Below are 576716 nucleotides of genomic sequence, written 5' to 3'. Positions count from 1 at the left end.
CTCTCCAAGCACAGGCTAGTGCTAATGCAATCATTCTCATAAGCACAAAGCAGGTACCCGGGAAGTTTTCAGAATCTTTTCTTCTTGTCTTTCTGGACTCCTCTTCTCTTTAACGCAGTTATTTCAGAATCTCTCTCCAAGCACAGGCTAGTGCTAATGGTTTCATTATCTTTAGCACAAAACAAGTACTCGGGAAGATCTCAGATTTTAATCGACTCATTTCTTCTTTCTGTCGAAACCTATAATGAAAGATCTTTTCGAGTGTAATGACTTTAAAGGCTAAGTGTCAAAGTTTGATTTATGTCAAAGGTGCATCTTTTGCAATGAGTTGACAAGTTGGTAGAAGCTCAGAGACGAGGATACTATCGAAGCATAATTGGTGTCATGATTGATGAGTACGTTGTTTGGATCCCAAGCTAAATAATTGTCAGCAGAATAGGATTGCCAATTCCCACAAATGATAATGTGAAAATATTTTGACTTTGAAATTAAAGTGAATTCAAATGACGTACCTTTTGCCGCCAATGCGAATACCATCTTTTGGCGAGGATTTTCCTCAGCTTCTCTCCAAGCACATGCTAGTGCTAATAATCATTTCGTAATCAGCACATAACAAGTACCTGGAAAGACGCTGGTTGTAACGTTAAGAAACATTTGCTTTCCTTGACTTTTGAAACTTTTTTCAATCCAGCTTTGTGTTGATTTATTTCCGGAACCTCTCCAAGCACAGGCTAGTGCTAATGTACTCAAATTCATTAGCCTTAGCAAGTACTCGGATAGGTCTTGGATTCTTCTATACTATCGATTCATATTGGGTTTTCTCCAAATTTTCAGCTACAACTCTTCTCTGTTACAATAAATGATGCTATTTCCGATCGACTCTCCAAGCACAGGCTAGTGCTAATAAAAACATTGTCATTAGCACAAAGCAAGTACTCGGGAAGGTATATCAGATTCTTTTTAATTCTGTAATTTGCTCTTCTTTATTGGTGATAGTTCCGATTCACTCTCCAAGCACAGGCTAGTGCTAATGCAATCATTCTCATAAGCACAAAGCAGGTACCCGGGAAGTTTTCAGAATCTTTTCTTCTTGTCTTTCTGGACTCCTCTTCTCTTTAACGCAGTTATTTCAGAATCTCTCTCCAAGCACATGCTAGTGCTAATGGTTTCATTATCTTTAGCACAAAACAAGTACTCGGGAAGATCTCAGATTTTAATCGACTCATTTCTTCTTTCTGTCGAAACCTATAATGAAAGATCTTTTCGAGTGTAATGACTTTAAAGGCTAAGTGTCAAAGTTTGATTTATGTCAAAGGTGCATCTTTTGCAATGAGTTGGCAAGTTGGTAGAAGCTCAGAGACGAGGATACTATCGAAGCATAATTGGTGTCATGATTGATGAGTACGTTGTTTGGATCCCAAGCTAAATAATTGTCAGCAGAATAGGATTGCCAATTCCCACAAATGATAATGTGAAAATATTTTAACTTTGAAATTAAAGTGAATTCAAATGAAGTACCTTTTGCCGCCGAAGCGAATTCCATCTTTTGGCGAGGATTTTCCTCACTCAGCTTCTCTCCAAGCACATGCTAGTGCTAATAATCATTTCGTAATCAGCACATAACAAGTACCTGGAAAGACGCTGGTTGTAACGTTAAGAAACATTTACTTTCCTTGACTTTTGAAACTTTTTTTCAATCCAGCTTTGTGTTGATTTATTTCCGGAACCTCTCCAAGCACAGGCTAGTGCTAATGTACTCAAATTCATTAGCCTTAGCAAGTACTCGGATAGGTCTTGGATTCTTCTATACTATCGATTCATATTGGTTTTTCTCCAAATTTTCAGCTACAACTCTTCTCTGTTACAATAAATGATGCTATTTCCGATCGACTCTCCAAGCACAGGCTAGTGCTAATAAAAACATTGTCATTAGCACAAAGCAAGTACTCGGGAAGGTATATCAGATTCTTTTTAATTCTGTAATTTGCTCTTCTTTATTGGTGATAGTTCCGATTCACTCTCCAAGCACAGGCTAGTGCTAATGCAATCATTCTCATAAGCACAAAGCAGGTACCCGGGAAGTTTTCAGAATCTTTTCTTCTTGTCTTTCTGGACTCCTCTTCTCTTTAACGCAGTTATTTCAGAATCTCTCTCCAAGCACAGGCTAGTGCTAATGGTTTCATTATCTTTAGCACAAAACAAGTACTCGGGAAGATCTCAGATTTTAATCGACTCATTTCTTCTTTCTGTCGAAACCTATAATGAAAGATCTTTTCGAGTGTAATGACTTTAAAGGCTAAGTGTCAAAGTTTGATTTATGTCAAAGGTGCATCTTTTGCAATGAGTTGACAAGTTGGTAGAAGCTCAGAGACGAGGATACTATCGAAGCATAATTGGTGTCATGATTGATGAGTACGTTGTTTGGATCCCAAGCTAAATAATTGTCAGCAGAATAGGATTGCCAATTCCCACAAATGATAATGTGAAAATATTTTGACTTTGAAATTAAAGTGAATTCAAATGACGTACCTTTTGCCGCCGAAGCGAATACCATCTATTGGCGAGGATTTTCCTCAGCTTCTGTCCAAGCACATGCTAGTGCTAATAATCATTTCGTAATCAGCACATAACAAGTACCTGGAAAGACGCTGGTTGTAACGTTAAGAAACATTTATTTTCCTTGACTTTTGAAACTTTTTTTCAATCCAGCTTTGTGTTGATTTATTTCCGGAACCTCTCCAAGCAGAGGCTAGTGCTAATGTACTCAAATTCATTAGCCTTAGCAAGTACTCGGATAGGTCTTGGATTCTTCTATACTATCGATTCATATTGGTTTTTCTCCAAATTTTCAGCTACAACTCTTCTCTGTTACAATAAATGATGCTATTTCCGATCGACTCTCCAAGCACAGGCTAGTGCTAATAAAAACATTGTCATTAGCACAAAGCAAGTACTCGGGAAGGTATTTCAGATTCTTTTTAATTCTGTAATTTGCTGTTCTTTATTGGTGATAGTTCCGATTCACTCTCCAAGCACAGGCTAGTGCTAATGCAATCATTCTCATAAGCACAAAGCAGGTACCCGGGAAGTTTTCAGAATCTTTTCTTCTTGTCTTTCTGGACTCCTCTTCTCTTTAACGCAGTTATTTCAGAATCTCTCTCCAAGCACAGGCTAGTGCTAATGGTTTCATTATCTTTAGCACAAAACAAGTACTCGGGAAGATCTCAGATTTTAATCGACTCATTTCTTCTTTCTGTCGAAACCTATAATGAAAGATCTTTTCGAGTGTAATGACTTTAAAGGCTAAGTGTCAAAGTTTGATTTATGTCAAAGGTGCATCTTTTGCAATGAGTTGACAAGTTGGTAGAAGCTCAGAGACGAGGATACTATCGAAGCATAATTGGTGTCATGATTGATGAGTACGTTGTTTGGATCCCAAGCTAAATAATTGTCAGCAGAATAGGATTGCCAATTCCCACAAATGATAATGTGAAAATATTTTGACTTTGAAATTAAAGTGAATTCAAATGACGTACCTTTTGCCGCCGAAGCGAATACCATCTATTGGCGAGGATTTTCCTCAGCTTCTGTCCAAGCACATGCTAGTGCTAATAATCATTTCGTAATCAGCACATAACAAGTACCTGGAAAGACGCTGGTTGTAACGTTAAGAAACATTTATTTTCCTTGACTTTTGAAACTTTTTTTCAATCCAGCTTTGTGTTGATTTATTTCCGGAACCTCTCCAAGCAGAGGCTAGTGCTAATGTACTCAAATTCATTAGCCTTAGCAAGTACTCGGATAGGTCTTGGATTCTTCTATACTATCGATTCATATTGGTTTTTCTCCAAATTTTCAGCTACAACTCTTCTCTGTTACAATAAATGATGCTATTTCCGATCGACTCTCCAAGCACAGGCTAGTGCTAATAAAAACATTGTCATTAGCACAAAGCAAGTACTCGGGAAGGTATTTCAGATTCTTTTTAATTCTGTAATTTGCTCTTCTTTATTGGTGATAGTTCCGATTCACTCTCCAAGCACAGGCTAGTGCTAATGCAATCATTCTCATAAGCACAAAGCAGGTACCCGGGAAGTTTTCAGAATCTTTTCTTCTTGTCTTTCTGGACTCCTCTTCTCTTTAACGCAGTTATTTCAGAATCTCTCTCCAAGCACAGGCTAGTGCTAATGGTTTCATTATCTTTAGCACAAAACAAGTACTCGGGAAGATCTCAGATTTTAATCGACTCATTTCTTCTTTCTGTCGAAACCTATAATGAAAGATCTTTTCGAGTGTAATGACTTTAAAGGCTAAGTGTCAAAGTTTGATTTATGTCAAAGGTGCATCTTTTGCAATGAGTTGACAAGTTGGTAGAAGCTCAGAGACGAGGATACTATCGAAGCATAATTGGTGTCATGATTGATGAGTACGTTGTTTGGATCCCAAGCTAAATAATTGTCAGCAGAATAGGATTGCCAATTCCCACAAATGATAATGTGAAAATATTTTGACTTTGAAATTAAAGTGAATTCAAATGACGTACCTTTTGCCGCCAATGCGAATACCATCTATTGGCGAGGATTTTCCTCAGCTTCTGTCCAAGCACATGCTAGTGCTAATAATCATTTCGTAATCAGCACATAACAAGTACCTGGAAAGACGCTGGTTGTAACGTTAAGAAACATTTATTTTCCTTGACTTTTGAAACTTTTTTTCAATCCAGCTTTGTGTTGATTTATTTCCGGAACCTCTCCAAGCAGAGGCTAGTGCTAATGTACTCAAATTCATTAGCCTTAGCAAGTACTCGGATAGGTCTTGGATTCTTCTATACTATCGATTCATATTGGTTTTTCTCCAAATTTTCAGCTACAACTCTTCTCTGTTACAATAAATGATGCTATTTCCGATCGACTCTCCAAGCACAGGCTAGTGCTAATAAAAACATTGTCATTAGCACAAAGCAAGTACTCGGGAAGGTATTTCAGATTCTTTTTAATTCTGTAATTTGCTCTTCTTTATTGGTGATAGTTCCGATTCACTCTCCAAGCACAGGCTAGTGCTAATGCAATCATTCTCATAAGCACAAAGCAGGTACCCGGGAAGTTTTCAGAATCTTTTCTTCTTGTCTTTCTGGACTCCTCTTCTCTTTAACGCAGTTATTTCAGAATCTCTCTCCAAGCACAGGCTAGTGCTAATGGTTTCATTATCTTTAGCACAAAACAAGTACTCGGGAAGATCTCAGATTTTAATCGACTCATTTCTTCTTTCTGTCGAAACCTATAATGAAAGATCTTTTCGAGTGTAATGACTTTAAAGGCTAAGTGTCAAAGTTTGATTTATGTCAAAGGTGCATCTTTTGCAATGAGTTGACAAGTTGGTAGAAGCTCAGAGACGAGGATACTATCGAAGCATAATTGGTGTCATGATTGATGAGTACGTTGTTTGGATCCCAAGCTAAATAATTGTCAGCAGAATAGGATTGCCAATTCCCACAAATGATAATGTGAAAATATTTTGACTTTGAAATTAAAGTGAATTCAAATGACGTACCTTTTGCCGCCAATGCGAATACCATCTTTTGGCGAGGATTTTCCTCACTCAGCTTCTCTCCAAGCACATGCTAGTGCTAATAATCATTTCGTAATCAGCACATAACAAGTACCTGGAAAGACGGTGGTTGTAACGTTAAGAAACATTTACTTTCCTTGACTTTTGAAACTTTTTTTCAATCCAGCTTTGTGTTGATTTATTTCCGGAACCTCTCCAAGCAGAGGCTAGTGCTAATGTACTCAAATTCATTAGCCTTAGCAAGTACTCGGATAGGTCTTGGATTCTTCTATACTATCGATTCATATTGGTTTTTCTCCAAATTTTCAGCTACAACTCTTCTCTGTTACAATAAATGATGCTATTTCCGATCGACTCTCCAAGCACAGGCTAGTGCTAATAAAAACATTGTCATTAGCACAAAGCAAGTACTCGGGAAGGTATTTCAGATTTTTTTTAATTCTGTAATTTGCTCTTCTTTATTGGTGATAGTTCCGATTCACTCTCCAAGCACAGGCTAGTGCTAATGCAATCATTCTCATAAGCACAAAGCAGGTACCCGGGAAGTTTTCAGAATCTTTTCTTCTTGTCTTTCTGGACTCCTCTTCTCTTTAACGCAGTTATTTCAGAATCTCTCTCCAAGCACAGGCTAGTGCTAATGGTTTCATTATCTTTAGCACAAAACAAGTACTCGGGAAGATCTCAGATTTTAATCGACTCATTTCTTCTTTCTGTCGAAACCTATAATGAAAGATCTTTTCGAGTGTAATGACTTTAAAGGCTAAGTGTCAAAGTTTGATTTATGTCAAAGGTGCATCTTTTGCAATGAGTTGACAAGTTGGTAGAAGCTCAGAGACGAGGATACTATCGAAGCATAATTGGTGTCATGATTGATGAGTACGTTGTTTGGGTCCCAAGCTAAATAATTGTCAGCAGAATAGGATTGCCAATTCCCACAAATGATAATGTGAAAATATTTTGACTTTGAAATTAAAGTGAATTCAAATGACGTACCTTTTGCCGCCAATGCGAATACCATCTTTTGGCGAGGATTTTCCTCACTCAGCTTCTCTCCAAGCACATGCTAGTGCTAATAATCATTTCGTAATCAGCACATAACAAGTACCTGGAAAGACGCTGGTTGTAACGTTAAGAAACATTTACTTTCCTTGACTTTTGAAACTTTTTTTCAATCCAGCTTTGTGTTGATTTATTTCCGGAACCTCTCCAAGCAGAGGCTAGTGCTAATGTACTCAAATTCATTAGCCTTAGCAAGTACTCGGATAGGTCTTGGATTCTTCTATACTATCGATTCATATTGGTTTTTCTCCAAATTTTCAGCTACAACTCTTCTCTGTTACAATAAATGATGCTATTTCCGATCGACTCTCCAAGCACAGGCTAGTGCTAATAAAAACATTGTCATTAGCACAAAGCAAGTACTCGGGAAGGTATTTCAGATTCTTTTTAATTCTGTAATTTGCTCTTCTTTATTGGTGATAGTTCCGATTCACTCTCCAAGCACAGGCTAGTGCTAATGCAATCATTCTCATAAGCACAAAGCAGGTACCCGGGAAGTTTTCAGAATCTTTTCTTCTTGTCTTTCTGGACTCCTCTTCTCTTTAACGCAGTTATTTCAGAATCTCTCTCCAAGCACAGGCTAGTGCTAATGGTTTCATTATCTTTAGCACAAAACAAGTACTCGGGAAGATCTCAGATTTTAATCGACTCATTTCTTCTTTCTGTCGAAACCTATAATGAAAGATCTTTTCGAGTGTAATGACTTTAAAGGCTAAGTGTCAAAGTTTGATTTATGTCAAAGGTGCATCTTTTGCAATGAGTTGACAAGTTGGTAGAAGCTCAGAGACGAGGATACTATCGAAGCATAATTGGTGTCATGATTGATGAGTACGTTGTTTGGATCCCAAGCTAAATAATTGTCAGCAGAATAGGATTGCCAATTCCCACAAATGACAATGTGAAAATATTTTAACTTTGAAATTAAAGTGAATTCAAATGAAGTACCTTTTGCCGCCGAAGCGAATTCCATCTTTTGGCGAGGATTTTCCTCACTCAGCTTCTCTCCAAGCACATGCTAGTGCTAATAATCATTTCGTAATCAGCACATAACAAGTACCTGGAAAGACGCTGGTTGTAACGTTAAGAAACATTTGCTTTCCTTGACTTTTGAAACTTTTTTTCAATCCAGCTTTGTGTTGATTTATTTCCGGAACCTCTCCAAGCACAGGCTAGTGCTAATGTACTCAAATTCATTAGCCTTAGCAAGTACTCGGATAGGTCTTGGATTCTTCTATACTATCGATTCATATTGGTTTTTCTCCAAATTTTCAGCTACAACTCTTCTCTGTTACAACAAATGATGCTATTTCCGATCGACTCTCCAAGCACAGGCTAGTGCTAATAAAAACATTGTCATTAGCACAAAGCAAGTACTCGGGAAGGTATATCAGATTCTTTTTAATTCTGTAATTTGCTCTTCTTTATTGGTGATAGTTCCGATTCACTCTCCAAGCACAGGCTAGTGCTAATGCAATCATTCTCATAAGCACAAAGCAGGTACCCGGGAAGTTTTCAGAATCTTTTCTTCTTGTCTTTCTGGACTCCTCTTCTCTTTAACGCAGTTATTTCAGAATCTCTCTCCAAGCACAGGCTAGTGCTAATGGTTTCATTATCTTTAGCACAAAACAAGTACTCGGGAAGATCTCAGATTTTAATCGACTCATTTCTTCTTTCTGTCGAAACCTATAATGAAAGATCTTTTCGAGTGTAATGACTTTAAAGGCTAAGTGTCAAAGTTTGATTTATGTCAAAGGTGCATCTTTTGCAATGAGTTGACAAGTTGGTAGAAGCTCAGAGACGAGGATACTATCGAAGCATAATTGGTGTCATGATTGATGAGTACGTTGTTTGGATCCCAAGCTAAATAATTGTCAGCAGAATAGGATTGCCAATTCCCACAAATGATAATGTGAAAATATTTTGACTTTGAAATTAAAGTGAATTCAAATGACGTACCTTTTGCCGCCAATGCGAATACCATCTTTTGGCGAGGATTTTCCTCACTCAGCTTCTCTCCAAGCACATGCTAGTGCTAATAATCATTTCGTAATCAGCACATAACAAGTACCTGGAAAGACGGTGGTTGTAACGTTAAGAAACATTTACTTTCCTTGACTTTTGAAACTTTTTTTCAATCCAGCTTTGTGTTGATTTATTTCCGGAACCTCTCCAAGCACAGGCTAGTGCTAATGTACTCAAATTCATTAGCCTTAGCAAGTACTCGGATAGGTCTTGGATTCTTCTATACTATCGATTCATATTGGTTTTTCTCCAAATTTTCAGCTACAACTCTTCTCTGTTACAATAAATGATGCTATTTCCGATCGACTCTCCAAGCACAGGCTAGTGCTAATAAAAACATTGTCATTAGCACAAAGCAAGTACTCGGGAAGGTATTTCAGATTTTTTTTAATTCTGTAATTTGCTCTTCTTTATTGGTGATAGTTCCGATTCACTCTCCAAGCACAGGCTAGTGCTAATGCAATCATTCTCATAAGCACAAAGCAGGTACCCGGGAAGTTTTCAGAATCTTTTCTTCTTGTCTTTCTGGACTCCTCTTCTCTTTAACGCAGTTATTTCAGAATCTCTCTCCAAGCACAGGCTAGTGCTAATGGTTTCATTATCTTTAGCACAAAACAAGTACTCGGGAAGATCTCAGATTTTAATCGACTCATTTCTTCTTTCTGTCGAAACCTATAATGAAAGATCTTTTCGAGTGTAATGACTTTAAAGGCTAAGTGTCAAAGTTTGATTTATGTCAAAGGTGCATCTTTTGCAATGAGTTGACAAGTTGGTAGAAGCTCAGAGACGAGGATACTATCGAAGCATAATTGGTGTCATGATTGATGAGTACGTTGTTTGGGTCCCAAGCTAAATAATTGTCAGCAGAATAGGATTGCCAATTCCCACAAATGATAATGTGAAAATATTTTGACTTTGAAATTAAAGTGAATTCAAATGACGTACCTTTTGCCGCCAATGCGAATACCATCTTTTGGCGAGGATTTTCCTCACTCAGCTTCTCTCCAAGCACATGCTAGTGCTAATAATCATTTCGTAATCAGCACATAACAAGTACCTGGAAAGACGCTGGTTGTAACGTTAAGAAACATTTACTTTCCTTGACTTTTGAAACTTTTTTTCAATCCAGCTTTGTGTTGATTTATTTCCGGAACCTCTCCAAGCAGAGGCTAGTGCTAATGTACTCAAATTCATTAGCCTTAGCAAGTACTCGGATAGGTCTTGGATTCTTCTATACTATCGATTCATATTGGTTTTTCTCCAAATTTTCAGCTACAACTCTTCTCTGTTACAATAAATGATGCTATTTCCGATCGACTCTCCAAGCACAGGCTAGTGCTAATAAAAACATTGTCATTAGCACAAAGCAAGTACTCGGGAAGGTATTTCAGATTCTTTTTAATTCTGTAATTTGCTCTTCTTTATTGGTGATAGTTCCGATTCACTCTCCAAGCACAGGCTAGTGCTAATGCAATCATTCTCATAAGCACAAAGCAGGTACCCGGGAAGTTTTCAGAATCTTTTCTTCTTGTCTTTCTGGACTCCTCTTCTCTTTAACGCAGTTATTTCAGAATCTCTCTCCAAGCACAGGCTAGTGCTAATGGTTTCATTATCTTTAGCACAAAACAAGTACTCGGGAAGATCTCAGATTTTAATCGACTCATTTCTTCTTTCTGTCGAAACCTATAATGAAAGATCTTTTCGAGTGTAATGACTTTAAAGGCTAAGTGTCAAAGTTTGATTTATGTCAAAGGTGCATCTTTTGCAATGAGTTGACAAGTTGGTAGAAGCTCAGAGACGAGGATACTATCGAAGCATAATTGGTGTCATGATTGATGAGTACGTTGTTTGGATCCCAAGCTAAATAATTGTCAGCAGAATAGGATTGCCAATTCCCACAAATGACAATGTGAAAATATTTTAACTTTGAAATTAAAGTGAATTCAAATGAAGTACCTTTTGCCGCCGAAGCGAATTCCATCTTTTGGCGAGGATTTTCCTCACTCAGCTTCTCTCCAAGCACATGCTAGTGCTAATAATCATTTCGTAATCAGCACATAACAAGTACCTGGAAAGACGCTGGTTGTAACGTTAAGAAACATTTGCTTTCCTTGACTTTTGAAACTTTTTTTCAATCCAGCTTTGTGTTGATTTATTTCCGGAACCTCTCCAAGCACAGGCTAGTGCTAATGTACTCAAATTCATTAGCCTTAGCAAGTACTCGGATAGGTCTTGGATTCTTCTATACTATCGATTCATATTGGTTTTTCTCCAAATTTTCAGCTACAACTCTTCTCTGTTACAACAAATGATGCTATTTCCGATCGACTCTCCAAGCACAGGCTAGTGCTAATAAAAACATTGTCATTAGCACAAAGCAAGTACTCGGGAAGGTATATCAGATTCTTTTTAATTCTGTAATTTGCTCTTCTTTATTGGTGATAGTTCCGATTCACTCTCCAAGCACAGGCTAGTGCTAATGCAATCATTCTCATAAGCACAAAGCAGGTACCCGGGAAGTTTTCAGAATCTTTTCTTCTTGTCTTTCTGGACTCCTCTTCTCTTTAACGCAGTTATTTCAGAATCTCTCTCCAAGCACAGGCTAGTGCTAATGGTTTCATTATCTTTAGCACAAAACAAGTACTTGGGAAGATCTCAGATTTTAATCGACTCATTTCTTCTTTCTGTCGAAACCTATAATGAAAGATCTTTTCGAGTGTAATGACTTTAAAGGCTAGGTGACAAAGTTTGATTTATGTCAAAGGTGCATCTTTTGCAATGAGTTGACAAGTTGGTAGAAGCTCAGAGACGAGGATACTATCGAAGCATAATTGGTGTCATGATTGATGAGTACGTTGTTTGGATCCCAAGCTAAATAATTGTCAGCAGAATAGGATTGCCAATTCCCACAAATGATAATGTGAAAATATTTTAACTTTGAAATTAAAGTGAATTCAAATGAAGTACCTTTTGCCGCCGAAGCGAATTCCATCTTTTGGCGAGGATTTTCCTCACTCAGCTTCTCTCCAAGCACATGCTAGTGCTAATAATCATTTCGTAATCAGCACATAACAAGTACCTGGAAAGACGCTGGTTGTAACGTTAAGAAACATTTGCTTTCCTTGACTTTTGAAACTTTTTTCAATCCAGCTTTGTGTTGATTTATTTCCGGAACCTCTCCAAGCACAGGCTAGTGCTAATGTACTCAAATTCATTAGCCTTAGCAAGTACTCGGATAGGTCTTGGATTCTTCTATACTATCGATTCATATTGGGTTTTCTCCAAATTTTCAGCTACAACTCTTCTCTGTTACAATAAATGATGCTATTTCCGATCGACTCTCCAAGCACAGGCTAGTGCTAATAAAAACATTGTCATTAGCACAAAGCAAGTACTCGGGTAGGTATATCAGATTCTTTTTAATTCTGTAATTTGCTCTTCTTTATTGGTGATAGTTCCGATTCACTCTCCAAGCACAGGCTAGTGCTAATGCAATCATTCTCATAAGCACAAAGCAGGTACCCGGGAAGTTTTCAGAATCTTTTCTTCTTGTCTTTCTGGACTCCTCTTCTCTTTAACGCAGTTATTTCAGAATCTCTCTCCAAGCACAGGCTAGTGCTAATGGTTTCATTATCTTTAGCACAAAACAAGTACTCGGGAAGATCTCAGATTTTAATCGACTCATTTCTTCTTTCTGTCGAAACCTATAATGAAAGATCTTTTCGAGTGTAATGACTTTCAAGGCTATGTGTCAAAGTTTGATTTATGTCAAATGTGCATCTTTTGCAATGAGTTGACAAGTTGGTAGAAGCTCAGAGACGAGGATACTATCGAAGCATAATTGGTGCATGATTGATGAGTACGTTGTTTGGATCCCAAGCTAAATAATTGTCAGCAGAATAGGATTGCCAATTCCCACAAATGCTAATGTGAAAATATTTTGACTTTGAAATTAAAGTGAATTCAAATGAAGTACCTTTTGCCGCCAATGCGAATACCATCTTTTGGCGAGGATTTTCCTCAGCTTCTCTCCAAGCACATGCTAGTGCTAATAATCATTTCGTAATCAGCACATAACAAGTACCTGGAAAGACGCTGGTTGTAACGTTAAGAAACATTTGCTTTCCTTGACTTTTGAAACTTTTTTCAATCCAGCTTTGTGTTGATTTATTTCCGGAACCTCTCCAAGCAGAGGCTAGTGCTAATGTACTCAAATTCATTAGCCTTAGCAAGTACTCGGATAGGTCTTGGATTCTTCTATACTATCGATTCATATTGGTTTTTCTCCAAATTTTCAGCTACAACTCTTCTCTGTTACAACAAATGATGCTATTTCCGATCGACTCTCCAAGCACAGGCTAGTGCTAATAAAAACATTGTCATTAGCACAAAGCAAGTACTCGGGAAGGTATTTCAGATTCTTTTTGATTCTGTAATTTGCTCTTCTTTATTGGTGATAGTTCCGATTCACTCTCCAAGCACAGGCTAGTGCTAATGCAATCATTCTCATAAGCACACAGCAGGTACCCGGGAAGTTTCCAGAATCTTTTCTTCTTGTTTTTCTGGACTCCTCTTCACTTTGACGCAGTTATTTCAGAATCTCTCTCCAAGCACAGGCTAGTGCTAATAAAAACATTGTCATTAGCACAAAGCAAGTAATCGGGAAGGTATATCAGATTCTTTTTAATTCTGTAATTTGCTCTTCTTTATTGGTGATAGTTCCGATTCACTCTCCAAGCACAGGCTAGTGCTAATGCAATCATTCTCATAAGCACAAAGCAGGTACCCGGGAAGTTTTCAGAATCTTTTCTTCTTGTCTTTCTGGACTCCTCTTCTCTTTAACGCAGTTATTTCAGAATCTCTTTCCAAGCACAGGCTAGTGCTAATGGTTTCATTATCTTTAGCACAAAACAAGTACTCGGGAAGATCTCAGATTTTAATCGACTCATTTCTTCTTTCTGTCGAAACCTATAATGAAAGATCTTTTCGAGTGTAATGACTTTAAAGGCTAGGTGTCAAAGTTTGATTTATGTCAAATGTGCATCTTTTGCAATGAGTTGACAAGTTGGTAGAAGCTCAGAGACGAGGATACTATCGAAGCATAATTGGTGTCATGATTGATGAGTACGTTGTTTGGATCCCAAGCTAAATAATTGTCAGCAGAATAGGATTGCCAATTCCCACAAATGATAATGTGAAAATATTTTGACTTTGAAATTAAAGTGAATTCAAATGACGTACCTTTTGCCGCCGAAGCGAATACCATCTTTTGGCGAGGATTTTCCTCAGCTTCTCTCCAAGCACATGCTAGTGCTAATAATCATTTCGTAATCAGCACATAACAAGTACCTGGAAAGACGCTGGTTGTAACGTTAAGAAACATTTGCTTTCCTTGACTTTTGAAACTTTTTTCAATCCAGCTTTGTGTTGATTTATTTCCGGAACCTCTCCAAGCACAGGCTAGTGCTAATGTACTCAAATTCATTAGCCTTAGCAAGTACTCGGATAGGTCTTGGATTCTTCTATACTATCGATTCATATTGGGTTTTCTCCAAATTTTCAGCTACAACTCTTCTCTGTTACAATAAATGATGCTATTTCCGATCGACTCTCCAAGCACAGGCTAGTGCTAATAAAAACATTGTCATTAGCACAAAGCAAGTACTCGGGAAGGTATTTCAGATTCTTTTTGATTCTGTAATTTGCTCTTCTTTATTGGTGATAGTTCCGATTCACTCTCCAAGCACAGGCTAGTGCTAATGCAATCATTCTCATAAGCACAAAGCAGGTACCCGGGAAGTTTTCAGAATCTTTTCTTCTTGTTTTTCTGGACTCCTCTTCTCTTTAACGCAGTTATTTCAGAATCTCTCTCCAAGCACAGGCTAGTGCTAATAAAAACATTGTCATTAGCACAAAGCAAGTACTCGGGAAGGTATTTCAGATTCTTCTTAATTCTGTAATTTGCTCTTCTTTATTGGTGATAGTTCCGATTCACTCTCCAAGCACAGGCTAGTGCTAATGCAATCATTCTCATAAGCACAAAGCAGGTACCCGGGAAGTTTTCAGAATCTTTTCTTCTTGTCTTTCTGGACTCCTCTTCTCTTTAACGCAGTTATTTCAGAATCTCTTTCCAAGCACAGGCTAGTGCTAATGGTTTCATTATCTTTAGCACAAAACAAGTACTCGGGAAGATCTCAGATTTTAATCGACTCATTTCTTCTTTCTGTCGAAACCTATAATGAAAGATCTTTTCGAGTGTAATGACTTTAAAGGCTAGGTGTCAAAGTTTGATTTATGTCAAAGATGCATCTTTTGCAATGAGTTGACAAGTTGGTAGAAGCTCAGAGACGAGGATACTATCGAAGCATAATTGGTGTCATGATTGATGAGTACGTTGTTTGGATCCCAAGCTAAATAATTGTCAGCAGAATAGGATTGCCAATTCCCACAAATGATAATGTGAAAATATTTTAACTTTGAAATTAAAGTGAATTCAAATGAAGTACCTTTTGCCGCCGAAGCGAATTCCATCTTTTGGCGAGGATTTTCCTCACTCAGCTTCTCTCCAAGCACATGCTAGTGCTAATAATCATTTCGTAATCAGCACATAACAAGTACCTGGAAAGACGCTGGTTGTAACGTTAAGAAACATTTGCTTTCCTTGACTTTTGAAACTTTTTTCAATCCAGCTTTGTGTTGATTTATTTCCGGAACCTCTCCAATTACAGGCTAGTGCTAATGTACTCAAATTCATTAGCCTTAGCAAGTACTCGGATAGGTCTTGGATTCTTCTATACTATCGATTCATATTGTTTTTTCTCCAAATTTTCAGCTACAACTCTTCTCTGTTACAACAAATGATGCTATTTCCGATCGACTCTCCAAGCACAGGCTAGTGCTAATAAAATCATTGTCATTAGCACAAAGCAAGTACTCGGGAAGGTATTTCAGATTCTTTTTGATTCTGTAATTTGCTCTTCTTTATTGGTGATAGTTCCGATTCACTCTCCAAGCACAGGCTAGTGCTAATGCAATCATTCTCATAAGCACAAAGCAGGTACCCGGGAAGTTTTCAGAATCTTTTCTTCTTGTTTTTCTGGACTCCTCTTCACTTTAACGCAGTTATTTCAGAATCTCTCTCCAAGCACAGGCTAGTGCTAATAAAAACATTGTCATTAGCACAAAGCAAGTACTCGGGAAGGTATTTCAGATTCTTTTTAATTCTGTAATTTGCTGTTCTTTATTGGTGATAGTTCCGATTCACTCTCCAAGCACAGGCTAGTGCTAATGCAATCATTCTCATAAGCACAAAGCAGGTACCCGGGAAGTTTTCAGAATCTTTTCTTCTTGTCTTTCTGGACTCCTCTTCTCTTTAACGCAGTTATTTCAGAATCTCTCTCCAAGCACAGGCTAGTGCTAATGGTTTCATTATCTTTAGCACAAAACAAGTACTCGGGAAGATCTCAGATTTTAATCGACTCATTTCTTCTTTCTGTCGAAACCTATAATGAAAGATCTTTTCGAGTGTAATGACTTTAAAGGCTAAGTGTCAAAGTTTGATTTATGTCAAAGGTGCATCTTTTGCAATGAGTTGACAAGTTGGTAGAAGCTCAGAGACGAGGATACTATCGAAGCATAATTGGTGTCATGATTGATGAGTACGTTGTTTGGATCCCAAGCTAAATAATTGTCAGCAGAATAGGATTGCCAATTCCCACAAATGATAATGTGAAAATATTTTGACTTTGAAATTAAAGTGAATTCAAATGACGTACCTTTTGCCGCCAATGCGAATACCATCTTTTGGCGAGGATTTTCCTCAGCTTCTCTCCAAGCACATGCTAGTGCTAATAATCATTTCGTAATCAGCACATAACAAGTACCTGGAAAGACGCTGGTTGTAACGTTAAGAAACATTTGCTTTCCTTGACTTTTGAAACTTTTTTCAATCCAGCTTTGTGTTGATTTATTTCCGGAACCTCTCCAAGCACAGGCTAGTGCTAATGTACTCAAATTCATTAGCCTTAGCAAGTACTCGGATAGGTCTTGGATTCTTCTATACTATCGATTCATATTGGGTTTTCTCCAAATTTTCAGCTACAACTCTTCTCTGTTACAATAAATGATGCTATTTCCGATCGACTCTCCAAGCACAGGCTAGTGCTAATAAAAACATTGTCATTAGCACAAAGCAAGTACTCGGGAAGGTATTTCAGATTCTTTTTAATTCTGTAATTTGCTCTTCTTTATTGGTGATAGTTCCGATTCACTCTCCAAGCACAGGCTAGTGCTAATGCAATCATTCTCATAAGCACAAAGCAGGTACCCGGGAAGTTTTCAGAATCTTTTCTTCTTGTCTTTCTGGACTCCTCTTCTCTTTAACGCAGTTATTTCAGAATCTCTCTCCAAGCACATGCTAGTGCTAATGGTTTCATTATCTTTAGCACAAAACAAGTACTCGGGAAGATCTCAGATTTTAATCGACTCATTTCTTCTTTCTGTCGAAACCTATAATGAAAGATCTTTTCGAGTGTAATGACTTTAAAGGCTAAGTGTCAAAGTTTGATTTATGTCAAAGGTGCATCTTTTGCAATGAGTTGACAAGTTGGTAGAAGCTCAGAGACGAGGATACTATCGAAGCATAATTGGTGTCATGATTGATGAGTACGTTGTTTGGATCCCAAGCTAAATAATTGTCAGCAGAATAGGATTGCCAATTCCCACAAATGATAATGTGAAAATATTTTGACTTTGAAATTAAAGTGAATTCAAATGACGTACCTTTTGCCGCCGAAGCGAATACCATCTATTGGCGAGGATTTTCCTCAGCTTCTGTCCAAGCACATGCTAGTGCTAATAATCATTTCGTAATCAGCACATAACAAGTACCTGGAAAGACGCTGGTTGTAACGTTAAGAAACATTTATTTTCCTTGACTTTTGAAACTTTTTTTCAATCCAGCTTTGTGTTGATTTATTTCCGGAACCTCTCCAAGCAGAGGCTAGTGCTAATGTACTCAAATTCATTAGCCTTAGCAAGTACTCGGATAGGTCTTGGATTCTTCTATACTATCGATTCATATTGGTTTTTCTCCAAATTTTCAGCTACAACTCTTCTCTGTTACAATAAATGATGCTATTTCCGATCGACTCTCCAAGCACAGGCTAGTGCTAATAAAAACATTGTCATTAGCACAAAGCAAGTACTCGGGAAGGTATTTCAGATTCTTTTTAATTCTGTAATTTGCTCTTCTTTATTGGTGATAGTTCCGATTCACTCTCCAAGCACAGGCTAGTGCTAATGCAATCATTCTCATAAGCACAAAGCAGGTACCCGGGAAGTTTTCAGAATCTTTTCTTCTTGTCTTTCTGGACTCCTCTTCTCTTTAACGCAGTTATTTCAGAATCTCTCTCCAAGCACAGGCTAGTGCTAATGGTTTCATTATCTTTAGCACAAAACAAGTACTCGGGAAGATCTCAGATTTTAATCGACTCATTTCTTCTTTCTGTCGAAACCTATAATGAAAGATCTTTTCGAGTGTAATGACTTTAAAGGCTAAGTGTCAAAGTTTGATTTATGTCAAAGGTGCATCTTTTGCAATGAGTTGACAAGTTGGTAGAAGCTCAGAGACGAGGATACTATCGAAGCATAATTGGTGTCATGATTGATGAGTACGTTGTTTGGATCCCAAGCTAAATAATTGTCAGCAGAATAGGATTGCCAATTCCCACAAATGATAATGTGAAAATATTTTGACTTTGAAATTAAAGTGAATTCAAATGACGTACCTTTTGCCGCCGAAGCGAATACCATCTATTGGCGAGGATTTTCCTCAGCTTCTGTCCAAGCACATGCTAGTGCTAATAATCATTTCGTAATCAGCACATAACAAGTACCTGGAAAGACGCTGGTTGTAACGTTAAGAAACATTTATTTTCCTTGACTTTTGAAACTTTTTTTCAATCCAGCTTTGTGTTGATTTATTTCCGGAACCTCTCCAAGCAGAGGCTAGTGCTAATGTACTCAAATTCATTAGCCTTAGCAAGTACTCGGATAGGTCTTGGATTCTTCTATACTATCGATTCATATTGGTTTTTCTCCAAATTTTCAGCTACAACTCTTCTCTGTTACAATAAATGATGCTATTTCCGATCGACTCTCCAAGCACAGGCTAGTGCTAATAAAAACATTGTCATTAGCACAAAGCAAGTACTCGGGAAGGTATTTCAGATTCTTTTTAATTCTGTAATTTGCTCTTCTTTATTGGTGATAGTTCCGATTCACTCTCCAAGCACAGGCTAGTGCTAATGCAATCATTCTCATAAGCACAAAGCAGGTACCCGGGAAGTTTTCAGAATCTTTTCTTCTTGTCTTTCTGGACTCCTCTTCTCTTTAACGCAGTTATTTCAGAATCTCTCTCCAAGCACAGGCTAGTGCTAATGGTTTCATTATCTTTAGCACAAAACAAGTACTCGGGAAGATCTCAGATTTTAATCGACTCATTTCTTCTTTCTGTCGAAACCTATAATGAAAGATCTTTTCGAGTGTAATGACTTTAAAGGCTAAGTGTCAAAGTTTGATTTATGTCAAAGGTGCATCTTTTGCAATGAGTTGACAAGTTGGTAGAAGCTCAGAGACGAGGATACTATCGAAGCATAATTGGTGTCATGATTGATGAGTACGTTGTTTGGGTCCCAAGCTAAATAATTGTCAGCAGAATAGGATTGCCAATTCCCACAAATGATAATGTGAAAATATTTTGACTTTGAAATTAAAGTGAATTCAAATGACGTACCTTTTGCCGCCAATGCGAATACCATCTTTTGGCGAGGATTTTCCTCACTCAGCTTCTCTCCAAGCACATGCTAGTGCTAATAATCATTTCGTAATCAGCACATAACAAGTACCTGGAAAGACGCTGGTTGTAACGTTAAGAAACATTTACTTTCCTTGACTTTTGAAACTTTTTTTCAATCCAGCTTTGTGTTGATTTATTTCCGGAACCTCTCCAAGCAGAGGCTAGTGCTAATGTACTCAAATTCATTAGCCTTAGCAAGTACTCGGATAGGTCTTGGATTCTTCTATACTATCGATTCATATTGGTTTTTCTCCAAATTTTCAGCTACAACTCTTCTCTGTTACAATAAATGATGCTATTTCCGATCGACTCTCCAAGCACAGGCTAGTGCTAATAAAAACATTGTCATTAGCACAAAGCAAGTACTCGGGAAGGTATTTCAGATTCTTTTTAATTCTGTAATTTGCTCTTCTTTATTGGTGATAGTTCCGATTCACTCTCCAAGCACAGGCTAGTGCTAATGCAATCATTCTCATAAGCACAAAGCAGGTACCCGGGAAGTTTTCAGAATCTTTTCTTCTTGTCTTTCTGGACTCCTCTTCTCTTTAACGCAGTTATTTCAGAATCTCTCTCCAAGCACAGGCTAGTGCTAATGGTTTCATTATCTTTAGCACAAAACAAGTACTCGGGAAGATCTCAGATTTTAATCGACTCATTTCTTCTTTCTGTCGAAACCTATAATGAAAGATCTTTTCGAGTGTAATGACTTTAAAGGCTAAGTGTCAAAGTTTGATTTATGTCAAAGGTGCATCTTTTGCAATGAGTTGACAAGTTGGTAGAAGCTCAGAGACGAGGATACTATCGAAGCATAATTGGTGTCATGATTGATGAGTACGTTGTTTGGATCCCAAGCTAAATAATTGTCAGCAGAATAGGATTGCCAATTCCCACAAATGATAATGTGAAAATATTTTAACTTTGAAATTAAAGTGAATTCAAATGAAGTACCTTTTGCCGCCGAAGCGAATTCCATCTTTTGGCGAGGATTTTCCTCACTCAGCTTCTCTCCAAGCACATGCTAGTGCTAATAATCATTTCGTAATCAGCACATAACAAGTACCTGGAAAGACGCTGGTTGTAACGTTAAGAAACATTTGCTTTCCTTGACTTTTGAAACTTTTTTTCAATCCAGCTTTGTGTTGATTTATTTCCGGAACCTCTCCAAGCACAGGCTAGTGCTAATGTACTCAAATTCATTAGCCTTAGCAAGTACTCGGATAGGTCTTGGATTCTTCTATACTATCGATTCATATTGGTTTTTCTCCAAATTTTCAGCTACAACTCTTCTCTGTTACAACAAATGATGCTATTTCCGATCGACTCTCCAAGCACAGGCTAGTGCTAATAAAAACATTGTCATTAGCACAAAGCAAGTACTCGGGAAGGTATATCAGATTCTTTTTAATTCTGTAATTTGCTCTTCTTTATTGGTGATAGTTCCGATTCACTCTCCAAGCACAGGCTAGTGCTAATGCAATCATTCTCATAAGCACAAAGCAGGTACCCGGGAAGTTTTCAGAATCTTTTCTTCTTGTCTTTCTGGACTCCTCTTCTCTTTAACGCAGTTATTTCAGAATCTCTCTCCAAGCACAGGCTAGTGCTAATGGTTTCATTATCTTTAGCACAAAACAAGTACTTGGGAAGATCTCAGATTTTAATCGACTCATTTCTTCTTTCTGTCGAAACCTATAATGAAAGATCTTTTCGAGTGTAATGACTTTAAAGGCTAGGTGACAAAGTTTGATTTATGTCAAAGGTGCATCTTTTGCAATGAGTTGACAAGTTGGTAGAAGCTCAGAGACGAGGATACTATCGAAGCATAATTGGTGTCATGATTGATGAGTACGTTGTTTGGATCCCAAGCTAAATAATTGTCAGCAGAATAGGATTGCCAATTCCCACAAATGATAATGTGAAAATATTTTAACTTTGAAATTAAAGTGAATTCAAATGAAGTACCTTTTGCCGCCGAAGCGAATTCCATCTTTTGGCGAGGATTTTCCTCACTCAGCTTCTCTCCAAGCACATGCTAGTGCTAATAATCATTTCGTAATCAGCACATAACAAGTACCTGGAAAGACGCTGGTTGTAACGTTAAGAAACATTTGCTTTCCTTGACTTTTGAAACTTTTTTCAATCCAGCTTTGTGTTGATTTATTTCCGGAACCTCTCCAAGCACAGGCTAGTGCTAATGTACTCAAATTCATTAGCCTTAGCAAGTACTCGGATAGGTCTTGGATTCTTCTATACTATCGATTCATATTGGGTTTTCTCCAAATTTTCAGCTACAACTCTTCTCTGTTACAATAAATGATGCTATTTCCGATCGACTCTCCAAGCACAGGCTAGTGCTAATAAAAACATTGTCATTAGCACAAAGCAAGTACTCGGGTAGGTATATCAGATTCTTTTTAATTCTGTAATTTGCTCTTCTTTATTGGTGATAGTTCCGATTCACTCTCCAAGCACAGGCTAGTGCTAATGCAATCATTCTCATAAGCACAAAGCAGGTACCCGGGAAGTTTTCAGAATCTTTTCTTCTTGTCTTTCTGGACTCCTCTTCTCTTTAACGCAGTTATTTCAGAATCTCTCTCCAAGCACAGGCTAGTGCTAATGGTTTCATTATCTTTAGCACAAAACAAGTACTCGGGAAGATCTCAGATTTTAATCGGCTCATTTCTTCTTTCTGTCGAAACCTATAATGAAAGATCTTTTCGAGTGTAATGACTTTCAAGGCTATGTGTCAAAGTTTGATTTATGTCAAAGGTGCATCTTTTGCAATGAGTTGACAAGTTGGTAGAAGCTCAGAGACGAGGATACTATCGAAGCATAATTGGTGCATGATTGATGAGTACGTTGTTTGGATCCCAAGCTAAATAATTGTCAGCAGAATAGGATTGCCAATTCCCACAAATGATAATGTGAAAATATTTTGACTTTGAAATTAAAGTGAATTCAAATGAAGTACCTTTTGCCGCCAATGCGAATACCATCTTTTGGCGAGGATTTTCCTCAGCTTCTCTCCAAGCACATGCTAGTGCTAATAATCATTTCGTAATCAGCACATAACAAGTACCTGGAAAGACGCTGGTTGTAACGTTAAGAAACATTTGCTTTCCTTGACTTTTGAAACTTTTTTCAATCCAGCTTTGTGTTGATTTATTTCCGGAACCTCTCCAAGCAGAGGCTAGTGCTAATGTACTCAAATTCATTAGCCTTAGCAAGTACTCGGATAGGTCTTGGATTCTTCTATACTATCGATTCATATTGGTTTTTCTCCAAATTTTCAGCTACAACTCTTCTCTGTTACAACAAATGATGCTATTTCCGATCGACTCTCCAAGCACAGGCTAGTGCTAATAAAAACATTGTCATTAGCACAAAGCAAGTACTCGGGAAGGTATTTCAGATTCTTTTTGATTCTGTAATTTGCTCTTCTTTATTGGTGATAGTTCCGATTCACTCTCCAAGCACAGGCTAGTGCTAATGCAATCATTCTCATAAGCACAAAGCAGGTACCCGGGAAGTTTCCAGAATCTTTTCTTCTTGTTTTTCTGGACTCCTCTTCACTTTGACGCAGTTATTTCAGAATCTCTCTCCAAGCACAGGCTAGTGCTAATAAAAACATTGTCATTAGCACAAAGCAAGTAATCGGGAAGGTATATCAGATTCTTTTTAATTCTGTAATTTGCTCTTCTTTATTGGTGATAGTTCCGATTCACTCTCCAAGCACAGGCTAGTGCTAATGCAATCATTCTCATAAGCACAAAGCAGGTACCCGGGAAGTTTTCAGAATCTTTTCTTCTTGTCTTTCTGGACTCCTCTTCTCTTTAACGCAGTTATTTCAGAATCTCTCTCCAAGCACAGGCTAATGCTAATGGTTTCATTATCTTTAGCACAAAACAAGTACTCGGGAAGATCTCAGATTTTAATCGACTCATTTCTTCTTTCTGTCGAAACCTATAATGAAAGATCTTTTCGAGTGTAATGACTTTAAAGGCTAGGTGTCAACGTTTGATTTATGTCAAATGTGCATCTTTTGCAATGAGTTGACAAGTTGGTAGAAGCTCAGAGACGAGGATACTATCGAAGCATAATTGGTGTCATGATTGATGAGTACGTTGTTTGGATCCCAAGCTAAATAATTGTCAGCAGAATAGGATTGCCAATTCCCACAAATGATAATGTGAAAATATTTTGACTTTGAAATTAAAGTGAATTCAAATGACGTACCTTTTGCCGCCAATGCGAATACCATCTATTGGCGAGGATTTTCCACAGCTTCTGTCCAAGCACATGCTAGTGCTAATAATCATTCGTAATCAGCACATAACAAGTACCTGGAAAGACGCTGGTTGTAACGTTAAGAAACATTTGCTTTCCTTGACTTTTGAAACTTTTTTCAATCCAGCTTTGTGTTGATTTATTTCCGGAACCTCTCCAAGCAGAGGCTAGTGCTAATGTACTCAAATTCATTAGCCTTAGCAAGTACTCGGATAGGTCTTGGATTCTTCTATACTATCGATTCATATTGGTTTTTCTCCAAATTTTCAGCTACAACTCTTCTCTGTTACAACAAATGATGCTATTTCCGATCGACTCTCCAAGCACAGGCTAGTGCTAATAAAAACATTGTCATTAGCACAAAGCAAGTACTCGGGAAGGTATTTCAGATTCTTTTTGATTCTGTAATTTGCTCTTCTTTATTGGTGATAGTTCCGATTCACTCTCCAAGCACAGGCTAGTGCTAATGCAATCATTCTCATAAGCACAAAGCAGGTACCCGGGAAGTTTTCAGAATCTTTTCTTCTTGTCTTTCTGGACTCCTCTTCTCTTTAACGCAGTTATTTCAGAATCTCTTTCCAAGCACAGGCTAGTGCTAATGGTTTCATTATCTTTAGCACAAAACAAGTACTCGGGAAGATCTCAGATTTTAATCGACTCATTTCTTCTTTCTGTCGAAACCTATAATGAAAGATCTTTTCGAGTGTAATGACTTTAAAGGCTAGGTGTCAAAGTTTGATTTATGTCAAATGTGCATCTTTTGCAATGAGTTGACAAGTTGGTAGAAGCTCAGAGACGAGGATACTATCGAAGCATAATTGGTGTCATGATTGATGAGTACGTTGTTTGGATCCCAAGCTAAATAATTGTCAGCAGAATAGGATTGCCAATTCCCACAAATGATAATGTGAAAATATTTTGACTTTGAAATTAAAGTGAATTCAAATGACGTACCTTTTGCCGCCAATGCGAATATCATCTTTTGGCGAGGATTTTCCTCAGCCTCTCTCCAAGCACATGCTAGTGCTAATAATCATTTCGTAATCAGCACATAACAAGTACCTGGAAAGACGCTGGTTGTAACGTTAAGAAACATTTGCTTTCCTTGACTTTTGAAACTTTTTTCAATCCAGCTTTGTGTTGATTTATTTCCGGAACCTCTCCAAGCACAGGCTAGTGCTAATGTACTCAAATTCATTAGCCTTAGCAAGTACTCGGATAGGTCTTGGATTCTTCTATACTATCGATTCATATTGGGTTTTCTCCAAATTTTCAGCTACAACTCTTCTCTGTTACAATAAATGATGCTATTTCCGATCGACTCTCCAAGCACAGGCTAGTGCTAATAAAAACATTGTCATTAGCACAAAGCAAGTACTCGGGAAGGTATTTCAGATTCTTTTTGATTCTGTAATTTGCTCTTCTTTATTGGTGATAGTTCCGATTCACTCTCCAAGCACAGGCTAGTGCTAATGCAATCATTCTCATAAGCACAAAGCAGGTACCCGGGAAGTTTTCAGAATCTTTTCTTCTTGTTTTTCTGGACTCCTCTTCTCTTTAACGCAGTTATTTCAGAATCTCTCTCCAAGCACAGGCTAGTGCTAATAAAAACATTGTCATTAGCACAAAGCAAGTACTCGGGAAGGTATTTCAGATTCTTCTTAATTCTGTAATTTGCTCTTCTTTATTGGTGATAGTTCCGATTCACTCTCCAAGCACAGGCTAGTGCTAATGCAATCATTCTCATAAGCACAAAGCAGGTACCCGGGAAGTTTTCAGAATCTTTTCTTCTTGTCTTTCTGGACTCCTCTTCTCTTTAACGCAGTTATTTCAGAATCTCTTTCCAAGCACAGGCTAGTGCTAATGGTTTCATTATCTTTAGCACAAAACAAGTACTTGGGAAGATCTCAGATTTTAATCGACTCATTTCTTCTTTCTGTCGAAACCTATAATGAAAGATCTTTTCGAGTGTAATGACTTTAAAGGCTAGGTGTCAAAGTTTGATTTATGTCAAAGATGCATCTTTTGCAATGAGTTGACAAGTTGGTAGAAGCTCAGAGACGAGGATACTATCGAAGCATAATTGGTGTCATGATTGATGAGTACGTTGTTTGGATCCCAAGCTAAATAATTGTCAGCAGAATAGGATTGCCAATTCCCACAAATGATAATGTGAAAATATTTTAACTTTGAAATTAAAGTGAATTCAAATGAAGTACCTTTTGCCGCCGAAGCGAATTCCATCTTTTGGCGAGGATTTTCCTCACTCAGCTTCTCTCCAAGCACATGCTAGTGCTAATAATCATTTCGTAATCAGCACATAACAAGTACCTGGAAAGACGCTGGTTGTAACGTTAAGAAACATTTGCTTTCCTTGACTTTTGAAACTTTTTTCAATCCAGCTTTGTGTTGATTTATTTCCGGAACCTCTCCAATTACAGGCTAGTGCTAATGTACTCAAATTCATTAGCCTTAGCAAGTACTCGGATAGGTCTTGGATTCTTCTATACTATCGATTCATATTGTTTTTTCTCCAAATTTTCAGCTACAACTCTTCTCTGTTACAACAAATGATGCTATTTCCGATCGACTCTCCAAGCACAGGCTAGTGCTAATAAAATCATTGTCATTAGCACAAAGCAAGTACTCGGGAAGGTATTTCAGATTCTTTTTGATTCTGTAATTTGCTCTTCTTTATTGGTGATAGTTCCGATTCACTCTCCAAGCACAGGCTAGTGCTAATGCAATCATTCTCATAAGCACAAAGCAGGTACCCGGGAAGTTTTCAGAATCTTTTCTTCTTGTTTTTCTGGACTCCTCTTCACTTTAACGCAGTTATTTCAGAATCTCTCTCCAAGCACAGGCTAGTGCTAATAAAAACATTGTCATTAGCACAAAGCAAGTACTCGGGAAGGTATTTCAGATTGTTTTTAATTCTGTAATTAACTCTTCTTTATTGGTGATAGTTCCGATTCACTCTCCAAGCACAGGCTAGTGCTAATGCAATCATTATCATAAGCACAAAGCAGGTACCCGGGAAGTTTTCAGAATCTTTTCTTCTTGTCTTTCTGGACTCCTCTTCTCTTTAACGCAGTTATTTCAGAATCTCTTTCCAACCACAGGCTAGTGCTAATGGTTTCATTATCTTTAGCACAAAACAAGTACTTGGGAAGATCTCAGATTTTAATCGACTCATTTCTTCTTTCTGTCGAAACCTATAATGAAAGATCTTTTCGAGTGTAATGACTTTAAAGGCTAGTTGTCAAAGTTTGATTTATGTCAAAGGTGCATCTTTTGCAATGAGTTGACAAGTTGGTAGAAGCTCAGAGACGAGGATACTATCGAAGCATAATTGGTGTCATGATTGATGAGTACGTTGTTTGGATCCCAAGCTAAATAATTGTCAGCAGAATAGGATTGCCAATTCCCACAAATGATAATGTGAAAATATTTTGACTTTGAAATTAAAGTGAATTCAAATGACGTACCTTTTGCCGCCAATGCGAATATCATCTTTTGGCGAGGATTTTCCTCAGCTTCTCTCCAAGCACATGCTAGTGCTAATAATCATTTCGTAATCAGCACATAACAAGTACCTGGAAAGACGCTGGTTGTAACGTTAAGAAACATTTGCTTTCCTTGACTTTTGAAACTTTTTTCAATCCAGCTTTGTGTTGATTTATTTCCGGAACCTCTCCAAGCACAGGCTAGTGCTAATGTACTCAAATTCATTAGCCTTAGCAAGTACTCGGATAGGTCTTGGATTCTTCTATACTATCGATTCATATTGGTTTTTCTCCAAATTTTCAGCTACAACTCTTCTCTGTTACAATAAATGATGCTATTTCCGATCGACTCTCCAAGCACAGGCTAGTGCTAATAAAAACATTGTCATTAGCACAAAGCAAGTAATCGGGAAGGTATATCAGATTCTTTTTAATTCTGTAATTTGCTCTTCTTTATTGGTGATAGTTCCGATTCACTCTCCAAGCACAGGCTAGTGCTAATGCAATCATTCTCATAAGCACAAAGCAGGTACCCGGGAAGTTTTCAGAATCTTTTCTTCTTGTCTTTCTGGACTCCTCTTCTCTTTAACGCAGTTATTTCAGAATCTCTCTCCAAGCACAGGCTAATGCTAATGGTTTCATTATCTTTAGCACAAAACAAGTACTCGGGAAGATCTCAGATTTTAATCGACTCATTTCTTCTTTCTGTCGAAACCTATAATGAAAGATCTTTTCGAGTGTAATGACTTTAAAGGCTAGGTGTCAACGTTTGATTTATGTCAAATGTGCATCTTTTGCAATGAGTTGACAAGTTGGTAGAAGCTCAGAGACGAGGATACTATCGAAGCATAATTGGTGTCATGATTGATGAGTACGTTGTTTGGATCCCAAGCTAAATAATTGTCAGCAGAATAGGATTGCCAATTCCCACAAATGATAATGTGAAAATATTTTGACTTTGAAATTAAAGTGAATTCAAATGACGTACCTTTTGCCGCCAATGCGAATACCATCTATTGGCGAGGATTTTCCTCACTCAGCTTCTCTCCAAGCACATGCTAGTGCTAATAATCATTTCGTAATCAGCACATAACAAGTACCTGGAAAGACGCTGGTTGTAACGTTAAGAAACATTTGCTTTCCTTGACTTTTGAAACTTTTTTCAATCCAGCTTTGTGTTGATTTATTTCCGGAACCTCTCCAATTACAGGCTAGTGCTAATGTACTCAAATTCATTAGCCTTAGCAAGTACTCGGATAGGTCTTGGATTCTTCTATACTATCGATTCATATTGGTTTTTCTCCAAATTTTCAGCTACAACTCTTCTCTTTTACAATAAATGATGCTATTTCCGATCGACTCTCCAAGCACAGGCTAGTGCTAATAAAAACATTGTCATTAGCACAAAGCAAGTACTCGGGAAGGTATTTCAGATTCTTCTTAATTCTGTAATTTGCTCTTCTTTATTGGTGATAGTTCCGATTCACTCTCCAAGCACAGGCTAGTGCTAATGCAATCATTCTCATAAGCACAAAGCAGGTACCCGGGAAGTTTTCAGAATCTTTTCTTCTTGTCTTTCTGGACTCCTCTTCTCTTTAACGCAGTTATTTCAGAATCTCTTTCCAAGCACAGGCTAGTGCTAATGGTTTCATTATCTTTAGCACAAAACAAGTACTTGGGAAGATCTCAGATTTTAATCGACTCATTTCTTCTTTCTGTCGAAACCTATAATGAAAGATCTTTTCGAGTGTAATGACTTTAAAGGCTAGGTGTCAAAGTTTGATTTATGTCAAAGATGCATCTTTTGCAATGAGTTGACAAGTTGGTAGAAGCTCAGAGACGAGGATACTATCGAAGCATAATTGGTGTCATGATTGATGAGTACGTTGTTTGGATCCCAAGCTAAATAATTGTCAGCAGAATAGGATTGCCAATTCCCACAAATGATAATGTGAAAATATTTTAACTTTGAAATTAAAGTGAATTCAAATGAAGTACCTTTTGCCGCCGAAGCGAATTCCATCTTTTGGCGAGGATTTTCCTCACTCAGCTTCTCTCCAAGCACATGCTAGTGCTAATAATCATTTCGTAATCAGCACATAACAAGTACCTGGAAAGACGCTGGTTGTAACGTTAAGAAACATTTGCTTTCCTTGACTTTTGAAACTTTTTTCAATCCAGCTTTGTGTTGATTTATTTCCGGAACCTCTCCAATTACAGGCTAGTGCTAATGTACTCAAATTCATTAGCCTTAGCAAGTACTCGGATAGGTCTTGGATTCTTCTATACTATCGATTCATATTGGTTTTTCTCCAAATTTTCAGCTACAACTCTTCTCTGTTACAACAAATGATGCTATTTCCGATCGACTCTCCAAGCACAGGCTAGTGCTAATAAAATCATTGTCATTAGCACAAAGCAAGTACTCGGGAAGGTATTTCAGATTCTTTTTGATTCTGTAATTTGCTCTTCTTTATTGGTGATAGTTCCGATTCACTCTCCAAGCACAGGCTAGTGCTAATGCAATCATTCTCATAAGCACAAAGCAGGTACCCGGGAAGTTTTCAGAATCTTTTCTTCTTGTTTTTCTGGACTCCTCTTCACTTTAACGCAGTTATTTCAGAATCTCTTTCCAAGCACAGGCTAGTGCTAATAAAAACATTGTCATTAGCACAAAGCAAGTACTCGGGAAGGTATTTCAGATTCTTTTTTATTCTGTAATTAACTCTTCTTTATTGGTGATAGTTCCGATTCACTCTCCAAGCACAAGCTAGTGCTAATGCAATCATTCTCATAAGCACAAAGCAGGTACCCAGGAAGTTTTCAGAATCTTTTCTTCTTGTCTTTCTGGACTCCTCTTCTCTTTAACGCAGTTATTTCAGAATCTCTCTCCAAGCACAGGCTAGTGCTAATGGTTTCATTATCTTTAGCACAAAACAAGTACTTGGGAAGATCTCAGATTTTAATCGACTCATTTCTTCTTTCTGTCGAAACCTATAATGAAAGATCTTTTCGAGTGTAATGACTTTAAAGGCTAGGTGTCAAAGTTTGATTTATGTCAAAGGTGCATCTTTTGCAATGAGTTGACAAGTTGGTAGAAGCTCAGAGACGAGGATACTATCGAAGCATAATTGGTGTCATGATTGATGAGTACGTTGTTTGGATCCCAAGCTAAATAATTGTCAGCAGAATAGGATTGCCAATTCCCACAAATGATAATGTGAAAATATTTTAACTTTGAAATTAAAGTGAATTCAAATGAAGTACCTTTTGCCGCCGAAGCGAATTCCATCTTTTGGCGAGGATTTTCCTCACTCAGCTTCTCTCCAAGCACATGCTAGTGCTAATAATCATTTCGTAATCAGCACATAACAAGTACCTGGAAAGACGCTGGTTGTAACGTTAAGAAACATTTGCTTTCCTTGACTTTTGAAACTTTTTTCAATCCAGCTTTGTGTTGATTTATTTCCGGAACCTCTCCAAGCACAGGCTAGTGCTAATGTACTCAAATTCATTAGCCTTAGCAAGTACTCGGATAGGTCTTGGATTCTTCTATACTATCGATTCATATTGGTTTTTCTCCAAATTTTCAGCTACAACTCTTCTCTTTTACAATAAATGATGCTATTTCCGATCGACTCTCCAAGCACAGGCTAGTGCTAATAAAAACATTGTCATTAGCACAAAGCAAGTACTCGGGAAGGTATATCAGATTCTTTTTAATTCTGTAATTTGCTCTTCTTTATTGGTGATAGTTCCGATTCACTCTCCAAGCACAGGCTAGTGCTAATGCAATCATTCTCATAAGCACAAAGCAGGTACCCGGGAAGTTTTCAGAATCTTTTCTTCTTGTTTTTCTGGACTCCTCTTCTCTTTAACGCAGTTATTTCAGAATCTCTCTCCAAGCACAGGCTAGTGCTAATAAAAACATTGTCATTAGCACAAAGCAAGTACTCGGGAAGGTATTTCAGATTCTTCTTAATTCTGTAATTTGCTCTTCTTTATTGGTTATCACCATATTATTCCGATTCACTCTCCAAGCACAGGCTAGTGCTAATGCAATCATTCTCATAAGCACAAAGCAGGTACCCGGGAAGTTTTCAGAATCTTTTCTTCTTGTCTTTCTGGACTCCTCTTCTCTTTAACGCAGTTATTTCAGAATCTCTTTCCAAGCACAGGCTAGTGCTAATGGTTTCATTATCTTTAGCACAAAACAAGTACTTGGGAAGATCTCAGATTTTAATCGACTCATTTCTTCTTTCTGTCGAAACCTATAATGAAAGATCTTTTCGAGTGTAATGACTTTAAAGGCTAGGTGTCAAAGTTTGATTTATGTCAAAGATGCATCTTTTGCAATGAGTTGACAAGTTGGTAGAAGCTCAGAGACGAGGATACTATCGAAGCATAATTGGTGTCATGATTGATGAGTACGTTGTTTGGATCCCAAGCTAAATAATTGTCAGCAGAATAGGATTGCCAATTCCCACAAATGATAATGTGAAAATATTTTAACTTTGAAATTAAAGTGAATTCAAATGAAGTACCTTTTGCCGCCGAAGCGAATTCCATCTTTTGGCGAGGATTTTCCTCACTCAGCTTCTCTCCAAGCACATGCTAGTGCTAATAATCATTTCGTAATCAGCACATAACAAGTACCTGGAAAGACGCTGGTTGTAACGTTAAGAAACATTTGCTTTCCTTGACTTTTGAAACTTTTTTCAATCCAGCTTTGTGTTGATTTATTTCCGGAACCTCTCCAATTACAGGCTAGTGCTAATGTACTCAAATTCATTAGCCTTAGCAAGTACTCGGATAGGTCTTGGATTCTTCTATACTATCGATTCATATTGGTTTTTCTCCAAATTTTCAGCTACAACTCTTCTCTGTTACAACAAATGATGCTATTTCCGATCGACTCTCCAAGCACAGGCTAGTGCTAATAAAATCATTGTCATTAGCACAAAGCAAGTACTCGGGAAGGTATTTCAGATTCTTTTTGATTCTGTAATTTGCTCTTCTTTATTGGTGATAGTTCCGATTCACTCTCCAAGCACAGGCTAGTGCTAATGCAATCATTCTCATAAGCACAAAGCAGGTACCCGGGAAGTTTTCAGAATCTTTTCTTCTTGTTTTTCTGGACTCCTCTTCACTTTAACGCAGTTATTTCAGAATCTCTCTCCAAGCACAGGCTAGTGCTAATAAAAACATTGTCATTAGCACAAAGCAAGTACTCGGGAAGGTATATCAGATTCTTTTTAATTCTGTAATTTGCTCTTCTTTATTGGTGATAGTTCCGATTCACTCTCCAAGCACAGGCTAGTGCTAATGCAATCATTCTCATAAGCACAAAGCAGGTACCCGGGAAGTTTTCAGAATCTTTTCTTCTTGTCTTTCTGGACTCCTCTTCTCTTTAACGCAGTTATTTCAGAATCTCTTTCCAAGCACAGGCTAGTGCTAATGGTTTCATTATCTTTAGCACAAAACAAGTACTTGGGAAGATCTCAGATTTTAATCGACTCATTTCTTCTTTCTGTCGAAACCTATAATGAAAGATCTTTTCGAGTGTAATGACTTTAAAGGCTAGGTGTCAAAGGTTGATTTATGTCAAAGGTGCATCTTTTGCAATGAGTTGACAAGTTGGTAGAAGCTCAGAGACGAGGATACTATCGAAGCATAATTGGTGTCATGATTGATGAGTACGTTGTCTGGATCCCAAGCTAAATAATTGTCAGCAGAATAGGATTGCCAATTCCCACAAATGATAATGTGAAAATATTTTGACTTTGAAATTAAGGTGAATTCAAATGACGTACCTTTTGCCGCCAATGCGAATACCATCTTTTGGCGGGGATTTTCCTCAGCTTCTCTCCAAGCACATGCTAGTGCTAATAATCATTTCGTAATCAGCACATAACAAGTACCTGGAAAGACGCTGGTTGTAACGTTAAGAAACATTTGTTTCCTTGACGTTTGAAACTTTTTTCAATCCAGCTTTGTGTTGATTTATTTCCGGAACCTCTCCAAGCACAGGCTAGTGCTAATGTACTCAAATTCATTAGCCTTAGCAAGTACTCGGATAGGTCTTGGATTCTTCTATACTATCGATTCATATTGGTTTTTCTCCAAATTTTCAGCTACAACTCTTCTCTGTTACAATAAATGATGCTATTTCCGATCGACTCTCCAAGCACAGGCTAGTGCTAATAAAAACATTGTCATTAGCACAAAGCAAGTACTCGGGAAGGTATATCAGATTCTTTTTAATTCTGTAATTTGCTCTTCTTTATTGGTGATAGTTCCGATTCACTCTCCAAGCACAGGCTAGTGCTAATGCAATCATTCTCATAAGCACAATGCAGGTACCCGGGAAGTTTTCAGAATCTTTTCTTCTTGTCTTTCTGGACTCCTCTTCTCTTTAACGCAGTTATTTCAGAATCTCTTTCCAAGCACAGGCTAGTGCTAATGGTTTCATTATCTTTAGCACAAAACAAGTACTTGGGAAGATCTCAGATTTTAATCGACTCATTTCTTCTTTCTGTCGAAACCTATAATGAAAGATCTTTTCGAGTGTAATGACTTTAAAGGCTAGGTGTCAAAGTTTGATTTATGTCAAAGGTGCATCTTTTGCAATGAGTTGACAAGTTGGTAGAAGCTCAGAGACGAGGATACTATCGAAGCATAATTGGTGTCATGATTGATGAGTACGTTGTTTGGATCCCAAGCTAAATAATTGTCAGCAGAATAGGATTGCCAATTCCCACAAATGATAATGTGAAAATATTTTGACTTTGAAATTAAAGTGAATTCAAATGACGTACCTTTTGCCGCCAATGCGAATACCATCTTTTGGCGAGGATTTTCCTCAGCTTCTCTCCAAGCACATGCTAGTGCTAATAATCATTTCGTAATCAGCACATAACAAGTACCTGGAAAGACGCTGGTTGTAACGTTAAGAAACATTTGTTTCCTTGACGTTTGAAACTTTTTTCAATCCAGCTTTGTGTTGATTTATTTCCGGAACCTCTCCAAGCACAGGCTAGTGCTAATGTACTCAAATTCATTAGCCTTAGCAAGTACTCGGATAGGTCTTGGATTCTTCTATACTATCGATTCATATTGGTTTTTCTCCAAATTTTCAGCTACAACTCTTCTCTGTTACAATAAATGATGCTATTTCCGATCGACTCTCCAAGCACAGGCTAGTGCTAATAAAAACATTGTCATTAGCACAAAGCAAGTACTCGGGAAGGTATATCAGATTCTTTTTAATTCTGTAATTTGCTCTTCTTTATTGGTGATAGTTCCGATTCACTCTCCAAGCACAGGCTAGTGCTAATGCAATCATTCTCATAAGCACAAAGCAGGTACCCGGGAAGTTTTCAGAATCTTTTCTTCTTGTCTTTCTGGACTCCTCTTCTCTTTAACGCAGTTATTTCAGAATCTCTTTCCAAGCACAGGCTAGTGCTAATGGTTTCATTATCTTTAGCACAAAACAAGTACTTGGGAAGATCTCAGATTTTAATCGACTCATTTCTTCTTTCTGTCGAAACCTATAATGAAAGATCTTTTCGAGTGTAATGACTTTAAAGGCTAGGTGTCAAAGTTTCATATATGTCAAAGGTGCATCTTTTGCAATGAGTTGACAAGTTGGTAGAAGCTCAGAGACGAGGATACTATCGAAGCATAATTGGTGTCATGATTGATGAGTACGTTGTTTGGATCCCAAGCTAAATAATTGTCAGCAGAATAGGATTGCCAATACCCACAAATGATAATGTGAAAATATTTTGACTTTGAAATTAAAGTGAATTCAAATGACGTACCTTTTGCCGCCAATGCGAATACCATCTTTTGGCGAGGATTTTCCTCAGCTTCTGTCCAAGCACATGCTAGTGCTAATAATCATTTCGTAATCAGCACATAACAAGTACCTGGAAAGACGCTGGTTGTAACGTTAAGAAACATTTGCTTTCCTTGACTTTTGAAACTTTTTTCAATCCAGCTTTGTGTTGATTTATTTCCGGAACCTCTCCAAGCACAGGCTAGTGCTAATGTACTCAAATTCATTAGCCTTAGCAAGTACTCGGATAGGTCTTGGATTCTTCTATACTATCGATTCATATTGGGTTTTCTCCAAATTTTCAGCTACAACTCTTCTCTGTTACAATAAATGATGCTATTTCCGATCGACTCTCCAAGCACAGGCTAGTGCTAATAAAAACATTGTCATTAGCACAAAGCAAGTACTCGGGAAGGTATATCAGATTCTTTTTAATTCTGTAATTTGCTCTTCTTTATTGGTGATAGTTCCGATTCACTCTCCAAGCACAGGCTAGTGCTAATGCAATCATTCTCATAAGCACAAAGCAGGTACCCGGGAAGTTTTCAGAATCTTTTCTTCTTGTCTTTCTGGACTCCTCTTCTCTTTAACGCAGTTATTTCAGAATCTCTTTCCAAGCACAGGCTAGTGCTAATGGTTTCATTATCTTTAGCACAAAACAAGTACTTGGGAAGATCTCAGATTTTAATCGACTCATTTCTTCTTTCTGTCGAAACCTATAATGAAAGATCTTTTCGAGTGTAATGACTTTAAAGGCTAGGTGTCAAAGTTTGATATATGTCAAAGGTGCATCTTTTGCAATGAGTTGACAAGTTGGTAGAAGCTCAGAGACGAGGATACTATCGAAGCATAATTGGTGTCATGATTGATGAGTACGTTGTCTGGATCCCAAGCTAAATAATTGTCAGCAGAATAGGATTGCCAATACCCACAAATGATAATGTGAAAATATTTTGACTTTGAAATTAAAGTGAATTCAAATGACGTACCTTTTGCCGCCAATGCGAATACCATCTTTTGGCGAGGATTTTCCTCAGCTTCTGTCCAAGCACATGCTAGTGCTAATAATCATTTCGTAATCAGCACATAACAAGTACCTGGAAAGACGCTGGTTGTAACGTTAAGAAACATTTGCTTTCCTTGACTTTTGAAACTTTTTTCAATCCAGCTTTGTGTTGATTTATTTCCGGAACCTCTCCAAGCACAGGCTAGTGCTAATGTACTCAAATTCATTAGCCTTAGCAAGTACTCGGATAGGTCTTGGATTCTTCTATACTATCGATTCATATTGGTTTTTCTCCAAATTTTCAGCTACAACTCTTCTCTGTTACAATAAATGATGCTATTTCCGATCGACTCTCCAAGCACAGGCTAGTGCTAATAAAAACATTGTCATTAGCACAAAGCAAGTACTCGGGAAGGTATATCAGATTCTTTTTAATTCTGTAATTTGCTCTTCTTTATTGGTGATAGTTCCGATTCACTCTCCAAGCACAGGCTAGTGCTAATGCAATCATTCTCATAAGCACAAAGCAGGTACCCGGGAAGTTTTCAGAATCTTTTCTTCTTGTCTTTCTGGACTCCTCTTCTCTTTAACGCAGTTATTTCAGAATCTCTTTCCAAGCACAGGCTAGTGCTAATGGTTTCATTATCTTTAGCACAAAACGAGTACTTGGGAAGATCTCAGATTTTAATCGACTCATTTCTTCTTTCTGTCGAAACCTATAATGAAAGATCTTTTCGAGTGTAATGACTTTCAAGGCTAGGTGTCAACGTTTGATTTATGTCAAATGTGCATCTTTTGCAATGAGTTGACAAGTTGGTAGAAGCTCAGAGACGAGGATACTATCGAAGCATAATTGGTGCATGATTGATGAGTACGTTGTCTGGATCCCAAGCTAAATAATTGTCAGCAGAATAGGATTGCCAATACCCACAAATGATAATGTGAAAATATTTTGACTTTGAAATTAAAGTGAATTCAAATGACGTACCTTTTGCCGCCAATGCGAATACCATCTTTTGGCGAGGATTTTCCTCAGCTTCTGTCCAAGCACATGCTAGTGCTAATAATCATTTCGTAATCAGCACATAACAAGTACCTGGAAAGACGCTGGTTGTAACGTTAAGAAACATTTGCTTTCCTTGACTTTTGAAACTTTTTTCAATCCAGCTTTGTGTTGATTTATTTCCGGAACCTCTCCAAGCACAGGCTAGTGCTAATGTACTCAAATTCATTAGCCTTAGCAAGTACTCGGATAGGTCTTGGATTCTTCTATACTATCGATTCATATTGGTTTTTCTCCAAATTTTCAGCTACAACTCTTCTCTGTTACAATAAATGATGCTATTTCCGATCGACTCTCCAAGCACAGGCTAGTGCTAATAAAAACATTGTCATTAGCACAAAGCAAGTACTCGGGAAGGTATATCAGATTCTTTTTAATTCTGTAATTTGCTCTTCTTTATTGGTGATAGTTCCGATTCACTCTCCAAGCACAGGCTAGTGCTAATGCAATCATTCTCATAAGCACAAAGCAGGTACCCGGGAAGTTTTCAGAATCTTTTCTTCTTGTCTTTCTGGACTCCTCTTCTCTTTAACGCAGTTATTTCAGAATCTCTTTCCAAGCACAGGCTAGTGCTAATGGTTTCATTATCTTTAGCACAAAACAAGTACTTGGGAAGATCTCAGATTTTAATCGACTCATTTCTTCTTTCTGTCGAAACCTATAATGAAAGATCTTTTCGAGTGTAATGACTTTCAAGGCTAGGTGTCAACGTTTGATATATGTCAAATGTGCATCTTTTGCAATGAGTTGACAAGTTGGTAGAAGCTCAGAGACGAGGATACTATCGAAGCATAATTGGTGTCATGATTGATGAGTACGTTGTTTGGATCCCAAGCTAAATAATTGTCAGCAGAATAGGATTGCCAATTCCCACAAATGATAATGTGAAAATATTTTGACTTTGAAATTAAAGTGAATTCAAATGACGTACCTTTTGCCGCCAATGCGAATACCATCTTTTGGCGAGGATTTTCCTCAGTTTCTCTCCAAGCACATGCTAGTGCTAATAATCATTTCGTAATCAGCACATAACAAGTACCTGGAAAGACGCTGGTTGTAACGTTAGGAAAAATTTGCTTTCCTTGACTTTTGAAACTTTTTTCAATCCAGCTTTGTGTTGATTTATTTCCGGAACCTCTCCAAGCACAGGCTAGTGCTAATGTACTCAACTTCATTAGCCTTAGCAAGTACTCGGATAGGTCTTGGATTCTTCTATACTATCGATTCATATTGGGTTTTCTCCAAATTTTCAGCTACAACTCTTCTCTGTTACAATAAATGATGCTATTTCCGATCGACTCTCCAAGCACAGGCTAGTGCTAATAAAAACATTGTCATTAGCACAAAGCAAGTACTCGGGAAGGTATATCAGATTCTTTTTAATTCTGTAATTTGCTCTTCTTTATTGGTGATAGTTCCGATTCACTCTCCAAGCACAGGCTAGTGCTAATGCAATCATTCTCATAAGCACAAAGCAGGTACCCGGGAAGTTTTCAGAATCTTTTCTTCTTGTCTTTCTGGACTCCTCTTCTCTTTAACGCAGTTATTTCAGAATCTCTTTCCAAGCACAGGCTAGTGCTAATGGTTTCATTATCTTTAGCACAAAACGAGTACTTGGGAAGATCTCAGATTTTAATCGACTCATTTCTTCTTTCTGTCGAAACCTATAATGAAAGATCTTTTCGAGTGTAATGACTTTAAAGGCTAGGTGTCAAAGTTTGATATATGTCAAAGGTGCATCTTTTGCAATGAGTTGACAAGTTGGTAGAAGCTCAGAGACGAGGATACTATCGAAGCATAATTGGTGTCATGATTGATGAGTACGTTGTCTGGATCCCAAGCTAAATAATTGTCAGCAGAATAGGATTGCCAATACCCACAAATGATAATGTGAAAATATTTTGACTTTGAAATTAAAGTGAATTCAAATGACGTACCTTTTGCCGCCAATGCGAATACCATCTTTTGGCGAGGATTTTCCTCAGCTTCTGTCCAAGCACATGCTAGTGCTAATAATCATTTCGTAATCAGCACATAACAAGTACCTGGAAAGACGCTGGTTGTAACGTTAAGAAACATTTGCTTTCCTTGACTTTTGAAACTTTTTTCAATCCAGCTTTGTGTTGAATATTTCCGGAACCTCTCCAAGCACAGGCTAGTGCTAATGTACTCAAATTCATTAGCCTTAGCAAGTACTCGGATAGGTCTTGGATTCTTCTATACTATCGATTCATATTGGTTTTTCTCCAAATTTTCAGCTACAACTCTTCTCTGTTACAATAAATGATGCTATTTCCGATCGACTCTCCAAGCACAGGCTAGTGCTAATAAAAACATTGTCATTAGCACAAAGCAAGTACTCGGGAAGGTATATCAGATTCTTTTTAATTCTGTAATTTGCTCTTCTTTATTGGTGATAGTTCCGATTCACTCTCCAAGCACAGGCTAGTGCTAATGCAATCATTCTCATAAGCACAAAGCAGGTACCCGGGAAGTTTTCAGAATCTTTTCTTCTTGTCTTTCTGGACTCCTCTTCTCTTTAACGCAGTTATTTCAGAATCTCTCTCAAAGCACAGGCTAGTGCTAATGGTTTCATTATCTTTAGCACAAAACAAGTACTTGGGAAGATCTCAGATTTTAATCGACTCATTTCTTCTTTCTGTCGAAACCTATAATGAAAGATCTTTTCGAGTGTAATGACTTTAAAGGCTAGGTGTCAAAGTTTGATTTATGTCAAAGGTGCATCTTTTGCAATGAGTTGACAAGTTGGTAGAAGCTCAGAGACGAGGATACTATCGAAGCATAATTGGTGTCATGATTGATGAGTACGTTGTTTGGATCCCAAGCTAAATAATTGTCAGCAGAATAGGATTGCCAATACCCACAAATGATAATGTGAAAATATTTTGACTTTGAAATTAAAGTGAATTCAAATGACGTACCTTTTGCCGCCAATGCGAATACCATCTTTTGGCGAGGATTTTCCTCAGTTTCTCTCCAAGCACATGCTAGTGCTAATAATCATTTCGTAATCAGCACATAACAAGTACCTGGAAAGACGCTGGTTGTAACGTTAGGAAAAATTTGCTTTCCTTGACTTTTGAAACTTTTTTCAATCCAGCTTTGTGTTGATTTATTTCCGGAACCTCTCCAAGCACAGGCTAGTGCTAATGTACTCAACTTCATTAGCCTTAGCAAGTACTCGGATAAGTCTTGGATTCTTCTATACTATCGATTCATATTGGGTTTTCTCCAAATTTTCAGCTACAACTCTTCTCTGTTACAGTAAATGATGCTATTTCCGATCGACTCTCCAAGCACAGGCTAGTGCTAATAAAAACATTGTCATTAGCACAAAGCAAGTACTCGGGAAGGTATATCAGATTCTTTTTAATTCTGTAATTTGCTCTTCTTTATTGGTGATAGTTCCGATTCACTCTCCAAGCACAGGCTAGTGCTAATGCAATCATTCTCATAAGCACAAAGCAGGTACCCGGGAAGTTTTCAGAATCTTTTCTTCTTGTCTTTCTGGACTCCTCTTCTCTTTAACGCAGTTATTTCAGAATCTCTTTCCAAGCACAGGCTAGTGCTAATGGTTTCATTATCTTTAGCACAAAACAAGTACTTGGGAAGATCTCAGATTTTAATCGACTCATTTCTTCTTTCTGTCGAAACCTATAATGAAAGATCTTTTCGAGTGTAATGACTTTAAAGGCTAGGTGTCAAAGTTTGATATATGTCAAAGGTGCATCTTTTGCAATGAGTTGACAAGTTGGTAGAAGCTCAGAGACGAGGATACTATCGAAGCATAATTGGTGTCATGATTGATGAGTACGTTGTCTGGATCCCAAGCTAAATAATTGTCAGCAGAATAGGATTGCCAATACCCACAAATGATAATGTGAAAATATTTTGACTTTGAAATTAAAGTGAATTCAAATGACGTACCTTTTGCCGCCAATGCGAATACCATCTTTTGGCGAGGATTTTCCTCAGCTTCTGTCCAAGCACATGCTAGTGCTAATAATCATTTCGTAATCAGCACATAACAAGTACCTGGAAAGACGCTGGTTGTAACGTTAAGAAACATTTGCTTTCCTTGACTTTTGAAACTTTTTTCAATCCAGCTTTGTGTTGATTTATTTCCGGAACCTCTCCAAGCACAGGCTAGTGCTAATGTACTCAAATTCATTAGCCTTAGCAAGTACTCGGATAGGTCTTGGATTCTTCTATACTATCGATTCATATTGGGTTTTCTCCAAATTTTCAGCTACAACTCTTCTCTGTTACAATAAATGATGCTATTTCCGATCGACTCTCCAAGCACAGGCTAGTGCTAATAAAAACATTGTCATTAGCACAAAGCAAGTACTCGGGAAGGTATATCAGATTCTTTTTAATTCTGTAATTTGCTCTTCTTTATTGGTGATAGTTCCGATTCACTCTCCAAGCACAGGCTAGTGCTAATGCAATCATTCTCATAAGCACAAAGCAGGTACCCGGGAAGTTTTCATAATCTTTTCTTCTTGTCTTTCTGGACTCCTCTTCTCTTTAACGCAGTTATTTCAGAATCTCTTTCCAAGCACAGGCTAGTGCTAATGGTTTCATTATCTTTAGCACAAAACAAGTACTTGGGAAGATCTCAGATTTTAATCGACTCATTTCTTCTTTCTGTCGAAACCTATAATGAAAGATCTTTTCGAGTGTAATGACTTTCAAGGCTAGGTGTCAACGTTTGATTTATGTCAAAGGTGCATCTTTTGCAATGAGTTGACAAGTTGGTAGAAGCTCAGAGACGAGGATACTATCGAAGCATAATTGGTGTCATGATTGATGAGTACGTTGTCTGGATCCCAAGCTAAATAATTGTCAGCAGAATAGGATTGCCAATACCCACAAATGATAATGTGAAAATATTTTGACTTTGAAATTAAAGTGAATTCAAATGACGTACCTTTTGCCGCCAATGCGAATACCATCTTTTGGCGAGGATTTTCCTCAGCTTCTGTCCAAGCACATGCTAGTGCTAATAATCATTTCGTAATCAGCACATAACAAGTACCTGGAAAGACGCTGGTTGTAACGTTAAGAAACATTTGCTTTCCTTGACTTTTGAAACTTTTTTCAATCCAGCTTTGTGTTGATTTATTTCCGGAACCTCTCCAAGCACAGGCTAGTGCTAATGTACTCAAATTCATTAGCCTTAGCAAGTACTCGGATAGGTCTTGGATTCTTCTATACTATCGATTCATATTGGTTTTTCTCCAAATTTTCAGCTACAACTCTTCTCTGTTACAATAAATGATGCTATTTCCGATCGACTCTCCAAGCACAGGCTAGTGCTAATAAAAACATTGTCATTAGCACAAAGCAAGTACTCGGGAAGGTATATCAGATTCTTTTTAATTCTGTAATTTGCTCTTCTTTATTGGTGATAGTTCCGATTCACTCTCCAAGCACAGGCTAGTGCTAATGCAATCATTATCATAAGCACAAAGCAGGTACCCGGGAAGTTTTCAGAATCTTTTCTTCTTGTCTTTCTGGACTCCTCTTCTCTTTAACGCAGTTATTTCAGAATCTCTCTCCAAGCACAGGCTAGTGCTAATGGTTTCATTATCTTTAGCACAAAACAAGTACTTGGGAAGATCTCAGATTTTAATCGACTCATTTCTTCTTTCTGTCGAAACCTATAATGAAAGATCTTTTCGAGTGTAATGACTTTCAAGGCTAGGTGTCAACGTTTGATTTATGTCAAATGTGCATCTTTTGCAATGAGTTGACAAGTTGGTAGAAGCTCAGAGACGAGGATACTATCGAAGCATAATTGGTGTCATGATTGATGAGTACGTTGTTTGGATCCCAAGCTAAATAATTGTCAGCAGAATAGGATTGCCAATTCCCACAAATGATAATGTGAAAATATTTTGACTTTGAAATTAAAGTGAATTCAAATGACGTACCTTTTGCCGCCAATGCGAATATCATCTTTTGGCGAGGATTTTCCTCAGCTTCTCTCCAAGCACATGCTAGTGCTAATAATCATTTCGTAATCAGCACATAACAAGTACCTGGAAAGACGCTGGTTGTAACGTTAGGAAAAATTTGCTTTCCTTGACTTTTGAAACTTTTTTCAATCCAGCTTTGTGTTGATTTATTTCCGGAACCTCTCCAAGCACAGGCTAGTGCTAATGTACTCAAATTCATTAGCCTTAGCAAGTACTCGGATAGGTCTTGGATTCTTCTATACTATCGATTCATATTGGGTTTTCTCCAAATTTTCAGCTACAACTCTTCTCTGTTACAATAAATGATGCTATTTCCGATCGACTCTCCAAGCACAGGCTAGTGCTAATAAAAACATTGTCATTAGCACAAAGCAAGTACTCGGGAAGGTATATCAGATTCTTTTTAATTCTGTAATTTGCTCTTCTTTATTGGTGATAGTTCCGATTCACTCTCCAAGCACAGGCTAGTGCTAATGCAATCATTATCATAAGCACAAAGCAGGTACCCGGGAAGTTTTCAGAATCTTTTCTTCTTGTCTTTCTGGACTCCTCTTCTCTTTAACGCAGTTATTTCAGAATCTCTTTCCAAGCACAGGCTAGTGCTAATGGTTTCATTATCTTTAGCACAAAACAAGTACTTGGGAAGATCTCAGATTTTAATCGACTCATTTCTTCTTTCTGTCGAAACCTATAATGAAAGATCTTTTCGAGTGTAATGACTTTCAAGGCTAGGTGTCAACGTTTGATTTATGTCAAATGTGCATCTTTTGCAATGAGTTGACAAGTTGGTAGAAGCTCAGAGACGAGGATACTATCGAAGCATAATTGGTGTCATGATTGATGAGTACGTTGTTTGGATCCCAAGCTAAATAATTGTCAGCAGAATAGGATTGCCAATACCCACAAATGATAATGTGAAAATATTTTGACTTTGAAATTAAAGTGAATTCAAATGACGTACCTTTTGCCGCCAATGCGAATACCATCTTTTGGCGAGGATTTTCCTCAGCTTCTGTCCAAGCACATGCTAGTGCTAATAATCATTTCGTAATCAGCACATAACAAGTACCTGGAAAGACGCTGGTTGTAACGTTAAGAAACATTTGCTTTCCTTGACTTTTGAAACTTTTTTCAATCCAGCTTTGTGTTGATTTATTTCCGGAACCTCTCCAAGCACAGGCTAGTGCTAATGTACTCAAATTCATTAGCCTTAGCAAGTACTCGGATAGGTCTTGGATTCTTCTATACTATCGATTCATATTGGGTTTTCTCCAAATTTTCAGCTACAACTCTTCTCTGTTACAATAAATGATGCTATTTCCGATCGACTCTCCAAGCACAGGCTAGTGCTAATAAAAACATTGTCATTAGCACAAAGCAAGTACTCGGGAAGGTATATCAGATTCTTTTTAATTCTGTAATTTGCTCTTCTTTATTGGTGATAGTTCCGATTCACTCTCCAAGCACAGGCTAGTGCTAATGCAATCATTATCATAAGCACAAAGCAGGTACCCGGGAAGTTTTCAGAATCTTTTCTTCTTGTCTTTCTGGACTCCTCTTCTCTTTAACGCAGTTATTTCAGAATCTCTCTCCAAGCACAGGCTAGTGCTAATGGTTTCATTATCTTTAGCACAAAACAAGTACTTGGGAAGATCTCAGATTTTAATCGACTCATTTCTTCTTTCTGTCGAAACCTATAATGAAAGATCTTTTCGAGTGTAATGACTTTCAAGGCTAGGTGTCAACGTTTGATTTATGTCAAATGTGCATCTTTTGCAATGAGTTGACAAGTTGGTAGAAGCTCAGAGACGAGGATACTATCGAAGCATAATTGGTGTCATGATTGATGAGTACGTTGTTTGGATCCCAAGCTAAATAATTGTCAGCAGAATAGGATTGCCAATTCCCACAAATGATAATGTGAAAATATTTTGACTTTGAAATTAAAGTGAATTCAAATGACGTACCTTTTGCCGCCAATGCGAATATCATCTTTTGGCGAGGATTTTCCTCAGCTTCTCTCCAAGCACATGCTAGTGCTAATAATCATTTCGTAATCAGCACATAACAAGTACCTGGAAAGACGCTGGTTGTAACGTTAGGAAAAATTTGCTTTCCTTGACTTTTGAAACTTTTTTCAATCCAGCTTTGTGTTGATTTATTTCCGGAACCTCTCCAAGCACAGGCTAGTGCTAATGTACTCAAATTCATTAGCCTTAGCAAGTACTCGGATAGGTCTTGGATTCTTCTATACTATCGATTCATATTGGGTTTTCTCCAAATTTTCAGCTACAACTCTTCTCTGTTACAATAAATGATGCTATTTCCGATCGACTCTCCAAGCACAGGCTAGTGCTAATAAAAACATTGTCATTAGCACAAAGCAAGTACTCGGGAAGGTATATCAGATTCTTTTTAATTCTGTAATTTGCTCTTCTTTATTGGTGATAGTTCCGATTCACTCTCCAAGCACAGGCTAGTGCTAATGCAATCATTCTCATAAGCACAAAGCAGGTACCCGGGAAGTTTTCAGAATCTTTTCTTCTTGTCTTTCTGGACTCCTCTTCTCTTTAACGCAGTTATTTCAGAATCTCTTTCCAAGCACAGGCTAGTGCTAATGGTTTCATTATCTTTAGCACAAAACAAGTACTTGGGAAGATCTCAGATTTTAATCGACTCATTTCTTCTTTCTGTCGAAACCTATAATGAAAGATCTTTTCGAGTGTAATGACTTTCAAGGCTAGGTGTCAACGTTTGATTTATGTCAAAGGTGCATCTTTTGCAATGAGTTGACAAGTTGGTAGAAGCTCAGAGACGAGGATACTACCGAAGCATAATTGGTGTCATGATTGATGAGTACGTTGTTTGGATCCCAAGCTAAATAATTGTCAGCAGAATAGGATTGCCAATTCCCACAAATGATAATGTGAAAATATTTTGACTTTGAAATTAAAGTGAATTCAAATGACGTACCTTTTGCCGCCAATGCGAATACCATCTTTTGGCGAGGATTTTCCTCAGCTTCTCTCCAAGCACATGCTAGTGCTAATAATCATTTCGTAATCAGCACATAACAAGTACCTGGAAAGACGCTGGTTGTAACGTTAGGAAAAATTTGCTTTCCTTGACTTTTGAAACTTTTTTCAATCCAGCTTTGTGTTGATTTATTTCCGGAACCTCTCCAAGCACAGGCTAGTGCTAATGTACTCAAATTCATTAGCCTTAGCACGTACTCGGATAGGTCTTGGATTCTTCTATACTATCGATTCATATTGGGTTTTCTCCAAATTTTCAGCTACAACTCTTCTCTGTTACAATAAATGATGCTATTTCCGATCGACTCTCCAAGCACAGGCTAGTGCTAATAAAAACATTGTCATTAGCACAAAGCAAGTACTCGGGAAGGTATATCAGATTCTTTTTAATTCTGTAATTTGCTCTTCTTTATTGGTGATAGTTCCGATTCACTCTCCAAGCACAGGCTAGTGCTAATGCAATCATTCTCATAAGCACAAAGCAGGTACCCGGGAAGTTTTCAGAATCTTTTCTTCTTGTCTTTCTGGACTCCTCTTCTCTTTAACGCAGTTATTTCAGAATCTCTTTCCAAGCACAGGCTAGTGCTAATGGTTTCATTATCTTTAGCACAAAACAAGTACTTGGGAAGATCTCAGATTTTAATCGACTCATTTCTTCTTTCTGTCGAAACCTATAATGAAAGATCTTTTCGAGTGTAATGACTTTCAAGGCTAGGTGTCAACGTTTGATTTATGTCAAATGTGCATCTTTTGCAATGAGTTGACAAGTTGGTAGAAGCTCAGAGACGAGGATACTATCGAAGCATAATTGGTGTCATGATTGATGAGTACGTTGTCTGGATCCCAAGCTAAATAATTGTCAGCAGAATAGGATTGCCAATACCCACAAATGATAATGTGAAAATATTTTGACTTTGAAATTAAAGTGAATTCAAATGACGTACCTTTTGCCGCCAATGCGAATACCATCTTTTGGCGAGGATTTTCCTCAGCTTCTGTCCAAGCACATGCTAGTGCTAATAATCATTTCGTAATCAGCACATAACAAGTACCTGGAAAGACGCTGGTTGTAACGTTAAGAAACATTTGCTTTCCTTGACTTTTGAAACTTTTTTCAATCCAGCTTTGTGTTGATTTATTTCCGGAACCTCTCCAAGCACAGGCTAGTGCTAATGTACTCAAATTCATTAGCCTTAGCAAGTACTCGGATAGGTCTTGGATTCTTCTATACTATCGATTCATATTGGTTTTTCTCCAAATTTTCAGCTACAACTCTTCTCTGTTACAATAAATGATGCTATTTCCGATCGACTCTCCAAGCACAGGCTAGTGCTAATAAAAACATTGTCATTAGCACAAAGCAAGTACTCGGGAAGGTATATCAGATTCTTTTTAATTCTGTAATTTGCTCTTCTTTATTGGTGATAGTTCCGATTCACTCTCCAAGCACAGGCTAGTGCTAATGCAATCATTATCATAAGCACAAAGCAGGTACCCGGGAAGTTTTCAGAATCTTTTCTTCTTGTCTTTCTGGACTCCTCTTCTCTTTAACGCAGTTATTTCAGAATCTCTCTCCAAGCACAGGCTAGTGCTAATGGTTTCATTATCTTTAGCACAAAACAAGTACTTGGGAAGATCTCAGATTTTAATCGACTCATTTCTTCTTTCTGTCGAAACCTATAATGAAAGATCTTTTCGAGTGTAATGACTTTCAAGGCTAGGTGTCAACGTTTGATTTATGTCAAATGTGCATCTTTTGCAATGAGTTGACAAGTTGGTAGAAGCTCAGAGACGAGGATACTATCGAAGCATAATTGGTGTCATGATTGATGAGTACGTTGTTTGGATCCCAAGCTAAATAATTGTCAGCAGAATAGGATTGCCAATTCCCACAAATGATAATGTGAAAATATTTTGACTTTGAAATTAAAGTGAATTCAAATGACGTACCTTTTGCCGCCAATGCGAATATCATCTTTTGGCGAGGATTTTCCTCAGCTTCTCTCCAAGCACATGCTAGTGCTAATAATCATTTCGTAATCAGCACATAACAAGTACCTGGAAAGACGCTGGTTGTAACGTTAGGAAAAATTTGCTTTCCTTGACTTTTGAAACTTTTTTCAATCCAGCTTTGTGTTGATTTATTTCCGGAACCTCTCCAAGCACAGGCTAGTGCTAATGTACTCAAATTCATTAGCCTTAGCACGTACTCGGATAGGTCTTGGATTCTTCTATACTATCGATTCATATTGGGTTTTCTCCAAATTTTCAGCTACAACTCTTCTCTGTTACAATAAATGATGCTATTTCCGATCGACTCTCCAAGCACAGGCTAGTGCTAATAAAAACATTGTCATTAGCACAAAGCAAGTACTCGGGAAGGTATATCAGATTCTTTTTAATTCTGTAATTTGCTCTTCTTTATTGGTGATAGTTCCGATTCACTCTCCAAGCACAGGCTAGTGCTAATGCAATCATTCTCATAAGCACAAAGCAGGTACCCGGGAAGTTTTCAGAATCTTTTCTTCTTGTCTTTCTGGACTCCTCTTCTCTTTAACGCAGTTATTTCAGAATCTCTTTCCAAGCACAGGCTAGTGCTAATGGTTTCATTATCTTTAGCACAAAACAAGTACTTGGGAAGATCTCAGATTTTAATCGACTCATTTCTTCTTTCTGTCGAAACCTATAATGAAAGATCTTTTCGAGTGTAATGACTTTCAAGGCTAGGTGTCAACGTTTGATTTATGTCAAATGTGCATCTTTTGCAATGAGTTGACAAGTTGGTAGAAGCTCAGAGACGAGGATACTATCGAAGCATAATTGGTGTCATGATTGATGAGTACGTTGTCTGGATCCCAAGCTAAATAATTGTCAGCAGAATAGGATTGCCAATACCCACAAATGATAATGTGAAAATATTTTGACTTTGAAATTAAAGTGAATTCAAATGACGTACCTTTTGCCGCCAATGCGAATACCATCTTTTGGCGAGGATTTTCCTCAGCTTCTGTCCAAGCACATGCTAGTGCTAATAATCATTTCGTAATCAGCACATAACAAGTACCTGGAAAGACGCTGGTTGTAACGTTAAGAAACATTTGCTTTCCTTGACTTTTGAAACTTTTTTCAATCCAGCTTTGTGTTGATTTATTTCCGGAACCTCTCCAAGCACAGGCTAGTGCTAATGTACTCAAATTCATTAGCCTTAGCAAGTACTCGGATAGGTCTTGGATTCTTCTATACTATCGATTCATATTGGTTTTTCTCCAAATTTTCAGCTACAACTCTTCTCTGTTACAATAAATGATGCTATTTCCGATCGACTCTCCAAGCACAGGCTAGTGCTAATAAAAACATTGTCATTAGCACAAAGCAAGTACTCGGGAAGGTATATCAGATTCTTTTTAATTCTGTAATTTGCTCTTCTTTATTGGTGATAGTTCCGATTCACTCTCCAAGCACAGGCTAGTGCTAATGCAATCATTATCATAAGCACAAAGCAGGTACCCGGGAAGTTTTCAGAATCTTTTCTTCTTGTCTTTCTGGACTCCTCTTCTCTTTAACGCAGTTATTTCAGAATCTCTCTCCAAGCACAGGCTAGTGCTAATGGTTTCATTATCTTTAGCACAAAACAAGTACTTGGGAAGATCTCAGATTTTAATCGACTCATTTCTTCTTTCTGTCGAAACCTATAATGAAAGATCTTTTCGAGTGTAATGACTTTCAAGGCTAGGTGTCAACGTTTGATTTATGTCAAATGTGCATCTTTTGCAATGAGTTGACAAGTTGGTAGAAGCTCAGAGACGAGGATACTATCGAAGCATAATTGGTGTCATGATTGATGAGTACGTTGTTTGGATCCCAAGCTAAATAATTGTCAGCAGAATAGGATTGCCAATTCCCACAAATGATAATGTGAAAATATTTTGACTTTGAAATTAAAGTGAATTCAAATGACGTACCTTTTGCCGCCAATGCGAATATCATCTTTTGGCGAGGATTTTCCTCAGCTTCTCTCCAAGCACATGCTAGTGCTAATAATCATTTCGTAATCAGCACATAACAAGTACCTGGAAAGACGCTGGTTGTAACGTTAGGAAAAATTTGCTTTCCTTGACTTTTGAAACTTTTTTCAATCCAGCTTTGTGTTGATTTATTTCCGGAACCTCTCCAAGCACAGGCTAGTGCTAATGTACTCAAATTCATTAGCCTTAGCAAGTACTCGGATAGGTCTTGGATTCTTCTATACTATCGATTCATATTGGGTTTTCTCCAAATTTTCAGCTACAACTCTTCTCTGTTACAATAAATGATGCTATTTCCGATCGACTCTCCAAGCACAGGCTAGTGCTAATAAAAACATTGTCATTAGCACAAAGCAAGTACTCGGGAAGGTATATCAGATTCTTTTTAATTCTGTAATTTGCTCTTCTTTATTGGTGATAGTTCCGATTCACTCTCCAAGCACAGGCTAGTGCTAATGCAATCATTATCATAAGCACAAAGCAGGTACCCGGGAAGTTTTCAGAATCTTTTCTTCTTCTCTTTCTGGACTCCTCTTCTCTTTAACGCAGTTATTTCAGAATCTCTTTCCAAGCACAGGCTAGTGCTAATGGTTTCATTATCTTTAGCACAAAACAAGTACTTGGGAAGATCTCAGATTTTAATCGACTCATTTCTTCTTTCTGTCGAAACCTATAATGAAAGATCTTTTCGAGTGTAATGACTTTCAAGGCTAGGTGTCAACGTTTGATTTATGTCAAATGTGCATCTTTTGCAATGAGTTGACAAGTTGGTAGAAGCTCAGAGACGAGGATACTATCGAAGCATAATTGGTGTCATGATTGATGAGTACGTTGTTTGGATCCCAAGCTAAATAATTGTCAGCAGAATAGGATTGCCAATACCCACAAATGATAATGTGAAAATATTTTGACTTTGAAATTAAAGTGAATTCAAATGACGTACCTTTTGCCGCCAATGCGAATACCATCTTTTGGCGAGGATTTTCCTCAGCTTCTCTCCAAGCACATGCTAGTGCTAATAATCATTTCGTAATCAGCACATAACAAGTACCTGGAAAGACGCTGGTTGTAACGATAAGAAACATTTGCTTTCCTTGACTTTTGAAACTTTTTTCAATCCAGCTTTGTGTTGATTTATTTCCGGAACCTCTCCAAGCACAGGCTAGTGCTAATGTACTCAACTTCATTAGCCTTAGCAAGTACTCGGATAGGTCTTGGATTCTTCTATACTATCGATTCATATTGGGTTTTCTCCAAATTTTCAGCTACAACTCTTCTCTGTTACAATAAATGATGCTATTTCCGATCGACTCTCCAAGCACAGGCTAGTGCTAATAAAAACATTGTCATTAGCACAAAGCAAGTACTCGGGAAGGTATATCAGATTCTTTTTAATTCTGTAATTTGCTCTTCTTTATTGGTGATAGTTCCGATTCACTCTCCAAGCACAGGCTAGTGCTAATGCAATCATTCTCATAAGCACAAAGCAGGTACCCGGGAAGTTTTCAGAATCTTTTCTTCTTGTCTTTCTGGACTCCTCTTCTCTTTAACGCAGTTATTTCAGAATCTCTTTCCAAGCACAGGCTAGTGCTAATGGTTTCATTATCTTTAGCACAAAACGAGTACTTGGGAAGATCTCAGATTTTAATCGACTCATTTCTTCTTTCTGTCGAAACCTATAATGAAAGATCTTTTCGAGTGTAATGACTTTAAAGGCTAGGTGTCAAAGTTTGATATATGTCAAAGGTGCATCTTTTGCAATGAGTTGACAAGTTGGTAGAAGCTCAGAGACGAGGATACTATCGAAGCATAATTGGTGTCATGATTGATGAGTACGTTGTCTGGATCCCAAGCTAAATAATTGTCAGCAGAATAGGATTGCCAATACCCACAAATGATAATGTGAAAATATTTTGACTTTGAAATTAAAGTGAATTCAAATGACGTACCTTTTGCCGCCAATGCGAATACCATCTTTTGGCGAGGATCTTCCTCAGCTTCTGTCCAAGCACATGCTAGTGCTAATAATCATTTCGTAATCAGCACATAACAAGTACCTGGAAAGACGCTGGTTGTAACGTTAAGAAACATTTGCTTTCCTTGACTTTTGAAACTTTTTTCAATCCAGCTTTGTGTTGATTTATTTCCGGAACCTCTCCAAGCACAGGCTAGTGCTAATGTACTCAAATTCATTAGCCTTAGCAAGTACTCGGATAGGTCTTGGATTCTTCTATACTATCGATTCATTTTGGTTTTTCTCCAAATTTTCAGCTACAACTCTTCTCTGTTACAATAAATGATGCTATTTCCGATCGACTCTCCAAGCACAGGCTAGTGCTAATAAAAACATTGTCATTAGCACAAAGCAAGTACTCGGGAAGGTATATCAGATTCTTTTTAATTCTGTAATTTGCTCTTCTTTATTGGTGATAGTTCCGATTCACTCTCCAAGCACAGGCTAGTGCTAATGCAATCATTCTCATAAGCACAAAGCAGGTACCCGGGAAGTTTTCAGAATCTTTTCTTCTTGTCTTTCTGGACTCCTCTTCTCTTTAACGCAGTTATTTCAGAATCTCTTTCAAAGCACAGGCTAGTGCTAATGGTTTCATTATCTTTAGCACAAAACAAGTACTTGGGAAGATCTCAGATTTTAATCGACTCATTTCTTCTTTCTGTCGAAACCTATAATGAAAGATCTTTTCGAGTGTAATGACTTTAAAGGCTAGGTGTCAAAGTTTGATTTATGTCAAAGGTGGATCTTTTGCAATGAGTTGACAAGTTGGTAGAAGCTCAGAGACGAGGATACTATCGAAGCATAATTGGTGTCATGATTGATGAGTACGTTGTTTGGATCCCAAGCTAAATAATTGTCAGCAGAATAGGATTGCCAATACCCACAAATGATAATGTGAAAATATTTTGACTTTGAAATTAAAGTGAATTCAAATGACGTACCTTTTGCCGCCAATGCGAATACCATCTTTTGGCGAGGATTTTCCTCAGTTTCTCTCCAAGCACATGCTAGTGCTAATAATCATTTCGTAATCAGCACATAACAAGTACCTGGAAAGACGCTGGTTGTAACGTTAGGAAAAATTTGCTTTCCTTGACTTTTGAAACTTTTTTCAATCCAGCTTTGTGTTGATTTATTTCCGGAACCTCTCCAAGCACAGGCTAGTGCTAATGTACTCAACTTCATTAGCCTTAGCAAGTACTCGGATAGGTCTTGGATTCTTCTATACTATCGATTCATATTGGGTTTTCTCCAAATTTTCAGCTACAACTCTTCTCTGTTACAATAAATGATGCTATTTCCGATCGACTCTCCAAGCACAGGCTAGTGCTAATAAAAACATTGTCATTAGCACAAAGCAAGTACTCGGGAAGGTATATCAGATTCTTTTTAATTCTGTAATTTGCTCTTCTTTATTGGTGATAGTTCCGATTCACTCTCCAAGCACAGGCTAGTGCTAATGCAATCATTCTCATAAGCACAAAGCAGGTACCCGGGAAGTTTTCAGAATCTTTTCTTCTTGTCTTTCTGGACTCCTCTTCTCTTTAACGCAGTTATTTCAGAATCTCTTTCCAAGCACAGGCTAGTGCTAATGGTTTCATTATCTTTAGCACAAAACAAGTACTTGGGAAGATCTCAGATTTTAATCGACTCATTTCTTCTTTCTGTCGAAACCTATAATGAAAGATCTTTTCGAGTGTAATGACTTTAAAGGCTAGGTGTCAAAGTTTGATATATATCAAAGGTGCATCTTTTGCAATGAGTTGACAAGTTGGTAGAAGCTCAGAGACGAGGATACTATCGAAGCATAATTGGTGTGATGATTGATGAGTACGTTGTTTGGATCCCAAGCTAAATAATTGTCAGCAGAATAGGATTGCCAATACCCACAAATGATAATGTGAAAATATTTTGACTTTGAAATTAAAGTGAATTCAAATGACGTACCTTTTGCCGCCAATGCGAATACCATCTTTTGGCGAGGATTTTCCTCAGCTTCTCTCCAAGCACATGCTAGTGCTAATAATCATTTCGTAATCAGCACATAACAAGTACCTGGAAAGACGCTGGTTGTAACGTTAAGAAACATTTGCTTTCCTTGACTTTTGAAACTTTTTTCAATCCAGCTTTGTGTTGATTTATTTCCGGAACCTCTCCAAGCACAGGCTAGTGCTAATGTACTCAAATTCATTAGCCTTAGCAAGTACTCGGATAGGTCTTGGATTCTTCTATACTATCGATTCATATTGGTTTTTCTCCAAATTTTCAGCTACAACTCTTCTCTGTTACAATAAATGATGCTATTTCCGATCGACTCTCCAAGCACAGGCTAGTGCTAATAAAAACATTGTCATTAGCACAAAGCAAGTACTCGGGAAGGTATATCAGATTCTTTTTAATTCTGTAATTTGCTCTTCTTTATTGGTGATAGTTCCGATTCACTCTCCAAGCACAGGCTAGTGCTAATGCAATCATTCTCATAAGCACAAAGCAGGTACCCGGGAAGTTTTCAGAATCTTTTCTTCTTGTCTTTCTGGACTCCTCTTCTCTTTAACGCAGTTATTTCAGAATCTCTTTCCAAGCACAGGCTAGTGCTAATGGTTTCATTATCTTTAGCACAAAACAAGTACTTGGGAAGATCTCAGATTTTAATCGACTCATTTCTTCTTTCTGTCGAAACCTATAATGAAAGATCTTTTCGAGTGTAATGACTTTAAAGGCTAGGTGTCAAAGTTTGATTTATGTCAAATGTGCATCTTTTGCAATGAGTTGACAAGTTGGTAGAAGCTCAGAGACGAGGATACTATCGAAGCATAATTGGTGTCATGATTGATGAGTACGTTGTTTGGATCCCAAGCTAAATAATTGTCAGCAGAATAGGATTGCCAATTCCCACAAATGATAATGTGAAAATATTTTGACTTTGAAATTAAAGTGAATTCAAATGACGTACCTTTTGCCGCCAATGCGAATATCATCTTTTGGCGAGGATTTTCCTCAGCTTCTCTCCAAGCACATGCTAGTGCTAATAATCATTTCGTAATCAGCACATAACAAGTACCTGGAAAGACGCTGGTTGTAACGTTAGGAAAAATTTGCTTTCCTTGACTTTTGAAACTTTTTTCAATCCAGCTTTGTGTTGATTTATTTCCGGAACCTCTCCAAGCACAGGCTAGTGCTAATGTACTCAAATTCATTAGCCTTAGCAAGTACTCGGATAGGTCTTGGATTCTTCTATACTATCGATTCATATTGGGTTTTCTCCAAATTTTCAGCTACAACTCTTCTCTGTTACAATAAATGATGCTATTTCCGATCGACTCTCCAAGCACAGGCTAGTGCTAATAAAAACATTGTCATTAGCACAAAGCAAGTACTCGGGAAGGTATATCAGATTCTTTTTAATTCTGTAATTTGCTCTTCTTTATTGGTGATAGTTCCGATTCACTCTCCAAGCACAGGCTAGTGCTAATGCAATCATTCTCATAAGCACAAAGCAGGTACCCGGGAAGTTTTCAGAATCTTTTCTTCTTGTCTTTCTGGACTCCTCTTCTCTTTAACGCAGTTATTTCAGAATCTCTTTCCAAGCACAGGCTAGTGCTAATGGTTTCATTATCTTTAGCACAAAACAAGTACTTGGGAAGATCTCAGATTTTAATCGACTCATTTCTTCTTTCTGTCGAAACCTATAATGAAAGATCTTTTCGAGTGTAATGACTTTAAAGGCTAGGTGTCAACGTTTGATTTATATCAAATGTGCATCTTTTGCAATGAGTTGACAAGTTGGTAGAAGCTCAGAGACGAGGATACTATCGAAGCATAATTGGTGTCATGATTGATGAGTACGTTGTTTGGATCCCAAGCTAAATAATTGTCAGCAGAATAGGATTGCCAATTCCCACAAATGATAATGTGAAAATATTTTGACTTTGAAATTAAAGTGAATTCAAATGACGTACCTTTTGCCGCCAATGCGAATATCATCTTTTGGCGAGGATTTTCCTCAGCTTCTCTCCAAGCACATGCTAGTGCTAATAATCATTTCGTAATCAGCACATAACAAGTACCTGGAAAGACGCTGGTTGTAACGTTAGGAAAAATTTGCTTTCCTTGACTTTTGAAACTTTTTTCAATCCAGCTTTGTGTTGATTTATTTCCGGAACCTCTCCAAGCACAGGCTAGTGCTAATGTACTCAAATTCATTAGCCTTAGCAAGTACTCGGATAGGTCTTGGATTCTTCTATACTATCGATTCATATTGGGTTTTCTCCAAATTTTCAGCTACAACTCTTCTCTGTTACAATAAATGATGCTATTTCCGATCGACTCTCCAAGCACAGGCTAGTGCTAATAAAAACATTGTCATTAGCACAAAGCAAGTACTCGGGAAGGTATATCAGATTCTTTTTAATTCTGTAATTTGCTCTTCTTTATTGGTGATAGTTCCGATTCACTCTCCAAGCACAGGCTAGTGCTAATGCAATCATTCTCATAAGCACAAAGCAGGTACCCGGGAAGTTTTCAGAATCTTTTCTTCTTGTCTTTCTGGACTCCTCTTCTCTTTAACGCAGTTATTTCAGAATCTCTTTCCAAGCACAGGCTAGTGCTAATGGTTTCATTATCTTTAGCACAAACAAGTACTTGGGAAGATCTCAGATTTTAATCGACTCATTTCTTCTTTCTGTCGAAACCTATAATGAAAGATCTTTTCGAGTGTAATGACTTTAAAGGCTAGGTGTCAAAGTTTGATTTATGTCAAAGGTGCATCTTTTGCAATGAGTTGACAAGTTGGTAGAAGCTCAGAGACGAGGATACTATCGAAGCATAATTGGTGTCATGATTGATGAGTACGTTGTTTGGATCCCAAGCTAAATAATTGTCAGCAGAATAGGATTGCCAATTCCCACAAATGATAATGTGAAACTATTTTGACTTTGAAATTAAAGTGAATTCAAATGACGTACCTTTTGCCGCCAATGCGAATACCATCTTTTGGCGAGGATTTTCCTCAGCTTCTCTCCAAGCACATGCTAGTGCTAATAATCATTTCGTAATCAGCACATAACAAGTACCTGGAAAGACGCTGGTTGTAACGATAAGAAACATTTGCTTTCCTTGACTTTTGAAACTTTTTTCAATCCAGCTTTGTGTTGATTTATTTCCGGAACCTCTCCAAGCACAGGCTAGTGCTAATGTACTCAACTTCATTAGCCTTAGCAAGTACTCGGATAGGTCTTGGATTCTTCTATACTATCGATTCATATTGGGTTTTCTCCAAATTTTCAGCTACAACTCTTCTCTGTTACAATAAATGATGCTATTTCCGATCGACTCTCCAAGCACAGGCTAGTGCTAATAAAAACATTGTCATTAGCACAAAGCAAGTACTCGGGAAGGTATATCAGATTCTTTTTAATTCTGTAATTTGCTCTTCTTTATTGGTGATAGTTCCGATTCACTCTCCAAGCACAGGCTAGTGCTAATGCAATCATTCTCATAAGCACAAAGCAGGTACCCGGGAAGTTTTCAGAATCTTTTCTTCTTGTCTTTCTGGACTCCTCTTCTCTTTAACGCAGTTATTTCAGAATCTCTTTCCAAGCACAGGCTAGTGCTAATGGTTTCATTATCTTTAGCACAAAACAAGTACTTGGGAAGATCTCAGATTTTAATCGACTCATTTCTTCTTTCTGTCGAAACCTATAATGAAAGATCTTTTCGAGTGTAATGACTTTAAAGGCTAGGTGTCAAAGTTTGATATATGTCAAAGGTGCATCTTTTGCAATGAGTTGACAAGTTGGTAGAAGCTCAGAGACGAGGATACTATCGAAGCATAATTGGTGTCATGATTGATGAGTACGTTGTCTGGATCCCAAGCTAAATAATTGTCAGCAGAATAGGATTGCCAATACCCACAAATGATAATGTGAAAATATTTTGACTTTGAAATTAAAGTGAATTCAAATGACGTACCTTTTGCCGCCAATGCGAATACCATCTTTTTGGCGAGGATTTTCCTCAGCTTCTGTCCAAGCACATGCTAGTGCTAATAATCATTTCGTAATCAGCACATAACAAGTACCTGGAAAGACGCTGGTTGTAACGTTAAGAAACATTTGCTTTCCTTGACTTTTGAAACTTTTTTCAATCCAGCTTTGTGTTGATTTATTTCCGGAACCTCTCCAAGCACAGGCTAGTGCTAATGTACTCAAATTCATTAGCCTTAGCAAGTACTCGGATAGGTCTTGGATTCTTCTATACTATCGATTCATATTGGTTTTTCTCCAAATTTTCAGCTACAACTCTTCTCTGTTACAATAAATGATGCTATTTCCGATCGACTCTCCAAGCACAGGCTAGTGCTAATAAAAACATTGTCATTAGCACAAAGCAAGTACTCGGGAAGGTATTTCAGATTCTTTTTAATTCTGTAATTAACTCTTCTTTATTGGTGATAGTTCCGATTCACTCTCCAAGCACAGGCTAGTGCTAATGCAATCATTCTCATAAGCACAAAGCAGGTACCCGGGAAGTTTTCAGAATCGTTTCTTCTTGTCTTTCTGGACTCCTCTTCTCTTTAACGCAGTTATTTCAGAATCTCTTTCCAAGCACAGGCTAGTGCTAATGGTTTCATTATCTTTAGCACAAAACAAGTACTTGGGAAGATCTCAGATTTTAATCGACTCATTTCTTCTTTCTGTCGAAACCTATAATGAAAGATCTTTTCGAGTGTAATGACTTTCAAGGCTAGGTGTCAAAGTTTGATATATGTCAAAGGTGGATCTTTTGCAATGAGTTGACAAGTTGGTAGAAGCTCAGAGACGAGGATACTATCGAAGCATAATTGGTGTCATGATTGATGAGTACGTTGTTTGGATCCCAAGCTAAATAATTGTCAGCAGAATAGGATTGCCAATTCCCACAAATGATAATGTGAAAATATTTTGACTTTGAAATTAAAGTGAATTCAAATGACGTACCTTTTGCCGCCAATGCGAATACCATCTTTTGGCGCGGATTTTCCTCAGCTTCTGTCCAAGCACATGCTAGTGCTAATAATCATTTCGTAATCAGCACATAACAAGTACCTGGAAAGACGCTGGTTGTAACGTTAAGAAACATTTGCTTTCCTTGACTTTTGAAACTTTTTTCAATCCAGCTTTGTGTTGATTTATTTCCGGAACCTCTCCAAGCACAGGCTAGTGCTAATGTACTCAAATTCATTAGCCTTAGCAAGTACTCGGATAGGTCTTGGATTCTTCTATACTATCGATTCATATTGGTTTTTCTCCAAATTTTCAGCTACAACTCTTCTCTGTTACAATAAATGATGCTATTTCCGATCGACTCTCCAAGCACAGGCTAGTGCTAATAAAAACATTGTCATTAGCACAAAGCAAGTACTCGGGAAGGTATATCAGATTCTTTTTAATTCTGTAATTTGCTCTTCTTTATTGGTGATAGTTCCGATTCACTCTCCAAGCACAGGCTAGTGCTAATGCAATCATTCTCATAAGCACAAAGCAGGTACCCGGGAAGTTTTCAGAATCTTTTCTTCTTGTCTTTCTGGACTCCTCTTCTCTTTAACGCAGTTATTTCAGAATCTCTTTCCAAGCACAGGCTAGTGCTAATGGTTTCATTATCTTTAGCACAAAACAAGTACTTGGGAAGATCTCAGATTTTAATCGACTCATTTCTTCTTTCTGTCGAAACCTATAATGAAAGATCTTTTCGAGTGTAATGACTTTAAAGGCTAGGTGTCAAAGTTTGATTTATGTCAAAGGTGCATCTTTTGCAATGAGTTGACAAGTTGGTAGAAGCTCAGAGACGAGGATACTATCGAAGCATAATTGGTGTCATGATTGATGAGTACGTTGTTTGGATCCCAAGCTAAATAATTGTCAGCAGAATAGGATTGCCAATTCCCACAAATGATAATGTGAAAATATTTTGACTTTGAAATTAAAGTGAATTCAAATGACGTACCTTTTGCCGCCAATGCGAATATCATCTTTTGGCGAGGATTTTCCTCAGCTTCTCTCCAAGCACATGCTAGTGCTAATAATCATTTCGTAATCAGCACATAACAAGTACCTGGAAAGACGCTGGTTGTAACGTTAGGAAAAATTTGCTTTCCTTGACTTTTGAAACATTTTTCAATCCAGCTTTGTGTTGATTTATTTCCGGAACCTCTCCAAGCACAGGCTAGTGCTAATGTACTGAAATTCATTAGCCTTAGCAAGTACTCGGATAGGTCTTGGATTCTTCTATACTATCGATTCATATTGGGTTTTCTCCAAATTTTCAGCTACAACTCTTCTCTGTTACAATAAATGATGCTATTTCCGATCGACTCTCCAAGCACAGGCTAGTGCTAATAAAAACATTGTCATTAGCACAAAGCAAGTACTCGGGAAGGTATATCAGATTCTTTTTAATTCTGTAATTTGCTCTTCTTTATTGGTGATAGTTCCGATTCACTCTCCAAGCACAGGCTAGTGCTAATGCAATCATTCTCATAAGCACAAAGCAGGTACCCGGGAAGTTTTCAGAATCTTTTCTTCTTGTCTTTCTGGACTCCTCTTCTCTTTAACGCAGTTATTTCAGAATCTCTTTCCAAGCACAGGCTAGTGCTAATGGTTTCATTATCTTTAGCACAAAACAAGTACTTGGGAAGATCTCAGATTTTAATCGACTCATTTCTTCTTTCTGTCGAAACCTATAATGAAAGATCTTTTCGAGTGTAATGACTTTAAAGGCTAGGTGTCAAAGTTTGATATATGTCAAAGGTGTATCTTTTGCAATGAGTTGACAAGTTGGTAGAAGCTCAGAGACGAGGATACTATCGAAGCATAATTGGTGTCATGATTGATGAGTACGTTGTCTGGATCCCAAGCTAAATAATTGTCAGCAGAATAGGATTGCCAATACCCACAAATGATAATGTGAAAATATTTTGACTTTGAAATTAAAGTGAATTCAAATGACGTACCTTTTGCCGCCAATGCGAATACCATCTTTTTGGCGAGGATTTTCCTCAGCTTCTGTCCAAGCACATGCTAGTGCTAATAATCATTTCGTAATCAGCACATAACAAGTACCTGGAAAGACGCTGGTTGTAACGTTAAGAAACATTTGCTTTCCTTGACTTTTGAAACTTTTTTCAATCCAGCTTTGTGTTGATTTATTTCCGGAACCTCTCCAAGCACAGGCTAGTGCTAATGTACTCAAATTCATTAGCCTTGGCAAGTACTCGGATAGGTCTTGGATTCTTCTATACTATCGATTCATATTGGTTTTTCTCCAAATTTTCAGCTACAACTCTTCTCTGTTACAATAAATGATGCTATTTCCGATCGACTCTCCAAGCACAGGCTAGTGCTAATAAAAACATTGTCATTAGCACAAAGCAAGTACTCGGGAAGGTATATCAGATTCTTTTTAATTCTGTAATTAACTCTTCTTTATTGGTGACAGTTCCGATTCACTCTCCAAGCACAGGCTAGTGCTAATGCAATCATTCTCACAAGCACAAAGCAGGTACCCGGGAAGTTTTCAGAATCTTTTCTTCTTGTCTTTCTGGACTCCTCTTCTCTTTAACGCAGTTATTTCAGAATCTCTTTCCAAGCACAGGCTAGTGCTAATGGTTTCATTATCTTTAGCACAAAACAAGTACTTGGGAAGATCTCAGATTTTAATCGACTCATTTCTTCTTTCTGTCGAAACCTATAATGAAAGATCTTTTCGAGTGTAATGACTTTAAAGGCTAGGTGTCAAAGTTTGATTTATGTCAAATGTGCATCTTTTGCAATGAGTTGACAAGTTGGTAGAAGCTCAGAGACGAGGATACTATCGAAGCATAATTGGTGTCATGATTGATGAGTACGTTGTTTGGATCCCAAGCTAAATAATTGTCAGCAGAATAGGATTGCCAATTCCCACAAATGATAATGTGAAAATATTTTGACTTTGAAATTAAAGTGAATTCAAATGACGTACCTTTTGCCGCCAATGCGAATATCATCTTTTGGCGAGGATTTTCCTCAGCTTCTCTCCAAGCACATGCTAGTGCTAATAATCATTTCGTAATCAGCACATAACAAGTACCTGGAAAGACGCTGGTTGTAACGTTAGGAAAAATTTGCTTTCCTTGACTTTTGAAACTTTTTTCAATCCAGCTTTGTGTTGATTTATTTCCGGAACCTCTCCAAGCACAGGCTAGTGCTAATGTACTCAAATTCATTAGCCTTAGCAAGTACTCGGATAGGTCTTGGATTCTTCTATACTATCGATTCATATTGGGTTTTCTCCAAATTTTCAGCTACAACTCTTCTCTGTTACAATAAATGATGCTATTTCCGATCGACTCTCCAAGCACAGGCTAGTGCTAATAAAAACATTGTCATTAGCACAAAGCAAGTACTCGGGAAGGTATATCAGATTCTTTTTAATTCTGTAATTTGCTCTTCTTTATTGGTGATAGTTCCGATTCACTCTCCAAGCACAGGCTAGTGCTAATGCAATCATTCTCATAAGCACAAAGCAGGTACCCGGGAAGTTTTCAGAATCTTTTCTTCTTGTCTTTCTGGACTCCTCTTCTCTTTAACGCAGTTATTTCAGAATCTCTTTCCAAGCACAGGCTAGTGCTAATGGTTTCATTATCTTTAGCACAAAACAAGTACTTGGGAAGATCTCAGATTTTAATCGACTCATTTCTTCTTTCTGTCGAAACCTATAATGAAAGATCTTTTCGAGTGTAATGACTTTAAAGGCTAGGTGTCAACGTTTGATTTATATCAAATGTGCATCTTTTGCAATGAGTTGACAAGTTGGTAGAAGCTCAGAGACGAGGATACTATCGAAGCATAATTGGTGTCATGATTGATGAGTACGTTGTTTGGATCCCAAGCTAAATAATTGTCAGCAGAATAGGATTGCCAATTCCCACAAATGATAATGTGAAAATATTTTGACTTTGAAATTAAAGTGAATTCAAATGACGTACCTTTTGCCGCCAATGCGAATATCATCTTTTGGCGAGGATTTTCCTCAGCTTCTCTCCAAGCACATGCTAGTGCTAATAATCATTTCGTAATCAGCACATAACAAGTACCTGGAAAGACGCTGGTTGTAACGTTAGGAAAAATTTGCTTTCCTTGACTTTTGAAACTTTTTTCAATCCAGCTTTGAGTTGATTTATTTCCGGAACCTCTCCAAGCACAGGCTAGTGCTAATGTACTCAAATTCATTAGCCTTAGCAAGTACTCGGATAGGTCTTGGATTCTTCTATACTATCGATTCATATTGGGTTTTCTCCAAATTTTCAGCTACAACTCTTCTCTGTTACAATAAATGATGCTATTTCCGATCGACTCTCCAAGCACAGGCTAGTGCTAATAAAAACATTGTCATTAGCACAAAGCAAGTACTCGGGAAGGTATATCAGATTCTTTTTAATTCTGTAATTTGCTCTTCTTTATTGGTGATAGTTCCGATTCACTCTCCAAGCACAGGCTAGTGCTAATGCAATCATTCTCATAAGCACAAAGCAGGTACCCGGGAAGTTTTCAGAATCTTTTCTTCTTGTCTTTCTGGACTCCTCTTCTCTTTAACGCAGTTATTTCAGAATCTCTTTCCAAGCACAGGCTAGTGCTAATGGTTTCATTATCTTTAGCACAAAACAAGTACTCGGGAAGATCTCAGATTTTAATCGACTCATTTCTTCTTTCTGTCGAAACCTATAATGAAAGATCTTTTCGAGTGTAATGACTTTAAAGGCTAGGTGTCAAAGTTTGATTTATGTCAAAGGTGCATCTTTTGCAATGAGTTGACAAGTTGGTAGAAGCTCAGAGACGAGGATACTATCGAAGCATAATTGGTGTCATGATTGATGAGTACGTTGTTTGGATCCCAAGCTAAATAATTGTCAGCAGAATAGGATTGCCAATTCCCACAAATGATAATGTGAAAATATTTTGACTTTGAAATTAAAGTGAATTCAAATGACGTACCTTTTGCCGCCAATGCGAATACCATCTTTCGGCGAGGATTTTCCTCAGCTTCTCGCCAAGCACATGCTAGTGCTAATAATCATTTCGTAATCAGCACATAACAAGTTCCTGGAAAGACGCTGGTTGTAACGTTAAGAAACATTTGTTTCCTTGACATTTGAAACTTATTTCAATCCAGCTTTGTGTTGATTTATTTCCGGAACCTCTCCAAGCACAGGCTAGTGCTAATGTACTCAAATTCATTAGCCTTAGCAAGTACTCGGATAGGTCTTGGATTCTTCTATACTATCGATTCATATTGGTTTTTCTCCAAATTTTCAGCTACAACTCTTCTCTGTTACAATAAATGATGCTATTTCCGATCGACTCTCCAAGCACAGGCTAGTGCTAATAAAAACATTGTCATTAGCACAAAGCAAGTACTCGGGAAGGTATATCAGATTCTTTTTAATTCTGTAATTTGCTCTTCTTTGTTGGTGACAGTTCCGATTCACTCTCCAAGCACAGGCTAGTGCTAATGCAATCATTCTCATAAGCACAAAGCAGGTACCCGGGAAGTTTTCAGAATCGTTTCTTCTTGTCTTTCTGGACTCCTCTTCTCTTTAACGCAGTTATTTCAGAATCTCTTTCCAAGCACAGGCTAGTGCTAATGGTTTCATTATCTTTAGCACAAAACAAGTACTTGGGAAGATCTCAGATTTTAATCGACTCATTTCTTCTTTCTGTCGAAACCTATAATGAAAGATCTTTTCGAGTGTAATGACTTTAAAGGCTAGGTGTCAACGTTTGATTTATGTCAAATGTGCATCTTTTGCAATGAGTTGACAAGTTGGTAGAAGCTCAGAGACGAGGATACTATCGAAGCATAATTGGTGTCATGATTGATGAGTACGTTGTTTGGATCCCAAGCTAAATAATTGTCAGCAGAATAGGATTGCCAATTCCCACAAATGATAATGTGAAAATATTTTGACTTTGAAATTAAAGTGAATTCAAATGACGTACCTTTTGCCGCCGAAGCGAATACCATCTTTTGGCGAGGATTTTCCTCAGCTTCTCTCCAAGCACATGCTAGTGCTAATAATCATTTCGTAATCAGCACATAACAAGTACCTGGAAAGACGCTGGTTGTAACGTTAAGAAACATTTGTTTCCTTGACGTTTGAAACTTTTTTCAATCCAGCTTTGTGTTGATTTATTTCCGGAACCTCTCCAAGCACAGGCTAGTGCTAATGTACTCAAATTCATTAGCCTTAGCAAGTACTCGGATAGGTCTTGGATTCTTCTATACTATCGATTCATATTGGGTTTTCTCCAAATTTTCAGCTACAACTCTTCTCTGTTACAATAAATGATGCTATTTCCGATCGACTCTCCAAGCACAGGCTAGTGCTAATAAAAACATTGTCATTAGCACAAAGCAAGTACTCGGGAAGGTATATCAGATTCTTTTTAATTCTGTAATTTGCCCTTCTTTATTGGTGATAGCTCCGATATACTCTCCAAGCACAGGCTAGTGCTAATGCAATCATTCTCATAAGCACAAAGCAGGTACCCGGGAAGTTTTCAGAATCTTTTCTTCTTGTCTTTCTGGACTCCTCTTCTCTTTAACGCAGTTATTTCAGAATCTCTTTCCAAGCACAGGCTAGTGCTAATGGTTTCATTATCTTTAGCACAAAACAAGTACTTGGGAAGATCTCAGATTTTAATCGACTCATTTCTTCTTTCTGTCGAAACCTATAATGAAAGATCTTTTCGAGTGTAATGACTTTAAAGGCTAGGTGTCAAAGTTTGATTTATGTCAAAGGTGCATCTTTTGCAATGAGTTGACAAGTTGGTAGAAGCTCAGAGACGAGGATACTATCGAAGCATAATTGGTGTCATGATTGATGAGTACGTTGTTTGGATCCCAAGCTAAATAATTGTCAGCAGAATAGGATTGCCAATTCCCACAAATGATAATGTGAAACTATTTTGACTTTGAAATTAAAGTGAATTCAAATGACGTACCTTTTGCCGCCAATGCGAATACCATCTTTTGGCGAGGATTTTCCTCAGCTTCTCTCCAAGCACTTGCTAGTGCTAATAATCATTTCGTAATCAGCACATAACAAGTACCTGGAAAGACGCTGGTTGTAACGTTAAGAAACATTTGCTTTCCTTGACTTTTGAAACTGTTTTCAATCCAGCTTTGTGTTGATTTATTTCCGGAACCTCTCCAAGCACAGGCTAGTGCTAATGTACTCAAATTCATTAGCCTTGGCAAGTACTCGGATAGGTCTTGGATTCTTCTATACTATCGATTCATATTGGTTTTTCTCCAAATTTTCAGCTACAACTCTTCTCTGTTACAATAAATGATGCTATTTCCGATCGACTCTCCAAGCACAGGCTAGTGCTAATAAAAACATTGTCATTAGCACAAAGCAAGTACTCGGGAAGGTATATCAGATTCTTTTTAATTCTGTAATTTGCTCTTCTTTATTGGTGATAGTTCCGATTCACTCTCCAAGCACAGGCTAGTGCTAATAAAAACATTGTCATTAGCACAAAGCAAGTACTCGGGAAGGTATATCAGATTCTTTTTAATTCTGTAATTTGCTCTTCTTTATTGGTGATAGTTCCGATTCACTCTCCAAGCACAGGCTAGTGCTAATGCAATCATTCTCATAAGCACAAAGCAGGTACCCGGGAAATTTTCAGAATCTTTTCTTCTTGTCTTTCTGGACTCCTCTTCTCTTTAACGCAGTTATTTCAGAATCTCTTTCCAAGCACAGGCTAGTGCTAATGGTTTCATTATCTTTAGCACAAAACAAGTACTTGGGAAGATCTCAGATTTTAATCGACTCATTTCTTCTTTCTGTCGAAACCTATAATGAAAGATCTTTTCGAGTGTAATGACTTTCAAGGCTAGGTGTCAAAGTTTGATTTATGTCAAAGGTGCATCTTTTGCAATGAGTTGACAAGTTTGTAGAAGCTCAGAGACGAGGATACTATCGAAGCATAATTGGTGTCATGATTGATGAGTACGTTGTCTGGATCCCAAGCTAAATAATTGTCAGCAGAATAGGATTGCCAATTCCCACAAATGATAATGTGAAAATATTTTGACTTTGAAATTAAAGTGAATTCAAATGACGTACCTTTTGCCGCCAATGCGAATACCATCTTTTGGCGAGGATTTTCCTCAGCTTCTCGCCAAGCACATGCTAGTGCTAATAATCATTTCGTAATCAGCACATAACAAGTACCTGGAAAGACACTGGTTGTAACGTTAAGAAACATTTGCTTTCCTTGACTTTTGAAACATTTTTCAATCAAGCTTTGTGTTGAATATTTCCGGAACCTCTCCAAGCACAGGCTAGTGCTAATGTACTCAAATTCATTAGCCTTAGCAAGTACTCGGATAGGTCTTGGATTCTTCTATACTATCGATTCATATTGGTTTTTCTCCAAATTTTCAGCTACAACTCTTCTCTGTTACAATAAATGATGCTATTTCCGATCGACTCTCCAAGCACAGGCTAGTGCTAATAAAAACATTGTCATTAGCACAAAGCAAGTACTCGGGAAGGTATATCAGATTCTTTTTAATTCTGTAATTTGCTCTTCTTTATTGGTGATAGTTCCGATTCACTCTCCAAGCACAGGCTAGTGCTAATGCAATCATTCTCATAAGCACAAAGCAGGTACCCGGGAAGTTTTCAGAATCTTTTCTTCTTGTCTTTCTGGACTCCTCTTCTCTTTAACGCAGTTATTTCAGAATCTCTCTCCAAGCACAGGCTAGTGCTAATGGTTTCATTATCTTTAGCACAAAACAAGTACTGGGGAAGATCTCAGATTTTAATCGACTCATTTCTTCTTTCTGTCGAAACCTATAATGAAAGATCTTTTCGAGTGTAATGACTTTAAAGGCTTGGTGTCAAAGTTTGATTTATGTCAAAGGTGCATCTTTTGCAATGAGTTGACAAGTTGGTAGAAGCTCAGAGACGAGGATACTATCGAAGCATAATTGGTGTCATGATTGATGAGTACGTTGTTTGGATCCCAAGCTAAATAATTGTCAGCAGAATAGGATTGCCAATTCCCACAAATGATAATGTGAAAATATTTTGACTTTGAAATTAAAGTGAATTCAAATGACGTACCTTTTGCGGCCGAAGCGAATTCCATCTTTTGGCGAGGATTTTCCTCAGCTTCTCTCCAAGCACATGCTAGTGCTAATAATCATTTCGTAATCAGCACATAACAAGTACCTGGAAAGACGCTGGTTGTAACGTTAAGAAACATTTGCTTTCCTTGACTTTTGAAACTGTTTTCAATCCAGCTTTCTGTTGATTTATTTCCGGAACCTCTCCAAGCACAGGCTAGTGCTAATGTACTCAAATTCATTAGCCTTGGCAAGTACTCGGATAGGTCTTGGATTCTTCTATACTATCGATTCATATTGGTTTTTCTCCAAATTTTCAGCTACAACTCTTCTCTGTTACAATAAATGATGCTATTTCCGATCGACTCTCCAAGCACAGGCTAGTGCTAATAAAAACATTGTCATTAGCACAAAGCAAGTACTCGGAAAGGTATATCAGATTCTTTTTAATTCTGTAATTTGCTCTTCTTTATTGGTGATAGTTCCGATTCACTCTCCAAGCACAGGCTAGTGCTAATGCAATCATTCTCATAAGCACAAAGCAGGTACCCGGGAAGTTTTCAGAATCTTTTCTTCTTGTCTTTCTGGACTCCTCTTCTCTTTAACGCAGTTATTTCAGAATCTCTCTCCAAGCACAGGCTAGTGCTAATGGTTTCATTATCTTTAGCACAAAACAAGTACTTGGGAAGATCTCAGATTTTAATCGACTCATTTCTTCTTTCTGTCGAAACCTATAATAAAAGATCTTTTCGAGTGTAATGACTTTAAAGGCTAGGTGTCAAAGTTTGATTTATGTCAAAGGTGCATCTTTTGCAATGAGTTGACAAGTTGGTAGAAGCTCAGAGACGAGGATACTATCGAAGCATAATTGGTGTCATGATTGATGAGTACGTTGTCTGGATCCCAAGCTAAATAATTGTCAGCAGAATAGGATTGCCAATTCCCACAAATGATAATGTGAAAATATTTTGACTTTGAAATTAAAGTGAATTCAAATGACGTACCTTTTGCCGCCAATGCGAATACCATCTTTTGGCGAGGATTTTCCTCAGCTTCTCGCCAAGCACATGCTAGTGCTAATAATCATTTCGTAATCAGCACATAACAAGTACCTGGAAAGACGCTGGTTGTAACGTTAAGAAACATTTGCTTTCCTTGACTTTTGAAACATTTTTCAATCAAGCTTTGTGTTGAATATTTCCGGAACCTCTCCAAGCACAGGCTAGTGCTAATGTACTCAAATTCATTAGCCTTAGCAAGTACTCGGATAGGTCTTGGATTCTTCTATACTATCGATTCATATTGGTTTTTCTCCAAATTTTCAGCTACAACTCTTCTCTGTTACAATAAATGATGCTATTTCCGATCGACTCTCCAAGCACAGGCTAGTGCTAATAAAAACATTGTCATTAGCACAAAGCAAGTACTCGGGAAGGTATATCAGATTCTTTTTAATTCTGTAATTTGCTCTTCTTTATTGGTGATAGTTCCGATTCACTCTCCAAGCACAGGCTAGTGCTAATGCAATCATTCTCATAAGCACAAAGCAGGTACCCGGGAAGTTTTCAGAATCTTTTCTTCTTGTCTTTCTGGACTCCTCTTCTCTTTAACGCAGTTATTTCAGAATCTCTTTCCAAGCACAGGCTAGTGCTAATGGTTTCATTATCTTTAGCACAAAACAAGTACTTGGGAAGATCTCAGATTTTAATCGACTCATTTCTTCTTTCTGTCGAAACCTATAATGAAAGATCTTTTCGAGTGTAATGACTTTCAAGGCTAGGTGTCAAAGTTTGATTTATGTCAAAGGTGCATCTTTTGCAATGAGTTGACAAGTTGGTAGAAGCTCAGAGACGAGGATACTATCGAAGCATAATTGGTGTCATGATTGATGAGTACGTTGTTTGGATCCCAAGCTAAATAATTGTCAGCAGAATAGGATTGCCAATTCCCACAAATGATAATGTGAAACTATTTTGACTTTGAAATTAAAGTGAATTCAAATGACGTACCTTTTGCCGCCAATGCGAATACCATCTTTTGGCGAGGATTTTCCTCAGCTTCTCTCCAAGCACATGCTAGTGCTAATAATCATTTCGTAATCAGCACATAACAAGTACCTGGAAAGACGCTGGTTGTAACGTTAAGAAACATTTGCTTTCCTTGACTTTTGAAACTGTTTTCAATCCAGCTTTGTGTTGATTTATTTCCGGAACCTCTCCAAGCACAGGCTAGTGCTAATGTACTCAAATTCATTAGCCTTGGCAAGTACTCGGATAGGTCTTGGATTCTTCTATACTATCGATTCATATTGGTTTTTCTCCAAATTTTCAGCTACAACTCTTCTCTGTTACAATAAATGATGCTATTTCCGATCGACTCTCCAAGCACAGGCTAGTGCTAATAAAAACATTGTCATTAGCACAAAGCAAGTACTCGGGAAGGTATATCAGATTCTTTTTAATTCTGTAATTTGCTCTTCTTTATTGGTGATAGTTCCGATTCACTCTCCAAGCACAGGCTAGTGCTAATAAAAACATTATCATTAGCACAAAGCAAGTACTCGGAAAGGTATATCAGATTCTTTTTAATTCTGTAATTTGCTCTTCTTTATTGGTGATAGTTCCGATTCACTCTCCAAGCACAGGCTAGTGCTAATGCAATCATTCTCATAAGCACAAAGCAGGTACCCGGGAAGTTTTCAGAATCTTTTCTTCTTGTCTTTCTGGACTCCTCTTCTCTTTAACGCAGTTATTTCAGAATCTCTTTCCAAGCACAGGCTAGTGCTAATGGTTTCATTATCTTTAGCACAAAACAAGTACTTGGGAAGATCTCAGATTTTAATCGACTCATTTCTTCTTTCTGTCGAAACCTATAATGAAAGATCTTTTCGAGTGTAATGACTTTCAAGGCTAGGTGTCAAAGTTTGATTTATGTCAAAGGTGCATCTTTTGCAATGAGTTGACAAGTTGGTAGAAGCTCAGAGACGAGGATACTATCGAAGCATAATTGGTGTCATGATTGATGAGTACGTTGTCTGGATCCCAAGCTAAATAATTGTCAGCAGAATAGGATTGCCAATTCCCACAAATGATAATGTGAAAATATTTTGACTTTGAAATTAAAGTGAATTCAAATGACGTACCTTTTGCCGCCAATGCGAATACCATCTTTTGGCGAGGATTTTCCTCAGCTTCTCGCCAAGCACATGCTAGTGCTAATAATCATTTCGTAATCAGCACATAACAAGTACCTGGAAAGACACTGGTTGTAACGTTAAGAAACATTTGCTTTCCTTGACTTTTGAAACTGTTTTCAATCCAGCTTTGTGTTGATTTATTTCCGGAACCTCTCCAAGCACAGGCTAGTGCTAATGTACTCAAATTCATTAGCCTTAGCAAGTACTCGGATAGGTCTTGGATTCTTCTATACTATCGATTCATATTGGTTTTTCTCCAAATTTTCAGCTACAACTCTTCTCTGTTACAATAAATGATGCTATTTCCGATCGACTCTCCAAGCACAGGCTAGTGCTAATAAAAACATTGTCATTAGCACAAAGCAAGTACTCGGGAAGGTATATCAGATTCTTTTTAATTCTGTAATTTGCTCTTCTTTATTGGTGATAGTTCCGATTCACTCTCCAAGCACAGGCTAGTGCTAATGCAATCATTCTCATAAGCACAAAGCAGGTACCCGGGAAGTTTTCAGAATCTTTTCTTCTTGTCTTTCTGGACTCCTCTTCTCTTTAACGCAGTTATTTCAGAATCTCTCTCCAAGCACAGGCTAGTGCTAATGGTTTCATTATCTTTAGCACAAAACAAGTACTTGGGAAGATCTCAGATTTTAATCGACTCATTTCTTCTTTCTGTCGAAACCTATAATGAAAGATCTTTTCGAGTGTAATGACTTTCAAGGCTAGGTGTCAAAGTTTGATTTATGTCAAAGGTGCATCTTTTGCAATGAGTTGACAAGTTGGTAGAAGCTCAGAGACGAGGATACTATCGAAGCATAATTGGTGTCATGATTGATGAGTACGTTGTCTGGATCCCAAGCTAAATAATTGTCAGCAGAATAGGATTGCCAATTCCCACAAATGATAATGTGAAAATATTTTGACTTTGAAATTAAAGTGAATTCAAATGATGTACCTTTTGCCGCCAATGCGAATACCATCTTTTGGCGAGGATTTTCCTCAGCTTCTCGCCAAGCACATGCTAGTGCTAATAATCATTTCGTAATCAGCACATAACAAGTACCTGGAAAGACACTGGTTGTAACGTTAAGAAACATTTGCTTTCCTTGACTTTTGAAACATTTTTCAATCAAGCTTTGTGTTGAATATTTCCGGAACCTCTCCAAGCACAGGCTAGTGCTAATGTACTCAAATTCATTAGCCTTAGCAAGTACTCGGATAGGTCTTGGATTCTTCTATACTATCGATTCATATTGGTTTTTCTCCAAATTTTCAGCTACAACTCTTCTCTGTTACAATAAATGATGCTATTTCCGATCGACTCTCCAAGCACAGGCTAGTGCTAATAAAAACATTGTCATTAGCACAAAGCAAGTACTCGGGAAGGTATATCAGATTCTTTTTAATTCTGTAATTTGCTCTTCTTTATTGGTGATAGTTCCGATTCACTCTCCAAGCACAGGCTAGTGCTAATGCAATCATTCTCATAAGCACAAAGCAGGTACCCGGGAAGTTTTCAGAATCTTTTCTTCTTGTCTTTCTGGACTCCTCTTCTCTTTAACGCAGTTATTTCAGAATCTCTTTCCAAGCACAGGCTAGTGCTAATGGTTTCATTATCTTTAGCACAAAACAAGTACTTGGGAAGATCTCAGATTTTAATCGACTCATTTCTTCTTTCTGTCGAAACCTATAATGAAAGATCTTTTCGAGTGTAATGACTTTAAAGGCTAGGTGTCAACGTTTGATTTATGTCAAATGTGCATCTTTTGCAATGAGTTGACAAGTTGGTAGAAGCTCAGAGACGAGGATACTATCGAAGCATAATTGGTGTCATGATTGATGAGTACGTTGTTTGGATCCCAAGCTAAATAATTGTCAGCAGAATAGGATTGCCAATTCCCACAAATGATAATGTGAAAATATTTTGACTTTGAAATTAAAGTGAATTCAAATGACGTACCTTTTGCCGCCAATGCGAATACCATCTTTTGGCGAGGATTTTCCCCAGCTTCTCGCCAAGCACATGCTAGTGCTAATAATCATTTCGTAATCAGCACATAACAAGTACCTGGAAAGACGCTGGTTGTAACGTTAAGAAACATTTGCTTTCCTTGACTTTTGAAACATTTTTCAATCAAGCTTTGTGTTGAATATTTCCGGAACCTCTCCAAGCACAGGCTAGTGCTAATGTACTCAAATTCATTAGCCTTAGCAAGTACTCGGATAGGTCTTGGATTCTTCTATACTATCGATTCATATTGGTTTTTCTCCAAATTTTCAGCTACAACTCTTCTCTGTTACAATAAATGGTGCTATTTCCGATCGACTCTCCAAGCACAGGCTAGTGCTAATAAAAACATTGTCATTAGCACAAAGCAAGTACTCGGGAAGGTATATCAGATTCTTTTTAATTCTGTAATTTGCTCTTCTTTATTGGTGATAGTTCCGATTCACTCTCCAAGCACAGGCTAGTGCTAATGCAATCATTCTCATAAGCACAAAGCAGGTACCCGGGAAGTTTTCAGAATCTTTTCTTCTTGTCTTTCTGGACTCCTCTTCTCTTTAACGCAGTTATTTCAGAATCTCTTTCCAAGCACAGGCTAGTGCTAATGGTTTCATTATCTTTAGCACAAAACAAGTACTTGGGAAGATCTCAGATTTTAATCGACTCATTTCTTCTTTCTGTCGAAACCTATAATGAAAGATCTTTTCGAGTGTAATGACTTTAAAGGCTAGGTGTCAAAGTTTGATTTATGTCAAAGGTGCATCTTTTGCAATGAGTTGACAAGTTGGTAGAAGCTCAGAGACGAGGATACTATCGAAGCATAATTGGTGTCATGATTGATGAGTACGTTGTTTGGATCCCAAGCTAAATAATTGTCAGCAGAATAGGATTGCCAATTCCCACAAATGATAATGTGAAACTATTTTGACTTTGAAATTAAAGTGAATTAAAATGACGTACCTTTTGCCGCCAATGCGAATACCATCTTTTGGCGAGGATTTTCCTCAGCTTCTGTCCAAGCACATGCTAGTGCTAATAATCATTTCGTAATCAGCACATAACAAGTACCTGGAAAGACGCTGGTTGTAACGTTAAGAAACATTTGCTTTCCTTGACTTTTGAAACTGTTTTCAATCCAGCTTTGTGTTGATTTATTTCCGGAACCTCTCCAAGCACAGGCTAGTGCTAATGTACTCAAATTAATTAGCCTTGGCAAGTACTCGGATAGGTCTTGGATTCTTCTATACTATCGATTCATATTGGTTTTTCTCCAAATTTTCAGCTACAACTCTTCTCTGTTACAATAAATGATGCTATTTCCGATCGACTCTCCAAGCACAGGCTAGTGCTAATAAAAACATTGTCATTAGCACAAAGCAAGTACTCGGGAAGGTATATCAGATTCTTTTTAATTCTGTAATTTGCTCTTCTTTATTGGTGATAGTTCCGATTCACTCTCCAAGCACAGGCTAGTGCTAATAAAAACATTGTCATTAGCACAAAGCAAGTACTCGGGAAGGTATATCAGATTCTTTTTAATTCTGTAATTTGCTCTTCTTTATTGGTGATAGTTCCGATTCACTCTCCAAGCACAGGCTAGTGCTAATGCAATCATTCTCATAAGCACAAAGCAGGTACCCGGGAAGTTTTCAGAATCTTTTCTTCTTGTCTTTCTGGACTCCTCTTCTCTTTAACGCAGTTATTTCAGAATCTCTTTCCAAGCACAGGCTAGTGCTAATGGTTTCATTATCTTTAGCACAAAACAAGTACTTGGGAAGATCTCAGATTTTAATCGACTCATTTCTTCTTTCTGTCGAAACCTATAATGAAAGATCTTTTCGAGTGTAATGACTTTAAAGGCTAGGTGTCAAAGTTTGATTTATGTCAAAGGTGCATCTTTTGCAATGAGTTGACAAGTTGGTAGAAGCTCAGAGACGAGGATACTATCGAAGCATAATTGGTGTCATGATTGATGAGTACGTTGTTTGGATCCCAAGCTAAATAATTGTCAGCAGAATAGGATTGCCAATTCCCACAAATGATAATGTGAAACTATTTTGACTTTGAAATTAAAGTGAATTAAAATGACGTACCTTTTGCCGCCAATGCGAATACCATCTTTTGGCGAGGATTTTCCTCAGCTTCTGTCCAAGCACATGCTAGTGCTAATAATCATTTCGTAATCAGCACATAACAAGTACCTGGAAAGACGCTGGTTGTAACGTTAAGAAACATTTGCTTTCCTTGACTTTTGAAACTGTTTTCAATCCAGCTTTGTGTTGATTTATTTCCGGAACCTCTCCAAGCACAGGCTAGTGCTAATGTACTCAAATTAATTAGCCTTGGCAAGTACTCGGATAGGTCTTGGATTCTTCTATACTATCGATTCATATTGGTTTTTCTCCAAATTTTCAGCTACAACTCTTCTCTGTTACAATAAATGATGCTATTTCCGATCGACTCTCCAAGCACAGGCTAGTGCTAATAAAAACATTGTCATTAGCACAAAGCAAGTACTCGGGAAGGTATATCAGATTCTTTTTAATTCTGTAATTTGCTCTTCTTTATTGGTGATAGTTCCGATTCACTCTCCAAGCACAGGCTAGTGCTAATAAAAACATTGTCATTAGCACAAAGCAAGTACTCGGGAAGGTATATCAGATTCTTTTTAATTCTGTAATTTGCTCTTCTTTATTGGTGATAGTTCCGATTCACTCTCCAAGCACAGGCTAGTGCTAATGCAATCATTCTCATAAGCACAAAGCAGGTACCCGGGAAGTTTTCAGAATCTTTTCTTCTTGTCTTTCTGGACTCCTCTTCTCTTTAACGCAGTTATTTCAGAATCTCTTTCCAAGCACAGGCTAGTGCTAATGGTTTCATTATCTTTAGCACAAAACAAGTACTTGGGAAGATCTCAGATTTTAATCGACTCATTTCTTCTTTCTGTCGAAACCTATAATGAAAGATCTTTTCGAGTGTAATGACTTTAAAGGCTAGGTGTCAAAGTTTGATTTATGTCAAAGGTGCATCTTTTGCAATGAGTTGACAAGTTGGTAGAAGCTCAGAGACGAGGATACTATCGAAGCATAATTGGTGTCATGATTGATGAGTACGTTGTTTGGATCCCAAGCTAAATAATTGTCAGCAGAATAGGATTGCCAATTCCCACAAATGATAATGTGAAACTATTTTGACTTTGAAATTAAAGTGAATTAAAATGACGTACCTTTTGCCGCCAATGCGAATACCATCTTTTGGCGAGGATTTTCCTCAGCTTCTCTCCAAGCACATGCTAGTGCTAATAATCATTTCGTAATCAGCACATAACAAGTACCTGGAAAGACGCTGGTTGTAACGTTAAGAAACATTTGCTTTCCTTGACTTTTGAAACTGTTTTCAATCCAGCTTTGTGTTGATTTATTTCCGGAACCTCTCCAAGCACAGGCTAGTGCTAATGTACTCAAATTAATTAGCCTTGGCAAGTACTCGGATAGGTCTTGGATTCTTCTATACTATCGATTCATATTGGTTTTTCTCCAAATTTTCAGCTACAACTCTTCTCTGTTACAATAAATGATGCTATTTCCGATCGACTCTCCAAGCACAGGCTAGTGCTAATAAAAACATTGTCATTAGCACAAAGCAAGTACTCGGGAAGGTATATCAGATTCTTTTTAATTCTGTAATTTGCTCTTCTTTATTGGTGATAGTTCCGATTCACTCTCCAAGCACAGGCTAGTGCTAATAAAAACATTGTCATTAGCACAAAGCAAGTACTCGGGAAGGTATATCAGATTCTTTTTAATTCTGTAATTTGCTCTTCTTTATTGGTGATAGTTCCGATTCACTCTCCAAGCACAGGCTAGTGCTAATGCAATCATTCTCATAAGCACAAAGCAGGTACCCGGGAAGTTTTCAGAATCTTTTCTTCTTGTCTTTCTGGACTCCTCTTCTCTTTAACGCAGTTATTTCAGAATCTCTTTCCAAGCACAGGCTAGTGCTAATGGTTTCATTATCTTTAGCACAAAACAAGTACTTGGGAAGATCTCAGATTTTAATCGACTCATTTCTTCTTTCTGTCGAAACCTATAATGAAAGATCTTTTCGAGTGTAATGACTTTAAAGGCTAGGTGTCAAAGTTTGATTTATGTCAAAGGTGCATCTTTTGCAATGAGTTGACAAGTTGGTAGAAGCTCAGAGACGAGGATACTATCGAAGCATAATTGGTGTCATGATTGATGAGTACGTTGTCTGGATCCCAAGCTAAATAATTGTCAGCAGAATAGGATTGCCAATTCCCACAAATGATAATGTGAAAATATTTTGACTTTGAAATTAAAGTGAATTCAAATGACGTACCTTTTGCCGCCAATGCGAATACCATCTTTTGGCGAGGATTTTCCTCAGCTTCTCTCCAAGCACATGCTAGTGCTAATAATCATTTCGTAATCAGCACATAACAAGTACCTGGAAAGACACTGGTTGTAACGTTAAGAAACATTTGCTTTCCTTGACTTTTGAAACATTTTTCAATCAAGCTTTGTGTTGAATATTTCCGGAACCTCTCCAAGCACAGGCTAGTGCTAATGTACTCAAATTCATTAGCCTTAGCAAGTACTCGGATAGGTCTTGGATTCTTCTATACTATCGATTCATATTGGTTTTTCTCCAAATTTTCAGCTACAACTCTTCTCTGTTACAATAAATGATGCTATTTCCGATCGACTCTCCAAGCACAGGCTAGTGCTAATAAAAACATTGTCATTAGCACAAAGCAAGTACTCGGGAAGGTATATCAGATTCTTTTTAATTCTGTAATTTGCTCTTCTTTATTGGTGATAGTTCCGATTCACTCTCCAAGCACAGGCTAGTGCTAATGCAATCATTCTCATAAGCACAAAGCAGGTACCCGGGAAGTTTTCAGAATCTTTTCTTCTTGTCTTTCTGGACTCCTCTTCTCTTTAACGCAGTTATTTCAGAATCTCTTTCCAAGCACAGGCTAGTGCTAATGGTTTCATTATCTTTAGCACAAAACAAGTACTTGGGAAGATCTCAGATTTTAATCGACTCATTTCTTCTTTCTGTCGAAACCTATAATGAAAGATCTTTTCGAGTGTAATGACTTTAAAGGCTAGGTGTCAAAGTTTGATTTATGTCAAAGGTGCATCTTTTGCAATGAGTTGACAAGTTGGTAGAAGCTCAGAGACGAGGATACTATCGAAGCATAATTGGTGTCATGATTGATGAGTACGTTGTCTGGATCCCAAGCTAAATAATTGTCAGCAGAATAGGATTGCCAATTCCCACAAATGATAATGTGAAAATATTTTGACTTTGAAATTAAAGTGAATTCAAATGACGTACCTTTTGCCGCCAATGCGAATACCATCTTTTGGCGAGGATTTTCCTCAGCTTCTCTCCAAGCACATGCTAGTGCTAATAATCATTTCGTAATCAGCACATAACAAGTACCTGGAAAGACACTGGTTGTAACGTTAAGAAACATTTGCTTTCCTTGACTTTTGAAACATTTTTCAATCAAGCTTTGTGTTGAATATTTCCGGAACCTCTCCAAGCACAGGCTAGTGCTAATGTACTCAAATTCATTAGCCTTAGCAAGTACTCGGATAGGTCTTGGATTCTTCTATACTATCGATTCATATTGGTTTTTCTCCAAATTTTCAGCTACAACTCTTCTCTGTTACAATAAATGATGCTATTTCCGATCGACTCTCCAAGCACAGGCTAGTGCTAATAAAAACATTGTCATTAGCACAAAGCAAGTACTCGGGAAGGTATATCAGATTCTTTTTAATTCTGTAATTTGCTCTTCTTTATTGGTGATAGTTCCGATTCACTCTCCAAGCACAGGCTAGTGCTAATGCAATCATTCTCATAAGCACAAAGCAGGTACCCGGGAAGTTTTCAGAATCTTTTCTTCTTGTCTTTCTGGACTCCTCTTCTCTTTAACGCAGTTATTTCAGAATCTCTCTCCAAGCACAGGCTAGTGCTAATGGTTTCATTATCTTTAGCACAAAACAAGTACTGGGGAAGATCTCAGATTTTAATCGACTCATTTCTTCTTTCTGTCGAAACCTATAATGAAAGATCTTTTCGAGTGTAATGACTTTAAAGGCTTGGTGTCAAAGTTTGATTTATGTCAAAGGTGCATCTTTTGCAATGAGTTGACAAGTTGGTAGAAGCTCAGAGACGAGGATACTATCGAAGCATAATTGGTGTCATGATTGATGAGTACGTTGTTTGGATCCCAAGCTAAATAATTGTCAGCAGAATAGGATTGCCAATTCCCACAAATGATAATGTGAAAATATTTTGACTTTGAAATTAAAGTGAATTCAAATGACGTACCTTTTGCGGCCGAAGCGAATTCCATCTTTTGGCGAGGATTTTCCTCAGCTTCTCTCCAAGCACATGCTAGTGCTAATAATCATTTCGTAATCAGCACATAACAAGTACCTGGAAAGACGCTGGTTGTAACGTTAAGAAACATTTGCTTTCCTTGACTTTTGAAACTGTTTTCAATCCAGCTTTGTGTTGATTTATTTCCGGAACCTCTCCAAGCACAGGCTAGTGCTAATGTACTCAAATTCATTAGCCTTGGCAAGTACTCGGATAGGTCTTGGATTCTTCTATACTATCGATTCATATTGGTTTTTCTCCAAATTTTCAGCTACAACTCTTCTCTGTTACAATAAATGATGCTATTTCCGATCGACTCTCCAAGCACAGGCTAGTGCTAATAAAAACATTGTCATTAGCACAAAGCAAGTACTCGGGAAGGTATATCAGATTCTTTTTAATTCTGTAATTTGCTCTTCTTTATTGGTGATAGTTCCGATTCACTCTCCAAGCACAGGCTAGTGCTAATGCAATCATTCTCATAAGCACAAAGCAGGTACCCGGGAAGTTTTCAGAATCTTTTCTTCTTGTCTTTCTGGACTCCTCTTCTCTTTAACGCAGTTATTTCAGAATCTCTCTCCAAGCACAGGCTAGTGCTAATGGTTTCATTATCTTTAGCACAAAACAAGTACTTGGGAAGATCTCAGATTTTAATCGACTCATTTCTTCTTTCTGTCGAAACCTATAATAAAAGATCTTTTCGAGTGTAATGACTTTAAAGGCTAGGTGTCAAAGTTTGATTTATGTCAAAGGTGCATCTTTTGCAATGAGTTGACAAGTTGGTAGAAGCTCAGAGACGAGGATACTATCGAAGCATAATTGGTGTCATGATTGATGAGTACGTTGTCTGGATCCCAAGCTAAATAATTGTCAGCAGAATAGGATTGCCAATTCCCACAAATGATAATGTGAAAATATTTTGACTTTGAAATTAAAGTGAATTCAAATGACGTACCTTTTGCCGCCAATGCGAATACCATCTTTTGGCGAGGATTTTCCTCAGCTTCTCGCCAAGCACATGCTAGTGCTAATAATCATTTCGTAATCAGCACATAACAAGTACCTGGAAAGACACTGGTTGTAACGTTAAGAAACATTTGCTTTCCTTGACTTTTGAAACATTTTTCAATCAAGCTTTGTGTTGAATATTTCCGGAACCTCTCCAAGCACAGGCTAGTGCTAATGTACTCAAATTCATTAGCCTTAGCAAGTACTCGGATAGGTCTTGGATTCTTCTATACTATCGATTCATATTGGTTTTTCTCCAAATTTTCAGCTACAACTCTTCTCTGTTACAATAAATGATGCTATTTCCGATCGACTCTCCAAGCACAGGCTAGTGCTAATAAAAACATTGTCATTAGCACAAAGCAAGTACTCGGGAAGGTATATCAGATTCTTTTTAATTCTGTAATTTGCTCTTCTTTATTGGTGATAGTTCCGATTCACTCTCCAAGCACAGGCTAGTGCTAATGCAATCATTCTCATAAGCACAAAGCAGGTACCCGGGAAGTTTTCAGAATCTTTTCTTCTTGTCTTTCTGGACTCCTCTTCTCTTTAACGCAGTTATTTCAGAATCTCTCTCCAAGCACAGGCTAGTGCTAATGGTTTCATTATCTTTAGCACAAAACAAGTACTGGGGAAGATCTCAGATTTTAATCGACTCATTTCTTCTTTCTGTCGAAACCTATAATGAAAGATCTTTTCGAGTGTAATGACTTTAAAGGCTTGGTGTCAAAGTTTGATTTATGTCAAAGGTGCATCTTTTGCAATGAGTTGACAAGTTGGTAGAAGCTCAGAGACGAGGATACTATCGAAGCATAATTGGTGTCATGATTGATGAGTACGTTGTTTGGATCCCAAGCTAAATAATTGTCAGCAGAATAGGATTGCCAATTCCCACAAATGATAATGTGAAAATATTTTGACTTTGAAATTAAAGTGAATTCAAATGACGTACCTTTTGCGGCCGAAGCGAATTCCATCTTTTGGCGAGGATTTTCCTCAGCTTCTCTCCAAGCACATGCTAGTGCTAATAATCATTTCGTAATCAGCACATAACAAGTACCTGGAAAGACGCTGGTTGTAACGTTAAGAAACATTTGCTTTCCTTGACTTTTGAAACTGTTTTCAATCCAGCTTTGTGTTGATTTATTTCCGGAACCTCTCCAAGCACAGGCTAGTGCTAATGTACTCAAATTCATTAGCCTTGGCAAGTACTCGGATAGGTCTTGGATTCTTCTATACTATCGATTCATATTGGTTTTTCTCCAAATTTTCAGCTACAACTCTTCTCTGTTACAATAAATGATGCTATTTCCGATCGACTCTCCAAGCACAGGCTAGTGCTAATAAAAACATTGTCATTAGCACAAAGCAAGTACTCGGGAAGGTATATCAGATTCTTTTTAATTCTGTAATTTGCTCTTCTTTATTGGTGATAGTTCCGATTCACTCTCCAAGCACAGGCTAGTGCTAATGCAATCATTCTCATAAGCACAAAGCAGGTACCCGGGAAGTTTTCAGAATCTTTTCTTCTTGTCTTTCTGGACTCCTCTTCTCTTTAACGCAATTATTTCAGAATCTCTTTCCAAGCACAGGCTAGTGCTAATGGTTTCATTATCTTTAGCACAAAACAAGTACTTGGGAAGATCTCAGATTTTAATCGACTCATTTCTTCTTTCTGTCGAAACCTATAATGAAAGATCTTTTCGAGTGTAATGACTTTCAAGGCTAGGTGTCAAAGTTTGATTTATGTCAAAGGTGCATCTTTTGCAATGAGTTGACAAGTTGGTAGAAGCTCAGAGACGAGGATACTATCGAAGCATAATTGGTGTCATGATTGATGAGTACGTTGTCTGGATCCCAAGCTAAATAATTGTCAGCAGAATAGGATTGCCAATTCCCACAAATGATAATGTGAAAATATTTTGACTTTGAAATTAAAGTGAATTCAAATGACGTACCTTTTGCCGCCAATGCGAATACCATCTTTTGGCGAGGATTTTCCTCAGCTTCTCGCCAAGCACATGCTAGTGCTAATAATCATTTCGTAATCAGCACATAACAAGTACCTGGAAAGACACTGGTTGTAACGTTAAGAAACATTTGCTTTCCTTGACTTTTGAAATATTTTTCAATCAAGCTTTGTGTTGAATATTTCCGGAACCTCTCCAAGCACAGGCTAGTGCTAATGTACTCAAATTCATTAGCCTTAGCAAGTACTCGGATAGGTCTTGGATTCTTCTATACTATCGATTCATATTGGGTTTTCTCCAAATTTTCAGCTACAACTCTTCTCTGTTACAATAAATGATGCTATTTCCGATCGACTCTCCAAGCACAGGCTAGTGCTAATAAAAACATTGTCATTAGCACAAAGCAAGTACTCGGGAAGGTATATCAGATTCTTTTTAATTCTGTAATTTGCTCTTCTTTATTGGTGATAGTTCCGATTCACTCTCCAAGCACAGGCTAGTGCTAATGCAATCATTCTCATAAGCACAAAGCAGGTACCCGGGAAGTTTTCAGAATCTTTTCTTCTTGTCTTTCTGGACTCCTCTTCTCTTTAACGCAGTTATTTCAGAATCTCTCTCCAAGCACAGGCTAGTGCTAATGGTTTCATTATCTTTAGCACAAAACAAGTACTTGGGAAGATCTCAGATTTTAATCGACTCATTTCTTCTTTCTGTCGAAACCTATAATGAAAGATCTTTTCGAGTGTAATGACTTTAAAGGCTAGGTGTCAACGTTTGATTTATGTCAAATGTGCATCTTTTGCAATGAGTTGACAAGTTGGTAGAAGCTCAGAGACGAGGATACTATCGAAGCATAATTGGTGTCATGATTGATGAGTACGTTGTTTGGATCCCAAGCTAAATAATTGTCAGCAGAATAGGATTGCCAATTCCCACAAATGATAATGTGAAAATATTTTGACTTTGAAATTAAAGTGAATTCAAATGACGTACCTTTTGCCGCCAATGCGAATATCATCTTTTGGCGAGGATTTTCCTCAGCTTCTCTCCAAGCACATGCTAGTGCTAATAATCATTTCGTAATCAGCACATAACAAGTACCTGGAAAGACGCTGGTTGTAACGTTAGGAAAAATTTGCTTTCCTTGACTTTTGAAACTTTTTTCAATCCAGCTTTGTGTTGATTTATTTCCGGAACCTCTCCAAGCACAGGCTAGTGCTAATGTACTCAACTTCATTAGCCTTAGCAAGTACTCGGATAGGTCTTGGATTCTTCTATACTATCGATTCATATTGGGTTTTCTCCAAATTTTCAGCTACAACTCTTCTCTGTTACAATAAATGATGCTATTTCCGATCGACTCTCCAAGCACAGGCTAGTGCTAATAAAAACATTGTCATTAGCACAAAGCAAGTACTCGGGAAGGTATATCAGATTCTTTTTAATTCTGTAATTTGCTCTTCTTTATTGGTGATAGTTCCGATTCACTCTCCAAGCACAGGCTAGTGCTAATGCAATCATTCTCATAAGCACAAAGCAGGTACCCGGGAAGTTTTCAGAATCTTTTCTTCTTGTCTTTCTGGACTCCTCTTCTCTTTAACGCAGTTATTTCAGAATCTCTTTCCAAGCACAGGCTAGTGCTAATGGTTTCATTATCTTTAGCACAAAACAAGTACTTGGGAAGATCTCAGATTTTAATCGACTCATTTCTTCTTTCTGTCGAAACCTATAATGAAAGATCTTTTCGAGTGTAATGACTTTAAAGGCTAGGTGTCAAAGTTTGATTTATGTCAAAAGTGCATCTTTTGCAATGAGTTGACAAGTTGGTAGAAGCTCAGAGACGAGGATACTATCGAAGCATAATTGGTGTCATGATTGATGAGTACGTTGTTTGGATCCCAAGCTAAATAATTGTCAGCAGAATAGGATTGCCAATTCCCACAAATGATAATGTGAAAATATTTTGACTTTGAAATTAAAGTGAATTCAAATGACGTACCTTTTGCCGCCAATGCGAATACCATCTTTTGGCGAGGATTTTCCCCAGCTTCTCGCCAAGCACATGCTAGTGCTAATAATCATTTCGTAATCAGCACATAACAAGTACCTGGAAAGACGCTGGTTGTAACGTTAAGAAACATTTGCTTTCCTTGACTTTTGAAACATTTTTCAATCAAGCTTTGTGTTGAATATTTCCGGAACCTCTCCAAGCACAGGCTAGTGCTAATGTACTCAAATTCATTAGCCTTAGCAAGTACTCGGATAGGTCTTGGATTCTTCTATACTATCGATTCATATTGGTTTTTCTCCAAATTTTCAGCTACAACTCTTCTCTGTTACAATAAATGATGCTATTTCCGATCGACTCTCCAAGCACAGGCTAGTGCTAATAAAAACATTGTCATTAGCACAAAGCAAGTACTCGGGAAGGTATATCAGATTCTTTTTAATTCTGTAATTTGCTCTTCTTTATTGGTGATAGTTCCGATTCACTCTCCAAGCACAGGCTAGTGCTAATGCAATCATTCTCATAAGCACAAAGCAGGTACCCGGGAAGTTTTCAGAATCTTTTCTTCTTGTCTTTCTGGACTCCTCTTCTCTTTAACGCAGTTATTTCAGAATCTCTTTCCAAGCACAGGCTAGTGCTAATGGTTTCATTATCTTTAGCACAAAACAAGTACTTGGGAAGATCTCAGATTTTAATCGACTCATTTCTTCTTTCTGTCGAAACCTATAATGAAAGATCTTTTCGAGTGTAATGACTTTAAAGGCTAGGTGTCAACGTTTGATTTATGTCAAATGTGCATCTTTTGCAATGAGTTGACAAGTTGGTAGAAGCTCAGAGACGAGGATACTATCGAAGCATAATTGGTGTCATGATTGATGAGTACGTTGTTTGGATCCCAAGCTAAATAATTGTCAGCAGAATAGGATTGCCAATTCCCACAAATGATAATATGAAAATATTTTGACTTTGAAATTAAAGTGAATTCAAATGACGTACCTTTTGCCGCCAATGCGAATATCATCTTTTGGCGAAGATTTTCCTCAGCTTCTCTCCAAGCACATGCTAGTGCTAATAATCATTTCGTAATCAGCACATAACAAGTACCTGGAAAGACGCTGGTTGTAACGTTAGGAAAAATGTGCTTTCCTTGACTTTTGAAACTTTTTTCAATCCAGCTTTGTGTTGATTTATTTCCGGAACCTCTCCAAGCACAGGCTAGTGCTAATGTACTCAAATTCATTAGCCTTAGCAAGTACTCGGATAGGTCTTGGATTCTTCTATACTATCGATTCATATTGGTTTTTCTCCAAATTTTCAGCTACAACTCTTCTCTGTTACAATAAATGATGCTATTTCCGATCGACTCTCCAAGCACAGGCTAGTGCTAATAAAAACATTGTCATTAGCACAAAGCAAGTACTCGGGAAGGTATATCAGATTCTTTTTAATTCTGTAATTTGCTCTTCTTTATTGGTGATAGTTCCGATTCTCTCTCCAAGCACAGGCTAGTGCTAATGCAATCATTCTCATAAGCACAAAGCAGGTACCCGGGAAGTTTTCAGAATCTTTTCTTCTTGTCTTTCTGGACTCCTCTTCTCTTTAACGCAGTTATTTCAGAATCTCTTTCCAAGCACAGGCTAGTGCTAATGGTTTCATTATCTTTAGCACAAAACAAGTACTTGGGAAGATCTCAGATTTTAATCGACTCATTTCTTCTTTCTGTCGAAACCTATAATGAAAGATCTTTTCGAGTGTAATGACTTTAAAGGCTAGGTGTCAACGTTTGATTTATGTCAAATGTGCATCTTTTGCAATGAGTTGATAAGTTGGTAGAAGCTCAGAGACGAGGATACTATCGAAGCATAATTGGTGTCATGATTGATGAGTACGTTGTTTGGATCCCAAGCTAAATAATTGTCAGCAGAATAGGATTGCCAATTCCCACAAATGATAATGTGAAAATATTTTGACTTTGAAATTAAAGTGAATTCAAATGACGTACCTTTTGCCGCCAATGCGAATATCATCTTTTGGCGAGGATTTTCCTCAGCTTCTCTCCAAGCACATGCTAGTGCTAATAATCATTTCGTAATCAGCACATAACAAGTACCTGGAAAGACGCTGGTTGTAACGTTAGGAAAAATTTGCTTTCCTTGACTTTTGAAACTTTTTTCAATCCAGCTTTGTGTTGATTTATTTCCGGAACCTCTCCAAGCACAGGCTAGTGCTAATGTACTCAAATTCATTAGCCTTAGCAAGTACTCGGATAGGTCTTGGATTCTTCTATACTATCGATTCATATTGGGTTTTCTCCAAATTTTCAGCTACAACTCTTCTCTGTTACAATAAATGATGCTATTTCCGATCGACTCTCCAAGCACAGGCTAGTGCTAATAAAAACATTGTCATTAGCACAAAGCAAGTACTCGGGAAGGTATATCAGATTCTTTTTAATTCTGTAATTTGCTCTTCTTTATTGGTGATAGTTCCGATTCACTCTCCAAGCACAGGCTAGTGCTAATGCAATCATTCTCATAAGCACAAAGCAGGTACCCGGGAAGTTTTCAGAATCTTTTCTTCTTGTCTTTCTGGACTCCTCTTCTCTTTAACGCAGTTATTTCAGAATCTCTTTCCAAGCACAGGCTAGTGCTAATGGTTTCATTATCTTTAGCACAAACAAGTACTGGGGAAGATCTCAGATTTTAATCGACTCATTTCTTCTTTCTGTCGAAACCTATAATGAAAGATCTTTTCGAGTGTAATGACTTTAAAGGCTAGGTGTCAAAGTTTGATTTATGTCAAAGGTGCATCTTTTGCAATGAGTTGACAAGTTGGTAGAAGCTCAGAGACGAGGATACTATCGAAGCATAATTGGTGTCATGATTGATGAGTACGTTGTTTGGATCCCAAGCTAAATAATTGTCAGCAGAATAGGATTGCCAATTCCCACAAATGATAATGTGAAAATATTTTGACTTTGAAATTAAAGTGAATTCAAATGACGTACCTTTTGCCGCCAATGCGAATACCATCTTTTGGCGAGGATTTTCCTCAGCTTCTCGCCAAGCACATGCTAGTGCTAATAATCATTTCGTAATCAGCACATAACAAGTTCCTGGAAAGACGCTGGTTGTAACGTTAAGAAACATTTGTTTCCTTGACATTTGAAACTTTTTTCAATCCAGCTTTGTGTTGATTTATTTCCGGAACCTCTCCAAGCACAGGCTAGTGCTAATGTACTCAAATTCATTAGCCTTAGCAAGTACTCGGATAGGTCTTGGATTCTTCTATACTATCGATTCATATTGGTTTTTCTCCAAATTTTCAGCTACAACTCTTCTCTGTTACAATAAATGATGCTATTTCCGATCGACTCTCCAAGCACAGGCTAGTGCTAATAAAAACATTGTCATTAGCACAAAGCAAGTACTCGGGAAGGTATATCAGATTCTTTTTAATTCTGTAATTTGCTCTTCTTTATTGGTGACAGTTCCGATTCACTCTCCAAGCACAGGCTAGTGCTAATGCAATCATTCTCATAAGCACAAAGCAGGTACCCGGGAAGTTTTCAGAATCGTTTCTTCTTGTCTTTCTGGACTCCTCTTCTCTTTAACGCAGTTATTTCAGAATCTCTTTCCAAGCACAGGCTAGTGCTAATGGTTTCATTATCTTTAGCACAAAACAAGTACTTGGGAAGATCTCAGATTTTAATCGACTCATTTCTTCTTTCTGTCGAAACCTATAATGAAAGATCTTTTCGAGTGTAATGACTTTAAAGGCTAGGTGTCAACGTTTGATTTATGTCAAATGTGCATCTTTTGCAATGAGTTGACAAGTTGGTAGAAGCTCAGAGACGAGGATACTATCGAAGCATAATTGGTGTCATGATTGATGAGTACGTTGTTTGGATCCCAAGCTAAATAATTGTCAGCAGAATAGGATTGCCAATACCCACAAATGATAATGTGAAAATATTTTGACTTTGAAATTAAAGTGAATTCAAATGACGTACCTTTTGCCGCCGAATCGAATACAATCTTTTGGCGAGGATTTTCCTCAGCTTCTCTCCAAGCACATGCTAGTGCTAATAATCATTTCGTAATCAGCACATAACAAGTACCTGGAAAGACGCTGGTTGTAACGTTAAGAAACATTTGCTTTCCTTGACTTTTGAAACTGTTTTCAATCCAGCTTTGTGTTGATTTATTTCCGGAACCTCTCCAAGCACAGGCTAGTGCTAATGTACTCAAATTCATTAGCCTTGGCAAGTACTCGGATAGGTCTTGGATTCTTCTATACTATCGATTCATATTGGTTTTTCTCCAAATTTTCAGCTACAACTCTTCTCTGTTACAATAAATGATGTTATTTCCGATCGACTCTCCAAGCACAGGCTAGTGCTAATAAAAACATTGTCATTAGCACAAAGCAAGTACTCGGGAAGGTATATCAGATTCTTTTTAATTCTGTAATTTGCTCTTCTTTATTGGTGATAGTTCCGATTCACTCTCCAAGCACAGGCTAGTGCTAATAAAAACATTGTCATTAGCACAAAGCAAGTACTCGGGAAGGTATATCAGATTCTTTTTAATTCTGTAATTTGCTCTTCTTTATTGGTGATAGTTCCGATTCACTCTCCAAGCACAGGCTAGTGCTAATGCAATCATTCTCATAAGCACAAAGCAGGTACCCGGGAAGTTTTCAGAATCTTTTCTTCTTGTCTTTCTGGACTCCTCTTCTCTTTAACGCAGTTATTTCAGAATCTCTTTCCAAGCACAGGCTAGTGCTAATGGTTTCATTATCTTTAGCACAAAACAAGTACTTGGGAAGATCTCAGATTTTAATCGACTCATTTCTTCTTTCTGTCGAAACCTATAATAAAAGATCTTTTCGAGTGTAATGACTTTAAAGGCTAGGTGTCAAAGTTTGATTTATGTCAAAGGTGCATCTTTTGCAATGAGTTGACAAGTTGGTAGAAGCTCAGAGACGAGGATACTATCGAAGCATAATTGGTGTCATGATTGATGAGTACGTTGTTTGGATCCCAAGCTAAATAATTGTCAGCAGAATAGGATTGCCAATTCCCACAAATGATAATGTGAAAATATTTTGACTTTGAAATTAAAGTGAATTCAAATGACGTACCTTTTGCCGCCAATGCGAATACCATCTTTTGGCGAGGATTTTCCTCAGCTTCTCGCCAAGCACATGCTAGTGCTAATAATCATTTCGTAATCAGCACATAACAAGTACCTGGAAAGACACTGGTTGTAACGTTAAGAAACATTTGCTTTCCTTGACTTTTGAAACATTTTTCAATCAAGCTTTGTGTTGAATATTTCCGGAACCTCTCCAAGCACAGGCTAGTGCTAATGTACTCAAATTCATTAGCCTTAGCAAGTACTCGGATAGGTCTTGGATTCTTCTATACTATCGATTCATATTGGTTTTTCTCCAAATTTTCAGCTACAACTCTTCTCTGTTACAATAAATGATGCTATTTCCGATCGACTCTCCAAGCACAGGCTAGTGCTAATAAAAACATTGTCATTAGCACAAAGCAAGTACTCGGGAAGGTATATCAGATTCTTTTTAATTCTGTAATTTGCTCTTCTTTATTGGTGATAGTTCCGATTCACTCTCCAAGCACAGGCTAGTGCTAATGCAATCATTCTCATAAGCACAAAGCAGGTACCCGGGAAGTTTTCAGAATCTTTTCTTCTTGTCTTTCTGGACTCCTCTTCTCTTTAACGCAGTTATTTCAGAATCTCTTTCCAAGCACAGGCTAGTGCTAATGGTTTCATTATCTTTAGCACAAAACAAGTACTTGGGAAGATCTCAGATTTTAATCGACTCATTTCTTCTTTCTGTCGAAACCTATAATGAAAGATCTTTTCGAGTGTAATGACTTTAAAGGCTAGGTGTCAACGTTTGATTTATGTCAAATGTGCATCTTTTGCAATGAGTTGACAAGTTGGTAGAAGCTCAGAGACGAGGATACTATCGAAGCATAATTGGTGTCATGATTGATGAGTACGTTGTTTGGATCCGAAGCTAAATAATTGTCAGCAGAATAGGATTGCCAATTCCCACAAATGATAATGTGAAAATATTTTGACTTTGAAATTAAAGTGAATTCAAATGACGTACCTTTTGCCGCCAATGCGAATATCATCTTTTGGCGAGGATTTTCCTCAGCTTCTCTCCAAGCACATGCTAGTGCTAATAATCATTTCGTAATCAGCACATAACAAGTACCTGGAAAGACGCTGGTTGTAACGTTAGGAAAAATTTGCTTTCCTTGACTTTTGAAACTTTTTTCAATCCAGCTTTGTGTTGATTTATTTCCGGAACCTCTCCAAGCACAGGCTAGTGCTAATGTACTCAAATTCATTAGCCTTAGCAAGTACTCGGATAGGTCTTGGATTCTTCTATACTATCGATTCATATTGGGTTTTCTCCAAATTTTCAGCTACAACTCTTCTCTGTTACAATAAATGATGCTATTTCCGATCGACTCTCCAAGCACAGGCTAGTGCTAATAAAAACATTGTCATTAGCACAAAGCAAGTACTCGGGAAGGTATATCAGATTCTTTTTAATTCTGTAATTTGCTCTTCTTTATTGGTGATAGTTCCGATTCACTCTCCAAGCACAGGCTAGTGCTAATGGTTTCATTATCTTTAGCACAAAACAAGTACTTGGGAAGATCTCAGATTTTAATCGACTCATTTCTTCTTTCTGTCGAAACCTATAATGAAAGATCTTTTCGAGTGTAATGACTTTAAAGGCTAGGTGTCAACGTTTGATTTATGTCAAATGTGCATCTTTTGCAATGAGTTGACAAGTTGGTAGAAGCTCAGAGACGAGGATACTATCGAAGCATAATTGGTGTCATGATTGATGAGTACGTTGTTTGGATCCCAAGCTAAATAATTGTCAGCAGAATAGGATTGCCAATTCCCACAAATGATAATGTGAAAATATTTTGACTTTGAAATTAAAGTGAATTCAAATGACGTACCTTTTGCCGCCAATGCGAATATCATCTTTTGGCGAAGATTTTCCTCAGCTTCTCTCCAAGCACATGCTAGTGCTAATAATCATTTCGTAATCAGCACATAACAAGTACCTGGAAAGACGCTGGTTGTAACGTTAGGAAAAATGTGCTTTCCTTGACTTTTGAAACTTTTTTCAATCCAGCTTTGTGTTGATTTATTTCCGGAACCTCTCCAAGCACAGGCTAGTGCTAATGTACTCAAATTCATTAGCCTTAGCAAGTACTCGGATAGGTCTTGGATTCTTCTATACTATCGATTCATATTGGTTTTTCTCCAAATTTTCAGCTACAACTCTTCTCTGTTACAATAAATGATGCTATTTCCGATCGACTCTCCAAGCACAGGCTAGTGCTAATAAAAACATTGTCATTAGCACAAAGCAAGTACTCGGGAAGGTATATCAGATTCTTTTTAATTCTGTAATTTGCTCTTCTTTATTGGTGATAGTTCCGATTCACTCTCCAAGCACAGGCTAGTGCTAATGCAATCATTCTCATAAGCACAAAGCAGGTACCCGGGAAGTTTTCAGAATCTTTTCTTCTTGTCTTTCTGGACTCCTCTTCTCTTTAACGCAGTTATTTCAGAATCTCTTTCCAAGCACAGGCTAGTGCTAATGGTTTCATTATCTTTAGCACAAAACAAGTACTTGGGAAGATCTCAGATTTTAATCGACTCATTTCTTCTTTCTGTCGAAACCTATAATGAAAGATCTTTTCGAGTGTAATGACTTTAAAGGCTAGGTGTCAACGTTTGATTTATGTCAAATGTGCATCTTTTGCAATGAGTTGACAAGTTGGTAGAAGCTCAGAGACGAGGATACTATCGAAGCATAATTGGTGTCATGATTGATGAGTACGTTGTTTGGATCCGAAGCTAAATAATTGTCAGCAGAATAGGATTGCCAATTCCCACAAATGATAATGTGAAAATATTTTGACTTTGAAATTAAAGTGAATTCAAATGACGTACCTTTTGCCGCCAATGCGAATACCATCTTTTGGCGAGGATTTTCCTCAGCTTCTCTCCAAGCACATGCTAGTGCTAATAATCATTTCGTAATCAGCACATAACAAGTACCTGGAAAGACGCTGGTTGTAACGTTAGGAAAAATTTGCTTTCCTTGACTTTTGAAACTTTTTTCAATCCAGCTTTGTGTTGATTTATTTCCGGAACCTCTCCAAGCACAGGCTAGTGCTAATGTACTCAAATTCATTAGCCTTAGCAAGTACTCGGATAGGTCTTGGATTCTTCTATACTATCGATTCATATTGGGTTTTCTCCAAATTTTCAGCTACAACTCTTCTCTGTTACAATAAATGATGCTATTTCCGATCGACTCTCCAAGCACAGGCTAGTGCTAATAAAAACATTGTCATTAGCACAAAGCAAGTACTCGGGAAGGTATATCAGATTCTTTTTAATTCTGTAATTTGCTCTTCTTTATTGGTGATAGTTCCGATTCACTCTCCAAGCACAGGCTAGTGCTAATGCAATCATTCTCATAAGCACAAAGCAGGTACCCGGGAAGTTTTCAGAATCTTTTCTTCTTGTCTTTCTGGACTCCTCTTCTCTTTAACGCAGTTATTTCAGAATCTCTTTCCAAGCACAGGCTAGTGCTAATGGTTTCATTATCTTTAGCACAAAACAAGTACTTGGGAAGATCTCAGATTTTAATCGACTCATTTCTTCTTTCTGTCGAAACCTATAATGAAAGATCTTTTCGAGTGTAATGACTTTCAAGGCTAGGTGTCAAAGTTTGATTTATGTCAAAGGTGCATCTTTTGCAATGAGTTGACAAGTTGGTAGAAGCTCAGAGACGAGGATACTATCGAAGCATAATTGGTGTCATGATTGATGAGTACGTTGTTTGGATCCCAAGCTAAATAATTGTCAGCAGAATAGGATTGCCAATTCCCACAAATGATAATGTGAAAATATTTTGACTTTGAAATTAAAGTGAATTCAAATGACGTACCTTTTGCCGCCAATGCGAATATCATCTTTTGGCGAGGATTTTCCTCAGCTTCTCTCCAAGCACATGCTAGTGCTAATAATCATTTCGTAATCAGCACATAACAAGTACCTGGAAAGACGCTGGTTGTAACGTTAGGAAAAATTTGCTTTCCTTGACTTTTGAAACTTTTTTCAATCCAGCTTTGTGTTGATTTATTTCCGGAACCTCTCCAAGCACAGGCTAGTGCTAATGTACTCAAATTCATTAGCCTTAGCAAGTACTCGGATAGGTCTTGGATTCTTCTATACTATCGATTCATATTGGGTTTTCTCCAAATTTTCAGCTACAACTCTTCTCTGTTACAATAAATGATGCTATTTCCGATCGACTCTCCAAGCACAGGCTAGTGCTAATAAAAACATTGTCATTAGCACAAAGCAAGTACTCGGGAAGGTATATCAGATTCTTTTTAATTCTGTAATTTGCTCTTCTTTATTGGTGATAGTTCCGATTCACTCTCCAAGCACAGGCTAGTGCTAATGCAATCATTCTCATAAGCACAAAGCAGGTACCCGGGAAGTTTTCAGAATCTTTTCTTCTTGTCTTTCTGGACTCCTCTTCTCTTTAACGCAGTTATTTCAGAATCTCTTTCCAAGCACAGGCTAGTGCTAATGGTTTCATTATCTTTAGCACAAACAAGTACTGGGGAAGATCTCAGATTTTAATCGACTCATTTCTTCTTTCTGTCGAAACCTATAATGAAAGATCTTTTCGAGTGTAATGACTTTAAAGGCTAGGTGTCAAAGTTTGATTTATGTCAAAGGTGCATCTTTTGCAATGAGTTGACAAGTTGGTAGAAGCTCAGAGACGAGGATACTATCGAAGCATAATTGGTGTCATGATTGATGAGTACGTTGTTTGGATCCCAAGCTAAATAATTGTCAGCAGAATAGGATTGCCAATTCCCACAAATGATAATGTGAAACTATTTTGACTTTGAAATTAAAGTGAATTCAAATGACGTACCTTTTGCCGCCAATGCGAATACCATCTTTTGGCGAGGATTTTCCTCAGCTTCTCTCCAAGCACATGCTAGTGCTAATAATCATTTCGTAATCAGCACATAACAAGTACCTGGAAAGACGCTGGTTGTAACGTTAAGAAACATTTGCTTTCCTTGACTTTTGAAACTGTTTTCAATCCAGCTTTGTGTTGATTTATTTCCGGAACCTCTCCAAGCACAGGCTAGTGCTAATGTACTCAAATTCATTAGCCTTGGCAAGTACTCGGATAGGTCTTGGATTCTTCTATACTATCGATTCATATTGGTTTTTCTCCAAATTTTCAGCTACAACTCTTCTCTGTTACAATAAATGATGCTATTTCCGATCGACTCTCCAAGCACAGGCTAGTGCTAATAAAAACATTGTCATTAGCACAAAGCAAGTACTCGGGAAGGTATATCAGATTCTTTTTAATTCTGTAATTTGCTCTTCTTTATTGGTGATAGTTCCGATTCACTCTCCAAGCACAGGCTAGTGCTAATAAAAACATTGTCATTAGCACAAAGCAAGTACTCGGGAAGGTATATCAGATTCTTTTTAATTCTGTAATTTGCTCTTCTTTATTGGTGATAGTTCCGATTCACTCTCCAAGCACAGGCTAGTGCTTATGCAATCATTCTCATAAGCACAAAGCAGGTACCCGGGAAGTTTTCAGAATCGTTTCTTCTTGTCTTTCTGGACTCCTCTTCTCTTTAACGCAGTTATTTCAGAATCTCTTTCCAAGCACAGGCTAGTGCTAATGGTTTCATTATCTTTAGCACAAAACAAGTACTTGGGAAGATCTCAGATTTTAATCGACTCATTTCTTCTTTCTGTCGAAACCTATAATGAAAGATCTTTTCGAGTGTAATGACTTTAAAGGCTAGGTGTCAACGTTTGATTTATGTCAAATGTGCATCTTTTGCAATGAGTTGACAAGTTGGTAGAAGCTCAGAGACGAGGATACTATCGAAGCATAATTGGTGTCATGATTGATGAGTACGTTGTTTGGATCCCAAGCTAAATAATTGTCAGCAGAATAGGATTGCCAATTCCCACAAATGATAATGTGAAAATATTTTGACTTTGAAATTAAAGTGAATTCAAATGACGTACCTTTTGCCGCCAATGCGAATATCATCTTTTGGCGAGGATTTTCCTCAGCTTCTCTCCAAGCACATGCTAGTGCTAATAATCATTTCGTAATCAGCACATAACAAGTACCTGGAAAGACGCTGGTTGTAACGTTAGGAAAAATGTGCTTTCCTTGACTTTTGAAACTTTTTTCAATCCAGCTTTGTGTTGATTTATTTCCGGAACCTCTCCAAGCACAGGCTAGTGCTAATGTACTCAAATTCATTAGCCTTAGCAAGTACTCGGATAGGTCTTGGATTCTTCTATACTATCGATTCATATTGGTTTTTCTCCAAATTTTCAGCTACAACTCTTCTCTGTTACAATAAATGATGCTATTTCCGATCGACTCTCCAAGCACAGGCTAGTGCTAATAAAAACATTGTCATTAGCACAAAGCAAGTACTCGGGAAGGTATAACAGATTCTTTTTAATTCTGTAATTTGCTCTTCTTTATTGGTGATAGTTCCGATTCACTCTCCAAGCACAGGCTAGTGCTAATGCAATCATTCTCATAAGCACAAAGCAGGTACCCGGGAAGTTTTCAGAATCTTTTCTTCTTGTCTTTCTGGACTCCTCTTCTCTTTAACGCAGTTATTTCAGAATCTCTTTCCAAGCACAGGCTAGTGCTAATGGTTTCATTATCTTTAGCACAAAACAAGTACTTGGGAAGATCTCAGATTTTAATCGACTCATTTCTTCTTTCTGTCGAAACCTATAATGAAAGATCTTTTCGAGTGTAATGACTTTAAAGGCTAGGTGTCAACGTTTGATTTATGTCAAATGTGCATCTTTTGCAATGAGTTGACAAGTTGGTAGAAGCTCAGAGACGAGGATACTATCGAAGCATAATTGGTGTCATGATTGATGAGTACGTTGTTTGGATCCCAAGCTAAATAATTGTCAGCAGAATAGGATTGCCAATTCCCACAAATGATAATGTGAAAATATTTTGACTTTGAAATTAAAGTGAATTCAAATGACGTACCTTTTGCCGCCAATGCGAATATCATCTTTTGGCGAGGATTTTCCTCAGCTTCTCTCCAAGCACATGCTAGTGCTAATAATCATTTCGTAATCAGCACATAACAAGTACCTGGAAAGACGCTGGTTGTAACGTTAGGAAAAATTTGCTTTCCTTGACTTTTGAAACTTTTTTCAATCCAGCTTTGTGTTGATTTATTTCCGGAACCTCTCCAAGCACAGGCTAGTGCTAATGTACTCAAATTCATTAGCCTTAGCAAGTACTCGGATAGGTCTTGGATTCTTCTATACTATCGATTCATATTGGGTTTTCTCCAAATTTTCAGCTACAACTCTTCTCTGTTACAATAAATGATGCTATTTCCGATCGACTCTCCAAGCACAGGCTAGTGCTAATAAAAACATTGTCATTAGCACAAAGCAAGTACTCGGGAAGGTATATCAGATTCTTTTTAATTCTGTAATTTGCTCTTCTTTATTGGTGATAGTTCCGATTCACTCTCCAAGCACAGGCTAGTGCTAATGCAATCATTCTCATAAGCACAAAGCAGGTACCCGGGAAGTTTTCAGAATCTTTTCTTCTTGTCTTTCTGGACTCCTCTTCTCTTTAACGCAGTTATTTCAGAATCTCTTTCCAAGCACAGGCTAGTGCTAATGGTTTCATTATCTTTAGCACAAAACAAGTACTTGGGAAGATCTCAGATTTTAATCGACTCATTTCTTCTTTCTGTCGAAACCTATAATGAAAGATCTTTTCGAGTGTAATGACTTTCAAGGCTAGGTGTCAAAGTTTGATTTATGTCAAAGGTGCATCTTTTGCAATGAGTTGACAAGTTGGTAGAAGCTCAGAGACGAGGATACTATCGAAGCATAATTGGTGTCATGATTGATGAGTACGTTGTTTGGATCCCAAGCTAAATAATTGTCAGCAGAATAGGATTGCCAATTCCCACAAATGATAATGTGAAAATATTTTGACTTTGAAATTAAAGTGAATTCAAATGACGTACCTTTTGCCGCCAATGCGAATATCATCTTTTGGCGAGGATTTTCCTCAGCTTCTCTCCAAGCACATGCTAGTGCTAATAATCATTTCGTAATCAGCACATAACAAGTACCTGGAAAGACGCTGGTTGTAACGTTAGGAAAAATTTGCTTTCCTTGACTTTTGAAACTTTTTTCAATCCAGCTTTGTGTTGATTTATTTCCGGAACCTCTCCAAGCACAGGCTAGTGCTAATGTACTCAAATTCATTAGCCTTAGCAAGTACTCGGATAGGTCTTGGATTCTTCTATACTATCGATTCATATTGGGTTTTCTCCAAATTTTCAGCTACAACTCTTCTCTGTTACAATAAATGATGCTATTTCCGATCGACTCTCCAAGCACAGGCTAGTGCTAATAAAAACATTGTCATTAGCACAAAGCAAGTACTCGGGAAGGTATATCAGATTCTTTTTAATTCTGTAATTTGCTCTTCTTTATTGGTGATAGTTCCGATTCACTCTCCAAGCACAGGCTAGTGCTAATGGTTTCATTATCTTTAGCACAAAACAAGTACTTGGGAAGATCTCAGATTTTAATCGACTCATTTCTTCTTTCTGTCGAAACCTATAATGAAAGATCTTTTCGAGTGTAATGACTTTAAAGGCTAGGTGTCAAAGTTTGATTTATGTCAAATGTGCATCTTTTGCAATGAGTTGACAAGTTGGTAGAAGCTCAGAGACGAGGATACTATCGAAGCATAATTGGTGTCATGATTGATGAGTACGTTGTTTGGATCCCAAGCTAAATAATTGTCAGCAGAATAGGATTGCCAATTCCCACAAATGATAATGTGAAAATATTTTGACTTTGAAATTAAAGTGAATTCAAATGACGTACCTTTTGCCGCCAATGCGAATATCATCTTTTGGCGAGGATTTTCCTCAGCTTCTCTCCAAGCACATGCTAGTGCTAATAATCATTTCGTAATCAGCACATAACAAGTACCTGGAAAGACGCTGGTTGTAACGTTAGGAAAAATTTGCTTTCCTTGACTTTTGAAACTTTTTTCAATCCAGCTTTGTGTTGATTTATTTCCGGAACCTCTCCAAGCACAGGCTAGTGCTAATGTACTCAAATTCATTAGCCTTAGCAAGTACTCGGATAGGTCTTGGATTCTTCTATACTATCGATTCATATTGGGTTTTCTCCAAATTTTCAGCTACAACTCTTCTCTGTTACAATAAATGATGCTATTTCCGATCGACTCTCCAAGCACAGGCTAGTGCTAATAAAAACATTGTCATTAGCACAAAGCAAGTACTCGGGAAGGTATATCAGATTCTTTTTAATTCTGTAATTTGCTCTTCTTTATTGGTGATAGTTCCGATTCACTCTCCAAGCACAGGCTAGTGCTAATGCAATCATTCTCATAAGCACAAAGCAGGTACCCGGGAAGTTTTCAGAATCTTTTCTTCTTGTCTTTCTGGACTCCTCTTCTCTTTAACGCAGTTATTTCAGAATCTCTTTCCAAGCACAGGCTAGTGCTAATGGTTTCATTATCTTTAGCACAAACAAGTACTGGGGAAGATCTCAGATTTTAATCGACTCATTTCTTCTTTCTGTCGAAACCTATAATGAAAGATCTTTTCGAGTGTAATGACTTTAAAGGCTAGGTGTCAAAGTTTGATTTATGTCAAAGGTGCATCTTTTGCAATGAGTTGACAAGTTGGTAGAAGCTCAGAGACGAGGATACTATCGAAGCATAATTGGTGTCATGATTGATGAGTACGTTGTTTGGATCCCAAGCTAAATAATTGTCAGCAGAATAGGATTGCCAATTCCCACAAATGATAATGTGAAAATATTTTGACTTTGAAATTAAAGTGAATTCAAATGACGTACCTTTTGCCGCCAATGCGAATACCATCTTTTGGCGAGGATTTTCCTCAGCTTCTCGCCAAGCACATGCTAGTGCTAATAATCATTTCGTAATCAGCACATAACAAGTTCCTGGAAAGACGCTGGTTGTAACGTTAAGAAACATTTGCTTTCCTTGACTTTTGAAACTGTTTTCAATCCAGCTTTGTGTTGATTTATTTCCGGAACCTCTCCAAGCACAGGCTAGTGCTAATGTACTCAAATTCATTAGCCTTAGCAAGTACTCGGATAGGTCTTGGATTCTTCTATACTATCGATTCATATTGGTTTTTCTCCAAATTTTCAGCTACAACTCTTCTCTGTTACAATAAATGATGCTATTTCCGATCGACTCTCCAAGCACAGGCTAGTGCTAATAAAAACATTGTCATTAGCACAAAACAAGTACTCGGGAAGGTATATCAGATTCTTTTTAATTCTGTAATTTGCTCTTCTTTATTGGTGATAGTTCCGATTCACTCTCCAAGCACAGGCTAGTGCTAATAAAAACATTGTCATTAGCACAAAGCAAGTACTCGGGAAGGTATATCAGATTCTTTTTAATTCTGTAATTTGCTCTTCTTTATTGGTGATAGTTCCGATTCACTCTCCAAGCACAGGCTAGTTCTAATGCAATCATTCTCATAAGCACAAAGCAGGTACCCGGGAAGTTTTCAGAATCTTTTCTTCTTGTCTTTCTGGACTCCTCTTCTCTTTAACGCAGTTATTTCAGAATCTCTTTCCAAGCACAGGCTAGTGCTAATGGTTTCATTATCTTTAGCACAAAACAAGTACTTGGGAAGATCTCAGATTTTAATCGACTCATTTCTTCTTTCTGTCGAAACCTATAATGAAAGATCTTTTCGAGTGTAATGACTTTAAAGGCTAGGTGTCAAAGTTTGATTTATGTCAAAGGTGCATCTTTTGCAATGAGTTGACAAGTTGGTAGAAGCTCAGAGACGAGGATACTATCGAAGCATAATTGGTGTCATGATTGATGAGTACGTTGTTTGGATCCCAAGCTAAATAATTGTCAGCAGAATAGGATTGCCAATTCCCACAAATGATAATGTGAAAATATTTTGACTTTGAAATTAAAGTGAATTCAAATGACGTACCTTTTGCCGCCAATGCGAATACCATCTTTTGGCGAGGATTTTCCTCAGCTTCTCGCCAAGCACATGCTAGTGCTAATAATCATTTCGTAATCAGCACATAACAAGTACCTGGAAAGACACTGGTTGTAACGTTAAGAAACATTTGCTTTCCTTGACTTTTGAAACATTTTTCAATCAAGCTTTGTGTTGAATATTTCCGGAACCTCTCCAAGCACAGGCTAGTGCTAATGTACTCAAATTCATTAGCCTTGGCAAGTACTCGGATAGGTCTTGGATTCTTCTATACTATCGATTCATATTGGTTTTTCTCCAAATTTTCAGCTACAACTCTTCTCTGTTACAATAAATGATGCTATTTCCGATCGACTCTCCAAGCACAGGCTAGTGCTAATAAAAACATTGTCATTAGCACAAAGCAAGTACTCGGGAAGGTATATCAGATTCTTTTTAATTCTGTAATTTGCTCTTCTTTATTGGTGATAGTTCCGATTCACTCTCCAAGCACAGGCTAGTGCTAATGCAATCATTCTCATAAGCACAAAGCAGGTACCCGGGAAGTTTTCAGAATCTTTTCTTCTTGTCTTTCTGGACTCCTCTTCTCTTTAACGCAGTTATTTCAGAATCTCTTTCCAAGCACAGGCTAGTGCTAATGGTTTCATTATCTTTAGCACAAAACAAGTACTTGGGAAGATCTCAGATTTTAATCGACTCATTTCTTCTTTCTGTCGAAACCTATAATGAAAGATCTTTTCGAGTGTAATGACTTTAAAGGCTAGGTGTCAACGTTTGATTTATGTCAAATGTGCATCTTTTGCAATGAGTTGACAAGTTGGTAGAAGCTCAGAGACGAGGATACTATCGAAGCATAATTGGTGTCATGATTGATGAGTACGTTGTTTGGATCCGAAGCTAAATAATTGTCAGCAGAATAGGATTGCCAATTCCCACAAATGATAATGTGAAAATATTTTGACTTTGAAATTAAAGTGAATTCAAATGACGTACCTTTTGCCGCCAATGCGAATATCATCTTTTGGCGAGGATTTTCCTCAGCTTCTCTCCAAGCACATGCTAGTGCTAATAATCATTTCGTAATCAGCACATAACAAGTACCTGGAAAGACGCTGGTTGTAACGTTAGGAAAAATTTGCTTTCCTTGACTTTTGAAACTTTTTTCAATCCAGCTTTGTGTTGATTTATTTCCGGAACCTCTCCAAGCACAGGCTAGTGCTAATGTACTCAAATTCATTAGCCTTAGCAAGTACTCGGATAGGTCTTGGATTCTTCTATACTATCGATTCATATTGGTTTTTCTCCAAATTTTCAGCTACAACTCTTCTCTGTTACAATAAATGATGCTATTTCCGATCGACTCTCCAAGCACAGGCTAGTGCTAATAAAAACATTGTCATTAGCACAAAGCAAGTACTCGGGAAGGTATATCAGATTCTTTTTAATTCTGTAATTTGCTCTTCTTTATTGGTGATAGTTCCGATTCACTCTCCAAGCACAGGCTAGTGCTAATGCAATCATTCTCATAAGCACAAAGCAGGTACCCGGGAAGTTTTCAGAATCTTTTCTTCTTGTCTTTCTGGACTCCTCTTCTCTTTAACGCAGTTATTTCAGAATCTCTTTCCAAGCACAGGCTAGTGCTAATGGTTTCATTATCTTTAGCACAAAACAAGTACTTGGGAAGATCTCAGATTTTAATCGACTCATTTCTTCTTTCTGTCGAAACCTATAATGAAAGATCTTTTCGAGTGTAATGACTTTAAAGGCTAGGTGTCAACGTTTGATTTATGTCAAATGTGCATCTTTTGCAATGAGTTGACAAGTTGGTAGAAGCTCAGAGACGAGGATACTATCGAAGCATAATTGGTGTCATGATTGATGAGTACGTTGTTTGGATCCGAAGCTAAATAATTGTCAGCAGAATAGGATTGCCAATTCCCACAAATGATAATGTGAAAATATTTTGACTTTGAAATTAAAGTGAATTCAAATGACGTACCTTTTGCCGCCAATGCGAATATCATCTTTTGGCGAGGATTTTCCTCAGCTTCTCTCCAAGCACATGCTAGTGCTAATAATCATTTCGTAATCAGCACATAACAAGTACCTGGAAAGACGCTGGTTGTAACGTTAGGAAAAATTTGCTTTCCTTGACTTTTGAAACTTTTTTCAATCCAGCTTTGTGTTGATTTATTTCCGGAACCTCTCCAAGCACAGGCTAGTGCTAATGTACTCAAATTCATTAGCCTTAGCAAGTACTCGGATAGGTCTTGGATTCTTCTATACTATCGATTCATATTGGGTTTTCTCCAAATTTTCAGCTACAACTCTTCTCTGTTACAATAAATGATGCTATTTCCGATCGACTCTCCAAGCACAGGCTAGTGCTAATAAAAACATTGTCATTAGCACAAAGCAAGTACTCGGGAAGGTATATCAGATTCTTTTTAATTCTGTAATTTGCTCTTCTTTATTGGTGATAGTTCCGATTCACTCTCCAAGCACAGGCTAGTGCTAATGGTTTCATTATCTTTAGCACAAAACAAGTACTTGGGAAGATCTCAGATTTTAATCGACTCATTTCTTCTTTCTGTCGAAACCTATAATGAAAGATCTTTTCGAGTGTAATGACTTTAAAGGCTAGGTGTCAAAGTTTGATTTATGTCAAATGTGCATCTTTTGCAATGAGTTGACAAGTTGGTAGAAGCTCAGAGACGAGGATACTATCGAAGCATAATTGGTGTCATGATTGATGAGTACGTTGTTTGGATCCCAAGCTAAATAATTGTCAGCAGAATAGGATTGCCAATTCCCACAAATGATAATGTGAAAATATTTTGACTTTGAAATTAAAGTGAATTCAAATGACGTACCTTTTGCCGCCAATGCGAATATCATCTTTTGGCGAGGATTTTCCTCAGCTTCTCTCCAAGCACATGCTAGTGCTAATAATCATTTCGTAATCAGCACATAACAAGTACCTGGAAAGACGCTGGTTGTAACGTTAGGAAAAATGTGCTTTCCTTGACTTTTGAAACTTTTTTCAATCCAGCTTTGTGTTGATTTATTTCCGGAACCTCTCCAAGCACAGGCTAGTGCTAATGTACTCAAATTCATTAGCCTTAGCAAGTACTCGGATAGGTCTTGGATTCTTCTATACTATCGATTCATATTGGGTTTTCTCCAAATTTTCAGCTACAACTCTTCTCTGTTACAATAAATGATGCTATTTCCGATCGACTCTCCAAGCACAGGCTAGTGCTAATAAAAACATTGTCATTAGCACAAAGCAAGTACTCGGGAAGGTATATCAGATTCTTTTTAATTCTGTAATTTGCTCTTCTTTATTGGTGATAGTTCCGATTCACTCTCCAAGCACAGGCTAGTGCTAATGCAATCATTCTCATAAGCACAAAGCAGGTACCCGGGAAGTTTTCAGAATCTTTTCTTCTTGTCTTTCTGGACTCCTCTTCTCTTTAACGCAGTTATTTCAGAATCTCTTTCCAAGCACAGGCTAGTGCTAATGGTTTCATTATCTTTAGCACAAAACAAGTACTTGGGAAGATCTCAGATTTTAATCGACTCATTTCTTCTTTCTGTCGAAACCTATAATGAAAGATCTTTTCGAGTGTAATGACTTTAAAGGCTAGGTGTCAACGTTTGATTTATGTCAAATGTGCATCTTTTGCAATGAGTTGACAAGTTGGTAGAAGCTCAGAGACGAGGATACTATCGAAGCATAATTGGTGTCATGATTGATGAGTACGTTGTTTGGATCCGAAGCTAAATAATTGTCAGCAGAATAGGATTGCCAATTCCCACAAATGATAATGTGAAAATATTTTGACTTTGAAATTAAAGTGAATTCAAATGACGTACCTTTTGCCGCCAATGCGAATATCACCTTTTGGCGAAGATTTTCCTCAGCTTCTCTCCAAGCACATGCTAGTGCTAATAATCATTTCGTAATCAGCACATAACAAGTACCTGGAAAGACGCTGGTTGTAACGTTAGGAAAAATTTGCTTTCCTTGACTTTTGAAACTTTTTTCAATCCAGCTTTGTGTTGATTTATTTCCGGAACCTCTCCAAGCACAGGCTAGTGCTAATGTACTCAAATTCATTAGCCTTAGCAAGTACTCGGATAGGTCTTGGATTCTTCTATACTATCGATTCATATTGGTTTTTCTCCAAATTTTCAGCTACAACTCTTCTCTGTTACAATAAATGATGCTATTTCCGATCGACTCTCCAAGCACAGGCTAGTGCTAATAAAAACATTGTCATTAGCACAAAGCAAGTACTCGGGAAGGTATATCAGATTCTTTTTAATTCTGTAATTTGCTCTTCTTTATTGGTGATAGTTCCGATTCACTCTCCAAGCACAGGCTAGTGCTAATGCAATCATTCTCATAAGCACAAAGCAGGTACCCGGGAAGTTTTCAGAATCTTTTCTTCTTGTCTTTCTGGACTCCTCTTCTCTTTAACGCAGTTATTTCAGAATCTCTCTCCAAGCACAGGCTAGTGCTAATGGTTTCATTATCTTTAGCACAAAACAAGTACTTGGGAAGATCTCAGATTTTAATCGACTCATTTCTTCTTTCTGTCGAAACCTATAATGAAAGATCTTTTCGAGTGTAATGACTTTAAAGGCTAGGTGTCAAAGTTTGATTTATGTCAAATGTGCATCTTTTGCAATGAGTTGACAAGTTGGTAGAAGCTCAGAGACGAGGATACTATCGAAGCATAATTGGTGTCATGATTGATGAGTACGTTGTTTGGATCCCAAGCTAAATAATTGTCAGCAGAATAGGATTGCCAATTCCCACAAATGATAATGTGAAAATATTTTGACTTTGAAATTAAAGTGAATTCAAATGACGTACCTTTTGCCGCCAATGCGAATACCATCTTTTGGCGAGGATTTTCCTCAGCTTCTCTCCAAGCACATGCTAGTGCTAATAATCATTTCGTAATCAGCACATAACAAGTACCTGGAAAGACGCTGGTTGTAACGTTAAGAAACATTTGCTTTCCTTGACTTTTGAAACATTTTTCAATCAAGCTTTGTGTTGAATATTTCCGGAACCTCTCCAAGCACAGGCTAGTGCTAATGTACTCAAATTCATTAGCCTTAGCAAGTACTCGGATAGGTCTTGGATTCTTCTATACTATCGATTCATATTGGTTTTTCTCCAAATTTTCAGCTACAACTCTTCTCTGTTACAATAAATGATGCTATTTCCGATCGACTCTCCAAGCACAGGCTAGTGCTAATAAAAACATTGTCATTAGCACAAAGCAAGTACTCGGGAAGGTATATCAGATTCTTTTTAATTCTGTAATTTGCTCTTCTTTATTGGTGATAGTTCCGATTCACTCTCCAAGCACAGGCTAGTGCTAATGCAATCATTCTCATAAGCACAAAGCAGGTACCCGGGAAGTTTTCAGAATCTTTTCTTCTTGTCTTTCTGGACTCCTCTTCTCTTTAACGCAGTTATTTCAGAATCTCTTTCCAAGCACAGGCTAGTGCTAATGGTTTCATTATCTTTAGCACAAAACAAGTACTTGGGAAGATCTCAGATTTTAATCGACTCATTTCTTCTTTCTGTCGAAACCTATAATGAAAGATCTTTTCGAGTGTAATGACTTTCAAGGCTAGGTGTCAAAGTCTGATTTATGTCAAAGGTGCATCTTTTGCAATGAGTTGACAAGTTGGTAGAAGCTCAGAGACGAGGATACTATCGAAGCATAATTGGTGTCATGATTGATGAGTACGTTGTTTGGATCCCAAGCTAAATAATTGTCAGCAGAATAGGATTGCCAATTCCCACAAATGATAATGTGAAAATATTTTGACTTTGAAATTAAAGTGAATTCAAATGACGTACCTTTTGCCGCCAATGCGAATACCATCTTTTGGCGAGGATTTTCCTCAGCTTCTCTCCAAGCACATGCTAGTGCTAATAATCATTTCGTAATCAGCACATAACAAGTACCTGGAAAGACGCAGGTTGTAACGTTAAGAAACATTTGTTTCCTTGACATTTGAAACTTATTTCAATCCAGCTTTGTGTTGATTTATTTCCGGAACCTCTCCAAGCACAGGCTAGTGCTAATGTACTCAAATTCATTAGCCTTAGCAAGTACTCGGATAGGTCTTGGATTCTTCTATACTATCGATTCATATTGGTTTTTCTCCAAATTTTCAGCTACAACTCTTCTCTGTTACAATAAATGATGCTATTTCCGATCGACTCTCCAAGCACAGGCTAGTGCTAATAAAAACATTGTCATTAGCACAAAGCAAGTACTCGGGAAGGTATATCAGATTCTTTTTAATTCTGTAATTTGCTCTTCTTTATTGGTGATAGTTCCGATTCACTCTCCAAGCACAGGCTAGTGCTAATGCAATCATTCTCATAAGCACAAAGCAGGTACCCGGGAAGTTTTCAGAATCTTTTCTTCTTGTCTTTCTGGACTCCTCTTCTCTTTAACGCAGTTATTTCAGAATCTCTTTCCAAGCACAGGCTAGTGCTAATGGTTTCATTATCTTTAGCACAAAACAAGTACTTGGGAAGATCTCAGATTTTAATCGACTCATTTCTTCTTTCTGTCGAAACCTATAATGAAAGATCTTTTCGAGTGTAATGACTTTAAAGGCTAGGTGTCAAAGTTTGATTTATGTCAAAGGTGCATCTTTTGCAATGAGTTGACAAGTTGGTAGAAGCTCAGAGACGAGGATACTATCGAAGCATAATTGGTGTCATGATTGATGAGTACGTTGTTTGGATCCCAAGCTAAATAATTGTCAGCAGAATAGGATTGCCAATTCCCACAAATGATAATGTGAAACTATTTTGACTTTGAAATTAAAGTGAATTCAAATGACGTACCTTTTGCCGCCAATGCGAATACCATCTTTTGGCGAGGATTTTCCTCAGCTTCTCGCCAAGCACATGCTAGTGCTAATAATCATTTCGTAATCAGCACATAACAAGTACCTGGAAAGACGCTGGTTGTAACGATAAGAAACATTTGCTTTCCTTGACTTTTGAAACTTTTTTCAATCCAGCTTTGTGTTGATTTATTTCCGGAACCTCTCCAATCACAGGCTAGTGCTAATGTACTCAACTTCATTAGCCTTAGCAAGTACTCGGATAGGTCTTGGATTCTTCTATACTATCGATTCATATTGGTTTTTCTCCAAATTTTCAGCTACAACTCTTCTCTGTTACAATAAATGATGCTATTTCCGATCGACTCTCCAAGCACAGGCTAGTGCTAATAAAAACATTGTCATTAGCACAAAGCAAGTACTCGGGAAGGTATATCAGATTCTTTTTAATTCTGTAATTTGCTCTTCTTTATTGGTGATAGTTCCGATTCACTCTCCAAGCACAGGCTAGTGCTAATGCAATCATTCTCATAAGCACAAAGCAGGTACCCGGGAAGTTTTCAGAATCTTTTCTTCTTGTCTTTCTGGACTCCTCTTCTCTTTAACGCAGTTATTTCAGAATCTCTTTCCAAGCACAGGCTAGTGCTAATGGTTTCATTATCTTTAGCACAAAACAAGTACTTGGGAAGATCTCAGATTTTAATCGACTCATTTCTTCTTTCTGTCGAAACCTATAATGAAAGATCTTTTCGAGTGTAATGACTTTAAAGGCTAGGTGTCAAAGTTTGATTTATGTCAAATGTGCATCTTTTGCAATGAGTTGACAAGTTGGTAGAAGCTCAGAGACGAGGATACTATCGAAGCATAATTGGTGTCATGATTGATGAGTACGTTGTTTGGATCCCAAGCTAAATAATTGTCAGCAGAATAGGATTGCCAATACCCACAAATGATAATGTGAAAATATTTTGACTTTGAAATTAAAGTGAATTCAAATGACGTACCTTTTGCCGCCAATGCGAATACCATCTTTTGGCGAGGATTTTCCTCAGCTTCTCGCCAAGCACATGCTAGTGCTAATAATCATTTCGTAATCAGCACATAACAAGTACCTGGAAAGACGCAGGTTGTAACGTTAAGAAACATTTGTTTCCTTGACATTTGAAACTTATTTCAATCCAGCTTTGTGTTGATTTATTTCCGGAACCTCTCCAAGCACAGGCTAGTGCTAATGTACTCAAATTCATTAGCCTTAGCAAGTACTCGGATAGGTCTTGGATTCTTCTATACTATCGATTCATATTGGTTTTTCTCCAAATTTTCAGCTACAACTCTTCTCTGTTACAATAAATGATGCTATTTCCGATCGACTCTCCAAGCACAGGCTAGTGCTAATAAAAACATTGTCATTAGCACAAAGCAAGTACTCGGGAAGGTATATCAGATTCTTTTTAATTCTGTAATTTGCTCTTCTTTATTGGTGATAGTTCCGATTCACTCTCCAAGCACAGGCTAGTGCTAATGCAATCATTCTCATAAGCACAAAGCAGGTACCCGGGAAGTTTTCAGAATCTTTTCTTCTTGTCTTTCTGGACTCCTCTTCTCTTTAACGCAGTTATTTCAGAATCTCTCTCCAAGCACAGGCTAGTGCTAATGGTTTCATTATCTTTAGCACAAAACAAGTACTGGGGAAGATCTCAGATTTTAATCGACTCATTTCTTCTTTCTGTCGAAACCTATAATGAAAGATCTTTTCGAGTGTAATGACTTTAAAGGCTAGGTGTCAAAGTTTGATTTATGTCAAATGTGCATCTTTTGCAATGAGTTGACAAGTTGGTAGAAGCTCAGAGACGAGGATACTATCGAAGCATAATTGGTGTCATGATTGATGAGTACGTTGTTTGGATCCCAAGCTAAATAATTGTCAGCAGAATAGGATTGCCAATTCCCACAAATGATAATGTGAAAATATTTTGACTTTGAAATTAAAGTGAATTCAAATGACGTACCTTTTGCCGCCAATGCGAATACCATCTTTTGGCGAGGATTTTCCTCAGCTTCTCGCCAAGCACATGCTAGTGCTAATAATCATTTCGTAATCAGCACATAACAAGTACCTGGAAAGACGCTGGTTGTAACGATAAGAAACATTTGCTTTCCTTGACTTTTGAAACTTTTTTCAATCCAGCTTTGTGTTGATTTATTTCCGGAACCTCTCCAATCACAGGCTAGTGCTAATGTACTCAACTTCATTAGCCTTAGCAAGTACTCGGATAGGTCTTGGATTCTTCTATACTATCGATTCATATTGGTTTTTCTCCAAATTTTCAGCTACAACTCTTCTCTGTTACAATAAATGATGCTATTTCCGATCGACTCTCCAAGCACAGGCTAGTGCTAATAAAAACATTGTCATTAGCACAAAGCAAGTACTCGGGAAGGTATATCAGATTCTTTTTAATTCTGTAATTTGCTCTTCTTTATTGGTGATAGTTCCGATTCACTCTCCAAGCACAGGCTAGTGCTAATGCAATCATTCTCATAAGCACAAAGCAGGTACCCGGGAAGTTTTCAGAATCTTTTCTTCTTGTCTTTCTGGACTCCTCTTCTCTTTAACGCAGTTATTTCAGAATCTCTCTCCAAGCACAGGCTAGTGCTAATGGTTTCATTATCTTTAGCACAAAACAAGTACTGGGGAAGATCTCAGATTTTAATCGACTCATTTCTTCTTTCTGTCGAAACCTATAATGAAAGATCTTTTCGAGTGTAATGACTTTAAAGGCTAGGTGTCAAAGTTTGATTTATGTCAAATGTGCATCTTTTGCAATGAGTTGACAAGTTGGTAGAAGCTCAGAGACGAGGATACTATCGAAGCATAATTGGTGTCATGATTGATGAGTACGTTGTTTGGATCCCAAGCTAAATAATTGTCAGCAGAATAGGATTGCCAATTCCCACAAATGATAATGTGAAAATATTTTGACTTTGAAATTAAAGTGAATTCAAATGACGTACCTTTTGCCGCCAATGCGAATACCATCTTTTGGCGAGGATTTTCCTCAGCTTCTCTCCAAGCACATGCTAGTGCTAATAATCATTTCGTAATCAGCACATAACAAGTACCTGGAAAGACGCTGGTTGTAACGTTAAGAAACATTTGCTTTCCTTGACTTTTGAAACTTTTTTCAATCCAGCTTTGTGTTGATTTATTTCCGGAACCTCTCCAAGCACAGGCTAGTGCTAATGTACTCAAATTCATTAGCCTTAGCAAGTACTCGGATAGGTCTTGGATTCTTCTATACTATCGATTCATATTGGTTTTTCTCCAAATTTTCAGCTACAACTCTTCTCTGTTACAATAAATGATGCTATTTCCGATCGACTCTCCAAGCACAGGCTAGTGCTAATAAAAACATTGTCATTAGCACAAAGCAAGTACTCGGGAAGGTATATCAGATTCTTTTTAATTCTGTAATTTGCTCTTCTTTATTGGTGATAGTTCCGATTCACTCTCCAAGCACAGGCTAGTGCTAATGCAATCATTCTCATAAGCACAAAGCAGGTACCCGGGAAGTTTTCAGAATCTTTTCTTCTTGTCTTTCTGGACTCCTCTTCTCTTTAACGCAGTTATTTCAGAATCTCTTTCCAAGCACAGGCTAGTGCTAATGGTTTCATTATCTTTAGCACAAAACAAGTACTTGGGAAGATCTCAGATTTTAATCGACTCATTTCTTCTTTCTGTCGAAACCTATAATGAAAGATCTTTTCGAGTGTAATGACTTTAAAGGCTAGGTGTCAAAGTTTGATTTATGTCAAAGGTGGATCTTTTGCAATGAGTTGACAAGTTGGTAGAAGCTCAGAGACGAGGATACTATCGAAGCATAATTGGTGTCATGATTGATGAGTACGTTGTTTGGATCCCAAGCTAAATAATTGTCAGCAGAATAGGATTGCCAATTCCCACAAATGATAATGTGAAAATATTTTGACTTTGAAATTAAAGTGAATTCAAATGACGTACCTTTTGCGGCCGAAGCGAATTCCATCTTTTGGCGAGGATTTTCCTCAGCTTCTCTCCAAGCACATGCTAGTGCTAATAATCATTTCGTAATCAGCACATAACAAGTACCTGGAAAGACGCTGGTTGTAACGTTAAGAAACATTTGCTTTCCTTGACTTTTGAAACTTTTTTCAATCCAGCTTTGTGTTGATTTATTTCCGGAACCTCTCCAAGCACAGGCTAGTGCTAATGTACTCAACTTCATTAGCCTTAGCAAGTACTCGGATAGGTCTTGGATTCTTCTATACTATCGATTCATATTGGTTTTTCTCCAAATTTTCAGCTACAACTCTTCTCTGTTACAATAAATGATGCTATTTCCGATCGACTCTCCAAGCACAGGCTAGTGCTAATAAAAACATTGTCATTAGCACAAAGCAAGTACTCGGGAAGGTATATCAGATTCTTTTTAATTCTGTAATTTGCTCTTCTTTATTGGTGATAGTTCCGATTCACTCTCCAAGCACAGGCTAGTGCTAATGCAATCATTCTCATAAGCACAAAGCAGGTACCCGGGAAGTTTTCAGAATCTTTTCTTCTTGTCTTTCTGGACTCCTCTTCTCTTTAACGCAGTTATTTCAGAATCTCTTTCCAAGCACAGGCTAGTGCTAATGGTTTCATTATCTTTAGCACAAAACAAGTACTTGGGAAGATCTCAGATTTTAATCGACTCATTTCTTCTTTCTGTCGAAACCTATAATGAAAGATCTTTTCGAGTGTAATGACTTTAAAGGCTAGGTGTCAAAGTTTGATTTATGTCAAAGGTGGATCTTTTGCAATGAGTTGACAAGTTGGTAGAAGCTCAGAGACGAGGATACTATCGAAGCATAATTGGTGTCATGATTGATGAGTACGTTGTTTGGATCCCAAGCTAAATAATTGTCAGCAGAATAGGATTGCCAATTCCCACAAATGATAATGTGAAAATATTTTGACTTTGAAATTAAAGTGAATTCAAATGACGTACCTTTTGCGGCCGAAGCGAATTCCATCTTTTGGCGAGGATTTTCCTCAGCTTCTCTCCAAGCACATGCTAGTGCTAATAATCATTTCGTAATCAGAACATAACAAGTACCTGGAAAGACGCTGGTTGTAACGTTAAGAAACATTTGCTTTCCTTGACTTTTGAAACTTTTTTCAATCCAGCTTTGTGTTGATTTATTTCCGGAACCTCTCCAAGCACAGGCTAGTGCTAATGTACTCAACTTCATTAGCCTTAGCAAGTACTCGGATAGGTCTTGGATTCTTCTATACTATCGATTCATATTGGTTTTTCTCCAAATTTTCAGCTACAACTCTTCTCTGTTACAATAAATGATGCTATTTCCGATCGACTCTCCAAGCACAGGCTAGTGCTAATAAAAACATTGTCATTAGCACAAAGCAAGTACTCGGGAAGGTATATCAGATTCTTTTTAATTCTGTAATTTGCTCTTCTTTATTGGTGATAGTTCCGATTCACTCTCCAAGCACAGGCTAGTGCTAATGCAATCATTCTCATAAGCACAAAGCAGGTACCCGGGAAGTTTTCAGAATCTTTTCTTCTTGTCTTTCTGGACTCCTCTTCTCTTTAACGCAGTTATTTCAGAATCTCTCTCCAAGCACAGGCTAGTGCTAATGGTTTCATTATCTTTAGCACAAAACAAGTACTGGGGAAGATCTCAGATTTTAATCGACTCATTTCTTCTTTCTGTCGAAACCTATAATGAAAGATCTTTTCGAGTGTAATGACTTTAAAGGCTAGGTGTCAAAGTTTGATTTATGTCAAATGTGCATCTTTTGCAATGAGTTGACAAGTTGGTAGAAGCTCAGAGACGAGGATACTATCGAAGCATAATTGGTGTCATGATTGATGAGTACGTTGTTTGGATCCCAAGCTAAATAATTGTCAGCAGAATAGGATTGCCAATTCCCACAAATGATAATGTGAAAATATTTTGACTTTGAAATTAAAGTGAATTCAAATGACGTACCTTTTTCCGCCAATGCGAATACCATCTTTTGGCGAGGATTTTCCTCAGCTTCTCGCCAAGCACATGCTAGTGCTAATAATCATTTCGTAATCAGCACATAACAAGTACCTGGAAAGACGCTGGTTGTAACGTTAAGAAACATTTGCTTTCCTTGACTTTTGAAACTTTTTTCAATCCAGCTTTGTGTTGATTTATTTCCGGAACCTCTCCAAGCACAGGCTAGTGCTAATGTACTCAAATTCATTAGCCTTAGCAAGTACTCGGATAGGTCTTGGATTCTTCTATACTATCGATTCATATTGGTTTTTCTCCAAATTTTCAGCTACAACTCTTCTCTGTTACAATAAATGATGCTATTTCCGATCGACTCTCCAAGCACAGGCTAGTGCTAATAAAAACATTGTCATTAGCACAAAGCAAGTACTCGGGAAGGTATATCAGATTCTTTTTAATTCTGTAATTTGCTCTTCTTTATTGGTGATAGTTCCGATTCACTCTCCAAGCACAGGCTAGTGCTAATGCAATCATTCTCATAAGCACAAAGCAGGTACCCGGGAAGTTTTCAGAATCTTTTCTTCTTGTCTTTCTGGACTCCTCTTCTCTTTAACGCAGTTATTTCAGAATCTCTCTCCAAGCACAGGCTAGTGCTAATGGTTTCATTATCTTTAGCACAAAACAAGTACTGGGGAAGATCTCAGATTTTAATCGACTCATTTCTTCTTTCTGTCGAAACCTATAATGAAAGATCTTTTCGAGTGTAATGACTTTAAAGGCTAGGTGTCAAAGTTTGATTTATGTCAAAGGTGGATCTTTTGCAATGAGTTGACAAGTTGGTAGAAGCTCAGAGACGAGGATACTATCGAAGCATAATTGGTGTCATGATTGATGAGTACGTTGTTTGGATCCCAAGCTAAATAATTGTCAGCAGAATAGGATTGCCAATTCCCACAAATGATAATGTGAAAATATTTTGACTTTGAAATTAAAGTGAATTCAAATGACGTACCTTTTGCCGCCAATGCGAATATCACCTTTTGGCGAGGATTTTCCTCAGCTTCTCTCCAAGCACATGCTAGTGCTAATAATCATTTCGTAATCAGCACATAACAAGTACCTGGAAAGACGCTGGTTGTAACGTTAAGAAACATTTGCTTTCCTTGACTTTTGAAACTTTTTTCAATCCAGCTTTGTGTTGATTTATTTCCGGAACCTCTCCAAGCACAGGCTAGTGCTAATGTACTCAAATTCATTAGCCTTAGCAAGTACTCGGATAGGTCTTGGATTCTTCTATACTATCGATTCATATTGGTTTTTCTCCAAATTTTCAGCTACAACTCTTCTCTGTTACAATAAATGATGCTATTTCCGATCGACTCTCCAAGCACAGGCTAGTGCTAATAAAAACATTGTCATTAGCACAAAGCAAGTACTCGGGAAGGTATATCAGATTCTTTTTAATTCTGTAATTTGCTCTTCTTTATTGGTGATAGTTCCGATTCACTCTCCAAGCACAGGCTAGTGCTAATGCAATCATTCTCATAAGCACAAAGCAGGTACCCGGGAAGTTTTCAGAATCTTTTCTTCTTGTCTTTCTGGACTCCTCTTCTCTTTAACGCAGTTATTTCAGAATCTCTTTCCAAGCACAGGCTAGTGCTAATGGTTTCATTATCTTTAGCACAAAACAAGTACTTGGGAAGATCTCAGATTTTAATCGACTCATTTCTTCTTTCTGTCGAAACCTATAATGAAAGATCTTTTCGAGTGTAATGACTTTAAAGGCTAGGTGTCAACGTTTGATTTATGTCAAATGTGCATCTTTTGCAATGAGTTGACAAGTTGGTAGAAGCTCAGAGACGAGGATACTATCGAAGCATAATTGGTGTCATGATTGATGAGTACGTTGTTTGGATCCCAAGCTAAATAATTGTCAGCAGAATAGGATTGCCAATTCCCACAAATGATAATGTGAAAATATTTTGACTTTGAAATTAAAGTGAATTCAAATGACGTCCCTTTTGCCGCCAATGCGAATATCATCTTTTAGCGAGGATTTTCCTCAGCTTCTCTCCAAGCACATGCTAGTGCTAATAATCATTTCGTAATCAGCACATAACAAGTACCTGGAAAGACGCTGGTTGTAACGTTAGGAAAAATTTGCTTTCCTTGACTTTTGAAACTTTTTTCAATCCAGCTTTGTGTTGATTTATTTCCGGAACCTCTCCAAGCACAGGCTAGTGCTAATGTACTCAAATTCATTAGCCTTAGCAAGTACTCGGATAGGTCTTGGATTCTTCTATACTATCGATTCATATTGGGTTTTCTCCAAATTTTCAGCTACAACTCTTCTCTGTTACAATAAATGATGCTATTTCCGATCGACTCTCCAAGCACAGGCTAGTGCTAATAAAAACATTGTCATTAGCACAAAGCAAGTACTCGGGAAGGTATATCAGATTCTTTTTAATTCTGTAATTTGCTCTTCTTTATTGGTGATAGTTCCGATTCACTCTCCAAGCACAGGCTAGTGCTAATGCAATCATTCTCATAAGCACAAAGCAGGTACCCGGGAAGTTTTCAGAATCTTTTCTTCTTGTCTTTCTGGACTCCTCTTCTCTTTAACGCAGTTATTTCAGAATCTCTTTCCAAGCACAGGCTAGTGCTAATGGTTTCATTATCTTTAGCACAAAACAAGTACTTGGGAAGATCTCAGATTTTAATCGACTCATTTCTTCTTTCTGTCGAAACCTATAATGAAAGATCTTTTCGAGTGTAATGACTTTAAAGGCTAGGTGTCAAAGTTTGATTTATGTCAAAGGTGCATCTTTTGCAATGAGTTGACAAGTTGGTAGAAGCTCAGAGACGAGGATACTATCGAAGCATAATTGGTGTCATGATTGATGAGTACGTTGTTTGGATCCCAAGCTAAATAATTGTCAGCAGAATAGGATTGCCAATTCCCACAAATGATAATGTGAAAATATTTTGACTTTGAAATTAAAGTGAATTCAAATGACGTACCTTTTGCCGCCAATGCGAATACCATCTTTTGGCGAGGATTTTCCTCAGCTTCTCTCCAAGCACATGCTAGTGCTAATAATCATTTCGTAATCAGAACATAACAAGTACCTGGAAAGACGCTGGTTGTAACGTTAAGAAACATTTGTTTCCTTGACATTTGAAACTTATTTCAATCCAGCTTTGTGTTGATTTATTTCCGGAACCTCTCCAAGCACAGGCTAGTGCTAATGTACTCAAATTCATTAGCCTTAGCAAGTACTCGGATAGGTCTTGGATTCTTCTATACTATCGATTCATATTGGTTTTTCTCCAAATTTTCAGCTACAACTCTTCTCTGTTACAATAAATGATGCTATTTCCGATCGACTCTCCAAGCACAGGCTAGTGCTAATAAAAACATTGTCATTAGCACAAAGCAAGTACTCGGGAAGGTATATCAGATTCTTTTTAATTCTGTAATTTGCTCTTCTTTATTGGTGATAGTTCCGATTCACTCTCCAAGCACAGGCTAGTGCTAATGCAATCATTCTCATAAGCACAAAGCAGGTACCCGGGAAGTTTTCAGAATCTTTTCTTCTTGTCTTTCTGGACTCCTCTTCTCTTTAACGCAGTTATTTCAGAATCTCTTTCCAAGCACAGGCTAGTGCTAATGGTTTCATTATCTTTAGCACAAAACAAGTACTTGGGAAGATCTCAGATTTTAATCGACTCATTTCTTCTTTCTGTCGAAACCTATAATGAAAGATCTTTTCGAGTGTAATGACTTTAAAGGCTAGGTGTCAAAGTTTGATTTATGTCAAAGGTGCATCTTTTGCAATGAGTTGACAAGTTGGTAGAAGCTCAGAGACGAGGATACTATCGAAGCATAATTGGTGTCATGATTGATGAGTACGTTGTTTGGATCCCTAGCTAAATAATTGTCAGCAGAATAGGATTGCCAATTCCCACAAATGATAATGTGAAAATATTTTGACTTTGAAATTAAAGTGAATTCAAATGACGTACCTTTTGCCGCCAATGCGAATATCACCTTTTGGCGAGGATTTTCCTCAGCTTCTCTCCAAGCACATGCTAGTGCTAATAATCATTTCGTAATCAGCACATAACAAGTACCTGGAAAGACGCTGGTTGTAACGTTAAGAAACATTTGCTTTCCTTGACTTTTGAAACTTTTTTCAATCCAGCTTTGTGTTGATTTATTTCCGGAACCTCTCCAAGCACAGGCTAGTGCTAATGTACTCAAATTCATTAGCCTTAGCAAGTACTCGGATAGGTCTTGGATTCTTCTATACTATCGATTCATATTGGTTTTTCTCCAAATTTTCAGCTACAACTCTTCTCTGTTACAATAAATGATGCTATTTCCGATCGACTCTCCAAGCACAGGCTAGTGCTAATAAAAACATTGTCATTAGCACAAAGCAAGTACTCGGGAAGGTATATCAGATTCTTTTTAATTCTGTAATTTGCTCTTCTTTATTGGTGATAGTTCCGATTCACTCTCCAAGCACAGGCTAGTGCTAATGCAATCATTCTCATAAGCACAAAGCAGGTACCCGGGAAGTTTTCAGAATCTTTTCTTCTTGTCTTTCTGGACTCCTCTTCTCTTTAACGCAGTTATTTCAGAATCTCTTTCCAAGCACAGGCTAGTGCTAATGGTTTCATTATCTTTAGCACAAAACAAGTACTTGGGAAGATCTCAGATTTTAATCGACTCATTTCTTCTTTCTGTCGAAACCTATAATGAAAGATCTTTTCGAGTGTAATGACTTTAAAGGCTAGGTGTCAAAGTTTGATTTATGTCAAATGTGCATCTTTTGCAATGAGTTGACAAGTTGGTAGAAGCTCAGAGACGAGGATACTATCGAAGCATAATTGGTGTCATGATTGATGAGTACGTTGTCTGGATCCCAAGCTAAATAATTGTCAGCAGAATAGGATTGCCAATTCCCACAAATGATAATGTGAAAATATTTTGACTTTGAAATTAAAGTGAATTCAAATGACGTACCTTTTGCCGCCAATGCGAATATCATCTTTTGGCGAGGATTTTCCTCAGCTTCTCTCCAAGCACATGCTAGTGCTAATAATCATTTCGTAATCAGCACATAACAAGTACCTGGAAAGACGCTGGTTGTAACGTTAAGAAAAATTTGCTTTCCTTGACTTTTGAAACTTATTTCAATCCAGCTTTGTGTTGATTTATTTCCGGAACCTCTCCAAGCACAGGCTAGTGCTAATGTACTCAAATTCATTAGCCTTAGCAAGTACTCGGATAGGTCTTGGATTCTTCTATACTATCGATTCATATTGGGTTTTCTCCAAATTTTCAGCTACAACTCTTCTCTGTTACAATAAATGATGCTATTTCCGATCGACTCTCCAAGCACAGGCTAGTGCTAATAAAAACATTGTCATTAGCACAAAGCAAGTACTCGGGAAGGTATATCAGATTCTTTTTAATTCTGTAATTTGCTCTTCTTTATTGGTGATAGTTCCGATATACTCTCCAAGCACAGGCTAGTGCTAATGCAATCATTCTCATAAGCACAAAGCAGGTACCCGGGAAGTTTTCAGAATCTTTTCTTCTTGTCTTTCTGGACTCCTCTTCTCTTTAACGCAGTTATTTCAGAATCTCTTTCCAAGCACAGGCTAGTGCTAATGGTTTCATTATCTTTAGCACAAAACAAGTACTTGGGAAGATCTCAGATTTTAATCGACTCATTTCTTCTTTCTGTCGAAACCTATAATGAAAGATCTTTTCGAGTGTAATGACTTTAAAGGCTAGGTGTCAAAGTTTGATTTATGTCAAAGGTGCATCTTTTGCAATGAGTTGACAAGTTGGTAGAAGCTCAGAGACGAGGATACTATCGAAGCATAATTGGTGTCATGATTGATGAGTACGTTGTTTGGATCCCTAGCTAAATAATTGTCAGCAGAATAGGATTGCCAATTCCCACAAATGATAATGTGAAAATATTTTGACTTTGAAATTAAAGTGAATTCAAATGACGTACCTTTTGCCGCCAATGCGAATACCATCTTTTGGCGAGGATTTTCCTCAGCTTCTCGCCAAGCACATGCTAGTGCTAATAATCATTTCGTAATCAGCACATAACAAGTACCTGGAAAGACGCTGGTTGTAACGTTAAGAAACATTTGCTTTCCTTGACTTTTGAAACATTTTTCAATCAAGCTTTGTGTTGAATATTTCCGGAACCTCTCCAAGCACAGGCTAGTGCTAATGTACTCAAATTCATTAGCCTTAGCAAGTACTCGGATAGGTCTTGGATTCTTCTATACTATCGATTCATATTGGTTTTTCTCCAAATTTTCAGCTACAACTCTTCTCTGTTACAATAAATGATGCTATTTCCGATCGACTCTCCAAGCACAGGCTAGTGCTAATAAAAACATTGTCATTAGCACAAAGCAAGTACTCGGGAAGGTATATCAGATTCTTTTTAATTCTGTAATTTGCTCTTCTTTATTGGTGATAGTTCCGATTCACTCTCCAAGCACAGGCTAGTGCTAATGCAATCATTCTCATAAGCACAAAGCAGGTACCCGGGAAGTTTTCAGAATCTTTTCTTCTTGTCTTTCTGGACTCCTCTTCTCTTTAACGCAGTTATTTCAGAATCTCTCTCCAAGCACAGGCTAGTGCTAATGGTTTCATTATCTTTAGCACAAAACAAGTACTTGGGAAGATCTCAGATTTTAATCGACTCATTTCTTCTTTCTGTCGAAACCTATAATGAAAGATCTTTTCGAGTGTAATGACTTTAAAGGCTAGGTGTCAACGTTTGATTTATGTCAAATGTGCATCTTTTGCAATGAGTTGACAAGTTGGTAGAAGCTCAGAGACGAGGATACTATCGAAGCATAATTGGTGTCATGATTGATGAGTACGTTGTTTGGATCCCAAGCTAAATAATTGTCAGCAGAATAGGATTGCCAATTCCCACAAATGATAATGTGAAAATATTTTGACTTTGAAATTAAAGTGAATTCAAATGACGTACCTTTTGCGGCCGAAGCGAATTCCATCTTTTGGCGAGGATTTTCCTCAGCTTCTCGCCAAGCACATGCTAGTGCTAATAATCATTTCGTAATCAGCACATAACAAGTACCTGGAAAGACGCTGGTTGTAACGTTAAGAAAAATTTGCTTTCCTTGACTTTTGAAACTTTTTTCAATCCAGCTTTGTGTTGATTTATTTCCGGAACCTCTCCAAGCACAGGCTAGTGCTAATGTACTCAAATTCATTAGCCTTAGCAAGTACTCGGATAGGTCTTGGATTCTTCTATACTATCGATTCATATTGGTTTTTCTCCAAATTTTCAGCTACAACTCTTCTCTGTTACAATAAATGATGCTATTTCCGATCGACTCTCCAAGCACAGGCTAGTGCTAATAAAAACATTGTCATTAGCACAAAGCAAGTACTCGGGAAGGTATATCAGATTCTTTTTAATTCTGTAATTTGCTCTTCTTTATTGGTGATAGTTCCGATTCACTCTCCAAGCACAGGCTAGTGCTAATGCAATCATTCTCATAAGCACAAAGCAGGTACCCGGGAAGTTTTCAGAATCTTTTCTTCTTGTCTTTCTGGACTCCTCTTCTCTTTAACGCAGTTATTTCAGAATCTCTTTCCAAGCACAGGCTAGTGCTAATGGTTTCATTATCTTTAGCACAAAACAAGTACTTGGGAAGATCTCAGATTTTAATCGACTCATTTCTTCTTTCTGTCGAAACCTATAATGAAAGATCTTTTCGAGTGTAATGACTTTAAAGGCTAGGTGTCAAAGTTTGATTTATGTCAAAGGTGCATCTTTTGCAATAAGTTGACAAGTTGGTAGAAGCTCAGAGACGAGGATACTATCGAAGCATAATTGGTGTCATGATTGATGAGTACGTTGTTTGGATCCCTAGCTAAATAATTGTCAGCAGAATAGGATTGCCAATTCCCACAAATGATAATGTGAAAATATTTTGACTTTGAAATTAAAGTGAATTCAAATGACGTACCTTTTGCCGCCAATGCGAATATCATCTTTTGGCGAGGATTTTCCTCAGCTTCTCTCCAAGCACATGCTAGTGCTAATAATCATTTCGTAATCAGCACATAACAAGTACCTGGAAAGACGCTGGTTGTAACGTTAGGAAAAATTTGCTTTCCTTGACTTTTGAGACATTTTTCAATCCAGCTTTGTGTTAATTTATTTCCGGAACCTCTCCAAGCACAGGCTAGTGCTAATGTACTCAAATTCATTAGCCTTAGCAAGTACTCGGATAGGTCTTGGATTCTTCTATACTATCGATTCATATTGGTTTTTCTCCAAATTTTCAGCTACAACTCTTCTCTGTTACAATAAATGATGCTATTTCCGATCGACTCTCCAAGCACAGGCTAGTGCTAATAAAAACATTGTCATTAGCACAAAGCAAGTACTCGGGAAGGTATATCAGATTCTTTTTAATTCTGTAATTTGCTCTTCTTTATTGGTGATAGTTCCGATTCACTCTCCAAGCACAGGCTAGTGCTAATGCAATCATTCTCATAAGCACAAAGCAGGTACCCGGGAAGTTTTCAGAATCTTTTCTTCTTGTCTTTCTGGACTCCTCTTCTCTTTAACGCAGTTATTTCAGAATCTCTTTCCAAGCACAGGCTAGTGCTAATGGTTTCATTATCTTTAGCACAAAACAAGTACTTGGGAAGATCTCAGATTTTAATCGACTCATTTCTTCTTTCTGTCGAAACCTATAATGAAAGATCTTTTCGAGTGTAATGACTTTCAAGGCTAGGTGTCAAAGTTTGATTTATGTCAAATGTGCATCTTTTGCAATGAGTTGACAAGTTGGTAGAAGCTCAGAGACGAGGATACTATCGAAGCATAATTGGTGTCATGATTGATGAGTACGTTGTTTGGATCCCAAGCTAAATAATTGTCAGCAGAAAAGGATTGCCAATTCCCACAAATGATAATGTGAAAATATTTTAACTTTGAAATTAAAGTGAATTCAAATGAAGTACCTTTTGCCGCCAATGCGAATTCCATCTTCTGGCGAGGATTTTCCTCACTCAGCTTCTCTCCAAGCACATGCTAGTGCTAATAATCATTTCGTAATCAGCACATAACAAGTACCTGGAAAGACGCTGGTTGTAACGTTAGGAAAAATTTGCTTTCCTTGACTTTTGAGACATTTTTCAATCCAGCTTTGTGTTAATTTATTTCCGGAACCTCTCCAAGCACAGGCTAGTGCTAATGTACTCAAATTCATTAGCCTTAGCAAGTACTCGGATAGGTCTTGGATTCTTCTATACTATCGATTCATATTGGTTTTTCTCCAAATTTTCAGCTACAACTCTTCTCTGTTACAATAAATGATGCTATTTCCGATCGACTCTCCAAGCACAGGCTAGTGCTAATAAAAACATTGTCATTAGCACAAAGCAAGTACTCGGGAAGGTATATCAGATTCTTTTTAATTCTGTAATTTGCTCTTCTTTATTGGTGATAGTTCCGATTCACTCTCCAAGCACAGGCTAGTGCTAATGCAATCATTCTCATAAGCACAAAGCAGGTACCCGGGAAGTTTTCAGAATCTTTTCTTCTTGTCTTTCTGGACTCCTCTTCTCTTTAACGCAGTTATTTCAGAATCTCTTTCCAAGCACAGGCTAGTGCTAATGGTTTCATTATCTTTAGCACAAAACAAGTACTTGGGAAGATCTCAGATTTTAATCGACTCATTTCTTCTTTCTGTCGAAACCTATAATGAAAGATCTTTTCGAGTGTAATGACTTTCAAGGCTAGGTGTCAAAGTTTGATTTATGTCAAATGTGCATCTTTTGCAATGAGTTGACAAGTTGGTAGAAGCTCAGAGACGAGGATACTATCGAAGCATAATTGGTGTCATGATTGATGAGTACGTTGTTTGGATCCCAAGCTAAATAATTGTCAGCAGAAAAGGATTGCCAATTCCCACAAATGATAATGTGAAGATATTTTAACTTTGAAATTAAAGTGAATTCAAATGAAGTACCTTTTGCCGCCAATGCGAATTCCATCTTCTGGCGAGGATTTTCCTCACTCAGCTTCTCTCCAAGCACATGCTAGTGCTAATAATCATTTCGTAATCAGCACATAACAAGTACCTGGAAAGACGCTGGTTGTAACGTTAAGAAACATTTACTTTCCTTGACTTTTGAAACTTTTTTTCAATCCAGCTTTGTGTTGATTTATTTCCGGAACCTCTCCAAGCACAGGCTAGTGCTAATGTACTCAAATTCATTAGCCTTAGCAAGTACTCGGATAGGTCTTGGATTCTTCTATACTATCGATTCATATTGGTTTTTCTCCAAATTTTCAGCTACAACTCTTCTCTGTTACAATAAATGATGCTATTTCCGATCGACTCTCCAAGCACAGGCTAGTGCTAATAAAAACATTGTCATTAGCACAAAGCAAGTACTCGGGAAGGTATATCAGATTCTTTTTAATTCTGTAATTTGCTCTTCTTTATTGGTGATAGTTCCGATTCACTCTCCAAGCACAGGCTAGTGCTAATGCAATCATTCTCATAAGCACAAAGCAGGTACCCGGGAAGTTTTCAGAATCTTTTCTTCTTGTCTTTCTGGACTCCTCTTCTCTTTAACGCAGTTATTTCAGAATCTCTCCCCAAGCACAGGCTAGTGCTAATGGTTTCATTATCTTTAGCACAAAACAAGTACTGGGGAAGATCTCAGATTTTAATCGACTCATTTCTTCTTTCTGTCGAAACCTATGATGAAAGATCTTTTCGAGTGTAATGACTTTAAAGGCTAGGTGTCAAAGTTTGATTTATGTCAAAGGTGCATCTTTTGCAATGAGTTGACAAGTTGGTAGAAGCTCAGAGACGAGGATACTATCGAAGCATAATTGGTGTCATGATTGATGAGTACGTTGTTTGGATCCCAAGCTAAATAATTGTCAGCAGAATAGGATTGCCAATTCCCACAAATGATAATGTGAAAATATTTTGACTTTGAAATTAAAGTGAATTCAAATGACGTACCTTTTGCGGCCGAAGCGAATTCCATCTTTTGGCGAGGATTTTCCTCAGCTTCTCTCCAAGCACATGCTAGTGCTAATAATCATTTCGTAATCAGCACATAACAAGTACCTGGAAAGACGCTGGTTGTAACGTTAAGAAACATTTGCTTTCCTTGACTTTTGAAACATTTTTCAATCCAGCTTTGTGTTGATTTATTTCCGGAACCTCTCCAAGCACAGGCTAGTGCTAATGTACTCAAATTCATTAGCCTTAGCAAGTACTCTGATAGGTCTTGGATTCTTCTATACTATCGATTCATATTGGTTTTTCTCCAAATTTTCAGCTACAACTCTTCTCTGTTACAATAAATGATGCTATTTCCGATCGACTCTCCAAGCACAGGCTAGTGCTAATAAAAACATTGTCATTAGCACAAAGCAAGTACTCGGGAAGGTATATCAGATTCTTTTTAATTCTGTAATTTGCTCTTCTTTATTGGTGATAGTTCCGATTCACTCTCCAAGCACAGGCTAGTGCTAATGCAATCATTCTCATAAGCACAAAGCAGGTACCCGGGAAGTTTTCAGAATCTTTTCTTCTTGTCTTTCTGGACTCCTCTTCTCTTTAACGCAGTTATTTCAGAATCTCTTTCCAAGCACAGGCTAGTGCTAATGGTTTCATTATCTTTAGCACAAAACAAGTACTTGGGAAGATCTCAGATTTTAATCGACTCATTTCTTCTTTCTGTCGAAACCTATAATGAAAGATCTTTTCGAGTGTAATGACTTTCAAGGCTAGGTGTCAAAGTTTGATTTATGTCAAAGGTGCATCTTTTGCAATGAGTTGACAAGTTGGTAGAAGCTCAGAGACGAGGATACTATCGAAGCATAATTGGTGTCATGATTGATGAGTACGTTGTTTGGATCCCAAGCTAAATAATTGTCAGCAGAATAGGATTGCCAATTCCCACAAATGATAATGTGAAAATATTTTGACTTTGAAATTAAAGTGAATTCAAATGACGTACCTTTTGCTGCCAATGCGAATACCATCTTTTGGCGAGGATTTTCCTCAGCTTCTCGCCAAGCACATGCTAGTGCTAATAATCATTTCGTAATCAGCACATAACAAGTACCTGGAAAGACGCTGGTTGTAACGTTAAGAAACATTTGCTTTCCTTGACTTTTGAAACATTTTTCAATCAAGCTTTGTGTTGAATATTTCCGGAACCTCTCCAAGCACAGGCTAGTGCTAATGTACTCAAATTCATTAGCCTTAGCAAGTACTCGGATAGGTCTTGGATTCTTCTATACTATCGATTCATATTGGTTTTTCTCCAAATTTTCAGCTACAACTCTTCTCTGTTACAATAAATGATGCTATTTCCGATCGACTCTCCAAGCACAGGCTAGTGCTAATAAAAACATTGTCATTAGCACAAAGCAAGTACTCGGGAAGGTATATCAGATTCTTTTTAATTCTGTAATTTGCTCTTCTTTATTGGTGATAGTTCCGATTCACTCTCCAAGCACAGGCTAGTGCTAATGCAATCATTCTCATAAGCACAAAGCAGGTACCCGGGAAGTTTTCAGAATCTTTTCTTCTTGTCTTTCTGGACTCCTCTTCTCTTTAACGCAGTTATTTCAGAATCTCTCTCCAAGCACAGGCTAGTGCTAATGGTTTCATTATCTTTAGCACAAAACAAGTACTTGGGAAGATCTCAGATTTTAATCGACTCATTTCTTCTTTCTGTCGAAACCTATAATGAAAGATCTTTTCGAGTGTAATGACTTTAAAGGCTAGGTGTCAACGTTTGATTTATGTCAAAGGTGCATCTTTTGCAATGAGTTGACAAGTTGGTAGAAGCTCAGAGACGAGGATACTATCGAAGCATAATTGGTGTCATGATTGATGAGTACGTTGTTTGGATCCCAAGCTAAATAATTGTCAGCAGAATAGGATTGCCAATTCCCACAAATGATAATGTGAAAATATTTTGACTTTGAAATTAAAGTGAATTCAAATGACGTACCTTTTGCGGCCGAAGCGAATTCCATCTTTTGGCGAGGATTTTCCTCAGCTTCTCTCCAAGCACATGCTAGTGCTAATAATCATTTCGTAATCAGCACATAACAAGTACCTGGAAAGACGCTGGTTGTAACGTTAAGAAAAATTTGCTTTCCTTGACTTTTGAAACTTTTTTCAATCCAGCTTTGTGTTGATTTATTTCCGGAACCTCTCCAAGCACAGGCTAGTGCTAATGTACTCAAATTCATTAGCCTTAGCAAGTACTCGGATAGGTCTTGGATTCTTCTATACTATCGATTCATATTGGGTTTTCTCCAAATTTTCAGCTACAACTCTTCTCTGTTACAATAAATGATGCTATTTCCGATCGACTCTCCAAGCACAGGCTAGTGCTAATAAAAACATTGTCATTAGCACAAAGCAAGTACTCGGGAAGGTATATCAGATTCTTTTTAATTCTGTAATTTGCTCTTCTTTATTGGTGATAGTTCCGATTCACTCTCCAAGCACAGGCTAGTGCTAATGCAATCATTCTCATAAGCACAAAGCAGGTACCCGGGAAGTTTTCAGAATCTTTTCTTCTTGTCTTTCTGGACTCCTCTTCTCTTTAACGCAGTTATTTCAGAATCTCTTTCCAAGCACAGGCTAGTGCTAATGGTTTCATTATCTTTAGCACAAAACAAGTACTTGGGAAGATCTCAGATTTTAATCGACTCATTTCTTCTTTCTGTCGAAACCTATAATGAAAGATCTTTTCGAGTGTAATGACTTTAAAGGCTAGGTGTCAAAGTTTGATTTATGTCAAAGGTGCATCTTTTGCAATAAGTTGACAAGTTGGTAGAAGCTCAGAGACGAGGATACTATCGAAGCATAATTGGTGTCATGATTGATGAGTACGTTGTTTGGATCCCTAGCTAAATAATTGTCAGCAGAATAGGATTGCCAATTCCCACAAATGATAATGTGAAAATATTTTGACTTTGAAATTAAAGTGAATTCAAATGACGTACCTTTTGCCGCCAATGCGAATATCATCTTTTGGCGAGGATTTTCCTCAGCTTCTCTCCAAGCACATGCTAGTGCTAATAATCATTTCGTAATCAGCACATAACAAGTACCTGGAAAGACGCTGGTTGTAACGTTAGGAAAAATTTGCTTTCCTTGACTTTTGAAACATTTTTCAATCCAGCTTTGTGTTAATTTATTTCCGGAACCTCTCCAAGCACAGGCTAGTGCTAATGTACTCAAATTCATTAGCCTTAGCAAGTACTCTGATAGGTCTTGGATTCTTCTATACTATCGATTCATATTGGTTTTTCTCCAAATTTTCAGCTACAACTCTTCTCTGTTACAATAAATGATGCTATTTCCGATCGACTCTCCAAGCACAGGCTAGTGCTAATAAAAACATTGTCATTAGCACAAAGCAAGTACTCGGGAAGGTATATCAGATTCTTTTTAATTCTGTAATTTGCTCTTCTTTATTGGTGATAGTTCCGATTCACTCTCCAAGCACAGGCTAGTGCTAATGCAATCATTCTCATAAGCACAAAGCAGGTACCCGGGAAGTTTTCAGAATCTTTTCTTCTTGTCTTTCTGGACTCCTCTTCTCTTTAACGCAGTTATTTCAGAATCTCTTTCCAAGCACAGGCTAGTGCTAATGGTTTCATTATCTTTAGCACAAAACAAGTACTTGGGAAGATCTCAGATTTTAATCGACTCATTTCTTCTTTCTGTCGAAACCTATAATGAAAGATCTTTTCGAGTGTAATGACTTTAAAGGCTAGGTGTCAACGTTTGATTTATGTCAAAGGTGCATCTTTTGCAATGAGTTGACAAGTTGGTAGAAGCTCAGAGACGAGGATACTATCGAAGCATAATTGGTGTCATGATTGATGAGTACGTTGTTTGGATCCCAAGCTAAATAATTGTCAGCAGAATAGGATTGCCAATTCCCACAAATGATAATGTGAAAATATTTTGACTTTGAAATTAAAGTGAATTCAAATGACGTACCTTTTGCGGCCGAAGCGAATTCCATCTTTTGGCGAGGATTTTCCTCAGCTTCTCTCCAAGCACATGCTAGTGCTAATAATCATTTCGTAATCAGCACATAACAAGTACCTGGAAAGACGCTGGTTGTAACGTTAAGAAAAATTTGCTTTCCTTGACTTTTGAAACTTTTTTCAATCCAGCTTTGTGTTGATTTATTTCCGGAACCTCTCCAAGCACAGGCTAGTGCTAATGTACTCAAATTCATTAGCCTTAGCAAGTACTCGGATAGGTCTTGGATTCTTCTATACTATCGATTCATATTGGGTTTTCTCCAAATTTTCAGCTACAACTCTTCTCTGTTACAATAAATGATGCTATTTCCGATCGACTCTCCAAGCACAGGCTAGTGCTAATAAAAACATTGTCATTAGCACAAAGCAAGTACTCGGGAAGGTATATCAGATTCTTTTTAATTCTGTAATTTGCTCTTCTTTATTGGTGATAGTTCCGATTCACTCTCCAAGCACAGGCTAGTGCTAATGCAATCATTCTCATAAGCACAAAGCAGGTACCCGGGAAGTTTTCAGAATCTTTTCTTCTTGTCTTTCTGGACTCCTCTTCTCTTTAACGCAGTTATTTCAGAATCTCTTTCCAAGCACAGGCTAGTGCTAATGGTTTCATTATCTTTAGCACAAAACAAGTACTTGGGAAGATCTCAGATTTTAATCGACTCATTTCTTCTTTCTGTCGAAACCTATAATGAAAGATCTTTTCGAGTGTAATGACTTTAAAGGCTAGGTGTCAAAGTTTGATTTATGTCAAAGGTGCATCTTTTGCAATAAGTTGACAAGTTGGTAGAAGCTCAGAGACGAGGATACTATCGAAGCATAATTGGTGTCATGATTGATGAGTACGTTGTTTGGATCCCTAGCTAAATAATTGTCAGCAGAATAGGATTGCCAATTCCCACAAATGATAATGTGAAAATATTTTGACTTTGAAATTAAAGTGAATTCAAATGACGTACCTTTTGCCGCCAATGCGAATATCATCTTTTGGCGAGGATTTTCCTCAGCTTCTCTCCAAGCACATGCTAGTGCTAATAATCATTTCGTAATCAGCACATAACAAGTACCTGGAAAGACGCTGGTTGTAACGTTAGGAAAAATTTGCTTTCCTTGACTTTTGAAACATTTTTCAATCCAGCTTTGTGTTAATTTATTTCCGGAACCTCTCCAAGCACAGGCTAGTGCTAATGTACTCAAATTCATTAGCCTTAGCAAGTACTCTGATAGGTCTTGGATTCTTCTATACTATCGATTCATATTGGTTTTTCTCCAAATTTTCAGCTACAACTCTTCTCTGTTACAATAAATGATGCTATTTCCGATCGACTCTCCAAGCACAGGCTAGTGCTAATAAAAACATTGTCATTAGCACAAAGCAAGTACTCGGGAAGGTATATCAGATTCTTTTTAATTCTGTAATTTGCTCTTCTTTATTGGTGATAGTTCCGATTCACTCTCCAAGCACAGGCTAGTGCTAATGCAATCATTCTCATAAGCACAAAGCAGGTACCCGGGAAGTTTTCAGAATCTTTTCTTCTTGTCTTTCTGGACTCCTCTTCTCTTTAACGCAGTTATTTCAGAATCTCTTTCCAAGCACAGGCTAGTGCTAATGGTTTCATTATCTTTAGCACAAAACAAGTACTTGGGAAGATCTCAGATTTTAATCGACTCATTTCTTCTTTCTGTCGAAACCTATAATGAAAGATCTTTTCGAGTGTAATGACTTTAAAGGCTAGGTGTCAACGTTTGATTTATGTCAAAGGTGCATCTTTTGCAATGAGTTGACAAGTTGGTAGAAGCTCAGAGACGAGGATACTATCGAAGCATAATTGGTGTCATGATTGATGAGTACGTTGTTTGGATCCCAAGCTAAATAATTGTCAGCAGAATAGGATTGCCAATTCCCACAAATGATAATGTGAAAATATTTTGACTTTGAAATTAAAGTGAATTCAAATGACGTACCTTTTGCGGCCGAAGCGAATTCCATCTTTTGGCGAGGATTTTCCTCAGCTTCTCGCCAAGCACATGCTAGTGCTAATAATCATTTCGTAATCAGCACATAACAAGTACCTGGAAAGACGCTGGTTGTAACGTTAAGAAAAATTTGCTTTCCTTGACTTTTGAAACTTTTTTCAATCCAGCTTTGTGTTGATTTATTTCCGGAACCTCTCCAAGCACAGGCTAGTGCTAATGTACTCAAATTCATTAGCCTTAGCAAGTACTCGGATAGGTCTTGGATTCTTCTATACTATCGATTCATATTGGGTTTTCTCCAAATTTTCAGCTACAACTCTTCTCTGTTACAATAAATGATGCTATTTCCGATCGACTCTCCAAGCACAGGCTAGTGCTAATAAAAACATTGTCATTAGCACAAAGCAAGTACTCGGGAAGGTATATCAGATTCTTTTTAATTCTGTAATTTGCTCTTCTTTATTGGTGATAGTTCCGATTCACTCTCCAAGCACAGGCTAGTGCTAATGCAATCATTCTCATAAGCACAAAGCAGGTACCCGGGAAGTTTTCAGAATCTTTTCTTCTTGTCTTTCTGGACTCCTCTTCTCTTTAACGCAGTTATTTCAGAATCTCTTTCCAAGCACAGGCTAGTGCTAATGGTTTCATTATCTTTAGCACAAAACAAGTACTTGGGAAGATCTCAGATTTTAATCGACTCATTTCTTCTTTCTGTCGAAACCTATAATGAAAGATCTTTTCGAGTGTAATGACTTTAAAGGCTAGGTGTCAAAGTTTGATTTATGTCAAAGGTGCATCTTTTGCAATAAGTTGACAAGTTGGTAGAAGCTCAGAGACGAGGATACTATCGAAGCATAATTGGTGTCATGATTGATGAGTACGTTGTTTGGATCCCTAGCTAAATAATTGTCAGCAGAATAGGATTGCCAATTCCCACAAATGATAATGTGAAAATATTTTGACTTTGAAATTAAAGTGAATTCAAATGACGTACCTTTTGCCGCCAATGCGAATATCATCTTTTGGCGAGGATTTTCCTCAGCTTCTCTCCAAGCACATGCTAGTGCTAATAATCATTTCGTAATCAGCACATAACAAGTACCTGGAAAGACGCTGGTTGTAACGTTAGGAAAAATTTGCTTTCCTTGACTTTTGAAACATTTTTCAATCCAGCTTTGTGTTAATTTATTTCCGGAACCTCTCCAAGCACAGGCTAGTGCTAATGTACTCAAATTCATTAGCCTTAGCAAGTACTCGGATAGGTCTTGGATTCTTCTATACTATCGATTCATATTGGTTTTTCTCCAAATTTTCAGCTACAACTCTTCTCTGTTACAATAAATGATGCTATTTCCGATCGACTCTCCAAGCACAGGCTAGTGCTAATAAAAACATTGTCATTAGCACAAAGCAAGTACTCGGGAAGGTATATCAGATTCTTTTTAATTCTGTAATTTGCTCTTCTTTATTGGTGATAGTTCCGATTCACTCTCCAAGCACAGGCTAGTGCTAATGCAATCATTCTCATAAGCACAAAGCAGGTACCCGGGAAGTTTTCAGAATCTTTTCTTCTTGTCTTTCTGGACTCCTCTTCTCTTTAACGCAGTTATTTCAGAATCTCTTTCCAAGCACAGGCTAGTGCTAATGGTTTCATTATCTTTAGCACAAAACAAGTACTTGGGAAGATCTCAGATTTTAATCGACTCATTTCTTCTTTCTGTCGAAACCTATAATGAAAGATCTTTTCGAGTGTAATGACTTTAAAGGCTAGGTGTCAACGTTTGATTTATGTCAAAGGTGCATCTTTTGCAATGAGTTGACAAGTTGGTAGAAGCTCAGAGACGAGGATACTATCGAAGCATAATTGGTGTCATGATTGATGAGTACGTTGTTTGGATCCCAAGCTAAATAATTGTCAGCAGAATAGGATTGCCAATTCCCACAAATGATAATGTGAAAATATTTTGACTTTGAAATTAAAGTGAATTCAAATGACGTACCTTTTGCGGCCGAAGCGAATTCCATCTTTTGGCGAGGATTTTCCTCAGCTTCTCGCCAAGCACATGCTAGTGCTAATAATCATTTCGTAATCAGCACATAACAAGTACCTGGAAAGACGCTGGTTGTAACGTTAAGAAAAATTTGCTTTCCTTGACTTTTGAAACTTTTTTCAATCCAGCTTTGTGTTGATTTATTTCCGGAACCTCTCCAAGCACAGGCTAGTGCTAATGTACTCAAATTCATTAGCCTTAGCAAGTACTCGGATAGGTCTTGGATTCTTCTATACTATCGATTCATATTGGGTTTTCTCCAAATTTTCAGCTACAACTCTTCTCTGTTACAATAAATGATGCTATTTCCGATCGACTCTCCAAGCACAGGCTAGTGCTAATAAAAACATTGTCATTAGCACAAAGCAAGTACTCGGGAAGGTATATCAGATTCTTTTTAATTCTGTAATTTGCTCTTCTTTATTGGTGATAGTTCCGATTCACTCTCCAAGCACAGGCTAGTGCTAATGCAATCATTCTCATAAGCACAAAGCAGGTACCCGGGAAGTTTTCAGAATCTTTTCTTCTTGTCTTTCTGGACTCCTCTTCTCTTTAACGCAGTTATTTCAGAATCTCTTTCCAAGCACAGGCTAGTGCTAATGGTTTCATTATCTTTAGCACAAAACAAGTACTTGGGAAGATCTCAGATTTTAATCGACTCATTTCTTCTTTCTGTCGAAACCTATAATGAAAGATCTTTTCGAGTGTAATGACTTTAAAGGCTAGGTGTCAAAGTTTGATTTATGTCAAAGGTGCATCTTTTGCAATAAGTTGACAAGTTGGTAGAAGCTCAGAGACGAGGATACTATCGAAGCATAATTGGTGTCATGATTGATGAGTACGTTGTTTGGATCCCTAGCTAAATAATTGTCAGCAGAATAGGATTGCCAATTCCCACAAATGATAATGTGAAAATATTTTGACTTTGAAATTAAAGTGAATTCAAATGACGTACCTTTTGCCGCCAATGCGAATATCATCTTTTGGCGAGGATTTTCCTCAGCTTCTCTCCAAGCACATGCTAGTGCTAATAATCATTTCGTAATCAGCACATAACAAGTACCTGGAAAGACGCTGGTTGTAACGTTAGGAAAAATTTGCTTTCCTTGACTTTTGAAACATTTTTCAATCCAGCTTTGTGTTAATTTATTTCCGGAACCTCTCCAAGCACAGGCTAGTGCTAATGTACTCAAATTCATTAGCCTTAGCAAGTACTCGGATAGGTCTTGGATTCTTCTATACTATCGATTCATATTGGTTTTTCTCCAAATTTTCAGCTACAACTCTTCTCTGTTACAATAAATGATGCTATTTCCGATCGACTCTCCAAGCACAGGCTAGTGCTAATAAAAACATTGTCATTAGCACAAAGCAAGTACTCGGGAAGGTATATCAGATTCTTTTTAATTCTGTAATTTGCTCTTCTTTATTGGTGATAGTTCCGATTCACTCTCCAAGCACAGGCTAGTGCTAATGCAATCATTCTCATAAGCACAAAGCAGGTACCCGGGAAGTTTTCAGAATCTTTTCTTCTTGTCTTTCTGGACTCCTCTTCTCTTTAACGCAGTTATTTCAGAATCTCTTTCCAAGCACAGGCTAGTGCTAATGGTTTCATTATCTTTAGCACAAAACAAGTACTTGGGAAGATCTCAGATTTTAATCGACTCATTTCTTCTTTCTGTCGAAACCTATAATGAAAGATCTTTTCGAGTGTAATGACTTTAAAGGCTAGGTGTCAACGTTTGATTTATGTCAAAGGTGCATCTTTTGCAATGAGTTGACAAGTTGGTAGAAGCTCAGAGACGAGGATACTATCGAAGCATAATTGGTGTCATGATTGATGAGTACGTTGTTTGGATCCCAAGCTAAATAATTGTCAGCAGAATAGGATTGCCAATTCCCACAAATGATAATGTGAAAATATTTTGACTTTGAAATTAAAGTGAATTCAAATGACGTACCTTTTGCGGCCGAAGCGAATTCCATCTTTTGGCGAGGATTTTCCTCAGCTTCTCGCCAAGCACATGCTAGTGCTAATAATCATTTCGTAATCAGCACATAACAAGTACCTGGAAAGACGCTGGTTGTAACGTTAAGAAACATTTACTTTCCTTGACTTTTGAAACTTTTTTTCAATCCAGCTTTGTGTTGATTTATTTCCGGAACCTCTCCAAGCACAGGCTAGTGCTAATGTACTCAAATTCATTAGCCTTAGCAAGTACTCGGATAGGTCTTGGATTCTTCTATACTATCGATTCATATTGGTTTTTCTCCAAATTTTCAGCTACAACTCTTCTCTGTTACAATAAATGATGCTATTTCCGATCGACTCTCCAAGCACAGGCTAGTGCTAATAAAAACATTGTCATTAGCACAAAGCAAGTACTCGGGAAGGTATATCAGATTCTTTTTAATTCTGTAATTTGCTCTTCTTTATTGGTGATAGTTCCGATTCACTCTCCAAGCACAGGCTAGTGCTAATGCAATCATTCTCATAAGCACAAAGCAGGTACCCGGGAAGTTTTCAGAATCTTTTCTTCTTGTCTTTCTGGACTCCTCTTCTCTTTAACGCAGTTATTTCAGAATCTCTTTCCAAGCACAGGCTAGTGCTAATGGTTTCATTATCTTTAGCACAAAACAAGTACTTGGGAAGATCTCAGATTTTAATCGACTCATTTCTTCTTTCTGTCGAAACCTATAATGAAAGATCTTTTCGAGTGTAATGACTTTCAAGGCTAGGTGTCAAAGTTTGATTTATGTCAAAGGTGCATCTTTTGCAATGAGTTGACAAGTTGGTAGAAGCTCAGAGACGAGGATACTATCGAAGCATAATTGGTGTCATGATTGATGAGTACGTTGTTTGGATCCCAAGCTAAATAATTGTCAGCAGAATAGGATTGCCAATTCCCACAAATGATAATGTGAAAATATTTTGACTTTGAAATTAAAGTGAATTCAAATGACGTACCTTTTGCCGCCAATGCGAATACCATCTTTTGGCGAGGATTTTCCTCAGCTTCTCGCCAAGCACATGCTAGTGCTAATAATCATTTCGTAATCAGCACATAACAAGTACCTGGAAAGACGCTGGTTGTAACGTTAAGAAACATTTGCTTTCCTTGACTTTTGAAACATTTTTCAATCAAGCTTTGTGTTGAATATTTCCGGAACCTCTCCAAGCACAGGCTAGTGCTAATGTACTCAAATTCATTAGCCTTAGCAAGTACTCGGATAGGTCTTGGATTCTTCTATACTATCGATTCATATTGGTTTTTCTCCAAATTTTCAGCTACAACTCTTCTCTGTTACAATAAATGATGCTATTTCCGATCGACTCTCCAAGCACAGGCTAGTGCTAATAAAAACATTGTCATTAGCACAAAGCAAGTACTCGGGAAGGTATATCAGATTCTTTTTAATTCTGTAATTTGCTCTTCTTTATTGGTGATAGTTCCGATTCACTCTCCAAGCACAGGCTAGTGCTAATGCAATCATTCTCATAAGCACAAAGCAGGTACCCGGGAAGTTTTCAGAATCTTTTCTTCTTGTCTTTCTGGACTCCTCTTCTCTTTAACGCAGTTATTTCAGAATCTCTTTCCAAGCACAGGCTAGTGCTAATGGTTTCATTATCTTTAGCACAAAACAAGTACTTGGGAAGATCTCAGATTTTAATCGACTCATTTCTTCTTTCTGTCGAAACCTATAATGAAAGATCTTTTCGAGTGTAATGACTTTAAAGGCTAGGTGTCAACGTTTGATTTATGTCAAATGTGCATCTTTTGCAATGAGTTGACAAGTTGGTAGAAGCTCAGAGACGAGGATACTATCGAAGCATAATTGGTGTCATGATTGATGAGTACGTTGTTTGGATCCCAAGCTAAATAATTGTCAGCAGAATAGGATTGCCAATTCCCACAAATGATAATGTGAAAATATTTTGACTTTGAAATTAAAGTGAATTCAAATGACGTACCTTTTGCCGCCAATGCGAATATCATCTTTTGGCGAGGATTTTCCTCAGCTTCTCTCCAAGCACATGCTAGTGCTAATAATCATTTCGTAATCAGCACATAACAAGTACATGGAAAGACGCTGGTTGTAACGTTAGGAAAAATTTGCTTTCCTTGACTTTTGAAACTTTTTTCAATCCAGCTTTGTGTTGATTTATTTCCGGAACCTCTCCAAGCACAGGCTAGTGCTAATGTACTCAAATTCATTAGCCTTAGCAAGTACTCGGATAGGTCTTGGATTCTTCTATACTATCGATTCATATTGGGTTTTCTCCAAATTTTCAGCTACAACTCTTCTCTGTTACAATAAATGATGCTATTTCCGATCGACTCTCCAAGCACAGGCTAGTGCTAATAAAAACATTGTCATTAGCACAAAGCAAGTACTCGGGAAGGTATATCAGATTCTTTTTAATTCTGTAATTTGCTCTTCTTTATTGGTGATAGTTCCGATTCACTCTCCAAGCACAGGCTAGTGCTAATGCAATCATTCTCATAAGCACAAAGCAGGTACCCGGGAAGTTTTCAGAATCTTTTCTTCTTGTCTTTCTGGACTCCTCTTCTCTTTAACGCAGTTATTTCAGAATCTCTTTCCAAGCACAGGCTAGTGCTAATGGTTTCATTATCTTTAGCACAAAACAAGTACTTGGGAAGATCTCAGATTTTAATCGACTCATTTCTTCTTTCTGTCGAAACCTATAATGAAAGATCTTTTCGAGTGTAATGACTTTCAAGGCTAGGTGTCAAAGTTTGATTTATGTCAAAGGTGCATCTTTTGCAATGAGTTGACAAGTTGGTAGAAGCTCAGAGACGAGGATACTATCGAAGCATAATTGGTGTCATGATTGATGAGTACGTTGTTTGGATCCCAAGCTAAATAATTGTCAGCAGAATAGGATTGCCAATTCCCACAAATGATAATGTGAAAATATTTTGACTTTGAAATTAAAGTGAATTCAAATGACGTACCTTTTGCGGCCGAAGCGAATTCCATCTTTTGGCGAGGATTTTCCTCAGCTTCTCTCCAAGCACATGCTAGTGCTAATAATCATTTCGTAATCAGCACATAACAAGTACCTGGAAAGACGCTGGTTGTAACGTTAAGAAACATTTGCTTTCCTTGACTTTTGAAACTTTTTTCAATCCAGCTTTGTGTTGATTTATTTCCGGAACCTCTCCAAGCACAGGCTAGTGCTAATGTACTCAAATTCATTAGCCTTAGCAAGTACTCGGATAGGTCTTGGATTCTTCTATACTATCGATTCATATTGGGTTTTCTCCAAATTTTCAGCTACAACTCTTCTCTGTTACAATAAATGATGCTATTTCCGATCGACTCTCCAAGCACAGGCTAGTGCTAATAAAAACATTGTCATTAGCACAAAGCAAGTACTCGGGAAGGTATATCAGATTCTTTTTAATTCTGTAATTTGCTCTTCTTTATTGGTGATAGTTCCGATTCACTCTCCAAGCACAGGCTAGTGCTAATGCAATCATTCTCATAAGCACAAAGCAGGTACCCGGGAAGTTTTCAGAATCTTTTCTTCTTGTCTTTCTGGACTCCTCTTCTCTTTAACGCAGTTATTTCAGAATCTCTTTCCAAGCACAGGCTAGTGCTAATGGTTTCATTATCTTTAGCACAAAACAAGTACTTGGGAAGATCTCAGATTTTAATCGACTCATTTCTTCTTTCTGTCGAAACCTATAATGAAAGATCTTTTCGAGTGTAATGACTTTCAAGGCTAGGTGTCAAAGTTTGATTTATGTCAAAGGTGCATCTTTTGCAATGAGTTGACAAGTTGGTAGAAGCTCAGAGACGAGGATACTATCGAAGCATAATTGGTGTCATGATTGATGAGTACGTTGTTTGGATCCCAAGCTAAATAATTGTCAGCAGAATAGGATTGCCAATTCCCACAAATGATAATGTGAAAATATTTTGACTTTGAAATTAAAGTGAATTCAAATGACGTACCTTTTGCGGCCGAAGCGAATTCCATCTTTTGGCGAGGATTTTCCTCAGCTTCTCTCCAAGCACATGCTAGTGCTAATAATCATTTCGTAATCAGCACATAACAAGTACCTGGAAAGACGCTGGTTGTAACGTTAAGAAACATTTGCTTTCCTTGACTTTTGAAACTTTTTTCAATCCAGCTTTGTGTTGATTTATTTCCGGAACCTCTCCAAGCACAGGCTAGTGCTAATGTACTCAAATTCATTAGCCTTAGCAAGTACTCGGATAGGTCTTGGATTCTTCTATACTATCGATTCATATTGGTTTTTCTCCAAATTTTCAGCTACAACTCTTCTCTGTTACAATAAATGATGCTATTTCCGATCGACTCTCCAAGCACAGGCTAGTGCTAATAAAAACATTGTCATTAGCACAAAGCAAGTACTCGGGAAGGTATATCAGATTCTTTTTAATTCTGTAATTTGCTCTTCTTTATTGGTGATAGTTCCGATTCACTCTCCAAGCACAGGCTAGTGCTAATGCAATCATTCTCATAAGCACAAAGCAGGTACCCGGGAAGTTTTCAGAATCTTTTCTTCTTGTCTTTCTGGACTCCTCTTCTCTTTAACGCAGTTATTTCAGAATCTCTCTCCAAGCACAGGCTAGTGCTAATGGTTTCATTATCTTTAGCACAAAACAAGTACTTGGGAAGATCTCAGATTTTAATCGACTCATTTCTTCTTTCTGTCGAAACCTATAATGAAAGATCTTTTCGAGTGTAATGACTTTAAAGGCTAGGTGTCAAAGTTTGATTTATGTCAAAGGTGCATCTTTTGCAATGAGTTGACAAGTTGGTAGAAGCTCAGAGACGAGGATACTATCGAAGCATAATTGGTGTGATGATTGATGAGTACGTTGTTTGGATCCCAAGCTAAATAATTGTCAGCAGAATAGGATTGCCAATTCCCACAAATGATAATGTGAAAATATTTTGACTTTGAAATTAAAGTGAATTCAAATGACGTACCTTTTGCCGCCAATGCGAATACCATCTTTTGGCGAGGATTTTCCTCAGCTTCTCGCCAAGCACATGCTAGTGCTAATAATCATTTCGTAATCAGCACATAACAAGTACCTGGAAAGACGCTGGTTGTAACGTTAAGAAACATTTGCTTTCCTTGACTTTTGAAACTTTTTTCAATCCAGCTTTGTGTTGATTTATTTCCGGAACCTCTCCAAGCACAGGCTAGTGCTAATGTACTCAACTTCATTAGCCTTAGCAAGTACTCGGATAGGTCTTGGATTCTTCTATACTATCGATTCATATTGGTTTTTCTCCAAATTTTCAGCTACAACTCTTCTCTGTTACAATAAATGATGCTATTTCCGATCGACTCTCCAAGCACAGGCTAGTGCTAATAAAAACATTGTCATTAGCACAAAGCAAGTACTCGGGAAGGTATATCAGATTCTTTTTAATTCTGTAATTTGCTCTTCTTTATTGGTGATAGTTCCGATTCACTCTCCAAGCACAGGCTAGTGCTAATGCAATCATTCTCATAAGCACAAAGCAGGTACCCGGGAAGTTTTCAGAATCTTTTCTTCTTGTCTTTCTGGACTCCTCTTCTCTTTAACGCAGTTATTTCAGAATCTCTCTCCAAGCACAGGCTAGTGCTAATGGTTTCATTATCTTTAGCACAAAACAAGTACTGGGGAAGATCTCAGATTTTAATCGACTCATTTCTTCTTTCTGTCGAAACCTATAATGAAAGATCTTTTCGAGTGTAATGACTTTAAAGGCTAGGTGTCAACGTTTGATTTATGTCAAATGTGCATCTTTTGCAATGAGTTGACAAGTTGGTAGAAGCTCAGAGACGAGGATACTATCGAAGCATAATTGGTGTCATGATTGATGAGTACGTTGTTTGGATCCCAAGCTAAATAATTGTCAGCAGAATAGGATTGCCAATTCCCACAAATGATAATGTGAAAATATTTTGACTTTGAAATTAAAGTGAATTCAAATGACGTACCTTTTGCCGCCAATGCGAATATCATCTTTTGGCGAGGATTTTCCTCAGCTTCTCTCCAAGCACATGCTAGTGCTAATAATCATTTCGTAATCAGCACATAACAAGTACCTGGAAAGACGCTGGTTGTAACGTTAGGAAAAATTTGCTTTCCTTGACTTTTGAAACTTTTTTCAATCCAGCTTTGTGTTGATTTATTTCCGGAACCTCTCCAAGCACAGGCTAGTGCTAATGTACTCAAATTCATTAGCCTTAGCAAGTACTCGGATAGGTCTTGGATTCTTCTATACTATCGATTCATATTGGGTTTTCTCCAAATTTTCAGCTACAACTCTTCTCTGTTACAATAAATGATGCTATTTCCGATCGACTCTCCAAGCACAGGCTAGTGCTAATAAAAACATTGTCATTAGCACAAAGCAAGTACTCGGGAAGGTATATCAGATTCTTTTTAATTCTGTAATTTGCTCTTCTTTATTGGTGATAGTTCCGATTCACTCTCCAAGCACAGGCTAGTGCTAATGCAATCATTCTCATAAGCACAAAGCAGGTACCCGGGAAGTTTTCAGAATCTTTTCTTCTTGTCTTTCTGGACTCCTCTTCTCTTTAACGCAGTTATTTCAGAATCTCTTTCCAAGCACAGGCTAGTGCTAATGGTTTCATTATCTTTAGCACAAAACAAGTACTTGGGAAGATCTCAGATTTTAATCGACTCATTTCTTCTTTCTGTCGAAACCTATAATGAAAGATCTTTTCGAGTGTAATGACTTTCAAGGCTAGGTGTCAAAGTTTGATTTATGTCAAAGGTGCATCTTTTGCAATGAGTTGACAAGTTGGTAGAAGCTCAGAGACGAGGATACTATCGAAGCATAATTGGTGTCATGATTGATGAGTACGTTGTTTGGATCCCAAGCTAAATAATTGTCAGCAGAATAGGATTGCCAATTCCCACAAATGATAATGTGAAAATATTTTGACTTTGAAATTAAAGTGAATTCAAATGACGTACCTTTTGCCGCCAATGCGAATACCATCTTTTGGCGAGGATTTTCCTCAGCTTCTCGCCAAGCACATGCTAGTGCTAATAATCATTTCGTAATCAGCACATAACAAGTACCTGGAAAGACGCTGGTTGTAACGTTAAGAAACATTTGCTTTCCTTGACTTTTGAAACATTTTTCAATCAAGCTTTGTGTTGAATATTTCCGGAACCTCTCCAAGCACAGGCTAGTGCTAATGTACTCAAATTCATTAGCCTTAGCAAGTACTCGGATAGGTCTTGGATTCTTCTATACTATCGATTCATATTGGTTTTTCTCCAAATTTTCAGCTACAACTCTTCTCTGTTACAATAAATGATGCTATTTCCGATCGACTCTCCAAGCACAGGCTAGTGCTAATAAAAACATTGTCATTAGCACAAAGCAAGTACTCGGGAAGGTATATCAGATTCTTTTTAATTCTGTAATTTGCTCTTCTTTATTGGTGATAGTTCCGATTCACTCTCCAAGCACAGGCTAGTGCTAATGCAATCATTCTCATAAGCACAAAGCAGGTACCCGGGAAGTTTTCAGAATCTTTTCTTCTTGTCTTTCTGGACTCCTCTTCTCTTTAACGCAGTTATTTCAGAATCTCTCTCCAAGCACAGGCTAGTGCTAATGGTTTCATTATCTTTAGCACAAAACAAGTACTTGGGAAGATCTCAGATTTTAATCGACTCATTTCTTCTTTCTGTCGAAACCTATAATGAAAGATCTTTTCGAGTGTAATGACTTTAAAGGCTAGGTGTCAAAGTTTGATTTATGTCAAAGGTGCATCTTTTGCAATGAGTTGACAAGTTGGTAGAAGCTCAGAGACGAGGATACTATCGAAGCATAATTGGTGTGATGATTGATGAGTACGTTGTTTGGATCCCAAGCTAAATAATTGTCAGCAGAATAGGATTGCCAATTCCCACAAATGATAATGTGAAAATATTTTGACTTTGAAATTAAAGTGAATTCAAATGACGTACCTTTTGCCGCCAATGCGAATATCATCTTTTGGCGAGGATTTTCCTCAGCTTCTCTCCAAGCACATGCTAGTGCTAATAATCATTTCGTAATCAGCACATAACAAGTACCTGGAAAGACGCTGGTTGTAACGTTAGGAAAAATTTGCTTTCCTTGACTTTTGAAACTTTTTTCAATCCAGCTTTGTGTTGATTTATTTCCGGAACCTCTCCAAGCACAGGCTAGTGCTAATGTACTCAAATTCATTAGCCTTAGCAAGTACTCGGATAGGTCTTGGATTCTTCTATACTATCGATTCATATTGGGTTTTCTCCAAATTTTCAGCTACAACTCTTCTCTGTTACAATAAATGATGCTATTTCCGATCGACTCTCCAAGCACAGGCTAGTGCTAATAAAAACATTGTCATTAGCACAAAGCAAGTACTCGGGAAGGTATATCAGATTCTTTTTAATTCTGTAATTTGCTCTTCTTTATTGGTGATAGTTCCGATTCACTCTCCAAGCACAGGCTAGTGCTAATGCAATCATTCTCATAAGCACAAAGCAGGTACCCGGGAAGTTTTCAGAATCTTTTCTTCTTGTCTTTCTGGACTCCTCTTCTCTTTAACGCAGTTATTTCAGAATCTCTTTCCAAGCACAGGCTAGTGCTAATGGTTTCATTATCTTTAGCACAAAACAAGTACTTGGGAAGATCTCAGATTTTAATCGACTCATTTCTTCTTTCTGTCGAAACCTATAATGAAAGATCTTTTCGAGTGTAATGACTTTCAAGGCTAGGTGTCAAAGTTTGATTTATGTCAAAGGTGCATCTTTTGCAATGAGTTGACAAGTTGGTAGAAGCTCAGAGACGAGGATACTATCGAAGCATAATTGGTGTCATGATTGATGAGTACGTTGTTTGGATCCCAAGCTAAATAATTGTCAGCAGAATAGGATTGCCAATTCCCACAAATGATAATGTGAAAATATTTTGACTTTGAAATTAAAGTGAATTCAAATGACGTACCTTTTGCCGCCAATGCGAATACCATCTTTTGGCGAGGATTTTCCTCAGCTTCTCGCCAAGCACATGCTAGTGCTAATAATCATTTCGTAATCAGCACATAACAAGTACCTGGAAAGACGCTGGTTGTAACGTTAAGAAACATTTGCTTTCCTTGACTTTTGAAACATTTTTCAATCAAGCTTTGTGTTGAATATTTCCGGAACCTCTCCAAGCACAGGCTAGTGCTAATGTACTCAAATTCATTAGCCTTAGCAAGTACTCGGATAGGTCTTGGATTCTTCTATACTATCGATTCATATTGGTTTTTCTCCAAATTTTCAGCTACAACTCTTCTCTGTTACAATAAATGATGCTATTTCCGATCGACTCTCCAAGCACAGGCTAGTGCTAATAAAAACATTGTCATTAGCACAAAGCAAGTACTCGGGAAGGTATATCAGATTCTTTTTAATTCTGTAATTTGCTCTTCTTTATTGGTGATAGTTCCGATTCACTCTCCAAGCACAGGCTAGTGCTAATGCAATCATTCTCATAAGCACAAAGCAGGTACCCGGGAAGTTTTCAGAATCTTTTCTTCTTGTCTTTCTGGACTCCTCTTCTCTTTAACGCAGTTATTTCAGAATCTCTCTCCAAGCACAGGCTAGTGCTAATGGTTTCATTATCTTTAGCACAAAATAAGTACTGGGGAAGATCTCAGATTTTAATCGACTCATTTCTTCTTTCTGTCGAAACCTATAATGAAAGATCTTTTCGAGTGTAATGACTTTAAAGGCTAGGTGTCAAAGTTTGATTTATGTCAAAGGTGCATCTTTTGCAATGAGTTGACAAGTTGGTAGAAGCTCAGAGACGAGGATACTATCGAAGCATAATTGGTGTCATGATTGATGAGTACGTTGTTTGGATCCCAAGCTAAATAATTGTCAGCAGAATAGGATTGCCAATTCCCACAAATGATAATGTGAAAATATTTTGACTTTGAAATTAAAGTGAATTCAAATGACGTACCTTTTGCGGCCGAAGCGAATTCCATCTTTTGGCGAGGATTTTCCTCAGCTTCTCTCCAAGCACATGCTAGTGCTAATAATCATTTCGTAATCAGCACATAACAAGTACCTGGAAAGACGCTGGTTGTAACGTTAAGAAACATTTGCTTTCCTTGACTTTTGAAACTTTTTTCAATCCAGCTTTGTGTTGATTTATTTCCGGAACCTCTCCAAGCACAGGCTAGTGCTAATGTACTCAAATTCATTAGCCTTAGCAAGTACTCGGATAGGTCTTGGATTCTTCTATACTATCGATTCATATTGGTTTTTCTCCAAATTTTCAGCTACAACTCTTCTCTGTTACAATAAATGATGCTATTTCCGATCGACTCTCCAAGCACAGGCTAGTGCTAATAAAAACATTGTCATTAGCACAAAGCAAGTACTCGGGAAGGTATATCAGATTCTTTTTAATTCTGTAATTTGCTCTTCTTTATTGGTGATAGTTCCGATTCACTCTCCAAGCACAGGCTAGTGCTAATGCAATCATTCTCATAAGCACAAAGCAGGTACCCGGGAAGTTTTCAGAATCTTTTCTTCTTGTCTTTCTGGACTCCTCTTCTCTTTAACGCAGTTATTTCAGAATCTCTTTCCAAGCACAGGCTAGTGCTAATGGTTTCATTATCTTTAGCACAAAACAAGTACTTGGGAAGATCTCAGATTTTAATCGACTCATTTCTTCTTTCTGTCGAAACCTATAATGAAAGATCTTTTCGAGTGTAATGACTTTAAAGGCTAGGTGTCAAAGTTTGATTTATGTCAAATGTGCATCTTTTGCAATGAGTTGACAAGTTGGTAGAAGCTCAGAGACGAGGATACTATCGAAGCATAATTGGTGTCATGATTGATGAGTACGTTGTTTGGATCCCTAGCTAAATAATTGTCAGCAGAATAGGATTGCCAATTCCCACAAATGATAATGTGAAAATATTTTGACTTTGAAATTAAAGTGAATTCAAATGACGTACCTTTTGCGGCCGAAGCGAATTCCATCTTTTGGCGAGGATTTTCCTCAGCTTCTCTCCAAGCACATGCTAGTGCTAATAATCATTTCGTAATCAGAACATAACAAGTACCTGGAAAGACGCTGGTTGTAACGTTAAGAAACATTTGTTTCCTTGACATTTGAAACTTATTTCAATCCAGCTTTGTGTTGATTTATTTCCGGAACCTCTCCAAGCACAGGCTAGTGCTAATGTACTCAAATTCATTAGCCTTAGCAAGTACTCGGATAGGTCTTGGATTCTTCTATACTATCGATTCATATTGGTTTTTCTCCAAATTTTCAGCTACAACTCTTCTCTGTTACAATAAATGATGCTATTTCCGATCGACTCTCCAAGCACAGGCTAGTGCTAATAAAAACATTGTCATTAGCACAAAGCAAGTACTCGGGAAGGTATATCAGATTCTTTTTAATTCTGTAATTTGCTCTTCTTTATTGGTGATAGTTCCGATTCACTCTCCAAGCACAGGCTAGTGCTAATGCAATCATTCTCATAAGCACAAAGCAGGTACCCGGGAAGTTTTCAGAATCTTTTCTTCTTGTCTTTCTGGACTCCTCTTCTCTTTAACGCAGTTATTTCAGAATCTCTTTCCAAGCACAGGCTAGTGCTAATGGTTTCATTATCTTTAGCACAAAACAAGTACTTGGGAAGATCTCAGATTTTAATCGACTCATTTCTTCTTTCTGTCGAAACCTATAATGAAAGATCTTTTCGAGTGTAATGACTTTAAAGGCTAGGTGTCAAAGTTTGATTTATGTCAAAGGTGCATCTTTTGCAATGAGTTGACAAGTTGGTAGAAGCTCAGAGACGAGGATACTATCGAAGCATAATTGGTGTCATGATTGATGAGTACGTTGTTTGGATCCCTAGCTAAATAATTGTCAGCAGAATAGGATTGCCAATTCCCACAAATGATAATGTGAAAATATTTTGACTTTGAAATTAAAGTGAATTCAAATGACGTACCTTTTGCGGCCAATGCGAATATCACCTTTTGGCGAGGATTTTCCTCAGCTTCTCTCCAAGCACATGCTAGTGCTAATAATCATTTCGTAATCAGCACATAACAAGTACCTGGAAAGACGCTGGTTGTAACGTTAGGAAAAATTTGCTTTCCTTGACTTTTGAAACTTTTTTCAATCCAGCTTTGTGTTGATTTATTTCCGGAACCTCTCCAAGCACAGGCTAGTGCTAATGTACTCAAATTCATTAGCCTTAGCAAGTACTCGGATAGGTCTTGGATTCTTCTATACTATCGATTCATATTGGTTTTTCTCCAAATTTTCAGCTACAACTCTTCTCTGTTACAATAAATGATGCTATTTCCGATCGACTCTCCAAGCACAGGCTAGTGCTAATAAAAACATTGTCATTAGCACAAAGCAAGTACTCGGGAAGGTATATCAGATTCTTTTTAATTCTGTAATTTGCTCTTCTTTATTGGTGATAGTTCCGATTCACTCTCCAAGCACAGGCTAGTGCTAATGCAATCATTCTCATAAGCACAAAGCAGGTACCCGGGAAGTTTTCAGAATCTTTTCTTCTTGTCTTTCTGGACTCCTCTTCTCTTTAACGCAGTTATTTCAGAATCTCTTTCCAAGCACAGGCTAGTGCTAATGGTTTCATTATCTTTAGCACAAAACAAGTACTTGGGAAGATCTCAGATTTTAATCGACTCATTTCTTCTTTCTGTCGAAACCTATAATGAAAGATCTTTTCGAGTGTAATGACTTTAAAGGCTAGGTGTCAAAGTTTGATTTATGTCAAAGGTGCATCTTTTGCAATGAGTTGACAAGTTGGTAGAAGCTCAGAGACGAGGATACTATCGAAGCATAATTGGTGTCATGATTGATGAGTACGTTGTTTGGATCCCTAGCTAAATAATTGTCAGCAGAATAGGATTGCCAATTCCCACAAATGATAATGTGAAAATATTTTGACTTTGAAATTAAAGTGAATTCAAATGACGTACCTTTTGCCGCCAATGCGAATACCATCTTTTGGCGAGGATTTTCCTCAGCTTCTCTCCAAGCACATGCTAGTGCTAATAATCATTTCGTAATCAGCACATAACAAGTACCTGGAAAGACGCTGGTTGTAACGTTAAGAAACATTTGTTTCCTTGACATTTGAAACTTATTTCAATCCAGCTTTGTGTTGATTTATTTCCGGAACCTCTCCAAGCACAGGCTAGTGCTAATGTACTCAAATTCATTAGCCTTAGCAAGTACTCGGATAGGTCTTGGATTCTTCTATACTATCGATTCATATTGGTTTTTCTCCAAATTTTCAGCTACAACTCTTCTCTGTTACAATAAATGATGCTATTTCCGATCGACTCTCCAAGCACAGGCTAGTGCTAATAAAAACATTGTCATTAGCACAAAGCAAGTACTCGGGAAGGTATATCAGATTCTTTTTAATTCTGTAATTTGCTCTTCTTTATTGGTGATAGTTCCGATTCACTCTCCAAGCACAGGCTAGTGCTAATGCAATCATTCTCATAAGCACAAAGCAGGTACCCGGGAAGTTTTCAGAATCTTTTCTTCTTGTCTTTCTGGACTCCTCTTCTCTTTAACGCAGTTATTTCAGAATCTCTTTCCAAGCACAGGCTAGTGCTAATGGTTTCATTATCTTTAGCACAAAACAAGTACTTGGGAAGATCTCAGATTTTAATCGACTCATTTCTTCTTTCTGTCGAAACCTATAATGAAAGATCTTTTCGAGTGTAATGACTTTAAAGGCTAGGTGTCAAAGTTTGATTTATGTCAAAGGTGCATCTTTTGCAATGAGTTGACAAGTTGGTAGAAGCTCAGAGACGAGGATACTATCGAAGCATAATTGGTGTCACGATTGATGAGTACGTTGTTTGGATCCCTAGCTAAATAATTGTCAGCAGAATAGGATTGCCAATTCCCACAAATGATAATGTGAAAATATTTTGACTTTGAAATTAAAGTGAATTCAAATGACGTACCTTTTGCGGCCAATGCGAATATCACCTTTTGGCGAGGATTTTCCTCAGCTTCTCTCCAAGCACATGCTAGTGCTAATAATCATTTCGTAATCAGCACATAACAAGTACCTGGAAAGACGCTGGTTGTAACGTTAGGAAAAATTTGCTTTCCTTGACTTTTGAAACTTTTTTCAATCCAGCTTTGTGTTGATTTATTTCCGGAACCTCTCCAAGCACAGGCTAGTGCTAATGTACTCAAATTCATTAGCCTTAGCAAGTACTCGGATAGGTCTTGGATTCTTCTATACTATCGATTCATATTGGTTTTTCTCCAAATTTTCAGCTACAACTCTTCTCTGTTACAATAAATGATGCTATTTCCGATCGACTCTCCAAGCACAGGCTAGTGCTAATAAAAACATTGTCATTAGCACAAAGCAAGTACTCGGGAAGGTATATCAGATTCTTTTTAATTCTGTAATTTGCTCTTCTTTATTGGTGATAGTTCCGATTCACTCTCCAAGCACAGGCTAGTGCTAATGCAATCATTCTCATAAGCACAAAGCAGGTACCCGGGAAGTTTTCAGAAACTTTTCTTCTTGTCTTTCTGGACTCCTCTTCTCTTTAACGCAGTTATTTCAGAATCTCTTTCCAAGCACAGGCTAGTGCTAATGGTTTCATTATCTTTAGCACAAAACAAGTACTTGGGAAGATCTCAGATTTTAATCGACTCATTTCTTCTTTCTGTCGAAACCTATAATGAAAGATCTTTTCGAGTGTAATGACTTTCAAGGCTAGGTGTCAAAGTTTGATTTATGTCAAAGGTGCATCTTTTGCAATGAGTTGACAAGTTGGTAGAAGCTCAGAGACGAGGATACTATCGAAGCATAATTGGTGTCATGATTGATGAGTACGTTGTTTGGATCCCAAGCTAAATAATTGTCAGCAGAATAGGATTGCCAATTCCCACAAATGATAATGTGAAAATATTTTGACTTTGAAATTAAAGTGAATTCAAATGACGTACCTTTTGCCGCCAATGCGAATACCATCTTTTGGCGAGGATTTTCCTCAGCTTCTCGCCAAGCACATGCTAGTGCTAATAATCATTTCGTAATCAGCACATAACAAGTACCTGGAAAGACGCTGGTTGTAACGTTAAGAAACATTTGCTTTCCTTGACTTTTGAAACATTTTTCAATCAAGCTTTGTGTTGAATATTTCCGGAACCTCTCCAAGCACAGGCTAGTGCTAATGTACTCAAATTCATTAGCCTTAGCAAGTACTCGGATAGGTCTTGGATTCTTCTATACTATCGATTCATATTGGTTTTTCTCCAAATTTTCAGCTACAACTCTTCTCTGTTACAATAAATGATGCTATTTCCGATCGACTCTCCAAGCACAGGCTAGTGCTAATAAAAACATTGTCATTAGCACAAAGCAAGTACTCGGGAAGGTATATCAGATTCTTTTTAATTCTGTAATTTGCTCTTCTTTATTGGTGATAGTTCCGATTCACTCTCCAAGCACAGGCTAGTGCTAATGCAATCATTCTCATAAGCACAAAGCAGGTACCCGGGAAGTTTTCAGAATCTTTTCTTCTTGTCTTTCTGGACTCCTCTTCTCTTTAACGCAGTTATTTCAGAATCTCTTTCCAAGCACAGGCTAGTGCTAATGGTTTCATTATCTTTAGCACAAAACAAGTACTTGGGAAGATCTCAGATTTTAATCGACTCATTTCTTCTTTCTGTCGAAACCTATAATGAAAGATCTTTTCGAGTGTAATGACTTTAAAGGCTAGGTGTCAACGTTTGATTTATGTCAAATGTGCATCTTTTGCAATGAGTTGACAAGTTGGTAGAAGCTCAGAGACGAGGATACTATCGAAGCATAATTGGTGTCATGATTGATGAGTACGTTGTTTGGATCCCTAGCTAAATAATTGTCAGCAGAATAGGATTGCCAATTCCCACAAATGATAATGTGAAAATATTTTGACTTTGAAATTAAAGTGAATTCAAATGACGTACCTTTTGCCGCCAATGCGAATACCATCTTTTGGCGAGGATTTTCCTCAGCTTCTCTCCAAGCACATGCTAGTGCTAATAATCATTTCGTAATCAGCACATAACAAGTACCTGGAAAGACGCTGGTTGTAACGTTAAGAAACATTTGTTTCCTTGACATTTGAAACTTATTTCAATCAAGCTTTGTGTTGATTTATTTCCGGAACCTCTCCAAGCACAGGCTAGTGCTAATGTACTCAAATTCATTAGCCTTAGCAAGTACTCGGATAGGTCTTGGATTCTTCTATACTATCGATTCATATTGGTTTTTCTCCAAATTTTCAGCTACAACTCTTCTCTGTTACAATAAATGATGCTATTTCCGATCGACTCTCCAAGCACAGGCTAGTGCTAATAAAAACATTGTCATTAGCACAAAGCAAGTACTCGGGAAGGTATATCAGATTCTTTTTAATTCTGTAATTTGCTCTTCTTTATTGGTGATAGTTCCGATTCACTCTCCAAGCACAGGCTAGTGCTAATGCAATCATTCTCATAAGCACAAAGCAGGTACCCGGGAAGTTTTCAGAATCTTTTCTTCTTGTCTTTCTGGACTCCTCTTCTCTTTAACGCAGTTATTTCAGAATCTCTTTCCAAGCACAGGCTAGTGCTAATGGTTTCATTATCTTTAGCACAAAACAAGTACTTGGGAAGATCTCAGATTTTAATCGACTCATTTCTTCTTTCTGTCGAAACCTATAATGAAAGATCTTTTCGAGTGTAATGACTTTAAAGGCTAGGTGTCAAAGTTTGATTTATGTCAAAGGTGCATCTTTTGCAATGAGTTGACAAGTTGGTAGAAGCTCAGAGACGAGGATACTATCGAAGCATAATTGGTGTCATGATTGATGAGTACGTTGTTTGGATCCCTAGCTAAATAATTGTCAGCAGAATAGGATTGCCAATTCCCACAAATGATAATGTGAAAATATTTTGACTTTGAAATTAAAGTGAATTCAAATGACGTACCTTTTGCCGCCAATGCGAATACCATCTTTTGGCGAGGATTTTCCTCAGCTTCTCGCCAAGCACATGCTAGTGCTAATAATCATTTCGTAATCAGCACATAACAAGTACCTGGAAAGACGCTGGTTGTAACGTTAAGAAACATTTGCTTTCCTTGACTTTTGAAACATTTTTCAATCAAGCTTTGTGTTGAATATTTCCGGAACCTCTCCAAGCACAGGCTAGTGCTAATGTACTCAAATTCATTAGCCTTAGCAAGTACTCGGATAGGTCTTGGATTCTTCTATACTATCGATTCATATTGGTTTTTCTCCAAATTTTCAGCTACAACTCTTCTCTGTTACAATAAATGATGCTATTTCCGATCGACTCTCCAAGCACAGGCTAGTGCTAATAAAAACATTGTCATTAGCACAAAGCAAGTACTCGGGAAGGTATATCAGATTCTTTTTAATTCTGTAATTTGCTCTTCTTTATTGGTGATAGTTCCGATTCACTCTCCAAGCACAGGCTAGTGCTAATGCAATCATTCTTATAAGCACAAAGCAGGTACCCGGGAAGTTTTCAGAATCTTTTCTTCTTGTCTTTCTGGACTCCTCTTCTCTTTAACGCAGTTATTTCAGAATCTCTTTCCAAGCACAGGCTAGTGCTAATGGTTTCATTATCTTTAGCACAAAACAAGTACTTGGGAAGATCTCAGATTTTAATCGACTCATTTCTTCTTTCTGTCGAAACCTATAATGAAAGATCTTTTCGAGTGTAATGACTTTAAAGGCTAGGTGTCAACATTTGATTTATGTCAAATGTGCATCTTTTGCAATGAGTTGACAAGTTGGTAGAAGCTCAGAGACGAGGATACTATCGAAGCATAATTGGTGTCATGATTGATGAGTACGTTGTTTGGATCCCTAGCTAAATAATTGTCAGCAGAATAGGATTGCCAATTCCCACAAATGATAATGTGAAAATATTTTGACTTTGAAATTAAAGTGAATTCAAATGACGTACCTTTTGCGGTCGAAGCGAATTCCATCTTTTGGCGAGGATTTTCCTCAGCTTCTCTCCAAGCACATGCTAGTGCTAATAATCATTTCGTAATCAGCACATAACAAGTACCTGGAAAGACGCTGGTTGTAACGTTAAGAAACATTTGCTTTCCTTGACTTTTGAAACTTTTTTCAATCCAGCTTTGTGTTGATTTATTTCCGGAACCTCTCCAAGCACAGGCTAGTGCTAATGTACTCAAATTCATTAGCCTTAGCAAGTACTCGGATAGGTCTTGGATTCTTCTATACTATCGATTCATATTGGTTTTTCTCCAAATTTTCAGCTACAACTCTTCTCTGTTACAATAAATGATGCTATTTCCGATCGACTCTCCAAGCACAGGCTAGTGCTAATAAAAACATTGTCATTAGCACAAAGCAAGTACTCGGGAAGGTATATCAGATTCTTTTTAATTCTGTAATTTGCTCTTCTTTATTGGTGATAGTTCCGATTCACTCTCCAAGCACAGGCTAGTGCTAATGCAATCATTCTCATAAGCACAAAGCAGGTACCCGGGAAGTTTTCAGAATCTTTTCTTCTTGTCTTTCTGGACTCCTCTTCTCTTTAACGCAGTTATTTCAGAATCTCTTTCCAAGCACAGGCTAGTGCTAATGGTTTCATTATCTTTAGCACAAAACAAGTACTTGGGAAGATCTCAGATTTTAATCGACTCATTTCTTCTTTCTGTCGAAACCTATAATGAAAGATCTTTTCGAGTGTAATGACTTTCAAGGCTAGGTGTCAACATTTGATTTATGTCAAATGTGCATCTTTTGCAATGAGTTGACAAGTTGGTAGAAGCTCAGAGACGAGGATACTATCGAAGCATAATTGGTGTCATGATTGATGAGTACGTTGTTTGGATCCCAAGCTAAATAATTGTCAGCAGAATAGGATTGCCAATTCCCACAAATGATAATGTGAAAATATTTTGACTTTGAAATTAAAGTGAATTCAAATGACGTACCTTTTGCCGCCAATGCGAATACCATCTTTTGGCGAGGATTTTCCTCAGCTTCTCGCCAAGCACATGCTAGTGCTAATAATCATTTCGTAATCAGCACATAACAAGTACCTGGAAAGACGCTGGTTGTAACGTTAAGAAACATTTGCTTTCCTTGACTTTTGAAACATTTTTCAATCAAGCTTTGTGTTGAATATTTCCGGAACCTCTCCAAGCACAGGCTAGTGCTAATGTACTCAAATTCATTAGCCTTAGCAAGTACTCGGATAGGTCTTGGATTCTTCTATACTATCGATTCATATTGGTTTTTCTCCAAATTTTCAGCTACAACTCTTCTCTGTTACAATAAATGATGCTATTTCCGATCGACTCTCCAAGCACAGGCTAGTGCTAATAAAAACATTGTCATTAGCACAAAGCAAGTACTCGGGAAGGTATATCAGATTCTTTTTAATTCTGTAATTTGCTCTTCTTTATTGGTGATAGTTCCGATTCACTCTCCAAGCACAGGCTAGTGCTAATGCAATCATTCTCATAAGCACAAAGCAGGTACCCGGGAAGTTTTCAGAATCTTTTCTTCTTGTCTTTCTGGACTCCTCTTCTCTTTAACGCAGTTATTTCAGAATCTCTTTCCAAGCACAGGCTAGTGCTAATGGTTTCATTATCTTTAGCACAAAACAAGTACTTGGGAAGATCTCAGATTTTAATCGACTCATTTCTTCTTTCTGTCGAAACCTATAATGAAAGATCTTTTCGAGTGTAATGACTTTAAAGGCTAGGTGTCAACGTTTGATTTATGTCAAATGTGCATCTTTTGCAATGAGTTGACAAGTTGGTAGAAGCTCAGAGACGAGGATACTATCGAAGCATAATTGGTGTCATGATTGATGAGTACGTTGTTTGGATCCCAAGCTAAATAATTGTCAGCAGAATAGGATTGCCAATTCCCACAAATGATAATGTGAAAATATTTTGACTTTGAAATTAAAGTGAATTCAAATGACGTACCTTTTGCCGCCAATGCGAATACCATCTTTTGGCGAGGATTTTCCTCAGCTTCTCTCCAAGCACATGCTAGTGCTAATAATCATTTCGTAATCAGCACATAACAAGTACCTGGAAAGACGCTGGTTGTATCGATAAGAAACATTTGTTTCCTTGACATTTGAAACTTATTTCAATCAAGCTTTGTGTTGATTTATTTCCGGAACCTCTCCAAGCACAGGCTAGTGCTAATGTACTCAAATTCATTAGCCTTAGCAAGTACTCGGATAGGTCTTGGATTCTTCTATACTATCGATTCATATTGGGTTTTCTCCAAATTTTCAGCTACAACTCTTCTCTGTTACAATAAATGATGCTATTTCCGATCGACTCTCCAAGCACAGGCTAGTGCTAATAAAAACATTGTCATTAGCACAAAGCAAGTACTCGGGAAGGTATATCAGATTCTTTTTAATTCTGTAATTTGCTCTTCTTTATTGGTGATAGTTCCGATTCACTCTCCAAGCACAGGCTAGTGCTAATGCAATCATTCTCATAAGCACAAAGCAGGTACCCGGGAAGTTTTCAGAATCTTTTCTTCTTGTCTTTCTGGACTCCTCTTCTCTTTAACGCAGTTATTTCAGAATCTCTTTCCAAGCACAGGCTAGTGCTAATGGTTTCATTATCTTTAGCACAAAACAAGTACTTGGGAAGATCTCAGATTTTAATCGACTCATTTCTTCTTTCTGTCGAAACCTATAATGAAAGATCTTTTCGAGTGTAATGACTTTCAAGGCTAGGTGTCAAAGTTTGATTTATGTCAAAGGTGCATCTTTTGCAATGAGTTGACAAGTTGGTAGAAGCTCAGAGACGAGGATACTATCGAAGCATAATTGGTGTCATGATTGATGAGTACGTTGTTTGGATCCCAAGCTAAATAATTGTCAGCAGAATAGGATTGCCAATTCCCACAAATGATAATGTGAAAATATTTTGACTTTGAAATTAAAGTGAATTCAAATGACGTACCTTTTGCCGCCAATGCGAATATCATCTTTTGGCGAGGATTTTCCTCAGCTTCTCTCCAAGCACATGCTAGTGCTAATAATCATTTCGTAATCAGCACATAACAAGTACCTGGAAAGACGCTGGTTGTAACATTAGGAAAAATTTGCTTTCCTTGACTTTTGAAACTTTTTTCAATCCAGCTTTGTGTTGATTTATTTCCGGAACCTCTCCAAGCACAGGCTAGTGCTAATGTACTCAAATTCATTAGCCTTAGCAAGTACTCGGATAGGTCTTGGATTCTTCTATACTATCGATTCATATTGGGTTTTCTCCAAATTTTCAGCTACAACTCTTCTCTGTTACAATAAATGATGCTATTTCCGATCGACTCTCCAAGCACAGGCTAGTGCTAATAAAAACATTGTCATTAGCACAAAGCAAGTACTCGGGAAGGTATATCAGATTCTTTTTAATTCTGTAATTTGCTCTTCTTTATTGGTGATAGTTCCGATTCACTCTCCAAGCACAGGCTAGTGCTAATGCAATCATTCTCATAAGCACAAAGCAGGTACCCGGGAAGTTTTCAGAATCTTTTCTTCTTGTCTTTCTGGACTCCTCTTCTCTTTAACGCAGTTATTTCAGAATCTCTTTCCAAGCACAGGCTAGTGCTAATGGTTTCATTATCTTTAGCACAAAACAAGTACTTGGGAAGATCTCAGATTTTAATCGACTCATTTCTTCTTTCTGTCGAAACCTATAATGAAAGATCTTTTCGAGTGTAATGACTTTCAAGGCTAGGTGTCAAAGTTTGATTTATGTCAAAGGTGCATCTTTTGCAATGAGTTGACAAGTTGGTAGAAGCTCAGAGACGAGGATACTATCGAAGCATAATTGGTGTCATGATTGATGAGTACGTTGTTTGGATCCCAAGCTAAATAATTGTCAGCAGAATAGGATTGCCAATTCCCACAAATGATAATGTGAAAATATTTTGACTTTGAAATTAAAGTGAATTCAAATGACGTACCTTTTGCGGCCGAAGCGAATTCCATCTTTTGGCGAGGATTTTCCTCAGCTTCTCTCCAAGCACATGCTAGTGCTAATAATCATTTCGTAATCAGCACATAACAAGTACCTGGAAAGACGCTGGTTGTAACGTTAAGAAACATTTGCTTTCCTTGACTTTTGAAACTTTTTTCAATCCAGCTTTGTGTTGATTTATTTCCGGAACCTCTCCAAGCACAGGCTAGTGCTAATGTACTCAAATTCATTAGCCTTAGCAAGTACTCGGATAGGTCTTGGATTCTTCTATACTATCGATTCATATTGGTTTTTCTCCAAATTTTCAGCTACAACTCTTCTCTGTTACAATAAATGATGCTATTTCCGATCGACTCTCCAAGCACAGGCTAGTGCTAATAAAAACATTGTCATTAGCACAAAGCAAGTACTCGGGAAGGTATATCAGATTCTTTTTAATTCTGTAATTTGCTCTTCTTTATTGGTGATAGTTCCGATTCACTCTCCAAGCACAGGCTAGTGCTAATGCAATCATTCTCATAAGCACAAAGCAGGTACCCGGGAAGTTTTCAGAATCTTTTCTTCTTGTCTTTCTGGACTCCTCTTCTCTTTAACGCAGTTATTTCAGAATCTCTTTCCAAGCACAGGCTAGTGCTAATGGTTTCATTATCTTTAGCACAAAACAAGTACTTGGGAAGATCTCAGATTTTAATCGACTCATTTCTTCTTTCTGTCGAAACCTATAATGAAAGATCTTTTCGAGTGTAATGACTTTCAAGGCTAGGTGTCAACATTTGATTTATGTCAAATGTGCATCTTTTGCAATGAGTTGACAAGTTGGTAGAAGCTCAGAGACGAGGATACTATCGAAGCATAATTGGTGTCATGATTGATGAGTACGTTGTTTGGATCCCAAGCTAAATAATTGTCAGCAGAATAGGATTGCCAATTCCCACAAATGATAATGTGAAAATATTTTGACTTTGAAATTAAAGTGAATTCAAATGACGTACCTTTTGCCGCCAATGCGAATATCATCTTTTGGCGAGGATTTTCCTCAGCTTCTCTCCAAGCACATGCTAGTGCTAATAATCATTTCGTAATCAGCACATAACAAGTACCTGGAAAGACGCTGGTTGTAACGTTAGGAAAAATTTGCTTTCCTTGACTTTTGAAACTTTTTTCAATCCAGCTTTGTGTTGATTTATTTCCGGAACCTCTCCAAGCACAGGCTAGTGCTAATGTACTCAAATTCATTAGCCTTAGCAAGTACTCGGATAGGTCTTGGATTCTTCTATACTATCGATTCATATTGGGTTTTCTCCAAATTTTCAGCTACAACTCTTCTCTGTTACAATAAATGATGCTATTTCCGATCGACTCTCCAAGCACAGGCTAGTGCTAATAAAAACATTGTCATTAGCACAAAGCAAGTACTCGGGAAGGTATATCAGATTCTTTTTAATTCTGTAATTTGCTCTTCTTTATTGGTGATAGTTCCGATTCACTCTCCAAGCACAGGCTAGTGCTAATGCAATCATTCTCATAAGCACAAAGCAGGTACCCGGGAAGTTTTCAGAATCTTTTCTTCTTGTCTTTCTGGACTCCTCTTCTCTTTAACGCAGTTATTTCAGAATCTCTTTCCAAGCACAGGCTAGTGCTAATGGTTTCATTATCTTTAGCACAAAACAAGTACTTGGGAAGATCTCAGATTTTAATCGACTCATTTCTTCTTTCTGTCGAAACCTATAATGAAAGATCTTTTCGAGTGTAATGACTTTCAAGGCTAGGTGTCAAAGTTTGATTTATGTCAAAGGTGCATCTTTTGCAATGAGTTGACAAGTTGGTAGAAGCTCAGAGACGAGGATACTATCGAAGCATAATTGGTGTCATGATTGATGAGTACGTTGTTTGGATCCCAAGCTAAATAATTGTCAGCAGAATAGGATTGCCAATTCCCACAAATGATAATGTGAAAATATTTTGACTTTGAAATTAAAGTGAATTCAAATGACGTACCTTTTGCGGCCGAAGCGAATTCCATCTTTTGGCGAGGATTTTCCTCAGCTTCTCTCCAAGCACATGCTAGTGCTAATAATCATTTCGTAATCAGCACATAACAAGTACCTGGAAAGACGCTGGTTGTAACGTTAAGAAACATTTGCTTTCCTTGACTTTTGAAACTTTTTTCAATCCAGCTTTGTGTTGATTTATTTCCGGAACCTCTCCAAGCACAGGCTAGTGCTAATGTACTCAAATTCATTAGCCTTAGCAAGTACTCGGATAGGTCTTGGATTCTTCTATACTATCGATTCATATTGGTTTTTCTCCAAATTTTCAGCTACAACTCTTCTCTGTTACAATAAATGATGCTATTTCCGATCGACTCTCCAAGCACAGGCTAGTGCTAATAAAAACATTGTCATTAGCACAAAGCAAGTACTCGGGAAGGTATATCAGATTCTTTTTAATTCTGTAATTTGCTCTTCTTTATTGGTGATAGTTCCGATTCACTCTCCAAGCACAGGCTAGTGCTAATGCAATCATTCTCATAAGCACAAAGCAGGTACCCGGGAAGTTTTCAGAATCTTTTCTTCTTGTCTTTCTGGACTCCTCTTCTCTTTAACGCAGTTATTTCAGAATCTCTTTCCAAGCACAGGCTAGTGCTAATGGTTTCATTATCTTTAGCACAAAACAAGTACTTGGGAAGATCTCAGATTTTAATCGACTCATTTCTTCTTTCTGTCGAAACCTATAATGAAAGATCTTTTCGAGTGTAATGACTTTCAAGGCTAGGTGTCAACATTTGATTTATGTCAAATGTGCATCTTTTGCAATGAGTTGACAAGTTGGTAGAAGCTCAGAGACGAGGATACTATCGAAGCATAATTGGTGTCATGATTGATGAGTACGTTGTTTGGATCCCAAGCTAAATAATTGTCAGCAGAATAGGATTGCCAATTCCCACAAATGATAATGTGAAAATATTTTGACTTTGAAATTAAAGTGAATTCAAATGACGTACCTTTTGCCGCCAATGCGAATATCATCTTTTGGCGAGGATTTTCCTCAGCTTCTCTCCAAGCACATGCTAGTGCTAATAATCATTTCGTAATCAGCACATAACAAGTACCTGGAAAGACGCTGGTTGTAACGTTAGGAAAAATTTGCTTTCGTTGACTTTTGAAACTTTTTTCAATCCAGCTTTGTGTTGATTTATTTCCGGAACCTCTCCAAGCACAGGCTAGTGCTAATGTACTCAAATTCATTAGCCTTAGCAAGTACTCGGATAGGTCTTGGATTCTTCTATACTATCGATTCATATTGGGTTTTCTCCAAATTTTCAGCTACAACTCTTCTCTGTTACAATAAATGATGCTATTTCCGATCGACTCTCCAAGCACAGGCTAGTGCTAATAAAAACATTGTCATTAGCACAAAGCAAGTACTCGGGAAGGTATATCAGATTCTTTTTAATTCTGTAATTTGCTCTTCTTTATTGGTGATAGTTCCGATTCACTCTCCAAGCACAGGCTAGTGCTAATGCAATCATTCTCATAAGCACAAAGCAGGTACCCGGGAAGTTTTCAGAATCTTTTCTTCTTGTCTTTCTGGACTCCTCTTCTCTTTAACGCAGTTATTTCAGAATCTCTTTCCAAGCACAGGCTAGTGCTAATGGTTTCATTATCTTTAGCACAAAACAAGTACTTGGGAAGATCTCAGATTTTAATCGACTCATTTCTTCTTTCTGTCGAAACCTATAATGAAAGATCTTTTCGAGTGTAATGACTTTCAAGGCTAGGTGTCAAAGTTTGATTTATGTCAAAGGTGCATCTTTTGCAATGAGTTGACAAGTTGGTAGAAGCTCAGAGACGAGGATACTATCGAAGCATAATTGGTGTCATGATTGATGAGTACGTTGTTTGGATCCCAAGCTAAATAATTGTCAGCAGAATAGGATTGCCAATTCCCACAAATGATAATGTGAAAATATTTTGACTTTGAAATTAAAGTGAATTCAAATGACGTACCTTTTGCGGCCGAAGCGAATTCCATCTTTTGGCGAGGATTTTCCTCAGCTTCTCTCCAAGCACATGCTAGTGCTAATAATCATTTCGTAATCAGCACATAACAAGTACCTGGAAAGACGCTGGTTGTAACGTTAAGAAACATTTGCTTTCCTTGACTTTTGAAACTTTTTTCAATCCAGCTTTGTGTTGATTTATTTCCGGAACCTCTCCAAGCACAGGCTAGTGCTAATGTACTCAAATTCATTAGCCTTAGCAAGTACTCGGATAGGTCTTGGATTCTTCTATACTATCGATTCATATTGGTTTTTCTCCAAATTTTCAGCTACAACTCTTCTCTGTTACAATAAATGATGCTATTTCCGATCGACTCTCCAAGCACAGGCTAGTGCTAATAAAAACATTGTCATTAGCACAAAGCAAGTACTCGGGAAGGTATATCAGATTCTTTTTAATTCTGTAATTTGCTCTTCTTTATTGGTGATAGTTCCGATTCACTCTCCAAGCACAGGCTAGTGCTAATGCAATCATTCTCATAAGCACAAAGCAGGTACCCGGGAAGTTTTCAGAATCTTTTCTTCTTGTCTTTCTGGACTCCTCTTCTCTTTAACGCAGTTATTTCAGAATCTCTCTCCAAGCACAGGCTAGTGCTAATGGTTTCATTATCTTTAGCACAAAACAAGTACTTGGGAAGATCTCAGATTTTAATCGACTCATTTCTTCTTTCTGTCGAAACCTATAATGAAAGATCTTTTCGAGTGTAATGACTTTAAAGGCTAGGTGTCAAAGTTTGATTTATGTCAAAGGTGCATCTTTTGCAATGAGTTGACAAGTTGGTAGAAGCTCAGAGACGAGGATACTATCGAAGCATAATTGGTGTCATGATTGATGAGTACGTTGTTTGGATCCCAAGCTAAATAATTGTCAGCAGAATAGGATTGCCAATTCCCACAAATGATAATGTGAAAATATTTTGACTTTGAAATTAAAGTGAATTCAAATGACGTACCTTTTGCCGCCAATGCGAATACCATCTTTTGGCGAGGATTTTCCTCAGCTTCTCTCCAAGCACATGCTAGTGCTAATAATCATTTCGTAATCAGCACATAACAAGTACCTGGAAAGACGCTGGTTGTAACGTTAAGAAACATTTGCTTTCCTTGACTTTTGAAACTTTTTTCAATCCAGCTTTGTGTTGATTTATTTCCGGAACCTCTCCAAGCACAGGCTAGTGCTAATGTACTCAAATTCATTAGCCTTAGCAAGTACTCGGATAGGTCTTGGATTCTTCTATACTATCGATTCATATTGGTTTTTCTCCAAATTTTCAGCTACAACTCTTCTCTGTTACAATAAATGATGCTATTTCCGATCGACTCTCCAAGCACAGGCTAGTGCTAATAAAAACATTGTCATTAGCACAAAGCAAGTACTCGGGAAGGTATATCAGATTCTTTTTAATTCTGTAATTTGCTCTTCTTTATTGGTGATAGTTCCGATTCACTCTCCAAGCACAGGCTAGTGCTAATGCAATCATTCTCATAAGCACAAAGCAGGTACCCGGGAAGTTTTCAGAATCTTTTCTTCTTGTCTTTCTGGACTCCTCTTCTCTTTAACGCAGTTATTTCAGAATCTCTTTCCAAGCACAGGCTAGTGCTAATGGTTTCATTATCTTTAGCACAAAACAAGTACTTGGGAAGATCTCAGATTTTAATCGACTCATTTCTTCTTTCTGTCGAAACCTATAATGAAAGATCTTTTCGAGTGTAATGACTTTAAAGGCTAGGTGTCAAAGTTTGATTTATGTCAAAGGTGCATCTTTTGCAATGAGTTGACAAGTTGGTAGAAGCTCAGAGACGAGGATACTATCGAAGCATAATTGGTGTCATGATTGATGAGTACGTTGTTTGGATCCCTAGCTAAATAATTGTCAGCAGAATAGGATTGCCAATTCCCACAAATGATAATGTGAAAATATTTTGACTTTGAAATTAAAGTGAATTCAAATGACGTACCTTTTGCCGCCAATGCGAATACCATCTTTTGGCGAGGATTTTCCTCAGCTTCTCTCCAAGCACATGCTAGTGCTAATAATCATTTCGTAATCAGAACATAACAAGTACCTGGAAAGACGCTGGTTGTAACGTTAAGAAACATTTGTTTCCTTGACATTTGAAACTTATTTCAATCCAGCTTTGTGTTGATTTATTTCCGGAACCTCTCCAAGCACAGGCTAGTGCTAATGTACTCAAATTCATTAGCCTTAGCAAGTACTCGGATAGGTCTTGGATTCTTCTATACTATCGATTCATATTGGTTTTTCTCCAAATTTTCAGCTACAACTCTTCTCTGTTACAATAAATGATGCTATTTCCGATCGACTCTCCAAGCACAGGCTAGTGCTAATAAAAACATTGTCATTAGCACAAAGCAAGTACTCGGGAAGGTATATCAGATTCTTTTTAATTCTGTAATTTGCTCTTCTTTATTGGTGATAGTTCCGATTCACTCTCCAAGCACAGGCTAGTGCTAATGCAATCATTCTCATAAGCACAAAGCAGGTACCCGGGAAGTTTTCAGAATCTTTTCTTCTTGTCTTTCTGGACTCCTCTTCTCTTTAACGCAGTTATTTCAGAATCTCTTTCCAAGCACAGGCTAGTGCTAATGGTTTCATTATCTTTAGCACAAAACAAGTACTTGGGAAGATCTCAGATTTTAATCGACTCATTTCTTCTTTCTGTCGAAACCTATAATGAAAGATCTTTTCGAGTGTAATGACTTTAAAGGCTAGGTGTCAAAGTTTGATTTATGTCAAAGGTGCATCTTTTGCAATGAGTTGACAAGTTGGTAGAAGCTCAGAGACGAGGATACTATCGAAGCATAATTGGTGTCATGATTGATGAGTACGTTGTTTGGATCCCTAGCTAAATAATTGTCAGCAGAATAGGATTGCCAATTCCCACAAATGATAATGTGAAAATATTTTGACTTTGAAATTAAAGTGAATTCAAATGACGTACCTTTTGCGGCCAATGCGAATATCACCTTTTGGCGAGGATTTTCCTCAGCTTCTCTCCAAGCACATGCTAGTGCTAATAATCATTTCGTAATCAGCACATAACAAGTACCTGGAAAGACGCTGGTTGTAACGTTAGGAAAAATTTGCTTTCCTTGACTTTTGAAACTTTTTTCAATCCAGCTTTGTGTTGATTTATTTCCGGAACCTCTCCAAGCACAGGCTAGTGCTAATGTACTCAAATTCATTAGCCTTAGCAAGTACTCGGATAGGTCTTGGATTCTTCTATACTATCGATTCATATTGGTTTTTCTCCAAATTTTCAGCTACAACTCTTCTCTGTTACAATAAATGATGCTATTTCCGATCGACTCTCCAAGCACAGGCTAGTGCTAATAAAAACATTGTCATTAGCACAAAGCAAGTACTCGGGAAGGTATATCAGATTCTTTTTAATTCTGTAATTTGCTCTTCTTTATTGGTGATAGTTCCGATTCACTCTCCAAGCACAGGCTAGTGCTAATGCAATCATTCTCATAAGCACAAAGCAGGTACCCGGGAAGTTTTCAGAATCTTTTCTTCTTGTCTTTCTGGACTCCTCTTCTCTTTAACGCAGTTATTTCAGAATCTCTTTCCAAGCACAGGCTAGTGCTAATGGTTTCATTATCTTTAGCACAAAACAAGTACTTGGGAAGATCTCAGATTTTAATCGACTCATTTCTTCTTTCTGTCGAAACCTATAATGAAAGATCTTTTCGAGTGTAATGACTTTAAAGGCTAGGTGTCAAAGTTTGATTTATGTCAAAGGTGCATCTTTTGCAATGAGTTGACAAGTTGGTAGAAGCTCAGAGACGAGGATACTATCGAAGCATAATTGGTGTCATGATTGATGAGTACGTTGTTTGGATCCCTAGCTAAATAATTGTCAGCAGAATAGGATTGCCAATTCCCACAAATGATAATGTGAAAATATTTTGACTTTGAAATTAAAGTGAATTCAAATGACGTACCTTTTGCGGCCAATGCGAATATCACCTTTTGGCGAGGATTTTCCTCAGCTTCTCTCCAAGCACATGCTAGTGCTAATAATCATTTCGTAATCAGCACATAACAAGTACCTGGAAAGACGCTGGTTGTAACGTTAGGAAAAATTTGCTTTCCTTGACTTTTGAAACTTTTTTCAATCCAGCTTTGTGTTGATTTATTTCCGGAACCTCTCCAAGCACAGGCTAGTGCTAATGTACTCAAATTCATTAGCCTTAGCAAGTACTCGGATAGGTCTTGGATTCTTCTATACTATCGATTCATATTGGTTTTTCTCCAAATTTTCAGCTACAACTCTTCTCTGTTACAATAAATGATGCTATTTCCGATCGACTCTCCAAGCACAGGCTAGTGCTAATAAAAACATTGTCATTAGCACAAAGCAAGTACTCGGGAAGGTATATCAGATTCTTTTTAATTCTGTAATTTGCTCTTCTTTATTGGTGATAGTTCCGATTCACTCTCCAAGCACAGGCTAGTGCTAATGCAATCATTCTCATAAGCACAAAGCAGGTACCCGGGAAGTTTTCAGAATCTTTTCTTCTTGTCTTTCTGGACTCCTCTTCTCTTTAACGCAGTTATTTCAGAATCTCTCTCCAAGCACAGGCTAGTGCTAATGGTTTCATTATCTTTAGCACAAAACAAGTACTTGGGAAGATCTCAGATTTTAATCGACTCATTTCTTCTTTCTGTCGAAACCTATAATGAAAGATCTTTTCGAGTGTAATGACTTTAAAGGCTAGGTGTCAAAGTTTGATTTATGTCAAATGTGCATCTTTTGCAATGAGTTGACAAGTTGGTAGAAGCTCAGAGACGAGGATACTATCGAAGCATAATTGGTGTCATGATTGATGAGTACGTTGTCTGGATCCCAAGCTAAATAATTGTCAGCAGAATAGGATTGCCAATTCCCACAAATGATAATGTGAAAATATTTTGACTTTGAAATTAAAGTGAATTCAAATGACGTACCTTTTGCCGCCAATGCGAATATCATCTTTTGGCGAGGATTTTCCTCAGCTTCTCTCCAAGCACATGCTAGTGCTAATAATCATTTCGTAATCAGCACATAACAAGTACCTGGAAAGACGCTGGTTGTAACGTTAAGAAACATTTGCTTTCCTTGACTTTTGAAACTTTTTTCAATCCAGCTTTGTGTTGATTTATTTCCGGAACCTCTCCAAGCACAGGCTAGTGCTAATGTACTCAAATTCATTAGCCTTAGCAAGTACTCGGATAGGTCTTGGATTCTTCTATACTATCGATTCATATTGGGTTTTCTCCAAATTTTCAGCTACAACTCTTCTCTGTTACAATAAATGATGCTATTTCCGATCGACTCTCCAAGCACAGGCTAGTGCTAATAAAAACATTGTCATTAGCACAAAGCAAGTACTCGGGAAGGTATATCAGATTCTTTTTAATTCTGTAATTTGCTCTTCTTTATTGGTGATAGTTCCGATTCACTCTCCAAGCACAGGCTAGTGCTAATGCAATCATTCTCATAAGCACAAAGCAGGTACCCGGGAAGTTTTCAGAATCTTTTCTTCTTGTCTTTCTGGACTCCTCTTCTCTTTAACGCAGTTATTTCAGAATCTCTCTCCAAGCACAGGCTAGTGCTAATGGTTTCATTATCTTTAGCACAAAACAAGTACTGGGGAAGATCTCAGATTTTAATCGACTCATTTCTTCTTTCTGTCGAAACCTATAATGAAAGATCTTTTCGAGTGTAATGACTTTAAAGGCTAGGTGTCAAAGTTTGATTTATGTCAAAGGTGCATCTTTTGCAATGAGTTGACAAGTTGGTAGAAGCTCAGAGACGAGGATACTATCGAAGCATAATTGGTGTCATGATTGATGAGTACGTTGTTTGGATCCCAAGCTAAATAATTGTCAGCAGAATAGGATTGCCAATTCCCACAAATGATAATGTGAAAATATTTTGACTTTGAAATTAAAGTGAATTCAAATGACGTACCTTTTGCCGCCAATGCGAATATCATCTTTTGGCGAGGATTTTCCTCAGCTTCTCTCCAAGCACATGCTAGTGCTAATAATCATTTCGTAATCAGCACATAACAAGTACCTGGAAAGACGCTGGTTGTAACGTTAGGAAAAATTTGCTTTCCTTGACTTTTGAAACTTTTTTCAATCCAGCTTTGTGTTGATTTATTTCCGGAACCTCTCCAAGCACAGGCTAGTGCTAATGTACTCAAATTCATTAGCCTTAGCAAGTACTCGGATAGGTCTTGGATTCTTCTATACTATCGATTCATATTGGTTTTTCTCCAAATTTTCAGCTACAACTCTTCTCTGTTACAATAAATGATGCTATTTCCGATCGACTCTCCAAGCACAGGCTAGTGCTAATAAAAACATTGTCATTAGCACAAAGCAAGTACTCGGGAAGGAATATCAGATTCTTTTTAATTCTGTAATTTGCTCTTCTTTATTGGTGATAGTTCCGATTCACTCTCCAAGCACAGGCTAGTGCTAATGCAATCATTCTCATAAGCACAATGAAAGATCTTTTCGAGTGTAATGACTTTAAAGGCTAGGTGTCAACGTTTGATTTATGTCAAAGGTGCATCTTTTGCAATGAGTTGACAAGTTGGTAGAAGCTCAGAGACGAGGATACTATCGAAGCATAATTGGTGTCATGATTGATGAGTACGTTGTTTGGATCCCAAGCTAAATAATTGTCAGCAGAATAGGATTGCCAATTCCCACAAATGATAATGTGAAAATATTTTGACTTTGAAATTAAAGTGAATTCAAATGACGTACCTTTTGCGGCCGAAGCGAATTCCATCTTTTGGCGAGGATTTTCCTCAGCTTCTCTCCAAGCACATGCTAGTGCTAATAATCATTTCGTAATCAGCACATAACAAGTACCTGGAAAGACGCTGGTTGTAACGTTAGGAAAAATTTGCTTTCCTTGACTTTTGAAACTTTTTTCAATCCAGCTTTGTGTTGATTTATTTCCGGAACCTCTCCAAGCACAGGCTAGTGCTAATGTACTCAAATTCATTAGCCTTAGCAAGTACTCGGATAGGTCTTGGATTCTTCTATACTATCGATTCATATTGGGTTTTCTCCAAATTTTCAGCTACAACTCTTCTCTGTTACAATAAATGATGCTATTTCCGATCGACTCTCCAAGCACAGGCTAGTGCTAATAAAAACATTGTCATTAGCACAAAGCAAGTACTCGGGAAGGTATATCAGATTCTTTTTAATTCTGTAATTTGCTCTTCTTTATTGGTGATAGTTCCGATTCACTCTCCAAGCACAGGCTAGTGCTAATGCAATCATTCTCATAAGCACAAAGCAGGTACCCGGGAAGTTTTCAGAATCTTTTCTTCTTGTCTTTCTGGACTCCTCTTCTCTTTAACGCAGTTATTTCAGAATCTCTTTCCAAGCACAGGCTAGTGCTAATGGTTTCATTATCTTTAGCACAAAACAAGTACTGGGGAAGATCTCAGATTTTAATCGACTCATTTCTTCTTTCTGTCGAAACCTATAATGAAAGATCTTTTCGAGTGTAATGACTTTAAAGGCTAGGTGTCAAAGTTTGATTTATGTCAAAGGTGCGTCTTTTGCAATAAGTTGACAAGTTGGTAGAAGCTCAGAGACGAGGATACTATCGAAGCATAATTGGTGTCATGATTGATGAGTACGTTGTTTGGATCCCTAGCTAAATAATTGTCAGCAGAATAGGATTGCCAATTCCCACAAATGATAATGTGAAAATATTTTGACTTTGAAATTAAAGTGAATTCAAATGACGTACCTTTTGCCGCCAATGCGAATATCATCTTTTGGCGAGGATTTTCCTCAGCTTCTCTCCAAGCACATGCTAGTGCTAATAATCATTTCGTAATCAGCACATAACAAGTACCTGGAAAGACGCTGGTTGTAACGTTAGGAAAAATTTGCTTTCCTTGACTTTTGAAACATTTTTCAATCCAGCTTTGTGTTAATTTATTTCCGGAACCTCTCCAAGCACAGGCTAGTGCTAATGTACTCAAATTCATTAGCCTTAGCAAGTACTCGGATAGGTCTTGGATTCTTCTATACTATCGATTCATATTGGTTTTTCTCCAAATTTTCAGCTACAACTCTTCTCTGTTACAATAAATGATGCTATTTCCGATCGACTCTCCAAGCACAGGCTAGTGCTAATAAAAACATTGTCATTAGCACAAAGCAAGTACTCGGGAAGGTATATCAGATTCTTTTTAATTCTGTAATTTGCTCTTCTTTATTGGTGATAGTTCCGATTCACTCTCCAAGCACAGGCTAGTGCTAATGCAATCATTCTCATAAGCACAAAGCAGGTACCCGGGAAGTTTTCAGAATCTTTTCTTCTTGTCTTTCTGGACTCCTCTTCTCTTTAACGCAGTTATTTCAGAATCTCTTTCCAAGCACAGGCTAGTGCTAATGGTTTCATTATCTTTAGCACAAAACAAGTACTTGGGAAGATCTCAGATTTTAATCGACTCATTTCTTCTTTCTGTCGAAACCTATAATGAAAGATCTTTTCGAGTGTAATGACTTTCAAGGCTAGGTGTCAAAGTTTGATTTATGTCAAATGTGCATCTTTTGCAATGAGTTGACAAGTTGGTAGAAGCTCAGAGACGAGGATACTATCGAAGCATAATTGGTGTCATGATTGATGAGTACGTTGTTTGGATCCCAAGCTAAATAATTGTCAGCAGAAAAGGATTGCCAATTCCCACAAATGATAATGTGAAAATATTTTAACTTTGAAATTAAAGTGAATTCAAATGAAGTACCTTTTGCCGCCAATGCGAATTCCATCTTTTGGCGAGGATTTTCCTCACTCAGCTTCTCTCCAAGCACATGCTAGTGCTAATAATCATTTCGTAATCAGCACATAACAAGTACCTGGAAAGACGCTGGTTGTAACGTTAAGAAACATTTACTTTCCTTGACTTTTGAAACTTTTTTTCAATCCAGCTTTGTGTTGATTTATTTCCGGAACCTCTCCAAGCACAGGCTAGTGCTAATGTACTCAAATTCATTAGCCTTAGCAAGTACTCGGATAGGTCTTGGATTCTTCTATACTATCGATTCATATTGGTTTTTCTCCAAATTTTCAGCTACAACTCTTCTCTGTTACAATAAATGATGCTATTTCCGATCGACTCTCCAAGCACAGGCTAGTGCTAATAAAAACATTGTCATTAGCACAAAGCAAGTACTCGGGAAGGTATATCAGATTCTTTTTAATTCTGTAATTTGCTCTTCTTTATTGGTGATAGTTCCGATTCACTCTCCAAGCACAGGCTAGTGCTAATGCAATCATTCTCATAAGCACAAAGCAGGTACCCGGGAAGTTTTCAGAATCTTTTCTTCTTGTCTTTCTGGACTCCTCTTCTCTTTAACGCAGTTATTTCAGAATCTCTCTCCAAGCACAGGCTAGTGCTAATGGTTTCATTATCTTTAGCACAAAACAAGTACTGGGGAAGATCTCAGATTTTAATCGACTCATTTCTTCTTTCTGTCGAAACCTATAATGAAAGATCTTTTCGAGTGTAATGACTTTCAAGGCTAGGTGTCAAAGTTTGATTTATGTCAAATGTGCATCTTTTGCAATGAGTTGACAAGTTGGTAGAAGCTCAGAGACGAGGATACTATCGAAGCATAATTGGTGTCATGATTGATGAGTACGTTGTTTGGATCCCAAGCTAAATAATTGTCAGCAGAAAAGGATTGCCAATTCCCACAAATGATAATGTGAAAATATTTTAACTTTGAAATTAAAGTGAATTCAAATGAAGTACCTTTTGCCGCCAATGCGAATTCCATCTTTTGGCGAGGATTTTCCTCACTCAGCTTCTCTCCAAGCACATGCTAGTGCTAATAATCATTTCGTAATCAGCACATAACAAGTACCTGGAAAGACGCTGGTTGTAACGTTAAGAAACATTTACTTTCCTTGACTTTTGAAACTTTTTTTCAATCCAGCTTTGTGTTGATTTATTTCCGGAACCTCTCCAAGCACAGGCTAGTGCTAATGTACTCAAATTCATTAGCCTTAGCAAGTACTCGGATAGGTCTTGGATTCTTCTATACTATCGATTCATATTGGTTTTTCTCCAAATTTTCAGCTACAACTCTTCTCTGTTACAATAAATGATGCTATTTCCGATCGACTCTCCAAGCACAGGCTAGTGCTAATAAAAACATTGTCATTAGCACAAAGCAAGTACTCGGGAAGGTATATCAGATTCTTTTTAATTCTGTAATTTGCTCTTCTTTATTGGTGATAGTTCCGATTCACTCTCCAAGCACAGGCTAGTGCTAATGCAATCATTCTCATAAGCACAAAGCAGGTACCCGGGAAGTTTTCAGAATCTTTTCTTCTTGTCTTTCTGGACTCCTCTTCTCTTTAACGCAGTTATTTCAGAATCTCTCTCCAAGCACAGGCTAGTGCTAATGGTTTCATTATCTTTAGCACAAAACAAGTACTGGGGAAGATCTCAGATTTTAATCGACTCATTTCTTCTTTCTGTCGAAACCTATAATGAAAGATCTTTTCGAGTGTAATGACTTTCAAGGCTAGGTGTCAAAGTTTGATTTATGTCAAATGTGCATCTTTTGCAATGAGTTGACAAGTTGGTAGAAGCTCAGAGACGAGGATACTATCGAAGCATAATTGGTGTCATGATTGATGAGTACGTTGTTTGGATCCCAAGCTAAATAATTGTCAGCAGAAAAGGATTGCCAATTCCCACAAATGATAATGTGAAAATATTTTAACTTTGAAATTAAAGTGAATTCAAATGAAGTACCTTTTGCCGCCAATGCGAATTCCATCTTTTGGCGAGGATTTTCCTCACTCAGCTTCTCTCCAAGCACATGCTAGTGCTAATAATCATTTCGTAATCAGCACATAACAAGTACCTGGAAAGACGCTGGTTGTAACGTTAAGAAACATTTACTTTCCTTGACTTTTGAAACTTTTTTTCAATCCAGCTTTGTGTTGATTTATTTCCGGAACCTCTCCAAGCACAGGCTAGTGCTAATGTACTCAAATTCATTAGCCTTAGCAAGTACTCGGATAGGTCTTGGATTCTTCTATACTATCGATTCATATTGGTTTTTCTCCAAATTTTCAGCTACAACTCTTCTCTGTTACAATAAATGATGCTATTTCCGATCGACTCTCCAAGCACAGGCTAGTGCTAATAAAAACATTGTCATTAGCACAAAGCAAGTACTCGGGAAGGTATATCAGATTCTTTTTAATTCTGTAATTTGCTCTTCTTTATTGGTGATAGTTCCGATTCACTCTCCAAGCACAGGCTAGTGCTAATGCAATCATTCTCATAAGCACAAAGCAGGTACCCGGGAAGTTTTCAGAATCTTTTCTTCTTGTCTTTCTGGACTCCTCTTCTCTTTAACGCAGTTATTTCAGAATCTCTCTCCAAGCACAGGCTAGTGCTAATGGTTTCATTATCTTTAGCACAAAACAAGTACTGGGGAAGATCTCAGATTTTAATCGACTCATTTCTTCTTTCTGTCGAAACCTATAATGAAAGATCTTTTCGAGTGTAATGACTTTAAAGGCTAGGTGTCAAAGTTTGATTTATGTCAAATGTGCATCTTTTGCAATGAGTTGACAAGTTGGTAGAAGCTCAGAGACGAGGATACTATCGAAGCATAATTGGTGTCATGATTGATGAGTACGTTGTTTGGATCCCAAGCTAAATAATTGTCAGCAGAATAGGATTGCCAATTCCCACAAATGATAATGTGAAAATATTTTGACTTTGAAATTAAAGTGAATTCAAATGACGTACCTTTTGCGGCCGAAGCGAATTCCATCTTTTGGCGAGGATTTTCCTCAGCTTCTCTCCAAGCACATGCTAGTGCTAATAATCATTTCGTAATCAGCACATAACAAGTACCTGGAAAGACGCTGGTTGTAACGTTAGGAAAAATTTGCTTTCCTTGACTTTTGAAACTTTTTTCAATCCAGCTTTGTGTTGATTTATTTCCGGAACCTCTCCAAGCACAGGCTAGTGCTAATGTACTCAAATTCATTAGCCTTAGCAAGTACTCGGATAGGTCTTGGATTCTTCTATACTATCGATTCATATTGGGTTTTCTCCAAATTTTCAGCTACAACTCTTCTCTGTTACAATAAATGATGCTATTTCCGATCGACTCTCCAAGCACAGGCTAGTGCTAATAAAAACATTGTCATTAGCACAAAGCAAGTACTCGGGAAGGTATATCAGATTCTTTTTAATTCTGTAATTTGCTCTTCTTTATTGGTGATAGTTCCGATTCACTCTCCAAGCACAGGCTAGTGCTAATGCAATCATTCTCATAAGCACAAAGCAGGTACCCGGGAAGTTTTCAGAATCTTTTCTTCTTGTCTTTCTGGACTCCTCTTCTCTTTAACGCAGTTATTTCAGAATCTCTTTCCAAGCACAGGCTAGTGCTAATGGTTTCATTATCTTTAGCACAAAACAAGTACTTGGGAAGATCTCAGATTTTAATCGACTCATTTCTTCTTTCTGTCGAAACCTATAATGAAAGATCTTTTCGAGTGTAATGACTTTCAAGGCTAGGTGTCAAAGTTTGATTTATGTCAAAGGTGCATCTTTTGCAATGAGTTGACAAGTTGGTAGAAGCTCAGAGACGAGGATACTATCGAAGCATAATTGGTGTCATGATTGATGAGTACGTTGTTTGGATCCCAAGCTAAATAATTGTCAGCAGAATAGGATTGCCAATTCCCACAAATGATAATGTGAAAATATTTTGACTTTGAAATTAAAGTGAATTCAAATGACGTACCTTTTGCGGCCGAAGCGAATTCCATCTTTTGGCGAGGATTTTCCTCAGCTTCTCTCCAAGCACATGCTAGTGCTAATAATCATTTCGTAATCAGCACATAACAAGTACCTGGAAAGACGCTGGTTGTAACGTTAAGAAACATTTGCTTTCCTTGACTTTTGAAACTTTTTTCAATCCAGCTTTGTGTTGATTTATTTCCGGAACCTCTCCAAGCACAGGCTAGTGCTAATGTACTCAAATTCATTAGCCTTAGCAAGTACTCGGATAGGTCTTGGATTCTTCTATACTATCGATTCATATTGGTTTTTCTCCAAATTTTCAGCTACAACTCTTCTCTGTTACAATAAATGATGCTATTTCCGATCGACTCTCCAAGCACAGGCTAGTGCTAATAAAAACATTGTCATTAGCACAAAGCAAGTACTCGGGAAGGTATATCAGATTCTTTTTAATTCTGTAATTTGCTCTTCTTTATTGGTGATAGTTCCGATTCACTCTCCAAGCACAGGCTAGTGCTAATGCAATCATTCTCATAAGCACAAAGCAGGTACCCGGGAAGTTTTCAGAATCTTTTCTTCTTGTCTTTCTGGACTCCTCTTCTCTTTAACGCAGTTATTTCAGAATCTCTCTCCAAGCACAGGCTAGTGCTAATGGTTTCATTATCTTTAGCACAAAACAAGTACTTGGGAAGATCTCAGATTTTAATCGACTCATTTCTTCTTTCTGTCGAAACCTATAATGAAAGATCTTTTCGAGTGTAATGACTTTAAAGGCTAGGTGTCAACGTTTGATTTATGTCAAATGTGCATCTTTTGCAATGAGTTGACAAGTTGGTAGAAGCTCAGAGACGAGGATACTATCGAAGCATAATTGGTGTCATGATTGATGAGTACGTTGTTTGGATCCCAAGCTAAATAATTGTCAGCAGAATAGGATTGCCAATTCCCACAAATGATAATGTGAAAATATTTTGACTTTGAAATTAAAGTGAATTCAAATGACGTACCTTTTGCCGCCAATGCGAATATCATCTTTTGGCGAGGATTTTCCTCAGCTTCTCTCCAAGCACATGCTAGTGCTAATAATCATTTCGTAATCAGCACATAACAAGTACCTGGAAAGACGCTGGTTGTAACGTTAGGAAAAATTTGCTTTCCTTGACTTTTGAAACTTTTTTCAATCCAGCTTTGTGTTGATTTATTTCCGGAACCTCTCCAAGCACAGGCTAGTGCTAATGTACTCAAATTCATTAGCCTTAGCAAGTACTCGGATAGGTCTTGGATTCTTCTATACTATCGATTCATATTGGGTTTTCTCCAAATTTTCAGCTACAACTCTTCTCTGTTACAATAAATGATGCTATTTCCGATCGACTCTCCAAGCACAGGCTAGTGCTAATAAAAACATTGTCATTAGCACAAAGCAAGTACTCGGGAAGGTATATCAGATTCTTTTTAATTCTGTAATTTGCTCTTCTTTATTGGTGATAGTTCCGATTCACTCTCCAAGCACAGGCTAGTGCTAATGCAATCATTCTCATAAGCACAAAGCAGGTACCCGGGAAGTTTTCAGAATCTTTTCTTCTTGTCTTTCTGGACTCCTCTTCTCTTTAACGCAGTTATTTCAGAATCTCTTTCCAAGCACAGGCTAGTGCTAATGGTTTCATTATCTTTAGCACAAAACAAGTACTGGGGAAGATCTCAGATTTTAATCGACTCATTTCTTCTTTCTGTCGAAACCTATAATGAAAGATCTTTTCGAGTGTAATGACTTTCAAGGCTAGGTGTCAAAGTTTGATTTATGTCAAAGGTGCATCTTTTGCAATGAGTTGACAAGTTGGTAGAAGCTCAGAGACGAGGATACTATCGAAGCATAATTGGTGTCATGATTGATGAGTACGTTGTTTGGATCCCAAGCTAAATAATTGTCAGCAGAATAGGATTGCCAATTCCCACAAATGATAATGTGAAAATATTTTGACTTTGAAATTAAAGTGAATTCAAATGACGTACCTTTTGCCGCCAATGCGAATATCATCTTTTGGCGAGGATTTTCCTCAGCTTCTCTCCAAGCACATGCTAGTGCTAATAATCATTTCGTAATCAGCACATAACAAGTACCTGGAAAGACGCTGGTTGTAACGTTAGGAAAAATTTGCTTTCCTTGACTTTTGAAACTTTTTTCAATCCAGCTTTGTGTTGATTTATTTCCGGAACCTCTCCAAGCACAGGCTAGTGCTAATGTACTCAAATTCATTAGCCTTAGCAAGTACTCGGATAGGTCTTGGATTCTTCTATACTATCGATTCATATTGGTTTTTCTCCAAATTTTCAGCTACAACTCTTCTCTGTTACAATAAATGATGCTATTTCCGATCGACTCTCCAAGCACAGGCTAGTGCTAATAAAAACATTGTCATTAGCACAAAGCAAGTACTCGGGAAGGTATATCAGATTCTTTTTAATTCTGTAATTTGCTCTTCTTTATTGGTGATAGTTCCGATTCACTCTCCAAGCACAGGCTAGTGCTAATGCAATCATTCTCATAAGCACAAAGCAGGTACCCGGGAAGTTTTCAGAATCTTTTCTTCTTGTCTTTCTGGACTCCTCTTCTCTTTAACGCAGTTATTTCAGAATCTCTCTCCAAGCACAGGCTAGTGCTAATGGTTTCATTATCTTTAGCACAAAACAAGTACTTGGGAAGATCTCAGATTTTAATCGACTCATTTCTTCTTTCTGTCGAAACCTATAATGAAAGATCTTTTCGAGTGTAATGACTTTAAAGGCTAGGTGTCAACGTTTGATTTATGTCAAATGTGCATCTTTTGCAATGAGTTGACAAGTTGGTAGAAGCTCAGAGACGAGGATACTATCGAAGCATAATTGGTGTCATGATTGATGAGTACGTTGTTTGGATCCCAAGCTAAATAATTGTCAGCAGAATAGGATTGCCAATTCCCACAAATGATAATGTGAAAATATTTTGACTTTGAAATTAAAGTGAATTCAAATGACGTACCTTTTGCCGCCAATGCGAATATCATCTTTTGGCGAGGATTTTCCTCAGCTTCTCTCCAAGCACATGCTAGTGCTAATAATCATTTCGTAATCAGCACATAACAAGTACCTGGAAAGACGCTGGTTGTAACGTTAGGAAAAATTTGCTTTCCTTGACTTTTGAAACTTTTTTCAATCCAGCTTTGTGTTGATTTATTTCCGGAACCTCTCCAAGCACAGGCTAGTGCTAATGTACTCAAATTCATTAGCCTTAGCAAGTACTCGGATAGGTCTTGGATTCTTCTATACTATCGATTCATATTGGGTTTTCTCCAAATTTTCAGCTACAACTCTTCTCTGTTACAATAAATGATGCTATTTCCGATCGACTCTCCAAGCACAGGCTAGTGCTAATAAAAACATTGTCATTAGCACAAAGCAAGTACTCGGGAAGGTATATCAGATTCTTTTTAATTCTGTAATTTGCTCTTCTTTATTGGTGATAGTTCCGATTCACTCTCCAAGCACAGGCTAGTGCTAATGCAATCATTCTCATAAGCACAAAGCAGGTACCCGGGAAGTTTTCAGAATCTTTTCTTCTTGTCTTTCTGGACTCCTCTTCTCTTTAACGCAGTTATTTCAGAATCTCTTTCCAAGCACAGGCTAGTGCTAATGGTTTCATTATCTTTAGCACAAAACAAGTACTTGGGAAGATCTCAGATTTTAATCGACTCATTTCTTCTTTCTGTCGAAACCTATAATGAAAGATCTTTTCGAGTGTAAGGACTTTCAAGGCTAGGTGTCAAAGTTTGATTTATGTCAAAGGTGCATCTTTTGCAATGAGTTGACAAGTTGGTAGAAGCTCAGAGACGAGGATACTATCGAAGCATAATTGGTGTCATGATTGATGAGTACGTTGTTTGGATCCCAAGCTAAATAATTGTCAGCAGAATAGGATTGCCAATTCCCACAAATGATAATGTGAAAATATTTTGACTTTGAAATTAAAGTGAATTCAAATGACGTACCTTTTGCGGCCGAAGCGAATTCCATCTTTTGGCGAGGATTTTCCTCAGCTTCTCTCCAAGCACATGCTAGTGCTAATAATCATTTCGTAATCAGCACATAACAAGTACCTGGAAAGACGCTGGTTGTAACGTTAAGAAACATTTGCTTTCCTTGACTTTTGAAACTTTTTTCAATCCAGCTTTGTGTTGATTTATTTCCGGAACCTCTCCAAGCACAGGCTAGTGCTAATGTACTCAAATTCATTAGCCTTAGCAAGTACTCGGATAGGTCTTGGATTCTTCTATACTATCGATTCATATTGGTTTTTCTCCAAATTTTCAGCTACAACTCTTCTCTGTTACAATAAATGATGCTATTTCCGATCGACTCTCCAAGCACAGGCTAGTGCTAATAAAAACATTGTCATTAGCACAAAGCAAGTACTCGGGAAGGTATATCAGATTCTTTTTAATTCTGTAATTTGCTCTTCTTTATTGGTGATAGTTCCGATTCACTCTCCAAGCACAGGCTAGTGCTAATGCAATCATTCTCATAAGCACAAAGCAGGTACCCGGGAAGTTTTCAGAATCTTTTCTTCTTGTCTTTCTGGACTCCTCTTCTCTTTAACGCAGTTATTTCAGAATCTCTCTCCAAGCACAGGCTAGTGCTAATGGTTTCATTATCTTTAGCACAAAACAAGTACTTGGGAAGATCTCAGATTTTAATCGACTCATTTCTTCTTTCTGTCGAAACCTATAATGAAAGATCTTTTCGAGTGTAATGACTTTAAAGGCTAGGTGTCAAAGTTTGATTTATGTCAAAGGTGCATCTTTTGCAATGAGTTGACAAGTTGGTAGAAGCTCAGAGACGAGGATACTATCGAAGCATAATTGGTGTCATGATTGATGAGTACGTTGTTTGGATCCCAAGCTAAATAATTGTCAGCAGAATAGGATTGCCAATTCCCACAAATGATAATGTGAAACTATTTTGACTTTGAAATTAAAGTGAATTCAAATGACGTACCTTTTGCCGCCAATGCGAATACCATCTTTTGGCGAGGATTTTCCTCAGCTTCTCGCCAAGCACATGCTAGTGCTAATAATCATTTCGTAATCAGCACATAACAAGTACCTGGAAAGACGCTGGTTGTAACGTTAGGAAAAATTTGCTTTCCTTGACTTTTGAAACTTTTTTCAATCCAGCTTTGTGTTGATTTATTTCCGGAACCTCTCCAAGCACAGGCTAGTGCTAATGTACTCAAATTCATTAGCCTTAGCAAGTACTCGGATAGGTCTTGGATTCTTCTATACTATCGATTCATATTGGGTTTTCTCCAAATTTTCAGCTACAACTCTTCTCTGTTACAATAAATGATGCTATTTCCGATCGACTCTCCAAGCACAGGCTAGTGCTAATAAAAACATTGTCATTAGCACAAAGCAAGTACTCGGGAAGGTATATCAGATTCTTTTTAATTCTGTAATTTGCTCTTCTTTATTGGTGATAGTTCCGATTCACTCTCCAAGCACAGGCTAGTGCTAATGCAATCATTCTCATAAGCACAAAGCAGGTACCCGGGAAGTTTTCAGAATCTTTTCTTCTTGTCTTTCTGGACTCCTCTTCTCTTTAACGCAGTTATTTCAGAATCTCTTTCCAAGCACAGGCTAGTGCTAATGGTTTCATTATCTTTAGCACAAAACAAGTACTTGGGAAGATCTCAGATTTTAATCGACTCATTTCTTCTTTCTGTCGAAACCTATAATGAAAGATCTTTTCGAGTGTAATGACTTTCAAGGCTAGGTGTCAAAGTTTGATTTATGTCAAAGGTGCATCTTTTGCAATGAGTTGACAAGTTGGTAGAAGCTCAGAGACGAGGATACTATCGAAGCATAATTGGTGTCATGATTGATGAGTACGTTGTTTGGATCCCAAGCTAAATAATTGTCAGCAGAATAGGATTGCCAATTCCCACAAATGATAATGTGAAAATATTTTGACTTTGAAATTAAAGTGAATTCAAATGACGTACCTTTTGCGGCCGAAGCGAATTCCATCTTTTGGCGAGGATTTTCCTCAGCTTCTCTCCAAGCACATGCTAGTGCTAATAATCATTTCGTAATCAGCACATAACAAGTACCTGGAAAGACGCTGGTTGTAACGTTAAGAAACATTTGCTTTCCTTGACTTTTGAAACTTTTTTCAATCCAGCTTTGTGTTGATTTATTTCCGGAACCTCTCCAAGCACAGGCTAGTGCTAATGTACTCAAATTCATTAGCCTTAGCAAGTACTCGGATAGGTCTTGGATTCTTCTATACTATCGATTCATATTGGTTTTTCTCCAAATTTTCAGCTACAACTCTTCTCTGTTACAATAAATGATGCTATTTCCGATCGACTCTCCAAGCACAGGCTAGTGCTAATAAAAACATTGTCATTAGCACAAAGCAAGTACTCGGGAAGGTATATCAGATTCTTTTTAATTCTGTAATTTGCTCTTCTTTATTGGTGATAGTTCCGATTCACTCTCCAAGCACAGGCTAGTGCTAATGCAATCATTCTCATAAGCACAAAGCAGGTACCCGGGAAGTTTTCAGAATCTTTTCTTCTTGTCTTTCTGGACTCCTCTTCTCTTTAACGCAGTTATTTCAGAATCTCTCTCCAAGCACAGGCTAGTGCTAATGGTTTCATTATCTTTAGCACAAAACAAGTACTTGGGAAGATCTCAGATTTTAATCGACTCATTTCTTCTTTCTGTCGAAACCTATAATGAAAGATCTTTTCGAGTGTAATGACTTTAAAGGCTAGGTGTCAAAGTTTGATTTATGTCAAAGGTGCATCTTTTGCAATGAGTTGACAAGTTGGTAGAAGCTCAGAGACGAGGATACTATCGAAGCATAATTGGTGTCATGATTGATGAGTACGTTGTTTGGATCCCAAGCTAAATAATTGTCAGCAGAATAGGATTGCCAATTCCCACAAATGATAATGTGAAACTATTTTGACTTTGAAATTAAAGTGAATTCAAATGACGTACCTTTTGCCGCCAATGCGAATACCATCTTTTGGCGAGGATTTTCCTCAGCTTCTCGCCAAGCACATGCTAGTGCTAATAATCATTTCGTAATCAGCACATAACAAGTACCTGGAAAGACGCTGGTTGTAACGTTAAGAAACATTTGCTTTCCTTGACTTTTGAAACTTTTTTCAATCCAGCTTTGTGTTGATTTATTTCCGGAACCTCTCCAAGCACAGGCTAGTGCTAATGTACTCAAATTCATTAGCCTTAGCAAGTACTCGGATAGGTCTTGGATTCTTCTATACTATCGATTCATATTGGGTTTTCTCCAAATTTTCAGCTACAACTCTTCTCTGTTACAATAAATGATGCTATTTCCGATCGACTCTCCAAGCACAGGCTAGTGCTAATAAAAACATTGTCATTAGCACAAAGCAAGTACTCGGGAAGGTATATCAGATTCTTTTTAATTCTGTAATTTGCTCTTCTTTATTGGTGATAGTTCCGATTCACTCTCCAAGCACAGGCTAGTGCTAATGCAATCATTCTCATAAGCACAAAGCAGGTACCCGGGAAGTTTTCAGAATCTTTTCTTCTTGTCTTTCTGGACTCCTCTTCTCTTTAACGCAGTTATTTCAGAATCTCTCTCCAAGCACAGGCTAGTGCTAATGGTTTCATTATCTTTAGCACAAAACAAGTACTGGGGAAGATCTCAGATTTTAATCGACTCATTTCTTCTTTCTGTCGAAACCTATAATGAAAGATCTTTTCGAGTGTAATGACTTTAAAGGCTAGGTGTCAACGTTTGATTTATGTCAAATGTGCATCTTTTGCAATGAGTTGACAAGTTGGTAGAAGCTCAGAGACGAGGATACTATCGAAGCATAATTGGTGTCATGATTGATGAGTACGTTGTTTGGATCCCAAGCTAAATAATTGTCAGCAGAATAGGATTGCCAATTCCCACAAATGATAATGTGAAAATATTTTGACTTTGAAATTAAAGTGAATTCAAATGACGTACCTTTTGCCGCCAATGCGAATATCATCTTTTGGCGAGGATTTTCCTCAGCTTCTCTCCAAGCACATGCTAGTGCTAATAATCATTTCGTAATCAGCACATAACAAGTACCTGGAAAGACGCTGGTTGTAACGTTAAGAAACATTTGCTTTCCTTGACTTTTGAAACTTTTTTCAATCCAGCTTTGTGTTGATTTATTTCCGGAACCTCTCCAAGCACAGGCTAGTGCTAATGTACTCAAATTCATTAGCCTTAGCAAGTACTCGGATAGGTCTTGGATTCTTCTATACTATCGATTCATATTGGTTTTTCTCCAAATTTTCAGCTACAACTCTTCTCTGTTACAATAAATGATGCTATTTCCGATCGACTCTCCAAGCACAGGCTAGTGCTAATAAAAACATTGTCATTAGCACAAAGCAAGTACTCGGGAAGGTATATCAGATTCTTTTTAATTCTGTAATTTGCTCTTCTTTATTGGTGATAGTTCCGATTCACTCTCCAAGCACAGGCTAGTGCTAATGCAATCATTCTCATAAGCACAAAGCAGGTACCCGGGAAGTTTTCAGAATCTTTTCTTCTTGTCTTTCTGGACTCCTCTTCTCTTTAACGCAGTTATTTCAGAATCTCTCTCCAAGCACAGGCTAGTGCTAATGGTTTCATTATCTTTAGCACAAAACAAGTACTTGGGAAGATCTCAGATTTTAATCGACTCATTTCTTCTTTCTGTCGAAACCTATAATGAAAGATCTTTTCGAGTGTAATGACTTTAAAGGCTAGGTGTCAACGTTTGATTTATGTCAAATGTGCATCTTTTGCAATGAGTTGACAAGTTGGTAGAAGCTCAGAGACGAGGATACTATCGAAGCATAATTGGTGTCATGATTGATGAGTACGTTGTTTGGATCCCAAGCTAAATAATTGTCAGCAGAATAGGATTGCCAATTCCCACAAATGATAATGTGAAAATATTTTGACTTTGAAATTAAAGTGAATTCAAATGACGTACCTTTTGCCGCCAATGCGAATATCATCTTTTGGCGAGGATTTTCCTCAGCTTCTCTCCAAGCACATGCTAGTGCTAATAATCATTTCGTAATCAGCACATAACAAGTACCTGGAAAGACGCTGGTTGTAACGTTAGGAAAAATTTGCTTTCCTTGACTTTTGAAACTTTTTTCAATCCAGCTTTGTGTTGATTTATTTCCGGAACCTCTCCAAGCACAGGCTAGTGCTAATGTACTCAAATTCATTAGCCTTAGCAAGTACTCGGATAGGTCTTGGATTCTTCTATACTATCGATTCATATTGGGTTTTCTCCAAATTTTCAGCTACAACTCTTCTCTGTTACAATAAATGATGCTATTTCCGATCGACTCTCCAAGCACAGGCTAGTGCTAATAAAAACATTGTCATTAGCACAAAGCAAGTACTCGGGAAGGTATATCAGATTCTTTTTAATTCTGTAATTTGCTCTTCTTTATTGGTGATAGTTCCGATTCACTCTCCAAGCACAGGCTAGTGCTAATGCAATCATTCTCATAAGCACAAAGCAGGTACCCGGGAAGTTTTCAGAATCTTTTCTTCTTGTCTTTCTGGACTCCTCTTCTCTTTAACGCAGTTATTTCAGAATCTCTTTCCAAGCACAGGCTAGTGCTAATGGTTTCATTATCTTTAGCACAAAACAAGTACTGGGGAAGATCTCAGATTTTAATCGACTCATTTCTTCTTTCTGTCGAAACCTATAATGAAAGATCTTTTCGAGTGTAATGACTTTCAAGGCTAGGTGTCAAAGTTTGATTTATGTCAAAGGTGCATCTTTTGCAATGAGTTGACAAGTTGGTAGAAGCTCAGAGACGAGGATACTATCGAAGCATAATTGGTGTCATGATTGATGAGTACGTTGTTTGGATCCCAAGCTAAATAATTGTCAGCAGAATAGGATTGCCAATTCCCACAAATGATAATGTGAAAATATTTTGACTTTGAAATTAAAGTGAATTCAAATGACGTACCTTTTGCCGCCAATGCGAATATCATCTTTTGGCGAGGATTTTCCTCAGCTTCTCTCCAAGCACATGCTAGTGCTAATAATCATTTCGTAATCAGCACATAACAAGTACCTGGAAAGACGCTGGTTGTAACGTTAGGAAAAATTTGCTTTCCTTGACTTTTGAAACTTTTTTCAATCCAGCTTTGTGTTGATTTATTTCCGGAACCTCTCCAAGCACAGGCTAGTGCTAATGTACTCAAATTCATTAGCCTTAGCAAGTACTCGGATAGGTCTTGGATTCTTCTATACTATCGATTCATATTGGTTTTTCTCCAAATTTTCAGCTACAACTCTTCTCTGTTACAATAAATGATGCTATTTCCGATCGACTCTCCAAGCACAGGCTAGTGCTAATAAAAACATTGTCATTAGCACAAAGCAAGTACTCGGGAAGGTATATCAGATTCTTTTTAATTCTGTAATTTGCTCTTCTTTATTGGTGATAGTTCCGATTCACTCTCCAAGCACAGGCTAGTGCTAATGCAATCATTCTCATAAGTACAAAGCAGGTACCCGGGAAGTTTTCAGAATCTTTTCTTCTTGTCTTTCTGGACTCCTCTTCTCTTTAACGCAGTTATTTCAGAATCTCTCTCCAAGCACAGGCTAGTGCTAATGGTTTCATTATCTTTAGCACAAAACAAGTACTTGGGAAGATCTCAGATTTTAATCGACTCATTTCTTCTTTCTGTCGAAACCTATAATGAAAGATCTTTTCGAGTGTAATGACTTTAAAGGCTAGGTGTCAACGTTTGATTTATGTCAAATGTGCATCTTTTGCAATGAGTTGACAAGTTGGTAGAAGCTCAGAGACGAGGATACTATCGAAGCATAATTGGTGTCATGATTGATGAGTACGTTGTTTGGATCCCAAGCTAAATAATTGTCAGCAGAATAGGATTGCCAATTCCCACAAATGATAATGTGAAAATATTTTGACTTTGAAATTAAAGTGAATTCAAATGACGTACCTTTTGCCGCCGAAGCGAATTCCATCTTTTGGCGAGGATTTTCCTCAGCTTCTCTCCAAGCACATGCTAGTGCTAATAATCATTTCGTAATCAGCACATAACAAGTACCTGGAAAGACGCTGGTTGTAACGTTAAGAAACATTTGCTTTCCTTGACTTTTGAAACTTTTTTCAATCCAGCTTTGTGTTGATTTATTTCCGGAACCTCTCCAAGCACAGGCTAGTGCTAATGTACTCAAATTCATTAGCCTTAGCAAGTACTCGGATAGGTCTTGGATTCTTCTATACTATCGATTCATATTGGTTTTTCTCCAAATTTTCAGCTACAACTCTTCTCTGTTACAATAAATGATGCTATTTCCGATCGACTCTCCAAGCACAGGCTAGTGCTAATAAAAACATTGTCATTAGCACAAAGCAAGTACTCGGGAAGGTATATCAGATTCTTTTTAATTCTGTAATTTGCTCTTCTTTATTGGTGATAGTTCCGATTCACTCTCCAAGCACAGGCTAGTGCTAATGCAATCATTCTCATAAGCACAAAGCAGGTACCCGGGAAGTTTTCAGAATCTTTTCTTCTTGTCTTTCTGGACTCCTCTTCTCTTTAACGCAGTTATTTCAGAATCTCTCTCCAAGCACAGGCTAGTGCTAATGGTTTCATTATCTTTAGCACAAAACAAGTACTTGGGAAGATCTCAGATTTTAATCGACTCATTTCTTCTTTCTGTCGAAACCTATAATGAAAGATCTTTTCGAGTGTAATGACTTTAAAGGCTAGGTGTCAAAGTTTGATTTATGTCAAAGGTGCATCTTTTGCAATGAGTTGACAAGTTGGTAGAAGCTCAGAGACGAGGATACTATCGAAGCATAATTGGTGTCATGATTGATGAGTACGTTGTTTGGATCCCAAGCTAAATAATTGTCAGCAGAATAGGATTGCCAATTCCCACAAATGATAATGTGAAACTATTTTGACTTTGAAATTAAAGTGAATTCAAATGACGTACCTTTTGCCGCCAATGCGAATACCATCTTTTGGCGAGGATTTTCCTCAGCTTCTCGCCAAGCACATGCTAGTGCTAATAATCATTTCGTAATCAGCACATAACAAGTACCTGGAAAGACGCTGGTTGTAACGTTAAGAAACATTTGCTTTCCTTGACTTTTGAAACTTTTTTCAATCCAGCTTTGTGTTGATTTATTTCCGGAACCTCTCCAAGCACAGGCTAGTGCTAATGTACTCAAATTCATTAGCCTTAGCAAGTACTCGGATAGGTCTTGGATTCTTCTATACTATCGATTCATATTGGGTTTTCTCCAAATTTTCAGCTACAACTCTTCTCTGTTACAATAAATGATGCTATTTCCGATCGACTCTCCAAGCACAGGCTAGTGCTAATAAAAACATTGTCATTAGCACAAAGCAAGTACTCGGGAAGGTATATCAGATTCTTTTTAATTCTGTAATTTGCTCTTCTTTATTGGTGATAGTTCCGATTCACTCTCCAAGCACAGGCTAGTGCTAATGCAATCATTCTCATAAGCACAAAGCAGGTACCCGGGAAGTTTTCAGAATCTTTTCTTCTTGTCTTTCTGGACTCCTCTTCTCTTTAACGCAGTTATTTCAGAATCTCTCTCCAAGCACAGGCTAGTGCTAATGGTTTCATTATCTTTAGCACAAAACAAGTACTGGGGAAGATCTCAGATTTTAATCGACTCATTTCTTCTTTCTGTCGAAACCTATAATGAAAGATCTTTTCGAGTGTAATGACTTTAAAGGCTAGGTGTCAACGTTTGATTTATGTCAAATGTGCATCTTTTGCAATGAGTTGACAAGTTGGTAGAAGCTCAGAGACGAGGATACTATCGAAGCATAATTGGTGTCATGATTGATGAGTACGTTGTTTGGATCCCAAGCTAAATAATTGTCAGCAGAATAGGATTGCCAATTCCCACAAATGATAATGTGAAAATATTTTGACTTTGAAATTAAAGTGAATTCAAATGACGTACCTTTTGCCGCCAATGCGAATATCATCTTTTGGCGAGGATTTTCCTCAGCTTCTCTCCAAGCACATGCTAGTGCTAATAATCATTTCGTAATCAGCACATAACAAGTACCTGGAAAGACGCTGGTTGTAACGTTAGGAAAAATTTGCTTTCCTTGACTTTTGAAACATTTTTCAATCCAGCTTTGTGTTGATTTATTTCCGGAACCTCTCCAAGCACAGGCTAGTGCTAATGTACTCAAATTCATTAGCCTTAGCAAGTACTCGGATAGGTCTTGGATTCTTCTATACTATCGATTCATATTGGTTTTTCTCCAAATTTTCAGCTACAACTCTTCTCTGTTACAATAAATGATGCTATTTCCGATCGACTCTCCAAGCACAGGCTAGTGCTAATAAAAACATTGTCATTAGCACAAAGCAAGTACTCGGGAAGGTATATCAGATTCTTTTTAATTCTGTAATTTGCTCTTCTTTATTGGTGATAGTTCCGATTCACTCTCCAAGCACAGGCTAGTGCTAATGCAATCATTCTCATAAGCACAAAGCAGGTACCCGGGAAGTTTTCAGAATCTTTTCTTCTTGTCTTTCTGGACTCCTCTTCTCTTTAACGCAGTTATTTCAGAATCTCTCTCCAAGCACAGGCTAGTGCTAATGGTTTCATTATCTTTAGCACAAAACAAGTACTGGGGAAGATCTCAGATTTTAATCGACTCATTTCTTCTTTCTGTCGAAACCTATAATGAAAGATCTTTTCGAGTGTAATGACTTTAAAGGCTAGGTGTCAACGTTTGATTTATGTCAAATGTGCATCTTTTGCAATGAGTTGACAAGTTGGTAGAAGCTCAGAGACGAGGATACTATCGAAGCATAATTGGTGTCATGATTGATGAGTACGTTGTTTGGATCCCAAGCTAAATAATTGTCAGCAGAATAGGATTGCCAATTCCCACAAATGATAATGTGAAAATATTTTGACTTTGAAATTAAAGTGAATTCAAATGACGTACCTTTTGCCGCCAATGCGAATATCATCTTTTGGCGAGGATTTTCCTCAGCTTCTCTCCAAGCACATGCTAGTGCTAATAATCATTTCGTAATCAGCACATAACAAGTACCTGGAAAGACGCTGGTTGTAACGTTAGGAAAAATTTGCTTTCCTTGACTTTTGAAACTTTTTTCAATCCAGCTTTGTGTTGATTTATTTCCGGAACCTCTCCAAGCACGGGCTAGTGCTAATGTACTCAAATTCATTAGCCTTAGCAAGTACTCGGATAGGTCTTGGATTCTTCTATACTATCGATTCATATTGGGTTTTCTCCAAATTTTCAGCTACAACTCTTCTCTGTTACAATAAATGATGCTATTTCCGATCGACTCTCCAAGCACAGGCTAGTGCTAATAAAAACATTGTCATTAGCACAAAGCAAGTACTCGGGAAGGTATATCAGATTCTTTTTAATTCTGTAATTTGCTCTTCTTTATTGGTGATAGTTCCGATTCACTCTCCAAGCACAGGCTAGTGCTAATGCAATCATTCTCATAAGCACAAAGCAGGTACCCGGGAAGTTTTCAGAAACTTTTCTTCTTGTCTTTCTGGACTCCTCTTCTCTTTAACGCAGTTATTTCAGAATCTCTTTCCAAGCACAGGCTAGTGCTAATGGTTTCATTATCTTTAGCACAAAACAAGTACTTGGGAAGATCTCAGATTTTAATCGACTCATTTCTTCTTTCTGTCGAAACCTATAATGAAAGATCTTTTCGAGTGTAATGACTTTCAAGGCTAGGTGTCAAAGTTTGATTTATGTCAAAGGTGCATCTTTTGCAATGAGTTGACAAGTTGGTAGAAGCTCAGAGACGAGGATACTATCGAAGCATAATTGGTGTCATGATTGATGAGTACGTTGTTTGGATCCCAAGCTAAATAATTGTCAGCAGAATAGGATTGCCATTTCCCACAAATGATAATGTGAAAATATTTTGACTTTGAAATTAAAGTGAATTCAAATGACGTACCTTTTGCCGCCAATGCGAATATCATCTTTTGGCGAGGATTTTCCTCAGCTTCTCTCCAAGCACATGCTAGTGCTAATAATCATTTCGTAATCAGCACATAACAAGTACCTGGAAAGACGCTGGTTGTAACGTTAGGAAAAATTTGCTTTCCTTGACTTTTGAAACTTTTTTCAATCCAGCTTTGTGTTGATTTATTTCCGGAACCTCTCCAAGCACAGGCTAGTGCTAATGTACTCAAATTCATTAGCCTTAGCAAGTACTCGGATAGGTCTTGGATTCTTCTATACTATCGATTCATATTGGTTTTTCTCCAAATTTTCAGCTACAACTCTTCTCTGTTACAATAAATGATGCTATTTCCGATCGACTCTCCAAGCACAGGCTAGTGCTAATAAAAACATTGTCATTAGCACAAAGCAAGTACTCGGGAAGGTATATCAGATTCTTTTTAATTCTGTAATTTGCTCTTCTTTATTGGTGATAGTTCCGATTCACTCTCCAAGCACAGGCTAGTGCTAATGCAATCATTCTCATAAGCACAAAGCAGGTACCCGGGAAGTTTTCAGAATCTTTTCTTCTTGTCTTTCTGGACTCCTCTTCTCTTTAACGCAGTTATTTCAGAATCTCTTTCCAAGCACAGGCTAGTGCTAATGGTTTCATTATCTTTAGCACAAAACAAGTACTTGGGAAGATCTCAGATTTTAATCGACTCATTTCTTCTTTCTGTCGAAACCTATAATGAAAGATCTTTTCGAGTGTAATGACTTTAAAGGCTAGGTGTCAACGTTTGATTTATGTCAAATGTGCATCTTTTGCAATGAATTGACAAGTTGGTAGAAGCTCAGAGACGAGGATACTATCGAAGCATAATTGGTGTCATGATTGATGAGTACGTTGTTTGGATCCCTAGCTAAATAATTGTCAGCAGAATAGGATTGCCAATTCCCACAAATGATAATGTGAAAATATTTTGACTTTGAAATTAAAGTGAATTCAAATGACGTACCTTTTGCCGCCAATGCGAATACCATCTTTTGGCGAGGATTTTCCTCAGCTTCTCTCCAAGCACATGCTAGTGCTAATAATCATTTCGTAATCAGCACATAACAAGTACCTGGAAAGACGCTGGTTGTAACGTTAAGAAACATTTGTTTCCTTGACATTTGAAACTTATTTCAATCAAGCTTTGTGTTGATTTATTTCCGGAACCTCTCCAAGCACAGGCTAGTGCTAATGTACTCAAATTCATTAGCCTTAGCAAGTACTCGGATAGGTCTTGGATTCTTCTATACTATCGATTCATATTGGTTTTTCTCCAAATTTTCAGCTACAACTCTTCTCTGTTACAATAAATGATGCTATTTCCGATCGACTCTCCAAGCACAGGCTAGTGCTAATAAAAACATTGTCATTAGCACAAAGCAAGTACTCGGGAAGGTATATCAGATTCTTTTTAATTCTGTAATTTGCTCTTCTTTATTGGTGATAGTTCCGATTCACTCTCCAAGCACAGGCTAGTGCTAATGCAATCATTCTCATAAGCACAAAGCAGGTACCCGGGAAGTTTTCAGAATCTTTTCTTCTTGTCTTTCTGGACTCCTCTTCTCTTTAACGCAGTTATTTCAGAATCTCTCTCCAAGCACAGGCTAGTGCTAATGGTTTCATTATCTTTAGCACAAAACAAGTACTTGGGAAGATCTCAGATTTTAATCGACTCATTTCTTCTTTCTGTCGAAACCTATAATGAAAGATCTTTTCGAGTGTAATGACTTTAAAGGCTAGGTGTCAACGTTTGATTTATGTCAAATGTGCATCTTTTGCAATGAGTTGACAAGTTGGTAGAAGCTCAGAGACGAGGATACTATCGAAGCATAATTGGTGTCATGATTGATGAGTACGTTGTTTGGATCCCAAGCTAAATAATTGTCAGCAGAATAGGATTGCCAATTCCCACAAATGATAATGTGAAAATATTTTGACTTTGAAATTAAAGTGAATTCAAATGACGTACCTTTTGCCGCCAATGCGAATATCATCTTTTGGCGAGGATTTTCCTCAGCTTCTCTCCAAGCACATGCTAGTGCTAATAATCATTTCGTAATCAGCACATAACAAGTACCTGGAAAGACGCTGGTTGTAACGTTAGGAAAAATTTGCTTTCCTTGACTTTTGAAACTTTTTTCAATCCAGCTTTGTGTTGATTTATTTCCGGAACCTCTCCAAGCACAGGCTAGTGCTAATGTACTCAAATTCATTAGCCTTAGCAAGTACTCGGATAGGTCTTGGATTCTTCTATACTATCGATTCATATTGGGTTTTCTCCAAATTTTCAGCTACAACTCTTCTCTGTTACAATAAATGATGCTATTTCCGATCGACTCTCCAAGCACAGGCTAGTGCTAATAAAAACATTGTCATTAGCACAAAGCAAGTACTCGGGAAGGTATATCAGATTCTTTTTAATTCTGTAATTTGCTCTTCTTTATTGGTGATAGTTCCGATTCACTCTCCAAGCACAGGCTAGTGCTAATGCAATCATTCTCATAAGCACAAAGCAGGTACCCGGGAAGTTTTCAGAATCTTTTCTTCTTGTCTTTCTGGACTCCTCTTCTCTTTAACGCAGTTATTTCAGAATCTCTTTCCAAGCACAGGCTAGTGCTAATGGTTTCATTATCTTTAGCACAAAACAAGTACTTGGGAAGATCTCAGATTTTAATCGACTCATTTCTTCTTTCTGTCGAAACCTATAATGAAAGATCTTTTCGAGTGTAAGGACTTTCAAGGCTAGGTGTCAAAGTTTGATTTATGTCAAAGGTGCATCTTTTGCAATGAGTTGACAAGTTGGTAGAAGCTCAGAGACGAGGATACTATCGAAGCATAATTGGTGTCATGATTGATGAGTACGTTGTTTGGATCCCAAGCTAAATAATTGTCAGCAGAATAGGATTGCCAATTCCCACAAATGATAATGTGAAAATATTTTGACTTTGAAATTAAAGTGAATTCAAATGACGTACCTTTTGCGGCCGAAGCGAATTCCATCTTTTGGCGAGGATTTTCCTCAGCTTCTCTCCAAGCACATGCTAGTGCTAATAATCATTTCGTAATCAGCACATAACAAGTACCTGGAAAGACGCTGGTTGTAACGTTAAGAAACATTTGCTTTCCTTGACTTTTGAAACTTTTTTCAATCCAGCTTTGTGTTGATTTATTTCCGGAACCTCTCCAAGCACAGGCTAGTGCTAATGTACTCAAATTCATTAGCCTTAGCAAGTACTCGGATAGGTCTTGGATTCTTCTATACTATCGATTCATATTGGTTTTTCTCCAAATTTTCAGCTACAACTCTTCTCTGTTACAATAAATGATGCTATTTCCGATCGACTCTCCAAGCACAGGCTAGTGCTAATAAAAACATTGTCATTAGCACAAAGCAAGTACTCGGGAAGGTATATCAGATTCTTTTTAATTCTGTAATTTGCTCTTCTTTATTGGTGATAGTTCCGATTCACTCTCCAAGCACAGGCTAGTGCTAATGCAATCATTCTCATAAGCACAAAGCAGGTACCCGGGAAGTTTTCAGAATCTTTTCTTCTTGTCTTTCTGGACTCCTCTTCTCTTTAACGCAGTTATTTCAGAATCTCTCTCCAAGCACAGGCTAGTGCTAATGGTTTCATTATCTTTAGCACAAAACAAGTACTTGGGAAGATCTCAGATTTTAATCGACTCATTTCTTCTTTCTGTCGAAACCTATAATGAAAGATCTTTTCGAGTGTAATGACTTTAAAGGCTAGGTGTCAAAGTTTGATTTATGTCAAAGGTGCATCTTTTGCAATGAGTTGACAAGTTGGTAGAAGCTCAGAGACGAGGATACTATCGAAGCATAATTGGTGTCATGATTGATGAGTACGTTGTTTGGATCCCAAGCTAAATAATTGTCAGCAGAATAGGATTGCCAATTCCCACAAATGATAATGTGAAACTATTTTGACTTTGAAATTAAAGTGAATTCAAATGACGTACCTTTTGCCGCCAATGCGAATACCATCTTTTGGCGAGGATTTTCCTCAGCTTCTCGCCAAGCACATGCTAGTGCTAATAATCATTTCGTAATCAGCACATAACAAGTACCTGGAAAGACGCTGGTTGTAACGTTAGGAAAAATTTGCTTTCCTTGACTTTTGAAACTTTTTTCAATCCAGCTTTGTGTTGATTTATTTCCGGAACCTCTCCAAGCACAGGCTAGTGCTAATGTACTCAAATTCATTAGCCTTAGCAAGTACTCGGATAGGTCTTGGATTCTTCTATACTATCGATTCATATTGGGTTTTCTCCAAATTTTCAGCTACAACTCTTCTCTGTTACAATAAATGATGCTATTTCCGATCGACTCTCCAAGCACAGGCTAGTGCTAATAAAAACATTGTCATTAGCACAAAGCAAGTACTCGGGAAGGTATATCAGATTCTTTTTAATTCTGTAATTTGCTCTTCTTTATTGGTGATAGTTCCGATTCACTCTCCAAGCACAGGCTAGTGCTAATGCAATCATTCTCATAAGCACAAAGCAGGTACCCGGGAAGTTTTCAGAATCTTTTCTTCTTGTCTTTCTGGACTCCTCTTCTCTTTAACGCAGTTATTTCAGAATCTCTTTCCAAGCACAGGCTAGTGCTAATGGTTTCATTATCTTTAGCACAAAACAAGTACTTGGGAAGATCTCAGATTTTAATCGACTCATTTCTTCTTTCTGTCGAAACCTATAATGAAAGATCTTTTCGAGTGTAATGACTTTCAAGGCTAGGTGTCAAAGTTTGATTTATGTCAAAGGTGCATCTTTTGCAATGAGTTGACAAGTTGGTAGAAGCTCAGAGACGAGGATACTATCGAAGCATAATTGGTGTCATGATTGATGAGTACGTTGTTTGGATCCCAAGCTAAATAATTGTCAGCAGAATAGGATTGCCAATTCCCACAAATGATAATGTGAAAATATTTTGACTTTGAAATTAAAGTGAATTCAAATGACGTACCTTTTGCGGCCGAAGCGAATTCCATCTTTTGGCGAGGATTTTCCTCAGCTTCTCTCCAAGCACATGCTAGTGCTAATAATCATTTCGTAATCAGCACATAACAAGTACCTGGAAAGACGCTGGTTGTAACGTTAAGAAACATTTGCTTTCCTTGACTTTTGAAACTTTTTTCAATCCAGCTTTGTGTTGATTTATTTCCGGAACCTCTCCAAGCACAGGCTAGTGCTAATGTACTCAAATTCATTAGCCTTAGCAAGTACTCGGATAGGTCTTGGATTCTTCTATACTATCGATTCATATTGGTTTTTCTCCAAATTTTCAGCTACAACTCTTCTCTGTTACAATAAATGATGCTATTTCCGATCGACTCTCCAAGCACAGGCTAGTGCTAATAAAAACATTGTCATTAGCACAAAGCAAGTACTCGGGAAGGTATATCAGATTCTTTTTAATTCTGTAATTTGCTCTTCTTTATTGGTGATAGTTCCGATTCACTCTCCAAGCACAGGCTAGTGCTAATGCAATCATTCTCATAAGCACAAAGCAGGTACCCGGGAAGTTTTCAGAATCTTTTCTTCTTGTCTTTCTGGACTCCTCTTCTCTTTAACGCAGTTATTTCAGAATCTCTCTCCAAGCACAGGCTAGTGCTAATGGTTTCATTATCTTTAGCACAAAACAAGTACTGGGGAAGATCTCAGATTTTAATCGACTCATTTCTTCTTTCTGTCGAAACCTATAATGAAAGATCTTTTCGAGTGTAATGACTTTAAAGGCTAGGTGTCAACGTTTGATTTATGTCAAATGTGCATCTTTTGCAATGAGTTGACAAGTTGGTAGAAGCTCAGAGACGAGGATACTATCGAAGCATAATTGGTGTCATGATTGATGAGTACGTTGTTTGGATCCCAAGCTAAATAATTGTCAGCAGAATAGGATTGCCAATTCCCACAAATGATAATGTGAAAATATTTTGACTTTGAAATTAAAGTGAATTCAAATGACGTACCTTTTGCCGCCAATGCGAATACCATCTTTTGGCGAGGATTTTCCTCAGCTTCTCGCCAAGCACATGCTAGTGCTAATAATCATTTCGTAATCAGCACATAACAAGTACCTGGAAAGACGCTGGTTGTAACGTTAGGAAAAATTTGCTTTCCTTGACTTTTGAAACTTTTTTCAATCCAGCTTTGTGTTGATTTATTTCCGGAACCTCTCCAAGCACAGGCTAGTGCTAATGTACTCAAATTCATTAGCCTTAGCAAGTACTCGGATAGGTCTTGGATTCTTCTATACTATCGATTCATATTGGGTTTTCTCCAAATTTTCAGCTACAACTCTTCTCTGTTACAATAAATGATGCTATTTCCGATCGACTCTCCAAGCACAGGCTAGTGCTAATAAAAACATTGTCATTAGCACAAAGCAAGTACTCGGGAAGGTATATCAGATTCTTTTTAATTCTGTAATTTGCTCTTCTTTATTGGTGATAGTTCCGATTCACTCTCCAAGCACAGGCTAGTGCTAATGCAATCATTCTCATAAGCACAAAGCAGGTACCCGGGAAGTTTTCAGAATCTTTTCTTCTTGTCTTTCTGGACTCCTCTTCTCTTTAACGCAGTTATTTCAGAATCTCTTTCCAAGCACAGGCTAGTGCTAATGGTTTCATTATCTTTAGCACAAAACAAGTACTTGGGAAGATCTCAGATTTTAATCGACTCATTTCTTCTTTCTGTCGAAACCTATAATGAAAGATCTTTTCGAGTGTAATGACTTTCAAGGCTAGGTGTCAAAGTTTGATTTATGTCAAAGGTGCATCTTTTGCAATGAGTTGACAAGTTGGTAGAAGCTCAGAGACGAGGATACTATCGAAGCATAATTGGTGTCATGATTGATGAGTACGTTGTTTGGATCCCAAGCTAAATAATTGTCAGCAGAATAGGATTGCCAATTCCCACAAATGATAATGTGAAAATATTTTGACTTTGAAATTAAAGTGAATTCAAATGACGTACCTTTTGCGGCCGAAGCGAATTCCATCTTTTGGCGAGGATTTTCCTCAGCTTCTCTCCAAGCACATGCTAGTGCTAATAATCATTTCGTAATCAGCACATAACAAGTACCTGGAAAGACGCTGGTTGTAACGTTAAGAAACATTTGCTTTCCTTGACTTTTGAAACTTTTTTCAATCCAGCTTTGTGTTGATTTATTTCCGGAACCTCTCCAAGCACAGGCTAGTGCTAATGTACTCAAATTCATTAGCCTTAGCAAGTACTCGGATAGGTCTTGGATTCTTCTATACTATCGATTCATATTGGTTTTTCTCCAAATTTTCAGCTACAACTCTTCTCTGTTACAATAAATGATGCTATTTCCGATCGACTCTCCAAGCACAGGCTAGTGCTAATAAAAACATTGTCATTAGCACAAAGCAAGTACTCGGGAAGGTATATCAGATTCTTTTTAATTCTGTAATTTGCTCTTCTTTATTGGTGATAGTTCCGATTCACTCTCCAAGCACAGGCTAGTGCTAATGCAATCATTCTCATAAGCACAAAGCAGGTACCCGGGAAGTTTTCAGAATCTTTTCTTCTTGTCTTTCTGGACTCCTCTTCTCTTTAACGCAGTTATTTCAGAATCTCTCTCCAAGCACAGGCTAGTGCTAATGGTTTCATTATCTTTAGCACAAAACAAGTACTTGGGAAGATCTCAGATTTTAATCGACTCATTTCTTCTTTCTGTCGAAACCTATAATGAAAGATCTTTTCGAGTGTAATGACTTTAAAGGCTAGGTGTCAAAGTTTGATTTATGTCAAAGGTGCATCTTTTGCAATGAGTTGACAAGTTGGTAGAAGCTCAGAGACGAGGATACTATCGAAGCATAATTGGTGTCATGATTGATGAGTACGTTGTTTGGATCCCAAGCTAAATAATTGTCAGCAGAATAGGATTGCCAATTCCCACAAATGATAATGTGAAACTATTTTGACTTTGAAATTAAAGTGAATTCAAATGACGTACCTTTTGCCGCCAATGCGAATACCATCTTTTGGCGAGGATTTTCCTCAGCTTCTCGCCAAGCACATGCTAGTGCTAATAATCATTTCGTAATCAGCACATAACAAGTACCTGGAAAGACGCTGGTTGTAACGTTAAGAAACATTTGCTTTCCTTGACTTTTGAAACTTTTTTCAATCCAGCTTTGTGTTGATTTATTTCCGGAACCTCTCCAAGCACAGGCTAGTGCTAATGTACTCAAATTCATTAGCCTTAGCAAGTACTCGGATAGGTCTTGGATTCTTCTATACTATCGATTCATATTGGGTTTTCTCCAAATTTTCAGCTACAACTCTTCTCTGTTACAATAAATGATGCTATTTCCGATCGACTCTCCAAGCACAGGCTAGTGCTAATAAAAACATTGTCATTAGCACAAAGCAAGTACTCGGGAAGGTATATCAGATTCTTTTTAATTCTGTAATTTGCTCTTCTTTATTGGTGATAGTTCCGATTCACTCTCCAAGCACAGGCTAGTGCTAATGCAATCATTCTCATAAGCACAAAGCAGGTACCCGGGAAGTTTTCAGAATCTTTTCTTCTTGTCTTTCTGGACTCCTCTTCTCTTTAACGCAGTTATTTCAGAATCTCTCTCCAAGCACAGGCTAGTGCTAATGGTTTCATTATCTTTAGCACAAAACAAGTACTGGGGAAGATCTCAGATTTTAATCGACTCATTTCTTCTTTCTGTCGAAACCTATAATGAAAGATCTTTTCGAGTGTAATGACTTTAAAGGCTAGGTGTCAACGTTTGATTTATGTCAAATGTGCATCTTTTGCAATGAGTTGACAAGTTGGTAGAAGCTCAGAGACGAGGATACTATCGAAGCATAATTGGTGTCATGATTGATGAGTACGTTGTTTGGATCCCAAGCTAAATAATTGTCAGCAGAATAGGATTGCCAATTCCCACAAATGATAATGTGAAAATATTTTGACTTTGAAATTAAAGTGAATTCAAATGACGTACCTTTTGCCGCCAATGCGAATATCATCTTTTGGCGAGGATTTTCCTCAGCTTCTCTCCAAGCACATGCTAGTGCTAATAATCATTTCGTAATCAGCACATAACAAGTACCTGGAAAGACGCTGGTTGTAACGTTAAGAAACATTTGCTTTCCTTGACTTTTGAAACTTTTTTCAATCCAGCTTTGTGTTGATTTATTTCCGGAACCTCTCCAAGCACAGGCTAGTGCTAATGTACTCAAATTCATTAGCCTTAGCAAGTACTCGGATAGGTCTTGGATTCTTCTATACTATCGATTCATATTGGTTTTTCTCCAAATTTTCAGCTACAACTCTTCTCTGTTACAATAAATGATGCTATTTCCGATCGACTCTCCAAGCACAGGCTAGTGCTAATAAAAACATTGTCATTAGCACAAAGCAAGTACTCGGGAAGGTATATCAGATTCTTTTTAATTCTGTAATTTGCTCTTCTTTATTGGTGATAGTTCCGATTCACTCTCCAAGCACAGGCTAGTGCTAATGCAATCATTCTCATAAGCACAAAGCAGGTACCCGGGAAGTTTTCAGAATCTTTTCTTCTTGTCTTTCTGGACTCCTCTTCTCTTTAACGCAGTTATTTCAGAATCTCTCTCCAAGCACAGGCTAGTGCTAATGGTTTCATTATCTTTAGCACAAAACAAGTACTTGGGAAGATCTCAGATTTTAATCGACTCATTTCTTCTTTCTGTCGAAACCTATAATGAAAGATCTTTTCGAGTGTAATGACTTTAAAGGCTAGGTGTCAACGTTTGATTTATGTCAAATGTGCATCTTTTGCAATGAGTTGACAAGTTGGTAGAAGCTCAGAGACGAGGATACTATCGAAGCATAATTGGTGTCATGATTGATGAGTACGTTGTTTGGATCCCAAGCTAAATAATTGTCAGCAGAATAGGATTGCCAATTCCCACAAATGATAATGTGAAAATATTTTGACTTTGAAATTAAAGTGAATTCAAATGACGTACCTTTTGCCGCCAATGCGAATATCATCTTTTGGCGAGGATTTTCCTCAGCTTCTCTCCAAGCACATGCTAGTGCTAATAATCATTTCGTAATCAGCACATAACAAGTACCTGGAAAGACGCTGGTTGTAACGTTAGGAAAAATTTGCTTTCCTTGACTTTTGAAACTTTTTTCAATCCAGCTTTGTGTTGATTTATTTCCGGAACCTCTCCAAGCACAGGCTAGTGCTAATGTACTCAAATTCATTAGCCTTAGCAAGTACTCGGATAGGTCTTGGATTCTTCTATACTATCGATTCATATTGGGTTTTCTCCAAATTTTCAGCTACAACTCTTCTCTGTTACAATAAATGATGCTATTTCCGATCGACTCTCCAAGCACAGGCTAGTGCTAATAAAAACATTGTCATTAGCACAAAGCAAGTACTCGGGAAGGTATATCAGATTCTTTTTAATTCTGTAATTTGCTCTTCTTTATTGGTGATAGTTCCGATTCACTCTCCAAGCACAGGCTAGTGCTAATGCAATCATTCTCATAAGCACAAAGCAGGTACCCGGGAAGTTTTCAGAATCTTTTCTTCTTGTCTTTCTGGACTCCTCTTCTCTTTAACGCAGTTATTTCAGAATCTCTTTCCAAGCACAGGCTAGTGCTAATGGTTTCATTATCTTTAGCACAAAACAAGTACTGGGGAAGATCTCAGATTTTAATCGACTCATTTCTTCTTTCTGTCGAAACCTATAATGAAAGATCTTTTCGAGTGTAATGACTTTCAAGGCTAGGTGTCAAAGTTTGATTTATGTCAAAGGTGCATCTTTTGCAATGAGTTGACAAGTTGGTAGAAGCTCAGAGACGAGGATACTATCGAAGCATAATTGGTGTCATGATTGATGAGTACGTTGTTTGGATCCCAAGCTAAATAATTGTCAGCAGAATAGGATTGCCAATTCCCACAAATGATAATGTGAAAATATTTTGACTTTGAAATTAAAGTGAATTCAAATGACGTACCTTTTGCCGCCAATGCGAATATCATCTTTTGGCGAGGATTTTCCTCAGCTTCTCTCCAAGCACATGCTAGTGCTAATAATCATTTCGTAATCAGCACATAACAAGTACCTGGAAAGACGCTGGTTGTAACGTTAGGAAAAATTTGCTTTCCTTGACTTTTGAAACTTTTTTCAATCCAGCTTTGTGTTGATTTATTTCCGGAACCTCTCCAAGCACAGGCTAGTGCTAATGTACTCAAATTCATTAGCCTTAGCAAGTACTCGGATAGGTCTTGGATTCTTCTATACTATCGATTCATATTGGTTTTTCTCCAAATTTTCAGCTACAACTCTTCTCTGTTACAATAAATGATGCTATTTCCGATCGACTCTCCAAGCACAGGCTAGTGCTAATAAAAACATTGTCATTAGCACAAAGCAAGTACTCGGGAAGGTATATCAGATTCTTTTTAATTCTGTAATTTGCTCTTCTTTATTGGTGATAGTTCCGATTCACTCTCCAAGCACAGGCTAGTGCTAATGCAATCATTCTCATAAGTACAAAGCAGGTACCCGGGAAGTTTTCAGAATCTTTTCTTCTTGTCTTTCTGGACTCCTCTTCTCTTTAACGCAGTTATTTCAGAATCTCTCTCCAAGCACAGGCTAGTGCTAATGGTTTCATTATCTTTAGCACAAAACAAGTACTTGGGAAGATCTCAGATTTTAATCGACTCATTTCTTCTTTCTGTCGAAACCTATAATGAAAGATCTTTTCGAGTGTAATGACTTTAAAGGCTAGGTGTCAACGTTTGATTTATGTCAAATGTGCATCTTTTGCAATGAGTTGACAAGTTGGTAGAAGCTCAGAGACGAGGATACTATCGAAGCATAATTGGTGTCATGATTGATGAGTACGTTGTTTGGATCCCAAGCTAAATAATTGTCAGCAGAATAGGATTGCCAATTCCCACAAATGATAATGTGAAAATATTTTGACTTTGAAATTAAAGTGAATTCAAATGACGTACCTTTTGCCGCCAATGCGAATATCATCTTTTGGCGAGGATTTTCCTCAGCTTCTCTCCAAGCACATGCTAGTGCTAATAATCATTTCGTAATCAGCACATAACAAGTACCTGGAAAGACGCTGGTTGTAACGTTAGGAAAAATTTGCTTTCCTTGACTTTTGAAACTTTTTTCAATCCAGCTTTGTGTTGATTTATTTCCGGAACCTCTCCAAGCACAGGCTAGTGCTAATGTACTCAAATTCATTAGCCTTAGCAAGTACTCGGATAGGTCTTGGATTCTTCTATACTATCGATTCATATTGGGTTTTCTCCAAATTTTCAGCTACAACTCTTCTCTGTTACAATAAATGATGCTATTTCCGATCGACTCTCCAAGCACAGGCTAGTGCTAATAAAAACATTGTCATTAGCACAAAGCAAGTACTCGGGAAGGTATATCAGATTCTTTTTAATTCTGTAATTTGCTCTTCTTTATTGGTGATAGTTCCGATTCACTCTCCAAGCACAGGCTAGTGCTAATGCAATCATTCTCATAAGCACAAAGCAGGTACCCGGGAAGTTTTCAGAATCTTTTCTTCTTGTCTTTCTGGACTCCTCTTCTCTTTAACGCAGTTATTTCAGAATCTCTTTCCAAGCACAGGCTAGTGCTAATGGTTTCATTATCTTTAGCACAAAACAAGTACTTGGGAAGATCTCAGATTTTAATCGACTCATTTCTTCTTTCTGTCGAAACCTATAATGAAAGATCTTTTCGAGTGTAAGGACTTTCAAGGCTAGGTGTCAAAGTTTGATTTATGTCAAAGGTGCATCTTTTGCAATGAGTTGACAAGTTGGTAGAAGCTCAGAGACGAGGATACTATCGAAGCATAATTGGTGTCATGATTGATGAGTACGTTGTTTGGATCCCAAGCTAAATAATTGTCAGCAGAATAGGATTGCCAATTCCCACAAATGATAATGTGAAAATATTTTGACTTTGAAATTAAAGTGAATTCAAATGACGTACCTTTTGCGGCCGAAGCGAATTCCATCTTTTGGCGAGGATTTTCCTCAGCTTCTCTCCAAGCACATGCTAGTGCTAATAATCATTTCGTAATCAGCACATAACAAGTACCTGGAAAGACGCTGGTTGTAACGTTAAGAAACATTTGCTTTCCTTGACTTTTGAAACTTTTTTCAATCCAGCTTTGTGTTGATTTATTTCCGGAACCTCTCCAAGCACAGGCTAGTGCTAATGTACTCAAATTCATTAGCCTTAGCAAGTACTCGGATAGGTCTTGGATTCTTCTATACTATCGATTCATATTGGTTTTTCTCCAAATTTTCAGCTACAACTCTTCTCTGTTACAATAAATGATGCTATTTCCGATCGACTCTCCAAGCACAGGCTAGTGCTAATAAAAACATTGTCATTAGCACAAAGCAAGTACTCGGGAAGGTATATCAGATTCTTTTTAATTCTGTAATTTGCTCTTCTTTATTGGTGATAGTTCCGATTCACTCTCCAAGCACAGGCTAGTGCTAATGCAATCATTCTCATAAGCACAAAGCAGGTACCCGGGAAGTTTTCAGAATCTTTTCTTCTTGTCTTTCTGGACTCCTCTTCTCTTTAACGCAGTTATTTCAGAATCTCTCTCCAAGCACAGGCTAGTGCTAATGGTTTCATTATCTTTAGCACAAAACAAGTACTTGGGAAGATCTCAGATTTTAATCGACTCATTTCTTCTTTCTGTCGAAACCTATAATGAAAGATCTTTTCGAGTGTAATGACTTTAAAGGCTAGGTGTCAAAGTTTGATTTATGTCAAAGGTGCATCTTTTGCAATGAGTTGACAAGTTGGTAGAAGCTCAGAGACGAGGATACTATCGAAGCATAATTGGTGTCATGATTGATGAGTACGTTGTTTGGATCCCAAGCTAAATAATTGTCAGCAGAATAGGATTGCCAATTCCCACAAATGATAATGTGAAACTATTTTGACTTTGAAATTAAAGTGAATTCAAATGACGTACCTTTTGCCGCCAATGCGAATACCATCTTTTGGCGAGGATTTTCCTCAGCTTCTCGCCAAGCACATGCTAGTGCTAATAATCATTTCGTAATCAGCACATAACAAGTACCTGGAAAGACGCTGGTTGTAACGTTAAGAAACATTTGCTTTCCTTGACTTTTGAAACTTTTTTCAATCCAGCTTTGTGTTGATTTATTTCCGGAACCTCTCCAAGCACAGGCTAGTGCTAATGTACTCAAATTCATTAGCCTTAGCAAGTACTCGGATAGGTCTTGGATTCTTCTATACTATCGATTCATATTGGGTTTTCTCCAAATTTTCAGCTACAACTCTTCTCTGTTACAATAAATGATGCTATTTCCGATCGACTCTCCAAGCACAGGCTAGTGCTAATAAAAACATTGTCATTAGCACAAAGCAAGTACTCGGGAAGGTATATCAGATTCTTTTTAATTCTGTAATTTGCTCTTCTTTATTGGTGATAGTTCCGATTCACTCTCCAAGCACAGGCTAGTGCTAATGCAATCATTCTCATAAGCACAAAGCAGGTACCCGGGAAGTTTTCAGAATCTTTTCTTCTTGTCTTTCTGGACTCCTCTTCTCTTTAACGCAGTTATTTCAGAATCTCTCTCCAAGCACAGGCTAGTGCTAATGGTTTCATTATCTTTAGCACAAAACAAGTACTGGGGAAGATCTCAGATTTTAATCGACTCATTTCTTCTTTCTGTCGAAACCTATAATGAAAGATCTTTTCGAGTGTAATGACTTTAAAGGCTAGGTGTCAACGTTTGATTTATGTCAAATGTGCATCTTTTGCAATGAGTTGACAAGTTGGTAGAAGCTCAGAGACGAGGATACTATCGAAGCATAATTGGTGTCATGATTGATGAGTACGTTGTTTGGATCCCAAGCTAAATAATTGTCAGCAGAATAGGATTGCCAATTCCCACAAATGATAATGTGAAAATATTTTGACTTTGAAATTAAAGTGAATTCAAATGACGTACCTTTTGCCGCCAATGCGAATATCATCTTTTGGCGAGGATTTTCCTCAGCTTCTCTCCAAGCACATGCTAGTGCTAATAATCATTTCGTAATCAGCACATAACAAGTACCTGGAAAGACGCTGGTTGTAACGTTAGGAAAAATTTGCTTTCCTTGACTTTTGAAACATTTTTCAATCCAGCTTTGTGTTGATTTATTTCCGGAACCTCTCCAAGCACAGGCTAGTGCTAATGTACTCAAATTCATTAGCCTTAGCAAGTACTCGGATAGGTCTTGGATTCTTCTATACTATCGATTCATATTGGTTTTTCTCCAAATTTTCAGCTACAACTCTTCTCTGTTACAATAAATGATGCTATTTCCGATCGACTCTCCAAGCACAGGCTAGTGCTAATAAAAACATTGTCATTAGCACAAAGCAAGTACTCGGGAAGGTATATCAGATTCTTTTTAATTCTGTAATTTGCTCTTCTTTATTGGTGATAGTTCCGATTCACTCTCCAAGCACAGGCTAGTGCTAATGCAATCATTCTCATAAGCACAAAGCAGGTACCCGGGAAGTTTTCAGAATCTTTTCTTCTTGTCTTTCTGGACTCCTCTTCTCTTTAACGCAGTTATTTCAGAATCTCTCTCCAAGCACAGGCTAGTGCTAATGGTTTCATTATCTTTAGCACAAAACAAGTACTGGGGAAGATCTCAGATTTTAATCGACTCATTTCTTCTTTCTGTCGAAACCTATAATGAAAGATCTTTTCGAGTGTAATGACTTTAAAGGCTAGGTGTCAACGTTTGATTTATGTCAAATGTGCATCTTTTGCAATGAGTTGACAAGTTGGTAGAAGCTCAGAGACGAGGATACTATCGAAGCATAATTGGTGTCATGATTGATGAGTACGTTGTTTGGATCCCAAGCTAAATAATTGTCAGCAGAATAGGATTGCCAATTCCCACAAATGATAATGTGAAAATATTTTGACTTTGAAATTAAAGTGAATTCAAATGACGTACCTTTTGCCGCCAATGCGAATATCATCTTTTGGCGAGGATTTTCCTCAGCTTCTCTCCAAGCACATGCTAGTGCTAATAATCATTTCGTAATCAGCACATAACAAGTACCTGGAAAGACGCTGGTTGTAACGTTAGGAAAAATTTGCTTTCCTTGACTTTTGAAACTTTTTTCAATCCAGCTTTGTGTTGATTTATTTCCGGAACCTCTCCAAGCACGGGCTAGTGCTAATGTACTCAAATTCATTAGCCTTAGCAAGTACTCGGATAGGTCTTGGATTCTTCTATACTATCGATTCATATTGGGTTTTCTCCAAATTTTCAGCTACAACTCTTCTCTGTTACAATAAATGATGCTATTTCCGATCGACTCTCCAAGCACAGGCTAGTGCTAATAAAAACATTGTCATTAGCACAAAGCAAGTACTCGGGAAGGTATATCAGATTCTTTTTAATTCTGTAATTTGCTCTTCTTTATTGGTGATAGTTCCGATTCACTCTCCAAGCACAGGCTAGTGCTAATGCAATCATTCTCATAAGCACAAAGCAGGTACCCGGGAAGTTTTCAGAAACTTTTCTTCTTGTCTTTCTGGACTCCTCTTCTCTTTAACGCAGTTATTTCAGAATCTCTTTCCAAGCACAGGCTAGTGCTAATGGTTTCATTATCTTTAGCACAAAACAAGTACTTGGGAAGATCTCAGATTTTAATCGACTCATTTCTTCTTTCTGTCGAAACCTATAATGAAAGATCTTTTCGAGTGTAATGACTTTCAAGGCTAGGTGTCAAAGTTTGATTTATGTCAAAGGTGCATCTTTTGCAATGAGTTGACAAGTTGGTAGAAGCTCAGAGACGAGGATACTATCGAAGCATAATTGGTGTCATGATTGATGAGTACGTTGTTTGGATCCCAAGCTAAATAATTGTCAGCAGAATAGGATTGCCATTTCCCACAAATGATAATGTGAAAATATTTTGACTTTGAAATTAAAGTGAATTCAAATGACGTACCTTTTGCCGCCAATGCGAATATCATCTTTTGGCGAGGATTTTCCTCAGCTTCTCTCCAAGCACATGCTAGTGCTAATAATCATTTCGTAATCAGCACATAACAAGTACCTGGAAAGACGCTGGTTGTAACGTTAGGAAAAATTTGCTTTCCTTGACTTTTGAAACTTTTTTCAATCCAGCTTTGTGTTGATTTATTTCCGGAACCTCTCCAAGCACAGGCTAGTGCTAATGTACTCAAATTCATTAGCCTTAGCAAGTACTCGGATAGGTCTTGGATTCTTCTATACTATCGATTCATATTGGTTTTTCTCCAAATTTTCAGCTACAACTCTTCTCTGTTACAATAAATGATGCTATTTCCGATCGACTCTCCAAGCACAGGCTAGTGCTAATAAAAACATTGTCATTAGCACAAAGCAAGTACTCGGGAAGGTATATCAGATTCTTTTTAATTCTGTAATTTGCTCTTCTTTATTGGTGATAGTTCCGATTCACTCTCCAAGCACAGGCTAGTGCTAATGCAATCATTCTCATAAGCACAAAGCAGGTACCCGGGAAGTTTTCAGAATCTTTTCTTCTTGTCTTTCTGGACTCCTCTTCTCTTTAACGCAGTTATTTCAGAATCTCTTTCCAAGCACAGGCTAGTGCTAATGGTTTCATTATCTTTAGCACAAAACAAGTACTTGGGAAGATCTCAGATTTTAATCGACTCATTTCTTCTTTCTGTCGAAACCTATAATGAAAGATCTTTTCGAGTGTAATGACTTTAAAGGCTAGGTGTCAACGTTTGATTTATGTCAAATGTGCATCTTTTGCAATGAATTGACAAGTTGGTAGAAGCTCAGAGACGAGGATACTATCGAAGCATAATTGGTGTCATGATTGATGAGTACGTTGTTTGGATCCCTAGCTAAATAATTGTCAGCAGAATAGGATTGCCAATTCCCACAAATGATAATGTGAAAATATTTTGACTTTGAAATTAAAGTGAATTCAAATGACGTACCTTTTGCCGCCAATGCGAATACCATCTTTTGGCGAGGATTTTCCTCAGCTTCTCTCCAAGCACATGCTAGTGCTAATAATCATTTCGTAATCAGCACATAACAAGTACCTGGAAAGACGCTGGTTGTAACGTTAAGAAACATTTGTTTCCTTGACATTTGAAACTTATTTCAATCAAGCTTTGTGTTGATTTATTTCCGGAACCTCTCCAAGCACAGGCTAGTGCTAATGTACTCAAATTCATTAGCCTTAGCAAGTACTCGGATAGGTCTTGGATTCTTCTATACTATCGATTCATATTGGTTTTTCTCCAAATTTTCAGCTACAACTCTTCTCTGTTACAATAAATGATGCTATTTCCGATCGACTCTCCAAGCACAGGCTAGTGCTAATAAAAACATTGTCATTAGCACAAAGCAAGTACTCGGGAAGGTATATCAGATTCTTTTTAATTCTGTAATTTGCTCTTCTTTATTGGTGATAGTTCCGATTCACTCTCCAAGCACAGGCTAGTGCTTATGCAATCATTCTCATAAGCACAAAGCAGGTACCCGGGAAGTTTTCAGAATCTTTTCTTCTTGTCTTTCTGGACTCCTCTTCTCTTTAACGCAGTTATTTCAGAATCTCTTTCCAAGCACAGGCTAGTGCTAATGGTTTCATTATCTTTAGAACAAAACAAGTACTTGGGAAGATCTCAGATTTTAATCGACTCATTTCTTCTTTCTGTCGAAACCTATAATGAAAGATCTTTTCGAGTGTAATGACTTTAAAGGCTAGGTGTCAACGTTTGATTTATGTCAAATGTGCATCTTTTGCAATGAGTTGACAAGTTGGTAGAAGCTCAGAGACGAGGATACTATCGAAGCATAATTGGTGTCATGATTGATGAGTACGTTGTTTGGATCCCAAGCTAAATAATTGTCAGCAGAATAGGATTGCCAATTCCCACAAATGATAATGTGAAAATATTTTGACTTTGAAATTAAAGTGAATTCAAATGACGTACCTTTTGCCGCCAATGCGAATATCATCTTTTGGCGAGGATTTTCCTCAGCTTCTCTCCAAGCACATGCTAGTGCTAATAATCATTTCGTAATCAGCACATAACAAGTACCTGGAAAGACGCTGGTTGTAACGTTAGGAAAAATTTGCTTTCCTTGACTTTTGAAACTTTTTTCAATCCAGCTTTGTGTTGATTTATTTCCGGAACCTCTCCAAGCACAGGCTAGTGCTAATGTACTCAAATTCATTAGCCTTAGCAAGTACTCGGATAGGTCTTGGATTCTTGTGTTCAGAAACCAGACTGCGTTCTGGGTGTACGGCATATATTACGAAATATAAATGTTTTGCCCTTGGCATTGATTTCAATCGAAACTGTTTCGTTAGTTTGGTTTTAAATATCAATTCTTTGTATCCGGATGATGCTCTTTCAGTGCAGCGGACGGCTAAGGATTTTCAGAACTTAAATGGGCCTAGAGGGTGTACCGCTATATCATATGGCAATGGAACGATAAATCAATGTAGTTTTTGAATATCACTCTTTTCTAACGGAAAGCTGTAACTTAAAAGTTGTCTGCTAGTTTGCTTAATTAGAGGAGCGCTCAATCATTGAATAACATAAAAAAATATGTCAAACTGTTATCTTTCTGCTTAAAAGGCACTTAAAATTATTGATCATGTAAAAAAAAGTTATATTGGATAATATTAATGGTGGTCTGTTGTACCAACATTTCGGAAACAGAAGAGGTTGTATTGGAATTGATTTCGTATATATTACAATAATAGTATAATTAGTAGTTAAAATATGCGGAAATTTACAACTTGAAACTCATTTTGCAATCGAGAACGTTGTATATTACATTGTAATATTCTACGGTGTTTTATTATCTCTTAATCATTCAAAATACATTATAATGCAACCGTTTCAAGAGGCAATTTTGTTCTGTGATTAATTAGTCGGAAAAGGTTTATGCGCATATGTGAATAAAATGGATGTATTTTTTTTTAAGAAGAAAATTTCGGGAAAAAAGACTTATAGACAGCTCTGTTGTGAGTTTAAGTGTAATTAAGTCTTGTGAAATTGCCGATTGGATAAATGCCGTCAAAGAGTAAGGGACAAAACAAATGGAAAAGGAAGAAATCCAACTCAAACGTGAGTAATGAGAAACCATTTAAACCAGGGGAGTTCATAGATAGGGAAACCAGAGTAGCCTCAGATGTTAATGAAATATGCCGTACATCATCGGAACCTCTCTAATTTTAGCCATCTATTTCAGAGAAAAATAAAGCAAACAAGAACAGTTCCGGATTTTTTTGATTGGTTCAGATAACTTACTACGATAGGTAATTTGCATACTGACTGATTGAATATTCATAGATAAAGTTCACTTCTTTGTTATTCAAATAGACCTATAATGTATAAACATGCTTTAATTAAGTGCAAACGCATAGACTACGTGTATTTGTGTGTGGATTTGGAAGCAATGTGGACGGAATTACTTGCCTTTCTCGTTGCGCATTGTTTATATGAATAATATTTATTTTAATTATGGACATTTAAATTGAGATGCTTACTTATATGGACATTATTTTAAGATTCTTTATGTTTGGATTTGTTTTGATTCCGATATCATAATGTGTTATTATCATTCGTGAAATTTAATAAAAGAAATGACACAGTTTAAAATGCTCGCATTAAACTTAATGTCATGGTAAATTTCTATTCAAACTCATACTCAATATTACTACTACATTTTCAATATGATTAGTCATTTATGAGATGATTGATGACTTTGAGTTTTGATATTGCATACTTCCTCCTGAAAAGTTCATCGATATCATATGGTAATTTATACCACTAATAATTGGATGAGTTGGAAGGTGTTCTATGATTTATTTTTTAAATTTAAAGATACAGATATTGTACCATCTTTTATACATTTAAATGATCAAAATATTGCAATTTTACTTACATTGTAATCTTAATTAAGTCTGTAACACAATGAGGGTACAAAGACTCATCTGAAAATTCATGTTAACAAGTGATTGCAACGTTTTACATGTAAGTAGACTTTGCAGAGGTTGCAACTATAAAAAAAAATCTTACATACATTTTTGTACATACAGCAGTTCACTTTCATGATGTTAAAAACCATCCATATTAATTTTTTCATACTGTACAACTTTCAGTAGAGTAATATAATGTAACTCCAGATACACGTATCCCTGATATTTGCTGTGGTATAATGCTACATTTTTATTTTTAATGTATGAACGTAACATTTGGCAATAATGACAAATAATGTACTTTAATTAGAGATAGCTGTATGTCACTCCTGTCACACTTAAGTCACAAGCGCAGGCGATACTGATACAAAAATTAGCCTCTATTGACTGCATGGCTTCCTGGACTTTTGTTATTGTCAACTTAAAATGTCAAACCTTTTCATTTTCTATTTTTTAAACTGCTGACCAGATATATTATTTCTAAATCAAACCAATATGTACAAATGTATATGTACTAAGCCCAGTGTTCTAGGATTTTTAAAAAATTGAGGTTTCCTCGGAAAAAATCCATATAAAATCAACATTCCCACAGTCAATGACTGCTTTCTTAACAAAACAAATCCTTACAGAATATAAAGTTTTCAACTTGCCACGGGAAAGTGTAACTAAGCACCTAACTTTCCCTGACCCAAATTCACTTGCCCCGGGTAACGGGAAGTAGGAATCCTAGAACACTGCTTTAAGTAATAAACTGGTTGGTTATGCAAAATTTATGTTATATATAAATCCGTGTTCACAGTAATGATTATGTTTAAATTTAAAAGTGTAAGAATGATAGTATGGTTTAATTTGACTGTCCATTGTGTTGGCTTAATGTGTAAAAACAAGTGGACAAAAAAAGAGATGGAGACCTTAATGCTTATTGTATATGCATGTACAAATGTATATAGTAAATGTACCTGATATCAGAATAATGAAATTCTCACTGGGCTTTGCCACATATAAGAAACAAGAACATACATGTACTTAATGTATTCAATTTTCTTTTATTATACATGTACAATGTGTCACATTGTACCACGATATGTCTGATAGCAGATACTGAAAACTTTTACAAATTTATTATTTTACATTTTTATACTAATTGTCAGTCTTGGACAGATACTTTTCCCTGGAAATAGGCAAATATATGTAATATCTAATCTGTGCCTCCTTGTACTCAAAATGTAATGTGTTGATTCTCCAATACTAAACATTTACTGAATTTAAGTCATTGTATGTCCAATATGCTGTTGAAATGGGTCAAATCAGTTGAATAATTTACATGCAAGTCATGTTCCTTCTGCTTCATGTACATGTGCATTGTCTATTAATTCAATTCACACTGCTTAGGATGCTGAAAATTAAAACAAACCAATATCAATATACATGTAATACATATAAAAATTGAAAGCTTTCTATAATTGTAAGCTTATAATATCTATAGAAGATTATAAATTTCATGTACAATGTACTTGTACTATTTTGTTCAGACCTGATTGAAAAGGATGGTAAAAGCTGTGATACTGCACTTGATTGTGTTTTATAATGCAGTATCAGTATGTATTCAATACATTGTTAAGTAGAAAATACATGTTTAATGACAGTTCCCTGGTGAACTCATGTCATATTTAGAAATGAGTAGGAGGTTCGATTCCTCTCTTGTTCTGTATATCATTGTACAATTGAAATAAATTAAAATCAAAAGGAACAACCATTTGATCTCTATGAGAGCTACATTTGTAAACTCTATCCTGCCTTACTAATTTGTGAAAATATAGGTCCTGCCTTTATTATTTTAACAATTTTATTAGGACAATCATAGATCCTGTTTTTTTTTGTTTCATAAAGTGAATATTTCAATGTTTCTTTTTTATTTCATTTTTAAGCCTACCCCCCCCCCCCACCCCCAAAAAAAAAAAAAAAAAAAAAAACCCACACACACACACACAAACACATGTAAAGGGCAAATGATATAATGTATTACTAACTGACTTACTGTTGTCTGTTATTTTTGGTTTGTTGTACTGTAGTTTCTAAGTATCTTTTTAATACTGTAATTAAGACAACTTGACTGGTAATGTGTTTGAAATAAATGTACATACATTTTGTAAAAGAAAGTTAATTTCATAATTACTGCCTTTTAACTGTATATGATTAAATTTCTATCTTAGTAACTGCATCAATATTAAGCAAATTAATATCATTGATGAAATTAATCTTATTTACGATCGCAGCATCTCATACATTATGTATTTCAATGGGCGGTTCCTAAAAACACACATAAGAAATGGCGGACTAGTAAAATATGAACAACAAACTAGCCATGTGTAGAATGGGCTGTAAATGTGAGCTAGATCAATAAAATTTATCTAAAATGCAAATAAATATCATAAATGATGATAAATCATTGTAAAACCTTATCATAATTATGAAAACATCAGGTACAAATGGGCAAAATCAAGTTTTTTCATAAAACCAAGGCTCGGTTTTACCAGGTAAGTCATAGAGAAATTTTTAACATGGCGACTACCGGAAGATTGAGCCCTCTGTTTAAACAGACCAAATCGAGTAGACCCCACGACAAACCTAATGTAAACAAAGATTCAATCAATACAGAAGTAAAGAATGCAAACTCTATGAACACTATGAATGTTTTGTCACAAGTCCTAGCTATGAATAATACGAGTATGAATGCAATACCGGCACCGAACTTCAATTCACCAGTATTACAAAGCGGTAGAAACCTTCAGTACACAAGCATGCCAAGTCAAAACTTAAGTCCGACTTCACTTGTCAATGGCTTTTACACCATTCCTTACACCCCGCAAGGCCAACCTCCACAACCGATATGTAATAGCACCATCGACCAACAAGCAAGTAATGAGAAAATTGACAATTTGACGAATAAAGTTGATCAAATGTTATCTAAGCTATCTGTATAAGACTCCTTGACAGATAAAATCAATAAGGTCCAGTCAACAATGGGCACCCTCATACATAATGTAGACAGTGTGACAAAACGAGTGTCTGAAGTAGAAAAAAATGAGATTTCATAAACGAAAAATACGAGAAGGGCCGCAAGGACAACAAATCGTTGGAATCAGAAATGGAAGATTTAAGACAAGATAACCGAGAATTGAACGGACATTTAAACTGACAAATGAAGTACAAGAACTACGGGAACGACATATCGACCTACAAACGCGTTCCATGAGAGAGAAACTGATTTTCTCAGGTATTCCAGTGCTGAAACTGGAGATATTATAAAAGAATTTATGACCGCGCGACTCAAATTAGATAGCCCTGTAGATTTCATCAGAGCTTATCGTTTTGGGAAGCGAGGGGACAAGCCGAGACCAATCGTATGTCGGTTCAAGACTTTCAACGACAGAAAGTCCGTACGAAAAAAACGCGAGTAAGCTAAAAGGATCCAACTTTGGATTGAGTGAAAATTTCTCAAGAAGATAAATAATCGACGAAGAGTTGTGGGCTTACTTTAAGGAGGCTAAAAAACAAGACAAGAAAGCATACACTTCAAGCGGGGCAAGCTTTTTATAGATGGTAGGCAATTCTTTAGACCAAGGCAAAATTTTAAAGGAAATAACGTTGATAAAATTGAGATCAACAGAAATGAAGATAGACAACGCTACGAAAAACAGGGGGCAAGACCAGTCATACAACAGCAGAGACCCCCTTTCGATGGACGAAGTACATTTCAGCTAGGATTACCACGAAGGATCAAAGAACAGTTCTAGTAAAATCACGAATTCAACCGTGACGGACGACCTTGTAATTTCTAACGATTCTATTGTTAAAATATTGTCATTAAATGTGTGTGAAGTTAAAACACGTTTGAACTATCCTGAGTTTAAATCTCTTTTGAGTAGTCATGACATTGTTTGTTTCACGGAATCAGAAGTAGATGATTTCGATTTTATCCTGCAATGAGGTTATTTGTTAAACGAATAAAGGTATACGGTTGTTTTTTTTTTTTTTTTTTTGGCTGTATCCGTACATTAGCAGGTTATCGACTTTCTGGCTCCTCCCACTCACGTGATCGGCTGAACTACTTTTTTCTGGTATGCATAAATTAATCATGGCCGCCACCATAGATACAATATAAAAAAAAATGCGATTGCGTATCCGATTAATTTTTTTTCGCTGTTTTGTTTCTTTTTCACTTTTTTTAGCTGAATCAAATAAAAGATTTTATGTAAACCAATAATGATTTTGTTTGTATTTTTTTCACCGTCATATATATGGCAAATACCAAATCTCGTTCAGATTTGATTCATTATCAGTTTGCAGACGACTTCCACTGTCATTTCTGTCATGTCGGACTCGGAACCAGAGTGTCCGTCACAATTTAATATAAACTGGTCCCCACTTAAAGAAATTGAAGCATCACAATATGATAAAACTCTTGAAGAGACAAATGACCAGGAAACTGCTATGCTCTTGGATTTATTACTGCCTAAACCCCTAGATAATGAATCAGAGGAACACTACATTATAGATCTGACCATACAACTGCCTCCTCTTTTTCAAAAATCTCAAACAAATATTTCAAATCCCAAAGAAACTATTGCACAAATTTCACCCCTGAAATCTACTGCCATGTACCAACAGAAACAAGTCAGCTTCCAACTTCCTCGCGAAATTCAAAACCTTAATGTTCTTAAAATCGACTTTACAACATTTAAAATATTTGTATTTGTTGTTCATTTTACTTATTTATCTCTTGGAATTTGAATAAATTTTGATACATTGCTTATTTTCTTCAAACAGCTTTGACGGATTATATGGTGCGGATTAAATTTCAATGTTTACTGAGTCATGCGCCATGCGTATTAATTTTTTTCTTCCGGTTTAACGATCGGGGCTCCTCAGGGGATATGCATTTTAAAATTTTATTTCAAAAATGTACACACACACAACACTTAATATAACATGATAAAAACAATATAGGTACTTTGTATATGTATTGATATCGATGGTTATTTTTTAATACAAAAATAGAAAGACATTTACGAAGAAATCGGACAGCATAGCCGTTGAATATAAATCACATTTAAAAGATTTTGTGAAAGTTCTAGATACAAAAAATCTATTCGCGTTATGGTTTAGTGTAGACCCAAAAGTTTTTAACACTCCAGAAAACATTATCTTTGGTATTGTACATGTACCCCCGGAAGGGAGTGCATACGCATCCAATGACGCTTTTTCAGAAATTGAACAATATTTTCAAAAATTTAATAAAAGTTCAGATTTTATATGCCTGTTAAGTGACATGAATGCAAGAACGAGTAATTTAAATGATTTTTTATCACAATTTAGTGATGACTTTTTTGATCGAAAACTTAGATAGAGATCAAATTAACGATCTAAAAACCAAACTCTTAGATGTAAACCATGTTGCCTTAGAGCAAAAAGATATTGATGTATTTATTCAAGATTTTTGTTCCATCTTATTAACGTCAGCAGAACAGATCTTTGGTACATTAACAGATAAGAAAAATAATATAGATAATATGCAAAATATTAGACAGCACAAGGTTTGGTTTAATGAGGAACGTAAAATGTCCAGAAAGCAATTTCGCAAAGCCAAACGTCTGTATAAGAAACATGGTTCTAATATTTCTAAAATCAGACTGAAGATTTCTGTAAAACAGTATAAGAAAACTATGGATGGAAATATCTGAAGATTTAATATAGATATATGCGTACCAAGATGAGAGAGTTTAGAGTTAAAAATCCAAAAGAATTCTGGAATATTTTCAAAAATGACAAGAAAAGGAATAGCACTAATATTTCTATTGATTGTTTATTTGATATTTGTTCAAGGATTTAAATATTAATAAGTTTGTTCATGTTCATAACTTTATAATACAGAATAACAGATGATAATGAAAATGTTATTTTAAATAGCAGAATCACAACAGATGAGATTTCAAAGGCAATACGAGATGCCAAAAATAACAAATCACCGGGTGATGACAAAATTATTAATGAAAGAGTAATCAAGAGAATCAAGGTTATAGCGGTAATCAAAAGAATGCAATCCAGGGACAAAGACCAAACATACACAACAAGGAACATAAAGTAACTAAAATCATAAAAATAAAATTTTTACCATATTGTATAAGTTACTCTTTATATATTCAAATGATAATGGCTTCGAAAATAAGTGGATTTCATTTATGAAGAAAATTTTTGTGTGATCATTGTGGCCTATCAAATGTTTGGAGATCACAAAATTGTTTTCATCATCTTTGGATAGAAAAGTGCATTTTTCAACGTTTGAAAGATCAGTTTACTCAAACTTGGGCAGAAAATTTATCTATTTCACCAAAAAACTATTTGTTATCGTTTGTATAAATCTGTTTTTTGTTTTGAAAAATATTAGGTGGATTTACCCAGTTATTTGATGCAATATCTTTGTAAATTTAGATGTGGGTGCCATCGCCTGCCAATTATGGCAGGAAGATGGCAAGGTATTCCCAGACAAGATCGTTTTTGTACACTGTGTGCCTCGCATGATATTGGTGATGAGTACCATTATGTTACGATATGTAAATTTTTCGAAAAAGATAGAAAACAATTCTTACCAGTTTATTGCCATTCAAATGCAAATACTTTGAAATTTGCAAAACTTTTTTCCTCACAGGATATTGATATACTTCTAGATATAGCTAAATTTGTGAACATAATTTTAACGAAGGTCGTACCTCCAGGTTAATTTCATTACATGTACAATTGTTTACACATGCACTTTATGTAATATTGTCTATATTTGTATATTTTCCCTGTAACTGTTTATAGTTTATGAGAATAAAGTAAAGTAAAGTAAGTTATTTTTAACATTTATGAAATTCTATACATGTGATCTTCCATAATTACATGTTACCTGTTTTTCAATACCTACAATAAACGATTTCACTTAAATTAATTATCAAAGTGTATTAGTGTCGATTTATCTTTGACCCCTCCTCTTAATACTGGGTAGGCGACCACCGTAAGCTTTACAATATATGTACCGTCTGTGCGAGACTCGTAAAAATAATAATGGACATTACAAAGAAGGGGGGGCGACCCGGATGAAAATTTTTGCTTCGCAAGTGCAATATTTTGTATTTATATTTAACCAGCAAGCAAAATCAATATTTTTATTTGAAAATATGTCTTGTTAATTAATGGGGGAGTTTTTTTTTTCAATAAATGAATAACTTGAACAATTTTCCCCCCAAAATTCCAAACCCTTTCCCCTCGCTCTCAAAATGGTCAATAACTTTATAGCACTTCGCAATGCTTTACATTTTTTTATCCCTTAAGGGCATCTCTTGCAACATCCATTTTAGTTTTGGCCTGTCAGATCAATCTGTACAGATACCGGAAATATTACAGTTATCAACGGATGGTAGGAATATTTTACACATATCATGTGACGTAAACAAAATTCAGACGACAGCTGCAAATTCCAAACAAGAAAAGGATTGCCTTTCCTATCTTAGACAAGCTATGCTTCGATTTTGATAAAATAATCGGATTTATATTTTTTTCCGAGGTGGGTTAGGTTCTTGACAACAGCAACAGTGGAACAGTGGAGATACACGTACGTACATCCACGTGGTTTTTCCCGAAGTTTTTATAAACATAACATTCACTTCTTATAAATGAGTAAAACAAATTAGAAAAGACTTGAAATCTATCAGAAAAGTTGAATCTATTTTTACTGAAACGTAATCTTAACCTATATTTTTTTATTTGTTGAACTGAAGGACATTTTTGTTACTTCCGGGACATGACTTGTTTCGTTAGTATATTGGGGAACCTTAAGGGAAATTTAGAATGTACACGTAATAACGGTAGAGCTCACACCGCTTCGCGGCGCTCGCTATTAATGCAAAATAGCGGAAAACTACCGTTTCATAAGTACGATATCATAAAACTACATTGATTTATCTTTCCATTGACATGTGATATATAGCCGTATACCCAACTAATATTCGCGTTAGTAAACTTTCGCGAATTTTAGTCAATTGACTGATACGCAGTTACTAATTTTCGCGATATTGACATCACTGAAAATTAATATTCGCGGATCCACGAGTATCTTGTCAAATAAAATACAAATAAAAATGAGTTATCTTTCTTTGTCTTGTCGTGTCTTCATATGGATACCCCTCCTAAATGACGGGGAACGGCCATTTATTGTTTAGTTAACGTTATTGACTTTGTCTTGTCAACTGCCTATCGATATTTACGGGTGAATGATTTTAATGCTACAAAACATTATTTTATTGTGAATTAAAAGTAAACATTTTATTTACCTATCTTACGTTTTTTTCTGGTATTGAGACGAAAATTGAAATCAAACTTGAAAGATAACTGTATTTGATCAACCGGAAGTTGAAAATTCGACGGAAAAATTGTACAAAAGACACCCAACCTGATCAATCCAATTTCCCCGACTTGTTCGCGGATATAAACTTTCGCGATTTTCACAGGCTTGCGAAAACCGCGAAAATTTCTTGGTTTACAGTTGTTTACAAATGCTAGACGCATAAAACCATTTGATGTTTAGCTTGTAAGATTATAAATAATCATCAATATTGAAGAGGGATGTTGAGTACCAATCGAATGATCTGGCTTTACATTTCATGCATGGGCGAATCAAAATATTTATTAAAAAAGGGGGCAGTGATAGCGATAAAGAAATGAGTACAAGACTTTATTTGCTCACCTTTTGCCTTGATCTATTCAAACTTGTATACAGAAGAGTGACTAAACCCCTGAAACCATCCTGATGTTTCTGTCACTGTTTCATGCAGTTATACCTGGTTTCTTTGCATTAGACCATTATGTCGAAACGGTACGTTCTATTACTATAAACGTACTATTTTCGCGGTGGACTAAAAGCGCAAAATTATTTTTAATACTATGAACACTTATGATTTTTTTAAACTGCGAAAATTGATACCCGCGAATATACGTGTCTTTGGAACTAGGTGCCCGAAATCTAACTAAGCTCTTTTCAGGACACATACGTGTATAAGTGACAATGTGTAGCACTTGAACTGTAATAGCTTGGGACCAGGTGTCCGGTATCTGACTACGTGCTTTTTTTTTCAGGACACATAGGTGTCTAAGTGACAACGTGTAGCACTTGAGCTATAATAGCTTATCAACAGAGAAATACATTGTAGTTATAACTATATGAAATGTACCGTTATCTAAAGGCGGGATTAATTAAACGATTGTGGTTCTAGTTTGAGTGGTCTGACAGTCATTCGCTAAATTGAAATTCGACTTAAAATTTAGCAACTGGAAAAGACCAATTAGTAGATCGTAAGTCAATTATGCATGCTGTTGGAGAATTTTGTGCCCATACGTCTAGGTGTTCCATATAAACCGAAAACTAACTTGAATATTACGCAAACTGACGCACTGAATTTGTATGTGATATTTCAGAGATAAATCAAATGCTACTCATATTTTATAATCAAAATGATGATTTAAATGTTATCAATTTACAACAACAAGCTTGACAATGTATTTAGAAAGTTTGAAGTCAATCCAGGTTATTTCCTTCTATCTTTTTCCTATTTTTGCAATTTTAAAATTATTTCAGGCGTAAAAATTCAAACAATCAATACAAATTGATTCAGTGCATAAGAACTTTGATTTTAGTTCCGGTTATCGAATAAGCATGCTCATAACTAAAGTTTGCCATGGGTAATACTATATATTTATAAATATGTAATTTCATATTGGCCCTCTTATAGGTTTGAGGTCTGTCATATTAGTCGAGTCGGTCGTATTGGTCCTCGAGGCCCATATGATTGACCGAAACCTATAACAGGACCAATATGAAATTTCATATTTATTGACAATTTTATTAACCAACTCAACTAGATGATTTGTAGAACAGTTGTTTTCGTGGTTTGTCAAGAACATGTAGGTTTATTTGCATTAATCAGTCTAAAATATCCTTTTTGTATAAAACGGAATATTTTTGTGTTTCTGCAGCTTTTAGTCCTGGTGATCAAAGTTCCTGAAATAACACAATTCTGAAAGAACATTTTAGATATACAATTGTGCAATTGAAATTATATTCTGTTCTTTTGTTTTAGGTATTACAATAGGGTTGCCAGGTGTAATAAATTATTGGTTTGCACATCATAATTATGTTGGATTCCTTTTTGTTTTGTTTTCTATGTGCACATCCTTTGATTCTAGTTTGTCTGGTTTATGTTACATAATGTATGTTTTTATATTTGGTCTGAAGCTCTTTAGAGCTTGTGATTGTATGTGAATGATATGCCAAATCAAAATCAAGTTTCATTACCTTATTCTAAGTTTTTTATTTGCTTGGTTAATTACATGTTTAGGTACATATGCATAAATAATCCAGCAGGATAATGAAGTGATAATTTCTAATTCAAAATGGCAGTGTCAAATGACCGGAAGTTATGATGCCGTATTAGTCCTGATTTGATCCATATTGGCCCCGTATAGATGCCCGGTTTGAATTCATATCATTTGGTCAGTTTTAGACATATTTTAACGTATTTTGGGTGGTTGGTTAATAAAACATCATATATTTAACTTGTAACTGATCAGTACAAGTAACACACCGGATATTCGGACACTTGGAACCGGGTCGGACATTATGAACGCGGGAGAAACAACTTTCTGGCACGCTATGGATGAATATAATTTTTTCACTACCGTGCATCGTGAATGTTTGATATAGGATGCCTGACGTAGCACACCTACTGGGGAATTATGGGGCTTCGTTTATACCAGATTTTCAGTAGTATACGTCGATAATGAATCTGAAGTGTCAGGAAAAATCTGAAATTTTGACTTCATCAGGTTATTTTCCTATCAATAATATCATTTTTTTTAATTGAATTGAGCAAAACACCTAAAATCTATACTCGGTGATCTATAATTACAAAATCATCCTTTCAAATGCACTTCTAAGAGTACCGTACAGGTTTTTACAACGACGGGTAAGAACAATGGGACACCAATCGAATGGGAGTACATGATGAACATTTATCAAAATAGATTGCACGCTTGCACCAAATTTACCTGAGAAATTGTTCTACTGTTACGGTTGCGCACAGTCAATGTTCAAAAATGTTCTACGGTAGCGCACACTGACATAAATTTTGCTTTCACAATACGTTTGAATGATATTAAGCTTAGTACAAAATCCATTATGATTTATTATTGGGTCCATTTCAGTATGTTGTGGTATTGTTACTGTAACATTTCTTCATATCCTTCCCTTTTCTATTATTTGAAAATCTTTATATTTTATACTGTGGGCAAACGTAGTATAGAATCCAAAAATAAGAGTGTGCGCAAACGTATACAATTTTCTTTTGCGCAAACACCATATGTACGCAACCGTAAATCGTGAAATTGTGCGCAAACATGTTTCCCTCTAAGAAGACACTAAGAACACGGGTCATCGATCATTATTGATAAAACGTGTAGGCGAGATAGTGGAAAGACCCCTTTGATGAGAAAACTCGCAGAGCAACTACATGTACGTAAATACAATTTGTTATTAATCATGTAAATGGCTTTATTAATTTTTGATTGTAAGCATTCTCTTATATCAAACTATCTATCTCTTTCGTCTGTGATTATCACTAAATTTTACGGAAACCTGAAAAATGCGAAACGAAATTGAAACCAAACTAAATGAATCGAAACGAGAAATGGATCGAAACGAAATGGAATCGAAACAAAATAACGAAATGGAATGGAATCGAAACAAATAGAATACGAAAAAAAAATGAAAAGCGGGCCAGATATTAATAGAAGTTTTGTTCATTACTGAATATGATTTTCGTATTTCTTTAATGGAAAGTAATTTAATCTTGGTGATGATTAAGCACTTCCTTTTAAGAAAAATACCTTAAAGTTTGTGAATGAAAGGACATTTTTCATTTTTTTACACGGGAAGTGTTTTCATATAGTACGTGGGCTGAGGTAACCCCGATGCACCTGACTCAAAAACCAAAATATGATTTTCAGACACTATAGATCTAATACCTCCAATTAACAAATCATTTTGTTGCCAAAAATAAACTGAAGCGTTTGTGTATTTATAGACCACTTTTTACACCTCGTTGAAGCAAAATTCCATTTTTTTTTATCTAACTTCAACTTTCTACGAAACGAAGTAAAATTGACATATAAAGGTATTACAAGGTCGCCAAGTATCTAAGCTTTTCAATGGTACCAACAAAGTAGCGGTAACGCTAAGGGTTATGGAGTAAAATGAAAAATATGTGCCCCTTCCTCACCGAAAAATCGCTTAAATTGACAAAGTTTTAAATGCCAAAACCTCTAGAATATTTATGCATCAGTAAAAATGGTTTATTTGGTAATTTTCTGTTTAGTACTTTCACATGTAATACTTTTGGTTTTTTTTTGTTTTTCATGAAAGAATTTTTAAAAATAAAAAAAGTTAAAAATATTACCACTACCCTAGAAAACTGGTCTTAGTATCAAACAAAATTCTAATTCACAGCAAACCGAACTTGTAAAACTCATATCTTAATCATTCATAATTCAGATAATGATGTAGCAAACATTTCTGATCAATTCAGATGCTAGGATTTTCCTTCAGGGTTACAATTATCATAAAATTGTAAAAAAAAAGGTATTTTCAGAACTCCAGATTTTCGATTTCGTTTCGTATTTTACAGGTACTCAAATTTTACATGTTTATGTTGTTAATCTTTTTGCCTCATTTATGTCATGCACCTCAGAGGCATATTCAGTATGAATGACGTCGATGATGAAGATGACGTGATTTAATGTACATCAGAGATTAATTATTCTAAAAATGACGATCTTATGTATATTGGTGATGTGTTCCTTTTATATCAAAGACTGACATTTCATACCTTTTACAGAAATGTCTGAGAGCGCAGAAGAACTACAACCTGTTGATGGCTCCTACTTAGACGTGTCATTGGTTGAGGAGGTTGATGAAACTACGCCATCTAAAGACAAACAGTCTTCATGATGTGATGTCTGTAATTAGAATCTTCAAAAAATGAAAATCATCTAAACCGACATATCAAATCTCACAATGGCAAAAGAATCTCTCAGACTGCAATATGCATTTGAAAAACGTTAATGCTTTAGAGAAACACAAGCATGGAAAACATTGTAATTCCATATGCCATGCATGTGGAAAAGTATATAAATGAAATAGAGATCTAACAGACCACATTAAAACACATGAGACAGGGGCTCCAGCTAATGAGGCTCAGGCACTCATTTGTCCATTTGAGGGTTTCTAGAAAAGTATTTCAGAGAGTAACTAAATGCCATAGTCATTTAAATTACCATACAAAACAAAATCCTTGAATAGATGATGATCACTTTATTTTTCAATTAATCCAATTGAAAGCGGTGATAAAACTAAGGTTCAATTCTACATGTTTGAGGCTAATTCGAGCAATGATTTGGAACGTTGTTTTAGAGATCGGACTTGATTTGTGTATGAAATATCTTTTATAGCTGTATACGTTCTATTTCTGAGGAAAAATTGACATAATTGCGTATAAATAGATAGAAATAACCCGCGTTCTTCGTATTCTAAAAAAAACGACCCGCATTATATTGTACCCTAACCAGCAGTTTTCAGTGTCCGATTTTCTTTACCCATGGGTATGAAAACACGTACGTTACTCTTACATGTACATTTAAAAGGATGATTTTGTAATAGCTTACCGAAAATAGATTTTAGAAGGTGTACTGCTCAATGTAATTTTAAAATATCGATATCATTGCTACATAAATAACCAGATGATGTCAAAATTTCGGAATTTTTTCCGACGCTTTCGACGATGCAGGGCTGTTGCAGATTCATTATCGACTTTCTAATATGACATCTACATATCGTCAAACAGTATATGTCGGTACAACCCCACCTTTAGCACCTGTCCACTGTCTCTTTTCTTTCGCTGTCGCTTCGAGACATAACACTCATTCAAAAAAGTATACTCAATGATTTAACGGATGAGAGGTTACACATGTATCTAATTGAAATCAATTATATAAATACACATATTTAACTCATACGATGACATAAATATGCAAATTTAATCCAACTTCTTCCATACGGGGGAGGTTAAACGGAACAGCCGTTATTTTGGCTACGCCTAGGGAAATTTTTGTCGCAAAAAATACCGTATTTGTCATATTAGAAAAGAAATAATTCCTTCCGGAGGTAGATTTGTACTCATTTTAACATGGGTTTGGCATTTACATTCTCATTTAACACCGAGCGACAGCGATGTGTTAAATAATCGAATATTAATGCCGACCTGGTTCCTAATGTCCGAATACCCGTAATGAGTAATGAAATTGGAAAAGAAAGCTAGAAATAATGGCGTGAATATAAACCTTTTAAAGTGTGTTGTGTCCAAATTTTCTATGACTCCTGATGCTTCTATTGGAAATGAGACAATCACTATCTATAGTAATGAAATAGTGACATAAGTGCCAACAGTTTTGTGCTAAAATATATTTTTTTAATTATTTTCATATTTACTTGAGCAAAGCTTATATTGTACCTTCTTCTTTTGTTGATACATACGTTTTTTTTATGTTCATTGAAATGTCTACAATGCATTTCGGCTATTCTCGGGTGTGATATGGGAATCTCGGCTATATGGAAAATTCCATGAAATAACCTATATATATCACTTTAATTTGTTGTAAGAAATTGTGTAAAACAACGCGTTCTTTATAGAAAACTGAAAAGTTTCGTTTAAAGGAAAGAAGATAGCCGATCAATCAGAAAAAAACTTACATGGTACAGTTAACGGTCACCAGATAATACATTAAACTATTATAACAAACCTTTTAGAAATTGCAAACGGAGTTGAGGTGCCTTTGTGCGAACACCAGTGGTCGTGGGCTTAAATATTCAAGAAAACTGTTATCAGGATTTCAAAGGCGAATTTCATGCAGACCTAAATTCAATGTGTGCCCAATTGCACCCCTTTAGCAATAGGGGTCTGCCAATTGTCTGTACCAGTTAGTCACCGAACATTTTATTAGCAAGAGAGGGGGTTTGGGATGGGCTGGGATCTTTTTGAAAAAAAAATCAATATATATTCCCTTTTTTTGAAATATTTTTTATTCATGCATTGTACAAAAATAATGATTCTACATTTTCCCAATTACTTAACAAGGCACATTTTTACAAAAAAAGAATTTATTTCAGTTACTGCTGTAATATAAACAAATAAATTAAGCTTGTCTGAAAAAATTCTTATCCAACATCAAATCCCAGCCCCCCCCCTTTCTGGTGCCTTAATTAGAATGTTCAAATTACTATAGAGGAAGGGTGGGTTTTTAACATACATAGAATGTACCTATGAAAGGTACTACGTGTATTCGTGTATGTATTTAAGTGTTACGTATAATTCAATATTTTGGAAACTCGTCCTACCTTGTTCCCGACGCAGTCAGTATTGAGTTCGCTTTGACATCACGTGACATTCATGATGTTTAACTATAGCAACCTAACCGATGTAGCTTTCATTGGACAAATGCGATAGCAACTTGTTTTCAATCACTTTTATAATTTGAAAAATATTTTATGTATTGAATAATTGGAAAAAGTTTACTTGTCGAACCAATAAAATACATAGTACATCACATATTTCACCAAATGAAATCTTAATCAGATTTTGGTATTAAATAACGAAACGAGAGTATGCGTCGGCTATCTTTTTAAAAGACAGTACTTGCATTTTAATTGTGAAAGTCAATGATATCTATATATAAACTGTGATAAAACTTCACTAATCCATGAAACTAACGAGAGAGACGATCGATATACACAATAGACATTTAAAGTAAACAGACCTGTCATGAGGCGTGTATGGCGGTGGATAACTTTAATGTGTTTGCTGTTTGCTATTGGTTTTCTGTATCAGTTTCTTGTGTATTGGTTATGGGACTATGAATACATCCCATGGATTAAATCGCTATCATATGTAGTTCACCACAAGTCACAGGTTTACAAGTACAAGTAAGCGATGTTCCTCCCAGATTTTGACCTCAGGAAAGGTATGTACTTGCACCATATACAAGGCTTTATGTTATGCGAGCTACTGTACGTCATGGAGTCAACGGGGAGGTAAAAGATTCTTACTCTATCGTTGTATTGATCCATTATCCCAGGTTTTTGTTTTGTTTGTGGTGTTTGTTTCGATTTGTATTCTTATATGTATTATTTATGTTGTTTTGTGAGTGTATGGCAAGCCAAAGTGGACAAAAATCAATATTTTGTAATATTAGAAAATTAATTTTTAATATTACAAAATCATTTTTTTTAATATTTGAAAAGATTTTTTAATATTAGAAATTCATTTTGTAATATTGAAAATTCATTTTCTAATATTACAAATTCCTGATTTAGTAATATTATAAAACTATCACACAGTTTGTAATATTACAAATTGAATTTGTAACATTAGAAGATGAATTTGTAATATTAGAAAATGAGTTAGTAATATTGGAAAATGAATTTGTAATATAGAAAATCAGTCACATTTTTTAATATTACAAAATGATTTTCTAATATTAAAAAATCGCAACTGAATAGGCAAATCCATTTTCTAATATTAGAAAATCAATTTCTTATATTAAAAAATCGTTCTTTAATATTAGAAATTCAATTGAATTTTTAATATTAAAAAGTGTTATGTGATATTAGAAATCTAATTTGTAATATTAAAAAATCATTATTGGAAAACACTTATTTTCTAATATTACAAATTCATTGTCTCACATTACAAATTCATTTTCTAATATTATAAATTCATTTTCTAATATTAAAAATTCATTTTCTAATATTACAAATTCCTGATTTAGTAATATTATAAAATATCACACATTTTGTAATATTACAAATTGAATTTGTAATATTAGAAAATGAATTTGTAATATTAGAAAATCAGTCACATTTTTTAATATTACATACTGATTTTCTAATATTAAAAAATCTTCATTGAATACGACAAATTCATTTTCTAATATTAGAAAATCAATTTCTAATATTCAAAAATAGTTTTTTAATATTAGAAATTCAATTGAATTTTTAATATTAAAAAAAATGACTTTTGATTACCGCTATAACCTTGGTTCCCTTGATTACTCCTAAAAACAAATCTTAATAGTTCATTTTTCAAAATGATAATTGATATTAACTTTACTACTGCAGCAGACCCCATTCTACAAACTGAGTACATGTTTATTCTGGGAAGTATAATATTTCAAAATGTTTAAGTTCGTATGCATTACAGTAACGCAAATGTAGTTCAACAATTGTTGTTAAAAATTATTGATTTTTTTTTCGCACTTTATAATAAAACTCAAACGCAGTTTTTGTAACACCTTGCCTTTGTCCTCTATCCTAATATTCGTATCCGCTGTCGCATTATGCTCCGATACACTTTTCTTGACTGCCACCCTTGCTGACGCCCAACTACTCCTGCCCATTTATGATCCCTCCTGCTTAGTAGATATGTAAATCGCTAGTTTCGTATGTTCATGAATCGAAATGATTTTTTAATAAAAAAAAATAGTACAATGGGAGCCATGCCAATTTGGTCCTTTATTCAGAGAACCATAAGTCTTACCTTTTCATTCGTTCATCTATTTATAATAATTGGGATTATCATATAGAGGTGGGTACTCTGTTCTGACAGAAATTTATGATACATTAGAAGTTTCGTAGAAATTTTTCATGATAAAACATTTATGATATATGCTCCACTAAGCTCGAGCTTAGAGGAATCCGCGTATCATATAATAAATAAAATCGCAATAGCAATGATGAATTCATGCACATTTCAATGTAGTCTCTTTTTTACAGGGTTCTACTGTGAAGGGTTTTCAGCTCCATGAAGACAATAGTATTGGTGGATGAAATACCAAAATAAATTTGGGATAGGAAATGACGCTTCCCTTTGAATACTGCTGTGCATTAAAAAAAACCAGTTGACTTCTATACATTGGACATGTAAATATTTGATTAAGATATATAATGTGATTAAACAGTGTCAGGTTTAGTAGAGTATACTATTTGTTATTTTATAGAAAGGCAGTATATTAGATTCAATATTATATTTGTATAAAAGGCATTTATTTTTTTTAATTTTCGATGTTTTGATTAAAAAAAATGTTACAATTTTTATACTTTAAACAGTTTTTTTTTAAAGTGAAATTGCATTCATTGTATACATGCGTTTTATCGTTATGTAAGAGCCCTATTCCCATGTCAAACATTTGTGACAATAAGCAGTATTAGGTTCGAACGAGGGTTAATCATTTGACAAGTCATTACACGAAACACCAAAATTAACAGACGAAGGACAAAACGTATAACACAAAAAAGAATCAAAAAGGAACACACTCAAATATGATCAGCGAAAACCCCACCAACAGGTGCTCTGAAAGGGTGAGCAATTCCTGCTTCTTCCAAGACACCCGTCGTACTGCTCGTTGAAGATCTAATCAGGTAAAGAGAAAAGACACATATGACAACTGTGGGTCCATGATAATAATCGAAAAGGACACATTTTTACATGTCAACTGCGAATCCCATCCATTCAGTCTCGGTATCAGTTTCAATTTCTATACAAAAAATGTACAATGTACACATGATTTTGAATAGCCAAATAAGTGCCAAGATTAAGATCATGCATGTTTGTCATGCATGGATTTTAATTTCAAGGAAAGTTTGTGATGGTCGATCGTTGGTTAGGAAGTTGTTGTCTTGTTTTTACATGACGTTCTTAAAAGAACGTGGTTGATTTTCGGTTGTCATATGAGAAGCACGCTTAAAAATAGGAGTGGCTTGTGTCTTTGCAAATTATAAACCCCCTCAGATTCTTTTCATGTAAATAACAGCTACATTTTTATGTATATTACATTTTCATTAATTCCGGTATATAGATTGAAGGAAAGTTCATATTTAGAAAAACATGAAAGACGGAATTTGGTGACCTTTATGAAAATTTGTTATAATGAAAAGTAAAGGAGATTTACTACCACGTGCACGTTGCAGGATGCACGTCTGTAAATAAACGATATCTACGATCGTTAAACTTAAGACGTTTTTCCTCCATTTTTTTATGTATAAAGCACTAAGTTTAACTGTCCTCCTTTTTTGTTGACTTCTTGTTCACCTAATGGAACAGACGAATATAAAAACCAAAGAATTTCAATATTAATTCACCTAAATTCATGTGGCATCGTATCAGTGCACCAGTTTGCGTATTATATTCAGGTTCGATGTCGGTTTACTAGAACATGGAATTGGTCCTTCCAACTCTAAATCTTCAAGTCGAAAATCAATTTATCGACCTCCAGTTCGAAACTATCTGTCAAATCATTCAAACCTATGCCTCAATCGTTGAAATAAATCCTGTCCTTAGATACATGTACCTCTCAATTAACTACAACTATTTTTCAGTAGATGAGCTATACATCTCAAGTGCTACAAATTGTCGCATTTACATTTATGATGTGCCACTTAAAAGTGCTTACTTCTGGTTACCCATTTCCAGAGAGGTACACAACAGGTACGCCAGTCTTGACTAGCATGTCGGTCTAGTGAACATAAGGGCTCCATAGTTTATAAATGTACGATACACTGCGAGATACATCGGGATGTTTGTCCATTTTTTATTTTATTTTATTTTTTTTTGGGGGGGGGGGCGGGGGGCCAAAAACGAAAGGCATATAATAGCCTCGAATCCCCTTTCTCATATAAATTCGGAATCACTGCCCCTTTTTGTAAATATTTGGATCCGCCCAGGCCTGCATGAAATGTCTGAAGACAGCTCTTCTAATTCTCTTTATATTTCCTTTCTATGATTTATGACTATTATCTCGTAGAGTTTTAATTTCTAGCTAATCATCAAATGGTTTATAATAATTTTGCGTCCAACGGCATGAACGACGTGTTCTGATACATGTAACAGGTTTTACATCAACTATTTTTAATTAGACCGTAATCCAAATAATCCAGTCCCTTTTCGTATCTGTTTCTCTTCTACTCTCGAGGAGTTATCGTAGGGAACGTAATATAACGACTGGATTATTCGGATTAGTTGGATCGTTGTTAATAGCAGCAAGTTCGCAGTAAAAGTTCTTTAATGGGTTAATATTGTCGTAAATAACATAGAATATATAAGAAATACATACAAAGGGGACCTTACTATCTGCATTTGAACCTTAGCGGGGTATGCCAATGGAACTATTTTTCTGCGGTGGTGTTAGAGATAATTACATATGCTAATATGATTTACAAATAAAATTATATAGGCTCTGGTGACTGCTATACCAATTCTAATCTTCGATCTGAATTGATAAAAAAACATCAAGACTGTTTTATTAGAATCGAAATAAATCACGGAAACTCCATTATATAATTGTTTTACACAAACGTGACGACTTTTAATTCAAAATTGTCAACTTTCCTTTCATCTGTGGCAACATCCCTTCAGCACCTGCGTATGGAGTATTCATATTACAACTCATACGTTATGCCAGAGCTTGCCGAAACTACGCAGACTTTTTGTATCGCGTTAGAACTCTAACAAATAGGCTTCTGAAACAGGGTTATGTTGCTACAAGATTGAAGTCATTACTACAGAAGTTTTATGGTCGTCATTATGAACTCGTGAATCGTTGTGGTGGATCCATCTGCACCATGAAAACTGATTTGTTCAACGTGTCATAGTTTTCCTTTCCTCTTTCGTCTACCCCGGACTTGACTTTTTATGAGCAACTCGGCGGGTGTTCCTAGAAAAGCAGAGGACGCTTACCCTACCGGTGCACCTGGTCCATGCTCCAGTTTTTAGTGGAGTCCGAGTTATCATTTGCTTTTGTTACTTTGTATGTATGATTTTAGTTACTTCATGTTCTTTGTTGTGTATGTCTGTTTTCCACGTCTGGTCTTTGTCCCTGGATTACATTCTTTTGATTACCGCTATAACCTTGGTTCCCTTGATTACTCTTTACCATGGGCTGGCTATTTCTGTCGATGTTTAACCCCCTTTCTATTTTATTATTTTTCTACAATGGACTGGCCATTTATGTCGCATTATTTTACCTCGAACGTTGTTACATGGAGGCGGAAATTTTGTGAAAAATCAAGATTTCATGCTAAAAAATATTTTTATCTAATTTTATGGGAGCACACGCTAGGTCCGCCATTATGAATCCAAGCCTGTTCTTAAACGGAGGTTTTGTATGTGTATTTAAATATAACACATTTTCTTGGAGAGACCATATGCCTTAACTTACTCGTTCACCTGAATTTAGTGGTTTTTGTTATTTGTATGAGCTGATGGTATTAAGGTACAACCTATTTTCTTCTTGAAAGTGGGGCAACTGTACAGTGGCAGAATGGGGCCATGGGAAAAAATATTTTTTATGTCGTTCCCACAAGACAGTTATATCGTTCACCCTGGATGCTATGTCTTTCCTACAAAATAGTATGTCATTCCCACTAGACAGTTATTTCGTTCCTTCTAAATATTATGGCATTCCCACAAAGTTATAGTATTCCCACAAAGTTATAGTATTCCCTCAAGATGATATGTCACTCCCACTAAGTAGTTATATCGTTCCCTCAAGACACCGTCATTCCCACAAAATGTTATCTTGTTCCCTTAAGATATTATGTCGTTCCTACAAGAAAGTTATCTAGTTCCCTCAGTATATTATGTTGTTCCCTCAAGACATTATGACGTTCCGTCAAAATCGTATGTCGTTCCCACAAAATACTAGATCGTTCCCTCAATATTTTATGTCGTTTCCCCTAAATTATATTGTCTTGAGGGAACTACATAATATGTTGAGGGAACAAAATATTTTTATGGCCGCATTCTGTCACCGTAGTAATGGAGTGAGTATTGAATCGTAATGTGCTTGCCTCCGCAACTAAAAGTCTAGATATCTTAATTTACCCCCGTCCGTCCGTTCGTCCGTTTAGGGGATACATGTCTTGTTTCTTTATCTTCTTCCACAGTATTTGAGCTACAAATTTGATATTTTGTATGATGTTTATACACTTAATGGAGCTATGCAGGACATAAGGAGTTTAAATTTCTTAAAATATTGTCGAAATTAGATATTGTTGAACTCGGAAATTTCAATATTTCATAGCGTCAATATGGGTCGATTGTAGGGCTATATCCACCACAGTTTTTAAGCTACAGATTTAAAATGTTCTATTATATTTATACACATAATGGAGATTTGTAAGACTAAACAATTTTGATTTTCGAAAAAGTTTTTTTTATTTATTTGAGGATAGTTGGACTTACCAATTTTAACGTACCATAGGGTTACATAGCAAGTTTTTCGAATATCACTTAATTTCCTATATATGCATATATATGCCCATTTTTTATAGAAGACATCGAATGTATGTGAGGGGCATCATTCGTGTAGAAAAAAGACGGGTCGGACTTTTAATGTAAATTGCATGCTTCATTATAGAGAGCAGGCATAGCTTATTTTTGTTCTTTCTATCTATGGCAAAGTGAAGTAAACATTTGTAAAATTTTAAATACTTTTTAGCCCATCTGGCCTAAGGCCATGCGATCTTTTGCCATTACTTGGCGTCCGTCGTAATCTTTCGTTAAATTTTCTTTAAATTGAAAAATCTTCTCCTATGACACCACTCAGTGGATTATAACCAAACATGTTCACCACCATCCTTAGGATATCTACTTTGAAAATTGTGTCGATGATAAAACATGGCCGCTGTTGCCATTTCTAGACCACATGGGTCAAGTCACCAATTTCTACATATATCTAAAAAACTATAAGATATATTGGAAAGTTTCTTTAGCTTGAGGCATTATTGTGTTGAAGTTGTAGGACGACTCTTTGATAGATTTGTTGTCATTGAAAGGCAAAAAATTACGGATTTTTTGTTGTTGCAATTTTTAGCCAATATCTTGTCAACTATAATAGACAGAAAACAACTTTCACATGATGAAATAATCCATATAATTAGGCCTACAAAATTCTCCTTTGGGTCAAGACGACTCTCCGCATCGAATCGATAGAATTTTTGCCCCTGAAAAGCGAAAATTACATTTTGTTTCAGTCATTAGATAATATCTTGAAATCTTTAATAGATGGTGCCTTAAATAAGGCTTGGTTCGTCGCCTGTTTACTTCACACATTACAAATAATGAGTAATGTTTGAAGTAAACAGGCGATTTCAAGATACTGTGAAATATGTAATTTTGACCCTCCTTTTTCTAAAAAAAAATGAAGTCCCATATCTCTTAAACAAAAAATCTAATTTTCTCTAACAAGTATACAGAAAGATTGGATTATGTTGTAAAGCATCCAGCTAAGGCTATAGGGAACATTCATCAGTTCTATACAGTAAAGTAATAAGCAGAATATATACAATGCGTGTTTTTTATAACTTAAAAAGATATACACTAAAGATAAATAATAATATTGCACACCATTCCCAACGACCAAACACAATTTTCCATCTTGTCTCCCTGAAATTTGTCCTTTTGTGTTGTTACACTACTTCCAAAAACCCAGTGCACCCGCTCGATGATATGAATTATTTCCTTTTGCAACAAGACACTACTAAGTTTGTTATTTTGCAACTCCTCGTCACCCCTTTTATGACTTTTGTTTTTTAACAGGCTGACAGACGATGGCATAATGTGTATTATTTAAGTAGCACTCCAGCTAAGAATCATGCAAAATGTGATTCATGGGTAAAAATTAAGCCTATATATTTTTATTATTGATATTTTATTTTGTTTGAATAGCCATAGTTAACAGAAGTTAACACTCAGTTTTCATATAACCGGTGTTCTTAGGAGATAAAAATTGTAATAATGATTTTGATAATTCTGTAAATAACACTAAAATACAATAGAATCTATTGGATTTTCAATGTTGATTATCTCCTAAGAGCAGGCAGATTTGAATGAATAATTACGGTACACATTTCATAGTATAGACCCATAAAACACCTAAATTACAAAAATAAAAATAGGTAGCCTTTTTTGGGGTGCACCACATTTTTCAGATTTTGCATGATTCTTACAAAGCTGCTTAAATGCTTTAACATCCCCAACACTTTCATAAGTTCCAGCGTGATGCACCAGGTGTGAATTTCTGATTCATGTTGGAAAATATAACTCTCTAATGAAAAAAAAAGATATAAAAATGGGTAACACCCGATATTAACACCCACTAGGCACTGAGGCACACTTAAACCGGAAGATCAACACCATTAGTGTATTGCACGACAGGTTCTTTGGTTCTCGTATGCCATACCAATACCTACAAACAGATACAAAAGGTTAAAAAAATTGAGATTGTACAGCGTGTTCAGTAGAGTAGCCAAGGGAACCAAGATTACAGCGGACATGAAAAGAATGCAATCCAGGGATATTGCATGATCAAGATTCGATCGATGTCAACATGCAATCGTTGTACATGCAGTTGTTCAAATCTATTCATTTATTTAGTTTAAACATTTTATTTGTTAAAACAAAGTGGACAAAGAAGTACGTGGGATGAGATAACCCCTCCCCCCGTGCACCACACCCCCACTTATCAACCAAACTATGATTTTCGTTTACCCTTATACCTCCTTTTTACGAATCATTACATCGCAAAAAAAAATAAACTAAAGTATGTTTGTATTTATTTTTTTGGCTACATTTTATACTTCATTGAGGCAAAAAACTTTTAACGTTTGTTTTATTCTTCTAACTTGTTCTTTCTACAAAACAAAGTTCATGTACCAACGTGTAGTCTAATGTCTTAGCTTTACAATGGTATCAAGAAAGTCGCTGTAACACTTAGGATTGGGAGTAAATTAAGGCAAAAATGTACCCCTACCCCATCGAAAAATCGCTTTCATTGATATATTTTTCAATGTCAAAACCATTAGAGTAATTCCAGGGGCTTCACTATTTTTTGCAATTCAGGTACCTTTTCTTTTGTATGGAATACTTTCCATCATTTTCTTTTATAAAACTAAATGAAATTTCAAAATTCTGGAGGTACTGTACATTTCCGCAGATTAAAAGGGTAAAAGTACCTGGCACCGCCTCTTAATGAAAAAAGCTTGATGCTTCAGTAAAAATGACTTTTTTGGTATTTTCTGTTTAGTATAATCACAATCAAATTCTACTGGGCTTCTTTTGATGACTTGTGGCGATTTCCGCAGTCGGAATTTATCCAAAAAAAGCGAAAAATAGGATTGTCGATTTTCACGTAAAAACTCGCATAAATTCGACTCTAAAAGTTATTGCTCAACTAAAACGTCTCAAATGTGGTATCATACGATTTTGATAATTTATTTTTACTACATATCTAAACCACGAAAAACTAATTTTTTAAGAAAGAATTTTCAAAAGATGTTACCCCTACCCCTAGAAAACGTCTCAGTATCAAACAGAATTCTCGCACAGCATAACGACACTGCAAAACTCAAGCTTGTGTATATCCAAACACTTTTAACATCTTAGCTTTCTATCCTAAACGGTCTGGGATACGTTAAACATTGCTTTGGCTCATTAGAAAGCTGAGATGCTACATAAATGTGTTTGAATATACAAAAGCTTGTTGGAAGTAGGGTACTTATTCACTCCTTTCCTAAATAGAGTATGAAAATATATGATTGATTGTTGGGGTTTAACGTCCGAGCAGCAATATTTCAGCTATATTCAGGCGAGATATAAATATACACAAATATAAAGTGCAAGGGCATATGTTTTAACAATATATGTACTATACATTACTAATTAAAATTCAGGAGAGAAATAGTAGTGTTAGGCAGGTAGTGTGTTGGTGACGATCTTCAAAGAAGCAAAACCACACAAAAAAAATCACTTTCATATATAAATCAGACAAGTAATCTATTCATTAAACTTACCTGGGAACAGTTATTGGCTTTTGGTTCCAGATCTTCAAATTTACAACATGATTCTAGAAACTGTGTCTCCTGATATCCAGGATCAAACTTCGGTAAAAAATATAATGTTGGAAGCTCGAAAAGAACGTCGATGTTTAAGGCAAAACCTGCCATATCTAAGGGAAACTTTCTGTATTGTGTGTTCCAGGATTCAACTCTTACTACCTGTAATAAATATAGCTCATATTTTTTTTTTCTGAGAATAGTCCATGGTACGTATTATTTTTATTTAATTAAATTATAAGATATGACTGTTATATTTTTTTCGGTCTATTTGAAATAACCTCAATGCCCGTGGTGCACAAAAGAAAAACAGTTATTTAGTGTGCACCACGTGATTGAGGTTATAAGATATTTTTTATCTCAGTGCTAGTTCTTACAGACGGATTTTAAAAAAGCGACATTTTATTCCAGTTTTGGATCGAGACAAGCAAACAAAAATAATAAGCTCGATGTTGTGTTTCGGTATCGACGATTAAAACTATTTAAGGGGCGATAACTATCAATTTGCAAAAAAGTAACACTCCTTTGTCTCCATTTTAAAAAAAAAAAAGAATTTTAAACTTACTTACATGAGAACCATAACAGGAATAAATTTGGTACATAAAAGGTCTGGGTGTTTAGTTGCAGCGAATCAATGTTATGGGACCTACCTATTTTTTTTTTCAGAAATAGGTGTATTTGAAATCGAAATAACCAATACAAACATATGGAAAAACTGGGTTTTAAAGCGTATATTTTAGCATTCCTTCAATAACGTATCAATGCATTATTTTTTAAACAAAATATAGATAAATTAAAAAAAAAAAAAAAACCTTTTTAACGACAGCGTTACACTCAACTTACTTTTTTGATTTTATTTACCTTGGTGATAATATCAGCAAACAACGAATTAACAAATACTTTATTTATCCTCAGACAGAGGTCAATTCATGACAATTGACATGATATATTGAATATAACTAAGGTAAAAATAAATGTTAAAACTGCATGTCTTATCCACAAAAAATGGCATAGAGGTTTTACTTGGTGTGAGCTTTTGGGATATACGTTTCTTATACTTCACTAAAAGCTGATTTAAAAATTTACTACTTAGAGAAGACAGAGTTCATTCAACTTGTGCCAGCATTTGAGCAATTATGTATAATGAAGGGTAATTCATTCTGTGTCAGATGCGAATGTGTCAAAGAGACAATGATCGAAGAAGCAGTGGCGGATCCGGAGGCGGGATGTAGTGGGGGTGGCTTAACGATAGTTTTTTTTTTATTTAACCCACTCGCTAAAGCTCGGGGGTTGAAATCTAAAATTTAACTTTCTCGAGTGGAGAAATCTTGTAATCCCTTCGAGGCTGAAGAAGAATCACCCTCTCTCTCTCTATATATATATATCCATCACACTATACATTTTTATTGTTTCAACACTTTCTTCACAGATACAATTTCTTTTTCAATGCTAACTCCTCATACCTGATCAGACAGTCTCGTTAAGTGCTATAGCTATACTTACCTTTCCGTTTTCTACAACAGGTCTTTGATACTTCATCCTTGAAACAAAACCGACAGGCCATACTGACAACTTCTTCGTATATCGCATCTGAGAAAAAATAAGAACAAATTGAATGAACTATGTGTGTAACTTTACTGTTATTGTTTGCGAAATCTGCAATACATGAATTTTACGGTGGGGGACGACCATTTGATTTTGAAGCGGAAGGGGGGCTTGAATTTTAAAATAACTATTTTGACTCCGACCTATTTGAAAATAAACATTTTGTTCTCGGAGATAGGAGAAAAAAATAACCTGATCCTTTCAAGTCACTCTGCTTTTACAATAAGAAAATAAATTATTTGATTCGATGCATATATAAGAAATCAGTAATTTAACCGTTAACACGGTGAAAATAAATTAGTCCCTCAATTTCAAATGGTCTTCCCATTAGCTACACAGGAAACTTTTTTTTGTTTTTTTTTTGTTTTTGTTTTTTGTTTTGTTTTGTTTTGTTTTTGTTTTGTTTTGTTTTGTTTTGTTTTGTTTTGTTTTTTTTTTGGGGGGGGGGTGCTACGTCAGTACATGTTGTCTCATACAATGTCTGGAATGGTCGAGTTACGGACTGATACGAAAAACTAGAGGGTCGTATATAAAATAGAGTACACCTTTTACCAAAAAATATACCAATCAAACGCACCTCAATCCATGCCGTAAACAAGTGTGCTGGTCTTCTGAATTCAACATTTTCGTACTGCAGATAAGTAAGTGAATACTTGTTCCTTTTCTAAAATGTTGACGTCACCGGGGGCTGATATTTGATGTATTAATCTTTAAGTATATTATCTAATGGTCAAAGCTCAAGGACTAACATAACCCCCTCTTTAAAGATTGCTCGAAATTTATTAAAATTATCATAAATTTAAAAACATATTTTTTTATTGAACAAGGGATGTAATAATTGCATGTTAAAACCAAAATTGCACCCATCAGCATGGATTGTATGAAATTTTGCAAACTTTTGCGTCTTCCCATTAGCTACACAGGAAACTTGTTTTTGTTTTTTTTTTTGTTTTTTGTTTTTTGTTTTGTTTTGTTTTGTTTTTGTTTTGTTTTGTTTTGTTTTGTTTTGTTTTTTTTTTGGGGGGGGGTGCATCTGCATTTTGAACTTAATATATTGGTTTGTTGTATATCTACAATATCGGTCAACTGCTCTGAATTTGATAATACATATACATGTAAATGGGTATTACATAACTAAACCACTGTATATGGCACAACCACTTGTCTAAAAAAAAATCGACCCCTATACCTTACAATGGTATACCTTACTGCGGTATAGGGGTAAACTTTTTTTCTGAGACAATTGCCTGTGGTATATGGTTATTTATTCTTTTCATTCTGTTCTTTTAGTTCTGAACATTTAGTTCTGTTCATTCTTCTTCGCCTTTTAGTTTACAAGTATTTATAAGGAGGCCGAGAAGCTGTAATAACATGAGATGGCAAGACTTACAAATGTGTGCAATATAACACTGAAAAATAAATACTTATATAATAACTTGCCTCTTCAAAAATTCTTAAATCATAGGAGTTGTCGTCGTCGGCAAAGTATACCACTCCTTTCGTCAAGTAACGATCAACATGTAGTCGTATCCAATGCAGGCCTAAATTTCTTTGATGGATACCCTTCAAATATCGTGACACCTTGTAGTACTTTGAGGCATGCATATAAGTGTGTTGTATGCCCGACATGCTCAATAGATCTTTAATGGCTTTTCTGGTCGAGTTTCCATCCTCCACGATAATCCAGTGAATGTGTTTGACATGTCTAAGTGTGTTGGATAACCGTGTCATGTCCGCCAGCTGTGTCAAACGCTGGTAGGTTGGTGTTATGATGAATATTGTAGGTGTCTGGGTATCTGTTTTTATGTGCTCTTGATGTATAAGAATGTTTTTCTGTTTAACTAAGTATCTGTCATTGAAAATTGTTTCGTCCTTTCCTCCTTTTGCGGACCATGAAATTCCTGGTATAATATATGTTCAGAACTCATTTTAGTTTACTTGATAATAAAACTTCAATCGAAATAAGCATAATGTATGTGTCTTAAAGTTTCTAGTAACTGTTGTTCAACATTCATGCAACAATTTACCAATTAAAATTAAAAAATAACGTATGCTTCAGTTGCGGATCCAGAGGGTGCAGGGGTTGGCATACCCCCTTGTTATTGGAATATTTGTCATACTCATGCATGAAATTGGCAAAGAATTGCAAATAATACCGTAGCATCCTTTTTTTCTAAGGTACCCCGGCTGGTAGCCCCCCTTTTCAAAGTGTCTGGATCCGACTCTTTGCTAAAGGTAAACTGTTAACCACAGCCGACAACAAGAAATTACAACTTTTTTAAATCATCGAAAACCTCCGATTAACGGAAGGTGAACCTATTGTATTGGACAAGTCCTTAAGGTATGTAATATATGATTTACATGCATTTTGTACCAGGAAGATAATACTAAACATAAACCCATGTAGTCGCATGTTTATAAGAAGGCATATCGATTTTACTTATTCTTTTTGGAAGCGAGAGTACTAGTTGTACGCAATATACAATATAGGTTCGATGAATACATATATAGATAAAACTCATGGATTTCCCATTTAACCGTGTCAAAACCTATTATTCAATATTCTATGCCAAAAACAATAAGTAAAACATACAATTAATTAAAAAGATAAAAATAATGAAAACACCCTATTTTACATACCGTTAATATCTCTCTGGAGAACCAATGTAGACAATGCCATGAAAATCAACAAAACTGCCAAAACATTCTTAGTTCTCTCCAAACTATTATTCCAAGGAACATGGAGAAACATATTTAGATTTAAAGTGGACATGTTTTGACCATCAGGTCGGCTTTATATGACTTTTAAATGACACGTTTTCGGTAGAATATTTATGTGATAACACGTAAGTTATGAGATTTAAACTCCAATATTTTCGTTTAATTTTATTTTACAAAGATATGTAGCTTTTGAAATGGATTATAGGATTTACTGCCTGAAGCACAATACCTAAGACAAACTTTTAAATGATTTATCCGACTCTTAGTTTTTACATCATTTTTATTCCGATTGATGTACCATTACGCCACACTTATTGCTTAGGTTCAATATTGGTGACTTTTAAAGGTTACTATATATTTGTAAACTACGTCGATAAAAATAACAAAGAAAATCAAAAACAAATATACAAACGAACAAAATAAAAACCAACTTCGCTTTTGTCATTTTGTGTGTTTATTGTAAAATGTGCATTGTAGAATTAGGGGTAACCATGGTTACTTAAGCAAAATCCACAGCTCAAAATTCGGGAGACGAAGTAAAACAACAAGATAGAAACAAAAGCAAAAATTAAAATAAAAATTAAAAGAACATGCAAAAAACGAAAAGTTAGTTTAGCAATCTGGACTTCCAAAGAGAGGTTCAGGTGGATCAGTAGGGTAACTGTCCATTGCTCCGCTAGAAACACACTAATTTTGTTATGGTTACAAGTGAGAAAAATATTAAAGTAGATGTTAGTTCATAATTTTCATTTTGGCTCGACCATTTGTAAGATCTCAGTGAACATGTGCGAATTGGCATCGATTTGAACTAAACAAATGTTTTCATGTAAAACTTCAGCAAAAAGTGATACATCTTCAAATTTTAAGTCCGACTCCTACAAACGTTGTAGAAAAAGTTTGTCAGTCACTTAAATATATATGTCATCATATTTAAAATGTTGTTTTCCATAAATTTTGTCTGCTGGGCGTGTTTTAAATGGTCGACATTAAAGAGCTTTACACGCAATTTAAAGTTTGAGTTAACTGTTCTTTCTAATGGAGTGAAAATTTAATGTTCCGAGGGCGTCATTCGATCGAACGAATGTATTGTTTAGGTACACAGAATCGACGGTCAAGAAATAGGATTGTTCGTGACGGAAAAATACAACTATCAAACTACTATTTCGATGCCAATATTTTCCCTAGGTCTAGTTTACATCCCTTGATTAACGAAAAAAAAACGTTTTTTCCCTACCGTAGGTTTATCCAATTTTTGTGGAAAGATGTGTTTTCATTTTTTACTAGTTTAAAAAAATGTCAATCTATATTACAAGACCATGATAATTATGCTCAAGTTTCGACGATCATTGATAGGGTGACAGGATTTGATTATAATCAAAATACATCTTAATTGCAATACCATTCGTCTTGTAGAAATAGAATGACGAGGAAAATGATAACTACTCATCCGGACTACTGTTGTCTCATACAATGTCTGGAATGGTCGAGTTACGGACTGATACGAAAAACTAGAGGGTCGTATATAAAATAGAGTACACCTTTTACCAAAAAATATACCAATCAAACGCACCTCAATCCATGCCGTAAACAAGTGTGCTGGTCTTCTGAATTCAACATTTTCGTACTGCAGATAAGTAAGTGAATACTTGTTCCTTTTCTAAAATGTTGACGTCACCGGGGGCTGATATTTGATGTATTAATCTTTAAGTATATTATCTAATGGTCAAAGCTCAAGGACTAACATAACCCCCTCTTTAAAGATTGCTCGAAATTTATTAAAATTATCATAAATTTAAAAACATATTTTTTTATTGAACAAGGGATGTAATAATTGCATGTTAAAACCAAAATTGCACCCATCAGCATGGATTGTATGAAATTTTGCAAACTTTTGCGTTTAAACTCGTAAATGCAAAACATCACAATTGCTTTTTCGTCTTATCACAAAGACCTCCATGTGTTGCATTTAAACGCAATACAATAGTGTTGGTTTGCAATATTTTTGATGGACCGAAAAAGCGAACATGTACGTATGAAACCGATACTCACATGGAGCTTATAAATAGTAGCTAGGTTTATGTATATGTTACATGTATTATGTGTGTGTGTGTATTTTTCCAAGGACAGCATCGGGTTTAAAAAGCGACAGGGGAAGGGAACAATTTAAAGGATTAATGATGACGTGTGACTTGTGTTTGTTGTTGACAAGAATTATAACTTTACAGCGTCCGATAATTGGTAAGGCGTCATGTACGTCTGTTATCTGAAGAAAACAATGCCTGATTTTGTTGCGACCCTTATTTGTAGAGGGAATATTAAATTTTGTGAATACAGAAAAATTAACAATAACTTATAAATACCTAGATAGGCGTGCCGGGTGTACGCCTTCCCCCTTCCCCTTAATATAAGAAAACAAATGCAAGAAATCTAAAGACTTGCTGTTTCACCAGCTTTACCCCCTCAAAAAATTTATTGCCTCCCTTCGCTCGGCCTTTAATTCCCCTAAACTGAAATTCTTGATCCGCCCAAGGAAATAATGATATAATGACATTTTTTTTTAACCGAAAGTGATTTTGCCGAAACCCCCTTTTGGACAGATTCTATATTTTACTGGTCGCCCCCTGTACACTTTGTAGTTAAAGTATGATATCCAATTGTTCGCTCAATCAGACTGAAATTTACCACGAACAAACGATCAACGATCATTATCTTTAATTCCTGAAGTGGTTGTGTTTACTGACCATAATGATATGCCCTTTGATTTTTGTGTATTGTAGTTATTTGGGTGGGTGGTATTATATTGGTATATACTATTTATACAAGTTCTTAAAAACATTTAATATTCTTGAAGATTAAATAAATTTATTACATTTCAATTTATGTTGTTAATTTAGTATCTAAATATAGGACGTTATATGATTGATTTTGTTTCCAGACAAGGAAATTACTGGCTTTTAACATTGACATCTTATTCGCCGTGTAAACTGGCCCAAAACAGGTTATTTCGTGTAACTTAATATAAATAAAACATTTTTTATATTATATATATAAAATTATTTGTCATCAAACCGTTATTTTTGGGGGGATTGTTGCGGACCAATCGACATTTTCGGCATCACGTTACCAAACCAGGTTATACAAAATATAAACTGGTCAGTCCAAATGATTGGAACACTGAAGATAGTACTGTGCATAGTCAATAGTTAGTCCCAGTGGTCGGAACACTGAGCATACATGTACATGTAGTACCGTAGTCAGTCTGAACATAATAATCTAGTCAGTAATCAGTTCAAATGATCGGAACACTGAAGATAGTACAGCATTCTAATCTAGTCAGTAATCCATCGCAGTGATTGGAACACTGAAGAGAGTGCAACATTCAAATCTGGTCGGTAATCAGTCTCAATGATCGGAACACTGAGGATAGTACAACATTCTAATTCTAGTTAGTAATCAGTCCAAATGGTCGGAACACTGAAGATGGTACAACATTCTAATCGAGTCAGTAATTAGTCCAATGATCGGAACACAGAACATACCGGCAGTACGGCAGTCAATAATCAGTCCAAGTGATCGGAACACTGGAAATTCTAATATAGTCAGTAATCAGTTTCAGTGATCGATCCTCTTAAATGGGAAGTGTGTCCACAGGTAACTATGATCATATTCATGTAATAAAGACGAACTTTTTCACTTTAACATTCGCATGCTTTTGAAAATGTCTCTTGCAGAAGATAACGAAGTTAATAGAATACAGTCGTTAATTTTCCAGGGAGAATGAAAAAAAAATGGACCAAATTGGTTTAACCAAGTAGTCACGAACAAAAATCATTTTTATCATTACATAACTTTGTGTAGAACTTTCTATTCCTTAAAACTCGGAAGAAACTAATTCTATATTCAAAACGGCAATATTCAAAGAACAGTAAGTTAAAATTAAAGTAAAAAAAGATAGTGGATGAAAGTAAAAGTAAGGACGCCACAATGAGAACGATGACCAGGATATCCACAATCCACAATGAGAACGATGACCAGGATATCCACAGTCCACAATGAGAACGATGATCAGGATATCCACAATCCACAATGAGAACGATGACCAGGATATCCACAATCCACAATGAGAACGATGACCAGGATATCCACAGTCCACAATGAGAACGATGATCAGGATATCCACAGTCCACAATGAGAACGATGACCAGGATGTCCACAATGAGAACGATGGTCAGGATATCCACAATCCACAATGAGAACGATGACCAGGATATCCACAGTCCACAATGAGAACGATGACCAGGATGTCCACAATGAGAACGATGATCAGGATATCCACAATCCACAATGAGAACGATGATCAGGATATTCACAATCCATAAAAATAATATACACTGGAACTAAAGGATGAATGAGCGACCCGGACTCCACTTTAAACTGGGAGTATGTAAAATATTAAAGTAAAACTATTTGCATTTTTATTGGAGATAGCAACTTATGTGGATGTAAGAAATAAAATAAAGTATTGTATATTGAAGCTGTCATTAGCTACGATAGCGTAACCCTCCATCCACATGCATTCTCGTGGTATGAAGCCAATCATACTATGATATTAAACTTTAAAATTATATTCACATTGCAAAGTGTTCCTGCTGTGTGGTATAATGAAAACTTCCGGGCTACAGTGTTTGTACAGAACGATGATCAGAATATCCACAATCCACAATGAGAACGATGATCAGGATATTCACAATCCATAAAAATAATATACACTGGAACTAAAGGATGAATGAGCGACCCGGACTCCACTTTAAACTGGGAGTATGTAAAATATTAAAGTAAAACTATTTGCATTTTTATTGGAGATAGCAACTTATGTGGATGTAAGAAATAAAATAAAGTATTGTATATTGAAGCTGTCATTAGCTACGATAGCGTAACCCTCCATCCACATGCATTCTCGTGGTATGAAGCCAATCATACTATGATATTAAACTTTAAAATTATATTCACATTGCAAAGTGTTCCTGCTGTGTGGTATAATGAAAACTTCCGGGCTACAGTGTTTGTACAGAACGAAGTAGAAAACGTGTTATTTACAATGGATTCGTAAATGCAAAAGCGAAAGAAAAAAAAGAAAAAAGACCCAGGCGATATCAGTATATTGATTTTTCCCCATCAATCAAATAAAATCTATAGTATTTGTTGAAAACCTTTCAAGCCATTATCATGCGTTTAACTTGTATAACAAGTCAAGGTCATTGACTGGATTGTTCACTTGGTTTAAAATATTTATAAAGAGAATTTTAGGGAATCATTATTTCGCATGTTATTTCATGAATTAGTGTCGTAGTAATCAACCTGTTCAATGAGATCACAACTTTGAGTACGTCATGTTTGACAATTTTAATATGTAGGCACAACAATCTTAAGAGATAGTATGTGAAATCAATTTTATTATTTCTTGTCGTTAAAACACAATATTTAAAGAAAATCCAATGAAGATGTTGTAATTCTTTTAACATTTACTATTCTTATTTGTTGAATCGCTGATATTTAAACAGCGTAATCCTAATATCTAGTAAAAACAATAGGACACTTAGGGAACGAGTGTAGCAATCAAGTCATACCCAGATGTTGCTCGAAAAGGAAATATGGCATCAAAACTAAGACTTATAGCTACTGTTGTGTCGATTCTGATTATCATTTATTTTTGTATGTTTGTATTGCTGTTCAAGACGGGTAAGTTGTAGAAATTGAGTTTTTATTATCATTTTTGATCATTTAATTTTTGAAGATCTAATACAGGACGAAGTCCTCATTATGGTATTTAATGCGAAATAAAGTCATAGTTTGAAAGCACAGAAAGTCTCTGATACAATCACGAAAGAAAGTGCTTCGATGACATTGCTTGATATTTCATTATATAGGAAACCGAAACGGCTCACTGATTCAGAAAAAAAAATGACTTCCCTTCTTCAAATGCGACGCCTACGTATCGTGTAAAGAATATTCTCAGACCGTCCGATCAACCTTCATGGGAAATACAGTTTCAAAAGCAAAAATCTTGTTAATCATTTTCTGTTATTTTTTACCATACCGTCAATGTATTCGTTATCGCAACTAGTACTAAATTTCCAGTCGAATGTTTTTGTTATATACATATTTCTCCGTATCACCTCGTACATGTACCCAATATTACCAAAATTGTTGACTTGTGGTGTGAAGTTATATGGCAATTTTTGTTTGCCTCATGATTTTGTAATTTGTGTCATTGACACATTTTTTCATATATTGAAGAATTATTTTATTGTATTTTTTTTTGTCATGCTAATCGATGCAACCAACCAACGATGGGACAGTATGCACATCACAAATTGCGGAGCGGTGTGTGAAAAAACGTAAATTGTCGCAAAGTTTGTTATGTTTGCATAACTTGGTAAATAATTGAAGAGCAATTTAATTCAATTTCTAAATCAAATCTAAATCAAAAACTATCTCGTTCTTAAACGTTTAGTTTAGGACTATTTTTTTATTGCGGACTGTGGGCAAATAATGACGTCATATTTCCATATTTGATTCCACAGTATAGCATGGGTTGCCCAAAGATAATCAATTATCCAGATGACTTTTAGAAATCAAATACATAATGTTAAGTCGTATACCTAAGTGTATTTGTTTCACATTGAAGGGCAAACTACAGAAAGTCCTGACAATGACAAACTAAACCACGAGGCGAGTTTAAGGCGTGATAGAATTGAATTATACACTGACCATGTTATCCAGAGGAATTACAGATCAATCAGTGATAACAATGGCGTAGTAGAAGTGAATAGCGAGGAATTCGGCGCCGGCGATCATCAAAATGTGAAAGAAAAAGTGACAAAACCAAAGAGCAATCAGGACAATTTAAATAAAAATGGAAATGAAATCAAGTATGGGAAGTCCATGGAAAAAAATAGAACAGTCAAACGTTTGCCCGGGCATGACACACAGCAGCAGTATAGACCCAGGGAGGGAAGTGATATCATATGTAATAATAACACCAAAGAGAAGTTACCGGTAATATACGTAATTACCCCGACGTACAAACGATTGAATCAAATACCAGAACTAACAAGGTTGTCGAATACATTGAAAAACGTTCCGTCTATTCATTGGATCGTTGTAGAAGAAGGAGAAAAGATATTGTCCGAGGTCAACAACCTATTATCGACCTCGGGAATACATTTCACTTACATAAGTGCCAAACCATATAAAAACGTATCTAGTAGCCTTAAGGGGATTCATCAAAGAAATAAAGCAATATTTTGGTTGAGGAAAAATATAGATCTTTCAAAAAATGGCGTGGTGTACTTCGCAGATGATGATAATACTTATACACTGAAGCTTTTTGATGAGGTAATACATGTATATATACTTTAAAATACGTTCTGAAAAGAAATCGTGGGGACATGGAGAAAATGTCAAGCTTCCATATAAATGATTAACATTGTACACACATTGGCTTTTAAATGTAAATTATATACATTTTTCAACGTATGAAAAGGATAAAAAAATGTTAAAGACTGTTTCCGTTACACTTTTTTATAAGAAATATTTAAATGTAAGGGAAATCATAGAAATAACAATAATTAATGCGTTTTTTTTAAATACGTTCATATGTTTTTGTTTACAGATGCGTTATACAAGAAAAGTCTCAGTTTGGCCCGTAGGTTTTGTTTCTGGAAGAAAATACCAAACACCTGTTGTCAAAAATGGGAAGGTATTTATATTTTAAAAAATTGCTTAAGTCTGAGAAATTTCTTAGCTGTTTGTGACGCCATCGATTTCAAAGAATTTGATTGAAGTTGCCATGTAAGTTAAGAAAAATCTCAGACTTCAATCTGGGACCAGGATAACAAAATAAACAAAACTTTTATTATCAGAGGTAGACGTAGAAAATAATAGCAGCGATAAAACCTATACTGCTACCACACTCTCCAAAGAAGAGATTGTGGAAAACCATAAATCTGTGCTATCCTCTTTTGGTCTTTCTACCAAGGACGATGATTGTGATTTACCGTCTATGTACTGGATTCCTAAACTCCACACGAATTCATACAAACAACGTTTCATAGCTGGATCTGCAAAATGTATCACCAAACCTCTTTCAAAACTTTTAACTTCTATACTCACAACTGTCAAAGAGGGTCTGCAGTCCTACCACAACACTTGTTACTCCCGTAGTGGTATTAATTCAATGTGGATCCTGAAAATTCGAAAGGTCTCTTGGAGACAATCAGTTCAAGACTATTATCTGAATATAATAGCATTAAAACCTATGATTTTTCAACACTGTATACTTCTATTCCCCATAGTCAGTTAAAATCCCGACTTAAAAACATTATACATCATTGTTTTCCCAAAAAAGATGGTACACCTAGATACAAATATATAGTTCTTGGTAGAGATTCCTCATACTTTGTGAGAAATAATTCCCAATCATCTTCCAAATATACAGAGGAAGATGTTTACAAAATGCTGGAATTCTTAATCGATGTCCAGAGTGGTGGACGTGTTTTTCAACAAACGGTCGGCATTCCAATGGGAACAAATTGTGCTCCTTTACTTGCTGACTTATTCCTTCACTCTTATTAGGCTGACTTTATTGCTGATCTGATCCGAAAGAAAGAATATCGTTTGGTTAGATCCTTTAATCTCAGTGTTCGCTATATAGATGACGTATTATCTTTAAACAATCCTAATTTCGAGGATTTGATACATCGCGTCTACCCCAAAGAACTTGAGATAAAGAATACTACAGACACTGTGAAGTCAGCCTCATATTTTGACCTACACTTAAAAATCGACGATAAAGGAAAACTATTGATCAAACTTTACGACAAACGTGATGACTTTTCATTCAGAATTGTCAATTTTCCTTTCATATATGGCAACATCCCTTCAGCGACTGCGTATTGAGTGTTCATATCACAACTCATACGTTATGACAGAGCTTGCCGAAACTATGCAGACTTTTTATATCGCGCTAGAACTCTAACAAATAGGCTTCTTTGCTACAAGATTGAAGTCATCACTACAGAAGTTATATGGTCGTCATCATGAACTCGTGGATCGCTATGGTGTATCCATCTGCACCATGAAAAGTGATTTATTCAACGGGTCATAGTTTCCCTTTCCTCGTTTGTCTACCGCGGACTTGACTTTTTATGAGCAAATAGGCGGGTGTTTCTAGAAAAGCAGAGAACGCTTACCCTACCGGTGCACATGGTCCATGTCCCCAGTTTTTAGTGGAGTCCGAGTTGCTCATTTGCTTTTGTTATTTTGTGTGTATGATTTTAGTTACTTTATGTTCTTTGTTGTGTATGTCTGTTCCCCATGTCTGGTGTTTGTCCCTGGATTACATTCTTTTGATTGCCGCTATAACATTGGTTCCCTTGATTACTCTTTCAACAAGTTCAATTAAAAAAAACAAATAGCACGAGCTCAGTAAAACGTGCATATGAATATGTTGTCCATGTTTTATTATTGATAGCGTACATGTATGTGTATTAATTTATAGTCCAGTTTTTTTTATATTCTAAAACGAATTAAAGATAGCATGTGATCTCGAACACATTATATAAATTACATTGATTGCATCATGAACGTATTGTTTTGAATTTCTCTTCATTATTGATAAAGAAATACTTTAAAGACATGTGAGGTAATTCTGAAGTTGACAATATAGCAAAATCTAGGATTTGAAATCAGTTTTGCAATAAAATGGGCCATTTAATTAGCTAAATATTTCGAAGGGATGATACCTTATACATATGATATACATTTTTTTGTAAAAAGCGTTTCTACGTTGACTTTGCGGATTTAGTGAAAAGACTTCTGATATACCTGTAGCCCTGTCATATAATATACGATACGTACCGTGGAAAATTATTAACAACTAATAATTGACAACTCTCATTGTCAGTTTTAGATCATAACTTTAATTTATACCTTTCAGATTGTAAAATTCGATGCATGGAATGCTGAACACAGAAAATTTGCCGTAGATATGGCTGGTTTTGCTTTGAATACAAAACTGTTTCATTATAATCCTCATCTCTACTTCTGGAAAACTTTTAAAATTGGACTTCAGGAAACTTCGTTTCTAGAGATTTGTTGTCGGTTGAAAGACCTTGAACCTAAAGCTAATGGCTGCACAAAGGTAACAATTTTTAAGTCGCTTATATTATTAGCATCTTCTTGCACTCGTAATTTCAGTACTGTACATTCGCATATGATTTGCATAATTATATATTACTACATCACCTTATTTAGCAGAGTAGGAGCCATAGAACCGCCATTTTTAGCTTAATTCGAGATCAAAATGTACCTATTTTAATACCATACACATGCGTTCTACGTTTGTTTATTACTTCTATAAGGGCGGGAAGTTTACATTAAAAGATTGAAATGATCGGTTAGCATTGTACTTCCTGTAATATAGCTGAGAAACGCTTAGTCTCAGAGTTATCACAATTACGAAGTCACCCGATTGTGAGCATATCGCAACCTCGCTTGAGTTCGTACCATTTCGGACTAACTCGGAGTTTGCCGATCTTAGCCGATTGACGAACTTATGTGTTCAACAAAGTTCATAAGCTTTATTTTAAAGTCGGTACATATAAAACATTACAACACAAGCTCTAACGAGCAAACCGACATGAGCTTTTAAAATCGACACAATATGTTCTAAAATGTCAAGTAATTTTTTTCGAAAAAAAGAATACACTTATTATGCTCGTGATCTAAAATGTTCGATGTCAAAAGATGTGAAATGGAAAAGAACATGAATGTATATGATCAATCATCATCCTTGCATAGTCGCCCTTAAATCGACCTATAAATCTTCAAGTTTCAGCTACATTTGTAGCTCACTGAAATTTGTGATTTTTTTTTTTATAAATTCTGAACAAAGTCCATACATATATCTACGCCAGGGTTTATGGTAAAGATGAGAAAATCACTGAAGAGCATTAAATTGGTCTGGATGATGAAAGCAAGCCAAAATCAGTGGCATAGAATATTTGACGATTAGTGACTTTGAAGACTTCAGTCTTTGATTTATATACATAACTTGATTAGTGATTGTCAGACTCACCCCTTATTTATGTTTCTTTTATTTCGTGTCCACTGGTGATACTTGGTTTTGTACAACTTTGTAACTTTTTCACGATGATAGGACAATTTATTTTGTACTATTTGGGGCAATAACTTTTTACTTATGATTGTGCAAAAGTCATGTGAAATAATCTTGCTTTTATGAAACGAATGTTCATGTAATAAAATGTGGGTGGCGCTTAAATTTCAATGGCATTTAATTTCGTTCATATTTGTTTTCCAGGTTCTTGTTTGGCATACAAAGGCAAAGGACCCAATTATCAAACATACCAGCTACAACGATACTGATCCATCACCAGTCATTGAGAGAAAAGTTGAAACAAAAAAAATTGAATATGAGGAAATCCAAACTTCAAACTAGATAACAAAAAAGTACCGTCTTTTTGAAGGTGTCTAGTCCTAAAACAATTCGCTAGCCTAAAAAGGTTAGATAGAGGGTAAATAAAATGATTTGTATGTTAAGTTTCCTTAATATGTCATCTTATTTTTTTCTTTAATCGTCCAAGTCACGACCACTAATTTTAAAGTGGTCCGAACCTCAATGCTTCATTCCCACCTCACCTTTATATAAGTTTTTTATGTACATATGTGCATGGTCTAGTATTGCCGTTAAATTAAAATACATACGTTAAACTTCATACTGTAGGAGAGTGAAAAAAGGACATTTAAAAGAATATTATCTAGTCTTAATGATGTTCGCTGGTTATGTCAGCCATTTTTGTCAGATTTTCAGACTCCTTTGGTTTTATCCATTTCATACCATTATTACTTTTTTTGCCCAGTGACTCCCACTTTTCTTTTCATTATTTCATTTAACATACCTTAAAATGTCATTTTGGACGTTTTTATTAAATCCTTGTTATTACTTAAGTGGTTTCGATAGTTAAAACCGACTAAGACAAAACCTACGGAAAATCTAGAGAAATCCTTTTCCACATAAAAATTCAAATACTTATATCTCAAAAAAAGAGCACACTGACCCATCTGTTTTGTCTCCCTATATTGTTCTAGCATGAAAGATCAAAAGATTTAAAAGCCCTTTGACATCCTTGTTATTTCCAAATCCTTTAGAGAAATGGTAACTGCCGATTGTTTCTTACCATTGTTGGTGTATTAAGGCCTTTACAGTTATCTTACTATACAAAAAGAGGTGTACAAATGTATTATTTCATGTTTCTTCCAATGTGAAATTGGATGTTCAGTTGAAAGATTTTTGTTGCCTTATACATGTATACTGAAGTTGAATACTAGCGATGGCATTAGTTTACATGTACATCGAGAATTTTTTTTTGTCGACATTCAATAGTTCGGACAATTCAAATGAATAAGTCATCTATATAGGTAATACTAACTGCAACTATAATTGAAACCTGACATGGACCATGCAACCAAAATAAAATAGACCAAAAATAAACACTGTCCATAGTCTTTGTACATCTATAGCTTCAACATATCAAAGAACCCAAAGAATACACTTTCCAATGGTATTAGAAGAAGTTAGTTTTGACTCAATTGGGGACCTACTAGAAAACTTCTTATATATATTTATTTAAGACTTTTGGGTGTTCAATTTTGACAATAATCGATGTCTATCCTAGCCATTTTTTTCTCTTTTTTATGAAACAACATATAAAAACAAACTCCATTGAAATGGTCAAGAATTAAGTTTCCATGCATACACCGTTAAATGAAGAGCATAAAAGTGTTCTAACACAAAGAATGAAAGGTTATAGCATCACATTTATTTTCGTTATACAATGAATATCGTTCGTTCATATTTTAAACGCAATTCGAGTTATCTTTCTTAGAATGTCATACATTCAAGCATATTTACGTAGATTCAACCGAAATCCAGACCAAGAATGATTTCTCTTAGCAAGTTCCAATTTCATATACAATCGATATAATTTTAATCTCAAAAAGTGGCTAACGAATGACTGGTTGTGTTATTGTTTCTGAATTAAAAATAAAGTGAATTTTATGTGTTATTGACTTACGTTATTTCTTCTATAATTACTGTTACGCCTTCGGTTCTTAAAGAATTCGGACAAACTTACATCAACAATTGCTGTCATCAATGAACAGATGATATAGTGAGAATTGTCTCCTCGCGAAATTTCCGTCCAAAAACGGGGGTATTTCATTCTTTGAAAAATCATATTGATAAAGTATGGCTCTCATGTTTTAATATTCTTTCAGATGAATTTGTTTATATGAACTCATGCTATAGATCAGCTCTTACGAGTTTAATAAACAGTTGAAATGTACAAATCACGTATATAATTAAGCTAAGCTTTTAATGACTAATGACAATCACATTCTTTGTTATAAACTTAAATAACTATTATAAAATAAGCAGACATTCTTTGAAATGGTTTGATTCTTACTCATCGAACACTGAAAATAAGTATTGGAAAAAAGTATATCAAGCCCAGAATCAGGGCCCTTAAGCTTAAGATCAATTTTGTGACCATCAATTTGTATATTATTTATAAATTATTTACCCTTCGAAAACACCGCATCTGAAATTAATACAGAAATTGATGACGCTACTGTATAGTCTGAATAAAACAAAAAAAAAAAAAGGAAATCAAGGGAAATTTGATTGATAATAGTCCAATATCAATTGTAGGACTGGTGTAATTAAAATAAATGTGGATTTAAATCCCCAAAATCGACTGTAATGCTGATATAAACAGTGCGAAGAAAGTCTTATAGATCTGCGATATTTGATTGTACAATTTTAGGAACACTACAATGATGATTGAAGACTCCATCCAATTACTAAACTGCAGAAAAGTGCCGCTAAATTATTCTCGATTCTCCGTTTCTTAACACCACCACAGGAATTATTTGTAAACTTAAACCTAAACTAGCTAACTTTAAGACCACGTGGCTTATCCCAAACTTACTTCAGTCTACAAAATTTACAAGAAATTTAAGATATTTTAAGGGGTTATGGACTTTCTATATATAAGGTGATAGGTCGTGTCGCTAGGATAGATACAATTTTTTAGCTTGCAAATATGGGATTACGTTAAAAAAAACCAAATTTATAAGATAAGTTAAGAAAGTTTACATTACGTTACATTATATACGAATTACATGTGTAGTCAAAAACATCATTGGCCTATCATCTGTTGTAATTATATAAGTTAAATGTAGAATAAATGCATGATGAATATTGTTATTAAATGTCCTACTGTATCATAATCATGGAAAACTCCTTATATTTTTCTGACAAAATATATAAAAAGGTCAATATTTTTTTCAAAAACAAAATATATGAACAGGTTGGGGTTACAGAATCCCAGCAAAGAACTATTGGAGTGCTCCCCTGAGCTTTAAGGTTTCGGGGCAACCTCCTGTATATAAGGTGATAGGCCATGCCGCTGGAATAGGTAGCATATGTCTAATTAGGTCGGGAAAATAAACATAATTATATGATAAGTCAATAAAGTTATATAAATAGTCAACAACATATGTTGTAATTATTTTTGTATTAAATTTTGTTGCATGATGAATATTGTAATTATATACCCTAGATAGTGTATCGTAACCAAAGAAACAAACATATATGGGACTGAGTAGGTCTCTTCTTTCTGACAAAATACATGAAAAGGTCTGTAGTAATTAAATTTAAGACTATTTTTTTTCAAAAGCAAAATATATGAATAGGATGAGGTTACCAAATTCCAACGGCACCTAAAACAAAGAAGTATTGGAGCCTCTGAGAGCTGCTCCCCTCCAAGTTTAGGCAGTGCTTACTCCTTCTCGACTTTGCGGCATTCTAGCAAGTAATTTATTTGTTTTCTACGAATATAATCCTTATAAACATTTATTATTAATTTGCCTTTTTCTAAAATAAATGCATTTAAAAGATTAACTATAGGAGCATTTTAGGTAACTCAAAGAACACATTGGGTATAAACATCGGATTTTTTGTTTTGTATATTAATTCGAGTTGTCTCCCATCATGCATGTTATCGGTCAAAATCCAGGACAAAGGACTGATAGAAGTCGGAAGCTATTTCAAAGCTACAGCCTACAGCACTAATACACCTTTAACATGCTCATCTACACATATTTGATACAAAATAAATTTGAGAGGGGGATAAATGTTTTAAAAGAAAGACACATATAAAAACTTTTGAAGAAATTATTGGTTGTCGATGCAACTTCTTTCCGGTACAGAATTGGGTTAACCTACTATAACGTAAAAATACAATCATAAATATGAATTTTATCATCTAATATAAAAAAAAAACAAAAACATCGATTTTACATACTTTGTATGTAACCAAAGCGTTCTGAACCTTAAAAATTGTTACAAAACTGTATTTTTCTTTGGAAAAATGGCATGAAACGTACCCGCAAATGTAATGTGTAGCCAATTCTTGGCCAACAGATTGGAAAAAGGGGGCAAACGTTACTCCGGTCTTTAAGAACGGAACTGCTAAGAGGTTAAAAACTACAGATCCAGATCGATCTCGCTGTTAAATATTATTTCGAACTGTATGGAAAGGTGCGTCTATAAGTATGTACATAACTTCCTCTTACGCCACAATGTTATAACTGCTCACCAATCTGGATTTACGCGAGGCGATTCGGCTATAAACCAGCTAGTTGATATATCGAATACTTTTGGTAAGGCTTTGGATAGTGGGAAGGAAGTCAGAGTAATATTTTGTGACATAAGCAAAGCATTCGATCGCGTATGGCACACTGGTCTTTTATTTAAACTAAGGAACCACGGTATTTCGGGAAAACTGTTGGATTGGTTTAAGAGTTATTTGAGCGGTAGAACGCACTTGTTTGAATGAGGGTCTCTCGGAATGGACGCCAATAAATGCCGGCGTACCGCAAGGTTCGATTTTAGGACCTCGGTTATTTATTATATTCATAAATGACATCGTTGTAGACATAGATGCAACTATTAAGATATTTGCTGACGATACTAGCCTCTTTGTAACCGTTGATTCGCCTGCTATCGCCGCTAATATCTTAAATAATGACCTCGCGAAAATTCACCAGTGGGCAACTACTTGGCTGGTAAAATTTAATCTACAGAAAACCGAGACGATGCTTATTTCGCGCAAGTCTACATGAATGGTACACCCGGTATTATAGATGAACGATCATGACATACAGGAAGTGACAAACCATAAGCATTTGGGTATAACATTTTCAGATGACGGATCGTGGCATAATCACATCGACAATATCGTCAGAAAGGCGTTTACCCGTGTAAATGCACTTCGTCGCTTGAGATTAGTTCTTGATAGATTTACACTCGAAAAATGTATTTCTCCTACGTTAGACCACTAATGGAATATGGCGACGTCTTTTGGGACAACAATATAGTATATTTGTCTGAAAAGTCGAGAGTGTGCAAATTGAGGCCATGCGAATAGTAACGGGTGGGACTAAACTAACTTCTATAGCAAAATTATACGTTGAGACAGGGTGGGAAAACTCGCAGATCGTAGAAAGAATCATAAATTTATTATGATTCATAAAATGTTGCATAAGAAAGCTCCTGACTATCTTTGTAATTTGATACCAAACACAGTTTCGGACCTGCATCATCATTTTACTCGACATTCCAACAACGTGGCAGAAATACGTACGAGAACCAATATCTATTCTGGTTGCTTTTTACCTTCAAGTGTCAAGTTATGGAACAACTTACTGTCGACATTCGTAAGGCGTCGTCGTTAGAAACGTTCAAGAACTATTTGAAGGTTCAGAACGTAAAATGTCCAACATACTTCTATATCGGCAGTAGAATCGGCCAGGTGCTCCATGCACGATTACGTATGGATAGTAGTTCTTTGAATGCTCATTTATTTCCGCGAAATCTTGTCGATAACCCATATTGTGCATCCGGTCTATCTGAAACGTCAGCCCATTATCTTCTTCACTGTAACAAGTATGCAGCCATTCGCCAGACGTACATATTGTCGTTAGATTTACCAATCCCGTTAATTCCAAAAAAATTGCTTCATGGATCAGATGCTCTAACTTTAGAACAAAATATTTATACATTTTCAAATGTGCAAAAGTATATAGTAGACAGTAAACGATTTGTGAACACCTAACTATAATCAACTACCTATTAATGCATTTCACCTTTTTTCTAAATACTTTATTTTCTCCTCGCCACATATTATATTCTTCAACATGCGAGCGTACAATAGAACATATGTGCTAACCAAATTGTCATTTTTATAAGGAGACGGACTTTGTATAAGCTATGCTTGTTTCCGAATCCTTGTCTTATTACTATTATGTTTTGTAATTTATTGTAATCAAACTATTTCTGAATAAAATATGTTTAAACTAATTTTTGGCAAGCCTTTGAGGTGGACAAAAAGCTGAATATCGAAAATTCAATAATACACCTTTATAACTGAATATTGTGGATAATGAAACCCTTTTCTTTCTTAAATGTTAAATTAATTACAAATTCTAATATGACGTCTTCATATCGTCAAACAGTATATCTTGGTACAACCTCACCTTTAGGTAGAACGGTGCTATTTCTCATTATTTTAAGTTGGCCTTTTGTGTACCCTACTTAAGTGAATACTTCCGGACACTGTGATTGGACAAATTGTGCTGATACCAAGAATGGTTAATTAATTCCAGGCTTTAACATTATTATACTTTTTTAAAAATTGTCTTATATTTGTTGAAAACCATTTTTTATAAATATTATGACTTTTTAAAATTTATGTGCCATTCGCAGAAAAAGGGGGGAAATTGACCCCAAACATTATTTTAAGATAGAGAAAACAAAACAAGTAATAAAATTGATAATTTATTATTTGCCATTATCACCAGAACTAAATGTTCTTGTACACAAAAATAAATATTAATCCAACTTCCTTACGGGAGAAGTTAAACGGGACAGCCGTTATTTTGGCTACGCTATGGAAATTTTTGTCACAAAAATTACCATGTTTGTCATATTAGAAAAGAAATAATTCCTTCCGGGGGTAGATTTGTACTTATTTTAACATGGGGTTGACATTTATATTCTCATTTAACACATCGTTGTCGCTGGGTGTTTAATAATCGAATATAAATGCCGTACCCATGTTAAAATGGGTACAAATCTACCCCCTCCACGAATTATTTCTTAATTATCCTAAATTTACTAATCAATATCTACTTTGTCACAATTGAACCCATAAACATTAAAACAAAATATATGGCAAGCCAGAGTGGACAAAAATGCCTATTTATAATTATTTATAAATAATTATAAATATTTGTAATTGAATTATAAATATTTATAATTCATTTATTAATATTCATAATTCATTTATAAATACTTACAAAGATAATGTGAATAATTTTTAAAAATGACTTGTAAATATTTATACAGGAATTAAAAATATTTATAATTAATTTCTAAATATTAATAATTCATTATAATTCAATTATATAAATATTAATAAATGAATTATAAATATTAATAATTATTTATGAATAGGCATTTTTGTTTATTTTGGCTTGCCATAAAAATAAGACTGTAGCGTCTTTTATTGATCATTAGGACTTAATCTGTCTTGATGTTATTCTTGATGTATGTTGTGTTCATAACTGCTCCAATTAATTGCTCTTTTGTTCTTTGATGTTATGTAATGATATGACCTTATGGTCTTAAGTTTGCATTAAAATAAAGTTATTATTATCAAGATCGGAATTGATACAGCAGTCGCCATAGCCTGTACCTGTTGTTCATTTCTATGAATTTACACGTGCACAAGCGTCTACTTCCTTGTGAACAAATTTCGTCACTTCCGCCAGAATATTTTTTTGCCATGTTATGGTCTTACATTCAACATATATAGGATGTCGCTGAACCTCTGTTTACATAAACAATGGGGAGAGAAAACCCGAAACCATCCTGATAAAAACTACTGGAGACGTTTAGGTTTCTCACACCCACGATACATAAACGCACGCTATACGCGTACCAAAAGCACGATAAATGAACGCGTCTATCGTGCGTTTAAACGAACGCTTCTACCAAAGTCGTTCATTCACAATATAGAAAAATATAAATACGATGAATAGTTGGTAAGGGGACGACCATTAGTGTCTTAGGGGGCTGGCATTTTTTTTTTCAGGTCAGAAATTTTATTTCCAGCGTGGTGAAAGTCAGATTTTTTTTTATTTTCATCATTACCATTGCTAGATTATTTATTTTCCAAACTCATAAAAGAGTCTAATTTTTTCGATGAAGATTTAAATGTGCATATCCGGGTTACCAAAGTATGTGATTTGGGTTCTATATCAAAGTATGTGCTATTTTTTTTTTTTTTTTTTTTAAATTGTTCAACACATTATTAAATGAAGGTAATTCTCTATAATGGTGTATCCATCTGCACCATGAAAACTGATTTATTCAACGGGTCATAGTTTTCCTTTCCTCGTTTGTCTACTCCGGACTTGACTTTTTATGAGCAACTCGGCGGGTGTTTCTAGAAAAGCAGAGGACACTTACCCTACCGGTGCACCTGGTCCATGCTCCCAGTTTTTAGTGGAGTCCGAGTTGCTCATTTGTTTTTGTTATTTTGTGTGTATGATTTTAGTTACTTTATGCTCTTTGTTGTGTATGTCTGTTTTCCATGTCTAGACTTTGTCCATGGATTACATTCTTTTGATTACCGCTATAACCTTGGTTCCCTTGATTACTCTTTCTATAATACAAGGCATAGTCTCTACTATATCCGACAGGTGGCATTCCTTGACCTGAAATATGTCCCCGATTTAACGGGAAATGCTGCGAGGGATTTAGGGGATATATTCGCATATCTATGTATATGGAAGAAATCTACAATTGTACAATGGCGATATTCAACTATAATACGTGGGCTGAGATACCCCCCTCCTTGTGCACCCCCACTCATCAACCAAAATATGATTTTCATGTACCCTTATACCTCTCATTTACGAATCTTTTTGTCGCAATGGCCTAGAATGCGTTAAAGTATACATTGCCTTGGCTCATTAGAAAGCGTAGATGCTACATAGATGTGTTTGAATATGCGAAAGCTTGTTTGACATTAATTGCCAATTACAGGTGAATTGGAAGAAAGTATGAAAATCCGAAAATTCCCTTTTTTATGAACATCTCATTATTGTCATATCGAAACCGAAAAATATGTGCCTGAAATGAGCAGGTATGTTGATTACATCGAAAATTAAAACAAAAACTAGTACCCAACTTGCTTGTTTTTTACATTGATAATATGCTAAAAATTGGACTTGGAAAAGTTCAGATATTTATTATTTGGGTCCATTAGAAAGCTAAGATAGTATATAACTGTATTTGAATATACAAAAGCTTTTTCAGAAGTACGGTATTTGAAAAAACATACCAATGACAGATGAAATGGAAGAAAGAGTAATCAAGGGAACCAAGGTTATAGCGGTAATCAAAAGAATGTAATCCAGGGACAAAGACCAGACATAGAAAACAGACATACACAACAAAGAACATAAAGTAACTAAAATCATACATACAAAGTAACAAAAGTAATTGAGCAACTCGACTCCACTAAAAACTGGGAGCATGGACTAGGTGCACCGGTAGGGTAAGCGTCCTCTGCTTTTCTAGAAACACCCGCCGAGTTGCTCATAAAAAGTCAAGTCCGGAGTAGACAAACGAGGAAAGGAAAATTATGACCCGTTGAATAAATCAGTTTTCATGGTGCTGATGGATGCACCATAACGATCCATGAGTTCATGATGACGACCATATAACTTCTGTAGTGATGACTTCAATCTTGTAGCAACATAACCCTGATCCAGAAACCTATTTGTTAGAGTTCTAGCGCGATACAAAAAGTCTGCGTAGTTTCGGCAAGCTCTGGCATAACGTATGAGTGGTGATATGAACACTCCATACGCAGGAGCCGAAGGGATGTTGCCACAGATGAAGGGAAAGTTGACAATTCTGAATGAAAAGTTAAACCCCAACAATCAATCAATCAATCAATTATACGGGATGATGTTTTTTTTTTAGTTCATTCACCTATGTATTCCATGTAAACCACCGACGAACCTCAATGGTAGAAAAACTGGCGTACTGCTACGATGCTCAGGCATTTTTATGTGATATTTTAAAGATAAATTGAATGTCATGAGAATAGTAAATTGGAATCAAAGGGTTAAATGTTAACAATTTACAACAAGAAGCTTGTGTTCAGATACTTTTAAAGCCAGTTCTTTCCTTTGACTTCATCCAAATTTTTTGCAACGTGACGATTTGCTAGATTATCACCGAGTTATACTCACTTGTAATTGCAATATGGTGAGTGCCCTGGCGGAGCAGTACATTCTTACCCTTCCAGAGCACCTGATGTCACTCCCGATTTTTATGGGAGATGATTTTGTTAGTGATTTAGTTTTTGTGTGTGTGACGTCATACTTCTATTATCTTCAGTTTTTATGTGTAATCTTTTTTTTATTCAGTTCGCTACATTGTGTATGTAGGTCGTCTCTGATTCATGTGTTCACGCCATGTTTTTGGATTTTGACGTATTTGAAACATTCCACTGCTGACGCTTCGGTATTTTTTTTTGCCGGTATTTATTTGAGTAATAAAAATTCAAACAATCGGTATATAAATTGATTCAGTACATAGGTCCTTCGATATGAAAAGGATTCAAAAATAACGCGGTAATATCTTGAATAATAGTTGGTTTGGTCCACACGGTTTGGTCGCGTTTTAAACTCAAACGAATATTAATCAATTTTGAAAAAAAGTACTAAAAGTAACGATTTTATCTTCAAACACAGAACTTGTTTTAAATTTCAGTCAAGGAAGAAGAACAAGGCAGTGATGAATTTCACTGGAAAGAAAGTCCTAGCATCAATAATCAGACTTAAAACAATTATCCTGTTGATCCAGTTAGCGATTTCTTTTTCGCTGTTTGCACTGTTTGTCAAGTGGGGTAAGTTTTTCTAAATGTTATAGTTTGCTATAACATGTCTTTACCCTGAACCTATTAATTTGTGATTCGATACATTTTTTTACATGTAGCTAGAGTGGGTTGTCCTGAATCTTATGAAATGAATAGAAGCTATTTATTCTTTTCGCTCATGGCCTCAAAGGTTTAAGTGAATTTCCATTCCCTTTAAATTGTGTTTGTCGCTGTTTTCCGTGCAGTAATTGTTCTTTTTTACCCCACATTTAAAAGCGGGAATGCAATGAATAATGTTTATTTAATTAAGATATAACAGAGTACATCATTATAATAAAATTCTTGGAAGTAAAAAATATAGCTTAATATCGTTTCGACTCATTCACTGGGGATTGTTTCATTGTTACTGTGTTGTTCTAACGTTGTTTTTCTTTTCATTTTAACTGTCCATGGCAATACACCTACAAATCACCTAAAAATCATTACAACGGCATTTTAGTACAAGTTTTGCTGTTTTTTTTACGGATCTAACTCACGAATTTAAGCCCTCATGGAAATATCCAACGAACGTCAGGTGAGTTTTGTTTTAATTTTTTTGTAAAATTAAATAATTCATTGTAGGGAATAAATCATTTGAATTCAACCAAAAGTTTATACTCTAGTCCGTATCACCGTCTAGTTAAATGTTTACAACAAATATGAAATCGCACGGGAAACGGAAAACTGGAAACATCATTCTTTAAAAAATTATACTTCGACTAAACGAATAAATGCACTCTTAATCTAATGTTTCAGGACCAAATGAAAACAGTTTTCTGGATTCCAATAAAGTTCTAGATATTGAAACAAACTCGGGACGCGAAAGAATACTATTAACTAAGAGCAAAAATAATAAGGATATTTTACAAAAGAGTCACAGAGGAAGCCGAAATTGTCTTTGTAACAACACAAAAGAGGAGTTACCGATGATATATGTTATAACACCAACATACAAACGATTAAATCAGGTACCAGAATTAACAAGGTTGTCAAACACACTGAAAAATGTACCGTCTATTCACTGGATCGTTGTAGAGGAAGGCAAAAAGATATTGCCCGAGGTCGGCAATCTATTATCAACCTCGGGTATAAACTTTACCTACTTCAGTGCCGACCCATATATAAACGTGTCAAGCCGCCTAAGGGGGATTCATCAAAGAAATAAGGCAATTACTTGGTTGAGGGAAAATATAGATCTTTCAAAAGATGGTGTGGTGTACTTCGCAGATGACGATAATGCATATTCCCTGAAGCTTTTTGATGAGGTATGACTTGGTAATCTTTTTAGGCATGAATTCCAAATATTTTGTCATTTTTTTAACATGCATAATTATAAAGGTTGTAGATTTTTGTATTGAATTTATCTGTATTTTTTTAGCTCACCAGGCATTGGACATTACTTGGCGTCCGTCGACGTCGTTAACAATTTTTCAAAACTCTTTTCCTCTGACACTACTGAACCAATTGGAACCAATCTTGGTATGAATGTTCCTTAGGGTATTTTGCATAGAACTGATGTGGGGATGTTTGATCCTTCGAAAAACATGGCTGTCTTACTAAAATAGACCATAAAAGCCAGCCAATAGTAATTCGCTTATTATATCCCAAAACCGTTTGTTTTTGTCAAAATTCTTTCTATTGCTGAAATGATCCTTATCATAAGGCCTAACAAAGCTCCAAGAGATCAAATGGGTCAGACGACTCCTTGTAAGAGTTATTTCTCTTAAAAGATGAAAAATGGCGGTTTTTTTTTTTACAGTTTTCAGCCAATATCTTGAAAACTATATTAGATAGAAAAAAACTTTCCGTTGCTGAAATGATCCTTTGATAAGTCCTACCAAAGTCTTCTTGTGTCAAAATTTTTGGACATCTCCTTGTTAAATTTATTGCCCTTGAAAGACAAAATTTAACCAAGTGAACGATTCAGGCTCCTGGAAGCCTCTTGTTTAAATCTAGGTTTGAAGGCTATGGAACACCCAGCTCCGTTAATAATACAATTTTTGCCCATGGCGAACCGATTGTTTCCCCTACCAACCTACCAGTAGCATAAATTAGGGTGCGGAAGCTATTATTCGCTTATACATCATATCATGCAATGCTTTTCATTGTAATATTGGCTTTTATGCACTTACTTGTACTCTATGGGACTTTTATTTGAATGGTGATATGTTAAATGAAAAAAAAACATTCATACAATTAAGAGTTTTGTTTGCTTGGGTGTACCAAGGTAGTTAGATTTTGCCACATGAAAGTAAATTCCGACATTCATTTTAGCTAACCATAACGAAATATTGGTATTTTTCTATTTTTAAGCTCTTGAGCTTACTAATTTTCCAGTGGAATTGGGTTTGAAAGATACATTCATTTTATTTGAAATGTTTTTCATTGGAATTACATGTATTTAAACCATGCAGTGTGGTTTATTCAACAACATTTTTTTAATCGAAAGAAAAGCGTCTGTATTTTGTTATAAAATAATTTCTCATCTTTGGGTCTATGCATTACCTCAGCTTATTTCGAGACGACTAGATTACAGTTAGTGAAAACATAAGTTTTGGATTAGAAGTTGTAAAGACTAATATCTTAATATTTAATTATTATTGAAATCAGTGTAGATAAATACCAGGAGACACTCGTCCTCTTTAATTTTTTTTCTGTAGATGCGTTATACGGACAAGATATCAGTTTGGCCAGTTGGTTTAGTTTCTGAAAGAAAATATCAAACACCAATTGTTCAGAATGGGAAGGTATTTAGATTTATGACATAATAAGCAAAAATCACCGAGAGTTATCCCTCCATTTACGGGTATTGTTTTTTTTTATATGTTTAATTACAGGTGAGCTCAGTTGTGTCTTACCGTTTACGTCATGGCTAATAACCCGAGTTTAAGGTCAATCGCCTCTGCAGACTAAATACCGCTTCCAGATACATGTATACTACACGTACTAATTATCCACAATTTTAATTTTTTCACAAGATATAAATACTGCTGACTTAGAGTACACTCTTTCCGATGTACAGCACGACTGGGTGTAGTACTAAGTGTGCCAGGGGTATTTTGTAAAACTTTAAAGTTATAAATATACTTCTATGCATGAAATATGTCAATCTCCAGATCAAAGGTTATATTCGCTATTTCAAAGGTCTGTCATACTCAATACTAAAGCCCGTCTTTTATGAAAATTAGTGAGTACAGCGGAAACAGCTTCGAAGATTTGTAATGAATAGTGCTCATGCCTTGTGAATATTTTCACATCCTGTATAGCAGAGTCTATAAGCTAGCGGAGGGATACGTAGTAAGAGTAATCAAGGGGACCAAGAATCTAGCGGAAATCAAAAGAATGTAACACGGGGACAAAGACAAGACGGAAAAAAACAGACACACGTAACAAAGAACATAAGAACAACACGTACAAAGCAACATAGGCAAATGAACAACTCGGAACTCCACTACAAACTGGGAGCATGGACCAGGTGCACCGGTTGGGTAAGCGTCCTATACTTTTCTGTAAACACTCATCTAGTAAATCAAGAAGCCATAATAGGCCTGTGAAGGAGATAGGAGATTCGTTCCAAGATTTTCTAGGTGTTAATACTGATCATGTGTGAGTTTTTCGATGTTCGTTTTTTGTCTCGTAAATATATCTTTTACTATGAATAATGAATAAATAATTTATTAAAGTGCAACCTGAATTTTTCATGTTCAAATACATAGATTACGGATATATTTTCAGCCAGCCAGATAGGCTTACGAAGCACTGTCATATGTACACATTAAGTTAAGTAGAAAATGAGGGTTCTATAAATTTAACGTCATTTGTTATAGGTGAAATAAGTTTGAATAAGGAAGTTTTTATATAACACCACGTCGTATATCTAAACAGTCTATGATATAGTTTGCAACAATTTTGGAATTATTCGTCAGCAGTTCTTTTAGCGCATCTAAAGGAGAGTCAAAATTTATGGAAGATAGTTGTTGTATAAGTTCATTTCGCCTAATTGCGTAACAAGAGCACAAAAGTAGGAAGTGGTTTTCGTCTTCAATGAGGTTAGAGTTACACACTTTGCAGAATCTACGGTCTAACGGAATATTGCGATAGCGGCCTTGTTCCACTTCTAATGGTAGTGTCCCGCATCGTATTCTGGCAATAACTGATCGCTGTTTCCTCGATAAACAGTTTTTCACATACGCTTCAGTACTAAAATCGGTCTTAAATAGCTTATATGTTCTAAGTTATGGCATGTCTTGAACTTTTGTATTCCACTCGATTTTGAAATTGTCTATAAGTGTAGTCTTTACTGAGTCAATAATGTACTTTGTCGATATCAAGTCTTGATTGTCTGTATGATTAAGTAAATTTGCCAGACCACTATTGTTCAAAATTGTTTTAACACTATTAAACCATGTATTTTTGTATCGTGCCGAAATCTCAACATCCCAACTAAACACTTTTCGACAAATTCTGGATTCCGGTAAGTTCATAAGTCTACACCACAATCTAATTGCGTAACACTGATTGTTTATATGTACTGGAGTCCATCCAATATCACCCGTTATTGCTGGAATCTGTGAGGTTTTCCCAACACCTAAGAAAGTACGAATAGCCCGATACTGAAGTCTTTCTAATACATCATATCGTTTCAAATACCAAACGCCTGACGCATAGTCCATTACGGGGATGACAGTATTTTCGTATATCTTTGCGAATGTAGCATAGTCCATGTTACCCATATGAAGATATTTGGAGGTTAACGATCCAAGTGCCCTGCTAGCCGCAACTGAGAGTTCTTTTACAGATATGTTGTAGTCTATATTTTCAGAGACTGTTAAACCAAGATAGCGATATCTATCAACGAAGTCAATTGCTGTATTACCAAGCATAAACGAGAAATCACATCTGTCAGTTGTTGTTTTACGAACATGCATAATCTTTGTTTTATCAATATTCACATGTAAACAGTTTAATTTTGTCCACCCATGTAAGACGTCAAGTTGGCGTTGCAGACCGTATGGACTATCAGAGATAAACACAATATCATCCGCATAAAGTAAGCAGCTTATCATATCCTTTCCAACCTGAACGCCGCATGATAAATTGTTAATTTGTGGTACTAAACAGTCAATGAATAACGCAAAGAGCGCAGGAGCAAGATTATCGCCTTGGCGTACTCCTGTATCAACTGAGAATCAATCGGTGAGTATCCCGGGAGACAAGCGGACAGCAGTTTTCAGTTTCGAATAAAGACATCTAATAGTATTGAACATATTTCCATGTATACCTGAACTTAAAAGTTTATTCCATAAAATAGTATGGTTGACCGAGTCGAAGGCTTTGCTAAAGTCTACGAAACACAAGAAAGTATCACAGTTCATTAGTTTTCTATTACGCAAAATTGTACATAAGGAATAAATATGATCCAGACATGATCTGAGACACCTAAATCCGTTTTGCTCTTCATTCAATAGATTATTGTTCTCAAGATATCTAACAAGTCTTTCATTCATTATTTGACTAAATACTTTAGCGACAGTTGACATAAGACTAATTCCTCTGTATCCTAATGGATCACGGTAGTCCTTTCCATTCTTTAAAATCGGACAGATGATACTTTGGCACCACATATCAGGTACTATTCCATGTGAAAAACAAACATTATATAGTTCATGAAGAATGTCGGTTAGTTTGTCACTTTTCAAAATTTCATTTGGAACATTGTCGACTCCGACTGTTTTACCATTCTTTAGACCATGTACCGCACGTTTAACCTCTTCAATCGATATAGGATCGTTTATACTTTGTTGTTCAGTATCAATCGTTTCATTTGTATGGTTCAAACTTTCAAATTCTTGTTCTAACTGTGTGTTTAATTGTTCTAATTGTTCAATAAAATCATTGTCCACATTCTGAATATCACCAGAAAAAAGTTTCGCGTATTCCTGTTTCCATCTAGACATAATATCGTTTGGGTTATGAGAAACACAACCGTCACCCATTATCACGCTATCAATTGTTTTTGTGTCTTTCCCGGGTCCAAGTTTGTTTACTTCCCGCCAAAATTCTTTCGGGTTCTTCTGGTTAAACGTTTTAATATTATCAAGTCTTTGAGCCACATATTTACGTTCTTCTTGTCGTAGACGTTTATCAAATTGTCTTCTCTTTATTTTAATCGTGTTTTTCAGTTCATTTTTAATCCGTTTGTCTCCTTTAAATTGTAGGTATTTTTTTCTCAGCTTTGTTTGTTTCCATCAATAAGTCTCGTAAATCATTGTTCCAGTATGGTTTAGCATTTCGTCGTTTACGTTTGTTCGAACTTGGTGTATAGTCTTTGTAGTCAACCTTGTTGTCCATTTCATGATGAATAGCTTCAATGAATGATTCGTATATAGTGTTAATTCTATCGTCAATATTGCGGATATCGAGTAAAGAGTCAATAACATTTTCGAGACATCGCATGCATCGTTCACTGGTAAATAAGTCTTGCGGTATGTTTGAAACATTATATTTACGTGTTGATTGATATTTTATATTCGTAGTATCAGTGACGTTTTCGGTTGTATCTAATATGTTCTTGTTGAGTTGATCATATTCTGAGATTGTAAATGAACAGGTAAGTATAGAGTGATCCGATAATCGTGCATTCGTCGAAAGTTGAACACCATTTTCAATTATCAGAGACGAAATCAGTTTTACTTCGAAGTTACAAACATTCGGAAGTACTGTATATGGGACAATCATATAGTCAACTACTGATTTTCCGATGGGTGAAACAAACGTAAAATTGTCTTTCGAGTAATCCCCATGTCCGTTTAGCATACAGCAGTTAGAGTCCTTCAAAAAGTCTAGCAAATAGTCACCAAATGCGTTTCTTGTTTCGTCAATAGGAATACGTTTTGGCAAATAGTCTAATGAATCATTAAAATCTTGGAGATTTCCAACTCGTCCATTGAAATCACCGCAAATGAAAATCGGACAACCTGTACTATAAAGATACATCTGAGATAAAAGACAGTCATATAATTCTTGAGCAATGTTACCTCTACTCGATCGCTCGGGTTGTAGATAACAAACGCATAAATATAAAGTTAGCTCTGGGTCATCTTTGTTTTTTAAATAAATCAATAAAATGTCATCTCTACTATCGTCTAGAATGTTTACTTCAAAATTGTCATATAGCGAGTTTTTAATTAAAAAACCAATACCTCCACTACCACGCCATGCGTTGTTCGAAATTTGTTTTCTATTGTTTCCAATACAATGATAACCTTCCAAATTAATAGTCTGATCATTTCTCAGGTGACTTTCGCAAAGTCCAACTATATCGTAGTTTAATGCAGTTAAAATATTTTCTCGTAATTCCCTACTATCATCGTTTTGTCGTGTCACATAACCAACCATTACAATTCCAACAAGCCAGTCTTAATTCGGCATCGTTACTATTTGACTGGCTTAACTGTTAATTTTGCTTCACGGTTACACGCCCGCCTCGAAATTGAAGTTCTGGAATTGATTTGATTATCTGTCTCATATTAGCGTCGTTGATGCGTTCTTGTCGTGTACGATCTGTTTCTATGTTGATATTTTTGTAATCATTTATGTCTTTTAGTTTTCGTTTGTTCTTAAGGACATCAACACGTTGATTTTCATCTGCGAAAGTAACAAGAACTGGTTTCGGACGTTGTGTATTGTTTACTCTTCCGTTATTCGGATTACCGATCTGCTGAGCGCTAACTACACTAAACTCTAATCCAATTGATCTTAGTATTCCGTTAACATACGTCTCCAGGCTATCAGTATTTAATCCTTCAGATTTAATGTTTTTTAAATACAAGTTTTGGCTGAACATTTTTCATACTAACAGACGGTAGATCATTGTTTATTTCTTGTTGTTTACTTTCATAATTTAACATTTTAGTTTCCAGTTCCTTTATTTTGTTGTCAACTTGAGCAAATTCTAAAGTCATTTCATCTTTTAGTGTTTTCATGCTCATCTGTATTTCGTTTGTAAATTTTGTCTCTAAATTTGAAATTCTCTGTTCGAGTGACGTTCTCAGGGAATCTTGATTTTGTTTTACTGTCAACATTAGTTTATAAAGGTCAGCAGTGGAAACAGTTTGGTCCGACTGGGTAGATGTTGTATCGGATGTTGTCGACATAGTTAAATGAATAGGCTTAGGACAGGAATATGAAGAAGATTTAGTGTTCTTTCGTTTTGGTTTAGGCCGATAATAATCACTGTCTGAATCTGATGTACTGTACCTAGGCCTTTGATTGGGCTGATTTTTGTGTCTCGGCATAAATAATCGCTGCAAATATACCTTTCAATTCTTCTGATATTTTCTTTTATCACAATAAAAGTCTAGATGTTATAATAAATCCATGTTTACACTATAAATTTTCACCGAGAAAAAACAAACGTCCATCTTGTTGAGCCTCACTTTCACTTTGTATGCATTGAAATAATTTGATACATATATATACAGCAAGTAAACGACTATCCATACACTTTACGGGAGTAACATAAGCCATACATGGTATTAATTCTACATAACTACATATATCCTGCCTTAATTTCAAAATTCATATGTTACAGGTTGTCAAATTTGATTCATGGAATGCTGAACACAGAAAATTTCCTATTGATATGGCAGGATTTGCTTTGAATACTAAACTTTTTCGTGATAATCCTCAATTGTACTTCTTGAAAACTGTCCTACCAGGATTCCAGGAAACTTCGTTTCTCGAAATTTGTTGCCAACTCGATGACCTCGAACCCAAAGCTGATGGCTGCACAAAGGTAAATCAACCCATTTCTGTTTGAAATTTACATCAGTTATAACAGTAATCAAAATAAAAAGTTCAAAATCCAAGGAATGAACACAAGGCAAAAAAAACAGGACGAAGAAAAAACAACCTATATAAACTAAATACAAGAACAAATCAGTAAACTTGAAAGTAAATTTAACCCGGCCTTTGCCAATAAAAAACCTTGCTCCGTGGACTTATCAAGTTTTCAACGCATAGGGATGCAGGGGGTTGGCACCCCTCCTTTTATTGAAAAAGGGCTTGAAACAACTTTCCAGATATTTTGTCTATTGAAACGTACTACAAGTAAATGATATTATTATATAGGTAGCAGTGTTTTATCGAATGTTCCCAGTGTAATAAATTTCGATAATTCACACTGAAATAAATTCGGTAATTTCACTCTCGGATCTTCTCCCGCCAAAACAACTTTAATATCAATCCGCCAAATCACAGAATTTAAAATTCATCTATAAATATCGATAAATTACGAAGAAAATCTATATAAAAATGGGATAATCAATTGTTTATCGTGAGTAACCAAAATATGATCACTCGTGTCAAGAACGCTTTGAAGATTTAACTCATGCGCGGAACAAGTTCCGCACACTTATTAAATCTTGGCGTTCTTCGGCACTCGTGATGATATTTAAGATATTTACTCTTTCCATATTTTCTTTATAATTAGGCTTTTAAATACGTCACGAATCGATGATATATATTTGGTCCTTTGTCATTTTCATGTGTAAAATTGACAAAAAAATGGTAAATAATGTCCTAACACCCCATTTTTGAGGAACCTCGGTTGGCACCCCTCCTTTTCAAAGTGTCTGGTCTACCCCTGCGGACATCAAAATGTTCGTCATGAACGGTTTTAGTGATATTAGTTTATTAATTTTTATAGAAAATAGATTACATATTTTTTTCATTCATATGTTTATACTTTTGTAGGTTCTTGTATGGCATACACGAACAGTGAGCCCAGTTATCAAATATGCCAGTTACAATGATAGTGAAACACCACCAATCATTTAGTTAAATGTCAACAAGAAAGAGACTCAAACTGATGGGACATAAAATAATTGGAAATTGACTAATTTATTATGTATGTTCTGGTCATTGTTTTCGGTCACTTAAAACATATTAAGGTCTTTACGATCATGAGGATGGTATCATGGTATCCTTTCTGAACGAAGTAACTAAGTGAGAAGAAATAATTTTAAACGACAAAAATACCAACGGCGTCTTTGGAAAACATTGTAATTAAGTCGATTGGTTTCAACGTCGAGGATGTAGACGACAAAATGATCTCTCTATTCACCATATGGCACTCTAAATTTTATAATTGTTGGGTGATTTAAACTTTTTTCGCATTGTTTCAAAAATGTATAACACATTTTATTCAGTCAGTAAAATGTCATTTATAAACGGAAGGTTTTCCCGTAACTTACACTTCAGTGCCAACGTTATCTTTACATCGACTGTCCTGCTGTAACGTCGACAATTAAAGTCTGCAGTCGAGGTAAAATAGTGTGCATGCTGTCAACATGGAGGGTTCACCCTATTGGGAACAACGGTAGTTTTTGTGAATAAACAAAAATAGTGTCCTATAAAATTCAGTTTCGAAACTCGCTCTGCAGACAGTCATTTCAGAAATTGCAAAAATCTTGCAAAGTCGAGAAATAGTAAATGAATTTACGCGAAGTTTTCCAATTGTCAAATAATGTCCGAGAATTCCGAAAGGCTTTTTTCTGCATCGGTTAATAGGAGCAGGTCTGTCTGTGCGTGGAGCTAACACTTTAAACGTTGTGGATAACGACAATGTTGAAAAACGTACAAACTATTTGAAACTTTTACTAATAAAAGGGTAACAACAAAATTACCGAACACTAATCCGATCCATAATAAAGTCCAAAATAAATCTGGCAAAATAAATATTACACCGCCGTAACAGCTGGAACCGCAATGGTTCTAACTTGGTACAGGCACTTCAAAAGAATAATTTTGAGTATTTTTTAACCAAGGACTGATACTTGAAAAAGAATTTGGTAACAGACCTTTTGAGACGCATTACCTCATACCCCTGTTACAGATACTTGTGGCGTTCAAGGAAATCAGAGTACTTTACGAGATTCTGAAGAAATTCAGTCTCGTATGAATATGAAAACAAGTCGGCTAGGAGAGGAGCACAGTTAGCCCCCATTTGAAAGCCAACTTGAGAATGAAAAATAGCTCCTCCAAATGCAACCAATATGAAATCTATGAGGAAGTCAAGTATGCAACAAAAGCACACTTAATACTCATGCGATGTTTTAGAAAAATGTTTGGATTTGATACCAAGAACAACATAATTTCTCGAAACAGCAAAAGTTTTATGAATAAGTCCTCTTAAACGAGATTTCAGTTTATCATGAGGCAACATTGTGTAAAGAGTTAAAAAGTCGAAGTTTGAAAAGAACTAATTTCAGAAAAACTGCAGGATTTAAGATTTTGAAATAAAGCTTTTAGAATTTTTAAGTATTCACATATGACTAATGCCACTACAAGAGTAGGTAGTATTTCAACTAGCTTGCTGTCCATCCTTCACTGCGAACAATGTCTTTTTAAGGTGAATTGACATAATTTTCTTGGAGCAAGATGAAGATCTAACTCTATACTTTTTGTATGGATTCTTATGATGGTTGGGAATCCAGTACAAGAATGGCAATTCCTCACTTTTGCTTCGATGTTGAGAGAAGACATGAAAGACTTATGGTTGTTTAGGATTTCATCTCTATTCAAAGTAGTATGTTTGTATGTGGCATTACCTTGGGTACACTTGTCAAAATCCAATTCCTTAACAAGGCAATTAGGTAATGGGCTTTACAAATACAATGTTGTTTGAAGCTTTGTCCGGAGGGACGATTATGTATTTTTATACCCCACGCAATGAAGTTGCGAATGGTATAATGTCTCTTACCCGTCCACCCGTCCGTCCGTCAGTCAGTTTATCTTCACCTTTACGGACTTGAACGTAGAAAAATTCACAGAAATAACAGTTTTCCGGACCTTTTTCTAAATGTTTGCAGATATCGACATGATTTTTGGTATATAAGTTCATCATGATAAGTTACAGCTCAAGTGTAGGTTTCGTTCTGCTCCGATAATTTTTACTGAAATTACGGGCCTTGAACTTCACAGAAATTACAGTTTTCCGGACTTTTTTTTCTGAACGCTTGCATATATTGACATGATTTTTAATATAAAAATTCATCATTCATTAGGAGTTCATTCTCAATTACCAGTGGTAAACATGAGCAGAATGACTGTAATTAAAGTAAGAAGAAGCACAAGCACAAGTCAGGGAGGATTTCCGTAATGGTTTGATTCTACAATGTCTTTTTTTTTAAAAGATAATTGACTGGAAAGAGTGTATAACTAAAATATAAATACGAGAGTGTCGGAGAACACCAATATTTAACGAGTGTGCAAACTTGTTCCGCATTCCGCTCACGAGTTAAATCTGTAACAAGTTTCCTTGGGTCCGTACCAGGTCGAAGGAGGAAAGGAAAAGCGACTAATACCCTCCATACAAAAGGTATATAAATTTCAATATCAGTAACTGAGCCTACTCTGAACGTTTTCTCTAACATTATAATTGTGCACGTAATTCCACGTGACTTTTTGACCAAATAACTGTATCAGACTTTCGTAAGACACAAGTCGTTTCTAGGATTCTTTAATTATTTATTGAATGCTAAATTTAAACACCAACTACAAAGAAACAAAAAAATATATAAATATAAGCATGTATTCATATATTGTCATAATACATAGACATTAGGTATAAATTATATCAAATTAATAACTTCGAAAATGAAATATGAAATCATTTCAGTTACAACAATAATGGAAATTTACAGATCTTCTGATATTACAATTATACATGTTATGCGAAATTCATTTAAAACAATAAGATAAGGAATAATATAAAACATATCGTACCATCAGTGTGACGAAGTGAATTAGCGTAATATATGCGTCATGGATTTACATCGTCTCTAAATACACAGATCCAATATAATCCTATATAAAAGAAATCATACGTCTTATTGTTAAACAAAACAAGCATTTACAGAATAAACAATTCAGACTAAATAAACATTAACACTTTATATTCAGTAGCAATATTTATACAAAGTACTATATAAGAACTTTAGCTATTACTATTGAAATACATAAAGCATTTATCTTGCTAAATTAAAATCCAGAAATAACTTTACAATAAAGTTACAAAAGTTCAAAATTAGTACTTACACAGTAACAGTATATTCCAGAAAATAGTAGTTTATCAATCAGATCCAAAAAAGGCACTGACACAAGTTTTTCAAAAATGCACAGTTTATAAAGCAAATACAAAAACCAGATAGAACTAGATATTTAACATAAGACAACTCAAAATGTCTAAATATTAAAATTAGAAAAACTGACCATGTCTATATATGGTTATAACCTTGAGGTTTATAAAAATACCCAAAAAGTATTCCCAAATAAGGATAAACAGAAGACAGGTTTAAGTGTTCTAATTAGAATAACACTAAACATACAAAGTGAAAAACAAGGATGAAAACAGCTCATTAACTCAGTCAACTACGACCAAGTTTACCTGCAATTAAATGTAGTATTAATTATCGAATGTAGGACGGAAAGTCACAGGACAAAAAGTCACAGGATAAAAAGTCACAGTGGAAATTGAGGACAAAAAGTCACAGGACAAAAAGTCACAAATCATAAAATGTTGATAATTTTTAAGGCAAATATGAAATAGAAAATTTTTTTTTAATTTTTGGGGGGATTAATTTTTAGTTTTGTATTTGTTTTTCAAATAGTTTTTTTCAATTATGGTAAAATAATAAGAGTTTTGCTAAAGTTTAAAGGCAAATATTTAATTTTTATGAAAAAGGTATTAAGATTGTTTTGAAGTATCATTTTTTTCTTTTTTGTTGGATATACATTTGTAGAAGTGAAATTTCCAGTAGTTTTTTTTTATGACCAATGAATGTGCTACAAAATCTGTATGACTTGATAGGAGGTGCATAGTGAAAGTTGTGAGTTTTGTTTGACCAATCAATGTGTGATTTTAAAGATGTATGGCTTCCAAAGAAATGCATGAACATCTGGACAGACCTGCATGTACTAATTAAAACAAAAATCTAATTGCTAAATAAACAATATGGGGGTGATAGTTAGTAATTAGTTTTTACAACATTTAACAATTTATAATCAATGAACTCATGTGTTTAAACAAAATGCTCAAAGTGATATTGTGTGTTTAAAGAAAACCTTGCTAAACTTTTTATTTATTGACTTTCTGTGCTTATATTGTTGTTTGTTTATTGTTTTGTATAAAATGTCTATGGTGCTATATAAAGTATTGTGACTTTTTGTCCTATTCATGATTTGTGACTTTTTGTCCTGTGACTTTCCGTCCGTTTACCTAATTATCTATGTGATATAAAATAATAAAGTAATTAGATTGCTGAGTGTGCTAGTGATTATTATCACAGAGATTGGATATGCGCCTAGTGCAGGGGGAGTCGAAGACTCTACTACTGCCGCTGACTAGCCTACTTGTAGGTGAAAAAGAAAGCCGAGTGCGTAAGTATTTCTTGTCAGTACAAAGCCTCTACCAGTCTAAGACCTCTACAGTGCCTCCTCGCGACAGCACACGGTAACTAGGGTCTAGTATCCTAGGCTAAACTGTGGAGGATCTCGGAGTATCAAGGACCCTAGAGATGCAGTGTGTAGACCCATCGGCGTGTGGATACACCCTAGCACTCATCAACCTTGATCCAGCTATGGGTTAAATAGCATCACACTACTGCCTTGTAGAAGGCTTTGGACAGTCAAAGGCTATGGGAGAAAACCCAGACAGAAAATCCGTAAAGATGGTACTCGTTAGCATGGTGATGCATCCATCTAAGGGAAGGATCACCCTACAGAAAATCTACTGGTCCTCCAAGTTATGGGGGTTAAGTTTAGTGCTAACAACCCTAACTTGTAAAAAAGATATGTTACGGAAACAGCAACGAAGAAAAAATCTACAACTGTGGAGGAGAGCCCCCACCGCACCAACAGTGGAGCTTTAATGACTGTAGGTAGAAAAAGCCGAGAGGAGACTACCAACATGACTAGGGAGGCCCTCAACATGGTAAAAACCAATACAAACATCGGGTGTTGGAACGTGAGAACGATGTATGCAACAGGCAAGCTCGCACAGATAACAGCTGAGATGCAACGGTACAAACTACAAATTTTAGGTGTCAGTGAAAGTAGATGGACAGGATCTGGAAAGATAAAAACAACAACAGGCGAAACAGTACTATACTCAGGAAGAGAAGATGGGAAACATCAGGAGGGTGTAGCCATCATTCTAAAGAAAGGAGTAGACAGAACCCTGATGGAATGGAAACCAGTCAGCAACAGATTGATCATGGCTAGACTGAGGGGTAAACAAGTTAATATGACGCTACTTCAGTGCTATGCTCCAATAAATGATGCCAGCGATGAAGACAAAGATACATTCTATGAGCAACTTCAACAAGAGTTAGATCAAACCCCACATCATGACATCAAAATAATCATGGGTGACCTGAATGCAAAAGTAGGCAATAACAACTTGAACTTTGAAAGAACTATGGGTACACATGGATGTGGTAGTATGAATGAAAATGGTGAAAGATTAACTGACTTCTGCAACATCAACAACTATGTCATTGGAGGCACACTATTCCCTCATAAGATATCCACAAGTTAACGTGGTATTCACCAAACTTAAGAGACATAAATCAAATTGACCACATCATGATAAATGGAATGTGGAGACGATCTTTGCTAGATGTAAGAGTCAAAAGAGGAGCTGATGTAGAAAGTGACCATCAACTTGTTACAGCAAATATCAGAATCAAGCTCAGAGCAGCTGGAAAGAAAGTTACAACCACTCGTTATGATACAGAAAAACTTAACATCTTGAAGGTAAAAAATGACTTTTCAATAACACTCAAGAATCGCTATGAAGGTTAAATATCTTGGAAGATGTTGTGGATGATATTGATGAAAAATGGAACAAAATAACCGACATATATACAAAAACAAGCGAAGAGTGTTTAGGTTTGCGACAAAAGCAAAAATATAAGGACTGGATAACACCTGAAACTTGGAAAACAATAAATAATAGAGGAGAGATTAAAGCCAAAAGAGATAAGACCAAATCACCTCGGCTAAAAGAAAGACTCCAACAAGAATACTGCTCAATACAAAAAGAAGTTAAGAAACTAGTTCGAACAGACAAACGGAATTTTAGGGAAGAGCTAGCAAATAATGCAGAAGAAGCAACACAGAAAGGAGAACAGAGTAAATTATACAAAATTACAAGAACTATATGTGGGAAGAATAGATCATCTCCAAATTTACCTGTCAAAGACAAACAGGGTAACATATTAACCTCAGAAAGCGCTCAAGGAAAAAAGGTGGACATAACATTTTGAAGAGTCACTTAACAGGCCACCACCTTCTCAAGAATCGGAAATTAAAGATGCAGAATTAGAGCTTGACATAGATATAGAACCACCAGAAATATCTGAAGTCATAACAGCAATCAAAAGTCTGAAAAGTGGCAAAGCACCAGGTAGTGATAATCTCAATGCAGAACTCTTTAAAAACGATCCATACCTATCCGCAAAAATTCTCCATCCCATCTACCAAGATATCTGGAATAAGACCAAAGTACCAGATGAGTGGAACAAAGGAACCACCATAAAATTACCAAAGAAAGGGTCATTAAATGATTGTAATAACTGGCGAGGTATTACTTTGATTTCTATCCCAAGTAAGATACTAGCCAAAGTTGTCATCAAAAGAATTACAAGATCTGAAGATGAACTATTGAGAAAAGAACAAGCTGGATTTAGACCAGGTAGAGGCTGCATCGACCAAATTTTCACGCTACGCAATATTATTGAGCAGAGCACTGAATAGCAGAGACAACTCTATATTAACTTTATATATTTTGAAAAAGCTTTTGATGGCATACATAGAGAAAGTTGTATAGTTACAACTGATGGAGGTGCGGAGAGCGACATCCACCTTAGACTCTCAAGAGCAAGAGGAGCATTTAATGGCTTGCAACCTGTCTGGAGATCAGGACAGTACACTATCCGCACCAAACTAAAATTGTATAACAGTTGCGTCTTGCCTATCCTGCTTTATGGGTCAGGGTGCTGGAGGATAACAGAGTTAGACCAACACAAACTCTCAACCTTTCACACCAGGAGTCTGAGGAGGATCCTAAGAATATTTTGGCCTCTTAAGATCAGTAATCAGGACCTCCTTAATAGATGCCAACAAGAAGACATGGCCACCATCATTATGAAACGAAGATGGAAGTGGTTAGGACATGTCCTGCGAAAAGACCCAAAAGACAACACAAAAACAGCCCTATTCTGGACACCTGAGGGAAAACGCAGGAGAGGACGCCCAAAGATCACCTGGGGACGCACCATTGAAGCAGAAGTCAAAGAACATAAGAAGACTTGGGGCACATTACAGAAACTTGCCAATGATAGACAAGAGTGGAGGAACTTCGTTGCTGCCCTACATGCCAGTGGCGTAAAGGGCAGTAAGTAAGTAAGTAAGTAGATTGCTGAAATAAAGATAAGAATGATTAATTTACAAATCATATAAAATAATCATAATCATTCTGAAATATGATAAAAACAATTAATTGTCAAGAAAAGAACACATATGTATGATAATATACATGTACATGTATGTACATATAGAGGCTGCAAATTCAAAGTTTAGTTAATAATCTGAAATGGCATTGTACATTTCAAATGCAAATAAATATTTATGAAATCAAATTTAATAAAAACAACACATAAAATCTAATACGGGCACATGACTATTCGCCAAAGTAAAACAAACAAAGGATGGGTGCCCCTGGGGCTTTATTTTACCTACTTAAATAGTCGGGGGAAAATTATTATTAATTCAGAAGAAAACTCAGTAATAATGTAATTAATATTGTACATTTTCAATTTTATTAAAAGTAAAAGTAAAAATTGTGAAACGAAAGTTCAAAAACAGTCTGGAAGGCTATTCAGTGAACATATTTTACAGTGAGATCCAGCGTTAACCAATAATAATATTGATACTGGAAGTGTGCATTAATTTTATTTTTTTCTACAGGAAAAGGGGTTTTTGTTATAGCAGGATCTCTATGTCTATTTATTGAAACTCTTTAAAAATCACGCTTAAAATCGCTACAGAAATGTCGAAGTCCAACTTTACTTGTACATATATCGTGTAACCTAGTTTACTATCAATCCAACCGTGAATCCTAATTACACCATAACGAGCGGAGTAGATATATCAATTAAAGAGCTTTCATCTCTACTTTATGCCAATGAATGGTCATTTTTATCAAATAAAGTCTGAAATAATCTATTCTTTTATCAGATGTCGATTTTGCTGTGAACATGCATGCAACACAGTACGCAAATGCATCAACTTTGAACCGCGTCACTGTCTTTATAAATTATTCCTTTGAATGATCAATCCAATAGTTTTCAATCTTTATTTGTTTTAGTATCCGTATATATCTCCTCAATGACCTACATTAGGATTAACTTTTGCGTTGAATTATAAAAAAAGAGAGGCTTTGATTGAGCTCATATAAGCATTAGTGTATAGAACGTCTCCAGCTTATTTAGCTTGTAATAAATGTCGTGGACAAATTCTATTCCCTAATGCGACATGGCAAAGCATTTTGTAATATCAAGCGCATTAAAGCTGCATCACCTGTCATTTCCATAATTTTTTGGTTCCTGTTGAAATATGCCTTAACTTTGAATTTTTTTTTTTACAAAATAGTACTTTTCCTGTATAAATTCATTTGATATACACAAAAAATGAATTAAATACACGAAATAGGTGTCTTGCAAGACAAAAATAGACCTAGATAAATTCGTGTGCATTGAACTTATGGTGACCTTAATCCGCGCATGTGCTGTAAGGGTCGATTCCTTAAAAATAAAATCGGATTGAAATGCGAAAGTGGTTAATCAACGGCAGGGAAGCCCGACAGACTGAAGCCGTGAACGTTCGAATATAACGCAAGGATCCTTTTTGTAATTCACGTATTGTGATATAAATATCAAAATATAATATTATGGTGAGTTATGGTAAATGTAAACAAGACACGTGCTTACCTGTGTATCTGTTATTGCTATTTTTTTCAACCAAGGTAAGAATATTTTTAACTTGGATGAATGTCCTGTCGGCAATCTTCGGAAGTAATGGCGAAAAAGAATTAGATAAGAGCTATCGATCTTCTTTGATTAAAGAGTAATCAAGGGAACCAAGGTTATAGCGGTAATCAGAAGAATGTAATCCAGGGACAAAGACCACACATGGAAAACAGACACACACAACAAAGCACATGAAGTAACTAAAATCATTCCTACAAAGTAACAAAAGCAAATGAGCAACTCGGACTCCACTAAAGATAAGCTGGTCCATTGAACCATATTTGTTGAGACTGCCAAATTTCTTTAGAAAATTTATCTGTAAACTCAGATGTTCGAAAGTAAAAATACCGGTAGAGACTGGTAGCTGGGTTGGGGTACCACGAGATGAAGGTTTCTGTCATTTGTGTACAGAGAGGGTAGTTGGGGACGAATTACATTATTTGTTTTTGTGTAATGTGCAAAAGTTACTGAAATCCGTGATAAGTATATTTCGGCATATTATATAAATAGACCATCCAAAGAAAAGATGTACGGATTGTTGACGTTGTGCAATAAAAAATTGGCATTGTTTGTCGAAGATCTCATGAAATTACTATAACTTACATTCAGGAATAATAAGATTCCATCTGTCTCTGGTAACATGTTAAATCCACTTGCATATAAGGTGTCTGAGCTCAGATTTTAGCACGTGCTTCCTGATCATGAATAGTTTTATGAGTTATCGATCGTGATTATGTTGGTCAGTATATTGTTCATACAATGTTTGCTTTTTGTATGAAAATTTACTATTTATTTGTATGAATGTCTACCTTCTCTGTCATTGTTGTATTGTAAATGTGTTAGTTATCTGCCTTTTGTTACAGTGTAATACCTGTCAGAGAGTATTAATAAAACTTTAAAACTTGAAATAAAAACTGGGGGCATGGACAGGGTGCACCGGTAGGGTAAGCGTCCTCTGCTTTTCTAAAAACACCTGCCGAGTTGCTCATAAAAAGTCGAATCCAGGGTAAACGAAAGAGGAAAGGAGAACTATGACACGTTGAACAAAGCAGTTTTCAGTTGGTGCAGATGGATACACCATAACGATTCACGAGTTCATGATGACTACCATAAAATTTCTGTTGTGGTGACTTCAATCTTGTAGCAACATAACCCTGTTCCAGAAGCAGATGAAAGGAAAGTTGACAATACGGAATGAAAAGTAATCAAGTTTGTCGTATAGTTTGGTCACAGTAAGCAGGATCTTCATCTTGCTCCACGAAGGCGATGTCAATTCATCTTACAAAGATGTTGTCCGCAGTGAAGGATGGACAGCAAGCTAGTTGCAATACCACCTACTCTCGTAGTCCCATTACTTAAAAATTCTAAAGATTTTTGCTGTTTCGAACAAAATATTTTTCTAAAACATCAAAGTAGGGCATTTTGTGCTACATAGAAAAGCAGGTTTGCGATATGCTTGATTTCCTCATTGATAATATTTTTGTCACATTTTGAGGAGCTAATGGTTTCAACAAGTTGCCATTCCAATGGGCACTTATTTCATAATTGATTCGCTACGCTAGAGAAAGTACAAATTACTCTGATATCCTTGTACGTATCTGATATCTGCGTAACAGACTCGTGAATCAGGGGTATGAGAAAATGCGTCTTAAAGGTTCTCTTACCAAATTCTTTTTTTAAACATCAGTCCTTGATTGAAAAATATTCGGTTTCTTCTAAAATAATGAGTAATGGGTTTTTTTTGTGAATCGTTCTTGGAGCTGATGTGACCGCTGATTTACCGATTATGACGAAATAACATGCAAATGATAATTAATCACCACTAGTATATTCACGCTGCAATAGAAAAGGGAGTTTTAGCGCCGTAAAACCTAGATTTTACCCACCATTTCGTTTGAAATGCTTGTACTAAGTCAGGACCATTGTGGTACCAGTTGCCCAGGTGGTGTAATATCTATTTTGCCAGATTTCCTTTGGACTTGACTTGATTATGTTTGGATTAGTGTTCGGTAATTTTGTTGTTACCCTTATTTCACGACATAATTAACTGTCATCTCTTTTGTTATAAAAGTATACTAAAAATTGTTACAGTTTATTTTCAAATATTACAAAATAAGATTGGATAAAAAAACTGTTATTTTGATCTAGCATTGAAGTGTGTCAATACTGAGCTTTTCTCCCCATCAATGTGAGTGCATGACGAATACTGAAAATTCAGAAAGCTGCAGGTTTTAAACTCCCTCCGGGAGAAGAGCAAGAAACTGAGAGATTACCTATTCTGGAGACTCTCACTGAGAGCGGGAGAGTAAACACGTATTTAGGGTGCATTTATTTCAAACTTTCACATTCATTTACAACTATTCATAATCAAAGTTATAATGAAAAGGCGTCATTATATCAGAACTTCGTAAATATTATAGGCATTGTTCATTTGTGCTAAAGGTGATTACTTTATCAACAATATTTTGTACATGTACGTGCTTACTATGTTTTACTTATTGTAATTAAGAAATATTAAATTCAGCAGAGATTTGTCTATCTGTCTTTCTGTCTGTAGAGATAAGTGACTTGTGATTGCTTATCTTGCACTAATATAATAGTGCATATACTACATGTAGTTGAGGAGGCAACGGTAACACACGATTTGTATATTTGTCTCATCTCTATTGATTCTATTTTCAGCGGAACAGACTCTCGATGATCACCAAATTTTATATAAAAAAAGTGTGTTTTTACTTATGTCAATGCTTGTTGAAAAGCGCTTTTTTACGGAACTGGAGACAAAATTGACTGGTTGGTGCGTAGAAGTAAATGTACAAATGCAAACATTCTTCACAAGAATAAGTACGTGACTGAATTAATTCGTGACTACCCAACGAAATCATTCCCCCAACACACACATTAACGTCGGGAACTGAAGATACATTTTATATCTTAATGCTTCTTCAATTTGAAGTTTCAATGCTTAATTTATGCTTAAGAACATTTCTCTAGCTGATTCTAGAATGAAAAACTATAAAATAATAAAACTATGATATAGTAATAAAACTCCTTTCACCTTGACATCTATCTATTAATAGACATAACAGATCCAGACCAAACTATAGTAATCAATAATTGATCAACTTCAAGTGTGTCATTGACCAGGTTCTTCACTTAATGTCTAACAAATAGCGTAAAACTTAACTGTTTTTTACTTTATTCAGCATATACTGCTTAGATAGGCATATTACTTTGTTTACTGTATTTATAAACGAAAACATATCGTCTGATTTCGTTAAAAAAAATGTTTTAATTAAAAAAAAATGGAAAAAAAAGTTTTATAAACGGAGATAATTTCATTTCTAAGCGATACAGGGCCTTGTGTACCCTCATCCGTTATAGAGTGTCGCTGGAAAACAACAAAAATTCAAACAAAAAAAAACATGTTCTGAAAAATTTTGCCTTGAGTAAGAGCTGTTACTAAGGGATCTTTTACATGCACAGGGCGCGATATTTCCCTGTACAAGGGAACTCGAATCTAACGTCCTTATCCGACGGACAACATAGAAATTTACAATAGTTAATGTTATAATAACTTCAGCATCAGCCATATATGTGGTACAATACACGGTAGTGAACAATGACGAATAAAGACAACAGTCACATGTTTAACTTTACACCGTTCCTACAGTATATTTAAAAAGTAAAACCATCGCGTTAAAAGTTACTTATCAATTACAAATTCGTCCTTTACTATTTCTACCACTATGTGGACCGTCTTAATAAATCCTTGTCACCTCCCTGACACGTCTTTAGGCTAAAAACCACTAATTCCACTTCCCATAGGCTTCTATGCTAATTTCACAATATTCAATGGCTTCTCTGGACTTTACCTTAACTTTAACCTGCAGATGACTATATATCAGCATGATTCTACATATGTCAGCTCACAATCCTCAGAATGGCATGTGGGGTTAGCAGACTTGCAGTGCAGTACTGGTCACCGGAAGTGAAGGGTCTATAAATAGCATGGGAAATCCCAGTGTTTTCACAAGATAGGGGTATATTTAAAAATCATTATGGAGATTAGGCTTCACATCACAAGAAGCAAAATGCACCTATAAAATGTACAGAAATGTTTTTCCTTTCAGAAACTGTTTCAATTTTTCAAATAAGATGAGAACTTTTTTCACAGCACTATGAGGAACAGGGGTAATTTTTGCGTAGGACTATTTTTGCGTACGTTCCGAATGCTCATTGGTTGAATTGGTGGTCTGTAACCTAAAGAGTCACTTTTTGTCTTAGAAAAAATAAAGAACTATACAGGTATCTTCATACACACATACTGAATGCATTTGCAAAGTTTCAGTGAAATGTGACAAGCACTTTTTTAAATATTTGATTTTTAAATATAGGGTAACCAAGTTGTGCGAGCAAAAAAGTGACAATATTCTACCATACTTAAATGCATTAAATATTTGCAAAGAACTTTTTCTGACTTTTCAAATAAAAAATATCAATCACAACTTGTTTTTTAACAATATTAATGAAGAAATAGTTTTAAAAGTAATCATTTTCTGAGAAATTGGTCTATTTCTAAAAATTTATTTCTGACATGCCTCCCCCTTTTTCTTGATCACATGTCAAAAATCCTAAATCTTTAAATTTTCACAAAAGGTGATATATTTGGCTTTAAATTTGTAAATACAGTGTTTTCACATTAAAACATGACCAGTAAAGGGCACCTAAAGCAAAAAAAGTGCTCAATAATGGATTTTCCATGTTGCCATAGGGGAATGCTTATATGGCCTTAACCGCAATAATGAAAGTGAGTTTTTCCTCATTTCTAACCTAATTTTTGCTCAAATCTACACAAAACTTGATTTCAAGTGCTTATTACTACCATGTTTAGGTAAATATAGCCCTCAAAGTTTAATATTTGATATTTTTACTAAATTTTCTACACTTTTTACAAGATAGGACATAAAAATCAGCCAAAAAGACCAATTTTCCATAATTTGGACCTATAACTTAAAAAAATGCATATTTTGAAGGATTTTTGTAGTGTATTCCTCTCATGGCAAAGTTAACAAGATCTTCAAGTAGTTTAAAGCTATTTCAAGAAACTTTTCATTTTGCCATGGCTTCAACTTAAGGCTAAAAACCACTAATTCCACTTCCCATAGGCTTCTATGCTAATTTCACAATATTCAATGGCTTCTCTGGACTTTACCTTAACTTTAACCTGCAGATGACTGTATATCAGCATGATTCTACATATGTCAGCTCACAATCCTCAGAATGGCATGTGGGGTTAGCAGACTTGCAGTGCAGTACTGGTCACCTGAAGTGAAGGGTCTATAAATAGCATGGGAAATCCCAGTGTTTTCACAAGATAGGGGTATATTTAAAAATCATTATGGAGATTAGGCTTCACATCACAAGAAGCAAAATGCACCTATAAAATGTACAGAAATGTTTTTCCTTTCAGAAACTGTTTCAATTTTTTAAATAAGATGAGAACTTTTTTCACAGCACTATGAGGAACAGGGGTAATTTTTGCGTAGGACTATTTTTGCGTACGTTCCGAATGCTCATTGGTTGAATTGGTGGTCTGTAACCTTTATAACTTCAATTTCCGAGTTTGGCCACACTTTGGGCATTTTTCATCACAGTTGCAATGATTGGAGCACATTTCATCGCAGCTTTTTCATAATGCTTTACCTCCTTGATATACCAGTGGCGGATCCAGAGGGGTGCAGCGGGTACGCGCGCCCCCTTTTTTTTTATTGGAATTATAATTTTCATTTGTAAAATTGACAAAAATGACAAATGATGTCATATCACCCCTTTTTTAAGGAACCTCGGCTGGCACGCCCCCACATTTTAAAATGCCTGGATCCGGCCCTGCTTTATGCTATAGTCGCAGGAATCTTCTTCGGTTGAAGACTTTTCAGAGCAACAAGGTACTTCTTAATTTCTTTTACTAATATTTTCTTTGGCGACAACGAAATTATCCTTTTGTTCGTTGAATTTCCAACAGGAGAAGACAAGGTTGGTTTTCTTATCACCCTTTCTATTTACAGTCCCTTGTCATTTGCAGTTGTTGGCGTCACCTTCGGTTACACCGCTTCATCATCTTTTTCTTGATCTGCAGCCTTGTCATCTGTTGCGGATTCTTTTCTTGGGTTATCCTCATGTGGGCTTTTATCGGTCTCCGAATCTTCAACTCCCATAATTTCATCAAATGATCCAGGATCCTGTGTTTCCCAATCAGTATGGCTTTCTTTTCGGTTTTCGTCATCCTCAGATACTTTTTTCTGATGCATCCTCTTGTTGTGGTGGTTTAGGTAGCTAGACTTGTTCGTCGCGTAGGTACATTCCTCCCTCCTGATTTGTTTTTATTTCTTTTTCCTTTGCACAAATAAGAGGATAGTTTCAACTTTCTTCCCCTATGTGTACAGTTCTGTATGGTTGACCGGAGAGAACCTATTTTCCAATGCAGAAAGCCACTTCATCATCATGCTTATCAGTGCCAAGTAGATTACCCAATTCACCTTGCGCTGCTCTCCTTAATGTTGCTGCCAGATACAATAATTTTACTTGGGAGGTCAGTTATTGATTTCAAATATTAAGTGAGATTTGAAATCTATCCGAGGAGTGCTACCATCAGATGTTGCTGGTTTTAAATACATTTTTTCCTCTTAGTCCATCAGGTTTAACTGGAGCTTTGTTTTCCCTCATTTGGCCTGTCATTCATGTATAGTCTCTATCATCTTTCATTATGTCTGCAAAGCTGAGTTTTTGCTGCAATTTTTTGGAAGTCTAAACTCGATGTCCGGGCAGACAATTGTACCACTTCCAATGTCCGAATCATTCATTTGTTCACAGTTGACAAATTACTAAACGATCTCTTTTCTGTTGACGATTTCAATGCGCCGATCTCATCTACGTTTCCGCGAAGTGCGTTCAAATGGAATATTAACTCTGTCAATTGTGTAACCCGTTTTCTTGGGTCCGTACCGGGTCAATTTCTGGGTGGGGTATGACTATCTTGATAAGTAATGTATGATTAGATATGATCACCTTACTGTGATCTTAAAGCCTTAATGCGTATCTAGGTGTCATGCACCCTACATTGAGTCTCTAGGTATCTTGCGCTCTTACAATACGTCCTTCTGTGCCATGCGCCCTGACAATGCGTCCTTAAGTAATTAATGTGTAATGATACGACACCTTCAATATATGGTTATAACCTAAGTCTTATTCAGACTGTGCGGTGACACCTAGATATAACAGAGCGTCCTGTACTTCATATCGTTGTATGCCTAATCAGATACAAGTTACCTTTAGAAGGTATAAGAATTAACTAACGTGTAAAACATGCTTTTATATCCCGTTTGAGAGAGCCCACCTAATTATTTCGGCGATAACAAAAGTCATAATGTAGTACGTTTCATTCAACTTATTTTACTATGCCAAGGTAAAGCTATCTATAACCAGTCTAACCCGAAAAATTCAGTACTTCTCCGTATTCGTTTCACTTCAATATCGAGGTTAATGGAGTGGTCGTAGGGAATGTAATATAACGACTGGATTATTCGGGTTATAACCAGTCTCCATATTTAGCAATCGTATCATATCCCTGTGTGCCTTACAGGTGTAAAACCACTATTAAAAGTCCCATTACTTTCTATGTTGAATTGTGCAATTTTCAAGATCCCATTCTTGAAAAGTTTGTTAAAATGAACTTTAACATTTTTTTATGATAGAGGGGACCCTTTAAAGACTCTCTCATAAAATTTGCATCATACCTTTAATGGCTTCTAAGAAAGAACGGTGAAGTGAAAGTAGACAGTTACTAAAAATACTACTTTCCTTTTGGAAATTTGACAAATCAATGGGCTTAAGATCTAGACTCTGACAAATTATTCTCTACATCAGAGTTCAAAACTGTTGCATTCAGTGTGTACCTGACATGATAAGCTTTCAGATGATACCAAGTTTGCATATACTGGCTAAATCACAAAAAAATGTATAATGCATCCTAAGAACTACTTCGGACTACTTTCTGGTATGTGCAGGCGACTGGTTCCCCTTAATAGTGGTATTATACCTACATAGTAGAATCTCTATGTGTAAACAAATCAAACCCGGAAGTAGCCCAGTTTACCTTGATCAATATATCTATTGCATGGTTGCGAAATCTATTTAAAAAGTGAATGCCTAATGTTCTGCATAATTATATAGAACGTCTGAGTTTACGAATAATCTGTAAGTTTAAAGGGTTATCTGTGCATAGGAAAGTCGCATACTCTGATACCGTTACAAGAAGTAAACAGTGACAAGGTAGAAAAACCGCAATCAATCTCAACCCTAGTAATTTCGTAACAAATCTTCAAGCATGTATTTACGATAACAAATTGATTATTTAAATAGAATTCGCAATTTTCAACATAACTTCTAAATTTTGTAACCGGTGGCTTCATACATGTTCATGTTATGGCTTTTTGGTGGGAGAAATTACTCAATTTATTTCACAGTGTGAATGCACAAGGAACATTCGATAAATCACTGCTATTATAAATAGTTGTTCGAGACCTCCAAAGGAGGTAAAGACCATTTTTTCATGTCAGAAATGACATAGAGTAAATATATATATATATATAAGTGTGTGGACCATTGTCTCCTTAAAAGTTTTAAAAGTTAAATTGTATCACTCTTTTACTCCTGACAATAATACGGCTCTGCTGAACTTGCTCCGACGCAGTCGTTATTGAGTCCGCTCTTTGGCATCACGTGACACTCATGATGCTTAACCATGGTAATGTATCCGACTGAGCTTACGGCATCGCATTTCATTGTATAGAGGTAATGGCAACCGTGATAATCAAGCCTCTATGGGATAAACTTTGTCTTGGAATATATTGGATAATTGTGAAGAGTTTACTGGTTGAACCAACTAAATAATTCACTGAAATACGAAACAAAGTACAGTGATCACGTAGTTTACCAAGTAAAATCTAAACTAAAACATACTACATGATTTTTAAACCAGTACTGGGGTAAAGTAATATCATTATCTATTGCATCGTCGAATTTAATTTTTTAACAAATAGACTGACATAGGGAAAAATGCGTCGGCTATCATTTTTAAATATAGTACTTGTTTTACAGTGTTTACGTCATTTAATCCCACGAATTTGATTGGGGGTACCATGGAATGAATTGAGCGTTTATTAGTTATGTGGCACCACTGTGAGATCTCATATGAATAGCTTCGGTCTGTCTCTGGGGGCTAATTATTTTAAAATTGTCATTAAATTGCACGTACACATGTAAAAAAATTGCATACACAAGATTAGTATAAAATATTTATTTTATCCTTGAGGATCGTTTATTTATATCATCAGTTCCTTTTTTACTAAAGAAACTCGATTAGTTAGTTCTATTTTGAATCTGTGCATTTTATTGTCAATTATTCTGGGAATAGTCATACAGTTCTTCCATTTTGGTATCCCTGGGCACTTCCGATAATGATGTAAAATTACATTATCATCAGTCAATTCATATCTGCAATATAAAATATATAATATGTCTTTTGTCCATTCCTTTGTACACGGGTGTGTTTTTCAAATATTGATTTTCAAGAAATTAGAATAAATTAATATCTTCCTAGACAATGAAAGATGTAATGCAGCTTAATACGGAATATAGTAGGTCGATTGTGATATTCTGATTTGACAGTCATCACTTCTGAACCATAAGTTAGAGTCCGTAGCATGATTGGCTGTATATATTATCAGTAATGTAGTGTCTCTTATCTTTTTAAGGTATCGAACAAGTATAAATAATGGAACATCTTTTTTGAAAGAGTGTTATATGTATATAAAACAAACCTTTCATAACCAGGTTTTGGTTCAAATTTATGAGTTGTTACACCTTTAACTCTTTTGGGAATATAAAAGTTTTTGTTACATTCAGAACGAGGTTGTGCCCTGGATATATACTGAGTGAGGTACAAATCACCACTTCCGGTAATATTCCAGTCTAGTATAAAGAATGACACATTAAAGGTGAATCCTGCAGCTTGTGGATACTTAGGCAATAATTCTTTCTGTAAAAAAATAAGATACATAAAGTTGCTGCTATAATTAACTCATATGGTCGAGTTGTAAATGTAAAAAAGATGTTATCTTGTGTACATTTTCTTTGCTACTGTACTACGATATATATATATAAATTTAAGCCGTATATCAAACTATACGTGTATACTACTCGTCGTTGGCAATTTCTGATTTATGCTAGATTTTTGTACTTAGTCGTGTTTCAAATTCACGGAATGCAAGCCAGTTTAGCAAGTTTTTCAAAGGGACGTAACCAACCGATCCCGGGAAACCTGGTTGGCGGTCTAATTAGGGAAATGGAAAACAGTAAACATTTTTCTTGGAAACTTAAACTATTTTCACTTCGGTAAGTACCTGAATGGTTTAATATAAAGTTATTTAAAAGTATCCCAGTACTTACCGCGGCTCAAATGAATTGAATATTTGAATTTAAAGTCTACTGCTGTCCATTGTTCTAATTTGACAGTGAACCATTTTGTTGAATGACAAATCTTTAGTAAGTTACTCCCCTTCGCCTAAAATCTTAAAAAATAAAGCCAAAGACGGGAGTATGAAAAAGGACTATTCGATTTCGAATATTCAGAGTCATTCAATGTAAAGTCTTGATCTCTTAAAATGCACTTTACCGTATGATTCCGGTTAAAATAAGTTAATATAAAAGTTAAATGCGAACACAAACATTTTGGCCCCAAAATAAAATAAACCTAATCTATAGAAAAAACGTAAAACGAATAACAATGAATATAAAACAACAACGACAACCACTGAACGACAGCTTCCTGACTTGGAAGCGGTGTGTATTTATCTTGTTTACCCTAATACCTTAATACAATATTATATGTAATTTTCTTGCAAGGGAGGAACTATGTTGGCATGGCAAAACAGATGTCACGTGTTTTAAGCAATTGTAGCTAACAAATTACATACAATCAGTACGCTTATTACAAAACAGTTACACTTATTTAAAATCAAATTTAGCACTGTAGGAACAAGTGAAACGCGTCGAATGGGATTAAATAACAAGAAACTTCTTGTTTATCTTTTTCCTGTATGAAACCATCAACATCTGCGAGATCTTTTAATGGAACAGTGATATGAATTCCTCTGAGGGCTCCAACTTCACTGCAGGTATTAGACATGTAGTTTTACTTATACCAGCTCGACATTCGAATCAAATGTTATTGTCGATATGAAATTAAAATTAAAATTAATAATCTAAAAGGATATAATGTTGTAGAAAGTACGGTCGGAGCGGAGGGGTCGAGGGCATGGTATACGGCTCCTCGAGATGTCGGCGCACTCTCTGTCCGAAACGTTTTATACATTAATCTTTCAGATATAATTTGTTGTGTTTGGGAACACCCGCTCATGGTAGAGACTTGTTGAAGTGGCGATGGATGCTGCGATACTTTCTTCTGCTTTTTTCTGGCTTTGTAAAAAAATTCAAACCTATATTTAGCCTCTTGTCACAGATTATGTATTTAATTTATCCAATAATACAAATATTTCTTTCTTTCGGCTAAATTTACAAATATGACAAGACTTTATCAATATGCAATTTTATTTATTTATTTATTGTTTAATTATATAGAATTTTACGGGAACACAAGGCTACCAATAAATTAAGCCTACAGGATAGTGGTTAGACCTTTGACATTACTATATGTCAATAAATTGTCATTTTTCCAGGATTCTAAACGACATCTGTCGTGTCAACTTTCAATAGCGTAGATCGATTGGACTTTCCAAAAAAGAAATGTAAATATTTGGGTACTCGAAATAATTTTAACCGTCGTGAAATGGGAGTACAAATGAATTAGTTCCATTATTTATTCTTTTTACATGTATCAGTAGTTTAAACATGAATCATTGGTTTGCATTATCCAACCTTTCTGTGTCTCTTATTACATGTACAATCAAAGTACTCATGTTTATATCGGTCGTTTGAATTTTTATCCCTAAAATAACCATAAAATTTCCAAAATCTGGGATAAAAGGAAGGTACGGGGATCGATTTCAAACGTATCTTAACACAAGCTTAATATTATTATGAATGTTTAATATTGAACTATTCTTTTTATTTTTCTTTCTGATTACGAAACACACAAACAAAAATGCGTTATGCATCATAGCAGTGCGACAGTTTCGGTCATATTCAGGTTCGATATCGATTTACATGGAACACCTACATAAATGAATACAAAACTCTCGGATATAGAGCATAATTGAGCTAAAAACTACTAGCTGAGCATTCCCAACATTTTTTTTTTTAATTTTCAGGTCGAAATTTAATTTATCGACCTCCAGGTCGAAACATGCAGTCTGTTAAATCATTCAAACTTTCTCCACAATCACTGAAATAAATCATATCCTTAAATACATGTTCTCTCAACTTGCTACATTTCTCAGTTGAATAAGCTTTATAGTTCAAGTGCTATAAGTTATTCTATAGATATCTATGTGTCATGTAAAAGCGCTTAGTTTCTGTGGACCTAGCTCCAGAGACGCGTACATTAACATACGCGATAATGTCTTAAATATAAATTCACCAATCGTGAAATCACATTAAAGCCAAGCACTTTTAAGCCCTTGACCACCTACAGCTCTATCATGAGGACATTCAATTTGCCAGAATAGCCAAATAGAATGATTATTACAAAAAGCAATAATACCAAACCCAAAAATTCCCGAGAAATGCATTATCGAAATTCTACGCCATCGTCTATGCGAAGTTTCATTTTTTTCATCTGCAGGCATCCAATGTCACGAGGCGGTAACCGTAATAAAAATACACGATACCGTGGGTGATACGTCAGAATGGCTTGGGAGTTAAGCTACTTTTTATGAAAAAATGGTCAAACTATGAGGGTAAGTAATAGCCTGAAACCTCTTTCTTCATACAGGTTTCTTGAATGCGGAACCACTGCCCCTTTCATACGCCAGGGCCTGTATGAAATACCCGAAGACAGCTCTTCCAATTGGTACTCCGCATTCCCCTTTTAATTATATTTCAATATTATGATTGGTGACTGTTTTTAATCTCGCAAGGTTTTCATTTCTAGCTAAACATCAAATGGTTTATTATGCGCCTAAATGTGAATAGACAATTTGAATATATCGACACTAAAATACTAGTTTAATCGGATTAATCAATGATTTATTATATTTAACTCCTTGGGTAAATGCATAGAAATAAACAGGTACAGTACCGATAAGATTTTCCTGCGGTAGTATAAGATCATTGCAGATCCTATCAGGTTTTACAAATCTAAAGGCTCTGGTGACTGCTATATCAATTCTGATCTTCGATCTAAATTTTGAAAATGTATAAAGGACGAGCTAGTTCACGTCGTGAGAGAGCCTATGTTTTTTAACTTGGATAATTCTCCCACTTTTTCATCGTCAAATTATTTTTTTTCCTTTTGAAAAGTCAAATTATATTTTTAATCTCCACAATATAATTTCTTTCTTGAAACATTTTTTAAAAAATATAGTAATAAAACTATCAACACCAAATTGTTTTGTTTCTGAATTTTGGAAATATGATTATTATTTTAAACATATTCACCCCTACGAAGTTAAAAGGGCCGTTCCTTAAATGTATTCATTATGGAACACCAAAACCACATTAATTAGATATGCTATTATCTGCGATAATAACATATTATCTGAATTAATGTGGTTTTGACATTCCATAGTTCATGTATGTAGTACAGTATTACATGGTTGTATATCTTATGATAAGTTATTTACCTCTAAAATATCTTTATAGGTAAGAAAGTCGCCATGGACGACATACTCGTCAAAATCAATGACTCCTACGTAGTCATAACCCTGGAGTTTCTCCTGACAATGGTAAACTCCTACTTGTTCATCGTGGGTACTCTGAGGCAAAGCAAAGCGATACTCTTCGAATCCCCTATTTGGATGATCTGTAAAATAATGAGGTAACACAGTAAGCCCTCCACGAAGCTTTGTCTAACTGATTACGCGACTTGCATAAAAATTTAAGTATGGAGTAAAACGTAACAGAAATATTCTAAACTTCGATAATGTTATATGCATTAACCCATTTAATTTCTATAACCGTTTCATATGTTGTATAAAATTAAGATATAATGTTTTTCATGTACATGTAGCAAAATTTATCATAGCTTTTGTATTTACTTTTGACTGTTTCACAAGTTGTCACTACAGGCCTTTGAGGAGTTTTGAGCAAAAGCTTGACTATAAAGTCCTTAAAATTGTTTGCTTTTTACAGTCTTACCCACTATCTTTCCTGGTAACGGTGAAGGAAACGTATCTAAATCCAGTAATTCTATTTTTTTGTAATACTGTAAAACTTTGTAAGCGTCGGCATTTAAATATTGAACCATGGTAAGAATTTTGTCAACTCCCATCACTCGCTGATATTCGAACCATTCAATTAGTCTCTGGGGGGACAGTTTATTATAAGCTATCTTGGCACAAATAGCGAACGAATTTTTATGTCTCTCTGGATATATCATTTTTACAGTTTCCATAGTTGGAGAACACGGTTTTTCCTTTTCTATCATACCAACATCAGTGATGTTGCCCATGTTTCTCGGAATAGGGCATCGATATTGTCGGGCAGCCAACGTCGAATATCCATAGTTGTTTTTTATGTAGGCAGCTACTTGAAATGAGTTGGTTTTCAGTCCGTTTTTAAAAAGGCAACACGAAAACTGTTTGTTCTGACTGCCATCCCATAAGTTGATTGTTACACTGGTGATGTTTTTACCATCCTTTCCTAAACTACCGATTGCTGAGTAGATGTAGACATTCCCCACGGGTATCTTCGTCAAAAAGTAAAATCCTGTTAATAAGTGCTGAAATTAAGAACAAAATTTGTGTGATGTAACGTTTGCAGTAGACGAAAGTGGAAATGAAACTATGACACGGTAAACATGCAGATGATACATCACATCGATCAACGAGTTCATGATGATGACTAGAGAACTTTTGTAGTGATGCTCCAACCTGGTAGCAACATAACCTTGTAAAGACCTAATTATAATAGGTCTAGCGCATATGCCAGTGAGGCAAATTGACATAAACATAAAACAGGGAAAATCCTGGGCTTATTAAATATTTATGCCTATTTGAGGGGATTTTCTGTCCATTTGCCGCCTACACAAAAGGGACAAACTGAACATATTTTATTGCGTAAAGAGCGAAGGGATTGAATAAAAATTATTTCAATTTATAAACGTCCTCTCCCAAAAAAAAGGACAGAAAATAAGTACTCAAAACATAATAATTATACTTGTTCACATATCAAAGAAAATAAAATGTAGTAGTATTAATAGTAATTTTGGTTGTGAACAAATGTCGACTGTGTATATGAAATTTGATCTGATGGAGCAGTGTGGCGAATAGAGTCGTCACATTCTGAGACGTTTGTATAATATTGATTTGTTGTGACATGCATTATTAATTTGATCCTCTAACCTACATAATAACACCTAGATGAACTGTCCTGTACTACCACACATCGTGTACTAAGTTAGAGCCCTAGATTAATCATACGAGGAGGAATGACCCGGCCTGTGAAAGCTATATTTTTATATAGCCTACCTGGCCGAGTGGTCTAGGGCTCTGGACTTAGTGCAGGCGGTGTTGCCATAGTTGTCACAGCGGTACGAGTTCGAGTCCCGCGGAGGGAACGACCAAAAATTTGCGTCGCAAATTTAACAGTTCTAACATTGTTGGGAATTTTTCAGACACTTCTAAATACATTTATATAAGGGTCTGAATTCATATGCTAACATCTTCATGGGTAAATTAGATAATCAAATAACATCTTTATCGATACCCCTCTCTTGGTTTCGATTCATCGATGATGTCGACATGAAATGGACTGAGCCTAAACAAGATTTAGACAATTTTATCACACATGCCAACAACGCTCATCCACCCATGAAATTTCTGACACTAAAATCATACTTTTGGATATTACTACGTCTGTAAGAGACAGAGAAAATGTCAATGGATCAGCATAGCAAAGTAACTGACAGTCACCAATACTTGTCTACCAATAGTTGTCATCCGAAACATTTAACTAAAAGCATACCATACAGCCAGGCACTTCGAATTCGGCGTATTTGCTCATCTGATGATACCACCAAAAACGTCTAGATGAACTCCGTGGTCATTTGTTATCGCGTGGCTACAAATCGACAGACGTAGATCGGGATTGAACGTGCTAACAACATCAGCCGTAATGATCTTCTCGAGTACAAACCCAAGAAAAAAAAACAAAGGGTTCCTTTTGTGCTTACTTACCATCCAGCCTTTGGGAAACTCTCGCAGCTACTTTAATCGAATTGGGAAGCTATTCAAAAACATCCTAAGCTCTCCAAACTCTATCCTGGGGCACCGGTCCTGGCATTCCATAGACCTATGAGTCTAAGAGATGCCCTAGTAAAAGCAAAGATTTCATCTCAGCCCAAACAAAATACAACGGGCCAGTGTTAACCATGTGGAGATAAAAGATATAAGACCTGTACCTAGATACTGCACACCCAAACGTTTAAAAGCTACTGCACTGGAAAGGAATTTGCCATTTTTTGCAACGTGACTTGCAAAACCCAAAACACCATATACCTTCTCCAGTGCCGATGTGGTATGCAGTACGTTGGCGAAATAGAACAACCTTTCAACAGGCGCATGAATGGTCATCGCAGTGACTACAAATGTATATCAGACTTCCCTGTAAGTCGCCATCTTAGATCTGCCGAACACACCCAGGAGGATCTCCACAACATTGTTGTTACGATCACATGACATAATAACAACTAGTCAAAATGTAAAAGAGTGTCTCGGGAAAGCTTTTGGATGAAAAAATTACAAACAACTTCTCCAGATGGAATAAACGAGAAAAAATAATTCATTTTTAGGTCTTGGTCTAAGGCTGGCACAGTACTTACTATACATCAATACGCCGTACTACTATATTTTAACTTTCTTACTTGTTTTCCACAGTTAATTTATTTCGAGTTTTTGATAATATTACATTCAGATTCCGTATCATTTGCTTATGTGTGCCTTTGATAAAGGTACAATCACCCACAGCAGACGTGATTCAGCTTCTGAATCTGTGTTTTGATCTTGAACTTTATAGGTTTTAACACATATAACATCTGTTATCCGAAAATACCATCATATATAAGGGTCTGAAAAATTCCCAATGATGTTAGAACTGTCAAATTTGCGAAGAGTCGTCACATTCTGAGACGTTGTATATATATATATATATATATATATATATATATATACAAACGTCTCAGAATGTGGCGACACTATCCGCTACACTGCTCCATCAGATCAAATTGACACAGGGAAGATAACGTACGCATTGAAGGTTTTGAAAAATTCCCAACGATGTAAGAACTGTCAAATTTGCGACGAACAATTTTTTTGTCGTTCGCTCCGCAGGACTTGAACTCGTACAACAGTGACATCTATGGCAACATCGCCTGCACAAAGTCCAGCTCCCTAGACCACTCGGCCATTCCTCCTCGTAGGATTAATCTAGGGCTTCAACTTAGTACACGATGTATACGGGACAGCACTTCCATATTTCGTTATGAAAGATAGAGGATCAAATTACCAAGTGTATAATAGAATCATAAAATATAATTGGAAAACACAAAGAAAGTCACATTATTAATTAATAAGTAAACTGTAAGCGCTTTCGGCCATGCAGCTCTTTGGGTATAGGCATACCAGGAGATTATTCTGATCCCTTTAACAAAACTGCGTAATTTAAAGTTCACCTAGTACACGCGTGCTAATACTCCGTTATAAGAGTAGGAGAGGTCGTAAAGTAGAAACAAACATACACAATAATACTAAAGAAAAAAATAGGAGAGGTCGTAAAGTAGAAACAAACATACACAATAATACTAAAGAAAAAAAGAGAATAATAGGTATAATAGAATGACTATAGTCGAAATTCGCAAATGCTTTTCAAACTTATTGATTCGATTTTTTTTTCAGGGTATCACAATTTAGTCCAGTTTTTTTACGTTATACCAGAAATTGGACAGTTCATAAAGTAAAAATGTAAGTGGATTGGACTGACAAGACCTATTTGTTTTTATTTTAATTCGATTCAGATTATCTTTTCTGGTTCCTCGAGATGCTTTGACTATTATATAAGGAAGCTTAAATCTGATTCTCAGATTAAAGAAATGTCATCTGAGCAGAATGAAGTTAAGGTTGATTAGGAATTTTCAAAACATGTTTATTTGTCATCTTACCTAAACATCTAATTCTTTTTCCTAGCTGAATGAAACCCTAATCAACACTTTTAATAGTCCGAATTTCCTCTGACCCTGCAACCCTCCTCTTTTTTATTTGAATATTGATATGCTGGGTTGGGGTCAGAACGATGTGCCATACAAAAAGATGGAGATTCAGAGGTACCACGGAGTACCTCCCTTAATTCAACCACTTGTAAGGTTCCAAAAGTAACAAGCCCCCCCCCCCCACTCTCTATTACGGTTCAAACTGTCAACAAAACAGGGTCTCTCGTGGAAAATGATCAAAAGTCTTCTAAGTCGCTAATCGTCAAATATTCACTGTCACTAATTTTAACATAGTATTACTTTAATTATCCGAAATGGTACAAATACGATATGCTCTAAATTCGGGTGACTTCCGCTATATTTTGGTTCCCTTGATATTATTGCGTACTCTTTCGTAACCGTTGTGACCCGAATGACTACATATAGATATCGGTGTCCTGAAAATACATATGACCTTTATATAATCAATTGTAACGAACGCCTGTGTTTGAATCGGAAACTGGGTAATATTACATAAATTCAAAGCTAACCGATCATTTTATCTTTAAATGTAAATCTTCCCGTTCTAATACAAGCTAAAAAACACGCATAGACATGTGTATATGTTTAAAAGTTAAAAAAAAGTATCTTGTCGATCTTTGATCTTTGGGTCGCTTATGATATTGACAGGGAACCAGTTTATGAACCAGATTTAGCAGCTGACAATGAATATTCATAAATATCGGGGCGTGCTAATATATGTGACTTACATAATCAATTAGCCTCATGTCTGAATCGGAAACCGGGTAATGTTCAAAGCTAACTGATCATTTCATGAAAACTTCCTGTTCTCATACAAGCAAGAAACACGCGTAGAATACACGTGTGTGATATTTAAGAGGTACATTTTTATCTCGTATGAAGCTAGAACTATGGCGCTGTGGCGGTGAACACGGCGAAGATCTGCTAGATTATGTGGAGTATACCTACACATTAATGCAAATCATATGCGAATATTAAATACAGAAATTAGGACTGCAAAAAGTCGCTAACACTATTAGCGACTTAAAAATGTGATTTTTGTAGCAAATTAGGTATCAGCATACAGTAAAATGTTTCCGGGATCGAACTAGGTAGGTGTGACATGCACAATTTCAACTTGAAAGTCATTAGAAGCGGTTGAAGGGCGATACTCCGTGGTACCGCTAAATCTACAACTTTTTGTATGGCACATCGTTCTGACCCCAACCCGACATATCAATATCCAAATAAAGAAGAGGAGGGTTGCGGGGTCAGAGGAAATTCAGACTACACTTTTAAAAGACAAATTTTGAATAACAAGCAATCAACAAACATATAAACAAAGGAATAAAATAAAATAAAATTTAAATAATTTAGTGCATATTTGAAAGAGTAATCAAGGGAACCAAGGTTTTAGCGGTAATCAAAAGAATGTAATCCAGGGACAAAGACCAGACATGGAAAACAGACATACAAAACAAAGAACATAAAGTAACTAAAATCATACATACAAAGTAACAAAAGTAAATGAGCAACTCGGACTCCACTAAAAACTGGGAGTATGAACCAGTTGCACCGGTAGGGTAAGTGTCCTCTGCTTTTCTAGAAACACCCGCCGAGTTGCTCATAAAAAGTCAAGTCCGGGGTAGACAAAAGAGGAAAGGAAACTATGACCCGTTGAATAAATCAGTTTTCATGGTGCTGATGGATACACCATAACGATCCACGAGTTCATGATGACGACCATAAAACTTCTGTAGTGATGACTTCAATCTTGTAGCAACATGACCCTGTTCCAGAAGCCTATTTGTTAGAGTTCTAGCGCGATACAAAAAGTCTGCGTAGTTTCGGCAAGCTCTGGCATAACGTATGAGTTGTGATATGAACACTCCATACGCAGGAGCCGAAGGGATGTTGCCACAGATGAAAGGAAAGTTGACAATTCTGAATGAAAAGTCATCACGTTTGTCGTAAAGTTTGGTCAATAGTTTTCCTTTACCATCGATTTCTAAGTGTAGGTCAAGATATGAGGCTGACTTCACAGTGTCTGTAGTATCTTTTATTTCATGTTCTTTTGGGTAGATGCGATGTATCAAATCCCCGAAATTAGGATTGTTTAAAGATAACACGTCATCTATATAGTGGAAACTGAGATTGAAGGATCTAGCCAAACAATATTCTTTCTTTCTGATCAGATCAGCTATAAAGTCAGCCTCATACGAGTGAAGGAATAGGTCAGGTAGTAAAGGAACACAATTTGTTCCTATTGGAATGCCGACCGTTTGTTGAAAAACACGTCCACCACACTGGACAAATATGTTGTCGATTAAAAATTCCAGCATTTTGTAAACATCTTCCTCTGTATATTTGGAAGATGATTTGGAATTATTTCTTACAAAGTATGAGGAATCTCTACCAAAAACTATATATTTGTATCTAGGTGTACCATCTTTTTTGGAAAAACAACGATGTATAATGTTTTTAAGTCGGGATTTTAACTGAGTATGGGGAATAGAAGTATACAGTGTTGAAAAATCATAGGTTTTAATGCTATTATATTCAGATAATAGTCTTGAACTGGTTCTCTCCAAAAGATCTTTTGAATTTTTCAGGATCCACATTGAATTAATACCACTACGGGAGTAACAAGTGTTGTGGTAGGACTGTAGAGGAACGTAACGGACAAATCCTTGGCGGTCTCGAGATTTTAATCCTTTAGAGTGTGCCGAAGGTGGAAAGAAACGGAACGAACCAAACAAAAATGTAATCGAAAGTTCAAAAACTGTTATATTTGAAATATAATCATATAAAGTGTATATGTTGTGATTATATGCTCAAACGACTACAATGGTGAATGATCAGTGTTGCGTGAAGTATGGAATAATGAAACTATTGACTTAGTGTGTATACGTGTGCGTCCCAGATTTCAACTTCGTCCGTTTTCTTGACGTTTGCTTTGTAAAAGGCATTTAATGTTTGTTTTGTTTGTTTGGGTTTAACGTCCGAGCAGCAATATTTCAGCTATATTCAGACAATGAACATGAAATGGATGATAAAATGAACATGAAATGATAAAAAAAGGATGGGTCACAAGGATAATAGGGTCGACAAATTTTGATTGCCACTAGAAAAAGGGGGGATGGGTAAGGTCGGGAAATTTAGCCTCCTGTGGCGGAGCGCAAAGGTTCCTACTCTAAAAGGCATTTAATACATTTCGATATGCTTAATGTAATTTTACCCGTGACTAATAAAAGAGCAATAAAAACTGATGATCGTGATACCGCAGATGTTCGCTCAATATTTTGTACGAAGAATTTGATACTATTATCTATGTTTTGTTTTTTTTATTTTTTTATTTTATTTATTTATTTATTTATTTATTTATTTTTTTGTTACAGAGTAATCAAGGGAACCAATGTTTTAGCGATAATCAGAAGAATGCAATCGAGGGACAAAGACTAGACATGGAAAACAAGACATACACAACAAAGAACATAAAGTAACTAAAATCATACATACAAAGTAACAAAAGCAAATGAACAGCTCGGACTCCACTAAAAACTGGGAGCATGGACCAGGTGCACCGGTAGGGAAAACGTCCTCTGCTTTTCTAAAAACACCCGCCGATTTGCTCATAAAAGTCAAGTCCGGGGTAGACAAACGAGGAAAGGAAAACTATGAACCATTGAATAAATCAGTTTTCATGGTGCTGATGGATACACCATAACGATCCACGAGTTCATGATGACGACCATAAAACTTCTGTAGTGATGACTTCAATCTTGTAGCAACATACCCCTGTCCCAGAAGCCTATTTGTTAGTTTTTTGTTTGTGCTACATCGGGGTCTTTGAAAACTGAGGTAGCTTTGGCACTCATTGACCTACTTAAAACTTTCATTTGTTTCAAAATATCTACAAAATTTGAAATATGAAAAGATCAATGGTAATAATTTACGTAAAGCATCTTAATTAAAGGGTGAATTTCAATATTGATAATAATAATTATATACATGTAAGCACCGTGCTGTGTTAGATCACTAATTGGGTTGTTGTTTTTTTTCTTTTTGACTTTGACAAGGTCATTATAAAAACATTGATTTAGGTTAGTCTTGGCTAAAAATGACAGTGATACTTCACAAGGTTAATTCTTTACTGGGGGAGAACATGACATTGTTATTTCTAATTATAAACCTCGAAAAGATTTTAAGTTTATCTGCCCTCGTAAAATAAACTGACTTAGTTGTAGACTCAAGTAATTGAAAAGCATACATATTCCAATGATTTTTAAATTATAATTTTGTATATAACCATAATATAAAATAACCTGAACTTTACAATTACATGCAGTTAAACTCAACGAAGAGACTCCTTTCTATGAAGTGGACTATTTAAAAAAATGAAGAAAAAGAAATGGCCACGAAGTGAACTTAACCCATTTGAGTTAATCTGGGGCGTTTTAAAGGGATATATTGGAAGGAAGACTTAACTTTAAAATAAACTGATATGAAAATGGAATCGAAAAAATATTAACGAAAGAATAATCGACAAAGGCTTGTGAACATGTCAGAGACGACGTTGGACGGTTTTAACCTACATCATTGGTCGAACATAATATCCAGGAGAACTTGGTTAATAATGTGGGACAGAGACGTTTCTGGGGATGAGACCGAGGGCTATGATATGTTATAAATGAATAGAAATTAATTATTTTCTCCCCTTTTGTCTTATTTTTAAAGGTAAAACACATACAAATTAATCTGAAAGAAATAATACTTGAACAAGGGTGACCATTGTTAAACTAGTCCAAAATCACATTAACGAAATGAAAACAAAGAAACAATAAAACAAAAACTCGATGTGAAGTTCACAGATACTAATAACACGTTTTTAAATGATACTTTGGACCACTGAAACTGGATATCGCATTGAAGGTCAAAAGCAATTTGTCTGAGTAACTTTTGCATACATTTTTTAATATCAACACTGATAGTAACTTATAATAAAAAGGGTCATGTTGAAGTGCCTGTGTAAGAATTTCTATGATTTTACATATACGTAAATATACCTGAAATATATTTTTTTCAAGTGAATTGGTGATACCAGCATACATTTTGTAGCCTCATTTTGTCAGACAAAAAACTTCTACGCAAATAAACTGACGAAACCTTTCTTTGTAGGTTTCAAAATCATACTAAAACTTTCATAGCATCTGCATGAAATAGATGCATAATATAATAAACCATTTGTACTTCCATTATTGGCACTGAAAAGATAATTGCCCTAACTACAACCTCCATTTTTAGAACAGTAAGAATGGAAATCTAAACTAATTTAACTGTTTAGTAAAGTATATTTGTGTATATAATGATTATACTATTTAAACTAATTTCAGAAGTTTATTTAACTAGGTCTATTGTATTGCTCTATGGCCTTAATCTTAATTCAAATTTGTCATATGGAAGACTAAATAAAAAAAATGCCCGCAGTCATGTTCATATTTACATTCACCTGGATATAACTTCTACCTGCACGCTTTCATCCATAAAGTGTTGACAAATGAGTGAAGAAAATAGAATTTAGGGTACCGGGGAAATGATTGTATATGTGGTATAGTGATTCAAAAATATTGGCAAAAAAATTCTTGATTTGACTGCTTTTAAAGGATTTTTAAATTATACTTTATGAATAAAACGGATTAGTGATAATCATAATAAAACATTTTTAAAAAATCCAAAATCTACAACAACTTTATGTCAAAGTTATATAGAATTTCAGAATTCCTTTTAATTCAGATATGCATTGTAAGCTTTTTAAAAAATATTGTTTAAATTGAACTATTAGATAGAGTATCATAATTATTTGAAGAATGACACCTTTTAGTCTTTTTTTATGGGCACCGATTTTGTGTTTTGTCGGTTCATTGTTTTTTTTAGTTTTTTGTTTTTTTTTGTAATAAACAGTATGGATTATGACTATTTTATAAAATACGAGAGTTCCTCGTAAATTAAATAAGTAAATAAATACTCCAGCAATGCTAGAGATTGTCTGGCAAGCTATTTTCTGACTTGGTGTCACCCTGTCAGGAATTTTCTTTCAGTATATGAAATAAATCTTTTAAGAAGGATTTAATCAGACCTTAGTAATCCGTAAACACGTAGATACATGTAATAATCCCTTCAAAAATAAAATACAAGATATGGAGCTTTGTTGAGGTCACCAATATAGCAATTCAACTGTATTTTCTGCCAGTAATATGAAGAATGCAATAAAAGCACATGCATGGGACGTAAAAACAAAAGACAGCGCATGAACAGTTCCCAGGGTGGATCGTTCATAAACATGTCGAGCACACCCCAACAGCAGATGGGTAATTTGACTTTCGCCATCCAAAATGCAAATGATATGCTTTACGGTCCACCACCATACCTCCAGAGCGCATCTCCAATAAACCCTAACGTCCAAGGAGTGCAACAAAATCAATTAGGGCCACAGTGTCAATCATCTACGCCAATACACAGTAATTTCCAATCAAACCCACCGCCACAACATATAAATTCCGTACAGGGTCAAGGACAATACACACAATTGTCAACATGGGACAGTTTCCTATTAACAATAGCATCGGTGTTGTTTTGAACGACATTCAAAATAAACTTACAAAATTAAACCTACTGGATAGTATCGTTGATAGATTACGAAACATAGAACAACGATTTAATGTGGTTGAAAATGACATTGTACAACTCAAAAGGTCGGTAACGGATCATCAAAACAATTTTGAAAAGAACAATAGTGATATGCAAATTTTTCATACAAGATTACTTGACCTAGAAGCAGCAAAGGGGGAGCTTGAGGACATGACTTATAAAATGCACGAATCGTTCTTGGACCAACAAACCCGTGCGATGAAGTACAACTTAATTTTTGAAAACATCCCCGAAGTGAAGCCTGATCCTACCACAATTGAAAATACAGAAAAGGTATTAATCGATTTTATTAAAAATGAAATGTAAAATTGACTCTAGCATATTGTTTCATAATGTTCATCGTTTAAAGCCACGACGTGATCGAAAACCACCATCAATTGTAGCAAAATTTCTTTACAACAACGAAAAGGAAAACGTTCTCACCGCTGCTAGAACCGAACTGTCGGGAAAACCGTATAAAGTATACCAGCAATACCCGCAGGAGATTAGCGATAGGAGAAGGCAGTTGGTGCCAGTCATAAAGGAACTACGCGAACAAAACCAAAGGGCATATATAGTACGTGATAAACTTTTCGTAAATGGTAGACCGTATATCACAGACGAACCAAGACAATTTAACCACATTAACAGGACGCAACAGGAAGGAATGAATTCCCAAAATGTGCGCGGTACAGTTCCGGATTCCAGACAAGTACATTTCAGGTAGGCCAGGCGGCATAGTGGTGCAAAAGAACAGTACAATAAAAATTGTAATGAACATTTTCTTAAGTTATCATGTCTTAACGTATGTGGTTTAATTTCAAAATTAAAAAACCCTGATTTCTTGCAATTTATTGAAAACTATGACATTTTATTTTTTCAAGAAACAAAAACTGATATATTTGATCACTTGTGTTTACCAAAAGGTTATAGTTACAAAGCCAAACACAGGAAAAAATGTCATAAGAAATCTGGTGGTATTATAATTATTTATAAAAATTATCAATCCAAATTTCTGGAATTTCCAGAAACAGAGTCCGATTATGTTCAGTGGGTGAAAATTGATAAATCCTTATTACAATCTGATCACAATTTTATTTTCGGATGTATTTATGTCCCACCCGAAAACACTAAATACTCTTCTCCCGAAGCATTCAATGAAATTGAATCGGAGATGATTGATATGGTGAAAGAGGGTGATTATATTGGATTTCTTGGTGATTATAATGCAAAAACTGGTACTTTACTAGATTATGTAGAAACAGACAAGTCATTATTAGATCTGTTTGATTTAGCTGAGGATGTAGACTTGATAAAGTTCATGTATGACTATGAAAATTTAACAAAAGCAGGTATACCATTAGATAGAAAAAATTCTTGTACAGGTCGACCAAATGCATACGGCCACAGGCTACTTGATTTTTGTAGAAAAAATAATATTTATATTGTTAATGGTCGAGTAGGTAAAGATAATATGAAAGGTGAATGTACAAGTGGTGACATATCACTAATTATTTCCATATATTATTGATTTTGAAGTAAAAGATTTTTCGCCATTATTTTCCGACGTACATAAACGGTTACACATTTCCCTTGGTATGTTGAAACGCGACCGGACGATTACCGAATCCGAGACACCTGATGATAGTATCCCGACTATACGTCCACGCGCTTGGTCCGAAGATAAAACTGAAAATTATATAGAATGTTTTCTGTCAGACTCGAGATTTGAAAATATAAATCGCTTTGTTGATTTACTTGATGAAAAGCATAATAACGGAGAAGTTATTACAGATGACTGTGTTAAAAAAATTTTGACGACATCGGCGAACTTTTTAATGACACAGCAAAATCTGTGTTCGGGATTAGAAAGAGTCCTACAAATCGAGATGGACCTAATAGTGATAATTCGCAACAAACCCCGTGGTTTAATACCGCTTGTAAAGATAAGCGCGAAATTTTTCATACAGCTAGAAAAAAATATAACGTTTGTAAAAGCGATTTAAATAAAGCGCGAATGAATCTTGCTAGTCGAGAACACAAAAAAGAGCTTAATAAAGCATACGATCAATTTCAAAACCAGATGACGGGTGAAATAAGAAGCGTTTCTAACAGTAATCCAAAGAAATTTTGGGATATTCTTCGCCGCTGTACCAACAGCAAGAAGTCAGATATTGATGTCCCGTTAAAAGATTTGTACGAATATTTTAAAGAAATAAATCGTGGTGACGACACTCAATTAGATTTTAATCCTGATGAGCAGAACGATATTAATTCTGAAATTTCAGACCGTATACTGAATGGTAAAATAACGGCAGCAGAAATAGAGCGTGTGGTGAAAAAATTACATAGTAATAAAGCATCTGGTTTAGATTTTATTACTAATGAATATTTAAAGCACACACTCATTATTATGCTTCCTGTTTATACAAAACTATTCAATATAATTTTTGAAACGGGTATTGTCCCCGAATCATGGACAACAGGTAATATACATCCGATCTATAAAAATAAAGGGAATTCGATGGATCCGAAAAACTACCGTCCTATAAGCCTAGTAAGCTGCTTCAGTAAAGTCTTTACTACTATTATAAATAACAAGCTTACTTCGTTTTCTGACGAAATTAACCTTATTTCGGAGGTACAATGTGGATTTAGAAAATCACATTCAACGGTTGATAATATCTTCATCTTGAATTCTTTTATTGATTTATATTTGCAAAGAAGAATAAGTTGTTTTGCACGTTCATAGATTTTAGTAAAGCCTTCGATAAGGTGAATCGAAGTGGTCTCTGGTCAAAAATGATAAAATCTAATATTCAGGGAAAATGTTTTAATATCATTAAGAATATGTATCAAAATATAAAGTCATGTGTAACTAAAGGGGGTATTAATTCAGATTTTTTTGCTTGTGAACTAGGTGTGAGGCAAGGGGAAAATCTTTCGCCCTTCCTCTTTGCAATCTTCATGAATGATTTAGAATCATATTTTGAAAATCATTATGCTGATTCATTACACATAGTTGACGATTTATTTTTCGAACATTTGAATATTTTCATGAAGGTTTTTCTCCTTCTTTATGCGGACGATACTTTGCTCTTTTCGGAAACTTTGGATGGCATGCAAAATACATTAAATATTTTTGATGATTACTGTAAATTATGGAAACTTGAGGTAAATACTGAAAAAACTAAAGTTGTGTTTTCTTCAAAAAGAAAATTTAGACCAGATGTAAAACTGAAGTTGAATGGGAAAGAACTAGATTATACTGATACTTATTCCTATTTGGGCATACTATTTCAATATAATGGTAGTTTTAATGCTGCAAAAAAGAAACTGGTCGAACAGTCACAAAAAGCTTTATATGCTGTTTATTATAAAATACGAAATTTACGACTACCAATAGATTTACAGTTAAAGATTTTTGATTCTTTGGTATCGCCTATTCTTTTATATGGTAGTGAAGTTTTGGGTATTGGAAAAAACGATAATATAGAAAAGGTGCATTTACAGTTTATGAAGAAAATACTTGGAGTCAGAATTACAACTCCTAATTTTCTAGTATATGGTGAATTAGGTCGATACCCATTATACATTAATATTAAGATTAAAATGTTGTGCTTTTGGAGTAGATTGTTAGTTACTAATAAGTTATCGTCAAAAATTTATAAATTGTTGTACTCTTTGTATATAGATGGTCAATATCAGTCAGCTTTTGTGAAAAATATTGCAAACATTTTTGATGATACTGGTTTAAGTTTTATATTTAATAGCCAGATGCCAGTTAATCCAATATGGATAAAAAAAATTATGTGAAACAGATATTTATTGATCAATTCATTAAAAAATGGCGTAGTGATATAGCTAATTCATCTCGTGGACACTTTTATTCTCTCTTTAAGCAAGACTTTTGTTTAGAGCATTATTTACTACGTCTTCAATATAATTATAGATGTTATATTACTAAATTCAGATTGAGTAATTTCAAAATACCTATCGAAACTGGCAGATGGCTAAATATAGCAAAGGAAGACAGAAAATGTCCAAAATGTTTAAATAATGATATAGGAGATGAATTCCACTATCTTTTTATATGTACTAATCCAGAAATCAGTAACCTCAGAATTAAATATATTCCCGATTATTATATCAAATATAGCAGTGTCGAGAAAATGGCTGGTATCTTTGCATTATGTCATGTTGATTTACTGAAAAATGTATCTTTTTTTCTAAAGAGTTTGAGCAAATTATTTGTGTAATACCGTACCATCTCTGTTAACCATGTTTTTTCCCTTTATGTGTTTGTATTTTGTTCTTTATCAATGTATATATGTTTGTAGTTAAAATGCTGTATTGTATTCTCATGTTGCACTCTGTGCCTGAGTTATTAAATAAAGTCTTTGAATCTTGAATCTTGAATCTAAGTGGTATTTGTGTTGAAATATTTTTTGTCTTCAGAAGTCACCCTAAATGAAATGATTGTGGTTGGTGACTGTTATATAGTGATTTGAGGTATAGTAACTGCTCATTGTAACATTTATAAAATCTTCATGGTTTGATTGATATAACGTAGATTATTAACAGGACCTGACCTTTTTTGTATTTGATGGTATATGTTTATAAACATGTGTAATTGTTACTAAACACCATTAGTACTGATCATACTCTTTCAACAATTTCTACTTCCTTGGCCACACATTTTTGTGAAATATGTTTGGTTACTATCATATAAATTATGTTATACAATCAAGTTTTTATTTCTTAGTAATATGTGTTGATAGGGTGAAGTAATTGCCTTAGGTCATGATATGAAGAATATTTTAGTTGATGTTGGTCTAAAAACTGTAAACTGTTTTTGATTTTAACTTTGTTTAGACTTGTATTTTTCAGACTTAAAAGTTTAGACTTGTGTATATATATATATATATATATATACACACATGTGCCATGTTGACAAACAAGCAATTCAACAGGTTGATCAGTTAAAATGTTTTACTTTATGAGCTCAGAAATAATTTTATGATGGTTCACCTGTTTAAATTACTGAGAAAATAATTCAAGATTTTCTATTTTGATTTTATCAGTATTGTACTAAACATTTGGTGTAAAGCAGCAAAGTTATCTATATGGTATTCTTGCTACGGTCTTTGCACTCATTACATAAATTCTCATACAATAAATAAGGTTATATGTTCAACATCCTTAATAATATTAATTTCAAATTTTTATGTTTGAGTATATATGGATCTTTGGATTATATATACTTATACATTGTAATCTTTTATTTTGTGACATTTTTCTGAGAAGGTTCCTTATTGGTCAGTAAAAGGTTTGTTTACTGGCAGCAAACTCATTTTATGTATTACTTAGTTTGTTCCAACTCTTTGAACATGCTATATTATACCCTTCTTTAACGAAGGCGAATGTAAGATAATGTTCCCTCATCCAAGCATATCGTAGAGATGTAAAGGATGAGGGGCATTATCATAATGAGCCTGAGGCTCAAGAAGGGTATAATATACCCTCCTCACGAGTTTGCCATATTTATTGTGACTGTCTGGTATCTCGCAATGTGATTGCTACTAATATCAGTACACTATATTTAAATATCTATTAAGTTGTTTCTTCTTGTTTCATTAATTCCCACCCTTTCTTTGCACTGTTGGAACAAACTCTCTTTAAAAAGTGAAGATAACACGTGGAACACGTCTTATATACGGGCCTAAGGTCAATGTCGTGGTATATGATTTTGACCTCTTTAAACGAGACTGATATGGCTTGTCTTGCGACACAGCTCAATTAATATGCTATATTATACCCTTCTTGAGCCTCAGGCTCATTATGATAATGCCCCTCATCCTTTACATTTTTACGATATGCTTGGATGAGGGAACATAGTATTGGGTAATTTCATAATTTGGAAATATTTCAGATCAAAGGCAGAAAGGCTTGGCGTATAAAAATTAATAACAAAATTAAATATAAATTATTAGCTATATTTCAGTCCATTACTAACAGCAATTGATTAGGTACTGAAAGCATGGAAGGCTTGACTTCTTACCTCTCGAAAGGATGGTCCGTTGTTGAATTTCTGGTAGACCATAAATCCGAGTACAAAACAAAACAGAATGATACACAACCTGAAATGTCCTCGGTTTTTGTTCATCGTCCATTTGCTTGTAGTTAGATCGATATTCCCATTACAAAAACACTAAGTTGTAGTTAGTAAGCATGTAGTTCGGAAGGAAACGATGTAAAATAAAATCCTATGTCATTAAACAAATGACTGTTACGGCTTGAGCAGAGGTATAACGTTATGGTTACTTTAAAATTCATGTTTGATTATTGGCTTTTTCTATAATCAAAAGCGCATGTACTTTTCATTACATTTAAATACAGTAAATTATTCATCCATGACGTTTGGGTTGAAAACGATTGGCCCAGTATGCTTAGCGCTGCCGCAGGCCTATTCTTTTAACACCCGGACCTGCACGGGGGTATATACAACAGTCACGGATATTTAATATTAATATGCTTTTACTTTAAAATGTTAGCTTTAGTTGAAGTGCATGTCTTTTAAGTAAATCATAAAATTCAGACAGGAGGTGATTCATGCATGTAAAAAAAACCACCAAGTTCTCATTTATATCCTGTTCAGAAAGAGAACTGGCATTTGTTTTTCAGTTGGTTATTGCGCTTTTGAAATTAATGTTAATGTATAGATTGTGTATGACACTAGCATTTTTAGGAGTTATCGTTCTTGATTTGGTTTGAATTGGTTGATTTTAGTGGGATATGAATGTGTGGTTCCCCCTTTTGTTAATTTCGTGCAACACTTTGACAAAAATAAGTAAAAATAGCCGGGAGATCACCTTTCCCCAATTTTCTGTATCCCATGCTGCTAGAACCTTGTTTGCTGAGAGAATTCCTTCTCCGTCCTGGTAGTCCAGATGAGTGTGCAGTATTGGGAGGCTAATTTTTATTCTGCTTGGTCGCTTCCCTGTGGTATAAATGTCAGAATATCAAAAAAAAAAGTCAAGTGTGTATTGAACGTTATGATTTTCTGGACTATATCATGGTGACTTTAGTGCTGGATTCTGTACGAATCAGACAAAATTGAAAAATAATTAATCATAGCCAGGAAAAAAAACGCACGAATTTGACAGTGTGGGGTATATTGAAGACAATTAATAGTTCGTTTGACTAAGTAACAACAGATGATGACTTGTAGACAATCGGAGTTTAAAAATTACACAACGATAGGGGGAATTAAGATGAGTTATCTCCCTTTGATGTCATAATTGTAATGCATTTGTAATGCATTTATCACATATACTTCGAATCACTGAAACTTAAAAAAAAAATTGAATGCCAGTTTTTGCATTTCAGATAACATTTGAATAAGATTTCATGGAAAGACTTGTGTGGTTTTTTTTTCCACCATGATTCACCCACTGTCTTGATTCTTACAGTGGATAGTGCTAAAACATTAGTGATGTGCAGAATAACCAGAATCAAATGGTCGTCTACTTAAACACGAACTGCATTTCTATAAGGTCGAGTCGGTGTTCATTTTTAGTTGAGCAAAATGTGAAGATTTGAAGGACGACAGACGCAAAATGATGACGTAATCTAACTGGAGGCTCTAAAGAGCCTGAACCGCTCACCTGGCTTGAGTAGCAACATTCTGTTTTTTTGTAAAAGCGGCCATGTTTTCCTTGAATAAAAGTTCGTAACACTTACAATTAAGGAATAATTATATCAATTTCCATTGAATTCTGTCCAGTAGTTTCCGAGGAGAATTTTTTTTAAAGTAATAACATTAAAAATAGCAAAAAGATGTCGAAGAAGGTCAATGATTCTAACGTGCGAGAACATGCGTGACTTAACATATTTACATGAAAATATGACCAAAGATAGATCTCATCAAGCTCAACACTTTCACCTCGTGTCAGAATCTTTTGTTCTATTTTTCAAGTTTTTCGACGGATCTAAAATCCCTACATCAGGTCTATGCAGTTATGACATCAAAGGGAGATAACTCATCTTAATTCCCCCTATCGTTGTGTAATTTTTAAACTCCGATTGTCTACAAGTCATCATCTGTTGTTACTTAGTCAAACGAACTATTAATTGTCTTCAATATACCCCACACTGTCAAATTGGTTCCAATCTACTATCTCTTGTCCAAGTAAAATATCCCATTTTGTTGAATTTTGATGAGATTTTATTTTACATCATTTCCTTCCGAACTACATGCTTACTAACTACAACTTAGTGTTTTTGTAATGGGAGTATCGATCTAACTACAGGCAAATGGACGATGAACAAAAACCGAGGACATTTCAGACTGTGTATTATTCTGTTTTGTTTTGTAATGGAAAAAGGCAAAGAAAAAATATGGTTCCAATCTACTATCTCTTGTTCAAGTAAAATATCCCATTTTGTTGAATTTTGATGGGATTTTTTGAACTTTTTTAAATAAATAATTTTAAATATAAATATATTAACTAAGTTTCTTGTCACTATCAATTTTTCTACAAGATTATTTTTTATTTCATGATTTTTTTGCTTTGCCAGTGTTCTTGGATTGCTGAGATGATGCCATAATACCAAAATGAAATGAAATTAAAGTCTGAAGTCTTCAAAGTCGTTAATTGTTAAATATTCTATACCACTGATTTTGGCTTTCAACACCCGGCAGGTGAATTCAATGCTCTACTAAACTTAAAACCTGGCATAGATTTATGTATGGACTTGGTTCTGAATTAAAAAAAAAACACAAAAAACTGAAGATTTTAGGTCGATTTGAGAAAGAGTATGCAAGGATGATAATATACATAATAATGAGTCATTTTGTTCTTTTCCATTTCAACTCTATTGCCATCGTACATTTGTACATTACTAGCAAAACAAGTGTATTCCTTTTTCGAAAATATATTTGACATATCAGAACTATTTTGATTGATTGGTTGTTGGCGTTTAACGCCCGAGCAGCAATATTTCAGCTATATTCAGGCGATGAACATGAAATGGATGATAAAATGAACATGGAATGATGATGATGAAATGAAAACAGGGATAGGTAACAAGGATAAAGGGTTGACAATTTTTGATTGCCACAATATAAATGGGAGGGATGGGTAGGGTCGGGCAATTTAGCCTCCTGTGGCGGAGTGCAAAGGTTCCTACTCCTATCGAATACCACAGCAGGGTTCTTTAACGTGCGAGGAACGTGGCATCTTTCCCAACACGGCGCACCACTATGGTTTGCGATCAGGTTTTCTGTATTATAGCCTAACACCCCCATTATGTAACACGCGAGGGGTACCCTATTCCACCACCTGGGGCACACAACCAGTTGCTCTGTGGGCAGAGTGCCCTAGCCCCCGGCTAGGTTTCTGAGCACTATTTAGTCGCCTTTTACGACAAGCTTAGCGCTGCTTCAGGCGTATTCTTTTGACACCCGGACCTGCACGGGGCCAGAACTATTTTGTGTTGGTTTTAAAAGTTCATTAGAACTTACGTTGTAATGTTTTATATGTACCGACTTTAAATAAAGCTTTTCAACTTTGAACTTCATTCTGTAACGCAACATTTCGTCAATGGGTAAACTTCGAACGAGTCTGAAATGGTACGAACTCAAGCGAAGTTGCACTATGCTCTTAAATCGGATAACTTCGTAACCATGATGACCTAAATGTTTCTCAATCAAAACAACTCGGAGACTAGGGGTTTGTCTGCTATATCACAGACAGTTCGATGCTAAGCGATGATTCCATCTTTTAATGTAAAATTCCAGCTCAAAACAAGTAAAAACATACGTAGAACACATGTGTACGATACATTTTGATCTCGTATGAAGCTAGTTCTAAATGACAGTTCAATGGCACCTGGTGGAGTAGTAATTTAATATAATTATAATTATGCAAATCATATACAAATTACAAGTACAAGAAGTCGCTAACAATATTAGCTACTTAAAAAAGTCTTACATGGCTTAAAAAATTAACAAGTAAATTTTACCACAGATAAATTTAACCATAGTTAACACTGTAATCCGGTAAGAATTAGGCTAAATCCCAACGGTTTTCAAGATATATGCGAGAAAATGCTGTCTGATCCATATGTTCTATTTTTAGTAACAGCAGTCATATTTTTCGACGGATCGAACATTCTAACACAAGTTCCATGCAAAATATTCTAAGGAACATTCACACCAAGTTTGGTTCTAATTAGTCTGGTAGTGTCAGAGAAGATTTTAAAAGAAATATTGAAATAGCAACAAACAAATCGTTGAAAAGGGCAATAACTCCAATATGGCATACATGCAACAGATTTATACGATAATTTGACGATTAATAGATGTCATCATGCTAAACATTTTTATCATATCAGAATTTTGCGAAATTTTTCGAGATAATCATATGCAAAACACGTCTGTTCGACCACTTTGTTCTGTTTTTAGTAACGGCGTCCATGTTTTTCGATGGATCACATGTCCTCACATCCGTTCGATGCAGAATACCCTAAAGAACATTCGTTCTAAGTTTTGCTCTTATTGGTTAAGCAGTTTTAGAGGAGAAGAGTTATGAAAAATTGTTAACGACGACGAAGGATGAAATGCACTAAAAGGGCATTTGCATAATTATTATATGTTTTCAATACTCCATGTATTATGTACACCAGCACATGTACACAGTGGTGTGATGGCCGATTAAGAGAGCACGAGTTGTAACTCCACTTTCGATTCTAGATAAGCAAATTTAAAGCTTCTCCATGAGTTTACCACAGTTTCATCAAACTAACGCCTGGATCTGAAGACGTTCCATGCCAGGTGGCCGTGACGTAGTTCTACCTGGTGACCGTGAAGTAGTTCTACCTGGTGGCCGTGACGTAGTTCTAGACCGACAAATAATGTCGTTCACTCCTCCATCGATACTTATTTGCTAAAAATGTTCATAGCCCAAGTTCCATCTTCACTTTAGAAACACGATCTTTCATTTCTTTTTTAACTTTAAACATTTTGGAGTCTGATGTTTTAGGAACCGTCATACAGTTTTTCCATTGTGCTACTTTAGGGCATTCTCGATAATGATGCATCACAACGCTGCTATTTGTTAGAACATATCTGCAATAAAATACACAGGCATTAGGTATAGTGTAGATGTGTACAGATTATTTATTTTACATTTGTTTGAAATAAAAACTCAAAACACAATCAGGAAAAATAATTTTCCCCTTTTTGTCAAGGAAGGCTGAACTTGACTTAAAGATCGTCGGCTAGTGGGATTCAACCGGAAGTGGGATATTGCCACATGGAACCGCCTAAATATTCCGCGGTCTGTTCTCTTTTCCCTCCCCCTTTTCCGCCTTGCAAAGTGTACGTTATTATATCGCTCCGCCGCCAATCATTCAATTATCCACACTCCCGTGTCAAGTTTAATATGGGATGTTTTATTTTTTGTAAGAGATGGAAGTATTATGACATTAAAGCTTTTGTTATATTTGTAGAATTGCATTTCTATGATTATGTGCTTATTTTAAACTATTTGAATTTTGTCTCAACAAGCAGGACTATTTTTCTAATTGACCTAAAGCAGGTCAAACACGGTACCTCCGATAACCGAAAACATATCTCTTTTCCGTAAACTACATGGAATCAAAGTGCTAAGGCACTGACTCAAGGAAGACCTCAAAGTAATCAAAAATATTTATGTAACCAAACTGTAAGCTAAATAAACCGATCAAAACTTAGTCCTTTTAAAGAATAACCTTTTTTAACACATTGTATATGTATACAGTACGTTCATCAATATTTATTTTGGATCTTCTTTTATTATTGTATTATTGCTTTTGGTCGACGTTTCTCAAATTTCCTAACACTTAAATCAGCATTTCTTACAAAATATGAATTCCACATGAAATAGATATGAATCATGAAGACTGGAGGAAGTTGAACAAAGGGCTAATCTCAAGAGAGAAATGAGCAAATAACTTTTCTTTGTTTGTGCTCACTTTGATGTAGAATTTTTTGTAATAACTTAAAACTAAAATTTGTCCTATTCATTGTTGTCTAGAATAGGCTAAGGGTTTAACTCGCCGAAACTGTGCACGTATTAGCAACAAATGATTACCTTTCACTAGAAATTTTTCAGTTCAAACAAGGACAAAAACTCACGTTGTAAAACTTACTGTGCAGTTTAAAGATCATTAAACTAAAAACAACTTAATAGCTCATAGATTTGAACAATTTAAGATTCCAATTAAGTTGGAAAGTCAATGGTATAGAGATGTGGTGAATACAGGGAATATGATGTTTTAATCACACATGCACTTTGAGTATAAATCCATCTTTTCTTCTCTCCAAAACAAAAAGTTACTAGTGAACCCATATCCCATGAGTACCACTTTTGTTATGATGAATCACTATTGCTGAATGTTTTATACCTGTCTGCCTTCAATAATGTATGTGCAATTCTTTCACTTTTTTTCTGCATGATTGGTTCACATACATGTATAAGATTACAATACAAGTAATTCTTATGTTTTGCAAATATATAAGTGCTAAGAAATCAGGCTTCATGTTTTTTATATTTTTCTTATTAAGAAATGTTGAAATGTACATTTACAGCTGCTTTATGCTACACATACAAGTACCAGCAATTGAGAATCATGAACTTTGTTTCATGCTTAAATATTGTCCCAACACAGAAATGGTCTGTTTTACTTTTGCTTTCTTCTCACTTCATCTAGTGAAACTTATAAGTGATAACCACTGAAAAGAAATCAAGGGAAAAGATCATAACAGTGTCTGATATATGCAAAATGTTACAATTTAAATTCATGAAAATATGCATACATTTTAACAATATGATATGGAGAAACCTCCTATTGTTGGGAAATAGTGTTACATGTACATATGATTTCGTGCAAATCAGGCAAAAATAAAGGTTTGGTGGTTATAACAGTACCAAGTTTTTACTGGTTTTTAAACCACCTAGTCAATATTCCCACAGTGATCAATACTGGTTGATTGAAAATTTGCAAACGATATTTCTGTCATTATTTAAAAATTTCATAGCTTTTGTCCTACGTTAAAAAATGTTAATATAGTATATATCTACTATAGTACTAACATAACATACTTTACAAAAATATACAGTGTATTTCATGAGCACATCTTTTTTCAATAACTATTAATAACAGGTAAGATACATGTAAGTAAAAGTAGAACAGGTTACTTTTCACCTGTCATTGTTAAAACAACATCCCCTCAAAACCAGATAGACCATAAAGAGTGGTTTGGAGTGTTGAATTTAAAACAATAAATTAAAGTCATTATAATAAATTCATATAGTTTTGTTTCTAAATGTATAGTGCAGTGCAAGCTAGCATTAATTTTCTTGAAAAAAAATTGCAATTTCTTTAAATTTAGATGAATTGAGATATTTAATACCATGATCCAGTTAAATACTAAAACCAATAAACATGAAATATTAAAGTTCAGATCTAGAAATATGTCACAAATTAATGCCAGCTTGCACTGCATTATTCAGTTAGGAACAGAACTATATGAATTTCAGATGTCAAATAATGTTTTAAACAGCTGTAGATTTATTCTAAAATATGTTTTTTTTACATTTTTGTTGTTAATGTTACATAGACGTTATAAAACATGTGTTGCTAAGTTTGACTTGCGCTTGTATGTCATATACATATAAAGATGCATTAAGCAATGTTTCAGTGCTAAATTTAATGTATTATTAAAGCTATGAATGAAAACATTTCATTAAGGAATGTTCTAGATATTGACTTTAGCTGAACTTAATCACACATGAAATTTTCCAATAAAAAGGAGGGGTGTCAACCCCATGCATCCTCCCCTGGATCCGCCACTGTAATCTATACTTACAACACAAAAAGTGTACATTGCAGCTCCGAAAATCTGTCATTAGAAGCTCCTGACATCTTCATTAAAAGGGTCAGATCGAGAGAAATAAATTATCAAATCTCTATTATAGAGATTTGCCAATAGTCTATCGAGCTTTCCTCCCTGCGAGTGCAAATGTTCGGGTCAATTTGACAAAATAGTCAAGATCTCTACGTCGAAATTTAGAAAGTTAATATATAATCATTGAAAACTTGCAGCTCAATATATATTAAATAGCCTTAATATCGCTATACGCCCATGTCGTACGTAAAGTAAACATCACATATTCGTCATGGAGTATGATCAGCGGCGGGGCAATCTTAATGCAAACTTTGCAAGGAGAATAACCCGCGGAGTGTTATTTTGGTAGTTATATGTTGAAATGTCTACCCTGGCTACATAATTTGGTTGCCGACGATCTCTAAGTCAAGTTCAGTCTATAAATAGACTTCCTTGACAAAAACCGAAAACCGGGTATATACATTTGAAAACCTCATTAAAATACGTATTTGTTGTATAATTGCTTCTTACATTGTTTAAATATACAATTATGAAGTTTTTTTCGTGAAATTTTTTAAAGTAAATTTCAACACTTTCTAACTACCCAACGAGTCTCTAATAATCAATATGGCGTCGGAAGGACAAGTGACTGATTCGTTAGGTAGCTAGAAAGTGTTGGAATACTAATAAAAAACTTATTTGCAAGTGTGTTTAAATAATACAGTTAGCAATTATACCACCCAAAAACGTGTTTTATTGAGGTTTCCGGATTTTCAATCTGGCTTCTGGTTAACACCGAGGTTTCTGGTTATTCGAGCAACCCGGTCTAACATTCATTAGAAGATGTCGGAAGTTTTTAATGACAGATCTTTGGACCTGCAATGTACACTCTTTGAGTTGTTAGTACATCGTTAATGTCTACGATTACAAGATGGGTCATGCAGGTTTGAAAGTGTAAATTTTTTGTCTATTTTACCGAGGAGTTAAATATAGACTACTATCATGACAATAAAAATCATTGATTTTCCTCAGTTATTGAGGATGTCGGGAGCTTCTAATAACGGATTTCCGGAGCTGCAGTGTACGCTTTTTGTGATGTAAAAAATGTATTGATAGTTTTAATGTTTATGATTACAGTGAGGGTGCAAGGGGTTGGCATCCCTCCTTTTTATGAGAAAATTTGTGATTTTCATGTGTAAAATTGACAAAAATAGCAAATGATGACCTAGAACCCCCTTTTTCTGAGAAACCCAAGCTGCCACCCTTCATTTTCAAATTGTGTGGATCCACCAAAACCAGATAGGTCCTGAAGGTTTGAGAAAGTGTTTTAGTGTTTGTAAATTACAGGTATTTTTGTGAACAATTTTGATAAAAAAAATATTTTTACACATGCTAAGAGTTTTCAAGTTGTTTTATATTTTATACAAATTGTACTTTTAAATACATATATATCTTATATATGACATGTGTTTGATTTGATCCCAAGAATTTAAAATGCAAGCAATGTGTACATGTACATGAATAAACATACAAATGTACATGTAGCAAACAATATGAAGTATTTAAACTAGAAAATAAACATTTAAATCATGGAGTTGTCAAATTATTATCATTTCAAAGCAGAGACATAAACAATGTCTGTTTCAAAGGTAAGAATGAAAGGCAATATAAATAAAATTAGATCTTAATTGCTTCCCCTTTTTTCTATGTCACATGAAGTCGTGTGTCAAAAGAAAGGGGGCAATTAAAATCTGATCTGAATTAGATTGTGATGAAATGAAGCCATGTAGCATATTTATCACATTCAGCAATTGATCTAGATCTATCAAAAAGGGGGCTATTTAGTAAAAATTAGGTATTTATATGTAGCCAAACAAAGTTTTAGTGCATAAAGAGTCCCCGTTTATGACATTCCTTTTAGAAATTTTCCTAAATATGTTAACAATGATTTGATTACATTTCGATTTTATAAGAAATTGCCTCATTCCCAAATTTTCAATCATTATGATTGTGGCTGACCTGTGATTTGAATACCCTATATCACACCCCTAGACCTATATCACATATCCTATATCACACCCCAAGAGTTATAGCGCATGCCCTAAATCACAGGCCTAAACCTATTTCGCGTACCCCTAGACCTAGATGGCATATTGTATATCACACCCTTAGACCTACATGTATATCCCATATCCTATATACCACCGCTGGTTTATATCGCACCCTTAGACATACATATATAGATCATAAACTGTATATCACTCCCCTAGACCTACATTTATACGTCATGCCCTATATTTCACCCCTAGACCTATATGGCATACCATATATCACACCCTTAGACCTATATTGCATACCTTATATCACACACTACACAGAATACACTTGAAGTATAATTAAGATATATGGCCCTAAGTGGGTTGACATAGGAGTCCTGTGTTGATACCGCATGTGATACACATTTTGGCATGTAATATTCAGAATGGAATGTAAATGTGTATTATATTCATATTCATGTAAGTCATAACTAATTATCAATATGGTTCTTTTCAGTGCATTGTCAAGATATACCAGATAAATTTATTTAGAATGTAGATCTTAAAGTTATATACAGGGTTTTCATGACATATGAAAGACACAGATGTAGCGTACGGTGTTGGTGTCATTTTTGCGACGTACATCGTTCTATAATTGTTACATGTAAAAAGAAGTGTGCTTACTTAATTTTTTTACATAAAATAACACACACGACATGAATGATGTTTTATTATTTATCCGATATGATATTAATTTTTCGTACGTTTTTGTCAATTTAAATGACCATATTAGATCCTGATATGGTAAATAGTTTGTCATCAACCATTTAAATATGATTTGAAGGAAATTTTATCCTATGAGAAAAATTTTAGGAATCATGAAAACAAATTTCGTGATGCGCTAATAAAAGTAAAGCACCCTCACTAAAACAGAAAGCTAACAAACGTACGAGCAAAAAAGTCAGTAACATCCGAATACATGTACTCGTTTCGAAATTCTAAGGTTTGTTACTAAACAAAAAACATTGCTAAACATTTAGAGAAAACAAAACCTTGGCAAAGCTCCCTCTTTGAGAAAATTTGAGAGCAAAATCTCCCGTTTTTATTATACGACGGAAAAAACTTGCGGTCGTATAATGTTATGGCGCAGTCGTCGTGGTCTCGGGACAATTCGTTTCTGTGCGATAACTTTAGTTGTGGTTGACAAATTGCTCTGAAATGTTGATATGATTTTACCAACAACTAAGAAGATTCCCCATTAATTTGGACTTTGTTGCCCCTGCCGCTTTAGAAAAAAAGGGGCCAAAAAGGGTAAAAATACATGTTTTATTAAAACCCATGTAGCAATATTCCTGCCTGCAATTTTCAATCAGATTTTGGATATCTCTTACGGTTTTCGAGTTATAAGGGGTCAAAAAGGCAACACCAGAATAAATCTTTTTTTTTGTTTTTGGTCCGGTTTGGAACAAAAATCCCAAAAATATTTTTGCAATATTTGTACAGCTTATTACATCTTATAGCTAAAATAACTGTCAAGAGGTAATTAAGACGACCTTGAAATACGTTGATTTTACAAGATTTCACTAGCAAAGTGCAAGCACATGTCTACACATTTCAAAATACTTTGATGCTGACACACTGATCCCGATTTGACCCAGGACATCATAGCATACGAACAGAGAGGAGTGCGCGCAAGGGGGGAGGGGATTTCTTTTTCCTGTTTTCTTTTCAACATTTCTTTCATCATTTTATCAGATTCGCTGAAATCGTATTTTTTTATTCATTACATCCACTGTCGTATTAATTTACTCTAGTATCGTAACTTTCCAAACCCTTTTATTGTTTTTAAAATTGACTTTAAAAGAGTTTTTACGTTGCAAAACATCTAACGTTACTTTGGAAACGTCAAAAATGCGTTTTGTGACATTTTTGTTAGACACGATTTTACATATATATAACCCATTTGTTGAGCCAAAGAAAAAGTGAAATGATAGAGGAGGATGAATAATTTTTAATTATATGAAGAAATCGACTCAACACCATTTGCCATTTTGAACAATTCGTTCGAATTTCGCATGATGTACGCGTGAATAAGTAAAATATACAAATATACAAATTTTAGATGTTGTGACATTTTGGTTATAGACACAGACAAAATGCTGCGGTAAGATACATGTTCAACCAAGTACCATTATTTTTAGAATATACTATCTGCAGCATATATACATATAAAACTCAAAATTTCATAGTTATTAGTTCACTCAAAGGTAACAAAAAAAGCTTTTGATAAAGACCGGGTAGCACGCAACGTGTAGAAAACGTCGGGAAAAAGACAACGTGACATCACAACATACGTGCGTATTTATCTACTATTAGACAATAAAACTCATTATTTTTTAGAATAAACATGATATTCTGAATATTTATACAGTCCTTTATGCATGAACATACATTGGTAAAAATGCTATTCGTTGTTACATTTTAAAACTGTAAACAAGAAAGTAGCCAACGACCAACGTTGAACGTTTAACAAGAAGACTGATCGAACATTTTATATATATTTTCACTGGGGTTATGTAATAAATTGTCAATATAATTAATAAAAGTTCCGATTAAAAAAAGCTGTCCGCATAACTTAAAAAAAATGTCTAACATTTTGTCTTCAAATCGATTTCTTTCCATTTTTACAATGTCCACATCAAAGGGGAGATATTTGTGATATTGTAATACGCTTTGATCTTATCATTACGTCATGAAAAATATCACGTCATCTGCAGCACAAACTGCTCTTTCCAAAAAGTTTGTTTTATCAAAATACGCCAAGAAACAAATTAGATATATTGGTGAAATGGGAAGCAAGCATTTCTTAATGTTACCCGTCCACATAGGAAAATGGACGTTCTTGTGATCGAGTAGTGCTTTCCCTCCACAATTAATGGCATCTTTCAAAGATTTATGATTATAATCCTAAAATAACAACCATTTTCGAACATTTTAATATCTATATTGCCTTTGATAACTCCACATTCTAATAGCAATATTTCGGTTTTCGTACCAAGCCCCGGTTCAATCGAATGTTACAACAACAACGTACGCAACGTCACAGTAAATTAGGTTAGAAATTCTATGTCCATGAAAGTGGATTGAAAATGTGATGGATATCAAGGCACCCAAAAGTATACCTTTTCTAAGAGCTGATTTTTAGGGACATTCATACATGTAGAATGTATTAGGTAAGTGAAGGTATGCATAAGTTTGTTCATATACTTCCAATGTAAACAATGATTTAAATTTTCAGAACTGGTGATAGGTCTATTGTAAGCATTGCTAGTGTAGAACAGGTGTCATATTTCTTAGCAAAATTTGTAGTTTGTACATTTGTATGTCTGTGAACAGGAAATTTATACTAAAAACTACAAAAATACATGTGCATGTACTCTAAGTATTGTTACTGGTATATGCAGTATAGTATTAATTGAAGATTTCATACTTGAAATTATGATATTTGTAATATGATAATACATGTATCTAATTTGTTATCTACTTTACAATGTGACATTAATTGCTCATAAATAAATCAACACACAGGGATGGATCCAGATATTTTGAAATGGGGGGTCCAGACATCATAAATCATCAGGTAACTAGAAACCATACATGGGAGAAGCCCTAAAGGAATATCATTAGTAAACTTTCCATTTTCTTTATTTAGAAGATTTTTGTCTAATATATGAAATGGCTTTAATTTATTGTTTTAAACTCACCACTTCAAACCACTTTAATGATCTTCCTGGATATGAGGGGATGTTGTTTTAACAATGACCACCTGTCAGTCAGGTGAAAAGTAACCTATTCTACTCTTACTTATGTTACCTGTTATTAACAGTTATTGGAACAAAAATGTGCTCATGAAGTACACTGTACTACATTTTTGTAAAGTTTGTTGTGTTTTATTTAAGATAAATTTGAATTATTTCAGAGACAGAAGTGTTTATTTTTTCTTAATTAATACAGCTGATAGAGATATTTTAAGGATAACATTTCAGAACACTAAAATATAATATATATTTATTGTATTAACTTTTATAATGTAGGACAGAAGTTATAATATTACAGAAATACTGTTTGCAAAATTTCAATTTATCAGTATTGACCGGGTGACTTAAAAACTAGAAAAAAAATACTGGGACAACGATAACCGCCCAACCTCTATATTTGCCTGATTTTGCACACAATTTCATGAACATGTAAGAATATTTCCCATCAAGAGGAGGTTTCTGTACTGCCATATCATGTGGTTAAAACACAAGTATATTGTCATGCATTAACATTGTAACATATTGCTTTTATCAAAGCCAATCCTTGATTTCTAATCAGTGGTAATCGCTTTTAAAGTTTCACTAGATGTAGGGAGAAGAAAGCAAAAGCAAAATGAACTATTCTTGTGCTGGGACACTATTTAAGCATGAAACAAAGTTCATGATTCTGGTGCTGGTACACGTCAACATCTCTAATGAAAACTATAAATATGAAGTCTCATATGATTGATTTCTTAGCACTTATTTGTTTGCAAAACATAAGAGTTACTTGTATCGTAATCTAATACATATACATATTTGTGAAACAATCATGTAGAAAAAAGTGAAAGAAATGCACATACATTATTGAAGGCAGACAGGTATAAAACACTCTGCTTTAGCGCAATAATGATTCATCATAAAAAATGGTACTCATGGCCCACGAGTCATGAGGTATGGGTTCACTAGTAACCTTTTTGTTTTGGAGAGTAGAAAAGATGGATTTATATTCAAAGTGCATTTGTTATAAAGATATAAAGACATAATTCCTGTATTCACTACATCTCTTTATCATTGGCTTTCCAACTTGATTGGAATCTTAAATTGCTAAAATATATGAGGTACAAAGTTTTTTTTTTTAGTTTAAAGGTTTTTAAGCTGCATATTAGTTTTGACAACAAGAGTTTGTATCCTTGTTTGAATTGAAAAATTCCTGAAAAAAAAAGTAATCATTTATTGTTAAAAAAAGTGTATAATTTAGACATTTTCAACTCAGGGCCTAATCTAGACAACAATTACAAGGACAAGTTTTAGTAAATTATGTTTGAAAACTAACAGTATTGACATATTTGTTCATTTAATCTATTACGAATCACTTTCAAAGTAAGCACAAACAAGGAGAAGTTTTTTGCTCATTTCTCCCTTTAGATTAGGTCGTTGGTCAACCCTCCCTAGTTCATATGATTTATATCTGCTTCAAGCATCTCCAACCTGAAGTTTCAAACTGTGGATTCATTCTTACTTTGAAAATTCATCCAATTTTGATAGTTAGTGATTCCCAGTGGATATCATATTTTGGAAGAAATTCTGGTTTAGGTGTAAAGTGTCAAGAAATTTGAGGAAACAGTCAGAAAAGCAATAATAGAACAGAAGATCCATAAATACATCAATAAACAGGCAGTATTGATATACATTTATTAAAACAGATGGTTACTCTTTAAAATGACTAAGTTTTTGATCGGTTTATTTAGCTTGCAATTTGGTTACATGAATATTTATGAGGCCATCCTTGACTCATTGCCTCAGCACTTTGATTGCTTTTCCGTTTCACTCATTTATTATATCACAATTATGTGTAACACTTAAAATATTCTAATTACCCTAAGGGTTAACTGATCTTTTTGGGGAGGTGTTCGTTTGCACCAATTCGGCGTCCTATCGCGCCACAACATATTTATTTTACTTTCCTCTGTTACTTACTCGAGGTACTTACGTTAGACTGATACAAATGAGTTTCCCAGTCCGATGCAATTTGAATATTTTTAAACACGTACAGGGCGCTAAAAATATGAGCATGACGCAAAAGGTGGTGCATGTAGTATTGTAATGCCATGTTTTGTGTAAATAACAAACGGTATGTTTTATTCTGGTGTTTTGATGTCTACCATAATTCTTTTAAGAATGACACATATTTTTTTTAAATTTCATATTGTATATAGTTTGTTCGTGGTGAAACTATAATACTTTATTGAATTGAATCTTGAATATGATTAGTAGTAATCAATATGATATTCATTGTTGAAACATTGACCTTAATAAGTAATTGTATTATTATTGTCTATTGATTTTTATGTACGATTGAACAATGTTACTTATTTTGATTTTTAAAATGTATTAATTTAAGTATTGCTACATGTATTAGTGTTATAATTTATCCTTTGGTCAAATTTATCAAATCAATCAAAAACCACATTAGGAAAAAATCATGTGCAACCTTCGCTTGTGTAGGAACTAATCAACATTCTGAAATCTGAAAAATTGACCAAAACTAAGTGATCAATTACACGTATGGTAATTTAGTATTCATTAGTCAACGTTTTTATACTTTTCATGGCGTCTTTGTATTCAGCCTTATACATGCATATTTGGTCGTATTATATAAGGTAACAAGTTGCACACGCTGACGTGCTAAGTCTAACCACACTTGTGATGAAAGGGCGGATAGCGAATATATTAATTTTCTACTTTTTTTCCCATCCTTTTTCTCCCTCCTCCAATCCCCTTTCTCCCTACCCTTTCTCTTTTCTCCTGTGCCCTTTTTTCCTGTCTCCCTTTACCCTGTCCACCAAACCTGTGATAAGCAAACATGGAAAACGGTAGACGTGATGAAAACCTGGAACGGAAGACACATTACAAGTCACCATGCCAAGTCCTTAAATTTTAGACATTGAAGATTCTTTCAAGTGCAATGATGTTTATAGTCATATATATCAGTAACCATGGTAAAACTATAAGAAATAATACAGATTTTATAAAATAGGGTCCTTACAAAGTAGCACATGCGCATAGAAGGCGTGAAAAATTTTTGTGTATTACAACGTTTCTTACGATTCATTTTTTTTTCGCAATGCTAGTTACTAAAATCCCCTGTTCGTCAACTTGTTATTAGATACTTTGTTTTTTGTTTTGTTTTGTTTTTTTTGTTTTGTTATTTTTTTTTGTTGTTTTTTGTTTCATCTGGAAAACATATATGAACGTTTGTAAGTTGTAATCATTTTCTTGTTTATCTATTTTTCTCTGTACATCGTGTGGTTTCAGAGAATAAAGATAGTATATCCTCAATGACTACTAGTATATATAAATTACAAATTGCATAACTGCAATATTATATATAATCCGTCGGATATAAACTATAATCATTAAGTGTAAGTGCTTGTAAGAATCGGGCAAAATGGGAAAAGTCAGAAACATGCATGTCAAAATTCCACCGATCTGCCAATAAAATATCACTCAAGGATGCTTTCTCTATTTGAAGACCATTATTTGATCTGTGAATCATTGGAGTTGCTCAGAAATCTTAGAAAAATTAGTTTTCTTGACAGAGTCATCTGCCCTTTAAGTGTTCATATTCAATGCATTTAATGAAATTGTTGTAACTCAGTGGTACAGCATGATATGGAAAATCTTGTCTGTTTTCCTTGATTCTGAAGGTGCAAATAGTCAAATTACACTATCAAAATGATGGGTTTTTTCATACCATGTTTCACCTATTGCCTGATTCTTACATGAAATGATATTTAAGATTGAATCCAATTTACAACTATTTGCCATACTATTATATCAAAGAACAAGGACAAAAGCAAGAAATACAAAAATAAGTTGGAAATGTCGTAACCCGTACCAACCAAAAAGTCAATATGTGTGTAACTGATAATAAATCTATGTGATACCAGGTACTACCATTGAAATTAAAGGGAAATCACTTAACTACCAAAAAGGATTTTATTAAAACGATCAATCAATTCAGGAGAAAATAAAAAGGATTTTTATTAAAACGATCAATCAATTCCGGAGAAAAAATGTTTATAATTAAAGTTTTTTACTTTGGAAGCGTAATAAGCCCACCATTTCTAACTGTTACTGAATGATTTGAAAATATTGGTAATTGTCAAGCCGGATCAACAGGTTTACCTTTGTTTTCACTATATATACTCGGCTTCAGTACTTTAAATTTGACTTTCATGGAGTGGGATTCTGTGTGGGTTTAAGGAGCGACAGGATGATATTTGAAATAAAAAAGCAGGATTGAAATTTCAAGAAATAAAATGGGAGGACAGCTCGTAAGAAAAAATAAAAAGGCAGGATTCATCATAGTCCCAATATTTTTTGAAATTATATAAAAAAATTTCGGTACTTTCCCAAGAAGAAGACAAGAGGCTCCCAGGAGCCTGAATCGTTCACCTTGTTAAAGTTTGTCTTTCAAGTCTTTCAAGGGCAATAAATTTAACAAAAAGTTGTCCAACAATTTTGACTCAAGAAGACTTTGGTAGGACTATCATAAGGATCATTTCAGTAAATTTTGAAAGTTTCTATCTATAATAGTGTTAGATATTGGCTGAAAACTGTAAAAAAATTTTCATCTTTCAAGGGCAAAAACTCTTACAAGGAATCGCCTGACAACTTTGATCCCTGAAGACTTTTGAAGGCCTTATAATAAGGGTCATTTCAGCAATTGAAATAATTTTCCTAAATCTAACGGTTTTGCAGATATATGCGAAAACTACTGTCTGACCCCTATATTCTATTTTAATAATGGTGGCCATGTGTTTCAACGGATCAAAAATCCCCACATCAGTTCTATGTAGGACACCCCAAGGAACATCCATTTAAAGTTTGGTTCCAATTGGTCAAGTAGTGTCAGATGAGATTTTTGAAAGAAATAACTTTAAAAATAGCAAAAAATGTCGAAAAAGGGCAATAACTCCAACATGGCTTATCAGATTAAAATGAAAATTTGACCACAGATAGATTTCATCATGCTGAACACTTTTATTTGGTGTCAAAATTTGGCTAAACCTAACGGTTTTGGAGATATATGCGAAAAACTACTGTCTGACCCCTTTGTTCTATTTTTAGTAACAGCTGCCATGTTTTTCGACGGATCAAAATCCCCACATCAGTTCTATGAAGGATACCTCAAGAAACATTCATACTAAGTTTGGTTCCAATTGGTCGAGTAGTGTCAGAGAAGAGGAGTTTTGAAAAATTGTTAACGACGACAATGGACGACGGACGCCAAGGGATGGCAAAATAGCTCACTGGCTTTCGACCAGGTGAGCTTAAAAGGCAGAATAAATAGAAAAGTTGATCCTTGCTTCCCCTAAAATCAAATGGTTGCTCCCTCCTAGTGTTGAAATCTGAAATAACTTTATTTATAACTACCTTTGTCTAAATTTTGTAAAATTACCCAGTCTAGCACAACGCTGCTGAACCACTGTCAAATGAATAATGCTCTTGAACTGATTTCGAATAATAGTGGTTCATCCAACTCTTCTGAAAACACGACATGTCCAAGCCAGAAAAACTAAGCTTATTTTTTACGTATTCTGTATCTGCAGTTTCATATTTATCAATGTAGATCGAAGATCAGAATTGATATAGCAGCCGCCAGAATCTGTAGATTTGTAAAGCCTGATATCATCTGGAATTATCTTACACTACGGCAGTAAAATAGTCCATTGGTATACCCCATTTAGGTTCAAATGCAAATAGTTAGGTCCATTTTATATGTATTTCTAATATATCAAACTTAATTCTATGTTAATTATGCCAATAAACAAACCCAATAAACAACTTTTACTGCGAACTTAATATGCTAATTAATTAGTATTGTACATTTATATGAACAACGATCCAATGAAATATAGTTAACATCTAACCTCTTATCAGTATCTGTTTATTTCTATATGCAATCAGTCTTTCACTGTCGATCTATTCAAGTTGTCTATTTATTTTTAGACGCATGATATAGATAGATTGAAATGAAAATCCTGCGAGGCTATAAATAGTCGGAATGCTGAAGCTGTCTTCTGATATTTCATGCAGGCCCTTGTGGATTCAAATATTTACTAAAAGGGGACAGTGGATCCGATCAAGAAACTTATATGAAGAAAGGGGTTCCATGCTATCATTTGCCACTCATTTGTTTGCCAAATGTTTTATAGAAGAGTAGCATAACCCACGAAACCATCCTGATGTATCGCTCACTGTATCGTGTATTTTATTAAAGTTACCGCCTCGTGACATCGGAAGCCCGGAGATGACAAATTAAAATAAAATTTTGCTAAGACGATGGCATAGGAATTTCGATAATGCATTTCTCGGGAATGGCGTCAGTCTGTGGTCTGGTGATATTGCTTTTTTTCGCAATAATCATGCTATTGGGCTATGTTGGCCATGTGTAAAGATAATAGAGCTGCAGGTGCTCAATTGCTCCAGGGGCTTAAAAGTGCATGGGTAGTGTTGCCTGCACCATACATAATTGTTGAAATTGTATTCTAAGACTTTGGCGTTTATGTAAATGTATGCGTGTCTGGAAACAGATGCCCAGAAACTAAGCGCTTTTAGATGACACACAGGTGTCTATGCGATAACTTGTAGGAATTGAGCTATATAGCTTATCAACTGATAAACGTAACAAGTTGATAGCGACATGTATCTAATGACATGATTTATTTCAATGATTGTGTCGGCTTAAGTTTGAATGATTTGACAAGCAGTTTCAACCTGGAACTCGATAAATTAAATTTCGACCTGAAAATATTTCAAAACTAGGAAAGGCCATCCAGTAGTTTGTAGTTCATTTACGCAGTATGTCGGATAGTTTTGTTTTCATTCATCTAGGTGTTCCTTATAAACCGACATCGAACTTGAATATTACGCAAACTTGCGCACTGTTACGATGCATTATGATGTTGGTGTGCGTGTGTGTGTGTTTTGTAATGCCCTTCGTAATCAAACGATCGATATAAATTTATTCCGTACATGAGTACTTTGACTATCAATTTTGATCGAAGATCAGTCGCCAGGGCCTTTGGATTTGTAAAGCCTGTTGGCATTTGCAATCATCTTATACTACAGCAGAAAAATAGTCCAATTGGTATACTCCATTAAGGTTCAAATGCAGATAGTCAGGTCGACTATATAGATATTTCTGATATAGCAAATTTAATTGCATGTTATTTATGCCTATAAACAACTTTTACTGCGAACTAAATATGCTGAATTAATAACGATGCAATTAAAAATAGTTGACCTCTAACCTAAGATTCTTATCAATACCTATTCATTTGTATGCATTAACCCGAATAACCGAGTCGTTCTCTGTCGATACATTCAAGCTTTTTTTCTTAGACGCATAATAAATAATTTGATGTTTACCTATGGAAGAAAACCCTACGAGATAATAAATAGTCATCAATGTAAAGAGGAATGCTGATTACCAATGGGAAGAATTGTTTCTAGATATTTCATTCAGGTACTAGCAGATCTAGTAGGGCCTTCAAGTGCGTGGCTATTGTTTCCTGCACAGACATAATTGTTGAAATTATATTCTAAGACTTTGGCGTTTATGTTAAAGTACATGTTCCTGGAACTAGGTGTCTAGAAGCTAAACGTTTTTACATGACACACATGTGTCTATAACCTGTACACATACAGTTTCGACCTGGAGGTCGATAAATTGAATTTCGACTTAAAAATTTAGAAACTAGTTCAATATGTTGGAGAGTTTTGTGTTCATTCATCTAGCCGACATCGAACCTGAATATTACGCAAACTGGCACACGGCTACAATACATCATATATTTTGGAGTGTGTATTTTTTTTTAAAGTCCTTCGTAATCAGAATGGTGAAGCAAAAAGTTCAATATTAACCATTTACAGCAATAAGCTTATGTTTGGATACGTTTGAATTTGTCCCCGTACCTGTTATCACCTATTATTGCAATTTGCCGATTACTTTAGGAGTAACAATTCAAACTATTGATATACATTGATTCAATAGATGAGTACTTTGCTACTGCTTTTGGTTATTTCTTGTGAGTTTGACTACAATCCCGAAAAAATCTGATAGGTCTTATTGTAGAACTGACGCACTTAAAGTTATCGCTCAACTACTTACATAATTGCTAAAATTCATTTAAAACACCACAGTAACAGTCCGGATGAATGGTACCGAAAAATGTGTCATACTTCTATTAACTTTGAACAAATTATATGGTAGTAAAATTCTCACTTACGCTTAAAGTGGAACAAAATGACTAACATCCAACAGTAAACAGCATATTTATATTCAAGTGGAACTAAATGTGCATAAACTACACAAACAAAATTAAATCACGATATTCACGCGAATTTTCACCTGAATTGAACTAATAAAATTTATGACAGATTTCACGTGAAATTCGGTTGAATTAAGCCTTCAGGTTAAATTCACATGCATTGTTCACGTGAAATTCGTGTTCAGTGAATTCACGTGAAAATCATGTTAATGTCATATAAATTTCACGTGAAGCTCGATTGACATGATTTTCACGTGAAAATATTTGCCTGTGTAACCACTGCGTAATAACGCAATGAATTGTAATGCATGTACTATCTGTTGTAGGACAAAAGTCCACAATCAGTCCATCTCTATTCATAGCATTACCGGGCATGATAAGGTCAAAGGCACGTACTGTTTACCCTTCAGGTGGTACCATGCTCCTCAATAATTATAGCTTTCTATGCGTTATCTTCTTTTTTTTTAATTTTTATGTTAACATTTTCTTTCATTTTAATTTCGGTATTTTCTCATTGATCAATTTTCCTACTTTAAGGTTCTCTCTTATATATCTTGTATCTCTTCTTTTTCTTAATACATCGATATCACAACCCTCACATTGTATTTAGAAATATACATTTTACTTTTCCTGCACCTCTTCCGTTAGCCACCGCTAAACATAACATAATGCTTCCTGCTTATTATGTTAATTGAATTGAACTTTTCAGAAATCTACCAATGGTAACAAGTAATCAAGTGTCTAACTTGATATTCAAAGGGGAATAATCAGTCGCAAAACTTTAAATACCCGAGATTTTTAAAAAGTAAAATGAAGATCCATTTTTATCAATTTAGATCGAGGATCATAATTGATATAGCAGTCGCCAGAGCCTTTAGATTTGTAAAGCCTGATAGCATCTGAAATTATCTTACACTACCGCAGGGAAATAGTCCCACTGGTATACCCCATTAAGGTTCATATGCAGATAGTTAGGTCCACTCTATTGTTATTTCTAATATATCATATTTAATTCCATATTATTTTACCTCCGAAACCATCCTGGTCTACCACACACTGTATCGTGTATTTTTTTTTAATCGGCCCATTTTTTAAAATTAAAACCAATGAGGGAGGGGAATATTTCTTGAACATTTTAAATATGAGGAGGGAAGTTTCTTTTTTGTTTTTATTTTATTGAAAGGGCAATGAAAATCTAGTCATCCTAGAATGGAAAAACGAGAGCATGATAACCAAGATCTTAAATTTTATGAAGCCCCATACGTGGCTGTGGTCGTATTTACCTTTTATAACCTCTTCTAGGTTCAAATGTATGAGTTGTGACTTCCTTCACTCTTTTAGGAATATACATATTTTTGAAGCACTCATAACGGGGTTCTGTTCGTTGTATATATCTAGTAAGATATAAATCATCGCTGCCCGTTTCTCCCCAGTCTAGTATAAAGAATGACACGTTGAAGGTGAATCCTGCAGCTTGTGGATATTTAGGCAATAAATCTATCTATAAAAAAAGACATGAAATGAAATTTAACGAACCACTGAAATAAATATTTAATTTGTAGCAGAGTATTTATTAAACAAAATAAACAAGACTGGTGATGCCCGCTTTCAATCTACTCCAGCAGTGCTAGAGGTTGTCTGGCAAGCTATTTTCTGACTTGGTGCCACCCTATGCACATGGAACAACGAAATTCCAACCGCTCACATTGTAGGAGTATCGTCCAAGCGCGATTTTAAGGAAAATAAACGAAGTCCACGTTAAACAGGAAGTTGTTGTCGAATAAATCCCGTTATATGGCATACATACAGGAAAAATGTGTAAAATTTCAAGCCACTGTGTTGAATAGTAAAATGAGAAAAATGCGACGAAAATTTTCATCCTTCAAAAATATAAAATAAATTAATAAACTAATTTTTCGTTAAACAGGAAGTTGTCGATTTTTTTCTAAAATGGGTCTCGCCATATGGTATACCTACTGGAAGAATGTGTAAAAAATTAAAGGCGCTGTGATGAGTAGTTGCTGAGAAAACTGTGACAGGAAAAATTGTTACGGACACAAGGGTGAAACAGTATAGTTATACTACCCTTCTCCTTCGGAGCGGAAGTATAAAAAACTGATTAAACTTAAGATTCCATTTATCAACATCCTCGTTGTTAGCAACATTAAGGTATATGCCTACTAATAACTGAACTAAGCTGTAACTATTTTCATGAGAAGCGAACGGATGCCAACAAACATTTCGTAGTGAATCACTTTTCAATTAATTCGGATGCACTCTTAATACATTTTGAAAAATGATGCACCGAAATACATTCGCTATAATTCAAATTTTTACACCTCTGACACCGATCTTATGCACCAAGGTAGACCGGTCATTCGCTATATTTCAACCTCTGACATCAATCTCCAACACCGAAGTACATTCACTACGCTTCAAACTTTTTTACCCCGCTGACACGTATTTCCTGTACCCAGGTAAAGTCGCTTTATTTAATGAATGTATTCAATTTCTTATTAGTTTATAGGCTATAACCTAATTTGGGTCCGTTTACGCTGAATAATCCGCGAAGAAATTGTATACATTCATTATATTTTAATTTTTAAAAAAATGATACATCCATCACTTTTATTAACACTGAGTAAACAGCAACTTTAATTTTCCCGCCGTGTAGTAATTTTAGTAAACAAATTGGCCGCCATTTTAAAATCAGCGACAAGACCCTGTCATTTCATCACTGGGAAATGTTCAGTTATTTTTCAAAGTTGAAGACACAGTTATTAAAGCAGGAATTTGACATAAATCCGACGGATATAAAGTTAGTTAATAATTTATTGTCACAATAACGTTTCAACGTTACAATGTGACTAAAAACGTTGTTTCGAATGTTGACAAACAAAAAGCAGTTCCATAAAAGGTGGGCGTGGCCTAAATAGCAAGTTAATTTATACAATTGAAACAATGTTGATTTTTGTCAACAAACCAATCAAATGACAGGATTCTCATCAAATTAAAATATTTCAAAATATTAACACCTGTGGCACTATCACCTCCTGGTAAAAAGACTACGCGTGCACCCCTTAATTTTGCAGGAAAAGACAATTATGGTTAAAATGAAAGAAAATCACCGAAGCGGGACGATGCACACCCCTCTTTTGGTTTTTTAAGTCCTGTATCCACCCTAGGGTAAAATTATCATAATTACACCCCTTCCATGCCGTTTCTTAATCCTGCTTTTCACGTCCCATTTATCTGTTTGAGAAGTTCACGTATCTAGTTGATAAATTTACGCGCATACTTTTTATAGCTTTTAACAATCAAGATAAACAATCGATGCACATGTTACGCACGTTATTGGTACGAACTCTGAAAATGGCGTCTAATTGCGAACAAGATTCAAATAGAAATTATTCTCTTTTACAAAATAAACTCTACCTGTATGTTAGGTAAATGCACTAAATCTACTTAAACATTGAAGCTATTTACCGTTATATTTTGTTTAAATGGTTGAATTCCCGGCAGTAATATGAAATAAATTGGTTATCTTGTGTTACGTAAATTCACTTGTATTTTATATGTTCAAAATGCTGGAAACCGATTAAAATCTGCTCCAAAATGCCTGAAATTATTAGGGATTCGTGTTTTCGTCATATATGTCATTAGGTGTAATGGTTCTGATATTGGGTTTTTCACACCAGTCATTGAAAGTTCTGGGATAGCAAAAAGTATGTCCAAGTAAACTTTTTGACGAATACACACTTAACATGGCCGAAAGACATATGGCAAATACAGAAAATAAATTAATTATGCACATTACCACACAGTACACGTTGTCCTTCCCAGATCGGTATATGTTCAATTTATCAAACATCTGCAAGTCTAGCCATTTAGTGTTTGTTTTAAAGCTAAATAAAATTGTATCAACAATATGACGTAGGAAATATTTTAACATTTCCGAAAGTATAAATGAACAAACCAACAGGGACATTAACAGTTGCAATGGGAACAAGAGTTTTTGTATACTATAATTAAGGCCATATACCACCGATGGTTAACCAATGAAGACAATTTATTTTATAGATGTTAACGAGACCCTTGTTTTTTCCAATCTACGAGTAACCTGGATCGAATATTATTGTAAAACTGTTATAACTGGGAACATCTTTGACAACATTTATTATTAAGTTTACCTCTAAAATATCTTTGTAAGTAAGGAAGTCGTCGTGAACAATGTACTCGTCAAAATCTATGACTCCTACGTAGTCATAACCTTGGAGTTTCTCTTGACAATGGTATACTCCTACTTGTTTGTCATGGGAGCATTGTGGTAGTGTAAATCTGTATTCTTCAAATCCCCTGTCTGGAAAGCCTGAAAAAAATATCTAATATGTACCGCTCACTGAAATACATTTGTATTCCAAGTATCATTACAGACGTGACAATTATATGTCCAATCTTATCGTATATTTGGCAGGAACACCAGTGGCGGGACCAGGGGGTTGGAACCCCTTTCGGATTACTTTTGGTTCATTCGTCAAATTTTAGCAAAAATGAGGAAATAATAGCCTAGAATATCTTTTATAAAGTACCTGGATCCATCTCAGAATACACACCAAAACAATGTATGATTTTTTCCGACATTTTTTTTAAAATAAAATTACATGTAGTCAGTTTTGTCGAATCTTTCAACAAATCAGTACCTACAGTGCATTTAAGTGTAAGTGTTGGTAAGAATCAGGTAAAATGGGGAAAAAACAGAAACATGCATGTCAAAACCCCACCGATCTGACAATGTAATATCACTCAAGGATACTTTCTCTATTTGAAAACACCATTATTTGATCTCTGCATCACTGGCTTTGCGCAGAAATTTTTCATTAGAATCTTAGAAAAATGAGGTTTTTTGACAGAGTTATCTTCCCCTGAAATGTTCATTTTCAGTGCAATTTAATGAAATTGTAACTCAATAGTCCAGCATATGGAATCTTGTCTGTTTTCCTTGATTCTGATGGTGCAAATAGTCAAATTACACAATCAAAATGATGGGTTTTTCATACCATGTTTCACCTACTGCCTGATTCTTACAGGGACTGACACTTAAATGACTTACTACACATAATAAGTGTCATATTTAGGCAAATTCATACTTATCCAGTGTAGTTTTATGTACACTAACAACACTAATACGTTTATTTCTTCTTATACTGTTTGATGGGAACTGAGTAATCGTTTGTTTTAAATCATTTTGTACCTACCTTCGTCAGGCTTACGGGCTATTTGCAGACAGGAATTCATATAACAAAAATAGCAATGTACAAAACTTGGCATATTCGAATTTACAATCCCTAACACATGTGGACGAAAGTAATACAAAAAATTCCTTTGAGCTCATGCTTTTACTACTATATAGCGTTTTTAAAACACTTTCATCCTGATTACATTTTTGTACTTAGTTTTTAAAATTGAAAGTAGGCAAATTAATTCTGGACTCTTATTGTTGTCTAAGATTTGCATTTTTTATCAACTTGTGTATTGATGCTGTGTTTGGACGACGATGAAAATCCAGTGAGGTATTGCCACGTGGATTAAATACATATTATATGCTTTGTTCGCTATGCTTTTCTACATTCTTTGTATATGTTCTGATATGCCTTAGTGTTTCCATGCATTGTCTCATTTATCTTGTCATCATGTCTGTTATATATTCGGTTAAAAGCTCACTAAAACTTATGTTTTATGTTATATACATCTCAAATCCAAATAAAGTTTTCTTAGTCTTAGTCTCAAGGTCTAAGACCTCTGGTAAACTCATCCATTTCGAAAACTAAACCATCCTTAACTTAGGCACCGAACATTTTTATTTTACCCTTAAAGGAGGGATTTGGTGTCGGATTAGAATTTTTATCGAGTGAGCGAAAAAATACTGTTTATATTTTAGCAGCAACCGAAATCAATATTTTTAATTGAAATTCAGCCTTATTAAGTAATTGGGAAAACACAGAATTATTATTTTTTTCCTCAATGGATGAGTAGAACATTAACAAAAATTTGAATCTTTTTTATTATTTTTTTTTATTATCAAAAAGACCCCCTCCCGCTAATGAACTAGAGGCTCACGAGAGCCTGAATTGCTCACCTGGTTAACCATTTGCTTATTTGAAAAACTTGAGGAATCAGACAGCCTAAGTTAAAATCCACTGAATTGTCAAATGCAAGAAATGCTTTTCATAGCATTTTCATGACCTGAACCAGAATTTTGCTAAAGGCAACAATTTTCGAATTTTTTTCAAAAACCTGTCTTATGACCCCTAAGTTCCAATTTTTAGTAAAGGCAGCCATATCTATTCACGGATTAAAAATCACAACAGTCATTTTGAGCAAAATACACTAAAGAACTATTATGCTTATTTCCATTTAATGATCTTAAATGGTTTTAGAGTTTTAGAGAAGAAGATTTTCAAAGTTGTACATGTGAAAAAAACAACAAAAATCAGTTTCAGGGGTCTTAACTCCTACACTAGTCAATGAATGGTTTTGAAAATTTCGGCATAGATCCTTCTCTTGATGCTTAACAATTTAACCCTATGCCAGAAATTTGCTAAAGGCAACGGTTTTTGAGTTATTTGCAAAAAAACTGCCATCTGACCCATATGTTCTATTTTAAGTAATGGTGGCCAATTTTTTCATGAATCAACAATCCCAACTGTCAATTTGTGTGGGATACCCTAAGGAACATATATGTCCACTTTCATTGAATTCTGCGCTATGGATTTTGAGAAGAAGATTTTCAAAGTTGCACATGCGAAAATACAAAAAAAAACTTTTTCAGGGACCGTAACTCCTACATCAGTTGACAATCGTTTTGAAAATTTTGGCACAGGTTTGTCTCATGATGCTGAACAATATTACCCATGCCATAAATTTGCTAAAGGCAACAGTTTTTGAGTTATTTGCAAAAAAACTGCCATCTGACCCCTATGTTCTATTTTTAGTAACGGCAGCCATGTCTTTTCATGGATCAAAAATCCCAAAGGTCATTTCGTGCAGAACACCCAAAGAAACAAGCATGCTAAGTTTAAAACCTGTCGGTCCAGTAGTTTCCGAGGAAAAGATTTTTTAAAATTTGTCCACGACGACGACGACGACGAACGCTAAGTAATGGCATAAGCTCACTTGGTCTTCGGCCAGGTGAGATAAAAACGGCGTACGTGAAGTTTGTCTTCTCCGTATGATTGTGATAAGCTTGATTCACAGTATTTCTATGGGTAAAAATTCAACATCATTGAACTTCAAACATAAAAAAGAAAATAAATCAAATATTACGTTATGAGTGTAAAAACTACACAGTAAAGACTACATCTTTTTTTATCCATAGGAATGAGACATTAAACAAGACTCTTTCCCCATAAACTGCGAGAAACTTGAAAGAAACTATTGTGGATAGATACAAGAGTAATCAAGGGAACCAAGCACATATTTGACATATCTTATTCCAGCACCCGTCTCAACCTCGCTAGTCAAGGGTTACAATTCTGTCCCCTGCCTTTACGTAGGGGCAGGACCGTAACCGGTGGCTAGCGAATATGCATCCATCTTTGTTGGAGCATCAATAAGCTTGCAAAAAAGCGTTTACAGATAACAGTCATTTATCTGTAAATAAATATAACTGCCCGATTTAAGTGTCTCCCAGTTAATGAATTAAAATTTCGCTCTATCTATGTGTTTCACTGAAAGTAATGTCGTTCAATCCAAAAAAAAAAAAAAAGTGAACATGTCGCCCAATTTATCATAATCAAGTCGTCCGATTGGGGCTTTATTTCAATTGTATTATGACTGTACGGAATCCTTTTAGGGCCATACAATTTACTTTTAATAATTTGTTATAACAGATTATTAATTTGATATAACAAGTTAGTAATTTGATATAACAAGTTAGTGATTAGTTATATCAGATTATTAACTTGTTATAACAGTATGACTGCCTTTTTTTGTATTACTTCCTTTGTGTGTGTCTTTTTGTCCTTAGTATACTATGCTTCCTATTGTCCAAGTAACAGTCTCTTCTCGGGGGCTAGGTTTCTACTACGTAAATAAAATTGCTACTTTTCGGAAAATCGATTAGCTTAAACATATTTTATTGAAAAATAACACACATTATGAAAATACAATATTCAATTTAAGAAATTGATTACCTGGAACATACCCCGGCAAAGGAGATGGGAATGCGTCTACATCCAATACACCATTCTTTTCATAATACTTTAAGACTCTGTAGGCATCGTCATTTAAATACTGAACCATAGCAAGAATCTTGTCAACTCCCATCAACCGCTGATACTCGAACCATTCGATTAGTCTCTGGGGAGAAAGTGTTCCATAAGCTATTTTGGCACAGATTGCTAATGATTTTGCATGTCTTTCCGGTACCGTTACAGACACTGTGTGCATAGTGGGATAACATTGTTTCCCTCTTACTATCATACCCATTTCTATAATATCCTTTTTAAGTCTTGGTATGGAACATTCGTACTGGCGAGCAACTAAAGTCGAATACCCAAAATTATTTTTTATGAAGGCATTAACTTGAATTGGGTTTCTTTTCTGTACGTCATGAAAAAGGCAACAAGAAAATTCTTTGTTCTGGCTTCCATCCCATACGTTAACTGTTACACTAGAAGCATTTTCCAAACCAGGTCCAAAATTAACAACTGCTGAATACAAGTAGATATGTCCGACTGGTTGTCTTATCAAGAAGTAAAGCCCGGTATGAAGATGCTGAAATAAACAAATACCCAATGTATAAACGAAGGAAAATAAGTAAAAATAATAACAGGAACACCTAACAGACAACATAGGAAGTAAAAATCATAGTACACAAAAGACCGAAAAGAAAAATTGTTAAACCGCGTGCTCACACTTTAAATCATTTAAAAAATCCCAGAGAATATGAATGGTATTAATACACGTTTATGTTTAATTATCTACTATTCCAAAAAGTAATGTAATCAGGCGCGGATCCAAGGACAGGCGTGTCGAGCGTATGCTCTATTTACGCCTCCTTAATCTGAAATCATGGATCCGCCCCTGGTAATTTATTAACGATAAAAAGTATCGAGACACGGCACATTGATTCGAAGTAGATTCTTCTGGCTGATTCTATACTCCGGTGTGAGTGTATAAAGTTCACGTGAAGACCGGAACCTTCATGAAAAACGTTTATATACTTTCTTTGCTACACTTAACTATCAAATTCACGATAAAATAGAAAGGATACATGCAATAGGCAGTTATTTTCCACAAAGACACATCAAGCCGGCCTAAACCACCCGAACAAACACAACACACTCAAATTAACATATCAAACCGGTATAATTGTACCGGAACAAACATATTAAGCCTGTCTACACAGCAGGCCAGCTGAGTTCTTCGGTCAGGTTTCCCGAAGACTGAGCTCCGCCACCAACACCAGTTGGTTCTACTAACTACTAACATCGACCGTGAGAGACCTGTATTGGTATTCAAGATTGTTAAAAAAATACCCAATCATCATCTTGAAATTGGTCACATTCGCTTAGACTATCAAACTGTTAAGTCGTTTTCGCTTAGACTATCGAACAACAAAGTTACTTTCGCTCAGACTATCGAACAGTAAAATTACTTTCGCTTAGACCAGCGAACAGTAAGGTCGATTGACAGATAGAATCGTGAATTTGAAAAGGTTTACATGTATTAGACTTTATACATTTTACAGAAAGATTTGTTTGAAAGCAACGATTAGACGACAACAGAACATAAACTGCTACATGGTGGAGACCTCATAACACACTAATGTACACCTCCTAGGTAACAGTCAAATTATAAAATATCTTGTTTGGTGAATGCATATAAATGCGACTTCCCATGTTATACTAGAACAATGACAGCACCAACTAAAACAAACATGCATATGTAATAGATAATAGACAATATTTTATTGGCACAAACACAATAAATTCAAATGGTTATGACCCATGGTATCACATATTATAAATCGAATCAAACAAATAAGTGAATGACAACAGTTTTTTAAGAACAAATGATATTATGCTAATACAGTTACTAAGTATTCACTTCTAAATGTTAACAAAAACTTAAATGTTTTTGAGGATTTGCTGTAGAAACACGATTTTAAAGAGACTGGATAGTTTTCTATTAATTGGATTCTCATTCTTTTGTAATTGTCACATTTAATGAAAAAATGTTCTTCATCCTCAATTGAGTCTGAGTTACACAAAGTCCATTTCTATTATTACAACGATTGGGATAGACATCAGGGGGCGGATACAGGATCTCAGGTTGGGGGGTGATGGGCGGGGCGTAAATAGAACTAAAGAAAACTTTGTTGGTAAAATTTGTTGAAAATCAAGATTTTATGCAAAAAAATGTTTTTTTTTTCGTTCTAGAGGGGGCGTACGTTCGACACACCCATCCTTGGATCCGCGCCTGGACATCTATTGCAATGTTATGAGATACGATTCTGCCAATATTCGATCTCTCAGATTTATTACCAGTGTATTAACATAAGGAGGCCTTTGACCATTGTAATTTTTCTTAAAGAAACATAATTTTGAAGAGTTTGATGAACTGGACTCCTGACTTTGTGATACTTGATCATGAATTCTTTGTTTTATAGATCCTACAAGATGTTTTATTGAGTTATTTTCATGAAGAACATAGGAGAACTCAAGACGGTGAGATAATATACTAATTTTCTTTGTCCAAGAGTTTGAACTTTTTGTAGACAAAAATACTTTATGTACCAATGGATCTTTACTTGACAATAAGTGATTATAAAGCTTAATACAAGAAAAGGAAATTTTCGACCACAGAGGTTGTTTACAATGCAGAGTTGATTGTTGGCAATTTACACATAGATTTCATTGAAAACGTTCAACAACCGATGAATCATTTTGTTTTATATCGGTTTCCCATATTCCACAATTATATAAAAGGATGGGGACAAATAAGGTATCAACATTTTTTCAAGAAGTCTACATGGGTTGTTAAAATCCAAAATTTTCTTTCTTTTCTAGCTTTTTCCATTAAAACTAATATGGCCACATTAAAATTACAATTACATTTTAACATAACACCTAGGTAATGTTTAATATTGTGAAATAATAAATAAAACATGAATAATAACGTATGGAAACGAAAACACTGGAATGAAACAGGTCTTTTATAAATTTAAAGAAAGATGATACTTTTGACATGCAAATGCGTATTAAGTTGAATTTATTACGTAGACCGCTCGTAACTATTGAGTCAATAAGTCTAATTAACGAGTTTTCTAAAAATTGCGACTTACCTCTAGAAATACATAGCCGATACTCCCTGTGTCAATTAGGAAATATGCTACAATGACCAAAAAGAACAGAAATAAAGAAATGTATATCCCATTGGATCCTCTAGCAATGACCATCTTCATTAACCTTCAGGTATAAACTCTCTATCAATACATGTTGGAGTAATCATTCACACATGCTCGTCTCATAGAAGCTCCATAATAGTGTTGATGAATATCATTAGTTTAACATCTCAGACGTACCTAGCAAAGACCATACTTCAAAATCTGTTAGTAAATACTAAGTGTACTGGATAAATTTTAGTATCATGTGATTGCATTTTGTTACTATGGAAATGGAATTTCCAATTAAATAACATTGACGACACCTGCCTTGAACTAAAGTGTCAAATGCCCGATCGATATATACACCAAGTTCATACTCTTAACAAAAAATGGTCTATAAAAATACTCATCTAAATACATATAAATGCATTTATCCATCTATGTCGCATTAGATCTCCTCCTGGTTACCTTTCCAGTTATGAGCAACGTCCAAAAAACAGGAAACAGGTAACGAGTTTAAAGGTGTCCTCGCCTAATGCCGCGCCCAATAGATTGCTGAAGAGTATTCAATGGAAACAAGATTCTAGCGGATATCAAAAGAATGTAATCCATGGACAAAGACCGGACATGAAAACAGTCAAACACACAACAAGAAACATAGAATAACCAAAATAATACATACAAAGTAACATAAGTAAATGGGCAACTCATACTCTACTAAAAACTGGGAGCAAGGACCAGGTGCACCATAAGCGCCCTCTGATTTTCTAAAAAAAGTCAAGTCCAGGGTAGACGAAAGAGGAAAGGGAAACTGGCACGTTGAACAAATGAGTTTTATGGTGCAGATGGATACACCGTAACGATCTACGAGTTTATGATGACTATAAAACTTCTGTAGTGATGACGTCAATCTTGTAGCCTGCTCCAGGAGCCTAGTTGTAAGAAGTCTAGCGCGATACAAAATGTTCGCGTAGATACGGCAAACTCTGGCATAACGTATGAGCTGTGATATAAAAACTCCATATGCAGGTGCTGAAGGGATGTTGACACAGATGAAAAAAAAAGTTAACAATACGGAATGAAAAGTCATCGCGTTTGTCGTGTAAGAGTTAGGTTAATATTTTTCCTTACCATCGTTCTCTTAGTGAAAAAAAAACCTCTTGGACAAACTTCGCATGTTTTATTAAGAAAATGTGCTCGCCAAATAATTTTGATATTTTCCGGCAAAATACATGTACTTTATATGTAGTTGTATACGTGTATATCTCCCCTTCACATTGTCAAGCGAGAGAAATGATCGTGAACAGATCGATAATATAAGTAAAGTATTGTAGCCTGATCGTGAATGGAGGATGTTAAGGATCGTGAATAACAACTAATCAATGGGTCACACGGAAGATCAGTCATTTTACTAAAAGTTTATTTTCAAGTTATTGAAAATTGAAGAAAAATGTATGTCTGTCAGAATGTTACTATATACAGTATATTTAACACTATAAAATAGTCAATGTCCGAAACCGCGAAGTTTTCACATATTCGCTTAAGGCATGTGATACCCCTGCTTGGCTCAAAAACTTGGTTCATGATTAATTCAATGCAGAAAACTGAGATCATGTTATTCTCTAATACCGAAATTTAATTTTTCTTTAAATTCTTATTAGGCGACGTGTTTTGACAAACTGCTTATCAAAATTAATGAAACATCATTACTTCATATATCCTTTGTAAATGATGATGATTTTGACAGACACCCTTGCTTTGTAAAATTTGCAGTTTTGCTGAAAAAGTAACAAAAAATGAACTGAAAAGCTCCTTATTCTTAACATCAAGCTGTAGTACTCGATCTGTTAACGCATGTTCATTTCTCTCGCTTGAAAGTATGACGGGTTTGTAGCTGTTTGTAATTCATTATGTAACAGTTAATTATTTGATGATTTTTCTTTATTTGGAGACACGGGTCGGGGAAATATATTTTCTGTTATTGGGCTTTAAAGTCATAAGCAATACTGCTGTACTTCCTTTGGCACTTTCTGTGCATACATTTTTATTATGCATTTTCACTTACAGTAAAGGATTTTTGTTCATAAAGATGCCCATTTTAAGAGTTTAATGAACCGAAATACCACGCTGCCGAATAAATACAAAACCGAATAAAATGCTTGGCATGGCGCAACTTGATACCACCGCACATGTCGAACCCTGAACAGTTGGGGCAAGTGTGGACACAATATTAGTTTTTAACACACTTAAGCTTAAGGACTTGCAATTTATTATGAACACAGCAAATGGTTTGGACACTTTATTGCACAAAATTCAATTAAAAATCAGACCAAAAATAAAAAAGTATTTTTTTCAGGTGTGGCTCCTTTGACCCCTTATACCTCGAAAATCGTATGAGATATCTGAAATCTGATTGAAATATTTCGGCAGGGATTTTTATGAGGAATCTAATAATTTTTTGGGCATAGCCCAACTTTAACCCCCCCCCCCCCTATAACTTGAAAGCGGTCCAAAACGCATAAAATCTGCTTATACATTTGTTTACCAGAATTAAATAAGGAACACAATAAAAAAATAATAATCAATATTAAAAAAAAAAAGAAAAAGAACACAACAGTCTGCATGGGCTTTAACTTTTTGGCCCCTTTTTCTAAAACAATAGGGGTCACAGAATCCAAATTAAGTAGACACCTTCCTTTGGTGTTAAGTATAATCATATCAAAATTTCAGTACAATTGGTTACCCACAACTAAAGTTATTGCACAGAAATGAAGTGTCCTCAGACAACGACAACTATGACAACTGCACCATAACATTATATGACCCCAATTTTTTTGTGGTTGTAATAAAAAACAATCCATCAAAGCATTATTGAGTTATTATCAGAAAACTGAAATATCCTCCCTCTTGTCTAAATGAAGTCTTATGACTCAGAAATGGAAAACTAGTAATTTATAGAAGACAGCTATGCATAGCCAAATGTCCCATGCCTTGGATGATTAAGTAAATGAAATCAAACTCAAGAAAATGCTTGTTGATAAAGTGGAATGAGTAAATTCAGATGTAATGGATAAAAGATTAAGATTTTAATATTTATGAAATCTTCTCCCATAGCTTCAACAAGCTTTGCTAAATCTAAATGGCAATGAAGTATGCACATTTACACTTCACAACAATACATAAAACCAAATGCACTGGTAAAAAGAATCCATCAGTTTCATCAGTTTCAGAGTTGCATCCACAAGACATCACGGATGGACAGTGAAATGGGAGCTCACACAAATAAATACACACATTTCACCAAATTTTTAATATTAAACTGTTAAAGTATTTTTCAATGATAATCCATTGTGTAAATAACGGATGTAATTCAAAATAGACAACACAAAATATGATAAATAAATCATCCATAGAGAGTATATCACTATTCAAATGGGTACAGGAATGATATTTTTAAACAAACTCACAATAGTTGCTATTAAGCATACCATGCAGATCCAGAAATTCAGAGAAAGGCCGGCTCAAGTGATTTACAAGATAATCTAGAGTCAAAGGGGGCAGGGAGGGTGTGCTTCGATCCACCTATGCACCTACAGGCAATAAGTTCAGCAAAAGGGCTATTGAAATAAGTGTACAGTTTTTGAATATATATAATTTGACATAAAACATAATTTACAAATTGAACAACATGCAATGTGTCATCCTTTTTCATCTAGAATGAATGAAATACATGTTCTTGCCTCCTTCAGTTGCTGAACCAATTCTGTTGGTAAATTGTCTGAATTTTTCTGTAAGCCTTGAACACAATTTGTCAATATATCTGTAAGTTTTCTTCGACAATCTGAGGTCAAAGGTTCTGTTCTAGCACGCTTGCTGACAGGCTGAAAGGATAAAGACCAAAAATAAACATTAACTTCCTTATTACATCACATTTTCGTATACTGGGGTTTAATTATTACTGAAAATGTATTAGTTTTCATAGTTGCTAATTTTTTTTTATCATAAAAATAATTAGGGTTAAACAGAGTTTAAAATCAATTTTGCATGCTTTTCTGTCCACTGCAAAAATACTGAAAATTAATACATGGTGAAAATCAATATATCTACAGTATTCATGGGGTACAAATATTTGTGGTTTTCCCTGATTGTCTGGAACCACAAAATTAAGAATCCAACAAACATTTAACTCCATGGATTATTGTAAAGTAATGTAAAATGATGTGGAAGTCCAATCCAAGTATAGAACTGTTGTCATCTTTTATTTATTGTTTATATAAACTGTAAATACATTTTTAAAAGAGATAACTGTGTTTTTTTTCATTTTTTTCATTTTCGAAAATGTGGATGTGTCAATTGTAGATTTAGGTTTACTGGTAATGCTTAACTTCACAGCATAAGTGGAGCCAGTAAACTGATATTTGCAACCATCAAATCTAGATAGATGACAGCAAATTTTCAAATATACTACGACTGAATCAATGCTAATGCAAAATATATCTGTGAAAATAAAAATAAAAAATCTTCAAAAATAACTCTCTGCATGTGTTAAAGATTTGAGGTAGACTATTGTGGAATGACACCCTGAAATTTACGGTGTTAACTTCATGTTACAACAAATGTATGAGAATGTTTATTAGCCCAATTAGCCTAATAGACTCAGGGCTTCCTATGTTATGTAATGTCAGGATTAACCAATAAGAAAAAAAATTTAGGAGTAACTATCAGCATAATCCGGTTTTTACAACCTTCCATTCATCATTAAAGTTTGTCATAAGATTTTAACAATTTTCAATTATCCATACACAGATTTTTTTTCTCCAGAACAGGATTCTTTGCTTGTAATCCAAGAAATAACAACAGGAGAAAAGATTTCCCAGACATGTGTATCATTAACAATTCTTATAAATCAGGGGTTTTTAATTGCAGTACAGGGATTTTTGTATGTTGTCAAACTTCTCACAAATGAGACATTGGAGCATAGATAAATAAATCCAATATACCCCAAAAAGTATAACAGACCTTTAGAAATATACCCCAAAAAGTATAACAGACCTTTAGAACATCATACCACACAAGTGTGTAAAGTTTGAATTTCATTAAGGAGTTTTCGAGCTACAGTGTTATGTGGAAAAAATCCTGTTTAAAATTTGAAAAAGTCCATAACTTTATCGACAAATAGTATACAGCCAGTAGTGTAAATTCAAAGTTAATTAAAACAAAGGGTTTTCAAATTAAAGTGTGGCATGTGAAAAATCAATAAAAATATCAAAAGTTCTGGAACTCTGAAACTAAAAATTTAATTTTCTCCAAAAGTGTACATACAATAAGACTATTATAACTAAATTTTGTGTAAAGTTAGAAGTTTATTGTACAAATTAAAGAATTCTCAAATTACGGTGGACAGACCAACATCATATACCATTTTTTTATGGTTGTATAAAAATTCAAGGTAAAGAAATATTGCTAAATACCGTCATAAAACAGCATGCAAAAACCTTTGTAAATTAATAACCGCCCCTCTTTTTACCTCATACACTTCTTCAATATCATCCAATCTACAACCATCCATCATTTCTCTGATATAATCCTCTCTTCTCACTGATGAGGGTGATGTAGTCTACAAGTTTAAAATGCTTTCAAAAATTGTCTGAACTTGACTGATTGTTGCAGAATAAGAAATGAATTTTTGCCAACATTTGCCCAGTAAACTAGGTCAGGATTTTTTCAACCTGCCTCAAAAATGACAAACTATGTCTGTAGTTTAAATATTTTGACTTGCTTTAAGAACAAGTTATGTTAAAAATGAGATTTTTAGTTGAACACCCCATTTTTAACTATATCTAGCAAGTATACATGTCCATATTTCATGCAATATGTTTTATTTAGAACACTTTTTAATGGGTTTGAACATATTTTGAATAAATTTCAGAATTTTCAAACATACCTTGCTTTGTGCTAGACTTAAATGTAAAATATTAGCTTAATAGAAACAATAACCTGTAGAAAGTCAGGTCATCCAATTAAGATACATCAATTTTGAACTCAAATCAGTATGTTGTCCTATATATCCTAGTTTAACAGGACTATCAATTATGAAGTCTTCGACTTTGGCGTTTTCAGAGATCTGACCCATGGACCTCCTTCACCAACGTCAACCCAATTTTCGACTGAACTGAACAGTTTGTTCATTGCACAAGAAATTGGTAAGAAAAACAGGTTTGAAGATTACTAGAATCCCCATCCTTTATTTCACTTTCATAACTTTACAGTACCAGATAACCAGTTTTTTACATCATGAATATCATTGTTTTAAGGGCATTCAAAATCAATTTCTGAGTTCTCTGACCATATTACTTGAAAACTGCTAAAAAGCGGAATAAATCATCCTTGATACACTACCGCCCTTAAAAAATTTGACAAAAATAAAAAAAATTTGGGCAGGAATTTCAAATTAATTTTTTTTCAGTTTCTAGTATTGAAATTCTATAACACACAAAGCTTGTGTTTCTTGGTGACTAAAATGTTTCTTCTTTGAAACTGATGTGGCTATGGATTTAGTACATATCTATACTTCAAATAGCTAAAATTAAGGTAGAAAATATCTGGTAAGAAATAAAAAAATGAAATCTTCCCTCCCGCCCCATATTTTTTGAGAAGGTTGGATGAAAATCTACCATTTAAGTTTATTTGGCCTTATACAGCAATAGAAATTGGTAATAATGAATTACAAAATGACAAGGGAAAGTCTAAGAACTGAGAATTTTTCATAATTTGGCCTCAGAGAATGAGGATAGCTAGTATCAGTAACACATTTTGAAACAGTTCAAACCATTAAAGTCATGTGCATATTATACAATGAACAATTTCAACCAATACCTTGTTCAGAAAAGCAACAACTTTATCTTGCAAGTCTACATTATCTTGTATACACTGAGGAACGACTGATTCATGGACAGTAGTTTCAGCAAATTGGGTAAAACTTTCTAAAGCTACATGCTGTACCACAAGATCTGTATCTGTTAATAGACTGTGATATATCTCTGGGATCTTGCTCAATATTTGGCTTTGCTGGAAGAAGGCAAATAAAAAAATGCTATAAAGTTGCCATACAAGCTGCAGCACTACAAATGTTACAGACCTTAAGGAGGTAGACCTATGGTAAGGGACATTACTCTTGAAATCAGTGATATGTTTGTATCATATTCAATTTCACCAAGGCCTTTCAAGCTTTCATTTGAAACAGAATGAAATCAGTCCAAGTTACTCTGATAATTACTTGAGCATTCCAATGATTTGTAAGAGTTATGTCCCTTACCCCAGGTATACCTCCTTCAGTAATATTCTTAATTTTAATGGTAAATGATTCTTGATATTTTTATATTTTGCATCTAGAAAGGCAAAAAATTTGATCTACAGAAAACTGCTTAATTCTTTAAGTGAAGATGTTTTTATCAAAGTACAGGAGATGAGGATATTACAGGGTTTCATGGAATCAGGAATAAATGATGAAATTTAATAACAGACATGTAAGTGCTTCTAAAGAATTCATTTCTCATTGAAAACAAAAGTCACATGGAGTAGAAATCATCCATGTGACTTTCCCCGGGGTAATAGCTTGCAACGTCGGAGTATATGGCTTAGCTACACTCATGTATATGTTTTTTTTTTTTTTTTTAAACACGTGCCATCAACCAATCAAAATCCCAGATTTTTACAAAGCCAGGGATAATATATATTATAATGATTGAACTTACATTTAATTCCCAGAACAGTAATTTCCATTTCTCAAATAAGAAATCATATTTACGATAAAGATCAAAGCTAAAGACTTAGACAAGTATAAAAACCAGTCTTAAATCTCTGATATGATACATTAAATCCTAAAGTTGTACCTTACTTTCACAGGTAACTAAGCACATACTGTATAGTGTTTTTGTGTGCGTGTTTTAGCAGTCTGTCTAAAATACACCAAAATAAATCTGCAAAATATTTACTTAAGGCTTAAGTACTTAGTGCACCATTTAGCATCCACATAAATTAGAAATGCAAAATATTTGCCTAAAAATCACCAAATTTCACATCTTCAATACGCTAAGACCTTCCCAATACTATCAAAAACACATTAACAACTTCAATTGATAAGAAACCTGTTAACCCTCCAACATGGGAGGAAACCACAAAATATATGAAAGGGTAATCAAGGGAACCAATGTTATAGCGGTAATCAAAAGAATGTAATCCAGGGACAAAGATCAGACATGGAAAACAGACATACACAACAAAGAACATAAAGTAACTAAAATCATACATACAAAGTAACAAAAGCAAATGAGCAACTCGGACTCCACTTAAAGCTGGGAGCATGGACCAGGTGCACCGGTAGGATAATTGTCCTCTGCTTTTCTAGAGACACCTGCTGAGTTGCTCATAAAAAGTCAAGTCTGGGTTGGACAAACGAGGAAAGGGAAATTATGACACTTTGAACAAATCAGTAGCAGTACATACAAAGTAACAAAAGTAAATGAGCAACTCGGACTCCACTTAAAACTGGGAGCATGGACCAGGTGCACCGGTAGGGTAAGGAAAGTTGACAATTCTGAATGAAAAGTCATCATGTTTGTCGTAAAGTTTGGTCAATAGTTTTCCTTTACCATCGATTTCTAAGTATGTGTCAAGATAGAAGGCTGACTTCAGAATGTCTGTAGTATCCTTTATCTCAAGTTCTTTGGGGCAGATGTGATGTATCAAATCCCCGAAATTAGGATACATCATCTATATAGCGGAAACTGAGATTAAAGAATCTAGCCAAACAACATTCTTTCTTTCGGATCAGATCAGCTATAAAGTCAGCCTCATAAGAGTGAAGCCCTGTGCAGGTCCGGGTGTCAAAAGAACAGGCCTGCAGCAGTGCTAAGCTCGTCGTAAAAGGTGACTAAATAGTGCTCAGAACCCTAACCAGGTTGCTAGGGTGCTCTGCCCACAGAGCAACTGGGTTGTGTGCCCCAGGTGGTGGAATAGGGTACCCCTGGCATATTACATGCTGCGGTTGTCAGGCTATAATACAGGAAACCTGACTGCAAACCGTAGTGGTGCACCGTGTTGGGAAAGATGCCATATTCCTCGCACGTTAAAGAACCCTACCCACCTCTCCCTATTTCCAGTGGCAATCAAAATTTGTCGACCCCATTATCCTGGTGTCCCATCCCATTTTTTAATTTCATCATCATTTCATGTTAATTTCATCATCCACTTCATGTTCATTGCCTGAATAGAGCTGAAATATTGCTGCTCGGGCATTAAACTCCAACAATCAATCAATCAATCAATCGAGTGAAGGAATGGGTCAGCAAGTAAATGAGCACAGTTTGTTCCCACTGGAATGCCGACCGTTTGTTGAAAAACATGTCCACCACACTCAACAAATATGTTATTGATTAAAAATTCAAGCATTTTGTAAACATCTTCCTCCTTCCTCTGTATATGAAAAATCAGAATCTCCCACATAAAATTGTAAGATATATGGGAGGTTACAATTACTATAATTTTTTAGTAAAAAAAATTTGCTGCTATGTAAAAATCTCTCACATGTGTGAGTATTGATAGGGAAGAATCTCCCACATGATTTGTTCAAAAGGTTAACAGATATGAATCTCACCTCAAATGAAGGAGAAATTTTTAATTTCCCAAGCTGTTGTAAAAATCCTGTCACTGATATTTTCAAATACTGGTCGGAAATCTGCTTTAATGTTGATGACACAAGTAGTAAAATCTGTAAGGAAATTAAAAACAAAGCTTTAAAGAAAGATCATAACTGGGATGGAGAAATTGGGCATAAGCAAGAATGGCAGTCAAGGATACACATAAGTGAAGACAGTGTATCAAGACTCTATGTGTCAGTGGGCAAGAAGAGGATATGTGAGGTGAGAGATTAATGCCCTATAAACAACAGAACATATACACATAATTTAATATTATTTAATGTAATTTAACTTATGGAAAAATACCCTGCTTAATGAATGATATTATTGAGAAAGCCACTTCATTGCCATTTAAATTTTAATTTTTTACTTATTTTTCATCTGTGGTAATATTCAATCTGCTCCTGTGCATGGTGTTCTCAACTCATGCATGACTGCACAGCTTGCTAAAATTATAGTTTTTTTTTGGTATTATGCTGGTCATTTCAAAATTGTCTGAATTATTGAATATAATTATTACTCACATCTAATACTTCTTTGTTATTTAGATATTGAACAATATAACTAAAAAGTTGAATAATCTTGGCAAGACAAACTCTAGTCAGAGGTATAATTGTCCAATCAGAAATGCTGTTGACAAGACAGGTTGCCTTGGTAACAATAGTTGATTGGGCATCAGGCATCACATACTTTTCCACAACATTAATGTTTGAGAAGATGTTCAGTAGCACATCTATTGCTGATATCTGTGAACAAAACATATTTTGACAACAACTAAAATATTCTGCACAAACATATTTGACGGCTATACACTAGCTTATACAATGAACTTGGTAACAAGTTCAATAAAAAAAAGTTTTTGCTATTAATAAATATGAATTGCCTCATTTATTTATTCTGTTGTTTTGAGATGTTATGTAATGCTATGGCCAAATGGTCTTATGTTTGCATTAATAAAGTTAAAAGTACTATTATACTTACAAGGCTAAAACAACATTTATCATCCTTTTCTGTTGTATTGGAAAAGTTATGTATGACTTTAATGCAATGACTGAGCAGAGCATCCACAATGTTTCTAGCATTGGTAGATGTAAAGCCTGATATAGATAGGGCTGACCAAAGCTGAATATCTCTGTCTGGTGAGTATATCTTTATAATACCTTCCTGAAAATAGAAATCACCATAGCTGAATATCTATGTCTAGTGGGTATATATAATATCTTCCTGAAAATAGAAATCACCATAGCTGAATATCTATGTCTGGTGGGTATAATAGGGAAGAAGTGTCAGCAATGTTCTGTTTATGTAGGAGTGTCAGCAATGTCCTGTTTATGTAGAAGTGTCGGCAATGTCCTGTTTATGTAGGAGCGTCAGCAATGTCCTGTTTATGTAGGAGTGTCAGCAATGTCCTGTTCATGTAGAAGGAGTGTCAGCAATGTCCTGTTTATGTAGGAGTGTCAGCAATGTCCTGTTTATGTAGAAGGAGTGTCAGTAATGTCCTGTTTATGTAGAAGTGTCAGCAATGTCCTGTTTATGTAGAGGAATGTCAGCAATGTCCTGTTTATATAGGAGTGTCAGCAATGTCCTGTTTATGTAGAAGAAGTGTCAGCAATGTCCTGTTTATGGAGAAGGAGCGTCAGCAAAATCCTGTTTATGTAGGAGAGTCAGCAATGTCCTGTTTATGTAGGAGTGTCAGCAATGTCCTATTTATGTAGAAGGAGTGTCAGCAATGTCCTATATATGTAGAAGAGGCGTCAGCAATGTCCTGTTTATGTAGAAGGAGTGTCAGTAATGTCCTGTTTATGTAGAAGTGTCAGCAATGTCCTGTTTATGTAGAGGAATGTCAGCAATGTCCTGTTTATATAGGAGTGTCAGCAATGTCCTGTTTATGTAGAAGAAGTGTCAGCAATGTCCTGTTTATGGAGAAGAAGCGTCAGCAAAGTCCTGTTTATGTAGGAGAGTCAGCAATGTCCTGTTTATGTAGGAGTGTCAGCAATGTCCTATTTATGTAGAAGGAGTGTCAGCAATGTCCTATATATGTAGAAGAGGCGTCAGCAATGTCCTGTTTATGTAGGAGTGTCAGCAATGTCCTGTTTATGTAGAAGGAGCGTCAACAATGTCCTATTTATGTAGATGTTATGAAACATGAATGTAACAAATGATGTAGGAAGGGACTGTTTGAAGTTTTTAATGAAGACACACAGCTTGTGTTATAGGGAGTCTGACATATTCCTGATGGTTGAGACATCAGTGAAAAACTAAAATGCCATTTGAGTACAAATTGCTCTGTTTCTCATTAGCAAAGCCAAAATCATATAATCTTCCTGAAAATAGAAATCACTATAACTTAATATCTCTGTCTGGTGAATAATGTTCTTTATCTTTTTGAAAATAGAAATCATACCTGAATAACTTTGTGTGGTGGGCATATCTTTATATCTTCATGAAAATAGAAATCATCTTAATACTTTCAGTATTATTCGCAAAAATAATTTTCTGAAGTTCTAAATTGTGGAACATCTGTAAACAGCATTTTCAGTCAAATACCAGGGTCCTGCCCTTAAAGTATTTTAGAGGCGACTAAATAGTGCTCAGAACCCTAGCCGGGGGCTAGGTCGCTTTGCCCACAGAGCAACTGGGATGTGTGCCCAGGTGGTGGAATGGGGTACCCCTAGCGTGTTACATGCTGGGGTTGTCAGGCTATAATACGGAAAACCTGACCGCAAACCATAGTGGTGCACCGTGTTGGGAAAGATGTCACGTTCCTCGCACGTTTAAGAACCCTACTGTGGTATTCTCCCGGAGTAGGAACCATAGGACTCCACCACAGGAGACTAAATTGCCCGACCCTACCCACCTCTCCCTATTTCCAGTGGCAATCAAAATTTGTCTACCCCATTGTCCTTGTGTCCCATCCCTTTATCATTTCATGTTCATTTTATCATCAATTTCATGTTCATCGTCTGAATATAGCTGAAATATTGCTGCTCGGACGTTAAACCCCAACAAACAAACTAACTTAAAGTATTTTAGAACCTAACAACTAAAATGTATTTCCTCATAAAATCAACCTTTAGTACCTAAGTTCAGTTTATCAAAGAAGAAAGTAAAGCATTAAATTAAAAAAGAAAGAAACTACAAATTACAAATATGTGTTTGGAATGAAACGGAAGTTTCTAAATCCTAATAACTGAACAATGAAAAGTCAAACAATAAAGTCCATCTAGATACAATTATTTTGCTATCTTTCAGAACTTCTTCTATGATCAACTAGGAATACTATGAGCAAGCTAATAAAAAAAAAAAAACAAAAACAAAAACAAAAACAAACAAAAAACAAAAACAAAAACAAAAAAAATTCTTTGAAATGGTTTAAAGGGAGTTGTGCTTATGAGGGTTTAACATTTAAAATTCAAAATATGGATTATCTCCCTTTGGAGTCCCTGCCAGAAACTGTATTTCTTCATGCACAATGTAAATGTTGCAAAATTCATCAAAATCCCTTCAATGATTAAGAAGGAGTTGCACATACGAGGTTTCAACATGTAAAACTCTTAAGTTGGATTATCTCCCCTTGGAGTCCCCACCCCTCTAACCTCTGACAGTAACTACACTCCTTCATGCACATCTACATATGATGCCCAATAATCCTAAAAAGTTTCATCAAAATCCATTGAATGGTTTAAGAGGTTGCCCTTACAAGGTTTTAACATGTATAACCCTTAAGTTTGATTATCTCCCTTTAGAGTCCCCTATCAGTAAGTTGAGGAACTATATTTCTTCATGCATATCTACACATCAGGCCCAACCTTCCTATAAAGTTTCATCAAAATCAAAGTCCCTTGAGCGATTTAGGAGGAGTTTTGCTTTCAAGAAATGTGGACAGAGGGACAGACAGATAAGGGGGTTAATTATTTATTGATCAGTTAGCCTGATTGATTTTGCTAATGAAAACAAATACATGTACACTTAAAGTAATTATGAAAAGGTGTGGAAGTTAACTCAATAAAAGGTAAAAAATAATTAAATAAAGTTTATATTAGTTTATAGAGAAAATATATCAGTCAGGTCAGAAAATATCAACTAGTCGTACCATACGATACTGTTTCAAGTAAGTATCTCTCTCTCTCTCTCTCTCTCTTAAAAAAAATACATACAAAGCAGACAAATGCATGCATATCTATTCAACTTTCCATTTTGGACTTAAAATTGCAGCATTTGACTAAACCTCTTATAAAAATTCACCTGTCAGTTCACCTCACTTTTATCTTTCCCCAAATGGTGTCCGCTTAATCGAGGTTGCACTTTAGTATGTTGCTTTAAAGTGGTAATTCCTCAGTGTGTAAACCCTCAAAATTTTTTAAAACATACATTTATGTAAATATACAAAAAGAACCAAATTTCTAATATGGTTTGCTTCATCAGTCAATAAAGGTAGTCAGAATCACACAGAAGGGTTTTAAATTAGTGACCTACTCACTAGTTGCGCCTGAAACTTGGTGAGGGCTACTAAAATTTATACTGTGATTGTAAAGAGCTACATTGCCTACCAAGCTAAAATTTCAGGTTAAAAACCTGCATGATATTCAAGTACCAATCACCATGGCAGTACCAATTATATCACTATTAAGTTTATCCTTAAAATACCACCCCTAAGTTCTAAATCTGTCTACCGTACCCGATGTTCTTTGGCCAGAAACTTGATCATTCTATTTATCAGCACAGTAACATTTCTGTATTGTACACTGTGACCTTGAATGTCTTTCAGTACTTCTAACAGAAGCTTCACATGTATATCACATAGTTCAGCTGTACCATATCTATTAAATAGTAAATAAACAGTAATTTTGACTTTATTCTAAAATTACATACAATAACTGAATATTCAAGTTTTATCAAGGATTCCAATAACCTTGTTACATTAAGTACAAACTCAATGGTAAACATTGTAATCATTGTAATTCCATATAGTGAAAACTGGTGAAATCCTACATAACAGATAATTTATACAGGACAGCAACCAAAATTGGTTAAGACAAGAAACTGTGAACAAAAGAAACTTTGTCAATGTTAAATAGAAATAAAACCTACCTGACCAAGAAACACCAAACGTCAGCAGCTAGTTGTGAACAGACTGCATTAACAGATAGAAGGTTTGTTATCAATACCTCTTCCTGAAATGAACAGACTGCATTAACAGATAGAAGGTTTGTTATCAATACATCTTCCTGAAATATACAATGCAGTATAAGTACTTTTGATCAATGAAACAGACCATACTTTACACTAGTCCAACAGTGACTACTAACTATTTAAAGTTCTTAATATGACTGGCCCCAAGAATGTAATCATTGATTCCATAGGGTTCAATACATTTTTTCACCAACATTTTTTGAAGAATCTTGGGACCATATCATTCATCTTGATATAAAGGACCACTCAAATCAACTGAGATAGACCTCCAGCATTCAATTAGAATATCTTGAGGATATCTGATTTCTTTTTTCAGTATTTTCATAACCCCAAGGAAAAATGTAATGAGTCTGCCATGCCAACAAATAAACCAAGAAACAGGCACTGCTTTCATTTTCCAAAAAAAAAAAATCTTTCAAGTTAAACATTTTTTTGAAGCTTTCATAACATTGTAAAAGTTGTACCATTAATGCTAATGTCTGTTAAATGGTTTTTTAATCTATGAATAGTCCCTAATGGAACTTCATGTTTATTTAGAAATATGGGTTAAGTTAAACTTTTAGAAGGACTAGGTTTCATAAAAATATCTAAAGTTGAAAATTTCCTCAAGTCCTGTGTTTTCACTTATTATGACTTAACTATTACCAGTATGATTTAAACCCCATCCCTTTTTTTAAATATCTAAATTATCAAAACAGAACTTATTTTGCTATCAAAGAATTCATTATCTCATTATAATTAAAAATGATAACTTTATAATAATAAATATGCACATTAAAATTCAAAATCGCTCTTACTACTTTACTGAAACTACTGGCAGGCAAACTTCCTATAAATCCACAGATATGAACACATACTTCATCATACAGACTGACTTCCCTGAAATGAGATTAGTATTATGTTTAAATACATGTACTTGTGGTCTGGGGGTAATACAGTGTTAGTAGGTTAAGCCTTCAATTCCATTCATTCAATGGAAATTTTTTTTAGTCAAAAAGATAAATGAAAAATCACTTATTGAAAAATCTCATGGACCAAAATTTGGTAAACATTGATAAACAGCTTGAGCATGATGTGACAACCCGTCTTTTTGGTCATTTAAAGTTTCTGAAATGAAAAATTTTCTCTTATCATTTGATAAAGTGAAAACAAGTAAAGTCCCATAAAACAGAAAATTGATATAACATATGCACCTTTTATATAAAGCCAAAAACCAATTTTGAAAATCTATCCATCCTAAGGAAGTCGAGCTAATTCCTACAAAATTTGGACTGAAATAATGAGGGTGATTCCAATGTATTCCTCACTGGTTGAGTGGGGTATAAAAATAGCTATTCATATTTTACTTATCTAAAACCACCTTGTAATTGACTTACTTTTCTTTCTTACTACTGCTGGTATGCCCAGGTAAGTTGACAGGTAAACTGAACTCTACAGTACCTGGTCAAAAATGGAAAAAAAAGTTTTTGAATGACATATTTTAGCAATAAAACAGCTGCATTCCAGTACTCAAAATCCCTTGAATGGTTTAGAAGTTGTTGTTCTCATGAGCTTTTAACATGTTTGATTATCTTCCTTTGGAGTCCTCTGACAGTAACTAAATTTCTTCATGCACATCTACAAATGATGCCCAACCTTCCTATAAAACTTCATAAAAATCCCTTGAATGGTTTTGGAGGAGTTGCTCTTACAAGAAATGTTGACAGACAGTTGGATGGGCAGACAGATTGGTAGATATCTATATACTCCCCAGACTTTGTGTGCGGGGTATATAAAACATGAATTTATTTCACTGATTTTCAACATTAACAAATAACTTCTAGTGTTGGACACATCCATTTATTGTTCCAAATGTTTAGATGTTTTTCAAACCTATTCAAATCTTTAAGATAACAAAATCTCTCTTGTAAGTTTTACAACATTGATACTAGTGTAATTATTCTAGACATTCAACAACAAAAGCCTTATCTATAAGAAATTTAGAAATATATTCATTAATAACCAATCCCCAAATGCTAACATAAAGTACACATACCACAACTAGTACAAGAAGTTGTAATGAGACAGCAACCCAAAATCGCTGTCAGCATATGCCTCATCTATATAATTTGAAACCAATCCATCCCTTTGGAGCCAAGATTTTTGTAAAAAAATTCAAACAGACATAAAGAATGACATATCATGTCTGGACAAGGTGAATATGTGATAAAAAGACTCTTTTGTCTTAACTGTGGAGCAGTATTTTATGTATGCCAAATCTTTGGCATGAAATAATTTTGTTCTATCCTAAACCTTACCTCACAGAAGTACATATCACACATGCTCAGCAACTATTATAAACTTACACTTTTCAACACAGATAAAAATAGTATCTACAAGTCTGAATCTTTGGGTATCCTCTGGATTGTTCAGAGGAACCAACCAATGGTCTAAATCTTTTCCTGAAAAGAAGAGAAATGAGTAGAAATACAGGACAACTATATTATGGTGCAGATTTTGTTTGAGAAAATATGTGTTCAGAGATTTAAACATTCACATCTTCTTCTTGTTCTGTAGTTCTCTCCTGTAAAACTATTTTTGAAGTACATGTACACACAAATAAACCATTTTAACCTTTTTGTCAAGATTGAAGCATAATTTTTTTGTGTAAATAAAACTCACAGGTAGGTGAAGTGACAGATATATACAATTCTGTATGAATGATGCTATCTGGAAAGCATGTTCATTGCCAAAAATTTTTTTGACTCAAAATCTTTTTAGATGATTGAAAAATTATGTTGACTCAAGGGCTTCAATAAACAATATTCAACCCAGAAGAATCCCCGAGAATATACTATATTTAAATAAAGCTTTGTTTTCAGACAACATCTTTCAAATTAGAAAACTTTTCTAAGGCTAAAAAAAAAAAAAAAAAATATGCTAGGTTCTCAGGCCCTGCTGCATCCCTAAAAACCATCCTGCATCTGCAATTTTTATAAAGGTAAAATCAGGAAATAAAAAAACAAAGTGGCCTGAGAACCTAGGCATTTTTTTGTATGGCCTAAGGTTCTTTTTGGAAGGCTAAGTCATTTTATGTTCTACTCACCAGACAGTTTAGGAACTAAATCTAAAACTTGTATAGTCAATAATAAATGTGGAAGACTGTTTTCTTGAGACAACTGTTCAACTGAAACAAAAATTCTCCTGTTTAGCAAATGAAACTGAATTCTTCACTCACTGATTATTTGCAACTGAAAAACAAGTTCTACAGTCACTGACTGTTAAGCAGCTGAAACACAAGTTCCATGATCATTGATTGTTAAGCAGTTGAAACTGAGTTCTTCAGCCATTGACTGTTGAGCAGCTGAAACAGACATTCTTCAGTCATTGATAGGTAAGCAGTTGAAACAAGAGTTCTTCAGTCACTGACTGTTGAGCAGCTGTAACAGACATTTTTCAGTCACTGACTGTTAAGTAATTGAAACAAATTCTTCTACCATTGACTGATAAGCATCTGAAGCACTTATTCCTTGGCCATTGACAGTTAAGAGAAAATCAGTGTTTATAGGAATATCTTCCAAGAACACTGTTATCTATTTTAATTTTCTTGTTTTGGGATATAAATTATATTTTGCTACTATTTATTTTTCACCACTTGCACACTGCTTAAAATGTATTCCATAATGAATGAAGTTATTTGCAGTAATAAATTAATGCAATTGATTAATTAAAACAAAAAATAAGAAAGTACGTTTTTTGTACATTTCCAGTTATTTTCTTCTTGTTTAATCAAGATGTTTGAAGTGCTAATGTGGAAACTATGTTTCACAGAAAAAAATATTGTTGATATCATGAGCCAAACTCACTAAATGCTGGTAAACAGATAACCTGTCTTCAATAACAAATAAAATGCTTTGCAGGGTACAGCTTGATACAATCTTAGTGGTTGAACCTGAACAGTTGAGGCCAGTTTGAACACACCATTCAAGCTTGATACATCTCTTCATAAATTTTTGACACAGAATCCCAGTGGCCCCTTTTTGACCCTTAATAAGCAAAAACCACAAAATCAACCCCAGTCTAACTTTGGGGGTATTGCACTTTTGTAACAGTTTCAAAAAGATCCATTCACTTTCATTCAAGTTTTTTTTTCTGTACATCAGGAAAATGTTTGTTTCTGCCTCCTTAGGGCCCCTTATTCCTTATCAGTTCAAGTCACAATCCCAAGCTTCTTTTTGGGGTATGGCACCTTGTGGTATAGCTTCATAAAGATCTACATACTTATTCTAAAATTATAGTCTGAACATGAATTGTCTACAGACGACAACCACAACATTAAATGACTGCAACTTTTTAATGTCATAATAAAAAAGCCATGGTAACAATACTCCATGAGAGAAAAACTTTGTGGTCAACTAAACAATAGGTTACTGAGAGGTAAACTGTAAACATTGGAATCACAACCATTCTTCCTAATATGAAATTATGACAAACCATCAAGTTAACTCTTTAATGACTGTCAGTAAAATTGACGAGTGACTTACAGACCACGTGACTGGTCAAACTTTCAACAAACTTGACATTTGTAAGTAGATATGAAACAAGAGGTTCCGTAGCATTCAGAAGTTGCCGCTGTATTTCTTCACAATGTTGACTGTCAACAAACTTTCTATTGAGACATGGTGGCATCATCCTAAAGAAAATAACAAGAACTAAGGTGTCACATTCAGAAGACCACTTGCTTTGTTATTCACTGTTGTAGTGTATATGCTTTCTTTTGATAAGCATCGAAAATGTTTTAAAAAGCCATGTTCTTTTCAGACATCAAAAAGTTGACAATGTATTTTTAAAATTTTTCAACTACTATGTATTGTTGTAAGTGTTAGACAAATATCAGTTCTTTCCTTCAAAATTCTCAATGACCAGCCCGAATAATAAAGGACTATTTAGGATTCAACTAGCCTAAAACAAGAAAAATACACATCATTTCACTGGCCTGAATAATTTTTACCAGCCAAGGCTTCGGGCTAGTGGCTAAAGGCCAGCATTGACATATTTTAATGAGAATAATAACATTGTTTCAAATATTTTTTTTTATAGAATGCTCATATTCTTTCTCAAAGCATTAAGTCTAAAACATATCAGATAATGCATTACATATATCAGACATGAGTTTACAAGGTCTACAAACAAATGGGAAATTGGCAAAACTGGAAGTAAATATACAGTAAAAAAAGAATCGTAACAGTAAAATCTGGATTTAAAATAGCGGAATTCCGCTAAAAAGCGGAAAAAAATGTCTGATATATAATCATCCTAGGAGATTTGTTGGCTCTGAATACCAATTACTAAAAATGACAATTGATGTTGAGAATATAAGCAAATGCCAATGTTCTTAATCATAACAAGAGGTTATACACAAATGTGCTGAGGAGACCCCAACTTATAGTCCCAGTGTAAGCTACATAACAGATGATATAGTTCATCAAATCATAGCTATGCACTAACTATATCTTGAATTATTTGTTAAAAAAAGTATTTTAAAAATATATATAATTTACAGTCTACCCATCAAACCGGGTAATAAAAATATTGGAGCCTGGCAATTTACAAAAAAAAAAAAGAAAATCACATACAACTAATATGTACTAAATTCTAAAATATTCTGTAAAAAAGATGTTGTGAAAAGTGAAATTAATTTTAAAGAAACAGAATGACAAGAAGATTAAAATAAACATGTAGGTTACCTTTGTAAATGAACAAGGATTCTGTAGACATCTGCTCCACAAACTGAGAGAAAATCACTATACTCCCTAACCAGGCTAACCATGATCTTCATCTGAAAGCCTAAGATCTTCAAATATTTCTGAAAGCCTTTTTCATCTCCCTGGGAAAGTGCCTGAAAAATTGTTGACTATTGAGTAAAGATATGGGGAGTGTCCAAGAGACAGGTACATAATCAGTCATATACACATAAAACTAGACATTGCCCCTAATGAGACTAATACCCCTGCAGCCTGTTGAACCCTATACATTTGGGGACCAATGTGGAAGCACAAATCATATTGGACACAATTTTCATCTTGGATAGACTACACACTTTTGACACACAATTTGCTGCTGACTCCAAACAGCAATTAGTACTATTTTATGTTGACAACACAATAACAGAATATGTCAAATTGCTGACAATATGCCCAACTGAGTTTCATAACAATCCTACAAGTCAAGGAGGAATTGTGGACACCGAATGATAAAAACACATAAGTCCGACAGCCATCATTTTCACAATTTCTACCCATATCTAAATTCCAGACAGTTTGAACACCTTCATGTGGTAATCTAACACCCTATCACGATTCATAACAATCCTGTCAGTTGTTGAGGAGGAGTTGCCGACAACACATCAGATCAAGTTTTCCCGAAAAAATGCCAAAAGTCCAACAGCTGTCATTTCCACAATTTCTTCCAAACATTAATTCCTGACAATATGAATATCTCCATATGGTAATCTTACTCCTCATGAAGTTTTATAACAATTATGCAAGTTGTTAAGGAGGAGATGTGGACAATGCATAAGACCAAGGTTTGCTTAAAAATGCCTAGTTCAACAACCACCATTTCTCCAATTTTTGTCCAAACATAAATTTCTGACAGAACAGACAGACAGGGTGAAACCTATATACCCCCAAAACTTTATATAATAAAGAACAAAAGGCACAGTCTAGCTCTTATATCCCTGATACAAAACCTATATACATGTATAACCCTCTATTCTAAGTACATGTATTATGGCCTTCTCCTCCCCAACAGCCATTTCCTTTCCTCCCTTTTGTTATTTTTCCTAATTTGCATTAAGCCATTATAAAGTTACTCTTTACATCACATTAAAATTAAAAAAAAAAATATTCAAAATGTCTAATGAGTACATGAAAATGTCATTAATGCTTCTGTTCCTTTCTATCTTCTTCATGTGCTGCAGTTGGTTCACTCTTTCTCTTAGTTGATTTCTCTTCCTTGCTTTTAGAACTGCTTTCCTTGTCATCCTGCTTTTTTTTTTTAACTTTATAGATGATGGTGTTCATGATGTTTTGTACCATGCTTTGCTTGCATTGTCATCTTTTTCCCCAAAAGAAGTGACCTTTTGTAACACTGAGCTTTTCTCAATCTCCAACACTTTTTGTTTCTCTCTGATTTTTTCCAGCTCCTTTAAGGCTTTTTCTAATTTGCTTGTACCTGTATCAATCATCATTTGGGTAACCTGAAGAGATGATCTATCTATGTCTTTTTCCTTCATTATCTTTTCTAGTTTAATTTTTCTTTCTTTAAGGAGGGCACTGCCTGCATCTATATCAATCTTAACTTGTGTTTCTCTTTCTGAAAGTTGTAGCTCTCTTTGTGCAATTTTTTGGTACCTGCTAATTCTTCATTTCATTTCTCTTTAATCTTTCTTCATTTTCCCTTTTCTCCCTTGCTTCAGACAATTCCAGTTCTTTTTTGTGTCTTTCTTCTTCAATCCTTGCTTAGTTACAAGCCAGTGTTCTAGGATTTTTCTGAAATTGTAGTTTCCTTGGGAAAAATCCATATAAAATCAACTTTCCCACAGTCAATGACTGCTTTCTTAACAAAACAAATCCTTACAGCATATGAAGTTTTCAACTTGCCACGGGAAAGTGTAACTAAGTACCTAACTTTTCCTGACCCAAATTTCACTTGCCCTGGGTAATGGGAAATAGGAATCCTAGAACACTGCAAGCATGTGCAGTTTTCAAAGCAAGCTTTGATCAATCCCTCGTAAGGTATATTTCATGGCTGTTTATGTTAAGGATCATAAAATGCAACTACATCCTTCACCATTTGTATGCCATTAATGGCTTGCTCTGAAAGCAAAGTCCTATCATCAGTGACCACATTAATATTCACTGACAAACTCCTTTCTACAGCTGCATTTCCACAGGGCAATACAAAAGCTGTTTTAATTACTTTCTCCGATAGTTTTGCCATCTTCACCTTTCAAGTCAAATACTTCACTCCAGTAATGGTCAATTCTCTGGTTCTCAGCTGCTACAGGCAGACTTCTATACTACTGATAACATTTCCACTCATCAGTAACTAAGACAAGATCAATTACGGTTCTAGTTGCCTGGTTATTTGTTGAATACATCTGAAAGACTCACTGACTGTTCCAGTCTTTTTCAATGGATTGAGACAACTAATACTTATGATAAGGGCATTCCCAAGTGGCAGTCTCTTCTGTAAATGCTCGACTGATCTACGGTGAAATGCAGAAATTCCTAGCATTTGCTTTCTTTGCTGTTCAGGACTAAACTTTACCGTGTGATGTCTCACTTTATCACCTGTTACTATGTCCTGATCACTTAAGCAATTCTTAACATTATTGACATTAATGCTCAACAATTCTAACACACATATTTTTGCTTTTTGGCCTATAGTACTGAACCATAAAAACATCCACCTATACAAGGTAAGTGGGTCAAAATACTTTTTTTTTAGTTTCTGGTTGGGTTGTTGTCTTTTTTCACACTTTCCCATTGCAAGTTTATATTTCGATGTTGATTCCAGAATGATCAAAGTCTGAGGACTTGCAAATTTATTTTATTTATATCTTCCTTTACAGTGACCCTTCATTAATCCTCTTCCCTCAAGTATATCTTCATATGGCACCTTACATTCACATAAAATTTCATGAAAATCTGTCCAGCAGATTAGGTGAAGTAATGCTTATAAATTCCCTAGATTATCTTCCTTAATAGATACTGGACAATAATTATTTCCTTTCATGCATATCTACAAATGATGCTTACCCTCCCTTTAAAATTTCATAAAAATCCATGGCAGTGAGAGATTAATAGTTGTGCTTACAAAATATGTGTACAGACAGATTGGGTGATTTGTATATACCTCCTTAACTTAGTTTGCAAGGGGTATAAAAAGAAAAAAAAACATAGCCGATATTCTAAATACAGAAACCTTTTAACAGACTACCACAAACAAACGCTTCAAACACTGATCATCCGCAACAAAATTGTTTTCATAAACAACAGTTTTGCCTATCAACAATGCCTTTTTAATAAGTTTAATTGAATTTTTGATAAGGCTCTTTTTAACTCTATCAAATTTACAATACTCTATATATCTTTTAACATGCTTAATATAACTGACTTTCAAGAATAAGCAAGATGTCTCAATGAACTTACAATGCCATCCTCGTTGAAATGAGGTAAAAGTTGAAACAGATAGTTATATCCGTTGGTTATCTCTAAACAAAGGTACTGAATCATCTTATCAATGTCCAACTGATGTTTCAAATATTCTTTCTTCTGAATGACATGTCTAAAATACATCTATTATAGAATTACAAATAATGTTAAGTGAAATGCAAACTTTACCACTAGCTGAAATAACAGTGCTCAGATAATGCTCTTACAATATATTCATATGTTTCTGACCATCTATTTGTATATATGGAAGTGTTCCTGAAAAAGATTTCACATAAAGTGTTAAGCATAAAATTGACCATAAATGTATGGGTCACAATGCTACTATTCCACAGCAACAAAATCAACTATGACCTAATTCTGAAATAAAATTGTAAGCAATTACATATCTGTTAACCTTAGAGAATGAATACATGGGAGTTCTCCCTAATTTCAACTTTTCTATGTGGGGGACTTGGCCTGACAATTTTTTTTTGTCCTAAAATAATAAGATTTAAAAACAAAAACTATAAAAACAAAGAAGTGGATACTGTATCAATAATTTTATTAAAATGATTTGTCATGAAAGGATACACATTTCAGGGATTGCACATATACTTGTTCATCTTCAAATGTTCTTTTGGTGGGTGATTTCAATCACAGCAGGGTTTGACTAAGTAGCCCACAGGACTATTGGATAGATAAATTATGTAGTACTAAAGGACTACCACTTTAAATTTCAAAGAAGTCTTCTCTAAAATCAGGTAATCACAAGATACCAGACCACTGCTAGTGTTGAACCTGAGCTATACAGTGCATAATAAATCTTTCAAAGAGTGAGTTTTTAGCCTCCCAGGCAGGAGCCACACTCTTTGTGTGAGACAGAGCTTGAAAGTGGGAGTCCCTTGAAATGTGGGAGGATTAACAATTATGGCAATGCCTGCAAATCGTGTATTTGAAAAAGTTGGAAAGTTTGTTTCAAACCCAGTTAACATTCATTCCAACATTCAGATAAAAGTTAAACAAACTAGTACTGGTTACTTTTACAATCTTACTTAGATATAGCCTTCCACAGTGTAACTACCAGCTTAACATCAAGTGAAGTAACAATCTGACAGACTTCAAATAATCCGTAACTAACTGAAATAAAGATGTAATAGGAAATTACAAATAAGAATAAAGTGTTGGTATATTAATTGATATCTACATACCAGATTTTGCTTATATCAGCTACAGATACCACTAGCTTCACTTGGAACATAATCATGTAAGATCCACAAAATGGAATAAATCCATTTGCACGTAATGTAAAGATATAGTTGTCCTTCATGCACATTAAACGTCAAGTTACGTCAAGAATGAGTTGTGCTTACAAGAGACGTTGACAGATGGACACACAGATGGATGGAGAATTGCACATAAAAAAATATGCTGGATTTTCCTAAAACCCCTCCCGCATCTGAAATTTTTATTACGGTTAAATCTGCAAATTTTCATATCCAGTCCAGAATCAACTTTTAATTAGTTAACCGGTTCGGCTGCATGCTTGACAGAAAGGTAAAAAATATGATGTGAACAAGGCTGTTATTTAACACTGATCTTGCCACATCTCATATTCCAGTAAATGCCATGGAGTATTTTATTTAACTTCTCACCTTCTTCCAAAGTTTTCACAAAATTCATTCAGCAGTTCAGAAGTTGCCTTTATGAGAGATGGGATAGATTCATGAACAAAGTGATTCCTATCAATCGTCCTAACTTAAGTTTGTGGGGGTTTGAAAATATCCCTTACAGAAGACCTTAAGGCAAGCTGGAGTTATTTCGATACAAAAGATATAAAATATGAAGAAAAAGACCACTTGACAATTACTGACTTAATATTGTCACTTTAAGGGAGTTAACAAATTGGATATGGATAACATGATGGTCATTTTAAACACATCAAGACACTTTAATCAGTACACGACTGTGTCAAATTTTAATAAAATTTAAAGCAAAATAAAAAATTAAATAAAGTGATACCCCCGCATTTAACCTTCATACAGCTATATTATAACTCATAATTGTAAAAAGCACTTGGTCAGATCTGTTATTGTGTCTGTGAGATACAAATGATGCCCACCGCATGTAGTTTTGAGTAAAACTCAGCATAGCTGAACGAAACTTAAACTCAATCTGTAACTAATCATGACAAACTCACATACCAAAAAACCAGTCAAATATCTTCAAGCATTTACAAAAAAAAAAGCAAAAAACTATTATTTCAATACAATTTCTAAAGTGCAGGGCCCCTTATTTTGGTAAAACTCAGCATAGAAGAATGAAACTTACACTCGATTTGTAACTAATCATGACAGACTCACATACAAAAAATCAGTTCAATATCTTCAAGGGTTTACAAAAAAAGTGCGGAAAACTGTTATTTCCATGGAATTTTTTAAGTTGTGGACCCATAATTTTGGTAAAACTCAGCATAGCGGAACAGGGTTCGACATTAACGGTTGCCCGATTGCCCGGGGCAAGTAAATCGCTGGTCTGGGCAAGTAAAAACGACATCAAAGTTGCCCGACTGGGCAAGTGAAAAAAATATGTGCCCAAATTACATTATTTCTGATCATCGCAGCTCTAAAACATCGAAAATTACTTCTGTATAGTTCGCCGTTCTTCCCGACCTTGCTGACATAGATTATCATTGGATAGTTTTCTGATTTTCCATTTGCCAAAAATAGATCGTATGACATTAATGTCGACCAATCAGATGCGTCCAATTGTACATCTATTTTCGTTATCCAATTGAACATCGCGATTTATTTATGGAATTTCTTACTTTGGAAAACTGTAAGAAATCTGTATCGAAAACTTCGAAAATATGAGAGAAAAAGAGAAATAAAATTCTATTGAAGATAGTTATTGTTGTCCATTTGGTAAACTAAAGATGTGAAATAAAAACTCCTCACATGAATACTTGTAATTTCTTTGCTTCTTGTTTTACCCCTTATTCCCGCAAAAAATATGACGGCTTTTCGATTTATTTGGCTTGCAATTAATCAGTTCTCCCCAAGTGTCGAGGGAGTAAGCATGGCCAAGCAGGGGACACTTGAAAGTTCCGGGCAAGTATTTCAATATTTCGGGCAAGTGAATCACATGTCACTTGCCCGACTGGACAAGTGAATATAAAAGTTAACGTCGAACCCTGCGGAACGAAACTTTGACTCGATCTGTAACTAATCATGAAAGACTAACATACAAAAAATCAGTTCAAGATCATCAAGAATTTTCAAAAAAAGTGTGGAAAACTTACGGGACGGACAGGGGTAAAACAATATGCCCCCAACTTATTGTTGCGGGGACATAAAAAAAAAAAAAAAAAAAAAAAAAAATTGCACTCTTGAATAAAAAGACATGATGTATCCAGGGAAGGCATTTTTCACAATGGGAGTCACCCATACAAGTTTCATTGATATTTTGTATAAAACTATATTTTGTCAAGAGACCTGAGCATCCACCCATATACAAAGAATGAAAATGCATTCCCCCGTCCCTCATGTTTTACTGGAACAGCCCTTGATTCTTTTCTATTCAAAAGCAAGGAGTAGAGTTACCTCTCTTTGTATAAATTGTTAAGTAATAGTCCTGACTTTACATACTCACCTGAGCAGATACTTTGAACACCTTCATCTGTAATACTGCCACTTACTATCAATTTATCCAGCATGTTCAGGAACATCTAGAATCAGAAAATAGGTCACAATTCGGGACATGTTTAGTAACTAAAATACTTCTCCTTTAAATCACATAAGGCTGTCTTAAAATGCTGGTATATAACTATGGCATCAGTGAAACAAAACAAAAAAAATAGTTACTTGGAGGAGCAGTGAGACAAAATGTCATTTTTTTTTTTATGAAAACTCCTACAGCAAAATAGAAAAAGTTATGTACAGTTCTTAATACTAAAATATTGTGTCTTATACAATCACCATACCATCTGTAAACTGTGTGCTTTGCGGAATAATGCTGAGAGTGGTTCAGAAACTTGCACCAGTAAGTTTCCATATAGCTGATTACTAACCTACAAAATATATAACATACATAATAAAACACAAGAAATGTTCTTGAAATAACATGAGGTTGTACATGATATCCTGACTCATTACTTATTCCCGCTCAATAGGAGACTCCAAAAATCTGAATTCCCCTCATACGGTGCAAAATGTGACCCCCATTTTTTACAACAAAAAAAAAATCAATAAAAGTTTCAATAATTTAAACATAAAACGAAGAATCATCACAAAAAAATATACAGATCTTCAGATTGATAAAACAAACAAGTGTGTAAAGTTCTATGTAATAATCATAAATAGTTTCTGAGATACAATATGACATGTGAAGAAAAAAAAAACCAATAAACCTCAATAACTCGAAAATAAAATATTGAATCATCACCAAAAAGTATACCAATCTTTAGATTAATATAACTAACAAGTGTGTAAAGTTTAAATCAATAATCATAAATTGTTTGTGAGATATGGCACATGTGCAAAAAAAAAAACACCCCCTATTTCAGTTACAAAGTCCTGTACCTCGAAAAAGTTTTAATCCAAGTTTAAAGAAATTTGAATAAGTTGTTATCAAATTTGGACTGACAAGTTTACCATGGAGATGGATGGACATCGGACATTTGTATATCATAATCAGAGTAAGAAATAGAAGCCTGCCTGTCTGCCCATGACTGGCTAATTTTAGCAAAGAATTATATAGACGTATAGTAGATATATTGAAAAATTGTACTCAGGACTGGCTAGAATTAGAGTGAGTTTCCTACCCTGCCATAATACGTCAAGTCAAAATAGCCAGGCGTGTAAAAATGATAATAAGCCAAAGAAGTGCAAAAATGACCTGTCATGATACTCCAACAAGAAGTCATTCAATTTTAGTCCACTGAATGATTGCATGATTTACCTTAATACAGTATCTCTTTATCAGTAATATTTTCTTAAATATAAGCAGAACAGCATAGAAATTACCAAATTTTTTAAAGTAAAAAGTAATGACTTCTGCTGTAGGAATCATATGAAACTTTTGAACTGCTGTAGTAATTGTAACTCAACAAAGTATTTGTGTAAGTTTCTCCCTATCCATAATGGATTCTGATATATGCCAAAATGTGTCACACATGAAGTACAGTAACATACTCTTTTAAACTTAAGTACAGTTTTTGTGCTATAGTGCTGCATAAAATATTACAGCCTCCATGAGTCTGTAAATCATTTCCTTGATTCAATAATACTTCTCCTTATTATTTTCTGAAAGAGATGTCATATCAACTTTTAGAGTTGCATTTACAAAAAAATGCCCAATCTTCATTTAGATTTTTCTAAGTCCATTAAAGAAGGAAGACTTTCATTAACTACACGTACATATTGCAAGATATTTCTGGTAAACTCTTGCAGCTCTGTCAATACATCTATTACCAAATTCCTGAATAATCGACTAATGAAAAGTTGAACAACAAATCCCCAATATTACAATAGGAAAAACCATTTTTATTTAATGAAAATCCTTTACAAAATTCTCACTGTTGCATCTATACAATAACAAGTTCATAAGGTATTAACAAAGACGTATTGTCTGTTATAAATGCACCATTTCAACATTTAATATTTCCTGTAAACTAAGTTGGGTATTTAAAAAACTAATTGACATAAATATCTACATCTATATGTAAAAGATATAAAGATTAAATTTCTTTCAATTTTTTATTCATGTAAATTAGGCTAGGTCATTTACATGAAATGGTTTTCTATTGAACTTGGGAATGTACTACTTATCAATGGGAAATCCATTCCTTGACCTTCGTCATTAGAAATATCAACCAATCAAATCAATCCACTGTTATCTGATAGTACTACAGTATACATATATCATAGGTGAAAAAGTGTATTGGATTTTTAAATGAACCTAAATCTACTATGATCATGACTAGAATAATTGATTGACTGTAGGTAAGATATATTTTATTTTTCACTTAATGTTTATCTTTTACAGCACGTTTTTGTGTATATGTTAGCTGCATTTATTACACAGCAGCTGATTAGTTTGTACATCACTATGTTTTATTACACAGCAGCTTATTTGTTTGTACATCACTACGTTTTATGTATCAAAGTAGCATTTCAGTTTTCAGAAAATTTAAATCTGCTTACATAAATAGAGAAAACAACACATAGGATCAATAGATTCCAGCACTGACTTTTATAACAAACCAGATCAATACATTGGGCTCTGTGTCTCAATTATGAAATTTAAAAGGCATTTTAAACTTACATTCAACAAACAAGGGGAACATATACTTGTGACACTTCAAAGCAGGATGTGATCCTAGTAGATAGATTATGCTAATGAGGTAACACTATTTTCTTAAGAGTTTTTAAAAGTTTTGAAAAACATGTTACTTATATGAATGAATGACTTGGCAAATAAAATGTGAAATTATTTTAAAATTTTCAAAGAGGAATCAAGGGAACCAAGGTTATAGTGGTAATCAAAAGAATTTAATCCAGGGACAAAGACCAGACATGGAAAACAGACATACACAACAAAGAACATAAAGTAACTAAAATCATACATACAAAGTAACAAAAGTAAATGAGCAACTTGGACTCCACTAAAAACTGGGAGCATGGACCAGGTGCACCGGTAGGGTAAGCGTCCTCTGCTTGGCAAATGTTCAATGATCAATTAAGTACTAGTAACTCTTCACTGAAGACTTCAAAGGTTAATCTTTATCCTACTATTTTTGTAACAAGGAATAACAATTGGTTATATAGGAAGATCTGCTGTAAAAATAGTCTGTATACAGTAAAATCTGTCTAAAACGACCCAGCCCCAAAAAACAAACAACAGAAACAACAACCTGTCCAAACCAGACATTTTTTGAAGTCACTTAAAATCATTTAGAAAGTATTTTGAACCAAAGAAAACCTAACAACTGTCTTATACTGAACAAATGCTACAGTCCAAGAGATTCCAGGTTTTAATGTATACTACTGGTAAACATCATGACAGATATAACTACTGGTAAACATTGTGACTGATATACTACTGGTAAACGTCATGACTGATATACTACTGGTAAACATCATGACTGATATAACTATCATATCTTTATCAAAACACTTTCAATTGCATCAAAATGAAGTCCAGAATACGTAACAACATGGTTGACCTATAATCATCTTTTATTCACTTTGTGTAGTAAAATAAAAAAAAAAGTGGATGTGGGCAGCAAAAAAAAAAAAAAAAATCCCAAAAAAAACATAATGGTCCATATTTAACAACTGCACATAGTTGAAATAATATTCTTTGGTAGGTTCTCAAATAGAAATAAAAAGTTGGGGGATGACATTTATTCAAAACAACATAACTCATATTATAAATGAGGTTGTCCTGAAAATTAAAATTAATTTGTAGTTAATAGAATTAAGCACATTTGCAAAGATGGAATAAAACCCTTTCATCAATTTTCATGTTATCATCTGGAAATTACAAAAAGGGGGAGTCTGAAAATGCTCAAATCAGCATAACACTAAAACAACATACATTGTATTGGAAACCTTTAAAAAATGAACAGTATTGCATAGAAATGATAATTGTGGATGTATTTTGGAATATTAATGATGTTAAAATCTATAAATCTTAAATGCCAAGGTTATGTCATCTTTTAGAGATAAGTATATTCAAATTATACCTTTTGTATGGATAGATTAATATTTTCACACACACACACACAAAACTGCTATTAGCAAATACAGCCCTTTACATAAGGCACAAACATATAGATAAAATGTTGTTGGCTGGTATTGTTCTATTATAAATATGGAATAACCAAATATCTGGAAGATTCTGCCATTAAGTAATTCTGAGGGTATTATGGTAACATTTTTTCCCTTGTCCAATCAGGCAAGTTGAAAGAAAATTCGACTAGCCCAGATTGACAACTATGTTAATCCTCAGGCAGGCAAGTGTAATATTTTTTTTACTTGTTCCATGGTTATTTCACTTGTCAATGGCCTTTACCATCAAACCCTGGAATCCCCCAAGCTAAGCCTTTACCATCAGACCCTGGAATCCTCCGCACTCAACCTTTACCACCAGGCCCTAGAATCCCCCATGCTCAAACTTTACCATCAGATCCTGGAATCCCCTGTGCTCAACCTTTACCATCAGACCCTGGAATCCTCTGTGCTCAACCTTTACAATCAGACCCTGGAATCCCCAGCTAAATACAAAGATTGGTATGTTCTTTCTGTCTGTTTCCTTGTCATACCACATCCATTATCTAATGGACTTCAAAAAAACTGAGGAGCAATGAAATAACACAATGTAAAAGTGGACTTATTATGTTGAAGTGTGATTTGGATGAAATTAGAACAGTGATGGACTGGGAATATCCATTAATTAGTCATGACTGTAACATTCTCGAATTTTAGCAAGAAATTAAATGTCATAGTAAATATATTTTATATTTTTTTCCTTTAGAATTTCCAACATTATAGAAGTACTACTACTTAATGGTACCTTAAAAATGAACAGTAGGAAAAGAAAAAGCATTGATTCACAAAAAGAAAAATCAGCAAAGATAGTTCGAGGTAAGTCTTTCCAAATTATTACAGGACCAAACAGTCCTTTGGAATCACTGTTCTCAATGTGCTAACTAAATGTCTCCCCAAAACTGACCCTGCGGCTTAACAACAAGTGTGCTTTTTTTCAACGGAAGAAGTTATAGATATGACAACCTTGTGTTGTTTACTCGGGGAATACCCCGACCATAATGCAGTTTAATACACCCTATATACATGGTGGGAATGATATATCAGATCATTGATTTGGGTTGCATGCAAAAGGCAAAATATATCAAATAAATACATGCACTGGTTTATATTTAACAAAATTAATTTACTCAAGATTTAGAAATTTCTTCCCAAATTGAAATATAAGCTGCTGAAATATTGGACATAAGACAAGGACAGTCTTTAGTTTCAAATAAATATATACCCCCTTTACATTTTAAGAAGTTTTCAAGTTTTATCTTGTCTATATTAACCAACTAAGATTCTTAAAATAGAACAATTTCCATTTTATAGTAGATTCAGGTTATGACAGTGAATCCCTGACAGAAACAGACACATCTGAAGATGAAACAAAGGTAGAAACAGACATAGATAAAGATAAGAGGGACAATAAAGAGGACAAAAATGACAGTGTTTTCCAAATAGAGGTTTGTGTCAATGCTTTCTACAAAGCTGAAAACTTTCCAAGAAATAAGTAAACCTATAACATTCTACTATTACATTAACAAAGAACACCACTTCCAGGTAAAAGCTAGTAAAGTACGATAAAAACAGAATGTATAAGTACTTGAAATTTTTCCAAGAAATATAAAGTATGACTCAAGTTGTGGTTGAAAATTCTTTAGTTTGATTTCTAATAATTTAAATTCATCAATACAATTTATATTTAAAAAGAAGTTAATTCTAAAAAAGTTCATATGCAACATTTTCAGTCCGAGAAAATAACCACAGCTGAACAATGGAAGAATTTAACAAACCATGTTGTATCAGATAATCATGAAACAACACACAGGGCACAGTTGCGGTATATACCTGATGATTCCAACACCAAACCAAACTCATTCCTGATGGTTGATGATAATGGAATTATCAGCACCAATGGCAACCAGAATGATAATAGAAGTATGTACAAAATATATATACAGTAGGGAATTAACTTTAGTGTTCTCTATGCCCTTTTTGATGGGTTTCATAAGCGCTCTGCCTTTTTCTGTCAATTGCCTTCAAATACACCTCTATATGCAAGAGTGTCCCTTTTGACTTTTTAGGATTTCCCGGCCCTTTTTCAAGAGGCCGCAAGGACTACATTTAAAGTAGTAGTCTCTGTAAAAATCATGCAAATTATGTAACATGTGATATATCCTAAAAATGGCTACATATCTTTATTTTTGTTATTAAGTTGCTATACAGGTCTTTATGATTTAATGTTTAATTATTCATCCCAACCTGTCTGATCTTAGGAGATAATCCACACTGGAAATCCAACAGTTTCTATTTTTTTTAAGTGTCATTTACAGAATTATCTCTCTTAATTTTAAAATTCTACAGTATATTCGATATAATTTTTAATTCCTAAGAACAAAGGTTATATGAAAAGCCGCATGTTACTTTCTGTTTACTATAATATTTTAAACAAAATATTAGAAATAAAAATATGTAGGCTTTCCAACCATGAATCACATTTTGCATGATTCTTAGCTGGAGTGCTATTTAACTTACAGCAGAGATCTTACTCGTACATACTATTGAGAATTTACTTGAAAACACAGTAGAGGATGGAAATTTACTTGAATATACTTTAGGGAATTGAAATTCTCTTGAACATATATTGCGGAATTTACTCACCTGCTTAAACATCTTGAGCTATTAAATTTCTTATGGTTGAAAAAAGTCAGATGAAGGTTTAAAAAGGGTGCTGTGCATGACCAATTTCTTTTCATACTAGATTTTTGTTTTGCTTTTGAAGTTGACAGTTTAAGCCTTTCTTTATTCATTTCTTTAAACTTCACTAAGGTGTGTAAGTCTTTGAATATACAATGAAATGACCATTATAAAATTAAATAACCAAACACAGTGAAACCTGTCTAAAACAAACCCCTTTTTAAACATTAAAATTGGTTCAGTTTAGACAGGTGTTTGGTTTACATTTAAAAGAACTTTATAAGCTACAGACAGTACTTATACATTGGCAGAATCAGTTAGCACCATTATTCCATCTAAACTTGTTTAAGCATTTACAGATGATTTAAGAGTTTTTAAAGAATTCCATAAATGAACAAACATATTCCTACTATCAATAACAAAATGGGAGTTTTTGCAGAGGAGAAAATACCTGCAAACTCAATTTATGTAAATCACTTCTAGTTTTTATTATTTTTTAGCACTTTTTGACATAATCCATAACTACATGAATGACAAGTACAGACTGATATGTAAAGGTGGACCCTGCAAAGATTACATACTCTATATGGATTATGATCAATTAAAAGCAAAGGTAAGTTATACATAGACTTCACAGGACTTCTTCAAAACTTAACTGTACTCGGGATTCTCTATGACCTGTTTTATCATGGCGCAGCACAATGGTTAAAATAAAGTCTGCCATGGTTAAAATAATATGCGCCATGATTAAAATTTTTGTATTTAATTATCTTAATGAGTATGTATTTTATGGGCACTTACCTAGGACATGTGAGATCACCCCAATAACTGTTATATGACCACGGGGAATAAGAGAGGCAGGGGATTTTAATGCTTGATGTCATGTTTATGCTAATTAAGTGATCACTGTCATCGATTGGCTGTCAAGTGTGAATTTCTGTTCATGGGCCTATAACGCATCTGTTTTTATACAAGTACAGTACTTGTATAAAACAAATTCTATGTAGGCCCATGGACAGAAATCTTTTCAGGCGGTAGGCTTGAAAGAAGGTATTTAGACAAATTTTCTTAACATTAATTATGCTTAACCCATTTCAAACTTGTATTTAATGTTCTTTTGCTCCCCCTCCCCCTAATGTTTTACAGTTTAGAAAATATCATCAAGGAACAAGTAGGTTATAAAGACATTTCTAATGATCACAATAAACATCCATGTTTTATTTTTTAGGTGTTTTTGAAAACAAAAATAAGTAAATTGGAAGATTCCATGAAAATTAAATTTGTACCAAAAACAATGTGCATATATCACAATTCCTATTAACTACAATTTTCTTTTCTCCACAGAAAATGAAACCAAGAGAATTATACCCAGATGAGTCCACACTATTCAGTTTTACATCAAAAGACAACAGACAAATACCACCTTGGAAAGTATCATCCTTTAGTGGAATCCCTTTACAGTTTGGTAACAATGGACAATTCATCAATACTCCACATAAACTTGATCACAAAGACCTTTATTCCTTCTATGCTTATGTTGCACATACAATGAGAATATCAGCAGTATGATGTATCATGTGTTCTTAAATTCTGATTTTGGTTTTGGTAGAGGCTAAAAAGGTTGGTTAATTGTGTTTATAAAATATATCATCTATTGTCATTAGATGATGTATTTGACCATGATAGTCCATGAAAGCAAGTTCACTTTTAAACATACAATGTTTCCAAAATAGAAATTTCTGATAACATTTGAACAGATCACAGTTCTCTGTCCTAACAACTTTGTCTAATACCATTGTTGTGATAGATAAACATTTAAATAAGACTGATTCATTGGGTGTTGTTATGTCCACACCTTTTTTTCATCTTACTCACTTCTACACAAAGGTTGCTACCAGAGTGCAATAAGTAACACCTAAATTTTTTAACCAATGAATTCTGAAAGCAATACCAAAATGATTTGTAAGTAGGAAACATTTGTATCATATCCCCTTTTTCATCAAATATTATATTATTGTTAAATATTTTCATTTCATCAAAGTAACTGTGATTCAGTCCATTACAAGTCATTTATATACATCTTGACATCAAGGTTCACCATAGATTTATTGTACACTTCAGTGATGGTCCTAATTGTGGCAGTAGGTTTGTATTATTTGGTTTAAGTTTACGGGTATTGTGAAATAGTTCTACATTTAATGAAGAGAGTGTTCTTTTTTTTGTAATTTGCCACTGTACAGTGTTCTAGGATTTTTCAGAAATTGAGGTTTCCTCAGGAAAAATCTCTATAAAATGAACTTCCCGACAGTCAATGACCGCTTTCCTAACAAAACAAATCCTCACAGCATATGAAGTTTTCAACTTGCCACGGGAAAGTGTAACTTAGTACCTAACTTTCCCAGACCCAAATTTCACTTGACCCGGGTAACAGGAAATAGGAAGCCTAGAACACTGCTGTAATGGATTAGAAATGCCACCCTCACTAAAGTGTAAATGTAAATTGTACAGTATTCTTGGGTTTTTGAAAATTTTGTTTTCTTTGGTGAAGCTCAAAATGAAAATTTACTTTCACACATTTGATATTAAACTTCACAAATCCTTAAGAAATTCGAGTTTACAACTCACCAAAGGGAAAAATGAGTTATAAATAACTTTTCCTCACCCTAATTTTACCTGAATGGATATGGAAATCCTAGAACACTGGTTGTATCTGTCATGGGGAAGCAACTGTGGCGACATTTAAATGGTGATAGTTTTTAGAAAATTGATCTTATACTGTAACTGCTACCTTCCTTTTGCTTCATATGTTTAGCAGGGCAAAATGGCAGATTTTCATACAGTGCTACGGAATCAATGTTTCTGAAGTCCAAAGTTTGGTTATAAAATTCTGATTAAAACAAAAAGTTTTGTAATTAGAATTATCAATGCAATTTTTGGATTAAAGAACAATAAAACAAGAAATTCCCCCTGAAATTCCATACACATCTTACTTGAAAAGGTCAAGTGCCCTTTTCACTCGACTCTTTTTGACATACTATTAGAATGTGAAGCTGTCTATGGGTGTTAATAAATGTAACCCCAGTACTTCATACAGTGTTGGATGTTTTTTTTGTTGTTGTCATATATACGTTTATTGAAGTTCTTGTTGTAAAATTGGTTTACATGTAAAGTTAAAGTGCAGATCCAGAAATTTTAAATTTATAAAAAAGGTATAGGGAGGTTTTAGGGTATTAATTGGCACTTTATGCCAGAATAGTTTTCAACAAAAGCAGGGGACCCACTCTTCATCTGGACCTGCAGCTGATAACAATACAATGTGTTTTTTTTAACATTGAATTATAATGTTGATCAATAAAAGATGTAAACCTGTATCATCTTCCTGTATTTCATTCAATTAGTATGTTTTTAACATTTCCTCAAGTCATGTATGATGAGGCAAATTATTATGCAGATTAAAGTGAAGCATTGAATGTTTCCTGTTTATATTTCTTGATGACAATCCATATTTTTCACCATATTCTATGGCAATGATCCTTAAAATCCTGAACTCTGTGAAATCACAGGTACTATGGAGAGGTTCACAACCTGTAGAGCATAAGTTGCAGTCAAAATGCATAGAAATAAGTTTGTTTGTTTGTTTGTTGGGGTTTAACGTCCGAGCAGCAATATTTCAGCTATATTCAGACAATGAACATGAAATGGATGATAAAATGAACATGAAATGATAAAAAAAAGGATAGGACACAAGGACAACAGGGTCGACAAATTTTGATTGCCACTAGAAAAAGGGGGGATGGGTAAGGTCGGGCAATTTAGCCTCCTGTGGCGGAGCGCAAAGGTTCCTACTCCTATCGAATACCACAGCAGGGTTCTTTAACGTGTGAGGAACGTGGCATCTTTCCCAACACGGTGCACCACTATGGTTTGCGGTCAGGTTTTCCGTATTATAGCCTGACAACCCCAGCATGTAACATGCCAGGGGTACCCAATTCCACCACCTGGGGCACACATCCCAGTTGCTCTGTGGGCAGAGCGCCTAACCCCCGGCTAGGTTTCTGAGCACTATTTAGTCGCCTTTTACGACAAGCTTAGCGCTGCTGCAGGCCTATTCTTTTAAACACCCGGACCTGCACCATAGAAATAAGAAGAATCCATAGAAATAAACACCTTTGGTGTAATAAATTTTGACAATCAACATGTGGAGTAATTCTGTAATTATATTCTCCGATTTTATTCCAACCAAAATATCACAACATGTGTGTCCCTTTATTCAATGTCACTGATTATTTGGAGTATCAATTCACCCATCATAGAATTTAAAATTTTAGGGATGAACAATTGGATATAAATTAATTAGAATAAAAAATCACTTGAGCTAAGAACTCTAGGAGATTTAACTCATGCACTGTGTCAAACCATCCTTGAAATGTCCACAAATTCCAGCAGCAGGTTTCTTCAGAATTCATCCACAATATTCCTTTGATGAACAGATAGAAGAATGAAGTCCAGTTTTTAAGTCTCCCCGTTGTGTTTTGGATAGGGAAAACTTGTACAGAACACTCACAATAAATAAAACAAACTGAAAAAGTTTTTAAGTAAACAAACCTACCTTACAGTGGCCATATGTTCCCTTCAGAATGTGGACTGTCCCATCAGGTAATGATTTAACTGTTTCCCAGGCAACTGGTGTGTCTGTAGATCCAACATGTTTAATACAGGCTTCATAACAATCTAATATATCTGACAAGAGCTAAAAATAAAAAAATATGTCTCAAACAAAATTCATGAATTATTTGGGTCAAGTTTTATGTTTTTTTTTATATATGAATGAGTTGTTTCTCTTTAATTTTTGCTCAATTTTACACCTTGAAATCCATATGAGAAACAGTGTTCCTCTCACTAGAGATTGTTTAGTTCATGGCAAATGATTAGTTAAAGTTTCATTGCAATATCATCAAACACCACAAGCAAGCAACTGCTAGAAGTAGCTAAGAATGAATATATACTGATGTGAACATTCATTAGAGAATCATACACTGTATTTCTAGAAAAGCAGAGGACGCTTATCCTACCGGTGCACCTGGTCCATGCTCCCAGTTTTTAGTGGAGTCCAAGTTGCTCAATTGATTTTGTTACTTTGTATGTATGATTTTAGTTACTTTATGTTCTTTGTTTTCCATGTCTGGTCTTTGTCCCTGGATTACATTCTTTTCATTACCACTGTAACCTTGGTTCCCTTGATTACTCTTTCAAACTCTCACTGGTTAATTTTCAACTTTACAGCTTTTCCATTAAGAAAAATTAGGTACTGGAGGGTGACATTTTTCTCCATAGAAACAATTTTAAGCTGTCTATATATTTCATCCGTTTTGTCACGAGTTTCTGACAACCACCTATATACAAATTTAAAAAAGTAAAAAAAAGTGCTTACTCCTAGTAACTCATACGTTTTCCTGGAACAACCCTTAAAACATGAGACAAACAACATTTAAAATACTTTAAAACTATTGAACTATCTCCAGTGTAGAACGTACCTTAACACTGGATGTATTTGAAGATACTACATTTCTACCCTTCAAGATAATGTAATAGAAGACATTGAATTTATTTAAATCTGATAAGTAAATATCTTACCTCAAGGGAATTCAGTACTTTTTCTGTAAGGACTGTTACACTTTCTCTATCATCAAGCTGCTTCAACTCATCTATGATACAATCAAATGTACCACATCCCTAGAATTAAAAATTAATAATAAAGCAAATACCTCATTAAAATTCAATTAATGTTCATGATATTTAATGGTCCGGTGATTGTAATCAAAACAGGTCCTTATTACGGATTTGATCAGTAATAAAAACTTTCATAGCTTCAACGATGATCAAAGATGATGGTCAATCTTTTTACTACATACATGAGCATCTCAAAATGACTCCTATATAATTTGTTGAATCAAAATGGTTGTGCAGTACCCACATCTTCCCAGCAATACAATTCACCATACAAAATATGGAAGCAATCCACCAAATAGTTTTAGTGGAAATATTTCAAGTAGTTGATGAAGATAGGTAAAATTGCCATTCACTTGGCTAGTAATAGCAGGCGATCAAAAGAATAAGTTTACTCAAATCCCATCTCTTACTTCATAAAAAACTGGGCATTAATGGAACATTAAGTGATACCTTGCCATGTGTGAAAATAGTGAAAAAAGGGGGATGACAAAATCAAAATGGCATTACTTGAAAACATCTTTTTTTTAACTTTGCTGAAAATTTCCTGAAGGTAAATAATACAGGAGAATTACCAGAAAGATTTACAAATCAGCAGTTTCTACAAAGTAATGTACTCCAATTAAATAATCTGCCTTAGAAGTTCCATATTAAGTACAAGTCCATACAAATTTCAAACACTGACTATGGTAAAGTGCTTCACAGTAAATAAAAACCCACTGAACAAATGGTCCTTTTTTGGTCTACATATGCTATACTTTCATGTGACATTAGTCCTTTCTGTATCAAGGTCTGTATTTTTTAGAAAACCACACTTTATCCGCCCACTAAAATAAACAAAATCCAATGAAATCAAGAACGATAACTCTTGCAAGAGTAATCAAGGGAACCAAGGTTCTAGTGGAAATTAGAAGAATGTTATCCTGGGACAAAGACCAGACATGGAAAACAGACATACACAACAAAGAACATAAACTAACTAAAATGATAAAAACAAAGTAACAAAAGTAAATGAGCAACTCAGACTCCACTAAAAGCTGGGAGCATGGACCAGGTGCACCGGTAGGGTAAGCGTCCTCGGCTTTTCTAGAAACACCTGGCGAGTTGTTCATAAAAGTCAAATCCCACTTGCAAAGTGCGAATTTCAAAAACAATGTATGTAATTTTTATCTAAAAAGTGCAATAACCGAATGACATGGGTTTTCGACATGCATAAATCATCTACAGTCTGATTTTTATAAAGACTGCTACTTAAAATTTTTATCTACAATGGCTGACAGTATCAGTACTGTGGCTATTATATATGGTCACCTCAACAATACCATGCACTTTTTTGTTAAGCAGTAGTTAATGCATGTACATAATGTATATGCCATCAATTTCAAAAATGTAAACAAATGTTTGACACAGGTGGGTTTCAGACATAATCAAATAGATAGTGTAGTAGTAGATAAGTTGTCTTAACAAAAATATCTTTGCTACCTTATTGATAACATTACAGAACACTTTGTTCTCTACTTGATCCAAAGCTACACAGGGCAAAAACAGCTGACATATTATCTTGAGGATACCTGGAAAACATTTAAAAACGGGTACATAAACAGGCTTCATTCATGCCACACTTTAATGTTTGCTTTCCCTTACCAAAGCCTATCGCCTGGTAGGAAATTTTTTTTTTTCAATCTGTAAAAGCCATGAGCAAAGAAGTGAAGAATGTTGCTTTGCAAATAAAAAGAAAATCTTGTCAGAGAAAGGCAATAAAATTACATGGAAAGGATCAATTCTTATGGATAGGTAGAGTAAAGGAAAATAAACTTAATTTTAATTTTGGCCTCATTCTCCATACAAAATCCATTTGAAGAATCTTTATTCTTCCATACTAGCTTAGAAAAAGAAATCTTAGTTAACTGACAAAAAAATTACAGAGAATTATATCTACATGTATATCAATTGATAAAAATTAACCTTGATATTTTTCTAGTAAAATTTGATAATGAAGTGCAACATTATAGTGTAATTTGACTATTTGCACCATCAGAATCAGGAAACAGACAATATTTTCCATATCATGCTGGACCATTGAGTTACAATTTCATTGAAATGCACTGAAAATGAATATTTCAAGGGCAGATAACTCTGTCAATAACCTCATTTTTCTAACAAATTTCTGAGCAAATCCAACAATGCAGAGATCAAATAATGGTCTTTTCAAACAGATAATGTATCCTTGTGTGATCAGTGTTGTTTTGACTTGTATGTTTCTGATTTTTTCCATTTTGCCTGATTCTTACAGGGACTGACACTTAAAATAAAGTCATACTTTTGGCAATACAAATAATACACTTAAAAGTCTACAATTTATGTACTGTATGTAATTTAGATTAAAATATTTTATTCAAAGTTTAAACAGTCTCTGTTACATTATTGAAGACCAAACAACATTTAAACTAATAAAAAGATGAAAAACAATAAGGTCTGTTTTCTCATGTAGAATGACCTCAAATATAATACAAGTAATCATATAAATTTACACATTTGGTGCCAAAAGATCATATTTCTGTATTATCTTCTATTGAAGTATTTGTCTAAAGAGTCAAAGTGACAACCTAAAGATACCAGGTTATGTAATCATTCATGTAACAGTATTGCACTTTGCACATACCAGTACTTTTATCTTACCGACTTGCTCTTGAATAATTTCTGCATTCTGTAAATAATTCTGTCAGTGTTAAGGTAACCATATACATGAACTTCTCTATTTTTAACAATTGTGTTCAAGGATTTTAAAAAAAGTTTTATGTTCTGTACATGCTGTATTCTTAGAAAAAAAAAAACAAAACAAAACAAAACAAAAACAAAAAACAAAGTTGGCCCTCTAATTATTCTGAAGGATATTCTTACAACCTCACAATTGTGTAGGTATATTTCAAGCGCAACTGTATGGTAGAATGGTATTTCACTGGTAGGGTGGTCTTTGAAGGTATTTCCATACACTTGTTCTTAACACACAACTCAACAGAATTTCAACTTATAAATAACATTTATAAACCTGTCAGAAGTCAATAATTTAATACATACAATATATTATGTTAAAACCCTACCACTGAACGCTAAAGTATAAATGGAAGTCCCCCCAAAATATGATATGGGCTGCTAGGTTCTATAGGTCAGGTCGTAATCAAAAATATTTACTACTAAAAATACAGGGGCATACCACGGGTGTTCTCCTGGCGAGCTGGTAGCGCTCAGTGGTCAAAATCAAGCTGAGTATTACTAACTGCTCTCAGAATAACTCTGCCAGGATTAATTTCAGGACGCCGGCCCACAGTTTATATATAACTGCCCCACTTGTTGGAATTTTAGGCCCACTTTAAGGAATGTGGGGATTTGGCTAATATCACTGGTTTATCCTTGTGGGCCTCCAAACAATATGATTGGTTAAGAAATCTCTGCAGAAGTCTACATTCTCCTAACCAATTACTTCTGGTCTGCCAAATATAAACATGGTTGACATTGAGGTGAAAAATATAATAACAGGATGAAAAAGAAGGAAGATGGGACCTGCTACAGCTTATAATTTGGGGAAATAAGCCCATAACAATCATATCCCTTAGCAGAATATGTGAATATAATGACAGGTGAGAAATATGAATAAATAGACGAAATAAAGCTGGGGACTGGTCGACAGCCTGGGACTGACTGGATACAAGGGATGCAACAATGAGAACGGACTCTGTCTTGACCCTTAGAAAACATTCCCATAATAGTCCCAGTACAATAATACAAATACAATCATGTAACTATGTTTAAATTGTCCATATCGCCCATGAGTTCACTCAGATGGACACGAACAAACATGAAAAAGGAACCTGAGTGACACTCAAAAATACATCTTCATTATAAACCTACTGACCTAAACCCTATTTTGTAATAATATTAATGCTTTGCATTCACTTGGTACATGTAATAAAATGCTTCAGCAAGATATCAATAATTCTCATGAACAAATGAAGACTTAGTCAATCCATGATGTCTGTGTTCTGATTTATTTCCAAATCCCACTATTAATAATGAATAATGACCCTTTTTGCAATATTAAACATGTAAAACTCTCAAGTTAGATTATCTCCCTTTGCAAAACTCTGACAATATCATCCTGCTCAATCAACACACGGTAAATATATATCATATTGATGTTATTTAGCAAATAGTTCATGATGCTGAGGTCCAAATCAGTGGCAGATCCAAATGGGTGCAGGTGGTTGCCACCTCCCCTTTTTATTGGAAAATTTGTCATTTTCATGTGTAAAATTGACAAAAGTGGGCAAATTATGTCCTAGCACCCCCCCTTTTTCTGAGGAACATAGGCTTGCACACCTCCTTTTTAAAGTGTCTGGATACAGATCATTTGTGTGGAAGAATAGAGAAAACATAAACAACTTCTTACATTATGATATCACATTCTTAATTTGAAACAAGGCATCCATATAATTTCCTACCAGTCCATATAACGTTATATGGACTGGCAGCAATATCATAGAAAGTAAACAAATAAAAATCTAAGAAGTATAATATAGTACTAGTAATCTTTTAAGTTTCATAAAAAAAAATTATTATATTAAATTGTTCAGAAGCATCTCAGCTTACTAGCTTTAGAACATGTTAACCCTATGCAAAACTTCAAAGTTGGATTGTCTTCTATTGCAAGAATTCAACAAAAATCATGTTGCTTTACTCCTTAACTAAAGAAGTCGGCAACATGGTGCTAGTAGATGAAAGTATTGTGCAATGCCATGCTAAATAAGCCTAGACCAAAAAAAATAATCTTGTTTCCTGCTACCAGCAAGAAAAATTAGGGTAGGTAAGTAAGGATTTTTTTTATTAACCAAAATAGTTTTATAAGAGTTAAGGGGAAACAATCAAGACTTTAACAGTGCTTGAGCCAAAATGTATAGGCAGGCACAAAAAACTAGGGTAGGTAGGGTATCAGGAAACAGACATACTATTTTATTTGGCCAATAGGGAAATGTCTAATGTTGATGCCTTCCTACCCCACTGAAATTTTGTATGCAAGAGAAAGAGGTATAATTTTTCTGCAAAAAAAACATGGTGACAAGCTCCTGATATTTAAAGGATACAATCAGCTTTGGTAATGCTTCATCAAGATTCTGTGCACATTTCTGATGGTCCCAACTGACCACAGACTCCAAGAAGGTAGTCTGTGACATCTACAACTCATTACAACTTGTCCAAATCATACTACATTTTCTTGATCTAGTAAAGTACAAATAACCTGAATTATTTTTAATACGCACATAGAATACCACTAGTACTGAACCTTGGGACTGTATCATCAGCAGTATTAGGAGAGATGTGATATTTAAATTGCAGGGTATGACGTTAAAGATTGTCCTATTGCCCAGGACAAGTGAAAAAACTATTCGGACAAGTAAAAGTTAAATCAAATTTGCCTGGAAGACAACCAAACCTTATTTATTTTTCAACATGCAGTTACTAAAGGAGTAATTCGGCAAGTAGAATTTTCCTCAACTTGTTCAGTTGGACAAGGTTTATAAAATGTTAACATCATACCCTGAATTGATTCCAAACTTTCTGTAAAAACTGGGGTTCTTTTTTGGCAGTGATGTTGCAATTAGGTCAATGAATACCTATATATACTTACCTAAGTGTAAATCCTTTGATTGCTGATACTATATAATTAAAGAGTAACACAACTCAGGTAGATTCTGACCTTACAACTACCAAGTGATTTATTTAACGATCAAGTAATTAATTGCATGCAATAGTTTTGGTGTATCATTTGTAAATTTATACATGTAAAAGCCATTTGAAAATTAAAAGTAGATCATACACACAAAAATGTCAACACATCAGTGAATGATTACATTTTAGGCACTGTATGACTAAAAATTATGTTGATATAATACAATATACTACCAGTTTGATGTCTAATTACCAACTCAAAGAAACAAACTGAAATAATGTCAGATCTTAACATGAGATTGGGTGCCAGTGGTCTTGCCGCATAGCAAGTAGGATGAAAGCAAAAATCTTTCAGATGGGCTAGGAAGAACTATTAAAAAAAAATTATTGCAAAAAGTCAGTGGGAGTAATCTAATCTGTTTGATGCACTTATAACCTCCTTTGAACAATGCCTTCCTTAAAATTACATCTTTTCATGGAAGTTTCTAAAGATAAAGATTTGACTCTCAATTCTTTATCATAAATAAAGATAAATGTAACACAAAAGCAGAGAATGTGGTTAAAAAAGTCTGCGTCCTGTGCTCTAGCATTAAATTAGATTACAAAATTATAGAATAATGTATAAATACAAGTATAAACAAAAAAATTTCTCATTAATATTTGACAAGTAAAAAAAAAACAATTCACATGTACATATATGATCAAAATACATCTGCATTACATATTCAGGGGTAAAGATTGGGAAATACAAGCTGGTAGCCCAGACTACATTTTTGTTTAATATTTTCTATATGTTCAACAAAATTTATCCCAAAAATTTGGTAGTCCAGTTCAAAATCTAGTAGCCATGGGCAACAGCTAATTTTCATCCCTGCATATATTGTTTTACAGTGGTGGTACAATGAACTAAAAGAAATTAATTACAGGTCCAAAGATAATGTGTACATAAGAATTGTAAAGTAGAAGCCCTTAATCAAGACATTGTCAGTAATAATTATGTAAGTTTCAAGACGTCCAAATGAAGATGAGAAGGCGTCATCAGCCAGTTGTTTACGACCGCTAAAAATGCTTCAAGTTAACTCTGAGAAAATTCTTTTTTAAAGAACATTTCAAATACAACCTACATACTTTAATGATAAGTTTTGTTAGAAGGTTTAGAACTTTCACTGATGCCGACCAATGTTTACTCCTGCATAAAAATAATCCCTTGACAAACCTTGCACATATATACTTGTCTATTTTTAGAAATTTAAATGGACACATTTTTTACAATGTCTCCGATGTGTGTAAGGTCATCAAATGGACTGCAATTAATTATAACTCAATACAGAACAGTAATGAAGTATGTATCCGGATTCCCTTGTGATTTTCAGGGGTTCCCAATGAATTTTGGAGGTCAGTGACCTGGGAGCTCAGGTACTAACATCCATATTGTTGGTGATCGATGAGATAACTTCACCATGCTGGGTAATTTCACACCCAGGTCAGTGATTCTCCGTACACAATTAACAACTGGAATATACAATGTCCCAGCTGGCTGGCTATAACACTCACATTCCATCAAGAAAACATCCGACTGACAGTGTTTCACTGACTTACACGGATTTCAAAACTCCGACTTGAATGTTAGAGAAACATAAGTCGCTGAGCGTAGTGTAAATTGATAGACCCACTGTATCACGGTATGGCTGGATCAAGAACATGGAACAATGCTCATTTTCAGTATTTGTTGTGCTTGACCTAGGTATTAAGTGTAAACTTTGAAATCACTTATTTGTCAAGTTATCTCTAGCAATGGAAAATTATGGACCAACTTTTAATGTAATTTTCAACCATTTTTATAGTTTTTGATGATCATGTTTGGAAAATTGCTGTCAAACTGAATGAAGATGAAATAATGATATAAAAGTTACTTTGATCCACTTAGAAGTTGTTGTAGTCCATCCCTACAAATTACCATTGCAATGTTTTTGATAGAAATACCTTTAAAGAATTTTTTTCAATACAGTGATACAAAAGGAACATTTTTTTAGGCACATAAAATTACCTCATCTTTTGGCAAGCAATTTCTTTGTGTTAAAGATGCTGCATCAGAAAAATAGGTTTAATGTAATAAAAGGTTAGAGTTTGTACCAACTTCAGAAAAAATAAAAATCCACTTTCCTCAATCTAGAAGACATTTAACTACTGTGATACAGTGAGACCCCAGTATATACATAGTTTGGAAAAGAATTCCTTCAATATCTACTAAAGGTATCACCTGAAAACTATCATGGAACAGACACACAACCTTTCAGATGGTAAAAAATAATTTATCACAATAATAATAGGAGAGTTCTTCATGATGTCATCACTTACCTATGATTTGATTTTGGTTGGCAAAAAATCCAGTTGAGTGGCATGGGGCATCAACTTTAAATCATCATAACTTTTTCGTTTTTTAAGACAATTGAAAAATTCTTTTGGTTCCCTGAACTGCCAATAAAACTCTTTTTATCCATGGAATTTTTAAATATTCAGTAATCAGACTATATCAGCATAAAATTTCAGACAATTTTATATGGAAATAGAGGTTTACATATAAATATCATTTCAAATTTATTCTTCAAGTAAACAGTTATAAATTCACATATATAAAATATGAGTTCTTTTATGTAAATGAAACATTTTACAAAACCAAAATTGGATGTAAAAGAACAAAACTATAAAGTTTTGAAAATTGGGATTCTAATCATTAAATTGTTAATTGCTTATTTAGTTGTTTATTTGCCAACCAATTTGATACTTAATGATATGCAAATTAGAGATCGGTGAACTCTCCTATACCTGCATGGTCACTTTGCATAGCGCAGTCTGACCGAGGGTTTTAAACATTCTTGGGACCTGCATGGATGGAATGCAGGCCTGTTAAGTTTCATTAATTTTGTGTTAGACTAACATATTTTGAAGCTGATTTGGCAGCACTTTCCTTTGGATCTTTAAAACTTTTGCCAAATGATATCGCCTTGCATTAGTGTTTTGTAAACTACAGCCCTAAGCCTGGGAATGTGTGGCAGGGTGTAAAAAGTACAGCTTTTAAATGGAAGTATCACGAAGGAAGGAAGAAGATCTCGAATAAGGGTATATCCTCGTAACGTTTGGGGTACTACCCCTCGTATGGTATGGTACGGTGTTTTTTTTCTTTCTTTTATACATAAAGATGGTCATGCTCTTTCCATTTCAGTGCAGTGTTAATATTTTAAAATAAACATATGAAAAAAATCTGTACAGATTAACTCTAGTGAAGAGTTTAATAAGCATGTTGAGCCTATAAAACAGAACCTTTGATTTCTTCCATTTGCAAACGATCAAAATTTCCGCCAACTTTTATTTACATTTTAAACTTCCGGTTTATTCTATCTTCTTCGAGGGGTGTGGGAATAATTGCAAGAGCAATTTCAATGTACTTCAATAAATTTGTGCAACAAAAAACAGGAAGTCGTGATAAATTTTCGAAAATTCTTATTTCCAAGAAAATTGTAAGAAAAAAACATTGATTTTAATGACGAACGATTTTCTGGTTCATGCTGGTCGATCCACCTTACCCTTCTTTTGCAAGAATTAATTGGTCCGTTATTTCGCGGGAAATCAACAAAAACATTTAACTCCTTCAATTCTATGTATGTTAATGTAGGAGCGCAGCGATGCCAGGAATAATTGACATTGAAGAGAAGAATAACACAGATGTATATGAAAAGTATTTACATACCTGTAAAAAATATATAAGCATATTTTAAAGCTAATTAATGTGCGAAAGCAGGGCATTTGTTTCACGAAGAGGAGATGACCATTTTTTTTCGTATGTAACCAAATGCATGTGCCCCTGTCCTTCGTGAAAGTAGCAAAAAAGGGGATCTGATTTTTAACTTCAATCTTCATGCAGTTTTAAAAAAACCTTAGAATCATTTGAGCTGTAGCAGTATTAGCACTGACATGCTATGTTCAGTTAGCATGCATATCACATGAATTCTAATATGGGGTAGGCATTGCCTAAATCAGCGAGCACCGTGAGCTTTACCATACGTTTACCATCTGTACAAAATCAATATTCCTATTAGAAAATCTGTCTTGTTAAGTAATGGGGGAGTTTTTTTTAAATAAGTGAATAACTTGAACAATTTTTTTTCACAAAATTCCAATTCCATACCACCTTTGTAGCACTTTGCAATACTGTACATTTTTTATCCCTCAAGGGCAATATCCATTTCAGTTTCGGCCTGTCAGATCAATCTGTACAGTTACCGGAAATATTACAGTTCTCCACGGATAGTGGGAATATTTTATTCATATCATGTGACGTAAACAAAATGCAGATGACAGCTGCAAATTCCAAACAAGAAAATGATTGCCTTTCCTATCTTAGAAAAGCTATGCTTCGATTTTGATGATACAATCGGAGTAATATTTTTTTCCAAGATGGGTTAGGTTCTTAACAACAGCAACAGAGGAACTTTGGAGATACACGTACATACACATCCACGTGTTTCCCAAAATTTTTAAAAACATAACATTCACTTCTTTAAATAAGTAAAAAAAAAATAGAAAAAGACCTGAAAACTATCCGTCCAAATAATTCTATGCCTATGGGATTCAGAGCCTTCTTTTTGCTTGGTCACATCATTGCTAGTGAGCAAGGATTTTTTGCAATAGACTACTATAAAAATCCTTGGAGTGAGGCTTGAAAACGTTGCTGACTTGAAATGTTTCAAAAATGTCCTAATTATCTTGACCATATAGCCATGTAAAAATACACAAGCCAGGTATAGGAGAGTTAGCCAATCTTATTAGTGATGTCATATTCACTAATTTGCATGTCATTAAGTGTCAGATTGGTTGGCAAATAAACAACTAATTAAACAATTTACAATTTCATGATTAGAACCCATATTTTCAAATCTTGATCATTTTATTATTTATTGTCCAATTTTGATTCTGTAAAATGTTTCATTTAGATAAAATAATTCATTTTTGTATGTGAATTAATTACTCATTTACTTGAAGAATAAATTTGTAATGATAATTATATAAACCTTTATTTCCATATAGAATTATCTTTATAATTTGATACTCTTTTAGTGTTATTACTGAATAATTTCAAAATTTCGCAGATAAAAAGAGTTTTATTTGTAGTTTAGGGTACCAAAAGGGTCCAAAAGAATTTTTCAATTATCTTCAAAAATGAAAAAGTTACGATGATTTAATGTTGATGCTATGTGCCACTCAATGAATTTTTCTGCCAACCAAAACAAAATCACAAGTAAGTGATGACATCACAAAGATCTCACCTATTCTGTGATGAAAATAGGACAGTTTGATGCAGTTGTTAGAAAATATTAACAGCATAAAAATTCATGAACACATAGAAATAGATAAGAACATAGAAGAAGTTTAAGCCTTAAAGCTGTAAGGGAAAAAATCTAGAAGTCCATGCATTTTCACTAAAAAAAAACAACAAAAAACAGAAAAAAAAACAAAAAAACAAAAAACATTTAGATATAAAATTTTTGCAGTTGCTGGTCTTGATATTGTTAGACTGATAGGTCAATTGAAAAACAATGCTCATATTTAAATTATATTTAAATTACATGATTATAAGTTGTTGCTAATCTTTTATGTATTCTAGAATGAATTAAGTAGGAATGATGAACCTCTTTAATGCAATGGTTTTCAGTTGTCTGATTTAAAATGATGAAAGTTATGATTACTGGGTATTTTACTTATAGGTACTTGTGTTGTTGTTTTAGACATCAGAAATATGTTTATCATGAAAAGAACCTCACCAAAGACCATGCACAAATCTTGATTTATATTGGAAATATGGAATTCAGGTTGTATCACTTGCTTATTCCAGGTTAAAATTTATAGATGAAGAGTTCAAAGATGGTGATATTACAGAAAAGGTAATTCATGTATATACAAGCTGTAAAATTTAATTATTAAACTCTTTCATGATTTGAACCTTACAAAAAAATGTTAGGAGCCAAGTGGGCTCCCAAAAATTATAGTTTGGTTGCCCTCGTGAATATTTCGGGGGGCCACAGACTAACAACAATGTTGCATCCAGGAAATTACTTAAGTTTGCAGAAATATAAAATTGTCTCGATACCCACCAATAAATTCAACAAGTGTTCGTATCAAAACTACTGTTACATAGGTAAACTTTGTTTTAGCCTTGATACATCAGTTTGATTTTTTCTTCAGTTGGAAGTCGTTACTTTGTTGTTATTTTAGGGTTATTTGAAGAAGAAATATAAAGTGCTAAATGCTGTTCTGCCTGAAGAAACAAAAAAGGAAATATTGGAATTAGATCATGAACTGAAGGAAGAAAACATCACAGAGGTAGGGGTTTTCTAAACATCCTTTCAAGATAATCTATTTTCTTGCACACATGGAGCTGGTTTACAGTAACCACAATGAAATCTGAAATAGAAATAAATTCTTAAACATTATTGTTTTCTTAAACATGAAAGCAACATTAATAATGAAAAATGGTGTATATGTCAAAGTGATGACAACTCCACCGGGATGAAAATGTCAGCCAAATGTATTTAAACCCCAGGTTCAAAGAAGATGGGGATATATTGTTCATGCTCTGTCTGACTTTCTATCAGAAAACAGAACTTTCATAACATTTTACTCATGAACTACTGATTACAGCCACTTGATATTTAGCATGCAGCCTCAGCTAGTGGTCCTATTCCACGCTTACAGATTTCGGTCCTGTTGGACAACTACTTCCAACTGTAGAGAATCCTTGTTTATAAACTATCAAGGAGTTAATTTAATTGTGTTCAATGATTTGAAGAAGTTATCCAAATGAATAAGCCTTCATCCTCTCAAACTTATTTGTATGTAATTCTGCTGATCACATTTTATGACTAACAAATCTTCAAATAGTGACCTTAATTCTAGTGCAACCATCAAAGGAATCAGTGAAAATGGCTACTATAGATTTAAAAAATAGCCTGTGCATGCATGGATAACTTCAGGGGATCATTTACGGAAAATATTGCCTGAAATTTGCAACATTAATGTTTGATGTCACTACAAATATTGCATCTGAATTTTAACTGAATGAATTTGACTATATATAGGGAGAATGGATATGGTGAATATATCAAAAAGACAACATCCCCAGGGTGATGAAAAATGTCAACTCGAAGGCCACCCACCCATTGAATGACGAGGAAACCCTCACATCACTGGGCAGGCTGCAGCTAAAGTAGAGCTGAAGCTTATTCATATTAATATAAAATTTTAAGGTTTTTGTGATTGCCTGCTAATACTGGATAACTTGTACATGTAATGTTTACTTGTATTTTACAGAAGGGGTATTTTAAGAAACTTGGCAAATTGTTAGAAGCCTTTAGCAATGGAACAGTTCAGAGTAATGGTGATGCTTCAACAAATGGAAATACTCATTCTAATGGAAATTCAGAACAAAATGGCTCAAATGGGAAGGAGTTAGCAGAAGTAAAACCAGTTCAGGAAAATGGAGACAGTTGCCCAGCTACAAGGGATGTAAATGGCAGCAGTCCAGTGAAGAATACAAATGATCAGAATGGATGTGAAGTGAAGGATGATAGCACTGCCAAAAAGGTATCAGTGTATACGCTATCAGTGGTTCTAATTTACTTTCAAGGAAGAAAGGTCCTGGACTTCAGAAAGTTTCCAAACAATTGTCCACTTGAGGGACATTAAAAGCCCTGGCTTCTGAAAGTGGAATTTAAGGTTCTTTGTCCGAAATTGGGGGTCCTGTACCTTAAACTACAACTTAATTGAACTGTGCTTGACTTCAGCCACTAGCCCATAACCTGAGTCTAGGAAAAAGACAGGCTAGTGGAATGATGTGTAGTTATCATGGTTGTGGACTAGTAGAATGATGTGTAGAACTTTTCATTGATAGTGTACATTTGACTAGGTTCTAAAAATTTTCAAGAGAAGGATTGGCAGCATTGATACACTGCTTATATTTTCCATATTAACATGTTTTTCCTCATTTTCCATACATCTACTTAAATGTACAAAGGAATATGACTTGGTTTATAAAAAAGAGAACCATTGAATAATTCAAGCTCAATGGTGAAATGAAACAATAATTAAAACATGAAAACTGACCAAAAGTAAAATAATGATATCAGACTTGCATCTTGCCTTCAATTTGAAGTTCATTAACTTCGTCAACATACTAATCCTGTGCTGGCCATTTTAGTTACGCGCAGACTAAATTTTCTAATTTAAACAATTTTTCCTGTTATTGTAAAAACTAATAAATCTATTATTTTAAAGGATGATGAGATGGAGGAAATTAAAGATGAAGGTAAGATTTATGTTGTTTTCATTAGTGAGGTAGTAGACATGTATATATACATGTAGGAAAAAAATTGTCTTTTAATTTGATGATGTATGGCATGCAAGCAGTTCTATGTAGGTTGCTGCCTAAATTTATCCTTGTTGTAACTATAAAAGTCTTGGATGGAATGCTATCAAATTCAAATATAATGTAGGGCTGTATTGATTTTTTTTAACATTTTTGCTATTATTGTTCTTGAGTTATGGACCTTTTCAGAACTCTAACAAATGGGCTTCTGGAACAGGGTTATGTTGCTACAAGATTGAAGTCATCACTACAGAAGTTTTATGGTCGTCGTCATGAACTCGTGGATCATTATGGTGTATCCATCTGCATTATGAAAACTGATTTATTCAACGAGTCATAGTTTTCCTTTCCTCGTTTGTCTACCCCAGACTTAACTTTTTATGAGCAACTCAGCGGGTGTTTCTAGAAAAGCAGAGGACACTTACCCTACCGTTGCACCTGGTCCATGCTCCCAGTTTTTAGTGGAGTCCGAGTTGCTCATTTGCTTTTCTTATTTTGTATGTTTGATTTTAGTTACTTTATGTTCTTTGTTGTGTATGTCTATTTTCTATGTTTGGTCTTTGTCCCTGGATTACATTCTTTTGATTACTGCTATAACCTTGGTTCCCTTGATTACTCTTTCATAGGAATTACTGTGGGTTTGCAGAAAACTGGTTTGCTGTCAATTTGACAGCCTTGTGTATTATTTAGATTATAATTTACTTTGCAACTACTTGTAATATCATCCCTGATATCTATATACAGCTGTGCTATATTGTGGGGTTTTATTTAATGATAGGGGACAGCAACTTTAAGTTTCACAACCTGGTTTACAATTTATCACACAATGAAGTTAGGGTGTATGGGTATCACTAGTGGGCATTGGGTTAAAAATTTCTTGTTTTTATTAGATTGTGTGGATTTTGCCAACATCAGGCAAAATTATTTTGACTGCGCCAATATATTTGATTTGTTCAAGACCGTTTCATCTAAAAACATTATCGATTTCTTGCGGGACATCGGTTTATTTAATAAAATCTAAATTGGATACCTTCCTTGATTTTTCAATAATTTAAATGTTTTATCGAAGTTATGTTTCTATATGTATTTTATGTCTTAGGTTCACCTTTTATGTACCTTTTTATATGTAAATAGCTGTTTGTTTTAATTTCATTATTTTATGAAGAGACTTTGATCTTGCTTTTAATATTTTCCTTGCATTAAATGTTCTTGCCGTGATATGGCCCTGGTCGCCAAAACGGCAATAAACAACAACAATCAATCAATCAATCAATCTTGTTTTTATTTTAGAAACTCCAAACAAAAAGTCAAAAGGAAGAAGGAAGAAGTCCAATAACAACCAACCTACAATTTCCTCTATGTTTACAAGGACGTATGTATTTTCGCACTTCAGAATATTACAGAAATTTAAATTTAACATGGGTAGTTAGTAAAATATGCAGGAAACACTTGGTAGAGCATTGATTTTTTGTGATGTAATAAGCGATTGTTGAATAAATACCATTATCTTTTATGAAAAAAAGAATATTACTTGCAGCACTATGGTTTGCATTCTGCAGGGAATAAGCTTCAAAACTTCACTCTAGAGGGCCATCTAGCAAATAAAGAAAATGTTCAATATCGATAGTGAATAGTCCGGACCTCAACCAATTTTTGACGTACATTGAGTATTGGGGTCTCTTTAATGCTTATTTCAGATAACAACTTTGTTTTTGTAAAATAGTTAAGATACATGTAATTTCTCTTTTCTTAAGTGGATTCTCTTGCCTAACATCATAAAATACATGTAAATTTAAAAAATACTTCGTGTGGAAGACTGGTGTCTTCTTGTTTAATTTTGATTGATATTTTGCTGCCTAAAATTGTTTTCTTGTATTTCCCCAATCATTTTTTTTATTAACATCAAATGAAATAATAAATTTAATATAATTTTGCCATTACATAACATGCTTGTATTGATTACACGTTGAATCTAAATATCATACTCCAAATTATTTTGGGTTTTTTTTTATGTTACCCATGTTTATGATGTTTCATTATTTAAGACCTGGAAAGAGAAAGTCTACTGCTGATGATGAGGTTAAGAATGAAGTTGTAAGCGAAGAAAAAGACACCAAAAAGGCTAAAGTTGAAAGTGATGAGAATAATGAAGACATGGAGACTGATGATAAAGGGTGAATTGCATAAATTACTTTAAAACACTGTGTTTTACTGGTAACGTGCCAAAAAATAAAGGGTCTGTTTATTAAAAAGTTTTATATTAGTTGGACAAATCAAAACATTGCTATTGTAAACAGTACTGATTGAATGATATTTACAGAAGGTTTAGTGTAATGTTAGGTTCAGGAGTAAAAATGCCGTCAGTAGGTTACCAGAAACACTTCTTTAATGTTCAAACAAATATTTCAATACATGAATATTGTTTCATTATGGATAGGAAGTTGGATGAGTATATGAACATCATTTGAAGTCATTTACCTTTTGTTGATTCTTAAAAATCAACTGGTTCACGAATTACAGAATTGTTTACTTTTACAGATTCTTTTCAGTTTCAATGAAATTTGACATTCTGTGGATTGTGAATCTTTCCATATGTAACAATCACACATGGTTCAGGATTTTACAGATTGTTTGTGTAAAGCAGGTCCAAAAGTACAGATTGTTTGAAGTAGGATAAACAGGTCTGGAATAATGACTAACTAGAAAAATCATAAAAAATTATAACATCTACTCATCTTGAATAAAAATACATTTGGTCAGACCTGCATATGCATGTTCCTGGAAAACAAGTTTTAAATAAATGATCTTGAATTTCTACATTTTGTGTAGAAACTTCAAGCTTACAATGGAGTTAGAAGTATTTTGGTTAGCATCTGTTATCATCCTTTTTTAGATCATCAGCTGTTACGGAGGTGAAGGAAACAGTCAGTAAAGCTCCACCGTCTAAGTGTAGAGAATGTAAACAGCTGATTGATGCAGATTTAGCCATGTTTCCTGGGGATGCTGATGAAGCTGTAAGAACTTTTTCAGTCATATTTTGGCCAAATTGATATGCTACTTTTTGTCACATTAATGCATGTGCATGTCTAATGCATGTGTTCGCAGTTCTGGTTTTGTGGTAAGAAAAACAAACAGATTTTTATATTTTCTTGACACACTAGTAGAGTTCTAAAATGTTACTAAGAATGTTAAATGTAGAGTTACATCAATTTAGAAATACATGTAACGACAAACTGGTTGAATTTTACATAATATTTCAAGAATTTCACAATTGTTGTATCATACTGAAATACTTGTGTGGTAAACTAACATTGTCTAAAAGTGACAAATTTGTAATTATACTAATTAATCCCTTTCAAAGATGGGGAGTGTATACATGTAGAAGTATATACATGTTTGTCTATCTGTCTGTCCTCCCATCAATCCTGAACTGTCGGTAGATTTGATGAAAGTATTTGATGTCAGTGAAGTCACACTTTGTTTTACTTGAATTTTATAGGTAGAGGAATTTGTTGCCTTGACAGACCCTAAGCTCTCTGTATTTACTGGTGATGAGGAAGAAATTCATCAATACGATGAAAGACCTCAGCATAAAATAACCAATTTTAGGTAAAATGAATTTAATTTTTTTTTTTTCAACTTGCTGATTGATTTACATAGTGAAACCTGTCTATACCAGACACTGTCAATTTTAATGTATTTAGAATCTGAGTAAACCAAACACCTGTCTAAACCAAACAAATTTTATAATCATAAAGAGGTTCGTTTTAGACAGGTTTCACTGTAATCATGTTAAATTTTATTTCTTTATAATCTATTCTCTCCTTACATAGCATCATTTATACTGCAACTGTTCTATTTGAGCAGTCAAAATGCATTGACCCTTTATTTACATGTGATATATGGTCACTGACTGAATATAACTTTCTGTTGTGACTTCACAAATGTTACATTGTTTAAAAGTTTCTAGGATGTGTCCATCTTTGAATTAAATGTCCAGAATTTTTTATTAATTTCTGTTGCAGTATATTATAAGACAGTAACAGTGCAACGACTTTACAAGAACTTTGGCATACGAATTTGGTTTCAACCGGTGAAAATGCATAGCACAGCCTCACAATTTCTCACAGTTCTCAGCCTCATCTGTACATCAGCGTAATGTCTAGTCATTGCACTGTGTTGTTTATATTTCAGGTTGATTTTTTTACCCCCACTCAATGAGTTTGTGGTATATTGGAATCACCTTTTCTTCTGTCAATTTTTCCAATCGTCATTCTGTCATCATTCGTGTGTGGATTTTCATGTTAGTTAAACCAGCTGATCTCTGGTTACTTGGTTGGGTTTTTTTTGCACCTGTTTTAAAAAGGTTGAACTAATAAATTGACAAAGCAAACACTAACAGCTCTGTCGAAGTTTTCTATTATTGGGTACTTGATTTAGCACTGCTGTATAGTTTTGAATGAACGATATTAACCATTAAGACTTTATATTTCAGTGTTTATGACAAAAACACACATCTTTGTCCATTTGACTCTGGTTTGATTGAGAAAAACATCGAACTTTTCTTCAGTGGATATGTAAAACCTATATATGATGAAAATCCAGAAGTTGATGGTGAGTTTCCAAGATAGGATATTTATTCTTTAATAATTACTACAGGTTAATATCAAAGCAGCGAATGTGTGTAAGATGAAAATTTTGCCCAATCTCTCCTTAGTTCTATTTATTTAGTATCCCTTCACCATAACATCTCTGTAGGGGTATAGTTTCACATCTGTCTTTTTTACCTTTGTAAAATTACTGGTATCAACCTCCTTCAGTAGGTTTAGACCAAGGTCAAGGGTCAAAGATACTTAGTGTAATGAAATAGGTAAATGTTAATGTACATTTACCCAGGTTTTAACTTTCGTCAATTCTTACTACTGGTATGTATTTAAACTGATATGACTGTTTATACTTAAAGGTGGAATTCCTACAAGGAATATGGGTCCAATAAATGAATGGTGGACAGCTGGTTTTGATGGTGGTGAAAATGCTCTGATAGGATTTAGTACAGGTAATGAATGGTTGTAGTTCAAAAGATTTTATCCTTTTCCACCTGTCGTACTCCAGTTTCAGAAAAAAAAATTGAATAAATGGCATTTCTTGTATATTCTGTTAAAAATTTTTGGTGCCTGGTTTCTCTTGGTGCTGATTGAAATATATATATATATATATATATATATATATATATATATATATATATATATATATATATATATATATATATATATATATATATATATATATATATATATATGTAGTAACCTTTGTACACTATTGTACTCTGATAACAAGCAAAATAAGAAAATTACTGATTTTGTTCATTTTTAGGCTTATCTCAAGGATGCTTGATGTGTCTTTGAAATAAAACATTGTTTTGTAAATGCAGACAAATACATTGAATTATAATAGCTGCCTTTTAAAAATCTCTCTTTACCAACAGCTTTTGCTGAGTATATTCTTATGGCTCCTAGTGAAGCTTACAAGCCATTTATGGATACCATGAAGGAGAAGATACACATGAGTAAAGTTGTCATTGAATTTCTCCAAAGATTCCAAGATGCAACATATGAAGATTTACTTAATAAGATACAGGTGAGAATAAATCCATTAACTTGTTTCATTTAGAATTTAATAGGTTTATGCAAAGAAATGCAATAATTTGTTGATAAAAAAAAAGAGACAAACTTAATTTTCAAAAATTGAAGTTCCATAAACAAAATTTTATTCTTGAATTTCATGAAGATCTAATAATATGTGACAACTGACTAAATGCTGCTGGGCCCAGTTTTTGAAGTATGAAAGCATGGTTTCGACCCAGTGACAGATTATCATACATGCATATATAATGTGGATCTTTTGAAATTTGAATTACATCTGTTTTTTATGAATGTTCTCCATGAAATGTCTGCTAGCAATAAAAATAAATACCCACAAATATTAAATGAATCCACAGTATCTTAATTTGTCAGTTTTTGTCAACTTAAGTTGATCGAAAGGGCTTCGTCTTGTCTAAATAAAAACTTAATGTAGAATTCATGTGATTTCAGATTACAGTACCACCAACAGGATTGAATAGTTTTACAGAGGATTCCCTGCTGAGACATGCTCAGTTTGTAGTAGATCAGGTTAGTTTCTAGAATATGTTTTGGATAAAGAGGCAGTGGTAATTTTCTTTTTGGATTTTTGTTATTTGAAAGAATTGTCACTGGAAATTATGCGTTGTAGATTGCAAATCGGAAAATAGCTCTATTAATAAAGTTTGGAGAAGTTCAATATTATTACTGGCAGGTATAATGTACAACAATCAAAATTATTGAGTTACTGAGTTTTTTATTAACTTATCTGTGATGATGAGTTACAATACAGTAACCAGAAAATAGACCAATTTGTAAATGTAAATGCTCTCATTTAGACAATGCAGTGGTGATATTGCTACATACTTGCGGAACTATCTGTTATAGGTTCAGAGTTATGATGAGGCTGCTACTGATGATGAACAATTACTAATTGCCACACCTTGCATGAGGGCCCTGATCAAATTGGCTGGTGTTACACTTGGCAAAAGGTTGGTTAGGATGCAATGTTTTGTTAGGAACTATTTTAGGGACTTCATTAGCAACTTAACCACAAAGCAGGGAGAGTAAATATTTCATTATTTTAAAAATGGTCATCATTAAATGAATATTGTTTGGTAATACTTACATTTGAAGAGCCTAATTTATATTTTATAGGAAATGTTCTTCATTGATAAGGGTGGTATTCCTTTTTCACATGGTAACTTAAAAACGCTTTCAGTAGTGACCATGACATTTTTGTAAATCATTAATTTCTTTGGTTCTAAATGGGGACTGGCATATCATGCACTGATGGTGCACTTTTTATTCTACTGTACATTGACTTCAAATTTTGTAAATTTTTGTGAAACATGAAATGAAAATGTTTATAATGTTGATATCGTCGAATCTTTGTTTTGTGCAGGCGACAAATGAGAAAAGAGTTGAAAAGAGCACCAAAAGTAAAGAAACCAGCATTTACCATGGCAACCACTACTCCCCTTGTCACCCAGATATTTGATAGCATGTTTCAAGGTCAATTGGATGAGAAATGTCATAGCACAAAGAGGAGAAGATGTGGAATATGTGAAGTATGTGTGAACTTCTATATTTAGTTTTCATTACTGTCACTTTTGCTTTCAAACAAATTCATGAAGCTGCATTGTTTTCATAGCATTAATGCATATGTATTGTGGTATGAAAAACTGCAATTAAAAGTTATTAGTGCTCTGGTATTTTAAAGTTACTGCCTTACAGCAATCTGATCTTTACAGGCTGGGTATGTTTGACCTGTTTCTATGAAATGGATTAATCAAGATTTTGGGTGCTCATGTTCAGCCATTTTTGTCAGATTTTCAGACTCCTCTGGTTTTATCCATATCTTAGCTTAACTTTTTTTACCCACTGACCCTCCACTTTTCTTCTCATAATTTCACTATAAAATCCTTAAAATGTTGTTTATGCAATTCTTGTTATTTCTTCAGGGGTTTTAATAGATAAAACTTACTAAAAACAAAACTTATGCAGAATCAAGAGGAACCTTTTTTCCTGCCATAATTTCATTGCTTACATGTATCGTATTTTCCGGAATATAGGTCGATATTTTTTTTTCAGCAAAGTGTCAGCCTCGACTTATCGTCCACATCGACTGATTTCAGAATTTTTCGAGAAAAAATGTTCAAACTACAATGCATTTCATTAGATTTGTTAAGTTCACTTATGATTGCTTGAATTCAAATTTTTTAGGTAAACTGCAAGAACGAAAGCCATCATTCAAACAGTCAAACTGGTGATTGAATTCAAATATTATTGATCATTGACGCTATCCTTTATTAATGAATACAATGATGTTAATAAAAACTTTGAAACTGTTAAAATATATAAACAAACTCTAGAAGATAAGATAATAAAACTTATGAAATGTTTATAAATACAAATGTAATGTTCACATAGCAAAGTGAAATATAAAGTTAAAAATGCAAGAAATGCACCCTGGCACATATATACTCTTGTATGACTTCTGGAAAGACATTATTGAGAGATCTGGAGTTATTGGTCTTTTAATATGCAAATTTATACCCATTTAAGGAATGTCATAACACGTTCGGACGTGGCTCAAATTATAAGTTGTTAAGGTGTTATCTAAATGGCAAATTGCAGGTAATATTGTTTATTAATTACCACTCATAATTATGACCAATTCATCAAATGAATTTCCCACTTACTTCACACATGGGTGCCCATGTTTGACATGCTTATTATTTCACACGCCTGATGATTTAAGGCTTCAGAGCCATTGACACGGCATTTAATAAAAATAATTGAACTCGCGAACAAAGTGCAATTGAACAAAAACACAATTATTAATTTAATTCAGAAATATAATACTTAGTAACATCGCTGGATTAATATGCTGTTGAAAACTAACTGCTCAACTCGGATCTCTGTTGACATGTACGATATAAATGCCCACATCTGACCCTCAACTAATCTACGTTTTTTGTCAATATTGATCAAAATAAGGCGATACGACTTACAGTCCAGAAAATACAGTACATTTCAAAAATAAGCACACTAACCCATCAATTTTTTCCTCTTATTTTGTTCTCTGAATTCCTTGTTATTCTTAAACTGAGCAGTGAACATTCACAAGACATGATTATTTTTCAGACTTGCCAACAGCCTGACTGTGGTAAATGTTCTGCATGTAAAGACATGGTCAAGTTTGGTGGTTCTGGAAGAGCTAAACAAGCATGTGTTAATAGGAGGTAATTATACCAGAGTTATATGTATACTACAAGTGCAATTACATGTACATGTACCACATTTTTACATACCTGAACTCTTACTCTTTTCTCAAATCCTGATATTACTGTTGTAATTCTAAATTTTAATTCATATTGACTTTTGATTTTCTTCCGGTGTAATTCACAACAGTCTGTTATAATATGCATGCTTTAACACCTACATTTCAGTGTTAAACTTACTCTGATATATTTGTATATTACATAAAAAACAGCACAAATCTAATGAATACAGCTTTAATTTCCTCAGATAAGGATATTTCCTTTATTGAAGTCAGACTGATTCAGATAAGGATATTTCCTATATTGAAGTCAGACTGATTCAGATAAGGATATTTCCTATTTTGAAGTCAGACTGATTCAGATAAGGATATTTCCTATTTTGAAGTCAGATTGATTCAGACACGGATATTTCCTTTATTAAAGGAAGATTGATTCAGACAAGGATATTTCCTTTATTAAAGTCGGACTGATTCAGATAATAATTCACAATTGAATAATAATTCATAATAATTCATAATAAATATCATAATTGGAAATATATGGTGGCAATGGTAGATCCCACAATAAAATTCTACAAAGAAAAGGTCTGTTTTCATGTGTTATACTGTTTGAAACCCTAGTGAAAAAATTGCAATGTGGTGTCCATTTTCAGTTGAAAACTTATAATAAATGTAAGTAAAAGTTCATGAAATTGTGTGTTTTTAAGGTGCCCTAATATGGTGGTGAAAGAAGCTGAGGATGATGATCTTGGGGAAGAAGATGACAATGACTCCAAACTAAATGTAAGCTTGTATCATATTTTTATTGGCTAATTTCTGCTTTTCTGTGGCTACATAAAATCTTACCTTCAGATTTGTGACATTTCTGTGGACTTCTGTGTTACAAATCCATATTTAACTGTTCAGTTTTTATATCCCCACTTGTAAATAAGAAGGGACTATAGTGCAATCACCTTGTCTGTCCATCTGTCAGTTACAGTTACACAGATTGAACTGATTTCTCAGCTTCTATTAGAGGGAATGCTGAAATATTTGGTATATTGCTTTTGCATGATGACTTGTAGTTGTCTCCCAATTCCAGGTTCCTCGTGCATCTTCTTCAAGTATACTGTAGGACTTAGTAAATGTACAGAAAATTTTGTAATACATTTCTCAGCTGCTGTCGGAGAGAATGCTTAACTATTTGTTGTATTGCTTTTACATGATGACTTGTACAGTGTCTCCTGTTTATATTTTCCTTGCTCGTCTACTTTCTGTTTACTGTACAACTCTGTAATTTTTAAAATGATGCATAAAGGAAATTTTGTAAGAGATTTCTCAGCTTCAGAAAGAATAGCTTCGATATTTGTCATGTATCTTTTGCTTGATGACTTGTACTGTGTCTCCTCTTTCTAGGTTTGACAGAAATGGTTGAGTGGGGGTATTCTTACCATGATGTAGAATGTGACATCTTGTTTATTTTACCGTGAATTCACTTCTGGTTTTACCTGTTACTCCCTTTCTAAAATCGATATTACTTTTTTTTTAATTTCTGATATTACAGTTGTGGTTTTAGTATATATTAATAATGTCAGTGATTTAACCAAATTCAGATTCCTTGAGTACAATTATCTATAGTGTGGTAAAAAATTGTTACGCTGTTAAGGCAATTTCACATGAATTTAGGATTTGTTTTCATGTTAAAATGTTTTGTGAGAGACAATTATTAAAAAAAAAACATAACATTTTGTAATGATTAAAATTTAGAATTTTTGTGTGATTAGCCTTAATTTATCTGAAAGTACATATTTACTGTATACCTGAAATAATTTTTGTTGTTAGAACTGTCGCAAAATTTCCAAACAAAATAATGTATAATCACAATAAAATCAAGACTGCACAAAAATTTATTAATTCGTAAGGTAGTGAGAAAAAGACAGCAGGAAAATTTTTCTGTAACAAATTTCACTATAATTTTCAGGGAGATAGTAAAATCATCACACCTACCAAGACGCATAAAACTGCTTCAAATGCCAAGGTATGTATCATGTATTTTTATACGGGTGGGTCTATGTCACCTTTTTCAGTCTGATTGCACTTTTTGCATCCCCCCCATTACTACGTGGAAGGGGGCATAGAAAAACTGCTTCACAGATTTTATTCAAATTTTGTGGGATTGTTAGTCACCATTTGTAGTTGATTTGTACTTCTTCCTTTTTGAATCAGCAAATTTTACAGGAGTTATGGAACTTCATTTGTGGCAGTGGGGGACATATGGCTACGAGTTTCTTGTCTGTAACAGATTTCAGCTTCTGTTGGATCTATGCTTTTTGGTATATTGCTTTTGCATGATGACTTGTACTTTGTTTTCCCTTTCCTGGTTTGACAGAATTTGTATGAGGAGGTAATTTTAACATGACATAGTGTACTGATTATTTGATTAGCATCATCAGCTGTTTTCTATGTGTACATAGAAATATAAGTTTTTACTAGTATGAAAGCTATTTGTCACTGACTATTTCATTGGGTTATTTGTCTTGCATATTAATCAAATGATCATTTTGTGTTTAGGCATTCATATTTTTCCCTGTCTAACACATGTACTTGGATATTGTTGGTTTGCAATGCAAGTTACTGATTTTTATCACAAACACAAAATTTGTACCTCACAAACAATTATTTACCATATTTGCATTTTTTTCAGGCAAAACTGAAATGGAAAGGAGAACCTATAAAGGTGGATGGAAGAAACTCTTATTATGAAGCCATAAGTTTGGATGATGAAATTGTAAGTTCATTAGAAAACTTCTTGCAGACTTTAAGCAATTTACCAACAAAATGAAATTAATGTTTTGTTGATCCACTGTTCATTACATTGGCCATCAGCTAAATGTTAAGGCAACAATGAATAAAATCCTATGTATATTCTCATCCACGTTAGTCAAATTTGGGGCAGCATGCTAATTTTATTTTGTTTATTTTCTATTAAATTAGGTGAAAAATGCTGTCAATTTGAAAGAAATTTACCTAAATTGAACAAAATATCAGTGATTTTTTTTGGGGGGGATGATTATCTAGGATATTTTTTTTATTTTAGCCTAACAAAGTCGTTCAGAGGCAAAATATGCTGTCCTCTATCCCTCAGTACTACCCTTATTTTATCTTCATGCAGTGTGGTTCATATTTTGTTCATAGTAAAATCCTTAAACTCAACAGTTTCAGTGTCAAAGATCAAGGTAGTAGAGCCAGTTTTGAACACAGTGAGGGATGCCATGCTCTTGCATTGCTCTTATGTTGGATTTAACATAGTCTCTGTTTTACATGTAAAGTATAAGTTACACTTGAGCAATTATTTAATCATTATAAATGTTTTTTTTTTATTACAGATCAATATAAATGATTTTGTGGCAGTGAAGCCACAAGATTCTCATATTGCTGTTTATATAGCAAGGGTGGCCTACATGTGGGAGACAGGAGGTGGCCAGAAAATGTTCCATGCACATTGGTTTTGGTAAGTAAATACTGTGAATTCTGTCTAAACTGGACTCTGAATAAAACTTGAAACTTGTTTAAATCAGTTGTCTTTGGAGTTCAATACCAATATCAATGTATTTAGAACTCAACAGTCTTCTTTTCAAGTATGGTTCAGTTGTACTGGTGGATAGATGTGAAAAAAAAAATACAGCAGCAGGGGTTCAAATTTACTTCCAGGAGTGGGAGGTCTTGGACTTTTGGAAGTTGCAAATCTAAGGTCCATTGATTTGAAGCAAGTCAACATTAAAATGTCAATTGTAATGGTTGAAAGTCCAAGACCTTTGTACATGAAATTTTAATGGTAAAAGGTCCAGCAGTCCTTTCCACAAAAAATTTGTAAGTGAAGATTGCTAGGCCTCAGACTACCACTGATTTAAATCTTTGCTGCTGGTAGAACTGACTTAAAAGAATTAGAGGTTATAAGTACATTATGCATAGAAAAAACTTTTTTAAATGAGTTTTAGCTCACCTTGCCAAAGGCCAAGTGAACTATTGCCATCACTTGGCGTCTGTCGTTGTCGTTAACAATTTTTCAAAACTCTTCTCCTCTTAAACTACTTGACCAATTGGAACCAAACTTGGTATGAATGTTTTTGGGGTATCCTGCATAGAAATGATGTGGGGATTTTTGATCCATCGAAAAACATGGCCACCATTACTAAAAATAGAACATAGTGGTCACACAGTAGTTGTTTGAATATATTTCCAAAACGGTTAGGTTTAGCCCATTCTGAGAGCCTCTTGTTTTAGTACTTATAGCTTATATCGTAGACCAGATGCACAGTTACAAGTTTCCTGTTGATATAGTCAGAAATTTTCCATCAAATGAGATATCTACCATCCAGCAAACTTTATCTCAGTCCTAAAAACTGATGACAACCAATCAAAGATTCTACCACAGTATCCCAAATGAAACTATTGTTCATATTTCAGTCGGAGCAATGACACAGTCCTCGGTGAAGCCTCAGATAATCAGGAAGTGTTTATGATGGATGATTGTGAGGACATAAAATTTGAAGTAGCTTTGTTCAAAATAAAGGTAAAAATGATTATAAATGGATTAAAGATGTGCATATTATCAACGATGTGCATAAATGAATTTTGACAACCAAAAATTATGCTGTGGCTGTGTTAAAATGGAGTGCGGGGGCATCCATTTGTCTAGTTTTTTATGAGAATTTATATAGATTTTTTTTTTTTTTAAATAATGATGATATAGTAATAAAAATTATATAAAAGTGTTAAAACGACATTTGAATGAACAAAACTTTTATGTTACATATTCCTTTTTGGGTCAGTGTTTTATTGTTGGTTAACTTCATATTAAAGAAAGATTTCCTATTTGAGCTGTCAAAGATAAAGCTAGAATACCCATCTGAGTGAGATAACCAATGATTAACTGTTCTTCAATATATGACATCACCGAGACTTTCATTGACAATTAAGCATACCTCCATAGTTTCTAGTATTCAAATTTTTTCTCAAAGTTGCTAAGAAAAGAAATTAACAATTTGTAAAAACTGAAAAAAAAAGAAGAAAAAAAGGAAAAAAGAAAAGTTTTCCTTTCTTGTCTAACATTTTAGTTGTGAAGAATTATGGATTTGTTGTGATTCCACTTTGAATTTTGATTTTAAGGTGGTATACAAGGCACCAGCAGAAAACTGGCACATGCTGGGTGGTAAGAAGAACACTGATGATGACAGAGTTGTTGATCCAGAAGATGAGAGAAGTTACTTCTACCAAAAATGGTAATCCTTTTTGTACCCTGCCAAACAAAGTGGCTAGGTATTATGTGACACCCTCTGAAAAGTTGTTTGTCCATCCGTCCATCTGTCCATATGTCTGTCCTCCCCTGACAGGTTCCATATGATTACTTGAGAACAGATAAATGAATTACTTTGAAATTTTGCACAGTTGTTGAGTACCATAAAATAGTGGTCAAACTCAACTTTCAGCAATATCCAAAGTGTATTTTTCATGTTAGGCCATTTTGAACAATTTATCATTTTCCTTTTTCCTCCATAACCCGGCAGGGTATCACTTTATGTTGCATTAATGCCTCATTTTTACATAGGAACATACATTTAGAATCAGAAGTAAGATTATTATTAGGAAGAAGAAATTCATACAATTATGTTTATGATTCAATATCCTGGAAAAGTGGTTGTTATAACCCAGTAGGTAAATTAATTTATCCCAGGTAAACAAATGTTTTGTTGGCACAAAGTACTGGTAATAAACCTGCATTTATTTGGCCTCGTAAGAGCTGCACTGAATGTTTGGTAATAGATGCTGTGGTGGTATTTGATACACCAATTTTAAATCCAGATCATGCCTTGAGTTCTGATATATACATATTATTTCCAGGTACGACCCAGATCTTGCAAGGTTTGAAGACCCTCCCTTGGAGGAAGTGGAAATCTCAGAGAATCTGAAACACAAACAATGTCTCAGTTGTTACAGACTCAATAAAATCAGAAAGGTAATGCATCATTAATTGTTCCCATGGCATAGCTCCTGTGGAACAGTGCTATGGCATCTGTCTGTGTGTCAGTCAGCTTTGTAACACATTGGAGCATTAATTGTTCCCCATGGCATAGCTATAGAGGAACTGTGCTATGGTATCTGTCTGTGTGTCAGTCAGCTCAGGAACGCATTTCTCATGTGTTAGGGTGGAGTGATATGTAATCATGCAGATTTTTTTATGTCTTATTACACTCATGTGTATTAATTGTACTTTTTTCTGTTCACATGTCGTATGGTTCTTTTGAATGAAATATTTGTGTGTTTTTGTGAACGTATGTGTGTCCACATGTCAAATGTTTTTTTTTTGTTTTTTTTTTATTGTTTTTCTTTTACTGGCATACATGTGTAATAATTGTATACTTATATGTGTATAATGTTTGGAACAATGTTCATTATGGGAGGAATCTCTTTCCTAGATTTGTACTCTCTTGTGCTTTTCTTTAGGGGTATGTGTATTTGTGCATTAGTGCATGTCTATATACCCCCAGCAAACAAAGTTTTGGGGATATACAGGAATCACCTTGTCTCTCTCCAGATTTCTTGTAACTCCTCCTAAACCGCTCAAGGGAATTTTGGTGAAGTTTTATACCAAGATTTTGCATGGTACGTATATGTGCATGAAGGAATATGATATTTAACTATCAGATGGCTCCAGAAAGGGAAATATTTCAACTTAAGGGTTTCACATGTTTATAAATCATAAGCCCTACTCCTGCATAACAGCTCCAGAGATTTAGATGAAACTTTATAGGAAGGTTGAGATGTGACAAAAATTTTACCGTCAGAGGAGTTCAGAGGGAGATAATTGAACTCACGGGTTATACATTAGACTCCATTTGTATTGGGGTAATCTCTTAGTGAGCTTGCTCACAGTATTTCTAGTTAATTTCACCAAAAACTATAACCCAGAGTTCAAATTTGGCATGTAGGGTTTCATAAATTGGGCATATGTTGTAAGAGATTTTTGTTGCTGTACAATATCAACTTCCTATACATGTATGGGTATGCCTAGCAAGACGTGTGCATCTAACATCATTGTTATGGTTGTTTCTGTCATATGTTATAGTTAATGAATTGAAAGTTTATAGATTTAGTTGTAACTTATTATTCTATGTTTTGTAACACTTACATTCCAAGATAATTTTCATTAGAGAGAGATACCCAGTCTTGGTGAAGAGCTGGAAGATTCTACAGATACTAAAGTATTTTATAGTAGTGTGAGCAGAGATGGCATTGAATACAAGATAGGAGATAGCTGTTATGTTGAACCAGATGGTTTCAGCTTTAAAATTAAACAAGTGAAGAAATCTTCTAAATCAAAACAATCTCAGGTACAATATTATTCATCAAGTGAAGAAGTCTTTTAAGTCCAATCTCTGTTGAAATACAATATTATTACAATTTTTTTTATTGGAAAGAAAGTAGATATATGAATTAACTGGTTTATAATTTTGGAAATACTTAGTGAAGCATCAAGGTTATCTGAAGTGCTGGGAAATTTCATGGATGGTTGAATATGGTTGTTTTGATTTTTGAAAGTTTATTTTAGAAATGAATAGAATTATTAAATTTTGGGTGTTGCTTTTAAGGATAGATACTTTTATAACTCTGAAGCTCTTTGATCAGGTATACGAAATTGTAAACCTGTCAAGCGTGGGCACCCATGTGTGAAATGAGTCTGATGAGTTGGTCATTACTATGACTGGTAATTAATAAAAAATATAACCTGGTATTTCAAACTACAGACAGAAGTTTGTTAGATTTTAATTTAGTTACAATTAGTCATTTAGGTCACATTTAATTGAGTTTAGTTTGTGCCATGTGCAAATATGTTACAACATACTGTCATTTGGCATAAATTTGTAGATAAAAAGACCAATAACTCTGAAATACTCCGATTACTAGCAAAGAATTTTGTAAATGTGTTTTTTTTTTAGAGTTTGTTTATATATTCTAACAGTTTAAAAGCTGTGTATTCAAATAAGGATAAGACGTAAGTGGTGATTTTATATAACTGTCATATTCATTCACAAATGGATAGTATCTTCGATTGCTGGTTTGATTGATGACTTTCATTTTCCAAAGACATGTTTGCTGTAAATTATGAATGAATGTAATCAATTTATTGCAATCAAATCATTTTACAATGCAAGGACCCAAGCTCAGGTTGGGCAAACAATGGATTTGAAACTTCAAAAGTCTTACGAACAAAAGCCGGACGGTATATAATTAACTGGATTGAAATAGATCTTTATAAAATAAATAATTTTGTATATCTGTGAAATCTGATAAAGATACTACAATGAAATGCTTTGTAGATAAACATTTTTCTTGAAAAATCCTGACGTAAGTCGAAGTGGATGATAAGTTGAGGCTGGTAACTTGCTGAAAAAAAATCAACTTACAGTAAATACAGTAAATATGGCTGCATCACATAGAAATTTAGGGTCAATCATGACAAAGTATTGAAATGAACTTAAAATTTGCTACTTTTTGCCCTTCCATCCATCATTTTTACAAGAACATCCTTGTTAAAAAAATCAACATACTTCTGTAAATGTTAACAATATTTGGTACATATTTAGTCTTCAGGAGAGCTTAAATCCCTGTCAGTTACCAAGGTAAACATTTTAAGGTTTAGGTAATGGGGACTATTTCATTGTAACGCCAACATCATACTTAATAGCAATAATTTGTTAAGAATTTTTAAAGACTGGACTGTATATGAATCTAAATTGGAATAAAATAAAAAAATTCCTTTGTATTTAGAATTAATTCTTTGTATCTTGTACCTATAAAAGTTTTAAGGAACTTTCATTTATTTTTAAGGTTGATGAAGAGCTGTACACAGAAGCCTATAGGAAGTCAGAGTACATTAAAGGATCCAACGAAGACTTACCAACTCCATTCAGGATAGCTAGGATAACTGACATATACTGTAAAAAATCTCCTGGATCCAAGCTGCCAGACATGACTAACATTAAACTCAAAGTTTGTAAATACTACAGGTAAATATCTTAATCCTATTTTTAATAATAATGTCCCCTACAAAAGGGGAATACATGTTGTGTTTTTCCTGTCCCTCACACTGGTTCTATTTCAACAAGTATTACTGAAGTAAAATGTAAAAATATCCCTTCTAACTAATTATTAATACGTTACAAGTCACTAATCAAGAAATTTATGTTCGTAGCTCTAGGAAAGAGCATAAAATATATCTTAGTAATCTGTAATGTCAATTTAAATCAAGTATGCTTCTGGAGGAAGTTAAAGTGTGGAGAAGTCCAAAAATTGTAAAAAGTTCAATGATCTGATATACTACAGAACCCAATGAAATTCTGCAAAAAGGGGTCTCTGTCACATACTTTATATTTACTTGGTGTTATCCAAACTTACGTTAAGTTGGTCAAAGATCAGATCAGACCAAGTAGCTCTGAGACTATGTTGGAGTATGAACTTAAATTACTTTGGAAGCTTTTTCAGGTTTCACCTGTCTTACTATGAATGTTTTCTGAATTATTTTTTCATTCTATTTCAGACCTGAAGACACCCACAAAGGTGTAGCATCAACATACCATTGTGATCTGAATATGCTATACTGGTCTGAAGAAGGTATGTAGGATTAATAGGCAAAAGTTAAAATTTTGTTGAATGTATTCTACATTTTGTCTCAGCATGTAATTTTTAATCTTCTAATGAAACTTCAAATTTTTCAACAAAAAGAATCCTCATAATGTGTGTTTATAAGGACCATATGTGTATGGTTCAGACCTTAGGAATATCCTAAAAAGCAATTAAGGATTATTTTATCTAAATGGTTACACAGTGAAGGAACTTGAGGTGATCTGGTTTTAGTAAAACTAAGTTTATTTTGTCTACACACTTTATCAGTGATTTTTTTTGTTTTTGAAATCTGTACATGTTTTGGCCTAGACATATACAATATAGCTTCACTTCATTATCCAGTTTATTTTAGTGAAAGTTTGTGACAATTGTTTTTTGCAATCCAATTTATTCCAACTATTTTTCTATTGCAGAAGCCACCATAGATTTTGATTTAGTTAAAGGGAAATGTCAAGTTTTATACAGTGACAACTTACAAGACCTACAGGCTTACTTCCTTGGTGGTTCAGATAGGTTCTACTTTGCAGAGGTATACATGTGTATTATCAATTCACAACTTTTCATGAAATTAGATATCACCTCTAAAAACAATTTGGAATTTGAATTTTATATTGCTATTATCTTTCATTCCATAGCATTGATAATCTTTATCCTTCAATTATTTCTTAATAAATTACTGGATACCTGTTGATTTTCAAGTTCATATATAAAATGTCAACAGCACAAGGTCATGGTAGTGGAAATTTTTTTTCATGTTACTCATTTTTGCTTTTTTAAACTGGTAAACCTGTGTATAAGCTAGCGTTTATTTTAGGCATATGACAGTGAGATGAAAACATTTGAAGAACCACCTAGTAAAGCCAGATTGATTGGCAGCAAAGGAAAGGTTAGAGTTTTGGTTATGTTGTAGACTAGTTATATAGAAGTTCTGGTTTTTAACTCTGAGTACAGAAATTTAGAATTATTAGAGTTCTATGGCAGAAATTCATGGTACAAGTATTATGAATGTAATTCCTGAAAAAAATTTTCACCTCTGCTGGAAGTCAAGGATTACTTACTTACTCTATAAGAGAATAATTGAAGGTCAGCAGCATGTATAATGTCCATTCTTGGTGTATGAGCTTATACAAAATTCTGTCAGTTATTAACAAAGGAAAAGTAGAGTACTGTGACATTTCTTATAATTTGGGTTTCAATATTTGTGGCTTTGACAAAGCAGTCATCTTGTCTCATTTCTCTCATAGGGTAAAGGCAAGGGGAAAGGAAAAGGTAAAGGGAAATCATCAGCTATAGTAGAAGAAGCAGAAGAGGCAAAGATAAAATGGAAACCACTTAGATGTCTGGATGTATTTGCTGGATGTGGAGGTAGGTTTCTTATCTTTAGCTAGATTGATTGAATTTTTAAATTAATACTGATTGAGATTGATTGAATTTTTAAATTAATACTGATTGTATTGCATGTATCTAATTTTTGCTATGTTCTTGGTAACATGAATAATGCTAAAACCAGCCACAGCAAAAATTTCTCTTATTATAAGTTGCAGCATTTGATCTTTCAAAAAGGAATTATCCATTAATATATACCCTTTCCCCTTTGGCCTTGTCTTAATAAATTTTGCTTCAAAACACTTATTACAGGTTATAATTGCTACTTCAATTCATTATGCTACCCTAATTAGGTACCAATATAACAAAAGAATTGCTGGTATTGAATCTGCAGCTTGGATGCTAATCATGAAACTAATTAGAAGATAGCACATGACACCACAGATATCAATTCATGAGAGACTTAAAGATCTCTCCTACCAAGGATAACATCTAGAATTAGCCATATTAATGAAATATAGATATAGCATGCTGTAATTCCTTTATTAGCTTGGCGTCAGTCTTCGTTGTCATTAACAATTTCTTCAAACTTCTTCACCTCTGAAACTACTGAATGGATTTGGATGAAACTTAAGATGGTTGTTCCTTAGAGTATCTTGCACAAAATGATCGTTTGAATTTTTGATCAGTTAAAAAACATGGCCGTCGTTACTAAAATAGAACATAGGGATAAGACAGCAGATTTTTGCATGTATCTCCAAAAAGTTAGGTTTAACCAAATTCTGACAAGGGTGAAAGTATTCAGCATGATGAGGTCTATCTGTGGTCAAATTTTAGTGAAAATCTGTAGACCCATGTTGCAGTTATTGCCCTTTTTGGACTTTTTTGCTGTTTTTGATGTTATTATTTTTAAAAATCTTCTCCTCAGAAACTGCTTTACAGAATTCAAGGAAAATTGGTAGTTTTGTTTTATACAGTATCCTTAACAAAATGACCGTGTGGATTTTTTATCTGTTTAAAAACATGGCCACCATTACTAAAAATAAAACATTGGGGTCAGACAGCAGATTTTTGCAGATATCTCCAAAACAGGTAGGTTTATCCAAATTCTGACATCAGGTAAAAGTATTCAGCATGATGAGATCTATCTGTGGTTAAATTTTGGTGAAAATCTGTTGAATCATGTTGGAGATATTGCCCTTTTTGGAGGTTTTTTTGCTGTTTTTGATGTTATTACTTTCAAAAATCGATGAAAGTTGACATTTTTGTTTTATAGGGTATCTGTAACAAAATGACTATTTGGATTTTTGATCGTTAAAAAAAACATGGCTGCTGTTTCTAGAACAATGGGGTCAGACATCAGATTTTTGCATACATCTCCAAATCTGATAGGTTTAGCTAATGGCTTTAAATTGCTGAAATGATCCTTATTTTAAGGCTTACAAAAGTCTCCAATGAATCAAATGGAGTCAAAATTGTGCAACGCCTTGTTAGAGTTATTGCCCTTGAAAGGCAAAAATTAAACTAGATGAGCGATTCAGGCTCCTGGGAGCCTCTTGTTTTTTATTCAACTGAATTCAATCAAAACATCATGTTACTGATTAATTCTTAAAAATGCTCCTTACAGTGCATCTAAAGATGTCATGGTTCATTAGTTTCTTTTTCTGGAAATCTTGTTTCAAGTTTGGATGGTTATTTATACGAAGAAATTTTTGTGTATGTTAAAACATGAAATTTAAACACAGCAAAAATTTAACTGGCAACTTTTCCCTTTCAAACTGGTAAAAAAAATTTTATGCAAAAAATTCCTGATAAATAGTAACATTTTGGGCATTGCATGCACATAGAAATGATACCTGTTTTACATAATAATCTTTTCATGGAAAAATAATTTTTTATTCCCTGATACAATGTTACAGAGGGTTGTGGTAATGGTAATATATCTATCTACATCATTGTACAGATGCATCTCTGAAAATTTTTATCAGATTGCTTCACTTTGTTATTAAGTGTTAATGTGCTATCTACACCATCACTTAATTCATTGAAATTTGCAGGAGAAACAAATCTTGCTCTTCTTCTTATGTAATCAGTGGGGGACATATGAACATCTGTAGTAATCTTGTATTGTACATTCATGTATTTAACCACATTACAGGTTTATCTGAGGGATTCCACCAGGCAGGTATTGCAGATAGTAAGTGGGCTATAGAGAAAGAGGAGCCAGCTGCCCAAGCCTTTAGATTAAACAACCCTGGATGTACAGTATTTACTGATGACTGTAATGAACTTCTTAAACTAGTCATGGAGGTATGAAACATAGAACACTGAAGTGATATAGGGACGTGTGAATTAGAACATTTTAAAATTATAAAATTTGCATTTGAACAATGTATATCTGAATTGCTATCTAAAATAATGCTTTACTTAAATTTTGTGATATCAAGGCTAAGACTAGCAAATGTTTCATCAATACAAAAACAAAATTATGTAAGTCTTAACATTGTTTTTTTTCTCATATCTGATTTTTTTTTTTTATTATTTGAAGTCATGAATTTAAGAGCTTTCCTAAGCTAAAATATTTTTTTCCATTTTCTTAACGTTGAGGCCAAGAGTTTTGAATGTTCTTTTTAGGGTGAGACAACAAACAGAATGGGACAGAAACTTCCACAGAAAGGAGAAGTAGAATTGTTATGTGGAGGACCACCATGCCAGGGATTCAGTGGGATGAACAGATTTAATTCCAGAGAATATTCCATGTTTAAGGTACTTTACACACATTGTAAAGTCAAAATGATCCCATTGCAAGCATGAAAATAGAAAGGGTAGAAGATTAACCTAGCTATTTACCCACTAATAGGTAAACAATGACGTTCACTAACCTGGCTATTTACCCACTAATAGGTAAACAATGACGTTCACTAACCTGGCTATTTACCCACTAATAGGTAAACAATGACATTCACTGACCTGGCTATTTACCCTATAATAGGTTAACAATGACTGATTCTGCTTCCTGTTAGTCTGGCATGTCTATAGTAAAAAAGTACTTTGAAACAGACTATTAAATTGAATACCATTCAGTGGCTATGCTGAACGAACCACACAGTAGGAAACACTCCTGCTTAAAAATCCCTATGTTAGTTTAAGCTACCCTATGGTACAAATGGTTAAGTCAGGAATATTGAGATTAAATATTTGCAGATGTATTAGATACTGCCAAGTGATGTAATCAACAGATAGTCTGAATGTTTCTGGCTTGGCGATTATGCCTAAGTTGTATATTTAATTTTACTATCCTAATTCATTCATGATTTTTTATGTACATTTTCAGAACTCGTTGATATCCTCCTACCTGAGTTACTGTGACTACTACAGACCCAAGTTCTTTCTGTTAGAGAATGTAAGAAACTTTGTATCATTTAAACGTAGTATGGTATTAAAGCTGGCATTACAGTGTCTGATCAGAATAGGATACCAGTGTACGTTTGGGGTACTACAGGCTGGCTCTTATGGTGTGGCACAGACACGCAGAAGGTAAGACATCAGGCTTGTTAAAAAGTTACTTTATTGCATTTTCTGTTGTTTAATGGGTAATTAAATGAAATATATCATTGTGTAGTTTTTTTAAACATTACTACATAAGGGTAGTTCCAAGAGTAACTATGTAAAAGGTCAAGTGATGAAGTACTAAATAACCCTGTTTTGAAAGTGGGAGATATATTGTGATCATTGTGTCTTTCCTGCCATCTATCCCTTATTCTGTATGTCCATTTGTTTGTTTGAACCTTTCTTCTAACAGTTTTCTCTGCAGCTACTTACTACAGCCGTTTGATATGTTTACAGAAATGCTTAGTCTTGGGATTCAATTTTAGACTCAAGCAACATCAACTTTCAGTTTGACAACTTTGTTTATTTTACAGAGCTATTATATTAGCAGCAGCACCAGGAGAGAAACTACCATTTTATCCAGAACCTCAGCATGTGTTTGCTCCCAGAGCCATGCAGTTATCTGTACAGGTGGATGAAAAGAGGGTAAGTGAATAATGGGGAAAGATGGTAAGGGAGATAATCACTAACTGTGAAAGTACAGTTGGATTTGTAAACTTAGTGAGAAAGGAAATGATATATTGCAATTTGTACTTATTGGGATGATGCAAAGAACAAAACATCTGAAATCATGCTGCTTCTTGTAAGGTTAAAAATGAATGCATTCAAGTTTTAAAAGATTCAGCTGAAGCTGAGATACTTTAGAAAATTGTTACTGTTTGAGTTATTTTTATTTACATGACGTGGCATTAACTTGTAGTACACTTAAACATAGTTTCTCTCACTATGGTCAGTGATCATGACTTGACTCCATATATATTACAGTTTATGTCAAACATTACTAGAATGGAGTCAGCTCCTTTTAAAACTATAACAATCAGAGATACAATGTCAGACTTACCTGAGATCAGAAATGGAGCCAAAGCAGAAGAAATCTCTTACCAAGGAGATCCACAATCTCATTTCCAGAAACTGGTAGGTTTTCATGTTGGGTGACAATAGGAAATTGGGGATCAAAGTTATTCAACTTTAATTTTTTTTTTTTAGAAACTTTAGAAAATTTGTTCAGTAACAACTGCATTTGACATCTTCTTTAATAATTATTTTTGTAAGAATCTCTTTCTCAGTGTTACAAGAATGTTAGACAATGCTATCCAGTCTAGGATTCTGTTTTCAATCTGCAGATTTTCCTTTTAATAAAAATTTAAAAAAGAAAAGATAATATACTTTTATATAGTAATTCAGAGCAACAATTACAATATTATTTGTTATTTACAGATCAGAGGCAAACAACATCAGCCTATTCTGAGGGACCACATCTGTAAAGATATGAGTCCATTGGTACATGCCAGGATGCAGCACATCCCCCTTGCCCCAGGGTCAGACTGGAGAGATCTTCCTAACTTAGAGGTTAGACTAAGTGATGGCACAAAGACTAAGAAATTGTAAGTTTTTAATGAAATTATGTAATGTAGTCTTCTATCCAGTAGCTTAAGGAATAGAAGGGCAAATTATAGTTAAAGATGACAGATGAAAGATCAATGCACACAATCAGATCTTTCTGAAAATCATGTCTAAATACAATTATGTGACCAAGTGGGGCTTGATGGTATTTGATGGCCCAAAGAAAACATGAATGTGAAAATACTAAATTCACATATAAAAGGCATTGAAAGGATCTTATCTACTGGCTGTACGGCTTTTTATTATATATATCTCGTGGCCTTCTAATTCCACATTGAAATACTGTACAAAGCTCTTGAGTATTTATACCAAAATGAGATACTAATCACGAGTGGAATATTTAGAACATCCAACCCCGTAGTAGATTTTAACCAATAACAGTAAGTCGATTTTAGGCTCAATGTGCATAGTAGATTTTAACCAATAACAGTAAGTCGATTTTAGGCTCAATGTGCATAGTAGATTTTAACCAATAACAGTAAGTCGATTTTAGGCTCAATGTGAAGCAAAATGCAATGGAGCGAATATTAACTTAGACCACTGTACAGTACAGATCAAATTTAAATAAATGACATGAATGACATACATAATTATTAAACTAATAAAAACCAGCTTGTCCACACTTAAATTTATAAATTTTGAATCTTAAATCTGAAAACCATTTTGCATCTTTATTTTAAAAGTTAGAAAACTATGTCTATAACCAAAAATTACGTGGATACATTATAAAACTAACTTATTTAATTTCCTTGACTTTCCTTATTGGTCTTGCTTGGACACCGAAGAACTTGGTTTTTTTTTATGTAATAACAGGCAATACACCCATCATGACAAGAGAAATGGTAAAGCATCTAATGGTAGTCTGAGAGGTGTTTGTACGTGTGCTAGGGGTAAGGAGTCATGTGACCCTATGGACAGACAGTTTAACACTTTGATTCCTTGGTGTCTACCTCATACTGGAAACAGACATAACAATTGGGCAGGACTGTATGGTAGACTGCAGTGGGATGGCTTCTTCAGTACCACAGTCACCAATCCTGAACCTATGGGAAAACAGGTGAGTCTAATCAGTATTCCAGTGACTAACTCAGAACATATTGATAGCAGGTTGGTTTAGTCAGTACCTCTGTAACTGACTGAATGTATTCGAAATAGATTGATGTAGTCAGAACTGCTGTAACTAACCCTGAACCTATGGGAAAGAGATGGGTCAAATCAGTACAAACTCTAGCTATTAGGAAATAAGTGGTTATAGTATCAACAGCAGTAACCAAATACTGGTCCCTTGTGAAACTTTTATTTAAATGTAAGTCAATATCTCAGTTTCTGAACCCATTTGGTTAGGTAAAATCAGTACTTTATTTAGTAACCCACCAACCTGTGGATAATCTGAAGCTGCAGTTTCAAAAAGTGAACCCAAAATAAATGATTTAAGATGAAATTGTATATTATTTGATAGTTCTGAAAAGGGACTGATTTACAAAATTAATTATTAATGCTGTAAATCAAAAAAAAAAAGCATTGCCCAGTGTTCTAATTTTTGTTATTTTAGTGGAACATGAATAAGCATGAAATTAGAAGAGTCAATTTTCATACTTATACAGTGGCATCTTATCCTTTTCTTAATCATGAAATATAACTTCCACAAATCATCAGACTACCAAGTCAGGATCCTGTATTCATGTTTATGGTGACATATTTCAGGGCAGAGTTTTACATCCAGAACAGCACAGAGTAGTTAGTGTAAGAGAATGTGCCAGATCTCAGGGTTTCCCAGATACATACAGATTCTTTGGAACTATCCTTGACAGGCATAGACAGGTGATTTATGTGAAATTGGCAAAAGTTGTGGAAGGGGGGAGTTATTAAGCTAAATACATGTAGTTGATGGTTTATAACAAAATGAATAAAACAATTCAATAAAAACTTGTTTCTGTTAAAATGTTGTTTCTGAACCAACAAATTGGATATCACAGATTATGTTCAGTTCTAAATATTCTTCATTTGTACAATAATATGATATTCAAAACTAAGACTGCAAATAAGATCTTGTTTTGAAATGTTCTACTCCATGTTAGAGGATAGATGCTGCCTTTATGTTGTGTTTTGATCCAACATTCGATTGTGAATATGGTGGTCCTATGGCCATTTTTACACCTTTTGAATTCACTATTATTGTATAGGTTGGAAATGCAGTACCTCCTCCAATGGGCAGAGCAATAGGACTAGAAATTAAGAAATGTCTGGAGTGGAAAGTTCAAATGGAACCAATAACAGAGGAAGAGTCAGAGGTCAAACAAGAAGAGGAAATGGAAACTGAATGTAAGGTGGAGGACTCACCTGTCAAACCTGGATCATCTAGATGCTGATATAGGACTTGTATACATGTATGTCAGACCCTTTGTATGATGAAACAAGATATTTTGTTAGACCTTGTTGTTAGGATACTAACTTATTGTTAAGAACATCTAGATGCTGATACAAGTAAACATCTTACTTTGAAGTGTTAAAACATAACAAATGTACTGATTATGATGGGAAAAATATCAAGGGTTCTCTCCTCACAAACAAAGAAAAGTGAGATAGAATAACTGTAGATAGAATAACAGATGAATGATTTTGGTTTATATTTATCACATTGTAGAATTTGTTCTTTTTGTCCTTGGATCTGTATTCATGAATTGTGATTCTGGTGAGCAAAAATACTTACAATTATACAATGTTTTACCTCTAGGAAGAATTTTGGAGATACAAATGATTAAATTATTGGCCTTCCAACTGTTTATAAAATCAAAGTGTGTTTTATGAGTGATATGTGATTGTGACAGAGTACAGTAATACAGCATCTGTCTTCATGGAAGGGATCTGCCTCAGGTTTATCATTCTTTTCTAATTAGTCTCACTTACCTCTGTGTATGCCTATTGAAATTAGCATTTTCATTACTGTGAAAGTACTATTATTTGTGAGGTACCAATTTTCGTGGTATTCATGGGAAGACCAAACCACAAAATTTGGTTCCCAATGAAACTGAAATTTCCATTGATGTGTATAATAAAAACCTCAAAACCATGAATTTAAATACTTTCACAGTATTTCATTGTGAATTCCCTGATCAAATGGTCTAATTGGTGCCTACCTGTAAAACTTACGAAAAAAAAAAGGTCACCAAAATCAATGTATTACTAGTGCGATGATCTTAGATACTGTTTTCCTAAATGATACTGAAAATCCACATATTTCTCTTCACTGCTAACTGACAGCATGGAGGCAAATTACTTGTCAACAATATTCCTAGACGTGTTATAATTGACAAATTTCATATTAATTACACATTGCCTGCTTTATTTGATTATAATTGATCAACATACACATGGTTTAAATTTGTCTTTGATACAACACTGTTGGGAGACTAAGTGGGACTATTCTTTGTTGCATGGTTATGGGACTTTATACGTTGTGAATGGGGGCATTCAATTCTCCAGCACAGCTGTTTATTAAACCTTTGATATCCAAAGAACAAAAACTTAACATTGAAATGAAAATAAATTGTTTGAAATGAAGTTGTTTAACAAATTTCAACCATTCATAATATTGAAAACTTAAGTAGTTATTTTTACGAGTTATTGATGTATATAATCTTTTCTGCGTGGTAAGATCAAAACAATATAAATTGTAATTATATTTTGTTACTTTGATTTACAAAATGAACATTTCCTATCAGTATTCTGATTTAAAGATTTGTAAATATGAATGTTGAGCAAGTTAATATATGTGTATATTTGTTATTTTTCCAGTTGTTGATAAGATTTAACATACCATATTAATTTGTAGAATGCAGTGCTTGTGTCCATACATTTTAAGTGCTAGTTGTGTACATGAGTTCAATGAATGTCATTTGTAGATAATTTATTAATAGATTTTTAATGTATATGAATATTCATAATCTATTTAGTATAAATATGAATTGGGTTACTGTTGTATACAAATATAACTTTTATTACTCAACTGTTTTTTTATTGTTGTTTTTTTTTTCAGGTTAGGTTAAATTTAATTAACAAGTTCTGTACCTACATAAAATGTACTAACACAGTCTTTTATTTATCATTTGGGTGATTTAATTTGGAATTAATTTTTTGTGTGTGCCTAACATGCTTTCTTCAAATAGGAAAATATATGTGCCAAAATATTGATAATCTTTACCTACATTAATAAATAGTTGAATTTGTAAATAGAATTGATGTAGTTAATTTACAAGTACAATTAACATGTAAGGTACTGGGTAAAGTGGGTTACATGAATTAACTGTTTTATGTCTTAATGCATATACAAGTAGCAATAAGTGTAAATGTCTGAATTAAATCTTGATTTAATTAAATACATGTAATATGCATTGTTTTAGAAGAAATCAAATTTTCTGATGATGTACAATAAATATTAGAGAATAAAAACATTCAAGATGTGAAGCAAGAAAATAAAATTCTCAAGTTTTCTTCATTTTGTTTTTTTTTATTTTCCATATATATTCATACAAACTTTAAAAACTTTTCATTGAATATAAAATCAACCAGAAATTCCACTGCACATATAAAGAAACAGCCATCAGACATGATGTATATCAGGATAAAACTACTAGGGTAAGATAGGAGAAAATGAATTTAACAAAATGTAATCATTCTTATGACAAAACCAACAGAAGCTTGGTACAACCCTGAACAGTTCGGGCAAGTATGGACACATCATTCAACTTGATACAGCCTTTAAATTTTGATTATGATAAGACATTTGCCACAGGAATAGAATTTGACCAGAATGTGGCCTTTAATTCCATTCATTAATGCCAAAATCAGTCCTAACCTTCATTTTTTGGGTTTTTCACAGCGATACATTTCTTTTTAATATGCTTTTATATGGCCTTTTTCAGCCCCTAATTGTCACCTGCTACAAGGTGCATAGTAACATAGTAATTATGTCCATTTGTTAATCACATTGTTTTTTGCATGCAACTCCTCTTACTCTAAAACAGCTGAATGTGTCTTCAAATTTTGTAGGATTGTAAGGCACCATACATAGTTAATCACATTATAGCGTCATTTTGATAAGAAAATTTCCAGTAGTTATTTTCCGGCATTGAACCTTTAGTGACACTTCATTTATACTGCTCATCTGACACTGCTGGATGGATTTTATTCAAATGTTATATAGTCCAGTCAATATAGCAAAATTGTATCCTTAATTGAAACAAATTGCAGCAGAAGATAATTTAAGTTTTAATCTATAACATTATGACCCAAATACAGAAAAAATTCTAACAAAATCTTAACGAGTGGAAACCTCAAAATAAGCAATTCAAATTTCAAATGGAAATTAACAGTGGAAAGGGGAGATAACAAAAAATGGCTGAAAAAAAAAACCAAAATTTTGTACAAAATCATGGTACATGTAATGTATCTGATACCGGTAAATAAAGTGTAGCAATAGTGGACATTTTAGCATTAATTAGAAGACCATCGAGTTTCTGAAGAGGTTCTATATCTTTCACCAAACAACTTGGATTTTGAAACTAAATAGTAAACCAGATAATGAAGTTCAGGAATTCCAATGTGATGAAGTTATTATTCCACTTTTTGTGGCTAAAAGATTCTTTTCATGAAGGCAAAATTATTGATAAATAGATAGCAGATGTAAACAATACCAATTTAAAAAAAAAGATAAAATAAAAAATGATGGAAGTGCCAGAAAATATGAATATTAAAAAATACCCAAAATTTCAATTTACCCATCATAACCAAATGTCTTGCATATTATGTGCGATGGTTGTTATGAAAAAAAGTTTGACATAAGCATATTTTACATGAAATCGAGAAAAAATAGAACAAAGTCTGAGAAAAAACAGTTTATTTTTACAGTTACCTCCCCTTTTCAATGTAACTTTCCATATTGATTTTCAATGCTTATTTTGAGTTTTCCACAACTTAGATTTTTAAATGCTTTTTCTTTCTGTGTATATATAGGAAATAATGCTATGTATTTGAATCAAAATATAGTCTGTTGCAATTTGTTTTAGTTTAAAATTTATTTTGACAGCACTATAGGATTGTGATGCACAATACCTTATTGATCATACCTTTCGGGCCAACCACAAATTTAATTTGACAAACTTCAAGGGAGTTACAGGACTTGGATCATTTTCTTCAAAGTGAATCTTAGTGTACACAGCTCCTCTGAAACCATGATTAGTTGCCTTTGTGGACATACAGAAATTGTTCCTAGTGTTGTTGTATTTACATTTCATAATACCTCCACATTGCATAGCGATTTCAATGATGTTTATTCTGTACTTCGATGAGTTTTAAACTTTTACTTGGTAGGGAACATTTAGCTAGGTGTAGCAACCTTTTTCTTATTTGCATCAAGTCACAATGCCCAAAATATAATCCAGCCTTTCTTCAGTGGTATGGCACCTTGTGGCAAAAAAAGAGATTCATTTACCTATAGTTGCTATTGTCTGGATATCAGTGAAATATTTGTTTTTCCCAAATGAATCCTAGTCTGATTTTTGTATAGAATGTTATGGAACAATTTTATAGACATCCATATGCCTTTTTTGAGTTATAAATTTAAATTCTATGAATTACCATTGTAACCTCTGGGACACACAGCAAGAAAGAGTTTTCAAATTCTTGATGAAGTGGACATGTATGTCCAATGAGTAGAATTTTTTTCTATTCATTTGATAAATCAAGACTGAAGTCTTCAAAGTCTTCAAAGTCGCTAATCATCAAATATACTTTGCCACTGATTTTGGCTGACTTTCAACATCCAAAATAACATGAATGCGATATGCTCTAAAATCAGATGACTTCTGCTAGAATCTTGGTTCCCTTGATATGATTACTCTTTTGAATGGAAGTGTGGGTAATGTTTTTGTTCCGCAAGTTTTTCTCAAATTTTTAGCGATCTTTGGATTGCTTATGATATTGAAAAGGAAACCAGATTAAAATATATATATTAATATATATCAGGGCTCTGTTAATGTTTATGACCAATGTAGTCAATTGTAACAAGCCTCTGTGTCTGAATCAGAGACTGAGTAATATTACATTGAGTTCAATGCTAACCGAACATTTCATCTCTTAATGTAAACTTCCTGTTCTCATACAAGTAAAAAACATACGTAGAACACCTGTGTATGGTATTTAAAAGGTTTCTTTTGATCTGGTATGAAGCTAGAATTGACAGTTTTACAGCACAGAACTGCAGCATAATGTGGTGTAGTAATATATAGTTATGCAAATCATATGCGAATGTTAAGTACTGAAATTACAACTTTACAGGTGCAAAAAGTTGCAAACAATATTAGCGACTTAAAAAGGTCCATGTTTTTATGCAATCTCAAAAATTTTGGTTATGTCAAAGTACAAAGATCATTTATGATTTTTATTTACATCAGCTTCTTCACTAACCACACTTCCATCACTTTCTGTGATATTATTGTCAGTATTTTCCTGTATATATTGTTTTTGTATAGAGTCAATGTCAACATTTTCTGTTGAAGATTGTAAGATTTTGTTGACTAAGGGTGATCTGTGTTGTCTCTCATGCTCCTTTCTCAGTTCATCTACTAAGATGTTAGTAAGAAAATACTTTGTTTCTCTTGGTTTTGGGATAACTGGTGGGTATGGGTTACCTACAACAGATAATTGAATATTCTGGTGATGAAAAACTCCAATGTAATAAGTAGCTATCCATCTAAGAACCATGCAGGGTGATTTGTGAATGGAATAATTACATATTTTACTATTTGTTCTGATGTTTAACATGCTTCAGAGAATTAAATTCTTGTAAGATTTTCATATGGTCTTTCTAGTTTAGAAAAAAATAATTGTGAGGTAAAGAATTTTCTTACAGGTAAGATAAGCTTATTTTGGTGACACATTCTTAAATAACTTTCACCTAAAACATCTTTTACCAGAAAGCTTCATCAGAAAAATCCAACTAAAAATATCTAAAGCTAAGTTACATAAAAAATAAAAATGCCATTTTTTCAAAATTGTTTAATTTTAATTTTGCATGACTTTTATGAAGACAGGTACATTCTACTTCTTTTCTTTACTAAAATGTATTGGCCCACTGGACCTTCCATGGATATCTTGTACAGCTTTTGACCAGAAATTAACCAGTATTTCTGTCTGACAATTTTCTGTAATTTTAGTTGAATAAAAGAAACCTGACTGATTATTCAAAAGGGCAGACTAAAGTGCTCCTCAGTATCAGACCAATTGTCAAATAAACTATAAAAGCTAAGTTTTTTTACACCTACAGATCTTCAATGAAACCAACACAAAATGAAATAAGGTGAAAAACTGTATCATGGTTTTTTTCATAATCTTCCTTTTTCTTTTTTTTTTAAATTCAACTAAAACAAACTTATACTTGTAGGTCAAGAATGATATATATATATATGTATAAATATGACAATAAGAATACCATTCAGTCAAGCATACACATCAAACATTTAATTTTATCCTTTAATACACATATTCTGTTGGTTTTTTTCCATGGAACCATAATTCATTTGAAGAACTTATGATCCATGAAAACCTTCCATGATGAAAGTTCCAATTTGCACCTGAACATTTGAATTATTTGTCATTTGTGATCAACAATATTCACAGATGATTTCACAAACATTTCCACCTGATTAATTATTATGTTTATTCAGTACCTTTTAGTTCTAAAATTCCTTGGTCTTGAGGGTATCCTGGTAACTGTTGTGGTAGCCTATATATCTGTGTGTAACTGCTCCTGTTGTTCTGATATCTTGGGACTAAGACTTTAAATAGTTTATGTACTAAATCTTTTTCCTGAAAAAAATTGTTGAGTTAAATTCTATTGCTTTAATATTAACCATTGATTGGGATTAGATAGGGCCATGCATCATTTATAAAGATGGAGCATCAGTAATGTCCTGGATAGATGGGGTATCTGTAACATGATTGGCTTAAATTGTTCTGAACTTGAAATGATGTATGACATATATTGTACCTAATTCAAGGTGATTGTTTGAACATATAACAAAGTCACACAGTTGGTGTTACTGTTCTAGAAACTTGTGCTTATTCCAGTTGGTTGAAACACCACTGATAACAAAATGGTGTTGCATCATCAATAAATAAAAATAAGTTATTATTTTAGTATAAATACATGTAGCCATGACCATCATAGGTAAAGCCTAAAATAATATGTATATTCAAACTAAACAAAATTTTCAGAAACAAACACAAATATTTATTTAGTATGTGAAGAAATGGCCCATTCTTAAAATCGTAGTAATCTGCATCATTGATTACTGGAAGTAAAGGTCTCAGACAACAAAAAATAATAAATAAATAAATAAATGATAACATCACTTGGTGTTGATTTTGACTACAACCTTGATGCCGATGTCACCAGTTGCTAATATCACTAGAATTTTGAGATGACACTGCATTATGGAAACATATCTAGCTTACATTCAACAATACACTTACTAAAAGCCAGTAGTCAGCCATTTCCATTGCATACTGATTCTTGTCCCCATGTTTGGCAGCTATCTGTATCAGCTGAAATCAATTGTAGAAATTTTTTTTAAAATTTATACAGATTACTACATGCATGTACAATTTTTGTATTAAGGTTAACATTTTTACTTCTAGTACCAGGGTACACATATATTTGTTGATGAAGGTATATGTGATAAGCAACTTGCGTTCTTGGCAGACATGAAATGGTAAAGAGCTGGAATGAGTAAGAAAGAACAGCATAGGATAGAGATGCATGGAGGTAACTTCTTGTAAGACAATAGACCGATATTTTGCACTCAATTGGTCAATTTATTTACCTTGACGCAATATTTCCTACAAAAGTATGAAGAAAAGAAATTTATATTCACACTAAAACATCATGTGTCAAGATCAGCAGCAACATAAATTAGATAATTATTATTTTAAAGCATGATAAAATTGCAACAGGATATACATGTATTTTGGGAATTTGTTAGCAGCAACCTTGATCATTGTCCTTGCAAGACAGAGGAGTCAAGGATGTTAAAATCCTCTCAGTCAGTCAGTCAGCTATGATATTGTATTACAACATGCAAGTAGAAATGCATAGATTTGCAAATTGAATTGAGTATTAAAGAGAAAATACGAAAAAAAAACTTTCATCAAATATGAAAACAACTGGAAAAACTACTTTGCCAGAAAAGTGTAGTTCTCAAACTTTAGAAAGTGCCCTTTTTAATTTCTAGTTGGAGCACTGATATGCCCCATGCATACATGTATATAGCCACACACCAAATTTGAAATTCATCCATCCACTGGGAGTAGGAAGTATATATTAAAAATAAAGTCCCTGCTGGGAGCCAAGATAATTGCACCATTTATGTAGTAGAAAAAATGAGGATAACAACAAAATTACCAAACACAAATCTGATCCTTAACTAAGTCAAGTCCAAAATAAATCTGTCAAAATACATATTACACTACCAGAGCTGGTAATGGTCCTGACTTGGTACATGCATTTCAAACGAAATGGTGGGTAAAATCTAGGTTTTACACTGCACTAAACCTCCCTCTTCTATTGTGGTGTGAATATACTATATAGTAGTGGTGATTGAATAGCATTTTTTATAGTGTGATGTGATGTTTACAAAATTCCTAACTTAACTTATGCAGAACCCAAAATCCACTGAAACTATTTCCATTGAATTTTAAAACCTAAATCATGAATCAAAAAGGAGAAAACCTACCCTTTCTGCATAACCGCGTGTTTCATCACATCGGGTATATGATGCTTCTATTCGTTCGTGCCTAATAAGTCCTGTCACACATTGTTGAAGACATCGTATTCTTTCGGATGGCCCGCTACCAAAACCTAAGGATTTCTTCAATTTGCGTGGAGTAGGTCTTATTGGAATTTTCAATGACATTATTTCCCAATCGCGGGATCTGGAACTTGCGGAAAATGTGATCGGGTCATAGATACTAATAATAATGGGAAACCAGTCGCCTGCGTAATATGCAAGTCTATGACGGATATAGTTCCGTACTTTCGTAATATACGACCGCAATTTTTTCCCGGTCGTATAATGGTATCACTCTGTCGTCGTCGACGTCGTAACCGTCTGTATTCGTTAACTTTAGTTTAAATATTCGATAACCTGAGTAAAATTGAACGTTCTTTTTGAAATATTAACACATTGTTTCGTAATAGCATGCTGTAGACCTGTAATTGAATTACAAGCCTATGTTCTAAGACTTGACGGAGGACCATACAGTTTTTGGAGGTTTTAACCCTACCCCTTTTGGAAATAAGAGACTAAAAGGGGAAATGGGTGTCGTCATTAGAATTGATAGGAAACATTTATAGTTGATCCGATTTTTATTCTTTGGAAATTATGCTATAAAATATTAATAAAACGCATAAAAACATAGAAATGAGGCCAGAATTTTCTGCCTTACGATCTTCGTCAGGGGAAAAAAGGTTCTTAAAGTGAAAACTGTCGACCCAACCTGTAGAGACAATGTGACCTTTGAAATTTAACTAGAACATTGTGAAGACGTACCAAGTTCAAGATGAAAACAATGATATTGCAAGTATGAATTATGAAAAACAAGTGAAAACTAAATAATGCGGGTTTCGACATTCATTCCTAAGGAATGGACAGTCCTAAGGAAACTAATGACCCGTTGTTCAAATAATGGTCGCTGAACATGTTTCTAAAAGGACAGACAGAGAGGCTATCCAAGCAACGTTTTGGGTCGAGCAATAGCACCAGCTTCCCAGGTTAATAGATATGAATGAATCAATGACAAATAGTATGAGAAACACCAGTGACCGTGTTTGGTTTTGACATACCATTCTCAAAATGTTACAATCCAGAATATTTTGATTCGCAACTTAAAATCCATTGTTCTCGCATAACTCATGTCGCCAGTATTCAACTTTAATATTTTTTGGTCAATTTTGAAAATTTTAAATTAATTTTCAAATTTTGTGCTTTTTTGTGTCCAATCCAGTTGTTGTGTGAATAATGAACAGTAGGCTCCTGTGCTTAAGTGTGTTAAAATCCACACTTGCCTCAAGTGAACTGAGTTTGACGGTTGTGGTCGTATCATGCTGTATTCCGCGAAGCTCTTTATTAAAAATGACTTGATTATATGCAAATGACAAACCATTCATGTTTTTTACGATGTATGAGTCACAAATATTCAGATTTACACAATTTTCACATAGGTTGATAAAATCCCCTTTTAACTATTCGAATAAAATTTTCTGGATTTTAATTTATGAATTGATTGCATGAATAGCCTGTATCTAAAAACATTTTCATAAGGAACTTTGCCGTTAGTTTTAGTGATGAAAATGGAATTTTAGATTGTCACAGACTGTTAGGCATAGACCATTTTCTTCTCGAGGGGCCTTGGATTTTATGTTGAGTTATAATTTTTTTCGCACAAGCTCGAAAATAATGATTTTGTTCAGCAGCAGCCGGAGTTTAAAAAATATTTAAAAAATAATCTACAAAGTTAAGTAATGGGGAAATATCGAATCATATATTTTTTTCTGTCCATGGTGGTTAAAAAAAATGTTTTTAACAGGTTTGATATAATTTTATTATTATTTTTAAGTAATCTAAGCCCCATCCCCTCACTATAAAAATGGTCGGTGCCTTCCTGTGAATTTTGCACAAGCTAATGGCATGAACGCATCAATTCTTTAAAATTATATCAATTACGGGCCAAGTGGTAATCGGAGATATGAGTTAGCCGAGATGTCCGGACCCCTTTTCGGTAGCCATGGAAGAGGGGATGGCTAGTATCAAATTTTGCGTCCAACTTGCATTTCCAGCCTTTTTAAATTTCTTCCTGGATTTTTTAATCATACATCATTGTCTTGCCTTTTTATTCAACTTTGAGCCCATGGTAAAAATTGTCCTAATATTTTTTTTGTTTAGAGAAAAAAAAATCCGCATTCTAAGCCGAAGAAAAAAGGGCAGGACCTCTATTTTCTCAAAATAAGAAGGTAGGAAAGAAAATTTGAACCAGCCCCCTAAAAATCAAATAATAGCTCCCTTGTATTAGAAAATGATTGTTTGATATCAAGAGTCTGATTTCTGATAGTTAGAATTGTCATTATTTTTATTATCATTTATACCAAACCACCGATTGGGATTTCCAGATATCAAGAAATTATTTGCTGATATATTGTTTTATTCTTTGTTCCAAAATTTTGTGCTGCCCATTTACAATTTTAAGCTGCCCTAGCTGTACCAAGTCAGGACAATTGCGGTGGTTTCTAGCATTCTGGTTTAGCCCTGGTATTGCCATTTGTTAAACAGATAGTCCATGAAGGTGCACCGTGCACCCCGAACAAATCAACTTCACGATGATTTTCATGTACCCACCGGATCATTTATCGCCCAAAAATATTGTCGGATTGTTCTCTATATCAGACTCTTTGTACCCCACTGAGACGAAAGTCAATGTTTTTATGAATCGCATGTTCGAGCGCCTAAGTCTTCCCAGAACATCATGTGAAAAGAATCTAAATATATATATAGATATCACCATGTAGCCTAATGTCTCCGCTTTTAAATGGTACCAAAAAAGTTGCGGTAATACTTAAGGTTATTGAGTAAAATGAAAAATATGTACCCCTGTCTCACCGAAAATTCTGTTTTATTGTCAACACCCTAGTGTTTTTATGCTTCAGTAAAAAATTCATATTGCCTCTCCTAACCCGGAAAAAGACTCCATAACGAACCTAAATGTTAATTTTCAACATATAAACGAGCTATTGTGTATTCAAATACATTTATAGCATCTAAGCTTTCTAATGAGACCTAGTACGTAGTGCATAATTATAAACTTATTTAAGGCCATTCGGGCGAAAGAATGGTACCCTAACCTACTAAATTCTGCCTCAATATGAAAGATGATCGTTTATAGCATACACAAAATGCACAATGTCTTTCTGGCATTTATCATGCAGATCTTTATGTATCAGTCATACAACTTGCCTAGCATAGCTGCTCAATTTCTCTGCTTAAATATACCAAAGACGACAAAATGTTCAAAAATGGAAAGTAATCAGAAGTACAGAATATCACTCATTTGATCAGAAAATCGTATATTTTAGTTTTAACATGATTTCGTTTATTTCATTACTGTGATAGCCTGTAAGATTTCAAAGAAGCATCTACGATGAATGATTGACACATCATTTAAAAATGTTAACCTAACACATAAGAACATATACAAGTTGTTTCAATTGATAGAGAACTTCTAGTTGTCTTTAATTAAATTGTTTAAATAACCACGAGAGCTAGTCTTTTAGTTCAAATAATTGAATATCATTTTTATTTGATATCTTATGAATTTCAGAGTTCCTATACATTTTATACCATTCTAAAATCCTGAAAATTTCCCTTTTCATCATTTTATAATCATTGTGACCAGAAATTAGGGCTTTTAGCGCCAGTCCTGGAGGAAATGTTGTAGATATCTTCAAGATACTATATGAACGTACTGTATTATACAAAAGCTAGTTTGAACTACGGTATTATGAATAAATGACAATAATGGGTGATATAGCAGAAAATCTTTAATTCTGAAAATTTCCCTTTTTACGATTTTATAATAGTTGTGAACTTAGCGCATGAATTGATCAGATATGTTGGATACATTATGACCTTAATTATGAATGCCTAAAATATAAGTTTTACAGTGTTCTGTGAATGAGAATTTTGTTTGATACCGAGACGAGTTTTTAAGGGGTAGGGTAATATTTCAACTTTTTTTTTGAAACTTCTTTCATGAAAATTAGTTTTTCGTAAGTTTATTCTTTAGAAAATTGAATTATCTATCGAATGATACCAAATTTGAGATGTTTTGGATGAGCAACAACATGGAGTGTCGAATTTATGCAACTTTTTTATGGGAAAATCGAAAACCGCATTTTTGCAATGTTTGATAAATTCTGACTATGATAAATACAAAACAAGCCATATTCTACTGAAGCATAGGTACTCTAGTTTTTTTTATATTGAAAAATATGCCAATTTATGTGATTTTTCGGTGGGGGTATGGGTACATATTTTTCATTTTTGTCTAAAGCCCTCGCTGCCATAAGTGTTACCGAAATTCTTTTGGTACCACTGGAAAGCTGAGGTATGTGCCTGTCTGATAATATCTATACATGTCAATTTACATCATTCTGTAGAAAGTAGAAGTTAGAAGAATAAAAAACACAAGAATTGGATATTTGCCCCAAGGTATAAAAAGTGGCAGACAAAAACAAAACAAAAAATAATTACAAAAAATGCGTTGGGGTGCACGGGGGTTATCCACCCACGTATTAAGACGGTCCTTTTGACTATTCCCTAAATACTATCAGTTCAGTAATTTTGCTTTTACCCTTCTTTGATATCATAAAATAAAAAAAATGGAGTCAGAAAGTTGCTTATCATCTTTTTTTTTAAGAAATCATTTTCTGATATTAGAAATATGAAAAATGAAACATTGCCTTAAAGAACTGTCTAAATCAATGCATGTCAAGACTGCTTATACAAAATGTATGTTCAAACTGATGCTCTTAATGTTACTTGTTTCAGTTTTGATCTTCATTTACTCAGATGATTAAGAAGACTTACTGCCCCAAAACATTCAATTCCTTTTAAAAATGTTACGTTAAATAAAGTTTTTATACTGCAACCATTCTCTTTGAAAATGTCAAAATGCATAAACAATTTGTTAACAAGTCATGAACTGAATTGAATTTGTGGCGTCACAAATTTTGTGAAGTTGCTAGGATGTTGCAATTTGATTTTCTGTCATTTTTAACTTTAAATACTACTAGTTTTAGAATGATGGGGAAGACCCAACATATCAACACATTCAGATGTTTTTATACCACTGCAGAAAAATTGCAGTTATGTGATGGTATCATGCTATCATCCTCATCAGTGTCAGTGGCTTTGTCATTGGCATCTGTCATCTCCTGAAATGAGTGTATCGATCTATATGGAAATGAAAACGATGCCATGCTACCAAATAAAGGTTGGGATTGACTTTGGGGGTTGTGACTTCTACCATATAGGAAACAGGGCAAGAAATATACAGTTTCCTGGTTTTGGAACAATACCTGGTAACTTGTGTAAAAATTAATGGATCTCTTTGATATTGTACCACACAGTGCCATAGTACAAAAGAAGGCTGGGATTGACATTGGAGGTTGTGACTTAAACCACATAGAAACTAAGAGCCAAATAATGTCCTGATTATAACTTGAATACACATGTTATAAACTGTTTGACATAGTAACACAAAAGGAAGACTGTGATTATTTTGGAGGTTGTATTGAATTACAGGCCACTTCTATTCTGAATGGTGTGTCCCTACTTTCCCCAACCTTTCCGGTGGTGAAAACAGCAGTTGTATCAAGCTGCACAGTTTTTGCAAACCTTTTTTTCTTAAATGGGGAAAACATTGCAGGAAGGTATGTAAAAAATTCAGTCAAATACCTACAATTCTAAGCAATGTTTACATATCAGGTTGTAAAAGTTCCTACAATTTTGTCTTTAAGCAAAATTTACAGATTGTAAAAATTCCTACAATTCTGTCTTTAAGCAATGTTTACAGGTTACAAAAAAACGATTTAATGTGATATTAGGATGTTAACTAAAACAATAAGAAGGCTGCTAAAAGAAGTGAAGATGATGACTCAAAAAAGAAATTCTTTTAATTTCTTTCAAATCAACACTATAACAACAAAACAAGAATAGGTAACAGCACTTACTCACAAACAGCCTAAACAACAAATCTATAACATATATTCATCGAAATGTTCAGGACATAACAAATTTACCAATACAATGTAAGCCTATACATAGGAAAAAATGAGAGCATTGACAGATTGAATGGTATACGCATGTTCTAAGATAACATTAAAGCAGGAATTTCTGGAAAGTGAGTGCACTTTCATATTACAGTGGTATAATAACATTTACCAAAAAGAATACATAAAACTTGTCTTACATAAAATGAAGCATTGTTAATAAAAATGAAATCTAAAGTATATGAATTGTTTCAATCATTCAACCACATGTATTTTACAAAGTAGAAATGCAGCATACTTCTTGTTTAATAGCAATTAAACTCAATAGTCAAACAATTTATAATGGTTTATATTTGTTAACATAATATTAAACTAAAGGCTCTAATGAGCCTGAATCACTCATCCGACTTGATAAGCAACATTCTGTTTTTGTAAAAGTGACTATGTTTCTTCTTGGATAAAAATTCCCAACCCTCAGACCTAAGGAACAATCATTCCAACTTTTATTGTTAAGTAGTTTCTGAGGAGAAGATTTTTGAAAGAAATAACATTTAAAATAGCAAAAAAAAAATGTCAAAAAATGGGCATTAACTCCAACATGGCAAAACAGATTAACTAAAAAACTTGACCACAGATTGATATCTTCGTGCTTAATATTTTTGCCCTATCAAAATTTGGGTTAACCAAACCAATTTGGAGATATATGTGAAATACTTCTGACTGACCCCTATGTTCTACTTTTAGTAATAGCTGCCATGTTTTTTCGAAGGCTAAAAAATCCAAACATAATTTTTTTGTGAAGGACATCCTAAGGTATAATCATGCCAAGTTTCAATGAATTCTGTTCAGTAGTTTCAAAGGAGAAGATGTTTGCACAAAATGTTAACAACAACAATGACTACAACGAAGCCAAGTGATGGCAAAAGCTCACATGGCCTATGGCCAGGTGAGCTAAAAATACAATGTTTTGTAAAATAACTTTGTCCATGGGCTGGAATCAGTGCAGTTCCTAAATGAGAACAATGATTTTGAAAAAAAAAAAATACATAGTATCATCTTTTAACAATGGTAAAATAATATATGAATAAAAACTTATGCACGCTAACCACCATACCATACAATACTGCAGCTATCATATAGTATTGGCCATACGTTTTTGATCTACTCCTGATCAAGATATTTACCATGTGTCTTTACTTAATTACAGAACTGCATAAAATTCTTACAAATACAATACAAAAGAATAAATATAATATACACAAAAACTCATATAAAAGGTTTTCCTAAAAAAATGATACAAAATGATACAGTATGAACACATTAGTTTCACATGATTTTGTCTCAATAACCCCCTCTTCCTCTATATCCACCTCCACTACTAAAGCCTCGTCCAAAACCTCCTCCTCCTTGACTAAATCCACCACCTCCAAAACCTCGTCCTCCACCTCCACTAAAACCCCTTCCTCCTCCACCACCACCAAACCCTCTGCCCCCTCCTCCACTACTGAACCCTCTGCCTCCATATCCTCCTCTACCACCAAATCCCCCTCCAAAACCACCTCCCCTTGACCCTCCACCAAAGTTTCCACCTCCTCTGCCACCAAATCCTCCACGTCCACCAAATCCGCCTCTTCCACCACCTCCTCCAAAATGTCCACCACCAAAACGACCTCTCTTGAACGATGGTCCTCCTAAACCTTTAGCCCTGGAAAATAAGAATAATTACATTTAAGAGTTACTGGTATATCAGAAAAGCTTTTTAATGTTTAAGACTGCCGTTATCATTATTTATTTTAGAAGTACATGGTGATATCAAAGTCAGGCAAATGATAAATCATGAAGTGCAAAAAATAATGAATCACTGTTACTACTGGGTGTGCCTGATTCTAACATGAACAATAGATACCATGACAATCTATTCACTACTAAACAATCTATACTTGTCATCTGTTTTTTAAAATGAATGGTTACTTCAAAGGTATTTTGTATTTACTTATCACAAATTTATTAGTTTTGCATACTGTTTCAAGCTTAAATAACTGATAAATTTCATTAAAACATGACACAAATCTTCCACAAGAAAGAAATTAGAAATGATATACATCATATAAATTGAGTTATCAAAAGAGAAATGTCAGGCTATTCATCTTTAAATGCCAATAACCCTATAATAACCACTGATCAATGATCAAGATTTAGAGGAATTAATTTCCTTGCTGTTGAGTAATTAGGTAGTCCTGTACCATCATGATAACCTATATCTATATCTTCTCTAATGAATGAATGAAATATTGAACACAGTGGTATTGTTAGGTGTGTCAAACATAAAACATCTCAAATCCCTTTATTCTATTTCATATCCTTTCTTTGAAAATTAGTTGGGTGTTTTTCCTGTTACTGTGAAAGAACTATTGTTTGTGGGGTACCAATTTACGTGTTTGTTTTTTTTTGTTGGTAGGCCAAACCAAGAAATTTGGTTCCCATCAAAAAAGAGATTTCTGTTAATGTGTATACTGAAAACCTCGAAACCACAAATTCAAGAATCCACAAAATTGTGTTTCTTTCCTAATTCATAAAAATTGGTACCCACGAATTAAGTACTTTCACATTATTATGAATAAATTGACTAGCTTATGATCACAATGGAATTTTTCATAAAACTGAAGTAGGATTTTTGCAAGAAGAGAAAACTGAAATCATATTTGTTTATTTATACATAATTTGAAAATTTGGCAAAAATACAAATATACAAAAGTTTAATAAATTGTCTATAATTTTTTTTTTTCAGCTGATCAAATATTTATAAGAAATCTCTCATGTGAGATGCTTTTTGCAGTAAGGTATGTTAAGAATGAAATGTGTTAAGATATTGAGAATAAGCACGAAAATTTAAAATCTATGCTGCTATATCTCAAACTTTCTGAATTCAGCAAGTTTCAGACTTCAAGAAAGAATTGTACAGAAAACTTCGACAAAATTTATGTCATTAACAGCAGTTTTCCTCAGTAAATGATTAAATCAAAAACTACCAGTAATCAAGATAAATAAATACATGTAATACACACTATGTCAATATTTTTAGTTTAAAAAACATGGAATCTGAAATACAAATAAAATCAAGTCAATTCATGTTAGATATAAAGATAAGTTAGAATGATATTTCAGGAAAGGAGGGGTACAAAGGAACAAATTCTGAAACCTGTTGGTTAAACAATAATGATTTACAGAGAACTGAATCTAATTTAATGCTGTTTTGCATTGGTCCCAGTTTTCCGTTACATCACTCACAATCTTTTTTAAATGGTAACACCACAGTCTCAGGTCAGTATGTATAGTAACACAACTGGATTAATCTCTCTGTGTAGGAAAGAAATCACATAATACACAAATATTTGACTTGTAATGTATTTTTTTTTAGATCACTGAAATTCCACCAAAATGCTTTTTTTAGATTCAACAAAAGAAGCAGTGTAAAATGTATTTATAAAACATTTCAGTATCAAGAGAAATGTGTGACTGGCGAAGCAAATCACTTCTATCTTATAACTTTGCTGGTGGGATAAGCTGCAATTTGATTACACTTCTGAGGTCACTCACATGTGACCAGGAAGCAGTTTTTGTTAGATCAATGATGGGAAATAATTGAAAACTGGGACCTACGTGAAATATTTTTTTACTTAGACAACTGTAGATGTAATTCTGTACAAGTGAAAATTAATCTATTTCAATTCATCTTATCAAATAGAGGATTTACTTATCATAGTAACAGAGTCACAATTAAGAAAAAAGAATTTTTTTTTTCTTTTCAGTTTCATATTAGCAGTAACAAAATGTATTACAATTATTTTCTTAATTTACAGCGATTACTTTATTTGACTGTTAAATATTGAACAGGTTTCAATAAACATAAACATTCCACATCCCTGTAACAAAACAATTTTCTTACGAATACTTTCTCTTCTTTTGTTGCTTAGCAACATACTTTTCCAGTGGTGATTTCCCTTTTGGAACATACTTGTTTTCCAAGGCATCAAAGTTATCTGGGCAAGCAATCAAATTTGAGCTATTTTTGCTTCCAGGTTCTCTTTCATTATAACTGAATTCTAAAGACTTCTGAAGATGTTCATGAGCATTGCAAATGTCAAAGGTCCCATCATTATCTGGATATCTTGTCTTCATGGATGTTTCACAATCAGATATTGCTTCCTTGCAATTCTTGTACATAAATGAATGGTTAAGGTCCATAAGAGTTTCCACAGCCAGGCTTTCAATACCCCTCATCTTCTCCATATAACCATCTTGCCCTTCCTGAAAGCAGTGAAGCCCTTCAGTTCGAACTTTTTCCACATTTTTTCCTAAAATGTCAAAACTTCTTGGTCCAGTAGGTTCTGAAATAATGACAGGAATGACATTGTTGTTTAAGTCTGTAACATTTGAACATGTGGCAGTTGGTACATGGTATTGAGGCCTATCACTATTGCTTAAGACTGTAACATTTGAACAAGTGGCAGTCAGTACATGGTATTGAGGCCTATCACTGTTACTCAAGTCTGTAACATTTAAACATGTGTCAGTCGGTACATGGTATCTAGGCCTATCACTATTGCTCAAGTCTGTAACATTTGAACAAGTGGCAGTTGGTACATGGTATTGAGGCCTATCACTGTTGCTCAAGTCTGTAACATTTGAGCATGTGCTATCTGATGCATGATATTGATGCCTGCCATCATCATATTGCTTGCTGTTGGTGGAACCTCCAGATTTGTCCATAGTTATGACTTGATGGGTATGCCCCTCAGTTTGTGGAGCTAGTAAATGCCCCTTTGTCTTGGAAAATGAGGGCATATTGAGTTTCTGATGAGCGTCTTTCCTTGCATCTGAAAGTCTGGGACTTTGTTTGAAAGCTGTTTTAGATGGACTGCCCTTTAGGACCCCTTTTCTTTTATTCATCTGTTCATTCTCAATGAACTGTGTCAGAATCTTATCTTTCTGCAGACAATGTTTGGCTATGATAGATGCATCAACATCCTCAATACTTACTTCATACACATTGGGATCAAACTTCACCTTTGGTATCCTCCAGTTCTTCATTGCATTATCCTTTTTTTCATCTGGAGAGCTCAGTGTCATGTTGGTTATCTTTTGTAACAACTTCCTCTGATTCAACATTTGTAATTTTGCCTTGTTATGGGCTTTCCTCAGTGTGATCCTCTCGTTTCCTTGCTTCTTTTTAAATGCACTTCGTAAGCTCTTCCCTATTGCACAGGTACTGCCTTCTTCCTTTAAAGGTGTCTTTCGCTTCACAATTTTTACCATACTCTCCAGGGATGTTGTACTAGGATTGTTTAAATCTTGAGACAGTGGCTGTGACAGGTCTTTTTCAACTTTAATTCCAGATGTTAACTCAGATCCTTTACTATCTCTCACTTTTACTTGGTTGTTTTCTATTTGGGAACTAGCAGTCTCCTTAGTGCAGGTAGTGTCGTTGATATTTCTATTATAAGGTGCCCCACTCTCATCTTCATTTTCAAAACATGTATACTGGCCAAGAAAACCTTTAATAGCTTTTATATCTCTATCTGTTAAATACTTAGACAAGCAATTGCTTACGCCAAGATAATTTGGATGCCTGGCTGTCATATCACTATCAGGTTCCTCCAGTTTAATTCTTGACATTCCGTCTTTGCTAGCTGGGAGATAAGTTTGTTCTATGGTTCCTATATTATCACAGACAATGCCTACTTTGTCCTCTGGGAAGTCTCCTACAATATCCATCCTCATTTTACTTGTAGATAATGGTGAGCCATGAAGGTTAAGACCATCTCTACACTGTGGTGCCTTTGATCCAGTATTTTTAACAACAAGACAACTAGAATCATCAGTAACATTTGTCATACCATCAACTTGATGCTGAAATCCATTGTTTCCAGAATGTTGTTTCTGTCCTTCTCCATGAAAGTCAGCACCATCCCTACATTTTGATATAACTAAGCCAGTCTCAACTTCAGCATGTTTAAAATCAAAAGTGAGCTCTGTTGTCCTATCTACCTGCTTTCCATTGTTCTCAGACAGCTGGCTTTGTGCTAGTCCACTTCCATATGGCATTAATTGGAAGTGTTGACTTATTTGAGAACCAGGGATAGGTAGCTGCTGTTCAGCATGGAAACTTTGCTGCAGGAACACTGATCGTTTTCTATTAATCTTTTTCTTGGTGTTTGTAACCTTTCTCCTGTGGTAGCTAACCAAAGAACAAAACATGCTTCATTAGTCAAACAATGGTGAGGACTATTCCAGTTTATCTGCTATGGGACTAGAATAGGCAAGCAATATACTTTTAGGCAAGTTTTAGTGGTTTGTAAACACATCTGAAATAAATCCTCTTTAGTAAGAATCAGGCAGTGGGTGAAACAGGGTTTGAAAAATAAACACCACTCTGATTTTCCTTATCACTTTAGTAATCTGAGTTATAATTTTATTGAAATGCACTAAAAATGAACATTCTAAGGGCAGATAACTCTGTCAAAAACCTTATTTTTATAACATTCTCTTGACAAATTTCTGAGCAAATCCAGTGAAGCAGAGATCAAATAATGGTCTTTAAAATAAAGAAAGCATCCTTGAGTGAAATTATATTTTCAGATTGGTGGGGTTTCTGATTTTGCCCATTATATCAGATTCTTACATAAACTTATGCTTAAAAAGCAAACTATGATTCTATGATAGTGTAAGTGGTGAAAATATTAGTCTTGGGGTTTAGAAATGTAACTGCATGTACATGTAAAAGCTGTTTATGTTTCCCCTCCAAGCTAAAACGTAAAAATACCAGACTATATAATGTTTCTTTTATTTAAACAAACAGAGGGACTGCAGAATACCATATTAAAGATAAACCCACACATTTCAAACTTGAGCATGTTCAGGAAACAAAAAATTGTATTCTAGCAAGACTTATCATTTACCATATTAAAACCAGACCATATATTAAATTCCTCCACCTAATACAAACTGAAAAAAAAATATATTATTGCAATTCAAATCCAAATATTCCTACAAAGTCAATAAAGTCCTATCAAATAGGAACTTGTTGTCTGACAAAACAAGAAACGAGAAAATACACATGGCATCAAATTCTTCTGCAAAGAAGGAATTCAGAAAGTTGTGAACAAACAGACAAGGAGATTGCTCTTCAGTCCATCTGCTACCAGTGGAAGTACTAAAAAAGTATTAAGTTATAAAGACATATAATTTATTGCCTCATATCACAATAAGTGAACTTACACATTTTCATCTTGGGCAATACCAAACTTTCCTGCATTGACTTTTGATAGAGCTCTGAATGCAGCCATAAGTGGTTCCTCTTGAGGACCAGGATTACTGACAGCTTCAGGGTTTGTTGTCGCTCTGACAATCATTGCCTCCAAAGCTGGTCGTAGGCCTACTATCTTGGATGCAGCATCATAATCCATCTTCAAGTTTATCCTGAATAAGTAAAATTAAGAAATCATTGTAGACAGCTTCTTTTCAACATTATGACACACTGACTGTCAGGAGTTAAAATAATGTCGCTTATTTAAATAAGTAGAGGATTTTTTTTTTAATTTGGAAGTAAAGTATGTGTCTTTTTCTTAAAATGGTATTTCAATGTATTTACAATAAAATACAAAAGCATATGTTAAATGTGAAATAAATAGTATGTAACACAGTCCATCATGTTAAAAACACTACCGCTCAACCATTTCTGTCAAATCTGGGTAGAGCAGACACAGAACAAGTCATTGTGTAAACACAAATTACCACGAATCTAAGCATACCTTTAAAAATAGATGAGAAATCTGGTACAGAAAAGTGTAACAGATAGATGGACTGCCGAATAAAAACAAGGTGACTATAATATAGCTCCAACTATAACAGTGAAAACAGTAAAATATGGATTTTTGGAATTCAACTAGGTAAGTAATATTACCAGGTATCCAATACTATATCATTGTTCTGTACAGCAATATTTCTGGATCCAAAGAGCAGAAGTTGTAATGGCGTAACCATTGTCATCTGTTTACATGATACAGCTCTGGTGCGGATCTGAAAATACATCATTTATAGATTATCTGTCAATTCTATTGCCACTTTAATCCTAACTACCAGTACCTATAGAAGTTCATCAGGTAATTGTCACTTAATCAAGAAAAGACCAATTATATTTCCTAAACATCATCATTGTAAATGCTGTGACCAAAACTTGTCACAAGTATCACATCTCTCCCTGTCAGGTTTTCTACAGTAATGACAATAACTTCAGTTTAGAATTAGAAAATGGATATTTACTATGTTAATCTTACAAACAAGTGAAGTTTACCTTTTCACCAAAGATGAAGAATGGACTAGGAAATTTGATTTCATAGTTGCTACAGTTGACAGATGATTTATGGACTAGAGCTGCTCTACTTTCTGTTGTTAGAACTTTCCTCTTCTCCTTGTGGTAACATACATTGGGATATAAACCCAGGCACAACAAAGAGATCACCTACAAAGAATTAAAATGTATGGTTACTTGACTTTCAATAGTTAAAATATTGCAATTTTGGGATCTGACCAGTGACAAAGGAAATCTAAAGAGTATGATTCCATGACTTCAATGTTCATTCTAAGAGCTTCATTCTTGTGTGTTATGAATCAAGGTTTGATTCTGTGGTCAAAAAATGAAGTGTCAAGATCAGTTTATTATATGTTTTAATAGGGCCAGAAAATTACCATGGTAATTTTTTAAATAATATTTTCATGTGACCATATTTTAAAAAATTCACTTGTTTACTTCAAGGACTTCTATTTTGGAAAGTCAACACTAACTTCAGAACTGTTATCTCCTGGAAATGTACATGTATCATGATAATTCTCCCCAGTGTTATGGTTATACATACTACCACTACAGATAATTAAGATGCAAACCAAACTTTAAGTCCAAAATTATACAACTTTAGAATATTTACCACATCCAGATTGCTGTCAGGTCCATGGAAGTTGTAAGCCTGTGGCATCAGGCATTCCTCTGGGAATCCAGAGTTCACCAGGATATCAGCTAACTGTCTCTAGCAAAAATGGTATAAATAGATTATAACATAGGTAGCAGTGATTTACTGAATGTTCCCAGTGTCATTTTTTTTTGATAATTCACACTGTGAAATAAATTCGGTAATTTCACTCTCGTGCTTTCTCCCGCCAAAATGTCACAACAAGAATATCAATCCGCTGTTCCCAAAATTTTAATATTTTATGTTGAAAATGACAATGAATAATGGAGGAAATCTATATAATAAATAGGATAATCAATTGGTTATTGTGAATAACCAAAATATGATCACTCATGCCAAGAATGCTTTAAGATTTAATTCGTGTGCAGAACATGTTCTGCACACTCGTTATATCTAGGCATTCTTCAGCACTCGTGATAATATTTTGGTTATTCACTCTTTCCAATTAATTATCCTATTATTCTTACATCTATCAAAACTGATCATAATAGATGATTGATTGATTCTTGGTTGTTTAATGTTCAGCAACAAATACAGTTTGTCATCTTTGATCAGCCTGTGTGTGCAGTACTGTTTTATAAAATCCTTGCAAAGACTGGAAAATTTTTTACAGTTCCTACTGCATACCAAGATGAAGTAGACAAAAGTCAGTTGTGGTTGAAATTGGTTTTCAAAAAGTGTTTACATTATACCTTGGCTTCAGAAGTCATCCTAAGTGTAGGCATGGATAAGGATTTTTGGTCACAAAAATTCATCTCTGCCATTTCTCCTCCAGATCTGAAAAAAAAAATGTTATTGTTATAAGTCGTATTTAATTTACCTTTTTTCCCCAAAAAATTACTTTTGTTAGATGATGCTTTAGGTAATACATTTATATATGTGTGACTGTCAACAGAAGAAAAAAAAATAGCATGCACATGAATCCAAATTAAGTCTATCTAGAAAAGTAGACCAAAAGAAGTCTTATTTCTTGGTCTATGGTAACATATACTTATCATCTATCAAAATAAATAGTCAATATAAAATTTAATTATAGGAGTGAAATATTTCAATGTCCACTGCTAAGGCAATACACAAATTCTTTTTTTACAATGTCCAGTGGTTTCATTTAATACGGTGGGTATTAATTCTCATGCTCTGCCCACAAATAAAACTAAAACCATATGTTTTAGCAAATCAGAACCTTGCATTGGATTTAGATATGTGAACTTTTGTTCTTTTAAACTGAATGATATGTTGACTGGAATGATTTTATACATGTAAATTAAGTTACTAAACAAGTTCACTTGGGATTAAGTTTTTTAAACAAAAGCAAACTATAAAACAGGATTGGATATTAAACTGACTACAATTACTAACCTAGCATCTTCCCACAGTTGGAAAGCATTCAGTAATGCTACATGGTCACTGAATCTGTCACCAGCCAGAGATTTGTGTACCCATCCTAACCTACGTCTGTCCGTAGGAGTTATAAAAGGCTCAGGGAATGTTGTGCTGGCTGCTATCGTACAAACAGCATCTCCAACACTAGAGGAAGTTCAAAAACATTGTTTGTGATTGTAATTAAAATGATGATTTACAGCCTAGATCTGACTTCGGCATATACACTATTGAATGCTTGAGAAATGAAGTGAAGAGTTGCTGTCATGTTTTTCTCAACACTAATATATATTAGTATAGGAAAATTAATCCTCTTCTACTCTTTCACCTCTAGAAATACAAAACAAATGGACTTGATTCAGTCCATACCATTATTATAAATATCATAAATTCATGAAAATAATCTAGAATTAAAAACTCCTTTTTGAAGAGCAAATTTAAATCCCTTCCCCCAAATATTGCTGTATAGTAAACCAAATTATTTTCTATAAAAGAAAAATACATTTGTAAAATTGGAAATGAAAATTTATGTGTTAGAAAATCATACCCATCGTGTATATATCTATACTTACTAAAACATACAACCAAATATAATCATCTTTCCCAGTCTAGGTTCTATTGGCAGCTTGGCAAGAATTTTACCCAAGGGAGTTAACTCATCATTGGCATCTAATGCTCTCATCTCTAAAGATATAAAATAATAATATTTATAAACTTGGAATTTACAGCAAAATTAGAAATGGCAACTAATATTGCTTTAGACTACTGAACTAGAGAAAAGTACTAGATCTTTCTCTTATCCTTACTGTAAAAATATAAAGCTAGTCTAAAAAACTGAACTGGAGAAAACTATTATATACTCCCTACTGTAAAAACATAACTATTTATTATGTAAAAATCTTCAAATATGCATCCTAACATTTATATTATTAATACCTTTAGATACTTAGTTCAGAATCATATACAATAACAGTTTTAGAATAAGATTTCTTTTTCATATAAAGAAAAAGGTATGTTTATAGAACAAGAAGAAATCCAAAAATATCTAACCTTTAAGAAGAGCTTCTGCTTCTATAACAGCATCAATAGGCGGAGGTTCTACTGCTTTGGCCATGAATTTACCGATGGGACCAAGACGAAGTAACTTGATTGACAAGGCAAGTTCGTGCAGGGGAGTTCTGAAAATTTCTGGTGTTGTGTGCTGTTCTAGTCTAAAATCAAAAGCAAAATATTTTTTTAGTAAAATTATGGATTAATAGACAAGGAGGCAAAAACCAAAGTAAAAATAACTAATATTTGATAGGACTAGACTATTTGAAGTCACAAAGAATGGAGTCTATAACTTCATATTTATACAAGTCTCCACTTTTATTTTCATGACACTTACTTGTAAACTGAAATTAAAAAATAAATTAATTTTAGTTTTTAAAAGTTCCCAAGGTGGGAAGATATAAAAAAAATTATAAAAATTTACCTTTCAAACCTGGCTCTGCTACAGAGATGGAAGGCAAATCCAGGCCTAACACGACCAGCTCTACCTCTTCTTTGTTCTAAGTTTGTCTTAGATGCCCACACTGTGGCATAGTTAGTCATATTATTGTGAGATGTAAACAACTTCATCTTGGCTCTAAAAAATAAAATTTATGGCATAAATATCAAACAAGTAAGTGATGTATTTTATGACACTCATGACACCCCTTATAATTTAAACAAAAATATATGGTAATCAAAAATTAAATAAAAGAACAATACTAAATAACACATATATATATTGCCTAAAAGGGGGGATAAAAATAATAAGAAGACAACCTAACTTTAAGAACTCAAAAACATGATGTTCCATGTACACTGCCACTTAAACGTAAAGTTAACATTGAACAACAACAAAAAATCACTAACAACATATGCCCCATTTATAGAAAGCTACTCACCAAATTCAAAATCAATCCATCCATTGGGAAGAAAGATAATTACAACAAAAATAAGGATAGATGGATGAGGAGATTCCATTATACCTCTCACTCATTAATTTTCAGATCACTGATTTTACAATAATCATTCTCAAACCAATTAGTATTTTGAGTTGAATTGTTTGATCTACTGTACATTACAACAATTTTCCAATAGACTTACTTGCAACTATCAATCACAAATACAACGTCATTTATCGTCACACTTGTTTCCGCTATGTTGGTTGACAATATGATCTGAGAAATAAAATATACTATAACAAATGTTTAGCCAGAGCTCCTGTCAAGTCAATACTCAAATACAAACAGTTACAAAGGCAACAAAGAATTATAAGAATAAATTAAAAAGAAATAAAATATAAAAAACCAAAATGAATTCTGTACAATAAAATCAATGTTCATTACATGTATATGTATGTAATATAATTAAAATATTTAGATTATAAAGATTTTAGAAGTTATGTCTCTTAGACGATGTACGTACCAATGTTACGGAAAACTATTAGCCAATATAATTTCACAGACACCCAAATTCAAGATTTAGGATTTCATTCCAGTTTTGCGAAAATTTAATTTCACAACCAATACTCTTATTAAGATGTTTTACATTACAAAGAGACTTTTTCAGAGTATTTTGTTCCTGCATATGAAGTTGAGGGAAAAAAATAAACCAAGAAAATAAGTTGATTTACAATGCAAAGAAAGCACATGTATTTACCTTAGTTACACCATCTGGAACAGTTTCAAACACTTTCCTCTGGTCATCTCTAGGAATCTGTGAGTGAAGTGGTAGAAGTCTGTACTGGGGACCTCCTGCAATTGAAAGTTTTCACAAATGTATTGTAAAGGAATTTTTGTTCGTGTATATCAATTTTCATGGTCTGACAGTTCATTCTTGGTTTTTTTGAAATAATGGATTTTAAAAGGCATCAAAGCCTTTCTTTACTGAAATTTTAAATTTTGTTAGGAATTCAAATTGGTTTGAATGTATCAAAAACAACACCATGAAAATTGATATCCCATGAAAAGTTTTTCAACTCTATGCAGAAATAATATTATTCATAAAAACATTTCAAAACTCTAAGAAAGAAACAACACATTTTAAAGCTAACTTCTTGCTGCCATTTAGATAAACTTTAATGCAATGTAGTTATTTTGTGAAACATTTTGTTATAAGGATTGTTTGGTTAATGAAATCCATTTCCATAGTTATCAATTTCACTGCCTGATAAGAACTGCAGTTACTTTATGTAATTATGTTTCTTACCAAACTCTGGATGCATTTCTAAATGTTTATGGAGAGCAAATATCAGATTCCATCCTGGTAAAAATACCAATATTGCTCCTGGTATGTTCAGAGTCTTTATGTACTTAATAAGGGCCTAAAATAAAAGAACTGAAAATTGACTGAAGAAAAGCTACATCAAATACAACAATTGTATTGTCAGAAAATTTTATATACTCCATTTTAAAAAAAAACATTTTAACATCTTTTCAATTGTTTTTTTTTTAATTTCAAAAGGTTTCAATTTTGGAAGACAAAAATTATTGTAAATTCAGTCTTAACTTATCTTTGTTTCTTTTTATCTAGACAGATGTTCAGTATACATTAGTACACAGAGATTCAATATGTCCAATATACAGAAGTTCATAATGCAGAAATTGAAGATGTCTAAAATACAGAGCTCAAAGGATTAAGTATACACAGGCAAATATTTTTCATGTGAAATTCATGTTAATCAAGCTTCACATGAAAATAACGTGAGTTTCACATAAAATTCACATAACATAAATTTCACAAGAACTCTGTCATTAAGTTTATTTGCTCAATTCAGATCAAAATTACGTGAAATATTTTTACATGTGTAAAAGGTCAAAAGTGTTCAGAATAAAGAGATTCAGTATCTCACTTGGCAAGACTTGAAAAATTTGAAAGGTTAATTATGTTTCCATAATTCCAATTCTCCAATTCAGGATAAAACGGTGTCAACAATATTCTATCTTAAAAATTTGTCCCATTGACATGCATATATAAACTAACCTCAATAAGTTCAAAGGACATTTCTTTCTCATTCAGCATACTCATAGCCCTCTTTGTCTGTTCCGTATACTCAGAACTCACTTTAAGGTTACAATTCTCCTTTAACATAAAATAAAAAGCTGGCAATATCCTCTAAGTTGATTAACTACATTTCTCCTCTTGAAGGCAGTGATTAAAAATGCATGTGCTTTTTAACCACTCTGATGATTTAATTTCTGTGGCACTTTTTCCACTATTTTACATTTTTCCAAGTTTTCTATAGATTTCATTGTACAAACCAATTCTCCTTAAGCCTATTCTTGATGGAAATTATTTCTACACTCTCTATGGTAAAATTAAAATATTAACATGCTGAAATATTATTTTTACCATCTTGAATGGAGAAATAATTCAAACTAGACTCGCCGTCACATAAATAAGATACTGTTAAAATTTGAATAAAAATATTTTCTACGACTTTATTGGCACCTACTGTTGTTTAAATTGTCTTAAATGACTTGCTCATTTGTTTAGCCAAACGGCTTTTCCCTCAATATTGAATTGTTAAACTCCGTTGAGATTTTAAATTCTCGGCCCCAATATTTACATTGTCAAAAGTCGGTCATGTTTAGTGATTGGGTTGCTAGGAGATGTTGTTTACGCTTAAATGGTGTGTCCAAAAACCGAAGAACCCAGAATGTATATCGGCGATAGTTTGGATATCTCGGATTTACTCTCACGAATAAAGTACAATACTAAGAAGTTGATCAAGCAGACGATTGTCATCGGAGTTCGACAGGAACTTACGAACTTCATTTGTAAACATGTTGTCCCGTAGAAACCAATATGGCCGATGTTAGTATGGGATTTTCCTGTAAGGATTTTTTATGCACGATTTAAGTCAATAAGTGACTAGTACAGTTGGTACTAACACGTCATGCATATATACAAACTATCTTCAGAATAAATAAAAAAGAGAGTCAACTCTAGCAGTAGGACCCGACAGTTTAAAAAGTAGAGCTTCAATTGAGAAATGGGCTGTATGTGATGTCGACTCATTATTGAAGGAGAATCTACATGTATAATGTACAATAAACCAATTTCATGTATATACATGTAGTATTTTGAAAGTAAATCTCCCTATAACCATAAACATTGTACCTTAATACAGGAACTATTGTGAAACTTTTATATTTTCAGTCATTAGGAGATCACTGTACTCACATTTAATTTTTAAATGCAAATTTTTGAAGATTCTGTCAAGTAAACAAATTTGTAGATATCAATGTTTGTGGTCTAAAATATGATTACCCAATTCATAGTCTTAAAAACTAATTTTACAGGAAATATTTTTTGTGCTTACCTATCCACTGCAAGCAGTAATTAAAATTAAAGCAAGTTGGCCATAAAAGATGAAGATGTCCATTTATTAAACTTCGTTGTTATTCATTCAATATATGAATGAGTTTTCGTAGCCAAACTGGTATTTACCTTGAGCTCTTCCAGATCAACAAGGTCAGAGGTTATGGTCAACTCTCTTCAATATACTAACAGTAAATTTACCTCTTGTTCTCCTTCTTCAGCATCCATTTCATCTTTGTCCTTCTTTTTCTTCTTGTCACTGGGTGGTGGTATGAAATTCAACATCTGTATACAATCTTCAAGGTAATACTCTATGAACAACAAAAAATACACTTCTATTTCTATATACCATCATAAAATAAAACTTTCAAAACGTATAGAAAATTATGTAGTTTGCAAACTATACCAGTACATTGAATTGATAATTGATCATCAAAAATATAAATGTCAACAGACAGTATCACGTACTTGACAACATATAAACCTAAGAATCAACAGACCTGTTGAATATGTAAATTTTCCATAGACACTGAAATACAGTAAGTTCAGAGCTTCATTGGTTAAAATTACTGTATTTGTGCTCTATGTATCTCGAAATTCTGATGACAAAAACTGACTAAATTGTTTATCTTACCTTGTACAGGATGTGTTCTACCATAAACCTCCACAATCTTGCAATCTCCGAAGTACTCTGAGAACAGAGATGTATCTATGGTGGCAGACATCAATACTACTCGTAGCTGGGGGTATGTGTTAACCATGTCACGTAACATGATCAGTAAGAAATCAGTCTGAAAAGATAAGATCATCCATACTAATTTCTGAAAACAACAATCTATCAATGTTAAATCACAACAATGTAATGCCAGGACAGGTGAACATTCTTATTCTGAAGATCAAAGTGCCTCTATGATTACAGTACTTGACTTAAAATCATGATGACTGACATCACTTAGATCATAGTACAGGTAGTGCCAAAGTTTCAAAGGACCTACTGCAGCCCAAGGTATAATCACTTAGGATCTAAGTGTAGGTAGTGCCAAAGTTTGGTTGTAGGGTCCTACTTCAACCCTAGGTTTCCAGTTACTTCCTCCCACCTTAAGGTTTCCAGGGATCAACCCACTGCAGCCAAATATTTTAAGTCCTAAATGTAGATGTATAAAAAGGTGAAAGAGATTCATGTACTCAGTAACATGAAGAACAAGTAACTCTTAACCATATTTCCCTGCCGTCGCAAACAAAGTTGAAATGCAAAATTCCCGTAACTCCTGTTCAATTTGTTAAATTAAAATGGTGGTGCAATATAATCAACTACAAATGGTGACTAACAATTATACAAAATTTGAACAAAATCTGTCAAGCTGTTTCCACAAGCGAAACTGCATGGGCACAGGTATTCCTATGTCCCCTTCCTATAGCGGCAGGGGACAAATTGCACTGGGAATATCAGAGATAACATATGCAGCAAGCAAATAGTGTGTATATCTTACATTTATGTCTCTTTCATGGATTTCATCAACAATCACGTGAGAAATTCCTCTCATACCATTCTCTAATCTTCTCAGTAATGTACCTGGAAATAAACATTCAAACAAAATGTAAATCACTTATTTTTTTTCTCTCAACCCATGAACTTTGTAGCAGTATAGAGGATAAAATATTAATTACCGGCATATCAAATGTACAAGAAAATGTATCACTTAAATCAAAAACTAAAGCATATGAACAAATTTACCCGCAGTACAATATTGTACACTACAGTAGAGACTGCACAACCATTTCTTACCCACAGTACAACACAGTACTCTACAGTATGGACTGCACAACCAACCATTACTGTCCCATAGTACAACACAGGATACCACAATATGGTCTAGGAACCATTTCTTACTCACAATACAATGCAGTACACCACAGTATGGACTGCACAACCAACCATTATTGTCCTACAGTAAAACGCAGTATACCACAATATGGTCTGGGAACCATTTCTTACTCACAATACAAAGCAGTACACCACAGTATGGACTGCACAACCAACCATTATTGTCCTACAGTACAACACAGTATACCACAATATGGTCTGGGAACCATTTCTTACTCACAATACAATGCAGTACACCACAGTATGGACTGCACAACCAACCATTATTGTCCTACAGTACAACACAGTATACCACAAAATGGTCTGGGAACCATTTCTTACTCACAATACAATGCAGTACACCACAGTATGGACGGCACAACCAACCATTATTGTCCTACAGTACAACTTAGTATACCACAATATGGTCTGGGAACCATTTCTTACTCACAATACAATGCAATATAGTATACCACAGTATAATCTGTGGAACCATTACTTACTCACAGTACAGGACAGTACACCAAAGTATGGTCTGGGGAACCATTACTCACCCACAGTACAATACAATACACCACAGTATGGTCTTGGGAACCATTATGTACCCACAGTACAATACAGTACACCACAGTATGATCTTGGGAACCATTACTTACTTACAGTACAAGACAGTACACCACAGTATGGTCTTGGGAACCATTACTTACCCACAGTACAATACAGTACACCACAGTATGGTCTTGGGAACACTGATTCAAATCTAACACTGTATCCTACTGAAGTACCCAGATCCTCTGACCTCTCCTGGGCAACTCTTTCTGCTATAGATACTGCACTTATTCTTCTTGGCTGAAACCATTTTTTACTATTAATAGTTGTTCTAAAAAGACAGATTTATTTTTCAACTTGAACTTGAAAAGAAAAATTCAAATTTAACTTTACATGATTTCCTTGTAAAGAAATGATTTCTACATGCATAAGAACCTCAACTACAGGCATTCAAAATTACCTTTTCTTTCAAACATATCATACTTACATTTTTATTCATTTAATTAATTATAGACATGTGACATAACATACCTGGGTTATAACAATATTGCATTCTGCCCCTCTCCCTTGCTGTATCATCTGATCCATTATAAATTGTACTACCTATAAAATACATGTACATATAAACATAATACTATGAAAGTATTTTATATTTATGAGTATCAATTTTCATAGTTTTTTCTAAATTCAATTTGCTCATATAAGATTTTATACTAAGCAAAGCTAACTTTGTGATACTACCCTGCTTCCCTCCCCAGATACCATACAGGATACCCAATAAAAGAATTAAGTGATCAGGTGGAAAAACAAAATAGGAAGTGCACAATGGCATCATGTAGTTCAGAATCTGTTAAAGTTTCATCAAATTCAATTCAGAGGTTTCATAGGACTTGCAGATTAGAACAGGGGACAGATGGACAAACAAACTGACAGACAGACAGATGAACACCATGACCATTATAAACTTCCTGCTTTTTAAGCAGGGGATATAATTAGTAGTTCTTATGATTAGAGAAAGGTTTTAAAGGAAAATTTACATTTATTCTAATTTGAATTAGTGGCCTGACCGACAACAATACACTGCAAAAATTGGTAATAAGTTAACAATAGTTCTTTCAAAGTATCTATTGTGTTAAATTAATTGAAAACTTACTAATTATTTGGACTATATTTTAAATGAAAACAATTGCCATTGTTTGTTGCTGGCTACGTTTAGAAATTAATTCATAATATTTAAAATCAGAATTTCACTAATAACATAAATAATCTATAAACACTCGACAAATTTTGTTTGAATATTATTGTTGTGCTTAACACTGAAATCATGTTTTAGAATCATTTCCCACATCCTTTTTTAAAGTAATGTGATATCCTTCAATTCATTAGCAGACTTTGTTTTTTAAATATTTGATTTTAAATATAGGGTAACCAAGTTGCGCAAGCAAAAAAGTGACATAGGAGAATCAATTATCTACCTGAGTAGTTTTACCACAACCAGTTTCACCTCTGATAATAATAACTGAGTTGTTATTAATCTCATTCAAGATAAGGTCATGCGACTGGGCCACAGGCAGCTGGGACCTCTCTTCCATCATCTGAAAATTAAATTATATTATAAAAAACATACAATGTGTGGGTGATATCTTATACATGTAGGAGGTCTGAAACATGAATGGCTGAAGGTCGGAAAGGACAAATGTCATCCAGAGACTTTTAACACAGACGCAGAGCAAGTGTCCTAAAAGTATTACATTTCCCCATGTTCAAAGAAGTATTGAATTAATATATATATAATTATTATTTGTATTTGCAAATCTATCAATGCTGTAATGTAATATTTATCAGCATGAATTTTTAAGAAGTGAAATGTCTAGATTTAAACAATTACCAACAAAAAAGATATGTTAAGTGAATGTACACAGATCTTGTTTCTTCTCCATAATAAATCAGTTGGGTACAATAAACTGAAGAGCAATAAAGTATTTACCTTTTGAAGATTAGTGTCTGTGTTTCTATGGTTCTCTAAAGAGTCATACAAATCTCTACTGATCTGCTCCAGGCTGGCCTACAGTAAGGGATAAATACATTAAAAAGGCTGGCCTACAGTAAGGAATAATTCCATTAAAAAGGCTGGCCTACAGTAAGGAATAAATGCATTAAACAGGCTGGCCTACAGTAAGGAATAAATACATTAAAAAGGCTGCCTACAGTAAGGAATAAATACATTAAAAAGGCTGGCCTACAGTAAGGAATAAATACATTAAAAAGACTGGCCTACAGTAAAGAATAAATACATTAAACTATTTCAATAAGGAAATTTTCCCATTTGATGAATATAATAGTCAGATGTTACAGGTTTCTAGAATACCTGAATTACAGCAGATATGAGAAGTTACAGGGAAATCAACACAACACTTTACACATTACAGAGAAGATGACATGTTTTCCTTTTAGAGGAAGGATTACTAGTATATCAACACATTTGATGTATTCAACAACAGAAAGGTTTTAATCAATTCAACAACAGATAGATAGGTTTTGATCTATTCAACAACAGATAGGTTTGGATCTATTCAATAACAGATAGATAGGTTCTCACCTATTCAACAACAGATACAGTCGAACCTTGTTAAGTCGAAGTCAAAGAGACCAGGCAAAAATGTTCGAGTTATCCAAGGTTTGAGTCATCCGAGGTCGAGTAAAACCGGGAAATAGTTTGGTCGATGATTGTTTCTGCATTTACATCATTTATTTTATTTGTATATATTCAAGTTCTTCACATTACAGGGGTCTTTGTGATGACTTGCGTTTCATATCGGAAGATATTTTTGTGTGTTGTTTATCATGTTTTCAATACTGAATGGCATCGCATGCTCAAGGAAATTTTCTTTTTATTTTTATATGTCGAAAACATCATAAGTTCATAACATGAGCAATCCAGGTCTCACAATCAGGAGATTTATCAAACCATGTGTGCTACCTAAATATGATAAAATTTCAGATTCACAGGCGAAATGAATGTGGTTGTAGAAATACACATAATTATTATTGTCTGTTTGATGTTTAATTAATATTCAGATACATGTACCCATATAAATTCATTTGTATTTTTTAAATTTTTTTATCAAAATATCTGATATCACTGTTATTGTGAATACTGACATGTGATCAATAAAGTTTGTTTCTTTTCATTACATGCACTATTTTGGATAAATCAAGCAATAACGAGTGTCAGCAAATAATTTCAAAAGCCACACTATCGTTGTAAAAACACACTTCGATCATGGTTTGTAATAAAGCAATCAGTTTTCTGACTAATTAGTAGACTTCGAGACATCAGGGTTAATTATCCTCGAAGTCCTATCGAGGGGACTGATGGAAAACTTCAAGTTATCCGAGATTTGGATTCATCAGAGTTCGAGTCATCTGAGATATAATTGTATTGGAGTAAGGGGAGTTTTGCTGGGACTTTGGAATTAGTTCAAGTTATCTGAGATTTCATCTCTTCCGAGTTCGACACATCGAAGTTTGACTGTAGATAGGTTTTGATCTATTCAACAACAGATAGGTTTTACCACATTTAAGTACAGTGTCTTGATGAAACCCTTTCAGACTGAACTGTTTGGTTAAGGTAGATGTTTAATTTACCCAGGTTCAAATGAAACTTAATTAAAGGGTCTTTAGAAGATGACTGGTTCAGAAACTGGAATCATTGGATTACAGTACAGTTGGTATACTCTGGACATTATTCAGGGTTCAGTTTAGATAAGTTTTACTGTAATTAGATGTAAGCTTATTTACTATGTGAGATAAAACTTTCTTTTGTCAATAAAACTTTTGAATATTTCATTTTTTATTAACACTGTATGCTACTTACATGAGCTAATGGACCTTCATCTATGTTACAGTTAGTCCATGGGTTCCAGTTTTCTTGAGGTGGGGACCAAGGGACCACACCATTTGTCTGACGTTTAGGAGCAGGCTCAAATTCTTCCAATGATGTGTGACTCATCATTGACACTGGTTGGGAGGCATCACTTGGCTGAAACAAAAAATCAAATCTTTTTACATTAATAAACTTCCTTATCAGAACTAACCTTTGGTACTGTGGACCAAGACCTTAAATAATGGTATACACTGAAGGTAGATCATCATAGAAGTTTTATTTGCTTTTGCCAATTAAATATGTGAAATTCCATTCTTCACGGATCATATATAAATCATTTATGTAGCATATCACAAAATTTTAACATAGTTGTAAATTTCCAAGATTCATGAGAAAACCTACAAAATAGACCAGTTCAAGCAATTTCATGAATGAACTTCATGGCACTGCTCCAAAAAGGGCCAAAATTTTTGTTATATTACCATACCTTGGGTACAGGTTCTATGCTCCAAGCATCTATCGCTTTGTTTACCATGTTCTCAGTTTCACTACTTATGGCTACTTCATAGGCTTCCAGCTATGGGAATAGAATATCACAGATTTATATTCATATCAAATTGGATCTGACATTCCAAAAAGGAACAAGACAGCAGAAATGGGCTAAAATGAAACTCAAATAAGAATTGTAAGGGTAAAATCCTTAATAAAAAAATAGAATTCTACTTCAAAAAACATAAAAATGTGTCATGTTCAGCAACTGCTTACTTTCTCCTGGTCTTTCTTCTTGGTCAGTCCATTATAAGCCTCTATAACACCCATGTGAAATAATTGTCTAACTAAAGACAGAGCACAGGACTTTGATGCCACTTGTTTATTAGAACCATGTTCTCTGGCATGTATGTCTAGAAAAGAGGTAGAGTATATCTTAAAATGTGGTTTGGCATGTATGTCTGGATAAGCGGTAAAGTATATCATATAATGTGGTCTGGCATGTATATCTGAAAAAACATGTAAAGTATATCTTAAAATTTGGTCTGGAATTTATGTGAGGAAAAATATCTGAAGCATATTGCATCATGTAATATGGTATGTATGCCTACAACAAATGTGTAGTATATTGTATCATGTACATGTAGTCTGAATTCAGACATTGCACATTTAGTTCTGTCAAAGATATTAAGTAGTATTCCAGCTAAGAATCATGCAAAATGTGATTCATGTTGAAATTGTTATAGTAAACAGAAATTAACATGTGGCTTTTCATATAACCTGTGCTCTTAAGAAATAAAAATTGTATAGAATGTACTGTAAAATAAAAAATTAAGGGAGATAACTCAGTACAAGACACTAAAATACAAGAGATTCTGTATCATTTTCAATGTAGATTGGAATGAATGATTATACATTTCATTATATAGATCCATCATACAACTCAAAAACAAAAATAAGAATGTGTAGCTTTTTTGGAGGTGGTATCACATATTCCAGAATTTGCATGATTCTTACACATACTGCTAAATAAGAATCAACCACCTGTATGAGTGCAAGATACAGAAATCTCAAACACCTGACAGTAAGGTTTAATTGTTCTCTAACTTGGCAGAGCCTCATTAAAGAACTATTACATCTTACCCGAGAGTGTCTGAGATTACCCAATCTTGCATGAAAAAACTGTGTGTTTGGTTTTGAGTCAGTTTTCTGATAAAATGTGTAAATTAAAATGACCTGCATTTAACAGCTGATCAGGCCAGTGATACGTCACGACAAGGTGTAAAATTAAGGTCACTTCAAAACAGCATAAATCATACTGCAAGAAATTATCCGTCACTGGTCATTGGTAAGATATGATCATTTATTAATTCTATTAAAATCTGCCAATTCTTTACATGAAAGCACACATTCTGTCTCAACCAGTGGATGATATAAAAATAATCTAGCACAGCTAAAAATAGATATTTCCTTGACCTGTTAGTGAGAAAATCTTTTCATGATCAATAGATTTCAAATTTTTACATTTTTTTATGGATATTCTAATGATGTTGGAACTATTTCAAACCTTTTTCAAGATTTGTAAATATGAAAACATATATGAAGTTCTAAAACCCATCAAGCATACTGTAAACATATTCATTTTGCTACTTTCATGGCGGACCGAAAAGTGTGAAACATAGTACCTGTGAAATTGATTTTTAACAATATATAACTAACATTAATCATTTTTTTAAACCATGAATATTGATACCTGTGAATATTGCTGTACAGAATCAGCAAAAATTAGCAACCACAAAAATTAATATGTTTATAGTAATTGAAGACATTCAATGTCTTATTCTAATATTTCATTTCAAACTTGACAGAGCTAACATGAAAGTTAGTTCACTTACATTGTCTTAACTGATTGACATAGAATTTCATCTCAGCAATAAAACTCCTGAAAAAGACAAAATAAACAACTTTCTATCTTTATTTGTTACTTTCATAAACACAAACTTTAGATAAAAATTTCATAACAATACCAAATTTCTGAAATGTCATACCATTACATCATAAACCATATTGAAGTGACTGATTGGCTTCGTCTGGACTTCATATTCAGACTGGTAATTCATGTATTATTAGTGTTGGATCTCGTATGTAGTGTATGGTCATTGTCTCATAAACCTGAATTAACATTTTATTCCTGTCTAATTGCTATAAATGGTCATGTATTTTGCGGTCCTTCTTGTAACAGATACAGACACTGAACATGAAAGTTTTCATTTATTTAGATAAACTCTTAATCTTTATCATGAACAATCTAGTTAAAGGCCCATCAAAATATGCCTGACTACCTGGGATGGCAAGTGAATATTCAATCGGTCCAGTAATTTTTTTTTATTATTTTAGTAGCCCATATAGAAAGAAAGTAGTTATAAGTGCAAAATTCAGGAATTTGTCTGGTGAAGGCAAAATGAATTTTGATCGGTCTTGTTATTTTGATGGGTTACCCATCTTGGTATTTTATCAATAAACTTACCTCAGGGCTTTCATTAGTTTCCAAGGGTCTTACTGTCTCTTTCTGTTAACCACACTGCGACACAAATAAGTTCTTGTTTCAAACATTGATACATGTAATTAACCTTCCCATTACCAACAGGGTGACAAAATCCACCACAAAGGTAATGTTTATCAATCCTACCAGTTTAATAACAAATAAATCTTGCACAGAATACTGCCGTGTGTTAAAAAAAAAACACATGACTCTTAAATCACTAATATTTTTAGAATGTCATATATTTTTTAAAGAGATTTTTTAAAACAAAACTGAACTTTTATCACCTGACAATAACGAAGAAAAACAATAGTTTATGAGTTTAAGGTCATAAACTAACAAGGGAAAGAAAAATAAACTGATTTGACCTTTAACCCTTAAACTACAGTAATTCAATATGACATATCATTGTTGAAACAAGAAATTATTTGGCTGGCTGTAGTATGTGACCCTTAGAAACTACTGAAAACTAGCACAGCAATACCACCAGAACCAGACTGAAAACAGCCAGACTATCTCTGGTATAATACTCATATTGTATACAAATAACCTCTTTAATACCATTAATGAAGGCATGTCAATTTACAATTATTTACTTCTACTCTATTAAAAATATTGAGACATAAAATTATCGAAATCCCTCAGAGTCATCAGATGACTCATGAAACAGACAGACACTGGCATACTATACATCTATCAAAAGACAGGGGAGAAAAATGAAAAATATTTTGAGTAAATAAACACTTAAAAAATTAAATCTTCAAAGTAGAATAAAAATTAATTTTTTTAAAACCACTTTGTATGTTTACAAATGCAGACAGAATAATAATAAAAGTTCCTATTACAAATTTCTATGGCAACTGCAGAAATGAGTGATTCCATTCAGAATATCCTGTAGATTCAAAAAGGAAATGATTATTGAGTGAGTTTTTGAAAAAGAAATTGATATAATAAAGAATGCTGAAGTTTACAGCCCTGCAATCATCTAATTCAATAAACTTTTTATCTAAATCTGTAAGGAAAATAAAATGATAATAAAGCCAGAGTCAAGAAGTAAAAAACTTCAATTTTTATAGACGTTAAGTACTAAATAGCTAGAAGACAAGCTCAATTGTTTTTCTGTAATTTGATGATATAACATGGATGGCACTTAAATCTTCCACACCTTCTTACTGAATTACGGGATGACTTGTAAGTGGAAAATAAATTAGTTCATATAAGAAACCCTCCTGTATCTATAATATCAGAGTAATGGCAGTTTCATATATCAAAGCTACATCCCTCCTTTATGACAAAAATAAAATTTGGGAAGACAAAATCAGTAAAAGCTAACAACTCAGCAGTCCTTTTGCACAAAAAATCGTAAGTGTAAAATTAGTCGTAAGTTATGATGTCATAATGGAGTTAAGTACTGTGACGTCACAACTTACGACTAATTTTACTCTTACGATTTTTTGTGAAAAGGGCTACAGGAATGTTGATTTATATAACATGCACCTATACCACAAAAGGGAAAAATCACTAGAAGGTATAAGTGAAAAGGACAAAAAAATTAATGTTACGAAGTTGTCAACTCATCTTACATACCTATTGTGATCTGGTCCAACCATGTTGTATTTATAATCAGCCTGAATTTTATTCTGTTGTAGCCATTGGTGAAGTCGACTTTTGGCATTTTCTAAAGTCCAGTTTCCATGGATATCAGCATTGAAATCAACATCTTCTGACTGAAAATAAATATAAATATATAAGAAAAAATACTCAGAAAATAACCCACACAGGCATTCATTTCAGAAAGTTATCCTTAAGTCAATACACTATAATATACAGTGTTCTAGTAAGGATCTGAAAACAGAATGGCACAGATGGAGGACACTTAAGCACTTGACATGCTAAATGTTCTGTAGACTCTCAGATTTGTCGATTTGTTTTTATACACCTCGTATATACGGCACTTTATGGGGGAAGTCAATTGCAATGTTTACTTCATGTAGAGATGGCTTTGGTGACATTTATTATCAAAATTTCCTCAGGGCACCTTGCATTCTTAAGACAGTAACATGGCCACTCAGAGGAGGCAGATGCTGTGAGTCTTTGAGGACCTCCTTTTCTATCTCCTTTGCAACCAGCACTTGTTAAAGTATATAATAAATGCAAATATTTTAGACACAAATAAACAGCTGCATATGATCTGCTGGAGCATTTTTTCAGCATGTAATATAATACTCTGTTACTCTGAAACACAAAATCTTACAAACGATGAAAAGGAAAAAGCAGCTTCCTCCCTTGAAGCCTTACATTGAACTAAACTAGAAAAAAGACCTTGAGCAAAGCACATAAGGTGATACCTAGTTTAAGAGGAACTGCAGACAGATGGATGGAAAGACAAACAGGCAGAAAGATCCCAATATATACCATATTTTAGTGTGTATAATGGGCATATTTCTAAATATATAAATCATTTCCAGAGCATGAGGTGCATATTATTCATCAATATATAAGATTTGACCAAGAAATGAAAGATTTTCAAAAGAGAAAAGAGATTGCATAATGTAACCAAAGGGGAAGTGAAATGTTACCGAAAGAAAGTTTATCTAATCATCAATACATCTTTAAGTATTAAATTTTATATGAAATCTTAATAACACATTTCAGACATAGGTTGTACAATATTTCTTTCTTATATAACATGGTTAGAGATTAAAATGAAACAACTAAAAATCAAAAATTAACATACTTCTTTTTTGTCAAACCCTCTTAATTAAATTCTTTTGCAGCTGAAAATAATTGTTTTGAAACTAATGTTTACCGTAAATAATAATTTTCATCTTTAAAAACGAAAAATCATGAAATTTGAGTTACAACCAAATCCGGAAATGTTTAATTTTCCGGACTTTTGATTTTGTTTTGTAAGCCATTTCTTACATCCTGTGTCAACTTTATCACGCTTTGAAATTAAAATTATCCAATTTATGTAGCTACTGATCTTTACAAGATGTTTTAGTGTGAAAATAAGTATCTTTCTATCAAAATTTTGTAAGAAATACCAGTTAAGGTGAACAAATTGACCAATAAAGTGCAAAATAGCGATCTTTTGTCTTAAAAAATTCTACTGCAATCTATGTCTAAAAAATATCTTTTTTCACATGTTTTGATCTTCAAAATTACACTGTGTACAATACCAAAATGTGTATTATACACACCAAAATACAGTACCTTCGCTTTGCAAGGAGTATTAAATATTAAAAATAATGAGAATGGATATGGTGAATATGTCAAAGAGACAATAACCCCACTGGGATGAAAAATTTCAGCTAAATCCATTGAAGCATATTTGAGTTACAATACAAGTGGACTGACGGACAGTTATACACTTAAATAGACCAAAAAAAGACAGATTTATGAACATTGCAGAAATTTCCAGATGTTACCTCTTCTAGTTTTCTTTTTTCTGCCATTCTCTCCATATAACTTAATGGAGGACCTCTTTGATAAGGTGGAAATTCTCTTGGTTCCTCTTTCATAGCTCCCCCAAAACCTTCACCACCAAAGTTACCTGTAAAAACACAAAATTTATTCAGTTTTTAAAGCTCAATCTCATATCAATGGTATAAAAAATGATACCCAAGCTTACACTTGGATACTGAACAAACACAAACATTATAAATTGAAATTTGAATTATCTTCCTTCTTGAGCAACTGAAAATAACCATCTTGCTCCTTGCACAACTACCTCTGATATAAAAAAAAAGGAATTTGTTTTTTTTATGTCCATTTAACTAAACAGATATTTTCAAACAATGAACTTTTAACACTTAAATGTTATTCTCCATAACAGAAATTAACACCATTAATGGCATAGCAAAGGTACCTGGTCCACCAAGTCCTAGAGATTGATGTGGGGCTAATCCTCCTGGTAGACCACTAAAACCACTTGGCCCCTCACTTTCTGTTGGTACTTGTTCTATCTGGGATTGGAGCTGAAACAGAAACACCATTTGCATCTTTCAAAATAACTGAAACTTGGGTTATTTAACTTATTAATTTACCTACACACAATGACATCATAACATCAATAACTCCTTTACAAATAAAAAAAAACATTGTGCATATTTATTTAAATCAGTCATTATTTTCACTGAACACAAAACGAAAATCAAAGTGCTTGTAAGGGTTGGAGATTTTTTATTCTTGTGAAAATTGTAGCATGAATGAAGTTTCAAAGATTACATGATGTACAATTAAACTGTAATTATACATTAGCATTTCCCATAATATATGTTTTTAGAACTGTTTCCTAATTTGCATTAACTGAATGTTAATCTTTACATTTTCTGGAGTATAAAATGTAATAAATAGCTAGCATCCAACTTCATACACATTTACAAATTTAGTTTCATTTCACATCTATCACAAATTTTTAAACCTGTCCAAAAGTTAATTAGTATTTACAATCAAAGACTATTTTTAATAGAGTATTTATCCAACACAATAATTATACTCAAATAAAACCAATTTCAGCTTAAGAAGATGATGAATATAAGATTTTCAATAACTAAACACTTTTATTAATTTGAATTTCCACACCAATTTTACATGTTAAAATCACTTCTCTTCACTACCTGTTTGTCAATAATACAACATTGATGAAAAGATGAAGATTTTGACTGATAAGTACGTTTAATGGAACATGCTCAACATATATAAGTTTCCTGACACATTAGTGCAAGAACTAAATTCCCTAAATGTAAATTTATTACTAAACATCTTTCAAAGCCAAAAAAAGACTCCCTCAATTTTTCAGTTGATCTGAAGACACAAGTATATACAATGCAGATCCTAATTTTATCTGTAGAAATAATAGAATATCATTGAGCTGAATAATTGTCAGAAACTGGTAACAAAAAAGAGGCATTGAATGATATAAAATGAATTATATTTGGACTATATTTTTGTGTAGTGTTCACAAATAGTAGGGAAGTTCATGACATGAACCAGTGAAGTGACATAAGGTATTTTGATCCTGAAGGATCAAAAACTCCAAAATTACTATACTCACCTAGCAAGTCTAATTGCCATACTAAAAACTACTTAATTATCTTTTTTTCATAAAACAAAGATTAATCCATTTTCAATTGGTAGTTTTATGTCCTTTTGAAATTCTCTGATTAGAAACTTAGCTTCAGCTATCAGTAATTCTTATTCTACATCTGTCTGTAGGCCAACAGCCGCGGGTCATTTCTGGCTGAAAATTTATCCCTTTCATATAAAAGAAAATTATATTCTTTCAATTTCTTGAAATTGTAAATATCTCTGAAAAATCCTGAAAATGGCACCTTTTCAAAATTTCCTTCCCAACCAGTGTGAAGACCCATCCAAAGGCAAAAACAAACAGGTTACCCACACAATAATACAGTATGCAAGAAATTATTATCTGATCATACATACCCCAGTAGAAGGGACCTCTGACTGTTGCACCATTCCCTGTCTTACCAAAAACTGAACAAAATCTTTGGCACAGTTTGCCTGGGCATCTTTTTTGTTGGTGGAGTTACCAACACCAACATAATCAAATCCTTCAACTCTAACCTAAACAAATACAAATAAATAAACTAGGCTTTCTACCATACAAAATACAGGGTGTTAAATAAATCATTGTTATATTTGAATAGTAGCATAATATCATCTCCTGCATACCTTTTCATTCTAAGAAACACCTAATGCAGATAACAGGTAACATTTTTAGGTTTCTTCCTAATTAATATGTCTGCTTTCAAAAGATGGTATAAAATGATATGATTATTTGTCAATTTTCCTGTGTATAACAGATTTTCATTATAAGATACAGGTGCAGGATAAAAAGCAATACATGTACTGTAAAAGTATTAATTTCCGCGGTTGCTAATTTTCGGGGATTCTGTCAAGAGAACATACGTTCGCTGTTATCATTTTTTGCGGGTTGAAAAGATGATAAACCTTATAAAGTTTTAAAAATCAATTTTATGTTTACCTCAGAAAAAGGCGAAAACTAGTACACCATGAAAATTAATATTTTTACAGTATATTGCAAAAATTGATGTACTTGCAGAATCACTCATGACACCCTCATGTTTTTTTACCATTTCTAAAGCTTACAAACAAATAAATTTGATACATGTGTTTTCCTGCAATGTACATGTATTGTATATGTATGGTAAAATACCAAAGTATTGTTCAAGATAGTTGTTTGAAATTATAAATTTGATTGGTTGAAAATGAGGAAGTAGGTAATCAATATACAATGAATGTACTTCAAAATTTAAGGCTCATTGGTTATTGATGGTAAACTGTATTGTAATAAAAACTAGTAATATTTAATTTTTGGTCAAAAATAAGGTCCAGGGATATTCTTAACCTTTCTCAAGTCTACCTCATCCTTTTTTAATTCAGAACATTTGTGTCATTTTTTATAAATTTGAAAATTTGGAACAACTTAACATAATCATGAATTTGTGGTTAAAATAATAAAATTTTCAGAGGATGATTAACAAAATTTAGAAAAAAAACAAGTCATAAACATTCTTAAAGTGTAAGTTTTGTAAGAATCAGGCAAAATAGGTAAAATTAGAAACATGCATGTCATTAACCCACCAATCTAACAATATAATTTTACTCAAGGGTGCTTTCTATTTTATAAGACCATTATTTGATCTTTGCATCACTGGATTTGCCAAAATTTTTTTTAAAATATTGTTTTGACAGTTATCTGCATCCGAAAATTTCAGTGCATTTCAATGAATTTACAACTCAGTTTATTAACTGTGAAATAATTATTTATTTAGTCATTTTTAGACAAATTTGAAAACTTTCCTTGGGTGAAACAGTCACTTTCAGAGGTAATTTAAGACTAACAATATCTCTGCAGGTCAAGTGGTGTTCTTAGTCCTTTTATTCACATCAGCTTACCTCACATTTAAACCTTGGTTTGTGCTTTGATCCAGTCTGGCTGAATTCATAGCATGGTGTTATCTTCTTTTTTCCACACCAAGCATACAAAAACTGCTTCACATCACCCATCTTAAAAAAAATAAAAACAAAAAAAAAAGACTACATATAATTTTATAAAAATATATATGATCAAGAAATTAGGATTTTTACATTGCACATAACTCATACTTTTAGCATTTCTACTTAATGTTCCATTATCATTTAATTAAATTGTTAGAATTTTTCTATTGAAATTTTAATGAAGATATACAAGATAATGAACATGTTAATGCATTGCTTATTAAATCACTTCTGTAATAGAAATACCCAAAATTTACAAATATTTATTCATGTTTAAGGACTAGACAATAGGTGTTTCAGTGTGGGTAACATAGTACAAGTAGTTTGTGCTATTATGGTTATCCAACTATCCTGACTTATCATTCATACAGTGGTTTTATTTAATTGTGTGTGTATCAATTATCGTAGATATAAGAAAAAAGACATTTCATTAGGCATTTGAAATTGTGGTTTGTGTGTCAATATTTTTTTAAATTAACTATTTTTTCTGGCTTTCCGGAAAAGAAACTGTTATCAAAATCAATATTGCTGGATATTAAAACAAACATTTAGTTTTTATACAGCAACATGTTTCCCAACACTGACAGTTGAGACAGGCGTAAATTTATCCACAAATGGAAGTTAGGTTAATGACACATTTGAAGGAAAATTATGACCCATGTTAATAGGCTATCTACATGAATTACTCTGGAGGCTAACAACAGAGAATTTCATTTTTATGCCTCAGTTAACATTAGTCTGAATTTCCTCTGACCCTGCAACTCTCCTCTTTTTTATTTGGATATTGATATGTCAGGTTGGGGTCAGAACGATGTGTCATACAAAAAGTTGGAGATTTAGTTTTGTTGGCATTTTGAACCGTAATAGAGAGTAGGTGGAGATTGTTACTTTTAGAACAGAAGGGTAACGAGCACGTAATTTTTCTGCAGAATTTTGAAATATTCTGTTAAGATTCCGGTTTTAAAACTTGTTTCTGCTCCGTTCCGTTCCAAAGGTAACAAGCTCCGCCTACTCTCTATTAAGGTTCAAAATGTCAACAAAACAGGGTCTCTCATGGAAAATTATCGAAACTTCAATAATAAATGTAATTTTTGTAGCAAATTTGGTATCAGCATACAGGAAAATGATTCCGGAATCGAACTATACTCGGCGTCACATAAATAACATACTGTTAAAATTTGAATAAAAATATTTTCTACGACTTTATTGACACCTACCGTCGTTTAAATTGTCTTAAATGACTTGCTCATTCGTTTAGCCAAACGGCTTCTCCCTGAACAAGTCGCTTTTAGCTTAAATCATGCGTAACAAATCCTTACGGGAAAATCCCATACTAATATCCGCCATGTTGGTTTCTACGGGACGATTTGTTTACAAACGAAGTGCGTAAGTTCCCGTCGAACTCTGGTGACAATCGTCTGCTTGATTAACTTCTCGGTATTGTACGTTGTTCGCGTAAAATAAATCCGAGATATCCGAAATAACGCCGAAATGCATTCTGGGTTCTTCGGTTTTTGGACAAACCATTTAAACGTAAACAACATCTCCTAGCAACCCGATCACTGTAAACATGGCCGACTTTTTACAATGTAAATATTGGCACCTAGAATTAAAATCTGACCGGAATTTAACGATTCAATGTTCAGGGAGAAGCCGTTTGGCTAAACGAATGAGCAAGTCATTTAAGACAATTTAAACGACGGTAGGTGTCAATAAAGTCGTAGAAAATATTTTTATTCAAATTTTAACAGTATGTTATTTATGTGACGCCGAGTATAGATAGGTGTGACATGCACAATTTCAACTTGAAAGTCGTTACAAGTGGTTGAAGGGCGATACTCCGCAGTACCAGTAAATCTCCAACTTTTTGTATTACACATCGTTCTGACCCAAACCCAACACATCAATATCCAAATAAAAAAGAGGAGAGTTGCAGGGTCAGAGGAAATTCGGACTAAGTTAACATCTATATTATAAGAAGCTAAGTTACAGCATTTTCTGTTGTTACTTCTATGAAGACAACATCGAAGCATGATCTATTGACACGTGTAGATTAATTCTATAGTCTTTGGATTAAATGGTACACCTTTTTTGCTGTAAGTTTTATAATAATACCTCACAGTCACTTATTGAGCGACCCAAAATTGTCTCGTCGCTTACATCAATCAAAAGTAGGAAACAAATTAACATTAATGTGCTTATCAAAATCAGTATTATGTAATTCAGTTTCATAAACAAGATATTAAATCATCTTTTGACGATTGTATTATAAATGTTTTGAAATTTTAAAATATATTTACTTTAGTAAGTGATATAAGCGACAACAAGTTCTCGGAGATGTGCGCGAGAAGTGTTCGGTAGTTACCTGTAAACAACATGGAGGAGATCAAGTCATGTGGAAACATTAATTGCCTATATTTATCGATAAAATCTGATATAAAAAGATGTTCTATGGTGTAGTGCAATGAAACACGAATAATGTGATTCGAATACGACGTGTCACACAAAAACGGGGAATTAAACTCATTTAAAATGAAGAATCCCTGCAACTGGACCAGAGAGGATTATTTTCCTGCTCTTATGCATTCAGATAAACGTTCATTCCAGGCATTGGAATCATTTGTCGATGATCTTCACGCTGAAAAAGAGGCCACTATTACAACATTTTTAAGCCACTCTGGTGCTGAGGATTTTTTGTGGGGTCTTGCAAAACTTCTTGGCAGTGATAGTCCAAGGTAATCTTACAGTTACAATTACATTGTAAACCAGCATAATTACATTGGAAGTAATACATTTATAAGACATATACAACATGGTCCATTTTCATATAACAAAGTAAATTAAATGAATTTCTAGGGATTATGAACAGATTAATGCATTTTTTCTCCCATTTTCAACCATACACACATGAGTGTTAGTCAATATTTCAGTCCGTATGCATTGTACATTTAGTACATCTGATTGTATCATAAAATAAAATGTACTTTTTGGAATTTGGAAAAGTTGTTTTATTTGTTAGTGTTAATTACATTGGATTTTTTAACTTCCAACATTTAGGACACAGTGTTCTCGATAAGGCACCTACACTTGTCCTGGATGCAAGAAAAACTTGCTGGATGTGTCAAGTTAAAAAATTGTGCCTCTGCAGGATGCATCTGCACAATATCAGCTGTATCCTAACATTTGTAGTTTTTTTTTTTAAATCATTAAAACTATCCTAAAAATTGTGGAAATTTTTTTTTTGACAACTGGAAAACTGGAAGATTACAAAGTTACTCACACATGATGTTCATCATATGATTTTTTTTTACAAAAAATAGGTTACAAAGTATTTGATAAAAAATTGTGACAAATAATTTCAAAATGAGTAAAACAAATTCTATTCCAAAGAACCAGATATATTTCATCATGAAACCGGTTCAGAACTGGATTTTTTTTTCCTTGTACATCATTGTACTTTTTTGACGTCTTAATGGCATAATCAAAATAAGAAATACAAAACACTTCAAGCAAATGTTGCAAATGATTTTTTTCACAGTTGGAAATTTTGTTTGACTCTTCTTTTAATTTAGGCATTTGTTGTTTGTTTTACGTTTCAACTGTGAATAATGCACAGGAACTTGATCTAAATGTACAAATGTAGTCATGGCATGGGGTCAGTCTAGGTGAAAGATGATTATTTGTTTACACTCTCATTATCAGCAATTAAGATTCTCTGAAGTTATGTATTGGCTGTTTCTTTTATGATCATGAACTGGCTTTGAAGCCACAACTGTACTATGAGGTGACCAACATTATTTTTGTTTTTTGTTTCCACATTGACCAATAAAAATTTTCGGGTTATTTAAAAGGACCTGTTATTTCAATGTTGGTACATGTATCAGTTCCAATATGAGTCAACAACAATTACAGTCTTTCTTCAAGCGAAAGTTTCAAGACTATAAGTATTATAAATGTAGTTTACATAAGTACATGTCCATGTAACTACAGTAAATATACATTATATATGGAGTTACATTTGTATGTCATGAAGCCGGCAAACAGAATAAGTTTGTTTTCAAATAAAAAAAAGATGCTGTGTTTACTCTACACAATTTAATATGGATAACATGTATAATTGCTGTGAGATATGGTTTCATATGATTGTACATACAATGTATGTAGTACTGATGTACATACTAAAATGATGAATGTAGCGTTTGAACTCGTTTTAAACTAGGAAAAAGGGTGGGACCCACCAAGTTCATCTGGCACTCACCTTTCCAAAAAGTGATGAGTCGTAGGACTCGCTATGTAAAAATCCTAGTGAGAACCCTGAGGACAGTTCACACTAAAGAAAACAAAATCCCTATAAAGCCACAGCTATATATTGGACAAAAAATGTACATGCAATTGTAAGTTTGTGGGCCATGTCAGTGTCTACTACCAAATATTAATATCTAATACAATGAATGCCAACTACTATATGAAGTGCTGCCTAATTTTGCCATAGACAGCATTGATCAAACTACAAAATAAGTCCATGCATCTAGCTTTTTCTCTCTAGCAAGTTCTTTTCTTTGATTCAGTCTTTAAATGTTACAGTGTTAAAATTGGAAAAAAAATAAAACAAGAAGGATGGCACATGACAAATCCTTTTTAACTCCTTTGAACATTCTACATGTATTTTAAATGAGGAATTTTTATACTGAATAGTCCATACTGCAAAATTAAAGTTAAAGCTTAAGTATATGTAATCATGGTAATATACATGTACAAAATGTACCTTTAGGTGCTGGGAATAGTCATTGTTTTAAATGCACAATTGCACATTGCTTTTGATATCTTGAGATTCACATAAAATCGACCAATTAACTTTGACCAGGTATTGGAGAGGATACCTGTTGCTGACAGACTTCCTGTCATTTTTATTTACAAAACATGGGACCAAAATATCTCCAGTTGGTTATTTTTGTAGCCAAATCAAATAAAAAATTACTATTTGCGACATTGGTAAAACCAAGTGTGAACCCTGCTCCTGTAAATGTATATGTTATCATTGTTTTTATGTATATATTAGTGATCTTAATCATTTTTACCACGAGTATATAATAAAACCATCATGAAGTTTTCTTTTTAATTTCATTGTGCAGACTGTGTACATGTGGCTCTTAACCTGATAAATTCTTGTTCTTACTATGTGTACATGTTTTTGGAAATTTCTTTTGTCATTACATTTGAACAATTGTACAAGTTTACAATACATTTTTCCATATGTTTTTATATCCTCTACTTATTTGAAATTGAATTTTCTCTCATTCATTTCATTTCACTTTCAATCTTTCTGATTAAAATTTCACTAAATATATAAAAGGGTTGTTGAGACTGGTTAAACTTCATATGAAAAGAGAATCTGTATCTGTACATGTACTCGTCTTCATAAAGATCTATGACTATTTTACACACAACAGTATTCTAGAATCTCACCCTTTCTGCCACAAGACCAAATGTCTGAATAACAAAGTATATATGTACATGTGTGTAGGAGAGGATTTGTCAAAACATCAAATCTCAGAACTTGGCATTCATTAATGCAACTAAACAAATGCTACATTTGTTACAGTAATAAGAAAAGCACACAGTAATTTTCGAGTTTATGGTACCAGTATTTAATTTATCATGGAAAATGAATTTAAACATAAATTGTAAAACACTGGTCAACTCAAGGGAAAACTGTTGCAGTAGTTTCTTATTAATGACCTTCTTCATATTTTCTTTGAATCTTTTGTCAACAAAAAAAACTACTTTCTTATGACCAAATTAAAATAAAATTAATATCGGTTAACATAATATAACAAACACTTGAAACTCAATATAACCCTGGAGTGTATCTATTTTAATTCTTTTAATTCACACTTGTCATATTTGATAAGAGCATTTTACTAAAAATATCCTCTTACGGTTATTCTTATGAAAGTAACAGTCATAATAAACAAACCAATAATCACATAAATGAGTCCAGTATTACGGTAGATTAGCAGCTTTGTGTAATCTTACAGTTAATAAATGTAATATTGTGTTTTGTACATTTAATAGTGGTTGTTCCTTGACATTATTACCACTAATTATTGTAAAACCTACAAACCCAAAATCTATTAGCTACTCAGAACAATGGTGGGACTCCAGTATGAAGTAATCATTTTCATTTTAAACTTGTTACATATTTTATGTGAAATCTCAGATCAATAAGTTTACAGTATAGAATTGACTTTGATCCTTGTATATATATCCTTACATACAGATTTAAATCTTGGGTTATCTGTTTTGTACAAAGTTTCTCACTGCTAAGGTTATTGTATTAGTCAGCATTCTATTTCATTGTGAGATTTTTTTTAAATGCATTAGTTCAGTTATGTTATAATAAATGTTGATATGATCTTTCAAGAGTAGAGAAAAATCAGCATGAATTCTCAATTTATTTTAAATGTCAGTTAATGCATTAATTTTAATCCCTTGCTATCACCAGGTGAGCTTTGTAAATGTAGTAAATCATATTACTAGAACATGCCTCAACCACTCATTCAAGCATACTGCTGATAGTTAGTCAAAGCTTGTCACCTTTGGTGTCAAGGTCTGTTATAGCAGCCTAGCCTCACTGAGATGTTCTTTTTCATTTGCCTGTCATTTACAAGGTGTATTATGATATACCCCTGTCATGTCTGTTGTCTGTCTACATATGATAAAATAATTCAAAACATTTTAATGAATATTGGGATACAAGGTTAGTTTTCATTGAAGAGCTTAGTGCTTTTTTCTGTAAATGAAATAAGTTTTTATATTCGTGCACATCAATGAACTGGGATATATACATATATATATACACCCTTCCAAACAACATTTGGTTGAAAAATTCAATAACACTTTTTGATACTTGGATGATATTTTGGCTCTAAACAACCATGACTTCAATATTTATACTAAAGATATATATCCTGGAGAACTGTCTTTAAATAAAGCAAATATTGATAGTAAAGAATGTCCATTTCTTGATCTTAGTATAATCAATAATGGTAAACTTAGTACTAAAATTTACAAATTTAAATTTACGATAAAAAGGGATGATTTTTCATTTGCTATTGTCAACTATATGTTTTTAGATGGTGATGTTCCATTGTCAGCATCATATGGTTTACATATCACAATTGGTTCAGTTTGCTTGTATTTGTAACACTGTTTTCAATTTTAACAAAAGGAATCTTTGTTCATGTATAACTGAGAAATTATTACATCAAGGTTTTCAATACCACCAGGCATTCACAAAATTTTTCAACAGATACATGTACAAGGAATTCACTCTCAAATATACATGTAGATATACTTTTAAATGATTAATATGTGCAGGTATCTTTCACCTTTTGTTTTACAGTAATATTCTACACAAAGAACGGAAAGCTTGATACTCACCCAATAACTTAACTAAACCGTTGAATAGGCTAATTCATAAGGGATATAGTTATGATATTGTTGTCAAATCGTTAAGGAAAGCATTTTTTGGTATTTACATTGTTTCACTTATAGGGTCTTTTTTACCAGTTTTTTACTGATTTTTGGGTGTTGTTAATTGTGTAATATTTTTTCTAATGTGGCCAGATTTTAAAGGAGGAGGGTTGTGATCATTCCAAACTACTTTAAACCCTACAATTTTTTGCACCTGATGGGGTTGTTGTCTCTTTACCTATTCTCTTTATATTCCAAATGGGTTTGAAATTCTATATTTTCCCTAGTTAGTTCTGCAGTTTTCTACTTGGGAAAAGAATGAATTCCTCAAAACCATGAAAGTGTTCCCAGAAGTTTCATTAGTACACTACAATGTACATGTTCATCTCAGCATTTATTCTATTTGTTTATGTATGTACATGCATGTGGGTGGATGGGAATCTCCAAAGAAGTAAATTGAAAGATTTTATCACCTAGCATCATATGTTTTTTAGATGAACATCGTTGCTTTTCACTGAACTAAGGGAGTCATTGATAACTTGTTGACTTTCATGTCCTCTCTTGACTCAGTAGCTACAATGGGTATCAAACTGATTCATCATTGATTTTACTGAAAGCAAGCTTTTTATGAGGTCTTTAATATTTGCATATGCAGTATTGAATTTCATATGGCATTAGAACATATTTAAAATGGTATTCATACAAATTTAAATTTTTTATTTCTTTGGATATCAGAAACAGATTTAGTCTTTTTAAGCATAATAATTATATGGATACTTGATTTAAATGACTAAAAGTAATAATTTAAGGAAGATGTAATGATACATATCTATACTACATCTGTAATAAATGTATAGAAATATGGATGAAATTCCTGTTTACCTGAATATGAAGATTGTGCATACTATGTATCATTTACTACTTTGTATGACTACCACATAAAGAAGAAAACAAAGATAACTGAACATGTCTTTTTTTATCAAATTGATGTACCGGTACATGCATTTCTTTAATCACCCGTTCTTGCTTATGAACATTTTCAGGGATCGACACTTCCAGTAGTCCTATGCCACCCTGATTTTGGAGAGGACCTCCTAAAAAATGTTCATGGTAGTCGTATGGACTATCTAAATTTTGCCTTATTTAGAGCAAATACTATATAACTTCTTTTTTATGGTTGATTGGTCAATTAAAAGTTTTTAAAAATATGGGTTTTTGACCTCGTTTTCAAAATATTTAGATGTTTAATATGTCAATTTTACAATGGTTTGTCAAGGACGGTACCTTAAAAATACCCAAAACCTTTCCATGGGAAAAAGGTCCACCAATAGGTCCACCAATAGAAATCTTTCATTCTAGCCAACGAGTCACCTTTAACTACACAGAGTAATACAGGACTCATTCTGACAGTCACAAGTTTTAGATAAATTGGTGTTAAGGTTTATACTCTTGTTTCTCTTGTATTATGAAACCTACCTAGATTGAACTCTAAATAAGCCAAAAGTCCCCTTAGTCATCAACTACTGGTGTAAAATTTGACTGAAATTACATGTATGTTGTCATAATACTGTAGGGTGCTTACCCTACCGGTGCACCTGGTCCATGCTCCCAGTTTTTAGTGGAGTCTGAGTTGCTCATTTGCTTTTATTACTTTGTATGTATGTTACTTTATGTTCTTTGTTGTGTATGTCTGTTTTCCTTGTCTGGTCTTTGTCCCTGGATTACATTCTTTTGATAACTGCTATAACCTTGGTTCCCTTGATTACTCTTTTCTACTGTGACATCATTGAAAATACCAATTTTACACTATTACATTTGTAATAATATATTAATTGACCACAGAAAGCTATCTAGACTTGACATCCACTGAAATTCCTTCATTTTAGTTGCAATGCATATTGAACTTGTTTAAATGCACACCTGCATGAAGCAAACAAATCCCTCAGTCCAAGAGTGGTTCTGGTTTGAAACTGTACAGGTAGGATTTACTATTTAAAAGTAAGATAGCTACACATTTTGTGTTTTTGGTAATTGCTAATATAATGCTTAACAACTCTCCCATTATATCTTCATAATATATTTTGTACCATATAAGTAAAAGGTCATGAGACCTTATCTATCAGTAATACTGAATGACCTTGTAACAAGCTCTTAGGGTATCAGTTAATGTGATTATGTAAGGCTCAAGGTATTATGCAATTCAACAGAAGAATAATCATGTTTTCATTATTGTCTAACATAATGATAAGTAAATTACTTCTAAATAAAGGAAAGTTCAAAAATATTAAAAAGGGGGAGGTTGTTATGCAAAGAACTAAAAACCTATTTCTTAATACATGTGATAAAAACAGCTTAGAGCAAGAGAATGATCGTGAACTGATTTTTCTAAAAAATGTTGCCATATGTGTTCTAACATGTAAGTAAACATACTACCAATAAATTAAAAATATTACATATTCACAATTTTATACTTACATATACTTGGACTTATTCTACTTCATCCCACGGGGGGACATAGGGCAACTACAGTTTCTTTCCATCATTTCCTGTCCATTGCTGTTCTTTTTGCTTCTTTCCAGTTCTTATCAATTTTATTTAGCTCATTTGTGAGTCCCCTACACCGGGTACTTTTAGGCCTCTCCTTTTTTTCAGTGTGTCTGTAGATTCTAGTCCAGAGCTTGCATGGTGATGTTTTTGTCAATTTTTTTTGTAGTGTATGTCCAACCCATTTTCATTTTCTAGATCTTATAATCAGTGTTATTGGCTGTTTCTTAATTCTTTTCCATAGTTCAATTTTGGATATTTTGTTAAGCCGGAAAAACAAAAACCGTTAACAAAAGTTTGTAAAGATGCTTTAGTTTCTCTCCATGTTTCTGATCCATGTAGAAGAACAGATTTGACATCAGTATTAAATATTTTTATATTAGTGCTAGTTCTTAAAGCAGAACTTCTCCAAACAGCCTGTTGTGCTTTCTTTTAATTTGTGCCTTCTGAAGTACTGACAATACTTCCTAGATAAGTAAAGTTTGGTTGTAATTTTTGAGGAGGTCACCAATCTGAAGGCAATCTTTCTGGTTAGTATTTGGTCATAAGATTTAGTTTTCTGCAGGTTTATGTATAGACCTCTTTATTTTGCTGTTTCCTCGTGGTTGTTTTACTGACCTAGTCAACTACTGTTTTGAAAAGGAGAGGAGAGAGAAGACAACCTTGTTGTACACCCATTGTTACAGGGAACGATTTCGTCATACTCCATTGTGTATTACTTGGCAGAAAAATTGGTTGTAAAAGAGTTTTACCATTTTGATGATCTTTAGTGGAACTCCATAGTGTCCAAAAATGTTCCAAAGGACCTGGTGATCAATGCTATCAAATAGTTTTGGAAATCCACAAAATTCTGGTATAGTGCTGTTTGCCATTCTTTTGTCTGTTCTATGATAATTCTCTGTGTGGCTATTTGGTCTAAGCATGATCTTTCTTGCCTAAAGCCAGCTTGTTCATCTCTAAGTTTGTTGTTAATCTTCATTTTGAGCTCACTTGGCCACAGGCCATGTGAGTTATTGCCATCACTTGGGGTCTGTCATCGTCATCCGTCGTCAATTTAGGCCAATAGACATGTCAGACCATGAAAATTAGTATAATGCTTTAGGACATATATCATTTCAATATAGACCATATTTGAAGGCTATAAGTATAATATATCAAACCAGAGCTGACAAAAATTATCAAAGTTGTTTTTCATTAATGTTTCTTCGGGAGCGTTAAAAGGTTTCATCTTCATCATATCATTGTTAATTGGGGAAAAGTGTTCTACCTATTACTAGACTGTTTATGGCACAAAAATCAGCTAATAGTTCCCCATTTATATTCATTTCACCCCCATTCCACCCATTTAGTCCCATTTCTCTTTTTCTCCCTTTCCAGTCAGTACCAACTTTTGCATTTAAATCTCCAATTATCATTAGGATGTCTCATTTTGGTACTGAGTTTACAGTGGTTTGCAGTTGTTGAAGTCATTTATCTTCCTCATTGTTTTGTCTTCATCTTCATCTGCATTGTTTGTTGATGAGTAAACCTGGATTAAAGTTGATTTCTGATTTTGATGTCAAACCTGGCAGTGATGAGCCTAGGTGACACAGGATTCCATTCTAAGAGAGACTGTTTTGCTGTTTTGGTTAGCATAAATCCAACACCTTTATCGTGGGGGTCAGTAGTGTTGCTGTTGCCTGAATAAATGATTGTATGACTAGTGGAAAGTGTTGTCATGCTTGATGTATTCCACCTCACTTCACTAAGTCCTAAAATTTCAATATTGTATCTGACCATTTCTTTGGCAGCTTGTAAGCTCTTTCCACATTGATACAATGTTTGTACATTCCAAGTCCAAATTTTAGTGGGGTACTTTAGAGAGAACAGTTTGATCGTTGTTCGCCTCATATATTATCCTTTTGGTTGGGTTTGTGTTTTTGCCTCAACCTCTAGCCGTTGATGAGTAACAGGATTTTATTGTGTAGTAGTTTCTGTAACAAAGTTCTTAAACAAGTTGGAGGTGTTGGCCCTAAGCTAAACCTTCTGCAATGTTATAGGTCAACATAAAATAAATAGTGATTATTTCAACAGCAAAAAAATAGACAAAAAATGGAAATAGTGATATGATATCTTTATCAACATGCTATGATATATAGGGTGTAATGTTTGCATTTTATGAAAAATAATTTATTAAAATAGGAGACGTATTAGTCTATATCCTATGCAAATGGTAATCATTTGGACAGAAATTCTCGATTTGTTTGTAAAAATTTCCAGATTTGCTAAAATTGTTGAAAAGGTAGCAAACTTTTTGTTCACAATCCTTTTTCGGCGCCATTCATAATCAAGCTGCTTTATCCATCTGTTCATTTCTCACACTTTACAGTATGATGTTGGTATGTTTGCATTTGTTTTTGCCTTGTAAAAATTTGGAGATTGAGACATTCTCTTTTTGTTTCTATATCCTTGCAATAATTTTGATAAAATAGAGCCTTCTGAAATTATTCTGCTATACGTAAAATTGATTTTCATTCATAGAATTCTTATAATAAATATTGTTAAAATACTGCCAGGAAGAATAATTGTGAGATATAGTAATCATTCATTCTACAATATATGAAAAGATAAGTAGTCCCATTTTAGCTAATTGGCATAACCTTTCTATATGTTATATCATGCCATTTTATGCTGTACTACATGATGTATTGTTATTATGCAGTAAACGGTCCATTGTTCATACATTTGTATACTTTGTAGAAAGAATCCATTTTTGTAATGTTTACATACATTAGTACAATTGTTCAAACAAACAGCTGCATAGAAGCTAAGAAGAACAATAAGCTTCAGTTCATTTAAACAGGTGCTTTAATTCATAATGGTTCTATAAAGTCAAGTTTACCCTGTTATCATAGGGTATGAAATGACGAAGCATACTGTATGGTAATCTGTCAGAGTACTGGGTAATACACACTGTGGATTTGAGCATGAATATTTAACTAAAAATTATAATTGTTTTTTATGAAAGTTTTGCCATTTCTGTGTTAACTATTCACCCATGATGAACAATTTTTAAGAAAATACAGAAATGTTATAGGCTTTTTAATCTTACAGTAAACCTACAAAATTTATGTAGAAAGTTCTCTCACTGATTATACTGTGTCCTAAAAACATCTAGAATTATTTATCTATAATTTACAGTTTTTATACACCCGTCTAAGACGGGACATATTATAGTATACCATTGTCCATCTGTCTGTCCACACTTTGGACAATAACTCAAAAACATGTTCACCAACTTTAATGAAACTTTGGTGAATTGTTCATATCTATTGATGTAAGTTTCCTTTAGATTTTTAAAAATTTTAGATTTTTCTTTTCTGTGTTATGAATTTATATACTTAAAAAAAAGGGGGATTTTCCAGTTTTCGGACAATAACTCAAAAACACTTTCACCTACTTTCATGAAACTTTGGGGAATTGTTTATATCTACTGACATAAGCTCGCTTTCTATTTTTATAAATCTCAGATTTTTTGTTGCCCAGTAATGAATTTTTATTCTTAAAAAAAGGGGGATTTTCAAGTTTTTGGACAATAACTCATTAACACTTTCACTTTTATGAAACTTTGGTGAATTGTTCATATCTATTGAAGTAAGCTCCCTTCCAATTTGTATAAATGTCAAAAAAATTTTACGTTTCCATGTTATGAAGTTTTACTCTTTAAAAAAGGAGGAAACGGCCAAGGAAATTTTTTCGTTCAAATATCATTGAAAATGGACCATTTGTTATGATATTGCCAAATTTTTTGTGCATTTTTTATTTACTCTTTTTTGGGCTTGGAAGGGTATTTGACAGGGCTCACATTATTTCTAGTAGAAATAAAAAAGCATAAGGACAAGGGCAACAGGTGTATCACACACTTAAAGTGCAGCTCTTTATTATCCATTGGAAGAGGTAAAATTGTCTTAAACCTAAATGTATATGAATTCTTTTATTCAAATTTTGCATATGACTTTCAACCGCTGGACAGTGGTTTAAGTTCTGTGAGTAGTTTACCCTTATTTTATATATTTTAACTTTTTTACAAGCTATTTCTCCTTTGGTCAAGCCTGGCTTTGAAATATTTTCCCACTCTGTTTTGTAAATAACTTGTTTTTGAACATGTGTGCTAAAACCTTGCAAATCATTAAACATGTTGTAAATAAAAAATGCTTTCTCTAGTCCCACCTTAAGGAGAATACATAAGTGAGCAAACTTTTGTATTTAAAATCTTTTATCAAAACAATTGAGCATTTTTAAAGGGCAATCACTGACATACAGCCTAGTTTCTTGCCTCCCTACAGGTACAAATATATGCGAACAGTTCTATATGTACGCCTTTAAAATGTTTTATTTTCTCCAAGCCCTTTGTTGTTTAGCCTTCATGTAATCAGACTAAAGAAAAATCATTATGCACTTATACAAATGTTTACCTTCAATATTAGAAATCTCACTAAGAAGATTTCGGGTGCTACAATACTCGTTTACTAAAATGATTAAGAAATTAAAACATATCAGAATTATTTATGGAATATTGAAGAATCATAATATGCCTAATCTTTCTTTGAGACAAAACTTGAGAGTATTGAACCCATCGACCTGAAAATTACTTATTGCATATTACCAGCATTACCAATGTGATTTCTTGCAAGCATGTATTCATTCATTTAAGGGAGTGACTTTTATGTGTTTTGAGACTAATTTGTTTTCTTGAACTTACATTGTATGTAAGGTTGGCTTGTTGGTAGAAAGGGATTGCCCAGACAAATTTGAGTACATGAATTTTAATAGAACTGAGATTCAATTATTAATGTAGTAATAAATAAACTATATTTACAGTCCAAGGAACTTATATTGAACTTGTGTCAAGGTTGTTGGTATCACAAGCTTGTAAAAACATTCACAAAATTTTTCAGTGGATACATGGAATTCATTCTCAAATACAGATGTAGTTGTATATGATTAATATGTGTAGGTATCACCCATCCTATACGTTGGGAAGAATTGGGATTGATATTATATACCATGAAGACTAAACTTTTCTTTAAGGTTCTGAAGCTGCTTGTCAGTTAACTGCAAGTAGTCCTTTGTGCATTTGTGTAACATATAGTCATTTTTAACAAGGGACTCAGACCTTTTTGAACTGATTTTTAGATGTCTTTAATTGTGTAATATTTGTTTCCATCTGTCCCCAGTCATTTGTTTCATTTTCACTTCCAGTCTACTTTTATGTTACTGGAGTATATAGGGGCAACTATTTTATAGTATAAAGTTATTTTGGGGCCAGCTGCAGCATGCTCTGTGGTGTAAGGGTTTCTTCGCTGTTCATTGAAGACCCATGGGTGGCCTTGCTGACATTTTTCATCCAGGATGTTGCCTTTTTGCCATATTCACCACATCTCTTCTCATTATATCATTTAATAATATAGTGTGGAAAAGACCTTCTACATCAATATTTCGGACTGTCCAGATGTTTTTTTGCCATGAAGATGAGTTCTAAGTCTCTGTAGTACCCAACAATGAATAGTTATATTTTACATATTCTTATTGCTTAGATGTTGTTAACTTATGACGGGTCTACCTAATAGGGAGCTCTGTTATGAAGTATGAAAGTTACAAAGACATTATTTTTTGGAATGTAGAGCTGTGACAAATTTGATAAACAAGTTTGCTGTATCCAGCAACATAAACTCTCTTTTGTCCTATTTTTAACACATAACTTTTATCTGAAATGGAAACAAATACAGATGTTAGCTTTTTATTGCAGTAATCTAATATGTAAATATTTTCAATTTACAATACACATTTGTTTGTTTTAAAACATCAATATTTAAGAGAAATTTTAAAACCCATTATTGAGCTAATTTGGTTTCCTTTGTGGCATGCACAGATTTTTTTATTTGATTGTATTTTTAACTTTGAACTTATTTTAAGTCACATATTTTCAGTTTTACAATTTTAAATTATGATCAGCACACCCAGACCCTTTTAAACTAAACCATGGTGTGTAATGTGTCAAAGACATGAATGGGAGCATGCAAATGCCACAACTGTCTTAATTGGTGAACTTTAATTTCATGTGAAAAAAACATACAGCATTTAAATTTTCAGTATGTGCATCTGTCCTCATATCTGTTCTTTTTTGTCTGTCGTAGAATAGGCATAATTTTGAGTTGTTGCCTTTTTCCAACTAAGATATTGGTCACATCACCATGGAACTTTGTACACATGTTCTATATGATATCTAATTAACATCAACACTGTTTCTTCTGAAACCTGCACATCACAATGTGGATGACCAAAGGCCAATATTAAAGGAAGATAGGGTCTCTTTTATCATTGTACTTTTTACTGTTTTTAAACTTTTTAAAATAAAAGCTATAGTATGATTTTGAATTTTACCACTTGGCATCAGTGTGGTGTCTTCACATTCAATAATTTAATTAACAGTATATGGATATTATTTTGTTTTAATTACTTCTACAATTGATCTTTAATAACAGTATTTAGTATGATGTTCAAGTTGATGACTGCATTATTAAGACACCTTGGAAGGTGGCCTCATGGCAGCATTTACTTTTTTAGTACTTTTTTACCTTTTTCACCTGTAATTTACTGCTAAGGCGACATGGGAACACACCTACAAAAACAGTCTACTGTTTAATGTTGACATATAAAGTTTTGTTTTCCTCCCCTGTCTTTATCTTCCCTATTAAATCCATTATGTCAAAAATAGGATCAGGTTTCTGCTCCATCTTTAAATTATCCAGGTACATGTATTTTTTCATTATGAATTTCTGTTGGTTGTAAACTTGTGGGATTTTATATAGGTTCTTCTTCTGTTTCAAACTGCTCTATTTTTTTCCATCTTAAAAAATTCTTTTATAGAAGTTCCAATGGTTTCCCCAACAGTTCTTTAACTTTTCTGAAACTATTGACTGTGATGAGTGTGCCTCAAATTGATAGGAAAACCTGAAGAATCCTGCTCTGCTAGTCTGCACTTATTACATATGCACTGCTAATTCGTTTATCATATTTATTTAGATAATACTCAGATTCAATGACATTGTAAGCGTCAGTGTTGATTTGATATCAAAGCAGACTTTTGATTATTGTTAGAAGTCTGATATCCTGTGTTGAGGCTTATTTAGAAACAATCAGGAGTTATGTGTTCATTTAAATGCTTAAGTACATGTATTTAATTTTATCCAAATGGAATCCATTCTTGTCAGGTATATAATTAAACTTGCCCTACATTTTAAAACTGTGTTTTAATGTTGTTTTAATAACAGTCATTAAGCATTATGTTGCTAACATTGTTTTTCAATATCCTTTTAAGTTGAAAACTCAGGATTTAATTGGCATGTTCCTTGGATACAGGGGAGATAATTTGGGTATATTTTAAGCTGTCGCATGACTGGTATAATTAGCTACAGCTACTATACTGTGAGGGAAATGAGTTGTTTTTGTTCTTTTGACAGACTTGTGATATACATGAAAGACAAATTATATCTTATTGAACTTTGTCTTAATACATAGTAAGGTTCATCAAATAGTACATGATTAAAGTCACGATTGGCACTAATATAAGGATGTAATCATTAAACTAGATATTACATTAGTACACTGTCTTTTATCCATGGAAATGATTCAAGATGAGTGAAACAGATTAAGTGAAAATGTACTTTTTTATTTCATTGATGATACAACATGTATTTTTAAATTCATTCAGAGCCTTAAACAATTAGCCCAAAGTTCAATGGAGGCTGAATTGTAATGGTAGATTTAGATGTCAGTAAATTACTAAAATTTTGAAGAAATTAGTTAATATATTTTTATATGTTAAAATTTCTGCCACAACAATAGAATGTGTTCTAGAATAACATTTGAATTTCTGGGTCATTTGCAAATGTTTAGTACATGTGATACTCCCACTCAATGAGTGGGTTGGGTATATTGAAATCATCTTGTCTGTCTGTCCATCATTCTGTCCATCCAAATTTATCACAACTATCTTGACTCCCAATGAATGGATTAATTTCAAATTTTGTATGTGGCTATGTATAGATGGGATGACAATGTGTGAAATTATGATGACATTGAATATAAAGTATGTTTTTGCAGTATATGTACTGTTTCATTAAGTCCAAGATTAGTCTTCTATCCAAAGCAAATTTGTTTATCCTTAAAATGGCATTTCCTTAACTACAATTCCTAATAAATGCAATGATTGAAAGGTAAATTTAGATTTTTGCAAATCTACTGTCAAACTAGTGCCTGGTATGAGTTCTATTTAATAAAAATACATTAAGGAATATACATCAAACAGGTTTTCTAATTTTTCTATTTATTGATGTTTTTCAGAGTTGCTGGAAATGCTGCATATATCATTGGGACATTGGCTGAGTCAGAGTTGGGATGCTACAGAATTCTTGGTCTGGCAAAAGGCCAACATGTGGAAAGTAAAAGAATTTTACCAGACCTGGTCAATATGCTTGGGTTTGAAGACTCTGAAAGTGTGATGAATGCAGCTGGTACCATGGGAACATTGGTAAGCTATAGATTAATTATGTCAATTTATTGTTGCAAGTTGATGCTTTAGGACCAATACATTACAATATTATTGTTGTGACTTTATAGGATGAAAGAAATATGGGCCAAAAGGGACCATAAACTGTGTATTGCCTTGAACATTAAGGAATTATGATCCTAAAAGGGTTCGGAAAAAGTTTTCTTAAAGTTTGTAGAAATTCATTTGCTTATTTTAAATATCAAATTGCATTTTTAATATTCTTTGACCAGAAACTGATACTGTCTTAAAAATCACAATCCAATTCATAGTTAGCTTTATCTCGATTAAATGTTGCATCAATACTTGGGAAAAATGTCCAGGGTTCTAACTCTATGGTCAAATTTAGCTGTGAGCTGTGAAATGGTTTATTTGATAAAAAAGAAAGATACCATTTTGAGTATATTTGTGTTTTGTTTCAGGCGGAGAGTCATGAAGGTAGAGAATGGATACTGAGTGAGCCATGCTTGAAAGACATGATCACTAGGGTTACGACACTACTACATGCAGACAATCTCTGGACAGCCAGTAATGCTGCATTAGTTCTTGCAAGGTATAAGTCTTGATAAATGAAGAAACTAAGGCCTCAATTAGAGAAAAAAACCATACATGTATTTCTTGTTTGTAGGTACACAAGCATGCCTTGATGTAAAATAAACAAACAAACTTAAATTTGATTGGAAGAGGTTTGGTTAATTGTGTATTCCTCTAAGTTTTGTGTTTGATTGTCAGACTGGAAATGATAATATATATTATATTATTAAATTGATGATTTTTGGCAAAAAAGTAAATTTGCCTCTTGACCTTCTTTAAGGTATTATTGCTTCAAGCTTTTGTCTATGTCCGAAAAGAAAGCCAATACCAGCCACCTGTGGAGTGAACTGCATTAAATTGTTATATTAAACTATGCATATTAGTGTATGAAATTGTATTGCATTTTTAAAGGAAACCTTAGTATGATATTTCCAGGTTAGGTTAAAGTCCTCAAGAATTTGTGAAAACCCTTTACGGTCTTAACATGTTAACTTGATCTTGAATTTTTAATTTACGAATGTTTAAACATTTGTTCAGAGTTATTCATATACTGAACCCATTCAAAGTTCAAAAATACTCAAGATCTGCACAGTAAAGTCGTGTTTACACTTTAGTTGCACAACTGTTTAACTTAAAGAGTAAATGTCTCGATAGGTTCCTAAGATGCTCTAAAGTATATTTACATATCACTTCAAAACCTTTGGTTTGTTTATTTTTTTATTTTAGAATAGTGCAATAAAATTGTGTGTTCATTTACAGATCTGTTCAGTTGGTAATATTAAATTGAATAATTGGCATATAAATTATGAATTATGGGATTAGAAATGATTTGTTTACTACGCTGTATAACTTCATTATGATAAACATGTCATAATCTTTGGTGATAATGATTTTAAATGTCTTCATTGTTTTTCGGAATTTAGTCTTTGTTTTTGGCAACAGACTACATTGAAGTTTGATTTGTTTGGTATAATGATTAAAACAAGAAGATGCTTTATGGGTTGTTTGAGGACAGGCTTTATATGTGAGCTCTTTTGCATTTGTAAGGGTTCAACATTCAGGTTGTCCAGTGTAAAAAAAAGTTCATTCAAACTATTTAATTTTTCATAAAATACAACAATTTTTTTTTTATTAATTCAGAGCATTGTGTTTTCTTATGTCAAGTAGCATTTTAATGTGTTTTGAACCTTAGGCCAAGTTAACTTAAGTGATGGATTCTCATACGACCTTCATAAAAAATATGGGGTGGATGGGGGTATTTTATTTCTTATTTTTGAATTTCTTACCAGGTATTTGTTAGCCTAATGCTAGGTATTTTAAGTACAGATATGTTCTGCATCCATAGCCATATAAGTTTCAGGGAAGAAACATTGTTTTAGTTACCAAGAAATGAATAGTAACTCAATACCAGAAACTTGACACAAAAAATAATTCCCACCCCAATATTTTTATTTTTGACAATTTTTTAGGGGTGAGTGGATGAGAGTCTACTAATTAATTTTGTTCGACTATTTTTTAAGGGGCGGGAGGGGATGAGAGTCTACTAATTAATTTTGTTTGGCCTCATATTACAGCTATCAAAATTCTAAAAATGTTCTTACATGAGAAAATCAAGTGGTTATATGGAGGGAAATTCCAAGAAATATTAACTTGTAAAATGTAGACAAAAATGTTTTAGCCTACACATGACTTTTGACATTTAAGGTGATAGATTTCACACAAATTCAAAACAAAGACTGAAAAATCTTCAACAAGTTTTTTTAAAATTTATATGTCTCCTGTAAGTTTAAAAATGACATAATTATTTGCTTGTCCATCATTTTTAGAGTTGGCATATTTGTTTCTTCTGTAAATACTTAGTTTTTATGCCTGAAATGCCAATGAGCTTCCATTCAGATTAAGAGTACTAAATGTTACATTTGATTGACGAAAAATGAAAGTGACTGCAGGTTCCCCAAAGCATATTTGTTGATTTAATGAAGTTCTCGATGGTTGATTTTCTATTTTCCAGAATGAGCATCTCTGAGGATGGTTGTTTGAGCGTACTACGGCATGACAATTCACAGCAAATTCTCTCCAAAATTGTTCAGTCACTGGGTGTAGATGAAGCAGGTACATAAGTTTAAACATATACTAAATTATCTTTACATTTTTAATTATTACAATGTCCTTTATTGATATGTTACATTCTTGGATGAGCTTTTTGGCCTCTGTTATTTTTGTTATGTTTTTTATAATGAACTCAGTCAAATTGAAGGCTTTACTGCTTTTTTTCTCTATTCATCATTATTAATAGGACGAGGAATGAATGCAGCTTTTGCCATTGGCCGTCTTTGTGATATGGAAGAAGGAAGGAGGCGACTCCTGCAGCTGCCAGAATCAGAAAGAATGGTAAGTCTACATTTAGTTGTAAAGTAAAATATATGTGGAGAGACATATTGTAATATAGGCTTTTTTGCATATGAGTTTGAGGTTGAACTTCATGCATCCTTAATGCCTGGGGGGTAGAAGAAAATCTGTAACATATCCAAATGGCAGAAATATGTCCAGGTGTTGAAACATATAACATGAATTTTTCCATTTCACATCCACATCCCCAGGTCCCATATAAACCCCTAAGGTAGCTTCTCATATTTATACAGATGTCCCACAGTTGCTATATAAATCATGATACCCATAATGCAACAGTACTTCTGCCAAAAAATATATGCCAGCATTTAGTTATAACTTGATAGTAAAGGCAGTATACACACCAGTATTTCATGAACCCATATTTTTGTTTTTATTTTATCTTTGTAATTGTATGAAATCTGTAGTGTACCTACATTACATTTTTATTCTCTAGATTTCATCATTAGCAAAGATGTTGTGTTGTGAAGACACAGGTGCTAGTAAAAATGCATGCTTTGCATTAAGTTGTCTTGCCACAAATCCTGAAGGTCACTCAAGGATACTGAACAACCTTCACTCTGATGATGTCATTAATACTTTGACATTGTTGTTAAATGCAGAGGACAGTGAAACAGGGTGGTTTGCTGCCATGTAAGTTAATGTTGCCTTGGAGGTACTGATTCAAGACACTTTTTCCATTTTAACACTTGCAAAGTGTTTTTTTGTTGTTGAATATGAAATAGCAATACTGAAGGAAATTGTTGGACAAAATGCACAAGGAGAACAAAGTTTAAAACACTTAATAACTGTAAAAAACTATTTTTCATACTTATTTCTTGTTAGTTTAATGAAGCAAAAATACATTGCAAGTACATTGCGAAAAAGCAACATATACTTGCCAGGAGTTGACAGCAGGGATTGATTCTATAGGTTGACTTTGAGATTAAGTTATACTGCTTGTACTGGGATAAAGGAAAAGAATATAAAAAGTATGAGAACTGAACAAATGTAAGTTGATCTTTTTGTTTAAATAGGACATTGAGGACGTTGGCAAGTCAACCTAGAGGTTGTTTGAGGCTTAGAGAGCATTCAAAGGTCATCCCTTCTTTAAAGGTATAGAATATATACAGTAGTTTAATGTCTGCTCGTTAAAATGATATAAAACCTTACTAAGTAAGAAAAAGAAATTTGGAATGGACATAGACCTCTGAAAAAGTCTGACGGTGAAGAAGACAAAAATACAGATGGAGAGACATTGAGAAAATACAAATAAAAAATTACAGGAACAGAAAAGGCTGGTCATAATTATTCTCAAATGAAGTTATTCCTCCTATTCAACTTAAGAGACCAATCAGATTGCTGCAATCAAAGTGTAGAGGAAAAACTCATTAATTTTAGCAATCTCAAAATTTGTTTAAAACTAGACATTAACTAATAAAAGGGAGACAACCAAGTCTCATGTTGGGTGTTTTTACTTCAAATGAGCATTCTCTTAACACCAATATTGACAGAATTAATGAGTTAACAGCATGTAATTTGTTAATGAGTTAACAGCATGTAATTCGTTAATGAAGTTAAATGTGTTCTCTATATGATGTTGTTTTGAAATAACAGGTGATCTCACTAAAAGATGATGTCAATTCAGACCTAAAAGAAGAAGTTATTATTACTCTAGAAATATTAAAGAAATTAGAGAAACCTTCACCTCCTAAAGTAGAAGGTAATGGATGCATTTATAGTTTAGCTTTCTAAATGACCAGGCTTGATTTTTTGCCTAAAATGATATCCAATCTTTGTCTAAGTTAGTTCTATCATTAGTCTGTTCTTCTGTCTTTCTACCTTCATAATATGGTAAAACTATTTTTAGAAAGTAGATATTGTTTTATTTTTATGAAACTGTCATTTTATACATAGTTATCCAGATAATAACTAGAGAACAGATCTTTAATTTTTTTGAAACTTTGCAGAGGGGTTTAGTATCATAAAATACTTGTTGAGTTTAATTTTCATCAAAATACAAAATGTAGTTTTCTAGGCCATTTAGAATGTATAATTTTGTCATCCTCCATTTTTCACCAACATTTCCTGGTGGGGTATCACTTAATGTACCATTTATACACTATTTGTTTATAGAAGTTTTAATAAAACAATATTTGATGTATATTTTTCAGTGTCAGGCTCTAATACAGCAAGGTGTTCTTGGGAAGTCAGTACAACTAAGAGTGGGTTTCCTGTTAGGTACCAGATATTTGAAGGTACAGGCTTAATTACAAATTAATTAAACAAAACAAATCTGTAAGATTGTAGCAAGATATCTTCAACTTGTTGTTTTACTGTAATGGGTACCAGATTATTGTACTAGTATATATTCTACAGTCAAAGCCCTATTTTGACTGAGTTTTGTTAAATGACTAAATTATTTTAAGAAGTACATAAAATATGCAGTAGACTAAATCACTAGGCCTTCCTTATACCACTTTGATTTCAAACTGAGCAAGGGTTAAGATATTCAGTTTTCCATCTTTGTGCTTTCTTATCTCAGAAATTAGGTTATAAAACTGTTCTTATTTTCGACAGGGTTCAGGTTTTGTATTGGAAAAGTTTCAATATACACACTTATGTAATGAGTTACAAATTTTAAGGAGAAAATTATTTAGTACATATCAAATTTGCCATATTGTGCACACACTAGCACAATTTGTGTTCCTTCAAATGTCTTGCTCTGACATCTTCCTGAAATGTTTTAGGTACAAAATGTGTATATACGGGTAAAGAAACTTTCTGTGATGTCTCGGGATTGCTGCCATGTACTCAATACTCATATAAACTACGGGCTTATACAGAGGGAGATGAAAGTCCATTCAGTGACCCTGTCTCCATAACAACAGAAGAGGCTGGTAGGTCATAAGTTAGAACAAAGAAGTATTTTTGTGATACTCATAGCTCTTTTAACATTTATGAAATGAAAAAAAAAGTAGAAAGCATAATTTTGTACAAAACAAAAAAATAACAGTTTTTGTCTCGCCTGCAACAAAAGTTGCTGATGGTTTTGATTAGACTTAGGCAGAGGTGGTGATGGCAGTGTCCACAAACTTAATGTCAAGCTTTCTGATAAGTTTATTTCATCATTAACCCCTTAAACTAGGTCAATGATATTTTATGTACAGATGCATTGCCATCATTGCATCACAAATTCATGCCAATTTTACGCATATTGCATTTTGTAGTGGTAACACAAAAATGATAATTTTATAATTTCATATTATTATACAAATTATGAAAGCAACACAAAAAAATAATATTTAACAAACACATTATATTGACAATATGGAACAGGCGAGACTTATCTCTGTAATAACATTTGATCTGACTTATTTTATGATATAAAGTAATAATGTAATTCACTTATTTTTGGGTTGAACTGTAAATTTTCATAAATTTAAGATAATTTGCTTAGGTCAAAATTTGTCAATGCCATTTTTGGATGAGTCCATGACTCAATTACATTAAAATTAACTCCCTTGATTAATATGATTTGACACTTTCATGGAATGGATTGTGTCAAAAATTGTTTTTGTATTTCAGTTCCTGCAGCACCACAAAATGTAAGAGTAATAGGCTACACAATATCACAATTAAAAGTTGGCTGGGACCCTCCTGAGCAAATTAATGGGACCATGAAAGGGTACCATGTCTATTTAGGTAAGTTCTTGATGAATTATAGCTGGTTAAACTTTACATTCTGAAACAAGAATGTCTGAGGCAACTTTCTCTGTATTATTCAGTAAAGTAGGAAAGCATCTCGAATTTCTGCATTCATACTCGAAGGTTGAAAAGAAGTAAATTTAGCAAAGTTAACATACTCAATATTTCATTACATGGCGCTCATGTTTGTTTGGTGTTAATCTTTGTATATTTGGTTGAAACAGTTTTGAAGGTCAAAGGAAGAAGCTAAAACTACTTACTTTAAATAAAACTGTTACTTGCATACTGTCTCCATTTTGTATTATATTCTATAGCAGTTTATTACAGGGCCTAATCTAGACATTGATGACAAGGAGAAGTTTTAGTAAATTCTGTTTCAAAAAGAAGTAATAATGACATTTTTGTGTATGTAGTCTTTTGTAAAAAAAAACTTCTCCCTGTCAAAGTCAAATGGGAAAAGTGAGCACAAACAAGGAGCAGTTTTTGTTTATTTCTCCTTCTAGATAAGGACCTGTTATTAAAAGCACATGCACAAACGATACAAGTATATAACATCCCTCTTTGTGGTAATAATTATTTTCAATAATCCAGCAGATTTTATACTTAGTATGTAGCTGTGATTTAAACTAAATGACTAGTGTATTGTCCCCTTTTGTAGTTACACTGTTTCATACCCATAGCTTGTGCTCCGGTCATCCTTAGACTGCACATTGTTTTCTCTTTCAGGTGAAAAACTTCATGAACATACAACAGAATTACAGTCTATAATCTCAGGGTTACAACCCAGTACCTCCTATGAGATTTCTGTAAGTAGCTTCATTTTAAACTTTTGAGAAAATACCAGATCATTTTGTATAGATTCTCCTTCACTAATGAGTGGTTTAGATTATTTTACCCATGAGAGAAGATAAATAGAAGAATAGACTGAAGGAGAATCTGTTTCTCCCATGAAATCTGTTGAAAACTGGGAGGATACAAAATTGAGAAGAAGTTCTCTGAAATTTAATAACCTCCAGTAGTTGAAAAGTCACATGCATTTTTAATCACCATTTTATATTGGGAGAAGCCATGACTTAAAAAAAAAATGTGAATGCCGTCAATTAAAAAATTTGTGTATGCCTTTATTTTTTTATTTTCTCATTTTAGACTAAAATGTGATTTCAAACTCAGCTTTTTCAAGTAAAAATGCCCTGTATTCAAGTTTTTTTATTATTAAAAAGTCAACCCAGTCACAATTTATTTTCCACAATTACAATATCATAATAATTTTTATATTAAATATTTTTGTTGTCTTCTATTAGAATTTAATTTCTGGAAAAAGCTGACAGTTTTCAGTTACATTGTCAACTTCATACTGTTTGTTACAAAGCCTATACCAAACAATTGAGTTAGAGTGACACTTTTTAGCTTTTCTTTCAGGTTAGTGCTTCAACTTCAAAAGGAAAGGGAGAAAAGGCTTATGTTACTGGTACAACTTCAGAATTAGGTATGGGTATATTAAAGACTTCAAAATAATTATAAAAAAATGATGTGTGTTTTCTTTATTTCTTAACTTACAAAATTTACTTTCTTTATATCTAACACCTTGAGAAAAGAAACACTCTTCTTATTTTCATTTTAAATTTTCAGTTAAGTGTGTCCAGCAATATTATCTGATAATTTATTCCACTTTCAGGTGCTCATGCCCCATCTAAACCACATGTACAGGTTTTAGGTAGAAATGAACTACACATTTCCTGGGAGCCACCAGAGGTACCATTGGGGAAGATAAATCGTTATGACCTGTCTATGAACAGTAAAGTAGTGTATTCTGGGACAGACCATTCTTACACATGTCGAAGGTTGATACCTGACACGGAATATAATATTGTGGTAGGTAGAATTATGTCATGGAATATGACTTTAAGTATAGCTTATGAGTGACAAAGCCATTTGCACTCAACGATTTTGTTGTGTTGTAATTGGTGATGTTGGCCATTTGGAATATGCAAGACTTCCTTGAAGGTGCATTTAAAGTTCAAACAATCACTCCTGTATTACATATGTCATTTCTGACTGAGCAATCTTTAGTATTCAGACCCCTACATATGTAGGACAACACTGATACTCTGTTCCTATATTAGTAATGTACACCTACTTTTCACACACCATTACCGTAAATTAGGATATTTTGGCATAGGGTTATTTTGGTAGGTTTCTGTGAAATGTACATGTTTAATTTTGGTGCATTTAGAGTGATGAGTGATTTATTTTTGTGTTATCTTCATGATAGAATCAAACTATCCTTTATTATCCTAAAAAGAATCTAACACTACCAGTATCATTTTCATGACTACGTTTTACCTGGGTAAAACAAAGAGTCAGTTAAATTGCTATGCAGATACATATTACAATATTAATCTTATTTTTGTCCACACCTATCAATACACCGATATAAATTAGCTTCCTCAATTTTCGAAAACGTTGTATTTTGGTGTGTTTAATATGGCACTTTTAATTGTGAGATGCGCCAAATAAACCAAAATAAAACTACGGCCAAAATTTTCCAGTTTACAATAGTATTATTAGTAAAAGAGTGCAAGGTATAGATTGTACAACTACACTTGGCTGGTAATTTGCCATCATATCTACAAATCCATTAATTTTTTAAAAAGTCAGGAGTGTAAAATTTGTCATAAGTAATGATGCTAGAATGCTATTTTCTGTTATGGCGTCATTTCTTCTGACTAATTTTACTGTAACAACTTTTTGTGAAATAGACACTCCTTATTTTGCAATATTTTAATTGTTGGATAACTGTAGTTTTCACACCTTAGCCCTAAATGTGGATAAGATCACTACATTTTACACTTAAAACTATATATAAATCACTATACAAACATTTTGAAACTAATGAGTGTAATGTTTTTTTACTTCAAAAAACAAAAAGGCTATTACATTGTATTATATCATCAGGGCCATGTCAACATATTTTCTTGTTTATCATCTTAATATTTATTATGTAAGGTTACCTGTCTGACCAATGAAGGAAAGTTTGAAAGTAAACCAACAAAGAAAAGGACAGCCAAGGATGAATGTAAGAACATCATTAATTTATCAATAGAACTGTAGTGTAGTGGAACAAAAAAGAGCTTACAAACAGAAACCATAACAATTTTTAAACTAGATGAGTACCATTATTTGTCCTATGACATTTACAATCACCAGTTAAAGAACTGCAAAATAAAATGTGTACTTGCATTTTTTATATATAGAATAAACCCCAAAAAAACACATGTACATGTCTTTTTAATGAAGAATGAACCCAATATTTATTATCAGAAAATATCCAATACGTTGTATGTTTTTGCATGCTGTGAAAAAGGATCATAGGATTATCATTTTTTTCTAAATTCACACATTCTAACATTGTCTGGCATAGTTTCAGTATTTTGAATTACTTTGTCTTTCCTATAATGACTCAATGGCTTGAAAAGTAAATGTAGATACTGTGTTTGACTAAAGTAAAATGTAGATACTGTATTTGACTAAAGTAAAATGTAGATTCAGAGTTTGAATAAAGTTAAATGTAGATACAGTGTTTGACTAAAGTAAAATGTAGATACTTTGTTGAACTATAGTAAAATGTAGATACTGTGTATGATTGAATTTAAATGTAGATACATTGTTTTTATGCTTTGTCCTACAACAGATGATCCAGAGCGAGCTCCACTGTATAAGACCCCAACAGAGAGAAAGGATAGTCTCAGTTCAGATAAACCTCAACCAATTCTGGTGAAGAAAAAATCTAGTCTAATTGATAAAAAGAGGGTGTCTAGTGCTAAGGTTGGTATCTTTCTGAACCTCTACAAAAAGGTTTTATAAAAAATTGTATCATTTGTAGATGTGCTTGATGGAATATAATTACTGTCATAGTTTATTCATTTAATTTTCCACTTGATTCTTGTATTATTTACTACTTTTAATTATTTAAATTGTGTATCAAGTTCAAGATTAATTCTCATCCTAGTTGTTTTTCTTTTTATTGTACAGAGCTAAAAATTGCTGTACTATTTCTTTGTTAGTTTATTTGAATTGCTTTTCTCTATATATTCTCCGGCTGGAATCTTTGCGCCAATTGAGATTTTTTGTAGGTCGAAATTGTGCCACATTTTAACATTTTGGTGGTAGAAACTGCATCAAATATTAGAATCTTATTGCGCCACACTTACCTGTATACCTACCTGTGAGATTGACCCCAAGTAATTAACTTTTACTGAAAAGTAATCACATTTAAGTTCACTGTATGTTAGCTCAGTACAGATCAGTATTACGAAAATCTCCTGTCAAAATGTCTGATTTGGAAATAAAAAGATGGTATCCGACAGAGGAAACCCAGTAATCAGGTAGAAGATTACAAGTTTCACCAAGCATTTGTAAATAAAAAGCAGATATCCAATAGAGATATACAGTCAAGTCTTGTACAACCAGATTGTTCACAGATGCTAACTGTAATGTTGTACTGAGTGTAGAACTGGACCACATACATGAAATGAATCCTCAGATAAGGAAAGACAGATGTTCAGATCTGCCTGTAAGAGGAAAGCAGTTGACATGGTATCAGAGGGTCCATCAAAGGTCATCAGTGCAGGTAAATAATATTTATCTTTATTTATTCGATATATATATAAAGGGAGTGCAAATGGTGAATTGTTAAAGAGACAAACAACCCACTGGAATGAGAAAAAAATATCAGACTGAGGACTACCTAACAACACAGGGCAGGATGATTGTAGTCACTAAAACAACATTAGATATTAGTTTGTAACCTGGTGAATCTAGTATCTTCTTAAGCATTTTAGTTTGATGTGGAAACATTTTTACTTTTCATATTATGGTTTTATTTCAGAACTGTTCAACATTGAGGAAGAAAAGAATATAAAAGTATGTTCAGCAATCAATGTACAGAGAAGGTCAAAAGTTGTATCCAGCTGAACGTAAGAATCAAGCAGAATTCCACATTATTCTTGAGGATATTGACGTGAAAACAAAGGAAGGTGATAAATTTGTAGTGTGCAACAATGCCAAGAACTAATAATCATATTTGGATGTGAAACCAATCTCAAGTACAGAATCGGAAGATATTTTTACCGATGATACTTTTAAGTGCTGTTCAAAGTATTTTACACAAATATATACCATTCATGAATTTAAGAGGGGACACTACATTTCTTTAGTATTTTGTTTGCTACTACCCAAAACAGGGGAATGCTGCAGGAAGATGTTTACCTTGATTGATGAAAGCTGTAGGAGATTTAATCTGACTCTAAATATCAAAATCATTCATTTAGATTTTGAGGATCATGTGCATGTTATTGTGAAAGACATGTTTCCTGGTGTCATTATTAAAGCATGCAGATTCCATCTCTGTCAATTGTGGTGGAGGAATATTCAGGTCAAAGCACTGGCAATAGAGTATAAGAACAATGGTAGTGATATAAGTAAATGGTAACATTATTTCTTCAGCCTAGCATTCCTACCAACAGAGGAAATTGCAGACAGTTTTGTGGAGGATTTAATTCTTAACATGCCTACTGGTGCTAGAGTTGAAAAGGTTGATGACTGTGTTTTGTAAACGTACATTGATGAAAACACGCTGTTTCCACCTTTAGTATGGGCCAAACCTACATCACTCACACGAAGAACCAAGAACGGACCTGAGGCTTTCCACAGTCATTACAATGAACAATTTTATTCCTCTCACCCTTCAATGTTTGTATTCATAGACAATTTGATAAAGATGCAGGCAATGAAGTATAGTAAGATTGGAAGTACTGACTCCGAAGCAGTAAGAAGTTATCAGTATCAGCCTCTTCTTTAGACTTTGAATTTACCAGACACCGCTGGAGTTTCAAACCTTTTATGTAGACTATAATCAGTCACTGCTTTTTATCTGTAGATACATGTGTACTGTTTTAAACTTGCATGTAAACAATAGTGCTTTAAGATAAAATTAAAATATACTTTTACATACCTATACTTTTCATTGGTGCAATTTCTACCTAGGGTCTTTCAAAAAGAGTGGCTCAATTAGAGTACTGGCACAGTTTTATTGTGGCGCAATATGATTGGCTGAATTAGAGTACTGGCACAGTTTTATTGTGGTGCAATATGATTGGCTGAATTAGAGTACTGGCACAGTTTTATTGTGGTGCAATATGATTGGCTGAATTAGAGTACTGGCACAGTTTTATTGTGGTGCAATATGATTGGCTGAATTAGAGTACTGGCACAGTTTTATTGTGGTGCAATATGATTGGCTGAATTAGAGTACTGGCACAGTTTTATTGTGGTACAATATGATTTTGCCCTATTCTTCTTTGTCATTATATGTTCTAATATTCAGTATTTACTCTAATTAGCTCAAATTTTGTGAATGGCTGCCTACATTATTGTATTCCTCAGCTGAAGACTTGTTTGTTAAAAAATTATGGAACTTTTTAATTTACTTTAGACTTTTTATGTTTAAATTGTACATTTTGTGTTATTTACCTTTAAAAAATTGGCTATCCTTTTCTTGAATGTGTTTTGTCTGCTTTACTTACCTTGTTTGGACTGCAATCAATTCCCAGCAGGGTTTACTATACTGGGTATTGATGAAATGTTCTTGTGTTTACATCTATAGAATATCTGTATATGATTATAAAAATGGAGCGTCAATTAATCATACAAATCAATCAATGAACTAATCTGTTTTTGCAGCAGCAATCATTTAAAGACAGAAGTAAAACACCGGGAGATATGAACCTCAGCAATCGTCCTGCCTCAGGTTAGTTTTTACCCATTATATACTTTTAGCAGATATTTATAATCCAAATATGTGTTTTAAAAATTGTTGTTATTGACAATGGTTTTTAAATTTTGAAGTTTAAACTGAATATCTATATGGACATTCTTTTAAGTTTGGTTCTTATAGTCTTTTTTATCTTTGTTGATATTTTTTCACTATGGAAAAAATAACACAAAACATTTAAGAAATTGTTACAGCCAGTAACATTGTTTACTTCAGGGAATAGAGTTGGTCTTTTCTTAATTATATGACAATAATCTGATGAATAATTGAGAAGGAGATTTGAACTTACTACCATTCCATAGATATTTATATCTGCATCTGACAGACAGTTTTTAAAATATCCTTGTCAATTGTCCAGCTATCTACCAGAGACATAATATCAGGTCATGGTCATTTCATCAAGGGAAGACTAACTCTATTCTTTGAAAGTAACTACTTTACTTGCTGTAAAATGGTTAAATCCTATTGAAGTTTAAAGCTATTCAATGAAAAGTAGACCACAATGATGTCAGATATCCTTAAAACAGTAAAAGGTTTTTATTAGGTAAAACAGTTATATTTTTTTTTCTCTCTTGCTTGAACAATAAAACATTCATTGAACCAGTTAACCTTGTAAAGCACAAGGTAGAATGAACCTATTACCTACTAAAACTATCTTCATAAAGTAAAAAAAAAATGATTATTTTGGAGCTTGTAATAGGTATATTCTACCTTAAGTGCATGTGTGAATTACAAAAGGTTTATTTTTATAGTATAAAAATGAGTCTGGTTGACTTCCTTTACCAATAAATGAGCTATTACATAATGTATTTTTACAATAAATAGCATTTGAATATAGAATGGGTATGTAGATAGGAAACTTAATGTAGTTCAACACTAGGTTGACTTAGAATACTAGATGGTAGTTTGGAGATACTGCAGTTAATTTTATCTGAATGGTTCATGGTTTTCTTAAAATTCCTCTTACCAATTACAAGCCTTGATTTTTATTAGTATTTTCAGCAGATAAACTGGATTGTTGTTACAGCACATACAATGACCATGTTCAGGGAATAGGGATGGTCTTCCATTGATTAAATGACTATCACCTGATGAACTTACTTAGATAGTTGACTGGACAGGGGAAGGAGATTTAAAATTCTAGCAAAATTTAATAGATATAAATAGAAAGTTCTAATCTGCTTCTCAGCTGTCCAATCAACTACCAAAAGAAGTTCTTCGGGTACATGTAACTGTCATTTTAATCAAGGTAAGACCAAATCTATCACATAAACATTGTCATTGCATGCTCTATTATTGAGCTAATTTTATATGAGATTATTCAGAGTTGTATCAACCTGAAATCATTACTGCTTTGAATTTCTTTTTTTTTAGTGGGGTACTTGAATATTTTTCTACTGGAAAATAGGAAGCCAAGAGAAATGGACAAATTCAAAATTATACGAACCAATGATTATTTGGGAAACCATGAAAACTGGTACACATGGGGAAAAGTTCTTTCACATTTTTGTCAGTACATGGGTTGTGAATGCAATTAGTCAAGCTTAATTTATAAGAGCAAGGAACCAGTTTGTTCATTAAACAAGTCATGTCCCTTTCCTGAAGGTACTAATGAAAGAATCATGGTCAGTAATTAGTGAAAGATATTTTCAGGGTACTTCTAATTTTGGATGACTGATTACTTGTTTTTTCTTATTGGTGAAATTGTTCCTTATTTCTCCCTTTTTATGTGTCAATTCTTCCATGACAACTATCCTTTAAATAAAACTAAATTGTTCTTATTAATTACCATAGCGATATATTCTTGCGTTTGAATGAAACACAGATAAACACTTGTTACCATAAAATATATATCAGACGTTTTTTTTTCTAAAATAATTGCCTATGGTGTTAGACAGTGATTTTATAACATCTATATAATACTGATGGTAATATTTGGTATTTATTGATAGGACTTTTCTTTTACCCGTTATATCTTCTCTTAGTCCTCCATGTACTGTTGTAGGCTATGGTGCTTTCCTAAACTTATTTATTTACTTCTTCCCTCTCTTTTAGAAATAAGATAACAGGGCAGCTAAGTATTGAGCGTGGGCACAGTAAAAGATATCCTATTATTACTTTTAACTGTCCGTTGTTTAGTGTTTAATGGACACATGTGCCGTGAAGAAAAAAAATTGTTATTTGTCACACTTTAAGTCGTTCTTGTTTTGGATAAAATGTTTTCACATTTTATGTTTTTTTGTTTATGTAGCATGATACTTTTATTCTTTAGTAGCAAATAAAAGTTTATTACTAAAGGACTTGCTCTCCTTTGATATTTTTCTTGATTAAATTGGTCTTTAAAAATTAAGCAGTTAGGGTTTGGCAAGCAGTCTTGTTCTGTTACCACACTTCTTGTTTTAAGGAATGATATTACTTTTTAATTACTTAATTGTGGTGAACAGAAATTTTGACTGTTTACACTATAAAAAATAATCCATGAAGCAATATTTTACATGGTGTGACGGCAAATTTTTTTCTGCCTCAACAGAAAAATTTCAAATTAAAGTAATACCTTATAAACGAGTTATTTCTTTTCATAGAGTAATAAATGTGATAGAAACGCACACTGAATGAAAGAATTCCCAGTTTGATGGGCATGTCACCCATGAAAATTAAATATTGGGGTATAATAGAAATGATCCAATATCCAATCCAGTTACATAATTTTATTTGAATTTATTTCTTATTATTGGTATTTCTTTCCTATTTTCTTTTCAATTTATTTATTTTTCAACTTTGTTTTAGATATTTTTAGACACATTTAAGGTAGTTCATAAAACGTCTTTTTTTTATGTCTTGCAAATTAATATAGAATTTTGATAGACACAAATTTTTGACAGACAAAGGGTATTTCATATGATACTAAAGCATTTTTAAAAAATTTATATTTGCAAAAATATTACGACAAAAAGACACATTATGCAAATTAAAAAAAATGAAGTCCCTTTGAGAGAGAGATCATTTGCATAAAATGTATAGAATATTTTAGTTTTTAGAGATTATTAAAGAATATTAAACCAAATTAGAGAAATGTTATTTTGATAATTCTATGAGAAATTCTATACTCAAGTTTCTTTGTTGTATAAGAAAACTTGATTTTCCCTTAATACATTTGTATTTGTAAATAGTGGTTTTTCATATTTATGGAATGCAAACCATTTTAGCAAGTTTTTCAAAGGGGTGTAACCCACCAAGACACAACAACTTGGTTGGCTCTCTCATTGGGGAAAGGGAAATCAAAAAACATCTTTCTTGGAAACTTAAACTATTTTCACTTCGGTAAGTACCTGCTTGGTTTGAAATTAGTTATTTAAAAGTATCCAAGTACTTACCAAGGCGCTAACAAATTGAATATATGAATTTGAAGTCTGCTGCTGTCCATTACTCCAATCTGACTGTAAACCAGTCTGTCGGAAGACAAATTTGTAGAAAGTTACTCCCCTTTGCTTCAATTCTTAATAAATGAAGCCAAAGTCAGGAATATGAAAAAAGAACATTGGAAGACTTACTTTCTTTAATCAAGTTTGATCACCTGTGTTCTTTAAATTGATATAGGAAAAAAATGAAAACCTGTAGGGCAGAATTATTAGGTCTGATCATCTGATACGTTTACATTTAACATGACAAAAGAAAATCAAATATTTTAATATTTAAATAAGATCACTCACCCGGTTTATATTTAGAACTTACCATTTTTATACATGATATCTTCTCTATTTGTTTACTTGAGAAGAAAAAGTGTGAAGTCAACTTTCGGTCAAAATATTTCATTGACCACACAGTAGATACATGTATATATTTTGTTCTTATTTTCAACAAATAAGATTAGGAACACCACTATTTCTCACATTTTATGATGGAACTTGAATAGATATATTCCGAAGTCCAGTTTAGGTGGAAAAAATTGTACTGGTACATGTATTGCTCTCAACTTGCATGTATATTGCAGTGACAAAGTCTGTTAACCTGTATGACATTGTCTAATTGTACATGCTTATGGGGATTTCCTGTACAAAGCCTTCTCCTCATAAAATAAATTAACTTTATCTGACCTTCATTCTAGATGATGTTCACAAACATTTTATAGGTGAGTATTGTTTGCATGAATACCTGCCAACAACTTTTAATCAAAACAAGTTATAGGTTGTAAATATTTTGTATACTAGTACGCATTTTCAAGAAATGAATTATCTCCCTTTTCTTGTTTCAAATGAAACATTCCTAGAAAATCATTATCAAATGCAAAAATCTTTATTGTAATTTAACAAAACTTGTAAGGATTTTTTTCATAGTTTTATCAAATAAGGTTTTTTTGGAAGCTGAAAAAAAAGAATAAAACTTTCTATGTATCAATATTTTAGTATCAAAAGGTTGGCAAGTACAGATTTATTTATCCTCACAAGAATGTAAGGATGTTATTATTTTTTATAAGTACAGAGCTGGTAGTGTTGGGATAATGGATATAGTATTGTCTACAGGCTATGAACTCATATCTGCTGCATTTAGGGCGACTATAGGGATTTGTGTCTATATTCTTTAAATCATCTGTTACACAGTACCTGTAGCTAAGATATTACTCAGCATCAGTTCTGCACTGAGTGGGATAGAACATCAAACTGATTTTTTTATCACTGTGTATGATTATTGGATTCACTGTGGCATGAATAGACCTTCCCAAATATCATTGCATGGTTTTCATGGAGTTGTTCTTTCACATGATGGTGTTGAATTATGTACTTTTTAGATTGTATACTTATTTTTTTTATTTATAGAAAGGATAGCATTGTCATTTACCAATTTCTGTGGTTTTAAGAGTTAAAAAAATACTAAAATTTAATACCAAACATAATGATTGTTTACAAATGACATTTAAGATTCTCCACAAACAGTTCAGAACATTTTCAGACTTATAATAATTTATGTTTTGTGGTGCTTGGGCCTCTATTTTCAAGAAACTGAGGAATTATTATATTCACTGATTTAAGAAATTTTGTCAAGCCATAGAAATTGGTACAAATGTACTTACAATGTGGTATACTTTCACATTTAATCATAAAAACATTACTTCTTTATTTTTGTATTGAAAGCTGTACAAGAACTTTATTATTTTGTTTTTACTTCCAGATTCTAATGTATTTGATTATAATTTTCTTTTAACAGCAAAAAGTGAAGCCTCAACTTCCAGTGAGAACAGACAGACAAATGAACAAAATGACAATGTAAGTTTGTTAACACCATTGCAGAATGCATAATCAGAGTATGTCTTTATTTCACACATTTTATCAAGTTATTGTGAGTGTAAAATTGATGTTTTGCTAGTAAATTTGATTATTGAAAAATTATTTTCTTATATTTTCATGGCTTGTTGTAATTTTTGTGTGTGTCATTTTTTGTTTACTTACACTGCCCATCTTTTACACATTTGTTACAAAAAGGTGTAAACACAATCACAATCCACACATTTCCTAAAATGACACCATAACTTTCTATTGTCTATCACTCACAACTCTTTGTGAATACCATGCCTCGGTCAAAAGATTAACATAAACGATGAAAAATACCAGTGCATTAATTTCATACTCTCAACTGTTGATGTTCATGCCTGTTATTTAGTTAATATCTACATGTATTTCATACAGTTTAAGAGAAAACTTTATTTATAAAAAGCAGGAAATTCCATTTAGTTTCAATCTTCATTTAAATATTTATAGCACCACCTTCTTCCACTCCAAAAAATACTGATTATAGTTTTGTTAGAACTTTGTTTAACAAAGGCTCAGTTTTTGAAGCATATAGACAGAAAATTACTATCTAGAAGGGCCTATAGAAACAGGATAAAATACCAACAGGCAGAGGGTTGAGTTCTTTAAACAAGATAGACATAGATTAGAATATCAACAATTTAAGATGTTGAAGATGTTAGCAATAGAATTCCTCTATTATTTTTAAGATACTTAATACTTTGTTGTAAATGCATGTTATTTAGTTCCTCAGATACTTTAAGTAATTACAGATAATGTTGTGATATATTGAGTCTTGACAATAATTGTGATGCTATCACTCACTGTTTTCTGCTTTTCACCAGTGATCATTTGATTTATGCATGTTGTTTTAGCATGAAACAGCATTTATGTTTGTTAAGCTTGTTTGAAATGTTTATCTTTAGTACCAGCGACCCATTTTAAGGGTAACATTTGCCGATGAAGTTGAGTCGGTAGGTGTTTTTGACAGTTATCATGGTAATCTGGACAAATCCTTTTGATGTGAACAACGTGTCTCAAAGTTTTGCAATTAAACAACTCTGATGCTGAAAATTTCTCCTATTTTTTCTGACTTGGAACAACTGTTAAAGATAAATTTGATCGAATGAGTTTAATCATACTTTTCAACTGCTTTGTCAAAGAAGGAATTAGTGCAAGTAATTTTTTGCATTTAATATGGTACAACTCAATACTACCAATTAAAGTGTTTTTATTAAAGACTCCCTTAATGTTGATCAGAAAATATTCAGCTCTAACTTTGCTTCTTTCATTGGTAAATGATTCCTTCTGTACTACAATCTCATTATTTGTAGTTTAATGAAGACATGTTGTTCACTGTTTTTGACAAGCTTAATTCCTTCAGCAATCCTCAGAACTACTGCTTTATAAAATTTTATTGGGATGCAGCGCTGAACCTTGTAGTGTTTGTAGAAAAATTATATTGCTGTACATGGATGCTTGACTTTTTAGTGATTGCTAAGTAATATGGTAGCATATTGGATAATTGGAGTTACTTCCCTTACATTGCTTCTGGTGATTTTATAATATTTGTTTCAAAATTTTCTGCTGAATTTTAAAAAGTGAATGTACATTGTTTTTGTATATGTGTATGAAGTATTTTAGTGAGTAGTACATGTAGTTGCATTATAAAAAAAAAATAAAATGATTGGTTGAATTCAAGTAATTGAATAATAAATATAACTGCAAATAATAACAAAACACAGACTTATATATTTATTTTATTTGTTTTTATTTTTTTTTTGCTTTCAACTTACCCAGTTTATCTCAACAGGGCCTTGTTTTATAAAAAAAAAATACTCAAATTGAGATTTTCCTCCAATCTTCAAGTGAAGGCAACCAGATTGGTTGAAATTGGAGTTTAAGATGAGTTTTAGGAAAACCTCTCTTTGTAGTATTTTATGAAACTGGGGCCAGTTTGAATCTTGATACTTCGAAGCAGAAATTTATGATTGTTAGCAGATAAGATGTTTGTGAAAAAGATTGAGTTGGATTTTTATATCAGTACATGTAACACCTGATTATGACCTTTGTGAAGGAGATTGACAAATACCTAATCTGACCTCTGTGAAGTAGATTTAGTTGACCTTTGACACAGGTACATGTTGAACCTGTTATGACCTTTGTAAAGAAGATTCATTTGGCCTTTGACACATGTACTTATGAACCTGATATTACCTCTATGAAGTACAAATGTAGATTCAGTTGACCTTTGATACAGGTACTTGTGGAACCTGATATGACCTTTGTGAAGTAGATTCAGTTGATTTTTGACGATGGACCAATTCAGAAATTCATCTTCCATCCTTGTTAACAATGTTCCTTGTTGCAGTGTACCCATAAAATATGTCTTGCCCAATCAGGAAGATCATGAACAATAGCAATCTGACAATACCATAAAGTTTCTGAATTGGTCCATTGTGGTACCTGATTTTTCCCATTTACTTTTGTAGATTCAGCTCAAGTTCTAATTTTCCCTTCTGCTCTTGAAATTCAGTTGATGTTAATAAATTTAATGATACTTGTACTACAAAAAGTTGGCTTTTTTCCTTTGCATTCCATATTACTGGCTACAATTAGATTTTTTTTTAAATAAGGCTTTAATGTACAGTATCAGAATGTTAAATCAAAGGTTGATCTGACATATTATATGGACCTTGTTAATTTTGTTTTTGATGAGATTTGAACCATTATTTTCAAAAATGAATACCAATACATTTGTTGTGATTTCATTCACTGTAGCACTTATAAATTATTAACTCTTTAAGAAGTCTACATAATATTTCACTTGCTTAAAAAAAATACTTTAGGAAATGTACTGTAGTCAGATTTTAAAGTTATTGTTGACCAAAAAACCCAACTTGCTCAGGTTCTTAAATTTTCTTTTGTATTGTAGCCATATCGGGACCAGATCCGAGTTGTATCTCCTAAAAAATCTGAATCTCGACCAGGGTCCAGGAAAAGTCATGGTACATTCTCACCGGCTTTTAGGGAAAGTAAAACTTTTGCACCAAAACAAAATTCTCAGAGACCTGATAGGAGTTCTTCATTGAAATTGACAGTGCCATTGAGTATGAGTTGCGTTTCAATGCAGGATGACCCTGAAAAGAAATCTGATACTCATGAAAGCATTAAACGAGGTTTATCATTTGTTGAACAAACAAGTAGCTCTTCTATGAAGCTTGAAAGATCACGGACAATTGCTAATAGTGGTCGTTTTAGGAGTAGAGGGCAAAAAATGGAGGCTATGTTAGGTAACAATACAAAACTCAATGCAGATTTAATCCCTAGTGCAGTGACTGTTGATAAATCTTGTGTTCAACAACTTCAATCAGCCACTTCATCGAAGGACTCTATCAAACCAATTATAAATGACCTCTCACAAGGCAGAAACAAACATCACCATGGAAATGGTGATAAACATAAAAGCAATGTAGAATTTAAAGCATGTGATAAACAAACCGAAAAAGGTCATGGTTCAGTTGATAAAGTTCGCCATTCTGCAGATCAGAGACGTACCTCAATCGATAATGTGAGAAATTCTTTTGAACGGAGTAGTAATTTGGTGCAAAAGCCACAAACACCACAGGAAAAATTAAGAAATTCACATGAGTTGAAATCGTTACCTAAACCCAAACCTCCTAGTCAGCAATATTTAAAGGATTCTAATTCCAATACACCAATAGGCTCAAGATCGCTACCTAGTCCTAGAACTTCAAAGGAAATTTCCAGGGAGTTTGACCACCATGAACCAGATTGGCTAACGAGACGGTAGGTTTATATGTTAAATTTACATTATTAATGTTGCTTGTTTATGTATGTGAAGTCCTTGTATGTAAAGTCCATTTATAACAAACTAAAATCCCTTGGGTGATTTATGATTCTAGATCATTGTTTATTTTAGTTGATACTGTTTATTTAAGTTAGAATTATTCATTATTATTCAACTGGTAAAGTTTTTTTCTCAAGAAAACACAATTAATCTTATTGTTTTATGGGCATTGAGTTTATGTAGGACTAATTCAGAAGGTCTAGTTTTCTTTATTCTCTTGGCATTTTTTATAGCAAATATTATCCACACAATTTGAGACAATCTATTTGCCCTGAATCACTTTTCAATAAAAAAAAAATTCTGAATGTTTTTGTTTTACATCATTCAATTTGATTAAACTTACTGATCAAAGATACATGTACTCTAAAAGTCTTCAAATACATAGTTTTGTAACCATAGAGATGAACTCTTGATTGTTTATTACAGACAACACCATTGTGCACAATGTCTTCAGAAGAGTTCCTTTCATAAGAAAGAGTAAACATAATATATCAGATCTATTCCATCAGGCCATCCTATCAATCTATATTGTTTGATGTTTTCTGTGTTTAAATTTTCTTTAAATCACAGAAGATGTAGGATTTAAATTAACCCTGCCATGCTTATGTTGAATAAATTTGCTCTTTATTTGTTGTAGGCTTGGAACCCTTTTCATAAAATAATCCTTATGAAGACTTAAGGTGTTGATAAAGAGGAGAGGGGAGGGGATATTACTGTGCAAAACTTTGCATGAAATCTGGTTGACCTTTTATTTCACACTGAAACATTAAACCCATCTGATTTTTCCCCTCAAATGAAGAGGAAGGAAATGAGACTTGGCATTGGCCCACCTTTGAACTTTTCAGTGTCAATTTGCGAGTACATATAGTATGGCAATGAAAATTTAGTCTAGCAAAGATGTTTTGGTGTAACTTTTACCCACAGGACGAAAGTTTCTGAAATGAATGATCTATTAAGCTCTTTGTCAATTTAAAATTTAAATACTTCTCTGTTTAAGAATCAGGCAAAGTGTGTATAAAGTGTGGCACATGAAGAAAAAACACATATATTTTATGGCATTATCCAAGTCTTTATACATCATAACCTCCAGAATCTACCATCAAAGTGTTTGTGAAGTTTGCTTTTTTAAGATATTGACAAGTTTAACTGCATTATGAAAAAATGGCGGGAAAATTGCACTTTTTCCCTATATAAGCAGTAAAAAATATTTATGTCGTAGATGCTTCGGGATATATTTAAATAGCTCTTCAGTTGTTTCCTAGATGTATTGAATGTATTTGAGGCATTAAAGACCTAATTGAGAAAAATGATGTACTACTGCATGATTCTTACACAGAATGATACTTAATAGTGAATATCTGCAAAAAACATCAAACTTATGCAGGATGTGCCTGGAATACTGTTACTGGTGCTTTGGCTCTACACATTCACTTTCTCTATATAGAACTCCTTGATTTAACCTAAACAGAATTTAGACTGATAATACTATGTTTAACTTCAATATAAACTCATAATTTCACTATTTTGATATATTTTTAAAGGTTTCAGTCGTAGGGTATTATATATGTGAGGAAAGTTGAACTTTCCTGGTTTATTTAGTTTAAATGAAAATTTGAAAACGTTTGAACTGAATTGTCTTTATTTCCTAAAAAAAAATGTAGGTCTGCAGAGAGCAACACTATTTGTTATTCTTACAATTTTTTGTCAATATTTTGTTCCTTAAACTGCAAGTCAATCAGATTCTAGATTTCCCCTACATTTTGATGTATGCATATGTGTTTGCTGCTAAACTGCTAGAGCAGAATGTGCCAAAATAAACATTTTAGCTACTAGCCAATGCCAGAAATTTTTACTGTTCTCTGACTTATAAACAATGAAATTTTACTTAATTTTTACTAAATTTTGGGTTTCTATTGTAAGTATTGGAGACTGGATAGCTTTAGGCTAGTGGCCAAAATGCACAGACTGCTAGATGGGGGGAGCATAAGATTCTCTGTCTGCTTTGGGTTGCTGTGATAACCAGGAAAGCTCTGTAGTCATGTTGTTGAGTTTTAGTGTTTTATTTTGTTACTTTTGGGTTTTCAGCTTTTTAGATTTACCTGCTCGGATTCCAAAGAATTTTTTATCCCCTTCTGGTCACCCTAGCGACAGTTCATACTTCCTAGATATGCAGGAAGCATTTATACAACGACAAAATACATATGTAAATTCCCACAGGTAAACTGAAGTGCAACATTGTTTTTCTAAGCTAGCTTGTAGATGTAGAATTATAATGGAGACATAAGATTTCTATATACATGCATTAATGCTATTTCATTTATTTTGTGCACCAGTACTGAGTTATGCATACTTAACACTTTCCTTATGAACAATATTAATCTGAATATTGCTTTAAAAAGGTCATTGAATCAGTTTGATCATTGACTATGGATCCATCATTCATATCATATGATGTTCAACAAATCTAGTTCTATAACATAAAACCTCGCATTTTATGTTTATCACATTTTATGTTTATCTTTCATGTTTTCATCGGATATTTTCATTTTTTGTTTATAGTCAAAATGCGATTTAAGCTAAATGACTAGTGTATTGTTGCATTTTGACTATAAACAAAGAATGAAAATATCGGATGAAAACATGAAAGATAAACATAAAATGTGTGGTTTTATGTTATAGAACTACAACAAACCCAGAAGTGTTTCCTTTGAAGGATTCTTCATTATAAGTTTCTAAGAATTTTTTACTGTGAAATACACTCTACAGATCGGGAATCTCTCTATAGTTTCTGTATTAAAAATACATAAAATCAGGATTCATAGATCATTTTCATGACAAAAAGATGGCTAAAAAAATGTGTGATCAGGGTGTCGGTTTTTTTAGTACAATTTCTAAAGTTTTAGTACACAAGTATATTTCATTTTGCTAAATTTAAGTCCCTGATTACATCCATAGGGGTTACGAAAGCAACTGGAAAGAAAAAAATTAACACAATAACACTATTCTAAATTATATATATGTAAAAAAAAAATAGCTGAATGTTATCATCAGTGTATTATTCCGTTGTTTTTCTATGACAGACAGGTGCACATGACCATGTCTGTCACGGGTAAAATAGTCAATTGCAATACGCAGTAAAAGTAGTCCAGTTCAGAGGGTCAATGAATAAATTAATCAAACTTACTGTACAGATCCACATCTTTGGCAGTGTATGTTAAAATATTCAAATTATACAAAAAAATTTAAAATTAGTTTCTATATAACTGATTCTTTGGGTGATTACTGTTAATTGTATGTGTTTAATCAGCGCCCAGTAATACGACACATATTTTATGCAAATTACTCTTGGGCCTTTATTGTAATTCCACAGCTTTTGGCTTTAAGACAGAAGAAACACGTTCTTACACTTGTCATCTGTTGAAGATCTTGGATTTCTTCCACTCATCTGAGAAATTCTTAGTTTTTTCACCCCTTCGGCTGCACTTCACTCATAAAAAGACGGAATTTCTAGTGCTTGTAGAAGAAATCCGAGGTCTTCAATAGAGACTCATTTAAGACCTTATTATTATGATCAATGTTGACCTATATGAGTACTTGTCCATATATGGGGTTAATGCCAAATTTTAATCGGGTTCTAATTCCTAGTTCAAAAAGAATTGAAGACTTAAACACCAGGGACTGATCCAGAGATTTTTAAAAGTTGGGGTTTCAAGAAAAAGGAAGGATGTTCCAGACAATCATTTGCTTAATTTGAACAAAATTTTTCCATGAAATGATCAAAATGTTTTTTTAAAAGGGGGCTCAAGCCCCTGGAAAATCCTGAATCTGCCACTGTATTAAAGCTTTTTTAGGAAGGAAGACCTCTCACTATATAGGCTAAAAACCACTAATTCCACTTTCCATAGGCTTCTATGCTAATTTCACAATATTCAATGGCTTCTCTGGACTTTACCTTAACTTTAACCTGCAGAGGACTATATATCAGCATGATTCTACATATGTCAGCTCACAATCCTCAGAATGGCATGTGGGGTTAGCAGACTTGCAGTGCAGTACTGGTCACCGGAAGTGAAGGGTCTATAAATAGCATGGGAAATCCCAGTGTTTTCACAAGATAGGGGTATATTTAAAAATCATTATGGAGATTAGGCTTCACATCACAAGAAGCAAAATGCACCTATAAAATGTACAGAAATGTTTTTCCTTTCAGAAACTGTTTAAATTTTTTAAATAAGATGAGAACTTTTTTCACAGCACTATGAGGAACAGGGGTAATTTCTGCGTAGGACTATTTTTGCGTACGTTCCAAATGCTCATTGGTTGAATTGGTGGTCTGTAACCTAAAGAGTCACTTTTTGTCTTAGAAAAAATGAATAACTATACAGGTATCTTCCTACACACATACTGAATGCATTTGCAAAGTTTCAGTGAAATGTGATAAGCACTTTTTTAAATATTGGATTTTTAAATATAGGGTAACCAAGTTGTGCGAGCAAAAAAGTGACAATATTCTACCATACTTAAATGCATTAAATATTTGCAAAGAACTTTTTCTGACTTTTCAAATAAAAAATATCAATCACAACTTGTTTTTTAACAATATTAATGAAGAAATAGTTTTAAAAGTAATCATTTTCTGAGAAATTGGTCTATTTTTAAAAAATTATTTCTGACATGCCTCCCCCTTTTTCTTGATCACATGTCAAAAATCCTAAATCTTTAAATTTTCACAAAAGGTGATATATTTGGCTTTAAATTTGTAAATACAGTGTTTTCACATTAAAACATGACCAGTAAAGGGCACCTAAAGCAAAAAAAGTACTCAATAATGGATTTTCCATGTTGCCATAGGGGAATGCTGATATGGCGTTAACCGCAGTAATGAAAGTGAGTTTTTCCTCATTTCTAACCTAATTTTTGCTCAAATCTACACAAAACTTGATTTCAAGTGCTTATTACCACCATATTTAGGTAAATATAGCCCTCAAAGTTTAATATTTGATATTTTTACTAAATTTTCTACACTTTTTACAAGATAGGACATAAAAATCAGCCAAAAAGACCAATTTTCAATAATTTGGACCTATAACTTAAAAAAATGCATATTTTGAAGGATTTTTGTAGTGTATTCCTCTCATGGCAAAGTTAACAAGATCTTCAAGTAGTTTAAAGCTATTTCAAGAAACTTTTCATTTTGCCATGGCTTCAACTTAAGGCTAAAAACCACTAATTCCACTTTCCATAGGCTTCTATGCTAATTTCACAATATTCAATGGCTTCTCTGGACTTTACCTTAACTTTAACCTGCAGAGGACTATATATCAGCATGATTCTACATATGTCAGCTCACAATCCTCAGAATGGCATGTGGGGTTAGCAGACTTGCAGTGCAGTACTGGTCACCGGAAGTGAAGGGTCTATAAATAGCATGGGAAATCCCAGTGTTTTCACAAGATAGGGGTATATTTAAAAATCATTATGGAGATTAGGCTTCACATCACAAGAAGCAAAATGCACCTATAAAATGTACAGAAATGTTTTTCCTTTCAGAAACTGTTTAAATTTTTTAAATAAGATGAGAACTTTTTTCACAGCACTATGAGGAACAGGGGTAATTTCTGCGTAGGACTATTTTTGCGTACATTCCAAATGCTCATTGGTTGAATTGGTGGTCTGTAACCTATATACATGTAGCAATTTCTTAAATATTTAGATATATGCATTTTTTTATACCTCATAAGAATGAAGGTCAAGTTTGAGTTAGCTTAAAATTTGTGGACAAAGTGATGACAGTCCTGAATAATATTTACCAATTTCTTATCTAAATCTTTCATTGAAAATTGCCTAAATCTATGACAGGTTTTGCTGTGTTGATATAAATAATTGTCAAACAAAGGAAGATACAAAATGTTTTGTGGTTACATTTCTGGAAAACCAAGATGTCTTTTTTTCCAATTTTAGTGAGGCACAACAACCTCTCCTCCATACTCTGAATCACTGGTTGTTTAATTGTGGTATACACATATAAATACTGGTATTCATTTGATTCACAGATAAAAGGCAAAAATAGAAATAGAAATGAAATCATCAAACATTGCTCTGTTAAATAAATGCTTAGTCAATTATGAAATACTATAGCTTTGGATTGGATGGATAACTGCTATAGGATCTTATGTCTCCAATATGAACTTTATATGTTTGGCTAGCAACTTTGATGGGTAGGTGGGGACACTGTAGATCTAGCTTGTTTATCTTATATGTGTGTGTGATTCAATGTTTCACTCTTCCATTCATAGGTGGTGTTTTATATGTTGTGTCTTGTCTGTTTCTTGGAGAAAAAAATAATTCTTTTATGTAGATTTGAAATTATTACTTCCATCATGGCATTAAGGTACCATCGTACCAGTATGTTTGTCTAGTCTTATGCAAAATAGTTTTGAATCTTTTTGTTTAAGAATATGTTTCAGAATTTTTTCCAAATTTTGTTTTTTGATAGGGAGGGCTTACAACAACATGAATACCCCAGATTTTTGTTTGAACAGTGAAATTTCTTAAAGTTTTAACTGCACTTTGATTTGAACTGGGAAATAGTGTATATCAACTATGTTACTTATGTATTGAGTAGTATATGGTATGGGTGTGAAAAAGAAGATGCAAATTATTATAGCTGTATTTCACAAAAGTGGGAAGAGGGCTGTTCAGTTTTGCTTTCTGCCCTTCTGTCTGTCAGTTTGTTACTAGTTTCTGTCACGTAATTTTAGTTCGTATTTAGGATTTTTACTATTTTTGTTTAAGGTATGTGATTGTGTAAGGAAGAAAAAATTGCTTGAAGAATAGTTACAATGATATCGAAAGTGACTGGGTTTAGTAAAACATAATTTCTTAAAAATTTTGAGTTCAGTGCTAAGGAGAAATATGCACAGATCAATCTGATTAAAATTATATCTCAGTTACTGCATATAGGATCTACAGGTAATAACACTTTTTTCTACTTTCTGTTCAGCCATTCATGATTTTGTAAGCATTATATAGCTAAAAGAAAGAAAACAAAGGATTCTGATAAGATCATCTAAAGAGAAAGTAGAATTGAGAAATCTATATACAGCAACTGAATGAAACACTTCGTACATTTAGCTGTAATTCTAATCATCACATACATCAATCTATGGTTTTGGTACATCTACTGTTTCATGGTTACATGGTTTTAATTTTGTACCCCTTCTAGACTCAAACATATCCTGTTACTAATATATATATAGAAGTAAGATGTCATCATTGCCACTTCTTTTGGTATTGAAAGTATCAAGTATGTTTTCTTAGTGTAAAATTAATGGTGTACATTTTACACTCTGAACAGACATCACTCCAATAAGTCGAGCGATTGTGACAAGAGTTCAAGTGAATCATCAGTTACTCGACTACCCAGTATAAACAAGAGACATATCAGGTTTTTTCTTTGTTTTTGATTTTCCTAGATCCAGTCAAAGCATCTTTTTAATTCCTCTCACAAAAAGTAAGAGTAATCTCCTTTCTATAAGTATATAGTTGTATTTTCTGCTTTTAGTCATTGACTAAAATCTGTATTGATAATTTGTACTTTTTGCATATTTTTTATATATTAAAAACTCTTAGAAAAATGACTTCAACACAATCCAATAGATGTGACATATTTTAAATTTTTGAAAAATTATTGAATGAGGAAATGAAATGCTCTTGACAGGGTTTTACACATGTGTTGGTCGTTTTAGCACAGTCTAATCATGTTTACTTTTTTTTATAACATCTGAGGAAAGAAAATATTTTTATTCTTCATGTAGTAACAAGGTAAATTTGAATCTATTAATTATTGTTTAAATCAAAGTTAACAAATCAGAAGGTCTGTCAGAACCTGCTTATCAATTTTATGAAAAGAGCTGTTGTTACTGTGCAGTACAAACCACAAATTCAAGCTCCGATCATAATGAGGTGTATTTAGAGAAGTACATATAAGGTGGTCATACCTCTTACCACATTGAATAGTACACGCATATTACATGTAAAAATCATACACATAAAGTTTTGTAATAGTTATCATTAACTCTGTATATAGACCATTCTGGGTTAAAAAAATCTGTATGTTAACTTTGGTATAAAATAATGATACATTCAAATTCGATCCTGTCTAGTGTGGAGATTGAATTCTTTTATTTAGCGGTTTTTATGTGGTGAGTCAATGGTAGTGTTAATAGCTTGGTTGAAGCTAGATTTACCATAATGCAATGGCTTTTTTAATATATTGAATTTTATTTAAAAAATAATAAAAATAAATTTTTAATCAGCTGGATTAAAAACATATTAATTTTTTGTGTGTAAAATGTGATCCAGAATAAACAGTTCATACTATATTCTTCAGTAACAACTGTTAATGATACCATACACTCTCATCAAACCTACTTACTTGAATTTATCTGTACCGTTTTCAACCTATCAATTGCATGTTTTTTTTGTTATTTTTTTGTTTTTACTCGAATTTACTCTGTTTTTGACTTATTTCATTCAAGTTATTTCAGGTGTCAGTTTGACCAGGAGTCAATAATTGAACCAATCACTTTCTACATGTGTCCTTAGATGAAAGTAGATCTAGTAGCTTCTAGACTTCTTCCATCTGAGACACTTACAGGTACCTTTTTGGTGTAATCCTTAACTCAAAAGAATTAAATCAATATCATTCAAACTTTGCATAATGACTATATACAGCATCTCCTATAATGGAGACAATTAATTAATTTTTTTCTTAGATTTTTTTTTTCACTTTTTGTTATGAATGGTACCTAATCTGCAACTCAAAAAGTATTATAACAATATTATTAAAACTTTGCACAGTGATTATAAACATACAGTATGTAAAATGGGCACATTTTATTATTGAGAAGTGATAATTTTTTTTACGTTTTAGCATGTTTAACATAGCCATTTTTGCAGCAGTATATGTTATCATTAGTACTTTACTTGAGGAAATTTGTAACCCACACTTTAAATTTTTTTTTTACTTGCTTAGTGTTTATATGCATACTTGAGACATTTATATGGGCTGACAAATATTTGACGGTGACACAGTTTCAGATATGTGTTGATCTTGTTCTTTTTTTGTGATTTTTTGTTGTCTGGTAAGGACCTACTTTACCATGGAAACTAAATCAGTGGATATTTGATGTATTTTGACATTTATTAATTAAATTTATTTTATAATTTTACCATACCTTTAGGGTTTTTTATGCCCAGACATCAATGCGATGCGTATAACAGATCTAATTTATACATTTGCTTTCTTTTTCTGTCAAATATTCTACTCATGGTGCCTACAGGAACCCTGTGATGTAGATTCAGTATCAGTAAATGTTTTGGATTTGAGTCTTTTTCAGTTGTCAACAAGCTTTTTATCACCAAGACTTTACATGTATAATATATTTCATGGGTGTTTACTCTACTGAAACCAAATGATTTTTCATCACTGGTTCTAGAATCTCCTCCTTTGGTCTCCGTCTTCCAACGAGAGCTTAGACTCTTTCTTTTTTTGAACTTTCACTCCGTAAATAATAGTTTTCTTAGGTCTCACTAACCACTTCTAACGTTTCCATTACTTTACATGTTAAAAAAGTAATTTTCAAAGTCTCACAGTGAATTCCCAGGACAAATGACATCTTAAAGTTGCATACCGTTGCGAAGCTTGGAAAATAAGGCTTCCAAAATCATTATGCTAATGGTACGATGATAGTAGAAATTCTTCACAAAATTTACTTGAATAAATAATACTGAAAATCCACATTTTTACCTGTTCTGCTAACTGACAGCATGGAGGCAAATTACTCACACATGTAAACAATATTCATACACTTTTGTAGTTAATTACATATATGATTTTAAAGTACACATTCTCAGCTTCATTTTGACTACTTTTAATTTTAATACACACAAATAATGCACTTACAAGGCATATGTCTAGGTTCAGTGTGTTTTTGGTACTAAATAGGGGGATGGCCATTTGACCCAGAAGTGGTTAGTGAGACCTTAAAAAATTCAAATTGTTTGCTTTTATGCTGAAAATGAATTGTCAATATTCTAGTATATTTTTATTACAAAAAAGGTGACAGCTAAAGTATGGCAATAAATACATGCAATTTCAAATTACCGTCTTTATAAAAATTGTTGAGGAGGAGATCTCTCCCTTTTGAGTTTCTAAGTGACTTGTGCATGTTTTAACAATTGAAGACAACTGCAAACTAAAAAACATTTGAGGAAAACTACTTAAGAGTTACCTTACTTTTGGGTAAAGAATCTAAAAAAAAGTTTTGTTTTCCATACAGTTAGGATAAAACTTATTGTTATGATACATGTACTACATTTTGTTATTAATCTCAACCCAACTAACCAACTGTAACTGATATTGTCTATAAATCTTGCTATATGTGTTTAATTCTATTCTTAAAGTATATATTTTATAATTTTTAAATGATAATATCTATAGATGGCTAGGCTTAGTTTGCTGAATATATGACAAGTTAACAATGAGTAGCAGAAATGTTACGAAAATTCTAGTTAGACAAAACAGCAAGGAAATTTGTATGGTATAAAATGGAATTGAAAATTGAAGTTTGACTGTTTACTGAATTCATAATTTTAGAAACTAGGAATTTGTATAACTAAAGGATTTCATTTTATTAATTTCAGCAATGGTCATGTTTTTTTTTTAATATTACATATATCAATTTTTATTTTCAACTTTATGTTTCAAGTCATATTTATGTAACCATTCCAACTTTCTTATCAGATATATTCAGTCAGTTTCTTTGATCATATTTGATGTTTTTATAAAATTCTCTAACTTTTACAGACCGACAAACAAGAAACCAGAGAGATTGAGCAGCAGAATGCCCACTAATCCCACCATACCTATAGTTCCCAATGCCACATTTGCATTAGATTTACCAGGAGATAAGGCTAACCAAGCTGAATGGAACTCCAAGTTTATACCAATGCAGTTACGGACACAGCCAGCTAACTTGGGCATGAACCAGTTACAAAGAATGAATACTATTATAGCAGACCATAGAGGTAATTATCTCCCTTTAGGAAATGTTCAAATCCATTTCCTAAGTTGAATGCCTTCTGTATTTGAGGGAATTAGATTTAAAAATGTACTACTCTGCCAGTTACAAAAACTTGCAGGGGACCATGGAAATAATTAAAAAAAAATCGCAAATAATTCTCTGGAATGAAACTTTATAATTAGCAAGATACCAAAGTATGAATAAGCTATGGAGTGCATGAACAATATTACCTAAGAGGGCAATCTATTTGTCTGTTTGATATCAGTGGGTATTATGAAATCATTTGTCCAAAACATTTGTGACATAGTATTAATATACTGTCCTTGTAATTCCAATTTCTGGCAGGTTTTTATAGTAAAAACATCAGAGAGGACTATATGAATTTATTGTTTTTTGCTTCAGATAAGAAGCATTTATTTTGTTGAGAATATTATTTATCTTTTTACATTTCATTCCAGTGCCCAAAAAGAGGAAAAAGAGAGGTTGGTTTACTGCACGGAAAACACAAAATATTCTAACTACCCAGTAGTAAAATCATAGTTATCTCCCCTGGCATCTTAGATCCTTCCCTTTCTAGCCCTTGACATAGTATTAACTAGAATATACATTGTTCATATAAAAATATAATAGGAATTTTAAACCCACCTTTAATTTTTTGCAGGTGTACAGTTCAAAAGAGTTGAAGCAATGACCAGAAGTCATACCCTTATGGATATGAAGTCATCAAGGGAAGGCACACCCACCCTTCAGGATCAAATTGATCAGTTTCCAGTCAAGTCGGCTAAAGACCAGAGGTGTTTAAACAATTAATAAATTAGCACTTAAGAATTATCAAATACTTTGAATCATTAAAACATCATGCCTCAAATAGCTTATTAATCCTAATCTGTAAAGGAATTAAAATATGCATCAGAAATGCAAAAAATCTTGTGACAAACACATCTAATCAAAGCGACATGAAAATGTTTTCTTAATGCATGAAAATGTTACTTGGTGAATTGATGTTTATCACTTTTTGAAAGTAATTATTGCTATAGAATTGGTCTTTTATTCCACTTCATTCAGTTATCTAGACATTTTTTTGAAGTGGTATGATTTATGGACTTAATATTTGTTGTTCTATCTAGATAATTTGTAAATTACCCAGTAAGTTTGAATCTCAGTATAAGACTTTGTATTTTGTAGGAAATTTTGCTCTTTAGACAGTAAATAACAAGTAACAGTTCACTAACTTTGATATACAAGTTCAGCCTGAGCCAAAAAAAAAATGCTAGGCACAGCTTTAAATTGGTCTATGGTTTTAAGCCTTGTCAGTATATATGGGTTTTAAGCCTTGTCAGTATATATGGGTTTTATGTCAAGACAATGTATTGTTATTTTTTGTTTAATACTCTAATCTGCCATTCCTATTTAATTTGAGAGACTAGTTCTGATATACTTGGATTTTTTTTGTAAAACTAAATATAACATCTGTTCATTTTCATTTAATCTATCTATCTACTGTAGGGGGTCAGCAGCACATAAAACAAGACGAAGTCACAACAAACTAGTTAACAACACTGTACAGCGTGGAGAGCCTGATTCGTTGTTACTGCAACAGTCTTGGGCTGTTAATACATCTTTAGCTAGTGCAAGATGAAAATAAAAGTTGTTTATATTGTTGATCTATTTCTGACTGTTAACTCTTTTTCAGTTGTTAATATGAGAATATTCACTATCTAAGATAGTATGAGATGAAAACATTAGTTGTGAATTGTGTTAATGAAAAAATACTGTTCACTCTTGTTGTGAATTGATGAAGTTGATAACTTTCTAAAAAGCCTGTACAAGATGAAAACACTATTATTTTAGTGTTACTCGTCTTGGTCTGTTATCTATTCATTCGTTGTTAAAGGAATGCTAACACTCGATAAACCTGAAAACATCACATTTGTGTTTGTTAATAGTGTTCCTGGACAATTTTAGACTGTTAACTACCCATTCACTGTTGAAAAAATCGAAGGTTGTTAACACCATATTTAGCTAGTAGAATATGAAATATGTCACAATTGCCATGTGAATGCAGCATGTTAAACATTGTTATTGCAAATGAGATTAGTCTCATTCTAGCATAGCACAAAAAAAATTTCTATACAGAAAATTTATTCTTAACTGAATGGTGTAGGTTCTATTGGATGCATTTATATTATCTGAGTATTGTGGAACTTTTTGAGAGAGTGGCCATTAAGAATGAATGTCGGGCTGAGCAAGAAAATGTTTACTTTCTTTGCAATGATGTATAGGTTATTGAATTTTACATTTTCTTCTAGGTACTATGCCATTTTTACATGAAAATATCTTTGAGTTTTAAAGTGCTGATTGGCCAGTATGGTAAGGGAAGCAACTGTAGCCTGTTGTCAAAATATGTTTTAAATTGTTCTCTTGATTGGTCAAGTTTAAAAATCACCTCAAGTCTAACTGATCAAAATTCTATGAATTCTTAATACAGATTTTACACTTAATTTATTTCATACAGCAAAATGCAGTTTTAATTAATCAAATTCTCTTTTGTATGACAGTTTTACGGAACAGAATAAAAGTTGGTTATTAGCAAATGAACTATTAAAACTTGTGTAGATGTAGATTTTAGTTCCAATGCTTTTTGGTAGTACCTTTTATTTACAACAGATAACTTGATTGAAATTTATACATCCTTTTCAATAACCTCACTGCAATTTTTTTTTTTCATATCAATTTATTTTTCTGTATCCATTCAGTCTGTCTCTTTAAGTATAGCTTCCTCCAAGTTCTATGTGTAACTATGTGTTCTATGTGAAACTATTTTTTTTTAAATCAACAGGAGGTGTCTCTCTTTTTGAAGGATTTTTCTGGTAGTTTACACACTGATTTCATGTTATAATGATAATATTTTCATTCTGTTATAATTGTACAAAGCATTATTTTACAAATGAATCAGCATTTTTACTTAGAAATTGATGTTTCATTTATAACTTCATTAGAATAGCCATAGTGCATTTTATTATTATTTTTTCCCATTTTTATATATATATTTTTTTGTAAAAGAGACTTGATTGTGATAGAAGTGACCTGTGATATATATGTATTTTTATTTTTAAAGTATCTACTTTTTTGTGTAATGTTTGTTCCTCAGAATTATGGCAAGCAATATTCTATAGTCTTTCAATATCTACTTTCTTCAACATTTAAAATTTTATTATTTTCTCATCCAATTTTCATCTGTACAAAAAAAAACATATTTGTCCATTGTTTAGTATCTCTCTATTAAGATTAACATAATATAAAAGAAGTTTCGATATACTAATAAATCTTTTATTATTTCTGATACATCATTTGCTAAGGCACAGACCATTTTTGTCTGGAGGAGGGGATGGGCCTGGAATTTTATGTTGAGTAAAAAAAAATATCAAGTGTGAAAACAATATTTTTTAGCAGCTGCTGGAGTTAAAATGTTTATTTCAAAATCTACATTGTTATGTAATAGGGGAAGTATTGAATAATATTTTTTTCTGTCCATGGCTGAGTAAAAAATTTTAATGCTCAAATTTGAATAACTTTATTATTTATATCTGATGATTGTTTATAATGAATAACTTGTTTTTGTTTTCTTCCCTTCTCAGTCAGTGATTAAAAATACACATGACTTTTTAACCACTGGGCAGTGATTAAATTTCTGTGATAATTTTCTCACCCTTTTACATGTTCAAAGTTTTCTACAGATTTCATGGGAGAAACAGATTCTTCCTCAGTCTATTCTTGATTAAATTAATATTGTTCCACTCATTACTGAAGGAGAATCTATATTTCTTTACAAATTTACACAATTTTTTTCCTATATAATTCTATATTTCCCAGACTCTTTAACATGATATGATGGCTTTTGGTGTACACTAGTCCTATTAAAGATTAACGTTGACACCAGTGCAGCAACCATTTTAATGAGTTGAGGCCATAATGTCAGTTTATCAATGATGTCATGTAAAGTTCTGTATGCAGAGTTATGTGTAATAAAAATTCCTTTGGAATTCACAGTAATGATTGTAACTGCACGAAAATATTAAATATGATCTTCAGTTGTTCTCTAGTTGTTTCTTGTCGATCTTTTCAGAGTTTATGGATTTTTTATTAAGGAAGGATTAGTAGTTATTTCGGGCATCTTTATTTTCCAAGAATAATATTACATATATTTTCTGGAATGAAAATGGGTGTTATGATATCTATAAATTACATTGATGGATTTATAGCATGTTTTGCTAATAATAAAACATCTTTTTTTTTGGCAAGACAAATAATCAGCACAAGTTATTGTATTAAAAAGTGTTGATTAAACAAGTAGTTCTCAGCCTAGGGAATAACCAATTTGAAGGCAAGAAGTGGTATTTTTTTTCAATTTTCAGTTTAAATTTGGTAGCATGGTGTGCATAGATGTATAAAGTTAACTGAAAACTGGATGTCATCTTTTAAAAACTATCAAAATTGGAAAACCTCTGAAGCATGTAAGGAGGTAGACCTAGGATAAAGGACATAACTCATGAAATCAGTGATATGTTTGTATCATATTCAATTTCACCAAAACCTCTCAAGCTTTCGTTTGAAGCAGAATAAAATGAATCCAAGTTAATTAGATGCTTACATAAGATTGATGTAAAATGATAAATACAAACGTTCGAATGACTTTTAAGAGTTGTGTCCCTTACCCTAGGTCTACCTCATTAAGGTATAGAATTGTTGATGGCAAGTCATGAAAACAAGTGGTGTATTTTTTAAGTTTTATTTCATTACATACACGGTCTTAATCCACTAGGTATTAGTACATTTCCATTTGTGTAGATATCTTCTAATAATTCAAACAGTTTAGGATCATGTGACTGTATATTTTTCCTAGCTTCCATTTCATTGGGACATATAGTAGACATATGGTTACACCTAGGTAAAAGGACATAAAATTAATCAAAAATTGATGTATGATATGTATCACTAGAACTATTAAGGAAAACTGGGTGGTTCTTTAATTTTGTTTTGTATATGGTCATGATCAGTTTCTAGTTTTAGTATATATTGGGTGACAACTCTATAGCTTAGACACAGAATAAATTTCTGAGTTGAGTAAATTGACTTATATGCATTCTAGAATCAATAAATCTAATGCTATAGTCCACTCTGCTCCCCCCCCCAAAAAAAAAGAAACAACTCATCAACCATGATAATTTTTTCAGGTGTATAAATACATTGTACCTTCCATTTAGGAATCAATTTGTCATCAAAGAATATTCTCTGGTTCTTTTTCAGTATTTGCCTATTTTTGTACCCCAAAAAGATTTTTCTGACTCAGTTGTTTGAGCATCTAGGTCATCTTATGGCATCAAATTGGAAAAAACTAAATATAATAAATTATTTATATAGGTATAATTAATCATGTAGCCCAATATCTCAGTTTTCTTTTCTTTTTCTCAGGTATCTTTATCATTAGTTCCAAAAATAAGAGATTTGCCATTTTGATATTCTCTGTGCAAGCATTTTGTTTCATACTGAGACATTTTTTTTTTCATGGGGAAGAGGTACTTTCTTTAGTTTTCTAGGAAAATTCTTGCAAGAAAATAAGCTTGTTTTGGTTTCCAAATGTAGAATTTAATTGTCTATCAAGTGATATCAAATTTTAGGCGTTTTCATCCTGTAAGGACTTGAAAAGTCAAATATATAAGACTATTTATGGAAAAATTGAAAATCCTTTTAGCAATCTGAATATGAAAATCACCATATTTCATAAAAAAAAAAAAACTAGAAGTATTAACTATGATAGTACTAACTAGAAATACCAAAAATGCCACTTTACTGAAGGTTAAATACTCCGGAGGTTTTGACGTGGAAGAACACGTCAATTTAAGCGATTTTTTTTCGGTGAGGTAAAGGTATATATATAACCCCAATCATCAATAACCATGTAAGTGATGCGACAATTTTCGCACTACCGGTATATGACCTACATCATACCACATATACCCAAATAAAAAGCATTTTGTTTTTCGTTGTAACTAGAACAATTTATCAAAGGAAGTCTATGGTCAGATGGTATAACTATCGATACTGTATGACTTTCCCCTAAATTATCAACGAACCCTAAGAACTATAAGAATTTTCACAGATTGAAACGTGAACCCGTTTTGGGGGTGTACTTTATTCTTACAACCAGGTGGAGCAAAAATTTAGTTAAGCAGTTCATCGATTAATCAATATACTTCGATGAAATACCACCAAATGCAAACATCTAAGAATTAGAAAGCATGCTTAAAACATAATATATAAATCCACGTCATTACCAACTATAATCTTCCCACGGCCGCAACGAAAGAGTACGCATCGTGGTAATAAAAACATTGGCCAATTGCAGGTCAATGATTTAAGTAGCCTTGTAAATCGCGTACGTCAAAAACGTAGAAAACAAATGGAATATCACTTTTAAAACATAACCTCTCAATAACAGAACACATAAACAATTGCTCCATAGAGTGCGATCTTCTTTTCTTTGAACTGATTAACTGAAATGAGTGCTCGGGTTTAATACTGGTTTGCCCACTTTTAATTACCCCAATAATAAATCAGTTGTACAAACAAAAAAGACAAAGGGTTCACTGACCATGAATTTGTATAGTCCGTTTCAAAATAGGTGTCATACATGTACATGTATGTTTCTATGTATATTTGAAGCAATAGTTTTTTAATGTGTAAAAATGTAGAGAAAAGGAAAAGAAGTGCATATCTTAATATAATATTTATTTTTTTCAAATTTTACAAAATACTTCCGGACAGTCTGTACTAAAGAATATGTTTTTATTTCATCTTTTTACATATCGTCCAAATGTTCTGGTAGATGTGGCCACTTTATAAGTACAAATAATAAGTAAGAAACTAAATGGCTTATTTGACGATTAAAAAAAATCATATGAAGAAAATATTTTTTTTTAGTTAAAGATTAAACTTTCAACTTATCAGACATCAATATCCAAACATAATATACAAATATTTAATTTCAATATGAAATGATATAAAAGGTATGATGAAGTACAAATTTTTAAAAGTTTCACTTGATATTTTCACTGAAAACTCCGCTACATGTAAACCGTGAGTTTATTTCCCGCGACTTTTTTTCTGTAACTTTTTATATGTCACTTTTTTGTGTGTTTTTTTTTTTTTTGTATGACTTGTTTCTTAACATGTGTACAACTGTTGCTGGTGTATGGAAATGGATTACCTGCTCTGAACTCCGATCTTAGTTCTTGAGAATGCTAAAATAATGATGCATGCGTCTTGTGATTGCCGTTTCAAAACAAGACATTTATTCTCATAAACCAAATATAACAATGGTATAGAGAAAAAAGAAAGGAAAAGGAGAGTGAGAAAAAGAGAGAAAAGTTTATAAAAAGGAAGACAAAGATTACAAACACACATAAACATACACTATTTACAATACATCAGATTATTTAGAGTTCAGCCAAGAGAACAAATTTCTATATTAATTTTACGGATAAACTTTTTTCAAAACAATTTTATTTTCTGATTCCAAAAGGTTTTTGAGTTTTAGCGTATTTGGTCTTTGATATATATTTTGGCTAATATATTTCTTCCTATCTTCATTGAAAAAATTACACTCCAGTAGATAGTGATATTCATCCCCAATTGAACCGTTATTACATTTAATACATGTTCTGTTTTCTCTTGCAATGTTATTCCATCTGCCGGTTTCAATAAGTAGTTGAATATAATGTTCTTTATCAGATTTTACAGGTAAAATACAGGTAAAAAATATACCTACGTTTCAGAAACAAACTGTAATTGTTAAAACGACGCAATCAACTGTGTTTATTTAAACTATTAATCAAAAGTGGGCAAACCAGGATGACACCGAGTGCTCGTAACCCGATTTGTAAAAAAAATATATAAATATTCCTAATGTATACTTGTAGTGTATGGCAATAGATAGTAAAATGTAGAACATTGTTTAAACAGCATTTTATTACACCCCAGCATTTAATGGATCTACCTCACAACCAAAAGTCCCTGTGGTTATATTTATCAGTTCACTGCACCATTACGTATTCATGGTATCGCTTTTTGAGTACTTCACATCACCGTAGTCTAGTTCAGTATATAAGACTGATGATTTTTTGTTTTCTTTTACCTTCGATCAAAACTGAAGGGAAAATTAGCTTAATCATTTATAACGGTTTAGTATGGGTGGCGTTCTAACAGTCACGCACTTGAAAACTTCATGTAGTAAAAAAAAAAACAGCAAAATGCTGGGCAGTTCAGTACCCGACTTTCCAGAAATGAGAAAGCCATTGTCACGTTTTCTTATAGATTAAGGTATTCACGTCAGGCCCTGATGACAGTACTCACATGTTCATCCCACCTGATAGAGCTCTACCTCTGACGCTAGTTAAAAAGAAAGCGGTTGTAGACTCTGCCCAATATTCATGTGGTGTGGTCGTGGCATAGGACTTAGACCATAAATGTTGTTCTTGCGCGTTGTAATATGCTTGTTGTATCTACAAAACACCGAAAAGTTTGCATAAGATTATATCAGTATCCATGGAGGAATCCGATTGGCTCATTTGATGTTTGTATTCGATGTCGTAAATGCTTTTGGTCCACATATCTCTGTTGAACATTTATTATTTGACTCCCGATATTTAGTATGTCATCAAACCCGTGGAAACCACTAATTTTGCATCCATACAAACAACACTCTGCTAATTCCACTCTTACAACCAACGCGTGACCTTCATGTAAAGACGTGTTAAGTAATGTCGGGTTTCACTATAAAATGTACTTGTAAATTCGTAGTATGTTTAACATGAACAGATTTAAAAGTTTTCTATCTAAGTGTTGAGGCATGCATTCATTTATTGGTATGAAAGTAATTTATCATGATTTTTTGCTTTTCGATTGATAACTTTGCTTTCCTCGTTTTATTTTTGTTTTTGTCTTTGTGATTTTGATCTTTTCTCCTGTGCCATTCTATAGCATGCTTTCACCAAATATCTCTTGCATTATAATATGTTCTTGCATGAGTCTTTGTTTGAAGAGTGTGAGAAATTCTGTCTTTTCACGAGTGGAGCACAGTGGAACGAGTGAAAAAGACTATTCTTACTTATTCTAATACCTTATGTCTGTATGAGCTGGGTATGCTTTTAAATATCTGGTGAGAAAATTCGTGTGAAAGTACATTAAGCTGATGACTGTATGGGTCTTTATCGTTACACAGAACGTTATCCTCTAAAACTACTGACATATGATTGGTTACACCAGCTATTGTTTGATACTTTCGACCGTCTGCTGTACACGTGTGAGAACAGCTTCCGTTACATCTGCCTTTAAGTACATATAGTTATTTTTTCAGATTGTGATAACTAACATTTTAGTTGCCGAATTTTAGTTGCCGATGTTTGATAGGAGAACACATTGTTTGCATGTGAAGGATAGAATAAAGAGTGATTTCCTGATACATTACAGTTCATTGTCATAGACCAATAAACCTTGTTGCTTCTTGTGGTAAAACGATTCATTTAAAAAATGGGCCTCGTTGTGGTATCAAATTAAATGACAATGCTTGCTTGTGACGATTACACCTTACATGTACTCACCGTGACACTCAGGTGTGTCTTTTAAGTGTTGATTCTCGGGAAATATGGCCAATGTTTCTTCTCTGGTGAATATGCCAACACCTTTAGCCTTGCTTAATCCCAAGAAAACATCAAATGGTGTATGGCGTACCATTCGGCTTACAGTAGTAGCTGCCTATGGATAAATAAAAGACACAAATCGGGCTTTATTCTGTATAAACCACATCTATAGTTCTAGAGGATGGTTTGTAATGGAAAAAAAAAGAAAAAGATCGACACAATTTGATTGGAAATATGGTTTCAATCTAAGTACATGTATTTGTTTTCGACCTTCAGGCGCAGATCCAGAAATTTGGAGAGGGAGTAATTCTTTAGAAGCGGAATTGAGTTCTTGTCTATTGGTGCAAAAATGCACACAAGTAATGGTGCAAAAATGCACACAAGTAAAAAAAAATAAAAGAAAAGGGGTTCCAACCGCTTCATCCCTCCCCAGATTCACCAATGATAATGTCTCTATACGACAATTCTGATGTTTTTCATGTTCCGTCCAACTATGTAACCACATTTTTACAATAGACACCTTTTCAATGGCTAACTCTGACACGCTAGACGAAGCCTGTACAACCACAACCGGTGAAGATGGTTTGGAGTAGTGGATGACCCCACGATGATCGACATACCGGGACAAGAACTGGACGCCTGTACTGTCCGGTTGTGATAGGTAGCCAGTCTGACCATCTTCTTGTTTGAGGCTACAAAGAAAAGATTTTTAAATAATTTGTGCTGCTGGTTTCTTTCGTAACTGACTGCAAGCGAGTCTGGGTACTGCCACATCAACTGGACGAAAAACTTAAGAACAAGCTATTAGCCAACCACGGATATAGAAATGTAACTTTGCAAGAATAAGTACTTACTCATAATTAACTTTAAATAAAAGTAGAGTTGTATTCATCGTAAAGTGGCTTTATTATGGCTTCCAAAAACTACATGAACATTTCTTTCAATAATATGAATCTATAGGCGATCATGCACAGTATTATTGTTAAAATAATCTTTTCAATGAAAATAAAGTGTATTGTATAAAGTTTCTAACCTTTGATCAATGTCTGTTCCTAACGACGCAAGCCCCGAGAAGCCTGAAACGAGATTTCCTGGGTACGTATTTTCTTTTCTTATTTCCCCAAACAAGTTCCATTTAAGTCAGTATAATTTGAGCAGTTTAGAACAGAATTGAAACTAATGATAATGGATTTTAAATTATGTATTGCTATAACTGAGATGATAAAACGAAGTTTTTAGGGGTGTACACGAGACATCCATTAAACAGCAATACTTCGATCAAAGTCTGGCGTAAGTCCTTCAAAACGAGGACTCAAACTAAGTATGAAATAAAAAACCATTGATCATCTGTATGGTATAAAGGTACATAAATACCACTCATATAACTATTGCAATTATAAATTCCTTATGTTATACATTGTTTCGATGAGTAACCTCTCATCAACCTCATTAGAACCAAATACATATGATGATCGAAATACAAAAAAAAAAATTGTATACAGAAGTACTCAAAGCAAAAAAAAATATCTATATTAGGAGTCAAACTAGCACCGAGAAAATATATGAAATGAAACATCGATGTTTTAGGGGTTTTTAATTCTGTGATACCGCGAGCTACAGAAACAACTTACGAAAACGACGAATGAATGAAAAAAAAGGACAATACAGCCATCGATTAATGGCTGATCAGAACAACTAAAGGTGTACGCTGCTTGGGACTAAAAGTGGAACTTCACTTGTGCTCGTTGCTTGATTCCCTTGTGCTAACCAAGTGGGGATAAGAATACTATGATATCAGTAAAAGCAATGAAAATCAAACAAAGAAAAAGCCAAGTTACAACTTACTTTGTGCAAGGAGAAGTACTACTAAATGACCAGGCATTTTTCCTCTCAGCCTTATCTGTGTGTAAATACATTTATAGAAAGGTTATCCAAGTAGAGCACAAATCATGTTCGTCATATGACGTCCTGTATGGTTAGATTCCAAAATCACGTTTTCATCACAGTGTCAAAGATTCTGGAAATTACATGTATATCTGTCACCATTCATGCCAGTTTTTACCATCGATATTCTTTTCTTAACCGTAGTTTTCAAAGGCTAATATATTCGAAGGAAGAAAGTACTTATCTTTACGTTTCAAGTACTTGTAATGTGAACTATCCTCCTTATCTTGTTGACCTATTCCTCGTTTATGCATCTCCTCTCGACACTTACCACGAGCACTTAATGTATCAGTCTCCCTAGGAAACGGGCATTGGGAGGAACATGGTGTGAAACCCAAACCACTTTGACATGCTATTGTACAATCAGAATCAAGAAATAAAGTCAAGATTTTCCATATCATCTTGATGATATCAGTTATTATCTTATTTCAATGAACTGCAAATGAACACTTAGTCACTACAGTCCGAAATCTCAAGTTTCTGGCACTCTAATGAATAATTTCAAATGATATCAATTAGAGATCTGAATTATATACTTGCCCTTATGTTCTAGTGTAGCGGAAATGACCAAGTAGTTCCGATTAATTGATCAAATCGCGATAATTTCAAATAGAAAAGACTTCTTCAAGTGTTTTGGTGGGATTTAGGCATGCATGTTTCAGTTTTTTTTCCCATTTTGCCTGAATCTAACAAAGATTTGTAATTAATTGATGTTTTGGTGTAAGGAATATGGGATGGTTTCGATAAAAAAAAGTTATAAAACAACAGCCTATGCTGATAAAATATCAAATTTATAATTAGTATACTAAAATTTCATTTGAATTCCTTTGATATAAAATCAGTGTGTATAGCCTGTAAAACTGCAAACGGTCTTAATTGGTCCAGATTTTAGTCTTGCAAACTGGAAATCCTAGATGACACAAACCTGAAATCCTGGACCCAACAAACTTGAAATCCTCGATCCAAAAACCTGAAATCTTATACCCAACAAACTTGAAGTCCTGGAACTAACAAACTTGAATTCCTGGATCCAGAAGCCTAAAATCATCGATTCACTCTTTAATATGAATAGTTTATGTAGTGGCTCTCAATACGCGTAATATGTGAGTATAACGAGTTGACTTCCATAGGAACACCCAGATATTCATAAAAGGAGGATCCGATCCAAAAACTTATGTAAGGTAGCGTGAGTTTCAGGCTATCATTTGTTAATTTTCCCTTAAATCTGCGTAAAAAATAAAATATAATTTCCAACGAACAGAGGGTAAATATGGCAAGCCGTTTTCAAAATTACCATATAAGATATCTTATAAAGTATATGAGATATCATAAATAGTATATGCGATCATATCTTAATCACATATAAGATGTATTGAATATTACATGTCAAAATCTGTATCACATGCTGTATCAAACCGAGATTCCTATATCATCACAAAGGCCAAAGGCCCGCGGGGTAATATAGGTCGAGGGTTAATATAGCATGTGATATAGATTTTAACATGTCATATTTCAACCATACTCCAAGTACATGTATAGTCTGTGAAGGGGTGCGATATAAGGTATGAGTTATAGGTCTAGGGTGTGATATAGGATATGCGATATAGGGTAGACGATATAGGGTAGACGAAAGAAAGTTTAAACAAACACTTAAAATGCACATACATAAAAGTTATAATTTAATTTAAATATATGATATAGACCTATCTCATCTATCAATTTAGACATCTTATATATTAATTGAGATATCGTTTATGATATATAAGATATCTCATAAATATCAAAAAAGTAGGTTTGGTATGAATACAAAGGAGACAGTCATCCATCAAAAGCCAAACAACGAATAATAGAACTTCTACGGGTCAACGCACAGTCTCCGATTGTGGGCAAAGCCCAAACCATAAAGCAAGCTGTAAAAGGCCATAAAATAAATGAAGTGAACCTATTTATAAAAAACGAAAATCGACCATATGTTAATTTATATAAAATATTTTCTAGATTAAATAAGATATCTTATAAATCTATAACTAAGATATCTCATATGTTTTAAGAGGTATCTAAAATATAGAAAAATATTAAAACGGCCAAAACTTTCCTTGGATTCATACTGTATTCCATGATTGGCATCGTCCCATCACATGTTTCACGTGCACCATATTAAATTAAATAGCACACTTATAGCAGAAGACAATATATATGTATTCATGGATCTGTGCAACCTAGCCCAAAAAATATTTCCAGTCGTTTCAGGTGCTACATATTCCCGCGCTTATGTATATACGCGAAATTTAAACAAACTGTATTGTGATGTCATTCTTTTAAAACGTTAAATATCTGAAGCTAACATTATGGCATCCGACTTCCGGCGGTGGGTATGGTACTTGTTTTTTTTTCTTCACAAAACAGATCTGGATTGTAAAAAGTTAACCTGATTATTCATGGTTTGAAAAAAAAAGATACAAGAAAATTTAGTGACTTTTGCATTTTCAGAATGACCGCCAAAGTTTTGCTACATTCCCATTCCGGTCCATGTAGAGTCATCAAAACCAAACCAAGTTCATTGGCATAATATAAAGAAACTCAACTATCATATGTATGAGAAAGCAACTTAATTTCTCTCAACCACTACAGCAATGAATTCTTCTAAGAATTAACTGCTCATTTGACGCGAAATTTGAGGAAGAAAGAGAGAATGAGAGATAGACAGACAGATACACAGACACAGTCGTGGCGAGATCAGGATATAGATAGTTTTTGTTAAAATTTTACTTAGAAGGATAAGCCTACGTTCGTTCTTAAACACATAATCTTTTGACATACGCAGGTACGAGAACACAATTAATTCCCCTTGGTTTTAGTTCCAACTTTGGTAGTAGGTACCTTCCACATTTTTTCATATTTTTACTGGAAACTTATTTGCTGAAGTTTTGCCTCTAATTGGTAGAAACTAGGTTAAAATTACATGGGATTTTTTTTCATTAATCAATTCTGACTGAAAGTTGTGATTTGGTTCAGTGGAAGAAGGTTAAAATTTAGGACTTTTAACTCAGTTCATTTGTCATGTTTACCCCATCTCCGAATTATATGTATTAATTTCAGAAAATGAGGGTAAAATTTTCTACAATTTATATATAAAATCCTGTTTGTTCATATCTTTAGGCCAGAGAAGTTTTATTCAGTTTGCGCCGGTGGAATTTTTTTAATCTGCTCAAATGTGTATATTGAAATGCACTTGAAAATTAATTGCGGTCTCGTGCCCGCATTTATTTACCTCTCCATTGATTTGAGATTGAATACAATACACCATAAAACATGGTCGGGCACCTGCCTGAACAGTATTGCTTTATTAGACTGCGAATCCAATCCATGATTACTACACAACGTTGTACACAAAATATGCTTAACTGTAAGGCTTTGCTAGTGCATTTTCTTTAAACACTATTTTTGTCTGTGTCCGCCTCTAGGTATCATTTTACTGCTGTACGTACATGAATACGTCGATCCCATAAAAATCTCAACTGTTCATGGGAAGGACTCGAAATTTTGTATTCAGCTTCAGTTTGAAGTGATGTATATGTAACCGTGTGTCACTGTACAGCTTGGTCAACTCCCTGCATGACAGTTTAGTTGCTGTTTTAAGGTTTCTTAGATTTTCGTCGTAAAAACCCCAGCAACTGTTCATGGGAACGACTCGAAATTTTGTATTCAGCTTCAACTTGCTCGCGCACCAACTTACTGTTTGTTGTTGGGATTTTATTCTGTCTGAGACTTTTGGATTATTTCCACATCCATAGCCTGTTCAACGCCCTTTGCATTTTAATGATGGTAGTGCATCCGCGTCCAATTTCTTAATCTGTTAAAAAAATGTCTTTGGAATTGCGTAAAGAAAATTTGAAGACAAATGATCGTTTTAAAAAAAACAATAATAGGTAATGTCGATAGGTAGTTGTCCTGTTGGTATAAGTCTTGTACATTATAATCTGGTCTGATGCAGAGCGGATTCAGTTAGGCGGGGGCTCGGCGGGCCTGCGCCCCCTTAAAATTTGCAAAGCATGGGTTGTCAGGGACAGATTTAGGCGGTTTTAAGTTGAAACTTTAATGTCTTGCTAATTTTACCACAAACGATATCTACATTGCACCCACTCTAGAAGAATATTTCAAAAATTTAACCTCAGAAATGTTTACTGTGCGCCCCCTAACCTAAAATCCTGGACCCGTCCCTGGTCTAATGTGGTATGCTTTTAATTACAAACCAATGGGTCTCGGATACATTCACTTGACGACTTGTTTATATCCAATGAATCGGACCGAGTCTGTAATTTATTTGTTGTTCTCTGTAGCCATGGCGATTTGTAAAACGTACGGAATGAACGGATATGGTGTTATTGTCAACTGATTACATGACATTTTTTTTTGTATCAATCAAATCGGATGAAGATCGAATAAATTAAATATTGATTGCCCCAGTAATTGTACTTGTTTAAAGGCTATGCATTTCCTGTCATTTAAACCCCGAGTATCGGCTTAACAATCAAAGGCTGTCTTTGTTGTGAAGCCTTGAATTTGTGTGCAACTTGGTTCTACGTATAACTGTATATGACGACAGCGTGACTGTTTTAATTTTTGTATACTTACAAACACATACAAATATGTATCCTAAGTAAAGGATTTTTTATCAGTAATAAAAAAGTTATCGGATAGGATTGGGCAGTTTCTGCTTTATGAACAAGATTAGGTTTCAAACTCATATATGCATAAGCTGGCCAAAGCCATGGCCGTAACTAAGGGCTTAAGTTAGAGTAGGCAGGGGTTAGGGGGCCGGCAATTGAGGCCCTTAGAAGGGGGTTCGGGGGCAAAGCCCCCCCTCCGTCGAATTCTGTAATGGCATTAAATTGGACCTTTTCCATGAGTTTGGCAACATAGATTCTTGAATTGATGTAAATATATATTAAAAAAGTAATTATTTGTTTTTGTACGTATCTTTGACAGTATTCCACATTTTCTTTCTCTATACTAAATTTCAGCACTATTGGTCAGAGTTTCCTTTACAAAATACATGCCATTCGAATAATCTGATGTACACACTATATGTCTATTGTTCTATTCTGCTCCGAATGCACTATGGATTTTCTTACTACCATCCATATGGCTACAGCCCTTTAATTATTGATTCCATAGGGTTCCATACATTTTTGCACTGACATTTTTGGCCCGTAGCTCGGACCATATTATATATTTGGATATAATGAACCACTCAAATCGACCAGTATAAACCTAGGACACTCCATTTGAAATATCGGGGGACGAAGTGGAATTGATTTTTCCACTAATCTCCAAACCCCGAGGTAATGCCTAAATGTCCTCCAGAATACCAACAACAATCCTTGAAACTGGCATTTGGCTTGTATCGTAAATAAATATTTTCATTATATATTTTATTTTATCTATCTTCAACCTAACCTGATGGATTTTGCTACCCATCTTTCTACTTCTTGAGGAAAGTCATTTCGGGTTGGTAAATCATCCATGTACATCACAGGGACTTGCTCCGACTACAGTATCTAATATGCAGCCCCACTAGTATATAACTACAGGTTATATACTAGTGAGGCTGCATGTTTGATAGTGGGAGCAAGCTATAGTGTGTACATGTACTGCGTTTTCATAATATCAACAACTTCAGCGGTCAAGGTTTTTTTTTATCAACGACGGTACCAGATAATTGCCATAGAAAACGGATTGCAGTTTCTCTGGGAATCGATCTTTCAAAGGCATGATTATATTTAGAAAATCTTATTTTTAATGTTGCTGAAATTCTAGGGAAGGCAATTGCCTCCGTTGGCTCAATGGTAGTTACGGCCCTGAAAGCCAAAGTCAAACACACACAAAAATCTTGATGAATTAATTTCTAATCAATTTCAGTCAATGTTAAAAACAGCATTATTCAGTTATATGCTATTCGAAACGCGAATTGTAGAGTATCAAGTAAAACAACGACACAGTACAATCCATGTTATACAAAATAATCGAGTTTGCCCAAAAGAGGACCAACTACTCAGAGTGCTTGTGACAAATCAAGAAAAACGTTACATAGTATTGTGACAGATTTAAACGCATTTAAATGCAGCACGGTTGATAAAATCACAAGTTTCTACATGTACTAATTGTCGTAAATTCGATACAATAATGAACGATCGAAATACAATTCCTCTGGCCTCATCGTTTAAGAATGAAATTGCAAAATCATTATCGGAAAACTATCAAAGATACGGGTAGTTAGTATTAATCAATAGAAGAATGCTTTTATTTGCGCATTTTATCCCCCGTTTTGTACCCTTCAACAGTTCGCGTAAGGCCATCTCAGTTGTCACGACTGTATCTCTGCTATAATTTAAATGTTATATCAAAGGAGCTATTGTTTTATAAAACACTGAGGAATTCATTACTACTTTATTACAATAACTATTTTGAATTGTGTATTGATTTGTAGGTATAGAAGATAAATAGTGTCTTGGGATTGTTAGCATCCGGGTTGTATCTTACAGAAAATGGATGAAACTGTTTAAGAAATGTCGACGAGTAACAAAGTCGCCCCAGAAGGTAAGTCTCCATAAAAAATGTATCTCTTAAAAAAATGATTCTTTGATATCAAAACATAAGGGAAAATATATAAGGAAAGATAGGTACAACCGAAAATGATTGGTATACTGAACTAAATAGCTTCGTGGTGATTTATTGTGTGAACTGTTCTATCATCAAAAACTAACATGTTAAAATAGTTCTGTGATGGTTTTTATATTAACAATTATATAATCTCTCTTACGCAGTCACTCATTCCGACTGAAAACATATTTTAAAGTAGAATTGCATTAGTAATGTGTTTATATTACCAAAATAGTTGTATTTATAAAGCGTAGTTTTCTTCACCACATAATAATCGAAAGACGAGTGGGACACCAGCAAATAAACGCATGTTTGAAAAATGCATCGGGGAGGTGCGGAAATTTTGGAAAAGGAGGAAGGGTCCAGGCTACTCTGGTAAATTTGTGTACAACTTTCAAACAAAGAGGGTGGCCAATGGGTTCAGATCGGTAGATCACACATGATCAGCCAATGTTAACCAATTCATTACACATGATAGTTCGTGCTTTCGTATTTTTTCCGGGCTGTACGCATTCAGTTGCTCTGTTTTAGTTGCTGTGTTTTTTTTGTCTTTGCTTTTAAGAGTTTATTTTGCCCATTGTTCAAACAGGTACTTATTTTTAATATACACTCTAGCTCCCTGGTTTGAATATTCAGTCCCTTTATCCGTAGAATAATGATCATATATGTTCATCCTTTGAGTAAGACATCTGTCTAAGACCCAAAGTAATGTGGAGAGAATTACTTATAAATATTGAAGATACGGAAATCAAGACATACCACAAAAAAACTATGGCACTATCAAAATGATTAACTCCCACAAACAAAAAGGGAGTGACATCAATTGATCCAAGTGATTTACTCTTAAACCGATATACCATAAAAAAAAACAACAACAACAACAAAAAAGAACAAAAGCAAATACAAAGACAAAAAAAACCAAAAACAAAACAAACAAAAGTTTACTAAACACATTCAATATCCAACGCATTATACTTTAGATAAATATGTTTCGGTCCCCAATTTCAAATACTCCCCTCCTCAACCCACTATTTGTTTTGTCAGATATTTTCTTGTTCCTTTCCCCTTTACTCCCAGCCCCTTACGACATGAAAAGCCGATTTGATAGGACGTTATAAGAAATGTATGTAAGTTTCTAGTTTGGGAGGATCCATGATTTCATGTCAGGATGGCGTAAATTATATCTGCACTGTTAATTAGATAATTTTCGAACTTGGCGATTTGAGGAATAGAATTCCAACCTTTAACGTTGCAGAATCAGTCCTCAATTAAAAGCAAAGTGAGGCTAGGAAAGGTCATTTGGGGTTAGAATTTGTGAAGATAAAATCAAGATATGAGGCAAATAGAACTTTCCCCAACATCAGGAAATGGGCATGCTTCTAGCACACCTTTCTTGGGAACCATGCCTGCCTTAATTATGAAAGTACTATATGTTATTTAGCGTGATAAAACATGTCATCATTAAAACAAGTGAATGAAATTCCTATTTTTTTCTTAAAGAAAAAGTTTAAGCCCCTATTGTAAATCTTAAAACATTAAAAGGGACGTACCTAATATTTTATGTATGAGTCAGCAGAAATCTTGCTGCAAGGGGTCTGGGGACTGCTGAAGGTCTCCAGTAGGCCCAGGGCAGGACCCTAGTAGGGGATCAGGGGGGGCATAGCCCTCTGAGTACCTGAGGAATTGAAGGGGGTTTTTGAACTAGAAAAACTTGATTATTTACCATAGTTTAGAGTAGACTATTTTGCTGAATCTGATTATCTAAAGCATGATTATTAGGATATATGGGTGAGAATTTCTCTTATTCAGATTCTCTGATTCCTGTCATTCTTTGAAGATTATTCTTGGAATTGTAGTACTCAATAAATACTGCGCTAGCTAATTGTATTTTGAAGCCTGAATAATTCTTCTTTACAGTTAACAAGGAAATGTGTCGTCCATATATGAAAAAAACTGTCCATTTTTCATTCTATTTGTTGTCCATGTTGCACCCAACTGTACAAAGTTTCATGAATATGCCACTTAAGGTCTCTGAAAAATCTATTTAAACACAAAGCTAAGCTTAAGTGCACTGAACAGATGGATCAATGGATTGCTGAACAAAGAGCCAACATGAGGCTGCATGGTTGACCCATTTCCCCAAAACTTCAGAGAACTTTCCATTTAACAGAAAGTTAATATTGAAGAGAAAAGACAGCTGTCGTAATGCGCTGAAGGACCTTTTAGTGGTTGGCATGTTTATGGACATGATTATAAAGATAGATATAATTGCAAAACAGAAGGATACAGATCTTTGTAACAGACTGAGTAGACATAAGTGAAGTTGGTTTGTCTGTTACGTCCAGATCCGACCAGTGTCTCTTCCAATTTTGGATCTCGGACTTGAAAAGCTATTTGTTCTCTTTGAGGTCATACCTGTATGTTTCCTAGGGTTCTACAGAATCTTCATTCAAGGATTTCAAACCTAAAGGTATAGGTTTCTGGCCTTGAAAATGGTCAGAATTATCCATCAAATGCCCTCTGAGTTCATCAATGTAGTAATCTAGAAAGTGGTTAGTCCTGTTTGTTTGTTTGTTTTTTTTTGACAATACGATGTGCAAGCTAATATTTTGCATATATGGTAGCTACTTGCCTGAATCTTTAGATTCTCTTCACTGTGATATATAATAGTAGATTAATTTGCAAAATTTTACATTCATTCATTCATTCATGGTACACATGAAATGCTAGTCTGTCATATTTCACGAAAATTGATGTGAAACTCACAAATTTTAAAACCTATTTTCTTGATATTTAAAAAATGGCCAGATCTTATGTATTTGTGTCTTGAAAGCTTGACAACCCAGGAAATGTGTGTTTATCAAGTGCATGTAAGATATTCACAAACTGAATTCTTCTGATTGATGTCCTGCTATTAGTAAACATTAGATGAGATATATATGAAAAAGAAAGTGTTAATAGAAAAGAGATGGTCTAAGTAACACTACGATTTACAAACAATGATGAAGTGAAACAATTTTCTTCAATGACCCGTGTGTGGGACAATTGATAACTAAACAGATTGTAAAAAATCAAAGTAAATAATCGTCTACCAGATTACTAATACTTTTAAATCCCTTTATCTGGAAACCAAACTATTTTTTTGTTGTCAAATTCTGAATTTATTTACAAGTATTAAGGTTTTATATTATAAGATATTATGTTCTCTTTTGTCTTATCATGTATGTATATTGTGTCAGAGTTAAGGACCCAAAGTTTGTTCTACATACATTGTATCATCTGCTTTTTAGTGAAATTCGAAGTTGTGTATATTAATAGTAGATAGATAAAGCTGTGGGGGAATTGTCCATGGGACAAACACTCAAGCTGTCATATACAATAAAACAAGCAATAAGAGGGCATTGTCTAGTCTTTAACTATGAGTACATCTTGCATTAAAGAGTAAGCTCTTGTTGGAGTCCCTGTACCTACATTTATATGATATTTTGACCCTTTATTCAAGCCTTAATAGGACCCTATATTCAGGCCTCTGTTAGACCCTTAGAATACTCCAACATCAATTGGATCTTATACCCTGGCCTCTGTCGGACCCTATATCCTGGCCTCTATTGAACCCTATATACTGGCCTCTTTTGAACCCTATATCCTGGCCTTAATTTGACTTTATATATTGGCCTCTATTGGACACTAAATATATGGGTCTCTATTGAACCCTATACCCAGGCCTTCATTGGAAACTAAGCCCTTGATTCTCTTGGACCCTATACCAAGGCCTTAATTTGATCCTACATTCTGGCCTCTATTGGACCCTATACCTTGGCCTCTCTTGGACCCTACATCCTGGCCTCTATTAGACCCTACATCCTGGCCTCTATTGGACCCTATACCTTGGTCTCTCTTGGACCCTATATCTATGCCTCTAGAACAAAGAGTATACAAAGATTTACCAACCAACTAATAACTAAGAGTTAGTCAGATTCTAAATATTTTGTGTCACACAGTTTTAAGCCTTTGGTCATGGCATTTTCTTTATACATATAAAATAAACCCAGGAAATAGCTGTTATTGGCCAAAGAATTGAAATGAACTTGCTATTCTTGTTTTTCTTTCGAAGATATGGCTATTGTTAATTTAGTTACACAGTGAAAATCCACCACACTTTTCATTATGTAATGAGTAAAATATCTGGAAACAACGCATTTTGAAATGAACAAGACATATTGGTTTGTATTACATTAAAATCATTGCATTTAAGCCCAAAGTGGTCTTCTAATTATTGCCAAATACTTACATGGAATGGTACTTTTTTAAAACTTGGTACTAAAATGTCTGATACAATCAATTTTAATTTTGGTTTAACTTGTGCCAAGTTAAAATCTGTTGAAGTTAATTTAAATTTGATTGAAACCAGCTATAATAGAGGTGCACTACTACAAAAAACTGGGTTCTACATGGACATTTCAATCTGACTCAAGAATGACAATAATATTGAAAAAATAAAAATGTTTTTATTCCAGAATGTAGTTCCTCTTGTAAGACAATATACATTTGTATCTGTAAAGTAAAACTACACACACACATGCACACTTTTAATGACCACTGCATACATTAGTATCACACTAAGTCACAGAAAAACACCATGTTATGTTTTTGTTTCCATACATCAGGGTCCTGTTTCACAAAAAAACTGCAAACTGAGAGTGTCGTCAAGCTTGAAATTCAAAGGACCTGAATGGGAAAAATATGCATGATTTTTGTATGAAACTGGACACATGGATATATTCTGGTGTACATTGAGGTGAGCGTACTGTATGCATCCACATTCTAACAGTTGAAACATTCAGAAATACTGTCTCACCTGAAAAAGACTAAATACCACTAACTGCTATCACTTTAATTAAGTGTCTTGTACAGAATGTCAAATATACAGTCTAATGGATGGTTTTATTCTATTTCACAAAATCCATGAAAATATTGTGTTCAATTTCAGATCAGACTATACAGTATGATCCAGATTTTAATGGACCAATTAAGAAAAGGTAAACAAATGGAATTGTTTAGATGTATATGTTATTTTTATTCTAATAACCATTATTATATACATGTATATACAGTCTGGGGCTGTTTTCCGATTTTTTTTTTGCAATTTTATTTTTAACTTGGAAAACCTCAATTTGATTTCATCTACACACTGAGTGAATGTGTTTTTAAACGAGACTATCTTATATGGAGTTTTCATCAAAAATAGGTACTTGAGAGCTGAACAAGATGTAAAGAGTAAGGGTGGCCACAAAAAGTTGTGATTTTTTTAGGGGAAGGCTTCATTTCTCAGCTTCTAACAACAGCAGAATCAATCCATACTGCTTCATTTCACCTGGTTTCTATAGAATAATGATGTCTCTCACCACTCCCACAATGTCTACCCCATACACTAACAGTTTCTGGTTTTGGGTCAATCTGATGCCAAAAATTGTGAAATATCCTCATTTATTCTCAGGAATGACACTTTTGGGACCCTTGACCTTCCAATTACCACTGTTATGAACCTTATTTGGCTTAAATGACCATCAGAGGTAACAAGCTTTTGAAAGATTGCACTTTGGGCAGTATTTTACCTCTGGTGAGCCCATCATCCAGCAAAAAATGACAAAAAAAAATAGCCAAAAATGACCATTTTCAGGCAACAGACCAATTTTTCCGTGCATGCCCACCCACCCTCTTAATTTATAAAGCTTAAAGAATAAGAATCACTTGTTTCTGTATAATTACCTAACCATGATCACATGATTATTTAACCAATAACAATTGGTTATGTTTGTTTTCTAGATCCTGTACAGATATAATTTGCTGTCTGTTATTTTTCATATTCCTAGCAGGGTTTGGTGTCGTGTCCTACTTTGGTGAGTTTACTGTTAACATGGCTGAAGTGATATGTTGATAATGTATTGTGCATGTACATGTATTCTAGCTTTTAATGTCTAGAAATTGGCTATTTTAGCATAGTGCCAAGAATGTATTTATGATTTTCCATAATTTGAAAGGCAGGTATTGATAGAAAATATACCCCAAAATTATGTTCTTTTTTTACTGATATTATTGCAGAAAAAAATGTTTTTACTGAAGACTTGGAAATTAAGTTTGTTTTTGCTTTCAGCATTTAAGTATGGAGATCCCTCATTGTTGCTCAACCCTGTCAACTCTGATGGGGAGATGTGTGGTACAGGGAACCAAAAGTAAGTTGACATCATTCTTTTATTCTTGTACTGGTACTTTAAACTCTATACAAATGGTAGGCTACATAGTTATGTAATTACAAATGGGGGAAGTGTATCTAGACAAAGTCTTATAAATTCATCAATTTGACAGTATCTTATAACTTTTCAAGGTCAGTTTAGTACCTGTAAACTGATGTTATATATTTAAGATTGACAACTAATAAATCTGTAGGATTCAGTATATCTAATTCTATGTACCCTTAGTTGTCAATACATGATGAAGTATATAGATATTGTACTATCTGGGATTTATACGTTTGGGGGATATATAGATAGTGTTGGCAGTTAGAGTTTTATACCACTTAATAGCCTTAAAATCACAGGACAATTTGTCAAACTGGTCTGTCATATTAAATCTATTGTAACACATTTTCTTGCTTACTACACAGTATTTTGTATTAAGATAACTACAAATGCTTTACTGATCATTTGAAAATGTTGAAGGTGGCATTTGAGAAACCAAGAAACTTTGGAAGAAAAATACATACAATTATTGACCAGCTTATGACCCCTTTTTTAAAATGAGTCAATGTAATTTAGATGGAGAAGAACTAAAAGCCAAATTAAACCAAAATTATTCAGTCCCTCACCAAATCCCATTTTCTTCTATTCAGTAATGGAGTGAAAGTTGGGAACATAATACAGTGACTGAACTTGAACATCGGTTACTGACATTTGTTTCCATTGGTCATATCCGACAAATATTGTCATACTTATACCCCAAAAAGTACAGATATGTAGATTAAGTTTGATCTTTCTTGAAGTTTGGATTGTTGTACCTGAATAAAATATACTTCAAAAGCTTTTGGTAAAACTGTTTCCCTGTTAAACTGTTAAACCTCAATTTCTTTCAGATATTTACAATAAATGAGTTTGTAATATTACATTATTCTTTCTGTTAGAAGGGATTAAGTTCATGGAATATGTTTTGACTAACTTGAGGAAATGAAAAAAGAATAATGAATTATACACTGCAATGTGTAATATTGAACCTAAGAATCTCTACAGTATAATGACTTCTCTCATTTTATTTGAATTACTATGTATAATATTCTCACAAATTTAAGAACCAATGATATTTCAAATAAGTTTTTACTGTTGAAATTAGTTTTTTAATTAGCCCCTTCACTCATAAACTGTTTCCATAACATAACATAACTTATAGTTTGCTGAGATCAATTTTAATGACACTCGCAGAGATGAAATTAAAGATTCATGTACAAAGACACCTATAATTACCATAGATTTTGAGGTAAAAGGACCTTGAGAACTACTCTTGTTTATTCTATAATTTTCTTGTGAAAGGAATTATAGACTTTCTTTTATGCATCTATGTTCTAGCTAACAACAATATTTTTGCCTCTCAGGATAATAAAATGAGGATGACTAACACTATCTGTTTCAATGTTCAGTATTAGATTATTGAATATTTTTTCAATGAGATGAGCATGAGAAACTCCAGTGAGTTGAAAAATTCTTTGATAATCAGTTTATCGCTGTTTTGCTGAAGTGTAAGTTTTCTTTTATTTTCATTTTCCTGACCTAAATATGTAAGTTTTATAAGCGCTGCAAAGTTTCTTTACGGCACCATTTTTCGTCAACGTGCTACGTGATGTCACGTATGGTGTGCAGTATCAGTAAACTATGACGGTTGAGTTTAAAATTTGTGGAATAATTTAGGGATTTATTCATTCTTATTGAGTAAGTTACTGTATTTAATCATTTTCCATTACAGACTAGAAAATATAATGCCACAAATTAGCCATTATTTCATGCACAGTAAACAAACAGACAGTTATTTGGGTCGTCAAATATTCTTACGCTGTTGCTTGCATGTCACATGAGAACATAGAAACTAGCGATAATTTTTATTCTCACTTGACTGCCTTGAGATTGAAAATCATTGTATATCAAGATCAAAGGGATTTTAAACAAAATAGGGATAATTCATATTACTGGTAACATTGTGTTTAATCTACTTTTGTTTCATAGATGTATCTTTGAAATGACATTTTTACAGAGGCAAGGATTACCTTTTCTTCTTTGATCTTGTTACTTGTGGAAGGATGGGTATTGGTGTATTTGTAAAGGGATGTCCCACACCACAGGTATGTGATGATTACGTATAGTTATGTAATGAGTGGTTTCATAATTGTAGTAAAATTAAAATTTTCAGCATGCAAGGTTGTTTTTTACCATATAGATTTGAGAAATGGTTGATTGAAGAATTTATAGGCTCTCCTATAAAATCTGAAGAAAATATAGAAAGTGTAAAATGGTAGGAAACATTTCACAAAAATTAAATTGCTGGCCAGTGGTTAAAAAGACACATACACTGTACATCCCTACATTGCTTCACAATTTCCAAAGACAAAAAGAAGTAGGAATTAACCTGTAATTTTCTTAACAAGTTGTCTTTCAATGTTTGAATAATTTCATTTTCAGATTTGTGTGTCACAGTGTCCCACAGAAAACTTTGTTTACAACCCACTTGGTCCAAGTAGCCAGTTCGAACCTGTATACTGTAAAAACACTTATGACGCCTCAAAGGTATGGTTTGAGGAGAAGCTATCAGGGAAATAACAGATGGAGACTCAAGTTTATCAGTTCTTTTACCACACAGTAGATTTGCATTTTCTGGTGAATTTTATGACCCTAATGATTGAATTGGCAGGGGTAAAATAAGGAGCCTGTCATATGTCTTGCATGGTTTGTGGAAGTTCCAATTTCCACCTGTTGGAATTATGCTTTTATATTTTGTATCCAAATGTGATTTTGTAGAAAATTGAAGTTTTTACACCCCAGTAGAATGAATGGTAAAAGTTATTTACATGAAAAGTTATGTCTAAGTTATATGACGTATACATTACTGAAAATTTAACTGAAATTGATGTGAGATCTTTTTGCATGTTAATGAAGTTATTACCCACATTTGTGGTTAAATTCTTATGTATTAAGTTCAAGTTAAAATTGAATTATATGAAAAACATATTGATTATATGAATACCAAGTAAGATATTGCTGTTTGGTCTCATTTTCATTAATATAGATAAAAGACCTTGAAATGGGCAGTATCTCTAATGGGGATTTTCTCAAAGATAATTGGTAAATTTTTTAAAAGTTCTATTTAGTTTTCATTCTGAAAAATGAAATAAAATGTTAATAGGTCTGTGTTTGCTTAAAGAGTATGTCTATTGAGAATTTTTGACAAACATAAAGTAATTTCCAAGAATCAATTAGAGCCTAAGTAAATTGCTTTATGGTGTTTTACTAAGAACTTAATGTGGATAACTTTCATTAAATTGTTTTTCAGGCAACAGCTGATATAGCAAGGAATGATATTTGTCCAACCTATTACCTTAAAAGTGAGGCAGGTATGTTGTATCTTATAATTATTGATTCCATTTGTGGATTTTCATATTTTATTTTTGTTAAGTAAAGTTCAACTTAACTTAAAAATTCAATTTTATTCCATATGCTGTTGATTATGGAAGCCACTTAGGTCCAATTTAAAAAAAGATATTATGTTGTAATTATGACATCATATGTCGAAAATATGATATTGTTATGTCATAATTACAATATATGATGTCGAAGTTACAGTTAAGTTATGTCGAAATTACTGTTAAGTTCTGTCAAAATTATGACACAGTTATGTCAAACTTATAGCATAGTGAATTTGGACATACTAGTAGCTATATTTTAATTTTGACATAGGATGTGGCAATTATGAGATAGTATTTTTATTCAAAAGGCCTGAATACCATGGTTTCCACAGTTGTGCTCAGATGGGGACAAATGTCTTACAATAAATGAAAGTGTTTTGAGCGTTTCTGATGAAGAATTTGAATATTTAATTTTGTATCGTTTTCCAGTATTTCATTTTTAAGAGGTATGGGAATTCAAACATCAAATGGAAGACTGAAGTCCTCAAAGTTGCTAATTGTCAAATATTCACTGTCACCGATTTTGGCATACTTTCAACATCTGAAATGGTACAAATGTGATATGCTCTAAAATCTGGTGACTTCCACTAAAATCTTGGTTCCTTTGATATTGTTGCGTACTCTTCTGTAGCTGTTATGACCGGAATGGCTATATATAGATATTGGTGTCCTGATAATATATATGACCTTTATATGATCAATTGTAATGAACGCCTGTGTTTGAATCGGAAACTGGGTAATATTATACAAATTCAATGCTAACCGATCATTTTATCTTTTAATGTAAACTTCCCATTCTAATACAAGAAAAAAACATGCTAGACGTGTATGATATGTTTTAGAAAAGGTATGTTGTAGGGATCTTTGGGTCTCTTATGATATTGACCAGGGAACCAGTTTATGAACCAGATGAAGCAGCTGGCAATGAATATTCATAAATATCGGGGCATGCTAATGCATATGACCTATATAGTCTTGTAACGAGTCTGAGTGCCTGAAATCGGAAACTGAGTAACATTCAAAGCTAATCAATCATTTCATGTAAACTTCCCATTCTCGTACAAGCAAGAAACACATGTAGAACACACTTGTATGATAATAAAGAGGTACATTTTTATCTCGTATGAAGCTAGAACTATGACTCTCAATGGTGGTAAACACGGTGAGGACCTGCAGCATTTGGTGGCGTATAACTACATATTTATGCAAATCATATGCAAATATTAAGTACTGAAATTGAAGTGGAAGAAGTCGCTAACAATATTAGTGACTTAAATGTGGGGGCAGATCTGTTGTGTGGTTGGTGCAGCAGTACATGCACACAATGAAAAAATAATCCATAATCAGTCCTATTTGAAACATCTTATTTAGACCAAAAACTGGGTCAGATAATGCAGGTCATTTAAATACACAGATTGTGAAATGATAATATCAATTGAATGGCTGACAACTTATTGTCACATTTAATTGAAATGTGCAATACTTATTTGGCAAACTTTAGGAAAAACTTAAATTTGAAAAAATTCTATTAATTTTGCATCCTCAGATAAAAGTACTTTTTAAAACTAGTTGAGAGTTGCTGTGACATGAAGCTTGATAGTATTATTATGTATATCCCAGGCAATAAGTTACCCATTCATTTGTCAGTCTATCATTGTTTCAAAGCAGGTTGTTGTGTAAATAGTATCTTCATTATGTTACCCATTTCGTTCAAATTTTGGTGAATGGTTAGTAGCCATAAAAGTTTGAGTAGGATTGATTTGCACCCATAACAGAGTTAGGGGACCACTCTTTTTTGGAAGGGGTCTTAGTTGAAAAATTGTTTAATTAGGCTTGTAGCCTATATTGAGGCACCATTTTTTTATTGACTTTCTTTAAACTTGAGATAAATGGTTAGTAGCTGTATTCATTTTTTTGCATGGATAGCCTGTTCATTTTTTTGACAATTTACCTTCAAACTTCAGTGAATGGTTAGTAGCAACAAAAGCTTGGATAAGATTGGTTTACACAGAAGTTGGTCAGGGGGCCACTTTCTTTTGGTATAGAGACAGGACTTTTCTAAAGAGTGCAATTGTGGGTGCTTGGGATGTTGTGAACATGCTTACTATGGTTCTTTAATTAAGTAATGTAATTTTTGTGGCATTGAAGTTATGTGCCTGCAACTTTTTTCACAGGAAATCTTAAGAGTAAAATTGGTTGTAAGTTATGACATCACAATACTTTGATCTATTATGACTTCATAATAAATTATGACTGATTTTACAGTTACATTTTTTTTATTCCAATGTACTTCTGGTAGTCATTTAGCATCATACTAAGTTGACCTACAGTGAACAATTTTTTTTCAGTGATCAAGAGATGTACACCCTCCATTGTGGTGGATTTCATAAACAATGCAGGAGATTTATTGACCAAAGTCCAGGGTGAAAATCTCACTGATGTTGTGGACAGCTCTGGTTCTGCTTTTACAAATGATGTAATTGCCTCAGGATTAGAGTAAGTAGTAGCACCTTATTCTAACTGCAATTTGGTAGTTTTGTTTAAACCTGGAGACAAAAGGAGTTTTAAGATCTTGAATACTTATATCTATTTATAACATTAATCTTCTCTCTTTTGGATGGAGACATACTCCCTCTTAAAGACATTTTTATCCTCTTTAAATTTGACTCGTTAGAGGAAGCTTTTTGGATAATTAGATATTGAAGATGGTTTAATAATATAATAAGCAACAAGTTGAAAAGTTTGCCAAAGTATGCTATATCTCCCTCTTAGAGAATTTTGAAAGATGGAGGTCTTCTAGGTGTAAACAGGTATTTTATGTGGTAACCAGAGGCAACCATAAGATATAAAACCTCAACTAATCAATCAACTGATATTCTGTGATAATTATTCAGCTAGTTGTATCCAGTCTTCAGATATGGATGTTATGGTCTGAAATCAATATGAAAAATGTAATAATTATAGTAGTGGAAGAAGAAGGTGAATATTTAAGGTTTTTAAACGGTTTCTTACTTGGCTTAGAAAATTTTGCAATCTTGAAAGTCACCTTAGAAGCTCAGCATTGTTTCCAACTACCAATAATGCTCTTTTAAGTCACTTTAGAAAGAAATTTTAATTTTTGACTTGATAGTTAAGCTACAATACAGTTGGAAATACTTTACGTTTTTGTCCAAAAAAAAATAATTAAGGCTATCATGATACTTTGATGACATAATCTAAAACTTGTTTTGAATTTATCAGATATTTGACAGTTGTACTTAAAAAGTATTTTCTTGCTAATTCTCATCATGAAATGAACTCACTGATGCAATATGAGGCCTATAGTGTTTTTAAAGTGCTATTGATCTCTTAGGATGAATGATTGATGAATTGAATGAACACCAAGATCACTTAAATCCAGGAATGGTAAAGCTATCATAAACCCAGTGTATCAATTATAGAAGCAGATAATACATTGTTTTACAGATGGATGCTATCTAATAAATTGCATCAATTATTTACAGTTGTTGTTGGGGTACTAAAGTATTGTTGATGAATTAAGTATGAAATTGTTTTGTGGCCAGTTGGAATAAATTGAATTATCATATTGATAGTGGTGATTTTAGTGAATAATCATTAAGATATTTGAAAATATCAAAACTCCCTTTTGAGCTCACCTGGCTTAAGGCAATCTGAGCTATTGCCATCACGTAGCATTTGTTATTGTCGTCATCTGTTGTCATCCATCATCATCATTAACAATTTTTCAAAACTTTTCTACACTGAAACTGCTGGACTAATCAGGGCCAAACTTGGTATGAATGTTCTTTAGGATATAGTGCATATAACTTATGTGGGGATTTTTGATCCGTCAGAAAACATGACCACCATGACTAAAAATAGAACATAGGGGTCAGATAAAAGTTTTTTGTATATATATCCAAAACCACTAGATTAAGCCAAATTCTGTTATGCAACAGCGTTCAGCATGATGAGATCTATTTGTGGTCAAAATGTTGGAGTTCTTGCCCTTTTTTGACATTTTTTTGGCTGTTTTCAATGATATTTCTTTTAAAATCTTCTCCTCTGACACTACTTGACCAATTAGAATCAAACTTAGTGTGAATGTTTCTTAGGGTATTCTGCATAGAACTGATGTGGGGATTTTTGGTCTGTCCAAAACATGGCCACTATTACTGAAAATAGAACCTAGGGGTTAGACAGAAGTTTTTCTCATATATATCCATAACTGTTAGGTTTAGCCAATTCTTTCAATTGCCAAAACGGTCTTTATAATAAGGCCTTCAAATGTCTGTATTGGATTAAAGTTGTTGAATGACTCCTAGTTATTGCCCTTGAAAGGCAAAAAATGACAATTTTTAGCCGATATCTTGAAAACTATGATAAATAGAAAGAAACTTTCAATTGTTAAAATCATCCTTATGATAAGCATACAAAATTGAAAGGTAAAAATTTAACCAGGTGAGTGATCCAGGCTCTTGGGAGCCTCTTGTTTGTTATATTTAACTGTTTTTTTTATATACTTATATACTTGTCTGTAAGGAACAAGCTCCACAGTTGTCTTGGTCCCCATTTTGATATTCTTATATACTTGTCTGTAAGGAACAAGCTCCACAGTTGTCTTGGTCCCCATTTTGATATTCTTATTTTATTTATATCAAATGTTCTCTAACTCTAACAGAGGAACAATAAAAACTTCAGTAATAAATAAGAAAGCTAGACAAACCTATCTTAATGTTCGTGTGGTTGTCTCATGGATATTTCTCCCTATCTTTACTTTACTATGTTATTTGGAGTAAAAAGAGATATGGGCTATCCCTGTCTCATTCAACAAAACCTTTAATGCATTTTTGAATACATTTTATAAAATAATCTAGCTGATAATTTTTTTGTAAATATCACAGGAAGAAATTTCTGTGTTATTTACCTAAAGAACAAGAATTAAAAACTTCTTTGATGAAAATGGATATTAATGGATCATATATTTTGTAGAGCATTTGGATTATTTCTGAAAGCCAAGGAATATGCAGAGAAGATTATAGAAGATGTTGTTACTACATGGTGGATGATACTTATGTAAGATAACATTCTGAGATCCTCTGAAGTTTCTTGTCCATCGGTCTGTCCTGCACTAAGTTTGTACTATCCTTAGTAGATTTGCAAAACTCATTTTGATTTTTTAACATGAACATAGGGATTTCGACAGTAAGAAAAGAAGAAAGAAGATTTTGTAATCTGAATTTTATACCTGTACCCTAAAATTTCCACATGTGTGCTTGGCTCAACTTTTATATAGTTCAACAGAATCTTATGGTATGACTCTTTGATATGGTAAGTTGTTACACCCAGATTTTTTTATATCTAACTTTTTTTTCACCAAGGATTTGATAGATGAATATTATGTATAGGATATCTTTTAGATGAACAGTGTTCTAATTTTTCATATGTTGCCTGGTGGACAATTTGAAGTAATTATTTAAAACTTGCCTTCAAATTGACATTTTTTTTCCATGATGCTGCTACCCTTTAGTTTTTAATTTCCACTGTCATTTTCTGCTGTGGTAGGCAAGTGGGCAAACGCTCATTTCTAACATTACATATACATCCCGCAGTTTTGTTCTGTTAGAATGAAAATCACTTTATTAAAGGCATGAAGTGTCATTTAAAAAGAGATGTATTTCTTTTCCATTCAGAGGTGTATTGATAGCCATGATTATTTCACTGATCTGGATCATTATTATGAGATGGATTGCTGGTATAATGGTCTGGGTGACAATTTTTGCCTTTGTTGGTGGGTTTGGATATGGTAGGTACAGTAACCCTAGATTGTGACTGTTTGTATTGGTAGATCAGTTATGTTTGTAACAGGTTTCTGTCATTTATCTACTGTTATGTTTTTCTCTCCATCCCTGGATTTATAAAAAGGAGTTACTTTTAATGAAATGTCAGTATCAGTGTGAATTGTTACAATATTATAATTTCTAAACAGTAAATTAAAACTTAAACAGTAATATTGATTTTTCAATTACATTTTGCAAAATCTTTCTTTTTGTTTGAAAACAAACTTTCAAAGAAGTTACTCACTTCAACAAAGTTCACCTGAATTCAAGAATAAGATAATTCTCAAGTAATTATATGGGGTATCCATTTAAATCTAACTGTCTTAACTGAAGCAGGACTGAAGGATTTGTTTGGCGTGTAGTCAGTTTATGCAGATCATAATGCATTAAAACTAACATGATGGAACATCTGATTTAGACAGTGTTCATTTTCATAGTTTGGTTTTGACAGTACTATACATTTTTTAGATTATAAATTGCTTCATTTTTTTCTCTATTTAGCTACCTACTATATTTTTTAGATTATAAACTATAATTTTATTTTTCTCTGTATTTAGCTACCTACTACTGTTTCTGGAATTACTTTCAACTAAAGGACAGCAATGAACAATTTACAATTAGTTTTTCTTCTGTCAATCTCAGTTGGTCCAAAGCAAAGATGTTACTTGGTTTTGGTAAGTTCTCTTTATGTCCAAATCTGTCTGTCTGGTATTTAAATATTTTTTCACCAGAATGTTTGTCTTGAGATATGAACAAAAACAGCCAGAGGAAGAGTTGGTTCCTACCATCAAAATTGTAGAAAATCAGAAAAAAAAATGGTGAGAAGCCTCTCAATGAGATTTAATTGCTGTCTGAAGTAAGAGTTGCATGCATAATGTGAAAGTACTTTAATTCGTGGATACCAATTTTGGTGGATGAGGGAAGAAACACAAGATTTTTTAATTTATAGTTTTGAGATTTTCAGTAGACACATCAATGGAAATCTCCTTTTTATTGGAAACCGTATTTCATAGTTTGGCCTACCAAGAAAACCATGAAAATTGGTACCCCATGAACATTAGTACTTTAACAGTATTTAATTTGACATGTGTTAAGAATTTGAGATAGTACCTAAACCTTAGCATATTGTTATTCTACATAGATTGATATTATTTATAGGTATAATAGCTGGTGTTTTACTGCTGATTATCTTGCTGATTTTACTATTCCTGTGTCAGAGGATCAGAATAGCTATAGCACTCATCAAGGAGGGCAGTAGGTAAGTAATGTTAAAAACAATAAAAAAAGACATGGAAACAAAACAAAAAAAGGTTTGTGAATGTTTCAGTTAAAATCTGGAATTGAAATACAAAAAGAAAAGTCGTAACTGTAAATTGATTATACGTTCTGATAGAACAATGGGAGAATGTATTGTGACATTTTGACATATTTGATGACTTTTTGTGAATTTGATTGCGTAATGTTATTTAATGGATGTCTGATGTAACAAGCTTTTTAAAGTTCGTATAAGAAAAACTGGTTAAAATAATTTTCAATTTTGAAAGACAAAGACAAAGAATAAGTAAAGAAAATTTACAGATAAAATACCACACAAAGAATTTAAGGCAAACACCATAAATTTAAATTTTACCTTAAACAGTGGATGTATTGCACTATGGTAGTAACATTGCCTCAGTCCTATTTCCTATATTTATAAATGATATAACTATGAATTACAGAGCTGTAGGCAGTATGATGTTTACGTTAGTGTGGCCAGTCATCCCTTTCATACTACAGATTGCTGTGTTGGGTTACTGGTTGACCATTGCAGTGTATCCTTTAAGAAAATTTAATCCCTTTAGTCACAAGAAAGGAAAGTAAACTATGTCCATTAAACCTTTAAATGGAACTTAAATGGTTACTTGTCTTTTGTATAACAGTTTTTTGTTGAAGAAGTTTTACTTTACACTAATTTATTTTGGCATTTTAGGGTTTCCATGGAATATTTTGGCTATTAAATTTTGTTATGAACATTCTCAAAACTTTTTTTGCCACAATGTGTTTTGATGATTTTTCCATGCTTGCAAAAATGTTTTTGATTATAGTATACCCAAGCTTAGGGACAGAAAGATTTTTGATGCTATCCTGTCTTTTGTTCATTAGGTTTTATAATTATTTTTTATGACAATGGGGCAATTAGAGGCATGTCCTTTGTTGCTCTATATCTTGTGGATATCATTAACATAAAGCTTGTTCAGTGTCAAGTGTTTTTTTGTTTTTTTTTTGTTGTTGTAAATATTATGAATTTTATCTCCCTTAATATCTGGAAGATTTTTAGCTTCCACAGGTCGTTCTCAGAGTTTTGACTTCAATAACAAATCAGTATATGCCTATCCCAATGGTAGCTGGAAGATTGATGAGATCAAAAGTGCTACATCATCGTTCTTTGGTGAAGTTTGTGAAGATAGTGTAAGTTATTGGGTTGTATACTTAATACTATGTGAAGATATTCATACTTAATCTTGGTCAAATTCATGCCTCCGTACTACTTTAAAAAACTTATGTTGTTCTGGCAACATTTTTTTTTCAGGGGAACCAAACTGACAGTGAATTCTGTACATTCCTAAAGAACCAGGAGGAAAAGTAAGTCAGTCAATAACATAAAGGTTTTATTTTATTATTAATTGATAACTTTAAATCCATGGTTTGCCAACCTGTAGAATAGAAAAGCTTGATTTGAAATGCAAAATTCTATCATTTTTCTCTTACATGTATTTGTCATTGTGTTTTTCCTATTCTTTATAACTAAACTCCCTAAAGTATCTCTTATTTTTTAATACATGATTTCATTTCAAAATTTGTATTTGATGAAGACTGACACATGATATTCTATAACTTCTGATATTGTTTGATTAAGGTAGATGACATCTAATGTTTTCAGCATATAGATTCTCTTTCATTTTTCCCAAAGATGACCTTTTACAAATGTGCTGTAAAATTTTAATTTAATAAACATAGTTCAGCAAACTTAATTCATAGATAAAAGAGCATTAATATTTTTTTTTACATTTCATGTAGATTCTGCAGGCAATTTTCACTACTTTCCAAACTATTAAAAAACTGGTATAATAAATTTCTTTAAAATTCATATAAAGAACACTTATCTGACTTTTTTTCATAAAAAATAGGATTCAATGAACATTATTTTTTTGTATTTTTAAAATAACTAAAATTCTTTTTTCATTTCTATAGAACATTTTTCTGCAAATTATCTCCCCCTTGAAAAAGACTTTTCAAAGTCTAAATTTGTAATTTTACCATAAAATTCTTTTTTAAATAGTTTAATGACAATATTATCAATTCAACAACATGATTTTTGAACGTTGGCGGAAAAAAATATTCCATGTATTAGTTATGATCTACCTTATTTTGACTACCTTCATGTTCACATTCCTGTGCATAGTGATATCATGCACAATATTTTGATGAAAAGTGATACTGCCTCAGTTATTTTTGGACATGCTATGTTACAAGGAAACAACTACCGTCTCTTGTATTAGACAGTATAAGTTTATTTATGGACACAAGATATCAATATTAACCTCAGTGTATAGGTTAAGTCAGTATAAAAATCTTAGGTCAATAAAATCTCATATTGACTCCTACAAAAGACTATAATAGTATAGTACAAATATAAATTTATTTTTTTTTTACCAAATTTGATAATTAGTGGAGGTTAAAATACATGGATTTTTACTGTGTAACATTTAAAAACAGCACAATTACTTTACCAGCAAACAAGATAAATAAATTTTAATTTCAATTTCAGCTTTGTGATATATTCCCAGGTGTTCAGTTTGTTTATGTTTTTCTGGCTGATAAATTTTGTTATTGCCCTCGGACAGATGGTTTTAGCAGGTGCCTTTGCTTCCTATTATTGGACTTTCTTTAAATCAACAGATTTACCTTCATTCCCATTGGCTGGTTCCTTCTGGAGATCATTTAGGTTAGTACTGTTACAGGACTGATAAATTTAGATGATTGATGTTGTTAACAATTAATTATCTTATAACCATTAATCCAGGAATGTTGCCTGATTGCTACTGGATTGGCAGTAGAAGAAGCTTATGCCGGTAACATGTTTTGAAATCAGTGTGACTCTGATATGACTTCCAAGATTTTGTTTTTCAAGTCTTTGTATTTATCTACATGACTTAATTTGTTCTTCATCTCAAACTATTTTATTTTCATTTTTAATCATCTTTTACAGTTTTTCATTAATTGATTTGTACACTCCAACAGAAAGGAGATAACTTACTTTAAGTTATGACAGTGTTTATTGACTTACAATTGTTTCATTGTTTTCAGGTACCACACAGGATCATTAGCATTTGGATCTTTGATTATTGCCATCATACAGATGATAAGAGTGGTCCTTGAATATATTGATCACAAAGTGAAAGGCTCTGAAAATCCTGTGGCAAAGTTTTTTGTGAAGTAAGTGGAGATAACTCATTGAATGTAATATTGATTACAGCTGCTATTCATGCAGGATTTCCTAGCATTGTATGAAATGAAAAAAATATTTATTTCCTGAATGATGAAATTATTCGGACGGAAAATGAACATAGTACATTGTATATTTACATTGGTATTGTATTGATCAAAGGGGATGAATTTCTTAGTGGTCATGTGCACCAAAGTTATTAATGCACAATATACTTCTTCCACAAAACATGCCCACTTGTAATTTAAGTTGAAATGAAGTTAAGGAGATAGACCAAGTGTAAGGGACATAACTCATAAAGTCGGGGATATGTTTGTTTCATATTGAATTTCACCAACGCCTTTCAAGCTTTCGTTTGAAGCAGAATAAAATGAATCCAAGTTAATTAGATGCTTATATAAGATTGATGTAAAATGCTGAATACAAACGTTCCAATGATTTTTAAGAGTTGTGTCCCTTACCCCAGGTCTACCTCCTTAAGTGAATTTTCAGCAATAATTTAGAAGGGTACTATCTTGATAGATTGTTTTGATATAGAGTCTTCTGAATGTTTAACTAATTACAATGCTGATTTCATATTCCTTTGAATGTTCAGTTCATTTATTAAGTAGCACTCCACCTAAGAATCATGCAAATGTGATTCATGGTTGGAAAGCCTACATATTTTTATTTTTGATATTTTGTTTAAATTCTTATAGTAAACAGAAGTTGACATGTGGTTTTTCATATAACCCATGCTCTTAGCAGATAAAAAATATATCGCAGGCACTGTAGATTTCCAAACTAGGGGAGATAACTCTGTAAATGATACTTAAATACAATAGAATCTTGGATTTTCAATGTTGATTATCTTGTAAGAGCAGACAAATTGGAATGATTAATTACACATTTCATAATATAGACCCATAAAACAACTTAATGTCAAAAATAAAAATATGTAGCCTTTTTTGGGGTGTATCACATTTTACAGATTTTGCATGATTCTTACAAAGACTACTATTTAATTTGTCAAGATATTGTTTATTATGAGGTCTTTGCTGCTATTTCTATTACACAGGTGTATGAAATGTTGTTTTTGGTGTCTAGAAAAGTTTATGAAGTTCCTGAACAAAAATGCCTACATTGAGGTGAGCTTTCAGTACATTCAGTATTAATAGGTTATTACTAATGTTCCAGTGAAGATCTTGTTTTCAGCTAAAAGTGTGAGAAGTGTGACTATTTTAAGTGTGGAACATATTAGAGTGAGTGATAATAATAATTCTGAATTGAGACCCATTCTGTCTTGGGCTGAAACTCTGGTATAAGTACTTTTTATTGTATTTTATACTGTGCTGAATGAATTGGCCTGGTAGAATGTGATACCCTATGAAAAGTTGCATGTCTGTCTGTTTGTTCTTGATGGTTTCCAGATGATAACTTTAAACTTCATTAAAAGATCTTTTTCAAATTTTGTTCAGTTATTTAGTCAAAAAAATTAATTTCAGTTTGATAGGATAATTAACAAAAAAAAATATGGCCATTTGAATTTGTCTTTATCCCAAATATTTTCTTGCAATGTGGCAGGGTATCATGCCCTATTTTTGAGAAACTTTACAGAGGTTATAGACAGGACATAATTATAAAAAAATCTATATCTTAGTAAACTTTAAATATGTTGTTGTTATAAATGTAAAGTTAAATGGACATATATTTTCAATTTATTTTTAGATAAAACTAGTATCAATCAAATAAAATAATATTTTGTCACAATTTATGATATTTTAGGGTTTTTTTGTTTAAAGTATTCCATTAATCTTACATGCTTAGGATCCTTAACAACCCCCTTGAAATAAACTTATTGTAAGAACTCTTTTGAGAAGTTTCCTAATCTACATATGTATGTTGAACTTAAGCCTTGTTAGTGATAGTGGTTGATCAATTTTTAATATGTTTTCATCTTTGTTGCAGATAGCAGCTCATGGTAAAAACTTCTGTATTTCGGCTAAGAATGCCTTCATGCTAATTCTGAGAAATATTGTCAGGTGAGTTTTCTAATTTTTTTTTCACAACCCGTCTGTTAAAAAACATCTAATTTTCATTAGGTCATCAATAAGAAGGGCGATAGTTAATAATAAAATGAAGGTATATGAACAGAGTGCTTTCTAGTATGGTGTTACTGTACAGTAAATACAGAATGACATAAGTTTTGATGTCAAGATAGGAAATATTACATTGAGCAGATTAGGGTGACAGGAAATATTACAGTGAGCACATTAGGGCGACTGGAAATATTAAAGTGAGCATATTAGGGTGACAGAAAATATTACATTGAGCACATTAGGGTGACAGGAGATATTACAGTGAACACATTAGGGCGACAGAAAATATTACACTGAGCACATCAGGGCGACAGGAAATATTACAGTGAGCACATTAGGGCAACAGAAAATATTACATTGAGCACATTAGGGTGACAGGAGATATTACAGTGAACACATTAGGGCGACAGAAAATATTACATTGAGCACATTAGGGTGACAGGAAATATTACAGTGAGCACATTAGGGCGACTGGAAATATTACAGTGAGCACATTAGGGTGACAGGAAATATTACATTGAGCACATTAGGGTGACAGGAGATATTACAGTGAGCACATTAGGGTGACAGGAAATATTACATTGAGCACATTAGGGTGACAGGAGATATTACAGTGAGCACATTAGGGTGAGATATGTTCTGTTGAAACATTCATAGTTGATGTTATTTTGTTTATTGGCGACATCACAGCTGGTTGGTATAATAAAGTCATTTGAAATTACCAATATTTTTTCAGTATCATAACAGTAGCCTTAGTGAGAAATAATTTGGAAGTATGAACAATAGAAAACAATAAAGTTGCCAATAAACAAAGTTATATGTCTGTCTTTTGACATATATTACTGTATACCACTGTTCATCCAGCTATCTGTCTGTCTGTCTGTCCATCATACTACTTATTTTACATTATTTTAAGATTTTGGTGCTTAAAGATTATTTGTATGTAGATATGCCACTTCTGGTACATCAGTATCATGTATTGTTATTAGAACTTTTATTAGTATTTGGAAGAATGCTGAAGTTAATTGTTCATCAAAATGACAGTGCCATTTTAGGAAGGGGTAATGGTGAATATGTTATGTGCTTTGGTACTGCTGTTTATTTGTAGTACATTGTATTCTGATATTCAACACTCTCAAAGTGCACTCATGAACATTGTTTCCCAAACAATTATTTTATTCATCACTTCCAGAACTGCATGCTACATGTATTATTGAGCATGCAGAATATTTTTCCTATAGAAAGTTAGGGCCCTTCCTACTGTCACCTCTTAGATCCACTCCTGAATGAGAGATAATTCCAACTTACATGCAAGATTAATTTTTGTCTATATATTTACAGAGTGGTGGTATTAGATAAAGTGACAGACTTTCTCCTGTTTATTGGTATTCTTGTTGTAGTAGCTGCATCAGGTAATAAATCTTTCAAAACCAAAGGAGACTAATAAGTCCAAAGTATCTAAGGCTAGACTTCAAAATATTTCAATTCGCTAAAGCTTGAGGGCTAAAAAAAAAAAGGGGGTTGGAAGATTAATAAAGTTTTTTACACAAATCATTCATAGTCTAAACTTTATTTTTCGAAAGATTAATATAGGGACAAGATGTATATTATAGTGATACTTGTATTACTAATATTTGTGCTGGTTATGTTGTACGTTCATCATCTCTTAAAGAGACAGAAAAAATTACTTACAAAAACTTGGAAGTCAGAAAAAAAGGGAGAAGAAAAAAAATCAATTATACTGTCCCTGAGCAGAGCCACACAACTATGTGATGGATCCATAACTGCTAATTGATGACCGATCTGATTGTAGTTTTGTTATGTGAAATGATGGATGACCTGTTCATGTAAATTTGAGAATTTCCATTAGAACGAATCCAATATAATACTACATTAAATTTGAGAATTTCCATTAGAACGAATCCAATATAATACTACATTAAATTTGAGAATTTCCATTGGAACGAATCCAATATAATACTACATTAAATTTATCTTAAAGATATTTTAAAAATCCACACATTGTATTTTTTAAAATGAAACAAATGTAGTATAAAAGTAATTAATTGATGTTTAAATCTATTACATTAAGTAAATATGCCTCAAAGTTGACCAACAAAATAACTGAGTCCATAAAATATATGTTCTGCTCAATGGTCACGTGATGTGATCACCAGTTTAATTAATCAGTTTGATGGATTGATGACTGATTGGAAACTGATTGGTGATTGATGATAATTATAATTGCACGTATTTGTTTAGGCACTGCATTCCTCCAATAAAAAAAAAATTCACAGAATATTCCTCAATTTTTAGTTTTTACACAAAATGCTGAACTTTAGATGCAACGTCTTATCTTAAGCATAACCAGACCCTAATACTTTAAATGTTTTCTGTAGGTGCTCTTGCCTTCTTTTTCTTTGATGGCAGAATAACATTCCTGAACACGTATACACCATCACTGAACTTCTACGTAGTTCCCATAGTGGTAAGTTGTGTTTTACACCTGTCATCAGGGAGATTCCTGAACACGTACCCTCCATCACTGAACTTCTATGTAGTTTCCATAGTGGTAAGTTGTGTTTTACAGCTGACATCAGGGAGATTCCTGAACACATACCCTCCATCACTGAACTTCTACGTAGTTCCCATAGTGGTAAGTTGTGTTTTACACCTGACATCAGGGAGATTCCTGAACATGTACCCTCCATCACTGAACTTCTGCGTAGTTCCCATAGTGGTAAGTTGTGTTTTACACCTGACATCAGGGAGGTGTGCTGAACACGTATACACCATCACTGAACTTCTATGTAGTTCCCATAGTAGTAAGTAGTGTTTTACACTTGTCATTAGGGAGATAAGCATTTATAGGCATCCTCTTTCTATTGTTCTAATTCTTTTGCTGCTTTGCCTCCAAGGGACTAGCCTGAATTCAATTCAGCATTTTTCTCAAGAAGGAAATGTTTGCAGATATGAGAGTTTTTTTTCATTTTTCTAACGAACCCATGTCTTCTTTTTGTTGAAAATGACAGGACAAATTAATATATGTCAAAGCTCTAAAAAAATTTTAATACATAAGTGGGTATTTGGAGTCAAATCTTATCTAGTTCTTGCTTTGTTTTGTTGAATTTTAGTCCATCAATGATTTCTCAATTATTTTTCCTTTCAGCTAGTAGTGATTGGAGCCTATTTTATAGCCAGTAGTTTCTTCAGTGTGTATGGTATGGCTGTGGATACACTGTTTCTATGCTTCTGTAAGTACATGTACTGGTAACAGTGGCAGATTGTGAAAGGATGCCGGGGTGAAAATTTGTCATTTTAATGTGTAAAAATTTACAATAAATGGCAAGTAATGTCCTTTTTTAAGGAACCTCAGCTTACACACTTCCTTTTCAAATGGTCTGGATCCATCCCTGGGTAGCATATGTGAAGTTGCCCATACTTCCATTCATGTCATTTACAGAATTAATCTTGGTTTGTTTCTAAAATATTGACTGGCAGCAGATAAAGAAGATTTAATGAAAGTTCAATACTGATTCTTGAATGGACTCCCACTTTTGCAATTTTATAATATTTACATCATAATCTGTTTTATCATTATCTGCATTTGTAAATAATTTAATTTCAGAAGTAACAAGCTTTCTGATTGGATACAAAATTTTGTCCATTATCTCATGGACCAAATTTTGTAATGTGACTGTGACGTCATCAACCTGTTTTGATGAAATACTCGTTAAAATTTGAAACAAAAAGTTAAATTATAAGGAATGACTGTTATATATTTTGGTGTATTTAAAATAAACTCAGTGCCCGTGGTGCACACTAGAAAATAATCTGCTAAGCAGGTTATGTAGAGTACACCACACAATTGAGGTTATTTCTTCATAGACCAAAAAAATATAACAATCATTCCTTAAATGGAGAGCTGTTATTTCACATTCTTCAGCTGTTTTGCCATCACAACATTCCACAGTGCATTAAATCTTTATTGGTTTACTTATTTATAAGAATGAAAGTTGACTGTTTATTCTTGTTTAACAAATGAAGTCTTGAATGCTTAGTTGTAATGGAACCCCCCACCCCCACAAAAAAAAACAAAAACACAAAACAAAACAAAACAAAAAAAAAAACCCAAAAAACAGAAACAAAACAAAAAAAAACCAAAAAAAAAGCATTAAAATTGAAATAAAAATGTTTTTTGGTCTGTTCTATATATTCTTATTCTGGACTTCATTATCATTAACTACATGTGATGTATTTACCTGTTTTAGTGGAAGATTTGGAAAGAAATGATGGTAGCGCAGAAAAACCTTACTACATGAGTAAAGATCTAATGAAAGTCCTTGGGAAGAAAAATGTGCTGGAGAAGAGCTCCAGAAGATAATAGAGAAAATACAGAATTACTTAGATTTAAAAATACCTTAATAAAATCAGACTGTGATAAAATATAACTGATTTATTGATTTGAAATATAATCTCATAGTTGTATGATTTATTGTTTAACAGAAACATTTTTGATTTTTCTTAAAGATTGCATTTAGTCAGTGTATTTTTTTAAAGAGTTTGTGACGATCACGTTCTGAAAACATGAAGATTAGACAAATGTTTATTTTTTTTCAGATATATTTTATTGTGTAGATGCCAATGAACAAATGGTAATATTAAAATCTCTAGTTTCTAAAACTAACTAGTGTATCAATTACGTATTAAAGGAATGTAAAGATTCTTCAGCTTAATGAGATTTCCATTTCTATATTCCTTAGTCTAATGTACTTAATTGTGGATATAAATTTTTGTGGTTGGAAAAATAATTTGTTTCTCAAAATTAATTTCATGGTTACTATTTAACATGTTTTGTTTTGTGCACTGCAAAAAATAGCAAAAACTAGGACACTGCAAAAACATTTATAGTGTTTCAAACTTTAGTGTAAATTGTTGTCTTTGTGGTGTCTCATTTTTCCCCAAGACATACATCTAAGGTGATATGAAAATTTTAGTGAAGATAGGGAGATATTGATTGTTTTTTTTTTCATTAAAATTTATTCCATTAATATGTGATTTTTTTTTATGTTGTAGTTTTAATAGAAACATTAATAGAATGAAAGATTTTGTGGCAAATTAGAATTTATAGGTTTTGACTGAATTGTGTAAATCATGATATAATTGATTCCCACAAAAACAGTTCTTTCACAGCATTTTTATGTTTCTCTCGGAAAATGGACAAAAAATGGGAAGTAGTAGTTAGGTCTTACAGATCTGGGAATTAGGGGATCTAGGCTTGAAATGAGCAAGCTTATTTTTTAAATGGAGAAGTAGTGCTAGAAAGCCTTGTCAGTGTTGTTTTATCGATGTTTATTATATGTAATGATTACTGTTTAATCTGATCAAAAGCTTATCTGTGATTTTTTAAATTAGTTTTATTAATTTGTTAATTGTATTGTTTACTCAGGTTTGGTTTCACAGAACTGTTATGGAAGAATTACTTTCATAGATGCTTCTTCTGTTTAGAAATAAATCAACTAAAAAATATGTTTAAAAAAAAAAAGCAAAATCTGACTTGAGAAGCTTCATGCAGTTGACACCAAATATGGTTAAGGAATTCATTGTAATGTTTGTTACATTTCGTAAGGCATTTTTTAGCTGCTAGGCAACTAATATACCTTAAATGTGAAAATTCATCTTACTTTTATCTTGTACACATTTAAACAGGTGTGGATTCAGAGATTTTGAAAGGGGGAGGGGTGTAGAAAAGGAGGGTACAACCCCTCGAAATCACCCCTCCCGAGATCTTTTCACATGTTTACATAATTTAGGTTAATAAGGTGAAATTAAAATATTGATACTTGTTTCATATAAAAAAGTCCTATGTGTTCTTAACCAGAATATTGTAGCCTTGAGGTTAGATGAAACAGACTTAGTAAAAAAAATGTCCATGAAGGATGAAACAGACTAAGTTAAAAAATCTCCATGAAGGATGAAATCTTTTTCACACAAACCAAACGATAACCTATTTGAAACAATTAAGAGATGCTGGAAAGTTTTTCTGTTCAAATACAGGCAGAAATGTTTTGAACTTCCTTTTTTATCTTCATAGAATCAATTTCACCTGGAAACATAACTTGCCCTTTACTAGCAATAAGGGTGATAGGTTCCAAGTTAAGCCATAATTATCAGAAAAAAGTCTGCCTAGTACAGTTTGATGTGAACAAACTCATACAATTCTATGTGCATGAGAGTAACCAAATGAATAGACCTGAAGAAGTGGAAAGTGTACAATCTTACCATATATGTATCGCTTTGTTTGCATGAAAGGGGTAGGTTCTATTTATACCAAATTTGGCCCTGAAAGTAAACATATTCAAAGAAGTATGTAAATTGCATAATATTGAGTAAAATATCTTACTTTGCTAACAAACATTTTTTTGTGCAGTTCATTCACATTTAAAGTGGAAACCTGCAAAGAACTATTTTAACCATACAAGTCTATTGTATCTAATGTTTAAATAATTTAGGTGGGGACGTGACCACCTTTTTTAGGTGGGATGTGACCTCCTTTTTTGGGTGGGTTGTGACCTCCTTTTTTAGGTGGGTTTTGACCTCCTTTTTTGCAAAATATATAGTTTGTTGAATCATGTGGCCATTATGATTGGGTAAAATAAAACTACCTGCTAAGCTCCTAACTTCATGAGAATGGTGATGTCATTTTGACAGGTAAATCTTGTAATAATTAACACAAAAAAATTGCCAATTCTGTCTTTTTAGTGGGTAAGCTATAACTTTCACTATATAACAGGGCCAGAATCTGGTATGAACAGATATTCCTCTGTTTTAATTTCAACAGAAATCTTTGCTCTTTGCTCTTTGCTTTACACCTGGTTGCTGTAACCCCACCCGAAGCAGTCAGATATTATGTGACACTCTCCAAAAAGTTGCATATCTGTGTGTTCGTTCGTCCATTTATCTGTCTGTCAGTCTGTCCTGAGAGTTTCCAGATGGTATCTTGAGAACGTATTATTGTATTTTTTGAAACTTTATGCTGTTGTAAAGTACCATAAAATTCAAATTAAGTTCAATTTTGAGGAAATCTTAAATCCATTTTTCGTATAACAGCGTTTTGACCATTTTTCTATCCCCCTTTTTTCACACTACGTGGCGTGGTATCAACGTTCCACTAATGCCGTAATATTTATTTTATTTTAGCTTTGATTATTTTGTATAATGCTTGTTTTCTTTAGGTAATATTATAAATCTAAAGGAGTAGCGAGTAGAATATCATTCGTTTTTTTTTCATATTATATCCAGTAACAGACTTGATTGTGACATAGGATTTAAAACAAAATTCTACTTTTGTTGAGAAGACTTTTTATCAGCAAATCCGATTTAAGCTTTCATGATTGTGAAAGCATTAAAAAACTGGAGGAATCTTTAATGGTTGAACAGAAAGTAGAATCGAGTGTTTTTAGATCCTTTAAGACCTATCAGTAAGTCTATTTTTTATTGTATTTATCCAGTAATAACCCAAGAGCTGGCTTTTGTGTTTTTATGGTTTAAGGTGTTATAATTAGGTGTTTTATGACAAAAACCAGTACCGTTTTTCGTTTTATAATGTTTTAACAACTAGACGTATTTCATTATAAATCATTTGGCATGTTTTTTTGTGCAAGATTTTTAATCAAGTTTTAGACTTGAATGTGCCTAACTTTGGAACAAATGAAAATGTACAACAATTTGTAAAATCTAAACATTCCGTCCAAAAATAATATTTTGTTTATGAGATGGCAATCTAAAAATGTATGTGATTTTTTCTTTCAGATTTTTATATTTTTTTGTTCCCATTACTGTTAATGACTTATTTTTAATTGATTAAAGTTTTTGTTTGATATATATTTTTACTTGTTAATTAGAACGTTTCTATGTCAAATATACATACATTTAAAAAATACAAACAACCACTTCTGAAAACCGATGACAGAAAAATGTGCCAGATTGAGAGCCCAGAATCGAAAGTTGACAGTATGAGGACTGAATAGCCCGAGATTATGTCATCATAATTGGTTACTTCAGAAAACAGTGAAGAGAAAACAGCTGATGTCAAACTGAACAGTGGTAGATGATGAAACTGAATGAATCTTGAGTGTTTTGAACCAATTTAAGGAATAAATCAATTCTTATAAACTTGGTAATGGATTGAGATTTCCGTCAATGGTAGGGAAGATACAAGATTCGGAAAAAAACACTGAGCAAACATTGTCTTTTCGGTCACATGTGCCCTATTTTCATGAAACTATAGTCCTATTTTCAGATCTGTATTGAGGATAATAGCATACATTCATCTCACCCTGAAACCAACCAAAAACATCTACAAACCGGCACTTCCATATACATTTCGTGCAATCTATCTAAATTTTATCTTGTGAAGTGTAACAACCAAATGACAAACTAAGACTGATTAACGTGGTCGATAACTTTTACTGAATTAGAAATTAAAATGAATTCTGTGGTTTTTTGACATGCATCACCTTCTGTTTTTATGGTTTATTAAGACTGCTAGCTTACATTTTTCATCTCCAATTGGGGTTGCTGTCTCTTTTAAATAATTATCATTTCCATTTTCGGTATATTTTGTAATATTTCAATATTGCAAAAATTATTTAGTATTAATTGTTTCACAGACATGGTCAAATCCGTATGTCTTCGAATCATTTAATTAGGCTGACTACATAGCTGATCTGATCCAAAAGAAGG

General features: G+C 34.6%; 15 protein-coding genes and 2 long non-coding RNA genes across 47 annotated transcripts; 9 read left to right on the top strand and 8 right to left on the bottom strand.

Moving 5' to 3' along the window:
• Positions 1–211608: 211608 nt before the first annotated feature.
• Positions 211609–226656, bottom strand: LOC148611373 (uncharacterized). Of its 3 annotated transcripts, none has more exons than XR_015924115.1 (4): positions 226524–226656; positions 223541–223683; positions 212602–212656; positions 211609–211959 (listed from the first exon to the last, which is right to left on the bottom strand). It is a non-coding gene; the product is annotated as an uncharacterized LOC148611373 (long non-coding RNA). The 3 variants fall into 3 exon arrangements; XR_015924114.1 differs by having other exon boundaries at positions 223541–223670; positions 226524–226646; XR_015924116.1 differs by lacking the exon at positions 223541–223683 and having other exon boundaries at positions 226524–226630.
• On the top strand, positions 226134–228856 carry LOC148611372 (uncharacterized). The gene is made up of 2 exons (XR_015924113.1): positions 226134–226727; positions 228538–228856. It is a non-coding gene; the product is annotated as an uncharacterized LOC148611372 (long non-coding RNA).
• Positions 228857–234585: 5729 nt separating this feature from the next.
• Positions 234586–241009, bottom strand: LOC148611371 (galactosylgalactosylxylosylprotein 3-beta-glucuronosyltransferase 2-like). Its single transcript, XM_088595248.1, has 5 exons — positions 240898–241009; positions 239698–240158; positions 238156–238242; positions 236611–236814; positions 234586–235007 (listed from the first exon to the last, which is right to left on the bottom strand). The coding sequence occupies exons 1-5, from the start codon at positions 241007–241009 to the stop codon at positions 234936–234938; spliced, it is 936 nt and encodes a 311-aa protein (XP_088451374.1). The 3' UTR covers positions 234586–234935.
• Positions 241010–245141: 4132 nt separating this feature from the next.
• LOC148611370 (galactosylgalactosylxylosylprotein 3-beta-glucuronosyltransferase 1-like) lies at positions 245142–254123 on the top strand. Its single transcript, XM_088595247.1, has 5 exons — positions 245142–245205; positions 247667–248376; positions 248654–248740; positions 250979–251182; positions 252362–254123. The coding sequence occupies exons 1-5, from the start codon at positions 245142–245144 to the stop codon at positions 252497–252499; spliced, it is 1203 nt and encodes a 400-aa protein (XP_088451373.1). The 3' UTR covers positions 252500–254123.
• An 8856-nt stretch (positions 254124–262979) lies between these two features.
• Positions 262980–274420, top strand: LOC148611369 (galactosylgalactosylxylosylprotein 3-beta-glucuronosyltransferase 1-like). Its single transcript, XM_088591862.1, has 5 exons — positions 262980–263111; positions 263877–264385; positions 265781–265867; positions 271714–271917; positions 272877–274420. Exons 1-5 carry the CDS (start codon positions 263000–263002, stop codon positions 272958–272960), a joined length of 996 nt encoding a protein of 331 aa, XP_088447988.1. The 5' UTR covers positions 262980–262999; the 3' UTR covers positions 272961–274420.
• A 3671-nt stretch (positions 274421–278091) lies between these two features.
• On the top strand, positions 278092–278721 carry LOC148611368 (protein CFDP2-like). The gene has a single exon (XM_088595246.1). It carries the CDS (start codon positions 278092–278094, stop codon positions 278719–278721), a length of 630 nt encoding a protein of 209 aa, XP_088451372.1.
• Positions 278722–278768: 47 nt separating this feature from the next.
• LOC148611367 (uncharacterized) lies at positions 278769–280589 on the top strand. Its single transcript, XM_088595245.1, has 3 exons — positions 278769–278982; positions 279454–279879; positions 279982–280589. Exons 1-3 carry the CDS (start codon positions 278769–278771, stop codon positions 280587–280589), a joined length of 1248 nt encoding a protein of 415 aa, XP_088451371.1.
• A 10968-nt stretch (positions 280590–291557) lies between these two features.
• On the bottom strand, positions 291558–313731 carry LOC148611366 (uncharacterized). Its single transcript, XM_088591860.1, has 5 exons — positions 313405–313731; positions 296591–297173; positions 296077–296255; positions 292096–292313; positions 291558–291769 (listed from the first exon to the last, which is right to left on the bottom strand). Exons 1-5 carry the CDS (start codon positions 313507–313509, stop codon positions 291598–291600), a joined length of 1257 nt encoding a protein of 418 aa, XP_088447986.1. The 5' UTR covers positions 313510–313731; the 3' UTR covers positions 291558–291597.
• A 3455-nt stretch (positions 313732–317186) lies between these two features.
• On the bottom strand, positions 317187–347070 carry LOC148611365 (uncharacterized). The gene is made up of 5 exons (XM_088591859.1): positions 346799–347070; positions 343644–344226; positions 339642–339820; positions 336735–336952; positions 317187–318474 (listed from the first exon to the last, which is right to left on the bottom strand). The coding sequence occupies exons 1-5, from the start codon at positions 346916–346918 to the stop codon at positions 318303–318305; spliced, it is 1272 nt and encodes a 423-aa protein (XP_088447985.1). The 5' UTR covers positions 346919–347070; the 3' UTR covers positions 317187–318302.
• Positions 347071–350472: 3402 nt separating this feature from the next.
• On the bottom strand, positions 350473–396271 carry LOC148611363 (FIGNL1-interacting regulator of recombination and mitosis-like). 4 transcript variants are annotated; one of them, XM_088591851.1, is made up of 24 exons: positions 396212–396271; positions 392305–392440; positions 389846–389885; positions 388649–388737; positions 387074–387172; positions 386049–386189; positions 374911–374997; positions 374580–374655; positions 371984–372068; positions 370929–371064; positions 367458–367609; positions 366255–366403; positions 364817–364897; positions 364077–364172; positions 363108–363171; positions 362529–362610; positions 361630–361712; positions 361217–361358; positions 357520–357702; positions 357063–357284; positions 356496–356609; positions 353717–353908; positions 352368–352457; positions 350473–350721 (listed from the first exon to the last, which is right to left on the bottom strand). In XM_088591851.1, exons 2-24 carry the CDS (start codon positions 392392–392394, stop codon positions 350539–350541), a joined length of 2676 nt encoding a protein of 891 aa, XP_088447977.1. In that variant the 5' UTR covers positions 392395–392440; positions 396212–396271; the 3' UTR covers positions 350473–350538. The 4 variants fall into 4 exon arrangements, with proteins under 4 accessions (XP_088447977.1, XP_088447980.1, XP_088447979.1 ...); XM_088591854.1 differs by lacking the exon at positions 352368–352457; XM_088591853.1 differs by lacking the exon at positions 374911–374997.
• Positions 376803–384808, top strand: LOC148611364 (uncharacterized). 3 transcript variants are annotated; one of them, XM_088591857.1, is made up of 6 exons: positions 376803–376930; positions 379467–379576; positions 380072–380205; positions 380491–380680; positions 381940–382052; positions 382784–384808. In XM_088591857.1, the coding sequence occupies exons 2-6, from the start codon at positions 379513–379515 to the stop codon at positions 383006–383008; spliced, it is 726 nt and encodes a 241-aa protein (XP_088447983.1). In that variant the 5' UTR covers positions 376803–376930; positions 379467–379512; the 3' UTR covers positions 383009–384808. The 3 variants fall into 3 exon arrangements, with proteins under 3 accessions (XP_088447983.1, XP_088447984.1, XP_088447982.1); XM_088591858.1 differs by having other exon boundaries at positions 376804–376926; XM_088591856.1 differs by lacking the exon at positions 376803–376930 and adding an exon at positions 377301–377331.
• A 230-nt stretch (positions 396272–396501) lies between the features above and the next one.
• On the top strand, positions 396502–430706 carry LOC148611362 (DNA (cytosine-5)-methyltransferase 1-like). Its single transcript, XM_088591849.1, has 38 exons — positions 396502–396626; positions 398781–398829; positions 399161–399268; positions 400256–400528; positions 401219–401249; positions 402600–402681; positions 403355–403483; positions 404203–404323; positions 404809–404918; positions 405805–405923; positions 406273–406365; positions 406795–406946; positions 407402–407479; positions 407816–407919; positions 408333–408498; positions 410078–410175; positions 410921–410996; positions 412174–412230; positions 412897–412980; positions 413579–413703; positions 414660–414765; positions 415362–415474; positions 416094–416208; positions 417404–417583; positions 419082–419260; positions 419791–419864; positions 420290–420405; positions 420691–420762; positions 421121–421241; positions 423361–423512; positions 423837–423968; positions 424537–424739; positions 425126–425237; positions 425577–425726; positions 426030–426196; positions 427029–427272; positions 427920–428036; positions 428399–430706. Exons 1-38 carry the CDS (start codon positions 396574–396576, stop codon positions 428582–428584), a joined length of 4647 nt encoding a protein of 1548 aa, XP_088447975.1. The 5' UTR covers positions 396502–396573; the 3' UTR covers positions 428585–430706.
• Positions 430707–433404: 2698 nt separating this feature from the next.
• Positions 433405–437241, bottom strand: LOC148611361 (large ribosomal subunit protein bL17m-like). The gene is made up of 4 exons (XM_088591850.1): positions 437006–437241; positions 435747–435818; positions 434942–435080; positions 433405–433903 (listed from the first exon to the last, which is right to left on the bottom strand). The coding sequence occupies exons 1-4, from the start codon at positions 437183–437185 to the stop codon at positions 433641–433643; spliced, it is 654 nt and encodes a 217-aa protein (XP_088447976.1). The 5' UTR covers positions 437186–437241; the 3' UTR covers positions 433405–433640.
• A 5739-nt stretch (positions 437242–442980) lies between these two features.
• LOC148611360 (ATP-dependent RNA helicase A-like) lies at positions 442981–477413 on the bottom strand. 3 transcript variants are annotated; one of them, XM_088591823.1, is made up of 31 exons: positions 477345–477413; positions 475128–475238; positions 473631–473771; positions 472054–472162; positions 471614–471738; positions 469770–469909; positions 467536–467582; positions 465917–466053; positions 465639–465728; positions 465143–465307; positions 463253–463330; positions 462741–462860; positions 461797–461868; positions 461424–461565; positions 460343–460425; positions 459487–459643; positions 459054–459163; positions 457512–457610; positions 456738–456852; positions 456189–456283; positions 455634–455707; positions 454975–455127; positions 454551–454711; positions 454073–454184; positions 453480–453647; positions 452813–452897; positions 452079–452177; positions 451448–451615; positions 451058–451173; positions 450373–450573; positions 442981–444799 (listed from the first exon to the last, which is right to left on the bottom strand). In XM_088591823.1, exons 2-31 carry the CDS (start codon positions 475236–475238, stop codon positions 444436–444438), a joined length of 3837 nt encoding a protein of 1278 aa, XP_088447949.1. In that variant the 5' UTR covers positions 477345–477413; the 3' UTR covers positions 442981–444435. The 3 variants fall into 3 exon arrangements, with proteins under 3 accessions (XP_088447949.1, XP_088447950.1, XP_088447951.1); XM_088591824.1 differs by having other exon boundaries at positions 477316–477396; XM_088591825.1 differs by lacking the exons at positions 471614–471738; positions 472054–472162; positions 473631–473771; positions 475128–475238; positions 477345–477413 and adding an exon at positions 468168–468221.
• Positions 477414–477570: 157 nt separating this feature from the next.
• LOC148611359 (uncharacterized) lies at positions 477571–531637 on the top strand. Of its 19 annotated transcripts, none has more exons than XM_088591828.1 (28): positions 477571–477964; positions 493635–493821; positions 494262–494392; positions 496385–496485; positions 496670–496764; positions 497219–497415; positions 497799–497877; positions 498379–498484; positions 498936–499019; positions 499512–499661; positions 500350–500466; positions 501196–501275; positions 501889–501955; positions 502145–502341; positions 503476–503545; positions 504161–504294; positions 507214–507277; positions 511407–511430; positions 511705–511749; positions 512504–512562; positions 513510–513557; positions 515519–516393; positions 516881–516931; positions 518540–518671; positions 523812–523901; positions 527325–527545; positions 528203–528335; positions 529048–531637. In XM_088591828.1, the coding sequence occupies exons 1-28, from the start codon at positions 477762–477764 to the stop codon at positions 529178–529180; spliced, it is 3873 nt and encodes a 1290-aa protein (XP_088447954.1). In that variant the 5' UTR covers positions 477571–477761; the 3' UTR covers positions 529181–531637. The 19 variants fall into 19 exon arrangements, with proteins under 19 accessions (XP_088447954.1, XP_088447952.1, XP_088447959.1 ...); XM_088591826.1 differs by having other exon boundaries at positions 507211–507277; XM_088591833.1 differs by lacking the exons at positions 511407–511430; positions 511705–511749 and adding an exon at positions 508127–508144.
• A 679-nt stretch (positions 531638–532316) lies between these two features.
• LOC148611358 (uncharacterized) lies at positions 532317–539353 on the bottom strand. 2 transcript variants are annotated; one of them, XM_088591847.1, is made up of 7 exons: positions 539085–539350; positions 538273–538315; positions 537760–537931; positions 537201–537354; positions 536720–536928; positions 535954–536102; positions 532317–532485 (listed from the first exon to the last, which is right to left on the bottom strand). In XM_088591847.1, exons 1-7 carry the CDS (start codon positions 539119–539121, stop codon positions 532338–532340), a joined length of 912 nt encoding a protein of 303 aa, XP_088447973.1. In that variant the 5' UTR covers positions 539122–539350; the 3' UTR covers positions 532317–532337. The 2 variants fall into 2 exon arrangements, with proteins under 2 accessions (XP_088447973.1, XP_088447974.1); XM_088591848.1 differs by lacking the exon at positions 538273–538315 and having other exon boundaries at positions 539085–539353.
• Positions 539354–541689: 2336 nt separating this feature from the next.
• Positions 541690–575853, top strand: LOC148611357 (choline transporter-like protein 2). 3 transcript variants are annotated; one of them, XM_088591820.1, is made up of 24 exons: positions 541690–542007; positions 545674–545783; positions 550837–550885; positions 551673–551746; positions 552001–552079; positions 554142–554229; positions 554567–554671; positions 555435–555495; positions 557916–558063; positions 560560–560643; positions 561261–561373; positions 561965–562081; positions 562566–562665; positions 563126–563218; positions 563717–563855; positions 563977–564029; positions 565216–565392; positions 565755–565883; positions 566951–567020; positions 567841–567914; positions 569313–569383; positions 570371–570459; positions 571141–571225; positions 572243–575853. In XM_088591820.1, exons 2-24 carry the CDS (start codon positions 545753–545755, stop codon positions 572353–572355), a joined length of 2142 nt encoding a protein of 713 aa, XP_088447946.1. In that variant the 5' UTR covers positions 541690–542007; positions 545674–545752; the 3' UTR covers positions 572356–575853. The 3 variants fall into 3 exon arrangements, with proteins under 3 accessions (XP_088447946.1, XP_088447948.1, XP_088447947.1); XM_088591822.1 differs by lacking the exon at positions 541690–542007 and adding an exon at positions 545440–545458; XM_088591821.1 differs by lacking the exon at positions 541690–542007 and adding an exon at positions 545514–545532.
• The last annotated feature ends 863 nt before the right edge of the window (positions 575854–576716 follow it).

The sequence above is a fragment of the Perna viridis genome, chromosome 7, assembly GCF_037379345.1.
Source record: "Perna viridis isolate PV_CMFRI_1.1 ecotype Kerala chromosome 7, ASM3737934v1, whole genome shotgun sequence".
Lineage (NCBI taxonomy): Eukaryota > Metazoa > Mollusca > Bivalvia > Mytilida > Mytilidae > Perna > Perna viridis.
Note: the sequence above shows the minus strand (reverse complement) of the source record. Positions and strands in the feature narration are given on the sequence as shown.

What these genes read in the sequence shown, in the direction of transcription:
- LOC148611367 (XM_088595245.1), top strand. Translation starts at nt 278,769, where the DNA reads ATGATAAATGGAATGTGGAGACGATCTTTGCTAGATGTAAGAGTCAAA. An exon ending in ACTCAAGAATCGCTATGAAG is followed by an intron (nt 278,983 to 279,453) that starts GTTAAATATCTT and finishes AACATTTTGAAG; the next exon opens with AGTCACTTAACAGGCCACCA. An exon ending in ACAAGCTGGATTTAGACCAG is followed by an intron (nt 279,880 to 279,981) that starts GTAGAGGCTGCA and finishes ATTTTGAAAAAG; the next exon opens with CTTTTGATGGCATACATAGA.
- LOC148611360 (XM_088591823.1), bottom strand. Translation starts at nt 475,238, where the DNA reads ATGGGTGATGTGAAGCAGTTTTTGTATGCTTGGTGTGGAAAAAAGAAG. An exon ending in CAACTGTGGGAAGATGCTAG is followed by an intron (nt 452,898 to 453,479) that starts GTTAGTAATTGT and finishes TTTTTTTTTCAG; the next exon opens with ATCTGGAGGAGAAATGGCAG. An exon ending in ATTGCCCAAGATGAAAATGT is followed by an intron (nt 444,800 to 450,372) that starts GTAAGTTCACTT and finishes CTTATTTTCCAG; the next exon opens with GGCTAAAGGTTTAGGAGGAC.
- LOC148611364 (XM_088591856.1), top strand. An exon ending in ACAGTGTTTTCCAAATAGAG is followed by an intron (nt 380,206 to 380,490) that starts GTTTGTGTCAAT and finishes CAACATTTTCAG; the next exon opens with TCCGAGAAAATAACCACAGC. An exon ending in CAACCAGAATGATAATAGAA is followed by an intron (nt 380,681 to 381,939) that starts GTATGTACAAAA and finishes ATTATTTTTTAG; the next exon opens with CACTTTTTGACATAATCCAT.
- LOC148611358 (XM_088591847.1), bottom strand. Translation starts at nt 539,121, where the DNA reads ATGCCTGGTCATTTAGTAGTACTTCTCCTTGCACAAA. An exon ending in AGTACTTCTCCTTGCACAAA is followed by an intron (nt 538,316 to 539,084) that starts GTAAGTTGTAAC and finishes ATCTCGTTTCAG; the next exon opens with GCTTCTCGGGGCTTGCGTCG. An exon ending in CCAGCTCATACAGACATAAG is followed by an intron (nt 536,103 to 536,719) that starts GTATTAGAATAA and finishes GGTGTTTTGTAG; the next exon opens with ATACAACAAGCATATTACAA.
- LOC148611371 (XM_088595248.1), bottom strand. Translation starts at nt 241,009, where the DNA reads ATGTTTCTCCATGTTCCTTGGAATAATAGTTTGGAGAGAACTAAGAAT. An exon ending in ATTTAAGAATTTTTGAAGAG is followed by an intron (nt 238,243 to 239,697) that starts GCAAGTTATTAT and finishes ATTTTTTCTCAG; the next exon opens with ATGCGATATACGAAGAAGTT. An exon ending in AAGCCAATAACTGTTCCCAG is followed by an intron (nt 235,008 to 236,610) that starts GTAAGTTTAATG and finishes ATCTGTTTGTAG; the next exon opens with GTATTGGTATGGCATACGAG.
- LOC148611363 (XM_088591851.1), bottom strand. Translation starts at nt 392,394, where the DNA reads ATGTCACAGACTACCTTCTTGGAGTCTGTGGTCAGTTGGGACCATCAG. An exon ending in TGTTCAAAGTATCTGCTCAG is followed by an intron (nt 372,069 to 374,579) that starts GTGAGTATGTAA and finishes TCTTTATTTCAG; the next exon opens with TTAGTTACGGATTATTTGAA. An exon ending in CTGTGGAAGGCTATATCTAA is followed by an intron (nt 371,065 to 371,983) that starts GTAAGATTGTAA and finishes GATGTATTTTAG; the next exon opens with ACATGTCATTCAGAAGAAAG.
- LOC148611369 (XM_088591862.1), top strand. Translation starts at nt 263,000, where the DNA reads ATGAATTTCACTGGAAAGAAAGTCCTAGCATCAATAATCAGACTTAAA. An exon ending in CCCTGAAGCTTTTTGATGAG is followed by an intron (nt 264,386 to 265,780) that starts GTATGACTTGGT and finishes TTTTTTCTGTAG; the next exon opens with ATGCGTTATACGGACAAGAT. An exon ending in AAGCTGATGGCTGCACAAAG is followed by an intron (nt 271,918 to 272,876) that starts GTAAATCAACCC and finishes ATACTTTTGTAG; the next exon opens with GTTCTTGTATGGCATACACG.
- LOC148611366 (XM_088591860.1), bottom strand. Translation starts at nt 313,509, where the DNA reads ATGAACAAAAACCGAGGACATTTCAGGTTGTGTATCATTCTGTTTTGT. An exon ending in GTTACCAGGAAAGATAGTGG is followed by an intron (nt 296,256 to 296,590) that starts GTAAGACTGTAA and finishes ATTATTTTACAG; the next exon opens with ATCATCCAAATAGGGGATTC. An exon ending in CCAAAACCTGGTTATGAAAG is followed by an intron (nt 291,770 to 292,095) that starts GTTTGTTTTATA and finishes TTTATATTGCAG; the next exon opens with ATATGAATTGACTGATGATA.
- LOC148611362 (XM_088591849.1), top strand. Translation starts at nt 396,574, where the DNA reads ATGCCAGGAATAATTGACATTGAAGAGAAGAATAACACAGATGTATAT. An exon ending in GACTCAATAAAATCAGAAAG is followed by an intron (nt 416,209 to 417,403) that starts GTAATGCATCAT and finishes AATTTTCATTAG; the next exon opens with AGAGAGATACCCAGTCTTGG. An exon ending in CTAAATCAAAACAATCTCAG is followed by an intron (nt 417,584 to 419,081) that starts GTACAATATTAT and finishes TTTATTTTTAAG; the next exon opens with GTTGATGAAGAGCTGTACAC.
- LOC148611370 (XM_088595247.1), top strand. Translation starts at nt 245,142, where the DNA reads ATGATCAGGATATCCACAGTCCACAATGAGAACGATGACCAGGATGTC. An exon ending in TGTCCACAATGAGAACGATG is followed by an intron (nt 245,206 to 247,666) that starts GTCAGGATATCC and finishes TTCACATTGAAG; the next exon opens with GGCAAACTACAGAAAGTCCT. An exon ending in CACTGAAGCTTTTTGATGAG is followed by an intron (nt 248,377 to 248,653) that starts GTAATACATGTA and finishes TTTTGTTTACAG; the next exon opens with ATGCGTTATACAAGAAAAGT.
- LOC148611357 (XM_088591820.1), top strand. Translation starts at nt 545,753, where the DNA reads ATGTCGACGAGTAACAAAGTCGCCCCAGAAG. An exon ending in AATGGACCAATTAAGAAAAG is followed by an intron (nt 550,886 to 551,672) that starts GTAAACAAATGG and finishes TTTGTTTTCTAG; the next exon opens with ATCCTGTACAGATATAATTT. An exon ending in AGGGATGTCCCACACCACAG is followed by an intron (nt 554,230 to 554,566) that starts GTATGTGATGAT and finishes TTTCATTTTCAG; the next exon opens with ATTTGTGTGTCACAGTGTCC.
- LOC148611365 (XM_088591859.1), bottom strand. Translation starts at nt 346,918, where the DNA reads ATGAAGATGGTCATTGCTAGAGGATCCAATGGGATATACATTTCTTTA. An exon ending in TTTGCCGGGGTATGTTCCAG is followed by an intron (nt 339,821 to 343,643) that starts GTAATCAATTTC and finishes TATTTTTTTCAG; the next exon opens with GCTTTCCAGACAGGGGATTT. An exon ending in CCTAGAAGAGGTTATAAAAG is followed by an intron (nt 318,475 to 336,734) that starts GTAAATACGACC and finishes ATTTTATTGCAG; the next exon opens with ATATGTTCTAACAAATAGCA.
- LOC148611361 (XM_088591850.1), bottom strand. Translation starts at nt 437,185, where the DNA reads ATGTCATTGAAAATTCCAATAAGACCTACTCCACGCAAATTGAAGAAA. An exon ending in TGGCTGACTACTGGCTTTTA is followed by an intron (nt 435,081 to 435,746) that starts GTAAGTGTATTG and finishes AATTTTTTTCAG; the next exon opens with GAAAAAGATTTAGTACATAA. An exon ending in AGGAATTTTAGAACTAAAAG is followed by an intron (nt 433,904 to 434,941) that starts GTACTGAATAAA and finishes TATCTGTTGTAG; the next exon opens with GTAACCCATACCCACCAGTT.
- LOC148611368 (XM_088595246.1), top strand. Translation starts at nt 278,092, where the DNA reads ATGACTAGGGAGGCCCTCAACATGGTAAAAACCAATACAAACATCGGG.
- LOC148611359 (XM_088591826.1), top strand. Translation starts at nt 477,762, where the DNA reads ATGAAGAATCCCTGCAACTGGACCAGAGAGGATTATTTTCCTGCTCTT. An exon ending in CATAACAACAGAAGAGGCTG is followed by an intron (nt 499,662 to 500,349) that starts GTAGGTCATAAG and finishes TTTGTATTTCAG; the next exon opens with TTCCTGCAGCACCACAAAAT. An exon ending in AGAGGGTGTCTAGTGCTAAG is followed by an intron (nt 504,295 to 507,210) that starts GTTGGTATCTTT and finishes CTGTTTTTGCAG; the next exon opens with CAGCAATCATTTAAAGACAG.